General features: G+C 46.2%; 5 protein-coding genes and 1 non-coding gene across 15 annotated transcripts in view; 2 read left to right on the forward strand and 4 right to left on the reverse strand.

Annotated features, from left to right (window-relative positions):
• Positions 1 to 70,384: 70,384 nt before the first annotated feature.
• On the reverse strand, positions 70,385 to 75,477 carry LOC113898768. The gene is made up of 4 exons (XM_027552155.1): positions 75,419 to 75,477; positions 74,690 to 75,272; positions 71,488 to 71,610; positions 70,385 to 71,016 (listed from the first exon to the last, which is right to left on the reverse strand). The coding sequence occupies exons 1-4, from the start codon at positions 75,475 to 75,477 to the stop codon at positions 70,906 to 70,908; spliced, it is 876 nt and encodes a 291-aa protein (XP_027407956.1). The 3' UTR covers positions 70,385 to 70,905.
• SLC22A3 (solute carrier family 22 member 3) lies at positions 75,422 to 174,226 on the forward strand. Its single transcript, XM_027551986.1, has 11 exons — positions 75,422 to 75,907; positions 113,693 to 113,796; positions 116,008 to 116,162; positions 117,799 to 117,967; positions 118,813 to 118,930; positions 153,049 to 153,146; positions 153,266 to 153,480; positions 161,719 to 161,827; positions 162,640 to 162,752; positions 166,934 to 167,033; positions 172,648 to 174,226. Exons 1-11 carry the CDS (start codon positions 75,476 to 75,478, stop codon positions 172,706 to 172,708), a joined length of 1,674 nt encoding a protein of 557 aa, XP_027407787.1. The 5' UTR covers positions 75,422 to 75,475; the 3' UTR covers positions 172,709 to 174,226.
• A 582-nt stretch (positions 174,227 to 174,808) lies between these two features.
• On the reverse strand, positions 174,809 to 222,413 carry PLG (plasminogen). The gene is made up of 19 exons (XM_027551985.1): positions 222,305 to 222,413; positions 217,246 to 217,381; positions 215,588 to 215,694; positions 211,385 to 211,499; positions 209,167 to 209,306; positions 207,071 to 207,191; positions 205,275 to 205,393; positions 203,298 to 203,460; positions 202,479 to 202,624; positions 196,400 to 196,559; positions 191,933 to 192,105; positions 189,698 to 189,846; positions 188,765 to 188,858; positions 184,514 to 184,631; positions 182,397 to 182,468; positions 181,706 to 181,846; positions 179,132 to 179,238; positions 176,253 to 176,398; positions 174,809 to 175,227 (listed from the first exon to the last, which is right to left on the reverse strand). The coding sequence occupies exons 1-19, from the start codon at positions 222,351 to 222,353 to the stop codon at positions 175,066 to 175,068; spliced, it is 2,418 nt and encodes an 805-aa protein (XP_027407786.1). The 5' UTR covers positions 222,354 to 222,413; the 3' UTR covers positions 174,809 to 175,065.
• A 7,356-nt stretch (positions 222,414 to 229,769) lies between these two features.
• On the forward strand, positions 229,770 to 378,974 carry MAP3K4 (mitogen-activated protein kinase kinase kinase 4). 6 transcript variants are annotated; one of them, XM_027551987.1, is made up of 28 exons: positions 229,770 to 229,914; positions 236,295 to 236,433; positions 309,038 to 309,228; positions 319,449 to 320,815; positions 333,082 to 333,324; positions 336,124 to 336,270; positions 340,965 to 341,122; positions 344,749 to 344,865; positions 347,016 to 347,115; positions 347,296 to 347,379; positions 347,660 to 347,926; positions 349,789 to 349,938; positions 353,407 to 353,568; positions 353,988 to 354,121; positions 354,656 to 354,734; positions 355,822 to 355,900; positions 359,805 to 359,901; positions 360,897 to 361,025; positions 364,311 to 364,411; positions 365,086 to 365,166; positions 368,292 to 368,483; positions 369,582 to 369,652; positions 370,225 to 370,341; positions 371,239 to 371,398; positions 373,902 to 374,024; positions 374,686 to 374,792; positions 376,461 to 376,640; positions 378,431 to 378,974. In XM_027551987.1, the coding sequence occupies exons 1-28, from the start codon at positions 229,800 to 229,802 to the stop codon at positions 378,449 to 378,451; spliced, it is 4,911 nt and encodes a 1,636-aa protein (XP_027407788.1). In that variant the 5' UTR covers positions 229,770 to 229,799; the 3' UTR covers positions 378,452 to 378,974. The 6 variants fall into 6 exon arrangements, with proteins under 6 accessions (XP_027407788.1, XP_027407789.1, XP_027407790.1 ...); XM_027551988.1 differs by having other exon boundaries at positions 355,822 to 355,888; positions 378,431 to 378,971; XM_027551989.1 differs by lacking the exon at positions 360,897 to 361,025 and having other exon boundaries at positions 378,431 to 378,971.
• A 6,910-nt stretch (positions 378,975 to 385,884) lies between these two features.
• AGPAT4 (1-acylglycerol-3-phosphate O-acyltransferase 4) overlaps positions 385,885 to 576,716 on the reverse strand; it is a 1,412,466-nt gene continuing 1,221,634 nt past the window's right edge. For 2 of the 5 annotated variants that reach the window (XM_027551994.1, XM_027551993.1), the window contains 10 exons: positions 569,068 to 569,185; positions 528,717 to 528,848; positions 468,741 to 469,004; positions 415,749 to 415,918; positions 403,316 to 403,477; positions 399,809 to 399,962; positions 395,969 to 396,071; positions 395,135 to 395,210; positions 388,228 to 388,426; positions 385,885 to 386,445 (listed from right to left, as the gene is read on the reverse strand). In XM_027551994.1, the coding sequence (XP_027407795.1) occupies positions 386,351 to 386,445; positions 388,228 to 388,426; positions 395,135 to 395,210; positions 395,969 to 396,071; positions 399,809 to 399,962; positions 403,316 to 403,477; positions 415,749 to 415,918; positions 468,741 to 469,004; positions 528,717 to 528,848; positions 569,068 to 569,185 (1,473 nt within the window). In that variant the 3' untranslated portion in view covers positions 385,885 to 386,350. Of the gene's footprint in view, positions 386,446 to 388,227; positions 388,427 to 395,134; positions 395,211 to 395,968; positions 396,072 to 399,808; positions 399,963 to 403,315; positions 403,478 to 415,748; positions 415,919 to 468,740; positions 469,005 to 521,574; positions 521,826 to 528,716; positions 528,849 to 559,715; positions 562,318 to 569,067; positions 569,186 to 576,716 lie in introns of those variants that run through there. The other 3 variants (XM_027551997.1, XM_027551998.1, XM_027551996.1) reach the window with 3 other exon arrangements.
• TRNAG-UCC lies at positions 526,719 to 526,790 on the reverse strand. Its single transcript has one exon. It is a non-coding gene; the product is annotated as a tRNA-Gly (tRNA).

The raw sequence follows: 576,716 nt of genomic DNA on the forward strand, positions 1-576,716 counted from the left end.
GGAAGGTGGCTTCTTGATATATCTGCCTATTAGAACACCAGAAATCTAATCTTGTTTACTTTCTTCTTTTTCTGTTAGGGTCTGTTTTCCTGTGGCTAGAACAGCATGGGTCTAAAAGTAGTGACTCATAGAAGTCCTTCTCCCCAAGGCAGCTGCAAACATCTTATTTTTTTTTAACAAAGCCAGAACGTGGGTGCCTGGGGGGTCCCTGTCTACCTCCTCTGGGTCCTGTTAGGCTCCTGGTGACGTGCTGGGGGTGGGGCTCCTGCCATCACTGACTCCCGTTTGAGTGAGTGGATTCAGACTCTAGAACCAAGAACTGGTGCAGTATTTCTGGCACAAAGTTGTAGCACAAAGCTCATCATGCAGTTCTACCCACTGACTATTTGATGTGCTCAGTCACTCAATCTTGTCCGACTCTTTTGCGACCCCATGGACTGTAGCCTGCCAGCCTCCTCTGTCCATGGACTTTTCCAGGCAAGAGTACTGGAGTGGGTTGCCATTTCCTCCTCCAGGGGATTTTCCTGACCCAGGGATGGAACCCATGTCTCCTGCATTGGCAGGTGGATTCTTTATCACTGAGCCACCAGGGAAGCCCATTCAAAGGAGAAAAGAGAACAGAAGTGAGACTTGAATTGAGTTGCTGGCTGTACCCGAAGTGGCCAAGGCCAGGACTGGACCATGGTGAGCAGGGGTCTCAGCTTCTGAGGGAATAAATTGTCATGACCTAAAAGCATCAGCCCTGTGAGGCCACGGCTCATCTTGCATCCGTCTTGGATAATAGATGATGGGAAGGATTTCCAGGGAGATGAGGCCTCAGCCAGTTACCTGAATCTGGAGACGAGTTCTAGTCCTTTGCTCAGGAGATCTCCAAAGGCAAAGGGATTTTTCAAATAAAGATGAGAAAACCATGAATAACATAAACAGCAGAGAAATAATACCAACCAGCAAAAAGATAAGGTGATACTGAGCAAGAAAAACATGGCTTGAACTTCCATTTCCAGGAAAATGCAGTAGATGGACTTTTTCTTCCCACTGAGCACAACAAAAGCCCTTGGAAAATTTGTGTAAAACAATCACCAGGAGTTGCTGTACACTGGAGAGAAGGCAGACCCAGAGGGCACCTCTGGACCCAGAAAGTGACATAAGCCCAGACCGGTGCTGGAGAAGCAACAAGCCAGAAACACCAGTGGTCCCAAGCCAGTACCATGCGAAGCCCCAACACAGGCCTGCTCTCTCTAGAGTCCTGGGAGTAAGTTGGAGCTTTATCATGACCGCAATGGACATCTCCTTCTTTTCTTTTAAGTGTGTTATATATATATATACATATATATACACATATATAATCAGTCTTCTGCTAGCCGCAAATCACATTGTCTCTTAAATAACCCCAGAACTCCGTAAGATGAAGCACCGCTTGAAGAGTTGCTGCCTGCAGTTCTGCAGTGTGATCTTGTCCTCTGAACAAGGATGCTGAGCACCCTGGACGTGGTTGCCCGGCTGAGAACAGCTAGCAGGGACCAGCGGTCACCTCGTCTCACTGCTGTGAAAACTGTGGGTCTCTCAACGGGATCTTCAGTGCACAGCCCGCGGGCCTTGGGGGCTGCCACCCTCCCTGCCCGACGCTCGCTATTGATGGGCAGATCCGTCTTCGCTCTGCCTGTCCACACGCTCTCTACCTGCTAACCTGGTTCTTGCCTCCAGAACCATCAGAACAAGACTCCACTTCCCTGAGGGGACCCCTCCATTCTACAATCGAGGTTTGTGCATTGCCGAGAGTGACTCAGGGAGACCAGAGAGGCCTATGGTTCCTCCCAGGAGTCCAACAGGGCCAGCTGGGGCTTTGGTCTTCCTCCTCCACGTCCAGCCTCTTCTCTCACCCCAGGTGCCAATGGCGGAAACCAGAGGAGGACTGTCAGGTGGCAGAGAGCGTGATGGGGAGGAAGGGAGGAAAGAAGGACACTCAGTCTGCTGAGCATGTGCTCTGCTCCAGGCAGCCTCTGAGGAGCCGAGTCTTTCCTATAATAAGGAGATCGTTTCCACAGGGTGGACGTGAGTGCCCCTGATTTAACGAAGAAGACACTGAGGGTCAGAGCAGTTTACAGACTTCCTAAATGTCAGCCAGTCAATTAAGGATGAATCAGACCCAAGGCAAGGATGTCCCCACATCTCCCCTGCCTTCTGTCATTTGCTGGAAGTGACATAAAGTGAAGTGAAGTGAAAGTTGCTCAGTCATGTCTGACTCTTTGCAACCCCATGGACTATACAGCCATGGAATTCTCCAGGCCAGAATACTGAAGTGGGTAGCCTTTCCCTTCTCCAGGGGATCTTCCCATACCAGGGATCGAACCCAGGTCTCCCACATTGAAGGCAGATTCTTTACCAGCTAAGCCTCAAGGGAAGCCCATGACATGAGAATGGGTGAATTCAAAAGTGACCAAGGTCCTAAAACTCAACTCCACTCCCAGAGAGCCAGAGGTGGTCCTGACTGCCTCTTACAAACCCCTGCACCCTGGATTTGTCTGACACAGTCCACTTCAAGAGACCAGATCTTCACTCCATGAGCCAGAGGGCACCAGGTGAGAGGCCAGAAGAATGTTCCTTGCCTGGGAGAAAAGATGTTGAAACTCGCTGTGAATTACTTACAGTGCATGGGCAGATAAGGAGAAGGCAAGACCTCAGATCACTTACAGCTTGGCCATGTGACACTTTTCCACTGAAGGACGGGCACAGAAGCAAAGCCCACAGCATGGCCACCATAAAACCCATCCTCTAGGGTGACAGACGGACCCTGCAGCAAAGTCATACGGGCCCTGAGCAGTAGAGACGCAATGCAGGAGGGAACAGGACGATGGGGTAACTCCCCGCTTGCTGCCTGAGTCTCTTGGGCCCCCACCACTTCCTTTCTGGGGGTGCCTACATACCCAGGTGTGGGGCACGAGGCTAACACAATCCCATGCTGAAGGATCACTTAATCTGTATAATCGGATGATTCATTGTACTGAGTCGGAAGTATTTCTTGATCTTTTATCAGGTTCTTTTGAAATGTAAATAAACACTGTCCCCAGATGCTCTGTTCTGACAGCACTCAGGAGGGCCAGGTGCACCCAGGCTGACTTCTGAGCTCTCCCCACCAGAGCACCGGTGGGCACCTAGAAGTGTGAGTCCTACCCAGGGACAAGCCAGCGTGTAGGCAGTAGACCCCTGGTAGAGAGAAAAAAGGTGATGTGGCCTCCGGCCAGTGGTGCCCCCTAGGTAAGTTGGAGCCCACCCGAGACCAGGAAGATTGGCAGCAGGTCATCTCGGGATGATGAGGGCTGTGTGTTCTCCAGGCAGGTCACAGGGGTAATGATGGCACCAGACCAGGCAGGACCGGAAGGGGAGTCCACACTTCCAGACCGTGCCCATCCTTGCCCTCGAGCACCCGTGTCTTTGGGCTGGTTCCTAACTTGCAGGCTGGTGACTATGCCTGAGTCAGAGAGCTTATGAGCAGGACCACTCGGGACCCCCCAGTGCCGTGGCCTGGGCCATCAGCTTCGCCCACAAGACGTGCTCACCCCTCCCTTCCACGTTCCCCCTTCCCACCATCCCCTCCCCGTCCTGAACGCGCCTCACCCTTCTTCACTGCCTGGCTGCCCACCTGCAGACATGGGCCAAAGCGGTAGGAGACCAACCCTGACCCAGGGGGCTTCCCTGGTGGCTCTGCTGATACAGAATCCACCTGCAATTCAGGAGCCCCAGGTTCGATCCCTGGGTCTAGAAGATCCCCTGGAGAAGGGAACAGCTACCCATTTCCCGTATTCTTGCCTGGAGAATCCCATGGACAGAGGGGCCTGGGGGGCTACAGTCCATGAGGTCGCAAAGAGTCGGACATGACTGAGCGACTAACACTTTCCCTTTCAGGCCCTCTGGAAAGAAGGACCTGAGCAGACATCGGAACAGCACCATCTGATACATCAGTTCCTCAGAAATGTTTGTCCTGCCCGGTTCCCTTCATGTACAGGTAAGCCCACCATGCGTTTAGGCCTTAACAACTGCTGGAAAGATCTTTCTCATCCAGCATCAGGAGTCATCTTCCAGAACCTTCCACATGCTTTGACATTGTTCTTTCCTTTGGGGTCAGATAGGTTAGGTTAAAACTTTCTTACGCAGAACTTCCCATATTGGAAGAAGGCTTTCTTTGACCTCAGAATATTCTCTTTTCCAGAGTAAACATCCCCAATCCCTGGTAGCAGAAGATCTATTCTCCTCACTACCGGGAATGGCCCTAAGGTGAGCTCTGGTTTCTCTCTCCCTTTAACTTTCGGAGTCCAGGGCCTGGCACACCACTCTGAGTGGGGTCCCTGGAGTGCTGGAGAGCTGGGTGCTGCCTGCTCAAGCAGGGGCGGGCTGACCCCACCAGGTGGACAACTCCTCCGTCAACCCTCCTGCCAAGGGAGGGCTGACGGGTCCTCTCCTTGTGCTTCCTGTGTTGAGGAAATCTCTGACTTTGTTTATCTTTATTGGGTCTGTTTCCCCCACAAAATGATGCTCTGTGCTTATTCCCTTCAACTCCAGGAAGGTGGGCTCAGACTGGCCATCAGATCAGGGTGCCTTCTTAGGAAGGGCAGGAAGAGGAGGTGACTGAGGTTTCGGGGGTCCCTCCTGCCTACGGCGCCTTCTCTTTCCTCTTAGTTCAGCTTCCACACCTAGGATCGGGTTGGGGGTGCAGCTCTGGGGGCTACACAAAGCCTGGACCTTGAGTGTTAAACTGCAAGACTCCTGCCTGACAGCAAACTGCAAAGCAGCTGGCTGACTTCTCGGGCTTCCTTTAAAGAGCTGCAGGGAAACGTGATTTTCAAAACACCCAGACAGTTAATCTCACAGTCTTTCTCAGGGACACCACTTGTTTTCAAAGCTGTACAATTTGTTATGTAAATAGAGCAGAGAATTCAGTTTTGGCCTTTGGCTTCTGTGTCAGGCTGAACCTGAGGCTCGGACAGGCCTGGTAAGAGAGTGATCAGACAGCTCAGCCTTCACGCGGTGTTGTTTGCCAAAACACACACCTTCCTAATGTCCAGATATGATCGAACTTTCGTGGGCACTTAACTAAACCCCCGGAGTGAGTCAACTAAGAATGGACTGCTCTCTTCAAAGACAGCGTGAGTCTGGTCTGGCCACAAGGGATACCCTTTAATGTTAACCTGGGTGCCCCTGGAGAATGAGAAGAGAGGAATCTTTAAGATTTTCATTTCCATTATTCTTGGCTTTTACTTTTTTTTTTCTTAAGGGTTGGATTAGTGATCAATTTCCTCCTCATCCCACCAAGTTATTATTTCTTCCGACTGTTTATCCAGAGCACTGAGGACAAGGCTGCCTGTTAATCCTCTTCATCTGATTCTTAGGCAGGGATTTCTACACAGGTGTGTGTGCCAGGCTCAGAGGGAATAAATCATGCAAATATCAATTAATCCCAAGCCAATTAAAAAAAAGAAGGTGTCAGGAACAGAGCTTGTAGTTCACAGCAAAGCTGCACTTTGCCGCTGAAAGTGTCATGCCTGAGGTTCAAAGAGTTCTGGTTAAAGAGAAAGGGCCAGGATACCTTAACTTTTCTGGGACTTCGGCTCAGGGCCGGGGTACAGCATTTAAAAGGGAGGGGTGTCTCCTTGGGAGAAAGACCACTGATTCCAGATCAGGGGGAGGAAATTCAGATGAGGCACTGGGACTTTCTGCCAGGTCAGAAAATACAGAGTGCTGGTCATGCTGAAAGGGCAAAGAGTCCCCCAAAGTGCTCCCATATTGGCCTAAAACAGGACAATTTGGGCACCAAAAAGAATAACCGAAACAAAAAGAAAAATAACTGAAATGGGTTGAAATGCATGTATCTTAAAAAATCAATTACTTTATAATGATTTTTTGAATCTGGACATTAATCTTCAACAGACACTAAATTTATTAGGTGCAATGGTGATAAGGAGTTTTACATTGGTTCAGGGAGCGGGGAGAGGGGAGCTCAGGCTGACACCACCTAGACGTCCCCATCTATAGGGAGCAGACTGAGCCTTTAGGGAGCCTTTAACATCATAGTTTAAGGACTCAGTGATTCGCTAGTGGTAAATCCAAAGTCCTCTGTGCCCTGCACAGAGAAAGACCCTCGTAATGCTTAGTGTGCTATTAATACAGCTATATCATCACAGCGCGTTTTGTTCAGTCGCTAAGTCTTGTCTGACTCTGTGTGACCCCGTGGACTGTAGGACCCCAGGCTCCTCTGTCCTTCACCATCCCCCAGAGTTTGCTCAAGTTCACGTCCACTGAGTCAGTGATGCTGTCTAACCACCTCATCCTCTTCTGCCCCCCTCTCCTTTTGCCTTCAATCTTTCCCAGCATCAGGGTCTTTTCCAACAAGTCACAGCAAAAATACATATAAACTCTCCTGTCTTTCTCTCAGACTTCCACTTTAATACAGGTAGAGCCAAGCTGGGCTGTGTGAGGTGTGTGATTCCTGGGTCAGCCACTAGCTTTTCATCTCTTTGTATCACTACTCTCATTTAATAAAGAGAAAAAGTGTCTAGCATATGACCAACAGGATTAATTCCTCTAAAAATTCTTCACCTTGCTAGAAAGACAACTTCATTTGGAAGTTGAAGGAAAGGCCTGTCGACTTCTGGTTGAAATGAGAGATGATGGCAAGTGATCAAGACACCTTGTTTATAGCTGAGATTTCCTTAAGATGGAGTCTCAGAATTTAGGTTTCTCTGATTCAGGAATAAAAATAACAAGCAGGTCATGGTTTTCATAGGACTAGAAGTAAGTTGGTGGACCTACAAGCCAAATTTATGTACCCAGGGCAAGCAAGAAAAGAATACAGTGTGAAGAAAATTGTCTATAACCAAGAATTAAATTTAAAAATTCACATATTTTCTTCATATTAATTTTAGAGGGTGAAATAATTCAGTTTTAGAGGGAAAAATTCATTTTTGTAAAAGCTAAAATAAGCAAGTGTGGAAATGAACAAAAACAATGCAACTGAGGACAAGCGTATGTGCGTGCTCAGTCGCTCAGTCCTGTCCAAATCTTTGCAGCCCCCTGGACTGTAGCCAGGCTTCTCAGTCCATGGGATTTCCCAGGCAAGAATGCTGGAGTGGGTTGCCATTTCCTCCTTCAGGGAATCTTGCCACCCCAGGGATCAAACTCACGTCTCCTGCATCAGCAGGCAGATTCTTTAGCAGTGCACCCCTGGGAAGCCCAGGTGAGGACAAGCAAAGGCTCTCTATTCAGAGCTTGCTGTGGCAACGGAGTCAGCCACTACCACTTGCCTTCTGGCAGAGACTCCAGGGTAGGCAGAGGAGCACTGGCGGGCTTTTTAGTGGAGAAGGCATGGCTCCAGGTGTGTCCTGACGGAGGCTGGGGGTGTGGGGAAGCTGGAGGCGGCTGACCAGAAGCAGAGCATCCCTGTGACTGGTTTTGGGTGCATATTTTGTTTTCTATAGACGTGAAAGTCGCTCAGTTGTGTCCAACTCTGTGCAACCCCATGGACTATAGTCCATGGAATTCTCCAGGCCAGAATACTGGAGTGGGTAGCTTTTCCCTTCTCCAGGGGATCTTTCCAACCCAGAGATCGAACCCAGGTCTCCCTTATTGCAGGCGGATTCTTTATCAGCCGAGCCACAACGGAAGTCCCTTGTTTTCTGTGGTGGATCCTAAATTGGAAGCCAGGGCAAAAATTAGAGATGCTGTCACTTATTAATCAAGTCCTGGTCAATTGTTGTTTAGTCGCTCATTCGTGTTCAACTCTTTGCGACCCCGTGGACTGAAGCATGACAGACTTCCCCGTCCTTCACCATCTGCCAGAGTTTGCTCAAACTCATGTCCATTGAGTTGATGATGCCATCCAACCATCTCATCCTCTGTCACTCCCTTCTCCTTCTGCCTTCAATCTTTACCAGCATCAGGGTCTTTTCAAGTGAGTCAACTCTTCACATCAGGTGGCCAAAGTATTGGAGCTCCAGCCTCAGCATCAGTCCTTCTAATGAACATTCAGGGTTGATTTCCTTTAGAATTGACTTGTTTGATCTCCTTGCTGTCCAAGGAACTCTCAAGAGTCTTCCTCAGCTTCACAATTCAAAAATGTGAATTCTTTGGCCCTCAGGCTTCTTTATGGTCCAACTCTCACATCCATACATGACTACTGGAAAAACCATAGCTTTGAATATATGGACCTTTATTGGCAAAGCGATTGCTGAAGGCTATTGTTTGGCTTTCTGAACTGATGGCTGCAGTCATTTGTTTGGTCATTACTGTTTGTAAATTCCATCTCTCCTAAGCTAGTGATTTGTCAGAAAAAGCTTTAACTACTCTCTGAAAAGAAACCAAACCAGATATGATTGGAGATATAGCAATGTGATGGGATGATAAGACATGATATCATGTTTGGGGGTGTGGTCTCAAGAGCAGAGAGAATTTGCCTGTGGGAAACTCTCTTCTGGAATCTCCCAGACTGGGTCTCTGAGATAGTAGTAACAGTGACATCAGCAATCAGGCTTACCTGGCGGATCAGAGAGGAACAGTTCTGTCAATGTGAGGGGAGATGTCTGGTAGGAATTCTTCTAGAAAATTCTCTATTTTCCCTTCAAATATATTTCTAGTCCATTCTCTTGACTCTCTCTCAAGTGGAATTCTCATAAAGAAGTTGGGGTTTTTCATTCCTTCCTCCATTTCTTTCAACTTCTTCCGATTTTCCGTCTCTCTCTTTCTCTGTGTTGAGGCTTATGTCATATTCCCATATGCATTGGTCCTCTGCTGACTTCCCTGGTGGCTCAGACGGTAAAAGCGTCTGCCCACAATATGGGAGACCGTTCGACCCCTGGGTTGGGAAGATCCCCTGGAGAAGGAAATGGCAACCCACTCCAGTACTCTTGCCTGGAAAATCCCATGGACAGAGAAGCCTGGTAGGCTACAGACCATGGGATCGCAAAGAGTCGGACACAACTGAGTGACTTCACTTTCACTTTTCACTTACCCTGCAGTTTAATTTGTATATGTGCTGCGCTGTGCTGAGTCACTCAGTCGTGTCCGACTCTTTGTGAGCCCATGGACTATAGCCTGCCAGGCTTTTCTGTCCATAGGGATTCTCCAGGCAAGAATACTGGAGTGGGTTGCTATGCCCTCCTCTAGGGGATCTTCCCAACCCAGAGATCGAACTCAGATTGCCCACATTGGAGGTGGATTCTTTAACCATCTGAGTCACCAGGGAAGCCCAGATAATATGTTAAATATCTCCAAATGAGACAATCCAACAACACAGAAAAAATGTTGAGGAAATGAAAATGGCCATCTCAATGATGGGATCAAGTGAAGATTCTCCTAAAATCAAACTGTTCTGAAGCACCTAGTATGTGCACAGTAGTAAGAAATACAAGCAATTCAAGGATTAATTCAAGGATCATACAGTAACTGAGAAATCTGGAGATGTGTTTACCCTCAGAGACAAAGTGGCCTGGTAAGAAGAGTTAAAACGTGGATGACTTCAGGAATGGACTCTAGGTCTCAGACTAGATAGCTGGTTTACTCCCCCTTCTTGCAAGATTCTTCTTGCTTCTGCCACACAAGTTACACAAATGTGAGGAGGAATCCTTTCCTCTATTAATCTTATTCTTTCTCTTGTATTCTGTATTTATAATAGATACCATCATTCTTTTAATCAAGTTAGAAACTCTGAGGTCATGGGAGATGACTCCTTCCTACTTCACTCATTCAAACAAGCAATTTTTTTTAATAGATTCTAATATACACATTTTTCCTCTATTTTAACCTCTGGTATCAGGGTGTATCTTATAATCAATGGCATCTAGCAAGTGACAGCGATTTGTCTATAGTATTTTACTTTAATGGCTAAATTTCTATTTGGTGCTTTTTCAATCTCCTTGTTTGTTTATTTTTTCCTCAGAGTAATTTTGTATTCTTACACCACACATTCAAATACTTCCTTGCCATACTTCAAACTTTTAAAACCTACTCATTAAAAAATATCTCTTAAATGGATATATGTATATATGCGTATATATGTATAACTAATTCACTTTGCTATAAACCTGAAATTAACACAACATTGTAAAGCAACTATACCTCAATTAAAAAAAAAAGGTTAAAAGTAAATAAACAAAAACATCTTTTGGATTTCTTTTTTGTGTATGTGTTTCTGGAAGTCAGTTTTCTAACCCTTATCTTGAATTGAGGAATTCGGTGTCAGCTGCTCATCACCTACAGGGCTTGAATCCATGACTTCTGTGCTTTTTTAGTGTTAGACTGCAGTGCCAAGGGGTTTGTGGCCCTGTCTTTGCAACTCATGTCGAAACTCAAGAACCACCCCTCTGATTTCGAGTTTCTTCTGACTCTAGCCTCTAGGGAGATCTTTTCTTGCTTTGGAGCTTGGCTCTCCATCCAACAACAGTTCTCTCCAGCGTTTTCCCATGTGAAGAGCATGGCAGACTAGATCTGTAAGTCTGCCATACTGACCAGCATCAACTAATATTTATGATGTGCCTACTGTATACCTTTTCATACTGTTGAAAAGTAAAATAATGCTCAAAATTCTCCAAGCCAGGCTTCAGCAATACACGAACCGTGAACTTCCAGATGTTCAAGCTGAATTTAGAAAAGGCAGAGGAACCAGAGATCAAATTGCCAACATCCGCTGGATCATGGAAAAAGCAAGAGAGTTCCAGAAAAACATCTATTTCTGCTTTATTGACTATGCCAAAACCTTTGACTGTGTGGATCACAATAAACTGGAAAATTCCTCAAGAGATGGGAATACCAGACCACCTGACCTGCCTCTTGAGAAATCTGTATGCAGGTCAGGAAGCAACAGTTAGAACTGGACATGGAACAACAGACTGGTTCCAAGTAGGAAAAGGAGTACATCAAGGCTGTATATTGTCACCCTGCTTATTTAACTGATATGCAGAGTACATCCTGAGAAATGCTGGGCTGGAAGAAGCACAAGCTGGAATCAAGATTGCCAGGAGAAATATCAATAACCTCAGATATGCAGATGACACCACCCTTATGGCAGAAAGTGAAGAACTAAAAAGCCTCTTGATGAAAGTGAAAGTGGAGAGTGAAAAAGTTGGCTTAAAACCCAACATTCAGAAAACGAAGATCATGGCATCTGGTCCCATCACTGCATGGGAAATAGATGGGGAAACAGTGGAAACAGTGTCAGACTTTATTTTCCTGGGCTCCAAAATCACTGCAGATGGTGATTGCAGCCATGAAATTAAAAGACGCTTACTCCTTGGAAGGCAAGTTATGACCAACCTAGATAACATATTCAAAGGCAGAGACATTACTTTGCCAAAAAAGGTCCATCTAGTCAAGGCTATGGTTTTTCTAGTGGTCATGTATGGATGTGAGAGTTGGACCGTGAAGAAAGCTGAGTGCTGAAGAATTGATGCTTTTGAACTGTGGTGTTGGAGAAGACTCTTGAGAATCCCTTGGATTGCAAGGAGATCCAACCAATCCATTCTGAAGGAGATCAGTCCTGGGTGTTCTTTGGAAGGAATGATGCTGAAGCTGAAACTCCAGTACTTTGGCCACCTCATGTGAAGAGCTGACTCATTGGAAAGACTCTGATGCTGGGAGGGATTGGGGACAGGAGGAGAAGGGGACGACAGAGGATGAGATGGCTGGATGGCATCACCAACTCAATGGACGTGAGTTGGAGTGAACTCCAGGAATTGGTGATGGATAGCGAGGCCTGGCGTGCTGCGATTCATGGGGTCACAAAGAGTTGGACATGACTGAGAGACTGGACGGAACTGTATACCTACACGACTAGATGCTGAGGATGAGACATGAACAAGACTCAGACCTTTACTTCGGGAACTTGGAGTCCAGAAGGCCAGACAGACAAATGAAACATTTATATTAAAATACAAGAAGTTCAACACTGCATAGGATTCTATACAAGCACCAAGTGGGGGCATCTGACTTTGGCTTTAAGGGGAGGGTGAGAGTCACTGAAGAAAATGTATGTTCTTCTAAAGAAAGACTCTATTGGAAAAGATGGATGTGGTAGAGCACTTTCTAGGGAAAAGGTTTTTGGCTTCGTTTTATTTTAAAAAGCTGCTCATGGGCCCAGCAATGACAATCACACATGGAAGTCCGTGCCTCACTAGTTCCCACAGTCTACGACTTTCACAAGCTTCATTTTTCTTTCAACACCAAAGACATTGTTTGATGAATCATTTATTCAGCAAACATCATCCAAAAAGCTACTAAGGCATTTTCTCAAAAGATTAATTTTACTACTGGGATGTAGATTATACCCCAGAAGACTTGGAATCACTGGCAACTGCCATCATAAATATTTGTTAGGAGGCTGTTTCCAATTATTTAGGCGGCTTTATTCTATTGTTTATTTTTAATTAAAAAATTCTATTAATCCACATATTGTTTGTAATATATGAAAATTAGTGCTTATATTTATGCATATAATATATATAATATATATTTAATATATATATATTGTATTATATGCAGATAAGTAATCTGGGGCAATTTGAAAATAAGGGATCTGAAATGGAAAAAAAAAAAAAAGCGCTCTGTCTATAGATCCATACGATGCTTGAGCCATGTATCATTGTTTAGTCACTAAGTCGTGTCTGAGGACTCTTTGCGACCCCATGGACTGTAGCCCACCAGGCTCCTCTGTCCACGGGATTCTCCAGGCAAGAATACTGGAGTGGGTTGCCATGCCCTCCTCTAGGGGTCTTCTTGACCCAGGGATCTAATCCGAGTCTCCTGCAATTGCAGATGGCGAATGGTGGATTCTATACCACTGAGTCAGCAGGGAAGCCCTGACCTGTATATCACCTTGTTGGAAATCGAGTCTGATCTAGCTGAAACCAGGTTTCTCACTTAGCAGCATCCCTGGTCGTTACTCACTAGATGCCACTAACACAACCCGCACTCCAAGTCATGACCAGATGACCCAGATGTTGCTAAATGTCCTGGATGAGAACTCATGGTCCACATCCTTTCTCTCAGAGATGAGAAGTGGAGGCCCAGAGAATGAACCATGTCACCCGACACAGGTAATTAGAGGCCGTTCCTGCAAGAGCATGCCTGGTCTCCTGCCACCTCTTCTCAGGCGCTTTTCCCAGAAACTGCAATACGGCCTCCAGGCTCATATTAAACTGCTCAGTCTGATTTGCAGCAGAGGCCCGGGCTCAGACCCTCAACATAATGTAGCTTCTATTGACAAACGTGGGCTTGGTGAGCTTGTACTCTTTGAGTTGTCTCCAACATAATACTTCAGAACCAGGATTTTTGTGAAATTTCAAAGTTCCTTCCAAGCTCACATTTTCTTTTTTTTTTTTTTGAGAAAGTATCGGTTTCTCTCTCCACCTCCTTCAGTTGTGAAAAGAATAAATGCCTTGAGCCAGGCCCAGAGGACTGTGGCCTTGGTTCTTTTCCACGGTGCCGGTCATTGGGTGACGGAACGCTTGCCAAATGGTGAATAAATCCGTCCACAGCTTTTGTTCATCTGATAACTGGGTGTGATATACGCAAAGTTAAAGCTCACTCCATGAAAACATCCGGTTTTATCTGGGATCTTTCCTTCTGGTCAGTATATTCTAACACTTGGAGAAAAAAACCCGATAACTCACACTTTGAAACCCTGCAGTCCTGTTGTTGGCCTTTTATTCACTATGCTGACATTTAAGTAAGAGAGACGGTGGAGGGTGAGAGAAACCAGGCTGCAGAGTGCCCTTCCCTGGGGGCTGTACCACCGTGACCCAGCCCTTCCTGGTTAGTGAGATGCTCTCTTGCTCACAGGTTGCTTGGGGTCACTGGACATCTAGTGACACAGGCCTGACTTAGATTCTGACCCTGCAGAGCTGTTGTCTTTGAAGTCTAGCAGCCTGTGGTTGGAAAAGACCACCCAAGCCAGCAAATGGCCAGTGACACGCAAGCCCAACTCCAATTCATGTCAGTGTGCCGGTGACGAAATTCACTGCTGGCCATCTGAGGGGGCAAATCCTTGCTGACAGCCGGTGCCAGCGGCCACAGCAGGTGCTGCTTTGTGCGCGCTGTTGAAATGCCCGCAGCTCTGAGAGATGGCTCAGGAATGCTGCTGACGCCACCCAAGCGCTCGGCACCCCTACCTACTTACGCTACCACCCTGCCAGTCAGGGCCGGCAGCTATGTTTCCGTACTGGGACCAGATGACGTCATGGTACCAGATGACGAATTTTAACCTGGCTTTGTGCAGAACCTAGAAATATCCAGTCAAATTGGAAACTGGGGGTGGGAAAAAAAATCAGGTCAGTTCTTCAGGGTCAGGATGTCTAGAGGCCCCGCAGACCACTGATCTCTTTCCCCTGAATTACCATTAAAACATCTTCTGCATTGTGAACTCAGCCATGCTGTGATTAAGTCCAGATGGGCAAGGACTCTTTCCTGGTTCCTGTTCAAACACAGCACAGCGTCGGATATGGCAGTACAACAGAGCACTGACCAAGGTGGGTCTAAAGATCTGAAGTCCATTTATCCTCTGACAGTTTCATAAGTTTGGGTAAGTAGCTCATGGGCTTCCTTGATGGTTCAGTGGTGAAGAATCTGCCTGCCAATGCAGGAGACCCGGGTTCCATCCCAGGATCAGGAAGATCCCGTGGAGAAGGAAATGGCAACCCACTCCAGTATTCTTGCCTGGGAAATCCCGTGGACAGAGGAGCCTGGTGGGCTACAGTCCCTGGGGTTGCAAAGAGTTGGACAGGACTTAGCGACTAAACAACAATAGCAACGAGTAGCTTGGGAGCTGGGGGAGGGGCAGGCGGACAGCAAAGGTCACCATCTCTTACTCACTCTGGACTGGCACAGCTTGCTCCCGTACCTCTTTTCCTTCCACACCTTACAGAGAGCCCCCTCCAGCTCTGCCTACATGTGATCAGCAGCTCCGTAGCCCTTGACCAAGCTCTCTGCTGCTTAGACAGCTTCTCCCTCGAAGACTGCTCGCTCACCCCAGTGCTGCCTCTCTTAGCTACTTTTGTCAGGACCAGAGATGGTCCAACCTATTTTTCCCTATAGCTCTGCTTATCAGTTTTACATGGGCACCAGAAGCCATGAATGAATTAACATGAAATTATACAAATGCAGATCTTCTCCAAGTATATTCCCTGGGAAGCAATGTTTTTGCCCAAACTGGATCCATTTTAGCTGCAGCTAAGGCCAGACTCTCCCTGTTATTAATCAGAAAAAAGATGCTTGTTTTCAAATTTTTTCTCTAGCAATTTTTTTTTCTTAGATTTCTTTGTTGTTGCTTAGTCACTAAGTTGTGTTTGACTCTCTGTGACCCCATGGACTGCAGCAGGCCAGGGTTCCCAGTCCTTCACTATCTCCCTGAGTTTGCTCTATCTCATGTCCATTGGTCAGTGATGCCATCCAACCATCTCATCTTCTGTCCTTCCCTTCTCCTCTTGCCCTCCATCTTTCCCAGCATCAGGGTCTTTTCCAATGAGTTGCATCAGGTGGCCAAAGTATTGGAGCTTCAGCATCTGTCTTTCCAATGAATATTCAGGGTTGATTTCCCTCAGGATTGACTGGTTTAATCTCTTTGCTGTCCAAGGGACTCTCAAGAGTCTTCTCCACAGTTCGAAAGCATCAATTCTTCAGTGCTCAGCCTTCTTTATGGTACAACTCTCACATCCGTATATGACTACTGGAAAACCTATAGCTTTGACGATACAGATCTTTGTTGGCTAAGTGATGTCTCTGGTTTTTAATATGCTGTCTAGGTTTGTCATAGCTTTTCTTCCAAGGAGCAAGCATCTTTTAATTTCATGGGGGCATTTAACATCTGAAGTGATTTTGGAGCCCAAGAAAATGAAATCTGTCACCGTTTCCACTGTTTCCCCATCTATTTGACATGAAGTGATGGGACTGGATGCCATGATCTTAGTTTTTCAATGTTGAGTGTTAAGCCAGCTTTTTCACTCTCCTCTTTCACCCTCATCAAGAGGCTCTTTAGTTCCTCTTCACTTTATGCCATTAGTGTGGTATCATCTGCATATCTGAGATTGTTGATATTTCTCCAGACAATCTTGATTCTAGCTTGTGCTTCACCCAGCCTGGCATTTCACATGATGTACTCTACACAAGAATTAAATAAGCAGGGTGACAATGTACTGCCTTGACGTCCTCCTTTCCTAATTTTGAACCAGTCCGTTGTTCCATGTCCAGTTCTAACTGTTGCTTCTTGACCTGCATACAGGTTTCTCAGGAGACAGGTAAGGTGGTCTGGTATTCCCATCTCTTTCAGAATTTTCAAGTTTGTTGTGATCCACACACTCGTATAGTCAGTGAAGCAGAAGTAGATTTTTTTTTTTTTAATTCTCCTGCTTTTTCTATGATCCAGTGGATGTTGGCAATTTGATCTCTAGTTCCTCTGCCTTTTCTAAATCCAGCTTGTACATCTGGAAGTTCTAGGTTCTATTGTTGAAGCCTGGTGACTTTGAGCATTACTTTGCTAGCATGTGAAATGAGCAAAGTGTGCAGTAGTTTGAACATTCTTTTGAATTGGAACGAAAATTGACCTTTTCCAGTCCTGTGGCCACTGCTGAGTTTTCCAAATTTGCTGGCATATTGAGTGCAGCACTTTCACAGCATCATCTTTTAGGATTAGAAATAGCTCAGCTGAAATTCCATCACCTCCACTAGCTTTGTAGTGATGCTTCCTAAGGCCCACTTAACTTCACATTCCAGGATGTCTGGCTCTAGGTGAGTGATCACACCACCGTGGTTATCCGGGTTTAAGAATTTTTTTGTACAGTTCTGTGTATTGTTGCCACCTCTTCTTAGTCTCCTCTGCTTCTGTTAGGTCCATGCCATTTCTGTCCTTTATTGAGCCCATCTTTGCATGAAATGTTCCGTTGGTATCTCTAATTTTCTTGAAGAGATCTCTAGTCTTTCCCATTGTGTTGTTTTCCTCTATTTCTTTGAACTGTTTACTTAAGAAGCTTTTCTTATCTTTCCTTGCTCTTCTCTGGAACTCTGCATTCAGTTGGGTGTGCCTTTCTCCTTTGCCTTCCCCTCTTCTTTTCTCAATTATTTGTAAGGCCTCCTCAGACAACCACTTTGCCTTCTTGCATTTCTTTTTCTTGGGGATGGTTTTAACCACCTCGACCTGTACAATGTCACAAACCTCTATCCGTAGTTCTTCAGCCACTCTGTCTACCAGATCTAGTCCCTTGAATTTATTCATTACCTCCACTGTATAATTGTAAGGGATTTGATTTAGGTCATATCTGGGTGGCCTAATGGTTTTCTCTACTTTCTTCAATCTGAGCCTGAATTTTGCAATTAGAAGCCGATGATCTGAATCACAGTCAGCTCCTGGTCTTGTTTTGCTGACTATATAAAGCTTCTTTATATTTGTCTGCAAAGAATATAATCAATCTGATTTTAGTGTTGACCATCTGGTGATGTCCATGTGTAGAGTCATCTATTGTGCTGTTGGAAGAGCATGTTTGCTATGACCGGTGCATTCTCCTGGCAAAACTCTGTTAGCCTTTGCCCTGCTTCATTCTGTACTCCAAGGCCAAACTTGCCTGTTACTCCAGGTATCTCTTGAGTTCCTACTTTTGTATTCCAGTGCCCTGTGATGAAAAGGACATCTTTTTTGGTGTTAATTCTAGGAGGTCTTGTAGGTCTTCATAGAACCGTTCAACTTTTCTTTGGCGTTAGTGGTTGGGGCATAGCTTTGGATTATGGTGATGTTAAATGGTTTGCCTTGGAAACGAACAGAGATCATTCTATTGTTTTTGAGACTGCACCCAAGTGCTGCATTTTGGACTCTTTTGTTGACTATGAGGGCTACTCCATTCCTTCTAAGGATTCTTGGACACAGTAGTAGATATAATGGTCATCTGAATTAAATTTTCCTGTTCCTGTCCATTTTAGTTCGCTGATTCCTAAAATGCCGATGTTCACTCTTGCCATCTCCAGTTGGATCACATCCAGTTTACCTTAATTCGTGGACCTAACATGCCAGGTTCCTAGCAATATTGTCCTTTACAGCATCGGACTTTACCTTCACTACCAGTCACATCCGCGCTGGGTGCCATTTCTGCTTTGGCTCCGCCTCTTCATTCTTTCTGGAGCTCTTTCTCTGCCCTTCCCCGGTAGCACACTGGACACCTACTGACGTGAGGGGTTCGTCTTTCAGTGTCGTATCTTTTTGCCTTTTCGTACATAGGTTTCTCAAGGAAAGAATACTGAAGTGCTTTGCCATCCCTTCCTCCCATGGACCATGTTTCGTCAGGCCCTGACAAGCAGGGATGTGCCCTTCAGCCCCTCAGTGTAGCTGGCTGACGTGCCCGTGCCCTGGCTGTCCCACAGCTGCTCCTCGCTGAGTGTGTAAACTTTCACCGGCCGTTGGACGTTGGTCAACCTGTACGCTGGGGGGCTGAGGCAGAGGCCCTGCTGGAGTCTCCAGGAAGGGGTCTGGGGAAGGCTGGAGCCGTTGGAGGCCGCCCAGGAGCAGAGGGCTCCCTGCTATTGTCCACAGATTTCTTTGTCCGCTGCCAATTTTTAAGGAGACAATTAATCAAGTAGCAAATGAAGTCGCTTTATTTTTAAACTCAAGATATCTCCATTAACTGCCTTTGTAAAACAGGTTCAGAGTTTCAACTTTTTGAAAGGAATTTTGAAGCAAGTTTGCAAGTTAAGGGGCTTTCCCTGGTGGCTCAGACAGTAAAGAATCCGCCTGCAATGCAGGAGACCAGGGTTCGATCCCTGGGTTGGGAAGATCCCCTGGAGAAGGGAGTAGCAACCCACTGCAGTACTCTTGCCTGGAAAATCCCATGGACAGAGGAGCCTGGGGCCTACAGTGCATGGGGTTGCAAAGAATCGGACACAACCGAGCGACTAAGCACATGCAAGTTAAGACCTCTGAACTGTGGGTTAATGCAAGTCCATTTTTCCCGTTGTTCAGGCCCCAAACTTAATGTCAGTCCTGACCCCTATTTGTCTTGCACACACAGGTAACCCATCAGCTCTTGCTTGCAAAATATGCAGAGGTGGACTCTTGTCAGCACCTCCCCTGCCGCAGTCCTGGCCTAAGCCACGGTGCCGTCTCGGGGTGGGTGACAAGGCACCTCCGCTCGGTCTCCCTACTTCCCCAGGCCCTTTGCAATCTGCAGTTTCTAATCTGGCAAACAAGGGGCTCCCATTCCTCCTCCATGGATCTCTTTCTCTTTTTTCAATTATTGTTTAAGCATTTATTTATTTTTAATCAAAAGATAGGGCCTTCCCAGGTGGCGCAAAAGGTAAAGATTCTTCCTGCCAGTGCAGGAGATACAAGAGACACGGGTTCAGTTCCTGGGTCAGGAAGATTCCCTGGAGGAAGAAATGGCAACCTGCTCCAGTATTTTTACTTGGAAAATTCCATGGACAGAAGAGCCTGGTGGGCTACAGTTCATGGGGCCGCAGAGTCAGACACGAAGGCGCTACTGAGAAGACGCAATCAGAGGATAACTGCTTTACAATACTGTGTTGCTTTCCCCACTATGTCAACTCAAATCAGCATGGTGCTCTTTCTTGCTCTGGGATAAGTGCCTCAGGGTCTCCCCTGTCTCTGCACAGTTTCACCTACCTCCTGCTCTCTGGCGCCTCCTGCAGGACCTTGCCTTGGCTGAAAAACCAACCAAAGGGTTCAATGTAATCTTTTATTGGCGGGGTGGAGGGAATACTCTGCCCATGATTTAGCAACTGAACAACAGCTCTTTTTTTTTAAAAGCCTTCTTCCTCCTATTCATTTTATTTATTTATTTTGATCTTTTTTGGCCATACTGCACAGCATGTGGGATCTTAGTTCCTAGACCAGGGACTGAACCCACATCTCCTGCAGTGGAAGGCGGATTCTTGGCCACTGGAGCACCAGGGGAAGTCCCCAGATCTGAGGTTACTGATTTGGGACCTTATGTCCTTTTAAATACAGGCATTTTAGTGCTGTAAATTTTCCCAGAAGTACAGCTTTAGTGTCGCCGCATTAATTTGGACTACTGTGCTTTCATTTTCATTCAGTTCAAAATAATCCTTACTCTTCCTTTCAGTTTCTTTTTCATTGATTCATGGATTATTTAGAAATGTGTTATTTAGTTTCTAAACATTTTGGGGGATTTTCCAATGCTCTTTCTGTTATTGATTTCTAATTTAATTTCATTGTGGTCAGAGAACTACTTTGTGTGATTTGCTTTTAGCTTTACCAAGATACATTTCATGGTACAGAATGTAACTCTCTTGATAAGTGCTTTGTATACACTTGACAGGAATGTGTAGTCTGCTATTTTTGGGTAGAGTGGGTAGAGTGTTCAATAAATGACAACTAGGTCCATTGGTTGCTATTGCTGTTTGTAATGAAAGGATATAGTTTTTAAATGATGTAATTTAGTTGCTACTCGTTTGATCAGTTATTGAGAAAGTAGTATTTAATATCATTTACTGTAGGCTTCTTAAATTTCTTGTTTCACATGTATCATTTTTGCTTTTTTTTTTTTTTTGGAAGTTTTGTTGTTAGATATATAAACTTTAAGGATTGTCCTCTTGATAAGTTAGCTCTTTATCTTACTGAAATAACCCTTTCACCTCTGGTGGTACATATATGCTCTATAACTTACTTTGATATTAATATCTACTTCACAGTTTTTTTTTTTTAACCAGGGTTAGCAAATAACCTGTTTTTTCTTTTGAACTTATTTGATTATTTATATAAAAATGTGTTTCTAATAAGCAGCATTTAATTGGATTTTGCTTTGTTTATGCCCTCTACCAAGCTGAAACTTTTAACTCTTTTAGCTGAGCATTTCATGAACAGGGGAGCCTGGTGGGCTGCAGTCCATGGGGTCTTTTGGGGTCGCAAAGAGTTGGACACGACTAAGCAACTACCACCTTCATTTTTTAGATAATTTACATTTAATGTGATAATTTGTATGACTAGCATCTTGCTGTTTATCCCATTGGCTTTTTGTTCCATTTTTCCTCTGTTCACCCTTCTTTTCCATTAATTGTTATTATTCTACCTCGTCCCTTTTATTGACTTATTAGCTAAAACTTTTTGTTTTGCTATTTAGTGAGAAATCCTTTATTATCCTTATTGTTGTTCCTCTCTATATATGTCTTTTTTTCCTCAGCTGCTTTTCTGATTTTTTTCTTAGTCAGTGGCTTGTGAAATTTAATGAGCAAGTGTCACTGAACTGAACTGAATTTGGTGTGATCTTTTTGAGCTCAGAGTTAGATAAACATTTTGGATATATGGGTTTAGGTTGTTGCTGTTATTCAGTTGCTAAGTCACGTCTGTCTCTTTGCAACCCCATGGACGGCAGCACGCCAGGCTTCCCTGTCCTTCACCATCTGCCGGAGTTTGCTCAAGCTCATGTCCATTGAGTCAGCGATGCTATCTAACCATTTCATCCTCTGCACCCCCCCATCAGTTTGTATTCTTCACCAAATTTGGAAAAAGTTCATTGTTTATTTCTTTTTTATAAAATTTTTTAAAATTTATTTTTGGCTGTTGCTGCACGACTTTTTCTCTAGTTGCAGCGAGCAGGGGACACTCTGTGCGTGGCGTGGGCTTGTCCCTGTGGTGGCTTTTCTTGTTGAAGACCACAGTCTCTGGGGCGCGTGGGCTCCAGTGGTTGAGGCACAAGAGCTTAGCCGCTCTGAAGCATGTGGGATCTTCCCAGACCAGGGATCGAACCTGTGTCCCCTGCACTGGCAGGTGGATTCTTCACCACTGAGCCACCAAGCAAGCCCCCATTATTTCTTTAAATAGTTTTTCTGATGTATCCCTCTATGTTTTTCTTCAGGGACTCTAAATACAAATATATTAGGTCATTTGAAGTTGTCCAAAAGTTTGCTGATGATTTTGTCATCTTTTTAAGTTCTTTTTTTTTTTTTTGATATTTTATTTTGGATAGTTTTTATTGCTCTACTTTCAAACTCACTATCTTTTATTCTGTAATGTCTTATTTGTTGTTAATCACATCCAATATATTTTTATCTATAGTTCAGTTCAGTCCAGTCGCTCAGTTGTATCCAACTCTTTGCGACCCCTTGGACTGCAGCACTCCAGGCTTCCCGATCCATCACCAACTCCCGGAGCTTACTCGAACTCATGTCCATTGAGTCGGTGATGCCATCCAACCATCTCATCCTCTGTCATCCCCTTCTCTTCCTGCCTTTAGTCTTTCCCAGGATCGGGGTATTTTCAAATGAGTCAGTTCTTCCCATCAGGTGGCCAAAGTATCGGAGTTTCAGCTTCAGCATCAGTCCTTCCAATGAACACTCAGGACTGATATCCTTTAGGAGTGATTGGTTGGATCTCCTTGCAGTCAGGGACTCTCAAGAGTCTTCTCCAACATCACAGTTCAAAAGCATCAATTCTTTGGCGCTCAGCTTTCTTTATAGAAACTATCTGTAGTTAAAAATACATTTTTATCTGCAGTTACAAATTTTTATCTGAAATTTGTAGTTTTCATCTCTAAATGTCTGATTTGGACATCTAGGACACAGTTATACAGTTATGATACTTCTTGAACATCTAGAATACAATTGGACAGTTATAACTGTTTTATGTCCTTATTTGCTAATTCTAACATTTAATTGGTTCTGTGTTGGTTTTGATTGGTTGATTTTTCTCCTCACAATTATTTTCTTGTTTCTTTCTATGCTTGGTGAATTTTACTTTGGTGCTGAATATTTTTCTACTTCTAAATACTCTTGAGCTCTTTTGGGGGATGCAGTTAAATTACTCGGAAAAAGTTTGATTGTTTTGGCTCTTGCTTTTAAGAATTTAGTTGAAACAGAGCAGCATTTAGTCTCAGGTGAATTATTCCACATTATGAACAAAACGTGACTTTGAGTGCCCTACCTGATGACCCACACACTGTGATGCGTTCCTGCCTTGCTGTGGGGACAGGCACTTTCCCTGGCCCTGTGTGCGTAGCTCACCCTCTCAGGCAGGTCTTTACCCAGCCTCTCAGGTTCCTCGCGTGCATCTGCCTAGCAGCTGATGTTGTTTCGTCTCTAAGTTGTGTTCAATTCTTTGGGACCCCACGGACAGCAGCACACCAGGCTCTTCTGTCCATGGGATTTCCCAGGCAAGAATCCTAAAGCAGGTTGCCATTCCCTTCTCCAGGGGATCTTCCCGACCCAGGAATCGAACCCTCCTCTCCTGCTTGGCAGGCAGATTCTATACCACTGAGCCATCAGGGAAGCCCATGCCTAGCAGTACTCTGCTGAATTCTTGAGGAAGCCCCTCCATAGATCTAAGGAATTCTCTTTCCTTGCAACTTTCCTCCCTGGTCTTTAATTCTGCAAACTCTAGGCACCCCATTCGCCCACACTCTCAGCTCTGTTAATTCAATAGAGCTCTGTTGACTATGGAGGTCCACTGGGTACTACCTGGATTCACAGTCTCCGAACCATAGCCTGGAAACTCTCTTGTGGAAGTAAGCTGGGGTCCTTACAGAGCTCACTTTGTCTACTCCCAAGCCCTTAGGAGTACTGATCTCCACTACCTGATGTCCAGTGCCTTGAAAACATTTGTTTAATACGTTTCATTGGGTTTTTACAATTGTTTCAGGCAGGAGGGTAAGTCTGATTTCTGTTACTCCATCTTGATCAGAAGCAGAGGTTGCAAATTAACTAGATTTGTTTCCTCCTAACAAGCATGTATGCATGTGGCTATGATTTTATTAATATATTGCACACATCTAATAAATATTTGCTGTAAGTGAAATTGATCCTAGTTTTATATTGGAGCTGAACAGATGAATAATCAATGGCTTTTGTTTGCTAGGCAAGCCATATCTGCCAGGTACTGATGAAGTTAGAGAATCCTGGCCTCGCTTGTCTTCCTATCACTAATGTGCATTCAGGGACTTCTTCCAGATCAGGGACTCATATCCCTCCCCACTGAAGCTCTTTGCTCCCATCAAGTATCCACTGGAAATTTGGGGAAGTTCACTCCTTCAAATTCCAGTTTTTGCCTTTCTGAGGATTTTATGAACAGATTTCTCTTAATGGGGCTGTCACTTTTCCAGCTTTAAAATCGAAATCCAAAGTAAAGCCCTTCTAAGAATATACTTCCCACGATGAGTTTCTTAAGCATGGAAATATTTAGATATTTTCCATAGATGTTCAGAAGGTAAATGGTGGAATTTCCACACGAGGTGCTCCCATGTCTCTGATGGATGGATGGGAGGCTTCAAAGCAGAAATAAGAACAGGACAACCCACACCAACACAGAAATAGCCTGTTCTCTCTTGGAATGGAGAGCCAAGGTTAAGCCAGTACATTTTAGGAAGCTGGACATTTGTGCCAACAGTTCTTTCCCAGCTTATTTTTGGACTTTTTATTTTAAAGATTTTAACCTTACAAAGGTGTTCAAAATTTACATTTTTTTCTTTTACTTCTTCCATTACTTTTCTACCTTTACTTGCATCATGAGAGGGCATAAAGTTTTAACATGCTATTTTATGGGGTTATTTTCCCTGTATCATTATTTAATTCCTATGAAATTTATTAGGGATGTGACATAAGAAGCCAAACATTTTTTCCAAAATGTCAAAAAATTTCGCCAGTGCTATTACTTTAAAAAATAGCCATCACCATTTATTTGTGATGTCACTTGTATAAAATACATAGTTTTTATGGGTATAAGACTTATTGGTGGATTCTTAGTTCTCTTGTGCTTATTTTTCTGTTTATACTTCTACATTGCTACTCTGAATCATAGACAGGGTCTTCTGTAGATAAGACCACAATATTCCTGTTCACTGAATGTTCTTTTTTTATTCAATTCATGTTCCAGATAAGCTTTATGCCAACTTTTTCAAGTTCAGAAAACCCATCAAACATTTCTTTGAGATCAAATAGAACATCTCAATTCTTTGGGAGAAGAACTGCTGTTTTGATAATACTTCAATCTCCTTAATCTTACCCATCAGAAATATTTTCTCTGTCAATATACACAACTCAATTATGTCACTTGGTACACATGTAAATATTTAGTAAGATAGACATATATTCCCTGTGTATTTTAAATAAGATTTCCCTCATTTCCTTTTGTTAATATTGCTATTGTGGGTGGGAACACTGGACTTTATAACCGATTTTTGCTGGTTGATAGAAAAGATATTGATGTCTCTACATTTTCCATTGGTCTCCTTTAAATATATCTTGTAGTTTTCAGTGGGTTTTGCATTTTTTGAATCAATGGGTCACTTGAAACTCTTAATATTCTCTTGATTATAATTCTGTTTAATGAATACCAGGAAGTTCTGTGAAATGCTGAGTTGGAGAGGAGAGAATACTAACCCTAGACTTCTAGAATATCCTCACTATGTGATGTGTTTTGTTACAAAATTCTAGAAATCCTTAGAGATGAGTAAATCTTTAGGTATAACCAATCTAATTCTTTCACTTACAGAGAATAAAACAGTGTCTGCTCTGTCGCTGTTGTGATGTTAGATACTGGCAGAGAGGGGAAAGAAACATTAGTGACCATATTATAAGGAGCCATCATCAGTTTCAGTATTCTGGTAACGTGACACTTGCATTACCTGTAATTTTCCTCATAAAGGCTATCAGCATTGCCCCCTTTTGTATAAAATGGCACATTTTGTATCAGAGCAGAGGCAGAAAAGAAGGTTGCACCTGCTCCCCCAGGCTGTTTTTTGAAGCTGGTTTCTAAGCACACAGCAAGCGGTGGGGAGAGCCCTTGTACTGGCCGCACCGCAGGAGGTCTGAATGGACAATGCAAACAAACCGTGAGCCTCCAAGAGGCAACCTGCTGCTCTGGAGTCAGGTGTGTGTAGGGGGACGCAGTGGGTGCCTGGAACTCAGAACAGCTCCGTGGAGATGGGCCCTGGTGGGAACTTGTATGCTTAAAGCCACCAAAAAATGCTTTAAAGAACTCTGCAAGCACATCCCATATATTTGCCTTGGAAGATGGGCCCTTATCCAAATCTCCTGGAGGGGCCAGCCTTGCAAAGTGCTGAAGCAAACCCTGAGATCAGAGACAGATAATACAGACCTTTCTCATCATTTGCCACCAGCCTGGAATAATCCTGCCCCTCTTCCTGCCATCTTTGCTCTTGTCATGGCTTAAAAGCCCCCTGAGAGCAATTCCTGGGTCTGGAAGAAATGAGCCTGACACCAAGGTCAAGTGCAGACACATTCCCAAGACGGCTGAGGACAACCCATTTTTTGCAGCATCATTTCCAAAGCTCACATAAAAAGGGATGGGGACTATATCTTCACCTTCAGAGGAAACACTCATGAACTTATCAACAAATGCAGAGTGAGTTAGTTGTGTGTCCAAGACTTCAAGTTACAAGGTTGCAGAAGGTCTCAGCTTCAGGATGGGGGGCGTTCATCATCTAAGTGTGGATAGCAGGTTGGGAGAGACTCACTTCAATGACAGCCTTTGCTATTTTCACTCACAAGCATCAAGCCCTGTGCTGGATATGAAGTACGTAGGGTAGTTTGAGACGAGTATATTAGAATGCGTATAGCAGCCTTTGTATATATCATGAAGTTATAAAGAGGCAAAAAATAAGGGGATATTTCAAAACACCAAGAATGGGATATTCTAGAACACCTGGAATCTGTTCTTACCACTCATATGATTTTGAACACTCATGACACGTATAAACCAGATGCATGCATGCCACAAGGCCCTGATGGGTTATATAAGTACAATGACCCAGGAAGACTTCCTGAAAGAAGTGGCTGTTGGGATAGCCGAAAGGGAACAGAGACAGTAGGAACCCTGAGACATAGACTCTTACCACGAGACTTTCTATCTCCTTTTTGGGTAACAGAGCAAGCCCTCGGCTCTCCAAGGTGGAGTTGGTGTCCTGGTAATGGATTTCATACATAGGCATCAAACATACAGATACCTCGTAAAGTTACACAGATGTATGGTCTCCTGTGCCATCACTGGCTTTGACTGTAGAACGGGGGAGGAGGGAATAGTTTCCAATAAGAAAAATGAACTCTAAGTGTGATTTTTTAGTCACAATCAATATTCAGCCCTTCTACCTACAAGTTTTAAAATTTTAGTAATTTGTCTCATGGATGATCAGAAACCTTGGACTCAAGGGATCAAGGTCAAGGATCAACTCCTCATTTAGGTCCATTGGAATGGATTATTCTATAGCTACAGTTTGTAACCTCTAATTTTTTTTAATGACTAGGTCAATATTTCATACTAAGAGGGAGAGGTATGCAAAGTGTGATCTTATATTTGCGCAGCAATCAAGTATGTATTCAGTGCCCTGCCTTCTGTGTGCTCACCTCTCACTAGACCGCAGATACCCTGAGGGCAAGGCCGGTGTCTAATTTGTAGCTCAGTCTCCAGTGCTGCTCTGGAAAGAGGACAGGTCTCAGTCAAAGTCTGAATGACTGAGTGAGCAAATCCCCAGCATGAGAAGGACATTGAAGAAATTCACGGCTCCCGCCCTGTCCCCTGGGAGCTGGTGAAGACAGTGCCCTGCTGGCTACTGTAACTTTGCACACCTGGATCGGCACTGATGGGCTGGCGGGACAGGGCTCCCTGCCCCTGCTTTCTGGAGTGTGCTGGAGAGAGAGAATCACACTTGGCAGGGAGATGGCACTCAGCTCAGGGGCAGAGCTCTGGAGCGAGCCTCTCCCTGAGGGAGACTGAGTCGTGGACTCCACCTGGTGGTGTCTGCAGAGACCTCACCTACCTGATCGAAGCCAGGAGAAGCCAGCGCCCATGGCTGGCCACTCAGGTTTGGATCTCGTGAGGAGGAAGACTCACAAAGAGAGGCTGGGGGCTGGGTGACTCCCAGGAGCATCTGTGGGCTCCAAAACTCCCAGGGGAGGTGGGCTCTGCTCCCCTGATCCCACCCCAGAGAGTGGCATCCCCAGGGAGACAGCCGTCTTACTCCCTGAAACATGGTAATAAAGCTTTCTGGGAAAATGCTGTCCGCATGCCCCTGAATGGTCCAGCTGTGACTAGCCAGCTGTGGGGTTGGCTCTTGGACCTCTGTTTTCCCAGTGGGTGATCCAAGGGAATGTGCAGAGGGAACTTTTGAGGGAGATATCTTACCCTGGTCTCCCACCTCCCAGCTAACCTCGCATCTCTGCTATGCCCACGCTGCCTTGTAGCTTCCGTGTACACGGGGCTCTACCACTTATGGGGCACACTCGTGTGTGAACTGGAACCTAACTGGCCATCCAGTGAGGACAGATGAGGAGTGCCCTTGTCCATGGGAAGGCAGGCAGTGGGAAGGCAGACAGGTGAGTTCACCCCGGGAGTGACCAGCGGAGTGGGACCAGCCCAAGGCAGTGTGCGCTGCACCCCCAACAGAGGCTAAACTCTCAGAATGCATCATCCCTGCTGTTCTTGTAACCTCAGTGTTTGATTTGAGGACTGATGTACGCATGTAATGGGGCTTCCCAGGTGGTGCTAGTGGTAAAGAACTTGCCTGCCAAGGCAGGAGACATGAGACACGAGTTTGATCCCTGGGTCAGGAAGATCCCCTGGAGAAGGAAATGGCAGCCCACTCCAGTATTCTTGCCTGGGAAATCCCATGGACAGAGGAGCCTTGGGGGCTACAGTCCTTGGGGGTGGCAAAGAGTCAGACACGACTTAGTGACTAAATAACAACGACAGCATGTAACTGGTACAGCTTGCTCCATCTGGCAGACCATGCAGGGCCACTTCATGGTTTGGCAGCTTATTTAGAGCGATTAGAAAAAGAAGAGATCTGAAGGTTTATGCGAGGCATTTCTAGAGCAAGCAAAACACTTCCCACATCTCTGTGGGCCTGACCACACAGGAATTGAGAAGCCGCAGCAGCAAACGTGCAACGGGTGTTCCAAAGAAAACACACACTCTTTTTTTTCTAAATCAGGCACTGGAGCTGGTATGCCTTTCCTTTTTTGCGGTCGTGTTGGACTGTCCATTCAATGTGGGTATCTGGGACTTTCTTTTACTGGAGAAGACAATTCCAAATGCACAGACTGAATTAGCTGAAACCAAACAGCATAGGGGAAAGAAAATTAAGCTGGGGAGAGGGGAACGAAGTGTCTTGACAAGGCCACGGAGAACCATATGAGATAAACCATAGGGACAAATGTAGACACTTCCTGAGAAGTGGCGCTGTCACGAGAAGCCAGTTTGATCTCTGATCATTTGACCCCTAGTGGAAGAGGACTGTATATAATGTTTCGTCAACATCCTGTTATCAGAGAGGATTACCCGAACCCACGTCATTTCCCCAAACTGGGTTAACCTAAAATGAAGCAACAACATTGCTGCTGCTTTGGGAGTTAAGAGAACTCAGGAAACACAATCCTATAAAAATATTTTCTTAAAGAGCAAAAGTCACCAAAAGTCCTTCAACAAGAAGTGCAGAACAAGTCACAGCGGATGTTTGCTACAACTGGGACGACACGGGATGATCAGTTAAGGCTTTGACATTTACATCCACAAACATATACGCACACTTATACATACACATACACATGTGTACACACGTACATTCACACTGATACAGGCTGGATCATGTCCCTCCCCGTTCCTAACCCTTAGTCCCTCAGAATGTGACTGTGTTTAGAGATGGAGCCCGTAGAGAAGGAATTAAGCTAAAATGAGGCTGTTTGCGGGGTCCCTAATCCAGTGTGACCAGAGAAGAGAAAATTTGGACAAAGAGGCTCCAGGGATACGCACGTGCGTGCACTGAAGGAAGACCACCAGGGGAGGGCCCAGGGAGAAGTTCAGTTCAGTCCAGTTCGGCCGCTCAGTCGTGTCCAACTCTTTGCGACCCCATGGGCTGCAGCACGCCAGGCCTCCCTGTCCTTCACCAACTCCCAGAGCTTGCTCAAACTCATGTCAGTGATGCCATCCAACCATCTTATTCTCTGTTCCCCCCTTCTCCTCCTGCCTTCAATCTTTCCCAGCATCAGGGTCTTTTCCAATGAGTCAGCTAGCTCTTCACATCAGGTGGCCCAAGTATTGGAGCTTCAGCTTCAGCATCAGTCCTTCCATTGAATATTCAGGACTGATTTCTTTTAGGATTGACTGGTTTCATCTCTTTCTAGTCCAAGGGACTCTCAAGAGTCTTCTCCAACACCACAGTTCGTCAGAGTGAAACCACCCCTGCCAATGCTTTTATTTTGGCCTTCTAAACTGGACCCCTAGAAGTGAAGGACTCATCACTATGGGGGGCACAGCTCCCAGTTAATAGAGTTATACATTATTTAAACATATGAAAAGTGAAGGTGTTAGTCACTCAGTTGTATCCAACTCTTTGGACCGCATGGACTATAGCCTGCCAGGCTCCTCTGTGCATGGAATTCTCCAGGCAAGAGGACCGGAGTGTGTAGCCATTTCCTTCTGCAGGAGATTTTCCCAACCCAGGGATCAAACCCAGGTCTCCAGCATCGCAGGCATATTCTGTATCAACTGAAGCACCAGAGAAGTCCATATAGATATATACACATATCTGTCTATGTACTCACACATGCACACACATATATATTTATATACACCTGTGTAGCTGGTGTGGTGGTAAAAAATCCACCTACCAATGCAGAGATGCAAGAGACACTTCCTTGGGTCAGGAAGATCCCCTGGAGTAGGAAATGGCAACCGACTCCAGTATTCTTGCCTGGAAAATTCCATGGAGAGAGGATCCTTGTGGGTTACAGGCATGGGGTTGCAAAGAGTGGAATACAACTGAGTGACTCAACACACACACACACACATATTCACACACATGTACACATGCATCTATGCATCACACATCTGAATTGTACTTCTTAGGTTTACTGACAACCGTGAATTCACACCCATACCTCCGCTTCCGTTTAACACCACACGATTTTACTTAAGTTTGAATCGTCCTTATCAGAACCTCCCGTCTCTGACAGTGAGCTGCCTGGGCTGATCCCAGGGCAGAGTTCCCTTCAGTCCTCCGGGACTTCTCGCCTCACCCTTTGGGGCTCTGAGCCCCAGGCCAGGGCCCCTCGACGGATCCTCCTTTCCACGGGGCCTCCAGCACCCCTTGTTGGGCAGCCCCCGTAAGCCACCACCCTCCTCATTCCCCAGGCCCTCTGCCTCCCCTAGGCCTCCTCCTACACCTCACCATCCACGCTCTGCTCAGAACCTGACTTGGCCAGCAAGGCCCCCTCCTCACCCTGACCAGTCCCGGCAGCCTGGGTATGGCTGCCTGCCCTGCACACGAAGTTTTCTGGAAAGGAAGAGAAGGGGTAAGGGAAGGGAGGACCACCTCCGCTACCCTCATGGGCAGGACCCCCTGCAAATCACTCCACGTCTCTCCGTGGAGGTGGGCATTCTGCCTTGCACCGCGCGCGTGTTGTATCAGCCCACGGGCCCCTCGCTGGCGTCTGTTTGTTTCAATTTTTTAAAATTTACCTTTATTTATTTATTTTTGATTCCTTTTCGTTGTTGTTGAAGGATAATTGCTTTCCAGAATTTTGTTGTTTTCTGTCAAACCTCAACATGAATCAGCCATAGGTATACATATATCCCCTCCCTTTTGAACCCTCCTCCCATCTCCCACCCCATTCCACCCCTCTAGGTTGATACAGAGCCCCGTATAAGTTTCCTGAGCCATACAGCAAATACCTTTATTTATTTTAAATTGGAGTCACTGTTTGAATTTCCTGAGCCATAGAGCAAAAAAACCTTTATTTATTTTTAATTTTAATAATTTAGTTTTTAATCTTATTTATTTTTAATACAATGTTATGTTGATGTCTGCTGTACAATGTGAATCAGCCATCAGATCAGATCAGATCAGTCACTCAGTCGTGTCTGACTCTTTGCAACCCCATGAATCGCAGCACGCCAGGCCTCCCTGTCCATCACCAACTCCCGGAGTTCACTCAGACTCACGTCCATTGAGTCAGTGATGACATCCAGCCATCTCATCCTCTGTCATCCCCTTCTCCTCCTGCCCACAATCCCTCCCAGCATCAGAGTTTTTTCCAATGAGTCAGCTCTTCCCATGAGGTGGCCAAAGTACTGGAGTTTCAGTTTTAGCATCATTCCTTCCAAAGAAATCCCAGGGCTGATCTCTTTCAGAATGGACTGGTTGGATCTCCTTGCAGTCCAAGGGACTCTCAAGAGTCTTCTCCAACACCACAGTTCAAAAGCATCAATTCTTCAGCGCTCAGCCTTCTTCACAGTCCAACTCTCACATCCATACATGACCACAGGAAAAACCATAGCCTTGACTAGACGAACCTTTGTTAGCAAAGTAATGTCTCTGCTTTTGAATATGCTATCTGGGTTGGTCATAACTTGCCTTCCAAGGAGTGAGCGTCTTTTAATTTCATGGCTGCAGTCACCATCTGCAGTGATTTTGGGCCCAGAAAAATAAAGTCTGACACTGTTTCCACTGTTTCCCCATCTATTTCCCATGAAGTGATGGGACTGGATGCCATGATCTTCGTTTTCTGAATGTTGAGCTTTAAGCCAACTTTTTCACTCTCCTCCTTCGCTTTCATCAAGAGGCTTTTTAGTTCCTCTTCACTTTCTGCCATAAGGGTGGTGTCATCTGCATATCTGAGGTTATTGATATTTCTCCTGGCAATCTTGATTCCAGCTTGTGTTTCTTCCAGTCCAGCGTTTCTCATGATGTACTCTGCATATAAGTTAAATAAGCAGGGTGACAATATACAGCCTTGACGTACTCCTTTTCCTATTTGGAACCAGTTTGTTGTTCCATGTCCAGTTCTAACTGTTGCTTCCTGACCTGCATACAAATTTCTCAAGAGGGAGATCAGGTGGTCTGGTATTCCCGTCTCTTTCAGAATTTTCCACAGTTTATTGTGATCCACACAGTCAAAGGCTTTGGCATAGTCAATAAAGCAGAAATAGATGTTTTTCTGGAACTCTCTTGCTTTTTCCATGATCCAGCAGATGTTGGCAATTTGATCTCTGGTTCCTCTGCCTTTTCTAAAACCAGCTTGAACATCAGGAAGTTCACGGTTCACGTATTGCTGAAGCCTGGCTTGGAGAATTTTGAGCATTACTTTACTAGCGTGTGAGATGAGAGCAATTGTGCAGTAGTTTGAGCATTATTTGGCATTGCCTTTCTTTGGAATTGGAAGGAAAACTGACCTTTTCCAGTCCTGTGGCTACTGCTGAGTTTTCCAAATTTTTTGGCATATTGAGTGCAGCACTTTCACAGCATCATCTTTCAGGATTTGGAATCAGCCATACATGTGCATATATTCCTTCCCTTTTGAGCCTCCTCACCTCTCCCCACCATCCCACCCCTCTGCGCTGTCACAGGGCACCAGGCTGGCCCCCTTTGCTGGACAGCAGCTTCCCACGAGCTATCTGTTTCACACATGGCCATGTGTATATGTCAGTGGCACTTTCTCAACTCGTCCCACCCTCTCTGTTCCCCGATATGTCACAAGTCTGTTCTCCACATCTGTGTCTCTATTCCTGCCCTACAAATAGATTCAGTTCAGTTCAGTTCAGTCGCTCAGTCGTGTCTGACTCTTTGCGACCCCATGAATCGCAGCACGCCAGGCCTCCCTGTCCATCACCAACTCCCGGAGTTCACTCAGACTCACGTCCATTGAGTCAGTGATGACATCCAGCCATCTCATCCTCTGTCATCCCCTTCTCCTCCTGCCCACAATCCCTCCCAGCATCAGAGTTTTTTCCAATGAGTCAGCTCTTCCCATGAGGTGGCCAAAGTACTGGAGTTTCAGTTTTAGCATCATTCCTTCCAAAGAAATCCCAGGGCTGATCTCTTTCAGAATGGACTGGTTGGATCTCCTTGCAGTCCAAGGGACTCTCAAGAGTCTTCTCCAACACCACAGTTCAAAAGCATCAATTCTTCAGCGCTCAGCCTTCTTCACAGTCCAACTCTCACATTCATACATGATCACAGGAAAAACCATAGCCTTGACTAGATGGACCTTTGTTGGCAAAGTAATGTCTCTGCTTTTGAATATGCTATCTAGGTTGGTCATAACTTGCCTTCCAAGGAGTGAGCGTCTTTTAATTTCATGGCTGCAGTCACCATTTGCAGTGATTTGGGAGCCCCAAAAAATAAAGTCTGACACTGTTTCCACTGTTTCCCCATCTATTTCCCATGCAGTGATGGGACTGAATGCCATGATCTTCGTTTTCTGAATGTTGAGCTTTAAGCCAAATTTTTCACTCTCCACTTTCACCTTCATCAAGAGGCTTTTGAGTTCCTCTTCACTTTCTGCCATAAGGATGGTGTCATCTGCATATCTGAGGTTATTGATATTTCTCCCGGCAATCTTGATTCCAGCTTGTGTTTCTTCCAGTCCAGCGTTTCTCATGATGTACTCTGCATATAAGTTAAATAAGCAGGGTGACATTAGTCCATACCATTTTTCTAGATTCCATATATATGCATCTAGATTCCATATATATGTGTTAATATACAGTATTTTTCTCTTTGTGACTTACCTCACTCCATGTTACAGGTTCTAGGTTCATCCACCTCAGTTCAATTGACTCAAATTCTTTCCTCTTTATGGCTAAGTAATACTCCACTGTGTATTTGTACTATATCTTCTTTATCCACTCATCTGTCGATGGCCACGTAGGTTGCTTTCATGTTCTGGCAGTTGTAAACAGTGCTGCAGTGAACATCAGGATTCACGTGTCTTTTCAATTATGGTTTTCTCAGAGTATATGCTCAGCTGCTCAGTTGTGTCCAACTCTTTGTGACCCATAAACTGTAGCCAGCCAGGGTCCTCTGTCCATGGGATTTTCCAGGCAAGAATACTGGAGTGGGTTGCTGTTTCCTTCTTTGATATTTTGCTGTCACAAACAAAGTTGCGGTAAACATTCTTGCATATACACTGGGTTTTACTTTTATTTCTATGGGACAGATTCCCAAGGGTGGGATTACTGCGTCAAAGGTAAAGGTTTTAATTATATCTGACATTTTTTTTTTGTATTTGAAAAACAAATTTTATTAAGCAGTTTTACACAATCAGCCATTCATGGTCTGCAGTTAAAACACTGTGTATATTCACTGCTACTCAATTACAAAATCTTCAGACAGCAGTGAAAAACATATCAAATAACTCAAGGAAAAAACGTACTATGGTCCCTTAAAGAATAAAATATTAGGTGACGTCACTGAGATAGGAAACGAGGGATTTTTTTTTTAAATACACATTTACTGTACTTCATTTAGGTGGGCTTTTCCCCTTGTTTGCTTATAGCAGAAGTTTAAGTGCCCAGAAACTAAAGTAATAATGTACTATGTACCATTTTAGCTTAAAATATTTTGCATTTATCACTTGACACATACTATTCTTTAAATATTTTAATACATAAACCATTGAATTTATTAAATTGATTAATAATTTTAAATTTCTTAAATAAAAATAACCTATTAGATACTTTTAAATTTATTAAATAAATTTATTAATAATTATATATATTAAGTAATTAAATTTTAAGTATTTAATAGTGGCTGAGAGGCTGAGTGTCTGTTTCTTCACATGGTACCTGACATCCTCGGTAGCCCTTGAGGCCCGGTGGGTTCAGCTGGGCCTGCCTGCAGTCGCATAAGCGGGGAGACAGCGTCATGTTCTCCAGTAGCCATGCCAGCCAAGAAACTCCCTTTCAATCCTGTGGGTCCCCATCAAGGGTCGAGTGAACCCCCATCCCCCCAGCTGCCAAACTGCCCACACCCTTCCCTCCTCACCCAGCTCCATGTTCTGCAGATTGAAAGCTGACTCTCTGCTGGACACTGGGGTGCAGCCTGGCTCTGCTGGCTGCGCACTGGGGAGGTTGACCAGAAAGCCAGTCCTTGTCACCCCCTGCACTGGGGGCCCTGGTAACATGGGGCAGGCAGCTCAGACGCAGAGGAGGTCAAGGAGGGCGGTGAGGGCTTCCCGGGAGAGTGACCCTAGTCTCAGAGATCAGACAGGCGCCAGCCGGGCAGAGGAGAGCCAGGGTGGGTCCCACGAAGGAAACAGGGGACCAGGAGAGTACCCAGAGTACACCCTCTCCACTGGGGATCCAGGGCCCCCACCTCCTCCTGTAGCTCATCCTGCCAGCCCAGTTCCTCCCAGCTCCCCCAAACACAGCAGACTCTGCCCTGCTTGTGCTCTCTCTCCTGCGGAAAAGCCACCTTTCGAAGAGCAGCTTCTGCCTGCGGTGTGAAGCCTTCCCCAGCTGCTACAGCCACACTTATCTCCTGCCCTTGGAACAACCAGCCGGGTGCTTGGAACAACCAGTCCAGAATCTGGACTTGTGACTGGGGGAAAGGGGTCATGTTTGTCAAGTCCCTGCAGCTCTTAGTGCCAGAAACCTATCACACGTCTCAGCATCTGATCTCAGGCTGGGAACAGGGCTTGGGGTTTCCCGCTGTTCCTACCAGATGGCGGCTCCCTAGGGGTCGGACCACGCTGTTCATGGATGGAGCCCAGCTGCTGGGTGCAGAGGAGGAGCGGCTTTGTTCCATTGTTTTTGGACATCACAAGGGCCTCATCTCCTGGAACTCCTTCACACCATCCTGGGGCTCTTCAGGGAATGTGAGTGCTCAAGCAAAATCCTCCTCCTAATTTTGGTATCTGCAAAGTCATCCAATCAGGCTTTCCCATCACATGGGTGGGGTGAGCGATATTGCACCCTCGGGAAGAGGGGAGGAGGCTTCCTTTGTGTTTTCTCTTCCCGTCAAGGCACAAGGTGACTACATGTTGGCCAGCTGAGTAGCCCCCGTGTCTCGTGGGCTCGTAAGGATTTAGCTGGGCTCCCCAGGTGGCTCAGTGCATAAAGAATCTGACTGCAATGCAGGAGACCCAGGCACAGGCGAGTTTGATCCCCAGGTTGGGAAGATTCTCTGGAGGAGAGCATGGCAACCCACTCCAGTATTCTTGCCTGGAGAATGCCATGGATAGCGCAGCCTGGTGAGCTACAGGCCATAAGGTTGGGAGAGTTGGACACGTCTGAAGCGACTGAACACTCACGCAAGGATTTAACTTAAAAGTTTGACTCAGCAAGTCCTCAAGTTGGGGGGAAGCACCTGATGAACACGGCTGGTGGAAACGCACAGAATCTGGACTTGTGACTCAGGGAAAAGGGGTCATGAGCAACCTCCTGGCTGGGTTCCTACCTTCCTTGTGCTGTGGGGATGGTAGCTGAGTTCCCAGAATCTGACCAGCTGCTGACCACACCCTTCCAACAATAGATAAGGACAGCTGAGACCCACTCACCCTGCTGAGACAGATTCTCTCAGGCATATTTGACGTCTTTCCTTTGAAAGAGTTACTAAATTCAGAATTAAAGCTGATATCTACTGGGGAAAAAAAAAGTTTGACAACCACCACCAAAAAAAAAAGGTAATCTCTAAAAGCCATTTTTTAGGGGATCATTATTTTACAGTCTAAATAAAGTTGCACTTTACCTTAACTTGAACTAACTAATAAAATCCATGTTTGGTGGGGAAGTCAGAGTGTATTAAAGAATAAGATGTTTACAGTGAGAATTATGTGCACTGTGGTTCAAAGTAACTGTGCTCAAATGGATTAATGTAGTTTCTGAAGTTGCTAGTTGTCAAAGTTCTATTCTGTGTATAAGGCAGGCCATTAGCAGCTGCAACATTGGGAGAATGGTGATTTCAAGGTCCCAGCCAAGAATCTGCCTTAGAAATGGCTGGCTCAGAGAGAGTTGATTAATTCTGGGTGGAATGATTTCTAAGAAATTCCTATACTTGGTAGCCAGTCTCTAAGAGAACTCTTATCTGAGTGCTAAGCATCTCCTAGCTAGATTCTGAAGTCAGCAAGTAAGGATTAGGTTGTATTAAAGCCAGTGGAAGTTCTCCCAGGAATGTGTGATGGGACAGTGGTATGGCCAATGTCAACAACCCTGGTAGGAAGAGGCAGGAGGCTGTTCTTCCTGGAACCAGTTTTGTGACCTTGAGCAAGTCACTCACCTCCAAGACTTCTCCATGTCCTGTTGTTGTTTAGTCACTAAGTCGTGTCTGACTCTTTGTGACCCCAGGGACTGCAGCACACCAGGCCTCCCATCCTTCCCAATCTCCCGGAGTTTGCTCAAACTCGTGTCCATTGAGTCAGTGATGCCACCCAACCATGTCATCCTCTGTTGTCCCCTTCTCCTCCTGCCTTCAATCTTTCCCAGCATCAGGGTCTTTTCCAATGAGTGAGCTCTTTGCATCAGGTGACCAAAGTATTGGAGCTTCAGTTTCAGCATCAATTCTTCCAATCAATATTCAGGACTGATTTCCTTTAGGATTGACTGGTTTGAACTCCTTGCAGTCCAAGGGACTCTCAAGAGTCTTCTCCGGCACCACAGTTGGAAAGTACCAATTCTTTCAAGACACTCAGCCTTCTTTATGGTCCAACTCTCACATCCATAGCTTTGACTAGATGGACCTTTGTGAGCTAAGTGATGTCTCTGCTTTTTAACACACTGTCTAGTTTTGTCATAACTTTTCTTCCAAGGAACATTCCAGTCCTAAATGCTCTGATGTATTGACCTTGGGAAGGTAGTTACGAGTATTAGGTAGGAGAGGTTTTTCTGATGAGAAAAATTAAAACACACATTCAACAGTCTAGACTTTCTAACATGCATTTGAATTATTTCTCTGCATTCATGCTATCAGACTGTAATCACTTAGATTACGGTGACTGGAACAGAGTGGAGCGATTCAGGAAAGGTTTGTGAAATAGGCAAGTTCCTGACTTTAGAGGGAAGGGAGGAGCCTAACCTGAAATGGGAAGGGTTTTCCAGGCATTAGCTCATCTGGTGCCTTGGAGGAGCAGTGAGTGGGAGGAAGAGTGGGCGCTGGGGTTTGGGGAACAAGAGAAAGACTGAGAAGCTAAGGCCATGGTAAAAATGCTTCTCTTACTAAAATAGATACACACAGACATCTTGAAAATAAGAACGGTGGACTTGAGCAAGAAATCTGCTGGTCTGTCAGTTCCAGTTGATTGTACATCACAAAACAGGAAAATAAAATTCAGAACTACGAAGACTGGCAAAGTGTAGCCAGCAAGATACTCAAAAGCAAAAAAACAAAAACAAAAACAAAAAACCGAACCAAAGAAACAAGAATAAAATAATCTATTAGTCTGACTCGTAAAAGGAAGAGGTGGCTACCAGAAATTGTTAGAATCATCTCAGGATTTAGACATAGAACAAAGGTAGCTTTTAAAAAGTTGAATGGCATTTTTCTCACATCCCTTCCCCATTTTGACACAAATCAGCAAAAGCTGTCATGGACCAGCACCATGATTTAACTGACCCACTTATAGACAGAGAAGCTGAACTCTAGGACTAATCACAGCATATGTTAATTTCCATGAGTTCTTCAGTTAACAGATCACTTTAGCAAGATCTCTGAAAATAAAAAAGATGTGTGTGTAAGCAGAGATGGTAGGGGATCTGTGGAGAAAGAGAACCAAGCATGGCTTTCTTGACATAAGAAAAGCCATTTTTGACCCAAGCCATTTTGGGGTCTAAGCTTGAACAGGTCTCGGTGATTAGTGATCTTCAGGGAACAAAAGAATGTAGAAAAATACAGTTGTCATCAAGCAGGAGAAATAACAATAGCAAAGATAACAGATCTGTTGTAAAGTTTCCCAGTTCTGTTTCAATAATGAAGAGTAACCCGAAGTGCTCAGCCACCAGGTCAACTGGAACCTTGTGGATGACGATGCTGACCTTTTCTGATGCTCATGACTTCCGTTAACTGAAGCTTTGTCAACCGCCTAAGATAATTTATGCATATGCACATACCCTTAGCTTAAAACTTTCCCAGTTTTGCTGTTCAGAGAGGCACTGCTTTGGGAAAGATCTTGGTGTTCTCCTTACTTGCTACAGGTAATGAATCCTTCCTTCTGTTCTTTAGCTTGGTTGTGTCTTGGCTTTGATGCTGAAAGCTTGACTTCTGTGCACAAGTGCAGGGCCTAACCAAATCTCAGAGACAGGGTTTTGGGTAGTTTTGGGTGAAGTAGAAAAGAAGAGCTTTATAGGTTTGCCAGGCAATGGGGGACACAGAGGGATCCTGCTCTTTAAAAATGATGTGTCCCAACCCAGGAGGATTTGATGAGGAGCTTTATAGCAATGGTTCAAGGGTGGGATTGCTGAAAAGATGAGTGTGTGTGCAGGGCCTGTGTGTATGTGCTTATTGCTCATACAGACTTAGCTGACTCCTTGCAGACTTTCTTGTGTCTGACTCCTTGCAACCACTGGGCTGTCACCCACCAGGCTCCTTTGCCCATGGGGATGCTCCAGGTCAGAATACTGGAGAGAGTTGCATGCCCTCCTCTAGGGGATCTTCCCAACCCAGGAATGGAACCCAGGTCTCCCGCACTGCAGGTGGGTTCTTTACCATCTGAGTCACCAGGGAAGCCCATGAATATTGGAGTGGGTAGCCCATCCCTTCTCCAGAGGATCTTCCTGACCTAGGAATCAAACCTGGGTCTTCTGCACTGCAGGCAGATTCTTTACTAGCTGAGCTACCTCAGTCTGGTCCCAGGTAACTTTGATGAGCTCCTCTGGTTCCTTGAACACTGCCTCAAGCGGTCTTTCTCTTGTATGAAGAATGCTGACATCTCGAAGAACTTAAAGACACTGTTACGTGTGTCCACTGAGGCGGAACTAGGACGCTGCCCCAAGCTGCACTCTCGTTTCCCTTACGGGAAAGAATACGACCAGGACTCGTGGAAAGGGGTCAACAGGGTCAATGACCCTCCAGGTATATTTTAATTTGTTTGAGATGAACTCACCATCATAATGACGTTCAAGTCTGCAGTTCTGTGGCTCCTAGTGTATTCAAAGTGTGCAACCATCACCCCCTGTCCAATTCCAGAGTATTGCCATCGTCCTCTAAAGAAACTGTGTACCTCCAAATTCCCTCATCCTGCCATGCCTGGGAAGCCACTAATTTACTTTCTGCCTCTACAAATGTGCCTCTTGTGAACATTTCATATATTTGGAATCTTACAAAATGTGGCTTTTTGTATCTGGCTTCTGTCACTTAGCATAAAGTTGTACAGGTCACCCGTGTGTCAGGGCGCTAAGACTTACACCTGTGTTTCTTCTGAGAAATTTACAGCCTGGCTCTCACTTTAGGTCTTTGATTCATTTTGAGTTAACTTTTGTATACTATATGAAATAGGGATCCAAAGTTATGCTTTTGCATGTGACCATTCAGTTGTTCCAGCACGATTTGTTGAAAGGCTATTCTTTTCCCCACTGAATGGCCTTGGCACCCTTGACAAAAATCCATTATCCATAGATAATCACTTCATTGTCCCAGTTGCTATCACCCATGTCTGCACTCCAGACAGCAAGAAGAAGAAAAGAAGGAAGAAAGGCACATCACCTCTCTTTCAAGGAGACTTCCTGAGGTCCTACCCAATCAACTAGCATCTCCTTGGACAGAACTGGGTCCATGGCTGTACATTTCTACAGAGGAGACTGGGGGATGTGGTCATTACTCCAGTTGTTATAACTCACTGCAAATTTTAATTTTTCATCCATATGCTGCATTTATTAGGAGCCATTGATAGATTCATATAAATTTATAACTCTTCAATAAACATAAAATAAAGATTAATTAAATATAAAACATGCATGTAATAGAGATGATCAACCTCACTAAAACAAATTCTTTCAAGACTCTAATAAGTGTTAGTTGCTCAGTTGTGTCTAACTCTTTGCGACCCTGTGGACTGTAGCTCGCCAGACTCCTCTGTCCATGGAATTCTCCAGGCAAGAGTACTGGGGTGGAGTGCTGTTCCCTTCTCCAGGGGATCTTCCTGATCCAGGGATTGAACCCAGGTCTCCTGCATTGCAGGCAGATTCTTTACTGTCTGAGCCATCAGGGAAGCAAAGTGTTCAAAACTTTGGTTAGATTAATGAAGAAAAATAGAGCTGGTGAATAGGGGACAGAATGACAGACGCTGGGGTGGAATTTCCTCCTGCCTTGGAGATGCAGTCTCTCTGCTTCCTGTTAAACTGCCCCGTTAAACTTCTAACATCAGCTATACGTGTGCCCTCCCCTCTACCCACAGCCCCCTTTGCCTGGGACTTCATTATCGCATCTGAGCTGTTGCCCTGCCCCGACCTACCCAGCCCTCCTCCATCCCGCCTCCACTGTGCTCTTCACATGCTGCTGGCCTGCAAGAGAAGTCTTCCACCATGACCCTGGCGTCCCAAGACCTTCTTGCTCTGGAACCGATTATTTCTTTTCACCTCTGTTTTCTCTACATCCATTAAAATACTCTCCATTCTCCAAATTCATCCCGGAGATTTCCAGCCTCCACAACTTCGCTGATGCTTCTCCCTTCAATTTTCTTCTCAGAGAACCCAAATGTCACCCAGCAAAACCGCCCTATTTCTATCAAGTCTTCAACTTGAAAATTAGACTTCTTTCACTTGATACTTACAGTAATTTTGTGTATGTTTTATTTTGATATAATTTCAGATGTACAGAAAAGTTGTAAGAATAACAAAAAAGTCTGTGTACCATTTCTCAGATTTACCAATTATTTATATTTTGCTGTATTTTCTCTCCCTCCCCCGACACACTCTTTAGGAACCATTTGAAAAGAAGTTGGAGACATGCTGCCTCCTGTCCCTTAAATACTTCTGCGTGTATTTCCTATGAACAAGGACATTTTCTTATACATGACCATGGTGCAGTTATCAAAGTCAGAACGTTCAACACTGATGCTATACTATATCTAACCCAAAGTCTTTATTCCAGCATCACCAATCGTTGCGATGATGTCCTTCATAGCTATTTTTCCAGTCCAGGACCATGCCCTGACCTTAGTTATTGCATTTCTGGTCTCCTTTACTCCAGATTAGTTCTTTTGTTTATCTTCCTTCTAGGGCTGTGACCAAATGTGTCACACAGAACTTAACAATTTCACTTTCATACAATGGTTATTTGTACACTTTCCTTACTTCCTCTTCCAACCTTTGTGCTCGTTGGTGGGGTTATCAACATGTGACACAACTTTTAAGCTTGCCTGGCACTTACTAAAGTACCCAACACTCAGTAGATTTATTATGAACAGAATGACCGCTGTTCCTGTGCTTGGAGGATTTAATTTGTAGGAAGACTGCCTAGCTCTATGGGGTCTCCCTCGATTAATGAGGCACATGGAAATCAAAGATTGGTCCCCCAATAGAGAAGGTGGTAGGCTAAAGCGGAAAAAGAAGATTTTCCTAATATCCCCATGAAATCAAGCGCAAAGATCTCCCAACTCTGAGTCCTTCTGTGCCGTAGATTCCGACCTCTCTAGTCCTCTTAGGAACTGTCAATCCACCTTCCTTCTTTTCTAGGTTTAGTTTATGTTCAGGCTTTTCCTTGAACTGTATCTTCTCTTAACATTAAACACGTTCGAGTGTTTTGTCTTAAAATAAAGCTCTCTGCCCTTCAGTCTTACTTCTTTCTACCTCTCTATCAATAGCTATGATGACATCCATGTCACCCACTCTGATGGACAGTTTCCAGACCTTGTTTTATGTGACCTTTCAGCACTTCTGAACACTCTTGAGCACTTTTTTCTTCTAAAAACACTGTCTTATTTTGGATTCTCAGACACCACACTCCTGGCTTTCATCCTCCGTTTACCGGTTTCTTTTGAGGCTCTTTCCTCTCCACCCAGACATTACCTGTGGGAGATCCTCAATTCGAGGCTCTCTCTCTTTGCACTTTGCACTTAACACTTTCTTCTTTGTAACCTCATCATTGTTTGTGACTTCAATTAGCATCTTTAAGTAAATGCCTCAAACTTCCCCAGCCTGACCTTTGACTTAGAGCTCCAAACCACCTTGATTGCCTATTTTACATCTCCAGTAAGATGTCTTAAAGGCACCTCAACACAACACATCTATATCAGTCAGCTGCAGCTGCTAAAACAAATCGCCACAGACTGCGTGGTTTAAACAAATGTATTTTCTCATAGTTGGACCATAAGGAAGGCTGAGTGCCAAAGAATGAATGCTTTTGAACTGTGGTGTTGGGAAAGACTTTTGAGAGTTCCTTGGACTGCAAGGAGATCAAACCAGTCAATCCTAAAGGAAACCAACCCTGAATATTCAGTGGACGGACTGATACTGATGCTGAAGCTGAAACTTTCAATACTTTGGCCACCTGATGTGAAGAGCTGACTCATTGGCAAAGACCCTGATGCTGGGAAAGCTTGAAGGCAGGAGGAGAGGGGGATGCCAGAGGATGAGATGGTTGGATGGCATCACTGATTCAATGGACATGAGTTTGAGCAAACTCTGGGAGATGGTGAAGGATAGGGAAGCCTGGTGTGCTGCAGTCCATGGGGTCACAAAGAGTCAGACACAACTGAGCGACTGAACAACAACAAGACATCTGAGATCAAGGTGTTGGCAAGAATGGTTTCTTTTGAGACCTCTCTCCTTGGTATGTAGACGGGTGCCTCCTTTCTGTGTTCTCACATGGTCCTTCCTCTGTGTATGTCTGTGTCCTAATCTCCTCCTCTTAAAAGGACACTAGTTATGCTGGATTAGGGTCTACTTGTATGATCTCATTTTAACTTATTTACCTCTTTAAAGGACCCATCTCCAAACACAATCACAATCTGAGGTGCTGGAAGTTAGGGCTTCACCATATGAATTAGGAGACACAGTCTACCCCACAATGTCTAACACCAAGTTTATTGTCTTTCCCTAAAAATTTCCCATCTCAGTTAATAGCATCACCTTGCACCTAGTTCCACAAACCAGAAGCCCAGGAACCATCTTTAAGCCTTCCTCTCTTTCCCTAACTCACCTACCAGCACCGGCTAACTGTTTATTGTAGTATCCCTGGGGTCATCTATTTTGTCCATATCCATCTCTAAGACTCTCCAGCTAGAACACCTGTCTCACCAGGACTCCTGAAATAACCTCCTAATTGTTTCTCCTTCTTCCATGATTGGCCCTCTCCAGTCCATGCAGTAATAGTAGCTGCTGTGATCTTTTCCAAATGAAAACTGGATCTTCTTACTCCCCCAGTTAAAAGCATTGGATGGTTCCCCATTGTCTTTACGGCAAAAGCCAAAATCCTGAACCTGGCTCCAAAGCCTGGGGTGGTCCCTACAGTCCCACTGCCTCTACAGTCTCATCCTGAACCATGAAAGCTCCCCTTCTGCTCCAGTCCAGCCTCACTGACTCCTTCCAACTCCTACGAGCCTGTGTGTCCCTGTGGGAGACTCATCATTCAACTTCCCTTCCCAGGAAGCACCCTTGTTCCCGCCGCCCAACTGCTCATCCTGTCCTGACCTCTCAGTTCTCAGGGCATTTCCTTCTGAGTTCTTTCCTGCCCTGTCTACTTAGGCAGGATTTCATTATTATACCAGTGAAGAGATGAGTTTGCCTTCTTCTCTCTCGTCTTTCCGGAGCCTGGTACCTTATACATTTTAAAACAAGAGAAGGGTGGGACTTTCCTGGTGTTCAGTGGCTAAGACACCCCTCTCCCAATGCAGGGGGCCCAGGTTTGATACCTGGACAGGAAATTGGATCCCACATGATGCAACTAAGAGTGCACGCGCCTCAACCAAAGATCCCACAAGCCGCAATGAAGACTGAAGTTTCCATGTGCTGCAATGAAGACCCAGTGCAGCCAAATAAGTACTTTTTTTTTTTTTAAAGAGGGGCCTTTTTGAAATTCCAAGTCAGAAAGGAGATGGACAATGTTTGCACCTGGTAAAGTAGAGGAGATGTGCTGATGGCAAGCTGATCTCCACAGCTCGGGGATCCGAATGGTTTGCAGATGCTTTAGTCAGTAAAGAATCTGCCTGCAATGCAGGAGATGCAGGTTTGATCCCTGGGTCGGGAAGATCCCTTGAAGAAGGAAATGGCAACCTACTGTAGTATTCCTGCCTGGGAAATCCCATGAAGAGAGGAGCCTGGTGGCTACAGCCCATGGAGTCACAAGAGTCAGACACGACTGAGCCACTAAACCACCACCACTCCTGGAGATGGAGCCGTGGTGAGGGGTGTTTCCTCCTCCGTCTCAGCCTCAGGGGTCTGCACCTCACACACCTTTCCAGCAGCAGAGCCGAGTAGAGAGAGCACAAGTGTCCACCCACACAGGAGGCCACACCAAAAGAGAGGAGGCCTTGGGGACCAGGAAAGAATGAAGTGATGTGAAGATCCAAGGCAGCTGGGGAAAGAAGGCCGAAGAGGGAAGGTCCTCGCAGATCCAGAATTAAGACATCTCTGGATTCACGGGTTGTCTGCGCGCTCAGGGAAAATGCAGAGAATGGTGTGTTGTGTAGAGAAAGCAGTCCCAAATTTCCATAATTGCCTCTGAGCCAACATGACAGGCCTTGTTACACTCCGCAAACATGGCTTGGCCCCAGGCAGCTGCACACACTTCGACCTTCCTGCAGAGGATGACGGGGATTAAAGAGTGCAGCCAACCGGGAGCATGCTTTTATTGCTGACCCCGCCGCCTTCCGTCCCAGTTACGGGTCACATACATCCTCTTGCTGCCCTGCCCACTTGACCACAGATAACTGAACCAGGTATGGATACCCGACTAATGACTCACAGATTCTCTTTTCTGTGAATTCAAAATTAGAACTTGGAGATATCAAACTTTCTTCAATTTCTCGGTTCACTAGGCCTTAGAGATTAGGCAGACACATTTGCTCCGCAGATCAAGAAGCGAACAAAGCAGGTCTGTGAAAAGTGACATACAATGATTTGCAGTAACTGTGCATCTTCCAGGAAGAAAGACAGAATGAATAGATGCTCTGGTGGCTGGTAGCTTATGTCCAGTTCCAGGCTTTACAGCACTCAGTTCCAATCTTGCATTTGGCCCCAGTGTTTTACCTGCCCTATGTCTCCATCTCCATGAGCTGTTCCTCTTTTTTCTGATAAAATCTCCTTTCAGCTCCAGCTAATTTCAGTAAGTTTCTGTTTGTATAAACAAAATAATCTATTACATAGAACCAATAATCTCTGAGCTGGTTTCCATTACTTAGCATCAATAATAATCTGAGATTTGTAGCCAACAGTTTTATGATGTGTTGTTGTTGTTCAGTCGCTCAGTTATGTCCGACTCTTTGCAACCCCATGGACTGCAGCACGCCAGGCTTTCCTGTCCTTCATCATCTCCCAGAGCTTGCTCAAACTCAAGTCCGTTGAGTCCGTGATGCCGTCTTTCAAAGCATCAGGATCTTTTCTAACGAGTCAGCTCTTTGCATCAGGTGGCCAAAGTGTTGGAGCTTCAGCTTTAGCATTCTTCAGTATCCTTCCAGTGAATATTCAGGACTGATTTCCTTTAGGATTGACTGGTTTGCTCTCCTTTCAGTCCAAGGGTTCTCAAGAGTCTTCTCCAACACTACAGTTCAATAGCATCAATTCTTCAGCGTTCAGCCCTCCTTGTGGTCCAATTCTCACAACCATACATGACTACTGGAAAAAGCATAGCTTTGACTATATGGATCTTTGTTGGCAAAGTAATGTCTCTGCTTTTTAATATGCTGTATAGGTTGGTCATAACTTTTCTTCCAAGGAGCAAGTGTCTTTTAATTTCATGGCTGCAGTCACCATCTGCAGTGATTTTGGAGCCCAGGAAAATAAAATCTGTCACTGCTTCTGTTGTTTCCCCAACTATTTGCCATGAAGTGATGGGACTGGATGCCATGATCTTAGTTTTTTGAATGTTGAATTTTAAGCCAGCTTTTTCACTCTCCTCTTTCACTTTTACCAAGAGGCTCTCTAGTTCCTCTTCACTTTCTGCCATAAGGGTGGTGTCATCTGCATATCTGAGGTTATTGATATCTCTCCCAGCAAACTTGATTCCTACTTGTGTTTCATCCAGGTGTTTCACTCTGCATATAAGTTAAATAAGCACAGTGACAACATACAGCCTTGATATACTGCTTTCCCAATTTGGAACTAGTCCATTGTTCCATGTCTGGTTCTAACTGTTGCTTCTTGACCTGCATACAAGTTTCTCAGGAGGTAGGTAAAGTATTCCCATCTCTTGAAGAATTTCCCACAGTTTCTTGTGATCCACACAGTCAAAGGCTTTAGCATAGTCAATGAAGCAGAAGTAAATATTTTTTGGAATTCTCTTGCTTTTTCTATGATCCAACGGATGTTGGCAATTTGATCTGTAATTCCTCTGCCTTTTCCAAATAGAAAAAAGGTTTAAATTTAATTAATTTAATTTAAATTTCATTTTAATTCCTTATAACCCATCAAAACCAACAAACAAAACAATGAACCCAGGTGGTGTGATTAAGACAGAGCTGTAAGGTTGCTATGCCAGAAATCCAGGAAGTCTTCAGGTTCAGTGTTGCTATGGTAAGGATGCCATAAGAAGCTTTCTATCCCCTGGATGTTTGATCTGACACTAATCTAGATAAGGATTTTGAAAGGACTTTGCAGGTGCAATGAAGTTTAGAAATCACTTGACTTTTAGATAAGATTATCCTGCATTACCATTTGAGCTGAGTATAATCACATGAGTCCTTTAGAAGCAGCAGAAGAAGGCAGAAGGGGAAGAAAGAGACATTCCAAGCAGAAGAAGGAGTCAAGACACAATTTCTGGCTTTGAAGATGGAAGGGCCCCAAGCCCAGAAATGTGGGCAGCCTCAGGAAGCTGAGAACGACTCTCAGCTGACAGTCAGCGAGGAAACAGGGACCTCAGTCCTACAACCCCAGGGGACTGAATTTGGCCAACAACACAGATGAGCCCAGAAGTGAATTCTCCAGATAAGATTCCAGGCCAGCCAACTCCTTGACATTCACCTATGACACCCTAAGCAGAGAAGTCAATTGAATCACACTGTGCCCAGATTCGGAGAAGGCAATGGCACCCCACTCCAGTACTCTTGCCTTGAAAATCCCATGGACGGAGGAGCCTGATAGGCTGCAGTCCATGGGGTTGCTAGGAGTCGGACACGACTGAGCAACTTCACTTTGACTTTTCACTTTCATGCATTGGAGAAGGAAATGGCAACCCACTCCAGTGTTCTTGCCTGGAGAATCCCAGGGATGGGGGAGCCCAGTAGGCTGCCATCTATGGGGTCACACAGAGTCGGATACGACTGAAGCGACTTAGCAGCAGCAGCAGTGCCCAGATTTCTGGCCCACAGACACTGTGACCTAATAGGTGGGTCTTTAGTCATTCTGTTTTTGGTATATATTACTGCAGCAATAGAAAACTAATATGACTGTTGTCTGGGGTACATCTGTACCACCTCGGGAATCCAATCCACTCCAAGGCCTGAGGCTGCCCTTTCTACCATTTGGTTCATGTCTATTGATTGTATAGGAAACAGGAAAAGAAAAGGAAAAACAGAATTTTGGTCAAGCATTCCAGTCTCTCCTTGGGAACTATGTATGTATAGATTGTATATGCACATTAATGAGGTTTTTAATTTTTTAATTTATTTTTATTATTATTTTTTGGTCCAGAGAATATTTTTTTTTAATTGGAGGCTAATTACTTTACAATATTGTAGTGGTTTTCGCCATACATTGACATGAATCAGCCATGGGTGTACATGTGTTCCCCATCCTGAACCCCCTCCCACCTCCTTCCCCATCCCATCCCTCAGGGTCATCCCAGTGCACCAGCCCTGAGCACCCTGTCTCATGCATCGAACCTGGACTGGCGATCTGTTTCACATATGAAATTTTATTTATTTGACTGTGCTGAGCCTGAGTTGCAGCATGAGGAAACTTCTATCTTTGTTGTGACATGGGAGATTTTTCAGGTGTGGCACATGGGATCTAGTCTCCTGACCAGGGAAGGAACCAAGGCCCCCTTCACTGGCAGCACAGTGTCTTCCCACTGGACCACCAGGGAAGTCTTTAATGAGGTTTTTAAAATCACAATAAATGATAAAGCAACTGATATCCTTAACTGAAGGTCAAGATCATCCTGCTTCATCACATGGGCCTAGGAATCCCCAATTGTGGAATTTATAATTAACACTCTTCCCATGCAGGTTGGTAATACCGCAAAAACAAACTTTTTCAGGGTATTTTGGGAATTATATTCCCAATGAGAAATGAGAAATGCAGGCCCACATGGAACCGGAAAGGCTATCAGGAGAAAACAACCCACTGATCTTCCTGGAACTGGAAAGGGAGAAAGAGGAAACAATCTCAGGCTTAACATTTTTAAAAACAGGGAGAAGGGCTCTGGGGAGTCATTTGGGTCCTTGACTCGGGATCCCAGGTGTGGTTGGGAGGCAGGGCACAGAGCTCCCAATCCTCAATCGGGCAGGAGGGCCCAGCAGAGCCCAGAAGGGGTTTCTACTTGTGGAGTTTATGGGGCTGCTGCGGATAGATTTTGAGAGAGTGTTTTAGTGACTCCTAAAGGGGCAGGAGGTCAGTTGGTAACGAATCTGCCTACAATGCAGGAGACCAGATTCGATTCCCGGGTCGGGAAGATCCCCTGGAGAAGGAAATGGCTACCCACTCCAGTATTCTTGCCTGGAGAATCTCATGGATAGAGGAGCCTGGTGGGCTACAGTCCACAGGTTCGCAAGAGTTCATCATGACTTAGTGAACAAACCACCACCAAAGGGGCAGGAAGAAGTGACCAGCACCAGGGTTATGGATGCAGCGCTGAGATTTGGAGCCCCAGGAAGACAGGCGCAGAGCAAAGGCTAAAGAACCCCCACTTGGAAAAACTCAGAAACTCTGAGCAGAAACCTTGTGGTCCAGAGCGCCCACTGCGCCTTGGAGGCCAGCCTCACCTTCTCTCCACCCTAGAGCCCAGGACCAGCCGTCGTCTCCTAGAGCAGAGTGGGCAGCAGGAGGGTGAACAGAGGCCTCTGCTCACGGGGGTGCCAGCGGAGGTGATGGGGAAACGCCCACTGAGCCAGAGCAGGCTCGGTTCCGAGGGTGAGGGTGAGCCCCGGGTTGGGGAAGCCTCTGGGTTGGGCGAGGCAGCATCGGGGGCCTGACTTAGCAGGTAGGCTACACGGCCTGAGAGCCCTCAGTTTAGCTGGAAATGCCAAATGATGTCATTTGCTTCCAAACGTTGGTGAGGCCTTCAGTCTGCACCCTCATGCCAAAAACCATGTGTGGGCTCATTTAAGAGACTCTGTCAAGATGGAAGACAACAATTTTCATTTTAAAAAAAGCAACATCGGAAACAGAATATATCTCAAAGGACTTCCCTGGTGGCTCAGTGGTAAAGAATCCTCCTGCCAGTGCAGGAGACGCGGGTTTGATCCCTGGTCCCACACACCACAGAGCAACTGAGCCCACACGCCGCAACCACTAAGCCTGTGCTCTAGAACCTGGGAGCTGCGTCTACTGAGCCTGCGGCCCTGGGGCCTGTGCTCTACTGCGAGAGAAGCCACCACAGAGCACCGCAGCTGGGAAGTAGCCCCTGCTCGCCACAGCTAGAGAAAAGCCTTCACAGCAACAAAGGGCCAGCACAGTCAAAAGGAAATAAAAATTTGAAGAAAAAAATAGACCTTAAATGAAACCCATGTCAAGGTGGACTGTCGGAGTTTCTCCTAATCAGGCCTCCCTCTGGCCCCTGCAAATCCTTCAAGAATCTCCCCCAGGTCCAAGAAAGCAGAATTCCATGAGGCCATTCTCCATGCCCATAGCCTCCTTCCAAGCCTCAAACTCAAAAAAATTTCTAAACACAGAAAATCAAGAACAATGTCTCAGCTGAGCCCTGGTTTGGGCAAGAAAACCTGAGTTTGCCATGAGAAGATAAAGTCCCTGGCCTATTTTTAGAGAACAAAGGAGGGGGAAGGATGCTCCCTTCATATTTATATCAAAACTTGTTTTTCTAGGAACAGTGTAGTGGGTTGAATCATCATCCTATGGCCAAAATGTATGTCCTAAGCCCTGGAAGTTGTGAATGCGATTGTATTCGGAAGAAAGGCCTTTACAGATGTAATTAAGGAAAGAATCTTGAGATGTGATCATCCTGGTTTATCTGGATGGTCCCTAAATCTGATGGATGACAAGTGTCCTTACAAGAGACACGTGGAAGACAGAGACAGAGCAGAGGAGACAGAGGGAGAGGTCAGAGTGATGCTGCCACAAGCCAAGGGATGCCCAAGGGTGGAAGACAGAAGACGGAAGAGATAAGGAACAAATTCTCCCTTAGAGCCTCAGGAGAGAGCGCAGCCCTGCCCACAACCAGATTTTGGACTTCTGGGCTCCAGAACCACCAGAGAATAAATTCCTCTTGTTCTGGACCACTCAATTTGTGGTAATTTGTCACAGTAGCTGGGCTTCCCAGGTGGCACCAGTAGTAAAGAACATGCCTGCCAATGCAGGAGACATAAGAGATGCAGGTTCCATCAGGTTCCATCCCTGGGTCAGGAAGATCCCCTGGAGGAGGGCATGGCAACCACTCCAGTGTTCTTGCCTAGAGAATCCCGTGAACAGAGGAGCCTGGTGGGCTACAGTCAGAGGTTTGCAAAGAGTCAGACATGACTGAAGTGACTTAGCACACATGCACATCACTGTAGCTGCAGGAAATGGATACACATGGTTACAGGAACTGGGTCTGTAGCTGCAGGAAATGGACACATGGTTGCAGGAACTGGGTCTGTACAGTTTAGCCAACACTCCTCACTCCTTTGCCAACTACCAATTGGCCCTTGCCGTCTTTTATGAGGATTAAATCATGTGCTGCTGCACCTGCTGGCTTTGAATACCTTCCTGAAAGAAGTTCAGGGTGGAGAGCAGAAATGAGGCACTCCATGCTCTGGGAAAACTGGCAGGACAGGTCTTCAGGTAGATATTTTCAGGAGTCAATTTCATGAGCCTGATCCTTGTATCTCTTTACATCTAGAAAAGCATGAAAATCCTTGATGGTGATGACTGCTCCTTGTGACTAGCAGAAATCTTCTGCAAAAAATATGTGCTTGATTGCATGTAGTCGCCCTTCACCCAAATCACACTTATACTGACCACCCACAGCCCTTACTTCTTTGGAACTGTCTCTCAGAGCTTTCGAAACGCTGTCTCCCAGGCTATAGTCATTTTGCCTCAAAAAAAAATTTGACTCACAAGGTTCACGTTGTGCATTTTTTCTAAGTCGACATCTTCCTTTTATGTCACTTTCAGTTCTGGTCAGGAGGCAGCTAAGAACTTTCTGATGTTTTACTCATGACTGTGCCTCAAAAAGAATCAGTACAAAAGTTGAACATTGAAATAACAATAACTGAAGGTATGTGGTATAATGTGAGCGTTCTCACTATTTTGAATGCTAACAGCCAACACTAGGAAGACTTGATTAACAATGAACTTTGAAGGGGGACGCCAGGTTTGCAAGGAATTTATTACATGACTTAGGAAAGATCCTTTTCAACGTCAGCATCCTGGAGGTCTTATCAACTTTGACAAAGGGAAGTAAAAAGGGTGGAAAGTGAAGGATGAAGCTTGCCAGGGTTCTTATATGGTTGAGTCAGGAGATACTTTCTAAGGTTTTAGAATAAGAAACGAAGGATTAATAGCTTCATTTTTAAAAAGAAGAACTAAAATTTGTTCTATCATCATAAAATATGTAGAGGATTATGGGAAGCTATTTGGCCACCTGATGTGAAGAGCCAACTCATTGGAAAAGACCCTGATGCTAGGGAAGATTGATGGCAAGAGGAGAAGGGGACGATAGAGGATTAGATGGTTGGATGGCATCACCAACTCAATGGACATGAGTTGGAGCAAACTCTGGAAGATGGTGTAGGACCGGGAAGCCTGGTGCATTGCTGTCCATGGAGTCACAAGAGCCTGACATGACTTAGCAACTGAGCAACAACAACAAAAAGGGAAAGGCATGCTTATTTTTGTAGAAGAGTCAATAGATCCTATCAAGAATTGCTAAATGAGCAGTGGAGGGATTTCCTTGGTGGTCGGGCAGCTGAGATTCCACGCTTTCACTGTCACGGCCCAGGTTCAACCTCTGCTCAGGCAACTGAGATACCCTAAGGTGTGCAGCATGGCCAAAAAGACAAAAGGCAGTTGGAAAAAAAAATAAGGAAAGGAATGGAAGTAATATCCCGTAAGACTAAAAATGGAAATCATTAAACAACAGCCAGCTCCGGGAAGTCCTGAGGATGGAAATCATTAAAAATCTACCAGCTCTGGGAAGTGGCCCCAGGGACATGGGAGGTTCATAGGGAGATTGCTGTTTGCCCACATTCCCTTCTGTATCTTTTTTTTTTTTCATGTGCATCCGTGATTTTAATTAATTTTTTAAAAATTAAGTAATTTATTTTAATTGGAGGCTAATTGCCTTACAGTATTGTAGTGGTATTGTCATACATTGACATGAATCAGCCATGGGTGTACAAGTGTTCCCCATCCTGAACTCCCCTCCCACCTCCCTCCCCATCCCATCCCTCAGGGTCATCCAACAGGGAAGTGTGTTTTGAGGTAGAAGTTGGGGCCAGTGAAGAGGGACAACAGAGAGGGTAGGACAGCCAGGTGAGTCCCTGGGGCCCTTTCTCCAGCCCAGGGTGTCAGGTGCCTGAGAAAGCACCACTTATCCTGAGCCCCAGAGTTCTCGGAAGGTTACAGTGTCAGACACCCTGGTTTTATATACTTAGACGAGAGGGTCCTCAATTCATAAAGTCACCTTTGGGAGCACCAGCGTGCCTCTGTGACATGCCTGGGCTGGGGTCACAAATCTGTGGAGACAGGGAAGAGCAGGGTAATTCAAAGATGGGAGAAAGCAGCTCTGAACTCATCCGAGATGCCTCTTCTCCGGGAACCGCTCTGCTGGTGATGTATCACTGCCCCAATGTCACGCGGAAGGTACCATGAGCTTTAATATCTGTGGCAAGTAGCAGCACATGTCACCAGCACTCACAAAAAATTCTGGGTCATCTTGAAGCTGGGTGGGGGTACTTTTACACTTATTTAGCAAAGGGTCAGAGTAAAGGAGTCGGTTCCATCCAGTTTTCTCTTCCTCTCTCCCACCTCCATTTAGAATTCATTTTCAAAGGTGGATTTTGGAGATACTTTTAATTATTTCAGGACTTGGAGGCTGTGCTTATCACAGACAGAAATTAGTGAGCCTTTTCACTAGGTACTGGAGAAGACTGTGCTCAGATATTCAGGGGGGTAATCCATCATCCAACACTTCTGGGGTGGAAATTCCATTTTTTATGTCCTTGACCATATTGATTCAAGATTCCTGGCAGTGCCGCTAGTAATAGACTAATCAGGAAGGCTGTTTCCATGACAAGCATGTGAGCGAGGACCCGGGGGCGCCATGGATTCCGCTTTTGCTCTGTGCCTCCTCCTCGCCCCCAGTGCGGACCTGCTGTCTCCTCCACATCCCTTGCATCCATCAGGCCCTTCCGTCCCCACTGTCCCTCCTTATGGAGCTGCTCTCTTTCTTTCTTGTGAGAAATGGGAGAGAAAACACCTCCCGAACAGCCACCTTGCCTCTAGTCTCCTATCTTTGAAGCATCTTTCCTCCATTATGCAACCACGCCTTCAGAGGAATTCTTTTAATTCTGTAGGAGTCTTGCAGCTTTTGCACTGTGACATGTGGCTTATCTTGACCTCCGTACACTCATCCTCCTCACTCTGGAATGCCCTTTGTTTCTGTCCGACTCTCAGACAGAACTTGTGTCTCCAGTGTTTCAGCCTGACACCTCTGACATGTTTTCATAGTCTCTCCCTAGACAGTAAGCTCCTTAAAGGCGGGGACAGTGTTTTATTAATCTCTACACTTCTGGGACCTGGTGCCATTGCAGGGACTGAATGAATGAATGCATGCTTGCATGACAATGAAGCAGGCAGGGCTCAATGCTACTTCGTGGAACTGCTTCCTCATTACACTTTTTTGGTTCAGTCCTCCAACTCATAACAAAACACCAAATCACATTATCCGTGTCCAGGTCACCCCACTCCTCTCATTTACCCACAGGATACTGTCGCAGACTCATACTGTGCTTTGCTGAGTTGCCTATTTCCCAGAATAGAACACCAAGAAATGCCAGTATTTCAAGATGTTCTGGCAGAAAAGGATTTCAAGGTCACAGTAAGTTCTGGACACAGTGCAAACCATTCTCTTTTGGGGGATATACCATGCAGCTTAAGGACTTTGAGAAGTTTAACAGAAAAACATTTAGTTTGGTTGTCAAGGCTTCCCAAACTTATTTGAACCCTTTCTCTCCTCAAGTGACACTTGGAAGCTTTACCATTTCTTAAAGCTGACCTGTGCAGCCTTTTGATTTACCCACAGTGAGGTTATTTTAGTGATGAACGACCCTGGAATCCTATCTGGTTTCTAGGCAGTGACTTTTGGGAGAATTCCCTGGTGACCCAGACGGTAAAGAAGCCACCTGCAATGAGGGGGACCTGGGTTTGATCCCTGGGTTGGGAAGATTCCCTGGAGGAGGGCATGGCAACCCACTTCAGTATTGTTGCCTGGAGAACCCCATGGACAGAGGAGCCCACAAATGTGCGCTACAGCATGTGAGGTCACAAACAGTCACACATGACTGGGCAACGAAGCACGTGAAGTGACTTTTGGGGCCATCTTTTGCAGACAAAGTGGCATTTTTTGCCACAAACAAGCCAAGTGTAGTTTTTGCAACATCTGTTTTCCAAATAAGCAATTATTTTGAGTTGATGACATGTTTTAGAAATTAATGATTTTCCCTTAATTAAGAAAATCTCTGACTATCTGAAAGATTCCATCTATCTTATGAGATTTTGTGGGGTTTTTTTAAGAAATATTTTTGTTCTTCCTAACCAGAATATAGACAAACAAAAGTCAGTATTTTGATTTCTTAATTGAAATGTAAGTGTCGGGTCTTGCTTCCTTTCAGGCTTCACTCCAGGTTCCTTAAGGGAAAAAGCAATACTAATTTCCAATCTGGATGGTGAGCTTCCAACCTGAAGATTTTATGATTGTCACAGAAACTTAGGGTGTATCTCTACTTACATCCTAGACTAAAGTCCAAACTTCTTGTTTAAAAGTGAAAAGATACTTCATCATAGAAACCTATCTGCCTAGTTGACTTCTGTACCTGGGCTTGTACAGAGTGAAATGATATTTCTTTCTCTGATAGCACTTTGGCAAGTTTAAGGGACTGCAGTGTAAGTACAGAGCATCAGCCCGCAGTTCATCCACCTGACATCTGAAACTGTTTCTACTACTCACATTCAGTAGAGTTGTTTTTCCCAAAAGGATAATAGTAATCTCAAATCCTATTGCAGAGCTGGTATTTACAAGCTCAATTTCACATTTTTTTCCAAGCCAAATTCCCTAAGTATCTGGATTCATTAGTACTCTGAAAAGGGACTTGCCATCTGAAAACTGAAAAACAGTGCCTAGAAATGATGATTCTCGGGTATTTGCATCATTTCATGTCCGGGTGAGGGTTATGTTAATAGCTTCAGACATCACATCTGCAAAACATTGTTTGATGTTCCTAATGAAGATTTCACAGTCCTGAGATAGCCGAGTGGAAAGAACTGGTTTGTCTCTCACTGTATCTGGTTAATAAAATGGAATAAGTGTTTGCCAACAACACGACCTGAGGATCTTTTAGATCATGTCTATATAATACCCGCAAGGGCAAGAAGGCGTAAGTTACCCATTGCCCTGCCAAGTTTCCTTTGTAAACTTGTTGTGTTGGCATCACCAGCTCATGACAAGTACATCAGAAGCACATCAGAAAACGTCAGTGGAGCAATAATTAGCAACTGCGTCAGGCGCCTGGGCCCATTTTGATAAGGTGAGCTCATGGCTTTCTTGCTCTTGGATGAGCAGGAAAGAACAGTTTCTGGAAGCCTCAGAGCACCTAAATAATTTTTCCACTTGTATGTGGGGGAAGGATCTTTAAACCGAAGCATTAAGAAAAAAGAGGCTCAGAAGATATGAATACTCAACACTGATCACCAGATGAGTCACTGAGCTTCCCTAAAATGACTCAGAGAGCCGAAGGATATTGTAGACGACTTAGAAAAATTACGCTGAGAAACACACATGAGAGAAATACACGGTGCAGTCCTGGTTGGCAATAAGAAGGCTAAGAAGATGATAATAACTTGAATGACACAACTGGAAAAGAGTATCTCCTGCTAAGTGGGGTGTTATTGAGCGCAAAGTGAATTGACACAAGCATCAGTACTTAGGACTTAAGAGAAACAAGGAGAGTTTGGGAGAGAGGCAGGAGCAGGGATGGAATGCCACTTAGAAGGAACTCTGAAAATAGTTAACACTGATCGGGGCTTCCCTGGTGGCTCAGCAGTAAAGAATCCGCCTGTCAGTGCAGAAGACGTGGGTTTGATCCCTGGCTCAGGAAGGTCCTCTGGAGGAGGAAATGGCAACCCACTCCAGTATTCTTGCCTGGAGAATCCCATGGACAGAGGAGCCTGGCCGGCTAGAGTCCATGGGGTTGCAAAGAATTGGACACGACTTGGTAACTAAACCACCACCACCAGCATCGATGGAATTCTTCTTTTCGTCCAATGCGAAGCTAGGCAATCAACTTACAGTGTCTCATTTATTTTCCCATACAATCCTGTGGGTTTAATACTGCTATTTATCCTCATTTTCCTAATGAGGACACTGAGACTCAGCAGGGGTAAGTGATGTGTCTAAGCCACACAGCAAATCAGTGACAGAGGTGGAAATACAGAGCAGCCGGAAGGCCACTTACCACCTTGCTTCAAAGCTAGCTCTGTTGTCATAGAAGACATGCGGATAGATAGGAATCTGAATATAAATGTACACGTAGGTATTAGATGTGGTAGAAGCAGAAGGTAGTTGTATGAGACAGCATGTCAGTGTGAGAAGATGGTTAAGTATGAAAGTAGGAACTGGCATGGATTTGAAAGGGTCGATGAAGATAACTGGAAAGAGGAGCGTAACTTGGGAGGGGGTAAGAGAACAGGGGGATGGGTCATGGGAGATCCCAGAGGCTGGGTCGGGGTTAGCATGTGCCAGGCAGGCTGGCTGGTCTGGAGCTGAGATTTGGGTGAGGATCGACTGGCCAAATACTGACCACCATACTTTGCCTCTGTGCTTTGGACACAGAGAAAAATTATTTAGAGACAAATGCCCAGGCACGTCTTCTGGTGTGACTATAGCCCAAGAGCCCTGTGGGAAAGAGCTTGAACCCCAACTGTATTTAGGGGTCAGACACACACAGACCCAAAGGTGTGGAGCAATGGAATCTTGAGGACTGAGGGTGAAGGCAAGCTGCGTCCAGCCCGCTTGCCCCTCCACTCAGCTGACACAGGCCCCTGGGAGGGTGACTTGCTCTTCACCACCATCAGCAAGCCTCCCCGTGTATACAGCACCATTCTCATCAAACAGTTTCCAACAAGATGCTCCTCTAGGGCACGCCCACCACTTCATCCGTTCTCTGCCCAGAGAAACCACGATCCGTCCTGGTTCTGGACCACTGAGAAGACTTGCGAGTGAGATTTTTGGGCCATATCCTCTTTTCTCTGTGGGCTGATTGAGAACTTAGCCATTGAATAAGATGTGGTCCACAGTGCACGTAAGACCTGCCCGCCCCCCGCCCCCGCCCTGGCCCCCAACCATCATCCTAGAGATTCCTGGAAGGTATAAGGAGAAAGGCTGACAACTGTCCAAACGGCACGTGAGCACCCCTAATAGGCAGTCCTGAGCACTCCCAGAAAGGCTCGGGTGGGAGAAGCCTGCAAGGGACAGGGCACAAGGCGGGGGTGGGGCTGTGGATAGACGAACACAGGGGTCTTGAAGTGGCCGCCTTTGTGAGCACAGGCTGGTGACGTGCAGAGAGCTAGTTCTTATAAACTGTCCTGGTGAGTCTTTAGGTGTGTCATGGAGTGTCCTTTGTGTGTTACGGCATGTCTTTAGGTGTGCAATGGAGTGGTCTTAGGTGTATTAGCGAGTGTCTTTAGGTGTGTTACAGAGTGTCTTTAGGTGTATTATGGAGTGTTTATGGTGTGCTATGGAGTGTCCTTAGGTGTGCTATGGAGTGTCCTTAGGTATGTTATGGAGTGTTTATGGTGTGCTATGGAGTGTCCTTAGGTGTGCTATGGAGTATTCTTAGGTATGTTATGGAGTGTTTATGGTGTGCTATGGAGTGTCCTTAGGTGTGCTATGGAGTGTCCTTAGGTGTGTTATGGAGTGTTTATGGTGTGCTATGGAGTGGCCTTAGGTGTATTATGGCATGTCTTTAGGTGTGTTACGGAGTGTGCACGCAAAACCCCATGGGCCATGGGTATGTCTTAAGCAAAGAAAGCAAGTATTTTGAAGTAAGATCACTAACACCAGTGACCAAAGTATCAAAGAGCAGAAGAAACACAAATCTTACTGTGAAAAAGGTCATAGCTTTCTCATCAGGTTTTGGCGAAATAGGATCGATCACTGTATTAGCAAAAACTTCTCTTTTTTTGGCCCATCTAAAGAGAAATGCTTATTTTGAGGCAGATGAATTCTACAGCTTGTGGCTTCGGTTTCACTTGTCCTCAGTACTAAACCCAAGGACACACTCAAACGGCAGGCACACAGTCTCCAGTTTATAGGTCAGGGTGCTGTGGGAGGATCTTTGTAAGTTGGTTTCCTGGATCCCAGGAGTGTTCCGTATCGACCCTCAGCCCAGCCGTAAAGCTCTCCCGGACCCCCTGAGTTCTAAAGCTGGTTACAAGAGCTGCCTCCGTGCAACTGCGAGGCTGAGGATGGCGCTGGGCCAGGGGGTGGCGCTGGGCTTGGAGTGCAGGGACTATCTTGCCCTTGAAGGGAGGAGCTCAAGGTCATGGTCTTTGGGGCACACGCTTTCCAGAGCTGGTTGTCATAGCAATCAATACACCATTACTTTTGTTTCTTAAATAATTTTTTTGGAAACAGTTTAAGACTCACAAGAAGTTGAAAAATAATACAGATTCCATATATCCTTCACCCAGTTTCACCCAGCTTCTTTAATAATTATCTCCTACATAATCATGGTATATTTTCCAAACCCGAAAACTGACATTGGCAAGATACTGTTAACTCAGAGGGCTTACATGAGTTTGACCAGTTATCTCCCACTCCCAAACAAGCATAATGCTTTAGAATTGTTAGATCATTTTATTCTTCCAGTGCTAACAAAGCTAAAAGAAAAAAAAACTCAGTTTTTGCAACAAAATATTCCATTCTTTACTATAAAATACTTAACTGATATTATTATTTGACTGAAGACTGAGTAGGTTTTATATTTACACAAATCCCTTTAATTTTGATATCAAAAGGTAAAGATTTTCTTTTAAATTTCTAGGCTATACAATACTTGTAGTCAAAAGAATAATATATGAAATGACAACTTTAAAAATTAATCTGGGTCAGTGTTTAATAACAGTGTTTCAGCCTGGCTCCTGGACCTACTGGTGTTATAAACTGAGTGAACTCATTTTAGATGAGTTACTTGATCTCCTTGGTTCTTAATTACTTGACTGCAGAATAAGGAAATTAGACTATATGACTTCTGAAATTTTTTTAGTTAAAAAACCCCTATGGGACCCCCATGTCTAAAGAGAGATTGTCATAGAAAGCATAAGATGGTTTTATCAAAAACAGACAAAACAAAAACCAAACCCTAGCACAAAAAGAAGACTATCTTGCACTCCCAGAAAAGTCACGGGAAGAGGACAAAAGAAAATTCAAGGACAGCATCCCTGTGGAGGATGAGGACTCCTGCCTGCAGATGGTCCAGAGAGGAGATATGGTCTGAATTTCCCATAAACCACTTAAACTTGTGGGGCGTTTGGACGAGTATGTTAACCATTCCAAGTCTCCGTTTTCCCATCTGTAAAGGATGATGGATCTTGTTAGCATGGTTCTGAGGAGTAAAAGGGATATAACAGGAAAACACAAAGTGGAGTCCTATTCTGTGAATGTTAACAGAGACCCTGAGTGTCAGGGGTGAGCATGGAGCAGATGTGGGGTTAGATGTGTGAATGGGATGAGGGATCTGCCTGCCTCCCAGGAGCTTAAGTAGGGAGCTTCCGCTTCCGGAAGAGGAGACGTTACGGGGCTTAGGCGTGGTTGTCATCACCCTAGGCTCTTGAGAACTGAGAAAGGTGACAGGGTTGCCCCTGTGGACACATAGAGAGACCCCCGTTCTCAGCAGGGGGATGTGAACTGCCAGAAATGGGGAACGCTAGAGCATTCTATTCTGTTTTTAGGAAAAATAGATTAGTCTCGCATACTTTTATCTCACTGTAAATTTGGGATTAGAATTTAGACTCTGAATTCCACAGCCTAGAACATCTAAATATGAAAATGGAACACAGAATTAATATTCTCTCCCCATTTTGCTGCTTGTATTCCTTTCTTATCTACAAACGCCTTCTCTTCTGCCTGGCCTTTTCTGCCGCTATTTATAGCATGTCTAAAATATAGCCTTCCAAACACAATACTCAAGATAAATGGTAAAATCATCTAGACCACAATTAATTCAATAAAAAAGACAGGAAAATTAATTAATAAGAATGCAAATGTTTCTATGTGCTCCTGTCGAGCAGCCCATATAACATTGCTATTTACATCAACATTTCCTACTAGGTATTCTTGTTCTCTTTATACTATTCCTTTGAGCCACATTTTAAAAAGTGTCCATTTTGAATTTTTCAGGGAGCTTTCACCTTTTCATGCTTAAGACATAGTTTTAAAATCTCATGACAATGAATATTTTGTCTGCCAGCATTCTACAACTTGCATTAGAAAACCAATGTGTACCCACTCCGGTATTCTTGCCTGGAGAATTCCATGGACAGAGGAGTCTATAGATAAGATAAGAGTCTGTCTGTGATTTAATAGTAATAAAATAATTTAAGCAGACCATTAAAAAAAAATAAAACCAGTGTGCATATATACATATATATGGCTTCCCTGGTAGTCAGTGGTAAAGAACCAGCCTGTCAATGCAAGAGATGTAAGGGACATGATTTGAATCCCCAGGTCGGGAAGATCCCCTGGAGAAGGGCATGGCAACCCACTCCAATATTCTTGCCTGGAGAATCCCATGGACAGAGGAGTCTGGTGGGCTACAGTCCATGGGTCACACAGAGTTGGACACGACTGAGACAATTTAGCATGCACACACGTGTATACATATATATGGTTCCCAGGTGGCTCACTGGTAAAGAACCCACCTGCCAATGCAAGAGACGTAATGGATGCGAGTTCAATCCCTGGGTCAGGAAGACACCTTGGAGAATGAAATGGCAACCCACTCCATTATTCTTGCCTGGGGAACCCAATGGACAGCGGAGCCTGGTGAGTTACAGTCTATGGGGTTGCAAAAGAGTCGGACGTGACTTAGCAAATAAATGCCAACAACAATACATATATACATATATATATATTAAATTTTACTAAATATGACCTGGATAACTGTTTTTTATTTTTGTATTTAAAGGAAAAGAGAGCTTGAACTCATTGTATTTTATAGCCAGGAAATAGTCTAATTATCTTAATTTCACTGTATTTTTAGAAATAAATTATTTATTGGCGCAACAAGAACTCTTTGACTCCAGTATACACTGGGAAAGTAGACATCTGTAACTTGAAAAATACAAACAAAAAGTAATTCCAAAAGTAAAGGAACCCACAAATAGAAAACCTCTCAGACACAAAATCAGCTATACACTCAGAGCCCCTTTCTGAGACTCTGCTAACATAGAGCTCATGTCTCCAGACCATCTTTCATGCCTAGACTCTGGAAATCATTCACTGCCTATAGTGTTACAGCATCTCTTTGTGCCTAGGGTACAATAAAGAATTCTTCTGGAGTTATGTTATTGTACACAAAATAAGATTGCACAGAATGCACTATTAAAGCTGGTATGTGAATTGTTGTCCCCTGCCTGCAATCCGGTAAGTGCAAAAATTGAAAGTAAGCATTTAGAAACTTTTATGTCAATCTGGCATTGCAATGACATCCAATGTGTGACTGGTGGACAGGTCTCCTTGAATGGGATGTAGACCAGTTCCAGTATTGTTGAATTCACCTTGAGGGTGTCCATGTCTTGAGAAGCAGATGATTCATGCCCAGTAAGACCACACATTGGTCTGCAGTAAATCAGAAACAGGTTGACAAACAAATAAACAGGCCTCCTTTACCATTTATGGTAAAGGCATTGATATCAAATGCAGTCTTTGAAAGCTGTTTTTTTTACAGAACACGTGAGCATCACTCCATTTCAGTAACTATGTCAATATAATATCATTTTCAGTGAATGTGTTATTCTCCAGTTTCTAAATTCAATTGTGTGTGTGTGTGCACGCACACTTAGTCATTCAGTCCTGTCTGAGTCTTTGCAATCCCGCCAGGCTCCTCCATCCATGGGGTTTCTCCAGGCAAGAACACTGGAGTGGGTTGCCATTCTCTTCTCCAGGGGATCTTACTGACCCAGGGTTTGAACCCAGGTCTCCCGCAGTGAATTATTTACCATCTGAGCCACCAGGGACATTTAAGTTCAATTTAAATTAAACGTCACTCAGATTTTAATTGGTGCCTGCACATCTCCTGAAACTGCCTTCTCCCAAGTGAGGACAGCATTACTGTGATTTGTGGACAGTGATACTGAGTTGGAAACGGTGGATGGCTTCTAAATGCTGTGCCCAGGGGGACCACCACCACATGGTTGAAGGGTCCTCCCTGAAAGACAATTTCATCCAGAATGAGGTCCAATTGCAGAAACTTCTGGGCAATATTTTAGCACTTAATAGCATAGTGGCCAAATCCCCAAAGTAACAGATGTCCTAAGAGTTCTGGAGACCCAAGGAGAATATCTTGTCAGCCTGGCACTTCCCGAGCTACACGGATGACAGAACTGACCCATCTTTTGCCCTCAAACTCGTTTCCCCTTTCCTCCACCTCTATTCCTAGTCAGTCATGAGCTGACCTCCTCCCCACCTCAGAGGTACCCTCAACATGGTGCTACGGATGGCTCCTGCCCAATGACAGGCGTGGGACAGAGGAAACCCACTTACCATTACTGGCCTGAACCGTGTGTGATGGAAAGGTTTTCAAGAGAGATAACATGCTTCACCTTGCCCTTGTTAAAATGACACAAAACAAGTGTTGGAAGGAACTTGCTTTTGTATCTATTTGGAGAGTAAATATGAACTCTCCAATCTCTTAGGCTAGGTCGGGTTTTTCTACCTTGCCAAAATTCAACTCTGGAATATTTTTAGCTCTATTTAGCATTTTCTTCATGGCTACCATCTTCTCCAAAGTCATCTTTGGAGAAGTCCAAGATCCTAGATACTTCGAGTACAGAGAGGATCTATTGCCAAAGGATAAAAGTATCCATGATACTGTCTCCCAAACCAGAAGCTTTTCTCTAGGGAAGTCCAAATTATAGTCAACTGATGCTTTGAACTGTGGTGTTGGAGAAGACTCTTGAGAGTGCCTTGGACTGCAAGGAGATCCAACCAGTCCATTCTGAAGGAGATCAGCCCTGGGTGTTCTTTGGAAGGAATGATGCTAAAGCTGAAACTCCAGTACTTTGGCCACCTCATGGGAAGAGTTGACTCATTGGAAAAGACCCTGATGCTGGGAGGGATTGGGGGCAGGAGGAGAAGGGGACGACAGAGGATGAGATGGCTGGATGGCATCACCAACTCAATGGACGTAAGTCTGAGTAAACTCCGGGAGTTGGTGATGGACAGGGAGGCCTGGCGTGCTGAGATTCATGGGGTCGCAAAGAGTCAGACACGACTGAGCGACTGATCTGATCTGATCTGATCTCTGAGAGAATGGGCCAGGGAAAGAAATGAATATTGGTCAGTCTAAATCAACATTAGGCTCCAGTATTCTGCCATATAGCAATGGAAGTGCCCTGTGGTTTTTACTACTTTCACACACTAAAGTGACAAATAGCCCTGTGTGTGTGTGTGTGTGTGTGTGTGTGTGTGTGCACGCACGCGTGCGCACGCAGGCGCGCTTAGTCGCTCAGTTGTGTCTGACTCTTTGCAACCCCATGGACTATAGCCAGCCAGGCTCTTTGGCCATGGAATTTTCCAGGCAAGAACAATGGAGTGAACATTGTACTTAATTGCATTGAGCAGCTTCAGCTACATGCAACAAATTCTGGTAAATTCTCTTCTCATGTTTATTCTATAAACAATATTTCTAATTTTCCTTGTTATGGTTTCTTAGAAACATTCATCACTTAAAAGTGAACATTTAATTTCCAACTACATGGGATATTGTTTAAGGTATCTTTAATATTAATTTATCATTTAGATTCTTTCTAATTTAAATGCTTTCTCCTCTGCAATCACTTCCTCTGTTTTTTCAGTTTTCTAACTTTGTTGAGGCTTTCGATGGCTAAGATCTCTCTTGGTAAATATCACATTGCATTTGAAAATATGTGGGCTAGTTTAAAATATCTTTTGATATTGATTTCTAACATAATTCCACAGTGATAAGAGAACAGACTCTGCACGATTTCAATTACTTTAGACCATGAAATTTTTGGACCTTGTTTTATGTCCCTGGATATGTTCCAGTGTCTCCTAGTTTACAGTCTATGGGAACTTGAATAGAATTTGTATCCTACTGTTGTGTGAAAATTATATAAATCTTAATTATGTTGAATTGGTTCACAGTGCTTTCCAGGCCTACTTTATTCTTATACCTCTCTGTATATTCATTCTATTAATTCTTGAGGGTTTGATATTGAAAGTCCAACTAAAAATTCTTAATTGATCTACCTAAAAAAATAATTGTAATATATAGTGGAACTATATGTAACTTTGTTCTATATTTTCCAAATCTCCTGTAAATGTGTTATCATACTTTCATAATCTAAAAAAATAAAAATTAAAAAAAAAGAATATTGGAGTGGGTTGCCATTTCCTATTCCATGGGATTTTCCTCACCCAGGGATCAAACCCATGTCTCTTGCCTCTCCTGCGTTAGCAGGAGGATTTTTTTACCACCATGCCACCCGGGAAGCCCAACAAATAGCAACTCCATTCCAAACAAGGTAAGAATGAGAGTGTTTTAAATATTCGTACCCATTTGTTAAAAAACAAAAAGAAAACATGATTTCTCGTTTTTCCCCTTTAGGCTTGAGCGTGCGCCCCAAGCCACTTGCCAAAGTTTCTGTCAGTGGACTGTTTTCAAAAGTTTTATTTCAAGATTTATTGCAACATTCCCAAGGAAACCAATCTTTTTTTGTGCTCAACAAAAAGCACAAATGTCATTATGACGTATTTTTGTAATTCAATATGTGGTGAGTAAACACTAATAATCTGGTCTATCCATTCCTAAACATGATTTTAAAAATACCAACTATAAAATTTTAGGTGAATAAACCCCAACAATTACCTTTTCCGAAAGAGTTAAAGTCTGCATGTTTAATAAAGCTGAGCGTTGCGGGCCGGTGGATCACTGCTGGTCCTATTCAGCGATCATTCGTTGTCACTATGTCTGGAACCAGCTCCCCAGGTGGCCCTAGAACCCACCTGCCAGTGCAGGAGACCCAAGAGACACTGGGTCGATTTCTGGGTTGGGAAGATCTCCTGGAGAAGGAAATGGCAACCCACTCTATTATTCCTGCCTGGAGAATCCCACGGACAAAGAAGCCTGGTGGGCTACAGTCCAAAGGGTTGAAAGGAGTCGGACATAACCGAAGCCACTTAGCATGCATGCACACATGTCTGGACCAACTCTGTCCAACAGAACTTCCAGTGTTGCTGGAAATGTTCTTTATCATCATAGTCCAATATGGCAGTCACCGACTGCACATGTGTTTATCAAGTACTTGAATTGTGACTCATTAAGAACAGAGCCTTTCATTTCACTTAATTTTACTTTAAATGCAAATAGCCACATACGGCTAATGGTACCTTATTGGACAGTGCAGATATAAAACAGATATCACTGTTTAAATATAGAAAGAGAAACATGATTTGGCTTTTCTCTCAAAAATCTACAGAGTAATGGGAGAAATAAAATGCACACATAATTTTACATCAAAATCCCAATTGAATTTCTATGGAACTTAATAAAGGATAAAATTTATACAGAAGAAAAAAAAATCCCAAATTGCCAAGATGACTCTGAAAAGGAACAAAGTAAGGGGAGAGAAGGGATGAGACTTATCCTCCCAAATACTAAGAATTGTTACAGAATTATTGTGATTAATAGTAAAATACTGTCCTGGAAATAGACATGTAGAGCAGTAAAAGAGAACAAAGAGCCCAGAAACACTTTCATGCATTTTTCTTTTTCTTTTTGGAAGATGCAAAAAGCAGAAGCTATAAAACAAATTGACACATGGTACTACATCAGAATTTAAGCTTGTAGTCACCAAGACACCACAAACACGGTGAAAGGATAAGCCACAATCCAAGAGGAAGGGGATATATTTATACGTATAGCTGACTCACTCATTGCACAGCAGAACCGAACACAAAATTGTAGGGCTATTATTTGTTGTTCAGTCGCTAAATCGTGTCTGACTCTGCGACCCCATGAATGGCAGCACGCCAGGCTTCCCTGTCCTTCCCTGTCTCCCAGAGCTTGCTCAGACTCATGTCCATTGAGTCGGTGATGCCATCCAACCACCTCATCCTCTGTCGTCCCCTTCTCCTCCTGTCCTCAATCTTCCCCAGCATCAGGGTCATTTCCAGTGAGTTGGTTCATCACATCAGGTGGTCAAAGTAGTAGAGTTTCAGCTTCAGCATCAGTCCTTCCAATGAATATTCTGGATTGATTTTCTTTAGGATGGACTGGTTTGATCTCGGTGCAGTCCAAAACTCTCAAGAGTTTTCTCCAGCACCACAATTCAAAACCATCAGTCCTTCAGCACTCAGTCTTGTTTATGGTCCAAATCTCACATCTATACATGAGTACTGGAAAAAAAAAAAAAAGCTTTGTCTACAGGGCCCTTTGTCAGCAAAGTGATGTCTCTGCTTTTTATTTGCTATCTAGGTTTGTCATAGCTTTTCTTCCAATTATACCAATTTAAACAAAAAAGATAAGCCACAGATTGAAGAGATAGAACATACATAGCTGACAAAGAAGCAAAGTAAACAAATAAACAAGTAATTTTCAAAAACTTTAGTAAGAAAAAAACAAGTGACAAAGAGAACACAGGCAGAGGATATGAGAAGTGACTCGCAGAAGACAAACCTGAATGATGAATGCTAAGTGCTAAGTCGCTTTCAGTCCTGTGCAACTCTTTACAACCCCATGGACTGTAGCCTACTATGCTCCTCTGTCCATGGGATTCGATGCAAACGTTCTCAGTCTGACCAAATTAGTAGTGTGTAAATCAGAACAATGCCACTGTGTTTCAAACCCATAGTGTCTGCTACTGCACTTGAGGGTAACAAGCACATGTGTTAGTGTGGATGGGGATGATCTCACAGGTTGCTGATGAGACATGAATTGGGGCCACCTACTGAAAGCAATTTGGCGACATCTGGTGAAGCTCAAAATAGGTACATACTATGGTCCTGACGCAACAGTTAGAGCTGGACATGGAACAACGGTCTGGTTCCACATCGGGAAAGGAGTACGCCAAGGCTGTATCTTGTCACCCTGCTTATTTAACTTATATGCAGAGTACATCATGCTAAATGGTGGGCTGGATAAAGCACAAGCTGGAATCAAGATTGCCGGGAGAAATATCAATAACCTCAGATACACAGATGATACCACCCTTATGGCAGAAATTGAAGAAGAACTAAAGAGCCTCTTGATGAAAGTGAAAGAGGAGAGTGAAAAAGTTGGCTTAAAAGTCAACATTCAGAAAACTAAGATCATGGCATCTGGTCCCATCACTTCATGGCAAATAGATGGAGAAACAATGGAAATAGTGAGAGAATTTATTTTTTTTTGCACTCCAAAATCACTGCAGATGGTGACTGCAGCCATGAAATTAAAACATGCCTGCTCCCTGGAAGAAAAGCTACGACCAACCTAGATAGAATATTAAAAAGCAGAGACATTACTTTGCCAACAAAGATACATATAGTCAAAGCTATGGTTTTTCCAGTAGTCACATATGGACTTGTGAGAGTTGGATTATAATGAAAGCTGAGTGCCAAACAATTGATGCTTTTGAACTGTGGTGTTGGAGAAGACTCTTGAGAGTCCCTTGGACTGCAAGGAGATCCAACCAGTCAATCCTACAGGAAATCAGTCCTGAATAATTATTGGAAGGACTAATGCTGAAGCCAAAACTCCAATACTTTGGCCACCTGTTGCGAAGAACTGACTCAATGGAAAAGACCCCGATGCTGGGAAAGATTGAAGGCGAGAGGAGAAGGGGACGACAGAGGATGAGAGAGTTGGATGGCATCACCGACGCCGTGGACATGAGTTTGAGTAAACTCCAAGAGTTGGTGATGGACAGGGAGGCATGGCATGCTGCAGTCCATGGGGTCGAAAAGAGTCAGACACGACTGAACGACTGAACTGAACTGATGGTCCTGACAGTCTATTTGTAGGCATTTACTTTAGATCAGTTCTTGCCAAGGGAACGTGCACTACAGGTTCACTGCTATATCATTTATAATTATGAAAAATTGAAAATGAGCCAAATATCTCTGGAATAAATTGTAGTACATCCATTCAATTGAATGATACATAGCAGTAAATGAGCTAGATCCACATTTATCAAGACTGACAGGTCTCAAAAATATAATGTGGAGTAAAAAAGGAAGTGACAGAAAAATACAGAGTATGGTACCATTTGTGTGAATTTCAAAGCACCCCAAGTGCTATGCAGGTTCCCCCCATTCTCCAAAAGTAGAGCCTTCCTATGAAACCTTTCCTAAGCTGAAATGTGGAAAAGCAAAGAAGCAATCACGTTAGGACACACCTTGCTAACAGATGCAGAAAATAAACAGAGATGAAGCACGGATGCTCATGGGCAGTTCAAACCTGTGCCGCCCTGAAGGTGAGATACTCCATGCAGTTTCTGGGGTAGGCGCTGCTAGGCAGGGCCACTCTCCCTGCTGGGGTGCACACTGCTGCTTGAACGACTCGCTGCAAAACAAATGCTGAACGCTATTTTCAATTTTCATCTTTCATTATAAAAGTGAAAATCCTCTTTGATTTCTTTTGGTTAGGAAAAAAACAGGTGCTGATGTCGTTCTTTCATAAAAGGGAAGTGTCATAAAACCAACTTTTGAAGAGCAGGGGACCCCTGAGTAGTTGTTTGTAGTACCTAGGTATGAAAAGGGTTAAATTATGGATGATATGAGTAACAACTTCATAACAGCTGTACCTGGACAAGGGAGGGCCCGAGCCTTTACCAAAGGGGGCCACACTCTGGCCTTCCTCTCCCCTAGGGCCAAGCCGGTGTACCCACCAGAAGCCCATCCCCCCTCCCATCTTCCTGCCCCTCACCTCCCACACTCCTACCCCCACCCCCCGCTGCGACCTGAGATCCCAGGATTCCCTGCCGGTGGTCCTGAGCCCTCTTCTTGGGCCTGCACGACTCTCCCCCAGGCCCACCTTCCAGAGAAAGGGCCTGGTAGATGTCCTGGGAAGACGCAGGGATGATAAGGATGAGACACGAAGGCACGTGATGAAGACTTCATCTGCGTCTAGGAGTCTTAGTTCTTCATAGCTGCACATCTAAGATATAACAAAAGAAGGCAGGAGGCCAAACAATTGATGCAGTTGAACTGTGGTGCTGGAGAAGAAAGTCCCTTGAACTGCAAGGAGATCAAACTGGTCAATCTTAAGGGAGATCAACTCTGACTATTCACTGGAAGGACTGATGCTGAAGCTGAAACTCCAGTATTTTGGTCATCTGATGTGAACAAATGACTCATTAGAAAAGTCCCTGATGCTGGGAAAGATTGAGGGAAGAAGGAGAAGACGGCATCAGAGGATGAGATGGCTGGATGGACATGAAACTGGGCAAACTTTGGGAAACGGTGAGGCACAGGGAGGCCTGGCGTGCTGCAGTCCATGGGGTTGCAAAGATTCGGACTTGACCGGGTGACTGAACAATAACAAGAAGAGGAACAAGACATAATTACAGGACATTTGCAAATTCTGGGGAGGGTGGGTGGTTTTATTACTTTCTTTATTAAGAGCTGACTTATACATATTAATAGCACTCCTCACGTGCTAAGCATGCTTTAGTCACTCAGTCATGTCCGACTCTTTGCAACTCCATGGACTGTAGCCCACCAGGCTCCTCTGTCCATGGGGTTTTTCAGGCAAGAATACTGGAGTGGGTTGCCATTTCCTCCAGGGGATCTTCCCAAGCCAGGGATCGAACCTGAGTCTCCTGCATCTCCTGCCTTGCAAGCAGATTCTTTACCATGTTCTAAGTAATTTGTATTAAAAATGGAAAGGTTCCATACTACTCGATTTTACAGAAAAGGCTAAATATCTTGCCCAAGGTCATTTAACTCAGTAGAAGTGAGATTCAAACACTCCAAAGTCCGTGATCTTAGCAACTGCTCTAGGTCTACTTGTCCAAATGCTCAGATTACTTTATTTAAAATAAATATATAAGTTAAATAATTAAATTAAAATAGCCTGACAACAGCAATACAAAGGAAAATGTAGTGAAATTCCTTAAGAAGGTTCTTAGATGTGTTCAGAGCACAGACATGACTTAGAGAAGAAGGCGGTTGCAGTAGTTGCAGAGGACTCAGCAGAGGGGGTGCTGACATTCCGCCCAGGACTTGCTGGGCCATAGCTGTGAGGATGTGAGGGCAAAATGCCAGTAAGAAGAAACTTCGTGTGACAGATTTAGGGAAGTTAAGGAAGGATTGGAGGATTAGCAAGTTGTGTTATGTTTGGCTGTCACATGGGGGGACAATTTGGTTAAGGATATAGGTTGGGATCTTGAAAGGGAGGGTGAGAAATGAGTGTTTAATCTGGAAACAAGGCAAGCCCTTCAAGGAAGTACCTCGGAGCTGCTCTGTGGGAAGGCAGTGAGGAGGGCGGGCTGACCCCAGAAAAGCTGCTGTGGGTGAGGAGCCCCCACGGCACTGTGGACAAAGACAGTGGTGGAGTAGAAGAGAAGAAGCCATACATGTGTGTGTGTATGTGTGTGTGTGTGTGTGTGTGTGTGTGTAAGGTGTGGTGTCAGGAAGCATCCATTTATTCCACAAATGTTTACAGAGCAACTACTATAACCAAGCAATGATCTAGGGGGTCACAAGATAGAAATGAACAAAGCAGAACTTTCTGTCCTCATGAAACCTGCATCCTAGGCAGGGGATACCAGAAAAACAAGTAAATACAGCAGGACTTCCTTGGTGGTCCAGGGATTAAAAATCTGCCTGCCAATGCAGGAGACACAGGTTCAATCCCTGGTCCAGGAAGATTCCACATGCCCTGGGGCAACTGAGCCTGTATGCAACGACTGCTGAGCCCACGAGCTGCACCTCCTGAAGCCCTTGCGCCCTAGAGCGGGGCTCCACAACGAAAGAAGCCACTGCGACTAGAGAGTAGCCCCCATCTCTCTCTACAACCGGAGAAAGCCTGCATGCAGCAAGGAAGACACAGCCAAAAGTAAATGAATAAAGCAAAGGAGTTAAAAGATACATATGTTAGATGGTGATAAGCACTTTGGAGACAGATGAAGCAGGGAAGGGAGCTGCGGGCTTGTCTGTATATGTGCACAAGTGTGTGTAAGAGTGGAGGGATGGTAAGCAGGGATGAGGGGAAGGCACATTGGAGTAAAGGCCTGGGGAGTGAGGGGTGTTGAGATGATATCTAGGAGTCTAGGACAGGGTTATGGTTACACCAAAAGGCAAGCTGGGAGGTGCAGCTGGGTGGGAGGAGGAGAGACTGAGTCTGGGGTCCTGGGGGTGGGGGCAGTCAATAACAGGGACTACACCCTCAAGTGTGAGACACGCATGCACAGAAGTCACTGCTAACTCAGTGAGAAACCAGCTTCAGCAGCTGGGATCAAGGATGCGAGAACGATCAAGAGAGCCAGAGAGATCATTCACTCAGCCCCGACTTTGTGCCCCTTCAAAGCGTTTTATCCTTCCTAGTACCAGGAAGCCTTAGGGCATCCCTGCAGTGGACTGGATTAACTCTGCAACAAAGAACAATAGGATTAAGCGCTAACTTGTCAAAGGGCACGGTAGGGGTCCGCCACTTTTCCGGCACTTCGTATGTAATAATTTGTTCAACTGTCACAGCAAGCCCACAGGGGATGTCTCATTTGACATGAAAAGACTGGACTGGCCAAGTAAGGTGCCCAAGGTCACAAGCTGGTGAAACAGCCAGCCTGGCTCCTGTCCTGATTCCGGATTAAAAAAAGAAAAAAGTCAGCCTGCACTCTACCAGCTTCTCCGCCCTCCGAGTAAAGAAACCTAAGGGTAGAAGCTTCTTGGACAGCTGGGGTGGGGGTCTGGGGAGACAGCTGGAAAATTCTCAAGAAGGGGGAGGCTAGGCCAGGGCAGGCCGGGGGCTGCTAACAGCGCAGTGTGGTCCGCACACGCGAAGGCTGCAGCCTAGAAGGGGCTTCTCACCCGCCCGGGGAGGCATCGGAGCGCTTCGGCGCCTAGCAGAGGCCCGGACCCTAGACCGGACGCAGCTCTGCCAACCCTTGCGAGAAAAGTCAGGAGGCTAAAAACAGCCTTTCAAAGCAGTCAGCAAGCACGCTTTTTCAGGCGGTTTCAGACAGAGAAGTGGCCTTGGCTAAAGCAACCTGTAAGCGTCTGAAGTCCCTTCTCACTTGGAACTCCAGGACTCTGCACAAGACGCTCAGCCTCTGTGGGCTGCCCAGCTGCTCCTTTTGAAAGGTGGACAATATCTGAGATGTCGCCAAAAATCTAACCTCGCGGAGTCCAAGTTCTGCAATCGGTTCACTATTCTGGGACCTGGCTGCCCGGCCTCGGGGTCGCGCGGGGCGGCTCTGCACCGAGAGGAGGAGGCCTGGAGGGGTGGGGGTGGGGGGGGCTCCCCTGGTCACAGGAGTGGGACCCGGAGCGCGGGCGTCCTCGGTCCCTCCACCAGGTTGCAGCCGGGACCCTCGAGAAGCGAGTTCCAGGAGCCCGGGAGTCGTTAGGTGGCCCTGGAACTTCCTTGTCTGGAAGCCCGACCCAGGCCCGCCCGCGGACCGGGCTGCTGGCAGGGACCGAATGGAGCCGCGCGCCAGCCCGGGAAGGCTGCGCGCGTCACTCGCAGTCTTGGGCCGGGTCCCCGGCGCGCGGTGGCGCTCCGCCAGGCCGCGCCACCCGGGCCCGGCCGCGCGCCCACCCCGGCCCCGCGGCGGCGTCCCCTGGGGGAGCTCGGCCCGGACCTCCGCGGACGCCCCCCTACTCCCCACGCCCCCGGGGGCGAGAAGCGGGGGCCCCGGGGCCCGAGGAGCGCCGTCCGCTGGCGCGGCGCCCAGGGGCGTGAGGCGGGGAGCGCGGGGGAGGCGGCCGGGGCGGAGGAGGCGGCCGGCCGGCCGGCGGGTCACTCGGCGGCCCGGGGCGGCGGGCGGCAGACGCGCTCGGGGGAGGCGGGCGAGCGCACCATGCCGTCCTTCGACGAGGCGCTGCAGCGGGCCGGCGAGTTCGGGCGCTTCCAGCGGCGCGTGTTCCTGCTGCTGTGCCTAACGGGCGTCACCTTCGCCTTCCTCTTCGTCGGCGTGGTCTTCCTGGGCAGCCGGCCCGACCACTACTGGTGCCGCGGGCCGAGCGCCGCCGCGCTGGCCGAGCGCTGCGGCTGGAGCCCCGAGGAGGAGTGGAACCGCACGGCGCCCGCGTCCCCCGACCCCGCGCCCCCCGAGGGCCGCGGCGACGGCCGCTGCCAGCGCTACCTCCTGGAGGCGGCCAACGCCAGCGCCGCCCCCGGCGCGCTGAGCTGCGCGGACCCGCTCGCCGCCTTCCCCAACCGCTCCGCGCCGCTCGTGCAGTGCCGGGACGGCTGGCGGTACACCCAGGCCCACTCGACCATCGTCAGCGAGGTAAGGGGCCCGGCGGCGGCGGGCGGCGGCGGGCGGCGCGCGGATCCCCGCGGAGGCCGGGAGCCCAGCAAGCCGGCCGCCGGGACGGTGCGCGGAGGCTGAGACCAGTCGGTTACCTCCGGGCCCCCGCCTGCTTCATCCTGCACTCGGAAGGGCTGCGTCGCAACTGCCCGCCCCGGGGTTGTGGCTTTTCTTCCCCCTCTGCTAGGGAGTTGACGGGGCTTCCCTGGTTCAGCAGGTAAAGAATCCGCCTGCAATGTGGGACCACCTGGGTTCGATCCCTGAGTTGAGAAGAATCTCTGGAGAAGGGAAAGGCTACTGGCCTGGAGAATTCCGTGTTAATGGAGAGGTGCTTTCATGCATTGGAGAAGGAAATGGCAACCCACTCAAGTGTTCTTGCCTGGAGAATCCCAGGAACGGCGGAGCCTGGTGGGCTGCCGTCTATAGGGTCGCACAGAGTCGGACACGACTGAAGCGACTTAGCAGCAGCAGCTTTGGTTGCAAGGGTGAACGAAAACTGCCCTAGAAGCCGAGGGCTAAGATACTTCGCTCACGCCTTCTTGGGGATCCGAGCATCCAATGGGATGCGCGTTATCTCTGAGCTGTGTGTGAGCAAGTAGTCGGAAGGGACGTGTGGACGTGCGGGTAGAGAACCGAAGAGTCTGGGGCGAGCGACACGGAGCCGGCTGGTGGTCTCCAGCCGGCAAAAAAAGGAGAAATCTAAGTTTGAAGGCAGAGCCACCCACGTGATTATCTGAAATGCAAAAGGACAAAGGTCGAGGCTATCCTGGGAGCATGATTTTGGTAAAACTCCTTTGGGGCAAAGAGCAACATTTGAGAGAAGTTGGGAAAGCTGAGGTTTTGAATTAAAAAAAAAAATCCGCCCCCCAAAGCATGCAGAGTGAACACCCCATGTACTGTGGGTGGCTGCTGGGGGCCGGGTGGGGGCACTCCTCACGGTTGGGGTAGCTGGTGCTGGCAGTCTCCACAGGCTCTTTGGGTACGTCTGGGTTGCAAAGAGTTGGATAGGACCGAGCGACTTCACTTTCACAAGGAAGCAGGGCATTGCAGGTTAGGTGCCCTCTCCCTTGGTGGCAGGACTGTCTCTACCCTGGTCTGGCAGTTTGCATCTTTATCTTGGTTGGCTCTAACCTCAGGGACCCACTGAGCTTGGGTGGATGGGATGAGCAGTTTTACTGAACTTTGTTTGCAATCACAGATCAATTGAATTTCTAACAAATGATTGAATGTGCCCAGGCAATTTGGGGGGGAAAATGTCTTTAATTGATTGTCAGGAGGAGTGTTTAAGGACCTCTTTGAATAATGGGGGAAAACACTGGCTTCAGGGTTTGCAGTGCCTCTTCTGCCTGTTAACGGTGTTCTTTGGTCGGGTGACCACATCTTTCTGGTGTTGGGGTTGTCGATCTTTGAGGTTATGCATGCTCTGTGTGTGAACACACTGTGTAAAGTCCTCTGCTAAGAGCTATAGAGATCAAACCCCGGCCAGGCCATATCAGTGTGTGTCTGGGATGCTTTAATTTCTACCTAATTTGTGGGTCACCATCAGGACTTGCTTTATAGGCTGATGATGTTATGGATTTCACTCTTGAAATGAATGGCCGTGGGAAAGGGTATTATCACCAGTACTTCCTTCGAGTTGCATCCAAAGTGGCTGCTTCTATTGCATCCAGCATGACTGCTTAATGCTACTTTCCAAGCAAACCAGCAGATGCCCCTTGGAGAGTAGACACCTGATTCTTGAAGACATGAATCTCAAATGAAGAATGAAAAATGAGCCTTAAAAGCAAAAGGCACACACACTGCAGGGGGGTTTCCCTGAACACATGACCCATGCACATCAGAGAAGAGAGACGTTGTGATATCTAACCTCAGATGCCTTATTCTGGACTCCCAGGCTTGTCTCAAGCCTTCCAGGGTTATTTCAAAAGAGGTTATGAAGTCTTACGAAGCTCAAAAGGCACTGTGGAAGATGAGAGCACCGCACATCAGGACCTGGGACTGCGTCCAGGTGGCTGTGTGGCTTGGGTGGATTGCTTGACCTCTCCGGGTTTAGCATTCTCGTCTGTAGTATCAGGGGTTGGATTCAGCCCTGTGTAGTCCTACCAGCGCCATCAGTGACATCACTGGATGGCTGTTCTCAGTGTGATCAGCACAATGACAAAAATCTTCAAGGAAAACGAATCCTCTCTTAAGGCCTCTGACAAGTTTTGGAAATATATTAGAGATTATTTTTCCTTTTCTTTTGGTCCAAAACTGTTTGCTTCTTCTGGTTTGTTTTTAGTGTTTTGATTCTTGAGAGGAAGCCCTCAGTCTGTTCAGGAGGTTCAGCATCTAGAACAATTCCTTCCCTCTTAGAGTTCTTCACTGCTAATACACAGCTGTCTTTGGTTTTGCATGTGGTCCAGTTAGGATTTATTTTTCATATTCTATCAGAGTGATGAAAGGAACTATAGTTCTATCTCTGACTCACACCGTGTACACAGTGTGTTTTCAAGGACTTAAAAATCTATTGTATTAATCATGGAAAGGGAGGGTGAATTGGGAGAGCTCAGAAGGTGGAAGGGGAGCTCAGATTCCAGAATGACCCCCTATGGCTGTCATATTTAATCCTTGCACCATTGCGGGAAAGAGAGCATTGTCCCATCTTTGCAGAAGGGGAGCCTGAGGCAAGAGAATATGAAGGGACCTCCCAGGGTCCCAGACCTTCCACGTAGCCAAGTTGGGTCTGGATCCAGGGGGTCTTGATTGTGAATCAGTCTCCTTTGGGCCAGGCAGCGCTGGGACGCTCGGAGTCCTTGGAACGGGTCCAAGCAACACGATCCCGGATTGCTCACACTTCAGAACCTGCAAGAAATCTTGTTGAACGTCCCTGTTTACTAGTTACTATCCTGGTCTCCACTGACCAGCGTATCATTTTGTTTCGTTTCGCTGTGTTGGGAACATGATACGATGCAGATGGGGCGGCTGTCTTCCCTGTCGTGGGAATGGCTGTCTGTGCTCCCCGCGTGAACGCTGCAGAATGGGCACTTCAACCTCAGCCATCCCTTTCTTCATCTTCCAAAGTGAAACAGGCCAAGGAGTGAAGTCAGGAGTCAGTGCCAAGTGCAGGGCTGTTTTAGTCCAGCTTTCCCTCCTGTTTATCCCGCTCTAGGCGATGCAGTGGGTTTTTCACCTACATTGAAGGTCCTCAGCACAAACTTGTCCAGTATCTGAATCTCAGCCTTATCTGGTTGCCAGACACTGGGCGGAAGAAAGCATCATGTGTTGCGGACAAGTCCAGGCCCTCGCCACCCAAATATTTCAGTTTCTTCCCCAGGGAGTAAGTCTTTGAAACTGATGTTGAGACTTTGAAATACTTGCTTGGTGGGCATTCCTCTCGAACTAGGATCAAGGCTTCAGAGCACCATTAAAAATAGATTGAATTGCCCTTTCTAGATTATTCTTTCTCCCACACATAAAACATGAAAGTAAATTTGAGGGCAGTGGCTGCCCCACTGAAGAAAGCGGAGCCTGCTTTGATCTTGGGGGCTGCCCTGGTGTTTCTCTGTCTCTGCTCTGCTTCTTGCGCATCCATCCCAGGACAGGCGCCCAACCTCAGAGATTAGAGCCATGAGTGTCTGGTCCTTGCTGTCCCACCAGTGTGGAGACGCGCTGCTGTCAATACCGGAGAGTGGAGGTTAGCCAGGCTCCCGGTTTATTCCGAGCTGAGTTTCTGATTTGCTCTGGGCCCTTGGGGAAGATCTTACTTTTCTATTGTTTTTATTTTTAACATGACGTGTGCCTTCCCTATTTTTTCTCTGAATCAACCTCACCAGAGCATCTATTTTGTTATTACTTCAAAGGATCAACTGTGGTACTGTTCATTTTATATTTCTCCTTTTTTATTTCTTTTTAGTTTCATTATATTTTTTAATATAAATAAAAAGTTATTTTATTGGTATATACTTAATTTACAAGGAATTTCTACTGTACAGCAAAGTGATTCAGTTATACATGTGAAGTGAAGTCATTCAGTCGTGTCTGACTCTTTGCGACCCCATGGACTGTAGCCTTGTAGCCTATCAGGCTCCTCTGTCCGTGGGATTTTCCAGGCAAGAGTGCTGGAGTGGATCGCCATTGCCTTCTCCAGGGGATCTTCACGACCCAGGGATCGAACCTGGGTCTCCCGCGTTGCAGGCAGACGCTTTACCGTCTGAGCCACCAGGGAAGCACTTAAATTCTTTTTCATATTCTTTTCCATTGTAGCCTACCACAGGATATTGAATATAGTTCCGTGTGCTGTACGGTAGGTCCTTGTTGTAGAATTTAGATTCTTCATTTCAATTCTTTCAGTGGTTACCCCTGAAATTTTACCAAGTTTACTTAACTGAGTCCGAATTGAATACTGCAACCTTCTCCTAAACAATCTGGGATCTTAAACACTTTGATTCAGTCCCTCCTGTATCACAGGCATTAGTAGCCAATATTCTAGGTTTGTTCTTTCATTGTTAATTTATGGATTTTGTGCAAATCATGTATGTTTGGTTCACACTTGCCCTCGTCTACTCATCATTCCATGCCGTTTCACTTTCCCTGCTTTTTTTTCATGTACATCTTTAAAACATTTTTATTTAGTTTGTATCTCTTGATGGTGAATGTTCTCCACTTTCGTTTCTATGAAAATGTCATTTCACCATTATTCTTGAAAGATAGTTCTGCCAGGTAAATAGTGTTATTTTGCCAGTTATTTTTCCTTAGCCCTTTCAGGCAGAGAAGGCAATGCTACCCCACTCCACTACTCTTGCCTGGAAAATCCCAAGGACAGAGGAGCCTGGTAGGCTGCAGTCCATGGGGTCGCTAATAGTCGGACATGACTGAGTGACTTCACTTTCACGTTTCACTTTCATGCATTGGAGAAGGAAATGACAACCCACTCCAGTGTTCTTGCCTGGAGAATCCCAGGGACGGCAGAGCCTGGTGGGCTGCCATCTATGCGGTCCCACAGAGTCAGACACAACTAAAGTGACTTAGCAGCAGCAGCAGCAGCAGCCCTTTCAGGATGTGAACTCTGCCTCGTAGCTCTCATTTTTGCTTTTGAAAAGCCTGTTGTTAGTCTAATTGTCCTTTTCTCTTGGGTTGTGTCTAGGTGGGTATTTTTTGTATTTATCTAGTTTAGTATACATTGCTTCTAAAAGGTCCCTGGCATATAGTAGGCATTCAGTAAATAGCTCTTGAATGAACCAATTGTATTTTCTTTAACTGCAATTTTTAGTTCTTTGGTGGGTTCTGGAATATTCTCAACCATTATCTCTTCATTTCTTAGTTTCTACTCTTTCTTTCTGAAATTCTAATTAAACTTAAGTTGAACCTTCTTTATCTGTCCTTCATGACTCTTAACCTTTCTCTCATATTTCCCATTTCAGTATCTGTATGTTCAGGTAGCTTTTCAGACTTATCTTCCACATCACAATGTTTCTATTAGCACTGTCAAATCTGCTGTTTAATGCGTTCATTGAAGTTTTGTATTTCAGCCCTTATCTTTTTCATTTACCAAAGTCATATTTTTTTATCTTTCAAATATCCCTGGTCGTGTATTGCTAGTCTCTTATCGTTTGCTCATTTTTGTGTTTCTGTTTTTCGGTTTCTTTAAATGTTTTACATATGACTAGAATACTGGAGTGGGTACCCATTCTCTTCTCCAGGGGATCGTCCCGACCCAGGGATCAAACCTGGGTCCCCTGCATTGGTAGGCAGATTCTTTACCATCTGAGCCACCAAGGAAGCCCAACTCTATATTTTATATTTGGTAATTCACATCCCCAGAGATGTTCCAAATGTCTCACTTGTTGTTTGTTATGTTTTTGGCATTTGTGTGTGTGTTGGTTGAGCTTAATGAGTGAGCAGTCATCCCGGTGTGTGTCTGCAGCTTGGTGTTGACCGCAGAATGGCCAAGCAGGTCCATGCAGTGATGTGTGTATGAACCTAGAGCCAAAAGAGATGAGAACACAAAAGCTCATCTCCTGCTTTCTTCTGGCAACTTATTTATTATATTACCAATGACAGCTCAATTGAAATTTATTTAGCATTTACTATATGCTGGGCAGGCCTCCCTGGTGGCACAGTGGTAAAGAACCCACCTTGCCAATGCAGGAGACATAATAGACGCAGGTTCAATCCCTGAGTCGGGAAGATCCCCTGGAGGAGAAAAAGGCAACCCACTCCAGTATTCTTGCCTGGAGAATCCCATGGACAGAGGAGCCTGGAGAGATGCAGTCTGTGGGGGTCGCAAAAGAGTCAGACACGAGTTAGCAACTAAACAACAACATATGCTAAGCGCTGACTAGGCTGGTGTACGAAGATGGCTAAGTCTCCCATGAGCTCAGGGCCTGGCAGAGAGACTTGCCCGGAGATAGCAAAAGGCCGCAAGTGGTGACAGGTGTGGTGAAGGGATGCCTTCTTCTGATTGACTGGGGCTGAATCAAAGCACTGACCTTGACCACCGCCTCGGGGGACAAGGAGGAGCCCGAGAAGAATATATGAGGAGGAAAATGTTGCATGTGCACACGCTCTCACCTTCATCCTTATTTATTTGTAGCCATTCAAATGTCCCCGGATCAGTGACTGATGGATATTCCTGGGACCCACCCACAGACGTGGACTCAAAAGATGGGAGTGGTGTTCGGGAATCTTCATCGTTCACACACGTGTGAGGCCCTTGCAGGTGGCCCCGAGACCACATGAGGACCATGACAAGATCCTCGTGGGTGGAACAGCCTATGTGTGGTTGAAGCGAGTGCCAGCTCCCCCAGACACTCTGCAGACCTTTCCTCAACCGGGAGTCCCACGCTTTATCTGATGAAGTGCTGCGGTGTACTTGCAGAAAGCTTGGGGGTCTCCAGAGACAGGCAGCTGACAGTAAAACCCTATAATTGATTGGAATGAGGTGCCCACAGCTGCACCACACTCTCTGGGAATCTTGGTGCACCATGGGGTGGGGCTTTGGGCACAGACAGGGGTGCAACCACAGGGGATGGCCAACAGATAAGGCATGGATGTCTGTACTTTGTTATGTACCGGTTAAAGACCCTAGGCATAAGGCGGTTTTCTGTAACATCGCATGGAAAAACCCAAGAGAACTTTTTGGCCACCCTTATATAATGGAAAGAACATCCCTGTCCTTTGGGGTCAGAGAGATCTCAGCCTAAAGCCCAGCTGCTCCATGTTTCCACTTTTAAGGACAAATCGCAGAACCTGCCTGAGCCTCAGTTTCCTCAGCTCTAGAAAGGACGTAATTAGGAATTCCCTTGCAGTCCAGTGGTTAGAACCTGGTGCTTTCACTGCCTTAGCCCAGGTTCAGTCCCTGGTTGGGGAAGTAATATCCTATAAGCTGCCCAGTGCCACACACACACACAAGAAATTTCCCTGTAGCTCAGATGGTAAGGAAGCTGCCTGCAGTGGTGGAGACCTGGGTTCAATCCCTGGATCAGGAAGATCCCCTGGAGAAGGAAATGGCAACCCATTCCAGTATTCTTGCCTGGAGAATTCCATGGACAGAGGAGCCTGGCAGGTTACAGTCTATGGGGTCGCACAGAGTTGGACATGACTGAGCGACTAACACACACACACACCCAGTAACACTTTCCTTAGTGATTGCCCCACCATACACATGTAGAGTGCCTATCACCGTGCCTGGCCCTAAGGGATGCTCAAAAATTGGATCCTGTTAACTTATCGAGTCTTGAGCTGGATGGGGGTGGGGGAGGGAGAGAGGAGATAGATGCTGGTTCAGACTTGGCCCTGGAGCTGTAGCTTGCTGGCCTCTGGTTAAGTGCAATACATCACTAATAAACTTACCTTCTATGTTAACGGGCACTGATTTCCACTGAGGCCGAGAGTACCGTGTCCTTTTCCGCTGAGACGCACAGCAAAGCTGTATTTCCCAGCTCCCCTTGCAGCTCGGGGTGGAGGTGGTCCTGTGATGGAGTTCTGGTCAGTGATGTTGAGAGAAACACATACCTGGAGGCAAGAAAACCTTCCTCCTCGCAGTCTCCCCTCTTCCTTCCTCCCCTCATCTGCGTGCAGAGAATGCCAGGGCCCCCAGAGAGGGCCAGGTCCTTAACGGGATGGGGTGCAGATCTTGAAGCCTGCAGGAAGAGGAGCCCCTATCTTCCTCCCCTTTATCTCCTCTTCGTGAGACTGTGGAATGTAAACTGTCTTATGTGAAGCCACCGAGATTTGGGGAGTGGTTTGAGCTTCCCCTGACAAATACACATTTTGTTGTGTTTCTTAGAGGCTGCCGGCACCTGGTGCAATGGTAGGGAAGCTGGTTCCTTCAAGACGGTCCCCGCCTTGGTCTGTATACAAGGTCACCATGACCTTGTCCAAGGGCCCTGCAGGCCCCCTCCTCTGCAGGCTTCCCTCCTGCAGCCCCTCCAGGACATGCCTGGTTGTCCTCCCTGGGCTGTGAGTATGCCGCTTCCTTTTCTCCAAATACCTTTCCTCTTTCTTTTTGAGGCTGGTGCATTTTTTTTTTTAATGTAAAGATGCATCTATGCTGTGTGTTCAATTGTGTCCGCCGCTTTGCAACTCCACGGACTGTAGCCCTCCAGGCTCCTCTGTCCATGGGATTCTCCATCAAGAATACTAGAATGGGTTACTATGCCCTCCTCCAGGGATCTTCCGAACCCAGGGATCGAACCTGCGCCTGTTGTGTCTCCTGCATTGGCAGGCAGATTCTTTACTGTCTGAGCCACCTGGAAGCCCAAAGATGCAGCGAAGAGTTACCTGTCCCAGAAATGTACCTCCTTCTCCCCTCCTCTCCTCCCCCTGCCCAACCCGGGGGGTCTGGTCCCCTTCCTCTGCCCAACCACCCTCTCTGTGTGCTGAATCAGACTGCAGCTTTCTTGAGGGTGGAGGCTATTTAATAAACATTTGTGATGAAATCACAAATGGCATTTAATAAAATCTTGGTTAAAGTAAGAAGTAAACGAGGAAGGGATTGAGTGACAAATGTGCCCCCTTTTAGAACTTTGGCTCGGCCAGCCCTGAACTTGACCTTCATAGATTATAATAAGCTCTTTCCTGCAACAGTGCTGCTTCACTTTTGCACTAATCCTGTATGTTAATTTAGAGAAAAATGGACATTTTAACAATTTTGATTTTTGAACATGGTGTATTTGGTGTCATTTGAACATGATGTGTTGCTGAACTTTCTTAGGTGTGATTGAATATCATTCACGATGTTTTATACTTTTCAGTAGGAAGCACAAACACAGATTCCCTGGATTTATTCCTAGGTCCTTACTTTATTAATAACTTAATTAATAATTAATTAAGTACAGTGCTGCTGCTTCACAGCTTAACCCTCCAGGGCTTGGGTCTCCCTCTCCCTCACGCCCACGGGATCTGGTGAATCACGGGGTAGCTGGGGTCCTGTAGGAAGTCCCCCCAACTTCCTGGAGCAGGGGGACAGCAGCCCGACCGCTGACCCCTGTCTGCCAGGGTCTCTGTCATCCTGAGTCTTAACTGGGGGATGCGGCAGGAGGACCGCTGGCTCTCGGGGCCATAATTTTAGGTGCTGACGTCCACTATGCAGAGTAGGCTTTTCTCAGCTGTCCTGGCGCTTTCGGGCCCGTCTGTGTCGTCAGCCGAGCCGGGCACAGGTGCCAGGTGCAGGTCAGCGAGGGGCGCCCGGAGCCGGCTCCCAGCAGTTCAAGGGCGCACAGCTGAGCCCTCCAAGGCCTTCGGGGGTGGGGTGCGGGAACACTGCCCACCTGTCAGAACAAAATAAAACCCCTTCCATTTTTCCTCATTTTTTTTGTCTTAAACTATAGCCAAGAAAGGAAACTTACTTCTATTCTGTAAGGAAAAAGTCAAGTTTCTTAAGGTTCCCGGTGCAGCCCTCCAGAAGGACAATAACACAAGCACAGTAAATGATGATTGGCGTGACTTTTTATCCGAGTGAGTTTGGTAACATGGCTTTTGAAGGATTACTGTGCTCTGACTGTTCTGTGCTTGTAATAAACCAAGTATTAATAATTTTGGGGGTGGATGCTTGTATAATACTAGAGAAAAACAATGAGGGATGCAGTTGAGGGACCCATACAAAGATGAATAAATAAATGATTTTTTTTTTCCCAAGAAAATCTTGCATTTCAATGGTATGACTAGTATGGGCCCCACCAAGTACATCCCTCAAAGTGCACGACTGATTCAGAACTTATCTTTAAAACCTATGATCAGGGAAATGAAAAATAAAAGTCCTTAGATGCGTGTGGTGGTTCTGTAGAATATTTTCTACAAGCTTGAATCCTAGTCTCTGATTAAATCAGTGAAGTGGGTGTTGTACAAAGGGCTCTGATCCCAGGCACGGGAACCTTGGCACAGGTTACTGGGAGTAGCCTTCTTTTATGGGTTTTGTGGTTAACTTGTATTTATTTGTAATAAAACCCGAAAATAAGTGTGGCAGACTATGTTTTCTTATTTCTTAGAAAACGGTTCAGGAACAAAATTTGGAGACTTCAAATAAGGTGAGGGGTGAGAGACGCGCCTCTTGCTGGGCGTTTCCGGTTCCTACGCAGGAAGCAGCAAACCGTCCACCTTGTGCTCCTCCTCCAAAGGGCAGGGGACATTTGCTTCCTGGGTTGGCATCAGCTACATTGTCGTGGTTGTTCAGTCGCTCAGTCGTGTCCAACTCTTTTGTGACCCCATGGACTGCAGCACGCCAGGCTGCTCTGCCCATGGAACTGTCCAGGCAAGAATACTGGAGGGGGTTGCATTTTAGCAGTTATCAAAATAGAACACTTTGATTTTTCTTGTAAGACAAGTTAGTAGTGTATCATAGTATAGACCACGATTTTATTATTTATGAAGTGAAAAGCTTATTTTATGACTGCTTGTGTAACACAGAGACAGATTTGGTTAAATAGCAGTTTTCAGTGAAAAGCCATTAGCTCCGTGGTATCCAGTGTGAGAGACCCAAGTAGTGAAAGTGAAAGTTGCTCAGTCGTACCCGACTCTCTGCGACCCCATGGACTATACAGTCCATGGAATTCTCCAGACCAGAATACTGGAGTGGGTAGCCGTTCCTTTCTCCAGGGGATCTTCCCAACCCAGGGATTGAATCCAGGTCTCCTGCATTGCAGGCGGACTCTACCAGCTGAGCCACAAGGGAAGCCCAAGAATACTGGAGTGGGCAGCCTATCCCTTCTCCAGCAGATCTTCCTGGCCCAGGAATCAAACTGGGGTCTCCTGCTTTGCAGGCAGATTTTTTGCCAACCGGTTTACCAGGGAAGCCCACGTAAAGACTTAGATAGAGCCAGGGCCTCAGCAGGTCCTGCTGCCCAGAGGGAAGAATGTTGTCCTGATTCTTAGGACAGGGGACCTATGAGACAGTTTGGTATTGGTGACTCCCAAGCTCTTTGAAAGCTTTTGCTCTTCGTGTTATGAAGATTCTGGAGTTAGAGCCCACCTCCTCGGGAGCCTGAGGGTACCACTCCCCGCCCCCCTAACCCTGGAGATACCAGAGCATCCATTGTCTGGATGGTGCTCACGTGAAGTCGGTGGGCCCGCTCCCAGTTGCGATCAAGGCTCCCCACCTTGAGCACAGCGCACGCCCTCTCATCATTCTCTCTGCTTGACAGTGTCATGTCTCGGCCGCCTTTCCCAGTGGTGGCATATGCCCCTCGGACGCACAGGGTGGATCTGATGTCACGGGGCCTCTGCCAGCTGGACCCGGCATGTGGCCGACAGCACAAGATGAAAGACAACATGTGTGTCTCTTGCTCCCAGGACGGATGCTGTAAGCTGATGCCTCTCAGACACCAGCAGAAAGGCCAGGCCCCAGGACCTCTTGAGCTCAATGGTAGCACATTTATGGGAGTTTCAGGATCACGGAGAAGACAGTGTGTGCTTTTAATACAGCTACTTCTTTAATAAGAGAAATGTTTTGAGACATTTATTGAGAAACGAGTGCTCTTACATTGTCCTCCAGCGAGGATTTCAAAGCAAACCCTCATGGGGAAGTCACGGTGGACAGTTCATTAAATTGTATTAAATATCCGGGGGAGAGGAGAACACTAAAATGGAAAGTAGTCACATTTAATTTGGCATCGATTTTTTTTTTTTTTTGGCATCGATTTTTAAAAAATCAAATAGAGAAGTTTTAGAGTTTCTGGAGTGTAAAGGAAATTGTTCAAGAACCATTCCCACAGAGAAGCTTGCTCTTTCTGTGTCTGTCTCAACTACGTGGTAATGATGGTCGTAACACACCCACCTGAGGCACCTATTGTCCACCAGCCAGCGTTGCCATAGGAGGACCATGATCCCCTGTCCAGCATGTATATATACAGGGTCTTCCCCATGGAGAAGGAAATGGCTACCCACGCCAGTTTTCTTGCCTGGAGAATCCCATGGACAGAGGAGCCTGGGGGGCTACAGTCCATAGGGTCACAAAGAGTTGGACACGACTGAACTGAACACTTTGGGCTTCCCAGCTGGCACTAGTGGTAAAGAACCTACCTGCCAATGCAGGAGATGTAAGATATGCGAGTTTGATCCTTGGATCTGGAAGATCCCCTGCAGAAGGGCAAGGCAACCCCCTCCAATATTCTTGCCTGGAGAATCCCATGGACTGAGGAGCCTGGCAGGCTGTAGCCCATGGGGTTGCAAAGAGTTGGACATGACTGAGCAACTGAACAACCAGAAAAGGGCACTTCCAGAAGAATTTTGATTTTTAAACCAAACCAAGTGCATTACAAAATGAAATAAAGCTACCTTTGTATTTATCAGCTGTAGAAAGTTAGCTAGTGACCATTTACTGTTGCAAAATTGAATAAATGATCAGATTTTAGACCAGAACTGGTTCAGTGTGGCCTCTCTCTAAGGCAAGTGAGTGGCTAAGAACACAGGCTCACTAGGTGTGTGAGCATGGGCGGATTTCCTAGATTGAGACTTTTCCGAGCTCGGGTTCTCACAAAAAAAAGGGAATGATTGCATTTATGGAGTTCTGATGGGAGATTATGCACAGAACGCATGCATAGCCATTGTCTGCCCCTCCCTGGTTACAGATATTGAGCGTGGGCCTCTCTGTCCACTCTGAGAGGCAGCTTTGGCCTGGGAATGCCCGAGGGAAGACTTTGGTGGACAGAACAGTGAGATTCCCGCCCCAAGGGATCCACTCCCTGGAGCTGGTATAGCTGGAGCTCAGTTATAAAGACTAAGACACGACCCACAATAGACTCCTTGGAGCTGCACGCTTTGGCAGGACGTCTGAGCCTCCACTGCTTCAGCTCCCTCGGGCTGTGTGGGTCTGGGCGGCTTATGGCCCCCTGGCACTCCCTGGCAGGGCCACAGCTCTGCCCACTTCCTCTTCTCCAGCCCCAGCTTGTGTGAGAGATTTGGAAAAGAACTACAGTACCATTCTAATATGAAACTCTCTATTGTTCGTTTTCTTCACAAGTACCAGAAATCTTTCAATAAATGTGGACAGAAAACATCTGCCTAAAAAGGCTCTGGGGAGAAGGCCACCAGTGGGGCTCGTGCTTCTGTTCTGCTGGGTCAAGGAGACAAATTTGCTTCGTATTTTGGGACAGTTTGCCGCGGCCTCATACTGTCACAGTTTGCTTGTCCTGTCATGAGAACCTGGCCTCAGAGAAAAGACCGAATGACTCCCTTTGGCCCCTGAAATCTAAGAAATGAGAGCAGAGCCGTGACAATGGGTCAGGAATTGTGACTGTTGAGGTTCAGATTGGGGTTGAGGTAAATTTGGGCTAAGTTGCTCTGTAAATTAAGCAACCCAGTTCTCTTGACATTGAATAGACACTAAAATGTAAACCATGAACGTGACTTAACACCAAGGAAGGACGAAAAGTCACACCGTAACGTGCTACACGGGCTTCCCCGGTGGCTCAGACGGTAAAGCATCTGCCTGCAACTCGGGAGACTCAGGTTCAATCCCTGGGTCGGGAAGATCCCCTGGAGGAGGAAATGGCAACCCACTCCAGTATTCTTGCCTGGAGAATCCCATGGACAGAGGAGGCTGGCAGGCTACAGCCCATGGGATCCCAAAGAGCTGGACATGACTGAGCAACTAACAATGTACTATGTATAACCGTAGAGTTATTGACACAACTTTCCTGCTTAGAAACTTTCTTCTAAGAAGAAAATGACCAGATGACATTAAAATACAGTAAATGGTCAGCTCATTTAATCCTTGCACACACCATCAGGCATGGTTTGTTATCCCTGTTTTGTAGAGTGGGGAAGGCAGGTGCGGAGGGATTAAGTAACTCACCCCCTGTCATGAGCTGCAGGATGAGAGAGCTGGAAAAGGTATTTTTGATGTCTGAACCAGCAAGAGTTTTTATTTTCTCTTTTTGGCTGTTCTGGGTCTTAGTTCCCTGAATAGGGATCGAACCCATGTCCCCTGCATTTCAAGGCAGATTCTTAACCACTGGACCACCAGGGAAGCCCCTGAAAGAACTTTATTGATGATCTCTTACCTAAAGTTGCTTTACTAGTTGTCAGAAAATAAGGGGACCTTGTTCAGAGAAGACAGTCTGGGGAGGGGGGATAGAAACCTCAGGCACCACATGCGCCCCGCCTGGAAAGTCTTCCCATAAAAGGACTGCTTCACCCAGTTCAGGGTCAGAACACAAAGCAGGTGGAATGGATATGGGAAACCTATAATTGCCATCCTTGATCTGAATCATCAAAAAGGCGATTGCTCCATTTACAGGAACTAAGATTTCATCTGACCTAGCTTTTAATACGGAGAAGGCAATGGCACCCCACTCCAGTACTCTTACCTGGAAAATCCCATGGATGGAGGAGCCTGGTAGGCTGCAGTCCATGGGGTCGCGAAGAATCAGACATGACTGAGCGACTTCCTTTCACTTTTCACTTTCATGCATTGGCGGAAGAAATGGCAACCCACTCCAGTGTTCTTGCCTGGAGAATCCCAGGGACGGCGGGGCCTGGTGGGCTGCTGTCTATGGGGTCGCACAGAGTCGGACACAACTGAAGCGACTTAGCAGCAGCAGCAGCAGCTTTTAATAGCTAGAGTCTGTTAACGTGTCTAGTAACCACATATTTTGCATCATCCAGGTTACATTGTTTAATATTAGTGATTTTTTTTAAACTATGTGACAAGGTACACTGGGGCTTCCCAGGTGGCACAAGTGGTAAAGAACCCGCCTGCCAACGCAGGAGACCCAAGAGACACAGGTTTGACCCCTGGATAGGGAAGATCCCCTGGAGGAGGCCATGGCAACCCACTCCAGTATTCTCATCTGGAGAATCCCATGGACAGAGGAAGGAGCCTGGCAGGCCATAGAGTCACAAAGAGTTGGATACGACTGAAGCGACTTAGCACACAAGATACCCCTTCCAGGAGGTGGGGCTCCCTCCTCCCGCTCCTCCAGCTCGCAGGCCGGATCCCTCCTTCTGCAGCCCCCATCCCCTCCTTCCTGTTCTCTGGATTCGATTCCAGATCCAGTTCTGCCGCCAGGGCCATGGGGGACCCGCACTGTACATCTCGGGCGGGGTTCCATCCTGCTCGCCCTCAGGCCTCAGCTCCTTCTGGCCGGCCCGCCAACCCTCCGCGTCCCTCACCCCGTTCCTCTGTTCCCCTCGAACTGCCAGCCTGCCCCTCCCCGCCCCCACCCTGGCCGCTCACGCTGGGCTAAGACCCTCGGGTTACATTTCCGGGAAGCGGAAGTCTTCATTCCGTGTGCTGCCAACAGAATACGGAAGGCACCCGCGTCGGCTCCCACCCTTTCCTCCTGCTGACGCATCACGACGGAATCACCGCATCCCGAAGAAGGCGTCTCGCTTCCCCTTGTGCAGAGTCCTGCCCCCGTCCCAGGCATTGCTACCCTCCACTCCCACCCACCCTGTCCCTCCACGAGCCTGGCTGCTGCACTTAAATACCCTGCAGGACTCCCCAGGTGGCTCAGTGCTGAAGAATCCGCCTGCCCGTGCCAGAGACGCCAGAGACGCGGGTTCGATCCCTGGGTGGGGAAGATGCCCTGGAGGAGGGCATGGGAACCCACTCCAGTATTCTTGCCTGGAGAATCCCCATGGACAGAGGAGCCTGGCGGGCTACAGTCCGTGGGATCACAAAGAGTTGAACACGGCTGAGCGTGCGCGCGCACACACACACATGCGGCACAAATACGCTGCAGTGTGTCTGGTCTACACAGCACCCTCCCGGTGCCTGTTAGCTCCCCCAGCTGAGGACTCGCATTCCCCCGCGTCAGTACACTTCTTCGCAGGGTTGTCGGTCCGATGGCCTCCAGGTTCTCAGCTTTCACTCTCTCTCCCCGCCGCCAGTCCCCTCTGTCCCCACCGCGGCCTCTGGAGACCCCAGGCCGCTGCTCACCCCCACCTCGCTCCTGCTCTCGCTTAGAGCCCAGAGTGCCACCTGTGCCCCCGCGGGGAGCAGGACTCACCCTCCTTAGGGACCTGCTGCCAGAGTCTCCAGTTCACATTTCACCGTTGTGCTCATTTTGTGCGTCCCAAACCGTCTCCCGTTTCACTCCGGCTGTTCCGTCCAATATGTTCAGAAGCCAAGCACATTTAAACGGATGGGCACTGCTGGGCTCCTGCACGCTTCCAGGAACCCTGGATCCCAAATCTGGAGAAGGTCTGCATAAGTCTTCTATTTAGTAAAATGCTGAAGTAACTGAACTGTCAGGTCATTTGTTATCCCCACCGTTGCTCTGATTACCAAGTGCCTACTTGGAAAGCAGATGCTCTCAGGAGATGTTCAGCCTGAAGACTTCATCCTGCCTTGCTTCTTGACTTTGGCAGCGATGACTCCATCCATTAACCACCCAGCCCTCAGAGCCTGATAGAGTGTATTGATAAACCATCCCTGAATGCCTGTGTTTACTTGTTAAACCTTCCCAGTCAGGTCAGAATCCATGAATGCTTCAAAGCATCATGTGAATAATGCATGCTAATGTTTTCCACACTATTATGAAAAAATGTAACTCATAAGGACACACGCACCTTGGAGACAATGCGGGTTCAGTTCCAGACCACCAAAATTCACCAAATATTGCAGTCAAGTCAGAAACACAGTTTTTTTGGTTTCAAAGTTGCATATAAAAGTTATGTTTACAGTACACTGTAGTTTATTAAGTGTACAATAGCATTATGTCTAAAAAACAGTGTACATACCTTACTTAATAAATGATGCTGTTGGAAAAATAGTGCCGAAAGAGTCGCTTGATACAAGTTTATCACAGACCTTCGATTTGTTAAAAAACATAGTGTCTGCAAAGTGCAGTATGACAAGGTGTATCTGTAACGGAAAACAGTACAAGACTTTACTACCTTGTCAGCTCACTATCAGAGCGATTCCCACGATGTGCTGGTGATGTTCATTGGTTGGTTGGTGTTCAGTCACTGAGTCATGCCCATCTCTTTGTGACCCCCATGGACTGCAGCACACCAGGTTTCCTTGTCCTTCACCATCTCCTGGAGTTTGCTCAAACTCATGTCCATTGAGTTGGTGATGCCATCCAACCATCTCATCCTCTGTCACCCCCTTTTCCTCCTGCCCTCAGTCTTTCCCAGGATCAGGGTCTTTTCCAGTGAGTCAGCTCTTCACAACAGGTGGCCAAAGTATTGGAGCTTCAGCTTTAGTGTCAGTCCTTCCAGTGAATATTCAGGGTTGATTTCCTTTAGGATTGACTGGTTTGATCTCCTTGCAGTCCAAGACTCTCAAAAGTCTTCTCCAATGCCACAGTTTGAAAGCATCAGTTCTTTGGTGCTCAGCCTTCTTTATGGTCCCACTCTCACATCTGTACGTGACTACTGGAAAAACCATAGCTTTGACTATATGGACTTCGTCAGCAAAGCTATGTCTCTGCTTTTACATTGGTTACTTTTATAGTATTTTCACCAACCTCTTTGAATCCTTAAATGAATGTAGTAAAATACAATGGCTTTCCCGGTGAGTCTTTCGAAATGCTTTCTTTCTCTTCTTTTTAACATCAGCACCTAGAGATTTACTGGAAATGTCAACAGTGTGTTTTATATTAGAAATACAAATGGATTTCATGTAAAGTTTTAAATTAAAAAAATACTTTTTTCAAAGAAAAATGTAACAAATATTCACATTCCCACCACCCAAATGAACAAATGTTAGCATTTTGTCACAGTTCCTTTAGATTATCTTTTAAAAAAGAAAGAAACCATTGTAGATCAAGTGGAAATTCCACTTACTCTTGCTATGGAAGAAATTACAACAGAACTTAATGACTTTAAACCAGCACTTTTGCGTTATAAAGATTAAGAAGGGAAAGCTGCAGCTTGTGTGCTAAGTGGCTTTAGTCGCGTCCGACTCTTTGTGACCCTATGGACCATAGCCCGCCAGGCTCCTCTGTCCATGGAATTTCCCCCAAAATACTGGAGTGGGTAGCCATGCCCTTCTCCAGAGGATCTTCCTGACCCAGGGATTGAACCCAGGTCTCCTGCACTGCAGGCAGATTCTTTACTGCTGCTGTCATCTGGGAAGCCCAAACCTGCAGCTTACCTATGAATACTCCTCAGCTTGACTTATTAACATTGGAGTAGAATTGATTTGCAATGATGTGTTAGTTTCAGGTGTACAGCATAATGATTCAGTTATATATGTTTTTATTTTTATTTTTCAATTCTTTTGGTTATAGTTTATTACAAGATATTTAATATAGCTTTTTGTGTCATACAGTAAATCCTTGCTGTTTATTTTAAAAAACCCTTTTTTATACTTGCAGATTCCGTGAGTCAGGGAGTCAGAGCAGACACAGCAGGGAATGGTCATCCCTGCTCCACGGCGCATGACCTCCAAGTGGGAGGCTCCGCGGCTTCCTAGTCCATTCTTCACAGTTGACCTATATCTGGACATCCATGTGAATGTCCCCTTTTTTCTCTATCTTTCTAAAACCTAATCACAGGAAGCCGTGCAGATGCAGCCTTAGGACAAAGTGTTGTCAGTGTTCTCATTATTATTCATCAAGGTGGGTTAGAATGGAGCCAGCATTAATAAAGCAGCATGTACATTCCATTTAGTTATACTACACTCTCTAATACTTTCTCATCATTAGTAATAAGTGTGTGCTAAGTCCCTCAGTCGTGTCCGACTCACTGCACGCCTATAGACTGTAGCCTGCCAGACTCCTCTGTCCGTGGGATTCTTCAGGCAAGAATACTAGAGTGGATTGTCATTTCCTCCTCCAGAGTTTCTTCCCAACGCAGGGATCGAACCTAATAAGTACTTATATGCTACTTAATATCACAGTGTTTAAACTATGTTCACATTTATTCCCTGAGGTGAAACTTCATGAAAATAAAACCTGATAAGAACCTTAAGACTTACCTTCATATTTTGTATGAATCAAATAGAGTACTCAATGAAAAAATGCTTTAGAAGCCATAGAGAGCTATTAAGATGCCCACTGCTATTGAGACCCATGGTCCAATTTCTCAGTGAGCTCGTTTCGTATTGCAGCCCTGCCCCACACTTCATCCTGTATCTCTTTGGTGACCCTGCTTTTGCTTCTGCCTCGTCTCTGTGTGTCCAAGTACAACCAGATCTTCAAGGCCCGGCTCCAGCCCTGCCTTGGCCAAAACCCCGGGCTGGCACGTACCCCATCCCGGACCGTTTCTCTCCCGGCTCTGTGTTTGCATCGTGCTCTGTGCTTCTCTTGTGGGATTTCAACACATTCCACCTTGTATTCTGTTTCACATGCTTCATCACTGGTGCTCAGCTGGAAGCTTCTAGCAAACTGGAGCCCAAGCCCTGCTCCCTTCTCACTTGCAAGACAGCACGCCTGGCACCGGCAGCCTCCTGGACAAAACTTCTCACCATGCTTGGGCAGCTCTCGGGCTGCCAGAGTCCAAGCTCTGGCCGTGCCTTCAGTGTGGCCATATCTGGCAGAACAGGGGACTGTCCCCTGACTTGTCCAAAGTCACCCCCAGTCCCCCGGTTCAGCAAGAAGATGCTGGCCTCTGAGAAGGGTGTTGCCTGGGACTCTCCCCATCCTGGGACCGTGGGGCTCATCCATGGGGGTTGCGCTTTCCAGTTTGGAGCAGCTGTGGATCGAGAAGAGACACAAGGAAGAGGAAAGACTTGGCAGAAGCAGGGCCATTCAGGGCTTTTCCGGGATGGGCGCCAGCCTCCGGTTTAAGCGTGAGGTAATTAAAATATATGAAAGGGTGTCTTGTCTCCAGCTTCACTTGAAAGCTCTGCAGTGACAGTGACGGGAACATCGATGCCTCCCGGGGGCACCGGAAGACACAGGCCGAGTGGGTGCACACTGTTTTCTGAGTGGCTCCCTCTGGAAGCCTGGTACCTACCGCGGTTCCAAGTGGGTAGGTGGAAGGCACCTCGAGAAGCCCGCATGGTCGCCTTCCACTTGGCGGCAGTGTCTCTCTCCAGAAACTGATCAGACCAGACCTGGACCTTTGACGTGGCGTGAAGCAGGGATTCCCAAGCAACCAGACCCGTGTTAGAGCTGCCAACCAGCACACGGCCCCTTGGAAATGCCCTGTCATTTCAACAGAAGAAGTGCAGTCCTAGCAAGGGTCTATTTTCCTGTGATTTGGCCTAGTCTGAGCCAATAAAAAGACATAAACTGTCACGGTGACACTCTAGAACCTTCCTTCCTTTGTAAAACAAAAAGAAAAGAAAACAAGTTAAGTCACTCAGTTGTGTCCGACTCTCTGCGACCCCATGGACTATAGCCTACCAGGCTCCTCCGTCCATGGGATTTTCCAGGCAAGGGTACTGGAGTGGATTGCCATTTCCTTCTCCAGGGCATCTTCCCAACCCAGGGATCAAACCCAGGTCTTCCGCATTGTGGGCATATGCTTTACCATCTGAAATTGTAAAACCAACACGCACAGTTCTTATACTCAATAGCTTGTACTCCCTGCTCCCCTTCCCACTGCGAAGCAACTAGTTCTAAGAGCAGTATGAAACTGCTAGAGTAATGCTTGAAGAGGGAAAAAAAATACATTGGTACAATGCCAACATTTTTTTTTTAATGTTATTCCAGTAGCAGAAAATTTTATTTGCAAGCATGAGGCAATTTTCAGTTGGTAAAAATATGATGGAAATAGCTCTCTTACTGAAGAGAGATAGCTTAATGAAGTCTAATTGTTGTTTAGACCGTAAATCATGTCTGACTCTTTGCGACCCCATAGACTGTAGCCCACCAGGCTCCTCTGTTCATGGGATTTCCCAGGCAAGACTATCTGACCCTTGGCAGCTCTGGGCATCTTAAAGACTTGGGGAAATACACGGTTGTATGTGTATATTTCCCAAAATAGTGCGTGCACACACACAATAGAAATACTGTTCAGAGTAGTACAGATTACAAAGTTTGTTCCATGCTTCAGGTCAAATAATTACAAACTCTGCAATCACAACAGAATAACACTTGCAAAGCAGTGCTGTCCAGGTGGAGTTTAATGAATAATCCTATTGTTTGCCAACTTGCCTGAAGTGCTCTACCAAAAATCCTGGCCCAGACTCTCCTGACATGAAGCGTTTTCTCAAGCCTCTTTTCCTGATTCTAAACAATTGGAAATGTTATGAAAATAATTCTATTGTCAAATCCCACTGATCCTTGATCTCAAATATAAACCACCAAGAGAACAACAACAACAAAAAAACAAAGTTAGCACAAGCCGCAGATGGAGGAAGAAGCCATCTGCAGACGCTGCTGAGAAAGCTTAGTTTCAGTGCAAAGATATTTTTTCAAATTTTATTGAAGTATAGTTGATTGATGAAGTTGTGCTTAATTTCTGCTGTACAGCAAAGTGACTCGGTTGTCCATATCCATATTCTTTTCCTATTCTTTGCCATTATGGTTTGCTACAGAATGTTGAGTATAATTGCTTGTGCTGTGCAATAGGACCTTGAGTTTATCCATTCTGAATGTATGTTTGCGCCTGCTAACCCCCAACTCCCAGTCCTCCCCTCCTTCTCTTCTGGCAGCCACAAATCTGTTCTCTACATCTGTCAGTTTGTTTCTATTTCATAGATATGTTCATTCGTGTCTACTTTCATAGATCCCATAGGATATAAGTGGTACCATATGGTATTTGTGTTTCTCTGCCTCACATACTTCACTTAGTATGCAAGTATGCTAATCTAGTATGCTAATCTAGTATGCTAATCGAATCCTAGCTAATCTCTAGGTCCCCCCCATGTTGCTGCAAATGGCATTGTTTTGTTTTTACGGCTAATATTCTATTACACACACACACACACACACACACCCCACATCTTCTTTAGCCATTCATCTGTTGATGGATATTTAGCTTGTTTCCATGTCTTGACTACTGTAAATGGTGTTACTATGAACATAGGGGTGCAGGTATCTTTTGGAATTAGAGTTTTCAATTAGATATATCCCAGGAGTGGGGTTGCTGGGTCATATGATAGCTCTATTTTTACTTTTTTGAGGAACCTCCATACTGTTCTCCACAGTGGCTGCACCATTTACGTTCTTACCAACAATGTAGGAGGGTTCCCTTTGCTCCACACCCTCTCCAGCATTTGTCATTTGTAGGCTTTTTAATGATGGCCAGTCTGACCAATGTGAGGTGGTACCTCATTGTAGTTTTGATTCGTGCTTTTTAATACTTAGCAATGATGAGCATCTTTTCATGTGCCTATTGGCCATCTGTCTGCATTCTTTGGAGAAATGTCTATTTAGATCTTGTGCCTATTTTTCGATTGGGTTGTTTGGTTTTTTGTTATTGGATTGTAGGAGCTATTTGCGTATTTTGGAAAGTAATCCCTTATCTGTTGCACCATTTGCAAATATATTATCCCAGGCTATACATAAGATGTCTTTTCATTTTGCTTATGATTTCCTTTGATGTGCAAACCTTTTATGTCTGAACAGGCTCCATTTGTTTACTTTTGCTATTATTTCTATTGCCTTGGGAGACTGACCTAGGAAAGCACTGGTATGATTTATGTAAGAGAAAGTTTGCATATATTCTCTTCTAGGAGCTTTATGGTACCTTATCTTACACTTAAGTCTTTAAGCCATTTCAAGTTTATTTCTGTGTGTGCTGTGAGGATGTGTTATAGCTTCCAGGATTCACATGTAGCTGTCCAACTTTCCCAATACCAGCTGCTGAAGACTGCCTTTCTCCCGTTGTATATTCTTTGGCACAAAGCTTTTTTTTGTTGTTTGAGTCAGTTTACCATTTTTAAACTGTGTGGTCATTTATTGACTTTTGCTGACAGTAACTTCTACTTTTCTTATTGATTTATGTAATGTTCTGTTTCTCCTCTGAAACTTCTCATTGTACATTGTTTCTTTCCTAATCTAATAGGAATTACTTTGCTGTTACGAGTCACCTGGTGTTTCTGACACTCATTCCGTGTTCACAGGACAGAAAATATCAGAACAGGGAAGCACAGGCCTTCCAAACTATCCATTCGGTGTCCTGGGTTTTGATGTGAGCGCAAAACTAAGGCTCCAAAAATTCTAGAATGATGTGTCAAAGTCAAAAAGAAGTGATAGGATTAGAACATGTTTTTTTTTTAATTCATTTATTTTTTATTGAAGGATAATTGCTTTACAGAGAACATGGCTTTTTAATATTCATAGCAAAATCAATGATTTTTTAGAAGATTAAAATAGATAAGCATAAGTGGGAAAATACCAAAGATTTACCTCCTGAAGGCCAGTTTTTTTATTCTGGAGAAGTGGATTTTTATGTGGCACTCTTGCTGGGCTTTCTTTAGCTTGGCTTCCTGTGTCATAAGACTGAGTTCTATTAGAAAATACGGGCTTTGGCAGACTTTAAAAAGTGTGTATGGTACTTCATGTTCTGACCAGATTATGAAAATCTTTGGTAATGGTGGTTTCCAAAAGGAGAAACCGTGTTTGAAACACACAAGCTGAAATCTCGTAAGATGTGATGGGTCTTCTTGATCCTAGAATTCCTCTTCAAGGCATGCCTGATGGACTGTAATATATATCAGGAAGTCCTTGACATCTCAAGATGGCAGACTTTGAAAATTTCTGTGTCAAATCCTCACATGGGAGGTGGGGGCGGGGGAGTCTGTCTTTCTCTGCAAAGCACAGAAAAGGTCATGTGTTTATTTTCCTACAAGGGATGGTTAAACTCATTGTGGGATTTATTATTATTTTCAGTAGTTTCCCTCTATCTGTTTCACCCAAACTGCAATCAGATGGCTTATAAATCCTTCCTGTAGGTTCCATAACGTCCTACAGCCCAGAAAACCGCCAAATATCTTTGTCTGTATTTGAGGACAATTTTCAGAGAAGGCAATGGCAACCCACTCCAGTGTTCTTTCCTGGAGAATCCCAGGGACGGGGGAGCCTGGTGGGCTGCCGTCTATGGGGTTGCACAGAATCGGACACGACTGAAGCGACTTAGCAGCAGCAGCAGCAGCAGCAGAGGACAATTTTTAGTAGCAAAATATCCCCTGGTACCATTTTCAAAATGCCAACTACATAAGATAGAACTACTTTTTGCACCTGTAGAAGTCCCCACATCTTGCTTCATAAGTTAATTTGACACCTTTTCCCCAAACCGAAGAATCACAAAAAGGCATGTACATGTTTATTATTAGTTTTAAACATTGTCGTGTTTCTAAGGATAAGTTCTGTGTGTTTTGTTTGGCCGTCTGGTACTTATAATGATCAAACAGTGGGCTCATTTTTGGTACTAATTGTTGTATGTTTCAAATACAAATCAACCCCCATGAATAACTGCAGTTACAGTCCTAATAAGAATAAAGGAGTTCTGAACTTCTTGTTTCTGATTTATATCTTGTTGTTTATTACCTGTGCTCACAAATATATCTCACCTATACATGCAGACTATGTCATCTGTTATTATTTTTCCCATTGTGCAGTCTGGACAGCTTTGTCTCCAAAATGTTGAATCATTTTAGTATATTTGTTATGTCCTTTTAAATGTCTCTACATTTCCTAATTATTACAGAGAACTATTATCATGTTAGGGATACAAAATCAACTCCAAGAAGAACCTCTGATCACTCTAATTAACAATGAGGCTAATATAAACAGAACCTACATTTTATTTTCTTAAAAACTGGGATTGAAAAACTTTGTTGGAAAAAAATGGATTTCTGTGGAATGTGCTTATGTATGTTTATTTTAGGGGTCTGCGTAAGAGTTTTGCAAAAGAAACTGCAACCTACATAAATTAGCAGGCTGCTTTACATAATATTTTTCGAAACTTGTTTTATAATAAGTTGGCATATAAGAAGGTTAACAAAGCAACTGGAATTTTTTTTTGAAATTATAATTTAATCTTTCATCCCCAAATGTTTATATTTTGCTTGCCATGACTTGATTATATTTCAAAACTCAGATTTTTCATTTCTTTTTTTAGAATAAGGCTTTCAGTGTATTTCTATAATGGTGAAAAACTTAAAACTACCTACTCTCTTTTCCAGTATAAAGAATAAGTTTAATATTTGTGGTCTAATAATAGGTGTGATAATTATGATCTCATATGCAATAGACTGCTGCTGCTGCTGCTGCTGCTAAGTTGCTCCAGTTGTGTCCGACTCTGTGTGACCCCACAGACGGCAGCCCACCAGGCTCCCCCGTCCCTGGGATTCTCCAGGAAAGAACACTGGAGTGGGTTGCCATTGCCTTCTCCAATGCAGGAAAGTGAAAAGTGAAAAGTGAAAGTGAAGTCGCTCAGTCGTGTCTGACTCTTCGAAACCCCATGGACTGCAGCCTACCAGGCTCCTCTGCCCATGGCAGTTTCCAGGCAAGAGTACTGGAGTGGGTTGCCATTGCCTTCTCCAATGCAGTAGACTAAATGTAGCCATTTATAGTGATGGTATGGAAAAGAGATTCACAGACTCACAAATCCCATGCAGACTGTGTAGAATAGTAGAAAAATAAAAAACTATAGTAGATGAACATAGCTTTATCTTCTAAAAACACACATGTGTGTGTATATATATTTGCATGTGTAAAAGTATAGAAAAATATTCATAATAGAGTGGAATTGCAGGTGATTATGGGAGATAGTGAAGGGCAGGGAATCCTGGTGTCCTGCAGTTCATGGGGTGGCAAAGATTCTGACACAACTTAGCAACTGGACAAAACCCACAATAACTGGTTGTTTTTCTTCTAATTTATATACATTCACCATGTTGCTTAAATAAAAAATAGTTTTTAAAAAGTATGGGCAATGCTTTTTTTTTAAAAGTCATTTTATTTTTCAGGTTTTTTAATTTGACAATACAATGATAGTGTTGTACTAACTGAGTTTATCAATTCCAAAACAGGGACTTCTAGTAGGAGAAGTGACAAGTTCACCTTACAGACAAAATTATGGTATTAGGACTTTTCTAGAAAATTCAGGCTATGTGGTCACAGTTAAGGTATGTGACCTCTGGAGCTCACTGAAATAGATTTTCATGAAGGATCTGGTAGGTAGGGTGTCTCCAAGCCAGGGTGGGTGTTTTATCTAGGTCTTGAAGAAGGAAGGAGTGGGATTTTTATCTGACAGAGAAGAGATGGGAAAATGGTGTTCCAGACAGAGAAAACAGCTGGAAGTGCATGAAGGTAAAAATAACTCAAATGTGGGTGAACAGGCCAGTGCAGCCAAGAGCGATGGGTGGTAAGATTGGAAAATGTGTTGAGGCACTATGGGAAGAGCTTTGAAAGCTGTAATAAAAAGCCTGCCCTTTCTTCTCTAAAAAGTGAGCAGCTATTAAAGATTTTCATCAAAGGAAGGATCATCTCATTTCCAAGGCACTCCTCCCTAATACCACATGTAGGACCTGTTATTATTCTAAGGTAGATTATTATTTTTGTGATATCTCATAAAGACACATGCTGAGCAGACCCATTTTGGGAGGCCTCTGCCTTGAAGCTTGAATATAAAGTATTGGTATTATGTATGGTTAATATTGGGGCTTCCCAGGTGGCACAGTATTAAAAAACCCACCTGCCAATGTAGGAGATGCATGTTCGATCCCTGGGTTGGGATGATCCCCTGCAGGAGGAAATGGCAACCCACTCCAGTATTGTTGCCTGAAGAATTCCATGGACAGAGGAGCCTGGCAGGCTACTGTCTATGGGATCCCAAAGAGTCAAGACATGACTGAGCGACTGAACACACGTGAAATGGTTAATATCACAGAACAGGGTATCTGAGAAGTCAACTCATCACCAACACTCAAAGCTGATTTTGGTCTTCATGACAGAAAGTGAAAGTGAAGTCGCTCAGTCCTGTCCGACTCTTTGTGACCCCATGGACTGTAGCCTACCAGGCTCCTCCATCCATGGGATTCTCCAGGCAAGAGTACTGGAGTGGGTTGCCATTTCCTTCTCCAGGGGATCTTCCCAACCCAGGGATTGAACCTGGGTCTCCCGCATTGGAGGCAGATGCTTTAACCTCTGAGCCACCAGGGAAGCCCCTAATACATACTGGAGTGGGTTGCCATTTCCTTCTCCAGGAGATCTTCCTGAGCCAAGGATCAAACCCCCATCTCTTGCATCTCCTGCATTGGCAGGTGGGCTCTTTACCACTAGTGCCACCTGGGAAGCCCTTGAAGACCACAGACCTGTTGAAACCAGAAGGTTGATGATCATGACTCCAGAAATACCACCTTATGACCTCACCATCCATCAGAAGAATGTCCGTGAAGGGAATGGCAACCCACTCCAGTATTCTCCAGAACAGAGAATACGGGCAAAAATATGAGTCAGATATTGTGTGCCACTTTAAATGAACACTGTTTTAGGAAATTTAGATGAGTACAGTATCTCAGACACTTAGTTAAAAGTTATCCTGTTACCAAACCAAACTTGAACGGACAATAAAGCCAGTCTACTCACACAGGGTTGTGGTGAAGGAAAGAATGATGTCTATTGTAGCTTGTGTTCAAAAGATCCAAATCCCCTGATGGCTTTCAGAGAAGGGTCTTTAAAGGCAAGGTGAGGAAGGGGGTCACAGTGTGCATGACACGCTCATGGACATTCTTCCGATTGATGGTGAGGTCATATTTCTGGAGTCATGATCATCAACCTTCTGGTTTCAACAGGTCTGTGGTCTTCAAGGACTTCCCAGGTGGCACTAGTGGTAAAGAGCCCACCTGCCAATGCAGGAGATGCAAGAGATGAGGGTTTGATCCTTGGGTCAGAAAAGTCCCCTGGAGAAGGGAATGGCAACCCACTCCAGTATTCTTGCCTGGAAAATCCCATGGGCCGAGGAGCCTGATGGGCTATAGTACGTGGGGTCCCAAAAGAGTTGGACACGACTTAGTGACTTAAACAACAATAACAAAAGGGGAAATTAAATTGAAATGAAGTCATTTCAGTGGGCCCTGATTCAGATGACTGATGACCTTGTTAGATGGAGATCAGGACACAGACACACAGAGAGGAAGGCCATGTAAAGACAGAGCGAGAAGATACCCATCTTCAAGCCAAGAGAGGCCTCAGAAGAAACCAACTCTGTTGACACCTTAGTCTGAGATGTCTGGCCTCCAAACTGTAAGAGAATATATTTCTGTTGCTTAAAGCCATACTTTGTCATGACAACCTTAGCAAACAAATACACAGGCCGTCCTTGGTGGTCTTTAGCTCGTCGATGCATCATTCCAATCTCTCCCTATGTCTTCCCAAGGTGTGGCCCCTCACGGCAACGTGTATGTCTGTGTCTCTGCCTCCTCTTCTTATAAGGACACCAGTCATTACATTAGGGCCCACCCTGAGCCAGTATGAAGTATGACCTCATCTTAACTAATTACATCTGCTTATGCGAAGAGTTGACTCATTGGGAAAGACTCTGATGCTGGGAGGGATTGGGGGCAGGAGGAGAAGGGGACAACAGAGGATGAGATGGCTGGATGGCATCACCGACTCGATGGACGTGAGTTTGAGTGAACTCCGGGAGTTGGTGATGGACAGGGAGGCCTGGCGTGCTGCGATTCATGGGGTCGCAAAGAGTCGGACACGACTGAGCAACTGAACTGAACTAACTGAAGACCCTATTTCCAAATAAAGTCATTTTCTGAGGTTCCAGAGTGACATCAACTGGGTGAGGGCTGGGGGACGCTAGCCAACCCAGAATACTATGTGAAAATTAACTACCCCTCAGCGGGCATGTAACTTGTATACTTATAACCTCTATGGCTACCCAGGGTTTTCAAACTCATCTGCTTGTTAGACTGGATTCTGATTTAATTGGTCTGGAGCAGAGTTTAGGCTTGTTTTCACTTATTCCAAGTCATTTCAACAAGCAGTCAGTGTTGAAAACTAAATTTTAAAACCATTCATTATGGTATTTATTATCATCATCATGAAATTAAAAGACACTTGTTCCTTGGAAAAAAAGCTATGACAAACCTAGACAGCATAATAAAAAGCAGAGTCATCACTTTGCCAACAAATGTCCTTCCAGTCAAAGCTATGGTTTTTCCAGTAGTCATGTATGGATGTGAGAGTTGGACCATAAAGAAAGCTGAGCACTGAAGAATTGATGCTTTCAAACTGTAGTGTTGGAGAAGACTCTTGAGAGTCCCTTGGACTGCAAGGAGATCCAACCAGTCCATCCTAAAGGAAATCAGTCCTGAATATTCATTGGAAGGACTGATGCTGAAGCTTAACCTCCAAAACTTTGGCCACCTAATGCAAAGAACTGACTCATTGGAAAAGAGTCTGATGCTGGGAAAGACTGAGGGCAGGAAGAGAAGGGGGAGACAGAGAATGAAATGATTTGATGGCATCACTGACTCTATGAACATGAATTTGAGCAAACTCCGAGAGATAGTGAAGGACAGGGAAGCCTGGTGTGCTGCGGTTGATGGGATCACAAAGAGCTGGGCACAACTTAGTAAACTGAACAACAACATCATCATTGTCATTAGATCACTAACCATAAGGTAGTTGGGAACATTTATTGGGTATTTACTGTCTCGAGTGTTATACCAAGTACTTTACATATATTATCTGATAGTGACAGCATCAGTCCAGTTCTCGTGCTCATTTTATAGATAGGGACCCAGAGGGGTTAAAGACGTTAAGAAGGGTTTTCCTGGTGGCTCGGTGGTGGAGAGTCCACCGGCCAATGCAGGAGGCACAGGTTTGGATCCAGGAAGATCCCACATGCCACAGAATAACTAAGCCCACACACAACAACTGTTGAGCCTGTGCTCTAGACCCCTGGATCCTCAACTCTGAGCTCATGTGCAGCAACTACTGAAGCCTGCGAGCCCTAGAGCCGGTGCTCCACAGCAAAAAAGCCACTGCAATGAGAAGCCCGCGCGCCACAACTCAAGACCGGCCCCTGCTCTCCACAGCTAGAGGAAAGCCCATGCGGCAACAGAGACCCAGCACAGCCAAAAATAAAAATAAATAAATTTATATTAAAAAAGACATTAAGAAAATTGCCAAGGGATACAAAGTTAGGAGAGGTTCGATTAAGATGCCTGGGCTGACTCCAGAGCCATGGCACCTCTGTTCTTGGGTCTGTACAGATTCAGAGTCAGTCAGCTTTCTCTTGTCCTCAGATAGTCTCAGTTCTTTAGAGAAATCGTAAACATTTTCGGATGAGTAATTGCTTGCCTTGGCTGCAAAGAAATAAAACAGGTTGAACGTCTAAGGTTTGAAGGTGAGTCATGAAGGTCTTAATAAATAATGAGGCATTATTATATCCGAGTAAATTTAGCCTTCTCCTTTCTTCCAGTTTCGCAAGCTCAGACAGAAAGTTGTGTGTTTAAAGGCCATCTCTCCATCCTATTTCCAACTTTGTTTGCTTGAGTATATGTGGAAAGTGAATGTTGCTCAGTCATGTCTGACTCTTTGTGACCCCATGGACTACACAGTCTATGGAATTCTCTAGGCCAGAATACTGGAGTGGGCAGCCTTTCCCTTCTCCAGGGGATCTTCCCGGCCCAGGAATCAAACCAGAGTCTCCTGCATTGCAGGTGGATTCTTTAGCAGCTGAGTTACCAGGAAAGCTTCTATATGTATATGAAAGTGTGACTGTTATTGACCTTGGAGAGTGGCCGTAGGGCAAGTGACACCCTGTAAACCTTGCGTCACAGGGTGGTGCCCCTTTACACCAGGGATCGCCTGTTCTAGGCGACTTGCAGACTCGGGTTTCTTGTCTCTGGGTCTTGCTGTCCTCTCCCTGGAATCTTGTTCTGTCCTGGGGTTAGGGCTTCTGCTCTGGGCCTTTCATTTGCAACCTTCCAGACTCTTTCTCTATCCTTTAGAGCTTTCTCCTCCTTTGTTATGAGCGCTCTTGATGCCTCTGGTTTTCTGAGTAAGAAACTCTGTCCCATTGCCCCCTGCCCCACTGGGGGCATAGACACAGGTGGTCATTCAGCTTTAAGTCTGAGCCTGCCACCCTCTCTGCTGCAGGCAGATGTGGACCTCATTGGCACGTGTGCTTCGGTCCCTGTGCCTAGGTTGCCCATCGCCCTGCTCAAACACCCTTCTTTCCCCCTTGTTTCCCTTCTAAATGCAGCTCATTATTGAAGGCTTTGTTTATGTCCCACTTTCTCCGTGAATCTGACTGCTCTGGATTCCCACCAGTCATGTCTTTCACTGTCTTTGGCTGCTCCAGGTCTTGCATTTAGTTGGTCCCATTCAGTTTAAATCTCAATTGCCCTGTGTTTGCTTCCCATAAGCTACCCTGGCTCCTGGTGGCTCAGTGGTAAAGAATCTGCCTGCCAATTCAGGAGACCCAGGTTCGATCCCTGGTTTGGGAAGATCCCCTGGAGAAGGTAATGGCAACCCACTCTAGTATTCTTGCTGGGAAATCCCATGGACAGAGGAGCCTGGTGGGTTACAGTCCATGGGCTCTCAGAAGAGTCAAACATAACTTAGCAACTAAACAACAGCTCTGAGCCATGTGATAAGCTCCCCATGGAGGCAGAAATGAAGCCTGAGCTGGTATTCCTCCTGCCCTCATCTGTGGGATGCCAGCACACCACTGGAAGCTTTGAATACTTATGATCAGTTTCCATACCTGCAGCTCATCATGACGGCTCACACAGATCAGAAAAGCAGGAAAATTTTGGTATGTCCAAATAATACCCAAATAATGCTATCAGATCATTTAAAGAAATTTTTGTTAAAACTAGAATTAATAATGACATGCTTCCCTCTCGTGGAGATCCAACCCAAATGATTTTCTTTGTGATTGCAGTGTTTTAAAAATATTTATTTGTTTGGCTGCTCCAGGTCTTAGTTGCATCATATGGAATCCTTGGTCTCTTTGCAGCATGCAGGATCTTTTTAGTTGCCACGTGCAAGCTCTTATTTGCAGCATGTGGGATCTAGTACCTCAACCAGGGGTCAAACCCAGGACTTCTACACTGGGAGTGTGGAGTCTTAACCACTGGATCACCAGGGAAGTCCCTATGAGGACAGTATTTTAAACCATTAATAGGCTCTGTGATGGCAGCTTGTTGATTAGAAATGGAATCCATCCATGGGATCAATGTGTGACTGGCTGGTGCTAAATGTAGCCAGAGGCACCCCAAACCTGGTGGTCAAACCAAGGGTGTACGTGATGTTGATAACACTGATGAAGCGTTTGTTGGCTGTTGATTTCTAACTGAGAGCTGATGAGGAATGGCTCGATTCACAACACATCCTGAGAAAGTCAGAGCAGAGGCACTCAGGGCTGATCATTCAATTCCAATGACTTCTGTTTCTCCCACAACAATACAGAGAATGGATACTGTTTTTCATGGCCGTGGCCGGAGTCAAAGACCGTGATGTCCTCTCAACTTAGACTCTCTTATGTGAGAGTTTGTTCAAGAGGACGAAACAGCACGTCTATGGAAAAGTCCAACTCTCTGTCCTGTTTATCCTGCTCTAGTCGATGCAGTGGATTTTTCACCTACATTGAAGGTCCTCAACACAGACTTTTCCAGTGTCTGAATCTCAGCCTTATCTGGTTGCCAGACATTGGGCAGAAGAAAGCATGATGTGTTGCGGACAAGTCCAGGCCCTCGCCACCCAAATATTTCAGTTTCTTCCCCAGGGAGTGAGTCTTTGAAACTGATTGAGACTTTGAAATACTTGCTTGGTGGAGGATGGAGAAGGGCACTCCTCGTGCACTAGGAAAGAGGCAGGGGTCACTCCCTATGGCTTCAGGAGCTGGCAAGCCCCCTCCTGAACTCCTGCTTTTTGCATCCTTACAGTATTTTCACCTTACTTCCTCCTTTTGACCTTTGTGTATTGAAGATATTCTGTTGCCCTGGTTCTAAGAATAATTTAGACATCAAAACTTGAGCATGTATCTGACAATGACCTGATTCAGCATTTTATCATTACAACTCAAGTTGACATAATGTCTGTTTGGATTTTAACATCTAGGAAAAGCTAAGAAAAGCACTTGGTTGGAAGCCCTTTGAAATGATCTATGGCATTAGATGGCCCCCCATCTAATGGCACCCCACTCCAGTACTTTTGCCTGGAAAATCCCATGGATGGAGAAGTCTGGAGGGCTGCAGTCCATGGGGTTGCTAAGGTCGGACACAACTGAGCGACTTCCCTTTCACTTTTCACTTTCATGCATTGGAGAAGGAAATGGCAACCCACTCCAGTGTTCTTGCCTGGAGAATCCCAGGGACGGGGCATCCTGGTGGGCTGCCGTCTCTGGGGTTGCACAGAGTCGGATACGACTGAAGCGACTTCGCAGTAAAAATAATTTTAAATGTGTACACTTATAAAAAAGGAGATGCTTCACTTGTTCTTGGTAGATTGCCTTAGGACAGACATAAATGTTTGTGTCTTTGATTCAGGTAGTTCTGACAAGAGATGGGTTTTAGGTCTCCCTGGAAACTACAACAAAATTTTAGTACTTTTTTTTCAGGAAAAAGTCCTTAGCCTATAACATTCATTGGCGTCAGTGCCTGCCAACCTCTCTTTAGACACAAAAACATCTCAGACCCAGAGCTGTTTGGGCAGCAGACAGCGAGCTCAGAACTGATTATGACACACACTCCCCAGGAGGCAGGGGTTTGCCTCCCAACTGTGTGAGCAAGAGTCAATACCAAGCCCTTCAGTCTTGTGACTGCAGTGTCGGTTCCCAGTGCTGGAAACCTGAGTGAGTGTGTGCATGTGTGTGTGTGTGTATGCGCACACTCTCACGCACATGCATTTCTTTCCAGGTATGTAATTTGTTTAAATTAATTTACTTTATGTTTTTGGAGCGCTTCCCCTGTAGCTCAGTTGTTAAAGAATCTGCCTGCAATGCAGGAGACCCGGGTTCGATCCCTGGGTCGGGAAGATCCCCTGGAGAAGGACATGGCAACCCACTCCAGTATCCTTGTCTGGAAAATCTCATGGACAGAGAAGCCTGGTGGTCTGCGGTCCATGGGGTCCCAAAGAGTTGGCCACGACTGAGCGACTAATACACACACACACATGCTTTTGAAAGATAGCAGGCTCCCAGTCATAAAAAAAATAGAGAGAGAGAGAGAGATCACGTATATAAAGCAGGAAGGGTTGGAAAAAAAAAAAAAAAGATGTAGATTTTAGCTGTTTTGGAAAAGCCAGAAAAATAAGGAAGAGACAGCTCCTGCAGACCCCCTGCCCTGCTCCACAGCATCTCAGAGCCTGGGGGTCCTGTCCCTTCGCCCCCATGGAGCCGGGGAGTGGTTAGAAGCACTGGGCGTGCAGTCACGCAGCTGTGTCTGACTCTTTGCGACCCCATGGACTGTAGCCCACCAGGCTCCTCTGTCTATGGGAGTCTCCAGGCAAGAATGCTGCAGTGGGTTGCATGCCCTCCTCCCGGGGATCTAGTACTGCTTGTGGTCGTTGCTACAGCTGGAGCCAGTGCTGCCGCCACCGCTGCCTCCCTCCTCCTTCTCATCCTGCACCAGCGCCCCCTACTGGCAGAACCTAACCTGGCCCTGCTGGCCCAGAACTCTGAGAATGGTAGTTTGCACTCCCCCAACAGAGTGTTCTTGCCTGGAGAATCCCAGGGACGTCGGAACCTGGTGGGCTGCCGTCTATGGGGTCACACAGAGTTTTGGACACGACTGAAGTGATTTAGCAGCAGCAGTAGCAACAGAGGATGCGATGGTCGGATCATCAACTCCATGGACACGAGTCTGAGCAAGCTCTGGGAGTTGGTGATGGACGGGGAAGCCTGGTGTGCTGCAGTCCCGGGGTCACAAAGAGTCGGACACGACTGAGCAACTGAACTGAACTGAACATCTGTAATACAGAGCAAAGCATAGAAGATGCTCCATATGTGATCCAGATGGTATCATAGTGCTTTAGAAAATAAGTTATCATAGCACATTAACCACTTAAACATTTAAATTAATTTTATTGTCATTGGAAATATGGAAAAAACATTTTTTTTGGTAGCTCCTCTTATGGGAGAGTTAAAAATGTCATCAATTTTATATTAAAGAATACTTTTTGTGTATTTAAAAAGTATTTAGGGGCATCTTAATTCACACAATTCAAAAGGAGCTAAATATGTTCATTAAAAGGCTTACTCTTGCTGGGCCTCGCTGGGTCGTACTGGAGAAACATTCCTATATATATGGCTAATCCAGGTGTCTGAAGCTCAGCTGGAGGAATCAGCTTCTACTGTTTGGGAGTTTATATTTGACATTGGCTGATATCAGCATATTTTCTGAGTCAGAATGTTTTCTCTGGCAGTTAAATCTCCTGTTTGATTTCTGAGATTTTACATACTTTAATTCTAATTGCATTCTTTACATGCTTAATTCCAATGAGAAATTATTTCAGATGAATAATCACCTGCAAGTTTACTTAAAATGAAATTGTCGTGCCTTGAAAAACCAGCACCTATATTGACGATAAATCCCTTTTAAGTTACAACTTCTATGCCTATATGTGTATTTTCTTACTTCTTTGGGGGCCTCCCTGGCGCCTCAGACGGTAAAGAATCCACCTGCACTGCAGGAGACCCGGGTTCAATCCCTGGGTCGGGAAGATCCCCTGGAAAAAGGAATGGCACTCCACTCCAGTATTCTTGTCTGGAGAATTCCAGGGACAGAGGAGCCTGGCGGGCTATAGCCCATGGGATCGCAAAGAGTCAGACATGAGAATCTTACTTCTTTGGTCTCCATAAATCTTTTCAGTAGCTCTATGAAGTGGGACACCTACTACTGCCCCGAGTCTTCTTTTTTCCAGCTTCTTTTTTTTTCAGCCACACTTAACCAGTTTAAGTGGTTAAAATGCTAAGATAACTTAGTTTCTAAAGCACTATGATGCCACCTGGACCACATATTGAACATCTACTATGCTTTGTTCTATATTTCAGATGTTGGAGGAGCGCAAGCTACAAATCAGCTTCCAGCGTCTTTTTTTCCAGCTGTATTAGTCAACAGGTCATACATTAGCTATGGGACCAAGACAAGAACTCAGGTTCTATAAGTAAATATTGCAGTTTGCTTATGAATATGTATCTATAAGACCACTCATAATTCTTATCCCAATAACATTAATTTTTGTGTCGCACTGCCGTCTAGAGCAGTGCTCTTCATGTTGGGGCAAGCGTGCCATTTGCCTCAGGTGTGAAGAGATGGTCATGCGGTGGGGGGTCTGGATTCTTCAAAAGGAATCAGCTTTCAGAGCCTCAGCTCACACATGTCCAAAATGGATGTCTGAGGATATGTCGCTGATGAGGATAAAGGTCTTTTCTTAATGTCCTTCCCCTTTGCAAAAGGACTCCTACCTCTCTCCCATCTTACTATGATGTACTGACCTGGGGTTTTAAAACCTGTGGGGAACCAGTGGGGCAATTTGGAGTACTGGTAAGGAAGTAACTAGGAAAGAAAGCAAATGACCTGAATGATTTGATTGAACACCTTTTTATAAGCCTGGTGGTTTCCATTTCTTTTCTGACAGCAAGACTGGGAGTCTTAAATGGCAAGTTGGCTAACAGAAAAGTTAGAAATGATTTTATTGATGGATTGTTCTGTGAATCTTGGCATTGAGAAAGAAGCAATAAGAATCGGGTAACAATCCTGTAACAAAACTCTCTCCATTCCCATTAATTTATTTATACAGATAAGTTTTCTTGGCATATAAATTTTTAAAATGAAAAATCAGGAATAGAATTGATGTTGAGCCCTAACTCATTCTAGTAAGAAACAACCTTCAACCACAGATTTCATGAGCTAGCTGGAAAACCCCGAGCTTTCTTAACTTTATTCTAGAAACGGGGAGGTGCATTTCCAACAAAACTTTACTCCTGATAGGACTTGTTTTTCAAGATTCATCTTATCTTACATGTTTATATCATGTTCTAAAAGTAACTAGAATGTAACCCCATCAGAAAAGATTCTAATATTTAGAAACATTATCTCAGGACAAAAGTTAATTGTCAATTTGTATACATAACACAATATTTTCTATATAAAATATTAGGATATATCCATGTGTGAATGACACTAAGAATTCAAAGAGGAGAAAGATTGGGGTCAAATTTTAGACTATTGCAGAACTTGTTTTCGCTGGATGATGGTAGGTGTCACATGGCTACAGTACTGTACTGGGTACTGTTGGGAGAATGATTTTAAAATGTCAGCATTTACAGTGTACTGAAAATTCCCTCGATGGCAGATAGTGAAACTGATAAAGAAGACACATATCGCTGTAAAAGCATCTATGTGATACACTTAAGAGTTTTTATTTAAGGAGCATGTGAGCAAAAATGTTTAAGGATACAAAAGATCAGGTGTTTTGAGGAGGAGCATTGCCATGGATCTCTCATGGGTTTTCTTTGTCTCCCCAGTTTGACCTCGTGTGTGTCAACGCTTGGATGCTGGATCTCACACAAGCCATCCTGAACCTGGGCTTCCTGGCCGGGGCGTTCACCTTGGGCTATGCAGCGGACAGGTAGGCATGGGTAAGACAGCCACTTCACGTCTAAAAGATGGTGTATACCTGTGTAGAGGAAGATGTTTCACGTTAACTATTAGGAAGCTATGCTTTCTACATTTGGAAAAGAGTCTTCATGCCCCCACTCTTGATGCTGAACACCTGTTTGGTTGGACTAATTCTTTCCTTCTTCTTAAACTGCATCTGCTTATCCCTTGAACTGTACAACCCACTGGGGCTGCTCTGCTTGGGTCTGAACACGTCTGAGAGCGAACACAGACCAGCAAGGCAGTGACTTTGTGTCTGGGCCGAGGGCTGGCTTGGCTGGACGCTCTGGAGATAATTCCATGCACTTCAGTAACTCCCTAGTTGTGGTTTGATTGATTTAGTCATAAAGTCAGCCCCTTACAAATTTGTTTCATTCAATTTAAAAATGGTCACCCCAGCTCAGGAGGGTCTCTTACAGAGCTGCCAACAGCAATTAATTAGCAAATTCCAACAAAATGCCCCAAATCCTGTAGGCAATTGGTCGTTGTTTGACCAGACCAAGACTTCAAAATGGGTAGAACCTTTGGTTTCTGCTCCTTCATCTTCTTTTTCTTGAGCTGTTCCCCAGCCCTCCTCAACATGAGATGTCTCCCTAATCCTCTGGGGGTCTGGTGCTGTTCCCCCTCTCTTATCTGTGTCTTTCCTACTTCCTGCTTCCAGCCTTTTCGAGTCATCTTTTCTTCCTTAATCCCCTCTCATCCCCCACATCACTCTCTCCCCTAGGTGGCTGCCATTTGGGTTTGCTTTTTAGGATTTCAATATGTATTTCTTTCATTTTGTTGTTTCTCTTTCTAATTTAAACATTAGGTTTTGCTTCTGCGTGTTTCTCTTTTACAGTCAGTAAAGGTATCTTCAAACTACAGTAAATCAGCTACTGGGGGAGGTGGGCTTTTCCTACTTGTATTCCAGGAGGGGCTGGGCTCCTGACCTCGGAGATGACCTGGTGCTCTGGGGAGGAAGACAGAGTCGTGCATGTTCCTTTGCCCCGCCTAAGGGCTGACCGTCTTTCAACTCCTTCAATCTCACAGTCTTGAAGGAAAGGACAAGAAACAATGGAGTAGGTCACCTATCTGTAAGGGGCTTCCCAGGTGGCTCAGTGATCAAGAATCTGCCTGCCAATGCAAGAGATGCAGGTTTGATCCCTGTTCAAGAAGATCCCCTGGAGGAGGCAGCCCACTCCAGTATTCTTGCCTGGGAAATCCCATGGACAGAGGAGCCTGGCGGGCTACAGTCCATGGAGTTTCAAAGAGTCAGACATGACTTAGTGACTGAGCAAGCATACATCCAAATTCCTGGCCCATCATAGGTACCTCTTATATTTATGGAAATATTATTATATATCCAGGGCATTTCTAATCCAAGGTTTGAAAATGGTGTGGCTTAAATGAAAAGCCAATGCATACATTAATGGCAGATACCTGGATATTCAACACGAAGGACTCTATCTTCCTTTTCCCTGCCTCCCCTTCTGCCCTGCAGTATTCTTTCCTGGGAAATCCCATGGATGGAAGAGCCTGGAGGGCTACCACCCGCAGGGTCACAAAAGAGTCAGACACAACTTATCAACTAAAGAACATGTCTGCAGGAGGACAGTAGGAAAGGCAGAGAATGAATTAAAGTAAATTCATTCAAAAGTGGTAAACTGAGACCACTTTTATCTCCACTGTGAAGCAAGAAACTGTGTGAATTTGATGGAAATTTCTCAGGAAATTCACCCCAAGTTGCATGACTGGTGTATGGTTGAGCCAAGATGGAAGGCCAGGCCTCTTGGCCGCCATGACCATTTCCGCTTCTTTCTGTGCCTCTCCTTCTGACTCCACCCACAGAAATGCTAGGAAGTGTCCAAGCTGCCACCAGGGAGATCGTATGGGAGAAAATATTGTGGATGAGGGCATGAAGAGATAGAGAAGCTTATCTCTTTTGGAAACTGCAGTCCCAAAGGATGCATCCTGTGCTTTAAATTTCATAATGTCACTTCAGAGGCATATGTTTTTATTTGCCCAAGTTTTGCTATAAAGCAAAACGTAGCACTTTCCATAATCCTTGACATAGTGATCAGGAACTTCTAGGAGACAAAAGTTCTGCACTTGAAGTTCTTTTAACAACACTTACAATGATAGTCTTCTCATCGTGTTGAAAAAAACGTTTAAGGTAATCTCTTCCTCTTTGATTCTCAAAAAGGTACGGCCGAATAGTCATTTACTTGCTATCGTGTTTCGGTGTTGGCGTCACTGGTGTCGTGGTGGCGTTTGCTCCCAATTTCCCCGTGTTTGTGATCTTCCGCTTCCTACAAGGCGTGTTCGGAAAGGGGACATGGATGACCTGCTACGTGATCGGTAAGACCTGGCTTCGTCTCCTGGTGTGTTTGAGAATCAGGGTTTGGGGGTGAGAAGTGCGGCTGCTCAGCCTTCCTCCGGCAAGTCTGATGCCGCTTCACTCCTACTGCAGTGGTTACTCCTGCCACATAGGAGGGTGAGAGACAAGCCGTCGAGTCTTTAGAAATTAAAATTCCCACCATTGTATTTGGTATATATTATGTACATATGTGAAAACCAAATATGAAATATCACAAAAAACTGGGGTGAACCACTTTCTAGCACTTTCTAGTCATACTGTTGTTGCATGCTTTCTCACTTTGCTTTCTTCTTTCTTTTTCTCATTTATTTTTGGCTGCACTGGGTTCGCGTTGCTGTGCGTGGGCCGCTCTCGAGTTGCGGTGCACAGCTTCTGTTCACGGCGGCTTCTCTGGTTGTGGAGCGTGGGCTCCAGGGAGCTTGGGCTTCAGTCGTCGCAGCACATGGACTCAGTAGTTACAGCTCGTGGGTTGCAGGGCGCAGGCTCAGAAGCTGTGGCACCTGGACTTAATTGACCCATGGCGTGGGGGATCTTTCCAGATCAGGGATCGAACCGGTGTCCCCTGTATTGGCAGGCAGATTCTTAACCACTGGACCACCAGGGAAGCCCTTGCTTTGCTTTCTCAGAGATTAATTTTAGTTCCTTGAAACATTTTAAAAGCATTTTCCATATATTTCTGTAACACAGTGTGAGCTAACATTGCTGTGCTCCCAAATATTATTCCTTTGATTCTATTCCTTGCACACAAGTGGAGCACTTTTTACCACACAGGAGATACGACCTGAACACGAGAGCTTCATTTGTAAAGCTTTGCTATCTTCTATACCCAGAAAGATGGGCTTCTGAAGAAAAACTTCTCTTTGCTCCTTGCTCCTGTTACTGGAGAAGGTCCTGGCTGTTCTCTTTCCAGTCGTGTCTGGGATGGGCACCTTCTTAGAGTCACAGTGGATTTGTGACCAGGGAAACATGAAGCCTTTTCTTGGATTATCACTCCAGACCTGTGGGCTTCCACTCTCTTCTGTTACTGCCAGACGATCCCTCTTTGGGGTGCCCACTTTGGGGATCTTTTGGATCTTTTTCGTGGGTGGGGAAGAAGAGAGAGAGCTGGGGGCCCTAATGCTTGATGACCGGCATAGGCAGGGTAACTTCTATGAAGCGTTTTTAAGGAAACCTCAGTCTCAGTGAATTTTCCTAGTTGTGCTCTTAGGACAGCAGTAAGGGAGCATACCCCAGGATGATCAGAATGGAATTAGGGGCAGATAGAAACCAATAGATTCCATATGCAAAGCAGGAGCTGCAGGAGACACGGATTCAGTCCCTGGATTGGGAAGATCCCCTGGAGAAGGATATGGCAACCCCCTTCAGTACTCTTGCCTGGGAAATCCCATGCACCGAGGAGCCTGGTGGGCTATAATCCATGGGGGTGCAAAGAGTCAGACAAGACCGAGTGACTGAGCATGCACTGGATTTGACCAGAGGGCTTGGGAGCACAGTGAACACCGCACAGTATCCTGGTGATACTGACGGACGGGTGTAACAGGTGTAATGTCTTTGTCTCTTTCTTTGTTTTAGAACTGATATTGAGCTTCCCTAACCTCTGTGTTTATTTTCCTTCAGTGACTGAAATAGTAGGTTCAAAGCAAAGAAGGATTGTGGGAATAGTGATTCAAATGTTCTTCACCCTTGGAATCATAATTCTTCCTGGAATCGCCTACTTTATCCCCAATTGGCAGGGGATCCAGCTAGCCATCACACTGCCCAACTTTCTCTTCCTCCTTTATTACTGGTAATTTGATTTTGGTCATTATCAAATTTATTCTTACTCAACAGACACTTAGAATGAATGCTTCTAAGCAAACATGGACATAAAGGAGATTACGGAGACGTCTAACATCTCCAGAAATGGGCTTTGAGAACTTCTAGAGAATTTTCAGAGGTTATTTATTGATTGATTTTTGGCTAATTCTTTTTATTAAATTATAAAATTCCGAAATACATTTAAAGTAGAGTATTAATTATGTTTTGTTATTTTGTAGCATTTTTAGGAAAACCATGAGGCAACAGACTGTACCTGCCAGTATTTCAACATGCAGTTTAAATGCAGTGAACAAGATTGCTTCTCTGTATATTTTACTAAGCAAACTAATGTTACTCAGGAGTTCTCAGGGGAATGAGAAAATGTTAAGAGCCTCAGAAAATTAAATTATCAGAAAATTATAGGTGTAGGCATTTGATTCTTGTTATTTTAATATTTTAATTATTCCTCTAATTTAATTTTAGTGTATGAGCAAATCAGTTTACATAAATCAGGTTCTCAACCTTTTCCTAAATGCTCATTAAATCCCAATTCTTTTCTTCTATGTAATTGAGGACGTGTATTCTAATATAGCTTTCTTGCAAAAGCAATGTAATATTGATTTATTTTGTCATGAGCAATGATTCAGTTGTCCAGTGAGCATTTTTTCCTTCCACTATAAGCTTGCAAAGGTAATTTACGTTTCAGAGAGCTAATTCTAAGCTCTCAGAATCTTCTAAGTATGTATCTAATTATAAGATCCATTTTGAATGAAACTCAAGTCATAAACTTTTGAAATTCACAAGTGTAACTCAAGAAAGACTTCTTCTCATTAGGGTTGTTCCTGAATCTCCCCGCTGGCTGATTACTCGGAAGAAAGGAGATAAAGCCTTAAAAATTCTGAGGAGCATTGCCAAATGCAATGGGAAATACCTCTCGCCAAATTACTCAGAGGTAATTTTACATATTACTGGTAACAAGTCTTGTTAAAGTGCGTGAATTAATTTCTCACACACGTATCATCAAACATCTGACTAATCATTGATAATTTGACTTAAAAAAAGAAAACCTTGGGAGGAATCATAGAAGTAATTGCAGAGTAACTATAGTGTTATAGCTGAAGTGAACTGGTCATTTAGTCCATATGTTAATAGTTGTACCAAATTACTAGATCTCATAGTAATTAACCATTCATTCACCTTAATTGCACAAACTATAAATCTTTTCTTAACATTCAATTTTAGTCTAAAGTTTTGTTTTTAAATTTAGTCTTGCAAATATTATCTATGTCAAGCAGAGCTTGGACAAAGATGTAATGTTTCAGCCTTTAAACTTATAGATGCTAGGCAGTCTGCCCTCCCTCCCATCTTCCTTTCCATCTTTCCATCATCCCTTCCCTCAGCAAAGGCATTTTGGATCCCTCTGTATCACTGCATGGAGAGAAAAGAGAGGTGATGTATTAAAAGCTCATTCTTGGAAGATTCTCAATATGCTGTTGATATATATATATATATATACATATATATATATATATATATATATATATATACACACACATATATTTGAAACAATGCCTGAATAATTAGAGAGTAGCATCTAAAAAAAGGATTTTGCTTTAGAGGCAAAGACTCAGTGGATGCAGAATAACAGAAGGATTACTATAAGAGGATATTTAAGAAGAATTTTTAATATTAATATTGCTAATGTTGTTTTCTTTTGCAGCATTCAGTTTGTTTAGTTAGAAAAGTTCTGATAAAAATGGGTTTTGTGGGTTTTATTGTCAACTCCTTAGCTTCGTAGCTCCCTAGAGCCTGGTCAGGTATATTTGGATTTCTGCCTTCTTTCACTCGTACTTAAGTGGCAAGCAGTGAGCTCTGTGTTTACAAAGGTTTCAACGGACCAGTTGTCACTGTTGAAAGCAGATTCGTGATGAATTGGATTGGCCAAAAAGTTCACCTTACAAACCCCAATGAACTTGCTGGCCAACCCAATACCTTGAGGTTTGTTGTTTAGCTGCTCAGTCATGTCAGACTCTTTGAGACCTTATGGACTGTAACCCACCAGGCTCCTCTGTCCATGGGATTTTCCAAGCAGTAATACGGGAGTGGTTGCCATTTCCTTCTCCAGGGGATCTTCCTGACCCAGGGATCCACCTTGTGTCTCCTGCATGGGCAGGTGGGTTCTCTACCACTGAGCCACCTGAGACACTCACCTTGAGGTTTACAGATCATAAAATAAATGGTAAAGAGAAAACATGTCTGTTGACCATGAAGACAAGTCGATGCTTGTCATTGTTTGAGTACATTTCAGCTATGCTTTTAGGGGAAAAGTCATCCCACTGCCTCTCAGCTTGTAGTGGTCATGCAAGCTGTCGGGCTTCACAGCTGGATCAAATGTATGGTACTTTGTGCTCAGTTTTAGTGGCCAAATGAGTATTTTTGCTATTCATGCAATGAGTACAATGAAGGCATTGCGCATGTCGTCCCAGAGCGTAAGGTCTAAAGCAAGGTTTTAAGACTATAGAAAAATAATATGTCCTCATGGCTTATGAAAGGATGCCGCATTAACCAGCCACATCACGTGTTACATGAGTCTTTCTGAGAGGCCCTGGGATGGTTCACGAGAACAGCTGCTGTTCCATGTCCTGTGAGTGTCCAGCCCAATGCTCACTGACTCGCTTTGAGTTCATGAGCAGGCTAGCAATCATTTCAGCAGGGAGATACTTAAACACGCTACATGGTTTTGGTTGTGAAAGATCATGAACTGTGGGTTTGGTGACTTCCAAGACACTGGAACTCTAGTTTTTGCAGTTAGATGATTTCCATTTAAAAGTCAGATTTGAATTAAACTTCAGTTTCTCTGGGGAATTGACTCCAGCATCCTGACTACCAGTGTAGGCTTAGGATCCTAGTTACTGATCATTTTGGTTGATAAGCCTCTCTGGTCTTTTTAATCTGTAGGTTCACTCTTGTTTTTCTAGCAGCTTTGGGGGTGGAGAATGCTAGGGTTGAGATCTTAGTTTACAGATCAGAGACTGAACCCAAGACCACTGCCTTGGAAGGCAGATTCTCAACCACTGGACCACCCGGGAAGTCCCTTGTTCTTTTCACATTGGTTGCCTACATTCTCAAAAAGTAATCAATACATTGTGGATTATGGGTTTTTTAAGCCTGCTTATGACCTCCTGGATTTATACATACTGTGTATGTTCGGTCTTTTGTTTTTGTTATTATCCTTATTGATGCTCAAATCGTCCCTGTCTTTGGACAGATAAGGTTCATCTTCCTTGGTTCCTGAGTCTGTCTGCCACACCTTCAGTAGTTTCTGAATGCTTCCTTGCTCGTTAGCATCATGAGATTTTCCAAGCTTGTCTTGTAAGCTCCAGTCTCATGCTTATAATCACCTGCTTGTCAAAGGGGGCTTCAATTTTTTAAACAAATGTCTTCAAACTGATCCTGTCCATCTCCAACCATTAAAAATTTTACAACATAAGCCAGAAGGCAAAGTATTATCTTTAAAAAGAAAAGGAATTTTGCATTTCAGTTTAAAATACCTTACTATAACTGATCAGTCAAATTATAGGCCAAACCATCTTTTTTTTTTTAATTTCAGAGATCTTAATGTTTCCACAAAGCTTGGTAATACGCAAAATGTCTCTTTCATTACTCAAAAATACTGGATAATAGTGCAGACATTTGATTTGAACTCCAATACCAGCATCAAAGCAGGATCCCATTATATTTTCTGAGTGGGGGAGAATGCTGTCAGTTACTCACATTTTGGTGACTCAAATGATTGTTGTCCATGTCAATGTTAGGGTCACCTTGAAACCTTATGTTCACATAATCACTTTACACCTTCAGAAACATTTCATTGCTTTAGCTGGTATCCCTGCTCCATGGCTATAATGCCATCAAGGCACCCATGCCCACTTTTCACAGAACCTCTCTTCTTCGATAAATCCTGACTTTTGGAAGAAGTTATTACCGAGTACATGACCCTATCCTCCAAGACCTATCCAAGTCCTGCCTCATCCTAGGGGCAGACATTCTAGGCTGCGGTGAAGCTAGAATGCATTAGAAAGAATCTTCTGGAATGCAAAGCTAGCAGCTGTACCTTCCTGTCATCACAAGAGCTTCAGCCACCTCCCAACCCTAGCCTATTCATCACTTCTTATAGGCCTGAGAAGCTGAAGTGGTAGGGGACAAGTTCAGAGCAGAATCTGTAAAGACATCGTGAGTTTCTGACCTCTCTCTTGCTCTTTCCATCTGCTGCAAGATCAGGACATCCCAAACTGGAGCTGTTCCTTCAGCGTGGGTCCAGAATGAGAAGAGCTACAAGGTGGAACAGCTGACCTAGGGCCTAGATATGGAATGTGGCCAAGAAATCATTGTTTCCTCAGTAAAAACTGTTGTCGGCTAAGTGTGTCTCAGTATGCTACAGAGATTTGAGGGTGTTTGTTTCTGCCGTCAAAGCTAACTAATGTAGCTGATCATAACAGTACTGGTTCAACTGCCAGAGTGGAGTTTAGTGATCCAACACAATTTTTGGCTATCTAGATGACACTGGATTGTAGTAGATTAGATTGCTGTTTGACATAGTAACATCTTCCCCCTCATTTCCGGGGAATGGAAGTACTTCCTGGCTCCATTGATGGTGGTCACAGCAATGTAACCTGCTTTGGTCTCAGATGGGTGGGGTGTATAGCCTGCCCTTCGATTTTGGGGATTGGTCATTCAGATTGCTTTGTCAATGATAGGTGACCAGATGTGATGTGGTAGAGTCAGGAAACATGCTTGCATGCTTGGGCTTTGTCTCTGGGCTTCAGCCATCACTGTGAGAAGAATATTCCAGGCTCTCCTTCTGAGCATGCAGAAGACTAAGGGACATTTGGAGGAAAGCTGCTCTAGTGAAGTCTCCCGAAACCGGGATCAGCAATCTCCCAGGCAGCCCACAGATGAGTGAGCTCAATGAATGCTTATCGTTTTATATCATGATGCTTGTTGCACAGCATCATCTATCAGTAGTCAATGGATACCCTGATGAAATAGCCATTGTCACCTACTGACCTGGATTATACAACGACATCAGTAGTAACACTGGCAGCAGTTTTGGTTTCATTTTTTTTAAAGGATTTAAAAAAAAAATCCTTTTCCTAAAGACCCCTCTCTTCCCCCCTCCTCCTCCTCTTGTTTCTTAATGGGCTATGCTCATAGAAAATAGTAGGTTACAACTCTAGTTAACAAAGAGCTAATACTACAGAACTGAATATGTCCACATTTGTTGGCAATATAGTCATGCCTCTATTGACTCAAAAACCTGTAAGGCTTGATTGTAATGTCCTTATTTTTATGATGTGCCTATATAGTTCATTCGGAGAAGGCAATGGAGGAAACAACAACCCCACTCCAGTACTCTTGCCTGGAAAATCCCATGGACAGAGGAGCCTGGTAGGCTGCAGTCCATGGGGTCGCTAAGAGTTGTACATGACTGAGTGACTTCACTTTAACTTTTTACTTTCTTGCGTTGGAGAAGGAAATGGGAACCCACTCCAGTGTTCTTGCCTGGAGTATCCTAGGGACGGGGGAGCCTGGTGGGCTGCCATCTATGGGGTCGCACAGAATCGGACACGACTGAAGCGACTTAGCAGCAGCAGCAGCAGCATATAGTTCATTGCTCATAGCTAATCACAGCTTGTTGAAATGTAAGTATCAGATGTTACACTGATGCTCATCCATGCAGAAACACACTCATGGGCAGTTCCTATGGTGACATGTTTGGGTAGCTTTAAGAACTGGTACTTGAGCTTTCTGACCACAAGGGGACCATCATCGGTGTAAACAATCCCACTCTGATATATTTCCAAAATGGAATTTATTAAAACCTCATTAGAAAGGGTCAGGCTAGTTTTTCAATTACCTTGGTTACCAGAGAGACTTCCAACACTTAATAGCTGCCATGTAGCCTACATTTTAATGAACCATCACAGAAGCATCAATATTACTGCAGAGAGGGACTTTCCAGCTTTGGGAACATCTGTTTGTGACATTTCCTTTCAAAGGGGGTTTTTTATAAATGTAATTTTGGTTTTTCCAAAAGAGGAACCATACCGTGATTCCAGCTGTCAAGAAGCCCATGTGAGCTCTTTGACTTCATACAGAATAAATGATTTCATTCTACCAGCAAAGCCGTCGTCCTTAACATGACACATTAAAATGATTACTGTACTCATATATAGTGGAGCTATAGGTAACTTTGTTCTATAACCTTGTTCAGTATTTTCTAAGTCTCCTATAAATGTGTTATACTTCCATAGTTTAAAAAATAAGAAAGAGAAAAAAGTGATTACTGTAATATGATACTACCATGTTAGCTTTAATTTAGAATATTCTTGAATGCATAAAAAATATCAAAACACTTCATATACCAAAGATAAAATGCACCTTTGACGCTGAGAATTAATTTAACCATGCCCTTAGTTAAACATATCTTTGAAAATAGCCTGAGTTCTATAAATGGTGTATATTTTAATGGATTGTTCTAATTCATTCCCGTGTCTTTAATGTTTTGAAAATAAGAAGATATTACATAGCATGGGGAAAGTATTTGTTGCAATCCTTAAAAAGCCATAAACGCAGCACCGAAGGACTGTTGAGTCCAGAGTGAGTTCCTTTCCCAAGTTGAGTGATGAAACAGTAAATTTCTTCCACTAAAGGAAACTGGACCTAAAAATCTTCCAGGTCTGAGGACTCTCATTAATTGGTACAGATCTCTAGGGAGAATGTTCCAGAGCATCCCATGGCTTTAATTGAATGAGAAATCCAAGTCACATATCCTTTGATGAATGAGATTTCCGCCCTGGAGCGCGCAAGGCAGATTTTCAGGGCACCTTCCTGGAGAGCAGTGTTTTGTGTGAGGAATCGTAGGAGACAGGCCTCTCCCCTCCCTGACACTCACCTGCCAGAGGCCCTCATGAAATAACCTGGCTGTATGCTTCTTGCTCTGAAGGCGTGAGAAGTATGATGTACATCAGAACTGTGAGAGAAAAGCACTCAGCATCAGTGTCATATAAATATAAATACGTGTGTGTGCGCTCAGTTGTTCGGTCATGTCCAACTGTGTGCAACCCTATGGACTGTAGCCCACCAGGCTCCTCTGTTCATGGGATTTCCCAGGCAAGAATACTGGAGTGGGTTGCCATTTCCCTCTCCAGGGGATCTTCTCGAGTCAGGGATCAAGCCCACATCTCTTGCATCTCCTGCATTAGCAGGCAGATTCTTTACCACTGTGCCATGTGGGAAGATACCCAGATAAAAATACAAATATATATCAAAATATATGTACATACAGTGACATCAGTCAGTCCCAGCGTCTGAGGACGTCTTTCTAACAAGTAATGAGATCTGCAGGAGCCAGGACAACTAATGGACTCAGATGGTGACCAGTAGGGTGCTCAATTGTCCTTGAGTGTCCAGGATCGGGAGATCTATAGGAAACTGAAGTTTCAAAGCTAAACTCAGAGACAGTCTCAAGCGAACAGGGTGAGTTGGTCACCCTGTTACTAGGCTGGTCTTCACCTTCCCAGCTGTGCCCAAAGGTGGATGCCAAAGGTCTTCAGTTTCTGGCTTCACCGTCTCTCCCAGCCCACCATGGACCCTGATGCCTACAAGAAGTCATGGGATGCCTGGCCTGTCTAGAGAATGGGACCTAGGATTTCCCGGTGTCAGATGCAAGCTGCGGGGCACCCCCTTTCCGCCAGGTGCCTACGGGCTTTCTCTTTCTTCCTCAATCCCTAGTTTCCTTTTAAACAACTAACTTTTCCAGCCTTGATCTGAAGGTCTGACATGAAGTGATATCCCTTCACACACACCTTACTGGTTGACATGCAGAACGCGGTACATATTTCATGTGTACAACTCAGTCCCCGGTTTCTTCTCTAGTTTTTCATCTGGACTTGAACTGTAGCTTGTTCCACTGAGGCCCTGGCCCCCGTTTACTTTCTTTTGAAAGTAGGATCGCTGCTTGTGTCTTTACTCATCCATCCATTGTCAGGGAGTCAGACGCCAGCCCTCTTGATCACTGGCCCCCCTGCTCTTTCTAGAGATGGCAGTGGCTGAGCACCTGTTCCAGGTGGGTCCCACACAGGACAGCAATGCCAGAGACCCAAGTGTCCCCTTCCAGCCACTGGCCTCTCCACCTGGAGGAACGTTCTAGATCCAGACACAGAACCAAAGCACTTGTGTTCAGCTGGTCCACTCTCCCTAAAGCTGAAATACCAGCAAACTCTCCAGGCAAAATGACGCAGATTACAACAGTAGAGGGAGAGTTCCAAGCTTTACATCACTGTGACAGAGTCCTGTCAGCTCCTCATTCATTGGTTATGTAATCTGGGAACCAGGGAGCCCTCCCTTTCTCCTTCTCCAAAGCTGACCCTTTTCCTTGGAAACCATAGTCCTTGTCTTCCAGCCCCAGCACCCCTGTGGTAACACAGAGAAGCATTTGCCTTTTCCTGGCGTAGCTCAGGCCCTGGTGGCATCACAAACAAAATTAATTCAAATACAAAACGAAATGAATAAGCCACACAGGCTTCTTTTATTCTGTTCGTATTGCTTGCTCTTTTTGGTGAGAATTGTGAAAATGCCTTATTCAATTACTTTCATTCTGGGTCTTTCTCTCTCTGATCGAATAGAGTGAGTGTGCATCTGTTCCTGCTTATTTGAACACTTGCCGGGAGAGCGGTCCTCTGCTACGGTCTCTGAAATCTCGCATCTGTGTGTGAGAGAGGAAGACGGCAGCTTTGTCAAGTGTTTTGTCTCTGCCATCTGGCCCCCCGCTATGTTTCTGGCAAAATCAGTCTCTGCAATCCAAATTCCTGTGCTTCCCTACTGGGAATAAATGAGAAAATCCTAGTTCTTTGTGAGAGTGTTCTTTGCTGTGGAGGCCGCGATGGGCACGGCTTCCAGAACCCTGTACACCCACTCCCCGGCAGGAATTTCTGGGCGCTAACTCTTAAACCAGAGCTGCTGTTGCCATGACAGTTCTTCAACCCACTAGGAAAACTGCCTTTCTTCAAGAACTAATCCTAAGAAGAGCGATGCAGTCTGAGTGAAATCATTTAAATTCTCCAGGGCTCAGTTGATTGTTGGTGCACACAGATTGTTGGTGTGCACAGACATGCTTCTTTGATGTAGATAACCATGAGAATATTGTGCTAAATCCTGAGGGAGGAAACACACTGGGAGCCACTTGTTTCAATCCCTAGAGATCCCCTTCAGGTGGATGGTATAAAAGGTATCAGGTGCTAGGTTTTTAGGGGCTAAATCTTCCCTTCCCTGGAGAAAATAAAAATTAATATCCATCTACTTTGGCCACGTGATGGGAAGAGCCAACTCAGTGGAAAAGACTCTTAATGCTGGGAAAGACTGAAGGCAAAACACTGAGATGGTTGGATGGTATCATTGACTCAAAGACATGAGTTTGAGCACACTCTGGAAGACAGTGGAGGACAGAGGAGCCTGGCATGCTGTGGTCCTTGGGGTCACAAAGAGTTGGACACAACGTAGCGACTGAACAACAACACCATCAACAAAAACAGGCGGCTGGATGAAGAACATCCAGATTGTGTTGGCATAGCAATGCTTCTTCATGTGGATACAGATACAGAAGGGACAAAGCCCATGCAATCTGGAGATGGCTATATTTCTTGGTTTAGAACAAATAATATGGATCTCTGCTGTCTTCATTTTTCTCTGAATCTGGTGCTTTTGGAGGAAAGGAAGTATAATTTCATGTACAAAAAGAGGACCTGATTGAGAGCAAGCCTTCCTTCTCCAAATAATGGATGTATGTTTCTTAAGGTGGCTGAATAAAGGAAGCTTTAAAGAGTGATGCTGAGTCACTTCAGTCGTGTCTGACTCTGTGCGACCCCAGAAACGGCAGCCCACCAGGATGCCCCGTCCCTGGGATTCTCCAGGCAAGAACACTGGAGTGGGTTGCCGTTTCCTTCTTCAATGCATGAAAGTGAAAAGTGAAAGTGAAGTCGCTCAGTTGTGTCCGACCCTCAGCGACCCCATGGACTGCAGTCTTCCAGGCTCCTCCATCCATGGGATTTTCCAGGCAAGAGTACTGGAGTGGGGTGCCATTTCCTTCTCCTTGAAGAGTGAAGATGTTCTTATATCCTTCCCAGGAAAAGAACTTAGGGAATGTTGGTGGAAATGGCTTGAACCAAGGACACTTTTATGCTAGAAGAGTAGATCTTTGTTACCATCCCTAGGAATATATTTGCTACTTGGAAGAAAATCAGTGACTATTCTAGACAGTGTATTAAAAAGCAGAGTTGTCACTTTGCCAACAAAGGTCTGTCTAGTCAAAGCTATGATTTTTTCAGTAGTCATGTATAGATGTGACAGTTGGACCATAAAGAAGGCTGAGCACCGAAGAACTGATACTTTTGAATTGTGCTGGAGAAGACTCTTGACAGTCTCTTGGACAGCAAGGAGATCAAACCAGACAATCCTAAAGGAAATTAACACTGAATATTCATTGGAAGGACTGATGCTGAAGCTGAAGCTCTAATACTTTGGCCACCTGATGCGAAGAACTGACTCATTAGAAAAGACCCTGGTGCTGGGAAAGATTGAAGGCAGGAGGAAAAGGGGATGACAGGGGATGAGATGGTTGGATGGCATCACTGACTCAAGGAACATGAGTTTGAGAAAACTCCAGATGGTGAAGGTCAGGGAAGCCTGGCGTGCTGCAGTTCATGGGGTTGCAAAGAGTCAGACACAACTTAACGACTGAACAACAACAGAGGACTGAGCATGGAGGGTGACTAGAGAGGAGCAGTCTTGCTAACACACTCCTGCCTCCCAGCAGATGTGATCTCAGCCCAGAGCTAATGGAAGAATTCTGTGGCAGTCTGCCCAGTGGGCCACTGATTCTTGGGAACCATCAAGTTACTGCCAAAGTCCAAAAATCCTTTACAACCAAGTCTTGTCTGTAAAAGGAATGAATACATCTTGGATCAGTTCAATTCAGTGGCTCAGTTGTGTCCGACTCTTTGTGACCTCATGGACTGCAGCACACGTCTTCTCTGTCCATCACCAGCTTCCGGAGCTTGCTCAAACTCATGTCCATCAAGTCAGTGATGCCATCCAACCATCTGATCCTCTGTCATCCCCTTCTCCTCCTGCCTTCAATCTTTCCTAGCATTAGAGTCTTTTCCAATGAGTCAGCTCTTTGCATCAGGTGGCCAAAGTATTGGAGGTTCAGCTTCAGCATCAGTCCTTCCAATGAATATTCAGTGTTGATTTCCCTTAGGATTGTCTGGTTTGATCTCCTTGCTGTCCAAGAGACTTTCAAGAGGTACTTCTCTAACACTACAAATGGAAAGCATCAATTCTTCAGTGCTCAGCTTTCTTTATGGTCCAACTCTCACATTCATTCATGACTACTGGAAAAACCATAGCTTTGATTAGTTCGACCTTTGTTGGTAAAGTAATGTCTCTGCTTTTTAATATGCTGTCTAGGTTTGTCATAGCTTTCCTTCTAGGGAGCAAGTATCTTTTAATTTCATGGCTGGAGTTACCATCTGAAGTGATTTTGGAGCCCAAGAAAATAAAGTCTCTCACTGTTTCCATTGTTTCCCCATCTATTTGCCATGAAGTGATGGGACCGGATACAATGATCTTAGTTTTTTGAATGTTGACTTTTAAGGCAGTTTTTTCACTCTCCTCTTTCACTTTCGTCAAGAGGCTCATTAGTTCCTCTTTGCTTTCCACCATAAGGGTGGTGTCATCAGCATGTCTGAGGTTATTGATATTTTTCCCGGCGATCTTGATTCCAGTTTGTGCTTCATCAGTCCAACATTTCACATGATGTACTCTGCATATAAGTTATACAACATCTACTTATGCTTCATTGACTATGCTAAAGCCTTTGACTGTGTGAATCACAATAAACTGGAAAATTCTTCAAGAAATGAGAATACCAGACCACCTTACCTGCCTCCTGAGAAATCTGTATGCAGGTCAGGAAGCAGCAGTTAGAACCAGACATGGAACAATGGACTGGTTCCAAATTGGGAAAGGAGTATGTCAAGGCTATACATTGTAACCCTGTTTATTTAACTTATATGCAGAGTACATCTTGTATAAATATGTACTATTTTCTCGGATGAAAACAGAAGCTGTTGTGATGGATACTGACTAATGAATTGAAAGGCATTATTAAATTCACAGTAAATCTGTGTTATGTTGAATTCTCAGTGAACAGAAGTAAAACCACAGTTGCTTCTCTGGTGGCTCAGATGGTAAATAATCTTCTTGCAATGCAAGAGACACAGGTTTGATCCCTGGGTCAGGAAGAGCCCCTCGAGAAGGAAATGGCAACCTACTCCAGTATTCTTGCCTAGAGAATTCCATGGACAGAGGAGTCTGGCAGGCTATAGTCAATGGGGTCTCAAAGAGTTGGACATGACTGAGCAACTGACACTTTTTCACTTTCCTATCATTTGGGCAACCATTAAATTCTTTGACATTAACCAGGAGTTCTCATACTCAATTAGGATGGGAGTCACTGATCAGGAAGCAGAAATAGCATTAGTTTCCATTTGTTGAACAATCGTTTCCTGAGCTCTCAGAGTTCAAGTTGTATGCAGTTCTCAGGAAAGCCCTCACTCCACAGAAACTTGATAAACAATATTCTTGATTAAAAAAAAAAAACTTCCAAGATTCATTCACTTTTTTGATTCAATAAAATAGACCCGCTTTTCTATATTCTGCTCTTTCACTGACATTAAGCACAAGTCACACTTGTGCAGTTGTAAGGGTTGAACAACTTGGTTGGTGTACAGTTGTTGCACCATTTCTCAAAGGCGAATCCTTGTTTTCTTTCCTGTTTATGTGTCAGGGCCCACACACCACTAACAGTTTAGATCTTGAGACTGAAAAAGGTTTATTGGACGAATGCTCAACATGATTATTTCTATGCCACCAAATACAATAGAGATTGAGTATTTGCTGTGTATGTTGATCAGTAGTAGAGTTTCCAGGCTTAAATTCTTCCCTCTGAAGCCTGGCATGGACAAATTTCACTAAAGACAATTCAAGTATCCACTCTGTGATTCATAACCGTGAACACGCTGTGTTTATACAGGCTGATCTAAAATTAGTGGGGAACAGACTTTGATGACCACGGAGTGAAGCATGGGCTTCAGTTCATGAAGCATTTCTTCCCACAGTTCTGTAAACTACATGGTACACTCGGGTGTCTAAAAACAACCAGCCTCTGAAGTTCAAGTCGATTATGATCATCGCAGTGAAAATATTTCATCAGGTCTCTAAATCTGTGTATCTGTGTCTGTTTGTAAATAAGTTCCTGTGTACCACTTTTCAAGCTTCTGCGTGTGAGTGATGATACAGTTGTCTCTCTCTCTCTGACTCACTTCACTCAGTGTCACAGTCTCTAAGGCCATCCGTGTTGCTGCAAATGGCATTTTTCTCAATCTCTTTTTTGGCTCAGTAGTATTCTGCTGTGTATATGTGCCACATCTGTTTTATCCTTTCGTCTGTCCATGGACATTTAGATTCTCCCCATGATCTTGGCTGTTGTCAACAGTGCTGCAGTTAAGATGGGGGTGCATGTATCCTTTTGAATTATAGTTTTGTCTGGACGTTTGCCCAGGAGTCCAGTAACGCCAGCTTGCTTTCTGAGTGTACCCACTGAGTGTCCCCCACACACATCTGGTACTCTCCTATTTTCTCACTCTGGCCAGCCTCCGGAGTGTTTTAGGTTGCACATCTCTGGTTACCGGTGAGGCTCAGCTCACTTTGTGCTTTGCTATTTGTGTTTCCCCTCTGTGGGCAGCCTCGCCGTATCCTGGCCCATGTATATTGAGTTTTCTGGGATGTTTAGATTTAATGGATTGGACTGTCCCCTTCAATTTATAGGATCACCTTTCTGTCCTCAATTTTACCCTGTTGTTGGTTTTAGACACTGCAAGTATCTTTCCCTCACTGTTTTAGTTACCCATTAACTTTGCCTGGTTTTTTTTTTATCATTGAGCAAAAATTCTTAAATCCTTAAATGTTTTGACACAGTCATATCAGCATATTTTTGCTTATTGATTGTTTTCTGGGTTTTGTTTAAGAAACCTTCTGCACCCAAAGGCCACAGACATTCTCCTATAAGCTTACGGCTCTAACTGCCACATTCAGACTTGAGTTCATCTGCCCTGTAGCCCCACTGCCTCTGTGAAGTAGGGATCCACCTTTATTGGTCTCAACCCTGAGCCAGTTTTCTGAGTACCAGTTAATAAGCAGATGCATCATTTAGTTTTTGTATTATTTATTTATTCATTTTTTGTTATGCTGGGTCTTTGTTCCTATATGCAGGCTTTCTCTAGTTGCAGTGAGCAGAGGCTACTCTTCACTGAGGAATATGGGATTGTGACCTTGTCATAAGGTTCTCACTCTTCAATCCAGGCTGTTCTAGCAGCCACTGCCTGGACCTGTGCAGAAAAGAGGAAGTTCCTGAGGGTCCTTCTTCAGCAAGTAAATGCTGACCAGTCCTTGGCAGATTCAAGGAGAGGGATCAATCATGCAGGCCAATCACCACAATCCCACCCCTGTAATGGGCTGGGGGAGGAGGAGGGGAACCCCAAATATTTGACAAACAGTACTTCTGAAATGAGTACCACCATCAGCTCAGTTCAGTCGCTCAGTCGTGTCCGACTCTTTGCGACCCCATGAATCGCAGCACGCCAGGCCTCCCTGTCCATCACCAACTCCCGGAGTTCACCCAAACTCATGTGCATCGAGTCGGTGATGCCATCCAGCCATCTCATCCTCTGTCGTCCCCTTCTCCTCCTGTCCCCAGTCTCTCCCAGCATCAGGGTCTTTTCCAATGAGTCAACTCTTCGCATAGATCTCTTTTAAAAAAAATGATTAAGAATACATAATTTAGGGGACTTCCCTGATGGTCCAGAGGATAATATTCCATGCTCCCTATGCAGGGAGCTAGGGTTCCATCTCTGGTCAGGAAGCAAGGTCCCACATTGTGCAACTAAGAGTTCGAATGCCACAACAAAGATCAAAGATCTCACGTGCCTCTACTAAGACCCGGCACAGACAAATAAGTAAATAAAAAGAAATTAAATTTTTTTTAATTTTAAAAAAGGATACAGAATTCAGTTTGAGAAACACTAACTTAGGAGGATAAGTGCACTTTTATTCAAGTGATTACTATAGAGTAGGTTCTATACGTAGTGTCTTTATAAATGGTAGAAAAAAGATAATTTAGTCAAAGTATAAACACAATTGCAAAAGCTCTGATGGAAAAATGCAGTAGGAACTGTGATGACCCATTTCCCAGTCAGAGAAACCCAGCTTTTCGGCATTCTGAGAGCAGAAAGAACACGGTATCCAGGGCACTGACCCTTTAGGAGCACGCGCTAAATAGAGGGTGAGCAGGGACAGCCAGGCCTCTCCTCGGGCACGGTCAGATCAGTGCAGGGATTCAGATAAAACGCCCTGAGAAGATGCCTGTGAACCTAGAGGATGGGGAACACTGGAGAGGGCCCCAGGACCGCTGCTGCTTGCTGAGAGGCTGGTGAGAGCTGGACAGAAGAAAAGTGGAGAGGGGCCCAGCCCCAAGAGGAAGACCCGCAGGGATACAGGAGGCAGGTGAGCCCACCCGAGGGCACTCTGAGAACACTGTCCTGGACTCCCCCCTCACCATGGCTGAGAGCACTGGTGTGACGGAGCTGATGATGCCCTGGCTGTCATTAGCCTACACAGAAAGGGCTACCCACCCAGAGACAGACAGGGATTGTCCTATGCCAATGGTCCCCAAACTCTGAACCATGAACCGGTACCAGTCCATGGCCTGTTAGGAACCAGGCTGCACAGCAAGAGGTGAGTGGAGGGTGAGTGAGCAAAGCTTCATCTGTATTTACCACCAGAGCTCAGGAAACAAGCTCAGGGCGGCCACTGATTCTGCATTATGGTGAGCTGTTTAATTATTTCATTATATATCACAGTGTAATAAGAATTGATGCTTTTGAACTGTGGTGTTGGAGAAGACTCTTGAGAGTCCCTTGGACTGCAAGGAGATCCAACCAGTCCATTCTGAAGGAGATCAGTCCTGGGTGTTCTTTGGAAGGAATGATGCTGAAGCTGAAACTCCAGTACTTTGGCCACCTCATGTGAAGAGTTGACTCATTGGAAAAGGCTGATGCTGGGAGGGATTGGGGGCAGGAGGAGAAGGGGACGACAGAGGATGAGATGGCTGGATGGCATCACTGACTCAATGGACGTGAGTCTGAGTGAACTCCGGGAGTTGGTGATGGACAGGGAGGCCTGGCGTGCTGCGATTCATGGGGCCACAAAGAGTCGGACACGACTGAGCGACTGAACTGAAATTGAACTGAATAATAATAGAACTGATCAAACTGATCACACAGACCACAGCCTTGTCTAACTCAATGAAATGATGGGCCATGCTGTGTAGAGCCACCCAAGACAGACGGGTAATGGTGGATAGTTCTGACAAACCATGGTCCACTGGAGAAGGGAATCACAAACCACTTCAGTATTCTTGCCTTGTCATGAACAGTATGAAGAGGCAAAAAAAAAAATGACACTGAAGGATGAACTCCTCAGGTCGGTAGGTGCCCAATATGCTACTGGAGATCAGTGGAGAAATAACTCCAAAAAGAATGAAGGAATGGAGCCAAAGCAAAAACAATGCCCAGTTGTGGATGTGACTGGTGATGGAAGTGAAGCCTGATGCTGTAAAGAACAATATTTCATAGGAACCTGGAATGTTAGGTCCATGAATCAGGGCAAATTGGAAGTGGTCAAACAGGAGATGGCAAGAGTGAACATCGACATTCTAGGAGTCAGCGAACTAAAAATGGACTGGAATGGGTGAATTTAACTCAGATGACCATTATATCTACTACTGTGGTCAGGAATCCCTTCAAAGAAGTGGAGTAGCCCTCACAGTCAATAAGAGAGTCTGAAATGCAGTAGTTGGGTGCAATCTCAAAAATGACAGGATGATCTCTGTTCGTTTCCAAGGCAAACCATTCAATATCACAGTAATCCAAGTCTATGCCCAACCACTAATGCTGAAGAAGATGAAGTTGAATGGTTTTATGATGACCTACAAGATCTTCTAGAATTAATACCAAAAAAAAAAAAAAAGATATCCTTTTCAGCATAGGAGACTGGAATGCAAAAGTAGGAAGTCAAGAGATACCTGGAGTAACAGGCAAATTTGGCCTTGAAGTATAAAATGAAGCAGGGTAAAGGCTAACAGAGTTTTGCCAAGAGAACGCACCAGTCATAGCAAACTTGCTCTTCCAGCAACACAAGAGATGAGTCTATGCATGGACATCACCAAATGGTCCACTGGAATCAGGATAATTATATTCTTTTTAGCCAAAGATGGAGAAGCTCTATACAGTCAGCAAAAACAAGACCAGGAGTTGACTGTGGCTCAGATAATGAACTCCTTATTACCAAATTCAGACTTAAATTGAAGAAAGTAGGGAAAACTACTAGACCATTCAGGTGTGACCTAAATCAAATCCCTTATGATTATACAGTGGAAGTGAAAAATAGATTCAGGGGATTAGAGCTGATAGACAGAGTGCCTGAAGAACTATGGGTGGAGGTTCTTAACATGAGGTAACAATAGGTGGCAAAAATACAGGGAAGAACTATACAAAAAAATCTTAATAACCCAGATAACCACGATGGTGTGATCACTCACCTAGAGCCAGACATCCTGGAATGCGAAGTCAAGTGGGCCTTAGGAAACATCACTACAAACAAAGCTAGTGGAGGTGATGGAATTCCAGTTGAGCTATTTCAAATTCTAAAAGATGATGTTCTTAAAGTGTTGCATTCAATATGCCAGCAAATTTGGAAAACCCAGCAGTGGCCACAGAACTGGAAAAGGTCAGTTTTCATTCCAGTCTCAAAGAAAGGCAATGCCAAAGAATGTCCAAACTACCACACAATTGCACTCATTTCACATGCTAGTAAAATGATGCTCAAAATTCTCCAAGCCAGGCTTTAACAGTTTGTGAACCAAGAACTTCCAGATGTTCAAGCTGGATGTAGAAAAGACAGAGGAATCAGAGATCAAGTTCCCAACATCCTTTGGATCATAGAAAAAGAAGAATTCCAGAAAAACATCTACTTTTGCTTCATTGACTACACCAAAGCCTTTGACTGTGTGGATCACAAAAAAACTGTAAAATTCTTCAAGAGATGGGAATACCAGATCACCTTACCTGCCTCCTGAAAAATCTGTATGCAGATCCAGAAGCAACAGTTAAAACCAGACATGGAACAATGGACTGGTTTCAAACTGGGACAGGAGTACATCAAGGCTGTATATTGTCACCCTGCTTAATTAACTTATTGTCACCCTGCTTAATTAACTTGTATGTAGATTACATCATGAGAAATGCTGGTATGGATGAAGCACAAACTGGAATCAAGATTGACAGGAGAAATAGCAATAATCTCAGATATGCTGAAGACACAATTCTTTTTTTTTTTTAATTTTATTTTATTTTTAAACTTTACATAATTGTATTAGTTTTGCCAAATATCAAAATGAATCCACCACAGGTATACATGTGTTCCCCATCCTGAACCCTCCTCCCTCCTCCCTCCCCATACCATCCCTCTGGGTCGTTCCAGTGCACTAGCCCCAAGCATCCAGTATCGTGCATCGAACCTGGACTGGCAACTCGTTTCTTACATGATATTTTACATGTTTCAATGTCATTCTCCCAAATCTTCCCACCCTCTCCCTCTCCCACAGAGTCCATAAGACTGTTCTATACATCAGTGTCTCTTTTGCTGTCTCGTACACCGGGTTATTGTTACCATCTTTCTAAATTCCATATATATGCGTTAGTATACTGTATTTATGTTTTTCCTTCTGGCTTACTTCACTCTGTATAATAGGCTCCAGTTTCATCCACCTCATTAGAACTGATTCAAATGTATTCTTTTTAATGGCTGAGTAATACTCTGTTGTGTATATGTACCACAGCTTTCTTATCCATTCATCTGCTGATGGACATCTAGGTTGCTTCCATGTTCTGGCTATTATAAACAGTGCTGCGATGAACATTGGGGTACACGTGTCTCTTTCCCTTCTGGTTTCCTCAGTGTGTATGCCCAGCAGTGGGATTGCTGGATCATAAGGCAGTTCTATTTCCAGTTTTTTAAGGAATCTCCACACTGTTCTCCATAGTGGCTGTACTAGTTTGCATTCCCACCAACAGTGTAAGAGGGTTCCCTTTTCTCCACACCCTCTCCAGCATTTATTATTTGTAGACTTTTGGATCACGGCCATTCTGACTGGTGTGAAATGGTACCTCATAGTGGTTTTGATTTGCATTTCTCTGATAATGAGTGATGTTGAGCATCTTTTCATGTGTTTGTTAGCCATCTGTATGTCTTCTTTGGAGAAATGTCTATTTAGTTCTTTGGCCCATTTTTTGATTGGGTCATTTATTTTTCTGGAGTTGAGCTGTAGGAGTTGCTTGTATATTTTTGAGATTAGTTGTTTGTCAGTTGCTTCATTTGCTATTATTTTCTCCCATTCTGAAGGCTGTCTTTTCACCTTGCTAATAGTTTCCTTTGATGTGCAGAAGCTTTTAAGGTTAATTAGGTCCCATTTGTTTATTTTTGCTTTTATTTCCAATATTCTGGGAGGCGGGTCATAGAGGATCCTGCTGTGATGTATGTCAGAGAGTGTTTTGCCTATGTTCTCCTCTAGGAGTTTTATAGTTTCTGGTCTTACGTTTAGATCTTTAATCCATTTTGAGTTTATTTTTGTGTATGGTGTTAGAAAGTGTTCTAGTTTCATTCTTTTACAAGTGGTTGACCAGATTTCCCAGCACCACTTGTTAAAGAGATTGTCTTTAATCCATTGTATATTCTTGCCTCCTTTGTCAAAGATAAGGTGTCCATATGTGCGTGGATTTATCTCTGGGCTTTCTATTTTATTCCATTGATCAATATTTCTGTCTTTGTGCCAGTACCATACTGTGAAGACACCATTCTTATTGCAGAAAGCAAAGATGAACTAAAGAGCCTCTTGATGAAAGTGAAAGAGAAGAGTGAAAAAGCTGGCTTAATACTCAGCATTCAAAAAACTAAGATCATGGCATCCAGTTCCATCATTTCATGGCAAATTGATGGGGAAACAATTTCCTTGGGCTCCAAAATCACTGCGGATGGTGACTGTAGCCATGAAATTAAAAGACACTTGCTCCTTGGAAGAAAAGCTATGACCAACCTAGACAGCATATTCAAAAGCAGAGACATTACTTTGCCAACAAAGGTCTGTCTAGTCAAAGCTATGGTTTTTCCAGTAGTCATGTGTGGATGTGAGAGTTGGACCATAAAGAAGGCTGAGCACTGAAGAATTGATGCTTTTGGGCTGTGGTGTTGGAGAAGACTCTTGAGAGTCCTTTGGACTACAAGGAGATGAAACCAGTCAATCTTAAAGGAAATCAGTCCTGAATATTCATTTGAAGGACTGATGCTGAAGCTGAAACTCCAATCCTTTGGCCAACTGATGCGAAGAACTGACTCATTGGAAAAGACCCTGATGCTGGGAAAGATTGAAGGCAGGAGGAGAAGGGGACAACAGAGAATGAGATGGTTGGATGGCATCACCGATTGAGTGGACATGAGTCTGAGCAAGCTCCAGGAGTTGGTGATGGACAGGGAAGCCTGGCGTGCTGCAGTCCATGGGGTCACAAAGAATGGGACATGACTGAGTGACTGAACTCAACTGAGTAACAATAGAAGGAAAGCGCACCATAAATGTGATGTTGTTGAATCACCCTGAAACCACCCCTGCCCCCGTCCTGCTCTGGGGAAAAATTGTCTTCCATGAAACGAGCCCCTGGTGAGGAGAATGTTGGGGACTGCTACCCTACGCTCTAGGCCATAGCAGAAATATACCTTCTAGGAAACCTACTGGGCAAAGTTGCAATCTTGCTGGAATCCTACAAACACCTGAAGCCCTGGAAAAGCTAGAGCTGGGTGTGTGTAAGAGCTAAAGGAGTCTAGGGGAAAATATCCCTCAACTAGTGAGGAAAAAGGCCATCATGTGAACTTATAGTCTATTGTTACATGTTCTTATTAAAATAGTTTCTGAAGCATTCAGAAACCTGAAAAGAAATGATGATAATGTGAATGGGTGGAGTATGTGGTTTGGCTTTTATTTGTGACATAGCAGGTGATTTGTTTTATTTCACTGTAACTTTCTCCTCTTTGGAATAATCATTGGCTAACTAGTGAATTATGGATAGTCAATTTGCCAATTTAGAACTAAAAATTTGTGTATCTAGACCTGCTCCTATGGTTTAAGACACTGGACATTCTTTTTTAAATATGTAATTCTTGGTGGGGGTTATTGAGATAAAATTGACATAATATTAGTTTCAGGTATAATAATGAGTATACCTAAACATAATAATTCAGTATTTGTGTGCATTGCAAGGTGATCACCACAATAAGTCTAGTTAACATCTATCACCATATGTATGTTGTAATTTTTTTTCTTGTGATGAGAGCTTCTAAGATTTGTTCATGTAACCACTTTCAAATATGCAGTCAAGTATAATTAACTATAGTCATCAGGTGGTATATCATAACTACTTGATTTTTTTTTTTTTGGACTTTCATTATCATTTGATGTTTAGAACTTTTCTGTTTCAGCAACGATCAGTGACATTTATCGGTGCCATTGGGAAGATCAATGATGTGTTTAATCCCATCCACTCACATCAGATTCTGATGTCCACCCCCCACCCCAGGTTCTGAGTCTTTGTGATTGTTGTTTAGTCACTAAGCTGTGCCCAACTCTTTGCTGCGCACCACGCCTCCTGTCCTTGACTATTTCCCGGAGTTCGCTCAAATTTATGTCCATTGAGTCAGTGATGCCATCTAACCATCTCATCTTCTGCCACCCCATCACTCCTTTTGCCTTCGATCTTTCCCGGCATCAGGATCTTTTCCAAAGAGTCAGCTCTTTGCATCAGGTGGCCAAAGTAACGGAGCTTAAGGTTAGAGTCTTAAAATATTTTTTTTATTTGTTTATTTTGGGCTGTGCTGGATCTTCATTGCTGGGAGGGCTTTTCTCTAGTTGTGACGAGCAGAGGCTACTCTCTGTTACAGTGCCCGGGCTTCTGGTTGGTGTGACTCCTCTTGTTGCAGAGCACGGGCTCTATTGTGCACAGGTTTCATAGTCGTGGTGTGTGGGCTCAGTAGTTGCGGCTCCCAGGCTCTAGCGCTCAAGCTCAATAGTCGTAGCACCTGGGCTTCGTTGCTCTGTGGCACGTGGGATCTTCCCAGATCAGGGACTGAACCTGTGTCTCCTGCATTGGTAGGCGGATTCTGTATACCTGAGCCACCAGGGAAGCCCAAGGTTAGAGTTTTAGAACTGAGAATGCAAGCTCTTCTTTTTCCCTTCTCTCTGTCATTTACTTTAACACCTTCCCTCCCTCAGAACCCTCACAGATTTGTTTTTAAGAAATGAAGAAGAGTTCCAGCATATGACCTACAGCTGCAGCCCATCAACCTTTGCTGATATTAAGGCTGCACTTTGGATCCCAAGGAACCTCTAGAAAGATGCACTTCTTGCTGTTCCAGGCAGTGAGCCCAGTTGGGGGGGCATAGAGTAGAGGGGTAGAACTCTCTCGGGCCAGATGGAAATGCTCAGAATAATATCTCTGCTACAGAGCATCCTCACCAAAGAACTGGCTGAGCCCAAGGTCCAGTAAGTACAGGACCACCAGCCGTATATGGCCATGGAGCCCCGGAGTGTGGCTGATCTGAACGTGATGTCAGAGTAAGCTGCACAGTGGATGACAAATATTTAGTCTGACATAAAGCACATGAACCATCTCTTCAGTAGTTTCACATTGATCACCTGTTAAAATGATTGTGTTGGGGATAGACTAGATTAAATGCAACGTATTCTTAAGGTTAATTTTGCCTATTTCTTCTTACATTTTTGATGTTAGTACTAGAAAATTTAAACTGATGTGGGTTACGCTATGTTTTTACTGGACAAAGCTGGTCTAGGTACTTGGAATTTGTTTTTAACTACTTTTGTGTGTGTGCTAAATCATGCTAAATCTCTTCAGTTGTGGCTGACTCTTTGTGACTTCATGGACTGTGGCCTGCCAGGCTCCTCTGTCTATGGGATTCTCCAGGCAAGAGTACTAGAATGGGATGCCCAGCCCTTCTCCAGGGGATCTTCCTGACCCAGCGGTCACACCTGCATCTCCTGTGTCTCCTTCACTGGCAGGCAGGCTCTTTACCACTGAGCCACCAGGGAATCGCTTTAAGTACTTTCAGTTCAGTTCAGTCGCCCTGTCGTGTCTGACTCTTTGCGACCCCATGGACCACAGAATGCCAGGCCTCCCTGTCCATCTCCAACTCCCAGAGTTTACTCAAACTCATGTCCATTGAGTCGGTGATGCCATCCAACCATCTCATCCTCTGTCATTCCCTTCTCCTCCCACCTTCAATCTTTCCCAGCATCAGGGTCTTTTCCAATGAATCAGCTCTTCACATCAGGTGGCCAAAGTATTGGAGTTTCAGCTTCAGCATCAGTCCTTCCAATGAACACTCAGGACTGATCTCCTTTAGGATGGACTGGTTGGATCTCCTTGCAGTCCAAGGGACTCTCAAGAGTCTTCTCCAACACCACATTTCAAAAGCATCAATTCTTCGGCTCTCAGCTTTCTTTATAGTCCAACTCTCACATCCATACATGACTACTAGAAAATTAACTACTTTAATACACATCAAATAAGGGTCAAATACTCATGATCATTTTAATTATGAACTTTGCTTTATCATATGAATTGTCATGGTAAATATCTTCTCTATGATCTTTTTTCTAAGGGAAGTTAAAAAAATTTTTTTTAATTTATTTAGGCTGTTTTAGTCCTTGTTGTTGTGTAGGCTTTTCTCTGGATGCGGTGTGGGGACTCCTCATTGTGCTGGCCTCCCTTGTTGCAGAGCACAGGCTCTAGGCACGCAGGCTTCAGTAGTTGGGGCTCATGGGCTCAGTAGCTGGTGTTCCTGGGCTCTACAGCACAGGCTCAGTAGTCATGCCAGTTGGGGCTACTTGCTCACGGCACATGGGATCTTCCCACACCAGGGACTGAAACCATGTCTCCTGCATTGGCAGGCGGGCTCTACCACTGAGCCACCAGGGAAGCCCTCTCCTCTCGTTTAAAAGTATATTGAGGTTTTAAAAAATTCCTCTATGGTTTTTCCAGTGGTAATGTATGGATGTGAGAGTTGGACTGTGAAGAAAGCTGAGCGCCGAAGAATTGATGCTTTTGAACTGTGGTGTTGGAGAAGACTCTTGAGAGTCCCTTGGACTGCAAGGAGATCCAACCAGTCCATTCTAAAGGAGATCAGCCCTGGGATTTCTTTGGAAGGAATGATGCTAAAGCTGAAACTCCAGTACTTTGGCCACCTCATGCAAAGAGTAGACTCATTGGAAGACTCTGGTGCTAGGAGGGATTGGGGGCAGAAGGAGAAGGGGACTACAGAGGATGAGATGGCTGGATGGCATCATTGCCTCGATGGACATAGGTTTGGGTGAACTCTGGGAGTTGGTGATGGACAGGGAGGCCTGGCGTGCTGCAATTCATGGGATGGCAAAGAGTCGGACACGACTGAGCAACTGAACTGAACTGAACTGAAAAAATTCCCAGAGTGCCATGGGCAATTTGGCAAATTCTCTTTTATGGATGCCAGGCAGCCTTGCTTCCACGTAGCAGCTGGTCAGAGTTCTGTGATGTTAAACATCTATTCCTGGACCTGCTGGCTCTAGCCTCCACCGGACTGAAGGGGACGACTGTGAGGAGGTGGGCCAGGGGACATGGCACCAGCACAGTCACTCTGTACCCCCTCCCGGCCTCAACAAGCCCCACAGCTCCTGGGACTTCTCTGAAAGACCTATAGGGTGATTAACTTTGAGGGTGACTTCCAAATCAGTGAACCCCAAATCCTCAAGTGCTATTTTGCTTACACAGACTTCTTACAAAACGTTTCTAGAGAACAGAGCCTGTGGGGAATTTGCGATGACACGAAGTTGGCTTTGGATTCAAGAAGTGATAAATTCCCCTGCTCATCGGTGGCTTCACTTTTCCTTGCGACAAATGACAACTGTTAAAAACTCCACCCACTGAGATCCACCAGGTAAAATTGCAAGGCTGGAAATGCAACCACTCGACACTATCTCCTCCCCTGCCCGCGCCAGACCCTGCTGCTCAGCTGGGTTCTTCCCTTTTAACTCAGGGGGCTCAAGTTCCTTCCCGGCCAGTAAGAATAATACTAGGAGGCAGCAGGTGAGGCAGGATTTCAGGGACCACCTGGGCATCTCACATGAGTCTCCGGAGAGGTTGTTAAAATGCAGATTCTGGGGCTTCCCTGGAGACTCAGTGGTAAAGAATCCACCTGCCAATGAAGGAGACATGGGTTCAGTCTCTGATCTGGGAAGATCCTACCTGCCGTGGGATAACTAAACCTGAGCACCCCAACTACTGAGCCTGTGCTCTGAAGCCCAAGAGCTGCAGCTACTGAAGCCTGCACGTCCCAGAGCCCATCCTCTGCAGCAAGAGAAGCCACCACGATGAGAAGTCCACGCACCGCAGCTACAGAGGAGCACCCGCTCGCCACAACTAGAGAAAAGCCCTAGCAGCAATCAAGACCCAGCACAGCCTAAAGTGAAAAATTACAAATCTCCTCTTTAAAGAAAAAATGCAGATTCTGATTTCTTCATCCAAGATAGAGCATCTTTAACAAGTTCCCTGGCAAAAAAGCTGTGGATTCACGGACCACACTTTGAGTAGGAAGGTTCTCCAAGCATCTTTTGCTCTGTGTACATTCTTGAAAAATTACCCTGCCTTAACCCTGCCTCGGAGATCACCAGTGCCAGATGAACTTTAAATATGCCCGGTAAACATAAGAAAATCTAATAATAAAAGAAATCTATTCCTTTTTTGCAGAAGGCACAATGACAGTTGTCTTTACAAAAGGAATACCTTTAAAAAGAATCTCCCTAACTTGTGCATTGTAGTATAAACTACAGTTTACTAACGGAAAAGATTTTTTTTTACTGCCAACTGAATTATCATCTGGAAGCAGAGTATCTCCAAAAAGTTATAAAAATAATATTAGTATAGAGTAGATTGGCTCCGTTTCTGAACACTCACTGGTACCAGGTGTGTATACTGCTGACCTTGGACGAAATAAACAGCAGTGGAAGTGAGAAATAGACCTAAGGGCCTAGATCTGATAGACAGAGTGCCTGATGAACGATGGTATGAGGTCCGTGACACTGTACAGGAGACAGGGATCAAGACCATCCCCATGGAAAAGAAATGCAAAAAAGCAAAATGGCTGTCTGGGGAGGCCTTACAAATAGCTGTGAAAAGAAGAGAAGTGAAAAGCAAAGGAGAAAAGGAAAGATATAAGCATCTGAATGCAGAGTTCCAAAGAATAGCAAGAAGAGATAAGAAAGCCTTCCTCAGAGATCAATGCAAAGAAATAGAGGAAAACAACAGAATGGGAAGGACTAGAGATCTCTTTGAGAAAATTAGAGATACCAAGGGGACATTTCATGCAAAGATGGGCTCAATAAAGGACAGAAATGGTATGGACCTAACAGAAGCAGAAGATATTAAGAAGAGATGGCAAGAATACACAGAAGAACTGTACAAAAAAGATCTTTACGACCCAGATAATCATGATGGTGTGATCACTGACCTAGAGCCAGACATCCTGGAATGTGAAGTCAAGTGGACCTTAGAAAGCATCACTACGAACAAAGCTAGTGGAGGTGATGGAATTCCAGTTGAGCTATTTCAAATCCTGAAAGATGATGCTGTGAAAGTGCTGCACTCAATATGCCAGAAAATTTGGAAAACTCAGCAATGGCCACAGGATTGGAAAAGGTCAGTTTTTCATTCCAGTCCCAAAGAAAGGCAATGCCAAAGAATGCTCAAACTACCGCACAATTGCACTCATCTCACACGCTAGAAAAGTAATGCTCAAAATTCTCCAAGCCAGGCTTCAGCAATACATGAACCATGAACTTCCAGATGTTCAAGCTGGTTTTTGAAAAGGCAGAGGAACCAGAGATCAAATTGCCAACATCGGCTGGATCATGGAAAAAGCAAGAGAGTTCCAGAAAAACATCTATTTCTGCTTTATTGACTATGCCAAAGCCTTTGACTGTGTGGATCACAATAAACTGTGGAAAATTCCTCAAGAGATGGGAATACCAGATTAGCTTACCTGCCTCTTGAGAAATCTGTATGCGGGTCAAGAAGCAACAGTTAGAACTGGACATGGAACAACAAACTGGTTCCAAATAGGAAAAGGAGTACGTCAAGGCTGTATATTGTCACCCTGCTTATTTAACTTATATGCAGAGTACATCATGAGAAACGCTGGACTGGAAGAAACACAAGCTGGAATCAAGATTGCCAGGAGAAATATCAATAACCTCAGATATGCAGATGACACCATCCTTATGGCAGAAAGCAAAGAAGATCTAAAAAGCCTCTTGATGAAAGTGAAAGTGGAGAGTGAAAAAGTTGGCTTAAAGCTCAACATTCAGAAAACGAAGATCATGGCATCCGGTCCCATCACTTCATGGGAAATAGATGGGGAAACAGTGGAAACAGTGTCAGACTTTATTTTTCTGGGCTCCAAAATCACTGCAGATGGTGACTGCAGCCATGAAATTAAAAGATGCTTACTCCTTGGAAGGAAAGTTATGACCAACCTAGATAGCATATTCAAAAGCAGAGACATTACTTTGCCAACAAAGGTTTGTCTAGTCAAGGCTATGGTTTTTCCTGTGGTCATGTATGGATGTGAGAGTTGGACTGTGAAGAAGGCTGAGCGCCGAAGAATTGATGCTTTTGAACTGTGGTGTTGGAGAAGACTCTTGGGAGTCCCTTGGACTGCAAGGAGATCCAACCAGTCCATTCTGAAGGAGATCAGCCCTGGGATTACTTTGGAGGGAATGATGCTGAAGCTGAAACTCCAGTACTTTGGCCACCTCATGCGAAGAGTTGACTCATTGGAAAAGACTCTGATGCTGGGAGGGACTGGGGGCAGGAGGAGAATGGGACGACAGAGAATAGATGGCTGGATCGCATCACCGACTCGATGGACGTGAGTCTGAGTGAACTCCGGGAGTTGGTGATGGACAGGGAGGCCTGGCGTGCTGCAGTTCATGGGGTCACAAAGAGTCGGACACGACTGAGTGACTGATCTGATCTGATCTGAAAGATGAGTTTATTTGGGAATAGCAGAGGCATTACACATCACGACATATGATCTAAGGAGAATCATAGCCCAGTCTGAGAATACAAAGGGAAGGTTAGCTTTCATTAGGTTCTGGGAAGAAATTGGGGAGAGTTGTTTTGAACAAAAGTTCATTGGAGGAGAATGAAAGTTCGGGGTTATTTAAATAATGTGCTGGTAAGAAAATGTTCTAAAATAAAACATCCCTAGCCTGATCCTGGCTGTTTATCTCTTAAAATTTTTTTTTGTTGAAGTATAGTTGATTTACAGTGTCATACTGGTTTCAAGTTTACAGAAAAGTGATTCCATTTTGCATATACATATATCTATTTTTTCAGACTCTTTTCCCTCATATATTATTAAAATATATTGAGTTTAGTTCCCTGTGATATTCATAGATCATTGTTGGTTATTTTATATATAATAATGTGTATATGTTAATTCTAAACTCCTGATTTATCTCTCCCACCCTTTCCCCTTTGGTAACTGTAAGCTTGTTTCTTGCCCAGAAACCAATCCCTTGTCAGGAGAGCTCTGAACACCATATTTATAATAGATGGTTATTTATAGTGTCTTTCTCTTCCTTGGCAATTTAAATTAAAATGTCAACTTCAAGAAATGTTTCAGAAAGGCACCAGAAAGAATTATAAATAGAACTTGATTAATCAAAGAAAGATGAATAAAGTATGCTTTTAACACAGGGTACATCGTTGTTGATGTAAAGCAAAAGTCTTGGCAGAATTAAAAGACAGTTGGGAAACAAATAGAACAAATAGCCATCCGTTCAGTAAATGAATATCAGGAAACCAACCTGTACAGTCTACCTGTGAGCAGCCCCTTTTTCAACGAGTGACATTGCTAGGCAACAAGGATCCAAACAGACAGACGTTTCCAAGAGCATTTCCCATCTTCCTTTGCTCCAAATGAGAGCAGGCAGACACCTCTTAGGTGGATAAATGTATGACAAACTCTAAAGCCAAGTTAGATACTCAAGATAACATACTGTATGGCTCCACTTACAGGAAATTCTAGAAGGCAAACTAATTACAGAAAGCAGATGAGGGTTTACTGGGGGCTGAACATCAGGGGGAAAGAATTGATTGCAAAGAGACAGGAGGAAACTTTTGAGGGTGGTAGAAATATTCCACATCATGATGGCAGTGATGATTATGTGACTTGATGCATTTGTCAAAATTTCATGAAATGTAGCTTAAAGTTGCTAAATACTACTGGATGTAAATTATATTTCAATAAAACAAAGTTTAAAGTCCATCTATCTATAATAATCTAATATAGCATTTCTATTCTTTTACATCTAAGACTATGCAAACACTTTGGAGATAGAAAATAAGCACGATTTCATTTCAAAATACAGAGCTAGAAGTTGTTGTAAAAGGGTAGGCGCTGAACCAGTCACTGCGCATGGGTTGCCAAGACTTTCCTGGATGAATTCCATCCAAGATATGGCTTTTAGTCTCCCGAGGTCTTTGGACACCCAGAAAGTGGGTCATCTTTCAGAATATCTGCGTCACTGTGGACAGTGTGTTAGTAAATCAAAGACGAGCTGGATTTGTTCTCAAATTGGCAAAATACTCACTTGCTTGGAAGCACTATTAATCCTTTCATTTACTGAATGGGGAAAATTGGTCTTGATTATCTTCAGTTATTATCAGCGCTGCATATTCTTTTGCTGTAGGATATATATTAGGCGTTAAACGTGTGCTTTGGAAAAGCAGAGATCATGTGACCGCTTGATTCTAAATATGAAAAGTTTGAAATTAAAACTAATACTAAATATTCTTACAGAGTAAATTGGAGTAGTGAAGCAATTATTTTCATTCTTAATTGCAAAGTTATTTTGCCTAAAATATTCTGTTATTATGCAAAAGCATTGTTCTGGACTGAATTCTTGAAATAATTCTGCTTTTGGCAACAAATAACAGAAAATCAATCTAAATGGGCTTCAGACAGTAAGCACAGTTCCAGGCTCCTGGATCTGGAATTCTAGACTTAAAACAGCGTCCAAGTTTGTTTAGACATGTGGATCACAATAAACTGTGGAAAATTCTTAAAGAGATGGGTTTACCAGACCACCTGACCTGCCTCCTGAGAAATCTGTATGCAGGTCAAGAAGCAGCAGTTAGAAGTGGACATGGAACAACAGCCTGGTTCCAAATCAGGAAAGGAGTACGTCAAGGCTGTATATTGTAACCCTGCTTATTTAACTTACATGCAGAGTACATCATGTGAAATTCCGGGCTGGATGAAGCAGAAGCTGGAATCAAGACTGCCGGAAGAAATATCAATCACCTCAGATATGCAGATGACACCACCCTTATGGCAGAAATTGAAGAAGAATTAAAGAGCCTCTTGATAAAAGTGAAAGAGGAGACTGAAAAAATTGGATTAAAGCTCAACATTCAGAAAACAAAGATCATGGCATCCAGTCCCATCACTTCATGGCAAATAGATGGGGAAACAGTGGCTGACTTTGTTTTTGGGGCTCCCAAATCACTGTAGATGGTGACTGCAGCCATGAAATTAAAAGACGCTCACTCCTTGGAAGGAAAGTTATAACCAACCTAGACAGCATATTAAAAAGCAGAGACATTACTTTGCCAACAAAGTTCTGTCTGTCTAGTCAAGGCTATGGTTTTTCCAGTGGTCATGTATGGATGTGAGAGTTGGACTACAAAGAAAGCTGAGCGCCGAAGAATTGATGTTTTTGAACTGTGGTGTTGGAGAAGACTCTTGAGAGTCCCTTGGACTGCAAGGAGATGCAACCAGTCCATCCTAAAGGTGATCAGTCCTGGGTGTTCATCAGAAGGATGGATGTTGAAGCTGAAACTCCAATACTTGGGCCACCTGATGCTCATTGGAACTGACTCATTGGAAAAGACCCTGATGCTGGGAAAGATTGAAGGTGGGAGGAGAAGGGGATGACAGAAGATGAGATGGTTGGATGGCATCACCGACTCAATGGACATGAGTTTGAGTAAACTCTGGGAGTTGGGGATGGACAGGGAGGCCTGGCATGCTGCGGTCCATGGGATCACAAAGAGTTGGACATGACTGAGTGACTGAACTGAACTGACTGAACTGAATAAATCATTGTGAATATTGCTGTTGAAAAGGAAAGCTTGTCCCCCTCTGTGCTCTGGGTGATCGTGGTGCTCATGTGCAGATGAGCAATGCTGTCAGGAACTTCCTGGAGAGAAGAGAACAGTCTGACATAAACATGACCCCAAGTCTGAGTTGGGAAAAAACTCTAAGTGAAAAGAAAAGAACTGCTGGAGGAGTCATCCATCCGTGAAGGAAAGCTGCCCTCATATAATGAGTGGTTTTAATCTGGAATTTAAAGATCCTCAAAATCTAAATCATTTTCATCAAGGCCACCTTTTCCATAAAATAGTGTTTTAACTAAAGATTAGCTTTTTGGTCATAATGTCCTTCTCTAAAATTATATAGAAGTTACCATAAACCACAGAGAAGCTTTCTAGAATAAAAAGTTTTAATATGTTCAGTAGTGCGGTAAGACAATGAGGAACAGAAGCTCTCATCAACTGCCTGGACTTCACATCCTGGCTTAGCCATCCTTCTTCTATTGAATCCTTGTGTGCTAAGCCTTGGTTTACTTATTTATACAATAGAACCCTGAAGAGTACTCACTTTAGAGAGTCTTAATGAGAATTAAATGGGCTATTTCATGCTACATTTCAATTCATCAATTCATTAGCCCAGAATCTAAGAAATATTACATACTTCGTAGGCGTTAGTCATTTTAATATGGGCAATATATAGAAACTAATTGTGAAAAATATTTTGATAACCAGCCATGTAAAAATATACAGTTTTCCCCGTTATCTGTGGAGTATTGGTTCAAAGACCCTCTGCAGATACCAAAATCCTCAGACGCTCAAGACCCTTGTACAGAATGGGTCTCAGCTGATGCTCTGTATCCCCAAGTTCTGCATCCATGGGTTCAATCAGTCACAGGCCCCACTACTGGTTGAATCCACAGAGGCAGAACCTGTGGATGTGAAGAGCCAACTGTATTGTTGGGACATACTAAATTCTTTTGCTTCTGGTATTCCTGATTTGTTTTTGGAACAGCAGAGGTGAGGGTAGGGGGTCTTAGAATTTTGAATATTAGCTCAGGGGACATTTTAATAAGGATTGCATTAGTTATAGTACAGGTCAACTTGCTGCTGTAACAGAGATCTCCAAATATACAGCGACAAAAAAGAGAAAAGTGCGTTTTTCTATTATGTGCCCACGCAGAGGTGAGTAGCCCAGCCCTGAAGGTAGCTCTGCCCCATGAGGTCACCCAGGACCCGGGTTCCATTTATCTCATTTCTCCATTATCACCTGCAATAGGTTGTATAATGGAAGCCATTTCACCAGTGTCTTCTTCCTCCATCCCTCAGGAAGGGGGAAACTGTGAATGGAGAGCAAACCATTTCCTTTTTAAAGGATGGGACCCAGAACTTGTACACATGGCTTCTACTCCCACGTCGTTGCTGAGATCTTGGTCACCGGACCACCCACAACTGATAGAGAGGCTAGAAAATATGACTTTAACTAGGCAGCCATGAGCCTAACTAAAATTCTGTGGATTCTATTATCCAAAGGGGGATGGAAAGAATGCATGGTTGAATCAATTAGCAGTCTTCCATTAGTGTTGCTATGGAAACTACTATGTTTCATTGATCCTAGGATACTGTTAATTTAGAGACGCATCATCATTTTATGTACCGCTCAGTGAGAAAAGCCATGCTATTGAAGCTGTGGCTCATTACTTTCTTATCAGCTGAGTTACAGGACACATCCTAATTGTGAGATTTTGAAGCGTGAAAACTTTGTGTCTTGTTATAGAAGAAATACAAGCTTTCCTGGTGGCTCAGTGGTGAAGAATCTGCCTGCAATGCTGGAGAGGCAGGTTTGATTCCTGGGTTGGGAAGATCCCTTAGAGGAGGAAATAGCAACCCACTCCAATATTCTTGCCTGGGAAATCCCATGGACAGAGGAACCTAGGGGACTACAGTCCACGGGGTCACAAAAGAGTCTAACAGGACTTGGTGACTAAACAACAATGATAGAAGAAATACAGTGTCAGAAAGACTTAGGAAAATAAAATGATCTAAAGTATTCATTTTGCAATCTTCTTTTTGTGTGTGTGACTTTCCTCAGAGCAAGCATAGGCAACAGATGTCAAGATTTGGTTGATGCATTGAATGTAATGTTTAGAACGGGTGATTGACAAGGTACTATCCATGAGAATTTAAGTCAAATTCCAACACAAAGGCTTGGGGAAATTTTGCCAAGCTTTCCACTCAGTCTGGAACAGATCTGGAGTTGAGCAAACAGACAATGAGGGTCCTGTTTTCACTAACCAGGGATCTCACTTAGCAGAAGGACGAAGACCAAGGACTACACTCAGCACAGAGTCGTGGCCAAGGCACTTGACTTCCTGTTACAGCACTGTTTCAGTAATCACCAATCCTGTTTCAGTAATCACCCAAATATTGGCTGGACACCAGACACTTTGCTTGGTGCTACAATACAGTCTCTGCCCCACAAGAACTCCAGAGCTCACGCAGGGAGAAGAATATGTAGACCTGTGAAGGCATGCAATTGTGTAGAGCCTGTGATAGAAGTCTAGTAAGTGGAGGCGCAGAGTGGAGATCACCAGTTCTACCTGAGGTTAGGGAAGACCTGCAGAACCAGGGAGAGTAAGAGTTCTTCAGGCAGAAGTAACACTATGCAAGTGCATGGAAGTGTGGCACAGCGGTCACTGCAGGAGACTGAGTTACGGTCTCTTCAACACACAGAATTAGAAGCAGAGGGCCTTCCCTGGCATTCCAGTGGTTAAGGCTTCATGCTTCCACTGCAGGGGGTGTGGGTTCAATCCCTGGTCAAGGTACTTAAGATCCAACATGCCGCTTCATGCAGCCAAAAAAGGAAGAAGAATTTTAAAAGCTCAGTAATCAAGATAAATACTATTCTAGTACAATATTTAAATACACAAAACTTAATGCAAAAAAAAAATTTGTAAAAAAAAAAAAAAAAGACCGGAAGCAGTGGGTATGTTCAGCTATTTCCTTTTTAGTACTTTACTCATAGGAGGCAAAGAGCAATATTTGTTTAATTGAATTCGAGAAAGACCAACTTCTTGAATGGCCAAATAAGGATGAGCTGAATTTTCCTGTTATCAAAAAGATGCTGGATTCCAGTACACGGAAAGAAACAATAGGACACCGTTGATGCCAGCCTTGCTCTAGAACCTACCATGACTCTAGCTTATTGGTTAGCATAAGATTTGAGGAGTTAATAGATAAAGGAGCTTGTCTAGAGCCTGCTTTCACCACCTTTATGCTTGTGTTCTCCAATGTGGCCATGCACAAAGGTAGTTTACTTTGGAACACACCTTTTATCTTTGTTTATTCCAAGCACATAGTACTGCTGATTCTCAGTGCAGCAAGCACACCTTTGAGAATTTGACCTAGGACAAAGGCTAGAGAACCAAACTTTTTGTACTCAGGTGCTAAGATGTCATAATGAAAGACCCTGATTGGTTCAGTAAGATCATTCGGTAGCTTTGAATCTGGTCAATGACGAATCTATAATATGCAGATGTCTCTTGCTGTGTATTCCTACTGAAAATCTGCTTCTCTTGTATAGATCACTGTTACGGATGAGGAAGTTAGTAATCCATCCTTTGTAGATCTGGTGAGAACTCCCCAAATGAGGAAGTGCACACTGATACTTATGTTTGCTTGGTAAGTTTGGTTTGTGATGGATTCAAAAGCTCGTGTCAAATTTACAGCACATCCCTCTCTCCAGATCAGGTGGAAGTTCTCTCTCACTTGTTCTCTGTTGTCTTTCGGTGTTACTCCAGGTTCACAAGTGCTGTGGTTTATCAAGGACTCGTCATGCGCCTGGGAATTATAGGAGGCAACCTCTATATCGACTTTTTCATCTCGGGAGTTGTGGAGCTGCCAGGAGCCCTCTTGATCTTACTAACCATTGAGCGTTTTGGTCGACGCCTACCCTTTGCGGCCAGCAATGTCGTGGCAGGGGTGGCGTGCCTTGTCACTGCATTCTTACCAGAAGGTAACTGTCCCTCAAGTCTGCTTGGCAGCCAAGATCTTGAAAAAAATCTTAAAATAATCAAGAACGGGGGACTTCTCATCTTTAGCAAATGTCCCCTGGCATCAACATCATAGTGCCAGGCACACTCTCGTGATGTCTCTCCGTTTCTGCCAAATCAGCATAACGACTGTGACTGTAGAAGATTGATTCTATAGATTTTTCCGCTTTCCCCAGTTGTAGGGTCATTTGTGGATGAAATAGATGTGTAAAACCTAGATTGTAGTCATAGTTTACTTTTTTAAAAAAATTTAATTGAAATTTACTTTATGTACAATATTGCATAGGTTGCAGATGTACGGTATGATGATTCATGATATGTAAAGGTTGTATTCCATTTGTAGTTATTATAAAGTACTGGCTGTATTCTCCATATGGTACAACAGATTCTTGTAGCTTACTGTATACCTAATAGTTGCACCTCTTAGTCCCCTACCCCTACCTTACCCCCTTTCCCTCTCCCCAGTGGTAGCCACTAGTCTGTTCTCTGTATCTGTGAGTTTGCTTTTTTTGTTGTTATATTCACTAGTTTGCTGTAATTTTTTAGATTCCACATATAGGTGATGTCTTATAGTATTTGTCTTTCTCTGTCTGACTTATTTCTCTTAGCATAATGCCCTCCAAGGCTATCCATGTTGCTGCAAATGGCAAATTACATTCTTTTTATGGCTGAGGAGTTTTACATATATATATATAGGCTTCCCGCGTAACTCGGTTGGTAAAGAATGTGCCTGCAATGTAGGAGACCACATCTTCTTTATCCATTCATGTGTCGATAGCCACTTAGGTTGCTTCTTAGTTATTGTAGAAATGCTGCTGTAACATTGGGATGCATGTATCTTTTCCAATTAGTGGTTTTGGTTTTTTTCTCATATATATACCCAGGAATGGAATTCATGTAGTTTGCTTTGGATCACCTTTATCTGACCTAATTTTGTGGTATCTTTGACCCTGTTTCACATTTCTTCCGTATCACTAATTCCCTGCAAAACACGAAGGTTACAAAGGGAAGAAAAACACACTTCTTGGAGAGGTTGACAACCTAGTGAAGAGTATGGACAAAGTGGAGCACGGTTCTCAGAAGTATGAACCGCCTGTGCTGGTTTAGGAACTAAACGTTCTTCGTTATCACAGGAACATCCTGGAACCTTCTTCGTTATCGCGGGAATATCCCGGCAAGGAGGCTGAGGGATCATCCCTGTCCAGCAACGATAGCCTCACAGTCAGGCCAAGAGCTTGGGTGTGGGCTTGTGAGCTTCGGGTGGCAGATAAGCGCCTCCAAGTGACTGCGGCAGCTAGGACAACGGCAATGGGGAGGGAGCGATGCTGCGAGCAGGGATCAAGGTGGTGGCACTCAGGCCTGCATGGGAGACGGTGATTTCAGAGACACTTCAGAGTTAAACTGGGGAGGGGAGGGCTTGCTGACTGCTGTGCGATACAGAGGTTGTCGGTAACTCCAAGTGTGTGGCTAACCCACCGCCAATTATCCCTGTCCTGGAACACAGCAGGGCCTGGACGGTGGAAGCCTTTCAAACTCCCAGGGAATGTGTGTTTTAGATCAAGTTCATTATTTCCACATTCCAGGAGGTGTGGCGGGGGGAGGTTGCTGGGACAGCTGGAGCCTCTCGTAGTACTTTATGTCAGCACAAGAGAAGCATTTATTTTTTCAGTTTGAAGAGTTTTTTTTTCTTTTCCATAAGGTTTATTACAAGATAGCGTGTACCGTTCCCTGCGCGGTGCAATAGGGCCTTGCTGTTTGTCCATTCTCTATAGTTTGTATCTGCCAACCCCAAACTCCCAGTCCATCCCTTCCCTGCGCCCTCCCCCGTGTTAACTACAAGTGTGTTCTCTGGAGTCTGTTTCTGTTTTGTAGATAAATTCGTTTCCTAGTTTGGATTCCACATATTGTTGTTGTTCAGTTGCTATATATGGGATAACACGCACCACATCTTTATCCATTCATTCTTGCTTCTTAGTTACTGTAAAAATGCTGCTGTAACATTAGGGTGTGTATATCTTTTCCAGTAAGTGGCTTTGGTTTTTTTCTCATATATATACCCAGAAATGGAATTCATTTAGTTTGCTTTTGATCACCTTTATCTGACTTAATTTTGTGATATCTTTGACCCTGATTCACATTTCTTTCATATCACTAATTCCCTGCAAAACATGAAGGTTACAAAGGGAAGAAAAATACATTTCTTGACTTGGAGAGGTTGACAACCTAGTGAAGAGTATGGACAAAGTAAAGCACGGTTCTCAGAAGTATGAACCGCCTGTGCTGATTCACGGACTGCAGCACGCCAGGCTCTTCTGCCCCCCACTATTTCTCGAAGTTTGCTCAAACTCACGTCCATTGAGTCGATGGTGCAACCCAACCATCTCATCCTCTGTCACCCCTTTCTCCCTTTGCCTTTGATCTTTCCCAGCACCAGGGTCTTTTCCAATGAGTTGGCTCTTTGCAATGTCAAAACAGTCAGACATTAATAGATAAGTTCATTAATAATATTCTTATGAAATCCTAAAACATCAAATAACCCTATTTAAATACCATTACAGAATGCCCACCTTCAGAATGAGAAGGGGGAGAAATCCTGTCATGTTGGAATGGTTGATGATAAACAGAACTGTTTCCATTTATCTCATTTTTCTTGAGCATGTGAGTTTCCTAGAGCTGCGGTATCAAAGTACCATGAACTGCATGGCTTGCAACACGGATTTGTTCTTTCATATCCTGGAGGCTGGAGTCTGACCTCCAGGTGTAGGCGTGGCCTCGCTTTCCCTGAAGGCTTTAGGATACTTGCCTGCCTCTTCTGGGCTTCCATTGGTTGCCAGCCATCCCTGCATTCCCGGACAGCATTCCCATCTCTGCCTCCATCTTCACATGACCTTCTCTGCATCTCTGGGCCTTAACTTAGCCATGACATCTGCAAAGACCCTATTTTGAAATAAGGCCACACTCTGAGGTGGTGAACCTGAACTTTGGGGAACATCGTTCAACCTACCACACTGGGCTAATGCATTATAAGAGTTGGGGAAGGGGATTCCCTGGCGGTCCAGCAGTTGGGACTTAGTGCTTTCACTGCCAGAGCCCAGGTTTGATCCCCTGGTCAGGGAACTAAGATTCTGCAAGCCTCCCTGTGTGGCCAAAAAAAAAAAAGACTTGGAGAAGATATAAGTCAATACACATCTACTTAGTATCTATTAATTGCTGCCACTAAACTAGGAGTAAGGATAGAGCTATAAACAAGATAGACATAATTTATTTTTTAACTTTTTATCTCATATTGGGGTATAGCCGATTAACAACATTGTGATAGTTTGAGGTGAACAGCAGAAGGGCTCAGCCATACATACACATGTGTCCATTCTGCCCCAAACCCTCCTCCCGTCCGGGCTGCCACATGACACTGAGCGGAGTTCCCTGTGCTGTACAGTAGGTCTTTGTTGGTTATCCATTTTAAATGCAGCAGTGTGTACATGACCATCCCAACCTCCCTAGCTATCCCTTCACCCTGGCAACCGTAAGTTCATTTTCAAAGGAGACAGACAATTTCTATTGTTGGGCATTATGCACAATTTAGGAGAAGGTGACAAATGAGGACCACTGGATACTTCACTGATCTTTCCATTTTACTTTGGCAGTGTATAGTTTTAGGTTTAATTTTTAAATGTAGTTTCCTAAGACAAGGTCATCTGTTTTCATCCCATATGGAATAGGAATCAAATATTAATTACATACTCATTGCATATGAAATTAGGAAAGTAAAGGGGAAAAAATGACTTAAGTGTGGCCCATCTTTTCATGCTAGAACTCTCCCCCAGAAGATTTTCTCTGGCCCCAGACATATTGGGATGGTTTTAATCATGTTGCCTCCAGCACCATCCCAGAAAGCATTGAAGATCAAATGTCCAAACCCATACTGAAGTAACTAAGTGGGTGGGAATCAAGCTGTCTTACAGAGAACACGCTCATATATTGGAAAACAGAAGACAAAGAATACACTTTTCTGTTTGATCTGGTCAGGTTTATTTTGTAGACCGAATTTCCCAAGTCTTAGAGTTGTTCTTAGCAGCAATGGAAACGACTTGCTCCTATTCTGGACGCATTTTATTTGTGTGTTCTGCAGATACAGCTGCTTTCGTAGTCTCATGCTCGTCGTAACCGACTGCCAAGAATAAGTTCAAATTCGTAGTGCTGTGTGTGAGTACCCAGTGTTAGCAGGGGTTGCTTGCCTGAGCTGAGAGTCCTCGCTTCCACTTAAGGAACTTTTGGGCTTGGTTCCTTGGGCTGTTGAATTAACATTAGAAAGACTTTTCCTCTCAGCCATTCTTGACGTCATCACCAGGATGACTGCCCCTGAGAAGAATACTGAGCAGCCTTTTAGGGGAATCAGCTCTAAAATTATCTCAGAGAAAACTGTTTAACCAGCGTTCCCCCAACGAAGCCCGACTGGAGAATGAAATTCTGGAAAACAATTTTAGAACAATCGTCCGGGTTGTATCCTCATCTAAGACCCACTGTCTCTGACCCAAATTTTTGAATTCTAATTAAAGCCTGAAAAATAAAAGAGCTTTTTTTTAAATTTTATTTTGTGTTGGGGTATAGCCGATTAATACTTTTGTGATCGTTTCAGGTGTACAGCAAAGGGACTCACCGTACATATACAAGTATCCTTTCTCCCCCAGACCTCCCTCCCATCCAGGCTGCCACATAACACTGAGCAGAGTTCCATGTGCTGTACAATAGGTCTTTGCTGGTATCCTTTCTCATATAGCAGTGTAAACATGGCCTTCCCAAAGTCCCTAAGTGTTCCTTCCCCTTGGCAACCCTAAGTTCGTTTTCTAAGTCTTTGAGCCTCTGTTTTGTAAGTAAGTTCATCTGTATCATTTCTTGTTAGATCCCACATATAAGGAAAGTCATGTGATATTTCTCCTCCTTCTCTCTGTCTAACTTCACTCGGTATATACTCTCTAAGTCCATCCATGTTTTTACAGATGGCATTGTTTCATTATTTTTAATGGCTGAGTAATATTCCAGTGTGTGTGTGTGTGTGTGTGTGTGTGTGTGTGTGTGTACCACATCTTCTTTATCTATTCCCCTGTTGATGGACATGTAGGTTGCTTTCATGTCTTAGCTATTGTAAACTGCTGCAGTGAACACTGGGGTACATGTATCTATTCGGGCCATGGTTTTCTCCGAATGTATGCCCAAGAGTGGGATTGTAGGGTCATATGGTAGTTTTATTTTTAGTTTTTTTAGGCATCTCCAAACTGTTCTGCATAGTGGCTGTACCAATTTACATTCCCATCAACAGTGCAGGAGGGTTCCCTTCTCTCCACACCCTCTCCAACTTCTGTTGTTTGCGGATTTTTTTTTTTTTATGATAGCCATTCTGACCAGTGTGAGGTGACATCTCATTGTACTTTTGATTTGCATTTCTCTAATAACTAGCGATGTTGAATATCTTTTCATGTGCCTATTGGCCATCTGTATTTCCTCTTTGGAGAAATGTCTATTCAGGTCTTCTGCCCATTTTTTGAGTGGGTTGTTTGTTTTGATGCTACTAAGCATCATAAGCTGTTTGTAAATTTTGGAGACTAGTTCCTTATCAGTCACATCATTTGCAAATATTTTCTCCCAACTGTGGGCTGTCTTTTCATTTTGTTTATTGTTTCCTTTGCTCTGCAAAAGCTTTTGAGCTTAAGTAGGGCCCAATTGTTTATTTTTGCTTTTATTTCCATTATTCTGGGAGCTGGATTGAAAAAGATGTCACTGTGATTTATATCAGAGAGTGTTCTGCCTGTGTTTAAAAGAGCTTTTTAAGACCCATACTCATCTGCCATTTTTAATTTGAGTTTATTCAAGATAGCTATAAACCCGGCCGTTTGGGTAAGTCTTTTTGAAATGAAAAAGTTGTCTTGGACTTTTCTTTGTAAGTAAAAAGTATTAATGAGTCTGTTGCAGATGGGGCATTCAGAGGAGATATAAAATTGTGTTTGTTTAAAACCCTACATCCTTTCTTCAAAAACTGAGAAATTATTCTCAATAATCTCTAGCAGTTGGACCAAATCCCCTTCAGAGGGACCCTCTTTCTCTGTGTCCTCGGGAGTTCATGGGAGATAGTTTCAGCTTCAGTCCTCAATCTTAAATTGTCTTGTTTCTTGCCATTGCTATCAAAAGATATCTATCGTCACTCCAGGGCAAACTTAGAATATTACTGGTTTGGTTGGAAGTTTTTATGTGCAATCTTAATATTCACACATCCCTTAGACCTCCTATAAATTGTTTTCATTTTACCCTTTTGTTGAAACAGCGTGACGCTTCTTGAACTTCTCTTTTGTCACACATTTCAACAGAATCTCTGTCCAGTGAAGTTAGATACTGGCCTTTACTGCTTAGAAAGAGCTGAGATTCTTAAGAAAACCTGAAAGCATTTTCTTAACCTTTTATTGAATTGACTAGTTATTGATCTGTCTTCACTGAGCTAACCACATACATCTCTCATGCTCTGTGTGTGTGTGTGTGTGTTTTAATCTGGTTTCTTGGTTTTTGTTTTTTTCCCCATGAATGACCAGTTATAAGATTAAATTGTCATTGAAGTTGTCAGTGGGATTCACTCGTAGAGCAATCTTGATTCAGTAGAAAAAGCTGTAGCTTAAGAACCTAACCTGGTTCTTAAGTAATCAAGTTATTTCCATGGGAGCTGGAGGCATTCTCCTCTGCAGCCGCAGAGCAGCAAGAGGTCGCCCAGTCAGGCCGGGACCCAGGGAATCTGGGCACCAGCTGCCACTTTCCATTCCCCAGCACCTGGCACTGCCCCACCTGCTCACTGGAGGAAGGGGTGCAATGCATTTCCTGGTCCCCTTCCCTGGCCTTAATGGAAAAGTAAAGGCTAAATACAACACGTGTTTACAACTGTGCCAGAGCAGATGGCGGCCCAGCGCATCAGAGCATCTCTGCTGTTCCTTCCTCCCAACGTGATGGTAACGTGGGTGCTGCGGGTGTCCTCAGCTAGAGCAATGTCCAGGACACCAGGATGTCCTGGCTAGCGAGCAACCAGCATGTGACAAGGTGGAGCCTCCCAGCCACGACCTGCACTCTGGAGCCCTCTTTTCCTCCCTCGCCCTCCTTGGCAGTTGTTTTGTTCAATGAGTTTTAGCTTTCTTTAGTAGTTGGGTATTCTCTGAATATCCATTACTTTGCTGACCAAGGTCCGTCTAGTCAAAGCTATGGTTTTTCCAGTAGTCATGTTTGGATGTGAGAATTGGACCATAAAGAAGAGTGAGCACCAAAGAATTGATGCTTTTGAGCTGCGATGTTGGAGACGACTCTTGAGAGTCCCTTGGACTGCAAGGAGATCCAACCAGTCCATCCTAAAGGAAATCAGTCCTGAATATTCACTGGAAGGACTGATGCTGAAGCTGAAACTCCAATACTCTGGCCACATCATGCAAAGAGTTGACTCACTGGAAAAGACTCTGATGCTGGGAGGGATTGGGGGCAAGAGGAGAAGGGGACAACAGAGGATGAGATGGCTGGATGGCATCACCGACTCGATGAACATGAGTTTGAGTGCACTCCAGGAGTTGGTGAGGGACAGAGAAGCCTGGCGTGCTGCTTTTCATGGGGTGGCAAAGAGTCAGACACAACTGAGCGACTGAACTGAACTGATAGAAAGAAAGAAAGAAAGTGAAGTCGCTCAGTCGTGTCCAACTCTTTGCGACCCCATGGACTATAGCCTACCAGTGTCCTTAAAAAGGATGTCATCAACTGCCCAACTCTTAACAAATTTAAAGTACTGACTTTTTAGGGCAGACATGGTACTCTTTCTTCTCTTAATGCCCCAAAGAAAGAAAATATTTAATGTCAAACATTTGGCATTTCCCACTCATTACCATGGAGGAAAAAGGAAAGGACCCAGGAGATGTGGGTTGGATCCCTGGGTCAGGAAGATCCCCTCGAGGAGGAAATGGCAAGCCCACTCCAGTATTCTTGCCTGGAGAATCCCATGGACAGAGGAGCCTGCTGGGCTATAGTCCATGGGGTCGAAAAGAGTCGGACATGACTAAGCACACACACACATCATTTGCACTTAATTAGGCTGGGAGAACACAAAGCAAATGCCTTTTGTTTTGTAGAATTGTGCTGAAAGTAAAGTAGACCCCTAACTCTTCCTCCCAAACTTTGTGTGTTTGCAGGAATACCCTGGTTGAGGACCACTGTTGCTACCCTGGGAAGACTAGGCATAACCATGGCCTTTGAAATTGTCTATTTGGTAAATTCAGAATTGTACCCAACAACATTACGGTAATTCCAACATCCGTATCATGGTTTCTCCTAAGTAATTCTGCAGCTGCATGTTTTAAGTTGACCACCTGCAATGCAGGAGACACAGGAGACAACTGGTTTGATCCCTGGGTTGGGAAGATCCCCCTGGAGAAGGAAACAGCAACCCACTCCAGTATTCTTGCCTGGAAAATCCCATGGAAGAGGAGCCTGGTGGGCTACAGTCCATAGGGTTGCAAAGAGTCAGACAAGACTGAAGCAACTGAGCACGCACACACCCACGCATTAGACTTGAAATCAGAAAATCTGGTGAGTGTGCTTGCAGCATGAGTTACATTTCCCATCATCAGCTCCACTCTGTGTAAAGGCTCCAGCCTCTGCTCTGACCACACTCCACAGCCAGTTCCTGAAGGACGAAATCAACCAATGTGCGCAGCTAGTGCAAACTGGCCTCCTTTCTGGGGGGAATATTCATGAGCACGCCTTACTGTCAGTCTAGGCACCACGAGGGCACACGAGTGCCACAGAGCGGGCTGGGTAGCACGCCGCTAATGGATGATTAATTTCCACCAATACTGTAGACTCCACCCTCTGGCTCCAATTAGCCTCACTGTGACTCTGAGTCACAGTGACAGGTGTGAACTGGTGCAGCTTGGAAATGAATTGCGTAGGAAATGATTTGCATAGAGTATGAGAGAGGAGATGTTTTCAATGTCAAGCACTAGAGAAATGGGAAATATTGTTACCATTCCTGTTACTTAGAAATCTGAAAATATTATTCATCCTGAAGTTATTTAAATATTTTTATTTCAAACAACTTTTTTATTCTGCAGAAACTTTGGAGTTTCACTGTGTTCCGGTTTATGTGATTTTGGGGGGATTATAGCCCCGTTTCTGCTCTTCCGGCTAGCTGCCATTTGGCTGGAACTACCTCTTATCATCTTTGGTAAATATTCACTGCATGCACTATTCTTAAATGCTTTCGTTTGCATTCTTTGTATTAATAGAACCTACAATGATGACCAGGTTCGATATTCATGATATTCATTTGCTCTTCCCATAACTCTTACAGGTTTTGAGGCACCACAGTGAAATGTGGGCCCTAAATCATTTAAATTTGTTTTACATTAAAGAGTTGCAATAAAAAAAGTGTTCAACTTAAGAACTTTCCTTGCAGTCTAGTGGTTAAGACTCCACATTCTCATTGCAGGGGTCATGGGTACGATCCCTCATTGAGGAGCTAAGATCCCACATGCCACAAGGCATAACCCACCCTTCCCCTCCTGCAAAAAAAAAAAAAAAAAAAATCTGAAAGGTAGGGTTTGGCAGCATGGGAACAAAATATACTTTCTAAAGAAGTGTTTGATTTAGCTTTCTTTGTTGAGGTTCTGAGTTAAAATCAAATACTGTGAAACTCTTTTATGATACTGTGGGACACAACCAGTAGTTTTGGGGGGACCTAATAGGACCTTTTGTGTGTTTAAAAGAAGCCTAAAAATGAATTGTGTTGTTGAAAGTTCCATGTCTTTCGATACTGTATCTTCATTTGCTTTGACGCTGAGCGCACCACGCCGAAAGAATAGAGGACACGGAACCCTTGCATACCTACCACGAGCTCTGTGATGACCGTCAGGTTCATACCCTCCTTCCTGCCCTTGGACTTCTTGAAACTCATGACGGGATGGAACCATAGCGCGGGGAGGGGCCTGGGGTAATTCTGGCCGGTGCCTCTCCATTGCTGGTCCAACTTTCCTTCCCGGGTCTCACACCCGCCTCCCCTCTCCTTATCAGCAAGAGAGGATGCTGGCTGGCTCCTTGCTCACCTCCTTTCCTCCACCTCCACCTGCTTGCTCCTGGTAAAGAAGACTGGCCACTCACTGCTCAGCAGTTTTAAACTCCAATGAAAATATCGCATCCATGAGGAAATAAACCTAGAGGAATGCAGTAGTCCTTCAGCAGGCCTGGGACCACAGAGTCAGTGTCTTACTGGTGATTCAGTTAATGGTCACTTCAGACTATTTCATGGGATCTGATAAACAAGCTCAGCATAGATTCTGGGCCAGCATGAAAAAGCAAAGAGAAGGCATTGTTCAGCCAAGACAGAGCCGTCTAAGAGCCCAGTCCCTCAAGATGGGGGACTGGCCTCAAGGCAGGCTGGCTGAGCTGGGCGCAGGCCCTTGCTTTGCAGAGGGAACTGCCTTTCCAAACCACCGCTCACAAGAGCGTGTGATAAATAAGGGTGCCTTTGGACTTCCCTTGGAGTAGGAAGTGGCAACCCACTCCAGTATTCTTGCCTGGAAAATTCCATGAACAGGGGAGCCTGGCAGGATCGCAAAGAGCTGGACACGACCGAGCGGCTTTCACTTCTGGACTTCCTTGGTGGCCCAGTGGCTAAGACTGCTCTCCCAATTCAGGGGGTCGATCCCTGGTCAGGGAACTAGACCCCACACGCCACGACTAAGACCCCTGGCGTGGGCAGTAAATAAATAATATTAAAAGAAAGAAGGCCGCATGAGAGCATATCACAGGATCGCTAACCCATCCCATGGAGTCAAGAGGAGAGAGAGTCAGGGAGCGACGAGGCCCTTGTTGAGATGGGAAGGTGAGGAGAGGTTATTCACGTGAGAGGTGCAGGCTGGTGCTCCAGGCAATGGAAAGACCTGCAGTAAGAGGAAGCTGGGGCCGCCCAGGTGACTCAGATGGTGAAGAACAGGCCTGCAATGCAGGAGACCCAGCTTCAATCCCTGAGTTGGGAAGATCCCCCAGAGGAGGAAATGGCAACCTTCTCCACAGAGTGCTGTGTGTGAGGCGAGGCCTGAAGAGAGACAAGGCTGGGGAGACCAGCTGGGGCCCGACCACCGGACGTGCAAAGGGTCTGCTCTGTATCCAAACAGCAGTGGGAAGCCGTGTGGAGTTTTAAGCTGGGGTTGGCAGGGTCAGGTCTGCCTTTTAGAAACTTGACTCTGATGGCAGATATGCTAGGGACTTAGAGGGGACGGCGCTAGTAGGGAGACTTTTAAAAGAATGTTGTTGTAATCAGGTCAGGACTGGGTCTGAGGTGATGGCACACAGGCGTTGAGGAGTGGATTGATCTGAAGAAATACACTGGAGGTTGAACTGGCCAAGAGGGGCTGACTGACTGGGTGAGGGACCAGAGCGAGCAGGGAGAGGGACCTCGACACTGCTGACTGAGGGAACCATAGGAGGGTTTAGCACATTAGAGGCACCTGTCTGCGGAAGGACGTGCAGGGATTCTATCTGGGCTGCTTGTAGGATGAGGTGCCTCTAAGAAATCCAGGCTGAAATGGTGAGGAGGCAGTAGGTTTGACGACCTGAGTCAGGAGTAAAAAGTGGCCTCAAGATGAAGGTTTGGAAGCCACCTGGATGAAGAGAACCCCTGAAACCATGGGAGTGACTGAAACCCCACACACACAGCAAACAGGGCAGAGTGAGAGGAAAGAAGGGGCCCAAGACGGATCCCCGAGGAGCCACAAGCGCCCAGTGTCAGCAGAGTGAGAGGCACCAGGCAGGGGATGCGAGGGACGTGAGGGACGCGAGGGGAGCAGGGGGGAGACCAGAAGCTCAAGGGGCGGGGATGCCAGGGGGTGGCGGGTGAGGCCACTATCTGTCAGAGCTGCCGTGAGGCCAGGCAGCAGGGGCCAGAAGCAGGGCCACTGGGCCTGGTGGTGGCGGCCCCTGGTCATCTGGAGGGAACCAGGCCGGCGAAACACTGAGGAGAAGAGCCCAGACTCGAGCAGATGGCAGTAGGACGTGACTCCGGCTCACCAAGTTCAGCTGGCAAGTTTTCAAGAATCTTGGAGCCACCCAGGTGGCTCAGATGGTAAAGACTCTGCCTGCAATGCAGGAGACCTGAGTTCAGTCCCTGAGTCGGAGAGATCCCATGGAGAAGGAAATGGCAACCCACTCCAGTGTTCTTGCCTGGAGAATCCCATGGATGGAAGAACTTGGCAGGCTATAGTCCATGGGGTCACCAAAGAGTTCAACATCATTGAGTGACTAACAGTAATCATTAAAAATTGAGTATACGAGATGAAAAACAGAGGTAATAAATACATCTGCTCAGTTCTCGATTCACTGAGCTTTGCTGTGTCTGACCTTGAGGCTGGTGTGTCCACTGGCATCCATGGTGGAGATACTGCTGCCCATCTCCCCAGGGCCTCACCCGCAAGGCTGCGTTGCTGGTATGAATGACACACATCCACAACGGGTGTATTTACACCACGGAAATAGACAAATGCTGAAAATCAGGACTTTGTTTTCTGGAGAACCAGTTGTTAGGTATTTACCGGCACAGTACTGGCTATGAAGATGTGTCCCTGATAGCTCAGTTGGTAAAGAATCCACCTGCAATGCAGGAGACCCCGGTTTGATTCCTGGGTTGGGAAGATCCGCTGGAGAAGGGATGGGCTACCCACTCCAGCATTCTTGGGCTTCCCTGGTGGCTCAGCTGGTAAAGAATCTGCCTGCAATGTGGGAGACCTGGGTTTGATCCCTGGGTTGGGAAGATCTCCTGGAGAAGGGAAAGGCTACCCACTCAGTATTCTGGCCTAGAGAATTCCACGGGCTGGATAGTCGATGGGGTCACAAAGAATTGGACACGACTGAGCAATTTTCACAGAAAGCAAGAAAGGATGGTGTTTCAAGGATTTTGGTTCTAAGACAGAAAGGAGGATGGTGGCTAGAGGATCATGTGAGGTTGACAGAAGGGTCTGTAGAGAGGAGAGATTTGAATACGTTTCAAGGCGTCACCAGTGGGGTAAAGCTGCTGGAGAGAGAGGATGAACCCCTACAGCGAGGAGCCCAAAGGACTCCAAGAGCTGCTCTTGGGCAGACGCGGGGACCAGCCTTGCCGGGTCACGCGACGGGAGGAGGGCGGGGACGGGGGGCAGCACAGGGGGCAGTGGGACTGTCAAGGGTCTGAGACGCTGAGGAACTGTGAGATCGTGACAGGATCGCTGGGGAGCTGGGCAGGGTGACCTCAGCGGAGCACTGCTGCAGGGGGTGGAGGAGTTAGGGTGGGGAGCACAGCGGCTTCCAGAGGGCGCAGGGGGCGATGCGGGCGGCTGTGCCATCTGGGGACCATAACGCCGTTTCCCTGTCCCACAGGTACCCTGGCGTCTGTCTGCGGTGCTCTTGTGATGCTCCTGCCTGAAACCAAGGGCATCGCCTTGCCAGAAACAGTGGATGACGTAGAAAAGCTTAGCAGGTATGATACGAAATTCAGCACACCCTAATTGAAAGCAGGATTTCAAACCCACTGGGAAAGGATGGGGCTGAGAACACTGAATGTGTGGGAGGGAATACAATATTAAATCCCTATCTTGCATCTTAAGCAAAAAATTCAAAGCAGATTTAAAAGGTTAACATAAAATAAATCTGGAAATGAACATGTTTTATTTTTTAAATGTGGTTATGAAGAGAGAAATATTTCCAAATAAGGTGTGAAAACTCAGAATCCAAAGGAAAAGAACTGATGACTGGACGAAACAGAAATAATTTAAATGTGCATCCGTGGGCAGCCAGTGGTGACAATGATAATATATCCATAAAATGGATTGCTACACAGATATTTAAATAGTAGAAATATAGATATATGAAAGACATGGAGAGATTTTCAAGGTGGATTACAAAGTGAAAAGTCGCTGAACAATGTGTTATAGTATTTATTAAAAAATAAAACCAAGAGTTATCCCTCTCTATAGCTAGATGGGAAAATAAATGATAGTGAGGTGATGATAAGTAGATAGATGATAGCAGAAATAAAATAGGAGAAGGAGAAAGAGATTGAGTTTAGGGGGAGGGCATCTAAATAGCATGCAGAGGAAGTTAATATCCAACCAACATTTAAACATAAAGTGTATTTTATATTTAAAAAGTCACATTACATACATTCTAATTTTCTCTGAAATTTTTCATAATAAAAATAAGAGAGATTATGAAAATGGGAATGTATAGGGAAAGACCTAAAATGATAAAATATACCCTCTGGGGTAGAAATGTGTTGGGAAAAGGGGTGCAGAAGAGAGAACACTTATTTTATACCCCATAGACTTCTGCATCATCAATTTTTTAAATTATGACAACATGGTATTGTATCATTTGTGAATTTTATTTTATTTGAATTATTATTTTTTTTTTGGCATGTGGGATCTTAGTTCCTTGACCAGGGATTGAACCCACCTCTAGCATTGGAAGCTCAGAGTCTTAACCACTGGGCCACCAGGGAAGTCCTTATTTGTGAATTTAAACAGATAATTTAACAGCTAATTTGAAAAATAAAAATCAGTCTTCTTCTAAACAATGACCTGGAAATTAAGGATAGGGATCTCTAAATTTTATCAGATATATTTATGGGAAGATGGGGATGTTAGTCGCCTCATGGCAGTTTTCTTCATCACTTGGCAGATTGGGTAGAGATTAGAAACTGACAACTTTTAGGATCCTGTGTGAGTGGTCAATGGCTTCACACATGTCACTTCACACTCAAAGCGGTGGTGTGCAACAGAAGTTCTTGCCCTCACTTTTTTATGCTCAGAAAGACTTGACGACGTCTATGTGCTAGAACTGGGGTTGACATTGCCTAGTGAACAGGTGTGATGTTGTTTGCTACTTGTTTTTGCTGTGTTGGGTCTTGGTTGCCGCGTGGGCTCTTCTCTAGCTGTGGCAAGTGGGGGCTACTGTCTAGCTGCGGTGTGTTGGCTTCCCCTTGCAGGGGCTTCTCTTGTTGCAGAGCACAGTCTGTAGGACTCTCGGGCTTCAGTAGTTATGGCACATGGATGGGCTCAGATGCCCTGAGGCACATGGGATCTTTCCAGACCAGGGCTCAAACCCTTGTCTTTTGCCCTGGCAGGTGGATTCTTTACCACTGAGCCACCAGGGAGGCCCTGGTAGTTTCATTATCTTAGGCTTATCCTACTTGATTACGAGTAGCTTCATAACAAGAATCTCCCGGTAGGATTGGAGATTCCTCTCTTCATATCCTCTTTAACAAGGTACCATTGCCCTCTCCGGAGAAGGCAATGGCAACCCACTCCAGTACTCTTGCCTGGAGAGTCCCATGGACAGAGGAGCCTGGTGGGCTGCAGTCCATGGGGTCGAGAAGAGTCTGACACGACTGAGCAACTTCACTTTCACTTTTCACTTTCATGTGTTGGAGAAGGAAATGGCAACTCACTCCAGTGTTCTTGCCTGGAGAATCCCAGAGACGGGGGAGCCTGGTGGGCTGCCGTCTATGGGGTTGCACAGAGTCGGACACAACTGAAGCGACTTAGCAGCAGCAGCAGCACAGCCCTCTCTGGAGATAGGCAACCATTGCTAAGTGTCTTACAAGTATTTCAACCAGACTTTAAAACATACACATTGATTTCATTGTCCTATTTCCTGATGCTATTCTGAAGAACCACATTGACGAATCATCTCAGAACTTTCCGAAGAAAACCTTAGCAGTGTACTGAAATCAACACACCAGCTGACTTCTAACAGGACCAGCCAATCAGAGGACAGGTAGACATTTGTCCCATGAAGTAACTCAATCAGATGCTTATGTTTGTCTGTAAGTAAACTGATAGCTAATGGCTTAGCCTCAACCAAAGCTCTACCTAGGTTTTACCCCAAAATAATGCTACTTGGGGCTTCTGTGGTGACTCAGATGGTAAAGAATCTGCCTGCAATGCGGGAGACCCAGATTCAATCCCTAGGTCAGGAAGATCCCTTGGAGAAGGGAATGGCTACCCACTCCAGTATTCTTGCCTGGAGAATTCTATGGACAGAGGAGTCTGGTGGGCTGCGGGCCATGGGGTCGCAAAGAGTCTGACGTGACCGAGCAACTAAACAGTACTACTAATGCTACTTGAAGGCTGAGGTGAGGTGGGAGATTTTCTTTAAGATACTGCCATTTTATAAACCAAAATTAAGAAATGTATAAAAGGTATTATTAATAAAACTGTCCTTTTGAGAATTACACCATGGGAAGGTCTTGCTGTATCCAGAAAACATAAACGTTCTGCTGGCTGTGGGATCACAGACAATTATTTGGTTTGTGTCAGGGTACTGGGGCCAGATGAATGCGGCAGTTATCCAATCCTCTCCCTCCAATTGCAGTCATGCTAGAAGCCGGAAGGAGAGGAGAATATTGAAGGTTAGATGAAACGGGTGAAATGGTGAGAAAGGGAACGGGATCATCTTCGAATAAGACATCCAGACTTTAAAGGCAACTTCTCGGGCCCTAAAGGGTCTGTTCAGGGCTGGGTCACCCAGGAGGGCATCCCAGCCAGGATCACAGGGCCGAATGTAAGGAGGAGTTCAGCGTGGACTGCTGGATGCACAAGCCTGTGATGTGCCGTTGGAGTTTTAGGACGTCCGAGTCTCAGTGCTGCGGAGTCCCTTCTGCACACCTGCCATCCTCGTGGTGAAGGCCCTCTGTGCAAACACTCCAAGCAGAGGGACTGCATTCTCCCTTTTGACTCGACTCCACTTACTGCCGCTCATTTCCACAGTGAGAGTGACATACCCGTTCTTTTTATTTTTTTTATTTTTAAACTTTACAATATTGTATTGGTTTTGCCAAATATTGAAATGAATCCGCCACAGGTATACATGTGTTCCCCATCCTGAACCCTCCTCCCTCCTCCCTCCCCATACCATCCCTCTGGGCCGTCCCAGTGCACTAGCCCCAAGCATCCAGTATCGTGCATCGAACCTGGACTGGCAACTCGTTTCTTACATGATATTTTACATGTTTCAATGTCATTCTCCCAAATCTTCCCACCCTCTCCCTCTCCCACAGAGTCCATAAGACTGTTCTATACATCAGTGTCTCTTTTGCTGTCTCGTACACCGGGTTATTGTTACCATCTTTCTAAATTCCGTATATATGCGTTAGTATACTGTATTGGTGTTTTTCCTTCTGGCTTACTTCACTCTGTATAATAAGCTCCAGTTTCATCCACCTCATTAGAACTGATTCAAATGTATTCTTTTTAATGGCTGAGTAATACTCCATTGTGTATATGTACCACAGCTTTCTTATCCATTCATCTGCTGATGGACATCTAGGTTGCTTCCATGTCCTGGCTATTATAAACAGTGCTGCGATGAACATTGGGGTACACGTATCTCTTTCAATTCTGGTTTCCTCAGTGTGTATGCCCAGCAGTGGGATTGCTGGATCATAAGGCAGTTCTATTTCCAGTTTTTTAAGGAATCTCCACACTGTTCTCCATAGTGGCTGTACTAGTTTGCATTCCCACCAACAGTGTAAGTGGGTTCCCTTTTCTCCACATCCTCTCCAGCATTTATTGCTTGTAGACTTTTGGATCGCAGCCATTCTGACTGGCGTGAAATGGTACCTCATAGTGGTTTTGATTTGCATTTCTCTGATAATGAGTGATGTTGAGCATCTTTTCATGTGTTTGTTAGCCATCTGTATGTCTTCTTTGGAGAAATGTCTATTTAGTTCTTTGGCCCATTTTTTGATTGGGTCATTTATTTTTCTGGAATTGAGCTGTAGGGGTTGCTTGTATATTTTTGAGATTAGTTGTTTGTCAGTTGCTTCATTTGCTATTATTTTCTCCCATTCTGAAGGCTGTCTTTTCACTTTGCTAATAGTTTCCTTTGTTGTGCAGAAGCTTTTAAGTTTAATTAGGTCCCATTTGTTTATTTTTGCTTTTATTTCCAATATTCTGGGAGGTGGGTCATAGAGGATCCTGCTCTGATGTATGTCGGAGAGTGTTTTGCCTATGTTCTCCTCTAGGAGTTTTATAGTTTCTGGTCTTACGTTTAGATCTTTAATCCATTTTGAGTTTATTTTTGTGTACCCGTTCTTGATCCCCAAACCAGTCAGAGGTCAGATTTTCAAACTCATCAGGGAGAGTGTGGAGGGAGAGGGGGGTCATTTGAGGTGGCACTAGTAATCAAGAACCCTCCTTCCAGTGCAGGAGACATAAGAGACTCAAGTTCAATCCCTGGGTTGGGAAGATCCCCTGGAGTAGGAAACAGCAACCCACTCCAGTATTCTTGCCTGGGAAATCCATGGACAGAAGAGTCTGGTGGGCTACAGTCAATGGGGCTGCAAAGAGTCGGACGTGACTGAATGCGTGCGCATGCACACACACACACACACACACACACACACACACACACAGTTCTGCCAATTCAATCATGTTAAAAATAGAATTAAACAATTTGAAGAGATGGAGCTTTGGAGATGAGAAGGCCATCTGGATGGTGTGCAGGGAAAATTAATATTCACCTATATATAAACAGGAAGAATTAGGCCAACAAAAATTCAACTTACATGAATTTGTTTCTAATTTTTTTCTGTGTTTGTGTTTCATAATAAAAATTGGGTAAGTTAATTATGCCTAGTCCCTACCCTTGAAAAAGCACCTAATCAAAGTCTGATCTACAGTTCTATAAGTTAAGCATATTGATTGCATTCTGTAGTTACTTGTGGGGAAAAAAAGAAAACTACTTAGCCCAAGTTACTGAAATTTGTTATCATTTTCCCCTCTAAAACAGCACTTAATCATTTTTTAACTTCTCCTTTCTTTTGTTCACATCAGCAGCTCATTTCCAAACCATCTGTTACAGGGTAGAAAGTCATAAAGAATTTATATATGCTAATTAACTCCTGCCTAGGGTCTGAGAGCAGGTAAAAAATGAGGTTGGAAATAGTTCATTGTTCCTTTCAAGGCAGGTTTTTATGAGAGTTATGCTTGAGTGTATTAGATCAAAACCAACTATGATATTGAATAGTAATAAAGACTGCCTCATCACTAGTTGTATAATCTTTCATTGAGTTCTCTTTTCTCCTTTGTTAGTCCACATTCCTGTAAGTGTGGCAGGAAAAAGAAACCCCAGGTTTCAAGCTCTCACCTTTGAGGCTCCTGCCAAAGATGCAAGGAAGGAGCTGTTCAGGCTGGTCCCCGCCAAGGAGCTGATGTGCCTTGCAGAGATGTCGTGTGTATCCATTTCAGTGCTGCAGCTTCAAGTGTTTTTAATACTTTATAAAGACAAACTATCCAGAGTATTTTTATATAATGTTGGATGAATCAGGACATGTCGTGCTTTCAAAGTTTCTGGGAACATGTAACATGTGGCTGGGAGAGCCAAGAGCCCATTGCGTGCACAGGTTCTCCTGAGGTCTTTTTCTCACGTTGGGGCAAAGTGTCTGACCCACTGAGTTACAGCGAGACAAGAGAAGCCCCACTTTGTTCTCATGCTGGCTCCATCAAGAAGGCAGGATATGCAAACCAAGGATCTGGGAAAAGTGTACAGAAATGGGCTCAGCAAATCTGATGCAGAAACTGAGGCTCTGAACTAAGTGTTCTGAAAATTCCAGGATGGAGGAAGATTTGGGAAGGCTGTTAAAGAAGCTGAATCAAGGACCTCGGGTCATACGACTCTGAGCCTTTCTCTCTTAGCACCTGGCACTCCATAAGCTCCTGGAGCATCTGGGTTTGCAGCCATGTTCAGGTCTCGTTCCAGAAGAACAAATCTGTGCAAGCTGAGGATTCGGCTGTATTGTTTATAAAATCAGATTTGGTCTGAGAGATGAGTCAGGATAATCTTGATTCTCCTTTAGTAGACACTGAGAGCCACCTATTCAGTTTTTTACTGATGAAACCCATGGATTGTGATTTCATGGGTCTTACGATTTTAATCATAAAGGGATACTTGTCTTATATATAAGTTCAGTTCTATGATGGTGCCCACGGTCAAGAATGAAAACTATGGGCAGATTTTGTCAAGATTAAACTTGACAATTTTAACCTGTCTTGGGGAGAAGCTTACATTTTAGTGTAAAAGAAAGGTCAGTTCTAGCCATGTTTAGAAGAATTAGCAGAAGTCTTAAAGATGACTTTAGAAGTACTAAAAAGCAATTTGATTTTTCTTTTTTGTTTCTGAGACTTTCAATATGTGGAGTTTAAACACAAAAAATGCTGTCTTTATGATGTTCTGCTTTATGTGTTACTTTTGTTATATTTTCAGATTCAGTATGTATCTCATGCAAAAATTGTTTAATGAGTTATTTTGGGTGGGCCGGTAAAAGTGGAGCCACAGGGTAATTTTGCCAGTGAGGAAGAAAATTTTCTATATGAACATGTGACAACATGTACGGTGTATGTGCTGATTGTAAAATAAGTTTTTAAGCCTTAAAGCACATCAGCATTGAACGTGAGTGTTCTGCTTTTCAATGAAATAAACACCATTCTCTAAGAACACAACGCTACCTACATTCTCCCTTTGTTCATACACACTGGTGTTTTTGCTTCCTTTCCATCTCTTTGCTACAAGATGACTGTTGTTCCTTGTATTATCACCTTGGAATTGTATTTCGAGTTGACATTTGAATTCTGATAACAATAAAAAGTATACATAAATTGTCAAGAGAAATCAGTTTTCATCTGCTCTCTTCTTTCTGAACATGCATCGCTGTAAAACACGCTTCCCACATGACAGAGTACACCACGGATCCAGGCAGCCAATTACTGACGGAAGTTAGGTGGTCCACCTTCAATATGCGTCCTCTGCTCCTTTCCGGGCTCTTTGCACCATTCCCTGACCCATGTGTGACCCAGAATAACATTCAGACTCTTCTCTGGTCTGGTGTTATATGGCATTTCCATTGCCTGGTTTCCAACTCTCTACCCAGGGTCTTCTGTGCCAGGCTCGAGCCAAGCTGTCAGTAACAGATTTTATTCCCAAGAGTAGAATTTGTTCTCATGATTCCCCACGTTGCAGCTTTGAACACATTCATCCCAGTGCCAAAAATAAAAACATTAAAGATATATGTCAAGGCATCCTTCATTGTCAGGGTGAATATACAGGTGACTTACTAGGATTTCTCTATTGATCTTACAGGCTTCTTGGTACTCTATTCTTTATGAGGAAGAACAAAACCTTTCAGGTCTGTAAGAGCTTTATTATTTACATTTGGTAGGATGGACAAAGAACATGAAAAGAAAGAAAATCAAAGAGTTAAATCAAAAGAAGTACCGAGTTTATTTTCAACAAATGTCATAGCTGTATTGCCTTGGTATTACAGAATCCAGCAGTCCACAGTCAGGAACATGTTATTCACAGCATCACAAAAAAATGTTGAGGTTTGGCAGAAGACGGCAGCTAAGGAGAGTGTCTTACTTGGTTGGATTACTGTCAATTATTTCTGAGCATGCTAGATTCCCTACCATGTTCCAGCTTCTAGAACCGTTGGTGCGTCACTGTCTCCCATCTAATTAATTCCTTCTCATAGTTTCTTCAATCCAAGGAACATAGGGGGAAACACGAACATACACACCAGGCTTATTGGGGCGTGCACAGCCAAGACCCCAAGAAGTGACTCCTTGCAGAATGTATTTGTCCTTCTCAAAGCAGACCAGAGGCCCGCCGCTGTCACCCTGTACAGAGGGAGGGGAAGCGGTGAGAGGACTAAGCATCCCTCCTTTCGTTATGGGATATCATCCTTCCATTACCTAAACATACGTTTCCCCAGTACTTGCACGCTCCTTTCCTTACTAACCAGGGGCTGGCTCAGAGGGTAAAGCGCAATGCGGGAGACCTGGGTTCGATCCCTGGGTCGGGAAGATCCCCTGGAGAAGGAAATGGCAACCCACTCCGGTATTCTTGCCTGGAGAATCCCATGGATGGAGGAGCCTGGTGGGCTACAGTCCACAGGGTCGAAAAGAGGCAGACACGACTGAGCGACTTCACTTCACTTTCCTTACTAATGGGCTTCCCCTGTGGCTCAGCTGGTAAAGAATCTGCCTGCAATGCGGCAGACCTGGGTTCAATCCCTGGGTTGGGAAGATCCCCTGGAGAAGGGAAAGGCTACCCACTCCAGTGTTCTGGCCTGGAGAATTCATGGACTATATAGTCCACGGGGTCGCAAAGAGTCAGACAGGACTGAGCAACTTTCACTTTCCTTACTAACATACTATTTGAACATCTGCTGTGCTTCAGTACTTAGCAAAGTATATTCAACAAAACCATACCATTTAGTGTTTCCTGGGGGCGGGAAATCCTTTATGAGAAGTGTACTCATCCCTTCAAATTTTGGGGGGTTTCTCTTAGGGAGGGTAACCCCAAGAACAATTGTAAAGAGGGTGCAGGGGGCCTTTGTCTTATACCGACCTCCCTTCCCTCCTGGAAAGGTCCTGCCCGCCAGCATCCTCCCAGAGGGGTGGGGGCCATGACCGTGATGTGGCTGTGCCCTTACAACCACCTGGAACTCGAGGGCTGAGAAATCACCCGTGATGATCTGAGTCAATCATCAGAGACAGGCGTTAAAGGTTTCTGGGCAGGTTTAGATGGTGGCCTCCGACTCACAAATCCTGCTCGAATTTGCTGCTTTGGGGCTGAAACGTCCAAGGGGCTGAGGGAGGCCGGCGCAAGATGAGCGCTGATCTCTCTCGTCTTTTCTTACCTGGCAGCTGTCAGTCCCTCCAATCAGATGGCCGGCACACAGCTCCGTGGGCTTGACCCTCCCGTCGAGATACTCGTTGCGATTACACACCTTGTTCTCGATCACAGGCAGGTGCGCTTCCTTCAGGAGGCCCTCACCAAAAGTGCCTGCGTTGAGAAAGATGAAAGAAAGGGTTACTGGATCCGAACCCTGTCCACACAGGAACTTCCAGAACAGCAGAGCAGGAATGATAGGTCTCCGGTTTATCCATGAGGTTGCATAAGACAAGGAGTCAGTTCCCAAAACTACTGGAATTCTTTTTTTTTTTTGACTCTTGAAAGTATAAATATTACATAAGCTTTCATGTTCCCACGACCTAGTTAATCTGGGCTTCTTCATGGGATTTTTGAGGTTTGTGTGGTTATCTTCTGCTTCTTTTTCCAAACTATAGAGAAATTTATTTTTAATATATGAGAGATTGAGAAATGCTAGCACCACTGCATGTATTTTACATGTTCTCTTCCAGGATTTTCATGTTTCTTTTACCTTACATCATTGTGCACCTTTTTTTCACACATTACATAGTAAGGATTTGAATCATCTTTATAGTGAGTATTTTATAATTCATCTTTATAATTAATATTTGAGTGGGGAGTCCTTTTGGGCTGAAGCAGATTTCTGTCCCTTGGACTCCCAGGAGATCCAGCCAGTCCATCCTAAAGGAAATCAGTCCTGAATATCCATTGGAAGGACTGATGCTGAAGCTGAAGCTCCAATCCTTTGGCCACCTGATGCGAAGAACTGACTCATTTGAAAAGACCCTGGTGCTGGGAAAGATTGATGGCAGGAGGAGAAGGGGACGACAGAGGATGAGATGGTTGGACGGTATCACTGACTCAATGGGCATGAGTTTGAGTAAACTCTGGGAGTTGGTGATGGACAGGGAGACCTGGCGTGCTGCGATTCATGGGGTCACAAAGAGTCGGGCACGACTGAGCGACTGAACTGAAATGAACTAAACTGAAGATTTCTGTAAATAGTGGTGATGGTTGTTCAACAGTGTGAATACACTAAATGCCTCTGAATTGTACTCGTCAAAATAGTTTAAAAAGTAAAATTTACATTCCTTTTCCAATTGGGTAAAGACTCTTCCATGTGCTTGTCTTCCCCACTGTATTTCTTTTTTGTGTGTAAGAAAAACTACTGTTTTACTTTGGCAAGTGGAAATAGAACCCTTGCACAATCACAAAAAGAAATGATATTTCTCCAGATGGACACACCCAGGTATGTCTCAGTATTTTCACAAATAATCCAGTTTTCTAACTTTGCAAGCCCAGCTTTCACGAGTTTTACAGTCTTTGCTTTCTTTGCCAGCATGAAACAGCCAAGAAACAAGGTACTACCTCTCCAAAGGCTTTTAAGAAACTTGGAAAATTGTCTTGTTCAGAAAACTCACACTGGAGTTGACAGGAGCTCCTAAGAGGACCACTGTTTGACAAAGAGGGCCGAGTCCCACTGCTGCTCCAGCAGGGGAGGAAGGTCCTGACCACAGGAGCATTGAGTAGCGGATGTATTGTTTGAAGTGAGTAGATTTGTGGATGGTGAAGCCTTATCAAAAATTTTTTGCTGAAAATTAATTTAAAAGTGTCCTGCTCTGACATCTGCTTTCTGAGCAAGACAGACATCGTGATGCGAGGGACAAATTCTCTAATTGACCAGAAGTTGTAGTGTGCAGAGGTGCTGCCATCCTGTGGCCACAATAGAGATGGCACGTCACGTCTGAGAGGCTGAGGCTAGGAGACTAAGGGTGACCTAGAGGGCTCAGCTGCTCATGGGTTAGGTGATGTCTCCTGATGACGGTGACCATGGGGATGATGGGGAGGGTTGGGGGTTGACCGTGATGCTGATGGTGAAGGTGGTGTCCATGGCGATGGTGGCGATAACGACAGTGATAATGTGAGATGGTGATGGTGGTTGTGGTTGTACAAGAAGCACAGGAGCTGCTAAAATACATCTGCAAAGCGCTGAGCTCTTCATATATGTTATCTTTATCTGCACAATGACCTTATACAGGTGAGAAAACTGAGGCGAACATGCAGAACATCATTTGAAAACATGGATTTTATGGATGAAGGTTTAGTTGCCAAATGGTACCAAGAGGTAAGGTGACTGGTCCCTTCTCTCTAGCCAGTGGCAGAGGCAGAACTGTGTTCCAGGGCTCCTGACTTCTGCTCTGATGTCCTCCACCAGCACTTCCAAAAAGTAAGGCAGAGATCTAAGACATCCTTATAATGTTCCTAGGCCCAATTCTGAAGGATATAACAATAATTTGTATTATAATATAATGCAGGACAAACTGCAAAGGGAAGCCGGGATCCCCAAATTATAGTTCGAGTGCTGATCCAGGATTTTGCAGGAACATCTCCTCTTGGTCCTCACCCTGTCCACCAAGGCCAAATGCCTTCCTAGAACTGGGACCTTTCTTTCTGCCCCCAGCTGTCAGTCTTCCCACCCTCTCCACACAGACACAGACCGTGCGGGTATTTGGGGAGACAGGTTGAACTATCATTTTGTTGCTGACGCACAGTATGTTTAAGAGCTCCATGTGGTTAAGCTCACATAAATAATCTAACACCCTTAATCTGCAGCTGTGTCTAAACCCTACTTAGCTGAGGAGACAGTATTACCATTGGATTTATGGGCTGAGAGTCTCAAGGAAGCACTACCCCTCCCCTCGTCCATGTCCACGGATGGCCAATTATGGAGACCGGGCAGGTACCCAGACAGTCAGGAAGGGAGTGGACCTCATTCACTGGTAGAAATTGGTACACACGCCCATTTTCTCATGTAGGCTGCAGGTCAGAAGCAGTTCATCATGTGAGTCATGAGATTTATCTTACCTTGGGTTTCTCCCCAGCCAGTGATGTAACATTCTGTCCGGGCTGCAACCATGTAGTTCGGGGGTGGCAGACAAGCTGGGATTACCTCTTTCGTGATGATGGCAGGTCTGAAAGGAAAACATCGAAAGTTGCATTTGACTGCTAGGCTGGAGGCTTCTACCATTCACTGGATGAAAACATAAAAGTGTTAGTTGTTCAGTCGTGTCCGACTCTTTGCGACCCCATGGACTGTAGCCCACCAGGCTCCTCTGTCCTTGGGATTCTCCAGGCAAGAATACTGGCGTGGGTTGCCATTTCCTTCTCCAGGGGATCTTTCTGACCCAGGGATCGAACCCGGGTCTCCTGCATTGCAGGCGGATTCTTTACCATCTGAGCCACCAGGGAAGTCACTGGTTGGTTACCCACAGTAGGATGCCACCTGCCTCAGCCCCAGAGCCCTCCCAGCTGGTATTTCCTTGCTTCACTGACAGCTGAAAACAACTTTTCACCCTCACATTTGCCTATAGTATCTTACAAGTTAAACAAATAGAACGTTTTATTTAAAAGGTACCAGTTGTGGACAAGAAACCGGAGGTGGGAGCAGAGATGACAATGACTTTTCTTGTCTCTTCTGGCACTATGGGAACTTCATACCATGCACGCTTTTACATCAAGTTAATAGGGGTTCAATCAGTAGGTGAACCATCCAGCTGAAATACAGGGCTTTAAAAATAGCAAGTGCCTTGTGTCACCAGGAGCAAGCTGTCCCATTTTTGGGGTCCTCAGTTTCCTCACCCATAAATGTCACAACACCATGGCTATAAGAATCTGATACAATGCAAGACACCAAATGAAAGAGGATTAGAAGTAATCACCTTGCATAAACAAAGTAGTTGTTTAAAAAAAAATAAACTTTTGCATGCCTTAGAATTCCAGAGAATCAAACATCAGAACTTTGATTTTTTTTAGACTTGATTCTATCTATTTGTAGGGCTTCCCAGGTGGCTCAGCGGTAAAGAATTCGGTTGCCACTGCAGGAGATGCAGGTTCGATCCCTGGGTGGGGAAGATCCCCTGGAAGGGGAAATGGCTACCCACTCCAGTGTTCTTGCCTGGGAAAACCCATGGAGAGAGGAGCCTGGCGGGCTACAGTTCACAGGGTTTCAAAGAGTCGGACACGACTGAGTGACTGAACCACCACCATCCTCTTGGAGTCACCAGAAGAGCCCCCGCCTCTCACAAGGAGCAGCCCACACTCACGTATGGGTTGCTCTCGTGGAACACTGATGACTGAGACTCCTGGGGTGTGGGGCGGCCTGAGGGTGGGTTCCCAGAAGCGCAAACGTATCAGTCTATCAGAGAACACGTCCAGAACCTCATGTTTACTAAATCACCTGTTTGAGGAGCAGAGCTTCCTGACAGCCCAGGGGACCGTGAAGAAAGGAGAAGAAGCTGGCTAAGCTGAGAAGGCCCTGTCTTCCCTTTCCAGGAGGGAGTCACTCCTCAGTGGACTGACCCAGGAAATGCATGACGTGTTTCTGCCCGGACCCAGAGAGCCCCCCTCAGACCCTTGACTGCTGGCCTCAAGGGTCCACTGGCCTGGCCGTCCTCCTCATGGTCACTACCGCCCCCTGTCACCTGGGACCCATCAGCCCGCCATTTTGGCTGTCCATCTTGTGACTGTTTTCGAAATAGCTGTCTCTTTATTTAGCTCACTCTCTTGAGACCTGTTTTCAAATACCGCTAACTTTTAAGTGACAGAAAAAAAAAATGGATCATTTTGTCAGACTTAATAAAACACCCATCCAACAGGAAACATAAAACCAGAGATAGGAAGACGAATGTGCTTTTGTGAATTGTGAGTGTGTGTGCACGCTGCCTTTCTTTTTTAAAGTGCTTTGACATACATAATTGCGATTGATTCCCCCGAGCATATTATTACGTTGAAAAGAGAATGTCAACCTGGAATAACTGAATAATTCTCTGATTATGAATGTATACTAGCTGACTGGGGAACTTATTGAAAGTGAAGGCGTTCAGTCGTGTTCGACTCTGCAACCCATGGACTATAGCCCACCAGGCTCCTCCGTCCATGGGATTTTCCAGGCAAGGGTACTAAGATGGGTTGCCATTTCCTTCTCCAGGGGGTCTTCCCAACCCAGGGACTGAACCCAGGTCTCCCGCATTGCAGGCAGACACTTTACCGTCTGAGCCAACAGGGAAGCCCCAGGGGAACTTAGTAAGTGAGAGAATTGTAGGGATAACCTGTACCTCATGCTTCAACACACTCTTTTTCCACGTGAGGAAACTGAGTCCCGATGCCTCTGTCATGACCACGTGGGAAGAACACCCCCTAGCTGCCACCCTCCCCTGTATTCTCCCCTCCGCCCACCTCCATCCTCACCCAGCGCCTGTAGCAGGCGAGCAGGGCTGAGCCCAGGTTTCCTCACTTGAAGGTCAATGCTCTTCCCAAAGCCTGATGCCTTTGGGGTCCTAGCTGGTGCCAGCCCCACACAACTCTGTTACGGCTTGTAAATCCAGCCACGAGCAAAAGTTCTCAGGGCTTACAAGGTGAACGTCGTGGGCAAACCAGTACCTGCTCAGCTTGAGTAAGGCAATGTCCGCCTGAGAGGGCCCCCGGAACAGCCTGGACACTGGTATTTCCTGGACACTCTGTTCCCGGACTTTCTCGTTGTGTGCACCCAGGATGACCTTGTAGAATGACAGCGCTAAAATGCTAGAGAAGACATCCGCATTAGCAGCAAAATAGGGGCCAGCCCTGCGTTGGGTGCCCTTTGGAGCCATAAACACCACGTCTCCTCCCCGCTCAGCTACCTACAATCGGAGGCCTCTGAATGGCAAGAAACAAGTTCTCGGTCTTCCTGAACCTGACAGTTAAGGAAGATTCTCAGACAACAGAGGACGAATGAAACCAACACTGAGGTTGGCACAGGGCAGACACCAGGTCCGGAGCCTGGGGAGACCAACGCCCCTCATGGCGAAAGGCTCTGTCTTGCTGTCGATCCTGCTGCAAACTGCCGGACCAGGTCTGCCTCTTCGTTTCTCTCCTGAAACACCCCCTCCTCTCCCATCCAGCGGCCCTGGCCATTCTGCCCTTCACATCCACCTCCCGCCCCCCACCCCCGTCCCCAGTGTCACTGCCCTGGAAGGAAGGAGGAAAGGGAAGGAGACAAGGGAGGAGAGAGGGGAGGGAGAAGATAAAGAAAAGGAGGCAAGGAGTCTTGAAGACAAGGAAGTCTTCGTGTCTGGGATCCCCTAACACATACTTGTCCAGGCAATGGGCAGCAGTCAGCACCCACTCTGGGGATATCAGAGTTCCTCCACAGAAGTGCCTCGAGCTGGAAGGAAAATGTGCCAGGATTTTAGTTAAATCTGATGATTTAATTCTACAGAAAGTCCGAAAGTGGTGCTTACTCTGCTTCGAGGTCATTAATGTTCCCAAAGGACGAGGTGGCAGCAAGGACAGTAGGAGTTTTGAGCTTCCTGCAGTAAGTGGGTCCTCTGGAGGTCACCCCACCACTCGGGGGGTGGGGTGGGGTGGGGCTGGGGCTCAGGCCAGGCCTGGCCACAGGGGAGCAAAGCGGCATGGCACCAACAGGAGGCCCTTTGGCCCTGGACTCCAGCCCACTGAGGTCTCCTCTGTTTCTTTTGGAGGAGATCTGTGTAAGGCCTGACCAGTCATTCTTCAGGGTGCCAAATGGGATCCTGAGTGGCCCGTGATTCGGGGCCATCTGCTCATGCTATTTGAGAAAGTTCGCTTTGGGGCGGGGGAAACATCCCCTAAATCATTCACGTTGTAGAACTGCTGGGGTGCGATATAGCTCATAAAACTCACATGAGCCGCTCTGAAGACCATCATAATGGAAGAGACACAGATGCAAGTGAATGGGAGCCAGCAAGGCAATTATCAATCAGGAAACAGACCCCAGCGCAGCTTGGGAAAGAGAGACTAGAAAATACGTGAAAGCAGTATCGCAGGATCAGGTATCGCAAGCAGTTACTACGTGATAAGGCAAAGAAAAGAACAGCCAAGGCAGCCACAGAAAGATACGGACCAGAACAGCATCTCACCAGCGAACGGAAGAAGGACCACAGAGCGCCGCGATTGGGCGCATGCGCACTGGTGCAGCCTTGTGCCGAGGAAGCATCAACAGGCGGATCAGCCTGTTTTCTGTGTGGGCTTTGAATGGGACACCCAGGAAAAGGGACTGATCAAAGGCGAACACCAGTCAAAGATCACCAGAACCGTCTGGGTCCTGGAAGACGGGGATGATCACGCTTCAGTTATGGCTACCCTCCACTGAAGAAGGGGTGTTTTTTATATGGGTGAGCATCTTTTGGTTAAATTCAGTAGTTCACAAAACTGTTGAAGGAAGGGGAAAAGACTCTGCATCTGTGTTTTAATATTATAGATAATTTTATCTTTACCCTCCCCCACGAGGTGTCTCATTTCTAAAAATATCCCTTTCTCTTCATTTTACAAAGCCACAGTGGGTATCTATATAAACCCTCAAAGCATCTTTTTAACTTTTCCAGCAGGATTGGAGCTTAGTATAAATTGCTACATTTAACAATTCTGATGACAGCTACCCAGATCAAAAAAAAAAGATTCTAATTTCAAATTATTTTCAAATAACATAGAAAAGAACATTTTAAAAAAGAAGCAGAATCACAGATACAGAGAAGGAACTTTTGGTTACCAGTGGGGAGAGGGGATAAGGGAGAGGGGAGGGGCCATACAGGGGTAGGGGATTAAGAAGTAGAAACTATTAGTTATAAAATAAGCCACAAGGACATATTGTACAACATAGGGGCCATAGCCAATATTTTATTACATTATATTTTATAACGATAAATGGAGTATAACCTTTAAAAATGGTGAATCACCCTATTGCAAAACTGAAACCTATATAATATTGTACAGCAACTATACTTCAATTTACAAACACAGAAAAAAAATTTTTTTATAGTTTTCCTTACTCCTTTGTTGAACTTAGAGGCAGGTTCTGATACTGGGGGTATGTGGATTTAGTTGAATGCAGAAAGGTTTTCTGTTTGTTTAATTTTCATTGGAGTATAGTTTCTTTGCAGTGTTGTGTTAGTTTCTGCTATGCAGCAAAGTGAATCAGTTATACATATACGTATGTACATACATATACAGATCTATCAATACATATACAGATAGGCCCTCCTGTTTGGATTTCCTTGTCCTTGAGGTCACCGCAGAGCATGGAGTAGGGTTCCCTGAGCTGTACAGTAGTTCACATCAGTTATCTGTTTTATACACAGTAGTGTATATGTACATATGTATATATGTCAACCCCAAGGTTTTGCAGAGCGTACCCAGAAGGATGGAATAAATCATTTCTGGAAATGGTGTTACCTTCTTCGAAGGCTGACTTGCCAGGGCCAAGAGTGTGGGTTGGACACACACCCGCCTACAATCCTTCCAGAACATTTCTTCGGCTCCACTTGGGGCTTTCCACAGTCGAATGAGGACTCTGTGGCACAACGTGGGAAGATTTGCATTTGAAGACGTGAAAGAGAGCAACTCATGATGAAGTCGTGACTCGTCGACGCACTGAACTTTTCACATCCCCAAACTCAAACTAAATAGTAGACTCATAAACGTCTCTTGGAATATTTTTTTCTAAGTTGCAAGAAATGGTAGTGGACAACACAGAACCGTCTCCTTCCTAGAAAATATAAGTGCTTTTCTATTCTACTGTTTTCTTAAGGAAGTGATTAATTGGGAAGAGTTAGGCATTAGAATGAGAGTTTTGTGGAGAAGAGCTTCACTGACACAAGTTGTTATTCTGACTTGAGGTGATCTATCTAGAGACTGTATCGTTACTCCCATCATAACCACCACCATCATCTGAGCCATGTAAAGTTTGCTGAAAACCATAATTGTCGTCCCCATTGGAAGGCAATAAGAGTATTTTTTAATTATGAATCTCTGTGTGTGCATGTATGTGTGGGGTGTGTGCATATGTTTAGCAAGGATAACTATCCTAAACTAATGCTTTCTCTCGGCCAGTTTCAGAACAGCTCTTCCAGGAAGCCTCCCAAGACTAACCCAGCGCCTCAGGGATGACTTCCATTCACTTGCCTCTCTATTCATCTCCCACCGGCTTTCTGTCTCCACCTGGCCTGCAGGGTTCCTGGAGATTGGGGTGAGTGCTCCATCTCTGGTTGGTATCACTCACTAACGTCTAAAACAGTTCAGGGGGTACATAGGTATTCATAAATGCTTCTCCATTGTCTGGAGCCCTTTAGGATCTTCAAAAATAGAAGCATAAGTCATAGTTAATAATAAATATTATAAGGAGAAAAGTTTTAGTCTTAATCAACCAAGAGATTTTTATCCTCTAGTGAAGCTGAAACCTGAATTTTCCTAATAGCTTTCCAATTTTCTTGGCCTATTCTGAGAATCTATATAGAGAAGTTTGTTTTTTTTTTTTTTTTGAAGAAGGATGCAATATAATCAAATCCTACTTTCTAATACTGACCTTAATTTCTCCTACTGTGCCTTACACAGAGTAGACTTACAGAAATGGACTAAGGAAAGAACAACCACAGATATTATGGTAACCCTGGTCTCACTATTCAAAATAAAACTTAAGTTCTACTTATTTTTAATTACAATACTTATTATTTGTACTGTTTGTGTTGGTAGAATTGAAATGAGTTGTTAACCCAACGAACAAAAATTTGCAATTTAAAATAAATGAATATAAATAAATAAAACTATATTTTAAATGGGCATCTTTCAATTTTTGAGGTTGATATTAAAGAGAAAACCCACACAAGCCCTTGGTAAAATTGAGAAGCAGATTACTGGGCTGAATAGAATGTAGTTCTGATTTCAAATTGTTTTACTATGTTATTCTGTGCAGTTTGCATGGTGCCATTTGTTTTAATAACAGAATATTTACACAAATTTTTCAAGTGAGTTGCTTAAAGAAGTTTATGTGTAGCCTAAAAAGTTAAATCAATGGTACTTTTTTAAAGATGTTTTCCATGTGAGTTACAATGTAAAGTTTGGAAATTTTAAAAGTTCGGAAATTTCCCAGGGAATGAGCAATAAAAATCCTTTTTTAAAAAGAGGAAAAAAAATGAAAATAACCTTTTTAAAAAGTCATAGCTCAAAGAGACTTCACATTCTGAAAAATCGAATAAAATTAGCAAAAAAAAAAAAAAAATACAAGTACACACAAAAAGTCCCCTTAACCTGGGACAGCCACCCTTTTAAGCACTGACCTGTCATACTGGAGGAGCTGTCATTTGAGATTTCATTCATTTATTTACTGATTGAGCAAATGTGTTCAAATATATATATATGTAGTGCCAGGCATTGCTCTAAGCACCAGGAAAAAGGAAATATTAATAGCTGAGGTTTGTAATCTTTACATTCTGATGGGTGGGTGTGTAGGAAGATGTTACATTGGAGGGTTCAACAGAGGCCCCAAAGATGCTCCGGGAGGGTGTAAGATAAACCTCCATGTGCAGACTTCTAGAAATGGCCTCCCGGAATTTCCCGGGTGGTCCAGTGTCTAAGACTTCACACTCCCAATGCAGGAGCCCAGATTCGATCCCTGGTCAGGGAACTAGGTCCTACATGCCTGCCACTAAGACCTGGTACAGACAAACAAATAAATATAAAAAAGAAAGAAAGAAATGGCCTCTTTTACAATTGATGCTTTTGAACTACAGTGTTGGAGGAGACTCTTGAGATCAAAGCAGACTGCAAGGAGATCAAACCAGTCAATCCTAAAGGAAATCAACCCTGAATATTCATTGGAAGGACTGATGCTGAAGCTGAAGCTCCAGTACTTCAGTCACCTGATGTGAAAAACTGACTCATTAGAAAAGACACTCATGCTGGGAAAGATAGAAGGCAGGATGAGATGGGGATGACAGAGGATGAGATGGTTGGATGGCATCACTGACTCAACTGGCATGTTTGAGTAAGCTCCGGGAGTAGGTGATGGACAGGGAAGCCTGGTATGCTGCAGTCCATGGGGTCGCAAGGAGTCAGACACGACTGAGTGACTGAACTGAACTGAACAATTCTGGTACCCTCACCCAAGTCAAGGATGGAAAAGAACCAGGTTCTTAGAGATGGATAAAAGAGGAAAGGATGGAGAAAGGACTGTCCCAGTGTGCGGTCCCCAACTGCATCATGATGTGGCCATGTGATCAGAGCACGTGGTCTGTTTGCTGACACCCATTTCCTGCAGAAGGATCCCCAAGCCTCCTGACACTCAAGAAGCCTGTAGCGTCTGCTGGTGGCCGAGGGCTGCCCCTGGGATATTACTGTAGGTCCCTTTCTGTGGGCATCAGAAGTCCATGACTCCCTGGCACAGCTATAGAGCCAGGGCAGGAATGGCATGATATACAACAACTTAAAGGCAACTGTGCCAGATAGGCACCCTGTCCAAGTCAGCGAGCCCGCACCCCAAGAGGCAGTGGGGGTTCCAGAAAGCTGAAGGGTAGGAGGGAGGAGCAGAAAGGGAGGCACAAACCCCACTGGGGGCCATGAGGTAGGGGGTCCACCGAGGCAGCGTCTGGAGAACTGAGAAAACACACAGTGGAGAAGCAGTCGGCTACATGCTCCCCTCAGCCCAGGCAGCACGGTGACAGTGGCCAAGGAGAATCTTTCCTTCATCCCGGCTTCGCCCTCCTCGCCCTGCTCTAGGCATGAGCGGCCCCGAAGCAAAGCCTGACGGTGGCTCCGTGCTCTCAACCCCTTGCCCAAGCTGCCTCCCAAACCACCTCTGGATGTGGACTTCAGTGACCTTGCAGCCGCACCTTATCCCCTCCAGCCTGTCCCGCCATGTGGCAGGCACAAACACAAGCCATCAAACTGTGCAAAGAAGTCCAGGCTGATTATCAAGAATCAGGACAGAATCCCTCTGCAAAGACGGAAGGTCAGCGGAGAGTAAAACAGGGTCCGAATCAAAGCCCTTTGCGGTGTTCTCCAAACCTATCCCTGGACTTGTTAGCCCAGACTTTTCAGAACAAAGGTCAACTCCCCTTTCTGTGATCCAAGCTTCTCACTCCCCAGAAAAGTCTGAGAAACAAGGAAAGAATTCAAGCAAGCTTTCTCTACGTTGTCTGGCGAATGCATGGCTAATAGTCATCTTAGGATAAGGAATGTCGGGCCTTAGTAAGGAGCCATGTTCATTAAATTCTTAGGATGACAGTATATGGTTTACAATAGATGCTATATGTTTATTTCCTGCTGTCTCTGTTTTCTTTCTTACTTCTCAGCTGCTGAAGGAGAGCTTCCCGTCTGGGTGACTCTGAATTTGTTTTTCAGGCATCCTGCCCCAGACATTGGAGAGGTCAGTGGAACCCTCTGGAGGCTAAAGAGATCACCTCTGAACTTGCTCTTGGGGAGGATTTTGTATGTATTTTATTTAAAGTATTGGAGGAAGGGAGTGCCTAAAAATGGGGGCCACGAGTAGGACTGATTCAAGAGACCCAGGATGAAAAGAGGGCTCTGGGGGAGAGGGGACCCTCTCCTGCCCAGAAGTGCTCGACACACACTTGTGTCTTGCAGATCAGACACCAGGTGACACCACATTTATATAAAAGCCATTTCCTTCCAAAGGAGACAGCAGCTTACCACACTGAGGGACGTCACAGTAGTCAAAAAGCTTCCTTGGGTTCATGGTGTAGCACCAGGGCCCATTGACATCACCGTCAGGATTACGGCAGTACTGGAAAAAGAGGAACGTGTCTGGGAGAGGGCGCATGCTGGGGCAGGGCACGGCAGAGAAGGTGACAGGAGGCACAGACATCGATTACACTTCTGTCCTTAGAACATGAAAGGTCGTGTTTCTTTGGCAGAGAAGTGGGCAGAGTCACTTTTCAGGGTGCTTACGAAGCCTCTGACTCATAGAAGGCCATCGGTCACGTCTCCTTGTTCAAAAGGAGCTTGGAGAAGGGGTGTAGACCCTGAGGGCTCTTGGGGTGAAGATTATATAAAGGGGCCTGCCCTGCAGCCTGTGTCTGCCACCCAGCAAGAGAGGACTGTGGTCGTGGGACAGGCCGTCATTCAGGTCAGTCTTCTGCCCGATGACTTGTTCACTGTTGCTTCCAAACTGTTTATTCCCCTAGCCCGGGCACCCTCCGTGGGTCAGCCATGGCAAGACCACCCCACAAAGGAAACCCTTCAGGGACTGTGTGAGTGTAGGGGAAATCCTAGCAGAGTCCTGATGGCCCATCCAATTTTTTTTTCTAGGAACATCCAACTACAGTGTCATGAAGGTCATCTTTGATCACGGGGACCTAGAGGACAAACACCGGAAACACGAAAGCAGGCAGGAAGTGTCGCAAATGAGAGAGATAAGAAGCTAGCGGATTGGCCGGCCGTGCTAACTGTACCCCCCAGGCTGAGGCTGTTGGAGCACAGGTTCGGTCCCCTGAACCCTCTGGTGTCCCCTCCCCACCCCACACCAACGCTCAGTCAGGCAGCCTCTCTGGAGCAGAGGTTCAATTCGGTTTGCGAAGGCTGGTCAAAAAAAGGCAACACGAAGTCCAAATCAAAGTGGCTTACGTTTCTCTCCAGCCCTGACTGTGGGTTTGTCTCTGGAGTGAAGATGCTGTGTTGGTGGGGCTCCTGGGCCGCCCACTCCTGGCAGGGGACACCGGCCACCGTGGTGGCCTTCTTGCCGCGGTAGCTTTTGCCCATCCCGATCCTGCAGTCTGGAGGGAAGAGGGAACGGTGTCACCTGTCCCACACTGACCCGGCGACAAGGATCAAATGTGGCAGTGCTCGGCGTCTCTCAGGACAGGCTGTAGTCACGTCCTTTGGAACACAGGAGCCCTGGAGGTTTCAGTGCGCCCTGACGACTTTTTTAACAAGTCGCCAGAGATGCTCTTGTCTCAGAAGGACTCACAAGTCCGGGTGTTGGAACGGGAACTTTGGCCGGGACACTTAGATACTCAGTTTTATAACAAACTGAGAGGTAACAGACGCCTCTACGAAATGTGAGATGATCCTTGAATAACTCACTCTCAATGAAGAGAGCAGATGGAAAAGGATTTCATAAAAGTATATTATTTTGGCCAGAGCTCTGCCACCTTCTGGGATGAAAGAGGTAAGAAAGAGGTGGCTAGAGGTCCCTTCCCCAAATTCCTCCCTCACCTCGTGCCTTGGGGATGAGGCTTGAGCCCTTGTTAAGTGTTACATATGGGGTCCCAGCACACAGTGCTCTGATGAGCACTTGGAAAATCCAGACAGCAAAAGCTGGGCCAGCTAGCCCCATGCCCAAGGAGCAGGGCAGTGCTTGGCCACCTCCAGTGTGTGCCAGGAACAGACTGTGTGAGTTACCCACAACCACATGTGGGGTATCACGTGGGAGGGCCACCTGAGTCCATGTGATGTGGGATGACTCAGGTCCATCCCACCTGAGTCTCATCAGGAGGGATCCCCAGCTGGGCCATGGCACCCAAAGTCTCACCAGGAAAGTGGGGCAGAGATGAGCTGGTCCTATGTGTACAGCAGGTGTACAGGGGGACAGTAGGGAGCAGCTAGTAAGGTTCTCCAGCATCTCAGAGGAGCCAAGTCCCCCTCCGGAAGGAGAGGGGGTCTCAACTTGAAACCAAGTCCTCACTTTAATTGTTTCTGTCTGATCTTGGATTACCCAAAAGTGGTCAGACAAGCCAGAGACCACTGAGCTTTCATGCCAGGGCAAGGGAAGAGTCGGTCCCCTCTGTGACCTTACCCTGTCGGAGGACCGAGCACTCCTGCCACCTGACAGCCACAGGACCAGAGGCTCAGCACACGGGGTGACACGTGGGCAAAGGGCCGGGGAGGTGGAGAAGAGCCTGGTTATCCTTTGCGTCCCACCTTGGATGACATGTTTATCCTCAGGGCTGCAGACGCTTGGAGCTGCATGTCCACTTCTCTCCAAGCCTTTGTTGGAGATGATCATTGACAGTCTTCCTAGCCCTCCTAACTCTGTACATCCAAAACCAAATCAGTCCTTTCTACCCCTCCATGCAAAAGGCAGAGATTCGCTTTTCTAGAATGTCCCACCTCGGCCACTATCATCAACCTCTCAATCCATCCAGGCTCAAAACTGTATCCATCCCTCACAGCCAATTACTTTTCTTTTTTTTTTTTTTAATTGAAGGATAATTACTTTTCAATGTTGTGTTGATTTCTGCCATGTAACAATGTGAATCAATCATGATTTTATATATATATATATCTCCTCCCTTTTAAGCCTTCCTCCCCCCTCCCTTGGAGAAGGAAATGGCAACCCACTCCAGTATTCTTGCCTGGAGAATCCCATGGACATAGGAGCCTGGCCTGCTACAGTCCATGGGGTCATGAAGAGTTGGACATGACTGAGCAACTGAAAGAACAAACAACAACCCCCCTCCCGTACCATCTCTCGAGGTCATCACAGAACACCAGGGTGGGCTCCCTGTGTTATATGCATATATTATATTGTAAGCATCTTCCCACTAGTTATCTATTTCACACGTAATAGTGTATATATGTCAATGCTACTTGCTCAATTCGTCCTACCCTCTCCTTCCCCCGCTGGGTCCACAAGTTCATTCCATTAGTTTTCAACTCCTAAAGACACACCCACCCCCATCAGGCCAGCAAGAGCAGCTCTGGCTTCCCCAAACGATACCCTGAAGCAGCCTTCCCCATCACAAACTCAGCCAGCACTCCAGTCCCCCCGCAGCAATGAAGCCTCTGCCTCGGGAAGACTCTCCGCCTCTTATCATCTCTCTACCCGAGTACACAGATGTCTGGCCACAGACTTCTTACCTGCTTCAGGAGGATTCTCTACACCTGGGGCTTGGGGAGCCGCAGGCACCTGCTCTGGAGTTTCTGAACATTTCTTCAGGTTGCAGAACTCCCATCTGACTCTCGGATCGGTGGTATAACACCAGGGGCTCTTATCGGCATCTGGATTTCTGCAGTAGTTCATTGTCAAGCCACTGTAAATTCCACAGCAATAGAGGTCATGAGAGGTGAGTGAATCTTCAGGGGCACCCCAGCACCCTCTGAATTTTGTTACAACGAAGTGGCTGGAATATTTCCATTAAGGTACCAAAGTGAAAGTCGCTCAGTCGTGTCCAACTGTTTGTGACCCCACGGACTACACAGTCCACGGAATTCTCCAGGCCAGAATACTGGAGTGGGTAGCCTTTCCCTTCTCCAAGGGATCTTTCCAACCCAAGGATCAAACCCAGGTCTCCTGCATTGCAGGCAGGTTCTTTACCAGCTGAGCCACAAGGGAAGCCCAAGTTACCAAAGGTGCCAATTATTATTATAATGCCACAGGCACAGATGGTCCTCAATTTCTAAAGAACTGGGTGAGTTTTTTAAAGTAGGTTATAATTTTTATTTAAAAATAATCAAAAGTAATACATGCTGCACATAAAAACAGATCATATATATATATACATGTATAAGAGAAAGTATCAGAATGTTTTCCTTTCCCTGGAAGTGTTAAATAAATTCCCCAGGGATAACCAATATAGATTTTGAAGCACATATTTTACATTTTTTGTGTACAAACAAATATATCTATACCTCTGGCTTTCTCTTCTGTGTGAGTAGGGCTATGGAAGTTGGAACTAAAACATATTTATCCAAGGCAGAAAAGACATACAAGACGATGATATTCCCAGGTCAACCCTCTTAGTCTGTTTACTCATAGTGTATTGTGTGTGTGTGTGTGTGTGTGTTCAGTTGTAGTCCCACTTTTTGGAGCCCTGTGGACTGTAGCCCACCAGGCTCCTCTGTCCATGGAATTTTCTAGGCAAAAATACTGGAGTGGGGTGCCATTTCCTACTCCAGGGATCTTCCTGACCCAGGGATCAAACTCCAGTCTCTTGCAATGGCAGGCAGATTCCTTCCCACTAGAGCCACCTGGAAAGCCCTACTGTATTTTACAATGAAACAAAAACTCACGGCAGTAATATTACTGTAAATAGCATAGGCAGATCAAGTGGGTTGGGGGTTCGGAAGGCTTGTGGCAGCCTCCTGGAAAACTAGCTGGATGAGGTTTCTAGCTGGATGCATTCTGGGGCACGCAGGAAGAAGCCCCAGGCTCGTCTACCTGCAGCCGCTCAGGGATGGAGGGAAGAGGGATGTGACTAAAGGAGAGTGGGGCCAAAGGGAGGAAGGGGGACGTCTGGGTAGACCAGGGCTTCTGCGGGAGCTGAGTCAGAAGCAACTGGCTAAGGACATAGCAGAGGAGGGACCTGGGGCTCACTGGGCAGCTTGGACCCCTGGGGCCTCCCAAGGACTCTGCCCCAGCTTCTCAGAAGTCTCAGCCTTAGACTCCCCTTTGGAACTCAGACCCGCACTCTGTGACTCATGAGATCACTTGGAACATCCAATGTTCTATGGGAATCCAACAGTGTATCTGTGGGGACTATAGACAAGTGACCATCTCAGACCCGGGTCCACAATTTGAGGAAGCCCATCAGCAGGTTTCCAAGCAACTGGATATGTTAGAAAGGCTTATCACAGGAAACAGGCTCCTGCTCTCTTTTTTCTGTAAAGGTACTTTGATGGACAAGTTTTGATGAACACACACACCTACATAACCCACACTCCTGCTGTGACAGAGAATTCGTCCATCACCCCCAGAAACCTCCCTTGGGTCACTGCTCAGTCTTGGCTGCCCTTCCCCTGGAGGCAAATACTATTGAGTTCTACTCCAGAACTTCATATGAATGAACTCATGCAAGGATATACCCTTCTTTCAGTATTTTTGAGCTTTTACCCATGCAATTTGAGGGTATCGGTAGCTTGTTCCTTTTTATTTCTGAATAGTATTCCATGGTATGAGTATCTTACTGGTTATTCATGTTCTTATTGGTGACCACTGAAGTGGCTTCCAGTTTGGGGTTATTTTAGGAATAAAGCTGATAAGAACTTTCTGGTAGATCTTTTTGTAGATGTAAGAAACGTGGATTTGATCCCTGGGTTGGGAAGATCCCCTGAAGAAGGAAAGGCAACCCACTCCAGCATTCTTGCCTGGGAAATTCCATGAACGGAGGAACTGGACAGGCTACAGTCCATGGGGTCCCAAAGAGTGGGACGTGACTCGGCACACACACACGGAAACACATCAGGTATGACAGCTGTCCCTGCTCCATCCTCAGAACTACTTCTTACTGTTTGTCTTTTTAGTAACAGTCATTGCCATTGGGTATTTGGTAGTATCTCATTGCGGTTATAGGGGCTTCCCTCGTGGCTCAGTGGTATAAGAAGGTGCCTGCCATGCAGGAGACACAGGTTCCATCCCTGGTTCGGGAAGATCCCCTGGAAGAGGGCATGGCAACCCACTGCAGCATTCTTGCTGGGAAAATCCCATGGACAGAGGAGCCTGCTGGCTATAGTCCACGGGGTCACAAAGAATCGGACATGACTGAGCGATTGAGCAGCAGAAGCTGTGATTATAATTCTTGCTTCTGTGATGGCTAAAATGTTGAACATTTTTTCAGGTTCTTATTGACCATTTGTGTATCTTTCTCTGTGGAACATCTTTTAAATGGTTGAAGTCTTTTGTCCATTTTTATTAACTTGTCTTCTTACTGGAATCATTTGGTATTGTCCTCTCAAGACCCTTGCGTTTTCCTCTGGCAGGCAGTTAATTTACCTGGAGATCATTTTGATCCTTTTAGGATTACTTTTGATCTTTGCTCAGATGTTTTTAGAATAGACTTTATCCAAGGAATACACTAACCCTACCGATACATGGACAGAGGAGCCTGGTGGGCTACAGTCCTTGGGATGGCAAAGAGTTGGACACGACTCAGCAACAACAACTGATAAACGAGACTTTTCTGGATTCCTTACTGAATGGTCAAGGTGTCCCCTGAGGTTTCTCCTCTCTGACTCATAAGAATCTCAACTCTGCAAACGCAGAGTCTTCTAGTGCCCTGGGAGTTCTAGAATCTTCATTTATCTCAGGGTTCCCTGGTCTTTGTTCACTGCAGAATCTCTCCCTGCAACGTGCGTAGCTTTGCATTCAGCCAAAGACTTCAGGAGAACTCCATACGTATTTCCAAAGTGCCTTCTCTGCACAGATCCTTTCTCAAGATTACCCTGCCTACTCAATCCAAGCTGCCTCACTAAGCCCCAACTCTGGTCTCTGTCTCCTTAGATTAGCAAGACTGCTGTGGTCTGCCCTGGCTCCATTTCCTTGCACTGCAGTCCAAAGAGATACTTTCTTCCCTAAGTATCTCCAGGAAGAAAACCAGGGTCATTGTAAGTTCAATCTAATTTACTTTCCTTTCCGAAAAGTCACAGTCCTATGCTGCCTATTGTCCATCATGTGAAATTTTTCCATATTTTTACAGCCACGTGTCACAGAAAAACTGGTCTGATCAGTCCGAGTCTTGTCCACTATTTTGCCCACTGACCTGTCCACTGATGTCCATTTTGCAGATCAGTATCTGTACTTTCTGACTCTAATCTGCCTTCCTGCTTTTGCTCTTAATGCTCTGGTCATTCACATTCCTTGAGACCACTAGTGCTCAGGACCCAATATGTCCACACAGGTTGGGTGATACACAGATCACCCAGTGGTGATAAATATTTACATTTATTACCCAATGGCAAACACAAACCACTTCAGGAGTTGGAAGACGAAATGATCAAATTCCACGGCTGAAAGACGACACTGATCTGTAAGCAAGAGCTATGGGACGATCCTATTTCTAAGCCTTCGATCGTCTGTGCTTTTGAGCTTTCTACTAGTAGGACCTCAGCCCCTCTGTCTATCCCACCCTGCTTCTGAAACACTACTCAGGAAAGAGAGCCAGCCTCCGGCTTCTCTTCTTTCAGAAATTTTGCACAAAAGCAAGTTGCCTGAGACATTTTGTCTCATTCTCTGGAGCCAAAGGAAATTTGGTCCTAAGACATTAGTTTCTAGCTGCTGCTGCTGCTAAGTTGCGTCAGTCATATCCGACTCTGTGCAGCCCCATAGACAGCAGCCCACCAGGCTCCTCTGTCCCGGGGATTCTCCAGGCAAGAGTACTGGAGTGGGTTGCCATTTCCTTCTCCAATGCATGCATGCATGCTAAGTCGCTTCAGTCATGTCCGACTCTGCAACCCCATAGATAGCAGCCCACCAGGCTCCCCTGTCCACGGGATTCTCCAGGCAAGAATACTGGAGTGGGTTGCCATTTCCTTCTCAGTTTCGAGCATAACCCTTTAAGTGGAAACTGAAGCTGGCGGTTCTCCTCTACCGGTTGAAAATCAAAGACATACGCATTTGGGTAGTTTTCTGGGGTCTTCAGATGCCTGTGTGGTGTCATCGATGACCACGACTGGCATTTCCTTCCTGTGATAGTAGTGGACGACGTGCCTCGATAACTCTGCCCGTTACCATGGTAGCAGTCCTGGGGCACAGGAGTTTGTTCGGGTGGTACTGAAATTGAAAGAGAAGAAATCAGTAAATAATGACTGGAACAGAGAAACGTGTGAAATAACTTATTACACAAACAGAATATCCTCTCTGGGAGTGAACACCGCCCTCTTTTTACATATTGGGAGGCAGATGGACATGCAAAGAAAACAATAGATCCAGAACATTCTAAGACTTTAATGACCTAACTTTTGGGTAAATAGTTAATTCAAAACTTGGGGGGAAAAAATAAGCAGGGCAGACTGCTTGTCATTGGACCTTGCACTCCCGTGCAAGCTCTCTTTTATGGATCTCCACTGGGTGTTCATGAAAACTGGGCAGGTCTTCAGAAAGACACACTTCATTTGGTAGAGGCTGCGCGTGGTGGCTGCGTACCAGTGAGCAAGACATGGAAACCTTCCGCATTTTCCCCAGACTCTTTGCTTATGCAAAGCCAAAGCCTTCAGCTGCTGGGGGAAATGGTCCTACATCCGGGACTCAGGCAAAGACCAGCTGCTTCTCAGGGAGGCGTAGGGCCCTGGAATAGGGGCAGAAAATTCTACTGTGCCAGGATACTTCACCAACACAAAGCAGAAGTCTCCTATTCTTCCACTCAGGACTCAACACAGATACAACTTAGAGTTTAGTTCCATGGGAAGAAGGGGCAAGAATATTGAGAAATATTGCCAGGTGCTCAGATGGTAAAGAATCCACCTGCAGTGCGGGAGACCTGGGTTTGATCCCTGGGTTGGGAACCTCCCCTGGAGGAAGCCATGGCAACCCACTCCAGTATTCTTGCCTGGAGAAGCCCCATGGACAGAGGAGCCTGGTGGGCTGCAGTCCATGGGGTCGCAGAGTCGGACATGACTGAGCGACTAAGTACAGCACAGTACCAGGGGCCCAGAGTCTAAGGCTGAGAGCAGACCAAGAAGACAGAGAATGCCTACCCCCAGCAAAAACTTAGCACTGAGTAACAAGAAACGTAGTCTATCAATAGGGTCAGGTTAAAAGTGTGGAGTGCCCCCCACCTCTGTGGTGCAGGCATTACTGATTACTAAAAGTTGAGAAGGGATTAAGAATACTGAGAAAGCTCTTCAGCACCCCAGACCCAACTCTAGATACAAGGTGACTGCACCTCACCACTGGGAGGATTTGAAACCTACGGTTCACATAGGGAAAAGCAGCAACAAAACCGAAATTCCTTTTATCTGCTCATGATATTAATTCAATTACCCACATAGCATATTGATAAAAGAAGGCTGCCCATTTCAAAGTGTAAATAATAGTTGCTTCAATAGCTATTGTTTCTCTACAAGTAAGTCCAAGCATTGATTAAGAATTACAAGACACACACACAAACACACACAAAAACAGGGGGAAAAAGCCACAGGTGAGTGAAATAATCAACAGAGCCGGACTCAGAGCCACCCAGAGATGTGGGATTATCAGACTGAGATTATAAATTCAGTTCACTTCAGTTCTGTTGCTCAGTCATGTCTAACTCTTTGGGACTCCAAGAACAGCAGCACACCAGGCCTCCCTGTCCAACACCAACTCCTGGAGTTTATCCAAACTCATGTTCATTGAGTCAGTGATGCCATCCAACCATCTCATCCTCTGTCATCCCTTTCTCCTGCCCTCAATCTTTCCCAGCATCAAGGTGGCCAAAGTATTGGAGTTTCAGCTTCAACATCAATCCTTCCAATGAACACTCAGGACTGATCTCCTTTAGGAAGGACTGGTTGGATCTCCTTGCAGTCCAAGGGACTCTCAAGAGTCTTCTCCAGCAACACAGTTCAAAAGCATCAATTCTTCAGTGCTCAGCTTTCTTTATAGTCCAACTCTCACATCCATACATGACTACTGGAAAAACCATAGCCTTAAGTAGATGGACCTTTGTTGACAAAGTAATGTCTCTGCTTTTTAATATGCTGTCTAGGTTGGTCATAACTTTCCTTCCAAGGAGTAAGCATCTTTTAATTTCATGGCTATCAGAGCCACCCAGAGATGTGGGATTATCAGATTGAGATTATAAGGTTCAGTTCAGTTCAGTCGCTCAGTCGTGTCCGACTCTTTGCGACCCCATGAATCACAGCACACCAGGCCTCCCTGTCCATCACCAACTCCCAAAGTTCACTCAGACTCACGTCCATTGAGTCAGTAATGCCATCCAGCCATCTCATCCTCTGTCGTCCCCTTCTCCTCCTGCCCCCAATCCCTCCCAGCATCAGAGTCTTTTCCAATGAGTCAACTCTTCGCATAAGGTGGCCAAAGTACTGGAGTTTCAGCTTTAGCATCATTCCTTCCAAAGAAATCCCAGAATGGACTGGCTGGATCTCCTTGCAGTCCAAGGGATTCTCAAGAGTCTTCTCCAACACCACAGTTCAAAAGCATCGATTCTTCGGTGCTCAGCTTTCTTCACAGTCCAACTCTCACATCCATACATGACCACTGGAGAAACCATAGCCTTGATTAGACGGACCTTTGTTGGCAAAGTAATGTCTCTGCTTTTCAATATGCTATCTAGGTTGGTCATAACTTTTCTTCCAAGGAGTAAGCATCTTTTAGTTTCATGGCTGCAGTCACCATCTGCAGTGATTTTGGACCCCAAAAAAATAAAGTCTGACACTGTTTCCACTGTTTCCCCATCTAATTCCCATGAAGTGATAGGACCAGATGCCATGATCTTCGTTTTCTAAATGTTGAGCTTTAAGCCAACTTTTTCACTCTCCTCTTTCACCTTCATCAAGAGGCTTTTTAGTTCCTCTTCACTTTCTGCCATAAGGGTGGTGTCATCTGCATATCTGAGGTTATTGATATTTCTCCCGGCAATCTTGATTCCAGCTTGTGCTTCTTCCAGTCCAGCGTTTCTCATGATGGACTCTGCATAGAAGTTAAATAAGCAGGGTGACAATATACAGCCTTGCCATAGTCCTTTCCCTATTTGGAACCAGTCTGTTGTTCCATGTCCAGTTCTAACTGTTGCTTCCTGACCTGCATACAAATTTCTCAAGAGGCAGGTCAGGTGGTCTGGTATTCCCATCTCTTGAGGAATTTTCTACAGTTTATTGTGATCCACACAGTCAAAGGCTTTGGCATAGTCAATAAAACAGAAATGGATGTTTTTCTGGAACTGTCTTGCTTTTTCCATGATCCAGCGGATGTTGGCAATTTGATCTCTGGTTCCTCTGCCTTTTCTAAAACCAGTTTGAACATCTGGAAGTTCACGGTTCACATATTGCTGAAGCCTGGCTTGGAGAATTTTGAGCAATTGTGTGGTAGTTTGAGCATTCTTTGGCATTGCCCTTCTTTAGGATTGGAATGAAAACTGACCTTTTCCAGTCCTGTGGTCACTGCTGAGTTTCCCAAATTTGCTGGCATATTGAGTGCAGCACTTTCACAGCATCATCTTTCAGGATTTGAAATAGCTCAACTGGAATTCCATCACCTCCACTAGCTTTGTTTGTAGTGATGCTTTCTAAGGCCCACTTGACCTCACATTCCAGGATATCTGGCTCTAGGTGAGTGATCACACCATCATGATTATCTGGGTCATGAAGATCTTTTTTGTACAGTTCTTCTGTGTATTCTTGCCATCTCTTCTTAATATCTTCTGCTTCTGTTAGGTCCATACCATTTCTGTCCTTTATCGAGCCCATCTTTGCATGAAATGTTCCCTTGGTATCTCTACTTCTCTTGAAGAGATCGCTAGTCTTTCCCATTCTATTGTTTTCCTCTATTCTTTTGCACTGATCGCTGAGGAAGACTTTCTTATGTCTTCTTGCTCTTCTTTGGAACTCTGATTATAAGGTAATTATGATTAATATGTTGATGGATTTTGTAGTAGATACCATACTGGTCAACAGTGTGCATGGATAGATGAAGAATGTCAGCAAAGATGGAAACTATTTTTTTAAAAAATAATAAAATGATCAAATGTAAACACCAGAAATAAAAACCATGTTATCAGAGATGAAAAATTCCCTTGATGGGCTGATTAACAGACTGAACAGAACAGAGTAAATAATCAGTGAACTTGAAAACAGATTGATAAATATTATCTGAACTAACACACAAAGGAAAAAAAGAGTGGGGAAAGAAATAGAACAAGCATATGAGAGATATGAGACAGCATGAAATGGTCTAACATTTGGGTGACTGAAGTCCCAAAAAGGAAAACAGAGAGAGAGAGCAGGGAAAAGGAAATATTTGAGCAGTGATGGCTGAGAATTTTACAAAAGTAATGAAAATCAATAATCCACAAACACAAGAAGCTCAGAGAGCTTCAAGTAGGAAAAGCACCATAAACATGTAAGTAAACAAATCGACTCACTTAGATGCACTGTAACCAACTTCTGAAAACTGAAAATGAGAGGAAGTCTTAAAGGCAACCAGAGAAAAAAGAAATACTAAATACAGAGAAACACAGATTTCCGTCAGAAGCTATTCAAAACAGAAGGCAATGGAGTGACATCTTTAAAGTGGTAAAGGGGAAAAATTGTCCACCCAGAATTCTGTACCCAACAAAAATTGTTTTTTAAAACTAAAGGCAGTATGAAGACTCTTCCTGACATACAGATGCTAAAAGACTTCATCATCAACAGACTTGTACTATAAAAAATGGAAAAGGTTAAGTCTTTTACAGGAAGAACACGCCATCACATGGAAACTGGAGAAGCAACACAAAGAGATGAAGCATAGAAGAAATGGTAGAAATAAATAAATAAAAATAAATATAATACCCTTTTTCTTTCTAATTGCTTTAAAAAATGACTGATTCTTCAGGGCAAAAATAGTATCAATTTATTGTGAGATTTCTAAAATAATAGATGTAAACTCAGAACAATAGCATGATATTTTGGGACAGAGTAAATATTGCAATGTTGTAAGTTTCTTACATTATACATCAAGTAAAATAATATTATTTGTAGGTAAAATGTAAGTTAAACGTGTAATTGTAAACATTAAATAGTAAAATGAGGTAATAAAAGGCAATACAAAAAATTAAGTCAGAGGCAGAGAAAGATAAAAGGAACAAAATTCAAATATAAATAACAAGTAGAAATAACTAAGTTGATGGTAGATTTAAATCCAACCATGTTAACAATATGACATTAAATGCAAATGGTCTAAACATCTCAAAAGACTGAGAAAAAAAGACATCATCCAAACTCTAGTAAAAACAGAGCTGCAATGGCTCTATTCATATCAGCAAAAGTAGCCTTTAGAACAAGGACTATTTCTAGAGACATGGAGAGATATTACAGAATGATAAAAGGGGTCATTTGTTTGCAAAGATAAGGATCCAAAGTGTGTCTGTGCCTGACAAGGAGTTCCAGAATAGACAAAGCAAACACAAAACTGGAAAGAGATAGACGAATGCACACCTAACATCACCAATCATCTCTCAGTAATCAACAGAAAAGGAGATAGAAAATTAACAAGGATTCAGGAAAGCCAAACAAGACTAACCAGCTTGACCTCGTCGGCGTTTGTAGAACACTACACAACAACAGAAGCCAGATTCTTTTCAAGAGCATGTAAAGCATTCACCAAGACGACTTTATTCTGAACCATAAAATGAGCTTCAACAAATTTAAAGTGAATGTAAAATACATAGCTAATGGGAAGCTGCTATATAACACAGGTTGCTCAACGCAGTACTCTGTGACAACCTAGAGGAGTCAGGGAGGAGGGTCAGGACGGAGGGGACATAGGTAGACTCATGGTTGATTCACACTTGTATGGCAGAAGCCAACACAATATCGTAAAGCAATTATCCTCCAATTAAAAATAAATTTTAAAAAATAGAATAAATGAAATCGTAAGGCATGTTCTCTGACCACAACACAATGAAACCATTTCCAAAGCTACTGTGATGCTTCTGGAATACAAAAATACAGAGCAATGGCGCCCTCAGTAAGCTCCCATGGCCCTTCTTACCTGGGACATCCATGCGTTCCGTGGATAACGGAGAGGACTCGCAGGACGGGATTGTGCAGTATTCCCACCTCACTTTGCTGTTGGTTGTATAACACCATGGGGCTTTCTCCCCATTAGGGTTACGACAGTAGTTTTCCTCCAAGTTTCTGAAAAAGAAGGAACTGTGAGTTTGGCTTTCCAAAAGGCTAAAGAAATAACAAAGTACACACATACTTCTTAATGGTGATACTGGTGGTGTGTCCAGTTAATTCTCTAGAACTATACCAACTGAATAATGGATGGAAACTTAAGCTGAGTGGGAGTCCATAGAATTATGGCAGGATGCTTCTCTTGGGTGAATGATTCAAATATATTCCTTGACTGTGTATCATGAAGCAAAATAGATCTTTGACTGTGCCTAAGGCCCTGTGCTACATGCTGGACACGCAATGGGTGTTTTCTACACTGTTCCTGCCTCCTAAATCATGTATCATAGCCCTCGAATTTGTGTTCTCAAACCTTACTGTACATTTCATGCAAAACCTTGCTGAAACCCACTCCAAGGTCGCTGGTTTAGTTTCTAACAAACTTCCTGATGCTATTGATGCTGCAGGCCCAGGAAACCACATTTTGAGAACCAGTTTTCTAGGGAAACCAGCGCTAAACGTCACTTCCCTTGCAGGTGACTTGACCAGTTTTCATTCCCAAAAGCTTTAAGCCGAGGTTCCTATTGTCACTAAAACCAAGGCACATCAGTGGGATCTTGCTGTCCATCCCATGACAAGGATGGAATGGTTCATTCCTTTCCTTGACAAGGAAATGAAACCAGAGCGGACTCACTTGCATGGAAAGTTTTCTGGGGTCCTGTTGTGTTTGTGGGGTGTCTGCTCGCTCCAGCGCTGACATGTGTGCCCGGACTCGGTGACGGCCACCGTCCCTCCATAGTTTTTGCCGGTTCCCTTCAGACACTGATACTTCGGCCCAGAAGATGGCGGGGGTGTGGCTTAAATGGGGAAGATATGTTACAGTGAGTGCTTCTACGTAAAGAAGGCACAGGTGGAAGTTACGGGAGATGGAGGCAGAGAGTGTCAGTCTGTCTTCTTTTCCTCTTATCCTTCCAGAATCCTGCATTTGAGTGTCGTTTATCATTTTTCAGAAGAAGCCAATGTGGTAGAATCAATGTTTATGAGACCCTCTTATGAAAACAGAGAAGGCAATGGCACCCCACTCCAGTACTCTTGCCTGGCAAATCCCATGGACAGAGGAGCCTGGTAGGCTGCAGTCCATGGGGTCGCGAAGAGTCGGACACGACTGAGTGACTTCACTTTCCCATTTCACTTTCATGCATTGGAGAAGGAAATGGCAACCCACTCCAGTGTTCTTGCCTGGAGAGTCCCAGGGACGGCGGAGCCTGGTGGGCTGCCGTCTGTGGGGTCGCACAGAGTCGGACACGACTGAAGCGACTTAGCAGCAGCAGCAGCTTATGAAAAACCCCTCCAGGGACAAGGCCCTTGGAGTAAATGCTTCTTTCTGTATTCTCTGTTTTCTATAGTCTCAGTTCAACCCACACGGTGAGGCTCAGCTGTGTCATATCCTACCCCAAATCTGCACATGTGCCAATGAACCAGCTTCCTTTCTGAAGAATAAATGATTCGTTAAGTACACATAACTGACTGACACCGAGTATTCCACAAACAACAGAGAGAGTCCATGGGAAGAAAGAAAATAGTGTCTCCAAGGAAAAGGGTACGCAGTGAGAAATCAAGAAATTCTTAAGACACACTGTCATACGTAAAACAGATAAACAAAGATTTACTGTATAGCACACGGAAGTATATTCAATATCATGTAATAAACTATGATGGAGAAGAGTCGGGGGGAGGAGAATACAGATGTATGCATACATGCGTATAACCAAATCACTTTGCTATACACCTGAAACTAAGACAATGTTGGAAATCAACTACACGTCAATTTAAAGAAGGAAAGCCTCAAGGGAAAAAGAGACTGAAAGAGAAACTGATGTTCATAAGGGGAGTACTGAGTCCTGTTGGTCACTCTAGCGTAACCGTCTGAGTGAAGAATGGGAAGCCAGACCTCAGGACCCACTGAGTCCTGTTAACAGTCTCAACTGTCCTTGTTCAGCACCTTGCTTCAAATCCTTATAGAAGGAAAATATGATAAAACTGCTTTTTCCAAGTCGTTCCTGGCAGGTCTGCCATTTCATCTTCTCCCCCAGACCTCTCTTCTCCTGCCACTGCCTCCCAAGCTGGCCACACGGAAAAACTGTACGTCCTGAGACAGCACTTTGCTTACAATTAGAAAGAACTCGGTAAAGCGTCTGTCTGCAATGCAGGAGACCCAGGTTCAATCCCTGGTTTGGGAAGATCCCCTAGAGAAGGAAACAGCAGCCCACTCCAGTACACTTGCCTGGAAAATCCCATGGATGGAGGAGCCTGGTAGGCTACCATCCAGAGTCAGACACGACTGAGTTTCACTTCACTGGCTGATAATGAAATCCAGGTACCAGAAGCTGTGGGTCTGATTTGCCTTTAACTAGAGAACGGGAGGGTACCAGAGATCACTCCCAAAAGCCTACATTCATCTGTACTCAGAAGGGGCAAAAGAGGACCCCCCCTCAAAAAAAAAAAAACATAAAAAATAGATGCTCTGATCAATTACATATAGTAACCAATAAACTGTTTTAAAAGAGTAATCACATCCCATAGGACTTGTGGGGCACTTTCCAGGCACAGCACTCTTGATTCCGAGAGAGCAGGTGAAGGTCCCTGAGGACTGGGTCGGAACCATACTTACTACATCTCGGGATGTCACAGAATTCCCAGCGCTTTTGGGGGTCGGTGGTGAAACACCATGGGCGGGGCTCCCCATCAGGATTACGGCAGTAGTTCATCTTCAGATTCTTGTTTGGAAATCTGAAGGTGCAAGAAGGACTTTAACAGCACTGAACATTTACCTTCACAGATGAGAATCATTTCAAATGAGCAAATACTGAGCACCGCTGTGTGCTAGACACAGTCAGGCACCCAAGGAGGGGACCGGATGAAGGTTATCCTCGGTGTGATGACCATCTCATAAGAAAGATTAGCTGAGTGTTCCAAGGATTGATTTTCTAACAGTCTACATGTGCCACAATCATGGAACAGGATCAACTTTGTCATTTGGGCCATCTGGAAAACTTATGTCAGCCAACTTCAATGAGTCAGCAGCAATTAATAGCAATTTTTAAAACACAAAGTACTCACTGGCTAGAGATAGTTCTTTAGTAAACAGTGCAGCCTAGAAGTTGGTGTCTTCATAGGTTAAAGGAATGGTCCTTCTAGTCTACCCGGTTCTGAGCCTGCTAATCTTTAAACTTGTAGAAACGGGGACAGATAAGCTATGTCCCTGTGTGCAGGCCAGGGAGCACCCCCGCAGCAGGGACCGAGTGATGGAGCCTGTGAGATGAACGCCACACCTCGTGTCCCTCCGGGCTCATTTCATGTCCCTTCCTGAGACTGTAAACGCTTTGTCAGGATGGGCAGAGCAACCTGCAATGGCTTAGGCAATCTTCTTCCAGTTTCTGGGAAGTAAATTTAACCAATTCTGAGGCTGAAGGCCTTCACTGTGTTTCTTCTTTGGAATACAGTAGGGAAAAGAAAATAACAGCAGCGGTGATTTAAGACAGCTATTTGAAGCAGGAGGTACAGACACACAGGGGAGCTGTTTTCCACACTGGAATCTGTGACTTAGTCTCTTTTCCTGTAAGTTTTTACAACCCCCATTATAATCCTGTAGTCATCAAAAAATGAAGAGAATGACCAGAAGCAGCTATAGAGAGGGAGGTGTTTTAAGTACAATTAATATGAAATAGGAGATGCAGAAATTTATCCCCACCATTACTTTCTAGATCAGGGACTCTTTTTTCTACTATAGATTCATGACCCCCTTTGAGTAGCTAGTGAAAGTTAGGGATCCTCCATCCCATAAAAATACACCGGTATAAACACACATAAAATATTGAGGGATTCACAAAGCCCTAAAGCCCACCTACAGATCACAGGGTAGGAAGCTTTGAATCTCATCAGCATGAAGAAAAAGAAAGGAATACAAAGAGAAGGGCAATATTTGGAAAGCACACAGGTGAGATGTATATATTGTGTGTGTATGGATGCATATATCTATATTTCTTACATTTAACCTACAAATTAGCCAGGAATCTAGTTACAGTGCAAATGCAGACTCAGTGGGGATGAGATTCTGCATTTCTAACAAACGCTTAGGTGACAGCACCCTTCCATGGACCACATTTTAACTAGTAAGAATGTATACTTCTAAGGGAGGGGATATATGTATATCTATGGCTGATTCATGTTGAGGTTTGACAGAAAACAGCAAAATTCTACAAAGCAATTCTCCTTCAATAAAAATAAATAAATTTAAAAAAAGAATGTGTACTTCTTTTGCAGTCACGTAGGAAAATGCAAACTTTGAAATTCAAAAACACTGGGTGTGTTCACTTTTTGAGGAATGCTAAAAAACCTAGATAATATTAAATTACCCATAGCATTGCAGAGGCTTAAACATCCAATTTCACTGCCAGGGAGACTTACTTGGAAGGAATGTATCCGTGGGCATGTGGGCTCTGAGAGTCCCAAGCCTGGCAGTCACGTCCAGACATGGTCTTGGCAATCTTGCCCTCATAGTTTTCTCCACTGCAATGCATACATTTATCTGGGAAGAACAGAAAGGAAGAAAGAAATGGAAATGAATGAAGCAAAAAAGGGTAAAGACTAGACTATCACTAGAAGTGTCTCAAATACCTTTACCACTTGTTCGTTGGTAATTTTCCACCAATTACCTAGCAACAAAATTGGCAATAAAGGCTTAATTTTCTAATACAATCTAAAACGTCATTCTCTTTTTCAAATGGTAGAATTAGCAGATGTGGTCTATACCTTCTCTACTATTACAGTTGTGACCAAATCCAGAAACTCCATAATGCTTTGTCTTCAAGGTTGCTACATGTGTTGGTTCTTGGTGGTTGTGGGGAGAGATTGCATATAATCTCAGGAATCTGTAAATTCTCTACTAGAATTTTTTTAATATTTGAGGTCTGTCTTCCAAAAAATTCCTATGGAATTATTCTGATTGAATGCATGCTTGCTCAGTCACGTCCTGCTCTTTGTGACCTCGTAAACTGTAGCCTGCCAGGCTCCTCTGTCCATGGAATTTTCCAGGCGAGAATACTAGAGTGAGTTGCCATTTCCTCCTCCAGGGGATCTTCCCAACCCAGGGATGGAACCCGCATCTCCTGTGTCTCCTGCATTGGCAGCCAGATTCTTTCCCATCAAGCCATTGGGAAGCTCTCTCTGTCTGGATAACTGCCGAAGAAGCCGGCAGCCTCTCAGAATTTTACTGCCAGGGTTTTTGCTTGTGTTCGTGACCTCAAGAGAGAAACAATATTCACCTAAAGGGACAATGCTTCTCTTTTTATCATTATTATTGAGAAGCATGACTGGTTGTTTTTCTTTCTTGCATCCCTGTAAAATGGAAACGTTGCAATGCTTAATATAATGTGGTATAGCAGAAGAATATACGACTTGAATTTTTATGTGACAATAAGGAAAACAGAAGCAGACTTGATATAAAAAGGATACTCGCATGTCAGTAAAGGGCCAGATGACCTCATAACATGGTGTACAAATAAATAAAGAATGCCAAAGGTTGGACTAGAGGAAGTGATGGGAAACTGAGCCAGTATGGACTCAACCACGTGGTTATGCAAACCCCACCTTCATTCATCCCCCTATTGCATCAATAAATGTAGCAGGAAATATGAAGTAAAGAACATTTTCCCATAGGATATTTTACATTCTTTTGACGTTGACTTTTGAAGTGAGCTCTTAAATTGGTTGTTCCATTAAAACAATAGATGGCTGACTTAAAAACTGGTTCATGGCTTGGTTTCAACAACATGACAAAGTCTACCCTGTTAACTTAATGTTGTGTGTTTGAATTGTATTGATTTTGTGGTTTTATGCTAGCAGTTGAATTGCAAATATGTTTCTGGCTTAAACTGTGTCAGAGCTTTAAGCATAAGAAGTGTGCATCTAGAGTTTACATCTAGTTCTGTTTTTTTTTTTAACTTTTTTTATTTATTTTATTTTATTTTTAAACTTTCCAATATTGTATTAGTTTTGCCAAATATCGAAATGAATCCACCACAGGTATACCCGCGTTCCCCATCCTGAACCCTCCTCCCTCTTCCCTCCCCTACCCTCCCTCTGGGTCGTCCCAGTGCACCAGCCCCAAGCATCCAGTACCGTGCATCGAACCTGGACTGGCGACTCGTTTTATATTTGTCCCTGTTGAACTACATGGTTTTTTTTTTTTAATTTATTTAATTTTATTTTATTTTTAAACTTTACATAACTGTATTAGTTTTGCCAAACATCAAAATGAATCCGCCACAGGCACACATGCGTTCCCCACCCCGAACCCTGAACTACATGTTAATAAAGATAATTTAGATCCATAATGGAAATTCTGCAAAATTTTGGTCTTTTCCCAGAGGTCATGTATTACTTGATGACGTCAAACACAGCACTAATTGATTACTAATATCCCCACAGATAATCAATTTATAGCAAATTACTCCATACATAAAGGCAAGAATAGGAAAACTTTTTCTAGAGCCATCCCTGACCTTCACATTCGGGAATGTCACAGTAGTCATATCTCTTGTCTGGATCTGTGGTGTAACACCAGGGCCCATTCTCATCATTGTCTGGATTCCTGCAATAGTTCTCCTCCAGTCCCGCTAGAGGAAATTTTTCAGGCGAAAACCTGCAGAGGATGGAAAAGAGTCACTTTGACTATATTTTAAAAATCAACATGTTATCAGCAGGGCAGGATAAGACCCCCCCGCCCTTCCCAACTGTGGTTTGAGATTGTGTCATCCAACTATATTTCGGCTGTGTCCAATAGCATTTGTATCCAGTTTTCAGAGTCTCTATTGATAGCCTGTTCAGTAGAGTAGCTAATATCACTGTTATTACTGTGTGAACAGCCAAGTCTTAGAAGTAGAGTCAAAGTGTATTATGCACAGTAGAAATTTAAAGCCCTCAAAGCCTGCCAAATTCATGAGACATGCCAAACACCTGCTTTTATCAGGTGCCCTTCTCTCTGTAAAAATAATACAGTTGATACCATTTTGTCTGTGTGAACTCTGCATGAAGCATTATGCTAAAGTCTCTCTATACATTCTCTAATGTAGTCAATAAAAATGCCCATCAGGAAGGTGTTATTATATTCCCACTTCCCAGATCAGAAAACTGAGGCACAGCCATGTGAAACAGATCAAATCTCACCTAAGCTTGAGCAGTTAATAAATAGCATCTCAAGAGTTTAAAGTCAGATCTGTCTGATGCCAAACTCCACACCCTTCCTGAGGTATGTCTAGAATTAATGGGCGAGTGGGAGGATAGAGTGAAGCTCATTTTCAGAGATGAGCTGCTGTGTTGCAATAAGAAATTGGGTTAAAAACCTAAGACTTTGAATCTAAAGTGGCAGATTTTGTTTCTGGTTCTTCTGTGTACCTGTTTTTGGTAGATTTGGTGCTCTTGGGACTTCAGTTTCCTCGCCGGTTGGGGTATAGATGACCAAGATTCTCTCTCAGACCCTTGCCGTTCTATGACTTGGCCATTTGGTTTATCTTTTTAATCTCAATAAGCCTTAGTGTGCTGGGAATATGAGACTTCATCTTGTTATTGTTGTTGCTTGGTCTCTCAGTTGTGCGACACCATGGACTGTAGCCCACCAGGTTCTTCTGTTCATGGGATTTTTCAGATAAGAATAATGGAGTGGGTTGCTGTTTCTTTCTCCAGGGGATCTTCTTGACCCTGGGATTGAACCCATGTTTCCTGCATTGGCAGGTGGATTCTTTACCACTGAGCCACCAGTGAAGCCCAACTCATAAGGATGGCTAAAGACAATTTGGGATTGGGGAGGATCATAGACACTAAATTCCCACTTGATAAGCATTGTTAATGAGAATTTAATACCACCTAATATGGTTTTTCCAGTGGTCATGTATGGATGTGAGAGTTGGACTGTGAAGAAAGCTGAGCGCCGAAGAATTGATGCTTTTGAACTGTGGTGTTGGAGAAGACTCTTGAGAGCCCCTTGGACTGCAAGGAGATCCAACCAGTCCATCCTAAAGGAGACCAGTCCTGGGTGTTTATTGGAAGGACTGATGCTGAAGCTGAAACTCCAATACTTTGGCCACCTCATGCGAAGAGTTGACTCATTGGAAAAGACCCTGATGCTGGGAGGGATTGAGAGCAGGAGAAGAAGGGGACAACAGAGGATGAGATGGCTGGATAGCATCACCGACTCGATACACATGAGTTTGGGTGAACTCAGGGAGTTGGTGATGGACAGGGAGGGCTGGCGTGCTGCGATTCATGGGGTCGCAAAGAGTCGGACATGACTGAGTGACTGAACTGAACTGAACACCATATTGGGCAAAGTATAAAAAATGACATTAAAATAAATAATAGGCAAGTTGCAAGCTAATCTGTTTTTTGCAATGTTGATGTGAACACATTTGGTTTAGACTGATTGAATTGTAAACATCATCATCTTTTTATTTTCTCAGTCTCAGCCTAGAATTCATGTTCTAGAATTTATTGTTCTTTTTTTATTGTTTTAAATCTTCCAAAAAAAAAAGCATATACACAAGAATGAATGGACAGCAGCCGTTTTCTGCTTTTATGCCATCAATTATTGAGCAGCTCTGTACCAGCATCAGTAAGATTCTCCCCATGCCTGCTGGTCTAGTCACATGTTCTGATTTGAGTCAGAAGTAACAGAATCGTTCTGAGGATAAGAGGTGAACACGGAGACAAAAGAGAAAGTCTTACTTGGGCACGTGTGGAGAAGTGGCGCTCCATTTTTGGCAGGTGACCCCACTTTTTGTTTCGGCTGTGGTCCCTCTGTAGGTCTGCCCATTTCCGGTCTTGCACTCCAAAAGGTAGACTGCAAGGAAGCCCCAACAGTGGTCAAACCCTTTCACCACAACGACGAAAAATCGCAAGGAAGCCCTGCGCTGCTCAGTCACGTTGAGAGAAAGGACAGCGTTACCCACTATCTACAAAGACGGTCTGTGTAAGAGTTATTGCAGGCTTCCCTGGTGGCTCAGTGGTAAAGAAGCCGCCTCCCAGTGCAGGAGAGGTAGGTTCAATCCCTGGGGTTGGGAAGATCCCCAGAGAAAGAAATGGCAACCCTCTCCAGTATTCTTTCCTGGACAGTTCCCATGAACAGAGGAGCCTGGTGGGCTACAGTCCATGGGGTCGCAAAGAGTCGGACATGACCTAGCAACTAAACAACAGCAACAAGGGATTATAGTTACGTGTGGGATTATTCCTTTCTCCAGAGCTCCGGCCCTCCCGTGTGCCAGGCAGATGCTGCGTGCTGGAGGTGCTGGGGACGCTTGGAGTAGGAACCACACAGGTCATGCCCAAGTGGAGCTTACATCTCAGTGGAGTCTGGGGCCCCAAGGTAATCAAGGACACAGATTGTGAAATAGACAACCTCATGGCAACATGTGTAACAGAGAAAATAAATAACATTGTGAGGGAGTGGATGGGAAGTGGGTGAGGGCTTCTTCGTGGAATGGGCAGACCCACAGAGGCTGAGAGAGATGCAAGCCATTTCTAGGCTCACGGTGGTATTTTAAGTGTGAAAAAAGTACCAAAGAGGGTAATACAGTTGTGGTCTACTCTCAACGTTTACAGAAGATGCCCTCAACCAGCCTCCATTTTAACAACTTGCTGGTTACCCAGTGGGCCCCATCCTGCCTTTAAAACATACTGCCAGGGGCCCCCCTGCAGCCCACATGTGGCAGGATGGGCATCTGTGGCTGGCAAGCCACTTTCAGGAGTGCTGGCCCACTCTGTTCCCACCAGTTGGGTTATACGCTTACCAAGAGTCAGTTGTTTTTATTTCCAAAACTTTGTATACAGCTCTATTTGATTACGGATGATCTAAACTGATAAATGAAAGGGAGAGGGGAAGGAACTTTTTTAATAAACTAAGATAAATAGTTTCAAGTAGTTGAAAAAGTAGAGTAGTTCTTTAAATTGTTATCAAGGGGCTTTCCGGTGGCCCGGTGGTGAAGACTCCGTGCTCTCATCGCCAGGGAACATAGGGTCCTTCCCTGGTCTAGGAACTAAGATCCCCCATGCCACAGGGTGCAGCCAGAACAAATTGTTACCAAATCCACTGACAGCAGTCCATTCGTGTTGTTGATATGAGTTTGAGAGGAGGGGAATCATGAAAATATAAAGGAATTTTACAGTCAGATTGTTAATGGGTATCTCTAGACTTGCTCAAGTTCAAAGAGAAGGACTGATTATGGTAGATAACTCATAAGTGTGGTTTATACAAGAAATGCTCTAGATAACTTCTGTTGGTGGCTCCAGATTCAAAGAAAAAACGCCTCTGCTTTACATCCAAAGGTACCAGCATAAGCTTGTATTTTCAAATAAAATATAAAATATTTAAAGTATATTTGTATTATCTTTTATGATTCCCCACTCAATGTTTTTGAATAGAGGATATTTGTTTTACAATGTTGTGTTGGTTTCTACCATTCAACAATGTGAATCATCCATAAGCATGTTTTTATATATATATATATATATATATATATATGTACATCTCCTCCCTCTTGAGTCTCCCTCCCAGCCCCCCAGCTCACCCCTCCGGGGAGCACTGAGCGGAGCTGCCTGTGTAATACAGCAGCTTCCCACGAGCCATCTATTTCACACATGATAGTGTTTCATGTGTAAAACAAATAGTGGGAAGCTGCTATGTTTCACTGGGAGCTCAGTTCGGTGATCTTGGGCTTCCCAGGTGGCATTAGTAGTGAAGAACCCGCCTGACAATGCAGGAGACATAGAGACGCAGGTTTAACCCCTGAGTTCAGAAGATTCCCTGGAATAGGAAATGGCAACCCATTCCAATATTCTTGCCTGAAAATTCCATGGACAGAGGAGCCTGGTGGGCTACAGTCCATAGGATAGCAGACTCAGACACGACTGAAGCAGCTTAGCACTCAGTGTATACATGTCAATGCTTTAAATTAATTGATCAATTTTCTGGGTAGAATACTTCTAACACACCTAGAATACTTCTAACACACCTATAGTAACTACTGCTTTAAACTCAACACTCTGTATAAAGATTGCAGATATATCTTCATTGAGATATATGATGCCAGTCGATATGTTACACTTATCAAAAAAGGTAAACAAGGTATTCCAGAGGCCACGGGGTCAGGGGAGGGGATGCTCAAGCTGCAACTTGGGCAACGAGGAGCCGGAAGAACAGAGGAGGGTCAGGATGAGCAAGCCTGTGCTCCGCCTGCTGCAGGAGGCACAGAGATCAGCCCAGCACGCAAGGCAGGCCGAGTAACACAGCGCCCGGTAGCACCTGGTGAGTATTTGGACTTTCTTCTAAGGGCACTGAGGGTTCGAAGCAGGGCAGTTCTGGACCAGCCGCTGTGGTGACGAGGGCAGCTTTAGACCCAAGTGGTGGCAGTGGCCCTGGTGCCCAGTGGAGATGAAACTGATCTGACACTGACTGTTCCCAGAAACACCCTGGCAGGTAATTTTGCAGTGGGTCAATATTCCACAGTAAAGACACAAGCGCCCGAAAGCGACTGACTTTTGACTCTTTCCCTCTCTTTTGTTTGTCTGTACCCGCCACAGTTTGTATAACCTTTGGCTCCTTTCCGTCACCCTGAAAACAGGCAACTCTTCAACTAGCCAAACGAAGCCTAGAGGTCACCCCCTTGATCCTTCTGGTTAACCATTTACCAGAGGACATGTTTAAATGGTAGCATTTGCACACAGAATCCCACCAGCATTTTTTAAATGTCTGATAGACTGGGTAAGCCCATGTATCTCTTTATTCAGTAACTGCAAGAACTAATAATGTCCACAGATGAACTTCAGATTTAATCTGCACTTTAGACTCAAGAGTTAGAGCTCAACAGTGGACCCAAAGTGAAGTTAACAGATGCACAGCACTTAAAGCTAAGATGAACCACCACGTAGATATAATCCTAACCTAAAAAACACCTCTCAAAATCTTAGAGTTTGGTGGGGAAACTCGAGAGAACGTTGCAAGCTGTTGTCAAGAATATGTGAAATAGGATGTTTCTTGTTGTCTTCAACACTTGTGAAGCAGAATATCTGCAGCAAAATAGTCCTGACACCCCACCAACAACAGAATAGGAAGTAGCGGTAAAGCATCATAAGTCACTTGAATCTTCGTACAGACTTAATGAACTTGTGCACGACTACGAAGACACACAATTTCTGAAGGAATCTAGGCCATCCGTGATCCTAAACAACGAAGGATCCAGAGATTTTAAGGAACTCTCGAAAATGAGCTGCAACTTCTGCATGTTTTCAGAGTTCTGCACCATTTCAGAGACTAGGGGAAACATGGGCCATGATGGAAAGAAAAGTAGAACTTGTAGAACTAAGGATACTGTCCCTATTCAAATGTTACTGCAGATTGAAAACACCTCGGTTTTGCTATTGCTCCAGGCTTCAGACCACAGACGGTGGTCCCTGAAGAAAAGAAAAAAAAACCAAGATCATAAGGAACTTGTGGACTCTTCTTAAAAATAAGAAGAAAATATTATTTAATATCTTTAAATAAGATATTATTTAAATATCTTAATATTTAAATCTTAATATCTTAAAATATTAAAATAATCAGTTAAATATCTTAATATTTTAATATCTTTAAATAAGATATTGTTTAATATCTTATTTTCAGGGTCACAGAAGCAGAGGTGATTTTGTAAATCCAATCCCTGCGTTTTGAAATCAAGAGAAATGAAACCTAAAAGGTGAAATACTATATTCGGGTTGGCATTGTGGGTTAGTGGCCGAACCGTCTGACTCCAAGTTCATTTTCAGTGCGCCATAGCTCCTCCATTTGCTGGTCTGATAAATTACAGATAGTAACTGGGCTGGTGGAGAGGGAAGGGAGAGTGGAAGGAAAAGAAGAAAGAGAAAGAAGAAGGAGGAAGAAAACATGGTACATACTTCTCTTCTCATATAGAATGACATCCCTCATCCTAAAGACGGGGGTGTTCTTGCTGTTTTCGGCCATTACGACGCATTGTTGCTCTTTACTGTGGTACTGGAATGCCCTGCAGAAGAGAAACAGAAAGCACCATTCTAGTCCTCCCTGTAGAGGAATTTAAACACCACTCTTATTTCCTTTGTGTAAAGCAATTAATCGGAGAAGGCAATGGCACCCCACTCCAGTACTCTTGCCTGGAAAATCCCATGGACGGAGGAGCCTGGTAGGCTGCAGTCCATGGGGTCGCTAAGAGTCGGACGCGACTGAGCGACTTCACTTTCACTTTTCACTTTCATGCATTGGAGAAGGAAATGGCAACCCACTCCAGTGTTCGTGCCTGGAGAATCCAAGGACAGGGGAGCCTGGTAGGCTGCTGTCTATGGGGTCGCACAGAGTCGGACACGACTGAAGCGACTTAGCAGCAGCAGCAGCAAAGCAATTAATAAGAAACTCTAAAGACAGCTTTCGATGAATCAAGGAGCTCAGAACTCACTTTCAGTTCAACCTGGCACCATAATGAAAGGGTACAGCAACATGGTAGATATTCTTTCTTTCTCTTCTACCTTTACCTTCTTCCCCTCCCCATTTTCTTTCTATTTTAACTGCTTTATTCTTTCTTCACCCATTGTTCTTAATGAGGCGCCAGAATATCTGCTTTGTGTGGGAAAGAAGCAAGTGAGCTTCTTTGAACTCATCCCCGAGACGGTCCACGTGGACACCTCTAACTTCCCCCTTGATGATGCCTCTGATTCTAGCCCTTCTCTCACAGCCCCCAGCCCTGCACTCGTCCTGTGTGGATATTGAGCCCGCCATCAAAGCTGTCAGAGGCTTCCTTTCCATCCCCATCTTCTACATGAACCTTTGCATCAGCTGACCCGGTCCCTCTCACAGGTGCCCAGACAGGCTGCCCTCTGCCTAGAATCCTTCCCGCTTGGTCACTATTTACCAACATTTCACCCTTCAAAGCCCAGCTCAGTTCCCCCCAACTCCACCCCAGGCCTTCCCTGGCTGTCTCAACTCTTGAGATTGTTCTTTCTTCTAAATCTTAATAGAGCACATACTGATTTTATCAATATCTCAAATTGGCTGTATTTTTTTTTTACATTTTATCCAGTTTCTGTGACTATACCATAAATACAAAACGGCAAGCACTGTTTTCGGGTCTACACAAAAATCTATCATATATACTGATTTTATATATCACATATAAAATTTATCAGATATATATATATATATATATATATATATATGTACACCAGATCACTGTATCTGTGTTTCAGGGCCCCTTAAGGTCTAGGACACTTCCAGTCACATGATCCTCAATAAATATTTACCAACAATGATGTGAAAAAGCTACAGCTCGTAACAATAGCTGCTGATGTCAAGTGTTAAATAATTTCCTTTTGGGGCATTTTTCTAAAAGGGACACTAATTATCTTTCACAAGAAATTGTATGGTTTCAGATACAGGGACCAAATACAGATTCCAAACTCTAACCTCATGAAATTCCTATTAAATCCTATTTTCAGTGATAAATCCCTGAGCAAATATCTTGTGATCAACATAATGTGTCTCAATCAACAAGAGTTCTGTGTAGGTGCAGTTACCAGGGACATACCTGCAAACGAAGTCTGTCTCCTCCTCACACTTGGCTGCACAGTCCTCTACACTTCTTCCCGCCAGGTTCTTCCGACTCAAACTAAGCAGGGAAGCCCCCTGGGTGTTTACATAGTCATCCAGGAGGTCTCCGAGACCTACAAAAGTAAAATTAAAATGGAGCAATTGATTAATGCATCGACACAGCTGATAATTATCATGAACTTGTAAAGTATTCACTTTGTGTCAACCAAGTAAAATTTGCTGCTCTGTTGGAAGCAAGTAGGTGGCTGTGAACACAAAGGACTAACCAGGAAAGCAGTCCCACGAACAGATAGTGCTATGTTACAAGGCTGACTGCATTGCTAAATTAGTAGATTAGAACTGCTTAACAATTTCCACATTACTACATTAATGGGTATGAAACCTTAAGTAAGAAAAAATTTGATGTGTTTGCCAGTAATTGCCTGTCATGATGGAGCACTAGGAGACCATCCTGGGGCAATTTTGATGCTGATTTGTCCATCCCTGGGTCTAAATAGAATCTCAGTTCAGTTCAGTCACTCAGTCGTGTTCGACTCTTTGCGACCCTATGGACTGCAGCGAGCCAGGCTTCCCTGTCCAACACCAACTCCCAGAGTTTACTCAGACTCACGTCCATTGAGTTGCTGATGCCATCCAACCATCTCATCCTCTGTCATCCCCTTTTCCTCCTGCCTTCAAGCTTTCCCAGCATGAGGGTCTGTTCAAATGAGTCAGTTCTTCTCATCAGGTGGCCAAAGTATTGGAGCTTCAGCTTCAACATCAGTCCTTCCAATGAATATTCAGGACTGATTTCCTTTAGGATGGATTGGTTCGATCTCCTTGCAGTCCAAGGGACTCTCAAGAGTCTTCTCCAACATCACTGTTCAAAAGCATCAATTCTTTGGCACTCAGCTTTCTTTATGGTCCACCTCTCACATCCATACATGACGACTGGAAAAACCATAGCTTTGACTAGACAGACCTTTTTTGGCAAAGTAATGTCTCTGTTTTTTAATATGCTGTCTAGGTTGGTCATAACTTTTTAAACAGAACCTAGAGGCCATTATTTGATTTCCCATAGCACACATTTCTGTTCTGACAGTGTTGCTTAAACTAACATGACAGGCATTCTCTGAATGGTTCCACCACCAGATATAAAAACTTTGTTGAGCTGATGATGTTGAGAAGAAATAAGATCTGGACTAAATCTTGACCATAATACACGGTCATTTTTATACTGGGCTTAGCACAGTGACCCCTCACTATTTATTAAAAAAAGAAACCATTTTGGGCTCTTTGATCTGGCATTTCTGAGGGAACTGCAGCAAGAGTCTGGTACGAACAATGGTCTCGATTTTCTTCTGAGATAGAATCTGAGTCATAGAGTCTGTCTGAAGCTCACTCTGCCCCTGGCTACTGCAGAGGGTGGCCAGGGGGTGCCCAGCTGTGGCCCCACCACAGGGCTGCAAAGAGAACTCAGTGATGCAGGGCCAACATGGGCCCTGAGACAGCTGTGGCTCTGTTCCACGCCTCGAGGTGCTCCCCTCCACCCTCCGGAATGGAACACCAGCCATGCTCATAGCATGAGGGGCTAAAAAGAGGTTAATACCCTGGAGACGGCAGTTTCCTAAAGTTTGCCTAAACGGGATTAGGCAACCTGGCAACCTTGACCACTTTAGGGGGCGGAGTGGAGACCAAAGCCCAAGGGAGTGGTTTGAAGAGTGACCAGAACAGGCGCTGGGAACGTCTTGGGAGGACAAGTCTTTTCAGAAGCCTGGCTGTGAAAGGAGCATCTCCTAGAGGCCATATGAAGTCTCAGGAATGTTTTAATACTTTTATTTTTAATGTTTTAATATTTTAATATTTTTATTTAAAATATCATTGATTTACAATGCTATGTTTGTTTCCGGTATACAGAAAAATGATTCAGTTGTACATACATATTCTTTTTTATATTCTTTTCCATGATAAGTTACTGCAAGCTATTGAGTATTGTTCCCTGAGCCACAAAAGTAGGTCCCCATTTATCTATTTTATCCAACATAGGGGTTCCCTTGTGGCTCAGCTGGTAAAGAATCCGCCTGCAATGAGGGAGACCTGGGTTAGTATTCTGGCCTGGAAAATCCCATGGTATTATATCCCAACATATAACATATATTTTATATATGCTAATCCCTGACTCCTAATTTATACCTCCACCTGCTTTCTGCTTTGGTAACCAGAAGTTTGTTTTCTATGTCTCTGAGTCTATATCTGTTTTGCAAATCACTTCATCTGCATCTTTTTTGTAGATTATACGTATAGGTAATATCATATGATATCTGTCTTTCTCTGTCTGACTTACTTCAATTAGTACAGATCATCTGTAGGTCCTCTGGGAAATTTTTTAAGATGAGACATTCAGGAGCGTGTTTGGATACTGATGAAAATGAGCCAGTAGGAAGGATCATTAAGGGCCAGATGCTCTTTCTCCGAAGGGCCATCCCTGACCACCTTGGACACATGCTTTGCTCAGGGGTGATGCACTGTCCCAGACTGAGACACAGCCGTTCCCAGAGCCCACGTTCTCCCTGCCTCTGCTTTTCCTTCCTCAACCTAAGATTCTCCAAACTGGAAGGATGGATCCTTCCACCCTTGAATAGGAGTTGACTGATGTAGCTTAATACACCAAAAATCATTCAATACATGTATCAAGATTATAGAGAAATGCATATTTAGACCCACGCTGTCTTCATCCTGCATTTTTCTCCCAATCGGAACTCTCCTTTCCAGAAACATTTGTGCTTTGGTAATTTCTATAGATCAGGGTATAACTTTTTTTTTCCTTTCTTTTTTAAAAATTAATTTATTTTAATTGGAAGATAATTACAGTATTGTGGTGGGTTTTTCCATACATCAGCATGAATCAGCCACAGGTACACATGTGTCGTCCCCCATCCTGAACCCCCCGCCCCCCTCCCTCCCCACCCTATCCCTCTGGCTTGTCCCAGAGCACCAGATTTGAGTGCCTTGCTTCATGTATCAAACTTGCACTGGTCATCTATTTTACATACAGGAATATACATGTTTCAATGCTGTTCTCTCAAATCATCCCACCCTTATAAGAAAGGGGGAAAAAAATCTCCTTTTACAGCTGTTCTCAGTGAGAGGCAGATAAGCAGTTTGCATTTCACAAACAGCCAAGTCTTTTCTTTCAAACACACAAGCATGGGGGCACATACATATACTACTGTGATTTAAAAAAAAAAACCCACATTATTGATAAAGTATACTTGTTTTAATCACAATATGCATCTACATTCAGTCTAGAATATAAAAATAATTTTCTTACTGAAAAGATTTCTCTAATATTTCTTGGTCAATAAATAAACTATTATAACCCACTGTCAAATGAGCTCTAGAATTAAAGAAAGAAAATATGGGGATTTTCAACCTTTCAACCTAGAAATAAAAAATTTATTCCTTTTGGGGATATTTCTTTGTCATATCAGCTCCTAAGGTAGGTCTCAGCAGGTATATGCTATGAAACATAATAACATAATTAAAGGTAAATTAATTAAAGGATAATAAAAATGGAAAGTTTCTTGTTTTGATTTCATTTATACCCTGGCCTGCTCTACTTTCAAAGAACCCTTCAAAAGATCTAATTTCAGTCTTTATAGGACATATTTTATAGAGCTCTTGTGTTTGCTTTTTCAAAATATATTTATTTTTCATTGAAGGATAATTGCTTTACAATATTGTGTTGGTTTCTGCCATACATCAACATGAATCATCCCTTATGTTTATTTTTAAAGTTTCGGTTCAGTTCAGTCACTCAGCGATGTCCAACTCTTTGCGACCCCTTGGACAACAGCACACCAGGCCTCCCTGTCCATCACCAACTCCTGGAGCTTGCTCAAACTCATGTCCACAGAGTCGGTGATGCCGTGCATTTTAAAGTTTGGGGTTAATAAAAATGTTCTAAAAGGAACCGTGATAGCTGCACAACTCTAAATGCGGAGACCCATTGGATCATATGCTTCGAATGTGTGAATTGTATAGTATGTGAATTCTATCTCAATAAAATTGTCAAAAAAAAAGGAGCCTCAAAGACATGCTTGCTGCTGCTGCTAAGTCGCTTCAGTCGTGTCCGACTCTGTGCGACCCCATAGACGGCAGCCCACCAGGCTCCCCCGTCCCTGGGATTCTCCAGGCAAGAACACTGGAGTGGGTTGCCATTTCCTTCTCCACAAAGGCATGCTTAGAATATTTTAAAGAAGGTTTAAACAAAGTTGAAAAAGTGAGAACCATCGGATTCCTTCTCGGAAAACCCTGACTGAAGTCCCGGTTTCTTCACTTCCTGGCTTTGGGAGTTTGGTCAATAGGCAAATAATGTGCTTTACCTAACTACAGATTTCCTCATCTATAAAACGGGGATAAGTCTACTACAATACCCATCAGATCAGCTAAATAAGCTGTTGATGCTAAAGGACACACATGTGTATGGATGGATAAAAAGGTACCACTCTACCTCAGGCACTCAATAGAGATTTGTTGAATTACTGTATGCACATTGCCTGAATAAGCACCGCCTGTGGTTTCTCCAGCATAAGAAGCAAGCTGAAATGTAGGCAATAGGTCAACACAACCACACTGGTCAGATTGTGGTCAGAGATATTTCATTGTTCACGTTTAAAAGTCAGGAGAATATGAAACCTTAACAAAAATGGTGTAGCTTAACCAAACTGAGAACCAGGCAAAGAGACCAACAACTTCTGGAGCTGTTAGCACTCTGGGCTATTTTTTTCAACTAAAATAACCGTCACTTGGGCTCCATCTTTTATATTGAGAGCGTCATTCATTATTTTCTCTGTCTGCTTGTCTCCAGTATTCACATAAGGGAAACGAACCTTATTTCTTGAAGGATTCCTCCATCTTAGATGTTGAACTGGGAATCTGAGAATCAAAAGCTAAATTCGGCAAGTTGCCCTTAAAACTATGATGGCTTTATTTTTAACATATAGCTAGGAAAAAAAAATATTGATTCAAATGAAAAATAAATCTTTAAGCCTTACCTGATTTCAGAAATAAGAGAAGTAGGAACACCACCGCCTTATGTTCCATTTTGGGACTGGCCGGCAGCGTCCCGAGAACACTGTGTCCCAATCCCAAGATGTTATTGACTTACACGAGAGGAAACGCGCCCACAAACAAGATAATCACACAGAGTTAATAATTTTCCCAGAGGCCCACTGCCGCTGTGCTCTGAGGGTTCAAACATTACCTGGACGGGAGGATCTTACAAAATGTTGACAGCGGAGTCTGCAATAGATGCTGGGAAGTGGTGGAGACTGCCCACCCCCACCCGGCTGCCCCAGGCTGCTCTGCCTCCCTGCACAACGCAGCCCCCAGCCCATCTTTGCCACTTACTCTTCTTTCCTTCCCTCTTCCTTCTTTCACTTTATTTTGGGTAAAACAAAAATTACGACAATAGCTAACATGTGCTGAGAACTTTCCTATGCCAGACCTCCTGCATAGTTTCATTCAAGCTTCAATACAGCAATACTGGGGCTTCCCTGGTGGCTCAGTGGTAGGGAGTTCACCTGTTACTGAGTTCAGGCTTGCTCTGCCAGCCGCACGACAGGCCAATGAATCAGAGAGATGAGGGGTTGAGGCAAGGAAAAGACTTTAATCAGGGGGGCCGGGCTGACTGAGAAGATGGCAAGCTAGCACCTCAGAACAGCCGTCTTGTCAGGCCTGGTTGCCAGATCCATAAAAGATGGGTCCATAAATGACGGATCACCTCCAGAGAGGTGAGGAAGCAAGGTAGAAAGACTATTCAGTCCTTGCAAATGTCCCCTAGAATGGCAAGCCTCAAGCAGGAGAATGTGTTCATTTTACTTCCTTTGATTCAGTTCAGTCGCTCAGTCCTGTCTGACTCTTTGCGACCCCATGGACTGCAGCACGCCAGGCTTCCCTGTCCATCAGCAACTCCCGGAGTCTGCTCAGACTCAAGTCCATGGAGTCAGTGATGCCATCCAAACATCTCATCCTCTGTGCAGTTCAGTTCATTCGCTCAGTCGTGTCTGACTCTTTACAACCCCATGGACTGCCGCACGCCAGGCCTCCCTGTCCATCACCAACTCCTGGAGCTTGCTCAAACTCACGTCCATCGAGTCGGTGATGCCATCCAGCCACCTCATCCTCTCATCCCTTTCCTCTGTCTCTCAATTCCTTACAGTCCTTTGCAGGTGGGTGGCTCAGGTTATCTCCCTGAGGCAGGCCATTATGGATGGTTACAATAACAAAAAAGGTTGCACACATTGGCAGGCGTGTAACCAGAAAGGGTTAATTCCAAATTTACATTGGATCACAGAAGCAGATCCAATGTAAATCTGGAATTAACCCTTCCTGGTTACACGCCTGCCAATGCAGGAGACGTGGGTTCGATCCCTGGTCCGGGAAGATCCCACACGCCACGGAGCAACTAAGCCCGTGTGACACTGCTGAGCCTGTGCTCCAGAGCCCGGGAGCTGTAACTACCGAAGTCCACGTGCCCTAGAGCCTGTGCTGCACACAAGAAGCCACGGCAACGAGACGCCCATGCACTGCCCCTGGAGAGTAGACCCCGCTTGCTGCAACTAGACAGAAACATGCACAGCAACAGAGACCCGGCACAGCCAACAATAAACAAAAAAATTATATTAAAAACACAAGCGATATTACTATCATCCCCACTTAGGGCGACAGGCTGAGCAAGTTTAACTTTCCAAGGTCACTTGGCTCACAAGGGATGAAGCCAATGGACACAGTCTACTGAAAGGCATAAATGTCCATTTCCTGCTTTTTTTCCTGCTGTGGATGGTGGTGGTATGCTTTTTGCCCCCTTTCAACTCTTGTTAGCTGCACGAATACATTTGGTTCTACAACTGTTATTGTCTGAATGAGGTTGCCCTCCATGTCCTTCTGACTACGGGTTCTTTGTCACCATCGCAATACAGCAGCACTGTAAGAACACGGGCAAACACGAAGCAGAGGCTATTGGCCTCATTCCCTGCAGTGGACAAAGAAGAGGAAAGAGGCATGTGTTGCTGAGGTGTAGATGGTGTGGCTGGATGCAGGCCCCCCTTATGGCTCGGTCCCTCGGGGCTCAGCTTCACAGGCACAGGGCAGGCACAAAGAGAAGGACTCCCCTAGATTGTGTGTGGAAATCCCACACCGACTCTCTGGGAGGAATGCTGGACCATGCTTTTGCCCAAGATGGTAAAGACAATTAACTCTCCATCGGTCATTTTCTATTTGAAAGAATGGCAAAAGCTGAGGGAAGAGATAAAGAAAAAGATCATCTCAGTACAGTATAGCAGGTCAAATAAATTCTGAGATGTCTATTATCATGGAGTTCAATTCATTCAGTATGTACTGACCACACAGTAGGTGTTAGATTCTTCTGTACTAAGTTGCTTTAGTTGTGTCGGACTCTTTGAGACGCTATGGACCCTTCAGGCTCCTCTGTCCATGGGATTCTCCAGGCAAGAATACTGGAGAGGGTTGCCATGCCCGTCGGGGATTGAACCCATGTCTCTTGTGTCTCCTGCAATGAGAGGCACCTTCTTTACCACTAGTGCCACCTGGGAAGGCCTAGATTCTTCTAGAATTGAGCAAAAGGTCTCTATCTCTCTTCAAATCACAGTCTCTACCCTCCCCAGTCTACACCTAAAGGAACTCCAGTAAACTTTTGTACCCAAGATGTGTGAAGACCACTGCTACACTTGTGTGTTTGTGGGGGTGGGGGAGCACTAAGGATACCAAGTAAGAAACAGGCTCTGCCCAGCGTGGGGCCCGCAAGCAAGATCCACTCAGGTTCTCATAGGAAGAGAAGAGTTATCCTCCCCTCCCGGCATTAAAATGATGAATTCCTCGAAAGTACCTTGAACACAAGGAAAGGGCAAGTTCACAAGGGGAGTGGGGTAGAAGCCCCTTTGTTTTCACCTGCATCCACCTGCTTGAGGTGGAAGTTGTGGCCGGGTGACATCTGCCCAGGGGAGATGGCACGGACCTCACGCTGCCAGCCTGATGTGGCACCTGTTTCCTTTCCCCACAGACTCCCCAGCTTCCTCCAGCCCTGGCTCAGCTCCTCTCAGCCCAGGCTCTGCCCTCTGGGAACTGTAAGGTAGCTCATTTCTTTTAAAAATTGTTTAAAAAATTATCTTATAGAAATATAGCTAATTTACAATGTTGTGTTAATTCTTACTCTACCATGTCATTTCTTTATCATGGACATCTCTGCATTCCCCTCCCCCAAGACCATGTCATTTTAAAACAAAAAGGCAGAAAATTAATTCATCTATGAAGGGATTCCCTGGTGGCTCAGATGGTAAAGAATCTCCCGGCAACGCGGGAAACCCGAGTTCAATCCCTGGGTTAGGAAGATCTCCTGGAGAAGGAACTGGCAATCCATTCCACTAATCTTGCCTGGAAAATCCATGGATGGAGGAGACTGGGAGGCTATAGCCCATGGGCTCACAAAGAGTCAGATACAACTGAGCAACTTCACTTTCTTTCACTTTCATTAAGGGCCCAAAGTATGCCTTCATCACTTCAAGGGTTCATCAGTTCAGTTCAGTCGCTCAGTCATGTCCGACTCTTTGCAACCCCGTGGACTGCAGCACGCCAGGCCTTCCTGTCCATCACCAACTCCTGGAGTTTACTCAAACTCATGTCCATTGAGTCGGTGATGCCTTCCAACTATCTCATCCTCTGTCATCCCCTTCTCCTCCTGCCTTCAATCTTTCCCAGCATCAGGGTCTTTTCAAATGAGTCAGTTCTTGGCATCAGGTGGCCAAAGGATTGGAATTTCAGCTTCAACATCAGTCCTTCCAATGAATACTCAGGACTGAACTCCTTTAGGATGGACTGATTGGATCTCCTTGCAGTCCAAAGGACTCTCGAGAGTCTTCTTCAACGGCAGTTCAAAAGCATCAGTTCTTCAATGCTCAACTTTCTTTATAGTCCAACTCTCACATCCATACACGACTACTGGCAAAACAATGGCCTTGACCAGATGGACCTTTGCTGACAAAGTAATATCTCTGCTCTTTAATATGCTGTCTAGGTTGGTCATAACTTTTCTTCCTAGGAGCAAGTTACTTTTAATTTCATGGCTGTAGTCACCATCTGCAGTGATTTTAGAGCCCAAAAAATGAAATCTGTCACTGTTTCCATTGTTTCCCCATCTATTTGCCATGAAGTGATGGGACCAGATGCCATGATCTTAGTTTTCTGAATGTTGAGTAGTTTTAAGCCAACTTTTTCACTCTCTTCTTTCATTTCATTAAGAGGCTCTTTAGTTCTTCTTTGCTTTCTGCCATAAGGGTGGTGTGATCTGCATATCTGAGGTTATTGATATTTCTCCTGGCAATCTTGATTCCAGCTTGTGCTTCTTCCAGCCCAGCGTTTCTCATGATGGACTCTGCATAGAAGTTAAATAAGCAGGGGGACAATATACAGCCTTGACGTACTCCTTTTCCTATTTGGAACCAGTCTGTTGTTCCATGTCCAGTTCTAACTGTTGCTTCCTGACCTGCTACAGATTTCTCAGGAGGCAGGTCAGGTGGTCTGGTATTCCCATCTCTTTCAGAATTTTCCACTGTTTGTTGTGATCCACACAGTCAAAGGCTTTGGCATAGTCAATAAGACAGAAGTAGATGTTTTTCTGGAACTCTCTTGCTTTTTCGATGATCCGGTGGATGTTGGCAATTTGATCACTGGTTCCTTTGCCTTTTCTAAATTCAGCTTGAACATCTGAAAGTTCACCGTTCATGTACCATTGAAGCCTTGCTTGGAAAATTTTGAGCATTACTTTGCTAGCATGTACAAAGAGTGCAATGGTGCAGTAGTTTGAGCATTCTTTAGCATTGCCTTTCTTAGGGATTGGAATGAAAACTGACCTTTTCCAGTCCTGTGGCCACTGCTGAGTTTTCCAAATATGCTGGCATATTGAGTGCAGCACTTTCACAGCATCATCTTTTAGGATTTGAAATAGCTCAACTGGAATTCCATCACCTCCACTAGCTTTGTTTGTAGTGATGCTTCCTAAGGCCCACTTGACTTTGCATTCCAGGATGTCTGGCTCTAGGTGAGTGATCACACCATCGTGATTATCTGGGTCATGAAGATCTTTTTTGTATAGTTCTTCTGTGTATTTTTGCCACCTCTTCTTAATATCTTCTGCTTCTGTTAGGTCCATACCATTTCTGTCCTTTATTGTGCCCATCTTTGCATGAAATGTTCCCTTAGTGTCTCTAATTTTCTTGAAGAGATCTCTAGTCTTTCCCATTCTATTGTTTTCCTCTATTTCTTTGCATTGATCACCGAAGAAGGCTTTATCTCTCCTTGCTGTTCTTTGAAACTGTGCATTCAAATAGGTATATCTTTCCTTTTCTCCTTTGCCTTTTGCTTCTCTTCTATTCACAGCTATTTGTAAGACTTCCTCAGACAATCATTTTGCCTTTTTGCATTTCTTTTTCTTGGGGATGGTCTTGCAAGGGTTCATAGTAAGTTTATTTTTGCATTTGAGGCCAATTTGCAGAATGCTTTCACAGTGTGAGTTTATTAGGGTATACCACCTAGGAATCATGTTATCATTCATCTGAAGGTGGGGGTCCTTTCTTTATTCGACCTTTTCCTCCTGTTTGCTGGCTTTTGTTTCTTAGTCTCTGGGACCATGAAATTAGATGCTTATCAGCCCTGAGCTCTGGTGAAGAGATAGCAGGGCTGCTCAGCGAGCACGGGAGTTAAAATGTAACCTGCCCAGGAGCACTTTCTAAGCAAGACCTGAGTGACAAATTCAGCGGTCAGCAAGGTGGTATTTCTTAATTGATTGTCCTTACGGAAACCAACATGTTTATCTGTTGTTTTTTTTTTTTAAAGTGTCTTCACTGGACATCTCCTCATTAGACTTGTTATGTGCTTGCAAAAAATATCAACAGAGAAGATAGTAACTCCCAGATAATTAACCAACCCACTCTGAGTCAGCAGGAGAGGCACCCAAAAATCAAAGCAAGCAGAGAGAAAACAGGTCATCCTCTCCATCTCTAAAACTCATCATTCACTAAGGTAATTACAACAAAAGTCCCTTTTCACAGTATTTGAAGAGACGAGACAAGCCGAAAACATTAAAGTCTTTTAAGAAAAAAAAAATGAGGGTGCATAAAAGCTGGTGAAATCTGAGCAACTTCTGTGGACTATCAATACCAGGCAATTCCTGGTATTGATAATAAACTAGAGTTAAGAAGATGTTACCTCTGGGGGAGACTGGGCGGCTCGGAGATGGTTATGCTGGATCTTTCAGTAATATTTTCGTAACTTCTTGTGTGTTTATAATTATTTCAAAGTAAAAGATAAAAAAGTTTATGCCTATATTTTATATATTTAAATATATGTATATATTTCAGTATACTTAGAGATACATCTGTATGTTTAGATATATGTTTGTATTTGGTATATGTGTATACATTTGGACATAGTACATTATTTGGATATGTGTGTATATATTTGGATATCATGTACTTAGTCACTCAGTCATGTCCAACTCTTTGCGACTGCATAGACCGTAGCCCCCAGGCTCCCCTGTGCATGGGATTTTTCAGACAAGGAGTACTGGAGAGAATTGGTACCTCCTTCTCCAGGGGATCTTCCCAACCCAGGAATTGAACCTGTGTCTCCTAAGCCTTCTGCATTGTGAGCAGATTCGTTACCCTCTGAGCCATCTGGGAAATCTCTCATATTTGGATATGTGTGTACATATTTGGATATGTGTGTATATATTTGGACATGTATGTACATATTTGACGGAGAAGGCAATGGCACCCCACTCCAGTACTCTTGCCTGGAAAATCCCATGGATGGAGGAGCCTGGAAGGCTGCAGTCCATAGGGTCGCTGAGGGTCAGACACGACTGAGCGACTTCACTTTCACTTTTCACTTTCATGCATTGGAGAAGGAAACGGCAACCCACTCCAGTGTTCTTGCCTGGAGAATCCCAGGGATGGGGGAGCCTGGTGGGCTGCCGTCTATGGGGTCGCACAGAGTCGGACACGACTGAAGTGACTTAGCAGCAGCAGCAACAGTACATATTTGGATATGTGTTATGTATTTGGGCATATCTGGACATATTTGGATATGTGTGTATATATTTGGACATTTATGTACATATTTGGATATGTATTATGTATTTGAGCATATCTGTACATATTTGGATATGTGTGTATATATTTGGACATGTGTGTATGTATCTGTATATATATGTACATATTTGAACATGTCAGTACATATTTGGATATATATTTAAGAGGACCCAGGATGATGTAAATACTTCCATAATATTAGAGAACTCCCAAAGTACAGAAACTTGCTCAGGGGAGAATCTCAACTTATATTTCTAAAGTGGGGAGCCTAACCCCACCTTTGACTGATTTCTGTGGGCTCACAAGAAGGGTGACTGAGATGACAGGCCCTCTCCCTGCCTCCACGCGCCCCGCCTCCAGCCCAGACATTATTCAAGCCTCACTGATGCCTCTGGCTCAACAGCCGCCACACACACGTCGCCCTGCAATCCAGAGCCGTCGGCACTCAGGCCGGCTCGGGCCTCCCGGGTGCTCAGGGAGACCATCATCGCTGCATGCAGGTGAGCCACCCACCAACAGAGGCCCCAGCAGCTCGCCTGGACCCCAATAAACCACCCCTTCCTCATCTGCGCATCCCCGCCAGACCCACCCTGCGGTAGAGGCGCCCCGAAAGGTCCCTGAGGGACGCGTGGAGCTGGGAGGCGGCGGGTAGGAAGTGGGGGGCAGAGTTTCGAGGAAAGTGAGCCCTGATCTGGGCCGCGGCCTTCAGTCCTCGCCGCTGCAGGGTCTGCAGGGCGGCCGGCGCGGTGCGGAGCGCCAGGGACACGGGGAAGCCCTCCCGGCCCCCCGCGATTCCCCACCTGACCGGGAGGGGGCGGTGCGCGTCCGCGGCTGGGACTGCGAGGCCGGCCCGCAGCGGGAAGGACGCTCGGCGGCGGGAGGAGCGAGACCCCGCTTCCCGGGAAGCGACCCCGACTCTAGAGGATGAGCGGGAGGGGTGAGAAACAGGAGAAGCCTGTTCTGAGCAGAGAAAATGAACGGGCAAAGTCGCAGAGGCAAGGGTCCCATCCAAGAGATGCAAAGCCCTTCAGGCTGGAAATCAGAAAACGGAGATGAGCCGGAATCGCATCTACACCCCAGCAAGAACGACAGGGACCCTTGAAGGGTCTTAAATTGAAGGAGTGTCCTCATCCTCCTGCCTCAAGTGTGGTCAGCAGAGAAGGAAGGAAACTGAGACGGAAAGTCGCACAGTCGTGTCTGACTCTTTGCCACCCCACAGACTTTACAGTCCATGGAATTCTCCAGGCCAGAATACTGGAGTCGGTAGCCCTTCCTTTCTCCAGGGGATCTCCCCGACCCAGGAATCCAACCCAGGTCTGCGGCAATGCGGGCGGATTCTTTACCAGCTGAGTCTCAAGGGAAGCCCAGAAAGGAAGGAGGTGACAGATTAACAAAGTCCGAAAGCAGACAGGGCATGGGCAGGGCGAAACAGAAAGGGCATGGGATCGGGGAGGTGGTTAGAAAGTAGAACTGACAAGGTTTTGTGACTGATTGGATCTGGGGGCTGAAATCAAGGCTGGTGCCAGGGTGTCTATCTTGGTAGAGAGGGATGTCTTCATCGAGAAGGAACCCAGCAAAGAATGAGATGGGCTTGCTTGGAAACATGTTACCTCTGGGAGCTTATGAAAGTCCCCCGTTGCAGTTGCCCAGAAGGCAATTGGATATTTGGGTCTAGAGCAGGCTTTGGCAAACCATAGGCCATGGGGCAGCTTCCTGGTTTTGTAAATAAAATTTTACGGGCACACAGCCCAGCCTGTTCATTTACTACTGGCCACTGGCTGCATGTGTATGACAATGAGTAGATGCGACTGAAGCTGTATGCTGGCTAGAGGCCTATAAAATATTTACTACCTGCCTTTTTGCAGGAAATGTTTGCCCAGGGAAGCGGTGTGGGCTGGAGATACAGAATCGAGTATATAACACTGAAACAAGGGAAGTGGATTAGGTCACCCCGGGAGAAGAAAAGAGGACCTGGGATGGAACAAGGTATTTTCCACATCTTCGTTATCCATTCAGCTGCTGATAGACATCTGGGTTGCTTCCATATCCCGGCTATTGTAAACAGTGCTGCTATGAACATAGAGGTGCAAGTATCTTTTTGAATTCGAGTTTTATCCCAGTATATGCACAGTAGTGGGATTGCTGGGTCATATAGCAATTTTATTCCTATTTTTTTTAAGGAAAAACTTTTTAAAAATTTATTTTTAAGGAATAAAATACTCTTCTCCATTGTGGCTGGAGAATTTACATCTCCTCAACAGTGTAGTCGGAGAAGGCAATGGCACCCCACTCCAGTACTTTTGCCTGGAAAATCCCATGGATGGAGGAGCCTGGTAGGCTGCAGTCCATGGGGTCGCTGAGAGTCAGACTCGATTGAGCAACTTCACTTTCACTTTTCACTTTCATGCATTGGAGAAGGAAATAGCAACCCACTCCAGTGTTCTTGCCTGGAGAATCCCAGGGACGGGGGAGCCTGGTGGGCTGCCGTCTATGGGGTCGCACAGAGTCGGACACGACTGAAGTGGCTTAGCAGCAGCAGCAGCAACAGTGTAGTAGGGTTCCCTTTTCTCCACACCCTCTCCAGCATTTATTGTTTGTAGATTTTTTTAAGAATGGCTATTTTGACCCATGTAAGGTGGTTCCTCTTTGTGGTTTTGACCTGTATTTCTCTAACAATTAGTGATGTGAGCATCTTTTCATATGCTTATTGGCCACCTGTGTGTCTTCTTGGGAGAAAATGTCTGTTTAGGTCTTCTGCTCATTTTTTGATTGGGTCGTTCGTTTTTTTATTTCTCTTTGTTGCTGTTGTTGGTATTGAATTGTACGAGCTGCTTGTATGTTTTGGAAATTGCAAGTATTTTCTCCCCATCCGTAGGTTATCTTCATTTTGTTTATGGTTTACTTTGCTGTGCAAAAGCTGTAAAGTTTAATTAGATCCCATTTGTTTACTTTTGCTTTTGCTCCCTTTGCCTTGGGAGACTGACCTAAGAAAACATTGCTGTGACGTGTCAGAGAAAGTTTGGCCCGTGTTCTCTTCTAGGAGCTTTACGGTGTCGGGTCTTACGTGTAAGTCGTTAAGCCATTTTGAGTTTATGTTTGTGTACGGTGCGAGGGAGTGCCCAAGGGAGGTCTTTTGAGGGGATGAACAGTCAGCTAGAGAGCAGTAATGGTGGGGTGCTGGGAAACCAAGGAGAGTGAGACTTTGTTGACGGTGGGAGTGGTCAGCAGTCACATATGCTTCTGAGAATTCAAGTGAGATGTGCTTGTGTGTCCCAGCAGGTAAGAACATATGGGTCACAACACCCTATGCAGCCAAATCTCAATGGCCAAGGCTCCAGACAAAATCCACTCTGCCCACCAGTCTCACTAAATATATACAGACCCCAGGTGGCACACTGATAATCTGCCTGCCACTCCAGGAGGTGCAGACGACAAGGGTTCAATCCCTGGGTCAGGAAGACCCCCTGGAGGAGGAAATGGCAACCCACTCCAGGATTCCTGCCTGAAGAAGTCCACAGAGGAGCCTGGTGCGCTACAGTCCATGGGGTCACAAAGAGCTGGACACGACTGGGTGACTGAGCACAGCACACAGGAAAATAGCACGTTTTATTCAACAAATTCCTGACCCACCTCTGTAATGCTTTTGCCCCAACATGAGTGTTCTTTGACTGAATCTCCATTTAACAATGGTTTTGTAACATCACATTTTATGAGAGAATAGAAAAATCATTCATTCTTTCTCGAGCATTTTTTTGTCGGTAGATTTAAAAACTTTCAAGTTCATAACTTATTATTGGTAATGAAAGACAGCTTTTAAGGATTGTTGTAAAATTTAGGGAGGCCACCATGAAATTACTTTTATGTATGAGCTGTAAGATTTGGAATACTTCCCAGGACTTTCTTCTAGCTTGATGCCTTTCAAATCCATGTATCGTATCACATTAGTGAGAGAAAAAGAAATCTGCTAGGTTAAGACTCGGTGGACTCTTATCTCAGTGGAAACCATCGGGGAAGCCTCCTAGTTCAATGAGTGGGATGGATATATTGATTTTGGGTTCAAGTATCATAAAGAAGTTGTTTGTTTGATGTCTGGAGAGTTTAGGCAGAAGATGGGAGACAAGTATATAAACTTTGCCTGGAAATGGGTGAATTATGTCCTAAGTGTGAGGGTGGTAAAGGGACAAGACGCAGGTAATGACCGTGTGGGACGGCCCCCTCATGAGCCCCGTGGGGTTGGTGACATTCCGTTCTGAGAAGATGACACAAAACACACTTTGAACTCTCCAGTGATCAGTTTTTTCTTTCTTTCTTTTTTTAAATGAACCTATTTGCATGGGCTTCCCTGGGGACTCGATAGTAAAAAATCCACCTGCCAAGCGGGAGATGAGGGTTTGATCCCTGGGTCCAGAAGACTCCCTGAAGAAGGAAATGGCTTCTTCAACCCACTCCAGTATTCTTGCCTGGGAAATCTCATGGACAGAGGAGGCTTTCAAGCTACTGTCCATGGGGTCGCAAAAGAGTCAAAGATGACTTAGCAACTAAAGGACAGTTGATAGTTGGGAAAGGCTCCGTGGGTAAGGGACAGCTACCCTATATGTCACCGCAAGCCCCCTGCGGGGTTCTGTACCCCAGTTCCTTCCAGAGTCCTCCCCCTGTCACCTGTGGAGTGAGGGATTACTGCAAACATCGTTCAGCTTTATTTGACCTACTTTACAAAACCAAGTCCTACCATCTAAATAACTATGGGAGCTACAGGGTTATTGCATTTGGATCCTCAAGACACCTTTCCACCTGCCCAGGCCAAACTTAGCAGTAATCTCATGAAAAGTCCTGGGGGCCCTTCTGTGGAAATTACTGCACATCAGACATTGCAGGAAACCTGCTCTGTCTGAAACCAAGGGCTGCCGTCAGTCACGCCTTCTTGGGAAGGAAGCACCGGGTTCAGACATGGGCGGACAGTTCACTAAGAACGGATCTGCTGATGAGCAAAGGAGTGGACAAGTGAAATAAGAGACAGACATTATGACCTTAGGAGCAACTTTTCACTTCCAACTACCATTTTCTGTAGACTTGTCCGTTCTCTGCTGAGCACAAACACCACGATGGATGAAGTACAGTAAATGATGCTATGATTAGGAGCTTTTCCTTTATTATTATTATCACCGTCTTACAGGTCAGGACATTGAAACTCACCTGCCCAAAGTTATGCCAACGGAAAGAATCCTAAGTATCTGGGTCCCAAGTGACTGCTTTTAACCACTGCCTTGCAGACTTCTTCTGGAAGAAGCAACAGCAGTGGCCGCAACAATGGTATTAGCTACACTGGATTGAGAAATGGTTGCATGGAGGCCCTGGGCATGCTCAGTCGCTCAGTGTGTCCAATTCTTTGCAACCCCTTGCACTGTAGCCCACCAGGCTCCTCTGTCCGTGGGATTTCCCAGGCAAGGATACTGGAGCGGGTTGCCATTTCCTTCTCCAGGGGATCTTCCCAGCCCAGGGATCGAACCAGCATCTCCTGCATTGGCAGGCAGATTCTTTACCGCTGAGCCCTCCGGGGGAGCCCCTAGCACTGGACATGGATTATTTCATTTACTCCCCCTCCTGACCCTAAGAGGAATGTGTTATCGTTCACATTTTACTGACACAGACAGAGAGGTTCAGTTAACTGACCCAGGGTCACACAACTGGTGAGGCTGGATGGGGTATCGAATGCCAGGGCCAAGCCCTTCAGCCCTCCAGCTTACCATCATTGCCACAGTCATTCACTCCAACGCTCAGAATGAGCATTTACTGAGCACCTATTGCTTTTGCGGAACTGTGATCACCCTGGAAGTCCCAGCACTGAGGCCAAGCCAAGCGCTGGTAGAAAGAGCAGAAATGTGTTGCCTGGACCTGGTGGGGTTGGGGCCGGGTGGGGGGGTGAGGGGCGTTGCTGCTTATCTCTGCAGTGCTGCCCAGAGGCCATCTGCCTGGGTTTGCACATTTCAGTTTCTTGTGCTGAGCTTGCTGCTTAATTGTGCAGAGTTCTGTTTGCTTTCTGTTTTTAGAATGAACATCGCCAGGCAGAGGGTAAACTCCAGGACACGCACTGCACATTGCCTTTCCCTTGTATGTCCCCAAACCAGCAGAGGGTGTGTTGGTGCTCCAATAAATGAAATTGAATGAAAGCTTCTCTTTCTGGTCTCTCTTCATTATTAATCCATAAAGGCCTTTAAGGGGGTCAGCTTTTGTTGCAATCAACACTAGGGCAGGCAAGGACTCAGGGCATCGAAGTCTTTCTTCTTCTCAAAGCTCCTTTTTGAGCCCAGTTCTGCAGAGTCTTGCTTATCTGGAGAGACGGGCAAGCCATAGGAGATAAAAACAGATTATGTTACACGCTTAAATGTGGAACGTGGGCTTCCTGCAAGAGCTTGGAGTTTCCAGAAACACCGAAACTGTCTCCCCTTGGGCGATCCCAGCCGAAACTGCCTCCCCTTGGGCGATCTCAGCGCCTCGGGGGCAGTAGCTCTGACGCAGTTCAGACTTCACTCCAAGCCACAGAATCGCAAACAACCTTTCTTCTCAGCCGGGCCTTTGAAGCGCTCTACTCGGCCGGAAAACACTTCGGAGCCAAACAGAAGCGGACTCCGACCAACAGCGGCCGGTAGGGGACGGCAGACCCCGGCCTTTTCAGCCGCGGGGGCTGCCGCCCGCGCCCCCAGGTGGGGGTCCCCAGGTCCACCAAACCTGTCGCAGGTTTTCTGCTCAGTGGCTCCACCAGCCCAGCTCATTCCCTTCTCAGGCTGCAGGCTTGGGCTGCAAGGGAGAGGATTCCAAGGCGGGGATGGGAGCTGGTGCGGGCGCCTGGCCAATTGCTATGGACGATTTATGCCTCTGATAGGAAAACTGGAGATGCTGGCCAAGTCGGCAGCTGCCTGCATTCCGGCAAAGTCACAGGGCCGCGGCGGCGGCGGCCTCGCAGCCAGTGCCCGCGCGGCGGGAGCCGGGACCCGCCCCGGGGAAGGATGCGCGGAGCCAAGGTAGGGGACCCCTCCTCCTCCAAGCTTGGCTCGGGTCTGCCGGCGCGTGGCCCGCCCTCCCGGGGGTGGAGGTGGGGAGCAGGTCAGGTCCCTCGGCCCAGCAGCTGGCTCAGCGTCGGAACACAACCGGGTGGCTGGGTTGACAATCTGTGAACGCGGAGGAATGGAATTTTCAGTGAGTGGGTTTTTCCCTTTCCAGGAGCGCTGATGCTTGGCCCTGGTGCTCCAGACCCTGAAGTCCAGTTTCGAAACTGACCAGAGTAGGCCATGTTTCGGAGGAGGGCAGCCCCTACGTCTCCCCTTTGCTGAGGGCGTGTGAAGAGACTGTGGCGGCCTGGGTGGGAAGAGATGGGCAAAGAGCTCCAATACCTGTATTTCCGTGCAGAGACATTTTACAGCCAGGAAAAACCAATATCATCAGTTCTGCCATAACATGCCCACTGTGGGCATGTCATCTTCCTGCTACAAATTTTACCTGTTTTATGCTGTACCTGTGTTCCTAGAAAGACATATTGTTGTCCCTCAATCGTGTCCAACTCTTTGCGACTCTATGGACTGCACCATGCCAGGATTCCCTGTCCTTCACCGTCTTCCCGAGTTTGCTCAAACTAATGTCCATTGAGTCAATGATGCCATCCAACCATCTCATCCTCTGCTCCCCCCTTCTCCTCCTGCCCTCAATCTTTCCCAGCATCAGGATGTTTTCCAGTGAGTTGGCTCTTTACATCAGGTGGCCAAAGTATTGGAGCTTCAGCTTTAGCATCAGTCCTTCCAATGAATATTCAGAGTTGGTTTCCTTTAGGATGAACTGGTTTGCTCTCCTTGCTGTCTAAGGGACTCTCGAGAGTCTTCTCTAGCACCACATTTTGAAAGCATCAATTCTTCGGCCCTCAGCCTTCTTTATGGTCCAACTCTCACATCCAACATACAGTACTGGAGTGGGCTGCCACTTCCTTCTCCAGAGGATCTTCTGACCCAGGGATCGAACCTGGATCTCCTGCGTTTCAGGCAGGTGCTTTACCCTCTGAGCCACCAGGGCTCATAGCTTTGACTAGACGGACCTTTGTCAGCAAAGCAATATCTTTGCTTTTTAATATGCTGTCTAGGAGGTTTGCCATAGCTTTGCCATAACTTCCAAGGAGCAAGGAGCTTTTAATTTCATGACTGCGGTCACCATCTGCAGTGATTTTGGAGCCCAAGAAAATAAAATCTGCCACACTTTCTATTTTTTACCCATCTATTTTGAAAGCCATGCAAAACATTTTTGTTATTAACTCTGATTTAAATGGCAAGAAGTAGCTTACCATAGGGTATATTGATTGCAGGTTAAAAGGGCATTTATATGCCCTTAGCTATGAGTATTCACGTGCTCTGTATGCTTCATGTTATGTACAACTACAGGTGAGATAATCCCCTGGAGAAGGAAATGGTAACCCATGCCAGTATTCTTGCCTGGAGAATTCCATGGACAGAGGAGTGTGGTGGACTACAGTCCATGATGTTGCAAAGAGCTAGGCATGACTTGAGTGAATAACCCTTTTACTTTCACTTTCAAATTGATATAAGTACAGTAAAATTAATAGTCTAAAACTAGCTAATGTGCTTATTAATCAGAAAAAATATCCAATTTCTAAAAGTTCTATCCCATTTAGTAATTTGACCTGTATGACATATATATGTATGTATGTGTGTGTGTATGGATAGCTTTATAAGAAAAAGTTGTATTACACATTGTACTAAGTTTCTTTTTTCTGCCCATCACTGAGACATCTTTTAATTTAAAAAAGTGGATTATATAGATCTATGAAATAAGCCACGAGAACAAAAACATTGTGTACTTTTTGTGGTTACATATAAACAAAAGACTGAAAGTAACAATTTATACTGCTGGTCAAGCATTAAGTTGTCCTTATCAGAGACTGTCAATTTAAGTGCTGATAAATGGTGAAGACTGGAGCTGAATTCCCAGAAGGTCAGACCTTGGAGATTTCTCTTTTGAATAGATTACTGGTAGTTGTTGTTCGTCTTTCTTACAAAGTAGAAACAAGTATGTTGTTTAGTCACTAAGTCGTCTCCAGCTCTTCTGCGACCCCGTGGACTGTAGCCCGCCAGGCTCCTCTATCCATGGGATTTCCCAGGCAAGGATACTGGCGTGGGTTGCCATTTCCTTCTCAACGGAATCTTCCTGACCCAGGGATTGAACTCATTTCTCCTTCACTGATAAGTAGATAAGTAGCCCACTGAGCTACCGGGGACGCCCAGAAACAAGTATACAAAACTGGATTTAGAAAAGTGGGCATTTAATCAGTTACAGCGCCCTACTGATCAACAAGTGATTTCAAGGTGATCAACAAGTGATTTCAATGACAATCACTTACGCTGGCCTGGTCAGCACTCCCCCCCCTCCATTAGATGACAGTCCTCCAGATTTCTGCAGCCAGCGCCCCTGTTCCCAGATCCAGCATCTCCTGGTGCTTCAGGACTTCCCAAGTCCCTCAGCAACCCAAGAAAATGGGACATCTTAGAGAAGACCCTACCATGTCTCCAGGTATGGTCCAGGGAAGGAAGACAAAGCCCTGGTTCATTATTACGAATCCTTGGAGAAGGAAATGGCAACCCACTCCAGTACTCTTGCCTGGAGAATCCCATGGACGGAGGAGCCTGGTGGGCTACAATCCACAGGGTCGCAAAGAGTCGGACACAACTGAGCGAATCCTTAATCAAGAGCATCCCTTAATCAAGAGGCCGTTTCTATTAATTCTGCAAATGGTTGTTAAAAGCCCATTCATTTTAAACTAGTAGTTCAACTGTCCTGTGTGCAAGCTGCCCTGAATCTAGCTCTCCACATCCTCCACTGTGTCACTGAGTTAGTGTAGCTAAGCTCATCACGTTATGTTATTCGAGAAATGTGAGCTATGTAGAAAAGAACAGACTGAGCCAATGCTGAAGCGATTCACCAACTTTCCTTATTTTTTAAATATGTTAGGTTTTTAAAGATACATTAGTTCTTTATCTCTGGCTGTGCTGGGTCTTGACTGCTGTGCTCGGGCTTTCTCGAGTTGCAGCCCGAGGGGGCTGCTCTTCCTGGTGGTGCCTGGGCCCTGGAGCTTCGGAGCTTCAGTAGTTGTGGTGCCCGGGCTTGGCTGGTCCGCAGCATGTAGGATCTTCCCCAACTGTGGATTGAACATGTGTCCCCTGCATTGCAAGGCAGCTTCATAACCACTGGACCACCGGGAAAGCCCCTGGTTGCTCTATAATCGGCTTTTGATATTGAGAAAGGACATCCACCTAAGATACGGCCAGTTTGCTGGGTCGTATTGACCCTAACTTCTGTCTCCCTTTGTGCTAGTTTGGTTTTGGAATCTGATATATCTCTAATTATTTTTCGTGTTGTACTAATTAGCATCACGTTGCCCCCAGCCATTTAAAAGAGGCTTTGTGAGGAGTCAAGTCAGAGGCCACCCCATCTTGACTAAGTCTTTTTCCCCAGTCATAATTTATTTCCTCCGCTTCCTTCTCATCTTCCAGCTCTGCTTCGGATACACCTCTTCTCTACAGAAAAAGACTTTTTTTTTTTTTTTAATGAAATGTCTACAGAAAGACATTTTCATTAGAATTAGAAGGGGTAACAAATTGTAATAGCTTGTTTTTCCGCTTCCCGTGTCTTTAGAAAGTCTCCTGTTCGCTTTCTTTGAAGCCGTTCATGAGTGATTACCTTGCTCTGCTCCCCTGACGCCCTCGCATGCTTGTTCTTTCCTTCTTTTATCATCACACCCGTGACGCTGCCCGCCGGGACTGCTTACTGAGACATCATTTGTGCTGCTTTTATCTTCGCTAGACCACTCCTCCACATGACTTTTTGATGGTAATATTGTCAAGATTTTCTCCCAATGTGTGCTCACTCCTGTTTCTTTGTAGATTTTTGTTTTAATACCTCTATTTTGACACATTTTCCCCCTGCGTTATTAAAGGGAACGTTTTGCTCATAAATAAAAATGGCTTTTTAAAATGTATTTGACAATGAGTTGGCCTTCTACCCCATTTTGGTAAGAGAATTGAAGACAGCAAATTCTCTTTGTTGCATAAAAACTGCCACTGAGCTTCTGTGCTCCCGATTAGAGAGATTTGAGGCACTCCTTCCACGAACGATTTGCTATTGACCACTTTGCCTGTTTGGGTCAATATAACTATCAGTATGTTTCGAATATCAGAACTTTCTGTGACCTTAAGTATGCGTATGAGCAATTATTAAAATTATACGTACTATCAGATATCTCAGAAATACGTTTCCCAAAGGGAAGAATTTTATTGGACTGGTCTGTATTCAAAGCGTGTCTTACTTTGTGAAACCTACAAAGTAGGTGAAAGATTTCTTATACCTGGATCAACATACTGATCAGTATCTACGGGATAGGCAACGAAGTGTGTCGGTATTTCTAATACACGAATGTCATTGACCCCATGGACTGCAGCCCGCCAGGCTCCTCTGTCTGTGGGGATTCTCCAGGCAAGAATACTGGAGTGGGTGGCCATGCGCTCCTCCAGGGGATCTTCCAACTCAGGGATCAAATCCAGGTCTCCTGCATTGCAGGCGGATTCTTTACCATCTGAGCCACCAGAAAAGCCCATAGATCAGATAACAGGAAATTATAATTTCGTTCATGTCTTAATGAAACCACTTCTTTTTTGTTTCGTTTTTAATTTGTATTGTAGGATAAGTGGTTTACAATGTTGTGTTAGTTCCTGCTATGCCGCTAAGTCAGTCAGGTATACATGTATCTCCTCTTTTTTAGATTCATTTCCCATAGAGGTCATTATGGAGTATTAGGTAGAAACCAATTGGCTTCCATCACCAATTTTTTTTTCTAGTCAGTAAGAGAGAGGGTTCAATGTCACGTGTTGAAACTACCTCAAAGTTTCATTTACCTTCTTACTTGTTAGGAATCCAGACCTGTTAAAATTTCATATTATTCCCAGTCTTTTACCTTAATGGGTTGAATAGTCATTGCCTAATAGTTTGAGGATAAATAAGTGCAGTTTATTTCTGTTTTCCAGATTGCGAAAGTGAAGAGTTAAATCTAAGAGATACATTTACACTTGCTTCTGGTGATGACATTCTAGCCATTATTTCAGGAAGGAAGTTGATTCACAGATACAGGACTAAGTAAACGGGGGAGGCACGTTATGGGTCATCACAGTTTATTCTTTCTGCGAGGCAAGTAGAGTTTCCAGTCACATGGCAATGATACCTACAGTGGTATATCCATAACCCCTCCGTCTTTTACCCTTTAGTTATTTGTGTATTTTGTTTGTAAGAAATATACTAACAAAATCACATGAAATAGTTATGTTTGTTATTTAATAATCTAGGCCAAAGTAACTAAGAAATAAGTTCATGATAGTTAAAATTCCACTGGAAATGCCTCTTCACTCACTCACCTCACACTATTATGACAACACAAGTGTTTACCTTGGTGTTCACCTCCTGTCCTTAAAACAAAAGGACCATCCCACCACCAAGAAAGACTCTAGGTAGGTAGGAAAAAAACAGCAAGGGAAAACCCAGAAATCACAGTTAGGTCCAAAGCACAAGACAATCAGTAGGTGCAAGAAAATACATATACGGTTTCACAAAATATTTTTAAATGCTTTTATTCTGAATATAGAAGTTCAGATTCATTTTGATTACATTTTGCATACTTTCTGAAGTTTCACATTTATGAAACAAAATGATTATTTTACTGTGTATATAAGTTCTGCAAAGCATTTCAACAAACATTAAGATTTTAGGTTTTGTGGAAGAACTTTACCAAAGGCCTTTTTTTTTAATTAAAAACAAAAAAAATTTTTTTTTTGAGCCTGCTGCTGCTAAGTCCCTTCAGTTGTGTCCGATTCTGTGTGACCCCATAGACGGCAGCCCACCAGGCTCCCCTGTTCCTGGGATTCTCCAGGCAAGAACACTGGAGTGGGTTGCCATTTCCTTCTCCAATGCATGAAAGGGAAAAGTGAAGTCGCTCAGTCGTGTCCGACTCTTAGCGCCTGAGTTACCATTTTTCGCCCATGCAGCACAGCACACAGGCATGTACACACAGGCACACAGCCCTAGTGTTATGGGCAGAAAGCTTTTTTACCAAACGCCTATTTTTAGATGACTTCTGCATCAAACTATACCATTTCATTTTTTTTAAGAGCAAAATTTCATTTTAAAAATGTCTCTAAACGTATGTTCAAGCTTTTGGGGGAATAATCCAGCTGTTTTGCTGAGCCCCCCTCTTTTATTTTTTTCAAGGTTGCACATGTACAAAAAGTAGATTCACTTTGTTACATAAAGGATGTACTTTGGGAAGACTGGAGCTACTTCTAGTTAGCAAGTTCTTTGCCACGCAGGTAACAATTTATCACAATTTGGCAAGATACACTTTTTACATTTGAGGTTAAGAAGGAATGTAGAAATAGCTCTGGGCAGAAAGGAAAGGCTTGCATGGAAGTATATAACCTGTTGTGATCTGATATTTTACTCCACACCCATATTATAAATAAACACAACTGGGAAAGAAATCCTCCCAACACTCTCTGCGCTAAAACTAAAGCCCGTGTGCTATATTAAGAGAAGTGGGATATATGTTTGCATTTGTAGGGATGGGCTGGTTGGTGGTTTTCATGACAAAATGCTTGCTTTCCTTTCCCCACCCTCAAAAAAAAAAAAAAAAAAAATGAAAGAAAGACTCCACAAACTTTGTCACAGTAGTTTGTAATCTGAAGTTCAGAGTTAGGATTATAAGCAATTAGAGAAGTACAGTCCGTTTTCATTTATAGGTGGCGCCAGTGGTAAAGAATCTGCCAGCCAGTGCAGGAGATGCAAGAGACAGGGTGTTTGATCCCTGGGTTGGGAAGATCCCCTGGAGGAGCAAACGGCCACCCACTCCAGTATTCTTGAACGGAAAGTTCCATGGACAAGAGGAGCCTGTTGGGCTACAGTCCGTGGGGTTGCAGAGAGTCAGGCACAACTGAGCTTGCCTGCAGGCAGGTAGGTTATCCATAGGTGGTAATCGTTGATAAAATCTGGCTCACCTCTCTTTTCTATCCCAACACTCCTGAGGCTTCTCTCCTTTCAAATACCTCCTTAAATCTCCCATCCGTGTTTGCAAAATAGTGACTAATTTTGAAGATAGGCCAATATTTCAGGAGAAAGGAGCAGAGGTATTTGAAGGTAAATGCGTGCCATTGTGGTAATCTGGTATTTTGAATGGTGACCTCACCAGGCCATGCCATCCGCAGAACCCTGCCCAGGTGCTGGTCTCCTCCCAGTGCGTTTACCCCAGACTATTCTAGAAACAAACTAGTCCTATGACTCAGGACTAGTGCTGTGGTATTTTGTAACACTTAAAATAAGTCACCAGAAGATGTAACGATTTTATATTGCTTTAGGAACCAAACGGTGTGGACCATTGCATTTTGAAAATACAGGGACGTTTAGATATTAGTGTTATCGGTCAAAACCCAAACCAGTAATTTTCAGGAAGCTCAGCTCAATTATTCTTTTTGGGGAGTCCACTTTGGTGGGAAAGCAGAACCCCGGTATTTTATTTCCACATATAATAATGCCACTTTCAATTGCTGGGTTGAGAATTACCCGGTGTAAGTTCTGCAATGACTGCTCTGTCATTAAACAAGCATGCATTGACGTCTTGTTATGGATTAGGACTGTGCAAGGTGCTAAGCTTGCAAAGATGAGTGAAGCAATGCTTGTCACCTGCTGGGAAGGGGAACAGAGCCATAGACAAATGCTTATAATTTAACATGGAGCATGTATGTAACTTTTAGGAGGTGCCCGAGGTCCCGTGGGTCTTCCCAGGTGGCACTAGTGATAAAGAACCCACCTGCCATTGCAGGAGAGGTAAGGACACGGGTCGGGAACATCCCCCGGAAGAGGGCATGGCAACCCACTCCAGTATTCTTGCCTGGAGAATCCCGTGGACAGAGGAGCCTGGCGGGATACAATCTATAGGGTCGCGCGCAGTCAGACACGACTGAAGCCGCTTAGCCTGGGAGGGCGCACACTCAGGGACCATGCGCACTAGGAGAAGCTTCGGTCACTCAAGGGGTGTGCAGAGGAGCCCTGGGGAAGGCTTCCTATGAGAGAATGCCTGAAGGCAGTCAGAAGAGAGGCGCCCCAGCAAGGGGGAAGGGCATGCAGCGGGGTGACTGTCACAGAGACACCTGCAGGACAACAAGATACCTTAGAGAGCCTGCTGCACTCCCGGGAAGCAGGAGCTGTGGGCGTGTACAGTGGGGGAGAGGCAGAGGCAAGGGCTGTCCAGATGCTCGGTCGTGTCTGACTCTTCGTGACCCCATGGACTGTGACTCCCCTGGTGGCTCAGACGGTGTCTGACTGCAATGCAGGAGACCCGGGTTCGATCCCTGGGTGGGGAAGATCCTCTGGAGAAGAAAATGGCAACCCACTCCAGTATTCTTGCCAGGAAAACCCCGTGGACAGAGGAGCCTGGTAAGCTATAGTCCATGGGGTCACAGAGTCAGACACGACTGAGTGACTTCACTTTCACTTTTGCATGGACTGCAGAGGCAAGGGAAGACACTGGAAACGCAGGCTGGGCCAGCTCACGGAGGCTTTGGGGTCCTGTTGGTGAATTTGAACTTTACCCTTAGTCCATGGGGGCTTCCCTTGTGGCTCAGCTGGGAAAGAATCGACCTGCAATGTGGGAGACCTGGGTCTGATCCCTGGGTTGGGAAGACCCCCTGGAGAAGGGAAAGGCTACCCACTCTAGTATTCTGGCCTGGAGAATTCCATGGACAGTAGAGTCCATGGGGTTGCAAAGAGTCGGACACGACTGATTGACTTTCAATTTCATTTAGCCCATGAGGAGCCACGGGCTTTGACGGGTTTTCAGCAGAGGACTCACATGGTCAGAGTTGCTTTTTAGGCAGGTCAATCGGCAGAGAAAGAGAACTGAAGAGGGCAAGGCTGAATCCAGGCAGAAGCGCTGTGAGACTCCACCAGGAGTCGGGGTGAGCTGGACAAGAGGGTGTTAGGAATGGAGAGGGGAGGCAGCCTCGAGGATCATAAGCATCAGAGGGCCGGAAAGGGATGCGTGATCGGGTGTGAGAGGTGAAGGAGCCGGAGAGGTCAAGGGTGACGAGCCGTGTCCTAGCTCAGGAGACGGGAAGGATGGAGACACAGCAGTCAGAGGGGAAAGCAGTGTCTGCTTGGAGTAAGGTTTTTCCTTCGCCTGCTGCCCTTACACACACACACACACGGGCCGCTCTCTCTTTCCCTCTCTCACACACACGTTTCTGTTATGCACGTTTCAGGAGTACAGCATGATAGTTTGACATCTGTCTTCACTGATGACCCCCGAAGTCTGGGTACCTCCCATCACCTGACTGTTGACCCCACACATGCTATCTAAATCGTTTTTTCCAATTTTTACTGAAGTATAGCTGACTTACAATACTGTGTTCTTTTGTCTGCACACACTGTATCAGTCACTCTGTCTCGCTCCCGCTGTGCCCCATGCTTGCCTTACAGGAACACCGTTGGACTTCGTTTTAATTGCATGTTTAATTTTCTGTCTTCCTCACTCAACCGTAAGCTCCTTGGAACAAGGACTGTGTTTGCCTTCCTCATTATTCATTCTCATGTCAGCAGTTTGCCTGGCACCTAATAGGCAGCGATAAATATGTATAAAGGGGATGAGCGTAGTGTTCAGATCATAATTAGGAGTCAGCCATACATTTTCAGTGAGTTTTCTATGTGGATTTTTGTTGTTGCTGTGTTTTGAATGACAGCCCTGCTGAAATTACTGGATGAAGAACTGGAGATGTCACACCAGTGAACCTGGCTTCTAGTCCCAGTCCTGACCTTGGTCAGATTTGTGTCATTAGACAAGGAGTTTACTCCCTTCCTGGGTATCATTTCTCCCTGTTAGGAACAGGGACAGGTCTGATTGCTGGGATCCTGCCTGACTCTGATGTTTTACAAGAAAGGGAGACATCTTATAGGACAAACCAGAAGGAAAAAAATAGTATAACAATACATTAAATACTTTATTAAGCAAGAGAAAAAAGAAACCCTCAGGAAGACAGAAAGCCCAGACTCTTAAGTATACTTGCCGTTAAGCCTTTCAATGTCGTCCAGCCTTTTTGATAGTATAGTTAGCCCTTCAGTCGTGTCTGACTCTTGCAACCCCACGGACGGTAGCCCACTAGGCTCCTCTGTCCATGGGATTTCCCAGGCGAGAAGACTAGAGTGGGTTGCCATTTCCTTCTCCAGGGGATCTTCCCGACGGTATAGTTTTATGATTAAAGAGAAATCAGCTCAAGTGTTACCTGCTGCCTGGGGCTGTGTGGCGTCGCCACTGTCCTGAGGTCTGACGGTTCCGAGGGTTGACCATCAGGATAAGAAATAGGTTAAGGAGACAATGTCCTTATCCTCGGTGGGCTCAGTATGTGCCTGCCTTTCCCCACAGCAGCTCCCTGTGTGCTCAGGCTCTCTTTTGCCGCCAATGTCTCTCTGTCCCCAAGAAGCCCTGCATTGATTGCTGCATCTACATGAGTTTCCCTTCTTGCAAAGCATCATTATCCCCCATAAAAAAGAATGTGAGCTCAGAGGCTTCTTTGTCCAAAACAAAACTTTGAAGGCAAATTCCTTGAACTTTTGAGACATTCAACAGACAGTGGCTCCATTCCTGGTGGGTGCACACATTTAACTCTGTCAGGAACCTTTGACATGTTTTCCGCAGCTCTGTTCACTGCGACTTCCTGGGGACATTTCACTGTTGGAAATTTAACTTGAAAGGGAAAGATGTATTGTTCTTGCTGATGCTGGGAAAGACCGAAGACTGGAGAAGAGGGCCACCGAGGATGAGATGGCTGGATGGCATCACTGACTCAATGGACATGAGTTTGAGCAAACTCCGGGAGACAGCGAAGGACAGGGAAGCCTGGCAGGCTGCAGTCCACGGGGTTGCAAAGAATCGGACACGACCAAGCGACTGAACAGCGAAACTTTTGCTTGGTTTTTAAGCAAGGATGGGGCTTCCCTGGTGGCTCAGATGGTAAAGCATCTGCCCGCAATGCGGGAGACCCGGGTACGATCCCTGGGTCTGGAAGGTCCCCTGGAGAAGGAAATGGCAACCCACTCCAGTACTCTTGCCTGGAAAATTCCACGGACTGAGGAGCCTGGTAGGCTACAGTCCGTGGGGTCACGAAGAGTCTTAGATGACTGAGCAACTTAACTTTCACTTTCACGCAAGGATAAGAAACCCATTTGTTTTACATTGATTTGTAATAACCTTTTTTTTTTAAGGTAAGGGTTCTTTTTACCACTTGAAAGCTTTTTAAAATGTATGCAAGGAATATTGGACTGCTCCTCTTATATGCCAGGCACTGTTTCAGGCACCAGGAACACAGTGTCTCTGACCTCACGGATCATACACTCCGGTGGAGGAAAGAAGACAGTAAGCAGACGGCAAGTAAATACGCAGTATGACAGGGAGAGATTTTTGCTGCCCAGAAACTTGAAGCAGGGTAAGAGGCATAGGGTGTTGCTATTAGATATCAGGAAACCAGGTAAACCTCACTGAGAAGGCTGCATTTGGGCAGACTGGAGCAAGCCTCGAAGATACCGGAGAGTGTTGCAATGAGGGAACAGACAGGACCGAGCCCCTGGGGCAGGACCGTGTGTGGCTGTTGGAGGTCTGACAAGGAGGCTGGAGCGGCTGGAGTATGCTGAGCAGGCGGGAGAGTATGGGAGGCATGGTTGGAGAGCGTGAGCAGGGCCCAGACCCTGGGCGGCGGTCCAGGCCATCGTGGGACTTGGATCTCCCTCCAAGCGAGATGGGAAGAGCTGAGGGTTTTGAGGAGAGGAGTAATCTTGTTGTGTGGAGTTGGAAGGACCCAAGGGGAGCCCAGCAGAGACGATCTTGAGATAGATCCAGCTTCGAGGTGCTGGCACCAGAGTGGTAGCAGTGGAGGCGTTGAGAAGTAGTTCGATGATGGATATTATCTTGCAGGCAGAACTGGGAGATTTTGCTTAGAGCTTGGAAGTGGGGGTTGAGGAAAACAGTGGTGTTAACAGTAAATGCCAATCTTTTGGCTCAAATGACTGGAAGAATAGGGTTGCTGTTTCCCCAAAAAGAAGAGAGTACATGTAGAGCGAGCTTTCACTGGTTTCGTTGTGTCTAACTTTTCTTTAAGGATGCTGTTGAAATCAAGGGTTCCGTTTTGGGCATGTGAAGTTTGTCAGATAGCCAAGCGAAGATGCTCTTATGGACATGTTGACAGGAGTGAGTCTGATAGGCGCCCAGGTGTGGAGACATGTATTCGGATACTACATCAGCGCAGAGATGCTGTTTAAACCCATGCAAGTGGATGGAGTCATCTGGAAAGTGGGTGTAAACAAAGATGCATCTGAGAGCAGACCTGTAGCACTCCAACATTTGCCAGCTAGGGGATGCCAAGGAGCCAGCAAAGGGGGCTGGGAAGGGGTGATCCACGGGGAGGTGAGAGGAAAGAGATTCGGTCCAGGAAGCCAGGGAATAAAGTAGAGGGTGAGATCCCCTCTGTCGGGTGATGCCATGTGTATACACACATGTATATACATACACACACATACATGCAAAACGTGGCTTCCCAGGTGGCATGGTGGTAAAGGCTCCGCCTGCCAATGCAGGAGACACCAGTTCCATCCCTGGATTGGGAAGATCCCCTGGAGGAGGGCATGGCAACCCACTCCAGTATTCTTGTCTGGAAAATCCCACGAACAGAGGAGCCCGGCGGGCTACAGTCCATGGGGTCACAAAGAGTCAGATGCAGCTGAGCACACCACCACACACACACACACACAAAAAAAAAACACACCTCTGTCCAGTATATGACTTCTTAACCTGACGTTACTTCATGAAGCATTTTCTATGTCATCAAATATAATTTCCATGCATGGATTTAATGACCCCATAGTATTTCATGTCATGGATATCCTGTAACTGACTATTCTCTGATAGATGTTTGTATCAATTTTTCAGTTTCATAAATTATGTTTGTATGCACATCATGGTGTACATTTTTGTGTCTTCAATATAAATTCCTAGAACTGGAATTACAGGATCAAAAGTGAATGCTGTATGAGTGAGTATGTGTTATGACTGTCCATCCAGAAAGACTTTATCAAGGTTTGCTTTTACCAGCTTTGTGAAAGAGGACTGCTTGTTTTGCTGTGGCTTCCCCAACATTGTATAACAGTTGTTTTCAGGGTTTGTTTTTTTTTTTGACCAGAGAGTAAAAATGGCTTATCAAAGACGTTTGCAACTGTTTTTTGTAAGCTTTTTATGGCTTTGTGTATCTTTTGTACCTATCTCTTGTCAACGTGCCTTCCAGGTGGCAAAGAATATACCTGCCAGTGCTGGAGATGCAAGAGACATGGGTTCAATCCCTGGGTCAGGAAGAGCCCTTGGAGTTGGCAATGGCAACCCACTCTAGTATTCTTGCCTGGAAAATTCCATGGGCAGAAGAACCTGGCAGGCTACAGTCTGTGGGTCCCAGAGAGTCAGGCATGACTGAGTGACCGAGGACTTGTCGGTGTATGTGTTAGAAACATACATTTTTCTTAGATACTTGGTGAAGCCACTCATGCAGTAAGGATATTGATATTTTGTCATGATGGGGTGAATATTTTTCCCAGCTGTTTCTGTTTTATAATGGCATTATATGATTTATAAATTTTAGCATTAAACTCAGAAAATTCTTTGCTATCCAAAAGCAATATATGTATGTAATTTACAACTCAAGATTTCTAAGTTTTAAAGTCGTTTATGTTTAGGTACTGTTAAAGGTAAGGCCCTAACCTGTCTTTCTTCCCCTTGAAGTAACCAAATCTACTCACCCAGGTAAGAATTTCTACTATACGTTCCAAATTCAGCCTCTCACTGAACACCTGTAGAACAAGGCCACATAATTGGTAAACAACCTGTTAGACAGTGTAGGCTTCACTTGGTCTTACAACCTGCTTCCATGTGATTTCTGTGTCAGTGAGGACACGATCGGCTGTGCTGTAACAAACAGCCCACATCCCATCTCTGCCTTGTCCGGAAGGGATACCTGTCACTTCCCTCTGAAAATCCCATTGGCAATATAGAGGGCTTCCCCGGTGGCTCAGATGGTAAAGGGTCTGCCTTCAATGCAGGAGACCTGGGTTTGATCCCTGGGTTGGGAAGATCCCCTGGAGAAGGAAATCGAGACCCACTCCAGTATTCTTGCCTGGACACCCCCATGGACAGAGGAGCCTGGCGGGCTACAGTCCATAGGGTCGAAAAGAGTGGCTAAGCGACTAACGCTATCACTGGGCAATGCAAAGCTGACTTCTGTATTACCCATTATCCTGGCCTTATTTGTGTTCAGAGCCCATTTCGAATGCTAAGTCGGAAGAGCTGATCGTGCGTGTGCCGGCCAGTCATGCGTATCATAGCCCCGTTTGAGTGTGATAGCCAGCTCATGTGTGTGTGCTTAGTCGCTCAGTTGTGTCCGACTGTTGGCGACCCCATGGGCTATATAGCCCACCAGGTTCCTCTGTCCACGGGATTTTCCAGGCAAGAATGCTAGAGTGGGTTGTCATTTCTTCCTCCGAGGGATCTTCTCAACCGAGGGATCGAACCCACGTCTCCTGCACTGGCAGGCTGAATCTTTACCACTGAGCCTCCTGGGAGGCCAATAGCCAATCATACACGTATATTAAATCTTTGTTTGCACCCAGAGATGCTGTTTTCTTCTAACAGTCCAGATTCAAACTTTTATTGGGACACATATTAAAGCTTAAGCTTAAACATGCCCTTTAACTTAGGTGATAGTTTCCAAATACCCGTTCAGCCACCACCATCTCCCTCCATTATCATGATTGAATACTAGGAGTCTGTTTTGCTGGAGTGAGAATAACACAGGGTCAGATTCACGTCAAACTGCCACTCATTAAATGCACGATAAACACATCTTAATAACCTGATGATTCCATGTGCTACCCTAAAGGTATTTTCAGACATTATTTCCAAAACACGATCTTGTTCCAAGTAATGTGAGTAGGCCTCACAATTAACTAATTTCCAGCCAAGTCTGAAATATCAAAGGTTAGTGCCCAGAGATGGTAGCGTGTAAAAGAATGGGAGCTCTTGTTTTCACGTTCAGCTGTGTTGATTTTACAACTTCAGGACTGGAAAATGGCCAGAAGCCTGTATTAACCTTCTTTTCAGTCTTTCCTAAGAATTGGCTCATGTCTAGGATGCCGACTAGTAAGTAAGAATTCATGCTTAATTCTGTTGCGCCCAGAGGACGCCTCCTGTTATCTGTAGAGTTAACCACGATGGCTAGAGGTTAGGGATTGAGAGTAAAAGTCATGTTTTTAACCCCAGTGTCAGGTATTTGTTTCACCCGGCATCACAGTCAAGCCACCAGAAACGTTTGTGAAGCCCAGAGGAGAAAGAAGTTTCCATGCACATCCACTCGGTTTGGGGCTTAGCCTGTGGTTGCTTGGTCCTTACTGGAGCTTAATTTTTAGCCCCTTCTTTTGGCTGCAGTTTTCGTTCCTATTAATATTTAGCTCCTATAATATTTCCTTGGCCTCCAGATTTATAGGCTGGAATCTTCATGACTGTAGCTTTGTTCCCCGTTTCCCATTTCTGACCCTTCTATCCTCAGGGCCCCGGCCTCTGTTCCTTGGTCAGGCTCTGCAGAGCTGTGCAGCTCGGACTTAAAAGGCTTGCTCCTGTCACTCAAGACACATTGCCGAGAAAATCCAGATACAATATTTTTGATACGATTTGCTTGAACCTTGCTTGCATACTTCAATAAAAGCATAGTTTCAAGTACAGAAAAAAAAAACAAACTGAAATTCATTCAGAAGCAGATAAGTTAGTAACCTTTTCATTCAAATGCAAGATATGTGCAAATAATAACAGAATTTTATAATGACAGTGGCCCTTGCATAGAATTTTTGTTTTTGTTTTCTGTAGCAAACAGCCCAGATTTCAAATTGACTGGAAGCTGGAAAAATACAGACATTACAAACCTATGAATTTTTTCAAAGTAACATAATCCCCTCCAATCTCTTCCTTGCCCTGCCCCCCGCCAAAAAGTTATCTCTTACACTTATTTCTCCCTTGCAGTGTTACATCTGGTAAGAGGTGTTCATCTTGCCATGCAGCCTGATTTCAGGACATGCCTGATTCCATGCTCTGAGCCTTCTGCCTGGTGACTTGTATCTGACCTCCTTTAGCATCAAAGCATCTCCTAAAACATCTTCTAAGTCATTCCATGTATCTGTCGCTGAGTCACTTCAATAGTGTCTGACTCTGCGCAACCCCATGGACTGTAGCCCACCAGGCTCCTCTGTCCATGATCGGATTCCCCAGGCAAGAATACTAAAGTGGAGGCTGTGCCCGCCTCCAGGGGATCTTCCTGACCCAGGGATTGAACCCACATCTCTTACGTCTCCTGCATTGGCAGGCAGGTTCTTTACGACTAGCATCACCTGGGTAGCCCATGTATCACCAGGACCACTTTTCCTGGAGTTGTTTGAATTAGGGTGTGCCCCCAAATGGAGTCCCTCGCAGATATGGTAGAAGACACACGATAGATGTAATAACGTGTTGTTAGCCACCCAGTGTCTGACTCCTGCTCTTTGAGTGTCTGTGTGGCTGCCCAGGTGGCACTAGTGGTAAAGAACTTGCCTGCCAATGCAGGAGACAGGAGAGATGTGGGTTCCATCCCTGGCATGGGAAGATCCCCTGGAGGAGGAAATGGCAACCCACTCCAGTATCCTTGCCTGGAGAATCCCATGGACAGAGGAGCCTGGCGGGCTACAGTCCCTGGAGTTGCACAAATCAGACACGACTGAAGTGACTCAGCACACACGTACGTGGCTTCTCACTACAGAAGCTGAAAACAGCAGACACTGGCCCCGTGACCGTGTCTTCTACTGCACTCGTCAATTGCACCCACAGCAGCCTGAGGACCAGGAGGCAAGGTGGCGGGGAAGTTTCACGGAGCAGCATTGTGTTGGGGGAGTCAGGGAGCAGCTCAGGGACTGGTGGAAGGGGCTGGCAAGCCATGGGGTCTGCAGCCTAGCGGTGCAGCTGTGTCCGCAGGGGCCTGGGCCAACCTGTTCTGCTGCATACTTTGTTCCCTGAGGCCCCGAGCCTGGTCCTCTAGGCCTCCTAGCAGTTTGACTGGAGAGGGTCGGACAGAGTCAGACACGACTGAAGTGACTGAGCAGCAGCAGCATACAGAGTTCTTTATGCAAAATTGTTTATTGGAAGACAAAAAATTGCACTGCACAGGATCCTAAGAGTTTAGTTCAATTCATCTGCATAGAGGGAACCCAGCCTGATTAGGACTCATGTCAAGAAACAGAACCTAGATCGTCCCTGGCCATCCAGCGGTTAAGGCAGTGCAGGGGGTGCAGGTTCGATCCCTGCTTGGGGAGCAGGGGTCCCTCGTGCCTTGTGGCTAAAAAACCAAAACATAGAACAGAAGCAATACTGTAACAAATTCAATAAAGACTTTAAAACCGATCCACAGCAAATACATCTCAAAAAAAAAGAAAGAAAGAAAACCTGGTGGAAACCCCACCCACACCTTCACACCCCAGCTCAGAGGATGCTGGCTGGGAGGCACGAGCTAAGGGAGGGCAGGAGAAGGCAACGTTGGGAGAAGCCGTGTGTCAGCTCGCAGACCTGTCTTCCGAGGCAGGGTCCAGGTGTAGGTCTCTTGTGTCCTGATGACACTGAATTGATAAGAGATGGCTTCTGTTCCTTGCAGCCCAAACGGCCTAAAGAGCAACTACTGTTACTTAGGCGAACAGAAAGCATGTAACCATCCCATGAAAACCATGACTTATTCATGCCAAAGTCTCATGAGATGAATGCCTTCAAAATCATTGGCTTTGGAGGGATACCTAAGGACACTTTAGCATGAAAACTGCCATGTCATTTAAAACAGGGATCGCCAACTTCCGGGCGGCGGACTGGTACCTCCTGATAGACCAGAGGTGGCATTAGATTAGAAATAAAGTGCATTGGACCATAAAGAAGGCTGAGCGCCGAAGAATTGATGATTTCTAATTATGGTGCTGGAGAAGACTCTTGAGAGTCCTTTGGATTCCAAGGAGACCCAACCAGTCCTAAAGGATTTCCGAAAGGAAATCAGTCCTGAATATTCATTGGAAGGACTGATGTTGAAGCTGAAACTCCAGTGCTTTGGCCACCCGATGCAAAGAGCTGACTCATTGGAAAAGACCCTGATGCTGGGAAAGATTAAGGTGGGATAAGAAGGGGACGACAGAGGATGAGATGGTTGGATAGCATCACTGGCTCGATGGACATGAGTTTGAGAGATAACTCTGAGCGATAATGAAGGACAGGGAAGCCTGGCATACTGCAGTTCATGGGGTCTCAAAGAGTCAGACATGACTTAGTGACTGAACAGCAAGAACAAAGGGCACAGTAAGTACACTGTGCTTGGATTATCCTGAAGCCACCGTTCCCTCCCCCACCCCCACCCACCACTGGTCACCGTTCCCTCCCACCCACCACTGGTCACCGTTCCCTCACCCACCCTCACTCACCACTGGTCCTTGGAAAAATGTCTTCCACGAAACCAGTTCCTGGTGCCAAAAAGGTTGGGGACCAGTGATGTAAAGGTTAGGCTTAAGACTGGGGTATTTATAGAGTTAGATGTAATCTCTGAACAACGGAGAATAGGGCAATGGCGTGCCAGCAACACCCCATCGATTTGTGAGTCATGAGCTTTATTAAACCATTCCTCTGAGTGCCTGCTCGTGTGGCCACAGGAGGAGAGCATTAAGAACCTGGGCTGAAAGATGCTGCCTTCAGAAAAGTTTCATGATTTTAAGTGGCACCAAGCCTCACACACTCATTTCCTAGAGAAGCCTGTGTCGAGTCAGGCCCGATGTTGGGGAGAAAGTGAAAACAGCGACACCAAACAAAACCAGGTATCTTATGCTGGTGTGTTTGCTAATAGCCCGTATGTGTCCAGGTTAATGAAATGCATTCACAAGCCTCTGCCAGACGTTAAAGAAAGCAGCTGTGAGTTCTCATCCTGTGAACCCTACAAGCCACCGAAGCAATTTAGCTGATGGCTCTGCGTATCCGCTTATGCTAAGACAGTGTGGGCTGTCTCCTCTTGTGGTCATTTTGCCGTTTGGATACGCTTTAAGACTAAGGAGGGTGTCCAGGGCATTTTAGGAAAGCTGGGTGGGTGGCGGTCAGCGGTGACCCATGCATGCATCCACTCAGAGTTTCAAGTGCTTTGAACTGTATTTTCTTATTTATTTTACTCATTTAGCCTTAGCTAGATGTGTTTATTTGCAAATATTTGCTTAGCGCTTGCCGTGCAAAATTCAGTAGAGAATTTATAATTTTGTGACATTGTCTTCACTTAGAATTTCTTCCATGACAAACTTCAAAAGGTCAGAGATTTCGTCTGTTCCGGTTTGTGAATCCCCGGCCTTGGGGTTGGGGAGGGAGACAGTGAATGGCTCAGGAAAGGAGCTCAGAATATAGCTTTCGTGTGAATCGCTTTGTGATGTGTTGATCCCCAAAAGGGACTGGATCCCTTAAAAATTATGGTTTGACATACTTGAGGTAGAATAGAGAGCAGTTGGAAAGTGAATGGACTTAGAGCCTGAGGTCATATGCTGGTTCTGAGATTTATTAGCTGGACCTGCTTTCGGGCACCTGACCTTTGAGCCTGGATCCTCACCTGTACAATGGGAGCGACTTGACTGCTCCACAGGTGTCTTCTGAGTATCGGAAGAAGACGTGTGTATGCGGTCCCTGGCACAGGGTGCCGTAGTCATTGCCGTAGGCACCGTGGAAGTTAAATGGTCAAGAAGGAAGGCTCTAGAATCAGGCCTGGGCTGTGGTCTCAGCGGTAGCATCGTTTTACCCTGTGACGCATGTCAATTTCACGGCCCCCTGCCTGGCACAATGTGAGTGATAAATTATCATTATTATTAACAATAAGAGGTAGTTATCCGTCTGGTTGTGTTACTATTAAATTAACTCCTCTAAAAGGACACACAAAACAGAGAGATTCAAATCCATTTAGGAGGGAGAGAAATAAATTTTAGAGGCACTCTGGATGAGAAAATCTCTATAATTGAGCACCAGATTTGGCTCTGGGTTTCCTGGCAACCAGGGCAATAAATACAAAGAACACAACGGTCTGTATAATTATTATTATCAGTTATAATTAGTCAGCTAGAGCTGCTGGGTCCAGTATGCTTGCTACACGCAGCTCTTCCTGAGTCTCTGAAATGTCGCTCATTTGCGCTGAGATGCACTGTGAGAGGAAGGTGCCCTGGGTTTTGGAGACTTAGTGTGCAAAACTGAAATAGCTCATTGAAAAAGTTTTGTATTGCCTGCATGTCAAAATTATGCTGTTCTGGTTATTGGGATTAAATAAAATATACTGTTAAAATTAATTCTACCTATTTCTTTTTGTTTTTTCAGTGTGGCTATTAGAAAATTAAAAATTCCACGGGACCTGTCTGGCGGTCCAGTGCTTAAAACTCCGTACTTCCATTGCAGGGGTAACGCCGGGTGCAGGAAATAAGATCCCACGCGCCACAGGGTCCAGCCCCCACCTCCAAAAAATGTTCCATACGTGGCTCATGGTTATATCCCTACTGGAGGATACGACTCTGAAACTCTCATTACTCTAAATGGAATTTTTAGTACTTATAATTTATATCCAAAATATTAATATAATTATATAATGTAATTATACAATTATGATATAACATCAAATACAATAAATAAGAAATGTAATAAGGTGTTATAAATATACAATTACACTGTAATTATTAATAAAATAGTAATAGAAATATAAACAATATGTTATATATTCATATATTATCATATATTTTATATTATTTATAAAATAGGCTTTTGATGTCCAAATAGGTAATATCTTCTTTTGTGTGTTTGTTGTATTATTTTTTTAATTTTTATTAAAACTAAAAAACATTTTTTTGGCCATGTGGCATGTGGGATCTTAGTTCCCTGACTGGGGATTGAGCCTGCACCCCCTGCCAAATAGGTAATATCTTCACTTACAGTTTTAAAAAGAGTTTGACAAGTATCTTAGTGAAGGAGAGAGATAACAACAATTATATCAATAGCAGCTTCCCGAATGTTCGCTTACATGCTGGGCACAGTCCCAGTTTCTTTCCAGATATCAATCACTTAAAAATTCATAAGTGGTAGGATTATTCTTGTGTTACACCAGGAACCCTTAGAAACTGGTATAAGGACATCCGTCTTCTCTTTTTTCCTTCCTCTTTGGTGTCACTCACAGCTGCAGACAGGCGCTGGGCAACAAATGGTGTTCAACAAATTGGTGTGTAAATAAACAACTAAATGATGCCTCTTCTCTCCTGTATCATGTGTGAGCTCTAGTTCTTTTAAATCTCAGTAACAACAGGACATTTAAAACTCTATAAAACTTGGGAATAAACTGTCACCTGAAATCACGTTGTAGCTTGAAGTCTGCAGGAAGAACTTGGCACCAGAAATGAGGTGAGTCTGTTGAGAGACTCCCGGACTCAACTGTGCTCTGATCAGGGCCTGGAGATAAACTGAGTTACAATAACTAAAGAATTAGCTTTTCCCTGCAGGCAGGTAAAAAGCATCTCTAAATTTTCTGAAATGCTTGTATATTTTGGAGAAACTTATTCAACTTGTTTGGAATCTGAGTCTGTTAAAAAAACAAACAAGTATTTCAAAGAATATATGGTTTTCACTACAGGCAAAGGTGTTTAAAAAAAAAAAAAAAGAGTCCATGGATCTGATTTCTTATCTCCAGCCCTGTATACCCAACTGAGACCAGCAGAAGTAAACTGGAATTTAGGATTTACAATGTAACTGCAATCAAAACCAGAAAGATGTGCCCAGTTCTGCATGAGAATTGCAAGAAGGGTCGGGAAAACACTCTCTTTATGGTTTCACAACCTGCTGAGACAGGAAACAGAAAACATTCAGAAGAGTTTCAGAGGTGATGACAGGTTTGGAAAATAGATCTAACAAACAAAGAATAGAGTAGGTGGTGTTATTTTTTTCCGAGGAATAGAGAGGAGGTTGGTAGTGACAGAATCCAAGGACAGCATTGTACAGGCACCGGTTCACGGCAGGATCCCAGATGCATCATGGCACGAGTGTGGATTTCAGTTTAAATTTAAAGCTACCGTCTCTTCACAATCAGACCTGTGAGCCAATGGTCTGGCCAACAGGGTAAGGAAAGAATCGTTCTGGAAGTCCCTCAGCAGGCCGATCTCTTGGCTACCTGTGATAGTTTGGGGTGTCCTGGACCTGCTGATTGTGACGGAACATGGTTGCCATCCCTAGAAAAAGTGATCTGCCCAGATATTTAAATACGGCTCAGATGGTAAAGAACCACCTGCAAGAGGGAGATTCAGGTTCGATCCCTGGCTCAGAAAGATCCCCTGGAGAAGGAAATGACAACCTACTGCAGTTTTCTTGCTTGGAGAATCACACAGACAGAGGGGCCTGGCGGGCTATAGGTCATGTAGTTGCAAAGAGACACGATTTAGCAACTAAAACAACAACAAAACCAGATATTTAGACAATAGCTTTCTCAAATCAGACACTTCATTCAGTGCTTTGTCATTCTCAAAAAAGCCCAGTCACTGAGAATATGAGATATGGAAGTTCAGAGATTGGCTTTTGGTTGCATAAGAAAACCTCTCATGTTAACTCCAATGCTTTTCCTTCAGACCATGAGACTAATTGCAGGACTCTGTTTTGAATGTCAAGCTTTCTGAATTGTGGTGTTTATATTCTAATTCAAAACTCCTTGCACTTAACAAGTATAAAAGCACCTTTAGTGATGAGGTGGTGTTTCAAAGGTCCACGTGGCCACTTTTCAGCAGCTGATGGTGGTTCAGAAATGCATGGTGTGGGGTCACAAGGTCTTCAGGGCCACCTACACCATAATGCAAATAAGAACCCGGATGCTTCTGATCACAGAGACAAGTTTCTGCAGCTTAAAAACTTCCATTGTTGTTGTTCAGTCCCTACGCTGTGTCCGATTCTTTGCTACCGCATGGTCTGCAGCACACCAATCCTTTGTTACCTCCCGGAGTTTGCTCAAATTCATGTCCATTGAGTTGGTGATGCCATCTAACCATCTCATCCTCTGTCACCCCCTTCTCCTTTTGCCTTCAGTCTTTCCTGGCATCAGGATCTTTTCCAGTAAGTTGGCTTTTTACATCAGGTGGCCAAAGTATTGGAGCTTCAGCTTCGGCATTTACTAGTAGATTTACTACTGCTTTGCTAGTAGGTAGGAAACAAATCTCTATAATTGATTCATTTTAGCAAACTAAAGTATCTTATTCTACTACCCATATCTCAGTGAAGCCACTTCTGCTCAAAATTTTTAAATGATAAGGAATTGAAGCACTTTGCCACTCAGACATTGGTGGAGTTTAACAGCTGCTTACGTGAAAGACGGGTAGAATCTGAAATCCATTTCCAGCAGATATAATGAACTGCTACTAACACGTCATGCCCATGACTCACTTTAACTCATGAATGTAGGCATGGCTCTCTGGTGCTTTAAATTGAGATAAAAATTTATTTTTTAAAAAAACACATGTGTTGAGTTAAGGAAAGAACGTTGTCAACATCAGAGCATAGAACAAATAACAATTAAAGATAAGCCTTGGAGGACTTCCGTGGTGGCTCAGCGGTGCAGAATCCACCTGCCAGTGCAGGAGATGCAGGTTTCATCCCTGGTCAGGGAAGAGCCCACGTGCTGAGGAGCAATTAAGCCCTTGTGCCACAACTACTGAGCCTGTTCTCTGGAGCCTGGGAGCCACAACTACCGAAGCCTGTGCTCTGCAACGAGGGAAGCCACGGGAACGAGAAGCCCACCCACCTAGAGAACAGCCGTCGAAGCAACAAAGGACACAGCACAGCCAAAATTAAAATAGATTACTTAAATTTAAAAGATAACATCTTTAAAACGGTAAGCATTAGAGACCTGACCTTGTCATAATTATATTCACTGGAAAGTTTCATGGAGAATCACAAAGACTTCAAACACCCCTCACGTCTCCTTCCTGCATTGCTCCCCAGGATAGTCTAGGTGCCCCAAGATGAGTCATCGGGATGCTTTTTTTGTTTATTTGTTTATCGGAAATTAGTTCAGCACACACGCAAGGCTGGTTATGATTGGTTTTGATGTGAAAACAGATAATCTACTGATCTTGGCCTTTGGAACCTCCAGCTCATAACTGATGACAATTATTGGCCTTGATGACTTCCTGGTCGTCGTTCTCTCTGAGACACGGGGAGTGGCGCCTCATGAATTCTGAGCACCGTTGCTTTATCCCTTGGCTGTTTAGTGAGCCTTGTCCACGTGCTCGTTACTGAGGAGAATGCGGAAGAGACATAGATCTCTGTACCCCCCAGAGATTGCCAACCAGCTCGGGGACAGATGCAGCCCACACAGGACAAGCAATCGTTAAGTGAAGGCTTGGGCTCCCCAAAGTGGCCAGAGGGGCTGAGAATGCCAGGCCCAGGCAGGGAGAGACCTGGAGAGGCTGAGGACTTTGTCACAGAGGAGGTGATGGGCTGGATCCAGAAGGATGGGCAGAGAGCAGGGCAGACACGGCCTGACATGGTTACTTCAGTGTTATCTAATCTCCCAACCAGATCCCACATGCCTGGGCGAAACTGACCTTTTCCTCCGTGGCCAGCCCAGAGCCTGCACACAGTCGGTGAATAATAAGCTCCCCTGGAATGAGGGTATCCTGCAAGTGCTGAAAATTAAGGGGAGGGAGGGCTTAATTTGCAATTATTGAAATTGTTAATGTTGATAATGAAAAATCTTTTAAGATCTCTTGTTTTTCTCCTCTAAACATTTCAATGCCTATCATCATGAAAGAGCCAGAGGTCTCGCACGCCTGGCTTAGATTACTTGTTTTTCACTCTACTTTGACAATGTTCTTTCTTAAACTCAACACGCGTGAGCTTTAAAAACCAACCTTTATCTCAATCTAAAATGCCTAAGAGCCACTTCTAAGAAAGGGAGGCTGATTTGCAAGAGAAACTGGCTGAGGAAGAATCTTTTTTAAACGCTAATAATTTGGTGCGTGCTCAGTCACTCAGTCATGTCCGACTCTGCGACCCCATGGACTGTAGCCCGCCAGGCTCCTGTGTCCATGAGATTCTCCAGGCAAGAATACTGGAGTAGGTTGCCATTTCCTCCTCCTGGGGATCTTCCCCATCCAGGGATTGAACTTGAGTCTCCCAAGTCTCCAGCATCAGCAGGCGGATTCTTTACCATGGTGACACCTGGGAAGCTCTAACAATCAGGAGATGAAATCATTGAATTTGGAAATCTGAGAGCTGTGGGCAGTGCACTACGGACCCCAGATGTAAGGAAGCCCCCCAGGACGGGGTTGCACCGGGCACGCGGTGTCCATTCAAGTGAGGAGTGTGCGGGGACAGATGAGGGTGAGGACCAGCCTGTGTCCGGAGGACAAGGGCTGTCTCCATGTGCAGGCGTGATGGCTGCTTTTTCACGTTCAAGGAGGAAGGGGGAGCACAACCGGAACCCAGATGAAGTAAGCAGGGTGCCCTCCCACACACCTGCCCTCGTGAGGCCAAGGTGTGTGGCCCCTTTGCACACGCCCCTGATGGCCTCATCCTAGCAGAAGGGGAGGGCTGGCCATCCACGGGCACAGAAGTTTGGCTTCTGATGTGTCCCAGCCACCTGCAGGGCTTCTGCTTTCACACTGGCCCCCAGTGCCCAGCGAAACGGAACCTGGGGAGGCTCTCACGGCCAAGGGATCCGGGATGGATGAGTCACACCAGGCTGCCAACTGAGAGGAAGCATTCCAGTCCCTGGGTCTCAGTCCTCCGTGGGTTTACACATGGACCAGGGCGAAAACTCTCAGAACCTGGCCCAAGCACCTCGGGCTCAGGCCAAGGCGCTGCTGCTGGGGAACCACGGCCACTCCGAGGTGAATTTTAACTCGCCCTCTTGTTGTGACAGCTGGTATTAGACAAAGAATCAAAAATGGAGACTCTAACCTGATATGTGTGTGTGCTTAGTCGCTTCAGTTGTGTCTGACTCTTTGCGACCCGCCAGGCTCTTCTGTCCGTGGGAGTCTCCGGGCAAGAATACTAGAGTGGGTTGCCATGCCCTCCTCCAGGGGATCTTCCCCACCCAGGAATCGAACCCACGTCTCTTAGGTCTCCTGCATTGGCAGGCGGGTTCTTTACCACTAGCACCACCTGGGAAACCCATATGGATACACAGAGAACAAACTAGTTTCCAGTGGGGAGAGGGGAGGAGGCAATATACGGGTGGGGGAGCGGGAGGTACAAACTGTCGGGTGTAAGATGGGCTCGAGGCTGCAAAGATTTTGTAGTAACTGTTAAAAATTGTATAAACAGTTAAGGGGCTCCCCTGGTGGCTCTGCTGCTGCTGCTGCTAAGTCGCTTCAGTCGTGTCTGACTCTGTGTGACCCCATAGACGGCAGGCCACCAGGCTCCCCTGTCCCTGGGATTCTCCAGGCAAGAATACTGGAGTGGGGGTGCCATTTCCTTCTCTAATGCATGAAAGTGAAAAGTGAAAGGGAAGTCGCTCAGTTGTGTCCGAATCCTAGTGACCCCATGGACTGCAGCCTACCAGGCTCCTCCGTCCATGGGATTTTCCAGGCAAGAGTACTGGAGTGGGGTGCCATTGCCTTCTCTGCCTGGTGGCTCAGTGGTAAAGAATCCGCCTGCCAATGCAGGAGACACAGGTTTGATCCCTGATGCAAGAAGATCCTACGTGCCTTGGAACAACTACACCTGTGCTCTACCACCCTGAATCCCACACTCTAGAGCCTGTGCTTCACAAGAAAAGCCACGTCGATGAGAAGCCCGTGCATCACAAGGAAGAGCAGCCCCGTGCTCACCGCAACTGGAGAAAAGCTTGCACAGCAGTGAAGACCCAGCACAGCCAATAAATAAATAAAATTGCTTAAAAACAATTTTTTTAATGTTAAAAACCACAACTCCTCCCCAAACCCCCAAATTGCACAAAAAGTAAAATCTAAAGCATGCTAGGAATGCATGTGTGCTAACTCACCTCAGTCATATCCAACTCTCTGTGATCTCATGGACGGTAGCCCGCCAGGCTCCTCTGTCCATGGGATTCTCCAGGCAAGAATAGTGGAGTGGGTTGCCATGCCCTCCTCCAGGGGATCTTCCTGACCCAGGGATGGAACCTGTGTCTCTTAACGTCTCCTGCATTGCAGGCGGGTTCTTTGCCACTACTGCCACTTGAGGAGCCCATGCTAACAATAAGCACATACAAAATATAAAGTGTAATACATCAAAAAGGGAAACATTTCAAAAGCAATTTAAAAAATCACAGTAAGGAAAAAAAAAAAGGCTCTAAACTGAGACAAATAAGTTGGCCAACCAGGAGCCTCTGTGGTTTGCACACAAAGAGAATGACATTTGAAATGCCTCTCTTCCTGATCCCCGAGATCGTCCCACCCTCGTCACCATGCCACAGTGAGCTCCGTCTGTCCATCTGTCCCCACGAACTGCATGTGTCTTTCCTCTCCTCCTCTCTCCCGCAGCGACCCCCCTGCTGTGACATCCCACTGGTCTCACTTGAGAGAGGCTTGTCCGACACTTGAGAGAGTCGCTCAGGCCTGTCCGACTCTCCGTGACCCCACGGACTATACAGCCCATGGAATTCTCCAGGCCAGAATACTGGAGTGGGGAGCCTTTCCCTTCTCTAGGGGATCTTCCCAACCCAGAATCAAACCCAGGTCTCCCGCATTGCAGGCAGATTCTTTGCCAGCTGAGCCACCAGGGAAGCCCAAGAATACTGGAGTGGGTAGCCTATCCCTCCTCCAGGGGATCTTCCCAACCCGGGAATCCAGCCGGGGTCTCCTGCATTGCAGGAGGATTCTTTACTGACTGAGCTATGAGGGTCTGTCAAGGCCCTGCTCAAATGCCACCTCCTGCCTGAAGTTGACTCTCATCAGCCTCCTTCCAGAAGGGCCCACATGTGTCGCTTTATGACAGTCATGTTTTGGACACTTGGACGATTCTAGCTCTATGGTCAGTTGGTCAATACAACGTTTTCAACTTCCTCTGCTGCATCAGATGCAGAATTAGAGCAAAGATACAAAGAAAACCAAAGATCTAATGTGGCAACTGGCTCTGGGTCTCACACCGATATATATGAATCCCAATAAAGATGTTATATAATATTTACAGAATAGGCTTATATCACATTTATATGTAAATGTTAATTCTCTGATGTATAATAGATATACAGTATATTTTATAATATTTATAATATACTTCTAGTACTTATATTTATTAACAAATATAACCCAGGAATTTGTCTGAAACATGCCTGAGTCCTAACCCAGGGGTTCTGATTCACTGATTCCTGGGTGGGGCCTAGTGATCTACATTTCCATATAGAGCTTGCAATGCCTGTGGTCTGAGGATTCTGTTTGGAGGAATACAAACCTAGGCGGGGCTGAGCTACTGTGACTTCCCTCCTTCCTCCCGTTCCCCTCTTACTGAGCTCTCTCTCAGCGCTGGACACCCTGTATGATGGTTAATTTTATGTGTTAACTTGGCTGGGCTGCAAATAGAGAGCCTTTTATTTGCTAGTATGTAAATATATAGACACAGACCGCCCAAAAGCCATTAGGATTCATTCTCTACTGTCAGTGTTAGAATCCAGGTTATTTCTTTTCTTTCTAATACTTTTCATCCCTTCTAGCCTCACATGATGTGAGTTAACACTGCTTTTATGCCTCATGTACCTGTGCGTTGCCAAGTCACTGCAGTGCTATCTGACTCTCTGCAACCTTATGAACCGTAGCCTGCGAGGCTTCTCTATCCATGGGATTCTCCAGGCAAGAATACTGGAGTGGGTTGCCATGCCCTCCTCTAGGGGATCTTATCGATGGAGGGACTGAATCCATGTCTTTTGCGGCTCCTGCATTGCAGGCGGATTCTTCACCACTGAACCACTAGGGAAGTCCTTATGCCTCATAGTGAATGTCTATTTTATATAGTTTTTTTTTTTTTTTCTTACTTGTATCCACTTTGGTCGTCTCTCTCTAGAACATCTTTTAGAAAATCTGCCTTTTGATGCTTTTTAGGGTCTACTTATACCGCAGTGATTATTACCTTATAGCTTCCCAGGTGGCTCAGTGGTGAAGAATCCTCCTGCCGATGCAGGAGGTGTGGGTTCAATCACTGATCCGGGAAAGATCCCCTGGAGGAGGAAATGGCAACCCGCTCCAGTATTGTTGCCTGAGAAATCCCCTGGACAGAGGAGCCTGGCGGGTTACAGTCCATGGGTCGCAACAGAGTCAGATACATCTTAGCACCTAAACAACAACAATAAACAATTGTTACCTTAGGGTTATTTCCCCAGTTAGATCCCTCCATTCATCCATGAGTTTATTTTTTCAACATGTAATATGTATCGGATCTTATCCTAGGTGCTAAAGATAGTGATAGGAAAAAATATTGCCTGCTCTTGAGAAGGTCACAGGGTAAGAAATATGCCTGTCATCAACCAGATAAGAGATGTAGATAGTGCTAAACTAAGAGTTTGCTGAGTGCCAAAGAACTGATGCTTTTGAACTGTGGTGTTGGAGAAGACTCTTGAGAGTCCCATGGACTGCAAGGAGATCTAACCAGTCCATCCTAAAGGAGATAAGACCTGAATATTCATTGGAAGGACTGATGCTGAAGCTGCAGCTCCAGTACTTTGGCCACCTGATGCGAAGAGCTGACTCACTGGAAAAGACCCTGATGCTGGGAAAGACTGAGGGCAGGAGGAGAAGGGGTCGACAGAGGATGAGATGGTTGGATGGTATCACCAACTCAATGGACATGGGTTTGAGTGGACTCTGGGAGTTGGTGATGGACAAGGAGGCCTGGCGTGCTGTGGTTCATGGGGTCCCAAAGAGTCAGACACGACTGAGTGACTGAACTGAACTGAAGAGTTTGCCTGAGATGTTATGGGGGCCTTAGGGGGAGCACCTCACTGTCAGGGTGGGGCAGGCGTATGAAGTCTTCCCAGAGGACGTGGGAGCCCCCGAAACCGCACGTGGAAGGAGGGGTGGCACTGTCATGTGGGAAAGGGGGGCAGAAGCCCCCGGCAGAGGGCATGGGGGCCCGGCTTGGCTCCTCACTGGTTCTCCGTGCCTGGTTCCGGGCTGTGCACAGTCTACGCTTTTTGGTTTGAAGGGACCTGAAACTGATTTAGAAGCTGCAGTTTCACAGTTCTCTAAAAGTCCCACCTGGATGTCTGAACGAGAAGCGAAAGGATGAGGATCAGGCAAGTTCTGTGGCCCTTTTGGTGGGGAAATGACTGAAATTTTTGGCCAGCAAGCAAAAGCAAGCTGTCTCAGAGATTTCGTTTTTCAAAGTTCCCCCTGCCACGACCCCCATTCCTCGCATCGACCGGATCCTGAAGCGGGTGAAGGAGTCAGAGAAGGGGCGTGGGCTCCTCTGACGTTCGCTGCATGTGTTTCTGGAGGAGGCTCTTCACTGCGGGTTTCCACTAACACATCTCCCACCCTCCAGAGTCCAGCTTGTTCTAGGTTGGCGCCCTCTTCCTTTTCCTTTATTAGTTTCAATAGTAACAATCCAACCATTGAAAAGAAGAGCGAGAGTAATTTTTTGTCCTTTGTTTAATGATTCAGAGCCCGTGGGCGGGGGCTGGGGACTCTCTTTATATCCCTTGTTTGCACAAAGAAGCATCTCTGAAATAAGGGATGATTTGGATCCTGGTGGAGAAATAAGAAAAACAGTCAAATTACCTCTCAGGAAAAAAAAAAACAAAAACTGAGGGAGATTTTATCTAACTTGCCAATATTCAAAACACAAAGACCAAAGGTAAATGTTACAAGGACTGCTTAAAAGGTGTGGCAACTAATTATCTTTTGTACGCATTCAATTCTTGTGTGCTTTACGGTTGCTGTTCAGTTGTTCTGTCCGACTCTTTGTGATCCCATGGACTGCAGCACACCAGGCTTCCCTGTCCATCATCATCTCCCTGAGTTTTCTCAGACTCATGTCCATGGAGTCGGTGATGCCATCCAACCTTCTCACCCTGTCTCCCCCTTCTCCTCCTGCCTTCAATCCTTCCCAGCATCAGGGGCTTTTGCAGTGAGTCAGCTCTTCACATCACGTGGCCAAAGTATTGGAGCTTCAGCTTCAGCATTTACTAATGCTTTACTAGTGCTTTACTCAGAGAAGGCAATGGCACCCCACGCTAGTACTCTTGCCTGGAAAATCCCATGGACGGAGGAGCCTGGTGGGCAGCCGTCTACGGGGTCGCAGAGTCGGACACGACTGAAGTGACTTAGCAGCAGCAGCAGCAGTGCTTTACTAGTCAGTAGAAACAGAGGTCAGAGTATCTTTTGGGGGAAAAAATCCACATATGAAAGGCCTAGTTTAGTTTTCCTTGCTAGGCGTGAGGGTCTTTTCACCCTATCACTGAGTCACTCTTTCTCCCCATGTGCCAGAGTGAACAGGAATCTACCCCTCTGGTCATGACAAGATCAGGAGGCTTGTACTCTGGTCTTCCTGCCTCCGCACAGCTACCAACGAGCCACTGGAGAGGTGAGGGCAGGGGTGGTGAAGAATTCAGGTGGAAAGCTCACAAAAACCATAGGGATGGGAGAAGCTGACTCCAAGTAAAATGTGCTCCCATGCTCATAATAATTAAAAAACAATAGTCTTAGAGGTTTTGCTGTTGTTGTTTTTAAAAGAAAGATGTAACCCTATATATAGCATTTGTTGTTGTTTTTCAGTTACTCAGTTGTGTCTGATTCTTTGCCACCCCATGGGCTGCAGCACGACAGGCCTCCCTGTCCTTCACCATCTCCCAGAGTTTGCACAGACTCATGTCCATTGAATCGGTGATGCCATCCAACCATCTCATCCTCTGTGCTCCCCTTCTCCTCCTGCCTTCCATCTTTCCCAGCATCAGGGTCTTTTCGAATGAGTCAGTTCTTTGTATCAGGTGGTCAAACTATTGGAGCTTCAGCTTTAGCATCAGTCCTTCCAATGAATATTCAGGGTTGATTTCCTTTAGGATTGACTGGTTTGATCTCCTTGCAGTCCAAGGGACTCTCAGCACCATAGTTCAAAAGCAACAGTTCTTCGGCGTTCAGCCTTCTTTATGGTCTAACTTTCACATCTGTACATTTATAGTATAGCTTGGCATAAACATTATTTTTTATTATCTTGCCACAAAACCATAAAATTTACTTTCTGCTAATACGTTAGCCTTGATAAGATGCTGCTGCTGCTAAGTCACTTCAGTCGTGTCCGACTCTGTGTGACCCCGTAGACGGCAGCCCACCAGGCTCCCCCGTCCCTGGGATTCTCCAGGCAAGAACACTGGAGTAGGTTGCCATTTCCTTTTCCAATGCATGAAAGTGAAAAGTGAAAGGGAAGTCGCTGAGTCGTGTCCAACTCTTAGTGACCCCATGGACTATAGCCCACCAGGCTCCTCCATCCATGGGATTCTCCAGGCAAGAGTACTGGAGTGAGGTGCCACTGTCTTCTCCGGATAAGATGCTAAGGCATTATAACGATGCCCTTAACACTGATACATACTAGATACACAGACAGATAGATACCTATCCCTATGTTGATGGGGATGACAGAGGATGAGATGGTTGGATGGCATCACTGACTTGATGGACATGAGTTTGGGCAAGCTCTGGGAGTTGGTGATGGCCAGGGAAGCCTGGCCTGCTGCAGTCCATGGGGTCACAAAGAGCTGGACAAGACTGAGCAACTGAACTGAACTGGTGTTGGTTCCGAGTTGGTCGTAGTGGCAGCGTGTGTCAGAGCAGGGCCTGAAAGTCGCGGTGAGCAAAGTTCACAGTGTTTTGTAGCTTAACCTAAATTGGACCTTTGGTAGAGCTTTAACCTGGGCTTTTGCAGCTCACTTTAAAGAAACTTAATAAGGGTTCTGTGAATTTAGTCTTGAGGACAGAGTGAGACACAATTCTCTGAAGATTTTATTGTCATTGTTTTTAAGAACATGGTTAAAGGCATGAGATCAGCTATGTGCTAAACAATTTAGAAACAAAAATCTAACGATGATCACAGTTCATTAATGTTAAAGAAACCCTACTTCCCAAAGGCAACAATATTTCCTGAGTTTCTCCAATGTTTGGGGAAACATTGCCTCACTGCCCTCCCTCCAGGACTGTTCCAGTGGGGGTCAGGGGTCAGTGGTGGATGACAGAAGGGGTCTGTCCTGAAGGAGTGGACACCCCAGCAGGAAAGGAGGGCTGTGAGGGTCTGGGTATGGACAGAAAATCATGCACTTTAATTGAACACATAGTACAAATTAAGTAAGGCTCACACAAGTGAAGCCGTAACCTAATCAGCTAAATGTAAATTTGTTTGGTTCCTGCTGAAATAGTACCCTCAGGCTCCAGTGGCAAAGAAAAAAAAGAGAAATCAATAGAGAAAAGGAGAGGGTTTGTTTGACTATATAATATGTAAAACTTTTGTCTTCCAAGAAAGATTCTGGCTTGGAAGATTGTAAAGGAAAATTAGGAAAACTAGAATTACAGAAAACTGGTCAATACTTTTCCAAGCTTCCTTCTACACACTGGCCTTGAATCAGTGTGAAAATACTAGCTTTTATAAAGTCAGTTTACCCCCTTGGAACAAATATTTTAAAATCACCATTTGGATGGATGCTGATTCTCAGCCTGTAGGAAGGCCCTCGTCTCATTCCTGCCCTAGGGAGAGCATGTCACCAGGGGAGAGGTGGCCTCCTAAGAAAAAATGCTGGAAGGGGACGACTGGAAAGGGCCGGGCAGGTGAAAGGGTGATGGAATGGGATCTCTGTTTGCACAATCTGAGTAGCAGGACCATGTCTCGAGCATTTGAAAAACTCAAAAGAGTCTGGCAAGGACTTTATTGGTAGAGCAACGAAATGTCAATAAAATGGATCTGATAAGAGTGATAGGGCTTCCCTGCTGGCTCAGATGGCAAAGAACTTGCCTGCAAAGGCAGGAGACTCGGGTTCAACTCCTGGTCAGGAAGATCCCCTAGAGAAGGAAATGGCAACCTGCCCCTGTATCCTTGCCTAGGAAATCCCATGGACAGAGGAGCCTGGTGGGCTGTAGTTCATGGGGTTGCCAAGACTCGGATGTGACTTAGTGATTAAACAACGACAAAGAGTGACGTGCTTCGATGGAGATTCAGAAAGGTTTTGGGGGCTGCAGCATGAGAACAGATGGGGTGGGGAGTGAGCATGCTGACACTGGGAGGGCTGTCATGGTTATCTAGGGGAGATGCCGCCATGGTCTGAGATAGTGATGCTGGAGAGAAGTGAATGGATTCCAGAGGGGGTCGTGTGTGATGGGACCGGACCCCTGAGTCAGGGGCTGCGTGGGTGGTGGTTCAGATGCTGACCAGGAGAAAGCTGCTGCAGATCATCAAGTCAGAGAGCCCGGGCAAGGAGTCGGGGTGAGGCTGGGGTGGGGAAGAAGGAGACGCACTCAGATCCTGAAATCTGGAACCCTGAACTGCAGAGCTGAAGTGACACAGGACGGGAAGAGAACACGAGTAACACCAAGGGCTGATCAGTTCAGTCGTGTCTGACTCTTTGCGACCCCATGGACTGCAGCACGCCAGGCCTCCCTGTCCATCACCAACTCCTGGAGTTTACTCAAACTCATGTCCATGGAGTCGGTGATGCCATCCAACCATCTCAAGGGCTGATATAGGATACAAAATGAACTTGAAGAAAAAATACACAGCACTTAAATTGAACACATAGTATATTAGTTCACTTGGGTTTCTACATACCTTCCATGATAAGTGTAAATTTGTTTGATGTCTGCTAAAAGAGTACCCTCAAGTGGAAATTAAAACAATAAAGCACACATCTCTCAAGTGCTGGGCTGTATATCGAATATTATAGATTTACAAGCTGGGAGACCCGAGGACAGGCCTCAGGCTGACTGTCTTCAGGAATTATTGTGAACCATGACTGATGCAAAATATTAAAATACCTTTAGAAATATTTATTATTTGGCTGCACCAAATAAACAGTTGTAGTCTGCAGCATGCAGGATCTTTAGTTGCAGCACGTGGGCTCTATTTCTCTGACCAGGATCGAACCTGAATCCCCTGCATTGGGAGCACAGAGTCTTAACCACTGGACCAACAGGGAAGCCCCTCAAAATATTAAAATACTTGAAAGGTTCATTAGTGAGAATAAAGTGCAGTGATTTGGTCATATCACTATTTCAAAAGAAAATCTGAAATTCAGTAAGAATGTATCAGTTTTCTTTTGAAATAATGGTATGACTAAGTCATTTTATTCAGACCCATCTGTGTAAAACAACATTGTCCCCTTCAAGCTCCTCCCAGTTTACTTCTCTCCATGCCAGTAATCACTGATATGTTAAGTATTCACTTGTTTTTTTATTTATTTATTTTTCTGTCTCTTGTTCGCATCCCGTTACTCAACTAGGAAGTGAACTCTACCAGGAAAACACTTTGTTTTGCTTACCCCTATACTGCCAGCATCTAGCTTAGTTCCTGGCACACATGGATTTAATAAGTACTTGTTGAATGAATGGTGTTGAATAAATACAATGAATTTCAATTTGGAAATTCAGCACTATCAGGTCATAGAATAATAGACTATCTTAATAGAGAACATTAATAATTTTAAAATTAAAATTATTAAAAAGCAGAGACATCACTTTGCCCACAAAAGTCCGTATAGTCAAAACTATGGTTTTTCCAAAGCTATGGTCCAACTCTCATGAATGTGGGAGTTGGACCATAAAGAAGGCTGAGTGCCGAACTGATGCTTTTGAACTGTGGTTTAGAGAAGACTCTTGAGAATCCTTTGGACTTCGAGATCAAACCAGTCAGTCCTAAAGGAAATCAACCCTGAATATTCACTGTAAGGCCTGAGGCTGAAGCTGAAGCTCCAATAATTTGGCCACCTGATGCAAAGAGCCAACTCACTGGAAAAGACCCTGATGTTGAGAAAGACTGAGGGCAGGAGAAGGGGACGACAGAGGATGAGATGGTTGGATGGCATCACCGACTCAATGGACATGGGTTTGAGCAAACTCTGGGAGATGGTGAAGGACAGAGGAGCCTGACGTGCTGCAGTCCATGGGGTCACAGAGTCAGACACAACTGAGTGACTGAACAACAACAAAACAGAGGATATAGACTGAAACAGTTGTTAAACTACAGAGAAATTTCTGTAAAGTACTGAGTGCACATTAGCTAATTTCACATATACATGCGAAATTCACAAATATGTATATATAATATAATGAACTTTTGAATGTGATACAGCTAACTGGCCTTTAATTGTATCTAAAATTTTTCATCTTGGCCACTCTTCTTACCAACATTTAGTCAATAAGTGTATCTTACATAGTCAAGCTCCACCGAATGAGCTTCTGAACACCAGCGCATTTGAATGAATAGACATGTACTTAATTTTCAATGATGCTTTTTTTGAGTTAAGTCTGAACTTCACCTTTAGGGACATTTATTTTGTCAAGCCTTGCAACTTAAAACCGTGAACCCTGACATGCTCTGTGAGTAAAAGATGCGGTGGAATTTCAACAGTTGTTTCTTTGACTCTGAAATAATCTTTGGAACATCTCCTCGGTGTAGGAGCACTGCAACCCCAGTGTCTGCAAGATCCATACTCCCTTCTTGTGATGCTGAGGTCAGGAGGTTAGATAAGCATTCTTTCCCGCCCTGTAGAGAGCGGGGCGACTTGAAGGTTCTGCGTTTCCAGAGTCTTACTTGTGCTGAAGACGGCGCTTTCAAAGCATAGCGCTCCCCTAGACCCCTCCCAGGACCCCCAGGACCCCCAAAGCTCCGGCGCCCGCGCATGAATGACCAGCGTTGCATCCATCCATCCCTGTCTCTGGACGACGGCCTGTCTGTTTGGCTACGATCGCCCTGCTGAAGTTTACAAAGCACTGGAACGTCTGGAACCGCCGCCTCGCCGAGGCCGCGCCGCCCTGCGCGGGGTGCACGCCCAACGCTGACCGACCACCTGGGCGCACCGGCGCGCACCGCCCGCAGCACACTGATCAGCTGCGCGAAGCCAGACGGCGGCGCCGCGACCCCGACCGGCCGGCCCGCGCCCGCAGCCCTGCCCCGGGCTCCCGCCTTCCCGCCCTCCCGCGCAGGGCTGCTCTCGCCGCCGCCGCCGCGCCCGTAGCCCGGGGAAGCTTGTCCCTCGCCATCCGCCGCCCGCGGAAGCGTGTCCCTCGCCGACCGCCGTAGCCCGGCGCTGGCCGGCCGCCGTCTCCAAGATGGCCGCGGCGCGAGCGGCTCCCGCGGCGGGCTAGCGCGGCGGGGGCGGAGCCGAGCCCCTCCCGCACCCCCGGGGCGCCCCGGGCCCCCCGCGCCCGCCTGCCGCTCGCTGCCCGCCGCGGCCATGCGGGGCCCTGCGCACGGATGAGAGAAGCCGCCGCCGCCGCCGCGCCGGTGCCGCCGCTCGCCTGCGCCGTCACCTCAGCCGCCATGGAGGAGCCGCCGCCGCCTCCGCCGCCAGAGCCTGAGCCCGAGCGCTGCCGGGCGGCGAGGTGAGCGCGGCGGGCCCGGCGCCCAGAGCGGGGCGCGCCCTGGCCCGAGGGGGGCGTGGGGTGTCGGGGTGTTTTTGGGGGGCCCTCCGCTTCCCTCCAGGTGCTGCGGGAGCATCCAGGGGGCCGCCGGGGCGCAGCCCGGGGCGGTACCCGGGGCGGGCGGGCAGGGCGGCCGAGTCGCGCGGCCGGGGCGCCGCGGGGTCCGCAGGAGCGCCCATCCCGCCGGTCTCGCTGCGGCTTCCCATGCTCGCGGGGGGCGCGCTGGGAGACCCCCCATCCCCTGCCCCGTGCTGCAGCCGCGACCCTCGTCTCCAGCGAAAACGCTGCCTCCCCTGCGCCCCTCTCCGAGGCAGGGTGGACGCTCGCGAAGCAGATACACGCTGGTTGTGTCCGTTCTCCTCTTGCCGTCCGTTTTTGTCCACCGCCCCGCCATCCCCGAGGGTGCCTGCTGAGAAACTGCATTTAAGCTCTGCAAACAGGTTGCTTTCTTTTTCCGAGGGCACCCCCCCCCCCCTCCCCGGCCGTCGGTAGGAGCCCGGTGCAGGCGGTTGCTCGCACGTGCATATCAAGTAAAGGACCGATTTGTGCCCAACTTGGGTCCCCCGCCACCACCCCCGCGGGAAAGTTCCAAGATGGAACTTTGGTACCCAAAGCGTGCATGTGGCGTTCGGTTCCCCTGGAGACTGTGTTCCGCAATGATTATGCCGTTTTAGTGACTGGGAGACGGAAACGCACCATAACCCAGGAGCACTCCGCTCCTCTTGCGTGCCTCTGTTTGTCCATTCAAATGCCCTCTTACCCCCTGTCCTCTGCATCGCCCCGTATAAACTTGGAGACTGCTGCCCCCTGTCCTGTAAGGAAAATAACTTCCACATCTGCTCCTGCATCTTAACTGTCTTGCTGTATAGTTGCAGGAATAAAGGAGTTAAGTGTCCTTTTTCCTCCTTAAAGAAGTTTTAAAAGTCCGTAGCTGTAGTTTGAACCGAATACAGGAACCACATTCGTGCTTGTTATGACCCAGTCGGCCCAAACAGATGTGTTTTTTTTTATAAGCTGTGAAGAAAGTCCTCCTTCATTTTCCTTCATTCCAAACTCCTGAGATACTCTGGTGAACTTTTAGGGAACAGCTTCTCTAAGTCATGATACGTGGTGCAATGAGAATTTGTTTGGGTCCTTTGGAATGTATCTAACATTTTTAGAGCTTTTGTCAGAAAGTTTGTGCATTTGTTAGTAGAGTCATTCTTGAGTATTTTGACCCCTGTAAGGTTCTCTTTAAAAATAATAGTAGCGAGCCCTTATCCCTTAAAACATGCTGTTTCTTTTGCTTATGTTAATCATTTAATCTTGACCAACAGCCTTATGAGGTATGTCCTATTACTGTCTCTTTTCAAGATGAGGAAACTGAGGCACAGTGTTAATTGTTTTGTCCAGGCTTTCACAGCTAGTGCTGAGCTCAGGTCTGGCTGCACTTCCCCTGTGTCTGATCCCCATAAAAAGGAGATGTGATTTCATGATACAAATGAGCAGATCAGAAGTTGTAAGTCTGTGCAGCTGTACTCTGGGAAAAAATGGATGTGAGCATTCTTAACTAAAAGTAAAAGGAACAGAGAGAATTGAAAATGTGCTGTTAAAAATGACTTTCTCTAATGATGAAAAGAAACCTTGAGTTTTCAGCCAGGTCTCTGTCTTTGTTATAGTAGAAATAGGTCAGGATAATGGGCTTCATCCAACTTCAAGTGAGCAGCAGTGTACGGAACAAGCAGATCTTAGAAATATTTTTCTTAGCAACATTGCAGTTAATTTTACAATAGCAAATCTGTAAAGCATTACTTGACAGAGCTGTTATTTTCTCTTCTGTACATCCTCATTGTTACCACCACCTCTTCAGTGTGCAGAGCTGACCTCTGACCAGTTTACTGTAGATCATTAGTAGATGATGTTTCAGGGCTTCTGCAGTTGTTTGTTTGAATCTCTGCTGTTTGTGTTTTTAGTCATTTCAGAGAAGCTTGGTGTGCATTTTCAAATAATGTAGGATGCCACACTTGGCCACACTGGGGACCAGTATCGTGCCTTGTGCTACTAGGTTAACTGGTCTGGGGGCAGACCAGAGTGAAGCTCACCGTCTGCCATCTTTGTTCACGTCCTTCATGGCGGTGTGTCATTGATCAGGAAGGCTGATCTAATGCACAGGTCTTTGGTGGAAAGCAGGCCTGCACACGTTGGCCAGAGCTGCAGGGTGGCAGGTGCCAGCCCAGCACATCTGCTCAGCGCCTGCTGACGTGAGTTATGCAATGACCAGGGAACACAGGCAGGTTGAGAGGTGATCGTGCGCTTACAGTGTTACTGCCTGTTGTCATTCGTGGATACCTCTTGTCCTTGTTTTTGATAAATAATTCACGATAAGGATAGAGCAGTTGTTATTGTTAGTGATTAAACTTAGGAGTAAATAAGCATTTCTTAACAATTTCTTTTTTAAGCTTCTGGGTCAGTTGTAGGAGGATCCCGAAATTATCAGGAGAACTATTAAAACTGATCTGGAACGGTTTACTTTTGTGATTTCTTGAATCAGCACTTTAAAAAGCACCGATCTTAGCTACTAAAAGCTGATTGGAGACTGCTGCTGTATTCTGTAAGCTTTCATAAAAATATTTACGTTAAAAATAGCCCCATTATTCTTGTTTATTGACTGTGTAAAGTGCAGGTTACTTGAAATAACTTTTGGAAACCAGTGACTTTATTATTTACTGTAATATAGTTCTCATAAGTTTATTTGAAGAAAATAGGTCTCGCTGCTAAAAAAGAAGTACTTGGCTGTCCCGTCACTCCTAGGTGATTTGACCCTGTCTCTCCACCTCAGTGCGCCCTTGGAGCCTGCTTGTCTCAGCCCTGACATGGGATGTCCCTCCCTATGTGTTCTCGCCAGTGGAACCCACCTTGTTTAGCAGCAGGCTCTCCTGGCCACATCAGTGATGGGCATGGCGTGAGACCCTTACAGGGGGCGCTAACCACTGACTGGGGTGGCTTTAGGCAGAGAAGCAGTTAACAAAGGACTCCAGCGATGCAGAAGCTCCCCTTTCATGTTCTGAAATGGGGACATCTGTCTCTCGGGAAGGACTCTGTGGTTCCCTTTGATTGTCATGTCCTCAGAAGCCTCTTCTGCTTCCTCCGTCTGTGTTCTCTGGGTGTCTTGTAGATCTGGTTCTGAGCCCTGCTGAAATACGGGAATAGAAAGGCTTGATTGCTTACTGCATGCGTTTGCCTTAATAACTTCCTGTTACGTCATAATTCCTCATTCCTCAGAGATGATCATTTTTCACTCATAGCAGTCTGTTGTTTCAGCCTTCTCGTTTGACCAGGTGGTTTGTATTCTTTTTAAAGACACTTTGATGCCACCAGCGGGTAGGCCATTGGAAATGATTTCTTTAAGGAGTGGAGGAGATGTTAGAAAGGGAGTTTGGCCAGGGACTGCGGTGGGTCTTTAAAAGCTGGCGTTCCCTGGGCAGGATAAGGTAAGCAAGGTCCAGGCATGGAGCTTCACCTTCCACCTGGCTTCATCTGTGCCTGGTGGCTCAGTGTACCCTCTTGCCAAAGTATAATTAAGAGATTGGTCAGCATGATGTCAGCAAGGGAAATTAGTGGAATGATCTTAGCGACTGATGTTACCACACCAAGTTGGCTTGCACCCCTGTTGGGCATACCCCCTGCTCCCAGGATGAGAGGCATGTGACAGAGTCTTACTCTTAGGCTTTCATTACCCTAGACTTCACACACGCTGCTTTTTTCCCCCATTGATCACTTGTTATTCAGTCACTAAGTTGTGTCCGACTCTGTGACCCTATGGACTGCAGCATGCTGGGCTCCTCTGTGCTCCACTGTCTCCTGGAGTTTGCTAAACTCATGTCCATTGAGTCGGTGATGTTATCCGACCATCTCATCCTCTGTCGTCCCCTTCTCCTCCTGCCTTTAGTCTTTCCCGGCATCAGGGTCTTTTCCAGTGAGTCGGCTCTTCATATCAGGTGGCCAAAGTACTGGAGCTTCAGCATCAGCATCAGTCCTTCCAATGAATATTCAGGGTTGATTTCCTTTAGAACTGACTGGTTTGATCTCATTGCAGTCCAGGGGACTCATTGATCACTAACTTCCCTCAGTTGGTTAAGTTATAGTGTGTTTGTTTTTAACTTTTCAGTTCAGTTCAGTTCAGTCGCTCAATCGTGTCCAACTCTTTGCAACCCCATGAATTGCAGCACGCCAGGCCTCCCTGTCCATCACCAGCTCCCAGAGTTCACTCAGACTCACGTCCATCAAGTCAGTGATGCCATCCAGCCATCTCATCCTCTGTCGTCCCCTTCTCCTCCTGCCCCCAATCCCTCCCAGCATCAGACTCTTTTCCAATGAGTCAACTCTTTGCATGAGGTGGCCAAAGTACTGGAGTTTCAGCTTCAGCATCATTCCTTCCAAAGAAATCCCGGGGCTGATCTCCTTCAGAATGGACTGGTTGGATCTCCTTGCAGTCCAAGGGACTCTCAAGAGTCTTCTCCAACACCACAGTTCAGAAACATCAATTCTTCGGCTCTCAGCCTTCTTCACAGTCCAACTCCATACATGACCATTGGAAAAACCATAGCCTTGACAAGACGGACCTTTGTTGGCAAAGTAATGTCTCTGCTTTTGAATATGCTATTTAGGTTGGTCATAACTTTCCTTCCAAGGAGTAAGCGTCTTTTAATTTTATGGCTGCAGTCACCATCTGCAGTGATTTTGGAGCCCAGAAAAATAAAGTCTGACACTGTTTCCACTGTTTCCCCATCTATTTCCCATGAAGTGATGGGACCGGATGCCATGATCTTTGTTTTCTGAATGTTGAGTTTTAAGCCAACTTTTTCACTCTCCACTTTCACCTTCATCAAGAGGCTTTTTAGTTCCTCTTCACTTTCTGAGATAAGGGTGGTGTCATCTGCATATCTGAGGTTTTAACTTTTAGTCTTCCTTTAATTAGATTATGACAAATCTTGCTTTTCCTGCTTTACTTTGAGGTATATTGTATCCTTGTCCCTTAAAGACAAGGGTTTTTACAAACCATCAGTGGTAGATTTTTGCTAATGGTAAGCCTCAGAGGATCACCTACCTTCTCCACCCTCCCCATAATCCACTCCTCTTACCCAGAGCCCCCCTCCCCCGCCCCAAAGAGCCCTGTGGCTAGTTTCTGGAAAAGGTGTGGCAAAGATGTCGGTGATTGTTGGTGCTTTCCTAAAATGCTTTTTGTCTCTTGTGAGTGTTGTGTTTAAAAAAGATCATGATGGCATGTGGTTTTTCTGGATTTAAGTCATATAATTAAGTGTAAAAACCTTAGACCCACATAAAAAAATTCTGTGCAGCTATTACTAAAAAACCACGTTTTTAAGGTGTATTCAGTGACATGGGGAAATGCTCGTGATCTAATTCCTCTAAGTCTTCACACCAGTGGGACCTGTTACCGTTGTTAAAAAGATTCCCTGGGCACTTCTGGTTTATGCATAGCCACCGCTGTGCTCAGTAGAGGGCAGGGCACACAGCAGCACGAGCCGGGTGTGGCAGCCAACCCGTGAGGTGTCTGCTCAGGTCACACGCGTTTCCCCACCAGCTCGGCCTGTCCGCCCTGTCTTGCCACTCCGCGTGGCCGCCCCTCTCGTGACCCCGTGGCAGAGACGGAGCTGCCCTTGTCCTCCACTGCCTGGCTGTAGGGATGGCACTTGATGAGAGCTAGGCCCCTGGAGCTCTTTACTAGGATCTTTCAGATGGGAGCTGGAGGACAGAAAAGCTCTTTATAGTAACTGAAACGACTCCTGCGCAGTCATGAGCCTGGAGGTAGCTCCCTGGAACTCTAGTCACTGTCTCAGAGAGAAGTAGTCTGGTTTCAGAGTAACCAAGAGAAGTCGTCGGCCGCTGTCCTCTTCTGCTACATTCATTCCCATTTTCTCTTGAGAATTCAACGTGAATTAATAAATCCCTTTATTTTTGTTTAAACTGTTAATATAAGTTTGAATTAAAACCTTTATACTTAGTGTGATCCTGTTAAAACAAAAAGTGTATATGTGTTTAGAAAATAGGTCAAAGGGATACATGGTACTTTTTCCTAAATTTTTTCATAAGGAATGTTGCATGCTTTTATTTCACAATAAAAAGAGAACCTAACTTATTGTACATTTATAAGTTTAAGTCTCTCTACTTTGCATTGTTCCTAAAATTGAAATTGATGAGATTCTATATGCTATACAAAGGGAGTGCTGTGGCCAAATTTTAAGTTAATTTAAATTTTCTTTTTAAGAATTTTGAATATATGAATTATCTGAGAGGACTGTATCCAGTTGATTTTCTTTAAGTACTCATGGCATAGGCAGTATGCAAATTTGTTTTTGACCTCTAAGATCATTTGTTGTATTTTGCAGACATTGATAGACTTACTAGTCTCATGGATCATGTGGATGCCAAATGTTTATAAGGTAGCAGGGAAAGCTATTAAGAATATATTAGGCATTCTTTTAAAAGCATTTTATAAGTGGAGTTCATTTCAGCGTAATTTCAAAAGAAATAAGCCTTCTGTGGAAAAAAGTGGATACTAAGCTTTGTTTTCAGTGGAACTTTTTTTTTTTTTTCCTTTTTGTACATGAGCAGGCTATTTGAGGATACTGCTGAACTGTAGAATGTTCTGAACAGGGCTTATTAGAGGACAGCTAGTTTAGAGATGTAAAATTAACAAATCGTCAACCTTTTTAGTCTTTCAGAAATATTTTGGAAGAAGATTGAATACATGCGTTATTTTTATTGTACCATTAAACATTCTGAAGTCTTTATGTGGGAACATAAAAATGTAGGTGTAACTTGGTTTTCTCACTAAGTGGTTATAGTTAGTGTTTTGAATGTTTAAGTATTTAGTTCTTACTCCAATACGGAATCGAGCTCTTACTGTTTTGTTGCAAGTCTTACAGATGGAGGGACTCTTGGTGTGCATTTAGTCCTGCTTTGCATTGCTTGTAGACTTTCAGGAGGTTAGAGCCCAAAGGGAGCTTGGGGATCATCTGGGCGGTGCCCTTTGTTTAGAGGTGAGAAGGCCAGCCCGGAGAGGCTGCGGCTTTCCCGAGGTCTCCCTGCTCTTGCTCCCCTTTGCTTCTGTCAGACTGTGCTCCCTTTAAGGTCCAAAGCTCAAGGTGCTGTTCACCTCAGACCTGCACACCAAACACAGTGAAATACTGTGTTTTCTGGATTAACTGGACTTTACAGGATGGAACAGCGATGAAGGATTTTTAGGGGGGAAAAAAGCAAAAAAAAAAAAAAGAAAAGGAACAAACCCTACCCTGAAATCCCCCCAAACTCATTGTTCACAACTTTTTTCCCCGTGAAACTTTACTTCAGTCTTTCAGGCTCCCAGAATAAAGAGGAGCCAGTGCTCAGACCTTTTTAGACATCTCACTCTTCTTTCCAGTACTTGGTCTTTAGGCCACGGCGGCTGTAAGATGGTAATTTCTGTCCTGGGGTGGTGATTCTGGCTGCAGTTGTGACCTGTGGGAGGAAGTGTATTTTACAACAGCGTGTGCGTGCTGTGTAACTGAAATAAAAACTTATGGAACAGTGCTTGACCTTATACAATATACTCTAGTAATTCTCGGTTTTGTTCTCTTCTGTAAAAAGATTGTTCCTCATGACTCATTAAATTGATGTTATCATCCACAAGTCGGTTGTGACCCTCCCTTTGAAAAGCATGGCTCCACCGAAATTAAGGGAAGCTGCTATTATGCCTTGTCCCTTGAGACTGAGTCAGGAGAGCGGCAGTGTTTGCCACTAAGTGATCTAAAGGCATTTTGAAGAAGCCAGGCATGTTAGGATCTGGCTGTTTTCTTCCTTGAAAACAGTGTTGTTTCCCACAGGCAAGAATAAGAATGCATCTTAATCTTTGTCTCCCAAGGTCGTTCTCTTGGTTGCTTATCCTTAAACATAAGACTTGTAAAGATGAGTTTAAAATTTAGTGTAAGTTTTGGAGTAATATTGGGATTGGAATATAGGAATATTTTAGATAATTTGTTCATTTTTCTCTGAAACACTAACATATATTTATTTATTTATTTTTCCCAATGGACTTGTCCTCAAGAAAAGGTAAAAAAGAAACTCATTGTCTCCTACTCTGTGTGTGTGTGTGTGTGTGTTAGGGTACAGCAGCTTTCACTGCAGTGAAGTGTATTTTTAAGAAAACGGTGACCTGGGGTGTTATTTCTACCCGGTCACCTCTTCCTCCTGTCCCTGGTCTTCTCTGAGGCATTGCTCACCACAGGGTCAGCCTTTCCTTGACCTTGTACCCTTCCACCCATGTCTGCGTGCCTGCCCAGGCCTGTCCGACTCTTTGTGACCCTTTAAAGTGTGGCCCGCCGGGCTCCTCTGTCTCTTTGAGATTTTCCAGGCAAGAACACTGGAGTGGGTTGCCATTTCTTTCTCCAGGGGATCTTCCCAACCCAGGGATCGAACCCAGGTCTCCTGTGTCTCCTGCATTGCAGACAGGATTCTTGACCTCTTGAGGCATTGATTAGATTAGGTCCTTCTGTTAAAAGTCTTCCTGGTTCCCATGGTTTTCTGCCATGTTCTAGTGTCTCAGCATTTGTGATTATCCATTTGTGTGAATGTTTTTTTTGTTGTCTGTTGGCCTTAGTAGACATCAGACTCCAGAAGGGCAGAGGCATGGTTGTTTGGCTCATCTCGGGTCCCAGCTCCTGGCGTAGTGTCGTGGTGGTCAGTTGGCCCTCTTGTCGGGTGGAGGAGGCAGTGGCTGTAGTGGGGAGAGCACATGGGCATTGGTACTAGAGTGAGTGTGTATTAGTCTAGACAGACAGGCTTTGAGCCTTACCTTCTGATGACCAGCCTGTTAAATACTGGGGAATTATTTAACCTCTTTGCGATTCAGTTTCCTTATTTGAAAAGCAAATAATAATAGCACCTACTTCCTAGGTTGTTACTAAACTAGAAGAGCCAATCACCTTTTACAAAAAGTACCCAGTAATTTTTAGCTATCATTATTACATTTTTTTTCTTCTTTTAATTTTTTTCTTTTAAAGTGGTAAGGGGGGAAGTCCATCGTAATTAGTTTTCATAAAAGGCCATCAAGTGTGCTTTGAGGCTACATATATTTTAAAACAGTTGCAATAATCTTTATCCAGGAAACATTTGTTTTTCTGTGTCTGTGGAAGTCATAAATGAGGATTTGGGGACCCGGCTTTTCCAGATTCCCTCTTTTGCTTCAGCTATAAAAATTTTGCGTAGTACTCCTAAAGGTACTTGGAATTCTGACCCAAGGATCATAAATCACGCTACTAAAATCAGAAGTGTAATACTATAGGTTGAATGACTCCTTGAGGTCATTAGGTATAGCTCAATCTTTTTTCTCTAGAACTTCTTTTTAGGTTTTTGGTTTAACTTGACATGTCTTTATGACTTAGGTTAGTACCGTTTTCATTTTTTAAAATGTTGTGCATTATGTTTAAAAGTATTGCTTTCCAAATTGATCTAGCTATTATTGCCTTAGAAAAGTGAATGGGATTACTTTTCTTAATCAGTTAGAAATCTCTGATTATAAAAGCAATGCATGTCAATTGTAGAAAAGTCTGAGAAGTATAAAGAAGAAAATAGTCATAATCCTACTGTCTAGAAATAGTCACCGCTAACATTTTGGCATATTTCTTTCCTGGGCTTTCTCTCTTATCTGTGTGTGTGTGTGAGAGAGATTTACCTATGTAAGTTTATATGTGTAAGTCCTTCCTCCGTACAGTTTAGCTTGGTGTGCTTAGTTGCTTAGTCGTGTATGACTCTCTGCGACCCTGCGGACTGTATGTGGCCCACCAGGCTCCTCTGTCCATGGGATTCTCCAGGCAAGAATACTGGAATGGGTTGCCCTTCCCTTTTCCAGGGGATCTTCCCAACCCAGGGATCGAACCCAGGTCTCCTGGATTGCAGGTAGATTCTTTACCGTCTGAGCCCCATTAGTAGCTAGCATATCATGAACACTTTCCCATCTTATAAACATATTTAATGGCAAGCACTATTCCTCATTATCAGTATGCTGTAATTTAATTGCTTTTGAATTACTTTCACAACAGTTCTGTCAGTCCTGATTCAACCCACTGGTATGATCTCAGAGTGGTTTAAACAGGCCGTCGGGAGCCTGTCCCTGAAAGTACATGGGAGAGTCCTTCTCCTCAGGCCCAGAGGTGGCCCTTCTTTGCTGGAGACAGGCACCCTGGCCTGGAGTTGATGCCCTGTGCTCTCGAGGAAGCAGCTCAGGGAAAGAAGCCCCTCTGTGGGTGAAAACGTAAGAGAAGGACGCGGCTATCCTTCCTACAGGGCGCTTGGTATGGTCTTGGTCTGCCAGGGGCAACCCCTGTTGCTGCGTCCTGCCTCCCCTTGAGGGTTCCGTCAGGGTTCTGTTCCCGGAAGTGCTTCTGATCTCAGTTAATCTAACCAGTCTTTTGTCCGGCTATTTGAGGTGTTTCCATTTCTTTTGCTGTTATAAGCAGCAATATTATGAGTGCTCTTTTTGGCTCAGTCTTTGTGTATACCCAAGATATTTTATTAGAATAAAATCCTGGAAATGGAATCGCATTATTAAAGAGTATGCATATATTTATGTTAGGTATAATCTGTTCCTCTCTAAGTACAGAATTTTACATATTGAATTATATATAAAATAGAGGCAACTATATAGGCTGTTGGCAGAGTTTGATAATACAAAGATAAAAGAGAAAGGGAGGCTAGTGACCAATTAGGTGGGACCTGGTAGATTGCTTCAGGTTTTTTTTTTTTTTAGTTTTAGATTTTTGGGCAACATTTGCTTTTATATTGTGTAAGGCGGACGTTTGATACATATGACACATGAAGCAGGATTTGGCATCTAGAAGCGAATGTGCTCTTGCAGAGATGAGCTTTGTGACAGAGAGCAGTGCCCTACAGATCCCTTCTGCCCGGCCACTGCCTGTCCTCTCCTCGTCGCCCTGACACCTAGCGACATTTTACATCTTTCATGAGACGTGATGTTCATGAGATTCATCTGTTTTCTGAGTGATGTGCTGTGCTCAGTCGCTCAGTCGTGTCTGACTTTGTGACATCGTGTCTGACTGTAACCTGCCAACTCCTCTGTCTGTGGGATTCTCCAGGCAAGAATACCTGAGTGGGTTGCCATTTCCTTCCCCAGGGGATCTTTCCAACCCAGGGATTGAACCCAGGTCTCCCACGTTGCAGACAGATTCTTTACTGTCTGAGCCATCAGGGAAGCCCAAGAATACTGGATTGGGTAGCCTATCCCTTCTCCAGGGGATCTTCCCGACACAGGAATGGAACCGGGGTCTCCTGCATTGCAGGTGGATTCTGAGCTACTGTATTTTTGTTGCTTTAAAGTGTTTCATTGTGTAAATGTGTCACAGTGTATTTTATTCACTCAGGGTTTTGGGGAGGGTTGTTTTTCATTTTGCCTTTTTTTTTCACCATTGTAATCATTTTTAAGTGTTCAGCTCAGTAGTGTTTAAGTATATTCATTCAGGCTGCTGTGTGGCAAGTCTCTAGAACTCTTCATCTTGCGAAAGGAGACTCTGTGCCCAGTAATGAACAACTCCCATCTCCTCTACCCCAAGCCCTGATGCAGGAAGCTTTCTGAGGTGGCGAACTCCCCAGACTCAGATTTGGCTAGAATGACGGAGGCCCTGAATTTCAATGCAAGTCACTTTGTGAGAAGACTTGTCAATATATCCCTGCACAAAGTTGCCACTCACATCAGATCAGTTGCTCAGTTGTGTCCAACTCTTTGCGACCCCATGAATTGCAGCACGCCAGGCCTCCCTGTCCATCACCAACTCCTGGAGTTCACTCAGACTCAATGTCCATCAAGTCAGTGATGCCATCCAGCCATCTCATCCTCTGTCGTCCCCTTCTCCTCCTGCCCCCAATCCCTCCCAGCATCAGACTCTTTTCCAATGAGTCAACTCTTTGCATGAGGTGGCCAAAGTACTGGAGTTTCAGCTTCAGCATCATTCCTTCCAAAGAAATCCCAGGGCTGATCTCCTTCAGAATGGACTGGTTGGATCTCCTTGCAGTCCAAGGGACTCTCAAGAGTCTTCTTCAACATCACAGTTCAAAAGCATCAATTCTTCGGCACTCAGCCTTCTTCACAGTCCAACTCTCACATCCATACATGACCACAGGAAAAACCATAGCCTTGACTAGATGGACCTTTGTTGGCAAAGTAATGTCTCTGCTTTTGAATATGCTGTGTAGGTTGGTCATAACTTTCCTTCCAAGGAGTAAGCGTCTTTTAATTTCATGGCTGCAGTCACCATCTGCAGTGATTTTGGAGCCCAGAAAAATAAAGTCTGACACTGTTTCCACTGTTTCCCCATCTATTTCCCATGAAGTGATGGGACCAGATGCCATGATCATTTTCTGAATGTTGAGTTTTAAGCCAACTTTTTCACTCTCCACTTTCACTTTCATCAAGAGGCTTTTGAGTTCTTCACTTTCTGCCATAAGGGTGGTGTCATCTGCATATCTGAGGTTATTGATATTTCTCCCAGACTGGAATGCAAAAGTAGGAAGTCAAGAAACACCTGGAGTAACAGGCAAATTTGGCCTTGGAATATGGAATGAAGCAAGGCAAAGACTAATAGAGTTTTGCCAAGAAAATGCACTGGTCATAACAAACACCCTCTTCCAACAACACAAGAGAAGACTCTATACATGGACATCACCAGACGGTCAACACCGAAATCAGATTGATTATATTCTTTGCAGCCAAAGATGGAGAAGCTCTATACAGTCAGCAAAAACAAGACCTGGAGCTGACTGTGGCTCAGACCATGAACTCCTTATTGCCAAATTCAGACTGAAATTGAAGAAAGTAGGGAAAACCACTAGACCATTCAGGTATGACCTAAATCACATCCCTTATGATTATACAGTGGAAGTGAGAAATAGATTTAAGGGCCTAGATCTGATAGATAGAGTGCCTGATGAACTATAGAATGAGGTTCGTGACATTGTACATGAGACAGGGATCAAGACGATCCCCATGGAAAAGAAATGCAAAAAAGCAAAATGGCTGTCTGGGGAGGCCTTACAAATAGCTGCGAAAAGAAGAGAAGCAAAAAGCAAAGGAGAAAAGGAAAGATATAAACATCTGAATGCAGAGTTCCAAAGACTAGCAAGAAGAGATAAGAGAGCCTTCTTCAGCAATCAATGCAAAGAAATAGAGGAAAACAACAGAATGGGAAAGACCAGAGATCTCTTCAAGAAAATCAGAGATACCAAAGGAACATTTCATGCAAAGATGGGCTCGATAAAGGACAGAAATGGTATGGACCTAACAGAAGCAGAAGATATTAAGAAGAGATGGCAAGAATACATAGAACTGTACAAAAAAGAGCTTCACGACCCAGATAATCACGATGGTGTGATCACTGACCTAGAGCCAGACATCCTGGAATGTGAAGTCACGTGGGCCTTAGAAAGCATCACTACGAACAAAGCTAGTGGAGGTGATAGAATTCCAGTTGAGCTATTCCAAATCCTGAAAGATGATGCTGTGAAAGTGCTGCACTCAATATGCCAGCAAATTTGGAAAACTCAGCAGTGGCCACAGGACTGGAAAAGGTCAGTTTTCATTCCAATCCCAAAGAAAGGCAATGCCAAAGAATGTTCAAACTACCGCACAGTTGCACTCATCTCACACGCTAGTAAAGTAATGCTCAAAATTCTGCAAGCCAGGCTTCAGCAATATATGAACCATGAACTTCCTGATATTCAAGCTGGTTTTAGAAAAGGCAGAGGAACCAGAGATCAAATTGCCAACATCTGCTGGATCGTGGAAAAAGCAAAAGAGTTCCAGAAAAACATCTATTTCTGCTTTATTGACTATGCCAAAGCCTTTGACTGTGTGGATCCCAATAAACTGTGGAAAATTCTGAAAGAGATGGGAATACCAGGCCACCTGATCTGCCTCTTGAGAAATTTGTATGCGGGTCAGGAAGCAACAATTAGACCTGGACATGGAACAACAGACTGGTTCCAAATAGGAAAAGGAGTACGTCAAGGCTGTATATTGTCCCCCTGCTTATTTAACTTCTATGCAGAGTACATCATGAGAAACGCTGGACTGGAAGAAACACAAACTGGAATTAAGATTGCGGGGAGAATTATCAGTAACCTCAGATATGCAGATGACACCACCCTTTACGGCAGAAAGTGAAGTTGCCACTCAGGGGTAGCTAAATTTGAGACTCCTTTCAGCCTAAGGTACAGGCTTCCCTGGTGGGTCAGTGGTAAAGAACCTGTCTGCTAATGGAGGAGACTGGAGTTCAATCCTTGGGTCGGGAAGATCCCCTGGAGAAGGAAATGGCAACCCACTCCAGTATTCTTGCCTGGAGAATCCCATGGTCAGAGGAGCCTGGTGGGCTATAGTCCATGGGGTCGCAAAGAGTCAGAGACGACTTAGTGACTAAACAACTACTACCAGGCCGAATAGACCCCGGGAGAACTTGTATCTTAGAATTTAGTCTCCACTCACAATGAACATTTTCCCATTCCCGAACACGACGTCTTTCTCAGCTTCTTGCCTGTGAGTGGATTGGTTTCTGGGAGCCTCTCGCCTGTGAGTGGATTGGTTTCTGGGAGCCTCTCGCCTGTGAGTGGACTGGTTTCTGAGCATCAGCTGCCCTTTTCCTTTCTTTTCTCCTGCAGTGTTTCAGACAGCACTTACCTTCTGAATATTCTCTTACTCCCCTAGGCCGGTAATACTTGTATTATGTAGGAGTGTAACATAAAACATCCCCTGTCTTCAGGGAATTTATAATCTAGTTGAGAAGAGATAAGGTAAATGGAAACTTTATAATTTGTGATCTGCTGTGGAAATGGTAATAAATTTGCATCTGTCACCTGTGTGCCATCATTCAAATAGTATCACGTGTTTTCTCTAATGAGCCTGCAAACTGGGTGCATATTTTTCAGATGGAGAAAGTGAGTCTTTAAGACACGTACCAATGTTAGTTCAGAATACCTGGACTCAGGGCTCATTCAGCTTTGTTATACTTCAGAGTCTGTGGTCCTTTGTTTTATATACTGTATTTTTAGTCATGAATGTGAAAGAATGTGATGAATGATTTAAATAATGGTTTGCTGTAGCAATAAGAGATCTCACAAAAATGAATAATTCCCAAGTAAATTATACAGGGGTGATAGGAGGTCCCTCTCGACAGAGGTGGGTGTGATACATTGTCCGAACATACTGTGAGCATTTGCCATCTTAGTAACAGTGTTAAACCGTCATTTAAAACTGGCTCTCTCATTCCATTTTATGGTTCTGCCATAAACCATCTAAGTTGTTACCAGTTTCTTTCTGTTCCAGATAGCACTACAATGAACCCCCTGGTAACACAGCTCTGTTGGCTCTTCTGGGGGCTTTTGTGAAATCATTTTCTGAATGCAGAATTAGAAAGGAGTTTGAACACATTTGAAAGTTGTAATATCTATCGTTAAACATTTTCTTCTGGAAAGATTATAAAAACGTACAGGCCACAAATAGTGCTTACCTTATGAGCGTTCTAGTTTTGAGGATTTTTTAAAGCCTTTGCTAATTTAATAGCCCAGAAAGAGCTATCTTGTTTAGAGTGTCTGGTGACTAATAATAGGTGGAACTACTTTCATGTTTTATTGGTATTTAAGTTTATTTTGTGAATTATCTCTTTTTTTGTATTTTTCAATTATTATTTTCCTATTGGTATCAGGATTTTTCTTTCCAGTTTTAATGAATCTTTTATAAATTAAGGACAGTGTTTTTTTCTCCAGTTTAACTTTTAAAATGAGTGTTATTATATTTTATATTTTTAAATGTTCACATCGTTAACTATTTTCTTTTAAGTTTCCTTCCATTTCTTTAAAGCTAGGAAGACCAACACATGTAATTAAGGGAAAATAATTCCAGACCCATTTTTCTGGAAAAATGCAATAAGTACCATTTTCTGTGATATTTTGTGGGGAAAAAATACCACAGCTTACATGAAATGTAAGCTGTAAAGGAGCTTATCGTACTGGTTTCTGTGTTTTCACATCACTGTAAATCTTCTTCTAATAGCCATGCACCTAGTAGATACTGAGTAAGTATCTGTTGATGGAATAAATGAGAGTTAATTCAATGAATCACCACTGGCAAGACTAATAATTTTCCTGCTGCTCGGCGCCTCTTCCTGTGTACTCTCTCTGTGTTCTTGTTTCCTGAGAACTTGTGAATAAAAGACGAAGGCGTGTCCGTCCTTTTAGACTCCTTGTGCAAGATGTCAAGTCCTTTCTGCATCACTGTGGTCTGCATCTTACATGCCTGGTAAGAGCTCTCCTCTTGGAATTGCTCTTTGAGTGAGAGCTGACCTAGAACCTATCATAAGATCCCCATTCCCTTGTTTTAGTAAAAGTAAGCTTGCGTTCTGTTCAAATCCTGCTTATCCCTGGTTCATATTGAGGTGTCCCTTTGGAAAAGAAAGTAAAATAAGCTTTGTGGTTCAGTCGCTCAGTCGTATCTGACTCTTTGCAACGCCCATAGACTGCAGCACATCAGACTTTGCTGTGCTTCACCATCTCCCTGAGTTTGCTCAAACGCATGTCCATCGAATCGGTGGTGCCATCCAGCCATCTCATCCTCTCTTGCCCCCTTCACCTCCTGCCGTCAAATCTTGTCCAACATCAGGGTCTTTTCCAGTGAGTCGGCTCTTCACATCAGGTGGTCAAAGTAGTGGAGCTTCAGCTTCAGCCTCAGTCCTTCCAATGAATGTTCAGGACTGATTTCCTTTAGGATTGACTGGTTTGATCTCCTGGTAGTCCAGGGGACTGTCAAGAGTCTTCTCTAGCACCACAGTTCGAAAGCATCCCTTCTTAGGTGCTCTGCCTTCTTTATGGTCCATCTCTCACAATTGTACGTGACTACTGGAAAAAGCATAGCTTTGACCCTGTGGACCTTTGTCGGCAAATTGATGTTTCTGCTTTTTAGTATGATGTCTAGGATTGTCATAGCTTTTCTTCCAAGGAGCAAGCGTCTTTTAATTTCATGGCTGCAGTCACCATCTGCAGTGATTTTGGAGCCCAAGGAAATAAAGTCTGTCACTGTTTCCATTGTTTCCCTATTTTTTGCCAATGAAGTGATGGAGCTGGATGCCATGATCTTCCTTTTTTGTATGTTGAGTTTTAAGCCAGCTTTTTCACTCTGCTCTTTCACCTTCATCAAGAGGCTCTTTAGTTTCTCTCTGCACTAGTGTGGTATCACCTGCATATCTGAGGTTATTGGTATTTCTCCCCTTGGAAGTGAAAGTCTCTCAGTTGTGTTCGACCCTTTGCGACCCCATGGACTCTCCAGTCCATGGAATTCTCCAGGCCAGAACACTGGAGTGGGTAGCCTTTCCCTTCTCCGGGGGATCTTCCCAACTCAGGGATTGAACCCAGGTCTCCCACATTGCAGGCAGATTCTTTACCAGCTGAGCTACCAGGGAAGCCCATTTTTCCCTTATTGAGATACAATTCATGTATCAAACAATTCACCCATTTAAAGTATCCAAATCAATTGTTTTAGTGTGCTCAAAGATATGTGTAGCCATCACCAGGTCAGTTTTAGAACACCGTGATCACCTCAGGAAGGTCCCCTGTGCCCGTTCGCTGCTGCTGGCTGCCAGCCTCATCCCTCCCAGTCCTAAGTGACCGTTAATCTACTTTTGTCTCTGTTCTGAGCATGTTATACAAATCGAATCATGTGACATGTGGTCTGTTAGGACTGACTTCTTTCATATAACCTAATGTTACCAAGTTTCAGTCCTTTTGTACGAGTATCAGTCCTTCATTCTTTTCTTTGGCTGAATCCGGTCCACTACACGCATGTATCAGTGCTGTGCTCTGCTTATCCACTTGTTACTTGATAGGCATCGGCTTGTTTCCACCTTTTGACTGTTACAAGTAGTGATGTTGTAAGTGTTCAAAGATGTATAGAGGTGTTTGTCTGGACATACGTGTTCATTTTTCTTGCATATATACTTAGTCTAATTGCTGGATCATAGATTTTTCAACTTGGCTGTACCATTTGACATTCCCGCCAGCTGTGTATGAGAGTTCTGATTTCTTCCCACCCTTGCCCATGCTTATTATTGTCTGACTTTTTGAGGACGGTCATCCTTACGGATGGAAAGTCCTGTCTCAGGGTTTGGATTTGCATTTTCCTAGTGTTGGTAAGCATCTTTTCAGATGCTTGTTGGCCCTTTGTATGTCTTCTTTGGAGAACTGTGTATTCAGATCCTTTCTCCATTTTTAATTGGTTTGTCTTTTTATTATTGAATTATGTTCAGGTATTTAAATGAGAACATGACCATTGAAGAAAAAATAGAAGACATTAAAAAAAAAACTCAAGTGGACTGTCTGAAGATGAAAAATACAGTGTCTGAAATGACAAATATATTGGGTGGGATTATCAACAGAGTAGACACAAGAAAAATGTGGCTGTAAAGAAACAGCCTGCCGGTGCAAAGGATGCCAGAGATGCGAGTTCAGTCCCTGGGTTGGGAAGATCCCCTGGAGAAGGAAATGACAACGCACTCCAGTATTCTTGCCTGGAAAATCCCATGGACAGAGGAGCCTGGCAGGCTATAGTCCATGGGGTCGCAAAGAGTAGGACACGGCTGAGCGACTGGTCACGTTACACACAGGCACTGAGAAAAAAAAAAAACCTGGCCTTGTGAGCATAGCAGCCGCAAGCGTGCACAGAGCGGTACAGGGAGCACGCGGGCCAGAAAACGCGCGCAGAGCAGCGGGGACAGGCGAGGTCCTGCCCAGCACTCAGCGTGTCTGCGAGTGCAGTTCTTGGAAGAGGAAAACCAGAGAAAAGATTTTAAGAAATATGGCTTAAAATTGAACAGACACGGTAAGCCTATAGATTCAAACAGTTCATTGAACCCCAAGAAAGATAAACACAAAGTTCTCACTGGAAAATCACTTATTAAATCCCTTGTTCTTCCATGGTTTCTACCCTTGTGTGTCAGTCTTATAAATAACTTTATTCTTGTAATATTTTTTTCTTCTGCTTTCACATTTCTGTTACTGTATTATGTGGAACATTCTCCTTTTATCTCATTCACCAAACCATGGTGTTCCATATTTGCTTAATTTTACCCTCCAAAGGCTTTGCCTTTATTGTTTTTAATTGTAGCCTTGATTATGAACCGTTTAAGGCTTTCTCTAATTATTCCTAAATTAACTGTGCTATTCAATTAAATGTTAATTTATTTTAATTGACCACTTTTGCAAGGAGTATGGAGAATAGTGTCCTTCTAAACAGAAAACAACAGAGCGTCACAAAAGATTGAACACCGCGGCCTTATTTGGTTAACTTCTTGACATGTATGTGATTTAAAAGTCAGCTTTGTGCAAAGCCAGCTTGTGTGGTCGGAAAGGCATTGTTCTTACCTAATGTGGAAGCAACCTTGTAGCTCAAATACTGATTTGAATTTGTTATGCATCTGATACCTTTATCCTTTGAGTGTCTAATATATGTCAGAATGAGACATTTTGAAAGAAGAACCCTGCTAAATGTTGGGTCAATATTGTCTAGGTCAGTGCATCTTTACCCTTTTGGGTAAGAGACTCCATCTGACAATCTGATAAAACTATGGACTCTTGACTCCAAAAATGCGTGTAAATTAAAATCTACATTCAGTTTCAGGGGACTCATAGTCCCCACGACTGAGACACAAAGTGTAATAACATAGTTCTGATACTTTATTTTTTACATTCCCTATATTTTGTACATGTTGCATGTAATTACATACTGTGAGATCGGTTTCCTTTCTGAAACTGTGAGTGGTGTTTATCTTTGGAATACACTGGACTTCAGGCCTCACATTTCCAGCAAATTTCACATTAGCCTACGTATTCAACCACAGTTACCAATTATGTTCTCCTTAGTGAAGAGAGGTATAAAATTAGAAATAGCTTTTTTCTAAAAGTTTTTAGATCCAATAAAAGTTTTCTTCCAGTTTACATCGTTCTTAATTAGAAGATAGTTATATTTTTCACAAGACAGACTTTTTGTTTATCTCTAAGTGCATCTTTGACGTTGCATAGCGTTTTATTTCTTAGATGTTAACTTGCCATTTTTAAGAATTTCACAACTCCTGTAGGCAGCGTGCCTCTCAGGCGAACAATTATTTTTTTCTCTGCTGACTCCTTGCAGGTGAACTGGTCTTGTTTGTTGGCCTAGTGTAGACAGAATAGCTGTTTAGGTTGATTTTAAGACTGAATAGTTGAGCTTTATGTGTGAAAAAGTCAAAGTAGTCTTAGAAAAATGGGCGTATCTTTGTACCGGTCTGCTTGTGTAAGGAGACGTGGGAAACATTTTGAAGAAAAAGGTAGGTTCAGCCCTGCCTCGCCTCTGCTTAGCGCCCTCTGCAGCTGCACCTTTCTGTTAGGTCTGATGCCTGCCGGCGCCTTTGTGTACTCTGCTTTGCTCTGTCCTCAGCCCAGGCTGGCATGGCCTGTGGTTCTCGGAGGAGCTGTGGGCTCTTCTGTCTTGGCCACCTTCCCCCTCCCTCTCCTGGTCAGTGCCTTCAGCCGTCCTTCTTTGGAGATGTCTTCCTTGTTGTCACCCTAAGGGATCTCCAGGCTAGATCCTGTCCGCTGGTATGCTTTGTAGTTTTCCTTCACTACATAATGAGGAACTGGGCTTGAAGGACTTTGTGTGTAGTTAAGCTAAAGGCAAAGGAGAAAAGGAAAGGTACACCTATCTGAATGCAGAGTTCCGAAGAATAGCAAGGAGAGATAAAAAAAGCTTTCCTCAGTGATCAATGCAAAGAAATAGAGGAAAACAGTAGAAAGGGAAAGACTAGAGATCTCTTCAAGAAATTAGAGACACCAAGGGAACATTTCATGCAAAGATGAGCACAATAAAGGACAGAAATGGGATGGACCTAACAGAAGCAGAAGATATTAAGAAGAGGTGGCAAGAATACACAGAGCTATACGAAAAAGATCTTCATGACCCAGATAACCACGATGGTGTGATCATTCACCTAGAGCCAGACATCCTGGAATGCAAAGTGGGCCTTAGAAGCATCACTACAAACAGAGCTAGTGGAGGTGATGGAATCCCACTTGAGCTATTTCAAATCCTGGATGATGGTGATGCTGTGAAAGTGCTGCACTCAATGTGCCAGCAAATTTGAAAAACTCAGCAGTGGCCACAGGACTGGAAAAGATCAGTTTTCATTCCAATCCCTAAGAAAGGTAATACCAAAGAATATTCAAACTGCTGCACAATTGCACTCATCTCACACGCTAGCAGAGTAATGCTCAAAATTCTCCAAGCAAGGCTTCAGCAGTACATGAACTGAGAACTTCCACGTGTTCAAGCTGGTTTTAGAAAAGGCAGAGGAACCAGAGATCAAATTGCCAACATCCATTGGATCATTGAAAAAGCAGGAGAGTTCCAGAAAAACATCTACTTCTGCTTTATTGACTACACTAAAGCCTTTGACTGTGTGGATCACAACAAACTGGAAAATTCTTCAAGAGATGGGAATACCAGATTAGCTTACCTGCCTCCTGAGAAATCTGTATGCAGGTCAAGAAGCAACAGTTAGAACTGGACATGGAACAACAGACTGGTTCCAAATTGGGAAAGGAGTACGTCAAGGCTGTATACTGTCACCTTGCTTATTTAACTTCTATGCAGAGTATATCATGAGAAACGCTGGGCTGGATGAAGCACAAGCTGAAATCAGGATCGCCAGGAGAAATATCAGTAACCTCAGATATGGTAGATGACACCACCCTAATGGCAGAAAGCAAAGAGGAACTAAAGAGCCTGTTGATGAAAGTGAAAGAGGAGAATGAAAAAACTGCCTTAAAACTCAACATGCAAAAAACGAAGATCATGGCATCCAGTCCCATCACTTCATGGCAAATAGATGGGGAAATGATGGAACCAGTGAGAGACTTTATTTTCTTGGGCTCCAAAACCACTGCAGATGGTAACTGCAGCGATGAAATTAAAAGATGCTTGCTCCTTGGAAGAAAATCTATGAGAAACCTAGATAGCATATTAAAAAGTAGAGACATTAGTTTGCCAACAAAGGTCTGTCTAGTCAAAGCTATGGTTTTTCCAGTAGTCATGTATGGATGTGAGAGTTGGACTGTAAAGAAAGCTGAGTGCTGAAGAATTGACACTTTTGAGCTGTGGTGCTGAAGAGTCTTGAGAGTCGATTGGACTGCAAGGAGATCAATCCAGTCAATCCTGAAGGAAATCAGTCCTGAAAATTCATTGGAAGGACTGATGCTGAAACTGAAGCTCCAATACTTTGGCCTCCTGATGAGAAGAACTGACTCATTGGAAAAGACCCTGATGCTGGGAAAGATTGAAGGCAGGAGAAGGGGACGACAAAGGATGAGATGGTTGGATGAACATGAGTTTGAGCAAGCTCCGGGAGTTGGTGAAGCAGAGAAGCCTGGTGTGCCGCAGTCCATGGGGTTGCAAAGAGTCGGACACGACTGAGCAACTGAACTGACCTGCTAAATACCTAGTTCTCTGTGTAGATCGAAAAGTTTAGGAGGGCAGGCAGGGTGAGTCTCTTGTTCAGTAATGTGTGTTTCCTCAACTGCTAGCGCAGCCCTTGTCTGGCTGAGCCGATGCTGAGTGAACTGAGGGTCTGATGGTGTAGTTACACTACAGTATGAAGCAGTTACTGTGCAGTTTTCAACTGTAAATAAGGAAATCATTGAAATGGAGACCTAAGAAACAAAAAACCTAAAGGCAATGAAATAACATACATTTAAAATTTTATTTCTTCTTCTGTCTCAGCTCTTACACAGAATCCCATTCTCAAAGTTAATTGTTGATTTCAAATAACTGGTCTCTAATTTAAAAGGCCTGTGTTTCCTGTCCCTCCAGGGGGTGGTTTTACGCTCTTTTTTAGACATAAACACACAGATTTACATGAAAGTGAAACCCCAGCCTGATCTGTTGAGTGCTCTCGGTTCCCCTAACCATGTTCCCAGAAGACGGGGTGTGACTCCTGTACTTAGTAGGGGAGGTAGGCAGCTACCTGAAGGAGAGTGAAGTTGAGTTACACCTTACATTTGACATGCAGAAATAAGATGAGATTCTCATCTCCCCGTACCCCCCTCTGCCTTCCGTTTATGCTGTAGCCACACAGTGTCTACCTAGGGTGGAGTTAATAATACTCAAGGAGGTAGGCAGCTACCTGAAGGAGAGTGGAGTTGAGTTACACCTTGTTTTTGACATACAGAAATAAGATGAAATTCTCATGATTCCCCCCTCATCTATATCGTAGCCACACTGTGTCTCCCCAGGGCGGAGTTCAGACTCTTACCCATGCGCGTAGGTGAGGAATGTAGACCTAGAATAGCTAAGAGGCTTCGCCAAAGGAGGGAACCCCAGCGCTGGCCAGAGAGCTCGGTCCCTGAACTCTCCCTGCAGGCGCTTTCTCCAGCCGACAGGGACCTCCTTCCCAGGGGGTGCAGGGCTCTCTGTCTGCCTTTGGGAGGAGGTGGACACCCCAGGGACCTGCGACAGGAGGTGGGCCCAAGGTGGGAGAGTCCTCGGCTTTGAGGTCGAACCAGGGCTCCAGTTCTGCCCAGACACATTCCAGGGAGCAGGCCAGTTACCTTAACGTCTGCTTTTCCTCTTGTGCAGAATAGGGATTGGGAGAGGCGTGTTGGGAGGACGAGATGGCACAGCATCTGTCGATTGCCCAACTGAGTTCCCTGCTATGTGATAGGTATTTGATAACGAGAGTGTGATAATTTCCATAATCAACAAGAATGGGCCTTGTGGGCAAGGTATCCTTTCCAAAAATGGCGCCAGAAAGCTCTGTGGAGGATTAAATGCGCTCCTGTGGGGTGTTTACCGTGGTGCCTGACGGACCTTGGTGTTCAGTCTGTAAGGCAGCAGTTACACTGTCACAGTGGGAGTTGTTTGTTACTGTGTGATGCATTCTGTAGCTGATGCAAAGCATACAAATCTGATGCATGTCCCAGTTTTGGAAGTCACTGTTTTAAGTGGAATTTCCTCATCTGCTGTTTAAAAATTGCTCTATAACTGCAATCATCAATTATAGTGATACAGAACGGCTTCATTTTATAATTAACGTTAACATTTTTCTTTTCGTCCTGGCTTGTAGTCTTTTATGCCTGTATAGTAAATTTCTTAAGCGTTGTCATGGAATCCCATGGCGTGGCACGTCATGTCCCAGATCCCAGCCAGGACACCCCGTTACATTTAGTTACCATGTCTCCTCATCCGTGTCTTGGCTATTACTGTTCCTCAGACTCTGTTTCTGATGACTGTCACAGTTTTAAGGAGGGCCAGTCAGATATTCTGTATACTGTCGCTCAGTTTGGGTTTGTCTGGACTTTTTTTTTCATGTTTTGACTGGAGTCGGGGACTGTGACCACAGAGGTGAAGTGCCCTTGTCATTTGAAAGCTCATGTTCTCAACCTGACTTACTACTGATAATGTTGATTTATTTGATCATTTGTCTATGTAAATTACTTGGATTTTTTTCCGTAAAGGTTTGTCCCTTCTCTTGTTTATTTATATAGTAATTATTTACAGCAGTGAAATCCAGTGCTTTGTCATTTATTTTGTTGTTCAGATTGTTCCAGCTTTGGCCAGTGGGGATTCTTTCAGTTGCTCCTGTGGTCATTTTAAGGTACTCCTGTTGGTTTTTTGTTTTTTCAACACTTCCTCAGCGTGCTGCACGTACAAGATACGCCCAGCTCATATTATGTCTTCCTCACTCCAGTCAGTCCAGGAATTGGCTGTTTCACCAAGAAGTCCTGGTTCTTCTGTTGAGAGTGTGGTGTTGGAAACCAAGATCTGGTCTCCAAGTCAATGAGCTCTCTCTGTTAATGTCAAAGCCGAGGTCAGAGGTTTAATGTCCAAATTGTCCTTATTCCACTTCTCTTTCCATTTTTCTTCACTGAAAACCCTGGGAGAGCATCTCATATGTTTGTATTTCCTCAGTTCATCCCCTCAACAGTTGGAGTTCATCTTTTGAAAGTATATGTGTGTCATAGAGCATATTTATAGTTAACAATTTTTAAAATTTAACTTAGAAAAATAACTTGAGTTAAGGCAATTGAGACAGCTCATCTGTTTGCTACAGAAAGCAGCTCTTTAGTTACTTTATTTCTGAGAATTACATGGGAATTAATTCATGATATACAACACTTTTTCCACATATAAATTTGGATTAGAATAAGGGGGTTTTGAAAATGTTCTCACTTGTAAGGAAGAGAGTAAGTAGAAGAAGGTCACAGTTCTTTGTTGTTGTCTTTAAAGTTTTGAACATTGGTCTTGTTTCTCTTTAAACTCTTAAATGTGTTGTGTGCTCTTGGTATGGTGTGGACCACTTGGCTTTTCCTCCCAGCTTTGGCACAGCTTTCTTCTTTGCAATTTCCCTGCCTTAGCCCCAGAGTTCTCTTTACTTAAGCCTGAAGCAGGCTTTGCAGCAATCATTGGTTTTACGTTGCTCTTCTTTAGATACATCCGTGGTCGGCATTCATGGTAAATTGCACCTGTGACGAGAAGCACAGGCTGCTTATCCTCACTTCTTGTGTTTACAGACGTGCTCCCTACTGACACCACCACCCCGGCACGAGCGGGTGCACCTCAGGAAAGGTTTTCTTCCCTTCTGATTGTTTGCTTGTTAATCTGTACACATACAGTCAGAGATCGATTTGCAAAGCTTGGGATAAAGATACAGATGCGCTCACATTTTTTTGGAGGCATTAGAACTGGCAAAAATAAGAAAGCACACTTGAAAATGTCTTATTCTTTGTCCCATTGTTTTAAAGTACTCACCTGTTTGCCGTGAAATTGCCGAAACCATAGAAATAATCACATTTATCTTTTATGTGTATCACAACTCATATATTTTTAACTACCTAAAATCTCTCTTTTTTTGGGGGTCTAGTTCTTTTTGGATAGTCTTCTGGTTAACCAGAAGTGAAGAATAATAACGTGAAATCTTTAAAGCATTTTGTTATATGATTGTATGATTTTTTTTCTGAAAGCCTTCATATGACAGTATTTTTAAAATAGCTTATTTTTATTTCTAATGATGAATAAACTTTATCCATATGGGGTAATTTTTCTTCGTATATTTGTTTTCTATCTTTGTGTTCTTTTTTATTCTGTGTACTTCAGGACTGATAAAGTATACTTTGCAAAAATCTAATTCCCTGGTGGCTCACACAGTGAAGAATCTGCTTGCAGTGCAAGAGACCTGGGTATAATCCATGGGTCGGGAAGATCCCCTGGAGAAGGGAATGACTACCCACTCCAACATTCTTGCCTGGAGAATTTCATGGACAGAGGAGCCTGGTGGAGGACAGTCCCTGGACTGACCGTCCCTGAGTCAGACACAACTGAGCAACTAACACTTTACTTTTTTCATGAGTGAAGTAAGACTTCTAGAAGATCTAAGCCAGCTAGACCTGCACACTCATGTACCTAACCCTTCCCAAGACCTCTCCCTCCCCATTTCTTCTGTAATCAGCTGATGCTCACAGCATCGTGAATGATTGTGACTGATAGACTGCTCTCTCAAATGCCTGTGGTTTTCTGTTCCCACCAGTTGTACCTATATATTTATCAAGAGTTCCTCATCTGTTCCTAAATCTTTTTAGGTCTCTTGTACATTTTAATTGTAATTGCAGAATTTAGTAAACGATTATATAAATATATGAGATGTGACTGCAAAAGGGAATTGCAGTTTCTGTATAAACTAATTTGGACTGCCTGGGAAAGTCTGAAGATAGGTCACCAAAAGAAAATTAGCATTAAGTTAGGGATAGGAAAGCACTGTTGAGGTTTAGATAATCCATAAAAATTACCCTCTGAAAACCTTTAAATTTTGTTGCGTTTTAAAGAACCAGAGAGTGGAGATGGCAGATGCTGTCCTTTGGTTGTGGTGTATTTGATGAAGCGGACTCCTGGCTTCTCTCGGGGACCCACACTAAAGACAAGGCTGTGGCCTCATCAAAGTCTTAGCTAATTTAAACCCATTATTGGGCTTCAAGCAAAAATAAAGTGTTTAAGTATTGTATGTGTATCAATTCTCTATTGTAACTTAACAAACTATACCAAAGCTCAGTGACTTAAAACCATTTATTATCTGTTGTGGTATTGAATGTTTCTTCTGCTTTTCATGGTGTTGGCTTGGTCTCAGGGACAGCTGGAAGGTCTGAAATAGCCTCACACACAGGCTGGTAAGTTGGCACCGGCCGTCAGCTGGGGTGGGACCACAGAGGCCTCTGGCCTGGCTGGCTTCTCCTTCATGCAGCCTTTCCATCTGGCTTATGAGGCTTTGAAGACCCTGGCAGTCTCAGGGTGGCTGGACTTCTTACCTGGTGGCTAGCGTGCCCTGGATACAAGGGTGGTGTTCGTAAGGCTAAGGCCCAGAACTGGCCCAGAGGCATTTCCGCTACATTCTGATGACTAAAAAGATCACGGGGTCAGCCCACATTCAAGTTGTCGTTGTTGAGTTTGCTAAGTCATGTCCAGCTCTTTGTGACCCCATGGACTGCAGCACGCCAGGCTTCCCTGTCCTTCACTGTCTCCTGGAGCTTGCTCAAACTCACGTCCATTGAGCTGGTGATACCATCCAACCATCTCATCCTCTGTCACCCCCTTTTCCTCTTGCCTTCAATCTTTCCTAGCATCAGGGTCTTTTACAGTGAATCGGCCCTTCATATCAAGTGGTCAAAGTGGTGGAGCTTCAGCTTCAGCATCAGTCCTTCCAGTGAATATTCGGGGTTGATTTCCTTTAGGATGGACTGGTTTGATATCCTTGCAGTCCAAGGGACTCTCAAGAGTCTTCTGTAGCACCACAGTTCAATGCATCAATTCTTCAGCGCTCAGCCTTCTTTATAGTCCAGCTCTCACATCCAGACATGACTACTGGGAAAAAACCGTAGCTTTGACTGTGGGCCTTTGTGAGCAAAGTGCTGTCTCTGCTTTTTAATACGCTGTCTAGGTTTGTCATGGCTCTTCTTCCAAGGAGCAAGAGTCTTTTAATTTCATGGCTGCAGTCACTGTCCGCAGTGATTTTTGGAGCCCAAGGAAATAAAATCTGCCACTGTTTCCACTGTTTCCCCATCTATTTGCCATGAAGTGATGGGACTGGAGGCCATGATCTTAGTTTTTTGCATGTTGAGTTTTAAGCCAGCTTTTTCACTGTCCTCTTTGACCTTCATTAAGAGGAGATGATTATTCAAGGATGTGATACTGGGAGGCCACAGAGCAGCAGGAGCAACAGCCACCACAGGCGTGGCAGGTTTTTTACCTGCGGATCTCATTTTTAATGCTTTTAATATATATTTAAAAACTGACTCACCAGTATCACTTACCCAGTGATACTGGACAGAAGACTTCAAATAAGTGACAGTGTAAGCAAGCATAATACTTTGTGTAAAACTTGTATTCTTACTAATAAGTGTGGGGACACAGGGATTTCAGCGCATGGTGTTCTGACTCCAGAACCCTCCCTTATCCCATACTCCACTGCCGTTGTTTTGGTCAGGAGATAGTCATCTTGGCACCCGGGGTAACGTTATCACTTCAACAACATTGTCAGAAGTCAGCAATCTTTAATTCTTACAGCCTTTAAAAATTTGCATTCTTCAGATTTTTAAATGTGATTTTATTAAAATAGAGTTTAGATAATTAAGTCTGAAGTATCAAAAGATAGAATTATTAGCCTCGCAGATCCATCTACTCAGCAGATAGTAGTGGGCACGTAATCTGCCCTGGGCACTGTTCCCCACCCTGGGCAAACGGGACAGATGAGGTCCCTGCCCTCATGAAGCGTTGAGTCTAGTTGGGGGGATAGTTTCTTACCATTTCCATAGGAAATCTTGTTTTAGAATGTCTGCTTGTGTTTAAAAAATGAATTATAGTTAAAAAGAATTTGAATATCTGTACTGAAAAATAATGAAGGCTTGCTGGTTTTGCACAGAGCTACACTCTGAGTCAATGCAAAAGTAAAGTCATGAATGTTGGACAAACTTGAGATTTGATAACAGCTTACCTGTATGTAAGCTGATGATAGACATTCAACTACAAGCCGATTGATGGGTCAGCTAACTTTTAATTGGCGCTTACAGTACAAGCCAACCATGCCACTTCAAACTGAGCTCCTTTTAATTGATAGTGCAGGCCAAGCAAACTATGTAAGGTATCTAAAAAAAGAAACCTAGAAAATCTAGCCCCTTTGCCAACAGTAGTAAAAGCCCTCCTTTAATTATTATTTCACAGAGAATAGGTCAGTGACGATGTGGAGAGAAACTCACACAGGTGAGAACTGTACTAATATGGAATAAAATATTTTATGTTTAAGGACTTTCCTAAAGAACTTTCAGTGAAGTTAATTTTTTTTTTTTAAGGGCTTTTGCAAAACCACAGATGTTTTCAAGCTCATCTAATCCAGCTCTATCGTTTTATAGATGAGCTATTTCAGGCACCATGTGGTTTCACCTATGATGTCAGAGCAGAACTATTTAACCCCAAGTTATTTGAATTTTTGTCTTTCACATACTTCATTTAAAAACGACACCAAACCCCTTTGGGTTGAATTTAAGTGGTGCCTTTCTTAGACCGGATTCCTGGTCAACCTGAATGGTACTTGAGCAAGGTTTCATGTTAAAAGAATGCAACATTGTTTTATGTGACTGTCAGATGTTTAGTACCAGAAAGACATTTCACATTTGTATGTTTTAAACACAAGGAAAAAAAATGTTTTAGGGCAGCTGATGTAGACCTTGTACTACTTTCCTTATCCAAAATAATTGGTATCCATGGAAACATTCTAAACCAGTCAACTGGCCACATGAGCTCATCTCACATGAGCTAATACCAAGTGAGGTTTTGGACGCTTTTGGTCAGTTTCTTGAAGTGATGCAAGTTCTTTTGAACTTACACTAGTATTTATTTTCCTAGATTTTGTGTCTACATGATTTATTTTAAAGAAAAAAAAGAATGAATTTTTGCTCAATTTCCCCTCCTACCCCACCCCCCATTGTATTCTTAGCTAAAACTTCCAAATTAAGTTGTTTTTCTCTGACTGCTTTTCAGATTTTTCTCTTCATCACTGTTTTTTTTTTTTTAACAATTTGATTATGATACTCATAATCAAAAACTAGTAGTTTTCTTACATTCTTATATCTTTGAGCTGCTGCGTTTGTTGTTTTTTCCCCTCAGATTTGGAAAATTTTCAGGCCTTATTTCTTCAGAGAATTTTTTCTGTTCCTCGCTTTTCTTGTTTTGAGCTCCAATAACACATATGTTACACTGGTGGTGGTTCAGTCGCTAAGCTGTGTCCAACTCTTGCTAAATGGAATAGAATTTTTAGAAATTGGATTTTTTTTCTGATGAGCTAGTTTTAGACTACATTAGCTAGTTTTAGAGTATTAATTTTACTGTACTTATATCAATTTTAAAGTGAACGTGAAAGGGTCAGTCACTCAGTCATGTCTGACTCTGCAGCCCCGTGGACTGTAGCCCACCAGGCTCCTCTGTCCATGGGATTTTCCGGGCAAGAATGCTGGAGTGGTTTCCTTCTCCAGGGGATCTTCACTACCCAGGGATTCAAGCCGGGTCTCCTGCACTGCAGGTGGTTCTTCACCAGCTGAACCCCAGGGAAGCCTGTGTGTATCACCCTGCTTGATGTTTATCCTGTGGATTACTGATGCTCTGGTCTTTCTCTTTTTCTTCCCTTTTTTTCTCTCAATCTTTTTCACTCTGATTAACTTTGGGTAATTTCTAGTGCTATATCTTCAAGTTTATTGATCTTTTTTTTCTATTGTAGCTAATCTGCTTTTATGTTTTCTAGAGTATTTTTCATTTCATGTGTGTTTTATCTCTGCAAGATCCACTTGAGTCATTTCTGGTCTGTCTCTATTGATTTTTCACCTGGTTTGGGTTGCATCTTCCTGTTTCTTTGTAAATTTGCATAGGATGGCAGATATTGTGAATTTTATTTATTGGGTGTTAGACTTAAAATTCTTTTAGGTAATGTTGGACTTTGTTCTAACGTTTAATTAAATTACAGTTACTTGGATGGAATGTAAACCAATAACATTTCTGACAGGTGTGACCACCATCTTAACAAAGTAAACCTTAAGAAAGTATTAAATGCATATCTTCATCTTTGTATAATGCTTCTCCTAAGATTTATTTTAATTATGAATAAATATAGTATCTGGCAGCACATGGCGTTTTTCCTACCTCATTTTCTATGGTGCATAATGAATAAGGGATAAACTATATTATGTTTGATTGATTTTAATATAGTGTTTGACAGTATTCATCTTCACTTCCTTGTCATTCTGTATGTTTGCTGCTAGAATAATTAAAGTTTGGAAATGCTTTGAAATCAGTAGTTTATTGTGACTTTTTGTTTTGTAATAGATGTAGATTTGAAAACAAGAGATATTCAGCTTCTGTAGAATTATTACAAGGACTTAGTCTTCTACTCTGATTTGGAAAGTGCAGTCAAATGAATTTTTCCATGTGTAGAGAAATACAGTTGGAGAACAGTACAGCACAGATACCTTTTTCTGTTTCCCCAAATAAAATTTTTCATAAAAGTTAACATTTTCAAAATATGTGCTTTCTTAGTGGAGAAGGAAATGGCAACCCACTCCAGTGTTCTTGTCTAGAGAATCCTGTGGACAGAGGAGCCTGGTGGGCTGCTGTCCATGGGGTTGCACAGAGTCAGACACAACTGAAGCGACTTAGCGTGCATGCGTGCACTGGAGAAGGAAATGGCAACCCTCTCCAGTGTTCTTGCCTGGAGAATCCCAGGGACAGAGGAGCCTGGTGGGCTGCCGTCTATGGGGTCGCACAGAGTCGGACACGACTGAAGTGACACTTAGCAGCAGCAGTGCTTTCTTAGGTTGTTTTTATCTGCTAAAAGCACTGGACCTTGTAGATAAAACAGTGACCTCTCCTGTCTTGAGTTTGACTCTGTCCTCAGGGCTGGGGCCTTGCCGTTGGAGACTTGGCTTAGTGACGTGTGGACATCGTTAGTCCCTCTTCAAAAATTCCTCTTCTACCTGCACGTTACGTTGCGTTAGTTCATTCATCCACATAATACTGCTGGATGCGAGTGAAACGTTCCATTTCTTTATGCCTGTCTGATGCTTTAGTATTTTCTGCATAGCCTTTTACTACCATTATTTTGTTTTGTTTTTTGAGTCTTCACAACTGAATTTCCTGAAATATTTTAGAATATTGACCTTAGAAATTCTGAATTACTGTTTCTTCTTAGTCTGAGATTACGTTACGTGCAGTCACCCATCCAGGAAGGCTGGGGCTCAGCCTTGGGTCTTCTGCCTCCAGGTTCATGCTCTCCACCGCAGAGGGGTGTTCTGAGCTGGGTCTGATTTGCTCTTTCATACCTGACTCTGTTCAGTAATATATGAGATGTATTATCGTGGAAAAACAATGAATGGTTTTGAACATTGTCCTGAAAACTATTGGAGATACAAAAGTAGTAAAATACAAAGTCCTTCCTTACCACTGACTTTATCATAATGGGGGAAAAACAGAGTTATAATATTGAATTTGAAAGGAGTTAGAAGATGTTAAAGGGGCTTCCCTGATGGCTCAGAGTTTATAGCGGTACCTGTAATGCGGGAGGCCTGGATTCGATCCCTGGGTCGGGAAGATCCCCTGGAGAAGGAAATGGCAACTCACTCTAGTATTCTTGCCTGGAGAATCCCATGGACAGAGGATCCTGGAGAGCCACAGTCCATGGAGTTGCAAAGATTTGGACATGACTGAGCGAATTCACTTTCACTTTCAGAAGATGTTAAAATGTTAGAATTGTTTCTGGTGGTGTTCATGCTGAAGTCAAAGGCAGATTCTCTTTCCAAGTTGGGCAGATGCATGCTGAGTGATGTCAGTCATTTAGTGATACTGCTCACACTGCTCCTGTTGAGCATGCTTTATAGGGTTTAGCCCTTACAGGTATGGAGTTCAAATACTTATCATCCTTATTTTATATATGTGCATTGCAGAGATTTTAAATAATTTGGCTGAGGCTCACACAGCTAGTAGCTGGCAGAGTCAGGATTTGAACCTAAGTCCCTTGTGTGAGGAAGCCTGTGATATTCATTAGAAAGCTTGTGCTAGTAACCACAACACCAGATGGGAATGAAATCAGCAACCTTGTGATAGCCGTGTTTGTTTTTATCAGTTGAATCAACTATTTTGTAGTGAGTGTGGAAGAAATGAATATGGGAAATTTCAAAATAATTTATGTCCATGTGAATCACTTCAGTTGTATCCCACTCTTTGCGACCCTATAAACTAGCCCGCCAGGCTCCTCTGTCCATGGGATTCTCCAGGCATGAATCTCGGGGTGGGTTGCCATGCCCTCCTCCGGGGGATCTTCCTGACCCAGGGATGGATCTCATGTCTCTTATGTCTCCTTCACTGGCAGGCAGATTCTTTACCCCCAGTGCTGCCTGGGAATCCCACATTGTTATTTGCTGTGTGACTTCGTAAGTCTTAAATAATAAAGGTAGCTAGCCTGAGGGAATAGGTACATTTAAAACTTATGTCTAAATTTGCTTATGGGTTTGATTTGATTCAGTTAGCTTTTGGAATATTCTGCTTGTGTGTCTGATTGTGTGGGCCTGTGTGTGTGGAGGGCGTGTGCGCTCACGGTATCTAGAGTGGTCTTGTCTGGTTTAAAAATCAGTTTTTGACCTGTCCCAGGGATTCTTTAAATATTTCAGTGCTGTAAATTTGAATAATTCTGCAGCATTTTTATTTTTGAAAGATAAGGATCTTTTGTCAGTCTATTCAATAATAATGTTATCGTACATTTTAGGGTGGGATTTTTTTTTCCCCCTCATGATTTTGAAATAGCTTTGATTTTCTAACAGGATGTGTAAATCTCCAGGGAGAAAACTGGTTGTATCTTGAATTTAGTTTAGAGTTCTATTTTTAAAATATGAAGTATATTTTATAAAGAAGATTCAGAATAGGTTAGATTGTAAGGGTCCCTATTTGAAAGGAACTTCATGATTGTGTCTTTACAGTTTGCTGTTTGAGAACTGTATCTGTTCTCAGTTCATATATTAAATTTTATTTTCGTTAGCATTGCAAAAAATAGAACTTTATCCAAGTAGTGGTATTGTTGAGGAAGTCTCCTGGGGACAGAGAATTGGCAGGAAGTTTCCAGAGACCAGGTTAAGGAGGAACTGCCGTTTGGAGGTCAGGAGAAAGTCGTTCCCTTCTCTCCTGCACGGCATCTTCCCCGCACGCCCCTCCCCGGCACTGCACTGCGGTCCCTACCACACGTCATCAGAGCTCTCTGCTCAGCTCCTGCTCTCTGTTCTGTCTGTGTGTGCTTCACAAAGGAAGGATCGGGCCTCTGAAGTCCGGGCAGGACTTGTCCACTCAGGTTTAGCTTGTCCGCACCTAGCACGTGAGCAATGCTCAGTTCAGTCGGATTTGTATCTTTCAGTTCTTTGCTCTTTTTTTCCCCCCAATCCTCAAGTATTTAGTTTTAAACTTCATTTATGTTGGAAAGAATTCTCCAAACAACAGAAACTGCACATTAGTTTCTGTGTGTGCTGAGAGCAGGAACACAGTGGCTGCGTTCTCCTTGTGAGTTTCTGCAGCTACAATAGAGGAGCAACATACACCAGGCTAAGGAGATGACAGAGCCATGGAAAAGTGTTACAGAGAGTTCTTAAAAGGAGCTTGGAGTGGTTTAAGTTTGAATTCGCTTCCTCTGTCACTGAGTGTTTTCTTCGCTTGTTGTCTTTTATCAGGCAAGAGTGCGTATTGGGAGACTCAGCTTGCAAGAATTCCGAATCCGATCCTGAGGACTTTTCAGATGAAGCCAACACAGAGAACCTTTATGGCACCTCTCCTCCCAGCACGCCTCGGCAGATGAAACGCATGTCCTCCAAGCACCAGAGGAATAGTGTCGGGAGGCCCGCCGGTCGCGCCAATCTGAAAGGTCAGTCTTGCACTGGAGAAGATACACGTGCGAGGGCGTGGCGCGGTTCAGCGTCTCTGTGCCACAGGGCGCTGTGATGCACGCCTTCTACAGTAGCGGTGGTTACTCCTCTTCCTTTAAGTTTGATCTTACGCTGCCTGAAAGTTTTGTTTTGACACTTTCTGAGTTATTATCATTAGCAACGTTGTTAGTAAAGGAGAAACTGACTCTCCAGAGGTGGAAAGGCTTGTCCTGAGTGTTCGTTCAGGTCAGCGTGTGAGGCATTCGCGTTCCTTGTAGGATGTGGAGGAGGCTGTGGGGATGCCGTGCGCGTCCCGGACGGCTGGCTGCGGGTGTGCAGATCTGTGGCCTTCTTTCCTTCTTCGTATCTCTTGGGGGATTCGTATCTGTCTCCCGGGCGTGACGTCCTGGGCAGGTGGGGAGAGGCAGGGCCCGGCGTCTCCTCCAGGGTTCTCTGGGCGGCCTGAGCCCCGTGCGCTGTTCCCTCATGTGTGGGGCCCTCCTGCATCCTGAGCACAGCACCAGATGGTGCCTTGTCACCAGGCTCAGAACTTCTGTCTCGCCTTTCTCTGTTTTTGAAATCCCAAAGCCCAGATAGCGTCCTGCTCCTGGAGACGGAGACTGTTCTCGGCTTTCATTTCTTCCTTCCTCGGAGCACGTCACCGCTGTTCATTTCTGAGGTGGAAGAATTGAAGCGTGCAGACCTGGCTACCTTGTACATACTTTCTAACGCGGAACCTCGGGTCACCAAGGCCTTACAGTTTTAGAAACTGTCTTGATTTCAGAAAACCACTGGTCCTAAAGCTGATCTCTTAGCTTCCTAGAATTCATCCACCTATTACTATGCAAGGTCGAGATTTCATTCCTTGTTTCCTCTGAGAAATTTCCGCTTGTCACATGTTCTCCTTACTGGAAAGCCTCATTTCTGGTTCCCTCTTTCTGTAGCCTGCGTTCTTCTGCCCTTTTTGGTCAGCTTCCCTGTCCCACACCTTTCTTCCGTACACTGATCTCTCATGGTTGATGTCCGCAAGTCCATTCTGGGTCCCTGTTATATATAGCTTCTCCCAGAAAGGAGAGAGGCAGGAGAGATGGACTTTATTGTATTTGTGTGCTTGAATGACTTCTTGTCCAGGGAGGAATTCCTAGGCAGTAAATACCCTTTCTTTCCTATGAGGAAGACTTTTTTTTTTTTTTTACTTTGTTTTAAAACTTTATTTGTAGTAGGATATTAACCTATGGCCTGTATTTACCCCGTTTGGAAAGTAATAGCTTTCTATTGCAGTATAGTATCTTTAAAATCAGTCCTTATCCATTTTCTCAAAAGAATTTCTCAGATGCCTACAGAAGTGCCTTATCTAAAGTAGTATTAGTGAAGGAGCATCTCCTGATCAGTATTGTTAATGACTGACTTGCTTTGTGGTGCTGAAACGTGACGATGCCAACAGGACATCTGCTTTTTCTTTACTGGTTGGTTCATACAGTTCTGGGGGCATTGCCCTGGTAGCTCAGCAGTAAAGAATCCGCCTGCAGTGCAGGAGACACGAGTTCTATCCCTGAGCGGGGACGATTCCCCTGGAGGAGGAAATGGCAACCCGCTCCAGTGTTCGTGCCTGGAGAATCTCATGGATCGGTAGGGTCTCAAAAGAGTTGGACATGACTGAGTGACTAAACAACAGCAACAGTTTTGGAACAGGAGTTGAGAACACAGTCTCCTCCCTGTACAGATTAAGAAAGTGGGGCCCAGGGTTTTAAAGCAACTTCTTAGCCACCAGAAGGCTTGAGATAGCGGCAGGACTGAACGGCCAGAAGGCTTGAGATAGCGGCAGGACTGATTTTAGGTGCTTTTTTTTTTTGACCACTCTGTGCAGCTTGTGGGATCTTCGTTCCCTGACGAGGTATTGAACCCAAGTCTTCGGCAATGATAACCCACTGGTGCCAAGGACTTTCCAGGACTGATTTCAGCGCTAGCTCTCCTGGGCCTCAGTTTGGACTTTATTCCCAGTTCGAGCAGCAGGGGCTAAGCTCTGAATGTGCTGCTTGAGATGGCTGTGTGTGCTCAGTCACTCAGTCGTGTCCAGCTCCTTGCCACCCCACGGACTGTGGCCCACCAGGCTCCTCTGTCCACGGGATTCTCCAGGCAAGAATATTGGAGTGGGTTGCCATTTCCTCTTCCAGGGGCTCTTCCCGACGCCGGGATTGAACCCACGTCTTTTGCATCTCTTGCCTGGGCAGGCAGATGCTTGACCATGCAGTCACCTGGGAAGCCCATTGAGATTACTGAGCATCGTCCCTTATCGGTCAGAAAACCAGTCACTGGATACTTGTTGAGCTCCTGCTGTTGTTCTGGGCTGTGCCAGAGATAGAAGGTAGAGGAGAGATTGTCTGTCGTCCTCCTCAGCTTCTTTCAATTGTTTATTTCATGAAATGACAGAATTTTAGGTCTGGAAGATGTCAGAGACCACTTTAATTCCTGCCATTTTGCAGGTGAAGAGGGAATGCTCGTTAACCTTTGACTTGTAGCTATCTGAAAGCAGACCTCAGGCATCAACTTATTGTTTTTTCTTGTTGCAAAAGATGACATGTTTAGGGAGTTTAGAAAATGCTGACAAAAAGAAAATAAAAATAGCCGTAAACCCAACATGTAAACATAACTTTTGCCATCTTTGCCCTGTAGTTTCTTTTTGCTTCAGTTCAGTCGCTCAGTTGTGTCTGATTCTGCAACCTCATGGACTGCAGCACGCCAGGCCTCCATGTCCATCACCAACTCCTAGAGCTTGTTCAAACTCATGTCCATTGAGTCAGTGATGTCATCCAACCATCTCATCTTCTGTCGTCCCCTTCTCCTTCCGCCTTCAATCTTTCCCAGCATCAGGGTCTTTTCCCAGGAGTCAGTTCTTCGCATCAGGTGGCCAAAGGATTGCTGTCCTTCATTAGTCCTTCCAATGAATATTCAGGACTGATTTCCTTTAGGACGGACTGGTTGGATCTCCTTGCAGTCCAAGGGACTCTCAAGAGTCTTCTCCAGCACCACAGTTGAAAAGCATCAATTCTTTGATGCTCAGCTTTATTTATGGTCCAGCTCTCACATCCATACATGACTCCTGGGAAAACCACAGCCTTGACTAGGTGGACCTTTGTCAGCAAAGTAGTGTCTCTGCTTTTTAATATGCTGTCTAGGTTGGTCATAGCTTTTCTTCCAAGGAGCAAGTGTCTTTTAGTTTCATGGCTGCAGGCACCATCTGCAGTGATTTTGGAGCCCAAGAAAAGAAAGTCTGTCACTGTTTCCACTGTTTCTCCATGTATAACACAGTCTCTTTGCTTACATATAGCAATATCTGTGTTGCTGTACTGTATTGTTTTACAGCTGGCTTCTGTTTTCATTTCCTATGGTGTGAACTTTCTGTGTCATAGAGTAACCCGTGCTGAGTAACCCAGTTAAATGGCTGCTGAATCGTCTGTGGAAGCATGTGCCCAGTTATCACTGACGGTTCTCAGCACTGTGCTTGGCTCCTCAAAGGAGTTACCTTTTAAATATCATAATAACCCAACGAGATGTAGATTCTCTATATTACTATGCAGCTTACGGTTGAGGAAATGACACCGTTTCTAGGGTGTGTAGTTTTAACTGTCCTGTCATGCATACGTTAGAAAGTAGTTAGTTTGCCATCTGGTCAGCTGTTTTGGTCATGAAAACCAAAGAAAAATGGATAGGAAGCACCCACGTTGGGCGGGTGGGCCGTGTTACCTTATGGTGATGAGGTGTTCATTTTGAGCAGTAGAGCACTTGAGAGCTCGCCTGCTTCGAGACCTCGGCTGCTTCGAGACCTCGGCTGCTTTGCGAACTTGCGGCAGCAGAGTGTGGTGGACGGGAGCACAGACTCGGTTCCCGGATTGCCTGGATTCCCATCCTAGCTCTCTCAGCTTCCAACCTCCATGTCTCATCTGAGAAATAAATGCCTTCCAGTGTGGTGAAGATTGTATGTTCAGTAAGCACTGGCTGTCATTATTATTACTGGGAGCTGAAGATTTCCTTCTCACTGTTTGCCTTAAAATTTTAAGGTAGAATTGAATAATTGTAACACTGAGCGTTTCCTTGTTAGCCGGTGCTCCCACTTTCAGGACAAGTCTCAAGTCACCGCTGCTGCGGCGTGGAGCTGGGCCTCTGTCTGGATTGCCCGTCTCCCGTAGCTCCTCCCAGCCCCCTTGCCTTCTCTGACTGCGTGTGTTGCCGTCATAGGTACGTTTTCTCCGGTCCTTCTCTCCCCTCTTCCCTCCCTTTCTTTGTGCCTTTGCCTCTTTCTCCTTTCTTTCAGCCCCCTTCTCTCCCCACCCCCACTGCCATCCCCCCTTATTTCTCCCTCCTCCTTTCTTTGACTCAGAACTTTGGTGACTGCGTAGGCAGGTGTTGTGCTGGACGATGGATAAGCCCTTGCTGATCTCCAGTCGCAGCCACGGAGATGAGCAGGCTGCCCCACCTTGTGTGGTCGAGCTGGGGTGCAAGCGAGTGAGGGGGCTCCTGCGGGCCCCCACAGGAGGGACCGAGCATACCTGGGCCTGGGAAGGTTTCAGGAACAAGCGGCACTCCTGCTGTGACCTGAAGGCTGAGCTTGGGAGACCAGGATTTCAGATGCATTTGTCATTCATCAGAGTATATTGGTCTCTCAGTGTTTTCAAGGGCTTTTTAGAGTTAATTAGATTGGCCAGACTTATTTTCAAAGCTTCCCAAGGAAATAGGAACTGATGCCTTCTTTCTTTCTCTCTGTGACTAGCAAAGGCTGCCTGGACCATACCCTTCAGTTTAGAACCGCGTGAAAGTGGAGCTCATCTCTTTAAAGAACGTCACCAATGGCCCTTTCACGTTTCCGGTCATCTGTCGCTGTGTGACAGACCGCGCCAAAGCGTGGTGTACCGAAGGAGCCCCCGTTTTCTTGTGCCCACGACCCTGTGGGCAGGTGTCTGGGCAGCGTGCAGTTCCTCTACTGGCTGATGTCTCGGGCTTTAGCTGGCACAGTGCAGATGACTGGAGGTGCCTTCATAGCCCGGCTGGGTGCCCGTGTCTTCTCCACGTGGTGTCTGCAGGATCTCTGATGTCTGGGATGACTCTGCCACCTGGACAGAGAGCTGGTTGGCACTGTCCTTTTTTCCACGTGACCTTCCATCTGGCTGGCCTGGTCTTCTTCACAGCACCCTGGTCCCAGATAATTGGACTTCTTAAGTGACAGCTAGCTTCCTTCAGCTAGTTCAAGAGGTCCAGGTGGAATCTGAAAGGCCTGGGAGGCCCCAGAGCATCGTGGCTGCTGCCTTTTGCCCTGTGGGGCCAGCCAACACCCAGAGCGGGTGGGGCCGCGCCTGGAGGTGTGGTTCCGTGGCTGTCCTGAGAGACCTGCTCCTCCCTGCGTGTGAGGCTTTGGGCCTTACTGTCTGCTCAGTCCCACTGTCTTTGCGTCTTCCGTCCCCACTCCCTTATAAATGGAAGTGCTGTCAGGAGCATCCTTGGAGGAACATAAGGTCACCCAGAGGTGACTGAGGCCCCTGTGTGCTGGAAGCAGGTGAGAGGAACCACTGACACCGTTTTCTTTAGACAGTAACCGTTGTCACGCGCTGATTATATGGATTTGATTGTTTAACTATTCTTATCGTCTGCTCAGAATAACTACTGCTGTTACAGACTGATTTTTTTATAACTAGAAATTCCGTCCCAGGCCTGAATCATACCCACTGTTTACTACATCCCTCAGTACAGCAAAGGAAGTAAGTCGAGTTGGTCCCGTAGCGTAAGTGGGCTCGATGAGAATGAAGACACCAGGTCAGAGTGCTTTTCAGGGCGAGCCTGCCCTGTGACCGCCATGGGCTCCGTTTTGCGGCAGTGATGTAACACTGTGAGAGCCAGGTTACAGAGACCCGTGTACCAGAATTTGTACACGCTGTACACACGTGTGCACATACGTGTACACACACGTGTGCACATACGTGTACACACATTGAGCTCCTTGCCATTAGCAGGTATCTCAGGGGGTGTGTGTCTCTGTATGTGTGATTTTTTGCTAACATGGTGAGATTAGCAAGTTTTTTTTAAAAAGTCATACTGCTATAAAATTGATCTGCTAAAATGGTTATAAATGAGATTCAGTCGCTATAGTTAGAGGAATGTTCACTGTGAACCAGAGTGGATTTGCATCTGTATTTCAGCTCTTTAATCCAAATCTAGCCCAACTTTCAAAGTTCTGGTTTAATTTTACAGTCTACCCTACACTTGGAGGCTCACTGTTGTAGCCACAGTCTCTTCTTCTCTGCCTTCATGTCATTTTGCATGTTTGTTGTCTGGCTTAAAATATTCTCTTGCCTTCCTTTCTGCCCTTATTTAAGGTGACCCCATTCTTTAAGGCCGTCAGCCAGGTAAGTACCTGGTCTTGCTTAACTCTTCTACAGATGAGTCCTGTAGCCCTCTGCAGTCTGTCTTTTATGGCACTCAGCATCTTAGCCTTTGCTTGGTCACATGGTCCTGCCCTGGGAGCAGCTCTGACAGGTGTAAAGGTGTTTGACGGCACAAACGTGAGTTATAGTAGGATCCCCGTCGGGACGTTCGCATCTGTGTGATCATCTGTGTGATGTGGTCCTCTCCAGCACGTGTTTGTTGTGAAGATGATGACAATTTCTATAGAGCCCTTAACCTCGGAAATGGGGAGATTGAATAAAGCAGTGTTTTCCCAAATGTGGTGTCGTTCTAGCCAGGCTGAATCAGAGGCCCTGGCAGTGGGCCCGGGAATCTGCGTTGTAGCAAGAATCTGAGTGATTCTTTAATGTTGACTGAAGTTTGAGAACCTTGGATTAGGGGGTCTCTTAAGTCCCTTCGGATTGCTGATAGTGACAGTCTAGCACATCATTGCCATAAATATCATCTCTCAGTTAAAGAGCAGGCATCTGTTTCTGTGTTCTTATTTGAGAGATTGCAGAGGGCCGGTGTTTTGAATTTGATATATATAGATGAAAGAACATAAGAATTGCAGGGGCTTGATAGAACTTAGATTGTATACATATTCTAAAGAGTCATTTTTAGGTGTGAATTGCAAGGAATTCAGTTGATTGTCTTAGATCTGTTGAAACCAGTGATTCATATTGCTTGTCATTTGTTTGCATTCGGTTTTATTATACAATTTTTTTTTGTTCTTTTCCTTTCATGTTTTTCTGATTTGGCAGGAGTTATTGGTAATTGGCCAACGGAAGCAGAAACTTCTTGGAAGGTTTGTTTTAACGGTACTGCAGAATCACAGCACTCAATTTATAGCCAATTGGGAGATCGCTATTCATTAGTCTTATTTAAGTCATTATGAATTAGTTCTGTAGTACTGTAATTAGAACTTGTATAAAGCATTCTGTATACTTTTGATCCATTCTCCTTTCCAGAAACTCTGTTTGACTTTCTGTTCATTGCAGAGGGATTTAGCATGGGCAGAAAACTAAACAAGCAAAGATTGGTATTTTCTTTTTGCACGGTAGCTAGACTAGAGCTTGAATCTATTTTCAGTTTAAATTATGTCATTTTAATGGTATATCAGTTTCCATTTGTGTTTTTTTTAAACCAATTTGGCTTTTTATTTTGGAAAAAAATATAGCTTCTTTGTCTTATCTTCCTCTTTTCCCAATTTACTTTCCTTTATACACATTGTAGATCCAAATACTGAACCATTCATTGCTTTTTGTAAGTACAAAATTAAAAAAAAAATGTTTAATATGCCATTTGTATGCTATAAGATAGGCTTCACAAGATGTGTATATGATCTGCAAAACTTAGGTCTCTGGGCTTGCTAAAATTTGATTCTGTATTTACAGAAAAGTGGGATTATAGCATTTCTCTTCTTAAGTCCTTTTAATTGTTAGAATAAAGATCAAGGCTGAGAAGCTTCATCTCTTGGTATTTTCACGCGTTGATTGTTAGCTCTGTGGTAAGTTTAGCACAGATTTGGGCTTAAAGTGCATAATGCAGCCTTCTGTGTTGTTAGATTATTGCACTGCCGGGTGGCTCAGTGGTAAACCCACCTGCAGTGCAGGAGCCATGGGTTCAATCCCTGGGTTGGGAAGGTCCCTTGGAGAAGGAAATGGCAAGCTGCTCCAGGATTTTTACCTGGGGAATCTCATCGACAGAGGACTTGGCGATTAAACAGCAGCAACTCCCAGTTAACTCTTTGTCTCCCTTAGAATCCTTAAATCATGGATTAGAAGAACGTCTATACTCCTGTGGAATTACTGAGCCGAGCGGCAGTTCTGATTTTGGTTTTTTGAGAAAAGGTCTGCAGTGACTGCACGAGCTCAGATTCCCACTGGCAGTGTGCGAGGATCCCTTTTTCTCCACGACCTTGCCGACGTTTGTTATTTGTGTTGTTTTTGGTGGTAGCCATTCTGAGTGAAGAAATTTCTTGAATGGAGTGTATAAAAAGTTTTAAGACATGTAGAGTAAAGTAGATTAAAATAACAGATAAAATTTCCATTGTTTAAAAGTATTGCTAATTTAAAATATAGTAATAATAGTTTTATGTTAAAATATAGCAAATCTTATAGACAGATAAAATCCTTTTTGATGGATTATAAAATAAATTGAATATAAGTGAGTCAAATTGGAAGTGCTTTTAGAAATACTTGTTTGAAAAATCCTTACTTTAAAACTAAATTAAATTGATTTGGAGATATATTGATTTTGAACAAATTTTCTTTGTTAAATTAACTTTAACAAAGTTATATTAGTCTGGGTATATTAGTCGGTAAATTGATTTTGGGTATGTTAGTCTGTAATCATATAAATACACCCTATTTCATAAAATCTAAAGACATACTGTGCTATTATATAGTAAGAAAAAATGCTTATAGTTGATTCACAGTATATTCTTACACTTAGAATTTTTAATTATTTATCTAAAGAACTCTTTTATACTTTCTGATATTTAGATGTAAGTTTTTAAAAGCCATTTATTACTTTTGTGCATATGTATATAAAGGAAAATGTAAATGAAATATATTAGTGAATATTTTCCTAAAAGTTGTTTATGTTACCATTAATTATAAAGCATATTCTAATTTCAAAGCAGTTGAAATACAAAATGTGTGTCCTAGATTCAAGGAGACAAACTGTACCTTGAGAGTAGAGGGTACATGGGGGTGGTGCTGTAGGCTTGGGCGTCATCAGTGTGTGAAGGGCACATGAAGGTCACCCAGGGAGAAGGCAGATGAGGCAGGAGAGACTCAGGAGGACTTGGAGAAACACGCACTTTTCGTGGAGCGAGCTGAGGTCCCAGGAGGGACTTTGGAAAGGGGTGACTTCAGGAGCAGAAGACAGCCCTGAGACTGCTGCGTCTAGAAGATGAGAGAGTGCAGGGGTTTCTGTGAGGTAGAGATGGTTCAGAGGGTCAGAGATGCCCAACAGGAAAGAAGACGTGTGTTTGTTTCAAAGCTTGGGAACTCAGTTAATAGAACTATTCACAGTTCTTTGAAGGAGAATTGTGATGTTTGCTTTTTTTGCATTAATTCTGAATGATTTTTACGTGTCAGTATAATAGACTAGGCAAATTTTACTAAATTAGGCTGTATGTCTTCAGTTTCCTTAATGTTAAATTAAGAAATGTTACTGCTCACTTGTTTGTGGCAAAGAAGAAATCAAGGAACAGAAATTAAGGTAAGCATTTTTGCTTACGTGTCTTTCAGTGTTTCATGAGAATAATCTTAAGGTGCCTTGAGGGTTCTTCCTCCATCTGCTTGATTTTACAAATGACAGGAGTAACCCAGAAAACTTAACCGATTTGCTCTAAGGTGATGCTTCGGTTCGTGGCCAAGGCAAGAGATGGATGTGTTCTCTCAGCTGGGTGCTCTCGGGTCTGCCGTGCTGTTTCTCCGCTCTTAAGTCCAAGGTGATAACTCATGAAGGTTTGGTTTACCTGGATGACTGCACTTCGTAGTAGACAAGTAAACAGCTGCTTTTAGGTTAGTGGTGGAGGACATTAGAGAATATAGCAAGTATTATGTAACAGGAAAAATGGGTTAAAACCTTTTTAAAAGTTTACAGAGAAATGCTTTGTGTGTTGTAGTCTCTTAATTTTCAGCACATGGTATGATTATTTTCTCCAGTGGCAGCCTGCACCTATAAATACATGTGGATATCAGTCTTACTGAAAATATTGAGAAGAGCTCGATCTTTTAGAGTAACGTTAATGTTCTTCTTCTTTTTTTAATAGAAAAAATGAATGCATCAAACCAACCTCCACACAGAGACACTGGAAAAACTGTGGAGAATGTGGAAGAATACAGCTATAAGCAGGAGAAAAAGATCCGAGCGGCTCTCAGGTCCACGGAGCGGGATCATAAGAAGAATGTGCAGTGCTCGTTCATGCTGGACTCAGTGGGGGGCTCTCTGCCCAAAAAGTCCATCCCGGATGTGGATCTCAATAAGCCTTACCTCAGTCTCGGCTGCAGCAATGCTAAGCTTCCGGTCTCTGTGCCCATGCCGATAGCCAGAACCGCCCGCCAGACTTCCAGGACTGACTGTCCGGCAGATCGCTTAAAATTTTTTGAAACTCTCCGACTTCTGCTAAAGCTTACCTCAGTCTCAAAGAAGAAGGACAGGGAGCAAAGAGGCCAGGAAAGCACATCCGCGTTCTGGTTTAACCGATCTAACGAGCTGATCTGGTTAGAGCTGCAAGCCTGGCACGCCGGCCGGACCATTAACGACCAGGACCTCTTTTTATACACAGCCCGCCAGGCCATCCCAGACATTATCAACGAAATCCTTACCTTCAAAGTTAACTATGGGAGCTTCGCCTTCGTTAGAAACGGAGCTAGTCTTAACGGTACTTCAGTAGAAGGGCAGTTCGGAGCCCCTCACGGGATGCAGCCTGCGGGTTACTCAACCTATCACGAGCACCTCCAACGCCAGAGGGTGTCCTTCGAGCAGGTCAAACGGATAATGGAGCTGCTGGAGTACATAGAGGCACTTTATCCATCGCTGCAGGCTCTTCAAAAGGATTATGAGAAGTATGCTGCAAAGGACTTCCAGGACAGGGTGCAGGCGCTCTGTTTGTGGTTAAACATCACAAAGGACTTAAATCAGAAATTAAGGATTATGGGCACCGTGTTGGGCATCAAGAATTTATCAGACATTGGCTGGCCGGTGTTTGAAATCCCCTCCCCGCGATCATCCAGGGGCAACGAGCCCGAGGATGAGGCGGAGGACACAGAAGGAGAGCTGAAGGAGCTGGACAGCAGCACGGAGGAGAGTGAGGAAGAGCAGAGCTGCGGCCCGAGGGCACCGGAGCCCAGGCCGCCCGCCGACCACAGCCGCCACGTCCAGTCGCCCCCGGACTGTGTCCCGAAGAAGCTCGAGAGGCTGGAGTCGGAGGACGAGTCTGTCGGCTGGGGAGCCCCAGACTGGAGCGCCGAGGCAGGCGTTAGTGGACACTGTCTGACCTCTATCTACAGACCCTTTGTAGACAAAGCGCTGAAGCAGATGGGCTTAAGGAAGTTGATTTTAAGGCTTCACAAGCTGATGGACGGTTCCTTGCAGCGGGCACGTATAGCACTAGTTAAGAGCGACGGTCCAGTGGAGGTAGGTTTCCAGAAGGCAGTGAGCTTAGCCTTTGTTCTGCTGTTACTTGTAAATTACAGTGTATGTTGTATTACATATGTACTTTCATAGCCTAGATTTTTTGTTGTTGTTAATTGAAGTATAGTGGATTTACAGTATTGTGTTCACAGTCTTGATATTTTTAAGGCATAAAACGGTAGTTATTATAAACTGCAGACATAAACATTTCTATAAAGTATTGTGATAAATCGGAAAATGGATCTATGAAAACTGTATGAAATTGGGTGAAATTAAGTGTGTGGAGGGGAAAAAAAAATTCAACGATTTAAATATAGGATGGAGAAGGACAGACTAGGTATAAATAAAGAGGGAAGAAAGCCACAATCATGGGTGACCACAGGCTGAATATGAGTCAGTAAAGAAGTCAACATGATGTTGAAATATTTTTAAATGAGTATGGCATCCGAGGTCACAGATGTAGTTCCTTGTCTATTCTTTGCAATAGCTTACTTCTTTTGATTCGCATGTCCCATTTTGATCACTGGATTATAAAGAGAGATGAATTATAGAGAAGGCTAAGAATGGTCATAGGGAAACAGTATACGCTGTTGGGTAAGCTTAAGCATAGATGGTCAGCATAGATGGTAGAAGTTTATTGAAAGTATTATCAAATATGTTTTGGCATGTGAAGATTTTTGAGAGAGGAAAATGTCTCCAGAGGAAGTGGCTTGAAAATGGTACAGATTTGGTTTTATTAGCTTGATATCTTAGAAATTCTTTACAGTTAAAAAGTGGCAAAACTAGCAGAGGGTATATTGTTGGATATTGTTCTCGAGAGTGAAAGAGTATAAGGAATTCTTCTTTTGTGGTCAGTTTGCATGTTCGTCTGGCTAAAAGCAAAAGCACCCAGCTCTTTGAGATCCCTAATTACCAGAGTTAGGCTGTGATTCTGAATTTTAACACCTATATACATATATATATGTGTGTGTGTGTGTGTATCTACTTTTTTAAAAAGCTTAATTACACCATCTGGCTTGCTTTGGAGTCAGAGATGATAAAACAGAAGATATTCTTTATTCGTTAAGATGGGACGTATCGGAAGAGAACTCCAATTTGCAAAATTCTAAGTTTTAATCTGATGGCCAAATTATGAGCCCTTAGGAGAAGGGCTCAGGCAGTCACATAATATAGCAAGATGTTTGCGGAATGAATCAATTTTGTAGCTGTAAGAGGTTAGTTTACTTTGAGTATTATTTTGATTAAGTGAAGTCGCTCAGTTGTGTCCGACTCTTTGCCACCCCATGGACTGTAGTCTGTCAGACTCCTCCGTCCATGGGATTTCCCGGGCAAGAATACTGGAGTGGGTTGCCATTTCCTTCTCCAGGGATTATTTTGACTAGAAATCTCAAAAATGAATTTTCTTTGAGCAGTATTTTGACTCTGTGAATGACTTTTTATGTATATCTTTTTATTAGGGCAAATGATGTTTTTCCCGTTTAGTCCATGAATAACTGTTTTATAATAATAATTTATTATAGTAGAAGTTTCAAAGTCAGTAGAGCAAAACTAGATCCATAATAAAGATTTGGCATATGCTTCAACTAGTGAGCAGCTTATCTTGGTTTGGGTTTTCGGCTGGAGTTCAGTTCCAGCAAGGACACCTGTGGGATGGGGTTGATTAATTTGTTTGGTGTTTTGTTTTTTTTTTTTTGGCTCTGTGGGCTTTTCTTTAGTCACGTCAAGTAAGGTCCTCTCTAGTGTGGTGAGCGGGTTTCTCATCACGGTGGCTCCTCCTGTTGCAGAGCGCAGACTCCGGGGCCCACGGGCGTCGGCAGCTGCAGCACGTTGGCTCAGCTAGTTGTGGCCCCAGGCTCTGGAGCACAGGCTTAGTACCTGTGGCGCACGGGCTTAGTTGCCCTGCAGCCTGTGCGATCTTCCCAGACCATGGATGAAACCTGTGTCTTCTGCGTTGGCAAGCAATTTCCTCGCCACTGAGCCACCAGGGAAACCCGATTAATCTTTTTTTCATGAAGCACTATTTTTGAAGTGATATCAGTGAAAAAGTCCTGGCATTATTACCTCCCCTTGGATTCATTAGCGCTCATAGGAGAGAAGGGTTCATGTTGGGGGGCTCAGAACGGCGTGTTGGGGCTTCTTAAAACTGCTTTGCGTTCCCGCCCGCAGACTGTCTTCCTCCCTGCCCTGGAACCTCTGTGGCATTGAATCCCTGCTGCTTCTGGCACAGCTTTGCATCACTTAGATGCATTGGAACAAGAAAAAGATTGTGAATGAGTGCATTTTCTGTTAGAACACTTATTGAAAAAAGACAGTAGTGGGTAGCTCATAGTTTTGAATTCTAAGTTGTATGCCTTTGGTGTGACCAGTTGAGACTTAACTGAATGAAAAGGTTATCTTTATTACAGAAAAGAGATACATACAAAATCAAAGTGTATGAATTAAAGATGTTTATTAGAATTATTTGGGATCGTTTGCTTTTCAAAAAGAAATGAAGTACAGAAACACCTCTTGTTTTAAATTTTGGTTTATAAAATGTTGTGTTTGTCAAATAATGAAAGAGGAAATAACCAAGAGCTAAAATTCTGTGTTGGAGATTAATCCAAACTGATAAAAGATAAGTCTCCAAAATGATAATGAACTCAATGGGAAAGTAAAACTTTATTTTTATTCCTATTTCAGGGACATAATTTCCATAAAGGAAGTGTACATTTATGTATATATATGAATATGTACACTCCCCTTCTGGGTTTGTTTTAGTTTTTTTACTAAGTATGTCTGGGAAAGAGCCACAGTTTTAAAATCAAATAACTGGATTCCATTTCTTGATGCAACGCTTTCTCGCTACACAACTTTGTAAATGACTTAATCTTCCTGATCCCAAGTCTTCACGTCTGTAAAATGGATATAATAATACTTTCCTACCTCACAGGGTTGTTGTGAGGCTTAAAAAGATATTTGTGTAAATAGTAAAATGCTATAGAAATTAAATATAAACTATTGTTTTTTAGAAGTTTTGTTAACATTTTTCCCTCTTGAAGCTGACTGTACGGTAGTAGGGGCTAGACAAGTCTATATTTTTACTTTTTAAGTGTATTTTTAGCTTTTCAGTTCAGTTCAGTTCAGTTGCTCAGTCGTGTCCCACTCTTTGCGACCCCATGAATCTCAGCACGCCAGGCCTCCCTGTCCATCACCAACTCGCGGAGTTTACCCAAACTCATGTCCATTGAGTTGGTGATGCCATCTAACCATCTCATCCTCTGTCGTCCCCTTCTCCTTCTGCCCTCAATCTTTCCCAGCATCAGAGTCTTTTCAAATGAGTCAGCTCTTCACATCAAGTGGCCAAAGTACTGGAGTTTCAGCTTCAACATCATTCCTTCCAATGAACACCCAGGACTGATCTCCTTCAGGATGGACTGGTTGGATGTCCTTGCAGTCCAAGGGACTCTCAAGAGTCTTCTCCAACACCACAGTTCAAAAGCATCAATTCTTTGGTGCTCAGCTTTCTTCACAGTCCACTCTTACATCCATACATGACCACTGGAAAAACCATAGCCTTGACTAGACAGGCCTTTGTTGGCAGAGTAATGTCTCTGCTTTTTAATATGCTGTCTAGGTTGGTCATAACTTTCCTTCCAAGGAGTAAGCATTTTTTAATTTTAGCTTTTAATCTCTTTCAAATAATCGTACATTTTTAAGGGCATACGTTTTAAGCAATGGATAACCTTTTAGGTTTGAGGACAGTTTTGTTTTCATTCTAATTGTTAGAAACGTCTTGCCTGACTGGCACTGCAGACCGCGCCCAGTACGTGTCTTCTGCTCTGCACGGTTTCTATGGCTTATGTGATAATAGTGATGAATACAGCTGAAGGATTCTGTAGAAAAGAAGAATTATGATATTTGATTGTTCTCGTATATGACTGTATTTTTATTTCTCATGATTAAGTTATTTGTAACTTGTGTTTGTAAATAGCATCTAATATTTAATTCTCATTGGCTTGTAAACATGCTTTATTTATAAAACAGCTTTCCCTAAAAAGAAACATACTTCAGTATCCTTAAGTTTAAAAAATGTAACTAGTGATACTAAAAAATCTATTTGCAAATTGTTTTAATAAAACGGATATCATAAATAGCCTTAATGGTTTGTTAAAGATCAAGTAACGTTGCAGCTCCCTGTTGTGCTGTTGAGGCTCAGTTGCTCAGTCCTGTCTAACTCTTTGGTGATCCCAGGGACTGTAGCCCACCAGGCCCCTCTGTCCACGGGATTTCCCAGGCAAGAATACTGGAGTGGGTTGCCATTTCCTACTCCAGGAGCCCTTCCCCACCCAGAGATTGAACCTGCATCTCTTGAATCTCCTGCATTGTCAGACAGATTCTTTATTGCTGAGCCACCTGGGAAGCCCCTGTAGCTCCCCAGTTCCATAAATTCATTTTCTCAGGACATGTTTCTAATTACATATGCAGTCTCTGGTTAACAAATGAGTTCATTTCTGAAGTTCAGTTTTTAAGACAGTTGTTTCAATCTCGAAAATAATTATTCAGAGAAAGTGCCGTAAATGAGCTTCAGGCCTTCAAATAAAACTTAGGAAAATCTAAGTAACTGAACTAACAAGGGCAGCTAAAATTTTATTCCTGGCAGCAAGGACAACATAACGTCAGAGTCAAAAATGAGAGAAAACGTCCCCGCCCCCCCCACTTTGCTTGTGGACCTAGAGATGAACCTGGTTCTTTCTCATGCTTACGCCTTTGTGTCCTGGTTTTCCTTTTTTCTTGATATTTAGCCCATCCCAGGATCGCAGTCCTACTTAATTCCCCTTCTTTGCTGCAGTGGAAGCTGCTCTAATCTAAGTGTGGTTGATCTCGAGTCTTAGGAATACACGTCCTGATGGCCGCTTCATAGCAGTGTGTGCTGCTGTCCTTTCACGGTAGAGATTTTTTAGCCTCCGATTTCTGCTCCTTCTCCATCAGATGCTGCTTGTAGAGTATCTGTCCCAGCTTTCCTTAAAAATTAATAGGAATCGTCTCAGTCCAGTAGTTCCTAGGTAGCCTTTCCTACAGCTACTCCAGCTGTAGGTTTTGTTATGTTGTTTATAATTCAGTTTTAGCTTAAAGAGTAAAACAAGAGACTATGTAAACATATATAAAAGATTGATCCTTCATTTCAAAACTACCCACATGCAATTGCATTTTTTTTTTTTAGTGCACTTGTAATCATGAATACTTTCAGATTTTTAGGGAACTTACAAAGATAGTACACAATTTTCATATGCTCTTCATCCAGTTTCCTCTGATACTGACATCGTCATCAACTCTGGTCCACTTCTCAAAATTAATATACTAACATTGGCGCAAAATGCCGTTAACTAAGTTACAGACATTATTCGTGTTTTTGTTCTTCTGCTAATGTCCCTTGCTTGTTCCAGGATCCAGTCAAGGCCACCCCATCGCATTTAGTCAATGGGTCCTCTTAGTCTCTTCTGATCTGTGGCAGTTTCTCGACGTTCCTTATTTTTCATGACCTGGATGGCTTGTAGGATACTCTCGAATTTGGGTCTGTCTGATGTTTTCTCACGATTAGACTGGATGAGCTTCTGTGTGTAACGGGCTTCTGTATGAGCATCACAAAGGTGAAGTGCCCTCGTGCTGATGTCGACCTTGACTGCTCGGTTCACGTGGGTCTGCAGGTTCTTCCACAAGTGACCAGTTTTCCCTCTCCACGCTTCTTTGGAAGTAGGTCACTAAGTGCAAGCCACACTCAAGGGGATGGGAATTGAGCTCCGCCTCCAGGAGTGGGGAGTATGGGTGTGTATACTTGGAACTCTTCTGTAAAGCAGGTTTGCCTCTCCTGTCCCGTCTTTTCAATTATGTATTTACCTCAGTATGGACGCATAAATCTTGGTTTTCTACTTCGGGTTGTAGTTCAGTGGTATTGCTGCTTACTGTCTTGCTCAGGTTGTTCCTGCTTTGGCCATTGGAGCTCCTTCAAGCGGCTTCTGTATCCTTGTCATACTTGCTCGTCCTTTTTGTGTGTGTGGTTTTGCTTTTGAGCAGTTTCTTGATTTTTGGCATCATCTTGTATTTTCCCTGTTCCAGTCCTGAAATCAGCCTTTTCTCTAAGGAGCTCTTGTTCCTTTTATTGGAGAATGGTATTTAGGAACGGAGCCCTGGGCCCCAGATGTGTTCATTACTACTGGGGTATCATTGCTTCTAGGCGCTGTCAGTGATCGAGTTAAAAAATATAGATCTATCTTCTAATCCATGTATACACACACAGATCTGTAGTTACTTCCATATGTGTCTTTCTGCCTATCTGTTAAAAGTGAACATGAGTTCGTACTGAAGTCTCAGGTGCTGATCCGGCTCCACTGCTTCTGCCCGTGCCTTATTGTAACTTCTCTTGCAGTGAGAAGCCTGGCTCCCATTACTGCAGTGGATTTATTATGTTTGTGCAAGCCTAGTTGACATTAAGGTAGTCTTAGAATTGCTAACCAGGACCCCTCCAAGGACTAAATTTACCAACTAGAGTAGTGTTTAACTGTACGCACAGTTCTCTGTGTCTTTAGCCTCAGAGCATGTAGATGGAATGTAGTTTTCTACAGTTAGGTGAGCACCTTTCTCTTCACATTCTCCAGTGCGGTTATAGCATGCATTTGTAATACAGTGATCTCAGTCTGTCCTGGGGTCCCCTGGTGTCCTAGCTGATGTTTACTATAAAGTTCATTCTTTGTGTTATGTAACTCTCGCTTATATAACTCTCTGGGTTCTGTGCATTTAATTTGTGAACACCTATAAAATGTCTAAGCTCTAGACTGTGATACAGTTATTTTATGCTCCTCTGTTTTTGTTCTACCTTATGAAACTTAAAATGAAAAACTATATTTTAATGTAATGTACAAAAAAAATTAGCTGACTTTGACTATGTATAACCATGCATATTACTCCAAATTCCAGGAAGATTTTTGGTTACTTTATTACTTTTTTGTATTAGGAATGGATCATGTAATTATTATAAGCTTAGTGACCAATGAAATATTGTTTATCTTTTGGATCTGGCTATAATTATGTTCTTTTTTCCCCATAAGCACAAGAAACCCTGAAGAGGTTTTCTTTTATATTCAGAATGGGCAGAAGACTGTAGAAACTAGGGAAGTGTTAGTCACTCAGTCGTGTTCAACTCTTTGCAAACCCGTGGTCTGTAGCCCGCCAGGCTTCTCTGTCCATGGGATTCTGCAAGCAAGAATACTGGAATGGGTTGCCGTTTCCTCCTCCAGGGGATCTTCCCGACCCAAGGATCGAAACTGGGTCTTCTGCATTGCAGGCAGATTCTTTACCGACTGAGCCAGTAGGGAAGTCCAACTCTTTAACTAGAAACTAGGATATGTATAAGCTATTATCATTTATTGAGTCTTACCATGTGCTAGATACAACAACCAAATGAAATGGTGTTGTTATTTTTCAGAGAAGGAGACAGGGGGCTAAGTTGCCCCAAAGCACAGAAGCTGTAGATTGTGGGAGGGCTTCACACCCAGGATTTGGGGATACCGGACTTTAAACTGTGCCAATGGTTTCTAAGCCTGGCTACACAGCAGCATTACCTCAGGAGCTTTTAAAAACACTTGGCTTTGCCCTTCTGGGCTAGAGGGCAGGTCAGACTCTCTCATGGTAGGACATATGCACTGATATTCTTAACCTCGAGTGAACTTTATATGAATCCAGACCAGCCCCAGTGCAGCTGAGAGTCAGCCCTTTGGAAACACCCTAAGTAGACTACAGTACTCCCGTAGCCCATCTCCAAGGTCAGTGTTCAGTAAAACTGTTGTCATAGCTAATTTTTTATTTGTTGTAATCACCACCTGTCTGACTTTGTTAGTAAAGTTACAGGAACTTTTGAAGAAAAGCTGCCCTAACCCATTTTTAAAATAATTTTTATTGGAGTATACTTGCTTTGAAAAAAAGCTTTTTATTCTTATTTTTTCTGACTTTTATTTATTTTTTTACAGTATGTGGAGGAGATTGTTTTTTATTGAAGAATAGCTGATGTATATATTATCTGTTGCGCAGGTACAGTGTAGTGGTTTTCAGTGTTTGAAGGTTATACTCCATTTATAAAATAGTGTCTGTATTCCCTGTGTTGTACAACGTAGCCTCATAGCTTATTTATTTTATACAAAGTAATTTATATCTCTCCATCCCTTCCCCCACATCGCCCCTCCCGCCTCATCCTCCCCACTGGTAACCACTGTGTGGGTGGTTTTCTGTATCTGCAAGTCTGCTTTTTTTTGTTACATTCACTAGTTTCTTGTATGTTTTAGATTCTTTTATGTGATATTGTACAGTGTGTGTCTTTCTCTGTCTGACTATTTCACTTAGAATAATACCCTCCATGTCCATTCATGTTGCTGCAAATGGCAAGATTTCATTCTCTTTTTATGGCTGGATGCTATTCTGGGAGGACAGGGGAGCCTGGTGGGTTGCAGTCCATGGGGTCGCAGAATCACACACGACTTAGTCATGAACAATAGCAACAAGTATTCTCTTGTATATATGTAGCACATCTTCTTCATCCATTCACCTGTTGATGGACACTTACATTGCTTCTGTGTCTCGGCAATTGTAAATAATGCTGCTATGAACATTGGAGCGTGTGTGTCTTTTCAAATTGCTTCCCTGGTAGCTTAGCAGTAAAGAATCCACCTGTCAATATATAGGAGATGTGGGTTAGATCCCTGAGTCAGGAAGATACCCTGGAGAAGGAAGTGGCAACCCACTCCAGTATTCTTGCTTGAAGAATCCCATGAGCAGAGGAATCTGGTGAGCTACTGTCCATGGGGTAGCAAAAGAGTCAAACACGACTCTGTGAGTAGAGAACAGAAAAGAAACATCTTTTCAAATTAGTGTTTTTGTTTCTGGATATATACCCAGGAGTGGAATTTCTGGGTTGTAAGGTGATTCTATTTTAGTTTTTTTGAGAAACCTCCATACTGTTTTCCATGGTGGCTGTACCAATTTCCACCCACATACATGAATTTTCTAATTGAATAACTGGAAAGATAATAAGCACATGCTTGCTTATTTGCCTATCGGTTTTTTGTTTTGTTTTCTTAAAGGAAGCACACTTACATGAGACAGAATAGGAAGTTGAGATGTATTATTTTTGACCGACATGAGCCAGCTGAATCAAACTCGATGTAAGATGAGAGAACAGAACTCACCAGCTTGTAGTGGAGAACTGAATCTGTGCTGACAGTGACTAGACTAGTAGCTGGTCTTGAATACTCGTTTTATGGAGGGGGGTTGGTCAAGTAACTTGGTCAAGGTTGCAAGACCAGTAAGCGGTAGAGTCGAGGTGTGAAACCAGCACTCCCTGCTCCTCACCGTTACTGTGTACTGCCTTCCCAAGTTACGCTTGGTTCCACACAGCGCCTTAAATGTTTTTCCTAACGCTTGTGTATCTGGCGGATTCGGGCCTTAGCTGCTGCATGGGGAGTCTTCGCTGTTTCCTATGGGGCCTGTCCTTGTGGTGCACGGACCCTCTGGCCGCGGCCTGCAGGCTCCAGAGCGCACTGGCCCAAGGTCGCAGTACTCAGGCTTAGTTGCCCCGCGGGATGTGGGATTAGTTCCCCGACCAGGAATCGAACCTGCATCCCTTGGATTGCAAGGCAGATTCTTAACTCCTGGACTACCAGGGAAGTCCCTTTAAATGTTTTTTTGACTTAGTGGCCAGTGTTTTAAAAAAAAAAAAAGTCACGTGAAAATCTGGATTCTTTGTTTTCCTTGAAATCCCGGGAGGTCTGTCAGCACCGGCCCTGTCCACGCGGCGTGCTCGTCCCCGCTTTGCACACGCCCGTCGTTTGGGAGTCGGGCCTGTCTCACGTGTTTGGTGGGCTTGTCTCTCTGGCTCCTGTCATGGCCTGTAGGGCTCTTCTGCCCCTCCTCTCTCAGCTTACAGTAACTGTGCGTTGGATTCCAACATGATCCTTTTCTGTTGTTCATTTTTAAACATGATGTTTGTTTTCAGAACTTTCGGGAAACAGAGAAATAGGAGAGGGTTTAGGCTGTTCTTGTACTCGCTGCCCTTTCCCCTCCCCCTGTTTTATTACAATTGGGGATTTTAAGATCCAAGTTTTCCCTTATATATATATATGCTTTTAAATTTTTTTGCAGTTTCCAATATTCCTTGCTAATACTTGAATTGGAGTCCTTAGCCAAGTTACCTTCATGGAGTTGTATCTGCCTCTATACCTTCTCTCTTTTAGATTCACGGCTTCTCACTTCCTTGGGCATCCATTCTTACCACTTTTGATTTGACTCCAATCTCCTATTCTTCCTCGGGTAGTTTTTTAGAGAAGGTAAATGAGTTATACTCGAGTTCTTCCCTATTCAGAGGGTGTTTTCCTTTTTCCTCACAAATCAGGGATAGCTTGACTCTGCAGAAATCTCTCATCCACCTCTTCCTTTCGTTCTTTCTGGAACTCCCATTTTTCTTGTGTTACAGCTTCTATATCTGCCCTCCAGGTGTCTTACTTGTCACTCAAAATTTCTCTTCCTTCTTCTTTTGCTCTAGGTTGTAGTGGTCATTTCTGCAGTTAATTTCTAAATTATTTCTAATTTGTATATTCAGATTTTAACATCATTCCTCCTATTTTCACTGCCTTCGAGGATTTTATTTAAGGAATCTTGGTTGGTTGGGTTTTTTTTTTCCCCCAGAGGAGTTTAGTGAGATTTGCATTAGGAGTATTTTTGCCGTTCTCTCCTGTGTCCTGCATTATTAAATCAGTGTCAGCTTTTCTGATTCTTCACCTCGGTCTCCCTCGTTAAAACCGCCGTTCCCTCTTCCATGATCAGGAGCTTTGTAACGTCTCTTCCTCTCTGGATGGGTTGGTGCAGCAGGCAGTGCCAGCAGGAACGCGTCTCCTCTAGCTGGGTGGGCCTGGCCGCTGGATCTCCGGGCTGTCTTACAGTTGTTGAGAAGGAGGGATTGTCCCTTCCCAGTGAGCCTGAAGCAGATGAATCAGCAGGCTGGAACTACAGAGAACGCCAAGACTGTTCTTCAGAATTTTATCCTAGAAAGTTTGCCGAGTTTTGTAGAGCTCTAAATAAACATTTTATCTGATGTCATTGTCCACACCAGAAGAAACGAGCATTTATACCGCCAAAAGCGTTCACACAGACATGTCTTAACCCTGACCACATTTATCACAAGTTATCATTTTTTTAAATTATGCAGCTATTTTAGAAATTGTTGCCTGTTACGGGAAACTAAAAGTATGTATTAATTTAAATGCAAAAATATGTGTGGACAATAAAAGAATGTGAGTTGGGAGACCAGTTAAGAGGAGTAGCTGTAATTAGTGATATTATAAGTTGAAGAAAAGTTGAGATTTTCGAATTTTGATGGCTTCAGTTTTCTCAATAAAAGGAGAAGGCAAGGATGGTGTTGCCAGAGGTTTAAGAACACTGGGAGAGCTTCAGATCTGCAGTTTCAGGGGGAGAGCGTGAGGAATCTGATGGGTAACTGTATGAACGGTGAGCAACAGCAGGATTCCTAGGAAACATCAGACAGATAGATTCTGAGTGGGACCAACCAGGTTCATTTTATGATTTTTTTTTAGCCTTTGATGTAACTCAGGAGAACAGATGGACAAAAGATTTGATCAAACCCACGGTTTTTATGTTTCACAAATGGCTATCTGGTTTTGTAATCTTCTCTCAAATTTAACAATTCTCTGGTTTTCTCAGTCTAGAGATAGTTGTAAATAATACTGTGTATAACCTCAGAACTAAATGCTCCAGTTAAGTATGATAAAAAATGTATGATGAAAAAGATGAGCTTGATTCTTTTTCTACTTTGCTTTTTTGATAAAGGTGTTACACAATTTTATTTTTAGTTCTTGTGTGTGTGTGTGCTAAATTTCTTCAGTTGTATCCGACTCTTTGCGACCCTACGGACCACAGCTCACCAGGCTCCTCGTCCATGGGATTCTCCAGGCAAGAATACTGGAGTGGATTGCCCTGCCCTCCTCCAGGGATCCAGGGGTCGAACTCGTGCCTCTTAGGTCTCCTGCGTTAGTTCTTGTTACCGCTTTCTAATACTCCGAGAGCTTTTTCGCTCTGTGTTGAAAATGGTGAATTATTCTAAAGATTATCTCTCCTGTAAAATTACGGTTTTATTGGTTTGTCAGCGAATTTGAGAGAGCAGTAGTTTGTGAGTGCAGCGTTAGGAAGTTCTCCTGGATGCTGTCTCACGCTTTGTTGCATTTGCGTTGCAGTTTTCTGGATTTCCAGATCCCATGTGGGGTTCAGATTATGTGCAGTTGTCCAGGACGCCGCCTTCCTCGGAGCAGAAGTGCAGCACCGTGTCCTGGGAGGAGCTGAGGTCCATGGATTTACCCTCCTTCGAGCCTGCCTTCCTGGTCCTCTGTCGAGTCCTTCTGAACGTCATTCACGAATGTCTCAAGTTAAGGCTGGAACAGAGGCCCGCTGGAGAGCCATCCCTCTTGAGTATTAAGCAGGTTTGTCTCAAGGACTTTCAGAAAATGCCGAGTTCTTACTATATTTTTTCTATAGACTCAAATTTTTCTTTTTAGGATTTTCCCCCTCTAATTGTTGCAAATAGTGAAAATTAGTGTATGTTAGTGTTTCTAAGCTGCTCTCTGTTGGGTAATTTAAAATGTTCTTTTTCCATGCAGTCTTTAAAAATGAGGTGGTGGTTCCACCCTTTCTGTCTTCCACTTCCTCATTCTAAAAGGGGTGCCCACGCTGGTATGACCCTCTGTGTCCTCATCCCATCAGTCTTTGAAGACTGGAAACTTAAAATTCATTCATAAGAGAGACTTTCAATGCTTTAATTTATCATTTTGTTCTTTTTGAAGCTTTTTGTAGACAGGTGAAGGTGTGAGGTATGCAGGGAGGGGGAGTGTGGACATTTTGCTTGCTTAGGCACTGGTACAGTTTAAGCAGTAATGGCAGCTTCTGCTTTCTCAGTTACTATTAATTTGGGTGGGGTTTGCAGGGAGTTTGCTGCTCCACAGGTAATAGAGGAATGGCTGGAAGCAGTTGTATCTACCAGACTGAGCGTTTATATTGATGCCTCACGATGTTCCCATATTGACATTCATTATATGAAATAGCCACATTGGATTTTGATTTTGTGTGTGTGTGGCCTGCAATGGTTCATCCCCAGGAGTTAGGTCTGGGAGCTCACTGGCCCTGAATGTCAGACGGGCAGCGGGGACGATTGAAGGACAGGCGGGGCGAGACGTACAGAACAGGCCCTGGCGTGGTCTGTTCCCGGTGGCTGATAGGACTGGAGGCCGGCCCTGCACCTCATCACCTCTCTTCCCGCCCAGCACCGGCCCGAGCTCTGTGTCCACCTTTGCGCTATTTCCTTCTCACCGTCTTGGTTCTGGTCACTGGCTACGGTCCACATGGGCCGTTCTTTTCACTTGTCCTCCATATCACAGCAGTTACTTAGGACGTTTGGTAAAAATACCTTACCTCCCCTCCCCACGGAACAAATACAAACTTAGGGAATGTAACCAGGTGAGACGGGGGAGTTGACTTTTTACTAATGGGTCTGTTATGAGGATTAAACAGTCATTTATGTGAAAACATTTTGGAAAGTAAAAAACCAATACTTGGATTGATGTAGCTTTGTTGCTACTCAGTTGCTAGGTCATGTCAGATCTTTTGCAACCCCATGGACTGTAGCCGGCCAGGCTCTCTTTCCCTGGGATTTCCCAGGCAAGAATACTGGAGTGGGTTGCCCTTTCCTCCTCCAGGGGATCTTCCCAATCCATGGATCAAACCTGTGTCTCCTGCACTGGCAGACGGGTTCTTTACTGCTGAACCACCTGGGAAGCCCAGTATAGCATTATTAGAGTAAAAATAAAATAAAATTGTGACTACAATGATTTCAGATTGAGTTGTAAAGCACCTAAGTGACATCCGTAACAGAAATTTACGTTAATACTTTTTAATAGATTTATTTTTAACCGTTTCTCCCCTATTGTGAGTAATTATTTTAAAAACATTTTTAAGGGGATCTTGTTATAAAGCAATCCATGTTTATTTTAGAAAATCTGAAAAGTACAGAAAATTTCAAAAGTACAGAGAAAAATGAAAGCTATCCTCTTATTCTGCTATTCAGAGGTAACTGCTATAACATTTTGGTATATTTCTCTCCATTTGTTTTTCTATATGTACATGCTTTCTACACATGTAATGATTTTAAAAAGAAAAGAATATGAGTTTTCACCGTAAACGTTGTTCACAAATGAGGCTGTAAATGACTGCGCTGGTGCCCTACCGCATTAGCGCGCCAGTGTACCTGATCTTCATTGTTCTCAATGATATTGTGATAAGTATATTTGTGGGCCAGTTTTAGCCTGGATCTCTGATTACTGTTTGAGTATAAACTGTGAAAACTAACTAGTGAGTCACACATTTTTGGATTCTGGTAAGTTTGCACCAGTTTACTTTCCCTGTAGCACCGCTGTGGTTCCTTTTGTGTCTTGATTAATGCATCTTAAGGCTAATGTTAACTGTGATCTAGTCCCACAGCCCCTGCTGGTTAGAATTTGGGGGAACGTGCCCAGCGTGTTATTAACGGAAGGACTGTACAGGTCCTGTCATTCCGTCTCACCTCCGTTCTCACAGTGCCTCCCGGGGCCTGCACATGGTGGCAGTGGGTTTTACTCATCCTTTTGTTTTCTTTAAAATTCCCCACCTTGTGCCACCCCCACCCCCCACCACTTCTATTTAATTCCATCAGATTTATCTTAGGTGGTTTTTTTTTGTTTGTTTTTATGATGATACAGTTTTTTTTGATGGTAAAAGCCACAAATCACAGTAGTTAACTGTGCTAAATTATTACAAAGGCCCCCAGGCTCTGTGGTATGTGAGTACATTTGAATCTTTATTAATGTTTTGTTGTTGTTGTTGTTAAAAAGGACCAGTCTCATGAGGAACTTTTTTTTGTCTTATATCCCTTGTCTCATAATGTGAGCTAGAAGAAAAATAAATCTTTTTCTGTAGAATTTATTTTCTGTAAAACTTTTATTTGTAGAAGAATATATTTTAGCATATCAGTTTCCTGCGTATATATTTTCTTTGTGTACTCTCGCTGTGATATTAAATACTTTTATTTTCACTGTGAACGAACGGACAAAGAATCTGGAAAGTATTTTAGGGTTCTCAGAGGCACCACTCACTTCTGAGTTTTTTGAGAATTTGCGCGGGAACTGTGTGAGAACCAGCTGGTCGTCTGGTAGCATGTGTGTGACGGTCGAACTGTGCCTGCTGTCTTGCAGCTGGTGAGAGAGTGTAAGGAGGTGCTGAAGGGCGGCCTCCTGATGAAGCAGTACTACCAGTTCATGCTGCACGAGGTCCTAGACCAGCTGGAGAAGACCGACTGCAACATCGACGCCTTCGAGGAGGACCTGCACAAAATGCTGATGGTCAGGGCGGGCCCGGGGGGTGCGGGCGATGTCTGACTTGTGTGTCTTCTCCTGGCTCTTCTAAGCTCTCTGCTTGTGCTCCTGTTATTCCTTCCTGCTCTAAGTGTCTCCTCTCCTCCTCATCCTTCCATTGAAGATTTACTTTCGAGTGTTAGCTGACAATTTTCACTCCGAGTGTGCATCTGTGCACTTCTTCTCTGAACTCCTCCGGTGGTTCCGATCGTAACTGTCTAATACTTAGTAATGCTCTGCTCATCTGTCCTCGGGTTTCCCCGGTTTAGGCTGAAAGCTGCATGAGCCAGGGGCTGTGACTGGGGTGCTTCTGCCTTCCGTAGTGTTTGGTGGAGTGTTAGTATATAGTAAACCCGTGTTAGCGCCGCTTGAGTAGGTGCACAGATGGTTACGTGACGTGGCAGGTTGATGAAACAGTATAGAAGATAGCAAGGCTTGTCGTCATATTGTTTTGGAGAGCCGTCACCCTCGCTTGACATCTCCCTGTATCCTGCTTCAGGATGGCTGCAGCACCTCCAGACACACCACCCTCACTTTCTAGGCTGGAAGAGATGAGAAGGGGGCAGAGGGACAAGTCTCCTTGTCAGCTAGGTCCAGAAGAGCAAAACCTCCCCTGGAAGCCCCAGTCAGCAGAAGTCCCCTACATCCTCCTGACGAGACCTGCTGGGTGGCTGCCTCTCTCTAGGGGAGGCTGGGCCTCAAGGATTCAGTTTTTCAGCCTCTATCAGAAGGAGAAAAGAAAGGGTATGGCTGGGGAGGACTTACTACATCTGGCATCTTGCGAGAAATAATTTTGACTATAAAGTGACTTTTTTTATTGTTTGGGAGAATACAGAAAATGTATGAAATGTGGCTATGTTTTGAAATACTTTATATATGCCTTGTGTCAGAAAAGCCTATCATTGAATAGTTATGATAAAACAACAAGCAAATTAGTTATTGTCTCTGTGAGTAGTTAAACCAGAAGTTTAAAAAGACAAAAAGTGCCTTGCTTCCCAAACTGTATTTGATGGCCTCACAAAGGCACTCGCCGCATCTTTTATGGGATGTTCACTGAGGCAGGAAGGGTGCGCATTGGGTGGGTGAGCTGTGCCGTCCAGGTCATCGTGTGCCTGGGAGACGTCGACAGCCTGAGTTCAGGGAAGTCCCGAGACTCTCAGCTGGTTAGAGGACCTTAGCAGTGCTGGGAGTTAGTTTTGACTTTGCTTCTAGTTTTCTGTGTGAGTCATCATGTCCCTTAGTTCATCGCCATAATCCCACAGATGAAGGATAGAAATTATCAGTGATTTTAAAAGTTGTGTCCCAGAGTGTCCTAGATGAAGTAGTGCAGGGGCATAACTCGAGAACTGGTGGAACCCAAAGAAAACCAGTGTTTCGTCAAGAAGGAAGGAGACTGTGGCCTTCAGAGAGGCGGGCACGTCATTTAGTGCCTTTCCACACGGAGGGCTCGTACAGCGATGAATTAGAGCTGTGGCATCTCGGGGTGTGACCAGGCTGGAGGGCTGCAGGGCATGGCCCCGAGGAGGACACCCTGTTGTCTGCAGCGTATCCTGTCCTGCGAGCCTGGAGAAAGACCACGCAGGGTCTCGTCTAGTGGTGCGCGCGCTAGTCCCTGGGTTACAGAGGAAAAGCATAGATTTAGGGAAAGGCACAGGGGTTGAATCCCTCGAAATTGGCAGAACTCAGGGATGGGTTGGGTATGGAGCGGGTATAGAGAGATTGCTGGGTATCCAGTTCGTGCAGCCGGATGAGTACTGGAGATGATGGGTCCAGTGAGCTTTTTAAATTGAAGATAGCTGAGACCATTTGAAAGCCTTTGGGATTGATTTTGTTGAATGAAGGAAATGAAAAAAAAAAAATCTCATGTACATGAGAGGAAAGGGAAGACTGAGAGTGCAAGGTTCCTCGGGTTCCACAAGGAAATGGGTCTCAAAACACAAGTGTTGGGCTTGGCAGGAATCCCAGTGCCTCTACTGTTAAAAAGGGAAGAATGGTAAAACAGTATGTACATTCATGTTATTTATCTCAGGATGAGGAGAGCTTTTGTATCTAATAACAGAGTTTTTTTTTTTTTAAATGAAGAGAGGTGACATCACCTGTGAGAATGGGTTGTGATGGATTTTAGCCATGTGAGGAAAATGGAGAAATTTCAAACTTGTGTTTGTAGAGAGAAGGTGAATGGGCTGAGCAGAGGTTCAGGTATTACCAGGAACGTGTGCTCTGTGCTTGGCAGATGTGACTGTGTAGAAGAGCAGCCCCTCCCCGTGGTGTGGCTCTTGGAGACCTCAGCTTCTGGAGGACAGTGGACATGGGGAAGGGCACTTGGCTTGTCTCACTCTGGGGTTGTGACAGGCACATGAAAAGGCATTGAGGGGTGGCAGGGTGTGGGGAGGTGGCAGGGACACAGCTGTGCCGACAGGAGCACTGTGGCAGGAGGACAGGGAACCGAGGAAGAGAGGAGTGAGTCTGAAGAAGAAGAGGAGCCAGGGCGCCAGAGCTCCCGATGAAGTGAGGGGAGCAGTGTAGTAGGGGAGCCAGGCAAGCAGATTGCAGGGAGGAGAGGAGGTTTCAGCATCAGAACGTTTGAACTGGGTTTGGGGCGGTTCTGGTAAATGCTAGGATCAGAAAGGAAAGCTCGTCAGAGAGGAGGAAAGGTGCTTGGAACCAGAGGCAGTCGGAGAATGGAACTGAATCGGTGGGGGGGGGGTGCCCCAGATGTTATTTAAGTCACACAGCTGAGCCTGGGACGGAGAGAAGGCCGCAGCGCAGGCTGCTGTGTGATGGCTGCCTCTGGGCCGTGGAAAATCAGTAGATGATGGTGCGGACACGGGGCGTCCAGGGCATTCCTGATCACGGAAACCTTAAAGGGGCAGAGTGTTGCTTTTGTTTTTAAATAAGGCTGTGTGAGGATGCTGGTTTGAAAGCAGCAACGGGATACCCAAAGATGCGACCGTTGGCAGCCCTTGCCGTGTTCTGTAAGGCAGCTGCCCCTTGAGAAGGCTCTCAGGACAGCACAGTTTCAGGGAGGCCAGGGAGATGAAGCTGCCCTCCAGGAGTGGAAAGGGAGGTCCAGAGCCTGATGTGCAAAAGACCTGTTTCGTTGGGATCAGATGGGCATAGACCTGTTAAGTCTCAGGTTCCACTACACATGTTCATAATGGACCTGTGACTGGCGATTCATGCTGATTGCCTAGGTGGAGGAGGACCCAGAAACTCCAAAGATACAACAGAAGATAGTTTTCTTTAAGTGAAAAACTCCAGAGTTTTTGCCTACTGAAAATTATTATTGGATCTCAGAAAACCCTCATTTCAGAGAACCCTAAGATGTAGCCTGCTAAGGTCCTTAGGATCCAGGCCTGGAGAAGGGAGCCTGTAAACCTCCAGGCAGGGAAAGGAAGCTGCCTTCAGGGGGTGGGGAGGGTGAAGATCAGTCTGTCAGCAGTTTTGTTTATTCTAACATGACTCACGGTGTTAGAAGCTACCAGAGTAAAGTCTTCAAGGCTCTGAGGGAGAGGATGTGTAATTCAAACATTTTATACCCAGTCAAGGTATCCTTTCAGTAAAAGAATCCACAGACAGTGATGTTTTATAAAATAACAGTTGTGAGCCTGTCTTGAGAAAAAGTACATCATAGTAAAACCCTGCTAAGCAGCAGATAAAACAAGAATTTTAGCACTATGAAAGCTGTTGGAAGATGAACTGTGGTGGACATGAACTCCTCCTTAGAACAATCAAGTATTTTGGTTATAGATCATAATTTATATGTCATAAACCTTGAAAAATTATGTCATGAGAATGTGGATGCTTGGAACATAATAGTGGGAAGAAGTGTGCTCATTGCCTCCTCTTAACATGTAAGATGGAGAAGGCAGTGGCACCCCACTCCAGTACTCTTGCCTGGAAAATCCCATGGACAGAGGAGCCTCGTGGGCTGCAGTCCATGGGGTCGCTAAGAGTTGGACACGACTGAAGCGACTTAGCAGCAGCAGCAACAACATGTAAGAAACCATCTAAAACTTAAGTAATTAAAGAAATAAAGGTCCCACGCTCTTAAACGAATATTATTCACAGTATATTAAACATGAAAATTTCTGTGTTATTATTTTGATTTTTTTTTTTTACTTCATTGTCTTTTTCTGTACAGTGTGAATGTTTTATTTTCTTAGTAACTTGCAGCTGCTGCTGAGTCACTTCAGTAGTGTCTGACTCTGTGCGACCCCACAGACGGCAGCCCACCAGGATGCCCCATCCCTGGGGTTCTCCAGGCAAGAACACTGGAGTGGGTTGCCATTTCCTTCTCCAGTGCATGAAAGTGAAAAGTGAAAGTGAAGTCGCTCAGTCGTGTCAGACTCTTAGCGACCCCATGAACTGCAGCCGATAAGGCTCCTCCATCCATGGGATTTTCCAGGCAAGAGTACTGGAGTGGGGTGCCATTGCCTTCTCCAGTAACTTGCAACAGTTGTGAGTAATATGTTCAGTTGCTGAGGAGTTGAGTTATACAATTAAAGAAAAATCCTATTTAGACCTCAGTTAGTAGTGATGGAGAATCTCGCTTCACTTCATGCCTGAGTGGTCCCCCTTCCTCTTGTCCAACTTACAATTTTCATGTTAACAGGGATGAAAGTTGTGAGTTGTTGAATCCTGTTCTCAAATATCTCCTTTTGCGTTTTTTGTATCTTAAGGTATATTTTGATTACATGAGAAGCTGGATCCAAATGCTACAGGAATTACCTCAAGCATCTCATAGTTTAAAAAATTTGTTAGAAGAAGAATGGAATTTCACCAAAGAAATAACCCATTACATCCGGGGAGGAGAAGCACAGGCTGGAAAGCTTTTCTGGTAGGAATCCTTGCGTGGCTGCCTTCCTTTCTCGCTCCTGGTTTGCTCCCCGGTTCCGTTCTACACGTGCGAGTGTCTAATTACATGAAAATGACAAACATTCGTACCTCTCGTGTGCCCCTCTCCTGGGCTTTGTCATCCTTAGAGCAGTGGTTCTCTGCCGGGGGTGACTTGCCCCCGGGACGTGTGGTGGTGTCGGGAACAGTTCTGATTGTGTTTGCTGGGTGGAGGCCAGGGACGCCGGGATACATCGCACGATGCACAGGACAGTGTGCCCCCCGCCCCCCGAGAAAAGCTGTCCACCCAGCGCTGCAGTTTTGAAGTAGAGAAATCCTGCCACAGGACGCACCCTCTTGATTATATAAAAGGGGGAGAATTTAAAGCCTCTTGACGAGTGGAGTAGGCCTGCAAGTATCAGTCTTTGTGTCCGTCTTGGTGGGCACTTCTGCAGCCTACCAGGAGATGTTTTCACCGACACTGTTTTGGGAATGTTATGCTAATCACAGAAGCTCTTTATAAACCGGGTGTTTATATATGATGAAGGAATCGAACCGTAAACAGAGGACAAGCATGAAGCAAGGGGGAGTGCTCACTGGTCTGTCTGCTCTGGGACACGAATGTGTCTTCTCGAGTGCAGGCACCTGAGTGTTGAGAGCGAGGTGTCAGGTATGTGGTCTTTGTGGTAGGCTGCTCCCCTGCTGAGGGACTGGGGACCGGGCCTCCTCCCTGGCTCTAAGACCTGCGGCCACCCCGTGGTGCCCCCTTCTCTCGCTGCCGCGTCGGCCGTTTCGTCTGTTGCCTTTTTAGGAGCTCTTTTATACCCAGCTCACGTTTCCTTCCCTGCCCCCACCCGGCTCTGTGTGTACCCTTCAGGACTTCGGCTGTTACAGAGCTCTCTTCTTCCTGCAGAAAGTCACTGTCTTCAGCCCGCAGGTCTCTTTGTATCTCAGAATGTTGTGTTGACTCTTCCGCCCTGACCACCTGGTCTTTACGCTTTCCTCCATCTCTGAGTGAACAGTGAACTTGCTCTTGTCTCAGAGCTCAGCTGGCTTCAGGCCAGGGTTCCCAGTCTGTCCTGGTTTCCTATTCGTGTTGGTTTCCACAGTCAGCCTTACGGAAACATGTATTCACTGCCATTTTCAAAGTCTCTTGCCCCTCTTAGTTTTCCATTGTTCTGTTTCACCTATAATTTCTTCTATTTGTATCTTCTGTTCTCAGTCTGTCAAGCTTTGCTGAAAAAAAAAAAAAAGATGTTTGAAAAGGTTACTGTTTCATTTCACTACCCATTCTTGTTATTTCATTTCTTTGTACCGTCATCATGTACCTGTCAGTGTTCGTTTTCATCTTTGGCTTGTCCTTCGATTCCTTTTCAGCACGGTCTGTGACTGCCAGCCTCACGTTCCGTGCTCTGGGAAGCTCCGGGGCCCCATCACTGCCTGTGCTGAGGGGCTGCCCACCTGCACGGTTCTTGTTCTGGGTATTCGTCGCGTTGCGGCGGTGTTCTGCTTCTCCCGGGTTGGAGCCGTCTTGGCGTTAACCCTGCCCCCATTCTTTCTCTCACGCGCCATCTCTAATTCCCCGTGGCTGTCCCTCTGGGGTGTAACCAGCATCTGACCTCCACTCACCACTGCCCGCTTCCCCTCTTCCCAGCCTGTTATTTCTTCCTTGTATTGCCGCGGCAGCTCCCTCAGGAGTCTGTTTTTGCCCTGCATCCTCTAAGGCTTATTCTCAGTGATCCTGTTAAACTGTACATCAGACCATTTTTTGTTCCTGTTGTTCAGTTGCCCAGTCGTGTCTGACTCCTTGTGACCCCACGGACTGCAGCATGCCAGGCTTCCCTGTCCTTCACTATCTCCTGGAGCTTGCTCAAACTCACGTCCATTGAGTCGGTGATGCCATCCAACCATCTCATCCTCTGTCATCCCCTTCTCCTCCTGCCTTCTCTCTTTCCCGGCATCAGGGTCTTTTCCAGTGAGTATGCCCTTCACATCAGGTGGTCACAGTATTGGAGCTTCAGCTTCAACATCAGTCCTTCCAGTGAATATTCAGAATTGATTTCCTTCAGGATTGACTGATTTGATCTCCTTGCAGACCATTTTTACCTCTGTTCGAAATACGCCAGTGGTTCTCCTTACTTAAGTAAAAGTGAGAGCACCTAAACAGTGGCCTGGGAGGCCAGGCACAGTCTCGCTTTTCACGAGCTCTGTGTCCTCATTTCCTGGGCTCTCCTGCGCGTCCTCTGCGGCCGCAGTGGCTTCCTGCCTTTTCTTCCTAGGCCCGGCCTGCTCCTGCCTCAGGCTCTTTGCGCTTGCTCATCTCTGTGCTTGGACTGTTTTCTACGACTTATTCCCCACTTCCTGTAGGTCTTTGGCCAGATGTTATCTTCTCCACATTTAAAGTTGAAACTCCTACCTGCAAGAGCACCTTAGGGTTCTTCCTTAATTTTTCCTCTCCAGAGCACATATCAATAGTTGAAGTACTCTATTTTTCTTTTTTATTTGATTTATTGCTGCTTTTTCCCCTCCATTTACTGAAGAAATTTTATCTCTTTTGTTCGCTGCTCATCACTCCATAACAGATCCTGATTAGTTGTTGAATAATTTATCCTGAATATCCTTGTACACAGGCATGTTTTTAATCAGGCTGTTTTCCCACTTGGTCACTGTTACAGCCCACCCTCTCTGCCTACCAGAGGGTGATCACACAGTCGCAGGACATCCAAGGCCTCCCCTGGCATGGCTGGGTTACCGTCCTGGTCCTCGCTCCCCTCTTTCCAGCTCTGCAGTTTCTCTTCATGAACACGCCTCCTGCTTAACACACCCTCGTGCCCTTCGATCATCCTTTCTGTTCTTCCTCGACTTGCCTTCCCCCTCCTCCCTCGTCCGTGCTCCTCCTGACAGAACCCCTCTTCCCTCTGCTGTTCTAGTTCCTGCAGTTCTGCAGGGCCTGTTGAACCCACACCCTCAGACAGCTCCCCCAGTAGTTACCTTCTGCCTCATCTGATGTTGGTTGTGGACTTAGCTGCTCTGTTTCACTAGGTTATAAGTTCCTGTCATCATAGAGGTCGGTAAGCTGTTGTTGAATTTTCACTGAACTCATTTAGATTTATTTTATACATTTGGGTTTGCATTTTAACCCTAATATTTAGACTGTACACTTGATGAGAAGCATCAGTGATTGCAGTAGTTCATGTTCATTGACTATTAAAATTGTGATGGAAAGTTTTAAAAGCAGTTGCATTTAAGGAATTCACTTTGTTTCTTATGCTATCATTTAGTTTATTGAGCCTTTAAAAATATTTTGTCATTGATATATATTACCCACTTTTATACCATTTCAAACATTTAAGATGGAAGTAACATAATAATTACATAGCTACTGTGAATGTAATTTAAGACTTTACGGTTTATAATGAAAAACTGGTAGTTGAACAAACGTAGATAATCCACAATCGCGATTTCTACTTTTTCATGTTAGTCATGATTTTATGTTAAAAGAGATGCCTCACTGTCATTGATTTTGAACTGTTGACGTAACAGCCCAATCTCTCAGTTTCTCATTCCAGTTAGACTGAGTGGGGACGGTTTTTCTTCTCTGGTTTACATCTGTTGCTTCTGTTCCCTTAGTGACATTGCAGGAATGCTGCTGAAATCAACAGGAAGTTTTCTAGAGTCTGGCTTACAGGAGAGCTGTGCGGAATTCTGGACCAGTGCCGACGACAGCAGCGCTTCAGATGAAATAAGGTTGAAGTTGCGTTTCCTTTCCTCTCCCATTCCTGATTTCGTGTAGTTTTACTCTTGGCAGTGAGCCTACAATATGCCCCTTGTTGAAGCCAAATCATGTTGGGCTCGAAGAATGTGGGTTATAGGTCTAAAGGGATTTATGTGTGACTGCTGTATTTTCTTTTCGTGTGATCTGTTAGTTATGGTTTTACGTGAAATTGTCCTTGAAGGTGACTGTTGTTTAATCCTTAGAGACGGTGTCGTTTACGTTGACTAAGAACTGGTAGGGTAGAATTCATTCACGTGTTCCGGACTGTCTTTAGTTAACTAGTTTCTGTCCTTTAAAGCCTCTGTAGTGGTCCGTGAACACATAACTGACCTTTGGTGCGTTTTGTTGTTCTGTCCTTGCCTCGCCCCTTCTGTTGGGCTTGAAGCTTGAGCGTGTGGAGCCGCGGCCGGCTCGTCTGCTGCGCTTTCTTCAGTGGTGTGCGCACAGTGCTGAGGGTGAGCCGCGTTCAAGTGCTGTTTTTGTGGCTTATGTGCCACTCATAGAGCTGTTTGTGGCCAGTTATCAATGGTACCCTGTGAGTCAACGTGAAGAAGTGCTAAGGCAGAACTAACTTCTCTAGAGGTGTTTTCTCTCGCCTTCCAGAATTTGATAGAAAACACATTTGGGGGCTTCAGAACACCGGAATGTCTTTATACCAGGATTAAAGAAAGAAGTTACTACATAGGCTCTCACCTGGGAAAATGCTGAATTATTGAGAAACGGAATGAATCAGTTCGTAGAAGGTCTTACAGTTTGGGGCACTGACATGGTAGACTCAGAATAAGCGAGTTCAGTCACTGGGGTGGTGAACTAGAGAATGGCTCTTACAGTGCTCTGATCGTTTACTGGAGATGGATCGAGAAAGGGGGTTCACACGCAGTGATGTGTGGGGCTGACTGTCCCGGCTCCAGGGCACCCCTGTGGGTCGTACACACCCCCAAGTCACAGCTCAGTGATGTCCTGTTGGTGGATGGAAAACTGCTATGATGGGTGTATCCACACTGAGAAAATTGGCAAACACCACCCAAGATAATAGTTTAGGGGGTGCTGGTGTTAAACATTTCCTGGCTCACTGCTCCTTTTTAGTTAGATTATGAGCCGAGAGTCAAGTACCTAATTCCTGCTCCACGAGTTATCCTAATGTTGTTGTTCAGTCGCTAAGTTGTGTCTGACTCTTTGCGACTCCATGGACTGCAGCACGCCAGGCTTCCCTGCCCTTCACTATCTCTCAGAGTTTGCTGAAATTCATGTCCATTGAGTCGGTGATGCCATCCAACTATCTCATCCTCTGTCATCCCCTTCTCCTCTCAGTCTTTCTCAGCATCAGGGTCTGTTCCAGTGAGTCAGCTCTCAGTTGCATCAGGTGGCAAAAGTATTTTATGTATCCTAATGAAACCCTAATGAAATGCCAGCAAAGGTCCATCCAGTCAAAGCTGTGGTTTTTCCAGTAGTCATGTATGGATGTGAGAGTTGGACTATAAAGAAAGCTGAACACCAAAGAATTGTTAATTTTGAACTGTGGTGTTGGAGAAGACTCTTGAGAGTCCCTTGGACTGCAAGGAGATCAAACCAGTCTCTCCTAAAGGAGATCAGTCCTGAATATTCATTGGAAGGACTGATGCTAAAGCTGAAACTCCAATACTTTGACCACCTGATGCGAAGAACTGACTCATTGGAAAAGACCCTGATGCTGGGAAAGATTGAAGGCAGGAGGAGACGGGGGGATGACAGAGGATGACATAGTTGGATGGCATCACCTGTTCGACAGACGTGAGTTTGAGCAAGCTCCAGGAGTTGGTGATGGACAGGAAAGCTTGGCGTGCTGCAGTCCATGGGGTCGCAAAGAGTCAGACACGACTGAGCGACTGAACGGAGCTGAGTGAAGCTTTGAGGAAATGGGGCACACTGCCCTGTGCAGGTTGTTCAGTGCACCTGGTCTCTGGAAGTACTTTCTAGAAAACTGGGGGAGCAAGCTGCAGCATATTTCGAGTGCATTCGTAATAATTGCTTGTTTCTAAAATCTTCAGTCTTTATTAACGTGAGTTGGAATTTGCTCTGTCTTTATTGTGTATTTCTTGGCGTGCCCTCGTGCATTCTAACTGGGTTTCTGTCCGCCTGGCAGGAGGTCGGTTATAGAGGTCAGCCGAGCACTGAAGGAGCTCTTCCACGAGGCCAGGGAACGAGCCTCCAAGGCACTGGGGTTTGCCAAGATGCTGAGAAAGGTGTGATCACAGTCCTGACGAGCTGTTACTTATTTTTTTCTTTTATCTTTTTTTTTTTTAATTAATTAAATTTTTAATTGAAGGGTAATTTCTTTACAGAATTTTGTTGTTTTCTGTCAAATTCTGTTTATTTTTTTAAAAGCTAACCCTAAAGAAGTTTCTCTGTAACTGTGATCCTAGGACCTGGAAATAGCTGCGGAGTTCATACTCTCGGCCCCGGTTAGAGACCTTCTGGACGTTCTGAAAGCAAAGCAGTACGTTAAGGTGCGTAGTTCAGGCGGCAGAGTTATTTTACCTTTCTTACTCTAAACAGAAATTCAACTTAAAGACGTAGGTAGTAAACGTGGTAGGCTTTGCAGTCGATGTGTGGGCCCCGTTTTAAGGCTGCCCCATGGTTTCCCAGTACTATAAGCAGAGAAGCAGAGTTCCTCATGCTTACTAACTTGTTTTAAGGCTACAGATGAAAAACCCAAAACATGCACAGTGACATTTCTATAATAGATGGTGTTCTTTAATTCAGGATTTTGGATTGTTTCTCTTCCAGGTACAGATTCCTGGCTTAGAAAACTTGCAGGTGTTTGTTCCAGACGCTCTTGCTGAGGAGAAGAGCATTATTTTGCAGTTACTCAATGCAGCTACAGGGAAGGACTGCTCCAAAGATTCAGATGAAGCACTAATTGACGACTATCTACTTTTGACCAAGCATGGTGACCGCACTCCAGACTCGGAGGCCAGCTGGGCCGCCTGGGAGGCGCAGCCTGTCAAGGTCGTGCCTCCGGTGGAGACAGTGGACACCCTGAGAAGCATGCAGGTCCGTCTCACTGCCGCGCCTTCCCCGCCCTGCCTGGAGGCAGTGTTGTTATTGTTACTGTTGTTGTTTAAGTTGCTCAGTCACGTCCCAGACGCTTTTTGACCCCATGGATTGTAGCCCCCCAGGCTCCTCTGTCCATGGGATTTTCCAGGCCAGAATACTGGAGTGGGTTTCCATTCCCTTCTCCAGGGGATCTTCCCAACCCAGAGACTGAAGCCAGGTCTCCCGCATTGCAGGCAGATTCTTTACCCCTGAGCCGCTGGGGAAGTCCCAGAAACACGTATTGCTTAGATTTTGATGTTTTGATGATTTTGTTTCTTTACTGTACTAAAATATTCTGGGAAATTCTTTAGTTGTACCGAAGTATTTGAGATGTTTTTATCTTTCCTCACTTCAGCCACGTACGTAAGTTAGAGGCACCCACCCGTGACCCGGAAGGAATTGTCTCCCTCATTTAGTTTGTCGTTGCAGAGATCTCAGCTCTCCAAGTGTTGATTTAGCGGCTAATCACTCTAAACAAGACAAACTTTTTACCTTCTCACTGGCTGCTTGACTCCCCTCTTCTGCGTAGTCAGGTTGTCAGCTGCCTACCTGGCAGTGATCCTATGACAGTCTGTGTGCCTCAGTAACTAAAACTGTAAGAAGCCTCTCAGGCCGCTGTGTTCAGAGAGCATCACACTGACATACATTCGCTTCCGTGTGCAAGACAGACAGCTAGTGGGGAGCTGCTGTGTAGCCCTGGGAGCTCAGCTCGGTGCTCCGTGATGGCCTAGAGGGTGGGATAGGGGCGTGGAGGTCCCAGAGGGAGGGGATGTGAGCATACACATAGCTGTTCACACTGTCGAGCAGCGGAACCTTGCCGTCCAGCATCAGACAGCAGTTCTTCTCCAGGTAACACACACACACAAACTGTAAGAAGCCTCCTCCCACCTCTGTGCTCAGCTCTGGAGCAGCGGTGAGTGCACACCTGCGCCTTGAGCTCAGCCTGTACAGCCTGGCCGACTGCCCCCAGCGCCATGTGTCCGCCTGTCTCAGTGACTGGCGTTCCATCCATTCCGGTGTTTAAGCCAGGATGTGGCCGTTCATAAACGTCCAGCCTCTGCCCTCCTCCACTTAGGCGGCTCCCCCCGGCCCGAAGCCTTTGCAGTCAGTGGGCTCCCTCTGCCTCCCCGGAGCCGCTCCTGGGTGGGGGCTGACCGCCCCTTTCCTGCCCTGCATGGGGCCGGAGCCGCTCCTGGGTGGGAGCTGGCCGCCCCTTTCCTGCTCTGCGCTGGGCCGGGCTCCTGGGTGGGGGCTGACCGCCCCTTTCCTGCTCTGCGCGGGGCCCCACTTCTGGTTTCCCTGCTGCGAGCCTCGCCTTCCGCCCCTGTCGTCTGGCGCTCGTTTTGGCACTTCCAGAGTGGTCCTCACTCTCACACGTCTCATCACAGGTCTACTCCGAATACCGCGGTGACCGTCGCTTAAAGAGCACAAGTAGTTCAGTCTTGGTTTCTGTTTTATACAAGGCCCCTCATCCCGTCCCATTCTTACTCCTGCATTTCCCATCTTCACACGCTGCTCCAGTGCATACACACGCTCTCAGTCTCTGCTCCAGGAGGGCGGTGTCTTGGCGTTCTAGCATACTTCAGACACTGCCTGCCCACCGTCCCGTGGGATTTCTCCCTGTCGTGCTGGAGAGTGTAGCCGCCGGTGCCCGCTGCACTTCTCCGGGGGAACGGCTCTAGTCCAAAGACGTACTTTCTCATCAGGTGCTTGCTGGCTGGGCGGCCCCGGGGCTGGTGGTGTTTGGGGCCTGGGGGTTGAACTAGAGCGGACAGCTGACTGGGCCTGTGTTTGAGCCCCGTGCTGGCTTTTCTTCCCAGGTGGACAATCTTCTACTAGTTGTCATGCACTCTGCGCAGCTCATAATCCATAGAAAAGCTTTCCAGCAGTCCATCGAAGGACTCATGACCCTACGCCAGGAGCAGACTTCCAGTCAGCCCGTCATCGCCAAAGCTTTGCAGCAGCTGAAGGTATTTCATCCTCACCTCTATCTTAGCTGTAATTTATTTGTATTTGGTACAACGCAAGGGAAGAGTTGGTGTGTTCTAACCTAAGTATTCCAGGGACTTGAACTCTTAAACTGTCCTCCCCCTTCTCTGCCTCTTCCCACTTTCCCACGTCCCCTCTTCCCACTTTCCCCACGTCTAAGTAAGATTTTTCCTGCATCTTCCTTGGAACAGTGGAGCAGTAGAATGGGAAAGGGTGAAAATTTGAATAGTTACGTGACTTCTCAAGGTCACGTGTTTGGTTAGTATTGGACCTGGTCTCCTCCTTCCTAACCCAGTTTATGTCTCCTTTAGCAGTTACCAGTATTTACTAGAGGTACCGTCTGTCAAAAATGTGTAATTTTAAAAAAATATTTATTGTTTCACTTAATAGATGATTCAGTCAAATTGATGATAATAGAGAAAGCCAGTTGTGGCTTGTGGACAGGCAGAAAGGCCTTCAGAGTTCATGACAAGCTAGAGCCTTGCCTTTTCTTCCCATTATTTCCCATTTTCCCCCACTTTTTATTTTGTACTTCATTCATCACTGTCCCACAAGCCGTCAGTTTTCTGTCACATCACAGCTTTGCTTCCTGAAGAAGCGCTTCTTGAAATTACAAGTAGTTTGATAAACGTTTGTTTTTGTTCTGCCAGTCTGTTTCGCCTTATTTAGCTGTAAACATTCTCCTTTATACATTGTGAAGTAAAAGCCACTCAGTCACGTCTGACTCTTTGCGACCCCATGGACTGTACAGTCCATGGAATTCTCCAGGCCAGAATAGTAGTGGGTAGCTGTTCCCTTCTCCAGGGGATCTTCCCAACCCAGGGATTGAACCCAAGTCTCCCACATTGCAGGCGGATTCTTTACCTACTGAGCTACCAGCAAAGGCCCCTTTATAGATTATCACCCCATTCTAATACCAGGGCAGGGGACTTTTGTTTTTTCTTTTAGTTTGAGTTAATGAATTCTGGAGAGTACAGAATTGTATACGATGTTCATTATTCTTGGGCTTGAAAAGTGTGTAGCCTTAAGGATCTGACCTGTCACACTGCAGCACAGAGGAGGGGAGACTAGGTCCTCCCAGTAGCAGCTGGGGATTGCTGCCGTGGAGGCACTGCAGCTGGGGAGGATTTCTGAAGGTGTAGGTTGGGAAGGTACCAGTGAGAGAAACATTGGGGCGTGGTGTCCATGGATCAGGGTCATGAGAACACTCACAGAGCATCAGTCTGGTTTGGTTGGATCCTGATATATACAGTGGGAAGGAGTGGGGGATGCGGCTGGTAAAAAATCAGGTGGGCAAAAATCAGACCATTGGGAGATTCTGAATTTCATATTCTAAGCCCCAGAGAGTCATCGAAGATTTTGGAATACAGTATAGGGGACTCGCTTGAAAAGTGAAAGTTGGTCAGTCATGTCCAACTCTTTGCGACCCCATGGGCTATACAGTCCATGGAATTCTCCAGGCCAGAATACTGGATTGGGCAGACTTTCCCTTCTCCAGTGGATCTTCCCAGCCCAGGAATCGAACCCAGGTCTCCTGCATTGCAGGCGGATTCTTTACCAGCTGAGCTACCAGGGAAGCCCTCTAAAAGTTTGGCCCGCTTTAATTTAAGGTTCGTTCTCACATAATCTAGTGAATACGTCCCATTCGCTAGCTAACGAGCAATAAGGTGAATCATCCCAACTGGGAATAAAAACTTCATCAAGCTTAATCTCTTTTTCCTTAGAGAGTGGCATTTGTCTCACAAACCCTGCTCACAGCGCCAATTAATGTTTTGCCGAAAGCATTCACTTTTCGTCTCAAGTTCAAAGGATTTGTTAACAAAATAAGCTGCTTGTTATGTACAAATAAATAATATAGATATTCATTAGAGAGTTATCTAGCTTATTTTCAATATGCTAACATTAAAAGAAAAGAGAAAGAGCAGAGAGTACATCACCAAATTGAGTTTTGACCAACATCCAGACTTAAACAGCACTGGGAAATCCCGTGTCACAGCACATCTGGAGTCCCAGTTGGGAAAGGGTCATTACATTTGTGTGTGTTTAAGGGTGAGTGGTTTTTCCTGTGGTCATGTATGGATGTGAGAGTTGGACTGTGAAGAAGCTGAGCACCGAAGAATTGATGCTTTTGAACTGTGGTGTTGGAGAAGACTCTTGAGAGTCCCTTGGACTGCAAGGAGATCAAACCAGTCCATTCTGAAGGAGATCAGCCCTGGGATTTCTTTGGAGGGAATGATGCTGAAGCTGAAACTCCAGTACTTTGGCCACCTCATGCGAAGAGTTGACTCATTGGAAAAGACTCTGATGCTGGGAGGGATTGGGGGCAGGAGGAGAAGGGAATGACAGAGGATGAGATGGCTGGATGGCATCACTGACTCGATGGACGTGAGTCTGGGTGAACTCTGGGAGTTGGTAACAGACAGGGAGGCCTGGCGTGCTGCGATTCATGGGGTCGCAAAGAGTCGGACACGACTGAGCACATGACTGAGCGACTGAACTGAACTGAACTGAAGGGTGAGTGGAAAGGGAACCGAGTTTGGAGCTGTTGTACTGTTGATTAGGGAAGACAACAAAGCCTGTGCTAGGGCAGGGCTCTCCAACCCCCCTACTGTTGACCCTTGGGGCCAGTCAGTAATTGTTTGGGGAACTGTCCTGTGGCTCAGATGATAAAGAATCCACCTGCAGTGCGGGAGACCTGGGTTCGATCCCTGCGTTGGGAAGATCCTCTGGAGGAGGACAGGGCCACCCGCTCCAGTATTTTTTCCTGGAAAACCCCCATGCACAGAGGAGCCTGGCGGGCTATAGTACACGGGGTCACAAAGAGTGAGGCGTGACTAAGCACAGCACACACTGTGTGTTGTAGGGTGTCTGGCAGCGTCCCAGACCTCTGCACAGTGGATGCCAGTAGGTTTCACAAGTCTCTGCCCACCCCTCCCCACATTGGACAGCCAGAACTATCTCCAGCATCGCTCGTGTCCCCTGGGGTGGCAAAATTGGTCCCAGCTGAGAACCACCCTGAGGGGGACGAGAAGGACAGTGTGACTCATAACACTGTAGAGGTCTCTTAGAAACATATCAGTAGTTTACTCTATGGCGCTGAAATCCTGCTAACACTTGAGCAAGCACCAAGGGGAGACACAGCTGTGGTTGATGTGCAGAAATGTTGGGCTGTAAGCATCTATTCAAAGACCACCATGTAATCAGGCATGGTATTTCAAATGGGTTGTTTTGCTCTTGTATTTCATCAGGCCTTAAGAATACCTAAAACAAGTAAAAACACCAAACTTGTTTTCTTCTTCCGTCATTACTTTTGAATAACCAAAATAAATATGACTGTACCGTATCACAGTGGTCAGTGTCTGTGTGATGATGAAAGGAATCTTCCTCTAAAATAGGACAGACGTGTGATCTGTTCCGTTTCGGATTAATCATGGTTTGGGATTCTTTAGAATGATGCCTTAGAGCTCTGCAACCGAATAAGTGATGCCATTGACCGAGTGGACCACATGTTCACTTCAGAATTTGATGCTGAAGTTGATGAATCTGAGTCTGCTACGCTGCAGCAGTATTACCGAGAAGCCATGATCCAAGGCTACAATTTCGGGTTCGAGGTAGGTACCAAATAAGAGGCAGAGCACGGTACAGTTTGGCCACCGCTTTGTAACTTACTGACAGAAAGCACTGGGAATCTTGCACGGCACATCTCATGATCCCATGATTGTAATCACAGCTTATAAGGTCCAGAATGTCATCTTACACCCTTGCTGGATGTCAGAAATGTTGGGTTACTTTTAAACTGTCAGATAGTTACCCAGGTTTTAGATTTAAGCTTATGAGTAAGACCTTTGTGAAATTGCACTTGAAGACATTATTTTCTCTGTAACTCTTCATACTCTTTTTACCATATGTAAAGTTCACTGGCTTTTGCTTTTTGTTTTTAGAAAAAAAATTAAACAGCATTATACAGTGTGTTAAGTATTTGTGTAATTGTTTTCTTCTTAATTTTGATATACATGAAATCTTTTTACAGTATCATAAAGAAGTTGTTCGTTTGATGTCTGGCGAGTTTAAACAGAAGATAGGAGACAAGTATATAAGCTTTGCCCGGAAATGGATGAATTACGTCCTGACTAAGTGTGAGAGCGGCAGAGGGACGAGACCCAGGTAATGACCACGCAGGATGGCTCCTTCCTGAGCCCTGTATGGGCTGGAGACACCCCATTCTGATGCTTATGGGGGTTTCTGAGCACATGACGGGAAAGCATTTGGAACTCTTTGACAATCAGTTTTTTTTTTTTTTTTTTTAATGAACCTATCCACAAAGAAACTCCGATAACTCTTGAAATACTTTTTCTTTTGTAATCGTTCCAAAATGAGTTATCTTTAAGCAGTTCACATTCTTCCTGGACAGGTCTTTTTAATTGCTAATCTTCTTTCCTTCTTTCCTCATAAAGTTTACACCCATTATTTAGTGTTAAATGGAAAAGAAATCAGTAGCCAGTTCCTTTACTAAGAAGCCATTCGTCTTTCTCAAAACGCCCTCTAATTGTACTGAACACGGGGCAGATAGAGACGAATGTGTTTTGTCCTAGGTAATAATTTTCCAATGGGATGGCTTTTCAGCATTGAGTAGACTAAAACGGCTGTGGCGCTCGCTCGGTTGTTTTGTTGTGACTGTTGAACTTTTCTGCGTGACAGGTGGGCAACTCAAGGTTTTGACTTCCTGCAAGCCATCGAGCCTTCGTTCATCTCTGCTCTGCCAGAAGACGACTTCCTGGTATGGGATATTCTAAAGCGTTTTTCCTTAAAAAGCAAGTCGATCGTTCTCTGTTTCTGATTGTGTAGTTTTTTTTATTAACATAGAGAGTGGTTCTTCAATATTTTCACCTAATCGTAATATTAATGCTGAGACCTTACTGCACTCTAATAGCAGAGAAGGACGTTCCCTGCTCTTTTTATAACAGTGCTGTTGAGCTGACCAAGTCAGTATACAGTTGTTTATGCAGCCTGGCACCTACAAAATATGTGTGAGTTTTGTATTTTATAAAGTGCTGCTTTTTAGCAGCTTAATGAAGAGCGAGGAATAGCTGTTTCAGTTCAGTGTGTGTCTTTTTTTTATTTTGACTTCCATGCATTACTGTGAGATCTTAGTTCCCTGAAGGTGAAAGTGTTAGTTGCCCCGTCTTGTCCAACTCTTTGTGGCCCCATGGGCTGTAACCCGCCAGGCTCTGTCCGTGGAATTCTCCAGGCAAGAGTACTGGAGTGGGTTGCCATTTCCTTCTCCAGGGGATCTTTCTGACCCAGGGGTCGAACCCAGTTTGCCTGCATTGCAGGCAGATTCTTTACCGTCCGAGCCACCAGGCTGCCCACTGGTTCCCTGAGCAGGGCTCAAACCCACGCCCCCTGCAGTGGAAGTGCAGATTCTTAACCACTGGATCGCCAGGAAAGTCCCACATGGGGTGTTTTAGAGCATCATGCCAAATGTTAAATGTTATTACCAGTATTCAAATAAATTCTATTGGATCAAGAAGACGTTGTTCAGACTTGTTCATTTCAGCCTCCACATAGAACGATCACAGGAGAAGCCCTCTGCTTGTGCATGTCATTGCACTGTGGGGAGTTGCACGCCAGTTTGCTTTCACTTATAAAAATGGAATTGTGTATTGTGTTATCTTAAATTACGTTCAGTGTGTGTTTAATTTGTGTTCATACCTGTTTTCTCTTAAACTAATTTTGAAAATGTTTATTTGAGGAAAGCATGTTTGTTTTAAATATGCCGAATGCTTAATCTGTGCCCTGTACTTATATGATTGAGAAAGTGTACGTTTTGTTCTCTTTTCCTCCCCATTTCCTTCGGTTTCTAGAGTTTGCAAGCCCTGATGAATGAGTGCATTGGCCATGTGATAGGAAAGCCGCACAGCCCTATTACAGGTTTGTACTTTGGTAAGAAAGCAGGAAAAGCGCCTCTCCTGGGACGAGCACATTGTCCCGATACGGCAGACATTTAAAATGCTTTGGAGACTTAAGAACATTCAGGAAAATGATGATGAAAGTTACAGGAATGAGGTTATACATATAGAACTCCACAGTAGCTTTTCTGAATTTAACAAGAAAATTAAAATGTGAACCCAAGGTGGTCAGTGCTTGCTGCAGTATTAAATAATTGTTTTTTTGTTTTTTTTTTACATCACCATTCATTCCGTTCTCCCCCTTAAACTCTTTCCTTCTGGGGAGGAGAGACTTGGAGAAACACTTCCTGTTAAGAAGCAAGGCATTTCTTGCAGGTGGTGAGTGTGATTGTTCTGCCCCTGCTTCCTCACCTTTGGAAGGAGGATGAGTTTATTTTCTTAACAGCTTTCCCAGATACCCATATTCTTCACCCATCTTCCCAACTAGAAGATTCCTAATTGCTGCCCCACCCCCTATCCCACTCCTGTTTTGTTTTATTTTAAAAAAGAAAAAAATTGTCATGCAATAATACACTCAAATTACAGTTTTCAGTTATAGTTAATATATAGTCTTGCAGTGTATGTTAAAACTTTAAAGCAGAATATCAGTAAAAAGCTGTCTTACCCCATTCTTGAGATAGTAAACAAAAGCAAAGCTATGTTTATGTGTAATAACCAGAAAAGAAAACTTGGACATTTTTAACAATTTCGATTACACAAAGTAAAATAATTCATAAATGGTAAATTTATTAAGCAAAAGCATTATCTTAAAGGGTGCTTGCTAGCTACTAAAAGTTAGTAGACTAGGTTTTAATGCTTGATTTCTGTATCTTTAAAATTCACCCAATTTGTACGGCTTTTTCTCATTTCTATGAAATGAATTATCATTTGTAAAACCATTTGAACATTTTATATAAAACATTCCATATTATCATCAAAATTTTCATTAAGCATATTATCATAAATACTTTTGAGTTTCTGATTTCCTAAAACATTTCCATAAGAATACATGATCAGTAATTCAGTAAAAATTGTTGTTGTTCAATCACTCAGACGTGTCCAACTCTTTGTGACCCTGTGGTCTGCAGCATGCCAGACTTCCCTGTCCTTCACTATCTCTCAGAGTTTGCTCAAAAGTAAAAATTACCTCTCTAAAATATTTTTATCAGATTTATTGAAGTAAAAATTACTTCTTCAAAATATTTTATTGCATGAGGAATCATTTTATTTATAGAAGAAGAAAACTGCAGTGCAAAAAAAGCACGTAGAAAATGAACATGTAGAAGAACGTTACAAGAGAGGAAAGCTCCTCCCCGTGGAGCAGGGGCTGTCGGTGTGAGTCACTGCCGCGCTGCTCCCCGCGCCGCTGGTGGGACAGTCGGTTCGTGGCTCTGTCTGTGGACACAAGGTGTTCTTTGTCCTCCCTGCCCCTCACTGGCCTGAGAGCCAGATTGCCCTAGGGGTCACGGGAGTTGAGTGACCTGGGGCTGCTTATTGAACATCTTTGAGCCTCCTCTTCTAGTGCTTAAAATCAGTTGCTGAGGAGGGTTCGGTGAGGTGACGGCATTCTGTGAACTGTACTGTTCTGCACATGGCAGGACTCTTACACTTTGGTCGTGTGCTCTGTCCTCATGAGAAATGAATGAGTGTGAGAGTGCATCACTGCCGTCGTCCCTTGCTTTCTCCTCCCCCTCGACTCTGTCACCCTGAGAATGGCCGGATGCTCTGTCATCGCAACCAGATGATAGCAATCTGGTGTAGAACCTTCTGTTTTTCTCTCTGCACTCATTTAAGTACACAGTTGCATTCTACCGCACCTTTCTTTATCGCTCATGTAATCACACGAGCATATACACTGTTGCTTCTTCCCCTTCTCGTTTACTGTGTAAAAATTGGATCACTTTGGATATTAATCTCTGAGAGTTGTAGAAATCCCTGCATGTCAGCACGTGTGGGTCCAGCTCACTCTTCAGTGGCCTTGTATCCATCAGGGAAAGACTGCTGCAAGTCTTCCCATCATTTCCTGACGTGTTTTGTTAGTTTTGCCGTGAAGAGCATCTCTATCATAAATGTTCACCACTTGTGAAATCTGAGCATCTCTTTTGTGTTTATTGGCCATTTGAATTTTCTTTTCAATGAAATAGCAGCTTTATAGCAGTGAGATACACATACTCTTAAAAGAAATGTTTTGTTTCATGCAGGGGGAATGTTAAACTTGTCTGTGTTTTAATGATGTCTCTTTTATACCTTCATGGGAAATTTTTGTAGTAATTTTTGACTCAGTGGTTCTCCGTATGTCTGCTGAATTAAAGACATCACCATTCTTACCAGATCTGTTTTTTTTTTTTTCTTTTTGTCTTTGAATTTGCCTGGAGTTTCTTCCATCTAGGGTTATAATAGTTGAGATAATGAGCCATAGATACAAATTGCTTCTGAACATTTCCTTGATTTTTGTTTTTCACATTTTCCCTTTAGATGTCTCCAGTTTGGGTACTTCTCTTTCCTGTGTAATGTTATTAAAAGTAAACAGAAACCATGAAAAAGGAAGTCACGTCACTTAGGGTGAAACATATTTAGAATAAAACATTGTTGTTCCATCACTAAGTCGTGTCCTGCTCTTTGGACTGCAGCGCTCCAGGCTTCTCTGTCCTTCACTGTCTCCCAGGGTTTGCTCAAACTCATGTCCATTGAGTCGGTGATGCCATCCAGCCATCTCACCCCCTGTCTCCTCTCGTCTTCTCTTCCAGCCCTCAATCTGTCCCAGCATCAAAGTCTTTTCCAGTGAATCGGCTCTTCACATCAGGTGGCCAAAGTATTGGAGCTCAGCAGCAGTCTTTCCAGTGAATATTTAGGATTGATTTCCTTTAGAATTGACAAGTTTGATCTCCTTGCTATCCAAGGGACTCTCGATAGTCCTCTCTAGCACTACAGTTCAAAAGCATCAATATTTCAGCACTCGGCCTTCTTTATGATCCAGCTCGCACATCTGTACATGACTACTGGAATAAAACATATGTAGACTAAAATCGTTAGCATATGAAGAGAAAATACGGTGTTTTTCAAAACTAACGGAGAAGGAAATGGCGACCCATTCCAGTATCCTTGCCTGGAAAATCTCATGGACAGGGGAGCCTGGTGGGCTGCAGTCCATGGGGTCGCAAAGAGTTGGGCACGACTGAGCAGCGTACACACTTACACTTAAAAACTAAGGAAGGTTAAAACAAAGTTAAAAGTCAGAAGAAAGCCTGTTAGGGACAAGCAGACAAAATATATCATATTCATGCCTAGTTACATTTAGTTATTGGGAAAATAAGAATTGTCAGCATTTTTGTAGTTACTAGGTAAGGTGTGTTTTAAATTGTGTTTAAAATTTTATCCCCATTTACCCTCTACCAGAATATTTAAAAGAAGAAAAGAATAGTCAGTTTAAACCAGTGCCCATCCTCCTGGTTTGATTTAAAGGAATTAAACTCCCTGTATTCAGGAAAATGACAGTGACCTGCCCTCAGCTCAGAGCCGATTGAAGAGTCACCCGACCAGACTCTCTTTAAAAGTGGGAACGACTTGACTCCTCTTTAGTAAAGAAATGCTGCATAAACCACATTTTCATCTGTCTCCTCAATGGGTCGCATGTCATATATTACATATATTTCACTCCAGGATTTAAAAAATGGTTTTGGTGGAGAAAAGTTTGAATGTGTAATATAACTTTATTAGCTTCCAAAGAGTGACATTTCCCAGCATTTGTATGTGTAATATGATTTTCCTACTTACTTAAATGGTTCTATTTTGGTCACCAGCAAAAGTAAGCCGCCTCCTGTCTCCACTGAATTGCCTGCTCTGACAGTTTTCTGCTGGTTCCTTTAACAAGTTGTTTTTGTCACTCTTTTCTCTGACAGCCATTCATCGGAATAGCCCCCGTCCTGTGAAGGTACCTCGATGCCATAGCGACCCTCCTAACCCTCACCTGATTATCCCAACTCCAGAGGGATTCAGGTATTTGGTGCCTGTGTGGTTGTTTGCTTTACAGATTCTTCTTTGATGTGCATGCCGATCTGAGAGCTGCTGATGCTTGCTCTGATACCAGATACTGTTTTCTGTGTTGTTTATACGTTTTTAAAAGCTCTTATTTTCCTCGTCTTGAAGACACACCACTCTGCCTTAGTTACAAAAGAATAAGACTTGCAAATTTAAAGCACACTTATACCTTTCAAGATAACTTTGTTTCTCAGCTTATTTTTAACTGCCGGCTACTAAATGCTTTCCAGCTTTGGAATAATTCTTTCTTCTCCTTTCTTTGAAAAATAACTTTAGGAAAACAAATTTGAGTGTGCATAGCGTGGTAAACATTTGAAAAGCAGAACTAAATGTCATTTTAAAAGCTGGAGATAAAAACTAGAGCGACCCTTCCAGTCTTGACTTCTATGTGTGTGTGTAACTATGAAGCAACTTAAACTTTGAGTGAGTTGGAAACTCTCGTGCATTCAGAACACTTCCCTCCAACGTGGTGGCCTTTCTGCATGTGAGAGTGGTGAGCCTTGCTCTCCCCTGAGGGTCAAGCAGCTTTTAAGTTAGTTTTATTTTTCACAGTGCTTGGCTAGGAAAGGACAATTATTGCTAAAAATAGCTAGCTTGAAATCGGTTACTTTTTTTCATGTGCGTGCATGCCCAGTTGCCTCAGTCGTGTGCGACTCTTTGCGACCCCAGGGACTGTAGCCCAGCAGGCTCTTCTGTCCGTGGGATTCTCCAGGCAAGAAGGCTGGAGTGGGGTGCATGCCTTCCCGACCCAGGAATGGAACCTGCGTTCCCTGCATTGGCAGGCCGATTCCTTACCACTGAGCTACTACCTGACCTGAATCTCAAAGAGCAATTTGCATTTCTGTCTGAACATGATTTTTTGCTTCCTCACCCTGTGTTATCTTTTCCTGAAACCACGTGAGAGCCCATCCCCTTCCTCGCCTGTGTTCCTGAAGCTTTTCTTCTCCTCCCAGCGCCCGGAGCGTGCCCGCGGATGTGCGGAGCCTCGGCAGCCCCGCGCCCGCGCCTGCCGCCGCTCGTCCTGGCCCCTTGGGCAGCGACCCAGCACCGCCCAAGCCCATCAGCGGTGCCCATGAGACCAGGTAGTCTGCCCCACCCCTTGCCCCGGTGCGGTGCCCATGAGACTGGGTGGCCTCCGCGCCCCCTACCCCCCAACCCCCGCACTCCTACAGTGACCTCGGCTCTGGGATGTGTCCAGGGCTCGTGGGGCTGCTTTCGTGCGGTCGGGCGATGCTTAGGGGCCCTCCTTGGGATGTCGTGGCCCCAAAGCTCCAGCACAAGTAGATTATCTGCCCAAGTTTTATATTTCTTTGGCACAAACATTAACCCAAATGACTCGAGTTTCTGCCGATAATAACCGTGCAGGGAGAATCAGTGAAAAGAGCCTGGTCCCGTGGTAGGAGAGTTCTGGCAGATGCAGTGCCTTCCTGAGGAGTTCCTCGGATCACTCAAAGCTGACTTCTGTCTAGGTTATAGATAGAAGTGGTGGTGGTGATTTGTGTTTGTTTTTTTAATCTTTTTTTTTTAAATCACTTTTCAAATCCAGTTTCCTGATTTCCACAGTCATGGATTAGAAGTAGTTTATAGTGGTGTGGAAAACCACTTCATGAGGTTTGTTTTGCATCTCGTATGGAGACTAGATCATTACTAGAGAGAGCTGTCAGACGCTTGGCAAGCTCCAGACAAACGTGAGCCTCTTGCCTGTGTGTCAGTACTGAGGCCGTGGCAGCTTTTCCCATTTTTGCCGAGTTATTTGGTGGTGGGGCAGGGGGGTCGGCGTGTAGGGGATCTCATCAAGGTCTCAGATGCTTAAAGGAGAGAGGACATTTGGTGGCTCTTAATCAACCCTTGTGCCTGGTGACAGAACGGACGGTCAGTCTTCTCATCTTCCCGTACGGATGCTGACAGTCAGACAAAACTGAACAAAAACGATGACACTGGGAAAGATCTCGGTGCTCTTTATCCTGCTCCCAAGGAGAAACATTAGCGTGTTGGCAGAAAGGTGACACGTGGTTTTAGAATTTAAAACAGACTAAGGTATTTTTAATTGAAGGATAATTGTTTTACAATATTGTGTTGGTTTCTGCCATACATCAACATGAAGACGAAGATATTTTTAGACTTAGTTTATAGCAGTCTAAAATGTCTACAGATATTTCCCATTTTCTCATGCATTAAAATAATTAATATTCCCTAATTTTTAGTAATAAATGTTTGTCTATAACCTAAAAAAAAAAAGCCCAAGTATGTTACAGCTTAAGCAGTCAACTAAAAAAAAAGTTAACAATTAACATTGAACAAATTCCCATTGACCCTCTCTTTTTCATGTTTAGAACATTTCACAGCAGACGTTTCCACGTGTGCTTCATGGCCGTGTAGGGGGTTGCAGCTGTCTTTTTTGTTGGTTCAGTTAGGGAAGCGATGAGCCCTGAAACACAGTCATAGTTGAGAACACTCAGCCAGCACTGTGCTTCCCACCGATGTCTCCAGAACTGAAGGTTTCATGAACTCTGGGTTCTGGCTTTTGTCAGTCAGGGGTGCGTACCCCGAAGCAGATTGTTGTGCAGGCGGCCTGTGCCCACCCTTAGTCTCAGGCCCTGCCCTGGTGGTTTCTCAAGCATGTTTTGAGCAGCATTTCAGAAGTGTTCTTCGTTTATCCTTTAAGACAGTCCTTGAGATGTAGACGTTTTACTACCGTCAATGCGCCATCCTGAAGGCCTTTCCTCACCGAGGAGTCAAGTGGTCTGTACTTCTGGCAGTGTGTGTGACGGGAGGTCGGGGGCCGCGGGGCCAGCCCCCTGTAGCCCTCCAACCTGAACCTCTGCCGCAGCCTCCCAGGCTTCCATGCAGGGGCCGCATGGTGCCTCCAGACGGGCTCTCCGCACTACCCGGGGCCGGGATGGGCTTGGGGAAGCAGGGTGCTTCCCGGGCTCCCTGACCTCGGCAGCCTGCCTTAGATGTCAGCCACAGGGAAATTTTTACTTTGCCCCACGGCATCCGATCAACACTTTGATTCGATACGGTTTGACTTAGGAAATGGGCTTCCGTGATCTTAGCATTGTCAAGAAAATAATCTTCCAGTGTTCTGCTTGCTGGAGTATCTCTTAACTGATTTGCGAGACCCGGTTGTTTATTTTTCAGGAATTGTGCAAGTCAGTTGTTAGACCACAAAAACTGTTGAAGTCTGCAGAATCCTGCTCCCCCTGCAGCAAGCCGTTAGGCGTTCACTCATACACCATTTGGTTGAAGTGTGTTTTCTTGCCTGTTGCCCTGGGAGAAATCTGAGGATGTGGAGTTGGCTAACCTCCTCTCTGGGAAAGCAGGAAGATAGGGATGTTGGTGGCTTCTCCGTGGTCCCAGGATTGGCACAGCTTAGGAGGAGGGTGTTTTTTTCTTCACTTCAGCATCGGTGATTTTTTTCCATGAAACGATACTAAGACTTCTTGATGTTAGGAGATGTCCTCCTCACTCCAGACTTAACACGGACTGCACTAGATTTGAGAGTGTAGGGAGATAAAAAAAAAGCCTTGCACACTTCATAATTTGTGAATGTCTGTCCAGTAGACCATGTTGCTTTAAACCTACTCAGTCTGTAATAAAAAAGAGCATAAAAGCTACCATACTTCATTATATCATTCGTTTAAAAAAATATGCACTAAACTAGTTAATAAACTAACACCGTATTTATTTTTGATGATTTGAATTATAATTTAACGCTTGCCCTTATTTAATTCTGGACTTGATTTACCCTTTTGTGGACTCATTTTGGATTGCTGAACACTTCTGGAAAAGCCGCAACTTAGCTTTGCCCTTTACATGTTAAGCTTCCTGCTCTTCTGCCCTTTTGCTTGGCTACTGCTTAAGAAATGGTTAGGCATTCCCTTCCACTTGCTCCTGAAGAGACTTGAGCTCTTGTGAATCATGTAATGATTTTAGCACTTTAAATAGAATTAAGTACTTGAATATAATGTGATGATCATCTTAAATATCAGCCAGATTTGGCTCCTAATTTTAATCCATCCTGGGCTAAATTAGAGAGCTTTCCACACACGTCAGCAATACTTCAGTAACTACTGTTTTGTTTTTATTTTTGTTGCTGTCTTTAACATGAAGCCATGTATTGTGCAGGCAGTTCTCCTGTGTTCTCCTTCCAAGCCCCAGAGACAGGGGTCTCGGTGGGGGCGCTGTCGTTCTGGGTGGATTGGTCTTGGTTTGGGGGCTGTCCTTCCTGTAGTCCTTTACCCACGGATGCCCGATGTTCTTGGGGGCAGAGTCACCCCCAGTTGAGAATCGCTGCTCTAGAAGACTCTGACAGATTTCTCAAGTTCTATCAAATTGATAGCTTAATTTTTGAAATGTTAAAACAGGGGTTCCAGCGTCCCTGAAAATGACCGCCTGGCTTCCATCGCAGCTGAATTGCAGTTCAGGTCGCTGAGCCGCCACTCCAGCCCCACCGAGGAGCGCGAGGGTGAGTGAGAGTTGTCCCCTGCTTCCCCCGCCGGCCTCACCGCTCGTCCCAGACCACTGGCTCCCGCTGAGAACACGGAGTGACAGAGCCCTGGGAGAGGTTCAGTGCTGGGCACGCTGGCCTTTTAATATAGGTGTTTTTCTACATGTGCGTTTTCTCCCTCTGTTGCTAAATAATTTTTGAGAATTATTGTTGCTGATATTTTAACTGTTGAGCGCTCTTAACTCACTTTGAAAATGTAAAGTGGCACTGTGCTTGTGGGTGACAGGTGTTATTAGGATGCAGAGCTAGGGGTCTTTGCCCAGAAACCACACCATTGCTCCTGTGGCCCTACTGTGCTCTTGCGTAGGACCTTGGGAAGGGGGGACCCCTCCCACCCAACCCCCCCCACAAAATCCAGTTTCTGCTCAGTACTCTGTTGTCTGTTACTTGTGGAAGCTTAATGTAGTTAAAGTCTTGTAACCCATGAACAGCTCCTTAGTTTGGTGCCATTTGCTCTGAATGATTGTAGAGACAGCTTTTCACACTCACAGCAAACAGATCAATCACCGGGCACGACAGGCTGGTGGTTCACTAATCATCACTGTCACCTGCATTTCATTCTGGCTCTGAATCAAATATGCCTGTTTGTTTTATAAATCTTATTAGTTTGTATGAAAAAACACTTTCTGCAGAACCAGCATATCCAAAAGGTGATTCAAGTGGGTCAACTCGAAGAAGTTGGGAACTTCGGACGCTGATCAGTCAGACCAAGGGTAAGAGGAAGAATGGTGAATGCTTAAGCATAAAGCAAACAGTTTCAGCTAAAACACGCTTCAGCTTATGACTTACGCGACCTTCTGCATTAACGTTTCATGGTCCCCTTTGTGCCTCTGGCATCACTTCCTGTCTGTGCTGTGTGTGTGCAATTCCTGTTTCTTATCATTATAAGTTCCTCTGGAGCAGGAATGTGTGTTTCTCAGTTTTGTATTCTTTAAACAGGTTGATGTTCATTTTATGTGTCACGTGGGTGGGCCCTTCGCATAATCCTTTGTACGTGGTGTGTGTGTTAAGTCGCTTTAGTCATGTCCAACTCTTTGCGACCTTATGGACTGTAGCCCACCAGGCTCCTCTGTCTGTGGGATTCTCCAGGCAAGAATACCGGAGTGGGCTGCCATGCCCTCCTCCAGGGGATCTTCCTGATCCAGGGATCGAACCCGCATTTCTTACGTCTCCAGCGTTGGCAGATGGGTTCTTTACTACTAGTGCCACCTGGGAAGCCCTTTGTACGTGGTAGGAATATAATAAATACTTGTGAAATGAATAACCACTTATTTATTATGTTAAGAAGCTGAGAGAAAGCATTTGTCATACACAGCAGGTGATCGGTCCGTATGAACCAGAAGAATAAATAGCAGAAAGGGCCCTGGTCTAGCACAAAATGCTTTCGCGTATTCTTCATCACAACAGTCTTGAGCCATACCTAGGCAGAATGGATCCTGGTCTCTTTTCCTAAATGATCCAAGTTTCTGAGAGGCCAGACGTTTGGCCAAGGTCGCCCGTGCTTGCCCCCAGAGTGCCTTCTGGAACATGTGTGACTGAGCAGGAGGGGCATCACCAGGCCCGGAGCGGTCACGTGGGGCTTCAGGGAAGGTCGAGGCTTGGGCTGGCCCCTGAAGGAGAAGGAGGTCTGTGTCCAGCCAGGAGGGAAAGTACAGAAGGAGAAACATATCTGGAGGCCCTGTGACTAAAGAGCAGACCAGCGGGTCCGGCCCAGCCTGGCGAGCACGGGTGTAAGTGGAGGCGGACCTGAAAGGGTGCGGGAGGTCTCTGCACAGCCAGTCTTCAGCGGTGGGCTCTGTGGTCCAGGGCCTGCGTGCAGACCACGGGCGGCCCCTGAGCCTCTGCAGCGTGCAAGTCTCCTGTGTTCAGGGAGTGGGGGGCAGGGGGTGAGGAGGACGGCGGGGCAGGCCTGGGTCGCGGGGGAGCTGGGGAGCGGGCCTGAGCGCCGTTGCGGGCAGTGTATTCACACTGGCCATGGGGCATTCAGGAGGCAGGAGCAGCCGTGAAGCTGCATTCGCCAGGCCAGGCAGGTGAGGCGCCTGTAGGGTTTGGGGGTCAGGAGGCGTTCGTCAGCTCGAGCCCAGTGGCGGGGAACGGGGTCTCCCCAGGGCCTCTCACGTCATCAGTGGTTCCCATGGATACCAGGTCTTTGTGATAATTTTCAAAACAAATACTTTGTGGTCAAGTAAACTCGGGAACTCTTGGAAGAGTTACAGTTTGCACAGACATCTTAAAAGACTAGGAAATCTTGAGAAATGTTTACTGTAAAAGAAAAGACTATTTCCCAGAAGCATTTAACAGTGGAGCCCACGGCCCGACAGCCACGAAACCTCGGTCACTGCCAAGTAGACTCGATGTGTCATGTAGTGAGGTAAGGGAAACAGGGATCCCTGTTTGTAGGAAATGATTGTAGTTGGAACTTTATAAATCTCTGGGAATTTCTCTTCTCAGAGTAATCTTTCAGTCGCCCCAGTCCTCAGTGATCGCTTCGATAGAACATTCAGGCTCTTAGATGCCTCCTTAGGGTACTGCATGTGAGAACCGCAGAGGCCGAGAGCTTTTCACATTATGGATTGTGACCTGTTAGTGGGTTGTTGTAAAATCAGCACACACACACACATTGAATGGAGACCCAGTCACGTGTAGAAAGAGTAATAGTGTTTCATGAAACAGTTGTTTTAGGTTTCTATGTAAAAGATACTTCTTTCTATAAATCATGGTAAAGTAAGTTGGAGAAATAGAGATGGCTAGATGGAAAAATAAGGAAAGATAATAACAGAAGCTGAAATTTACCCAGTATTTTCATGTTCCAGGCACTGGGCTAAATGCTTTGTGTGTGTGATTTCATTAAGTTCTCGTAGTATCTCTGAATGAGGTATTTTTGTTTTGGGATTTGATGGCTAAAGAAGGTAATTCGCTTGTCGATTTTCAAACACTTAGAGAAAGGTGAAGCCCGGGTTTTGTTCCAGCCATTCTGACTCTAGAGAAAGGAAAGCTTTACTCCCTTCCCAGCAGATAGCAGAGACAGCTTCCTGGAGGGGAGTAGAGCTCTGACAGCTGGAAGACAGGGAGGTATGAGCACAGGCGAGGAGTGAGGTGCGGTGTGGTGTGCTCCATGGAGGCGCTTCAGTCAGGCTGGTCCGGAGACTGCAGTGGGGCCAGGGGCAGTGGCCAGGAGAAGCAAGCCTGGAAAGACCCTGCGTGATGGCCTTGGACTGTTGATCAGCAACTTGGGATAAACCATGAAATAAATTATGTGGGTAAACAATGTGATCAGATTTTACGTTTGAGTAAGAGAATTCTGGGGGACTCCCTTGTGGTTTGGTGGTAAAGAATCTGCCCACTATGCAGGAGACGAAGGACATGTGAGTTCGATCCCTTAGTGGGGAAGATTCCCTGGAGAAGGAAGTTACAACCCACCCCAGTATTCCCACCTGGGAAATCCCACAAACAGAGGAACCTGGTGGGCTACAGTCCATGGGGTGGGAAAGTCAGACATGACTGAGTGGTTAAACAAGAAGAAAATTCTGAGCAATAAGAGCAAGTGGAGGGGAGAGACTAGAGGCAGACAGGTGGTTACTGCAGAGTCTCAGCAGCCTTGGGAGAGGACGCCACTGGTTCTGTCTGAGTCACTTCTGTCTGTGTGCGCACTTCCCTATAGTGGATGGTATGCTCTGAAGATGTTAGCTTTGGGGGACTTTAATTCAGGTGCTATATAGCTGAATAGATGATGCTTGATTGGAGGGCTAATGTCTGCTGCTCTGTTTTTATGATTATTTGCTGGAAGTCGACTTGATTATGGTTGTTGGGATGACTGAGTTTACGCTTCTCCCTGCAGATACCGCTTCTAAGCAAGGACCCATAGAAGCCATTCAGAAGTCAGTCCGGCTGTTTGAAGAAAAGCGGTATCGAGAAATGAGGAGGAAAAACATCATTGGTCAAGTCTGTGACACCCCCAAGTCTTACGACAACGTCATGCACGTTGGCTTGAGGAAGGTGACCTTTAAGTGGCAAAGAGGAAACAAAATCGGTAAAGAAACTCAAGAACACGACACAAAGATGGTCCCTGTTAGAAATAACAACAGTCACACTTTTTAGGTTAAGTCTCCCATGGTTGGTCTTTTTCTCTGACAGGCGTGGCAAATATACATCCTCTCGTTTGCACACGGTTCTGATTTTTTGGTTTCACTTGTAAGATATGTTCTAAGAACAATGTAAAAGAGATGTTTAAATGATTCATTAAATGGAATAGTTCTGCTTGATAACTCCAGAAATTGCCAGTGGAGAACTCCGTAAATCTTACTCCTTTGTTCTAGTCTGTATTCTTTACGTCTTACTCCCACACAATCCTTATTGAAGCAGGACTGAATACAAATGCCAATGGGACGATGTCTTCAAAAACATTAATTGATTTCCAGATGAAACAGTTTCCTGTTAAATAACTAGAGATAGATTGTGTGGAGAAGGAGCTGATTAAGTTTCAGACCTTCCCCCTTTCAAACGCGTATATCTGTTGAGCATTTAGGTCTGAAGACGCGAACACAGTTGTAACATAGGACTCTGTGAGCCTCAGGAAGTTTTTGTAGAGCTGTCAGGACAGAAGACACTGAACAGAATCAGATCCTTTATAAGTGGTATGAATTCTCATTGTCAGTCTTAAGTAGCCATATGGCCCCTTAGTTTAATGTTTCAGAAGGTGTCTTAGTAGAATATCCTACCGGCATCCCACACGCCTGGACGGACAGCAGGGAGGCCCATTGGGATGGCAGCCAGGCCCACCCTGGCCACGCCTCCTACCCCAGCCCAGACCTCCCCCAGAGCCATAAGGGGCTCCGGAGTATGCACCAGGGGCTCAGCACTCGCCTTCAGGCCCCTTCTGGGATTTGCCGGTCAGTTCTATTCTGTTTACAGGTATTTACAGGTAAGACAGAGTGAAAAGATTGCCCGAGACTTGGGTTATCAGGGGACATTCAGAAATAGTCTGGCTCTTGCAGTAGTAGGCTGTGGTAAGCACGGTTCTGGACATGTGAACGTGGAGTCGGGACGGGAGGACGGCATTATACGTTTGAATGAGTCAGAGTGGCCTGGCTTTGGTGGCTGAGAGCGGCACGTCTGTCCCTGTTCACAGGGGAAGGGCAGTACGGGAAGGTGTACACCTGCATCAACGTCGACACCGGCGAGCTGATGGCCATGAAGGAGGTGCGTGCCCGGCCCTGCAGCCTCTGTGTGCTGGACACTTGGACCGAGGCTTGGGTTCACTAGCTGAGGGCTGGCCCGAGTGCTCCCCCAGTGCACCGTTTCAGATGTCTGAAACATTGATGTTTCCCACAGTCTAGGCATTTACACCTTTGGGACCATGGGGCACTTGGTCGGGGGGCTTGGGGGACATTTGTGATAAGGTTCAGAAATGAGCAGCCTGTTAACTGCTGGAGGTAGAATGGCAGGAGCCAGGAACACCCGAGGAAGGACCCCTGGGAGACACTGAGGGCTGTGGTGGGTGAGGCCAGTGCCCCGAGCCGTCGTGGGGCACCAGGCATGTGCAGCTCCGCCCGTCAACCCCTGCAGCGTCTCCTCATCCTCGCCAAGGGGCATTTAGGTTGGTTAATTCAGTCTGCAGTTACGAAAATGATCCTGCTGGCTGCTGTCTGAGCATGTACTCTAAAGCAAGCGAGCTTAGCTCATCAGCAAGGGGAAGAGAGCCTGCCCGGAAGTTGGGGGGCACATTTCACTGTTGCCCGTGCCAACAGTAACCAGCCGGTTTCCTTTTCCAGATTCGATTTCAACCCAACGACCATAAAACCATCAAGGAAACTGCAGACGAGCTGAAAATCTTTGAAGGCATCAAGCACCCCAATCTGGTTCGGTATTTTGGTGTGGAGCTACATAGAGTAAGCCAACTTTGATCACACTGTGTGGTGTGAGCGGTCAGTGAGGGCGCAGATGGAGTCCTGTCCTACATCACAGGTCTTCTCATTTCAGAGCACAGTAACTTTGCCTAATTATCAGGAAATCTCCATGAGTTACACCATTTCTGCCTTCTCTCTGAAACTAGAGGAGTCCTTCCTGAAATGTAAGTTGTAGACCGTAGTCATTAACCCGACATTATAAAGCACTGAAACCCATCCTGCCGATCAGAAGATTTCTCGAGTGCCCCCCTGACACGGCTGTTGGTTGCTTTTTTCCCTCCCCCTTTTTTTTTTGCCGAGCCACTGTTGAACACACTGTTCAGTAATTTTTTTTTCCCTTTTGTTTGTATTTAAAGAACCATTGTAAAATGAGAGAAAGCGAAGACTTCAGCTTACTTTCTCCTGTGTGTTTAGCAATAAACACTTGGAGGGAAAGAGGATCACCTGGAGCTTCTTAGTGGAATATGAGCTTCTGGGGAATTTGGATACTGGCAGTTTTTAATGTTTTTCGCGGATAAATTCATACCTGAAAAGGATGTGTTTCAGTACTTAATAATACATTTATAGGGACAGTCCTGTTGGTCCCTGTCTGAGATTATATAGCAGACTGAATTTCAGAGGGTTATAGACATTTATCACCTGTGATTCGGCGATGGTCTTATCCCAACAAGCTGTATAATTCCAGACAGAGGAGGCAGGCAGAGACACCGCTCTTTGTAGAGGAGTTAGAAATGACCGTTTTGAGACGAATTCAGACTTGAGGATGACCAGTGTAGCTGACCCTTAGAAGGAAGCGTCCTCGGGGCGTGGCCAGTGGAGCGTTCCAGGCTCTGCACCCAGCGCCCAGGTGGACATGGGCCTGTGTGGTTCCTCCCGCAGGAGGAGATGTACATCTTCATGGAGTACTGTGACGAGGGCACGTTGGAAGAGGTGTCGCGGCTGGGGCTTCAAGAACACGTCATCAGGCTGTATTCGAAACAGATTACCGTGGCCATCAACGTCCTGCACGAGCACGGCATAGTTCACCGCGACGTTAAAGGTGATCCCGCGCTCCCCTGCCCGCCAGGTCGTCAGCCGTGCCCAGCACAGGGTGGCTGCCCTCACTTCTCCAGAAACAGCTTTACTTTGAACATTCTTCTGTAAAGAACCCAACATTGAGAAGCTGTACAGGACACACATCTCCTTCCAGGAGCTTGGCTTGTGATCAGAACATTCTCTCTTTCCCTTCTGAATCTGAATGTGACCGTTGTGAACATGTAAAGTGATGGTGAATCAGGAATGCTGGTCTAAGTTACAATTTGCAGCTGAGTTTGGGGAGAGGACAGTGTATTGGGGCTTCCCTGGTGGCTCAGATGGCAAAGAATCTGCCTGCAATGCAGGAGACCTGGGTTTGATCCTTGGGTTGGGAAGATCCCCTGGAGGAGGGCGTGGCAGCCCACTCCAGTATTCTTGCCTGGAGAATCCCGTGGACAGAGGAGCCTGGGGGGCTACGGTCCATGGGGGTTGCAAACTGTGGGGCGTGACCTAGCGACAAACACTTTGACTTCAGGGTTTATTTACACCACCCTCGTCCAGTGTAGAGTTCTGCTCGAGGTCAGCTTGGTCACACTAACTGAAGGGAAGTGCTGGCCCTTCTCGTGTGAGGGGAACAGCCATCTTATCCCAGAACTTCCCCCCTTGTGTTTATCTGACCCACACCATGCCCCTGATGTGTGTATTTGGGAGTCTCGGGGATAAGTAGAATGACAAATTAGGTTGGTCTCTAACTGACCCCAGACTGAAGGATTTCATTCTCTCCCTTAACCTGAGGCCAACCTACAACCTACACATCACTGTAGATGGCCGGACTTGCAACCAGGCATTAGCCTCCGTGGGGCTGGGCCACCCCAGGGCCTGCTTCGCTGGTGGAAGAACTGCCCGTGCTCTGTAATGGCTCCTGCATGCCCGGCGTACCCGTCTCGCTGCCTGCCCACCCCGTCCGCCACATTGCTTTGTTGTCTGGGCATTTGCCTCATCGGCTTTGGGTGAGGCCACGGCGTAGCCCATTTCCAGTTGTTCTAACACAAACACCACACTCAGGAAGTGGTACCTTAGTGTCATTGGCTGTGGCCATAAAGAGAATCCCTCAGAGTCCTTGAATCAAGTCCGTCCCTGTGCATCCGTGTGATAATCTTCAGAGCTCAGTGTGGCTGAGAGGGCCTGTGAGTCAGCTCCAGAACCATGCATTAGTGCAGTGTGCTCTGGGGGACCGCCTGCCCTGGGCGCGGGGAGGGTCAGCAGCTCATTGTGCAGCTGGCTGTCTAACGTGAGGGCTCTGTATGGCCTTTGGAGGGAGGTACCTTGGACAGAAGGCTGAGCCGTGTGGCTCGGTCAAAAGGGTTCAGGCCTTGTAGCCTGCAGGAGGCAGAGCCGCCCCGGGAGATGAGCAGTGACCCCAGGTTCCAACTGGAGTACGAGCCAGGTGTGTGCGCTGCTCCTGAGATAGGAGACACGCACAGAACATTCTTTCCATCAGCCTGGACTCAGTTTGATGGTGGCTTCGGATGCATCTCTGCAGACTAGCAGAGAGAGAGAGAATGTGTGTGTGAGAGAGAGTGTGTGAGTGTGTGTGTGAGTGTGTGTGTGTGTGTGTGAGAGAATGAGTGTGAGTGTGTGTGAGTGCGTATTTGTGTGAGCGAGTGTGTGTGCACGTGTGTGTGAGTGTGTGTGTGAGAGCGTGAGTGTGTGTGTGTGAGCATGTGTATGTGAGAGTGTGTGTGTGTGTGTGAGAGCGTGTGTGTGTGTGTGAGTGCGTGTGTGTGTGTGTGCACATGTGTGTGAGACCGTGTGTGTGAGAGCATGTGTGTGAGTGTGTGTGTGTGGTCTCGATTACACTTGCTTCCTGCTACGGCCACTGCTGAGTGTACACCAGCTTTCACCTTCAGAACTGCTCCCACAGGAATTTGTGATTTATAGGTAATTTCTCTTTTAAGTGTCTCCCTGAGTTTTTAAAAAATTACTTACTTTATTTTTGGCTAGCTGCTCGAGGACTTTCTTTGGCGGTGGTGAGCAGGGGCTGCCCATCCTTGCGGTGCGCGGGTGCCTCGTGGATGTGGCTTCTCTCTTTGCAGAGCGCAGGCTCCAGGGGCATTGGCTTCAGCAGTGGCAGCGCTCGGACCCGGCAGTTGTGCTCAGCTGCCCTATGGCAGGTGGAACCTTCCCAGACCAGGGATCCTACCCATGTCCCCTGCATCGGCAGGTGGATTCTAATCCACTGTGCCACTAGGGAAGTCCCTCTCCCTGCGTTTTTAATGTTGGAATTTATGCATGTGTTTCAGTTCAGAATTTGTCAAAGCTGTCTGCACTGTTATTAAAATTTCTTTACTTTGTATTACCATTTGTGAATGAGGCTTAAAATCTTTCTAATGATAACGCTTTGCGAGTAAACTTTCACCAATCTTTATAATGTTGCGAATCAAGTTCCTGATGGTTCAGGTCACCACCTAAGCTTCAAAGCGCCTGCCTTGTGTTTCAGAGGCTTACCACTGCTCATTTCTCCCTAGGTGCCAACATCTTCCTGACCTCGTCTGGACTAATCAAGCTGGGGGATTTCGGATGCTCAGTAAAGCTTAAGAACAATGCGCAGACCATGCCTGGTGAAGTGAACAGCACACTGGGGACAGCAGGTGGGTCCAGCGAGGTTCGGCTCTGCCCTGGACTCCCTCCAGCGTGCTGGGACCCTTCCCCGCCCCCCCCCCCCCCCCCCCCCCCCCCCCCCCCCCCGCCTCCTTCTGGTTGGCGGATATGGGGAGCGGTCAGGGCTTCTCGCCAGGCGGGAGGAGCCACGCCTGAAAGTGCTCATCAGACTGGGAAGTCACATATCTCCCTTAAACTTACGGCAGGGAAGAAAGGCCTCATTTCCTTCCCAGAAAAGCCTTGTGTTTCACACTGGGTTTATTAAAACTATCCTAGTCAAAACAGCATTATGTTTAAATGGTGATTATTTGTTTTGATCATTTAGAAACATGTCATAAAACTTCACATTCTCTTTTGCAGGTTAAATTTCATATTTTTCGTCACAAATAGAATTTATCTGAATATTTGCACATTCAAAATCTCTTTTAGGAGATTAATTTGGCTCCTAAAATATCCATTCAAGAAATTATTTTGAGATATTTATTTTGAAGTCTTAATATTTTTTATTATGTAATTGAGAGAAAGTTTCCCCTGAACAAACTAGTTGTTTCTTCTCTGTGAAATATTAGATAATATTAATGTTTTGTTTGGTTCTGTTAAATCATGATGCTGTATTTGTAACCCGTTCCTCTCGTATCTGTGGCTTTTAAGCGTACATGGCTCCGGAAGTCATCACTCGCGCCAAAGGAGAAGGCCACGGGCGTGCGGCTGACATCTGGAGCCTGGGGTGTGTTGTCATAGAGATGGTGACTGGCAAGGTGAGCAGAGCCCATGCCTGGTGGAAAGCCTTGAGGGGGGCACTTTGCATTAACAGAGCAGTCATGTGGCTTCACTCCCATTATGAATACTGGGAACATCTTTCCTGCAAAATAGAGAACATGACCTGTCGAAAGATATGGTAAGTTAAAACAAGTGCCAGACTAGGAACCAAATGTTTATCAGATGCATGACTCAGAGGACTCCTCCAAGGAAAGAAAAAGCACAAAACTCCAAATAAAACAGGAAAGTAAGCAGATACGAGAAGCAGCAGAAGTTGAAACCTTCTGTCCACACAAAGACTGCATGTGAATGCCTGTATCTGTTTTATTCATAATTGAATAAATGGATAAACTGTGATAATCCACACAACGGAATATTACGCAGTGACAAAAAGAAATTGGCCATGAAACGACAGGGAGAAACCTGAAAACGCGTATTCATTGCTGAGTGAACGAACCCAGTCTGAAAACCCCACATCCTGTATGATTCTGAACCTTCTGGCGTTCCGGAAGAGGCAGAACAGGCAAGTCAAAGAGGATCAGAGGTTGCCAGGGCTTCCCAAGTGATGCTCGTGGTAGAGAGCTCGCCTGCCAGTGCAGGAATTGCGGGTTCGATCCCTGAGTCTGGAGGATCCCCTGGAAGAGGGCATGACAACCCACTCCAGTGTTCTTGCCTGGAGAATCCCATGGACAGAGGAGCCTGGCAGGCTGTAGTCCATGGGGCCGCAAAGAGTCAGACACGACTGAAGCAACTGAGCACTGGGAGACGGATGGAAGGACAGACAGCGCATATCGATTTTAAGGGCAGTGAAACTGTCACATGTGACATAATATCTGAAAATCCTCAAAAATTGGTCTTCTAATGTAGATACTGCCGATGAACAATTGTACAAATCTATAAAGGTCGTGTGTTTGGCAGGGGAGGTTTATAGCATTAGTTGTAAAGCAAGGAAGTTATAAACCTCTTAAGTATTATTAGTAGGAAATTAAATTATTATACAGCTTGCAGCCACTGAGAATAAGCACTCAATAATATTTAGCTAGTATTATTTCTGTTAGCATTGACATAGGTGCCCACAGTACCTGTTATTTCAATCAAGCCATACATTGGAAAGAGAGCGAGTTCTCACACTGAAGACTGTACATCTCAATACTAAACAGTGGTGCATAAATTGGGAGGCTTTGTTCTTTCCCCCATGAGTCTCATTTCCCTGTAACTGTAATAAAATAAGCTTGGCACTAGTAGAATTTAATGTCGATTATTCAACAAGGGAGCATATTAAACATCCTAGTAAGATAACTGTTGGGTTTTGTTTTATTGACTTTTTATATTATTTTATGTCTTAGATGACGATGACATCTAGGTAATGCTAGACGATAGGACACCTTGAGGGGTAGGCAGACTATGCCCACCGCCTGGTTTTGTAAATAAAGTTTTATTGGCACACGGCTCTACCCATTCATTTATACATTGTAGCCTAAGCCTGCTTTTATGTTATAATGGGAAAATTGAATAGTTGTGACAGAGACCACCTGGCTTGCAAGCTTATGTAAAAGTTTGCCAGCCTTGGTACGTATCGATACTGAGATGCCTAAAAAGAGATGGGGCAGCTGCTTTTTCTTTATGGTCATGTAGTGTCGAAAACTGATTTTTTTTCCTGTTTTCAGAGACCTTGGCATGAATATGAACACAACTTTCAGATTATGTACAAAGTGGGAATGGGGCACAAGCCGCCGATCCCTGAACGATTAAGCCCCGAAGGGAAGGACTTCCTCTCTCACTGCCTGGAGAGCGAGCCCCGGATGCGGTGGACAGCCAGCCAGCTCCTCGACCACTCCTTCGTCAAGGTTTGGCAGAGTGCTGAATAAGTGTGTGTGTTCTGTTCGCATCTGGCACGTGAATGAATTTTGGAAGCTTAAATAGAAAATACCTGTACCTGAAATGGAAATGAGCTAAAATGAACGGTGCTGGGGAATTTTGTATGTTTTTTTCCTTTGGGCAGATGTTTGTTGCGGTTCTCCTTGACCCATGTTGGTGCTTGGAGGGGCACTTGGGACCGTGAAATGGGATTTTCAGGGGGACGGGTGAGAGGCAGTTTCCCTTCAGAGTATGCAGTCTGCTTGAGTGCAGGGTTGGTAGCAGCCAGTCTCTACTGAGGGAGCAGAGACAGACCGAGTACCGAGCAAGGGTTGTGTTAGAGCCGTGACGGTGGGCCGTGTGCCATGCTGCAGCGTCACCGAGGAGAGGACTTTCACCCGTCAGGTGACCCTGGCTCCGTCTTCCTTCCGAGTGAGACGCCAGAGCCACGGGGGAGGGATTAGCCAGCTCAGGGAGCAGAGGCAGGGGTCGGGGGGACAGAGTGGAAGGGAGTCCACCTCCCGAGGGGGTGAAGCCGGGTGTCAGTGAGAGCTGACGGCGCACAGGGCGAGGATGGCGGCCAGCGATAGCGCCTGAGGGTGGGCAGGAACTGTGAGCAGGGATATCAGTTTTATTGTCAAGCACGACACGGTGATTGTGCTGTTGAGTGATGACTGTGGAGGCAGGAGGCTAGGTAGGAAGCTGGTGACACGGCCGATAGGCAGGGAGGGAAGGTCAGGGTGAGGGATCAGCCACACAGTCCATCCTGAAGGAGATCAGTCCGGGTGTTCATCGGAAGGACTGATGTTGAAACTGGTCTCCAGTACTTTGGTTACCTGATGCGAAGAGCTGACTCATTGGAAAAGACCCTGATGCTGGGAAAGATTGAGGGCGGGAGGAGAAGGGGGATGACAGAGGATGAGATGGTTGGATGACATCACCGACTCAATGGACATGAGTTTGGGTAAACTTCAGGAGTTGGTGATGGACAGGGAGGCCTGGCATGCTGCAGTTCATGAGGTCGCAAAGAGTTGGACACGACTGAGTGACTGAACTGAACTGAGAGGTTAAGGTGGCCGCGAGTGGCCACACACTGACGGGGTGTGGAAGGAGGTGCGTGGGGGCAGGAGCCCAGGACAGTGCCAGGCCCTGCTCGCGTCACCAGGTATCGGGTTCCACTCACCAGGACAGGTCAGGAGGGCCCCTGGCTGAGGGGTGGGTCCAGGAGTGACGGTTTTCTCTGGTAGAAGCAGTTTGAGGTGTGTTTGGGATGCCTGCTGGAGCACGTGAATACTTTGGACTGGCACTCAGGAGAAAATTGGGGTAGGAGATAGGCTTGGAGACAGAAATACTGCTGGGACAGTATTTGGAGACAAAATGGAAAGAGAGAGGAACCCTGAGAAAACATTTACAGGTCCTGATTAGGGGAGATGAGGCTGGGGGGATGGTGACGTTATTCCTGGGGGAGTGAAATCAGGGAGCCAGTAGCTTGGTTTGCTGCATAGATACTAGGGATTTGTAACTAAATAAAAACGTGTTTATCATTTATAAGGTATACAAACAATTTTTGGTGACCTGTACAGGTACATCCTGGCAGATGCTGTCAGTAGTCAGTTCGTAAAGCCGGAGCTTGGCGGTGACGTCCCACTGCCTCGATCACACCTTTGCCCTGGGCCAGGCTCAATGCTGGAGCATCAGGGGGCACCGGTGAGGACTCACCCGTAAACCTGGCGTGCGGCACGCACGAGGGGGGCTCAGCACTGTCCTGCCTTCCTCACAGGTCTGCACGGATGAAGAGTGAAGCTGGCGGGCCTGGGGCCTGGCGGAGCGCCTGTACTCGGAGAGTCCCCTCAATCACTACTGTACGTAACGTTTCCACAAAGACCGCGCCCAGAAGCGGCGTCGCCCTCGCTGACCCTCTGAGACGGCGGCTGCCCGGTGACGAGCGTCCGCCTCCTGCTGCTCCTGTCCGCGCCCCGTGGCCCGGGGCCCCCCTGAGAGGGGCGTCCGCGAGGTGGAGAAGCTGCGTGCCAAGTGCCATTACTACTGTACACGGACCCCTGCCGCCATGCCCGCCGCGTCCCCGCCGACGGAGAACCGTGGCATCAGGGTAACACCGTGGACCTCTCTAGGTCCAAAGCAGCCGTGGTGTCATCAGGCGTCCCAGGCCTCGCTGTCAGTCTCCTGTCTGCCGAGCGCACTGACTGTGAAACAGTACCTTTTTTGTTGTTGGCAAGCCACAGGTTTGTTCTGCAAAAGGCCGATTAATGAAATTTTAAGAAAAAAGGTTCTTTTTTCAATAAATGGTTTATTTTAGGAAAGCTGTTATGTTGTCTCTCAATGGTTTTCAGCTTCAGAGCCAACACGGTATCCGTACAGAGGTCTGCCCTTGTCACTGCGGTGTCCCTCAACAGAACGGGCACCGTCAGGCCTTCAGGCTCTAGAGTTGCCTCGCTGCAGAGCAGGAGAGAAATGAAACAGCACTAAGGATGTCGGAGGCCCTTTCAAGGCTCTGGGTGTTCCCTGCAAGTTCAGAGTAGATACAAGTTCAAGCCTTGCTATCACGTGTTGGGGGCTCAGTTTTATTTTTAAATCAAGATGTATAGGTTCCGGGTCGGTGTACATACTGCTGAATAATATCTTGACAAGAAAGCGTCTTTTTTCAGAATGTAAATATTTCAGTAGTTAGTTTTTTAAAATAGCCCAAATTATCTGTTGTTGATGGTGTTCTTTTATTTCTTTTTGCTATTAAATTTTTTAAAAGATTGACCTTAAAGCTTCCTGAAATCTTTCTAGAGGGTATCTGACGCACTCCTGGCACGTGGCAGCTGGCTCTGGGCGAGTGCTGGCTCAAGACGTTCTGTCTGTTTTCACCTTCCCTCCAGGGCGCTGATCCCCTCAGCACAGAAATTAACGTCCTTGAGAAAGTTGGCCTAACAGAATGATTTGTAATTTCATTTTTTAAAAATAGCTATCAGAGGGATGATTTATATAATGTTTAAAGTGTACAGTTCAGTGATTTTTAACATAGGTACGTAGTGGTACAGCCATCATTATAATCCACCTTAGAATAATTCCGTTTCCCCAAAAGGAAGCTCATGCCCGTTTGCAGTCAGCCCTCCCCATCCGTAGGCAGCTCCTCAGCCACCAGCTGATTCTGTAGATGAGCCTGTTCTAGACATTTAGTGTAAGTGCGATTTCAGACTGCGCTCCTCTGTCGGCCTCTGTCACTGAGCCCGATCGCAAGGTGTGTGCACGTGGTAGCATTGTGTTAATTGCACCATCCCTTTTTATTGCTGAGTGTTGATCCATTGTATGGATACACCACGTGATTTATTTATTCATTGACTGCTTTCACTTTCTGGTTGCGGTAAATGACGCTGCTCGGACATTTGCATACAGGTCTTGGTGTGGGTCTGTATTTTCATTTCTCTTGAGAGTGGAGCTGCTGGCTCAGAGGGTAAATCATGTTCAGTTTTTTAACAATCTGTCAAACTGACAAAGTGGCTGCTGTGTTGGCTTAAATTCCCAACCAGCAACACAGAAGGTTCTAGCTTTTTCCAGCCCTTGCCAGCTCTTGATACTGTCTTTTTATAGTAGCCATCCCGGTATATGTCAAGTGGTGTCTCATTATGGTTCTGGCCTGCATTTGTCTGACCATGGTGAGCGTTTCTTGTGTGTGTTGGCTGTTCATCTGTCTTCTTTAGTGAGGTGTCTATGTGAATTTTTGCCCAATTTTGATTTGGGTTACTTGTCTTCTTACTAAGCTGTGAGAGATTTTTATACATTCTGGATACAAATGCTTTCCCAGATACTTGATTTGCAAATGTTTTATCCCACAGTCTGTGGCTTATCTCTTCACATTTTAATGGTTTCTTTTAAAGTATAAAAATCTTAAATTTTGAAGTCTGGTGTACAACCTGCTTCTTTATTGCATGTGCTCTTGATATCATGACTTGATTCAAGGTCATGAAGTATTTATACCTATATTTTCTTCTAAGAGTTGTATAGTTTTGGCTCTCATATTTAGCTTGATAGTCTGTTTTTAATGTTTATATATCATATCAGATAAAGGTCCAAGTTCACCCTTCTGCATGTCAATATTTATTAGACCTTGCATTTATTTGTTAAAAAGACTTTTTCTCTGTTGAATTGTTTTGGCATCCTTGTTGAAATCACTTGAACACAAATCTAGGGGTGTACCTCTGGACTCTCAGTTCTGTTCCATTGATCTGCACAGCTGTCTTATGTAGAACCCCGCTGTCTGGATTAATGTAGCTTTGTAAAGGAAGTTTTGAAGTTGGAAAGTGTGAGCTCTTCAACTTTGTTCTGCTTTCTCAAGATTGTTTTGGTTATTCTGGGTCGTTTCTGTTTCCCTAAGAATTTTAGGATCAGCTTATTAAATTGTGGCCCCCACTGCCCCCCGCCCCAGCCCCCAGCCAGAAAACAGATCTGCTCTGGTGAGAATCATGTTTTTGTCATGATTTTGACCTTAGCTGGCAACAGTTGTTCTTTTATCTTATGGTGTTCCTTGTGGGCTTTTCATAAATGCCGTGTATGAGGTTGAAGATGCTTCCTTGTTTTCCTGGTTTATTGAGTTGCTATCATGACTAGATGTTTGACTTTGCCTGATGTTCTTTCTGCATCTACTGAGATGATCAGTTGGTGTTTGTGATGGAAACGTCTGTGCTGTTTGGACTGCTTTGCCCTCCCTGTAGCCCGGCAGCCTCCTAAGTACCCAGCCTCATCCTGACTTACTGTTAGAGGGTCGCCAGTCCTCTGTTCTGGGGTGGGCCTCTAGTCACATGCTGCAGCAACCTGCCATCTCATCCTCCACTTGTTCTCTTCTTGAGTCAACTGTTATAAATTTTAGAAGCACATTTCTTTTCCTACATTAGGTGATTTTTTTTTTCTTGGTCCATTCAGATCATTCCTGTTTGAGTGACTTCCTCACACATGTGCAGCCTTAGTGGTTTCTGACCCACCTTCTAAACGGATTGTTTTTCAGCATCCCAAATTTTGCATTCATACCACTTACTTCATTAAAACTCAAGGGAACATAGATGCTAGAAATTTCCAAACTCTCCAGTCACTGCAACATGTGAAACGAGACTGTGTAACAAAATAACAAAGGTAAAAATTGCAGGAGTCTTGCTGGGTGAAGAGCTTCACCAACGGTCCTAGGAGGTATTTTCTAGATACTGAAAAGGTCTTAAGTAAGTGCTTATTATTGTTTTTTAATTAATCCATAACCCTAATATTAAAATAGGACAAGGTACAGGGACTGGGGAATGCCTCATTTGTAGCTACTTATCCTTTACTGGAGAAACCCTTTGCTTTTTTTTCCCCCACTGATAACTGAAATTCACAGTGGTGACCAATTTCACTTTGGCTTCACTGTGCTCCAGAAAGGTTTCTATTTTTACTTTAGAGAAAGGCGTCAAAAGGAGACAACTGAAATTCAGTTATTAAAGCCTCTACATCAGTGTCCCTTCGTGACTGGCTGCCCGCTGTGGCACTGCGGGGGGGTGGGGAGTAGACAGGGAGGAGGCAGGAGCCGGCCTGCCCCCTGCAGAGGGGACAGCACACTAGCTGTTGAGGTGAAGCTGGGTATTCTGCTGTTTCTGCCCAGAAGAATGGTCATCTCCAACAGCCGAGCGCCATAAACAGACACCAGGTGGTGGCAGGTGCTGTGAGTGGGTCTCGGCTGTCCCAGGTCAAGAGATTCAGGACTGTGCGCCGAGCCTGCTCTCTGGGGGGTGCCCACTGCCCCGGACGCGCGGGTGGCAGGCGGGACAGGAAGCCCAGGGGCGTCTGCAGCACTTGGTTTCTGTGTAATGTGGTCAGAAGCTCTGAGACACCGACGCCAAGGATGCAGGCGGCTGAGACGCAGCCTCAGAGCTTGGGATGCCTGCTCGCGCGTCGTTGCCGGGTCCGCGCTGCGGCTCAGGTGATTGGCTGAGAGCTGAGCCCCCCGGCTTTCTGTGCAGGGTGGGGGTCATCTCGGGGGGCAGAGGGACCAGCCCTGGGAGGCTTGCCCACCTGCACGTGTGGAGGAAAACCAGCTGTGTATAACCTGCGGCTCCTGGAGGCAGGGCGCGCGAGTCAGCTGCTTAATCTGATGCTCTGTAAACAGCAGGAGGGGCTGCACAGTTAAGGCATCAGGAGCACAGCTGCTGAAGGAGGTGACGCTGACGCGGAACAGGTCAGCCTGAGTGACCGGCACGCACTCAGCGGGACAGTCACGCCAGCGGCCGCCCTCCTGAGCATCCCCAGAGCAGGAGGGGAGGGCGGCAGCTGCAGGTGGAACCGCAGCCCCCGCAGGACCCCAGAGGACGCGCTCCTCCCACTCAGACCCAGCAGCGCGACGGACAAACGCTGGACGGAACCTCCTCTTGTGAGTGGGGAACGGGTCCCTCCAGTCTGCCTTCCCATGTCCGTCCATAGTTACAAGTGAGTTCTTAAAGTCTCTGAAAAGCCTCATCTGTTTGGCTTGGGGACCAGCCAGGACGCTGCTCCGCTTCTCTAGGAGGAAAACCAGAAACCGCTGGGGCCCTGTCTGTGTCTGTCACAGCTGTTTCTACATTGCGGCTGGACAGTTGCTGGACTGTACATCTCAAGCGTTGTCTTTCAGATCCATTTAGTGTCTATTAGAAAAGCACATCTAAAAATCTTTAAATATCTTTAGCCGCTTTTACTCGGCTCTCTTTAGAGAAGGACATTCCAGTACTGCCGTGTGATCGTACGAAAAAGGCAAACTGTGTTTCCTCGACGAACGGTAAAGAGGTATCGGCCAGCTCAGAACGTGCATCCACGCTTTCTCCACGTCAGTCACAGAATGGTCCACTTCCCTTAAACTCATCTCACAAGCTTGGTGGTTTTTAAATCAAGTCCCTTTGTGGGCTTGGTTTCCTGGAAGAAGGGCATTCAGTGCCCCCTGCCTCAAAGCTGCAGGCCTAGGACGTGGCTCCTAACACCCGGGAGGACCCTGCGCCAACCCAGCGTGAAGCGAACTTGGCATTTTCTCTTCCACGTCGGGTCTCAGAGCAGGCTGAGCAAGGCCGACCTCAGCCGCCACGGAGACGTCAGACAGGATGTGACCCTGCACTCCGTCCTCCACTGCTCGGGGAGAGGGGCAGCTTCACACCCACAGGTTTTTAATTCTTAGAAAAGTGACGCCCTGGGAACCAGCACCGCTCCCTGCTGAAGAGGCCATGGCATCCGGGAGACCCTGAACGCAGGTTAAGGGACTGGGGAAGGGGTGATGCGTTTCTCCGTGGCTGTCTCTGCCATCATGGGACCGGAGAGGAGGAATAGCCAGGTCCCCGTCCCGCCAGACAGAATGCCCTCTCACAGAAGAGTGAGCCTCTGAAGCCCGTTCAGGGTCCCTGCCGGCTCCGCACACTCTGGTCCTGCGGCAGTGTCAGAAGGAGCGCCCGTCGGTCCTTCCCGGGGAGGATGTTCTGCCGCCCTCCCCTGACCCGGACCCTGAGGTCTGCACTGTCCGCAGCCTTGTTCGTTTGCCCGTTGTTTTGTTTGGTCCCAGAGACGAGTTCAGGAGAACGTTAAATGCCTGTGGGTCCCTTTCACGTTCCAGGCAGAAGGCGTGGGTGAATGCTATTAGGACTCAGATTACTGCTACTGAACGGGAAGATGACAGAAAAATGACACATTTTTGGACACCCCAAGGTAATTTCTGAGCGTTTTGTTGAGACACAGCAGCATGGAGGCAACTTTCTAATTGTTCTAATCCTTATTTGTTCAGTGCTGTGGGGTTCTTAAAGTGTGTTCACATGTATGGCCTCATTTCACCCTTGAGGCGACCCAAGAGGTGGGTGTTATCACCCCCATTTTCCAGTTGGGAAAACAGGGTTTTGGAGCGAAAGAGCTGCAGGGTTTGAGCTGTGCAGCCTGGAGGGTGGCTGGTGTTCCTTAACGGCTCTCCTTTGTCTCCCAGGGTGCTGGGAGGGCCCGGGGCAAGACCGCCCGGTCCAGGTGGGGGGTGGCAGGTGCATGCCTGAGCATCTCGGCTCCTGGAGGAGGCTGCACTTGCGACCCCCGCGCGTGGCCTGACGCAGGGCGGGAAAGGCACGGGGGTCTCCTGCGGGACAGCAGGAAGAGCCAACCCTGATGGCCTCATGGACCCTCCCTTCCCACGACCACACCAGTGTCCCCTTTTCACCTCTGCGGTCTTGACTCAGTGGTGCCCCGCCCTCCCTTAAGCAGAAAGCGCCTCTTAAACCCTCTTGCAACGTCCCTTGTGCCCGGTGAGCACTCTGTGACTTAAGAGCGAACCCAGGACGGGATTCAGAACAGAGTAAGGCTTTACAGAGCATCTGGCCATCGTCTATACGGGACCGCTCATCCCGTTAAAGAGTTTCAGCAGACCAGCAGGAAGGACCGGGCGGCATGGAGCGGCCCTTCCCCTGCTCCGTGCATGCATCCGGGGGACCCGGTGCCGGGGGCGGCGTCTCAGCCTGAGGTCACGTAGCGTCGGGTTTCACATCGTCCTCCTCTGGAAATATCACTGCTTTTCTCCGCTCTTCTTTTGCACCTGGCGTCTGACGGCTGGCAGCTGTTTGCTGGAGCCCTGTACGCAGACTGTTACTCCAAATGCGGCCTTAGGTGCCACGGAGGAAAGGTCCTCCCAGTCAGGGGAATCTGCGCTTCCAGAAGGAAGGCAGAAGCGAGGAGGGGGGCGGGGACTGGGTACCCATGGCCGCTCAGTCCGAGCCTGTACAGAGGGGCACCTGGGCTCCTGTGTACGGCCCTCTAGTAAAAATGAGCCTGCACTGCTTTAGGGGACCCAATGTCTGCTTGCTACGGGGATAAACAGAGGACGCCAAGCCATCTCTCACATCCCTGCAGGACTGCCAGCCGTCATCTCAGTGTTCAAGACGAGTCTGCTCCTCGAGGAGGGTCTTCAGGGAGTGGGTGCGTCGTCACGACTCAGGCTGGATGGACTGCACCTCAGGGTGGCCCAGGGAACCAGGGCTGCCTCTGGGGCGTCCCTGGGCCCCGCACGTGTGCCCGGCTAGCCTCCTGGCACCTGCTGTCTCCACACAGAGTCTCACAAGCTCCCGCCACCGGGAACCCACCTCCTCCAGCCACCTGGCCTGCCCTCCACACCCCCAGCTCCCAGCTCCCTGCTCGGGAGCGCTCTGCGGTCCAGAACTCCAAAATACAGGAAGGGGGGTCTGAAGGGAAGGAGGGCAGCGCTGTGTGCACACACCAGAGAGAAGCCCAACAGTTTAATTTTTGTTTGTTTTTTTGGAGGCATAATTTAGTCATCTTACCAAAGTGTCTTTCACTCTGTAGCGAGCCAGGGTTAACAGAAAACTCAGCACCAAAGGATGGCAGGGAACCCCCCACCCTCCGAGGTCCCCATTTCTGCCCTCCCCCCGCACCTCAGATACCCTCGCAATGATCCCACTCAGCATACCTCATTCTCACATATGTTCTTAACACACACATACACGCACTCACACAGACTCACACACGGAAAGAACGAGACCCGAAGCCCACTAAAGCGTGCTGGGGGAAAGATTTAAGTACATCCTCCTCCCCACCTGACGCTGAGACCGCAGCCCCTGCCTCCCCAGCAGGGGCTCCCCTAGCTTCATCACTGGGTCCCGCCCAGGGTGATGGCGGCGTCCACCATTCCCCCCAAGGTCCCCTTCAGGTGGTGACACATCCCGGGTCAGTCGCTATGTTTCTGCTTGCTGTCCATGTTGCCGTAGGCAGAGCCCTTGTCAATTTCCGTGACGCCTATCATCCATCGGACCCCCATGGAAGCTGCGGAAACAGGAAGGGCAAGTCAGAGGCCTGTGGGGACTCCGGTGGGCCCTGCCTGACGGAATAAAGTGGGGGAGCTCTGTGAACCTCAAGCATCAGCTGAGAGCTGGGTGGTCTGGGGTGCTTTTCACCATCCCTGCCTCACAGCTACCCTTGAGCATGGGGCCAGGGTTCTAACTGGCTTGAGAGATGTTAGAACAGAGCCAGGCTGTTCTGTGTGGTGAGTTTCAGTCCTTGGACAGTGGAGGTGAGCGGAATGTGCTAAGCTGTATGTCCCGGTGCCCCTCCCTAGGACAAACGGTTCTCCGGTGAATACGGCGCAGCAGCTTACAGGCACCCTTCAGCAAAGCGTAAGGAAGCGTGTTCCTGGACAAATAGCTATTTTAGTTTCCAGCCTGTCTCAACACAGCTTCTTGTGCGAGTTTCAGAGCAGCAGACAAGCCGCGTCCCTGCCTGCCTTTTCTCCGACAGCGGGATTTGGCCCAAAGAGATAAGAAGTGTAGGATGTACACAAGAGCCCAGTTTAACCACCAAGAGGCTAAAAAACAGGATACGGAGGCAGGAGCTGTGGTTTACACGCTCCCTCCAGAGAGGACAGACGTGGTGAGCTCCTTGGGTGCGGGGACCACGTCTACCTCCATCCCCTTGATGAGCCCGGCACCCATCACAGCCTGACTGCACAGTCTGTTTGCAGTAGGCGTGAAAAAGTGGATGGAGGAGGAGTGGCCGAAACCTCCCGAGTCGCGATGCATGAGTTTCCAGAGCCTCAGCATCCTGGCTATGAACTGTCAGACCAGGGACGCGACGAGGACAGGGGTCCACCCAGCCCACGAGGCTCATGGAGCCCGTGGGTCCATTATAACGGGCTGCCTTCAGCCTGGGGCCAGCTCCGAACATCAGCCCCCTACCCCAGTATTAGAACTTTGTGCTGCGGAGTTGATGGCGTTGTGGAGCGAACCTGACTCCAGAGGTGAAAAGGCTTTGTGAGAGGACCAAGAAACAGTGATTCAGGGAAGTGGGAGGCAAGATGAGGGCTCAAGGGTGCTGAGGTCTGGGGAGAGAGTAGTCGGTTCCTCAAAAGCTGGAGGCGCCCTGTGTCTCCAGCCGTCACCTGCGGGGAGCCCCAGCCTCTTCCAGAGGGCGCTGCCTTCCTGCTGCTGCTGTGCAAGGCGGGACCCATCCCCTCCGGTGGGGCCTGGAGACCACAGCTCACCCCGACCCCATCCCACCCCCACCCCCCGCCCCCAGACACATGGCCAGCCAGGCCAGACGCGGCCTGTGTAGCGGGAACTGGCTGCCCCTGCCATCAAAAAGCAGCAGTATCCAGGGAAGCATGGGCCATGGAGAAACGGCAGTCCTCTGAAACGACGCCCGGGTCAAACCCCGTAGTGATGAGCCAAAGGACTGAGCTGACCATCTCCACGCGGCAGCCAGCCAAGGAGAAGCACCCACGCTGACTTCCCCCAAAAAGGTCCTGACCTGCTCTGAATGGCAAAGAGCCTCTGTCGCCTCCTGCTGGGACCCAGGAAATGGTTTTATTGCAGGTGAGGAGGAAGCGATTGTGACACAAGCCCTCTGCAGAGGCCGGGAGCTCGTCCCTGGAGGGGCTGGCTCCCTGTGTGCACAGGGCCCTGTGCATGCACCGGGAGGGGGCAAGGCAGTCCTCCAACCCCGGGATTCAGGACTCTGATCGGGGTGCTCCCCTCTTCCAGGGCCTCGTCCTCCCCTGCCCCCAGAGGCTCCCACCCGGCCCCGGCCCTGGCCCCGGCAGCCCGGACTCACCCACAAAGAAGACGAGAACAAAGCTGGCAAGCGTCAGGGAGGAGCCGCTGCTGACCATGTTGACGACGAAGCGAAAGAAGGGGTAGAGGAGCATCGAGGCCCAGAAGAGCCAGTTGACAAGCGTCCAGGGCCGCCGCGGGGGCACCACGGGCGTCTCGGGGAAGGTGCCCGTGCGGGAGTACTCCTCCTGGAAGGCGTCCTGTGGGCACAGGGCTGCTGATTGCCGGCCACCCCAACCCAGGCCCGCTGGGTCCCACCCTCCCCAGCCCAGGCAAGACCACAGGAGTCTCCCCAGCTCAACCCAAATACCCTAACAGTATCCCAGGGCCGACAGGGCGCTCGCCCAACAAAGCGCATCAGTGGTCCAGACGGCCGGCTCACCCATTATGGCCCAGTTCTCCAGGCAGTTGAGTTTTCTGGAGAAATGAGCTTCCATGCACCCGAACCCTCTACCTTAAGTGCTGAATTTTGATGCTAAACCAAAATTAAGTGCTAAACTTTTATCCACTTGAGAAAGAGATGTCTAAAGTTGGCCATACTCGTCTTCTTCCCCAACCAAGATGTACTGGATGATGCCATGTTCCGAATGAATCCTCAGATGGGCCGCTTTGGAAGGAGAGCCTCTGGCCCTTCTTGGGCAGTTCAGGGGCTCTGCATGGCAGCTCCTGCCCGCCCCCCCAAACTCCTGCCCCTCCTCAACTTCCCTCCTGGGTCTCCTGGAGGGTGGGGGCAAGTCAGGAGGGTCTCAAGAAAAGCACATGATCAAGCAATTGTAAATAGACTGGACCATGTGTGGAGTGTCCCACCCGCAAGAGGTAAAGGAGGGCTTCTCCGGTGGCACAGCGGATAGGGGCCTCCCTGCCAATGCATGAATTTGACCCCCGGCCTGGGAAGATGCCACAGGCCACTGAACAACCAAGCCATGTGCAGCCACTCTTGAAGCCTGTGCGCCCTAAGGCCCCTGCCTCACAGGAGAAGCCACCGCGGTGAGAAGCCCACACATCACAATAAAGAGCAGCTCTCCGGCTTGCGGCAGGAGAGGCCGTGCGCAGTAGCACAGCAAGGCAGACCCAGCACCAACGAACAAAGGAGGTGAGGGAGCCACAGCCAGTCCGCTAAGCGGAGGACTTCCTTGGAAGTGACAGTGACGTGTGGATGCCCCACAGGATGGTACCTAACTTGCCAGGGCCTCTGGTTCCACTTCTTGCCAGAATTGGGTGGTTTTTCTCATCGCGGTGAAGCCTGGTAACAAGGCTGCAGTGGGCTGGAAGTCTGCGCCTGTCTCCCTGAATTCCATGCTGAAATCTTAACCCCAAGATGAAGGTATGAGAAGGAGGGGCCTTGCAGGGTGTTACAGGTCATGAGAGTGGAGTCCCCGTGAATGCGATTATGAAAGAGACCCCCAGAGAGCCGTCTCACCCCTCAACCGTAAGGACGCAGCAACGTGGACGTCGGCTGGGACCAGAGTCCGCCCACGCGGGCGCCCTCATCCTGAACTCAACATCCAACCTCCAGAACTGTGGGGAAGAAGTTTCTGCTGTTTACAAGCCACCCAGCCTCTGGCACTTTGTTTTAGAGGCCTGCCTGGACTAAGACAGGAGATGGTACTTCTGTGCCTTCAAAAAGAAAAGCAAAAGCTTTACTGGGGTACATTTACATATCATAAAATTCACCCTTTTAAAAAATGGGCGAGTTTCCTTTTCTCGAATTTTTTCCTTAAATAGCCTTAACAGTGCTTTTCTATTGTAATAATGTTGGGCTTCCCTGGTGGCACTAACGGTAAAGAACCCGCCTGCCCAGGCAGGAGATGTAAGAGCGTTGGGTAAGATCCCTGGGTTGGGAAGATCCCCTGGAGAAGGGCATGGCAACCCACTCTTGCCTGGAGAATCCCATGGACACAGGAGCCCGGCAGGGCACAGTCCATGGGGTGGCAGAGTCGGACACGACTGAGCACCTTAGCATGCACTGTGATGTCACAGTGGGGAACCGGGGATGCCTTTTCCTTCTCATTTCCACTAAGACACCTGCTAAGCCAGGATTTTTTCCTGTGTACCTCTAACAAGAGGAGAAGGCACTCCCTTTCTTAGGAGTCAGCAAGATTCAGAATTCATATTCAGAGTTTTTTCCTCTGGTTCAATTAGAAAACCAAACCTCACCCAAGACCCCACTGTTCCCGTGTCCCTGTGACTCCCGCCAGCCTCCCGGGCTGTGTCCCTGTGACCATGTCAGGTAGGACGCGGATGCCTGGCTCGGGGCCAGACGTCAGCTCCGCAGCCCTCTCTGGGCTGTGTTATTTCTTTTGTAATAAAGTCCACCCAGCAGGGAGGAAACGGTTAATGGTGCCTCCATTTTTGGTCTCCGAGTCTTATCATCCTCTGGCACATTATACACCGGAAGTGGGAGCTGATTCCTAGAAAGAAACATCAACCCCAAAGTCTGTAGGAGCAGGAGAGCCTGCTGGCGGAGGACAAGGGCCCCAAGGCTACACTGAGAGCAGCTGCCACCAACGCACGGGCCAGGAGGGCATGGAGGCTGGGCGCCCACATACAGTTGGACTAAGCGGGCCTTGCCAGCGTTCACTCGGCAAAAGAAATTTTCTCTTATGACCCTGGGGTAGAAAGGGAGGAAAAGGGGAGGAAAAAGAAAGTGGGACGCAGAGGGCTGGGGGGTGGGCGGGGGGAGGCTTCTGGGAACAGCTCCCCCAGGCGCCAGCCAGGGCTCAGGCCAGGGAAAGTGGCGTTTGCAGAGGATGGTGCTGTGGGGCCAGGCCTGCCACCCTTCCGAGGAGTGACGCCCTCTGTGACAGTGGAACACCCAGCGGCAGCTTGAAAACCACGTAATTCCAGTTCCCGAAGGCCAGTGCTCCAGACACAGCCCCTCCCGCCAGCTCCCTGCCCTGTGCCCCCAGCTCTGCACCGACTCAGACTGCCCTTGGCCTCGGGGACCCGGGGATCACCAACAGAGGCCCTCACAGCGTTGCCTCCTTCCCCCGTGCCTTAATTGGCACAGCTGTTGTTTAGTCGCTCAGTCGTGTCCGACTCTCTGCATCCCCAGAGACTCTAGCCCACTGGTCTCCTCTGTCCATGGGATCTCCCAGGCAAGAATACTGGAGTGGGTAGCTATTCCCTTCTCTAGGGGATCTTCCTAGACCCAGGGATCGAACCCATGGCTCCTGCATTGCAGGCAAATTCTTTACCACTGAACCACCCGGGAAGCACCATGAATGGCAAACTGCTAATCCTTTCCACAAACTTCAAACTATAACCCAGAGAAGCACTTTCAATTAGAGATGAAAAGTTACAAACCACACAAATGAGAAACCCTGAAGGCTCTGGGGAACGAAGGGTCTAGCATCACGGGTAAATGGTGGCATTCACTTGGGAGCCAGCCGTGGGTCGCCAAGGAGAGTAGTCCAGGGTGGTTAATGCTTCTCAAAGCTGGCGCCACCCCCAACCCCAAGCCGGGGTGGGGTGTCCCAAATGCTGACATGTAATACATGTACATTTTCTAACTGTGAGATCTGTCCCACTTAAAGGATGGCCCTGTTCGCACAGCTGATACCCTTCCTGTTTTAGAGAATGCTGAAATGGCAGAAGCAGCTTCCTCTTTATTGGCGTCCCTGCTGGAACAAAGTGTTGGCCCAGAGTCCGTGGCTGCCCGCCCCCTTCGTTTTTTGTTAAGTCTGAGAGCTGCACCCCTAAAACCCCAAGCCTGGAGTCAACAGAATTGTCTTTTGACACCGTCCACTGGAAACGTGAGGGTAAAAAGAAGTCCCCACCCCTTGGCCCCACGTGGTGGGTCACCGAGATTTTAAGCATGTCAAGCCCCAGACCCACGCAGGCTCCTGAGAAAACGAGGCTGACGCGGAAACCACAGAAGTTCGATCACGTTTCCTCGTGGAGGCACCGCTGACCACCTTCTCTCACTGGTCAGTGGTTGGCCCTCAAGGGAAAAGGGCAGCCTCAAAGGTCTGCTCACCGCCCCGGAGACGGGCTGCAGTCCCAGGCCTTTGTGGGGGCAGGCCCCAGCCCCCCAGCCTCTGGCTTTGATGAATGAGCTGGAAGATGCCTGCTGTTCCCTTGTCTTCTGGACCTTACTTTCCTCATCACGAGCTTGAGAGCTCTGACCTAGATGCTCCTTTCGAGAACTCCTTCCAAACTGAGCACCGTCACTTCATGCTAAACAGTTTGGAGGGGGATCCAAGACCGTAAGAAGAAAAGGGGGCCTCTGAGGAAAGCCCAGTGGACTCGCTTTGCACAAAGACAGGCGAACGTCTGTTGCCAGTGGAGAAACACCTGCTTTGCTTCAATGGGGTTTGGAGGCCATGTTTGTAGGTTTGTGTGTGTGGCTCTTTATGAAAGGATTCAGCTCTGAGGCCTTTTCTTAGCACAAATTTCAGGTTTTTTTCTACCACTAAATGACACCGCCCTTATGACAGAAAGTGAAGAACAACTTAAGAGCCTCTTGATGAAAGTGAAAGAGAAGAGTAAAAAAGCTGGCTTAAAGCTGAACATTCAGAAAACTAAGATCATGGCATCTGGTCCCATCACTTCATGGCAAGTAGATGGGGAAACAGTGGCTGACTTTATTTCTGGGGGCTCCAAAATCACTGCAGATGGTGATTGCAGCCATGAAATTAAAAGACACTTACTCTTTGGAAGGAAAGTTATGACCAACCTAGACAGCATATTAAAAAGCAGAGACATTACTTTGCCAACGAAGGTCCGTCTAGCCAAGGCTATGGTTTTTCCTGTGGTCATGTATGGATGTGAGAGTTGGACTGTGAAGAAAGCTGAGCGCCAAAGAATTGATGCTTTTGAACTGTGGTGTTGGAGAACTCTTGAGAGTCCCTTGGACTGCAAGGAGATCCAACCAGTCACTCCTAAAGGAGATCAGTCCTCAGAGTTCATTGGAAGGAATGATGTTGAAGCTGAAACTCCAATACTTTGGCCACCTCATGCGAAGAGCTGACTCATTGGAAAAGACCCTGATGCTGGGAAAGATTGAGGGCAGGAGGAGAAGGGGATGACAGAGGATGAGATGGTTGGATGGCATCACCTACTCGATGGACATGAGTTTGAGTAGACTCTGGGAGTTGGTGATGGACAGGGAGGCCTGGCGTGCTGTGATTCATGAGGTCACAAAGAGTTGGACACGACTGAGCGACTGAACTGAACTGAAATGACTAAAGCAGAAAACGGCACAAGGAAAATGCTGCCTTGTGCAGGAGACCTGCGGGAAGGGGCTTCTGCTGTCCTGTGTTCCTCTGTCTGGGCCCAGGCCTGGTGCCAGCACGTCGGAAACTCGCTGCTGACAAGCGTCAGGCAGTGCGTTTCCACCCTCGGGCCCTCAGCCCATCGACATCGCCAACAGCATCCCAGAAACACATGTTTCTGGTTCTCCCTCAAAGCCCCTAAGACCCCGAGGCTGAGGCCCAGGAGTCTGCAATTCCATGCTCTGGGGGCAGGCAAACCAGTCTCTCCTAAGTGTTCGTGAGAGGAGAACAGACAGGTCTGCTGTAAATGCCCCCGAAAGGAGACTAAAGGCAGCTCAGAGAGAGGGTGTCTACAGTCATTGCTGGAAAAGCTCGTCCTTAGGAACACAGACGCGACTTCTGCCATGAGAATATAGCGCTAGGATCTGGATTCCAAAAACCGAGCACATTTCTAAGAGCATCTCGTTCATCTGATGGTGGAGATTTGGGAGTCTTTTAGACCGAAATCCTAACACATTCTCAAAGGTAGGATTAAAATTCTTGTTTAGTGAAGCGCAGGCCCCCTTAAAGCTCTGTGTGACCATCTCTTAAGCCGTGGGGCGGAAAAGACGTGAACGTTAGCCAGCCCGTATTCATAGACTTTGGTGAAAGGAAATCAGAGGCCTATGGAATGTATCTGATTCTAGATAACGAACTGGTTTGGGTTCCAAATGGATGACGGATTCAAAAAGACGTTTTCCTGTGCCTGAAAATGCTTCCCTCACCAGGTGGAGGCTAAACTTCTCCTGCCTAAGAGCGAGCAGTCGGTGCAATAGTGATTAAGTTTCCCTCTGCCCTGTGCATGTCTGTGTGGGGGGAAACCACTGAAAGATGAGGCCTTGCTAAGAGGACAGAGAGAGAATGGGGGGATCAGAGATGCTGTTGGGGGGGTGGGGGGAGGCGGCGGGCTGGACACAGACAGGCGGCCGGGGGCTGGGCAGGGGTGATGGGGTGGGCACGGCACAGTTCAAACCTGGCCTGGCTGAACCTTGTGGGCCTTTGTCCTGCTTATGCTGGTGATGTTTTGGGACCAGACATGCTACCTAACTATGGACTCAGCCATGGCTGCTGTAGAGAACACCCGTACCCTCAAGAATATTCTGCCCTGGGACCAGTGGCAGGAAAATGGACAAGAGCTCCTGGACCCCTTTTTTTTTTTGTCCACTACACCCGTAACATAGTTCCATTCTTTCTCTGAAGCCCACTTTTAAAAGTATTTTGCAAGTTCTTTTCCCTGTTGCCTGAGCTTCCCTGGTGGCTCAGATGGTAAAATCGTCTGCTTGCAATGCTGGAGACCCGGGTTCGATCCCTGGGTCGGGAAGATCCCCTGGAGAAGGAACCGGTAACCCACTCCAGTGTTCTTGCCTGGAGAATCCCACGGACGGAGGAACCTTGTAGTCTACAGTCCATGGGGTGGCAAAGAGTCGGACACAACTGAGCAACTTCGCTTTCGCTTTTTCGCTTTTCCCTGTTGCCAAGTAGAGTGTTAGCCCCTACTGACTATTATTATCTGGGGTGGTTGTTATCCGGAGCATGAAGTCTCCCCCACAAGAAAGGTTCAGCCGCCTCTATAAACTCCCAAAGGCCCCAGCACCCACAGCTGCTGCTTGGAAGGGAGCTTTGGACGGCGCGGAGCTGGCCCCCAGCACTGACCTTCTCCTGGTAGAGTTTGTGCAGCCAGGCCGCACACTTGTCCTCCTCCTCCGGGACTTCTTCTAGAGGAATCCGCCTGCAAGGCAGAGAGTGGCTAGCAGAGGGGAGGCCCACGGCAAGTGCCCCGAACACCGGTTCAAACTAACAACGTTCAAACTAACATAACTAAAGGCGTTAGTTCAAACTAACACCTTTCAGCTTCTATTTCGGCAGCCTGGATAGCGTGCAAGTGAGAGGGTAATGCAATTGATCATAGGAGGGGAAACCCACACCCTCCTTGGACTGGAGAAATTTAGGCCCGATGCAGTCACGGCCCACCAGGGGATGGGCCAGGGCCCATTCAACAACCCAGACCCGTCCAGGAGGATGCCTGCCTCTCCACACTCCCTAGCCTGGACTATAACACATAAGTGAGATGCTGCTAAAGTGGTCTCCATTTGCTTCTAGGTCCCTTTGTAAGTTCTAGAATGCTTGTATCTGTGTCCATTTCTATGGAGCAGATATATCCTCCAAGAAAAGGGTTCAATAAAATAAACTCTCACACTCAGCCTCAAAAATGACTGTAAAATACTGTCTCTCATTTGTTCAGACCCGAGCTCTTTGATGAGAGAGAGTCAGACAGTGGCTGGGGAGAAGAGAGTTTTAACCTAATTATTTACAACAGAGCATGAGTCTCTCGATATAAACAGGACTGTGAACACATTCCGTTCAATGCCGACTACAGACACGAAATTATTGGCACACTCCCCTGGGAGAAGGTCTGTGGGTCATTTGTGACTTATTTGCTTTGGGATGGGCATTCCATTTTCTGGAAAGGAAATGGAGCCGACTTACCTAACGTATAAATCGGCGTGATATTTCTTGCCATTGAGGACTCCCAGCAGTGTTGGGTTTTCATTGTTTCTGAAATTGAGTGTACAGTCATATACAGCTGAAACTATAAAAAATAAAACAGATACAAGGCAGTATATAGCGTGTGAACCCAATTCCGGTTTGTAATATACATACTGGAAAACAAGAATCAAATTGCTGGCTGATTATCTGGGAATGAAGGAACTATGGTTTCTTCTTCACACTTTGCTATATTGTCCAAACACTCGACATTGAACACACATCACGTTCCATCATCATAAAAGCACACTATAACTTGGTAATAGAAAACACTTATTATTGAGGTCATATCAATTTAAAGCAATGCTACAATGACCCATCTAGGTGTGCTACAACAGGTATGTAAACAAATATTAACAGATAAAGCAATCCAAAGAATACTGTCTAAGGAAGTCTCTGAGTCATGGCAATGTAACCATTCTATGGGCATTTTTCCCCTAGAAAAATATGATTGTTATAAAATGAGAATAAGATACTGGAGACTTCCTAAGGAGTTGAAATATGGTGTAGTCAGTTGACACATGGCTGGGAAACAAACAAGATTGTGTGATTTTAATGTCTACCCAATGGTGAGTTAACCTGTGAACATACTGAAACGGGACAACAGAGGGTGAGATGGTTGGATGGCATCACGGACTCAGTGCACGTGTGTCTGAGCAAACTCCAGGCGATGGTGAAGGACAGGGAAGCCTGGCCTGCTGCCGTCCATGGGGTCGTAAAGAGACGGACACGTGGCTAAGCGACTGAACGATGAACAACGAATATGGAAGTTATGTCGACACCCACCGCTGCAGCCCCAGGGCCTGGCCCAGGCTTCATGAATGCTTCTTGGATGGGGGAGGACGCCCGAAGGAACAGTGAGGGGAGAGCAGGGTGGAAACACGGAGTGCCAACTGATGGCCCTTCCTACACAGCCAGTAAGATAGGACCGGACAGTGAAGAGAGCAGGAATTTTGCAGTCAGCCTGGGTGTGAGCCCCAGGACCACGTGTTCCCAGCTGTGGGATCTCCTCCTGGACAGTCCACTCGGCCTCCCTGAGCCTCATTCTCCTGGAGAACGGAGGTGACTCAGGACGATGAAAGTCAGCGCCTCCCAAAGGGTCCAGCGCCCTGTGCTCGGTAGACTTTAGCCAGAGCCCTGCACAGCCGCACTACCACCAACAGAGAGAGCAGCTGATGGGCAGGCAGAAAGTCACGTGGTCTGTCTGTTTGCTTCTGATTGGCTGCCCAACCACCACCTGGGGCCACAGCGGGGGCTCCGGCAGCTGGACCAGGTCTTAGCCAAGGGCCCTCCCGCTGACCTGAAGGGGTGAGGGCAGGCAGGTCCCCACCTCCCACCCCCAACCCAAGCAAGAAGACCACTCCCCTGTCCTCCCTGGCGGGGAGAAGAGGTCCCCCCTACCCCAGGAAGAGAAAGGCTGGTGGAGAATAACTTTCTCAGTTGAGTACATCGCCCAGCCATTGTAAGCACAGAACGAATGACACAGAAGGAAAATCCTTCAGGCTGCAGAGCCCCAGGGTATGAGGGTTCATGCTGGGTCAAGGGTTTCAAAACACACCTCCTTTCTTCAGGCCGCTCTGACATAGGAGCCTGACGCTTGCCACAGAGGTGGGAGTCCCTTCGATTAATCAAGCATAGGGGACAGCCCCCAGGAGGTCCCCCAGAGAACAGCCTAAATCTGCAGGGTTCCCTCCTTTTCCAGAAAAGAAACCTTAGGTCTTAAAGTGACAGAACCGGGCCGGGCACTAGACACACCTGCCTGCAGAGCCCAGGAGCACGAGGGTTCGGCCCCGCCCGCCAGGCTGCCTGGGTGTGACCATGGCCCACCGTTAGAGCCGCTTGGGATAAGTTCCCCCATCCTTCAGCCCCAACTTCCCCATCTGCGAATTGGAAATCAAAACGTGTTTCCTTCGCTGTGTCCAGCAGGCACACACTCCGGTCATGCTGTGTGTGAGATGCTTGTGTTGCTGGGTGTCAGAAGTGCCCCGCCATCACCCATCATCATTATTACTATCCAGGGAAGTGGGGCAGCCTCTGGGCAGCCTGGCCCCTTCCGCCTGTAGGCAAAGCTCAGGGAGTCTCATGGGTCACCCCAGGCAGGGAAAATCAGAACCGGAGGCTCGACACCCCCACCTGGAAGAGACCGCGAGGGGTGAAGCGGGCAGCAGAGGGCTCTGAGTCAGAGCCAACGTTCAATGAGATGTTTATGACGTGCCAGCCCTGATGCTGAGTCACCCACGTGTATTTTCTCATTTAAGCCTGCTCATAACCCTAAGAAGTTTTACAGAAGAGCAAACGGAGGATCCGAGGGGTGGGGTGACCTGTCCCCGGGGTCCACAGCTGGTGAGGGGAGGAGCCAGCCCCATCCCCAGGCCTCCTGACCCTGCTGGATGGAGCAGCTGCCAGGAGGTGTGTCTGCGAGATGGAGCAGGGCCAGGCATTCCTGTGCTGCTTGCTGGACTTCACCAGGGAGCGACAGGGAGCTAGCTGACAGGGAGGTTCTAGCCTTTGGGGTGATACCAGAGCAAACCAGGTGTGCTGGCAGACAGCTGGGGCCCCTCTGAGGCCCGGCTCCCAGAGGGAAGGGGAGAGGGGCCACCTCCAGCAGGTCCTCGGTGCTGGGAGCTACTGAGTCCCGGACCAGTGGTCCCTTCCTCTCCCTGGAGTGATGGCGGGTTGCCTGGGTGATGTGAGGATTAGAGGCGATGATGCAGGTAGCAGGGGGCCAGTGAGGAGCAATGTGGGGACCGCGGGCAGGAGGGAAGCGAGGGAAGACTCAGCGGAGGGCCAGGGTCGCCGGGAGCAGAGTCAGAGACCTTTAGGACCCGCACGTGCTGGAGTCAGTGTTGCCACTGTTCCCCCGCGGGACAGGTCAGCGTGATCACAGGGACCCGCACGTGCTGGAGTCAGTGTTGCCACTGTTCCCCCCGCGGGACAGGTCAGCGTGATCACAGAGCTCCGGGGGCTCCCCCCGCCCCGAGGCATGGGGACGGCAGAGAAACACCGCAGTGTCCACACCTACATCCCCCTACCCCCATCCCCAATGCAGGCCTGGGAGGAGGTGGGGGCCTTGGCCTCACCGGGCGATGTGGCTGGGATTCAGGGGGTGCAGAGAGGGTGCAGGGGAGCATCGGGGTGGGGTGGGGTGGGGGGACTAGGGTGAAGGAGGGGAGGAGATCCCCTAGATCCTGCCTCCCGAGAGATGAGGGACAGGCAGTGGGGCCTCCAGGGCAGCCACAGGGCAGGAAAGGGTAAAAACTCGCGTTTCCAAACCCAAAGGGAGGAGGGTTCAACTGGAGACCAGAGACTGGAGCAAGCTGGCTTTGTGGCTACTCGCGTCTCGTCTTTACCTACAGTCATCCAGGGCTCGGACGACAAGGCCACAGAGATCATTGTCTGGGGGTGAGGAGGGGGTCAGCTAGTGCCACAGACGGGCAAGAAATGCCACACAAAGCAAAACCACCCCAGAAACCTGGGCTGACCTGGCGCGGGACCCCCAGGGAACCCAGCACCGCCCGCAGCCTGCAGTACCGGCGCCGAGCAGTAGAGGGTAGGGTTGGCCTGGTGTGCACGCGTGTGCACGTGGTGCACGGTGTCTGGGCACGTGGTCGGTGTTCACAGTGGTGTGTGTGCAGTCGTGAAGGGCTGTGGCCACTCGTGCGACGCCGGGAGCCTGGACCCAGGCTAACCAGGGGTGACCTGCCAGCCTCCGTCCCTGGCTCCCCTCTGGGTGCTGGGGGTCCCTTTCCCTGGCTGCAGGGGGCCCCGCGGGGTCATCCTTACCTACATTTCTCAAACTCCTCACGGTCACCGCGAAGCCCTTGGTGCGAGGCAGCAGGTGGTGCTTGAGGCTGGGCAGCCCCTTGGCCTGGGCCACCTGCATGCTGATCTGGTGTTTCTTCTCTGTGAACCGTGTGCCCTCGCAGTGAATCAGGAACTGAAGGGGACAGGACGGCCATCACAGACGTCCCTGTGGCTGCTCAGATAGCTGTGAGGTCACATGCTCAGCCCCGCGGTCACACACTCAGCTCCAGTGTCACACGCTCAGCCCCCAGGTCACATGCGCACACACACAGCCCCGAGGTCACACACACATCCGTGCGGCTGCTCAGATAGCTGTGAGGTCACACACTCAGCCCCGCAGTCACACGCTCAGCTCCAGTGTCACACGCTCAGCCCCCAGGTCACACGCTCACACACACAGACCCGAGGTCACACACACATCCGTGTGGCTGCTCAGATAGCTGTGAGGTCACATGCTCCGCACCACGGTCACATGCTCAGCACCATGGTCACACGCTCAGCTCCAGTGTCACATGCTCAGCCCTGAGGTCACACGCTCACACACACAGCCCTGAGGTCACACACATGTCCGTGCGGCCGCTCAGATAGCTGTGAGGTCATACGCTCAGCCCTGAGGTCACACCCTCAGTCCCGAGGTCACATGCTTAGCTCAGAGGTCACACACACAGCCCCGAGGTCACAGGCTCAGGCCCAAGGTCACATGCTTAGCCCCAAGGTCATACATGCAGCCTGGAGGTCATATGCACCATCCCCCAGCCACGCCACAGTCACACACAGCCCCACAGGAGCCTGAGGAAGTGACCAGGGCAGTGGTGGCCTGACAGCTGAGCCTGCCTCCCCTCAGGGCATGACCTCTGGCCCCCACGTCTATAGTGTTCAAGTCTGTGAGCTTCGAAGAGAGAGGGATTGTGTTTGAGGAGGCTCAGGAAGCAGAGGGATGAGTGTGTGTGTGACCAGGGCCCTTGAGTGTGTGAGTGTGACTGGGGCACCCCAAGTGTGTGTGAGTGTGACCATGGTACCCTGAGTGCGTGTGTGACTGGAGCACCTTGAGTGTGTGTGAGACCGGGGCTCCCTGAGTGTGAGTGTGAGACCAAGGCCCCTGAGTATGTGTGAGTGTGATTGGGGCACCCCAAGTGTGTGTGATCAAGGCCCCAGAGTGTCTTTAAGTGTGACCAGGCACCCCGAGTGTGTGAGTGTGACCAAGGCCCCTGAGTGTGTGTGTGTGACCAGGGCACCTCGAGTGTGTGTGTGACCAAGGCCCCTGAGGGTGTATGAGTGTTACTGGGGCACCCCAAGTGTGTGTGTGAGACCAAGGCCCCCAAGTGTGTGTGAGTATGACTGATCACCCCAAAAGTGTGTGTGTGGTCAGGCACCCTGAGAGTGTGAGTGTGACCAAGGCCCCTGCAAGTATGACCCAGGTGCCCAGAGAGTGTGTGACCAATCGCCCTGTGTGTGACCAAGGCCCCCCAAGTGTGTGTGAATGTGACTAATCTCCCCGAGAGTGTGACAGTGATCAGGCACCCCAAAAGCGTGAGTGTGACCAGGGCCCCCAAGTGTGTGTGAACATGACCTGGGCACCTCGAGTGTATGTGTGTGACCTAAGCACCCTGAGTGTGTGTGAGTGTGACCTGGGCACCCTGATTGCGTGTTTGATGATCTCCTCGAGTGTGTGTGAGTGTGACTGGATGGCAAGAGCATGTGTGATGTGATCAGGCATCCCAAGTGTGAGTGACTGTGACTGCTCCAAGAGTGCGTGAGTGTATTCAAGGCACCCTGAGTGCGTATGAGTGTGACCAGGGCCTCTGAGTGTGTGTGAGGATGACCTAGGCACCCCGAATATGTGTGAGTGTGACCTGGGCACCCCGAGCGTGTGTGTGACAATCACGCCGAGTGTGTGTGTGACCTGGGCACCCTGAGTGTGTGTGTAATGATCGCCCCAAGTGTGTGTGAGTATGACTGGATGCCCCAAGTGTGTGTGAATGTGATCAGGCACCCTGAATGTGAGTGAGTGTGACTGATTGCCTCGAGAGTGCATGAGTGTATTCAGGGCACCCCGAGTGTGTGTGTGACCTGGGCGCCCCAAGCATGTATGAGTGTGACCTAGGCACCCTGGGCGTGTGTGTGACAATCGCCCTGAGTGTGTGTGAGTGTGACCTAGGCACCCCGGGCGTGTGTGTGACGATCGCCCTGAGTGTGTGTGAGTGTGACCGGGGCTCCCTGGGCGTGTGTGTGACCAGGGCTCCCCAGGCATGTGTGTGACGATTGCCTGAGCGTGTGTGAATGTGACCAAGGCTCCCCAGGTGTATGTGTGATGACTGCCCCAAGTGTGTGTGAGTGTGACATAGGCACCCTGAGTGTGTGTGTGACGACTGCCCTGAGTGTGTGTGAGTGTGACTGGGGCTCCCCAGGCATGTGTGTGACGACTGCCCGAGCGTGTGTGAGTGTGACCAGGGCTCCCCAGGAGTGTATGTGATGATCGCCCCGAGTATGTGTGTGACGATCACCCCGGGCATGTGTGTGATGATCACCCCGAGTGTGTGTGTGACCTGGGCACCCTGAGTGTGTGTGTAATGATTGCCCTGAGTATGTATGAGTGTGACTGGATGCCACAAGTGTGTGTGAATGTGATCAGGCACCCTGAATGTGAGTGTGACTGACTGCCTTGAGAGTGCGTGAGTGTATTTGGGGCACCCCGAGTGTGTGTGTGACCTGGGTGCCCTGAGCATGTGTGAGTGTGACCTGGGCACCCCAGGCATGTGTGTGACGATCACCTGAGTGTGTGTGAGTGTGACTGGGGCTCCCTGGGCGTGTGTGTGACCAGGGCTCCCCAGGCGTGATTGTGATGATCGCCCCGAGTGTGTGTGAGTGTGACCTAGGCACCCCAGGCGTGTGTGTGATGATCGCCCTGAGTGTGTGTGAGTGTGACCTAGGCACCCCGGGCATGTGTGTGATGATCGCCCCGAGCATGTGTGAGTGTGATCTAGGCACCCTGAGTGTGTGTGTGACGATCGTCCGAGTATGTGTGAGTGTGGCCAGGGCTCTCCAGGTGTGTGTGTGACAATCGCCCTGAGTGTGTGTGAGTGTGACCTAGGCACCCTGAATATGTGTGTGACGATCACCCTGAGTGTGTGTGAGTGTGACCAGGGCTCCCCAGACGTATGTGTGACGATTGCCTGAGTGTGCGTGAGTGTGACCTAGGCACCCTGAGCATATGTGTGACTATCACCCGAGTGTGTGTGAGTGTGGCTGGGCCTCCCCAGGCGTGTATGTGATGATTGCCCCGAGTGTGTGTGTGTGTGTGACCTGGGCATCCTGAGTGTATGTGTGATGATCGCCCGAGTGAGTGTGTGACCTAGACAGCCTGAATGTGTGTGTGATGATCGCCCTGAGTGTGTGTGAGTGTGGCCGGGGCACCCCGGGGGTGTGTGTGACGATCGTTGGAGCGTGTGCGAGTGTGACCGGACGCCCCGAGGGCCGCGCACGTACAAAGTACTTCTCGGGGTAGTCCCGCAGGTGCAGGAGGCTCTCGGAGACAGTCTTGCGGTCCTGCTCCCACTTGCGCGTGCAGAAGACCATCTCGGTGAAGTACCACATCCAGCCGATGATGGGGACGTAGGCCAGCTCCTTCTTAGCCAGGACCTTGGAGCCCTGAAACAGAGAGGGGGAAGCCCAGGCATCCATGAAAGGGGGCATGAGGCCCTCCCCTGGGGCTGCCAGGGAGCTCCCTAGAAATAAGAGTGACCGTGCACTCCCAGCCCACAGAGACCACTTGTGTCTTGCCAAGACATGGAGGCAAGGAGCCACTGACCTGGCCGACCGCCCACCAGTCAGCTGGAGATCAAGGCCATGCCAGCCTTGCCCCACAAGTGAGGGGGCAAGGGCCAGGCTCTCTGGGGGGCGGACAGGCGTTCTGTGGGGAGGACAGGCTCTACAGTGGGTGGACAGGCTCTGTATGGGGAGGACAGGCTCTGTATGGGGAGGGGAGGCTCTCCCAGGGGAGGACAGGCTCTCTATGGGGAGGACAGGCTCTCATGGGGAGGGGAGGCTCTCCAGGGGGCGGCCAGGCTCTCCTGGGGGCGGACAGGCTCTCTATGGGGAGGACAGGCTCTGTATGGGGAGGGGAGGCTCTCTGGTGGGAGGACAGGCTCTCTGTGGGGAGGACAGGCTCTGTCTGGGGAGGCGAGGCTCTCCTGGGGGAGGACAGGCTCTCTATGGGGAGGACAGGCTCTCTGGGGGGCGGACAGGCTCTCTGGTGGGGGACAGGCTCTCTATGGGGGGACAGGCTCTCTATGGGGAGGACAGGCTCTCGGCAGGGGGGACAGGCTCTCTATGGGGAAGACAGGCTCTCTCTGCGGAGGGGAGGCTCTCCAGGGCTGGGGGCAGGCTCTCTATGGGGAGGGGAGGCTCTCTGGGGGGCAGACAGGCTCTCCGCGGGGGGTGGACAGGCTCTCTATGGGGAGGGGAAGCTCTCTATGGGGAGGCCAGGCTCTCTAAGGGGGTGGCCAGGCTCTCCGTGTGAAGGACAGGCTCTCCGTGTGAAGGACAGGCTCTCCGGGGGCGGGGTGAGGCACCCAGAGCGGTCGGGAACCCCGGGGTCACGGGGTGCCGCGTCATCCTTCACCGGCTCACGCAGGTGCCCGCCCCCAGGTGTGCTCCGCCTCGCACTCCTCCCTGCTCCTCAGTGCCCTTGCTGGCTCTGTGGGTGGGGGGACACCACTCTCCTTACAGACCAGGACAGCAGCCCAGTGGGGTCTCTGGGTCGGACGCTAGGAAACCAGGAGGTGAACTCAGATCCGTAGGGGTACTGGGCGCGCTCCACCTGTGCCCTGGCCAGAGCCTCGCCAAGGCTGCATGTGTGTAGGGATCTGGTTGGGGGGGAAGGGGCAGGGGACACACAAGACCAGCTTTGGATCTGAAAGACTGCGTTCTACTTTTTTGCCTCTAAGGTTGGAATTAACCAAGATGCTCCTAGAAACAGCCGTTATCCACCAATGGCAGAGATGATGGAGGCAGTGATACGGACCGGTGGTGGCCTTAGCTGTGACAAGTGTCTGGTTCTGCCCCTCCTATGAGGCCTGGAATAAAGAACGATACTCCACCACAATACTCCAAAACGATTTTCACTCTCTTTTCCTCAATACTCCCGTGACAGCTGCAAAGCTCAGCAGAGAGGCAATCCCCCAACCCACTCACGAGGGCCAGAAGAGAGGTGTAAACAGCCACCTGCTCCCTAGACCTTAGAAAAATAGCAAATATTCTAAAGGACATCAGTCCCGAATAATCAATGGAAGGACTGATGCTGAAGTTGAAGCTCTAATACTTTGGTCACCTGATGCAAAGAACTGACTCATTGGAAAAGACCCTGATGCTGGGAAAGATTGAAGGCAGGAGGAGAAGAGGATGACACAGGATGAGATGGTTGGATGGCATCACCGACTCAATGGACATGAGTCTGAGTAAACTCCAGGAGTTGGTGATGGACAGGGAAGCCTGGCGTGCTGCAGTCCATGGGGTTGCGAAGAGTCAGACACGACTGAGCGACTGAACGGAGCTGAATTTCCGCTTTGGGAGAAGAAAAAGCAAAATTACCTTTCAGGTGTCGCCTCGCTACGTTTTGACTCTGGTTCCAGTTTTCCCACGCACCAATTTCCACACCTGCAAATCCCCTCGAAGAGAACCAAGCCTGAAGAATTCCCTGGTGGTCCAGGGTTTAGGACTCCAAGCTCCAAATGCAAGGGACAAGGGTTCGACCCCTGGCTGGGTTACCAAGATCCTGCATGCCAATCAGAGCAGCCAAAACAAGCAAAAAATGGAAGAAAGGAAGGAACCGCGCCATAGAATCTGAGGGCCTGCCCCAGAGGACCAGAGGGAGGTCCCCGCAGGTGGGAGCACTCGCTGACAGAGGGCTGGGGGCTCACGGGGTGCCAGGCACACAGGTCACACTCTCTCCAGCTCACCACGCCCCTCGTGGAGGCCAGCTAAAGCCCAGCCCTTGTGTCCATGGATGGGTCTCAGGCCATGGGAGCCCCCCGGAGCCCCCCCACCCCGTCAGCCCGATTGTTCTCACGGCCCCTGCGCACAGCCTAGGGATGAAAACAAAACATCCTCACAATGAACTGAACATACCTTCGTGGCAGGTTAGGATTATTTAGAAAATCACATGTTCCTGAACTCTTTCCAAAAATAATCTGTGGCAACTTGAAGGACTTACAAACGTGATCTATCCTATAGCCAAGAATGTGTGTGCGCTTAGTCGCTCCAGTCGCGTCTGACTCTTTGCCACCCCATGGACTGCAGCCCGCCATGGTTCTCTGTCCATGGGATTCTCCGGTAAGAATATTGGAGTGGGTTGCCATGCCCTCCTCCAGGGGAATCTTTCAACCCAGTGGTTGAACCTGTGGCTCCTGCACTGCAGGCAGAGTCTTTACCACTGAGCCACAGCCAAGAGAAGGATCATATACTCCAGAGTAGCAGCCATGAGGTCTGGAGAAAGATCCTGTGTAGTAGATCACAGCTGTCTGCTGAGTACGGATACCCTCGGGGGAATTTCCTATTAGTAGAAATTAACCGTACCTCAATTTTTAAGAATTAAAGACTTCTATGAATCATGTTGTATATGATATATCATATCAAACAAGGGTAGCCGGTGGGCCAAATCTGCTCTGCCACCTGGTTTTATAAATAAAGTTTTATTGGGACACAGCTGCTCTCACATACACGTTGCCTACTGCTAGGAACATGGCTGCTTCCATGCTCCAGCAGAGCTGAAAAGTCATGACGGAGGCCACATGGCCATGAAGACTAAAATATTCAGCTTGAATAATTACACACTCAGTTCATCAACACTCTTGATTTATAGCCGATGAAATTTGTTTTCTATGAATATTTAATGGCTGGGAAAATGAAGTCTAACTTTTTTTTTTTTTAACGTAGACTCAAAGCTGAGTTAATAGTCTACTTGGAAAATGGTAAAAGCAGAGAAAAATAATAGTAACTATTGCTCGATAGTTAGACTAGAAGTGATTTTTAAATTTTGTTAGATTTTCCTGCTTCTCAATCGGAAAACTACTTTGCAGGGTCCCCTAACAACGCCCTTTTTAGGAAATGGCTGACATCAGCACATCTTTAGCCATTTGCTTCTGGAGCACAAGGCTCCGGATCAAAAACAGTCTGGTTATTTTTCATGAGAAACAGAACAGAGGAGCCATTTCCGGTTTTATGCGGAATTAGTCCATCTTTCAGCCTTAAAACCCTGGATGCTGTCGTTAGGCCTAGGCCTTGGTGTGGATCACATTCACTTGGTGGGCCTGAACTTTCCTGGCTGTATTAAGAGCAAAGTCATGCTTAACTGAAGCGTGGCTGTAAAGATCTAATGTTACATGGAGACACATAGAGAAAGCTCCTCACTGAGAACAGGACACACAGGTGTTCAATAATGTGTAGCTGTCATTGTCACCACCAGGCAGGCATGGCGGCTGAACGTCCCTTTTAACTCAACCCATTTCTTAAGCCAGGTTTGGAATGCAGTAATAACAATAATTATACTCAGTAGAGCACTCAGCGATAGGCCCTGGGCCAGGAGATTCACAGGAGCCAACTCATTTATGACCAAAAGACTTGAAATGTATACTATTTAAATATGCTTACAGTCCTCCAGGACACTTGATATGCTACCAGTGACATGACTCCCCCAGGCCAAGCAAAGGTTTCTGTGCCTTTAGGAAAGAAGGTACGAGAAAGTATATATCTGACTTTGACTCATTAAAGAAAAGCCAGAGGATTTTGTTTGATAAAAAAGAAAATTTGGAGTGTCTAACTCAGGACTATCCTTCAAAAATAAAGGGCACACTACCACTTCCAGAAATACACTTGGTTATGAGCTCAAGAAAAAAAAAAAGAAAAGGCGTTTCCTAGGTGGCTCAGGTGGTAAAGAATCCACCTGCAGTGCAGGAGACCTGGGTTCGATTCCTGGGTCAGGAAGATCCCCTGGAGAAGGGAATGGCTACCCACTCCAGTATTCTTGCCTGGAGAATCCCATGGACAGAGGAGCCTGGTGGGCTACAGTCCATGGGGTTGCACAGGGTCAGACAGGACTGAGCGACTAACACTGTTTTTTCATGAGCTCAAGATGCATCAGCACTGCCCAGGGACTCCTTTCCATGGCAACGATTCTCCCAGCACCCGGGATTAGAAGGGTTTTCACCTCGCCCCGATTCTCTCGGGGTCCTTATCTGTGTCATCCGGACCCCAGCTAGCCTGGCCCAGCTGGAGAACGTGCAGAGGCAGAAGGTGGCCCCCTGCCTCCTCCCAGAGCTGTGGGTGCCTGGAAGCAAAGCGGACAAAGCTTCGGATTAACTGATTAACCGGATGGGAGCAGGAGGGGAGGAGTCTCCCACAGACCCACCTGCGGGCACCCGAATCCGCCCTAACAGGGCTGACAGAGCCATGGCCGCGGGGGAACCCCTGGAGAGGGAAACAACACTTCTCCACATCGAGAAACTACTACCCTCTCTGGAACCAAGCGCCCATGAAGAAGCCGGGATGAAGGCAAATGCAAAGGGACCTTGTGGTTCGTAACAGTGATGGGAGACTGCAGCTGCACAGGACCCAGGGCCAGGAGAGCGGGTTAAATCCCACTCAGAGGACACTCCGTCTCTCCTGCGTCCTCCACACCTTACCCTACTTTCGTAAGGAAACTTTCAATGAGGGGAAACGGACTAGGGTCAAAGACATGAGTAATGACGCTGTGCCTACTTTGTGCTACGTGCTTGATGAGGGATTTGACATATAGGAGTGTAGTAGTGCGTGTGCTCAGTCATGTCTGAGTCTTTGCAACCCCGCGGACTGTAGCCCACCAAGCTTCTCTGTCCATGGGATTCTCCAGGCGAGAATACTGGAGCGGGTTGCCAGTTCCTCCTCCAGGGGATCTTCCCAACCCAGGGATCAAACCCGCATCTCTGTGTCTCCTACACTGGCAGGCAGATTCTTAACCACTGAGCCACCTGGGAAGCCATTTAAATATATATATATATTATATATATTCATGAAACTCTTAAATAGCATGAAATGGGAAGGGTTCACCGAGGTTCAGAAAAGTCAGATAACTTCTCCGAGGTCCTGGAGCTGGTGAATGTAGGGGCCAGGCTGCCAGTGACGTGGGCAGGTTTTGCATACCCCTCTGTCTCTGCCCTGCCACCCTTACCAGAGAACTGGAGCAAGCAGATGGAAACAGAAGTGTCTGTTCTAGACACCTGGGCCCACATTCATCTCTTAGGGCATCTCCTTTCTTGCTTAGTTCTACATGTTTGAAAAATAAAACACAGGAAACCTACAATTTGGGGGAATGTGATTGTTGATGGGAGGTTTATAGGAAGTAACGTTCATGTAGCCTTTCTGAACAAATTGGCATCGACATTCTTCTTTCAGAAATCCATGGTTAGAAAAGTGGTCCTTTTGGAATCAAACCCCAAGAAATGTGGGTTTTCAGACGCATGTGATCTGGCACAGGATGAACCATGTTTCCTGCCAGTGGTCAGAAGCATCCTGGAGAATTACACTGGAATACTGACATTCTGGGTTCAGTTCTTGATTTTCTCGGATTTTATGGTATCTCTTTTCTGACTTGGGTTAATAGGTTATGAAAGGTGGACTATAAAGAAAGCTGAGTGCCGAAGAATTGATGCTTTTGAACTGTGGTGTTGGAGAAGACTCTTGAGAGTCCCTTGGACTGCAAGGAGATCCAACCAGTCCATCCTAAAGGAGATCAGTCCTGGATGTTCATTGGACAGACTGATGCTGAAGCTGAAACTCTAATATTTTGGCCACTTGATGTGAAGAGCTGACTCATTTGAAAAGACCCTGATGCTGGGAAAGATTGAGGGCAGGAGGAGAAGGGGACAACAGAGGATGAGATGGTTGGATGGCATCACCGACTCAATGGACAAGAGTTTGGGTGAACTCCCGGAGTTGGTGGTGGACAGGGAGGCCTGGTGTGCTGCGGTTCATGGGGTTGCAAAGAGTCGGACATGACTGAGTGACTGAACTGAACTGAATAGGTTCAAAATCACCCCGCAGTGACCTTGAGCAGGCAGCAGGAATGCTGATCTGGACCCTTGGCCACAGCAGGAAGAGTCGGTCAGCAGAGCCTGGGACCACGGCAGCTGGCCACACCCTCCCCGGGCTCTCCCTCCAGCTGCCTCCATCCCCTGCCTCTTGTTTCTTCCTTTACCTCCGTCTCTTATCTCCTCCTAAAACCACCCGCCTCCTTCAAGGCCTGGGCCCGGAGTCATCACGGTCTGGGACGTTTCTCCATCCCTGGGCACAGCAGTCCATGTGCTGGTACTGACGAAATGTTATTTTCCAGTTGTTAAAACACTGAGGTCCTTCCCCACAGGTTGGTAAACAGAGCTACCCCCGAACTCGCCCCTCAGAGTTCACCTGTACCACCGTGACCCAGCTCCTCCCGGGACCTCTGTTTCCTGGCAGACAAAGGGGTGACACTCAGAATGACCCCCTGAAGCCGCCAGATGGCTGAGTGGTCAAATATCACACACGCACAGGGCGCCCCACGTGGACACGATCCCCCGCATTACGGTTCAGTGCCTGTGTCGCGTGGTCTTATGTGACACCTCATTGCCTCTCTGTATGATCTGAAGTCACTGAGAGCTTTCCACGCATCCTTGACCCGCCATCCTACCCAGCACAGTGACTTCCGCAGAAAACCTACGCAATCCGCTTGTTGGGTAAACGTCTGGAAGACGCATCAGTTGCCCTCATCGACATCTGCATCCTCGTGCCTGGAAGGCGCTGGGGAGCTTCGAGAGGGCCCGCTGCTTAGGAATCAGAGTTCCCTTCTCCTCCTTCCGCTCCTCCTGCACGTAGACACGTGACAGGAACTCAATCTATTTTCAGGTGGAGCTGTAATAGATCATGTTAGAGGAGCCTGGCGGGCTGCAGTCCATGGGGTCACAAAAGAGGCGGACAACAGCGACAGATGGAAACGCGAGGCTGGAGGCTGAAAGGGGTGGCGGGCAGCCTCCACGATGGCCCCCCTGATCCTTGTCTCTGGGTACTTCTGGGCACCTCCTTGCAGCCCCGCCTGCTTCCTGGGGGGAGCGGGGCTCATGGACTCCCCTATCGGGCAAAAGTTTGCGTTACAAGAAGGCTGTGGCTTCTCCCTCACTCGGGTGTTTTCTCCCACCCAGCTCGTATTGCTCCCCTGGGGATCAGAGGTGCCTGAGCAGAGACCCAGGCGGGAGGGTCACCCTGGCCACAAACGGGGCGAACCTGGACGCGGGTCCCTGCACAGCAAGCCTTCAGATGTCACCACCACCCAGCCCCGGAGGGACCCCGCCACGACCCCCCCGGAGCTGAGCCGGGATCTTGGGCCACTCGAGCCGGGATCTTGGGCCACTCAAACCGTGACACTTTGCGTTTGTTTTGAGCCACTACATTCGGGGCTTGTCACCTGCTGTAGATGACTAACACCCAGGGCTTCTTTAAAGACCCGAACACAACATCCCAGTTGGCCTCTGGGGTAACCGCCAAGCCACAGTGACCCCAGCAGATAAAAATGGACACAAACAGCTGCCTTTACGGAGAGCTTCCCAGGCCCTGGAGCTGCTCAAAGACCCGACAAACACCATCTTAGGCAACCTTCAGGGCCACTGTGAAGGAGCCGATGCATATTTTTACTGCAGCAGAAACATAAAACAGACCCGAAGCTTCAGAAGTCATAACTCTTGCATTGCACACCCTGGCCCATCCACACACCACACTCACTCAGGGCGGAACAAGTCAGTGAATCCCTTAAAGACCATGACCAGGGCCCATGCCAGCCCTCCAGCTCTAAGGGAACCAGAGTCACAGGGACAGGACCCTAGAATGACCAAATGGGGGAAAAGGTCATAAAAGACTGGAAGGCCTCCCCTTTTTTCTCTTTTTTTAAAAGAATCCCATTGCTTTCTCCCCAAATCCAATTTCACATTTACTAACTCTCCTCTCAAGAATTTCAGGACTCCTCAGTTGGCATTATTGGTGAAGAACCCGCCTGCCAGTGTAGAAGATGCAAGAGATGTGGGTTTGATCCCTGGGTTGGAAAGATCCCCTGGAGGAGGAAATGGCAACTCACTCCAGTATTCTTGCCTGAAGAATCCCATGGACAGAGAAGCCTGGTGGGCTACAGTCCAAAGGGTCGCAAAGAGTCAGACACGACTGAAGCAACTGAGGCCACATGCAAGAATGTCTTTGAATTTCACTCACTTCAATTTCAACTCACTTCCTCTTGGGCTGTTACGTGTGAAGATGAAAAATGCCTCATCAGGAACCTTCCTTATTATGTCCCTTCTCTTCTAAAATGCAAACTTCTTAGACTCCAGAAGGATCTCAACATCATGTGTTACTTTAAAAAAAAAGGGAAGAATCAGGTCAGTGTTTCTGAAGGTCAATTAAGACAGAAGCACCGCTGCACCATCCCTATAACGAGATGCTGCCTGGTTCCTTTCCAGGGTAGAAGGAGAGAATGGGCATCTTTGGAAAGGAGCCAGGCAGCTCCTCCTCCAGCCTCACGCCCTCCAGGCAGACCTCAGCTGCTCTGGGAGACACAAATGGATGGTAACTGTTCCCTGCTTGGGAGAGAAAACGTCCCCCATCCCCGTCCTTGCCCCGCGGGAGAACAGTCTGCCGACTTCCACCTTCACGGGCATCCTGTCTCATCCCCTCAGCGCCTCTGCCAGCACGTGGCTTCATCAGCATTTGTGCAGACAGCTATGGTGGCCACAGCACCCGCTGTTTCCCCAGTGCTGGGCGGCGGGGAGACGTGGTCACTTGCTGCCTCCCCCCAATCCTCCACTTCTGACGCCAACTCCAGGGCCCCAGAGAACATCTCAGCAAGAATCCAGACAACCTGCCGGCCCCCAGAGCAGGGATGCCTGGGCTCCTGCGAGGACGGAAACTGCATCGTCCCAGCCAAGGTCCTGAGACCTGCCTATCCAACCCTGGGTGGGACTCCTAAAACTCCTGAACAGTCTCCAGACCGAGGGGCAAGGCTCGTGTAACGTGCTTGCAACCTTAGTTGTTTGGTTTCTAAGAGAGAAACGCAATCCGATCGCAGTGGTATTCATTCAGGAAGTCAGGGCTGGAGATGAGCGGTCCCCATGTCGTGGGCTGGACGATCACTCTGCTGGGGAAACCAGGATTTCAGAGTCTCTGCTAGAAAAATGCTCAAGGGCGCTGATAGTCACCGCTCCACAGAAGCCTCCTCTTCTCAATCCTGGGCCCCCTGTAGTCCCGGGTCCGCTCTCCATGGGTAACTTCCCCTCCAAGCACCCCGTGGGGCCCACCCTCTTCGCTGTGTGGCGCCCCTCCCTGTGGCTGCTGATTCTGTTTCCCTGAGCATCTCTGTGTTCCTGCTTCCTTAGTCCTGCTCCATCCCCGACCCTGTGAAGGTGCTGAGGGTTTTCTCTCTTCAGAAGGAGTTGGAGGTGGGGGAGGAGACAAGACTAGAAACGTTCCCTCCCCGGGTTGCCCTGGTCATTTTCTGACACAGAGGGGACCGCCCACCACCACCAGCCACCCCTCACCACTCCCCAGCTTTTCCTCTTAATACCGTCCAAGAGGAAAGAGAAGCAACTCAGAAATCGAGAGTTACTAATTCCCATCCTGGGGCACATTCTTTACCCAAACTGAGGCCCTGGCCATCTATGTATAAGAAATAAATGGTGAACAATGATCATACCATGTGGATTGGAAGCAGCACAAATCCAGCGAAATATGCACAGGAGAAGCCCAAGGTCATAAAGCCACCAGGGGAACCACAGGTACGGGAAAGCACCTCTAAGTTCAACAGCTTGCTGTTGCCTCAAATTACACATCTCACATCCTAAGCGTGGACACACCCAAGCCGCCTGGGAAGCCGAGAAAATCAACAGCTGCCCCCAGACTTCGCTTGAAGAACGGGTGTCCTGGGAAGCCTCGCTTGAAGGCTTGTACCTCTAGTTCCAGTCAGGATGCGAGGACACCCCAGACCCGCTCCTGTGAGGGAGGAGGGTCTGTGTTCATGATGGGGCTCGGGTTAGGGTGGTTTTTCTCTCCTCTCAGAGAGAATAAAGCCACAGAAATGCAGCTAAGAGCTCTGCCCGAGGCCTCCACAGCAGAAAAAGGTGGATACTCGAATCTCTGGTTTTGTTCCTGAAAACAAAGTGCACACACACGCACACACAGGTCTGCACAGACATCATGTCAGAACAAACAGGAAAACAGAAAACTGCTGGCGAGCAGGCCTGTCCGTTCCTGGAAGCCCCTTCAGCACACTCAGCCCCAGGCAATCCAGTTTTCTACAAGTCTTCAGGTAGCAGCAGAGACTCAACTGTTTCCATCTCTTGAAAAACTGCTAACAACTTTAGTTTAATGGCATGACAACCAATATTTGTCCCAGAGACATTATTGGAACCTGTTTTCAAGTATATTTCCTTCTCTCTCCTTTTGCCCAATATTTTTTTTAAGAAAAGAAAATAAATATAAAAAAATATATATTTATTTAAAAAATAAATAAGGTTACTGAGAACCTGTTAGCCAAGGGTCTTTCCAGCAGGCAGACAGCAACAAGACCCAAGGTTCCAAAGTCACTCTGGACCCACAGGCCACCAGGGACTGGACACACGGAGACCGTCCCTGGGGAATCTGATTCTTGGTCTGCTCCACTCTGCATGGTCTTCAGACTCCTGCCTTCTCCGCACTGTGGTTCTGTCTACACGGGCCACCAAAAACAAGCACACTGTGCGCAGCCCCCCTGAGTCTTCGGGGGCTGATCTAGGTGCCACACGGGACCCCCAAGTTCTGCTGTGAGCCTCTCCCAGCCCTGGGCAGTATCTGCCACCCTTCCTGTAGGGACACCTGAGCCCGAGGGCCTGGTACCTGCTCGGAGCTCAACCATCACTCCTCACTGCGCTCACCATGATAGGAGTCAGTGGAGAGGCCCAGTCCCTAAGGCAGGCAAGAGGCCAAACGAGTTGGAGAAAAGCAGGATTTCATATTCATTCAGAATGCTGAAGGTCACACGCCCTGGCATTGGCATTCAGCTTTCTCAGGCCCATGAAGGTGGACATTTCGGAGGCGAATGCTGCCTGTGACTCAGGGAGCCAGCAGAGCACAGAGATTAAAAAAACGAAGCTGTCGCAGGGCACCGGGGCTGAGCTCCCTGCGGTCTCCCGCAAATTCCCACTGGCGATTTCGGGTATGGTATGTCTATGCTTCAGTGCTACTCTCTCGATTCGTCCCCCCTCTCCTTCCCCCACTGTGCCCACAAGTCTGTTCTCTGCGTCTCTATTCCTGCCCTGCAATAGGTTCATCCATACCATCTTTCTAGATTCCATATATATGCATTAATATACCATATTCGTTTTTCTCTTTCTGACTTACTTCACTCTGTATACCAGGCTGGGGAGCGAGGTTCAAGAGGGAGGAGATGTATGTGTACCCGTGGCTGATTCATGCTGATGTGCGGCAGAAACCAACATAATATTGTAATTATCCCCCAATTAAAAATAAATAAATTGAAATAAATAAAAGGGAGGGAAAAGAATATGAAGGTGGACGAGATAAAACTCAAATCGACTTAACAGTTGTGTGATCTGGAGCAGGGTAGTGAAGTGTAGAGTTTATATAAGGGCAGGTTCCTGACTCCCAAATGTTTCCACAAGGGTTAAATAAATTAATTGTTGGTAAAATGCCCAGCACACCGTCACTGATGAATAAATATGATCCTTGCTCACAGCAGATGTTCATCTTGATTCTGAGCAAGAAGGAAAAGCAGTCAGTTAACATTTCAACAAGCCTATTAATGCTGCTGCAAGCGCTGAACGACTGAGAGTAAAGGGCCAGTTATGATGTTGGACAAAAGAGGTGTGCGGGTCTGACTTACCCCTAAGACCCCAAAGCGCTCAGCCAGGCTCCAGCCGCAGAGAAAGTCGATTTCAAACTTGTGGTTCAGAACGACAATGGCGTTTTCCTTCCCGTACTTGGGGTAGGCGCGGGGGTCCGTGTAGATGACACACTCCGTACCCGACCACCACTCCAGCAGCATCACCAGCTCTGGAACAGAGAGACAGACAGGCCTTTATTTCATGCACCTCTGCGACCAGAGCTCTGGACCCCCGGGACAGGTTGGCACAGCAAGGCTCTGCCTTCCTAGCTGGAAGGGAAAGCAACTTCGAGGGGTCAAATGCAGGATGGTTTCAGCCAAGATCCCAATCCTTGACAGGGTTTAGAAAGAGAAGGAAAAAAAGAAAAAACAGAAGAGAAAACTCCACAAGTCTCCAGGGGAGGAGAGGAAGCTTTGAGAAGGCAAATGACTTGCAATCCTTGATTAAGTACCTTGGGGAAAAGTAAATCTGAAAGCCTGAATCCATGCCCTGGTGTTTACAGAGCTCTGAAGGGCAGCAGGAGGCGAGATACAGAATTATTAACGTTCTACGAAATGACTAATTGGGACACTTATACACTCCATCCAAAGAACACTAAATACCCAATTTTTCTCTCCCGTGAACGATGCTGGAATGTACCGGGAATGATGAAGCCCTGCGGGGAAATAGCAGCACCTGAAGGGCCAGGATGAATTAGGGTCATTCCCTCGTGGGCCTCAATGAAACTATAAAAACATTTTTAAAAGAGCTTGTGAAAACGGAAAAGTCCTTTTTCGGGCAATAATGACCAACTTGCCATTTTTTTCTTCAGTGATACCTCTAAATCAGGGGACCAACTCCCCACCTGGTGCCCTGAGGACAAGCCTTTATGGTAGAAATTGTCCAGAAGAACAGCGGAACCTCGGCAATTCCAAGTACAGCTAAAGAGCAGCTTTGCACTGGAATGCTACAGTTAAGTGTGTTCAGCAGGTGGGCAGGTGGGTGGCTGAGGGAGCCCTCTGGGAAGGATGGCTTAGTCGCTCAGCTGACTGCCAGCATTTTCATAGTGACGCGAACACTGTTATAATAAAGGGTTCTGTGAGCACGCTCAGTCTCCAAGTCGTGTCACATTCTTTGTGATCCCATGGACCGTAGCCTGCCAGGCTCCTCTCAGTTCAGTTCAGTTCAGTCGGTCAGTTCTGTCCGACTTTTTGCGACCCCATGAACTGCAGCACGCCAGGCCTCCCGGTCCATCACCAACTCCCAGAGTTTACTCAAACTCGTGTCCATCGAGTTGGTGATGCCATCCAGCCATCTCATCCTCTGTTGTCCCCTTCTCCTTCCGCCTGCAATCTTTCCCAGCATCAGAGTCTTTTCAAATGAGTCAGTTCTTTCCATCAGGTGGCCAAAGCATTAGAGCATCAGCTTCAGCATCAATCCTTCCAATGAACACCCAGGACTGATCTCCTTTAGGATGATGGACTGGTTGGATCTCCTTGGAGAAGGGAATAGAAAACCATTTCAGTATTCTTGCCTTGAGAACCCCATGAACAGACTCCACTCTCAATGGGATTTTTCATCAAGAATACCAGAATGGGTTGATATTTCCTCCTCCAGGGGATATTCCCAACCCAGGGATTGAACCTGCATCTCTTGTGTCTGCTGCATTGCAGCTGGATTCTTGTACCCACTGAGCCACTGGGGAAGCCCTGTGAAGGACATGCCCCTTTTTATCACCACTTAGAGGTATATGTCGGGCACTCACTCACTCATCACCTGCCCCAGCACATGCACACAGGCACGCCCACACACGCACCCCTGCATGCACACACACACACACACACACACACACAAAGCCCAGCCAAGCCTCACAAATAAAAGGCTGGACTTGCTGCCCTTGGAAGTCTCTCTCTCCTTGAGGCTGGAGACCGGCAATGAGGTGCTGGAGCCAGAACTCTCTGGAAGGCACTACAGTCTAGTTTCTAAGCCCGAGCCCTCTGGGGCTTTGGACAGGTGAACCCCGAGGCACCCCAGCCTCCTAATCTTGGAAGGGGTGGCCTCAGGGGCTTTTGTGAGAAGCGATGGGTGTCACATACAACAGGCTCTCTGTGCAGAGCACGTGCTGGGCCCCCAGCAGACCCAGGCTTCACTGCCCACCCGTGTCATCAGAAAACAAACCAGAACACACCCCCTACTGAACACCATAGAGTCTGCCTGTTCCTAGAGCTGAGAAAATGCCGAGCCCCCAGGCAGCTGTCCTCCAGGGGCAGCAAGCCCGGGGGAGCCATCGGGGGAGGGAGGGGGACGGGTCCAACCCATCCCGGTACCGTTCACGGGGGTGGACAATCCCAGGGCAGAGCCGCATCCAGAGGCCGCCAGGTCAAGTGGGACGGCTCCCGGGACGCCTCCGGCCGCCACCTCCTGAAGGCCTCTCTGGGCCCTGCTGCTCCAAGTCCAGGGCAGGCCGGGTCTGCTTCCACTTGCCCAGTCCCTTCCAGGGTACTCATCGCACCCTGTGACATGGTGCGATGACCCCCTGCCCCCCCTACAGGCCACAGGCCCCGCGAGGCACAGACCCTAACCTCAGCCTTTCACCCCAGGACCCAGCACGGTGCGGGCACATGTCTGCTTCCAGCAAACACCGTCTGGTGGCCAGACGTGTGTAGGCAGAATATGCCAGGAGGCTGGAAGTGTGGCCACACGCCTGGGTGGCTCCCGGGGTCCCAGCCTCAGAGCCTGTGACCCAGGGAGCAGATAGCCTCATACCAAGAGGCGGCGAGACTGGGAGGGCAGAGGTGCTGCCTGGGACAGATGCTGTGCATGGATCTGGGGGCCAGGATCCTGTGCCAGGGGCACCACTCGACGGCTTTAAGACTTCCCGGTCTGTTTGGCAACGTCCCAGAAGCCTCAGCATCTTTGTGAATCCAGACAGGAAAAGCTGCTGGAGGTGCGATGGCTATGACAGCAGATTCTGTGGTCAAGGCGCCCAGAGTGATTCTGCACACACACGGGATGGTGAGCAGCCAGCTCCCGTGACTGTTACACACACGGCCCCCTGGACAGCAGGCATGGCTCTGTGACCACCAAGGGGAAGCGGGAAGGAGTGGAGAGGGGGACAGAGTCACAGCGGCTTCCGCACCAGGGTGGGCGGTCGTGATTTATGGTTGCACCACAGAGGCCGTGAGGCGTCACCGGAGCATTTCTTACAGAGGCCGCGGCAGCACCGAATCTGCGTTCTGAAAAGAGCATTCAGGCTCGAGCGGGTGCAGAGGAGAAGCAGAGGGGCCCGTGAGGGGTGGCTGCAGAGGCCCAGGGAGAGGCGATGACAGCTGGGCCAGGTGGGGACCAGGGGAGGCCAGGATCCCCACCTCGCCTCAACAGGCTGGAGTTACTCAACTCAACACTGAAATCTCACCGGATAAAAGGTCTTCCTTTTTCCTCCTAAGGGGTTTCATTTTTTTTTTAATTAACAAGAAATGTATTTATAGTCATAATGAACAATAATTCAATTAATCCAGAAGAATTTAGAGGAAACTGCGCCATTCCCCTTGAGGGCCCTAAGGCATGTCTATCCAAATCCCCTTTCTGGTGTGTTTCCAGTTGTAGCTCAGCTGGTAAAGAAGCCGCCTGCAATGTGAGAGACACCTGGGTTCGATCCCTGGGTTGGGAAGATCCCCTGGAGAAGGGAAAGGCTACCCACTCCAGTATTCTGGCCTGGAGGATTCCACGGACTGTGTAGTCCCTGGGGTCGCAAACAGTCGGACACAACTGAGCGACTTTCACTCTCACTTCACAGGCCCACTCGGGAAGGTCTCAGGAGGCTGGGTGGGCTCCACAGGTCACACACGTGGTGGCTGACGTGCTGATTCACCTCCCAGAGAGAAGTGGCAGCCGCACTGCAATGGCTCCTTCCTCTCCATCCCCTTGGCTCCTGACTCCCTGGCCCAGCCGGGTCTGCTCCTGCTGGGGGGCTTGGCTTCTGCCCCCACACCGCCCACGTCATCTGCCCCCGCCCCACCCCAGGTGCAGTAAGAACCCACTGCGGTCTCAGTCTGGCCTCAGAGGGGGAGCCTGACCTCTGAGTCCCCTCCGTCCACATCCATCGCCCCTTCCCGAGGGCTGGCCCTAGGCCTTCCAGCTCCAGCAGGAGCTGCACAGACCACAGCCCTCCAGGGCCGGTCAGCCCCAACACGTGACTAAGGACCACTCCCTTCCAGGGGGCGGGTATCTGCCAACAGCTCCGCCTCTCTGGTTGAACGCTGGGCACTTCCTCACCAACAACCACAATCCAGCTCCCTTCCTCAGGGTTAAACACAAGAAACAGCCTGGGGGTGGCCTTCCAGGCCTGTCCTTAGGGGGTTACACAAGCACTTGTGCACATGCACAGTTTTTCCCCCTTGAATGGGTTCAAACTGTATTGACCTTTGTAAACATATGCATGCAGTTATTTTCTCCAGTGTATTTGGGGTTGCTGCTGCTGCTGCTAAGTCGCTTCAGTCGTGTCCGACTCTGTGCGACCCCATAGATGGCAGCCCATCAGGCTCCCCCGTCCCTGGGATTCTCCAGGCAAGAACACTGGAGTGGGTTGCCGTTTCCTTCTCCAATGCATGAAAGTGAAAAGTGAAAGTGAAGTCACTCAGTTGTGTCTGACCCTCAGCGACCCCATGGACTGCAGCCCACCAGGCTCCTCCGTCCATGGGATTTTCCAGGCAAGAGTACTGGAGTGGGGTGCCATTGCCTTCTCTGTATTGGGGGTTATTTCCATGTTAATACAGATAGATACACAGAGGTATCAGCAATTATGGACTGGGCTCTGGATGTGGGCTGGGCCATGTTCCAGGGCCATGTTCCAAGGCCACATGCAATTGCATTAAATCCTCATGTTTAGTGGTAAAGAACCTGCCTGCCAATATAAGAAATGCAGGTTCAACCCCTGGGTCAGGAAGAACCCGTGGAGGAGGGCATGGCCACCCACTCCAGTGTTCTTGCCTGGAGAATCCCATGGACAGAGGAGCCTGGTGGGGCTACGGTCCGTGGGGTCACAAAGAGTCGGACACAATTGAGCAGGCACAGAGTAGAACCCTGTGGGAGGAAATATGATTGTCCCCATTTTAAAGATGAAGAAACAGAGGCACAGGGATAACTCGTCCTTTGTTCAATTCAGGAAATTGCCATTTTTCAGGTCAAAACTAGTCCAGAAGGGCAATTCCACGTGGGATAACCAGCTGCATGGCAGTTCCTGCTTCAGACATATTATGATTTATTCAGCCATTCCACCATCAATTAGGATCCCTCCCCAACCCTGTTTCTTATTGTTACAAATATTATAGTAAACATCCTTGAAAATGCATGTTTTTTAGAAAATTGTGTAAGGATTTCTCCAACATAGGTATACCAACAAGTAGAATTATGGATTGAAGGGTATATGCGTGCTCAGTCGCTAAGTCTGACTCTTTGTGACCCCATGGACCCCACCAGGCTCCTCTGTCCATGGGGTTTCCTGGGCAAGAACCCTGGAGTGGGTTGCCACTTCTTCCTCTGGGGCGGTGGGCAGGGGGTGGGGCGGGGATCTTCCTGACCCAGGGATCAAACTTGTGTCTCCTGCCTTAGCAGCTGGTTCTTTACCACTGAGCCAGATGTAAAAGGAAAGCTATAAACGGAAATGTCAGTATTTGTTTAAAGCAGAAGCTGGAGTGGATGCAGGGGAGACAGGAAGGGAGAATCTGCCTCACACAGATGTGAGATCCGTGGTCAAGTGGGTGGCCGGCTGGCCCAGGGCCTCATCACCGGAATCGGCTCCTCCATCCTCCTCCCTCCCACGGCCCTGAAAGGAGCCAACACTTAATATCATCATGGTCCTTCTGCCCACTGAAATCTCGGCCTGTGTATTTATTAATTCCTGGGCCTCGTAGGAAGGAGGGGACACCCTGGTCACCCCATTCTCCCCAGAGGCGTGGACTGGGCCCACAGGGCCCCCGGTGTGGGGGGTGGCCGTCAGACACTGGTAACAGACAAGATGTGTAGCTGAGGTTTCTTCAGTATTACACAGCAATTTTGAAGCTTCCTGTCCCATTTTAAAATGTCCACTTTGCTCAATTTTGCACTTTATTATTATTATTATTTTTTTGGCGGCCACGTCCCGAGGGCAGGGTGGCCAGAGACGCAGGAGAAGGCCCACACAGGCATCTTCCGGGAGCTCGGGCACCTCTGGATCCTGCGACACAGGGCCACGCCTGGTCCTGGCCAGTCATTGCCACCTGCTTGGCAAACTCTGCGTGGAGCCGGGTGGGGCTGGCTCTGAGCTCTTCGAGGTAATGGCCAGGGCGGGGTGGGAGGGAGGGGAAGTGACCATGGCTGCAAAATCTCAACCTGCCGCCTCGGATTTCAGAGGCGGATCGGGGTAGGGGGGCCAGACTCTGGCTGCAAGGATACATCGACTGAGGGACACATCTGTGCTGCGTAGCTCAATCACAAATAGGAAAGAGGTCGTAGATGAACAAAAAGGAGAGTGCGGCCGGGGGAGAAGCACCTGGTTCATATTTGCAAAGAAGGAGGAAAATGGTAACAGCCAACATCCCCTGAGTCAGCGCACACATCACTATATCCATTTCACAGATGAGGACATGGAAACACCGAGGCCCAGAAGCTGGGCCAGTTTCCAGTGCCCAGAGGCCAGCGTGCTGGGCCTTGAACCCAGACAGGGAGACTTACGAGAGTCCGTGAGGACACTAAAGCCAGAGTATCAGGTGACTGGGAGAGAAAGCGCGTTGAGGGAGGGAAGAGGTCAGAGTTTAGAGGAGAAAGCTCGCACCTCTGACCTTGGGAAGCCCTTCTCTGTGAGATGAAGACGCCCACCTCAAGGCTGCCAGGAAGGGTACACGCACTAAAGCGATGACAGCATTTCACACTCGCCCGCCCTGGAAAGAGGGTTTTGCTCCTCCTGAATGCTATGACCAGCAGGGAAAATGCAGCAATGATGGCAAAAGAAATGATGAAGGGACAGAGGGAACAGCCAGGAAAAATAAACAGCAGGTGACATCCCTGCCTTCAGCCCTGATGTTGGTCGTCCAAGTCCAGATGCTGCGCAGCTGTAAGACCCGGCTCCTACTGTGCCGGATCCTAAGGATCCACATGCACCCAGGAACCCCAGCAATCCTCCAAACCCACAGCCGACCCCTTCTGCAAGCCCAGGTGATTGTGGGGGACTCCCTCCTTTCCCACCAAACCTCTCCCCGTGTGCCCACTTGCGCCTGCCATGATTGACATTTCACTTCTCTCTGCAGCCCTTTCTGGAAGCAGTGTCGAGAACACTAATAAGACAGGGAGGCAAAGTTCCTGCAGAAAAGACCTCGAAATCCAGACTGTTGTTTAGAGTTCACTGTTCAAACATACCAGCAGCCTCTAGAACCCCCCATGTCGGGGATATGGGGAGATGTCATCAAGATTGAGGAAAATGGTATTTTTATAATTAACTTCATCCAATCTTAATAATTACACAATCACATACATAATTTATATGTAATCTATAAACTAAGTGTATATAATTATCCACTTATAATTTTTTTTTAATAATTTGGCTGATAATAATGGAGGTTAAAAATGAAACCTCTCAGCCACAGGATTTTCCCAAATGCAGAATGGAAGAAGTTTCTGGGGTGTGATGTGAGGCTGCTCCCTGTCGCAGACTTACTTATATTTCAGTTTGAACTGTGCTGTGTGCCAAGTCGCTTCAGTCGTGTCTGACTTTGCAACCCCATGGACTGTAACCCACCAGGCTCCTCTGTCCATGGAATTCTCCAGGGAAGAATACTGGAGTGAGTTGTTAAACCCTACTCCAGGGGATCTTCCCGACCCAGGGATCAAACCCACATCTCTTACATCTCCTGCTTTGGCAGGCAGGTTCTTTACCACTAGAGCCACTTGGGATGCCCCTTATTTGGAACTATTTCTAGTTAATTCCCCAGCATATACCTTTGTGCCATAACCAGATTTCAGTACTTTCTTTCCATGACACCAAACTGGGGGCCCAGTTGTACCTGCAACATTTCCATCCACACCCCAGTCACCCGGGCACTGCTTTTCCCACTTAAATGCCCAGGTCACTAAACGATGCTAAGGCACGAAGCCCATAAACAGATACACAGTGTATCTGTGCTACTAACATTTCATAGGATGATTAGAAAAACAACATCTACAAAAGCTCCTTAGGATGAGGGGAAGGTTGGGAAGCCCTGCAGGACATCTCTGATAGAGATGGCAACACCAGAAGCCAGTTCTCCTGGGCCACATGGCATCTCCATCACAACCTCCCAGCCCTGAACCACACTGCATCTCCATCGCGTCCTCCCAGCCCTGGACCACACTGCATCTCCATCGCATCCTCCCAGCCCTGGACCACACTGCATCTCCATTGCATCCTCCCAGCCCTGGACCACACTGCATCTCCATCGCGTCCTCCCAGCCCTGAACCACACCGTATCTCCATCATGACCTCCCAGCCCCGGACCACACAGCATCTCCATCATGTCCTCCCAGCCCCGGACCACACGGCATCTCCATCGCATCCTCCCAGCCCCGGACCCCACAGCATCTCCATCGCGTCCTCCCAGCCCTGAACCACACCGTATCTCCATCACGACCTCCCAGCCCCGGACCACACAGCATCTCCATCATGTCCTCCCAGCCCCGGACCACACGGCATCTCCATCGCATCCTCCCAGCCCCGGACCCCACAGCATCTCCATCGCGTCCTCCCAGCCCCGGACCACATAGCATCTCCATCACATCCTCCCAGCCCTGGACCACACCACATCTCCATCATGTCCTCCCAACCCTGGACCACACCTCATCTCCATCGCATCCTCCCAGCCCTGGACCACACCTCATCTCCATCGCATCATCCCAGCCCTGGACCACACGGCATCTCATCATGTCCTCCCAGCCCAGGACCACACTTCATCTCCATCACGTCCTCCCAGCCCCAGACCACACTGCATCTCCATCACGTCCTCCCAGCCCCGGACCACACTGCATCTCCATTGCATCCTCCCAGCCCTGGGGACATGCCTGTTTCTGTGCAGGATTTGGTCCTGGCTTCCCTGGTGGCTCAGATGGTAAAGAATCTGTCTGCAATGCAGGAGACCAGGCTTCGACCCCTGGGAGCAGGGTATGGCAACCCACTCCAGTATTCTTGTCTGGAAAAACCCCATGGATCTCATCTAGCCTGTGCCCAACGCCAGCTTAACACCCTCACTGAGTCCTCACCATCCACAGAGGAAGTGAGACTTCTTCACCAGCCTTTACTGCTGGGCCCACCCTCTTTCTTCTGCATCCCTTGAGTTAAGGCCAAGTTGAACTGCACACTGTTCCTTGAACCACCTAGAACTCACCATACCTACCCTTGGCCTCTTGTCCAAGTTGTTCTCTTGGCCAGAAAAGCCTTTCCCTTCCATAGCATCCCCAAACCTTCTCCGAGTTCCAAGCTTCAGCTCAGATGAGATATTGTCCATGAACTTGAGACCACCCCCACCTTCTATGAGAAGTAATCTGTCTCTCTTCTAAATCCCCCTTAGGGACACTGTGTCAATGCTCCTCTAAAGTCAGGCAGACCTGATCTGAATTCCCGCTCTGTCATTTACTAACCACCACCCCCTGACATGGGCATATTACTGAAGCTCTCTAGGCTTCAGTTTTAGATGTGAAAAAACTGAAGTTTTGATGTGAAAACACTCACAAAACTGTTATCAACATTGAATAAGACTAACGCTTGGGACCTCCCTGATGGTCCAGTGATTAAGAATCTACCTTTCGAGGCAGGGGATGTGGGTTTGATCCCTTGGGAGGGAACTAAGACCCCACATGCCACAGAACAGCTAAGCCTATGTGCTGCGAGCACTGAACCGGAGCACCTCAACCAGACCCCTCGCGTCGTAGCTAAGACCACCCTCCCCTGATGCAGCCACAGAAAAATAAATAGTTTTTAAAAAGACTAATGTTAGACTAAAGGCTGAGCACCGAAGAGCTGATGCTTTCATACAGTGGGGCTGGAGAAGACTCTTGAAGACCCTTGACTACAAGGAGATCAAACCAGGCAATCTTCAAGGAAATCAACCCTGAATATTCACTGGAAGGACTGATGCTGAAGCTGAAACTCCAATACTTTGGCCAAGAACTGATGTAAAGAACTGACTCACTGGAAAAGACCCTGATGCTGGGAAAGATTGAAGGCAAAAGGAGAAGGAGGTGACAGAGAATGAGATGGTTGGATGGCATCACCGACTCAGTGGGTAGGAGTTTAAGCAAGCTCTGGGAGATAGTGAAGGACAGAGAGGCCTGGCGTGCTGCTGTCCAGGGAGTCACATGTGACTGAGCGACTGAACAGAAGCGTTTGAAAAGGAACTACAGGCAGCAGTGGTAATGAGCTTCCTCCCTTGGATCTCATGTTCCTTCCCACGAATCTGGTTCTGTTGGGTCTGGGTTGGTTCTCCTTCCACGTGGACCATGCAGTCCCTCAGGGAGGGTTTGTCTCATCCACTTTGTTGGCCTGCTGCCTGCAGCACACAGAACAGGGCTTGCACAGATAAATATCCACGGATTTCCATCATTTCACAGCTGCTGATGGCATAACGTGCAGCTCAGAGAAAATTCACAAGGATCCAGGTCATGTCAAAAATCCGTTAAGTGTGGCAGAGTCCTTGGGCCCATTTAATCCCACTCCTGGGCATAAATCTGGAGAAAACCATAATTCAAAAAGACACACGAACCCCAGTGTTCACTGCAGTGCTATTTACAATAGCCAGGACATGGGAGCAACTAAATGTCCATCAGCAGAGGAATGGGGCAATGATACATGAAGAAGATGTGGTGCATACATGCAATGGACTATTACTCAGCCATGAAAAAGAATTTAAAAAAATTTAAGCAACATTAAGAAGTTATTAATCTCTTTAGGAACACTTAAAGTGTAAAATCTACTGAAGATAAGTATCTACTAGAAATTGTCATCCTTTTAATGTTTCCTCTCATCTTCCCTCATCAAAATATAGTGAGCCTTCCATTCATACATGAGATTCATTACTGAGAGAAATACATATACTGTGATTGCTGAAAGGATTATAAAAAATGGAGATGCTGAAATGTACACAATTCCCAAACTAAATTTTAGGGCCAGAAATGTGAGGCAGAAACTACACTGCAATTATTTATTAAAAAAAGGTTTTCTTCACAAGAAATCATTTCCTTTTCTCAGCCTAGGAGGCCACGGGTTCTTGGTTTTGTCTTTTCTAATGCAGAAATGATTTCTCTGTCAGAGTAACTTATTTTCAACTGGTCATCTGCTTCATTCAGTTTTGGCTGTGCTGGGTCTTCACTGGGTTTTCTCTAGCTGTGACAACCGGGGGCTCCTCTCCAGTTGCGGTGCACAGGCTTTAGAGTGCACGGGCTTTAGAGTGCACGGGCTTTAGAGTGCACGGGCTTTAGAGTGCATGGGCTTTAGAGTGCATGGGCTCGGTAGCTGTGGCAGTCGCACTCAGCTGTTCCTCGGCATGTGGAATTTTCCCAAGCCAGGGATCGAAGCTGTGTCTCCTGCATTGCCAGGCGGATCCCACTGCACCACCAGGAAAACCCTGTCAGAGTCGCTTTTAATTGCTGAGAGTAACATATAGATTGTTTGCTCTTCTCTGACTTGTGATAAATGAGACCACCAGAGAGCTCTGGACCGATCCTAACATCAGTTATTTCATACAAAACTTCTTGCGCTTTCAGCAAGGTAATATTCTGTCCCTGTTAAGGTTACCAGACAGAATGCAAAGTGCCCAGTGAAATTTGAATATCAGATAAGCTACAAATGATTCTTTAGCATACGTACATCTCCTGAAATACCAGATGAAAGATGTACTAACCTATCCACCGTAACATGTCTGGGAGATACTCATAACAATTATTCGATGTTTATCTGATATTCAAATTTAACGGGGAGTCCTGAATTTTTATTGGCTAAATCTGGCAGTCGGAGTCCTTATCAAGCTAGCAGTAACCATGGCAACAAGCACTGATGTGGCTCTAGGAACGAGCTGGAAACGAATGGTCAGGGTTGACTGGCACCCACGGCCCCATGGGGCTCCTGCCAGCACCACCTCAAGCACCCCGAATGGCCATCTGCTGAGACAGACTAGATGCACATTTATTCCCCATTTCACAGATGACAAAATGGAACGCACATGGCTTCCCCAAGGTCACGCAGATTTGGGGGAGCAGGACCACCACGCTCGGGGGCTGCCACCTGGAATTCCCCAGTGGATGGCAGGGTTCTGTCACCCTGCTGGCCTCATGAATATGCAGGACTCGTGTTCTGAGAATCTTGGCAACTTTCAAACAATAAACCTGTACTTCAATTATATCTCAATCTCATTCGCAAAGGTCCCTGACAAATCTTTTCCCTGGGGCTTGTCTGAGCTTTATCTAATCAAGTCCTGAAGCCAGTGGGTGGGCTCCACAACCAGCTACTAAACCCTAATTGCTTGGCAGCCCTGGGAAGACCAAGGCTAAGAATTACGAGGCTCTGCCATCTGTGAACTGCCCTAGGTAATCCCCATCCAGCTGTCGTGAATTCCGGCTGAGTCCAAGGCTGATGCAAAATCTCCAGCACCCAGAGGGCTTGCAAGGCAGTGAGAAAGAAGGTGAGGTGACCCAGCCCAGGCTGACTGCTGGGGAGACAGCGTGTGTGTGTGTGTGTATTAGCTGCTCAGTCGTGTCCGACTCTTTGCAACCCCATGGACTGTAGCCCACCAGGCTCCTCTGTCTGTGGAATTTTCCAGACAACAATGCGTGCCCTCCTCCGGGGGAGTCTTCCCCATCCAGGGATCGAACCTGGGTCTCCTGCACTGCAGGCTGATTCTTTACCGGGGGGACAGTGGAAGGACATACAGGAGATGGAGGAGAAGTAAAGGTGGAGAAGCCAAGGATGGAGGGAGGAAGGGCTAGAGTTCCCTACTGAGCCCGAACTGCATGCAGGCAGTGAGCCTGTCACACACAAACCACTATTCCTCTGGCCCCAGAGTCAGCCGGCAGGGTTAGCTTTACCTCATACAGACGCAGAGACTGAGGCTCAGAAAGGTCTCGTAACCCGGCCAGGGCCACCGAGAGACTGAAGATTTCTCTCTGGCTTGTGTACCCCCAGGACCCAGGCTGTCCGGGGGAGGGGCCCAGACTCACACTGTCCCTCAACTTCCTGCTGCTTTACTTTCTGCATCACCCCCACCAACTCCCCTACAAAGCCCTCACTGACACCCCAAAGAGGCCAAACTGGAATCATGGTGCAGTTTTTTCAAATATTTATTTTAGTTTCAATAAAGCACTGTCTTTGTGCAGGCCCTGCACTCTGGGTAGCATCTTATTAATTCTACTGTTCTCACTCTAGTATGCCTGAGATCAAGGGCGCCCATGATGTACCTAGTTTAATGTCTTCTTCTTAAGAAGTATATAAAATAAGGAGGTACCTTACAATTAACAATATCTTAGATTCTATGAAATACAAAAATTTTAAAAACAGGGTGACCTCAGCAAGGTGGCTCTTCAACGGGCTGCATCTTGTCTGTGGCCGTGTGTCTGGAAAGTGCCGGGTGCTGGGGGTTGGGAAGGCAAGGTGAGCAGGTGGAAGACAGAGCATGTGAGGGCAGGCAACGAGCCCGTCTGACACCGCCAGGTGGGTATGTGACACCACCATGCGATCATGGCATCACTATCATATTGCTATGATGTTATCATGAACAGCCTCTGGAGGGTGACTCCGGGAGAGAGTAAAGGACAGGGAAGCCTGGTGTGCCGCAGTCCACGGGGTCGCAAAGAGTCAGATATGACCTAGCAAATGAACAGCAACATGATTTTATTGAGACCCACAGGCAGTATGACACAAAGACCCCTAAGGAACATTATGGACTTTAGGAATCTCAGTGTATCGACACAGGTTCGTCAGGTGTAAAAAAGGAATCACATCAATGAAAGATAATAAGCTAGGGGAAACTGTGTATGTGAGTGTGTGTATCTGTGCGTTGGAGCAAGGGGCAGGCAGTATATGGAAACTGTACTTTTGCACAATTCTCCTGGAAACTAAAAACTGCTGGTAAAAAAATAATAAAGTATATTAGTTTTAAGAAAACACAATGTGAGTTGATCTTTTATATTTCCTCCCCCCCAAAAAAAATGTAACAGAAAACACAAAATTTTGCTTTCTGTTTCTGTCTTTGCCAGAGTTTCAGCTAGTTTCAATTACCTATGACAGATCAATACAGGAGCGACAGGCCTTTCACCCAGACGAAAACAAAATGAAGTGCTATCAGATTCTTAGGTCATAAGATCGTGATCAAAGAAGTAGAAAGATCCCAGCTCCACCTCAGCCTCTGAACACCAACTCACTCTCCAGTCACAGGGACAGTAAAAGAAGATGAGCAGTGTGCCAGGCCCCAGCAGGTCTGAAGGGAAGCGGAATGAAATACCTGCTCTAGAGGAAAGACGGTCAGAAGGAAATCATTAGAAAAGCCAATGGCTTTGGCCCTTGGGTCATAATTAAGTCCACTTGGCCAACAGACTACGTGCCTGCTAAGTCCCTTCAGTCGTGTCTGACTCTGCGATCCCATGGACTGTAGCCCACTGGGCTCCTCTGTCCATGGGATTTCCCAGGCAGTAATACAGAGGATGAGATGGCTGGATGGCATCACTGACTCGATGGACATGAGTCTCAGTGAACTCCGGGAGTTGGTGATGGACAGGGAGGCCTGGCGTGCTGCAATTCATGCGGTCGCAAAGAGTCAGACACGACTGAGCGACTGATCTGATCTGATCTGATCTGAATACTGGAGTGGGTTGCCATTTCCTTCTCCAGGAAACCTTCCCGACCCAGGGTTCAAACCCGCATCTCTTATGTCTCCTGCATTGGCAGGCGGGTTCTTTAAGGATAACAAACAAAATACAGTTTGTTCTTTGTTCTGGACAAATAAACCTCGAGAACAGTTCCCCAGACCAGATTTCCACGAACAGATTCACTGCCACTCTTGTGTGTTCACATCTCTCCAGCATCAGTCCACTGGTTTCTGAACCCTTTAAGAATATAATACTAAGAAGGCTGGCAACTGGATTCCAAATATAGTGACCCACTGACTAAGTGCTTATTATGGGCATAGTGACAACATTTGCAGACAAGGATGCCAAGCAACAGAAAGAAAATGAACCACACATTTAGATAAAAGTGAAGGGATTTTCCACTTCCAGAAGTCCTGATAGTTGATGAAGCTACAGTCAGACAAGAATAGATGTGTATTTTTTTTTTCTCCACCTGTCATGGTCCTGGAGACATTGACTTGAGTAGTTAAGAACACAGTCAAGGCTAAATTGCCGCCATTTGACTTCTGTAGATTGACATTTAAAACATCAGTAACAAAGATTTTGTCAGACATAGATTCTATGAGCTGAGAGATGGCATCGTCACCCGTCCAGCTGGTAAACATAAAGTTGCAGAACAGACAGGTAGTGTGGGCATAAAATACAGGGAGGTCACCATGGCCTCCGCTCGTGCAAACTCTGGAGTCAAGGCAGTCTGATTAATGACTCTACTTTTTCTAGGCAATGATCTTTGACAAATTGTTTAATTGTTTTTCTTTCAATCTTGAAGACAGAAATGGTGCTTTCGACTCTTAACTCACACCTCCCCACCCCCTTTCTGAACAGAACTGTACAGTGTATGACAGCAGGAATTGTTCCCCTTCCTGGATGTATAGTCACTGTCCAATCTCGTGCACGCTAGGCGACCCACACTTTCTCCTTCTTGCCTTCTTTCGGAATACATCTTTTTTTTTTTTCTGGCTGTACTGTGTGGCATGCAGGATCTTAAGTTCCCTGACCAGAGATGGAACCCACTGTCCCTGTAGTGGAAGCGTGGAGTCCTGACCACTGGAGCCGCAGGAAAAGTCACTGGAATCAGTATTTTAAGTCATTTTCCATGGGTATTTTAAATCAGTTTAGAATATGTAAAGTCTTACCATCTTCTAAGTAGTTACCCTGAAATACTTTCCAGAGATGGTCTGATACATCAACCTTTCAGCTGTGGGCACCTCTCCGTACTTCTGGTTTGGTGAACAAGTAGAGATCTTTCTCTAGGGGGATGCCTGCCCTCCCAGCACGCCTTTACTCACCTGCCCCAGTAGGAAGTGTACCTTACAGGACTAGCGAGTCTGGGAAGGTTAAACGGACATTCCTGGCTTGGCTCTGCCCGTCCTCCTCAGGTGAGCACTCTGCCCCTCCCTCGTGGACCCTAGGAGGCTGCCCTGTGCCTCTCTGGGCACATCTGCCCAATTTGAGGGTTCAGTCTATTTAAGTAACTTCACATGCAGTTGTAACTTCCAAGATAGGCTCTATCATCCATCAAGAAAATAGTCTGTCTTCCATCCATCCTCCAAGCCTGTGCTTAATTTCTCGAATTGTTCAGACAAATAACTGAGAAGGGTGCTGTTCTTTAGGGCCCTCTTGGAGCTCTCAACTTTATCCAAGTCCAAACTTATTATCTAAAATTCCATATAGTGTTTTCTTAAAAAAAAAAAAAAAAACACAATTTTATTTAACCACTTCAAAAACATTCAGAATTTGAAGCAAATGTCTCATTGAACTTAAAATCAAATTGAAGGGTAACCCAAGACAAGAAATTGGCTACAATTTTCAGAAGGAGGTTCTCGCTTTCCCTTTCCAATGGCAGTCTTCCCAAATAACAGGGGAAAAGCAATTATTCAGAGATAAGCATGGCAGGATAACAATTGGACTGGAAAACAAATTGGATTATTGTTGCTGTTGTTCAGCCCTAAGTCATATCCGGCTCCTTGCAACCACATGCACTGCCGTCCGCCAGGCTCCTCTGTAAATGTCAACACCAACAGAGAAACTGACCTAGAACTGTACATGTTTTCAATTGAATACGAGGTTACGCAGCCTGTTAAGGGAAAAATACGTGTGTGGTAGTTGCTCAGTCATGTCCGACTCTATGAGATCCCATGGACTATAGCCCGCCTCTGTCTGATTATAGACATTTTTTAATCTTTTTTTTAATTAGAGAATAATTACAATTTTGTGATGGTTTTTGCCAAACATCAACATGAGTCAGCATTAGGTATACATATGTCCCATCCCTCTTGAGCACCCCCACCCACCTTCCTTCCCATCCCACCCCTCAAGGTTGTCCCAGAGCACTGGCTTTGAATTCCCACTGGTTATCTATTTTACATACAGTTACGTATAATGTTTCAATGCTACTCTCTCATGGCATCCCACCATCTCCTTCCCCCACTGTGTCCGAAATGTCTCTGTCTCCTTTGCTGCCCTGCAAGTAGCATCATCAGTACTGTCTTTCTGGATGCTATATATATATGTCTTAGGATTATAGACATATTTTAAGTGAATGTTCATAGTGCGGTGTGTCCTGCAACGAATAGTCATCCAACGAATAACGCCACCAAGGGATTTCCTCATCCTTAGAATCAGCAGCTGATGCAGCAGCCAGTTATCTTTAAAAGCCCCAAGTAGGTTCCCAGAAGGCATTTAATGTCCCTCAGCATGTCCACGGTGTATGCAGTAAAAGCATACTCAGCAGACCTCATCGAGGAGTCGAGACACAGAAGGAGAAAAGAAGCCTTGCAGCGGCTATCTGAGGCATGAAGTCGTGCCGGACACCACTCATCCTCAACTACTCTAAAAGGGGAAGAATTCTAGGAAAGCCATCCCTTATCTCAGATCTAAAACTACACGCGTAGAAACTCTACACAGGGCAGCTTAACACTCCCCGGGGCTCGTGCGACACGTGCTATTTTTATCCTAAGTCTCTCTGGCAGATGCGGTGGCCATTGGGCAGATCAACTCCCCAGGCTGAGGCGTTTTAAAGCCAGTCTTAAATGTGGACGTTCTCCAGGTCCGCTTTGATCTTATTTTTTTCCGAAGCATTCTGACCTTGTTAAAGCTCCCAGACTCTTCTCAGTGACCCGAGCATCTCAGTCTCACAGGTTTCATGATTCCTATGTTGCTGTACGTCTTGATATTCTAGAAGTCTTGAAGATGTCAGTTTAGGACAAACGAGACTTGATGGACCTTATGGATACCACAAAAGAGAAAGATCAGGCTGACCTCTTCCCTGAATCACGGGGCTCAATCAACGCAGCGGTTGGGAACATGGGAAGTTACATATTGAACCCTGAGTGTTCAACTTTTACCAACATTTAAAGTAATGGTGAGAAAAATTCAGGAACTGGAGAGTCTGGGAGGCTGGAGAAAATCAAGAGAAAGGGTCTTGAAACTACGAGAAAATGTTTTAGGAAGAAAGGAGGCAGTCAGCGCCAAATGCAACAGAGAAATCATATGGGTAACATGTGATCGGGTAACTCAGCGAGGAGTGGGGCCACCTCGGCCCTCAAACAGGTCGGAAGCCACAGGGTCAGGGTGAAGGCTGGACAGAGGGGTCACAGTTCAATGTGATGCGTTTAATCCTAGAAGCAAAGAGAAGAAAGTGTGGAAGACTGAGCAGCAATGGGATGCCTGGGAGAGTTACATCTGGACAGATCCTCGGGGGGCACTCGCTGGTGGCCAGCACTGTCCAAGGCACTGGGAACTCAGTGATCAAGAGAAGGAAATCTCTGCTCTTGTAGAATTTGTAGACGATCGGAGGAGACAGGACAGAAAAGCAGGCAGTGGTGTGCACTGGTGGGAACTGGAAAATTGTAGAGGAATCTGTGTGACTCTAAATGGGAGTGAGGAAAGCATCAGAGCTGGGAAGGGCAATAAGTCCAAGCTGGTCAAATAGACGCAAACTTTACAACCCCCTAAACCACCTTCCCAAACTCTGTTCCACAGAACCCCAATTCAGTAACAAGCTATTGAAGTGATGCTAACAAGTGTTCAGATGGTAAAGAATCAGCCTGCAATACAGGAGACCTGGGTTCAACCCCTGGTTCAGGAAGATCTCCTAGAGAAGGGCATGGTAACCCACTCCAGTGTTCTTGCCTGGAGAATCCCATGGACAGAGGAGCCTGGGGGGTACAGTCCATGGGGTCGCAAAGAGTCGGACACGAATGAGCCACTGACACAACCACACGAGTGTTGTGGGATATTGGTCTTTTGGAAAAAACAAGACCAACCCATCTCTCCACCTCTGGACTTCTCAGAACGTTTAATGTGCTGATGAGATTTTTTTTTTTAAAGAGGGGTCAGAGCACTGAGCCCTGCCCTCCACCCCGCTCTCCATCCCTGCCTTACCACCGAGATGTTAAGGATCTAGCCTTCCAGGAGACCCTGGGTGGTTCCTGATGAAGTGCACAAGCTTCTCTTCATTCTTGACATTGTCCCCTCCATGTAATCGCGGTATACCTTTTCAGAGTCTAAGCCTAGTCCGCCCCTCTTTGGGAAACCTTCACAGCACTCGCTCCCTTCTCCAGCTCCCAAGGCACCCAAGGTCCGAGCCAGGCCGTCAGCCCCAGGCTGGTGCCCCTCCTGCCTCCGGGGCAGAGCAGAACCGTCATCGCATGGAAGCTCGTGGAAGGCTGAGGGCGGAGAGTGGAGAGTCTCCACAGGAAGGCTGCAGACCCAGCCCCCTCCTCGCAGCGAGGTCGCGGCAGAGGCCACTGGCCAGGACGGTCAAGCGTGCGGGCGTTCGAGTTCTGGGAACGAAATTACTTCAGCCCTAGAGGTAACGTCCTGATCACGTCACCGCTGATTGGCGGAAATATGGTCTTGGCCTCATGGTCCACAGAAAGGAAAAACCACGCAGTTTACGCAAACTGCTCAGACCTAGCAACTTGTACATTCTCGCTTAATAGTTGCTCTTTTTGTCGTGTATGTAATTGTCACTTCTGCTTTTACCCCGCTCTTCCTCAATGTCCCAGATTCATTCTTTCTTCACTCTCTTTTTACACTTGAACATCTTTCCCTTAGAAAATGAAAGTGAAGTCACTCAGTTGTGTGGGACTCTTTGCGACCCTGTGGAGTGTAGCCCACCAGGTTCCTCCCTCCATGGGATTTTCCAGGCAAGAGTACTGGAGTGGGGTGCCACTGCCTTCTCCAGGGGATATTCCTGATCCAGGGATCGAACCCGGGTCTCCTGCATTGCGAGCGGGCGCTTTGCCGTCTGAGCCACCGGGGAATGTGCGTATACTTCTATTGTACTTGCTGACATGCTTATGGAAGAGTTTTGTGCATCTTTCTTTTTTCCTTTTAATTCATTTATTTTACATTTTATTATTATTATTGGCACGCAGGATCTTTGTTCCCTGACCAGGGATGGAACCCATGCCCTCAGAAGTAGAAGCGTGGAGTCCTAACCACTGGAGAGTCAGGGAATTCCCAAGTTTTGTGCTTCTTAATTTTTAAAGTGGATAGGTAAAATGATTTATATATTCTTTCCAAAATATAATGAAAGCCTCTAACTTACACTGCTTATTTTTATATCTAATTGTAATCTTTAAATCATTTTTCCCTCCAGGACCATGGTTCTCAGCTGAGTGGTTCTGTGTCCCCTCCCCCATCCCTGGGACCTTTATTGCAAGTCTGGAGACATTTTTATGGACACCTCTTGGGGGAAGGGAGAAGGCAATGGCACCCCACTCCAGTATTCTTGCCTGGAAAATCCCGTGGACGGAGGAGCCTGGTGGGCTGCAGTCCATGGGGTCCTAAGAGTCGGACACGGCTAAGCGACTTCACTTTCACTTTTCACTTTCATGCATTGGAGAAGGAAATGGCAACCCACTCCAGGGTTCTTGCCTGGAGAATCCCAGGGACTGGGGAGCCTGGTGGGCTGCCGTCTATGGGGTCGCAAACACGACTGAAGTGACTTAGCAGCAGCAGCTTGGGGGAGGGCTGCTCTTGGCATCAGACAGTAGGAGCCAGGGATGGGACTAAATATTCTACACAGCACGGAAGAGACCCCACGACAAAGAACTTTCCAGCCCACAATGGCACTAGTGCTGAGGCTGAGAAACCTGCTTTATAGCCTCCAACACTGAGAAAGTTAAGCCAGGTTTGCCTACAGTTTTAGGGCTGGATTTGGATACAGACTTGCCGAGTCTGGGTTGAATCCTGGCTCCTTTCTTGCTGGTTGTGAGTCTTCGGATCACGTGCTCGACCTCCCTGTGCCCGTCTTCCTCATTTGCAATGGTCGCTCTGAGCCAACACGTGAGAGTGCCAGGAACACTTTATGCATCGTTACTCTTTTCCCTTTATTTTAGCTCAGTGTGTAAATGTCAATACCAACAGAGAAATTGACCTCCAACTTGTACGTGTTTTCATTGAATACAAGGTAATGTAGCCTGTTAAGGGGAAACTGTGTGTGTGTCAGTTGCTCAGTTGTGTCCGACTTTGCAACTCCACGGACTGTAGCCCGCCAGGTTCCTCTGTCCATGGAATTCACCAGACAAGAATACTGGAGTAGGTTGCCATTCCCTTCTCTAGGGGATCTTCATCACCCAGGGATTGAACTCATGTCTTCTGCTCTGCAGGTGGATTCTCATCATCTGAGCCACCAGGGAAGCCCCTGAGAGGAAAATACCTTGTTTATATTATCCAAGATTCTATATTTTAAACCCTAGAAAACCCTCCAACCAATCTATACCAGAATTATTGCTAATACGGATTCATTCTCTGAAGTTGTAGGGTTTGTTTCCGCAATCCGTGATGTAAGAAACCTTGAGAATAGACTGTCTGTATTCTAACCATCTTCCCCTGGCCTGGTATAGAACATGTGGATACGACATGCCTACCAATGTGGGTTTTAAAGGATTCTAGCTTAGTAATTATAGAGCAATTACAAAGGCCATTCACTGACCTCTTTGCCTCTTCTGCATAAATAATATGTTTCAATACTGCATCAGACTTGCAGAAACCTATAAAAACTTGGCCTCAGGACTGCAGACATCTTGGGTGGGCATTTGGGTACCATTTCCTCCACGGACCTTCTTATCACACTCAGCTTCTTGTCATACTCACCACCTCTACAACTCATTCACTGTTCAAAGCTCTGGGTCAAAGAGGCCAGGGTTAAAGGTTCCAAGCAGGGGTTGGTTCCAGCCATGGCTGGGGTAATGGAGTTTTAGGTGTAAGTGGGCCGGGAGATAGCAATTATTTCATCAAACACTAACCTAAGGGTTGCTGGCCGTGAAGGTACTTTGTAGATGTGGTGTGTGTATGAGTATATAACCATATCCTGTTCCTCTTGGGAACCTGATTAATACAGCTAGCCCACCAGCCCCTTGATGATGGTGATCAGCCATGGACAAGAGAATGGTGGCCACATTCATCATGTGATGTCACCTGGTGTTATGCCCACTGCAGTGTGAATTCTTGCATCAAGAGTTTATGCCTCTTAAGACTTCCGGGCAGTCCAGTGGTTAAGAATTTGCCTTCCAATGCAAGGGATGTGGGATCGATCCCTGGTTAGGGAACTAAGACCCCACAGGCTGTGGGGCAACTAAGCCCATGCGCTGCAACTACTGAAGGAAGACACAAGGAAAGAAGGACAATCTTCCATTCAGTCCTAGTCTAACGACTCCAGCGAGGGAAACGCAAAATTGTGCATCACATCTACGAAAAAAATCACCATAGCAGAATGCTAACGACCGTTAACACTGGAATATTTACTGTTCACCTACAAGGCATTCAATAAGTGTTATTAATGTTTTAAGTTAAAGCCTATGAGCCAAGCATGATAGTAAAGGATTTACAGGCCAGTGAGTAACGGTGTGGGCTTTATGTTAAATTCAGAGCGCTTTATCTTAAATAACATGCAGTCTCGTCCCCGAACGACAGAAATAACACCCTCATGACCTGTGGGAAGAGCTGTCCTCTCTGGCCACCTCTGCCCGGACCCTCCCCTCAGCTGGGCTGGAAAAGGAGAAACACAGTAAGTGTCTGTGGGCATAAGTCACGGTGCAGAGTAAGCTTATTTTCTGAAAGCTCAGGAATGCTTCGGAGGGAACTACCTGGGCCACTTCCCTCTTATTTATAACCTCGTCCTTTACTCTGACCAGGCACACTGGGAGCCTCTTCTTCACCCTCTGTAAGGAATCAGGGACGAGCAATTGCTGCTCTGCATTCAAATGAAGACCTGTCTTGGGCCACTCAGTGTAGGCATCGCTTGGCTCTAGTCTCTAAGACCTTTCTACTCTTATTAACTCGTTGCTCTGTCGCTCAGTCGTGTCCGACTCTGTGGCCCCCTGGACTGTAGCCCACCAGGCTCCTCTGTCCATGGAATTCTCCAGCAAGAATACTGGAGCAGGTTGCCGCTTCCTACTCCTGGGGATCTTCCCAACCCAGGGATCAAACCCTCTACCACTAGCGCCACCTAGGAAGCCCCTGGGATGACTCTTCTAGAACCAGCCTGTTCTATACGGCCTCACTTCCTGATCCACCCAAACTCATCAACAGGGAGCTCCTCTGCCACCTGGTTTCAGGATAGTGGGTCCCGGTCACTGTTTGGGTCACCGCTCTAGCTGCAAGAACCCCAGCTTGGGGTCTGACCCAGGCAAGGCTGAGCCGGCCCGCCGCCCCCTCTGGAGACTGGGAGGTGAATTGCAGCCGCCTGCAGAGGCATCCTGCCCTCTAGCCGGCTGCAAGATAACCGCAGGGCAAGGAAGTCATCATCCACCCAGTGGTGTTACAAAGGAAGTCTTGTCCAATTGATCAGCTCCACTTCCTTGGCCACATTGATCTTCCAGGTCCTTCCCAGGGAAAATGAGCTGGCAGGGAAGTGGGGACTGGAAGCTTTTCAAGGGAGACTTAATTCTGCGCCTAATCAGATAAGGCGAAGGTTAAGCAGTCATTCAGGAAAAAGGACAATTTTCCTCGGGATGAGATGAACACTCACCACGGTCCTGAGGGAGATGTCAAAGTACTAAAAGAAAAGGAAGGTACAGGAACTAATTTACTTTTTTGTTTGTTTTTAACATCTTATTTCTCATTCAAAGAGTCCTTTGGGTTAAAAATAGAAGACAGGGGTAAGAAAGTCCCTTGTAACGACTAGGGAAGATGGTCTCGTGTCTCGTATTATCACTCTGTTTTCAAGGCTGTCGTCTGAATTCCAGTCTTCCTTTGCAGCTCAGTCAGTAGAGACTCTGCCTGCAGTGCAGGACACCGGCTTCGATCCCTGGGTTGGGAAGATCCCCTGGAGAAGGAAATGGCGACCCACTCCAGTATCCTTGCCTGGAAAATCTCATGGACAGAGGAGCCTGGGGGCTGCAGTCCATGGGGTTGCAAAGAATCGGGTACAACTCAGCGATTAACACTTACCTACTTACTTACTTATCTGAATTCCCCATCACAAGCCCTACCCATCTATGAGGTGTGAGGAATCCCCAGCGGGTACCCAGCCTCTGGCTTCTGGAGCAGAGCTTTCCAAAATCCCACAGGCATTGGCTGCACCCAGCCATGCTGTTACCGTGAGGTCTGAGTGGCGTGAACCTGCTGTTTTAACTGCTCCAGGTGATGCTGAGGCTGCCCTGGGGTGCAGGGGTAGGTGAATTAACGCACCCCAACTAACTGGTCCTGCTCTCAGCTCTGTAAATACATTAGCTCTACTAAGTCTCTGAAGAGTGCAAGGGGAAGTCCCCATTTTAAAGCTAATCAGTTAGACTTCGGTCACCATTCACCCATAGCTAACGCCCTATTTCCAGTGTTCTTAAGTGGTACAAGGACACATGCCTCAGCCCACCATTCATCTGAGCCTTTGAAGGCGCATCTCATGTGTCTCCTCCTCCAGGAGGCTGTCCCGGCCTGGGAAGCCGGGACAAGGTGGCTTTCCTATATATGCCCAGTACGCACTGCCATATATTTGCTCTGGATGCATGGTTATCTATAACTTTCTAGCAAGTGTCCCAAAACTTAATGCCTCGAAAACAACAATATACATTTATTATCTCTGACAATTTCTGGAGTCAAGAATTCAGGAGTGACATGACTAAACAGTTCTGGCCTGGAGACTCTCGGGAGGTATGCCCATCAACAGCTAACTGGTTTCAGAAGATATGATACATATATATACATACACGCAACACACACAGAGGAAATGGAATATAACTCAGCCATAGCAAAAGAATGAAATGCCATTTAGAATGAAAGAATGACATGCAACAGATGGACCCAGACATTATCATACTAAGACAAGTAAGTCAGCTAGATGAAGACAAATATCACAGGATACTACTGATGTGCGGAATCTAAGAACAAATGATACAGGTGAACTTGTTTACAAGACAGAACCAGACTCCCACCATAGAAAACAAACTTATGTTACCGAAAGAGAGGGAGGGATGGATGGAGAGATAAACTGGGAGGTTGGGATGAACATATATCCACCACTAAATATAAAATGAGTAAACAGCAATGACCTATAGCACATGGAACTACACTCAGTGTCTTGTAATAACCTATAATGCAAAAGAGTATAACAACAATCTGTTGTTGTTCAGTCACTGAGTCGTGTCCGGCTCTTTGCGACCCCATGGACTGCAGCACCCCAGGCTTCCCTGTCCGTCACTACCTCCCGGAGTTTGCTCAGATTCATGTCCACTGAATCAGTGATGCCATCCAACCATGTCACCCTCTGCCCCCACTTCTCCTGTCGCCTTCAATCTTTCCCAGATTTTATATATATATATATATATATATATGTGAATCGCTTGGCTGCACACTTGAAAGTAACACAGCACTGTAAATTACAATTCAATTTAAAAAGAAAGAAAGAGATATTTTTAGAGTTGACTGGAGTGGAGGATCTGACTTCAAGGTGGCTGCTCACAGGGCTGGTGCTTCGGTGGGTTCCTCCATTCCTCTTCTTGGGGTCTCTCCTGGGGCCCCCTAAAGGTCCTCCCCTGAAGTGGTGGGCTGCCCCAGCAAGGGAGTGGGAGGTAGGGGGGAAGTCAGGCTGCACCTTTCTCGGTCTCGCCTTAGAAGTCACAGACTGCTCTCCAGGCTCGGTTTTCCAGAAGAGTCACTAAGTCCTGCCCACTCCTAGAGTGAGAGGAATCAGGTCCCACTCTCTGCAGGAGGATGGTCAGGCATTTAAAATTCCCATCCTGCAACAGATCGTGCCTTCTAAAGACGGCTGTGCTTCTGCTCCTCTGGAAGGAAGTGGTTGCCCCACAGAGAGGCAGAATTGAATTCCCCGCCCCTCGATTCCCAGAGGGCCACAAACATGCTTGTAACCAACAGGACGTGGTGGCAGCAAGGGTCGGCTCTCGAGGCCAGGTCATAAAAAGCAGAGCACGTCGCCCTGAGCTAGGACCCTTGCTTTGGAAGCCGGGCACTGGCAGCTAGGAAATCCTGCTACCTCGAGCCTGCCGCACCATGAGGACGCCCAGGCCACACAGAGAGAGTGTGCAATTAACAACCTCAGCTGACATCCCGGCCAACAGCCCAGACCTGTGAGGAATGACACCCTCAGGGTTCCGGCCCCCAACTCTGGAATCTTCCCACTGAGAACCAGACCTCCTGGAGCAGAGTCTAACTGTTACCACAGGCCCCTGTTCAGATTCCTGACCCACAGAGTCCATTGGCGTGGAACGGTTGCCTGAAGCCACTAGATTTGGGGGGTTGTCTTGTTACACAGCAAGTGATAACTGGAACACACACTGCATCATGATTGTCTATTCTCTCTCTCCCCGAAGATCTTTGGCCTGCAAGCTCCTCGGGCTTGTGTCTTCATCCTTCTTATAACACCAGCACTCAAATAGTGCCTGGCATGTAATATGTGTTAAGCCAATGTTTGTTAAGTGAATAATTAGTAAGAGTTCATACAGTTTTGCTAGGATAGTTGTTTTTGGCTGGAATTCACAAGAACCATGGTGGTGGCTCAGATGGTAAAGAATCTGCCCGAAATGCAGGAGACCTGAGTTTCATCAATGGGTCCAGAAGATCCCCTGGAGAAAGGAATGGCTACCCACTCCAGTATTCTTGCCTGGAGAATTCCATGGACAGAGGAGCCTGGTGGGCTACAGTCCATGGAGTCACAAAGAGTCAGACACAACTGATCTATTAACACTTTGACTTTCATGGTTGGAAGAGAACTTCGCCTGTCCAGGTAGGATACCCATCTCCCTGCTGGAGAGGTATTTGTTGCACTTTCATCCTGCCCTCTTGTGACCTTCCAAATTCACCCTGAAAGCATTTAATCAGGAACTCTCTGCTGCCCTGCAAAGATGTACACCATTAACATAAATAAACAAACCATGATTATAACCGTGGTCGAGACCACAAAGCCAAAAAGATATTTATGTTACCTTTGATTCTAGGCTGTTAAACGTCTGGAAAGCAATTTCCAACTCTTGAGTTGATTTTACCTTCTTAATTTTAGATATTTAGATTATACAGGCTGGAAGTTGTGTTTAAAATTTTTTCTTAGTTGCATTCAAGAGTTTTTCTTAGTTGCATTCAAGATCAATGCATTTGATCTTCATATTAATAAATGTACAAAGGGGATTACAGCACAAACGGGGTTAATAGTGCGTTGGTTAACATTTTGCATTATCTTTCTGAAAATGTGGAGTTCATTTTAAACAAGCCTTAAATTTAAGAAAATGGCACCCAGTTAGTCTGCATGGAAGTTTCAACCACTTCATTTTCAAAATGTTCTTCAGTTGCTCCAGTGCCTTTTTTTGGATTTTGTTTTACCTATTTTTTGGATTTTGTTTTGCCTATTTTGTTGGATTTAATAATGAATACCTCCAATTTAGTATTCATGCAACCAATTTTATAACCAGCTCCAGCCTTGAAGGTAAATACTCCAGTTATTACTAATCCCCCCCACCAAGTCTCCCTTTCCTTCTATATTTACCCGGAAGCCACAGACAATTATCTGGAAACTGCACTCAGCCTTCATTACCTCATTTTCTCATGATTAAGTTTAACTCTCCCAAATTTTACAAATGCTAATTAAATCTTAAAAAGCAAACAAAACGTCAATCAAGACTGATCTACAGTTGTTTGTCATCAGCAGCTGTTAAAAAAAAAAAGTGTTTTCTCAAACTCAAAAAATGTAGATGCTTTGGTGTCAAGCATAGTAGATATATGCTATGATGCGGCTGACGAAAGAGACAGGAATTTTTTTCCCCCCAGAATTAAATGTGTATTTGCAGTGAATCCAAGCTTCATCCCTTTATCCCCACTGTACTACCCTGTAACTATGCTGCTGCTGCTGCTAAGTCGCTTCAGTCGCGTACGACTCTGTGCGACCCCATAGACGGCAGCCCACCAGGCTCCCCCGTCCCTGCTCTCCCTGTAACTATGAGAGTCAGCTAAAAGAATAATTTCAGTTACAGTTAGTTCACAATCACCCCCAAATCTGAAAGATAACCAAGCTTAAAAATAAACCTGCTGTGAACGCCTACGTAACACTGTTGATTAAAGAGCCCTGGGGAGAAACCAAAGATGGCTCAGGCCTCAGCCTCACGGCTGGAGACTGGGCAGGGGGGCCTGATGGTCCATCTACGGGCACTCGATGTTGCAAAGAAATGCCAGCTTGCCCAGGACAAAACAGACAAATGACTCACTGCCATGACTGACCCCAAAACACATCCCTTCCACCCCTTGTCCATCCCACCTCCCTTCCAGGCCGCCCCACTACACACAGTAGGCATGTCCAGCCCCCTGGCCGCAGGGTCCCAGACAAGCTGCTCTCCAGGCTCAGCTGGGGAACAGAGGCCATGGACAGATGGCCAGCACTAAGCCCAAGTTTCCTTTCACCTCCATCTCCCGATGCTGAGGCTTGAGCAGTCTTTTTCTGTGTTGACTCTGGGCAATAACTCAGGCAATATGAAGGGTGACCCAGAGGGACACTTTAAGGTTAAAAGTCTGTAAGAGCAACACTCTCTGGAGAGAGAGGGCAGAGGCTCCGAAGCACATCTCAACTGAAAATGAATCCAGCTACTTCTATAAGGATGAGACGGTTGGATGGCATCACTGACTCACATCACAACTCCTGAGCAAACTCCAGGAGATGGTGATACACAGGGAAGCCTGGCATGCTGCAGTCCATGAGGTCGCAAAGAGTTGGACATGACTGCGTGACTGAACAGCACCACCGCTCTGATCCCCATTAGCAAAGAAAGGCCCAAGTGGGGAACCATTTTCAGGCTTTAACGAGGCATCTCCCTCAATTCCTCTACCTGCTGGGTGGTGTCAGAGATGACTGGCTGGGGAGCTGGAACTTTCACCACCCTCCAGTGGGAACCAGTCCCCCTGCCTCGGACATAACAAGGCACCCCTTCAGGGTGGTATTAGTGGAGGCCTGCATGGAGCCCAGATGCCCACTCTGCCCAGCAATGAGGAGGCACCCTCCATCCATCCAGGGTGTCCATGGAGATGCGGTAGGGAACACGTCCTTCCACCCCTGCCAGGCAGTAAGCAAGGCAATAATGCCTCCTCACACTAACTCCATGTCAGAGAAAGCCTGCTGAAATAGGCTGAAATTATATCCAGAATCTCAAACCATAATGCCCCAAATATCCAGGATACAATGGAAACACTGTACAAGCAAGAGCCAGGGAAGTCTCAACCTTAATGAGAAAAGACAATTGACACAGACCCACACTGAGACTGGTGTGTTTGAACTGTGGTGTTGGAGAAGACTCTTGACAGTCCCTTGGACTGCAAGGAGATCCAACCAGTCAATCCTAAAAGAAATCAGTTCCAAATATTCATTGCAAGGACCGATGCTGAAGCTGAAATGCCAATACTTCGGCCACCTGATGCTAAGAACTGACTCATTGGAAAAGACCCTGATGCTGGGAAAGATTGAAGGCAGGAGGAGAAGGGGACGACAGAGGATGAGATAGTTGGATGGCATCACCGACTCAATGGGCATGAGACTGAGCAAGCTCCAGAAGTTGGTGATGGACAGGGAGGCCTGGCGTGCTGCAGTCCATGGAGTCGCAAAGAGTCAGAAGTAACTGAGGAACTGAACTGAACTGAACTAGACACTGAGACAACACAGACGTTGGAATTATCTAACAGGAATTTTAAAGAGGCCATCATAGAAATGCTTCAACAGCAATTAAGAACACACTTGAAGTAAAGGAAGAGTAGAAAGTCTTGGCAAATAAACAGAAGATACAAAGTAGAGCCAGATGGCAATTTTGGAACTGAAAAAGCAAAAACTAAGGGAAGAAACACAATTGATGGACTCAAAAGAGGAAAGAATCAGTGAACTTGAAGACGGAACAGAAAAAATTAGCCAATCTGAATAACAAAGAAAAGAGGCTGAAAGGGTAGAGCAAGATAGTCCTTCTGGTTACTTGATGGGCTATTCCAAGGAATCCCATGGTTCCTAGAAAGTATAACGCTATTATCCAGGTATTATTTCCAATACAGATGTGAATTTAAGAGTCTTACATTTTCTCCTGTGAAAAATAGTGGGCACGCAATCAGCAATTCTACAAACCCTCTGGAAGTAAATTTGCTAAAACCTCTTTTGCTGCCCTTGAAAGTAGCAATGGAATCAGTCACTGAAAAGATAAGAGCACCTCTTATCTAGTGCACTGGTTTGTACCCTCCTGTCCTCTGGTGAGCACCAGGGCCTCTCCCCTCCAACAATGAAGCAAGTCTGAGGGAAACAAACCTCCCAGGTTACAACATGATGGGTGTCCAGGCCTTTTTGGGGTACCAGCTGTCATTCAGGGCACCAAGTTATGCTGTGAGATACTATAAAGCTGAGCCGTGAGATGCTTGCATGGCTGCACGCTCAGCTCAGTTCAGTTCAGTCTCTCAGTCGTGTCCAACTCTTCACAGCGCCATGGACTGTGGGCACGCAAGGCTCTTCTGTCCATGGAATTTTCCAGGCAAGAACACTGGAGTAGGGTGCCATTTCCCACTCCAAGAGATCTTCCCAACCCAGGGATCGAACCCATGTCTCTGCATTGGCAGGCAGACTCTTTACCACTGTGCCATCTGGAAACCCCATAAAGCTGGGTAACCATGCTGCTGCTAAGTCGCTTCAGTCATGTCTGACTCTGTGCAACCCCATAGACAGCAGCCCATGAGGCTCCCCCGTCCCTGGGATTCTCCAGGCAAGAACACTGGAGTGGGTTGCCATTTCCTTCTCCAATGCATGAAAGTGAAAAGCGAAAGTGAAGTCGCTCAGCCGTGTCCGAGTCTAAGGACCCCATGGACTGCAGCCTACCAGGCTCCTCCGTCCATGGGATTTTCCAGGCAAGAGTACTGGAGTGGGGTGCCATTGCCTTCTCTGAGGGTAACCATATTTGATAAAACAAACCACAATGGATTCATTCTTTCAACAAATATTTATTCGTGCTGCTGGATGTCAAGCACTGTTCTATACAGCAGGGATATGGATGGGACCTAGGGACAGAAAGATCTGAAATACGCTCAAATTCTGGTGGCGTCGGGGCAGGGAGGGATGGAGAGAAATGATGATGAACAATTGAAATAATGAATTAGTTCAGTACAAAGTGACATTCCTCTGCTTACAAAAAAAAAAAAAAAAAAGGTGGTTTAGCGTAAAGGGAATGCAGATGGGAGTCAGGGTCGATGGGGCAAGAGATGGAAAAAATCCCAGGGAACGAGAGTGGTGACCCACTGCCAGAGCGGGGGAAGTGTGAGAAGGGCTTCAGGGCACGGTGGTGAACTCGTGGGCCACACCCCTCCGGGAGCGGGCAAACAGCCTGCAGCCTGAGTGGGAGCTCAGGACTAAGACACATGGATTCAGAGTCCTCCAGGCAGGGCCTCGAGGATCCGTATCCTTCGTGTTCTTAGAAGAGGCAGAACCACGAGAACTGACGGACCGCCGTTTCTGAGGCTTTCTTACCCTCCCCCAGTCGCAACCCTGCTGGCCTTGCTCAAAGTGAGGCTGGGTTGGGTTCCAATTCTAGTAGGAAGGACACTGTCAGTCAGTTTAAAGAAGGTTTTTCTGAAAACCAACTTTACATTTCAGTCTTTTTAAAATATGAAATTAACTACCAAGAAAAGCACTGTAGTACTAAAAAGGGAAGCTATGTGATGTTCAGATAGGTCTCGAGAGATGTTTCTACGGGGAATTAGCCCCCAACAGGTGTTTGTATGCCTGTCTCTGCAATGTTAGCCATGTTCCCTTTTTATTCCCACCTTAAAGTCCTTTGTTCTTTTTTCCTTATTTTTTACTTGAAGTAGAGTTGATTTACAATGCTGTGTTAGTTTCTGGTGTACAGCAAAAGTGATTCAGTTATTATTATCATTCATATATATTCTTTTTCATCCTCTTTTCCACTATTAAGATACTGAATACAGTTGCCTGTGCTGTACAGTAGAATCTTGTTGTTTGTTTTATACACAGTAGTGTGTATCTGCTCTTTCCAAACTCCTGATTTATCCCTCCCCCTTCCTTCCTCTCTGATAAACAGAAACCTGTTTTCTATGTCTGTGCATCTGTTTCTGTTTTGTAAATTAGTTCATTTGTAGTACTGTTTAGATTCCACATACAAATGATATCATAAGGTATTTGTCTTTCTCTTTCTGACTTACTTTACTTAATGTGCTAATCTCTGGGTTCGTCCATGTTGCTACAAATGGCATTATTTAATTTAAAGTCCTTTGTTCTTAACAGCTCAATGCAACACATACATACACATTCCAGATGATATTAACATCTGCAGATCTGCAGGCTTTTCGCCCCCACAACACTCAAAATTTAAGGCAGAATCCAATAAGGAATAAACAACTCCTATCTCTGGAGGTCAAATCTGCATTCACCTCAAAACAACAATAACAACAACCAAAAAAAAAATGGGCTTGCAATGGTCAACTTGATTGAAAAAGTAACCATCATTCAGATTTTCAAGATTCATAGGTACAGAAAAAAATTTAGAAGAAATAGAAAATAAGACGTGCTCGAAAGAAAACTATTGAGCACTGATGGATTTAAATAAAGAATCTTTCCCAACTATTTACATTAGGCACAAAAATAATCTTAATTCCATCAATTCACAATTGGTAACATTCAAACAGAAGCCTGGATGAAATGCTAGCTGCCCAACAGGAAAGAACCGCGAACAATAAGATGGAGCCGTGTAATCAGAACCACCGCTGTGAATGGAAGCAAAGAGGGTGAGTTCATGCTGGAAGAAATCCCTGCAACTATCACCATGACCTTGGGGGTCAGTTCTTGGAAAAACACATCACATCCAGCAAGGAAGACTGGCTCTGCCAAGGAAGTAGAAATGCAAACCAAAGAGGAAAAGCTGGGTCACCCATGAATCAGCCTGAAATCTGGTGATAGCATGAGAAAGACTTCTCATCAGAAGTGGAAACCTGACTCGGGAAATGGGTCTCCTCCTCCAGGGGACAGATAGATGCAGCGGGAAATCCCAGAGCCTGGCTCGAAGGTGATAACACAGACCCTTCCTCTCCTGCTGGAACTGATCGCCGCGCTCACATCAATTTCTCCAACAGCCTGTGATACAAGGTGTGCCACGGGGCTGCATTAAAGGCTTTTGTGAGCACTCCCTTGTGAGGAAAGTGCTGCCCAGCCACTAGAAAGAGTTTTTGCAAATTTAACTATAAACTATGTTTATGACCGTGACAAAGGCAGGAAGAGGAGGAGGTTTCTGCTGTCTGCTGTTCCTCATCTTGACAGCCTGCACCCAACGTCACACAGTGAGGCGCTGGGGCCAGAACAGGGGCCTCTGAAGGCACTGGCCAGGTGAGACTGAGAACAAGGCTTTGAACTAGACAGGGCACGAGGGCACTGGGGCATCTGAGCGATCCTGCAGAGGCAGAAACCAATCCCAGCCTCCCGTCTGCCTGAGTGAGCTGAATTCGGGGCTAAGTCACTTCTTTGGTCTACTCTGTGCTTCCCTATCTGTGCGTTGGAAGAAGTCCACTGGCATCACTTCTGGACTCGCAGGAGCTGCCAAGGGCATGTTTAGTCCTCAGGGCCAGCAGTGATGTGCCTGGCGCCTGCACTCTGCCATCAGCATCCCTCCTGGGGTAGTGCCTGCGAGAAGGACAATGTTTCAAAGCGTCCTGTGCTGTGCTTCCGGGGAGAAAAGTATGCCCTTGCCACCTCCCAAGCCTATTCTGCCAGCTTTCCTTAGACAGAGCTGAGGAAAAGGCAACAGGACCTGTACTTCCCTGATGGCCCAGTGTTTCAGAACCTGCCTTCCAATGCAGGGGACTCCAGTCTGGTCCCTGGTCGAGAAACTAAGATCCCAAGTGCCACAGGGCAAAGAAGCCCTTGGGCCACAACCAGAGAAGCCCTCGTGCCTCAGTGAAGACCCAGCGCAGCCAAAACACAGGCAGCAGACCTGCCAGGGCAGTTTTGTAAAAGAGTCCACACACAGCTCAGAGAAGCGACCCGCTCCAGTACTCTTGCCTGGAAAATCCCATGGGTGGAAGGAGCCTGGTGGGCTGCCGTCTATGGGGTCGCACAGAGTCAGACACGACTGAAGCGACTTAGCAGCAGCAGCCGCACACAGCTTGATGCCAACAAGTGTTTCCTTAGTAAGATTATAACCATCCTCTTTATATAATATTTTAAATACTGATTTAAATCTCCCAAAGGGAAGATCTAGAGGCTCCTCATTTCTACAGACCTAAGCAACAATTGTAACACTCATTATTAGCTGAGTCCTGTGAAGAAGTTGGCTTAAAGCTCAGCATTCAGAAAACTAAGATCATGGCATCTGGTCCCATCACTTCATGGAAAATAGATGGGAAAACAGTGGAAACAGTGGCTGACTTTATTTTTCTGGGCTCCAAAATCACTGCAGATGGTGACTCCAGCCATGAAATTAAAAGACGCTTACTCCTTGGAAGGAAAGTTATGACCAACCTAGACAGCACATTAGAAAGCAGAGACATGACTTTGTCAACAAAGGTCTAGTCAAGGCTCTGGTTTTTCAGTGTCATGTATGGACGTGAGAGTTGGACTATAAGAAAGCTGAGCACCGAAGAACTGATGCTTTTGAACTGTGGCGTTGGAGAAGACTCTTGAGAGTCCCTTGGACTGCAAGGAGATCCAACCAGTCCATCCTAAAGGAGACCAGTCCTGGGTGTTCATTGGAAGGACTGATGCTGAAGCTGCAACTCCAATATTTTGGCCACCTGATGCGAAGAGCTGACTCATTTGAAAAGACCGTGATGCTGAGAAAGATTGAGGGCAGGAGGAGAAGGGGACGACAGAGGATGAGATGGTTAAATGGCATCACCAACTCAATGGACATGAATTTGGGTGGACTCCGGGAGATGGTGATGGACAGGGAGGCCTGGCGTGCTGCGGTTCATGGGATGGCAAGGAATCAGACACGACTGAGCGACTGAACTGAACTGAACTGTCCTGAAACACAATGGCACCCTAGTGGGAGAGGGACGGTGTGAGTGGCAACAGGAAGGAGGCATGTGGTGGGAGTTCGGGTCACACGGGGCGCGGGCAGTGCTGACTGTCACCTGGCCACCGGGACGGGTCCATGTGGGCAGCGTGGCCCCTGGCCGGAGCGCAGCCAGCACGGGCTGGACCAGAGGTTTCTGGCTCTTTGATCCTCTTCCAGGGCTGAGCCATGTCTCGCAAAAGACCTTCATGTCCCGAACTGAGTAGCCGTCCCTTCCAATTACTTCCTCCAGATAATTAGGATGCTTACAAACATGTGACTACAACTTCTTTGAACAGATTAAATTCCCGTTTCTCCCACTAGAGGCAGGACGAGCGAGAGAAATTAGGGAGGAAACCCAGCACTAGCATCCGCCTGGCTCCACCCTGGGCCTGGATGCGGTCTGGAGGGTGGCAGGAAGCTTTCATCACAGGTCTCCACCTCAGCCCTCCCCCAGCACACCCTCCATCTGACACCCGAGACAGTTCTGCAAGCACACGCAAGCAGCGGAATGCCCCTGAATTCAATTCCGTCAGCAATTATGGAGCACCTTCTGTTGAGCACGGCCCAGGCGTTGTGCTCGCGGGGCTGGGTGCACAGGGATGAGGGGCCCCAGCTTCTGACCTCAGGTACTGGTGCCCCCACGTCTCTCCTTAGCTGCACTTCCCACCCCCAGCTCCATGCCTCCTGACTTCCAGGTGCCAGGACCACATGCTCCTCGGGGACTTAATCCCTGTGCGTTCACATCACCGGCCCTGTGTCTACTAGTTCTTTCTGCTTGTCAGCTTCCCCCCTCCCTCCTCCCAGCCCTCCTCCCCTCCCCTCCCTCCTCCCTCCTCCCAGCCCTCCTCCCCTCCTCCTTTCCCTTCTCCCTTTCCCCCTCCCTCCTCCCTTCCCTCCTCCCCTCTTCCCTGCCCTCTCTCCCTCTCCCCTTCCCTCCTCCCTCTCTCTTTTCCTCCTTCCTCCCTTTATTTCTCCTAAATATACTCTGCCCATCTTTCATGACTGAAATGCCATGAATCAGGCCGGAGCTGTGAGACACCCAAAAGGAAACTGACAAGGAACTGATGACGGGAAAGCCTAAAGTCAAGGAAAGCACGCCGTGAGAACAGCACCTTCAGCAGGTGGAGGACAGGATCCAACCCAGCCAGCGCTAGGGAGTCGGGGAGGAGGTGAAGACTCAGGTGGAATCCCGGAGGAACAGCATCTTAAAAAGACAGCTGAGGGACCAGACGCTGTCTGAGCATCTCTGGAGTTTTCATGAGTACAGCCCAGTACAAGGGAGGGGAGGGTGGTATGAAGGCCACTTCACTCGCAGATGAAACAGCCGGAGGATACACGGAGGTGGCTGAGAGCTGTCTGCCCCAGGGCAGGAGACTGGGGCCCCAGTGCCCTGCCTCCACTCAGCTTTCCTCCCAGGCCCTGACAGCACTGCCCTGGCTCCCGAGATCTGCTCATTTGCGCCCAGCCCTGCCCACACCCCCAGCGTGGAATCACAGCTCTTTCTCCAACAGAGGCAGCACCAACATTGTTTCTGGTCCAGATGCGTCCCAGTCTCCTTTGTCAGACTATGAAGGAGCCTTGTCAGATCTGCAGTGACGTGAACCCTCCGAAGCCTCGCAAGTTCGGCTTTAGTTCAATGTCATCTTTTGTTAGTCTTCTGAAACCCCCACTGTCGACAGGCCATGGAGCAAGAGAGAAGACAGTAGGTCTGAGCCAGAACACAGAACAGCCTTCCATTTCTGGGGGCAGAGGAAGGTTGACACCCTTCATAGAAGGATGAACATAGAAAAGTTTTACCTGTGGACATAGATTTAACTTGCTTTTGTCTACTCCATCCAAGCTGAAGTGCATATGGAGTGGTTCAGTTCAGTTCAGTCGCACAGTCGTGTCTGACTCTTTGTGACCCCATGGACTGCAGCATGCCAGGCTTCCCTGTCCATCACCAACTCCCGGAGTTTACTCAAACTCATGTCCATTGAGTCGGTGATGCCATCCAACCATCTCATCCTCTGTCATCCCCTTCTCCTCCTGCCTTCAATTTTTCCCAGCATCAGGGTCTTTTCAAATGAGTCAGCTCTTCGTGTCAGGTGGCCAAAGTATTGGAGTTTCAGCTTCAACATCAGTCCTTCCAATGAATACCCAGGACTGATCTCCTTCAGAATAGACTGGTTGGATCTCCTTGCAGTCCAAGGGGCTCTCAAGCGTCTTCTCCAACACCACAGTTCAAAAACATCAATTCTTCGGTGCTCAGCTTTCTTTGTAGTCCAACTCTCACATCCATACATGACTACTGGAAAAATCATAGCCTTGACTAGACAGACCTTTGTCCACAAAGTCATGTCTCTGCTTTTGAATATGCTGTCTAGGTTGGTCATAACTTTCCTTCCAAGGAGTAAGCGTCTTTTAATTTCATGGCTGCAATTACCATCTGCAGTGATTTTGGAGCCCCCAAAAATAAAGTCAGCCACTGTTTCCACTGTCTCCCCAAACCCACAGGCTAAGGCAGTGATCTTCAAATAATTTTGATCATTTAAGTTGAAAAATTAAACAGGCACCATTAGCATATACAAATTTTATACACATAAAATTTTGCTTTGTATAATTTATAAAATATATGCAATTTTTAAATCTTATCCATATATACTACTGTTGCTGTTGTTTAGTCGCTAAGTTGTGTCCAACTCTTTTGTGACCCCATGGACTGTAGCCCGCTAGGTTCCTCTGTCCATGGGATTCTCCAGGCAAGAATACTGGAATGGGTTGCCATTTCTTCTTCCAGGGAATCTCCTTGACCCAGGGATGGAACCCACTTATCTCCTGCACTGCAGGCAGATTCCTTACCACTGAGCCACATGGGAAGCCCTATATCTATGATAAATGGAATATAAATTAGAAGCTCTAAGGTTTTCTTTCTATAATCTATGGCTTGTTTTCCCCCCGGGGAATACCCAGCCCACTTTGAAGAACACACCCAACTGTCTTATCGAGTTACAAGACACCAAAGTCAAACTTACAACCTAATTTGAAAGCCGTAACCCAAGTCACAAGTGAAATTTAATGCTTGCAAAAACAAACGGGCACCTTGGCTGAGAATTAATTTATTTATAAACCACTTCAACAGCTCAGACACCTTGCTCCAAGGCAAGCATCTGCTCATACAACTCAGTATCACAGTTGTATTCTTAAATCTGCTGTTTCTTTAACACGTCTTAACATGTCTATTTGAAGTTGTGAGTGATTAAGCTTTCTATTTAAAATACCAGGTCATTTTTTTGTAGGAACAATCACACATACACCCTGCACTGTGAGTAAAACGTATATATTTACGTGTGTGCACAAATATGGGGCTTCCCAGGTGGTGTAGTGGCAAGGAATCCACCTGCCAAGGCAGGAGATGCAGGAGACTCTGGTCCCAACCCTGGGTTGAGAAGATCCCCTGGAGAAGGAAACGGCAACCCACTCCATATTCTTGCCTTGGGAAATTCCATGAACAGAGTGTGGCAGGCTACAGTCCATGGGGTTACCAAAGAGTTGGACACGCCTGAGTGAGCACACACGCACACACACACATATTGAAGATGCAGAAATGGATTGTTACTCATAATAAATGCTACAGCATAGTTACATTACTCTATTTTAAAAATCCAGGGCCCTTATCTATCACATCTCCTTTCAGTGGATCAATTGCATGAGACCGGCTGTATATTCACTATGCTTCCAATTGCCAGGTGTATCAACTACTTAGCTGCGATATTTATCGATGAATTGATCTGATAACACACTGATGTAATCATCAGTTCTCAAGGGCAGTATTTTTTCCCCTATGCAGACAAAGAAGTGTTGGCACAAAAGGCTAATTTTATAACAAGCTTTGTGCGGGAAAGGGGAGCAAAGTAAATGTCCCATTCTAGATAGAATCTTTCCACTAGGAATCAGGCTGGAGTGTAACACTGATTAGGAAGAAAAGACATTGGATCTGAACGAAGCTAGGAAGACAGCTTTCTGGATGCTTCCGAATGAAAGACACAGGCGTGTGCAAGCCACCGGAACAGACTTCCTGGGTCAGATGACTTCATTCCTGTTACTTGTTTGCGCAAAGCAGGGAGAGGAAGAAAAGATTTGTTGTTCCTTTAATGGCCAGAGAGGCTGTTACTAGGACAGACCTGAGCATTGCTTTACAGACGGGCTTCCACACTTGATCCATTCGCCTCAGAGAACTTCCCTCCAAGTTTGAAGGAGGGTTTCATTCTGGTTCTCCCAGGCAGACTGTTTTGGGGATTGGCCAAAGCAGTTCTGGACTTCAGAGTACTCAGAGAGATAAATGTAAACACCAGGTAAAAATACAAGGAAAACAGGGGGAAAGAAACCCAGCAAGACTTCATCTCCATCATCAAAGCTCCTCTGCACGGGCCAGCCCGGCTGCACACAGTCGCCAGCTCCACTTCACTCACGGACTTTAAGAAGCAGGAAGGAGGGCTTCTGTGGCTTGGCGCTTAAACACAAACAAGGCCTTCAGTCTGTGTAAGCTCTCATTCCCTGTACTGCCAGTGAAACAACTGGGAGTGGGGGAAGCCAGGTGAGGTGGGAGGAGAGGGAAATAAACAGCACCACCCCTGCCAGTGCCAGAGAACGGCCTTCACTTGGCACTTCACACGCACAGTGAGAGGGAAAAAGACCTGGATCACAGAGTGACGGTGTTCTGGGACTGCTGTAAACTACCCCAAAAGTGTTAGTCGCTCACCCGTGTCCGACTCTGTGCGACCCCGTGGACTGTAACCCGCCAGGCTCCTCTGTCCATGGGATTCTGCAGGCAAGAATACTGGAGTGGGTTGCCATTCCCTTCTCCAGGGGATCTTCCCCACCCAGGGATCAAGCCCAGGTCTCCCACATTGCAGGCAGATTCTTTACCAACTGAGCCATCAGGGAAGCTCTAAAGTTCCCCAAACTGGGGCCTTAAAACAAGAAATACATCGGGTTTTAATCCACCAGAACTTCTGTTCTTAAACACTTGGTGTGGCCAGGGCTGCCTCCCTGGAGGCTTTGGGGCACCTGCTCTCCTGGCTTCCGGTCTCCATGTTTTCACACCGTCCTCCTCTGGGCCTGTTGCCTCTGCATCTATTTGGGGTTGTTATTCAGTCGCTCAGTCATGTCCGACTCTTTGCAACCCTATGGACTGCATCATGCCAGGCCTCTCCGTCCTTCACCATCTCCCAGAGCTTGCTCAAACTCATGTCCATTGAGTCCGTGATGCCATCCAACCATCTCATCCTCTGCTGTCCCCTTCTCCTCTTGCCTTCAACCTTTCCCAGCATCAGGGTCTCTTCCAGTGAGTTGGCTCTTCATAACTGGTGGCCCAAGTATTGGAGCTTCAGCTTCAACATCAGTCCTTCCAGTGAATATTCAGGGTTGATTTCCTTTAGGATGGACTGGTTTGATCTGCTTTCATGATCTCCCCTTTTACAGACACCGCCCTTAGCCGTAAAGTACTGGGGCCCACCCGCAGGACCGCATCTCAATTTGACGATGAGTGAAGACTCAGCTTCTGAATAAAGCCCTATTGACAGGCGCAGAGTAAGAACATATACATCTTCTGGTGCGGGGCAGGGGTGGGGGGGACCCTGGGGACCCAGGGACGCAGCTCTGGGCACTTTCTCTCGCCTCCACTGTCCTTGGTCACTGCGGTGATGAGAGTCGAATATGCTCTAGGCAGGCCCTGAAGGCGAGGCCTGAACATCGCATCACTCCTGGGCCCAGGAATGGGGAGCCCCCACCAGCACACAGGAGGCTTTCTCACAAACACACACACAGTGCATGAAAGGCCCACTTTATATTTCCCTTTTCTAACCCCTTTCCTAGCTAATTCTTTCTGTTGTCTGGGCTTTTATTTTGTTTGGGTCTTTTTTTTCCCCCAGTTAATAAATACTTGGTATAAAGGCAATTAAGAAAACTCATCTCTAATTCTGATGCCTTAAAGCAGCACTCCGATCAACTTACTTACAGTCTGTATTTATGAAATTGGTATTACACGGCACCATTTTGCCTCATGCTATTTTTACGTAATATTATACTTAGGGTGCAACATGGTTCAAGGAAATAATGACCCACCCGGGTATCTTCCTATAAAAGATTATGTGTGAACAGATCTTTAAAAAAAAAAAAAATTAACAGTTTCTCAAGGCACATTTCAAACAGAGCTGCTCAGGGCAAGACAAAAATAAACCTTGAAGGAAACGGATGGTTTACACGGCTTGGAATTTCCGGAGATGGCTCTGTGGGTGCGTCCATGGACCAAGCCCGAGGTGGACCAGCCACGCTGGGCGCCACTGGACACCACTGTCCTCCAGGCCATGGGTGGAGGGCACCCAGCTCCCGCCTCCTGACTCAGCAAGGTCGTGATGACACGTGGTAGGTCCTGCAGCTGAACAAACCAGCTCCCTGAACAAACCGGTGCAGATAAACCAGTACCACACCTGGCGATGCTGGAATATGCTTTTTCCTCAGCTCAGACGACCTTTCCCCTTCTTGCCGACATATCACACCTCCTGCTCATTCAGTAACTCCTGGTAGGATGCTGCTTCCATGGACCAGCCTCCATCCCTCCCCAGGATGGACTTGCTCCACGTTCCCTGCGTACGTCTAGCCTGGCCTCAGTCTGGCTCCTCTGCAGTGGCTGGCTCACATGCTTTCCCCAATAGCCTGGACCTCTCCGAAGGCAGCGGCTACATCCCCTTCACCTCTGAGCTCCAGGTGCTGGCCCAGGGTCAGGCCCCCAGGATGAACCCAAATGCACGCTTCTTAAGGAAGTGACAGACACCCTGCACAGCCCCCTGGGGCTGCGACAGGGCGTGGACACGCGCAGGGCTGATCCGAACAGATGTCTGCTTCACACCAACCGTGGGTGATAAAATAAAAACTCTTACGCACACTGTCTTCTTCATTTTTCAAAATATAGGAGAAAAATGGGACTTCCCTGGTGGTCCACTGGTTAAGAATCTGCCTGCCAAGGCAGGGAACTTGGGTTCGATCTTTGGTCTGGAGAGATTCCACATGCTGTGGGGCAGCTAACCCAGGCACCACCACTGCTGAAGCCCACGGGCTCCAGAGCCCTTGCTCAGCAGCTACAGAAGCCGGAGCACTGCGGCTGGGGAGTAGCCCCCGCCCACCGCAACTAGAGAAAGACCCAAAGATACATTTTTAAAAAGGTAGGAGGAGAATGGATTTGGGAATCTCAGCTCTCCGACTTCCTGTGCTACCTTAGACAAGTCACCTGACCTCTCTGAGCCTCAGACAACTGATCCATGAAATGCCCTCTCTCTGCTTAGTCGCTCAGTCATGTCCGACTCTTTGTGACCCCCATGGACTGTAGCCCGCCAGGCTCTTCTGTCCATGGGATTCTCCAGGCAAGAATACTGGAGTGCGTTGGCATGAAACTATCAGGGCTTCCCTGATAGTTTAGCTGGTAAAGAATCTGCCTGCAATGCGGCAGACCTGGGTTCAATCCCTGGGTTGGGAAGATCCCCTGGAGAAGGGAAAGGCTACCCACTCCAGTATTCTTGGGCTTCCCTTGTGGCTCAGTTGGTAAAGAATCTGCCCACAATGCGGGAGACCTTGGTTCAATCCCTGGGTTGGGAAGATCCCCTGGAGAAGGGAAAGGCTACCCACTCAAGTATGCTGACCTGGAGAATTCCATGGACTGTATAGTTCACGGGGTCGCAAAGAGTCAACACGACTGAATGACTTTCACTTGGCATGAAATGGGAGACTGCCTATTCAGGGTGGTTATGTGTTTAAACAAGGTAAGGACATGAAAGGTCTCGCGTGAGGCCTAACACGTACCGCACGCCACAGACTGCAGGGATTACACGGATCAGCAATGGCAATAGCTGCGTGCCGTGACTTCACAATCGCCGCCGCCCTGTGGAACGCCGCCTACTACACCAGTGGACACGTGGCCTCGGCTCCAGAGCCTGGCTCCTACACCACCAGGCGGTGCTGGGCGGTGCTGCAGAGAGAAGTTTGCGCTCAGATGGCCCCAGTCTCAGCTCCTCCAACTTCCTGTGTGGCGCTGGGCAAGCTGCTTAACCTCTCTGTGCCCAGTACTCAAAACAGCAGTTAGAATGGCAAATGCCTGCTAAGGATTAGCTGGCTGGAAGTCTACGGAATAAAGCAGCAGAATTGAGAAGCCTGACCCCGCTTAGCTTATACACACTCTGATTCTCTTCTTTTTCTCCTACCTATCATTCTGGTGCCATTTAAGTGCAGACACGCGCGCTCTTTGACTCTATAACACACTGTAAATAAGATCTACCTCAAGTCCATTTCTGGGTTGCTTCTGCTACTTCCGTTCAGAATGCTGAGTTGCTAACCAGGTATGGTTTTTCCTTCATTTGGTTGGTTGGTTGGTTGCCGTGCTACATGAAAAGCCTCAAAGTGAGGACAAGAGAAAACAAGGTTCATTTTGCCCAAACATGGGGCAAACAGGATGGTTTGGGTCTGTTACTCACAATGACTTAGCCAAGGTGCCCTTGCAGGAAATGATTATGAGACTTCCAGAAAGCAGACCGCAAGCTCCCTGGGGGCGGGCTCGTAGCTTTCTTTCTCACCACCAGGTGCCTAGTACCCAACACAGCGCCCGGCACACACCAGGCACTCAGTGCTTGCTGAATGAATCACCAGGAAACCACTTAGAGCAAGATCTCTGCCGCCTGACGCGGTGGCGTCTTATTTCAGTTATGGAGGCCGCTGCCAAGGCCTGGGGTCTCCAGGGAGATACACACACACCCCTGGGCTCTTCATCAGTCCCGAGGGCACGGACTAGACAGCGTCTGTAGAAGCTGCCGAACCTCCCAGGCCCGGCCGTCAGAGCTGTAACCCCAGACGAAGCGGAGCTTGCTTGTGAGAGTCGTAAGGGCATGGAGACCGACACACGGCGGGAGCAGGATATGGTACGAGCACAGGAGACAGAGTGAGATGAGCAAAGGACTGTCCCGGGAGAGGAATCCGGGTGCCCTCTGCTCGGTCCAGGGAGAGCCCTTCACCTCTGGGTCAGAACCACAGAAGCACCAGGAGTCCATGATTCGGCAGAATCAGCGACGGGAAGGGTCAGGACCAAGGCTCTGGGGCCAACCTAGCAAAGACCTTTCCTGACATCTTTCGGGTGATAAACTATTGCTCCAAGGGAAAGAGCCAAACCTGCTCCGGACCGGAAAGAGTGAAGAATCCGCTTGGACGAAAATAAGCAAGGCAGTCCTGCCATTCATCAGGCTGGGAAGAGACACGGAGCAAGCCAGCTGCCAAGTGAACAGCTCGTGTTATTTCTCCCAAGGTCACCGTGGAAAATGCCACAGCACCCCCTCTTTGCTGGATCACCTTTTATCACTCCGGTCTGGCCCTGTTCTTTCATGCAAAATGGGAGGGCACCCAATTGCGGCCCCCGCCTCATGACACACACAGGAATGTGTCTAAGCCCTGCTTCTCCTGGCCCTACTCAGAAATAGAAACCTCAGGAGGGCTGATCCTGCTTCCCTTAGACAGCCCCCGACTCTGCCCCAGGATCTCCAGCCACGCTCCGACCCCACCCTGACCCCAGGACCCACCGTGAGGCTATAAATACCCAGTGGGTCAAAGGCGAGGACCACTTCCCCAGGGCCTGCTCCCAGGGATCCACGTGCCTCTGAGAAACCTCCTACCAAAAGGATCAGTAACAATTCCCGTCTAGAGGAAATCCAGGGACAGATCTTGGGGGGCTCCTGGGTGTGTTGGCTCATCTGGAGCACCTCCTTCCTGTCCTGCCCCTCCCCCTCCCCTCCCCCTCCCATCCAGGGCTCCTGGCCCTGGTCCCTCTGCCCCCTAACAGCTGCTGTCTCCCGGCTACACCCCCACCAACTCATCTCAAAGCAAGGAAACTAATACGTGCCCAAGAATCTGGAACTCAAACCAAGACATTTAAAAAAAACAATTCTTATCCTGATTCAGGAGGGGCTATGGTAGGAGGCAGGTTCTTCAATTCCAGCGAGAGACAAACGAAAGGAAAACAGCAAAGTTCACACTCTGGGTGACGGCCTCATATTAAAGCGAACCTGGCCAGGTACTTGCCTGGTGGCCCTGTGGTTAAGACTCCACACTCACAATGCAGATGGCACAGGTTCGACCCCTGGTTTGGGGAGCTAATCCCATATGCCAAACAGTTTGGCCTAAAACCAGCAAACTTTTTAAAAAAAGAAAGGCTTCCTTGGTGGCTCGGTGGTAAAGAATCTGCCTGTCAATGGAGGAGACACGGGTTTGATCCCTGGTTCAGGAAGATCCCACATGCTGCAGAGCGACTGAGCCCACGCGCCACAGTTATTGATCTGGGGCTCGAAAGCCTGTGAGTTGCATCTAAGAGCTTGAGCTCCGAGACAAGAGAAGCCCCCTCGATGAGAAGCCCTCCACCACAACGAGATGGCAGCCCCCGCTCAGCACAACCAGAGAAGAGCCCACGTGGTAACGAAGACCCAGAACAGCCAAAAATAAACAAATTAAATTACTTTTAACAAGAAAAAACAAAGCACACCAGACCAGCTCCAGGGACCAGCCTGGCACCCAGGAGAATCAGACTGATCGTACGGCCAAAGTTGTTGTAGGGAGTGGGGGGAGTTGCTCCAAGAACCCGAGGTTCATCACCCCACAAGAGAGATGTCACCCTAAAAGTGGGACAGGGGAGCATCTTCAGTGAAGCCTGCTTCCCCCCGGGGCTCAGGGGAGGGTGCCTATCCATCTGAGACACTGAGCCCCACCCTCGGGTCACAGCTGGGTATTATTGTTAACAGCAGGAAGACTGACATCTGTTTCAAGCAAGGAACTGTGAGCGGTGTTACAGTTGGAGAAATAGAGTTTGCTTCTCTCATGCTCAGCCACCGTCTGCTGCAAATCAAGCAGCCGATAACCTTCAAGGAGCAGGGGGTGGGAATGCAGAAGGGAGGTGCTAAGAAGAGAAGTAACTATCTTCCCAAGTGCAAAAAGAAAAAACAAACAAACAAACTCTTTATTAGAAAAATACTGGGATTTGGTCAATTCCACTCCCTCCCCTTAATTCAAATGTAGTTCATTTTTTGAAGGTACCCAACCAAGTAAACTGCCATAATGAGAAGAAAGATGATAGCCTTACCTGTCCCCCCACCACCCTCCCCTCTGCAATTCTCCTTCCCTCCGCAGACACAAATTTCAGTTTTCATCCTAAACGGATGTGCGTTACATAGCTCACGAAGCACTTTCGAACGTAGCATGTCATTCTGTTTCTTTGCCCAGCCACTGTGATCCGTCCTGCTGCTCTATGCTGAACTCAGAGCGTTTGTGGGGCTCGCCCAAGGTGACAGCCTATAAACAGGAGGGCAGGATGTTCTTGTTTCATCTCTGCACCCCAGATCCTGACCCCTCCTCAGCGTCACCAGCCCTTGGCCGTCAGAGGCACCCAGTGGATCCATGCATCGGATGGCCGTGGAATCCGGGAGCATCACGCTCCAGAAAAAGTAAGAGACAGGCTCAAGGCACAGAGGAGGGGAGCTACAGCATGGGATTTGGAAACCAGGCACCAGGGCTGGTGTGTGGGTGGGGTGTGGTGTCTCAATGGCAGTTCTGTGTCTCCAGCCCTTCGTGGAACATTAAGGTCAGCTGTCATCCTCCACTCTCCCTGCCCCCACCCCCCCCCACCCCACTTTTAAAACCTCTGCCATTAATAGGTTCTCCTAATTCTTCTCTGCTTTTTTTGAAACACACAGAGTCAGGGAGAAGGAAAGCGAGCCAGCTGGTCTTGGCCACCTTTCCCTAGAGACTAAAGGGCACATCCTGGACAAGGGAAGGTAATATACAATTCTGTGTGGCAGCCCACTTCTTGTAACTTCCTTCCCTCTCCTCACCTTGCAGAGATCGGCTCCATACCCCACCCCCAACCCCCACCATTCAGCATGCTGCTGCTGCTGCTGCTGCTGCTAAGTCGCTTCAGTCGTGTCGGACTCTGTGCGACCCCAGAGATGGCAGCCCACCAGGCTCCGCCGTCCCTGGGATTCTCCAGGCAAGAACACTGGAGTGGGTTGCCATTTCCTTCTCCAATGCATGAAAGTGAAAAGTGAAAGTGAAGTCGCTCAGTCATGTCTGACTCTTAGCGACCCCATGGACTACAGCCTACCAGGCTCCTCCGTCCATGGGATTTTCCAGGCAAGAGTACTGGAGTGGGGTGCCATCGCCTAAGCCAGTCTATCTCAGCCTCTCAGGCTTAGGGGCCTACAAAGCTAGGCGAAAAGGAACTGCAACAGCCCTCCCAAAGCAGCCATCCAAGTCAAACAAACTCCCAAACTGTTGCTCCTCGTGGCAGCCCTGGCCACTAGTCTAAGGTCCTCTGCCTGTGTGTCATGATGGAAACCGACTCTGTTTGTCATTTACATCAGTGGCCTTTCGCATGCCACGGCTGGTGACTACTTGGGACTCACCTAGTGTGCCACCAAGCTGTTGATAAACATTAAAAAAAATAAAGACGCATACAGACACAGCTGCATTAGTAAAAAGCGAGCAGGCAATGGAGGGGTCTCGAATGTCTAGGAAACGATTTATCTGCTGTTTTTCTTTAAGAAGTCAGCTGCGAGAATGGTGAATGCAGCTGATTTTCTAAGCTTTAGAGTGGTTCGCTAAACCCCATGAAGAGTTTTTGTCTTAACCTGGAGAGGAGGAGAGTGACAGCAGAGAGGGTCTGATCACCTCTATTCTGCGCTGTTCAATAGCCCACGAATGACAGCCTCTGATGAGGCTTCCCAAACAGGCTGTCTCTTACACGTCTTTGGTTGTTGCTGCAAAACACTCCAAGGATCTATCAACTACAGAGGACAAGTTCAGAGAGAGAACAGCTTTATTTCTAAGACATGCTGGGATACCAGGAATGGAGATGCTGGAGAAGACGGGGGGCTGGGGGCAGATTCCTCACCATAGTGAGTGCCCACAGCCAAACCCAGGAGGCATCACCCTCTCCAACTGCTACCACATTCTCCTTTCCCAAAAGCTAGACCTGCTCCTCCAGAGAGATGCCCTCCGTCCCTTTTCAGGTGACTGCTGCATCTGCTCAATCCAAACCCGTGGAAGCTCTCCTCTGGGACAGCGGGCAAACAGCATGGGGGGGACATCCCGGGATGGGAGGGACCTGGCCGTGTACTTCTGACCCTGCTGTGAAATTGGACTGTTGGCCATTCACGACACCCTGGATGGAGAAACACCAGTGGTCTTGGATGGATCCGTTTCATATGGAATCATGCTAAACAATTATTTGTCATGTTGAGAATCCACCTTGCTTTCTGAATGTGCTCCCCATCTTAATCTCCATCAGAAGATCTCACGTGTTACATCTAAGACCCCCCCAGCACAGCCAAACACATAAATTAAATAAATAATAAATATTTAATAGAGAATATTGACTTGGCATGTCTCCACTGCCTCCCAAAAGCAAAACAGACTCTTAGGAACTCTCATTCCAAAGCCTATCTCTTATTTCTCAACTCCAAATGAAAATTCATTGCTTAAGCATCCACCTGAGATTTCAACAGAGGTCACAAGAATGCAAATACACGATTCCCAGTTGCAAACCGACAGATTTTGGAATCTCTGTAGGTGTGTGCAAGTCATATAAATGCAGGCTTCGATGAAAAGTGCAATTAACATTGTTTGTTAAACAAGTTTTGTTAAATAGACACTTAAGTGGAAAAAGACATTTAAAATTATAAAGTAAATCTGAAGCAATTATCTCCTTGATTAGGCAAACTCCTTTCTCTGCAAACAGTTACAAGTCAGCGTCTGACCTCTCCTGCTGCCTCTGTCCTGCCTGAAAGGCTGTTCCCTCTTCTGTACCATGGTAGGTGCTTCAATACTATAAACAGTATCACAGTGAAATGCATGACTAACAAATTTGCATGACTGCACTGAGTGGGTGGCTGCAACCAACGGCCATAGACAGGAGGATTAAAGATACACTTTTTGCAACTGTAACTTTATGATCTTATGAACATGCTCAAGACATCTATGTAAAATATTCCAACCCAAGACACAGCAGCTCTAGCACGCAGGCCACATTAGAAATAGTGGCAGACACATCTGCCAGTTCTGAGTCAGTGCAACATTACAAATGAGAATGTAGCTGTTATTCCTTTTCTCATAAGATCGTATCTTGAAGTTTCAGAAATAGCTCATTGAATCAGTAGTAATCCATCTGGACAACTGTATGCAGCTTGTATTATTTTGATGCAAATTAAAATCTGATTGCTTCATTGAAACGGTTCCAAAGCAATATCCATAATTTTGAAATTCTTGGCATAATCAAAGGTAGCTGAGATTTTTTTAATTGCTTCATTTGAAAAAGTTCATTTAAAAAATATATATTCACAATCATATGTGTAATCAGAATGCTGATACACACAGCATTCTGTGCTACTGAGAACAGGTATAGATTTCTGGTCAATCAACACCAAACTCATCTCTAGACATGCCCGGATTCACTTTGTATTATTTTCATTTTTGAAATTCTGGCCAGTTGAATTATAGTCTAGTATAATCACACACACACATACACATGCACAGAGACATGAATGTAAATAAAACTGGAGAAATCCGAATAAAGTTGGTGGACTGTGTCAATGTCAGTTTTCTTATTGGCATGTTACACATTAAACGTGCAAGACGTCAACATCGGGGGAAACTGGCTGAAGGGTGTATGGGGTCTATCTGTATTGTTTCTTACAATCATATGTGCACCAATTATCTCAAAAAGTTAAAGAAAAGAACCAAGAAGGACAAACAATATATTATACCAGCATTTAGTCTTAAAAAGTATGTGTCCAGTTCACTTCAGTCCCATTCAGTCGCTCAATCGTGTCCAACACTTGGTGACCCCATGGACCGCAGCACGCCAGGCCTCCCTGTTCATCACTAACTCCAGGAGTTTACCCAAATTCATGTCCATCGAGTCGGTGATGCCATCCAACCATTTCATCCTCAGTCGTCCCCTTCTCCTGCCCTCAATCTTTCCCAGCATCAGGGTCTTTTCTAATGAGTCAGCTCTTCCCATCAGGTGGTCAAAGTATTGGAGTTTCAGCTTCAACATCAGTCCTACCAATGAACACCCAGGACTGATCTCCTTTAGGATGGACTGGTTGGATCTCCTTGCAGTCCAAGGGACTCTCAAGAGTCTTCTCCAACACCACAGTTCAAAAGCATCAATTCTTCAGCGCTCAGCTTTCTCTATAGTCCAACTCTCACATCCATACATGACCACAGGAAAAACCATAGCCTTGACTAGACGGACCTTTGTTGCCAAAGTAATGTCTCTGCTCTTTAATATGCTGTCTAGGTAAGTCATAACTTCCCTTCCAAGGAGCAAGAGTCTTTTAATTTCATGGCTGCAATCACCATCTGCAGTGATTTTGGAGCCCCCCAAAATAAAGTCTGACACTGTTTCCACTGTCTCCCCATCTATTTGCCATGAAGTGATGGGACCAGATGCCATGATCTTAGTTTTCTGAATGTTGAGCTTTAAGCCAACTTTTTTACTCTCCTCTTTTACTCTCATCAAGAGGCTGTTTAGTTCTTCTTCACTTTCTGCCGTAAGGGTGGTGTCATCTGCATATCTGAGGTTATTGATATTTCTCCTGGCAATCTTGATTCCAGCCTGTGCTTCTTCCAGCCCAGTGTTTCTCATGATGTACTCTGCATAGAAGTTAAATAAGCAGGGTGAAAATATACAACCTTGATGTACTCCTTTCCCTATTTGGAACCAGGCTGTTGCTCCATGTCCAGTTCTAACTGTTGCTTCCTGACCTGTATAGAGATTTCTCAAGAGGCAGGTCAGGTTGTCTGGTATTCCCATCTCTTTCAGAATTTTCCACAGTTTATTGTGATCCACACAGTCAAAGACTTTGGCATAGTCAATAAAGCAGAAATAGATGTTTTCCTAGAACTCTCTTGCTTTTTTGATGATCCAGCAGATGTTGGCAATTTGATCTCTGGTTCCCCTGCCTTTTCTAAAACTGGTTTGAACATCCGGAAGTTCATGGTTCATGTATTGCTGAAGCCTGGCTTGGAGAATTTTGAGCATTACTTTACTAGTGTGTGAGATGAGTGCAATTGTGCAGTAGTTTGAGCATTCTTTGGCATTGCCTTTCTTAGGGATTGAAATGAAAACTGACCTTTTCCAGTCCTGTGGCCACTGCTGAATTTTCCAAATTTGCTGGCATACTGAGTGCAGCAATTTCACAGCTTCATCTTTTAGGATTTGAAATAGCTCAACTGGAATTCCATCACCTCCACTAGCTTTGTTTATAGTGATGCTTCCTAAGGCCCACTTGACTTCGCATTTCAGGATGTTTGGCTCTAGGTGAGTGATCACACCATCATGATTATCTGAATCATGAAGATCTTCTGTGTATTCTTGCCACCTCTTCTTAATATCTTCTTCTGTTAGGTGCATATCATTTCTGTCCTTTATTGAGCCCATCTTTGCATGAAATGTTCCCTTGGTATCTCTAATTTTCTTAAAGAGATCTCTAGTCTTTCCCATCCTGTTGTTTTCCTCTATTTCTTTGCATTGATCACTGAGGAAGTCTTTCTTATCTCTTCTTGCTATTCTTTGGAACTCTGCATTCAAATGGGTATATCTTTCCTTTTCTCCTTTGCTTTTCACTTCTCTTCTTTTCACAGCTATTTGTAAGGCCTCCTCAGACAACCATTTTGCCTTTTTGCATTTCTTTTCCATGGGGATGGTCTTGATCCCTGTCTCCTGTACAATGTCACGAACCTCCGTTCATAGTTCATCAGGCACTCTGTCTATCAGATCTAGTCCCTTAAATCTATTTCTCACTTCCACTGTATAATCGTAAGGGATTTGTTTTAGGTCATACCTGAATGGTCTAGTGGTTTTTCCCTACTTTCTTCAATTTCAGTCTGAATTTGGCAATAAGGAGTTCATGATCTGAGCTACGTGTATGTCTTATGTATCTATACACATACAGACCCACCTGCTTACATGTGCAATTGTAAGAGCCATACATACGTCTTTCCTTATAGAAATAACATATATATACACACATATATGCTATTTCTGTAAGGATAACTAAGAAATCACTGACAGCAACTCATTGGAAAAGACCCTGAGGCTGGGAAAGATTGAGGGCAGGAGGAGAAGGAGATGACAGAGGATGAGATGGTTGGACAGTATCATCGACTCAACTGACATGAATTTGAGCGAACTCCGGGAAATGGTGACGGATAGGGAAGCCTGGCGTGCTGCAGTCCACGGGGTCGCACAGAGTCGGACACGACTGAGCGACTGAACAACAACAAATGATTGTTTCCGAGGAGGAAACCTAAAGAAACAGAGATGGAATGTTTATTCGCTTTTCCTAGGATCGCCTCCGTGTCTGCTGAATTTTGGCATTTGGCGGTGCTGTTGGCATTACTCATTTAAAAAATAGCTTGAGAATGAGGACAAAAATAGACATCTTGCATTTTGTCAAAAACGCAAACAAACAGAAACAAACAAACAACATATCTAAGCATATACTGCAAGCCTAGTAACCTACATAGGAAGTCCTAACAGTAACGCCCATGCAAACAGAGAGCAGAAGGGAAGCCTCTTACGGCTGGAGACGCAGTAGGACAGCCGGCAGTTGATCTTCCGGAAGAGCTGCTTGTTCACCGGCCAGAGAAGGAGCGTGCAGAGCTGAATGGTGTTGATGATGAGCCCCGAGACAATGAAGACGTAGCAGAAGATGAGGTGGCAGAGGAAGTGAGACTTCAGCAAGGCGACGAGGTCCATTCCGGGGTCGTGCTCCTCGTCCAGACAGCGAACACCCACCGCAGAACACGGCCAGCGGGGCGGGAGGCTGGGACTCAGGAATTCGCCTGAAACACACACCGAGGTCAAACGTTAGAAAAAACATTACTGCGCTCTTAGAGGCAGGGGGGAAAAACACTCAGAAGACTAATACACTCTCAAGATTACACTGTACAGGCGTGGATTTCTTTTTTATTTTGCAAACATTTATATAGTGCTTCCTTTACTTCGGGCACAGTTTCAACCCTTTAAAAGAATATTGTTGTTGTTATTGTTAAGTCGCTCAGTCGTGTCCGACTCTTTGAGATCCCATGGACTGCAGCCCACCAGGCTTCCCTGTCTATCACCAACTCCTGGAGTTTGCTCAAATTCAGGTCCATTGATTCGGTGATGCTATCCAACCATCTCATTCTCTGTCATCCCCTTTTCCTCCTGCCTTCAATCCTTCCCAGCATCAGTCTTAAAAAGAATAGTTCTCTGATCGTCCTAACACATGTTAGGCAGGTACCATTGTTACAGAGAAGGAAATGAGGTCCAGGGAGGTTAAGCAACAGCGCCCATCACCACGGAGAACCTGAGGACCAGAGTCTGCATCTCCAGGACTTCCTGCCCGCCTGAATACTGCCCCCCAAGGACTCCCCTTCCCTCCACTCCTCATCTCCAGATCTCAGCCAAACATCCCTTCTTCTGGTGAGACCTGCCTGCACGCACGCCTGCCCTGGGGAGAGTGGGGGCGACTCCTGGGGTCATGCTGGGGGTGGGGGTGGGGCGGGTGGCACCCCCTGAAGTTACGGTGTTACTAGTTCAACTGTTGGCCTTCTGACCCTGGACTGTCCCTTCTCCGGGGCACACAACTATTCTGAAGGTCGTCACCGTCTCTCCAGCCCTTGGAGCAGTCACTGGGCAGAACTGAAGCTTAATTTTAAAAATACATCTAGGGACGTCTCTGGCGATCCATGGGGCTTCCCTGATAGCTCAGTTGGTAAAGAATCCGCCTGCAATGCAGGAGACTCCAGTTCGATTCCTGGTCGGGAAGATCCGCTGGAGAAGGGATAGGCTACCCACTCCAATAATCTTGGGCTTCCCTGGTGGCTCAGCTGGTAAAGAATACACCTGCAAGGCGGAGACCTGGCTTAGATCCCTGGGAGGGAAGATCCCCTGGAGAAGGGAAAGGCTACCCACTCTGGTATTCTGGCCTGGAGAATTCCATGGACTGTATAGTCCATGGGGTCGCAGAGAGTTGGACACGACTGAGTGACTTTAACTTTCAGTGGTGGTCCATTGGTTAAGACTCTGAGCTTCCACTGTAGGGGGAGCAGGGTAGATCCCTGGTCAGGGAATTAAGATCCCTTATGCCAAACAGCCAAAAAAAAAAGGAAAAAAGAAAAATAATTTCTTGAACTGAATACAAATGAAATACAACGTATCAACTTAAAAATTATGAAATATATATATATATATATATATATCTGTGGAATGACTTAATGAAGGTTAAAGAGAGATCACCTTTGGGATGTCGGTAAATACAAATAATCAGCTATGAAGGCAAGAGAACCACCCTTCAACACTCCTGATGTGCACACATACACACACGCACGCTTAAGAGTTCTAAAATCGAACAGAAACTCAAAATATGCACAACAGCCAGACTCACAGTCCTGTCATCAGTCTCCAACCCCTGAAGAGAAAAATTAAATAACTGTGCAGGTAAAGTTATGACCCACCTAGACAGCATACTAAAAAGCAGAGACATTACTTTACTGTAATGTTCCATCTAGTCAAGGCTATGGTTATTCCAGTAGTCATGTATGGATGTGAGAGTTGGACTATAAAGAAAGCTGAGCGCCAAAGAACTGATGCTTTTGAACTGTGGTGTTGGAGAAGACTATTAAGAGTCCCTTGGACTGCAAGAAGATCCAACTAGTCCATCCTAAAGGAGATCAGTCCTGGGTGTTCATTGGAAGGACTGATGCTGAAGCTAAAACTCCAATACTTTGGCCATCTGATGCGAAGAGCTGCCTCATTGGAAAAGACCCTGATGCTGGGAAAGATTGAAGGCAGGAGGAGAAGGGGATGACAGAGGATGAGATGGTTGGATGGCATCTTCGACTTGATGGACATGACTTTGGGTGAACTCTGGGACTTGGTAATGGACAGGGAAGCCTGGCGTGCTGTGATTCATGGGGTCGCAAAGAGTCGGACACGACTGAGCGACTGAACTGAACTGAAGCAAATAAAGCCTTTGAGGAACAGCCTAAAGACAGGAGGCTGAAATACTCTGACAGAGAAAAAATAAGCTGAGGGCAGCTGAGATCATCACCCACAGCAGACTCACTCCTCCTGGAATCAGGACATGACTACAAACTGCCCCAAGAAGCGCCAAGATTACAGATTACTTTCTAAAATTAAGAGTTGGGAGAGCCTAGACTTCATTGCAGTCTTTACTAATAATACTCCTCCCCAAAATCCGTTTGACAGTATCACATATATGACCTCAATTTAAGCCTCAGATGAATCCCATGAATAGTATTATCATCCCATTTTTTGGAGGAAGAAACTGAGACGCCCCCTAGCTTGGGTGATTTGCCTGAAGTTGCCACAGTCAGTAATGAATCCTCAGATTCAGGTGGACCTCCAAGCTCTTTTGCTTCCGGCACTCCGGGCAGTTTTGTTCCTGGGGGAGTGATGTGGGGGCTTCTCTTGGGCTCAGAACTCCCCTCTGGAGAGCAGCCCAGAAATGAGCCCAGGGCAAAACCAGGGCTGCCTTCAGAGAGGTTCTCAGTCCCAAACTACACACAGAGTGGGGGCATGGGGCTCACTTCCGGGTCTCCGAGGCTGTTGTTTTAAATTTTTGGCTGCACTGGGTCTTCACTGCTTCGCCCTGGCTTCTCTAATTGCAGCACGTGGAGGCTACTCTCGAGCTGCAGTCCACCGGCTTCTCACCGCGCTGGCTTCTGTTGCAGAGCGTGGGTTCTAGGGTGCAGGCTCAGTAATTGTGGTGCATGGGCTTGTGCAGCCCCAAGACACGTGCGAACCTCTTGGACCGGGGACTGACCCACGTCTCCTGCATTGGCAGGCAGACTCTAAACCACTGGACCACCAAGGAAGCCCCCCGTGCTGGTTCTGAGGAGTCTTGGGCAGGACAGTCACAAGGGGCTTTCCTAGAATACATTACCCTTGCTTAGACTATTTGGAAGGCAAGCTCCGATTCCTGAGAATGTTTCTGAGAGGAGGGAAATCGAGAAACCACTGTTGGCCTGACTTCCCTGAAGTCAGCTCAGCTCAGCTCAGCTGAGGCCTCCATTTCCCCAGAAGCCCTGGTCTCTGGCACAAAACCAAGACCCCGCAGGGGCTGGAGAAGCCCACCTTTGACCTTTTTCAGACAGCTTGGCCCAGAGATACCTCCAAGCTGTCAAACTGTTCACCTGGTTACAACACACCCAGTGTCTCTCGAAGGAACAGACATGAAGCTGCCAGCTCCCTCTTAATGCACGTGAATTTCAGGAGCTCATGAACAGGAGTGATGGACGTTGGCTACAGTGTGGAAGCAGCTACTGTTCGAAGTTGAATATCCTCCTGCTTTATTCATTGCCCTTGGATTAGCCACTAAAAGCTCCCAGACAGCCTGCACCAGAAGAAGTCTGATTCTTCATCAAGTTTCTGGGACCTAGTGTTTGGAGAGTATTTAACAAATCCTTCGCTTTGTTGATTTAACACTTAGAAAGGGAAGTCAGCTGACACCGGAAATGCAAGGGATTAAATGCTGCCTTCCTCAGTTTCCAGGCAGAGTAGGGCATTACGAAGAAAAAGTTTTGTTTTTCTTTATAAAAGTCCAAGGACCAGTATGCCCTTTAGTAAAATCCTTGCTAGCCCTGCAGGAATCAGGGGGTCTAACACAATGTCGGTGATGCTTAGGAATCGTGAACAAGGCATGAGGGGGTCACAGACAGACAGACCTTGGATGGCGTGGCTCTGCCCCGATTCCTTTCCTAGACTGGTGTGGGCTTCGGGTTTCAAGCTCTGTTATACTTCTTAGTGGTCATGTATCCTCAGGTGAATTAACTTTTCTGAATCTCAGCTTTACGCACTACAAAAAAACAACACTAAATTGCACCCAAAACTCCAAGGAGGCTATTGATTTTTGTAAACTTCGGTTGATTCTCAGATTTATGTTCAGGAGCAAACCACACTAAAGTATTGAAGGCATTTGATGAGGAGGAGTAAGGTAAGTCATGCTATGAGAAGTTTCCTGGTGGTCCAGTGGTTAAGAATCTCCTGGAGACAGGTGGACACAGCTTCGACCCCTGGTCTGGGAAGATCCCACATGCCATGGAGCGACAAGGCTGGCATGACACAACTTCTGAGCCCAGGTGCCCTAGAGTCTGTGCTCCACAAGAGAAGCCACCGCAATGCAAAGCCCACGCGCTGCGACAAGAGCATAAACCCACGCTCATCCCAACTAGAAAAAGCCTGTGCAGCAATAAAGACCCAGCACAGCCAAAAATACAAAGTAAATAAACAAAATTAATATTAAAACAAACAAAAAAAGAAGTGCTGTGAGTTTGTAAAACAATTTAATTTGACTTTAGCCTCAGGGCTCATTAATAAAAGAGAGGCAAGGCTAAATTACTTGGGCGGGGGGCGGGGGGTGTCTAGTGGGTGAATATGTGTTGTATGTCTTAAGCTTATTCCAGTTTGAAGATGGAGGGAGGGGACCCTCCTATCCTTCTTCACTGAAGGCGAGCTTTCTCTCTACTGTAATTTGCCAATTTAGTGGCATGCTGAGGATGGCAAAGAATCTGCCCGCAATGCAGGAGACCTGGGTTCCACCCCTGGGTCAGAAAGGTCCCCTGGAGAAAGGAATGGCAACCCACTCCAGGATTCTTGCCTGGAAAATTTCATGGACAGAGGAGCCTGGAGGACTACATTCTCAGGGTTGCAAAGAGTCAGAGACACGACAGAGCAACTAACAGTTGAGAATGGATGGTATGTCTAACCCGTGATGAAAACAGGTAAAGAGAAAACATTTTAAAGTTCTTTACCATTTCCCCTGATTTTCAGTGAAAGGGTTATGGGTGGTTTCTCTTTTCTTCCTGGTGTTCATTGTTCTTTCCTACGATGAGATCCTCCCCCTTCCGGGGCACAGAGCCCGATGGGCGCATGTCCCAGCATCCCTGCTGATGGTTACATGCAGCCAGTGGATAGAGCTCCCAGGCTGATGGAGCTGGTACTTGCCGGCAAGAGGAAGGGCTACAGGGTGGGCTCGCCCATCAGGTGAGTGGAAAGGTGGAAATCCAACCCATCAACCAGAGAAGCTCTGGAACGTGCAGGCAATCTGAGACCACCTGGACTCCAAGCACTGTCATGGCGAGGGTGGTACAAGCGTCCCCAGCAGCTAGAGGGGAAGGATCTGTGCAGGAACATTTGAATCAGGCAGCTCTGGCCAAAAACCCGGGCTCAGCCACCTTCTAGCTCCATCTGCTACTGAACTTCCACAGCCCCCAGCTTCCTCCTCTGTGAAATCAGAACAATATCGCCAATACGAGGTTGCTGTAAAGCCCAAGTATAATAAAGCCTGGGAGGCTGGGAGCCGTAATTAATGAAGCCCACACACCCTCGAGCCTGTGCTCCTCAACGAGAAGACATCATGAAGAGAACCCTGAGTGCCGTAACGAAGAGAAGCCCCCACTTGCCACAACTAGAGAAAGCCTGCACAAAGCAATCAAGACCCAGTGCAGCCAAAAATACATTAAATAAGTGAATAATCCTTTTTAAAAAAAGAAGAGAAAAGAGGCAAAGAGGGAGCAGCTAAGATGCACTGCTTTGGAATCCTTGGGAAAGCCAAGGAGATATAAATCAGTTCTCCTTCTCACTCCATATCTAGATCCTGATGTTTTCTTTCATTTTCCGTAAGTATGTTAGAACATTTCCTCCCCTGCTTGTTTTCACTCTAACCTGTCCTTTACTGCTAGTGACTCTGAAGTGGGGTGTAATACGTTCACCAAAACTCACGTGGATGGTACCCTCTTAACTAGGCAAAGTCTTGGCACAGCGTGGGGATGATGAAGTGGATTTCAGAATACGGAGAAGTGCCAGCCGGCAGGATGCTTTCATTAGCCTCGTATTTCCCATGCAGATATCCACCCTGAAACTGTACAGCGCAGAGAAGCAGGCGTGCAAACACAGCAGAGCTTTGCTTCCTGGGACTCCTGCAGGGCGAGGGGTGGGAGTACAGACAGCATCACGTGCTGCCCGCCCGCCATCCGTGGAAGAATCTATAGAAGCAGCTCAGAATCTCACCACCAGAGAACTCAAGCTGCACCCTTCTCTAAAGATGCACATTGAGCTTCAGCATAAAGCATCGAGTTTGACAACGAATAGGAGGACCTGAGTTAAGCTCGAGTTAAGATTTAAGTCTCTGCCCTGGTCAATACTCTGCAACTCTTAAATAAGCATGAACTTTAGACACACACAGGAAGAGACTAGACTGGAAACGGGATGAACTCCCTCACTAGCTTGGTTTTAAAGATGTTGTCTGCTTTTTTGTACCTGTACAGGACAGAAGTAAACCAGGTCAGGGTTTCTGAAGAAGCCAAGCTTCCTTCTGAAGAAACCACTCCAAGGGGAATTGCTGTGATGCCTGTGATCAATCTAGTGTCTTCACTGAAATCTTAACCCTTATTTAGGCTCTTTTAATCCCAAACACCAGAACACTGTTGACAAAACAGAAAAGAAACCGAAGAAATGTTAATTGAAACAATACTATGTTTTTTATATTCCAAACTAAAATGGATAATACAGCACTTTAAAGGAGACGAGGTAAATCAGGACCCATTCTGGGTGTGAGGACAACCACTGTGGCTTTCAGAAAGCGATGCGACATGCACAGAATTAGCTCAGAGTCTTCACCACCTGAGGTCGTAAACCAACCTTTGACAACCCCTCTCAAGGATAAAATTAGCTTTCAGAAAATTCTCTCTGCACCAAGATATTCAACCAGTATTATTTAGAGGCACCCAAAAATAGAAACCACTTACATTTCTGACAGGAGGAAACAATCAAGTGAGTTATGGGAAACCCACACAATCAAAAGAAGAACGTTGCAGTATAATAGGTTTGTAGTAAGACGCAGAAGAGGGCGGCAGAGGATGAGATGGCCGGATGGCATCACCGATGCAATGGACATGAACCTGGGCAAACTTCAGGAGATGGGGAGGGGCAGCGAGGCCTGGAGTGCTGCAGTCCACGGGGTCGCAAAAACCGGACGCGACTGGGCGACTGAACAACAACATGGATAGATTTTTGTTATGATATTAAGAGATAAAGGTCACCAAATTATATATAGAAAGAATAATCACAACTCCAAAAAACACTGTGTGTGTGTTAGTCCCTCGGTTGTGTCCGAGGCTTTGCGACCCCATGGACTGTAGCCCGCCGGGCTCCTCTGTCCATGGGATTCTCCAGGCAGGAATACTGGAGTGGGTAGCCATTCCCTTCTTCAGAGGATCTTCCCAACTCAGGGATCGAACCCACATCTCCTGCACTGCAGGCAGATTCTTTACCGCCTGAGCCACCAGGGAAGCCCTCTAAAAACAGCACCAGCAGTTATCTTTGTGGGTGTGTTCCTGGACCAGTACTTGGGGTCTGGAAGGCACAAAATGTCCAGGGACAGGGTGCCCGGAAGGCAAGGGATGCAGGTTCCGACCCAGGTGAGAAGAGGGGTAGGGTGTTCCCGTCATCCAGTTTTCAGATCTCAGTTCTACTTTAGGTTAAATACATTTAGCAAAAATCTCCAAGAGGGCAGCAACTGACTTGCGGCAGCCCGCGGCCGTCACTCAGCACTTCCTCCTGAGAAGCAAGGATAAATTTAGTTTTTGGATTCCTGGGAGTTACACTGGCCCACAGCCCAAAACAAAACCAAAGAGAAAGTGTTCTACCCTGAATCCAACTGTCTCGGGGACCATCTCTAACTAAAACATTCCTCAGTTACAAAATGATCACTGACCAATGGGCTGGCAGAAGCCTCTATAAAATTAGCTTATTTAAAATTTGATGGATCAGTCCTTTGTCTAATATTCCTGTACTCTCCATGAAGTCCATTAAAATAAACCAAACTCTGGAGAAGTCATAAATCATACTCAACTTTTTCATTACATCCGATAATAAATAACCCTCAGTCTCTTTCCAGAATCTAATTTTAGGATAATAAAAACATAAGTCTGCAGAAAACTGAAGTTTCTAAGTTTAATAGTTGTTTCTGAACAGCTTATAAGAGAAAAACAAATTCTAAAGAGTTTTAACTCTAATCTAAGGAAACCAGGGCTCAGCTAAACCCAGATGGATAAGCTAGGTAACTTTTTCTGTCATGAGAAAAAGCAAAGATAAAAGGAATTAAATGAAGCATTCTCTAAGGCCTTTCGTAGCTCTGGCATCTACCAGACTGAAATATCAGGAGTGAAATTTCAGGCCTCCTGAGCAGTAACCAGGGCGGCAAGGTAAGTCTACTGAAAGTTTCACACGCACATTATCTCAATAACTGTCACCAAAACCTACTCTGGAAGGCATTGTTATCCCCATTTTACAGATAAAGAAGCTGAGGTTTAGTGAGACTACTGAAAGACAGTGTTAGTCACTCAGTCGTGTCCTACTCTTTGTGACCCCGTGGGCTATAGCCGACCAGGCTCCTCTGTCCATGGAATTCTCCAGGCAAGAATACTGGAGTGGGTAGCCTTTTCCTTCTCTAGGGGATCTTCCCGACCCAGGGATCAAACCTGGGTCTTCTACTTTGTAAGCAGATTCCTTACCATCTGAGCCACCAGGGAAGCCCTTAGTGAGATTAGGTAACGTGCAAAGGTCAAAAGGGGGGTAAAGGTCTGAAGCCCCAGCTCAGGTCAGGCTGCTTTTAACACAGGAAGTCCAAGGCAGCTGCACTCCACATGCACTTGGCCTTATTTCATGGACTTGGTTCCACATTTCAGCTCCTGGTCCTGTCTGACAGTTGGGCTGATCACGAGTTTCTGAGCCACTGCCCCACCAGTCAGTCTTGCAGAGCCCCCGTTCGCACCTTCCTTCCAGGTGGAATGCCTGCCGTCTCCAAACCCCATCTGGCTCTCCCACTGTTCCTGGGAGCCAAGAGCTCTGACATCACAGCATTGGGGCAGCTGGAGGGGGCTGGCGCCTAACTGCGTCTCCAACAACCGAGAGTGCGTGAACTACTTCATAAGACACTCAGTCTGAAACACATTTCTAAATTATGTTCAGTCCCTGCAAGTTTCCAAAAAATTTTATGAAGTCCTGATACAACTCTCATGTCACGAAACCCAAAACTGAAATGAGATGAGGAAAATTAACCTTCCAAGTGAGGAAACAGCCACCTTTCTGCCTTGAGTCTATGCCAATCAATCATGAAAGCTTTTCAGAAATGGAGGATGGGTGGAGGCTGAAAGGAGATGCTTGTGATCTTCACAGGCGTATTGCTGCCACATGGCATGGCTGTCCGCTCAGCCACACACCTGTGAAGGCTGAAAATATGGAAACGGAAGGAGAGGAAGGGCGGGGAGATGGCCAGCGACCAGCTCTGGGCCCCCGGGAGCGGGTGTGAGGGGCATGCATCACCAGTTGGCGCCAGACACAAAAAGGAGAGTTCTGTTCAGTTTAGAAACCACCTCCTTCCGAGTCCTACCGTCACCACGGCAACCCGGTCAGGACAGCGGTCTCACCACCCTGCCCACCTCTTTCCCTCCCACTCTGGCCGTGACAGAGCCGCTGGGCCAAGGAACCCAGCCCAAGGGGACCCTCAGCAGGCGGCTGCTGGTGTCGACTCCATCTACCCACTGTGTGACCTTGGGAAAGGAACTTGTCACCTCTGAGCCTCAGTTTCCATATCTGTTTAATGGAGGCAATAATCCCGCCTCCAGGATTGCTGCCCCAGGAGATGCAGCAGCCAGCTCAGGCCACGGAGGGGCTTCTGCGTGCCTGTGTAACCAGGCTGCTGGTCACACGCCCCCTCCTTCAGCCACTTCCCGCCCCCCAGCCCCAAACCAGCTTCCATCATTTCTTACTAAACTTTCTGCTTGTGGCTCTCACGAGTCATTCCTGTTGCTTGTTTTCATGAGATTTTCCTCATTTGCCCTTCTTTTTCAGACATCCACACAATCCAGAATGACTCTGAGACAAAAGTAGGCATGTAAGACCCCAAAAAGTCCATTCACCAGTTTTAATGAAGTTATTGTGTCTCTGTTCCTGCCCGAAGGAAGGTAGTTTCAGAGCCGTCAGTTCTGAGGCTCTCTTCATGATGATGGATGCGTGCTAACTTGCTTCAGTCATGTCCTTCTCTTTGCGACCCTCTGGTCTGTAGCCCACCAGGCTCCTCTATCCATGGGATTCTCCAGGAGAGAATACCGGGGTGGGTTGCCATGCCCTCCTCCAGGGGATCTTCCCGACCCAGAGATCGAACCGATGTCTCTCATGTCACCTGCACTGGCAGGCAGGTTCTGCAGCAATATACCACCTGGGAAGCCCATAATGATGGGTAACACCTGTCAGTTCCCATAGAGACTGAATTAAAGAAACGAGTTGAGGAAGAGTATGGAGGGCCTCATAAAAACTAAAGGTAGAGTTGCTATCTGATCCAGCAATCCCACCCCTGGGCATATAACCAGAGAAAACTACGATTTGAAAAGACGTGCACCCCTATGCTCACAGCGGTACTGTTCACAAAAGCACTGTTCACCTAATGTCTGTCAACAGACGGTGGCCAGAGATGTGTACATACATACAAGGGGAAAACAAGCCTGGGAGCTGACTGTGGCTCAGATCGTGAGCTCCTTATTCCCAAATTCAGACTTAAATTGAAAAAAGTAGGGAATACCACTAGATCATTCAGATGTGACCTAAATCAAATCCCTTACCATTACACAGTGGAAGTGCCAAATAGATTCAAGGGATTAGATCTGATAGACAGAGTGCCTGAAGACTATGGTCAGAGGTTCGTAACACTGTACAGGAGGTGGTGATCAAAACCATCCCCACGAAAAAGGAAGGCAAAATGGCTGTCTGGGGAGGCCTTACAAATAGCTGAGAAAAGAACAGAAGGGAAAGGCAAAGGAGAAAAGGAAAGATATATCCATCTGAATGCAGAGTTTCAAAGACTATCAAGGAGAGATAAGAAAGCCTTCCTCAGCCATCAATGCAAAGAAACAGTGGAAAGCAACAGAATGGGAAAGACTAGAGATCTCTTCAAGAAAACTGAAGATACCAAGGGTATATTTCATGCAAAGATGGGCACAATAAAGGACAGAAACTGTATGGACCTAACAGAAGCAGAAGATATCAAGAAGAGGTGGCAAGAATACACAGAAGAACTGTACATAAACATCTTGATTACCCAGATAACCACAATGGTGTGATCACTTACCTAGAGCCAGACATCCTGAAGTGTGAAGTCAAGTGGCCCTTAGGAAGCATCACTACTAACAAAGCTAGTGGAGGTGATGGAATTCCAGCTGAGCTATTTCAAATCCTAAACAATGATGCTGTGAAAGTGCTGCATTCAATATGCCAGCAAATTTGGAAAATTCACCAGTGGCCACAGGACTGGAAAAGGTCAGTTTTCATTCCAATCCCAAAGAAAGGCAATGCCAAAGAATGTTCAAACTACCGCATAATTGCACTCGTCTCACACTCTAGCAAAGTAATGCTCAAAATTCTTCAAGCCAGCCTTCAACAATATGTGAGCCGAGAACTTCCAAATATTCAAGCTGAATTTAGAAGAGGGAGAGAAACCAGAGATTAAATTGCCAACATCCATTGGATCATCGGAAAAGCAAGAGAGTTCCAGAAAAAAACATCTACTTTTGCTTTATTGACTATGTTAAAGCCTTTGACTGTGTGGATCCCAACAAACTGTGGAAAATTCTTAAAGAGACGGGAATACCAGACCACCTTACCTGCCTCCTGAGAAATCTGTATGCAGGTCAGGAAGCAACAGTTAGAACCGGACATGGAACAACGGACTGGTTCCAAATTGGGAAAGGAGTACGTCAAGACTGTATATTGTCACCCTGCTTATTTAACTTATATGCAGAGTACATCACGAGAAATGATGGGCAGGATAAAGCACAGTTGGAATCATGATTGCTGGGAGAAATGTCAATAACCTCAGATATGCAGATGACACCACACTTACAGCAGAAAGTGAAGAGGAACTAAGAGCCTCTTGATGACAATGAAAGATGAGAGTGAAAAAGCTGGCTTAAAACTCAATATTCAAGAAACTAAGATCATTGCATCCGGTCCCATCACTTCATGGCAAATAGATGGGGAAACAATGGAAACAGTGACAGACTTTACTTTCTTGGGTTCCAAAATCAGTACAGATGGTGACTGCAGCCATGAAATCAAAAGATCCTTGCTCCTTGGAAGAAAAGCTATGACAAACCTAGACAGCATACTGAAAAGCAGAGATGTTACTTTGCTGACAAAGGTCCATATAGTCAAAGCTATAGTTTTTCCAGTAGTCATGTATGGATCTGAGAGTTGGACCATAAGGAAAGCTGAGGACCAAAGAATTGATGCTTCTGAACTGTGGTGTTGGAGAAGACTTATGAGAGTCCCTTGGACGGCAAGGAGATCAAACTAATCCATCCTAAAGGGAATCAGTCCTGAATATTCATTGAAACAACTGATGCTGGAGCTCCAATATTTGGCCACCTGATGTGAAGAACTGACTCATTAGACAAAACCCTGATGGTGGGAAAGATTGAAGGCAGGAGAAGGGGATGACAGAGGATGAGATGGTTGGATGGCATCACCAGCTCAATGGACATGAGTTTGTGCCAGCCTTGGGAGCTGGTGATGGACAGGGAAGCCTGCCGTGCTGCAGTTCGTGGGGTCGCAACGAGTCAGACATGGCTGAGCAACTGAACTGAACTGATATAATGGAATACTACTCAGCCATAAAAAGGAGTGAAATAATGCCATTTGCAACAACATGGATGTACCTAGAGATGATCAGACCAAGGAAGTCAGAGAGAGAAAGACACATACCAGACGCTACCGCCTGTATGCGGAATCTAAGCGGTGACACAGATGAACATCTCTGGGAAACAGAAACAGACGCAGGCCACAGAGAACAGACTTGGGGTTGCCAGGGGGTCGGGAGGAGGGGGAGTGGGGAAGGATGGGCTGGGAGTTTGGGGTTGGCAGATGCAAACTGTCTTGTACAGGATGGATAAACGAGGTCCTCCTGTACAGCACAGGGAACTAGATTCAATATCCTGTGATAAACCAAAATGGGGAAGAACATAAAAAAGCACGTATGTACATGTATAACCGAACCACCTCACGCTGCAGTAGAAATGAACACAGCATTGTGAATCAACTATACTGCCATAAGATAAATTGAAAAGAAATGAGTTGAACATACAATAAAGATGAACCTTTTTCTAACCTCGTGGAGGAGAAATAAAAACTGGCATTGACAAGACCCAGACCCTCATCACTTTGCTGCCCTGTGAATAAACCAGTTATTTCCCTGACCTCAGAGAGCCTTACAATAAAGAGCTGAGGACACAGCTCTGGCCAGACAAGATGGACGATGTAAAGGATAAGCAGATACAAGCTGTGTCTGCATCACCGAGGGAGCAGATTGGGGTGGGCAATGTGAACCCGGAGCTGGTTACTATCGCAGACAGACACGTGCTTGGGTCCCCAGCAAATCATAGCACCTCCATTTTTTTTTCCATTAAATCTGCTCTTTAATATTTCAGAATAAACTGAAAACCAATAAAAATAAAAGCCTTTAAAATTAAAGACTTGTGAGACTTCCCTGGTGGTCCACTGGCTGAGACTTCAAGCTCCCAAAGCTGGGGGCCCAGGTTTGATTCCTGGCCTGGGAACCAGGTCCCCCATGCCAGAACTAAAAGATCCCGCATGCCAAAACTAAGACCCAGTGCAGCCAAATAAATTAATCAGTAAAAATATGTATAGAAATAAACATTAAATGAAATAAAGGCTTACAGCAAGTTCTAAACTTTGTTGGAAATTTCCTTACACTTATAATTTTCATGTTCAATATGTATTGCAGGAAGGGTTACAACTTTAACCTTTCCAGTACTGAGAAGCTCTAACCTTTAAGCAGGCCCCCATATGGACACACGACTGCACGTGGTTTGTGGGTGGCCAGGTCAGGACACTGTGGGGATGCCACCAAACAGACACAACCAAGCACAGCCTCTGGCATCGTTTTCCAGGAAAGATGAGACTATGGCCCAAATCCCTCCACTCCATCTGGCCTAGCCCGCCTGGTCTCTCTGGGTCACCCGCTTCAGCAGGAGCAGTAACTCTTCATCATCACGCACACGCTGAAACACCGCCCATGGCCACATGAGCAGGGCTTGCTACCAGCAGAGGTCCCCAGAGAGCGGCCATCTCAGAAAGCCAAGCAGATGTGTCGTGACAGTAGCCAGAGCTTGAAAACCAGGTCACAAAACCACGAGGGTACAGGAAGCTATGGTGCAGTCGCTAAATAGTGTCCAACTCGTGGGACCCCATGGACTGTTACCCATCAGGCTCCTCTGTCCATGGGATTCTCCAGGCAAGAATACTGGAGTGGGTTGCCATTTCCTTCTCGAGGGGAATCTTCCAACCTAGGGATCGAACCCATGTCTCCTGCATTGCAGGTGGCCTCCTGACTGTTGAACCACCAGGGAAGCCCACGGGAAGCTATGCATGGCAGTTAAAGGTGCAAATGCAAGTCAAGGGTATTAAATGTCCGGGAAGGTACTCTGCACTGGGACACGGCCACTGGACTAGGGCTCTCCTTGGGAACCCAGAAATGGTGACTCTACTAGTGATCAAAGAAACAAATGCGGAAGTGGAGGCAGCAGGATTGAGTCAGGGGGCTGAGTCTGACCCCTGAGCATCTATCTTTGTGTCCATATCACCTTGGTGACTTGGCCTCTAGAAATCTCACCTCCCTCCTCTGTTAACGGGGGAATCTGGCAGACACACTGAACCCACACGAGTGGTGGGAGACTTCAAAGACATAAGGACATGCAGGGGTTCTCCTGGGGGTGCTTAGGTACCTGCAGCCACTCTTGATGTTATGGCTCAGAAAATGGGAAATGGGGCCATTCAGCCAGGCGCCCTCAACTGGAACGCTTCTGATTTATGGAAGTCCACACGGCCTTCATACCCTGGGTCCTTACCAGAGAGTAGGGTTGGGAAGAAGCACCCTGCTGACTCTGTCATGACCAGCAGAGATCTCTCTGTAGGTGGGGCCTCGGAAGAGCTAACTTGAGGGAGGGGAAGTCAACAAAAAGAAAGAAAAGAAATCTTGGCCTTCTTTTTCTTCTGCATCACAGACACTAGCAAACGGGCTCCTTCTCTCAGCGGGCCCCTCTCCATCGTCATTAAGCACACTTGACCCTCGAATTCTTGGAGACCGTGCAGTCGCACACCCTGCTCTGGTAGGGAGGGTGGGGTGGTGGGTGATCGAAAAGGCTGGATTTTAAATCTTCCATTTCTCTGATTTTCATAGAGGGATGTCAATGAGCCCAGGCAATTCCTCTGACTTGATTCATGCATAATGGACCCGAAGTGAGACTTACTAGAAAACAAATGCACTTAGACGCTTTCCTGACATGAATCATTTATTGAAGTCAGAACTGCTGGCTGTGAGCGCCCAAAATAAGTTGACTTACAGTATCCTTGTTTCTCAATAGATCTGAAATACGACCACAGAATATTGAAGTACTCAGCGGTGAATGATGCTTTTGGGGTCATTACGGACTGGCTGTTCCTCGAAAAGTTTCATTAATAACAGCAGTGATAGAACACAGAGCAGGGCCCTGTCTCTCTCCTCTTCTTTTTCTATGTTCTTTAGTCACAAAGCTCAGGAGCAGAGGATGAGCAGTGAAAGCAGTGACTTTCTTTCCAGCGTCTGTTAAGCAGCATCTGGACAGGTTTTCTGGGATTCAGGCAAGCATTCATTCATCAACTAACAACTTAATTCATTCTTTAGATCATCTGTCCACCAAGCTATCCATTCATCCATACATCAAAAAGTCACTGCTTCATATTTATTGTTGTGGCTTTGTTTACATCACTGCGTTAGACTTCTGAAAGCAAGCACAGCGGATTCTTACAGAGCCCTGCTCCATGTTTTATGTGGGTCAGGATCATGGTGACTGCAGCCATGAAATTAAAAGACGCTTGCTCCTTGGAAGAAAAGCTATGACCAACCTAGACAGCATATTAAAAAGCAGAGACATTACTTTGCCAACAAAGGTCTGTCTAGTCACAGCTATGGTTTTTCCAGTAGTCATGTATGGATATGAGTTGGACTCTAAAGAAAGCTGAGCACCGAAGAATTGATGCTTTTGAACTGTGGTGTTGGAGGAGACTCTTGAGAGTCCCTTGGACTGCAAGGAGATCCAACCAGTCCATTCTGAAGGAGATCAGTCCTGGGTGTTCTTTGGAAGGACTGATGCTGAAGCTGAAACTCCAAAACTTTGGCCACCTGATGTGAAGAACTGACTCATTGGAAATGACACTGATGCTGGGAAAGACTGAAGGCAGGAGAAGGGGATGAGAGAGGATGAGATGGTTGGATGGCATCACTGACTCGATGGACATGAGTTTGAGTAGGCTCCAGGAGTTGGTGACGGACAGGCAGGCCTGGCGTGCTGCAGTCCATGGGGTCGCAAACAGTCAGACATGACTGAGCGACTAAACTGACTGACCAGGTTAAATAAACTAAAGCACTTACTGAGTAATTATTTCTAGGCCTTGGATGAATCCCCACTCTTGCACTTCTTACAAAATAAATAGATGCTTAGTAGATGTTGGTTCAACCCAAATCTCTAGATGATCTAATTTGATTTAGTCTCCATACCAATAACCCTGAATTGTCAAAAACAATGTACCAAAGGATAGCAGAAACGAGAAAGTCCTATGTTTCTTTCCCATTACCATAAGAGTAGAGCTGATGACCCAACAATTTATTCTCCCTACAGAAGCCATGCAGATAAACCCATAGAATTTCTTTCTAAACCATTATATCCTGTAACCAAGCATAGAATCCTCTTCTTCTAAAACACTGAAATTGCATGAAGCAATGTACCAAATTGACAAGAAAATAACTAAAATGAAAGCAAATTACCTACTTAAACCCCAGTAGGGGAGTTCAGATGTTGGTTGAGAAGAGTTGACTCTTTTTAAGCAAAGAATCTTCTATTAAAATAAAATCTGACAAAACTAAAGGAAATTACTCTCACTGAGTAAGCCACTTAAGTGATGAAATTTTTTAAAGGCAATTTCTCCTATTATAACAGTAATTCACATTCATTATAAAAAAATCTGTAGTTCTCAAAGGTAAAAGCTTTACCACCTGTCACAGCTATTGACGTTTTGGGTTTACTTTCTCCTAGTCCTTGGTGAATGCACTGGCTTTTTTTTTCTCTGCTAGATAAAACCGTTGCAGAGGCTTTTAGTTTTTAAATATAGCTGAGGTCTTAACATTAAATCAATTTTATATGCCCTTTTATTAACCTTCAATGAGATCATTTTCAATGTCTTTATCACAATACAAATAATCTAGTAGCTGCACTGGACATACCATAATTGTTAATTTATCACCTCATTGTTGTTTATTTACTGTTCTTTTGTCTTTTTATTAGTAAGTAACAAAGAAAGCTGGGCGTCAAAGAGTTGATGCTTTTGAACGGTGCTGGAGAAGACTCTTGAGGGTCCCTTGGACTGCAAGGAGATCAAACCAGTCAATGATAAAAAAAGTCAGTCCTGAGTATTCATTGGAAGGACTGATGCTGAAGCTGAAGCTCCAATACTTTGGCCACTTGATGCAAAGAAATGACTCATTGGAAAAGACCCTGTAGCCGGGAAAGATTGAAGGCGGGAGGAGAAGGGGACAACAGAGGATGAGATGGTTGGATGGCATCACGGATTCAACGGACATGAGTTTGAGCAAACTCCGGGAGTTGGTGATGGACAGGGAGGCCTGGCGTGCTGCAGTCCATGGGGTCGCAAAGAGTCGAACACAACTGAGAGACAGAACTGAACTGAATGAACACACCAATTATTTAATAGCAAGTCCAGTTATAAAGGTTTTTTTCCCCTGAATTTTGGATAATTTCTTTAGAATAAATTCCTAGACACAGGATTTCTGGGCTCAAGGAACAAACATCTAATGGCATCTGGTGAATTTTGCCAAATTGATTTCCAAAAAGTTTATAGGTATTTATGTTCTTACCAACAATTTACAAAAGTACCCATTCCACCACGTTTGTCAACAATAAGAATTCTCATTTAAAAGCAACAAAAACCAGACTAACATTTCATGCTTTAAAAGTTACGTCTCACCGTTTTAATGTGTATTTTGGGGGCCACAAGTGAAGTGGATTTTTTATTCATCTATCTCTTGTATGTTGACTTGCACGAGCTCGTCATATATTAAACAGAACACACATCTTACCCCTTTCATGTAGAGTGACCAATTTTCCAGTCCAAAAGGTCAAAGGTCAAAGCAATTCGCTGACTCTCTGAGATCCCAGGCTCTGTAACCCACCAGGCTCCTCTGTCCATGGAGTTCTCCAGGCAAGAATACTGGAGCGGTTGCCATTCCCTTCTCCAGGGGATCTTCTCAACCCAGGGACTGAGCCTGAGTCTCCCACATTGCAGACAGATTCTTTACCACTGAGTCACCAGGGAAGCCCGGTGTTTTGGCTTATTAGAGCCTTAAATTATTATGGAGTAAGAACTGGGATTTCTTTCAGAAAGTTTAAGCTTAGAAAGGCCTTCCTTCCACCCTTAATTCTTGTCCTGCAGAGAACTGACACACATTTGCTTGTTTCACCTCATTTTTCCACGATTTTTAACTCTTAGACCTGACGTTTATTTTTGGCTATGATGCTCCGTTAGAATCTAAATGGGCTTATTTTCAAATCTTTAGTGAGCTATATCCAAGGCATTTACTCAGAGATCCTTCCCTCCTTCATTAATTCACACTACAACTGCACACATTAAATACCATAAACAGAAGAAATGAACCGTAGGGATCAATACACTAACCGTTCGTTAAACAGATGAAGCACTGGCAGTGACCAGCCCCACCCCTCGGGCAGGAGGGACGAAGCTCTGAGCATTCTTCCTCCCCTTGTGGCTTGCCTTCCTGCCCACCTAACATCTCCTCCCTTTGTTCTTATCACTTAGCCGCTCAGCCATGTCCAACTCTTTGTGGCCCCATCAACTGTAGCCCGCCAGGCTCCTCTGTCCAAGGGATTTCCCAGGTAAGAATACTGGAGTGGGTTACCATTTCCATCACTTCATCTCTTAGAGACAGTAAAACATTACGTTGCATGACAGATCAGCGTTCCCCGAGCACTGGTTAAATGTCTGTAGCAAATCAGGAAGCCAGACCTTAGAACTCCATTCACGCCAACATAATCTCAGATGGGAATGAGGGAAACCAAGCTGGACGTGGAAGCCACTTCCTGGGCTGTACTCTTCCCATTCGAAGACCAGAATGATTCTTGATACTTCTACGGGGACTACTAGTTCTGACGCTGTACCAGTCTACCCATGGGAGGGTTTGTGCAGGAGAAAAAAGAAAAGCAGACAGGAAAAGTACTTCAGAGTTTTAAAAGGGGTTCCTCACCAACAAGTGATTGGGGAATGGAAGTCAGAGCAGGGAGGACGCTTAGGCTGCCTTCACTGTGCATCTTGGGGTGGCTCAGACAATAAAAAATCTGCCTGCTATGCTGGAGACTCGGGTTCAATCCTTGGTCAGGAAGATCCCCCGGAGGAGGGCATGGCAACTCAAATCCAGTATCCTTGCCTGGAGAATCCCATGGACAGAGGAGCCTGGCAGGCTACGGTCCGTGGGGTTGCAAAGAGTCAGACACGACGAATACCTTGACACTTCACTTTCTGGTGCATCTCAGGAACCCAGAGCAAGAATTCCACAAGAAAACAGAAACGGATTCACAGACTTAGAGAAGGAGCTTGTGGCTGCCCAAGGGAAGGATGGACAACGGGACAGTTAGGGAGCTTGGGGTGGACGTGTACACACTGCTGTATTTAAAATGGATCAACAACAAGGACCTACTGTATAGCACAGAGAACTCAGCTCAATGTTAAGTGGTGGGGAGGGGAGTTTGGGGGAGAGCGGACGCATGTACATGTATGGCTGAGGCCCTTTGCTCTCCGCCTGAAACTGTCACAACGCTGTTTGCTAATCGGCTCTACCTCAATACAAAATAAAAAGTATAAAAAATAAAAAGAGAATTTCACAGGAATAGAGAGGATGGCAAAGCCTCACGAGGCCCCTGAAACACTTTCTGCTAAGGGACCAACAGCCTAGGACACAGGGATACTGCAGGAAGCCCCGGACACAGTGGGGACTGAGTTCTGGAAACAGGGATGAAGAGAATCCTTTCCAACCCAGAGGTATGTTTGGTATTTTTGGCAATAGTATATAAAAGCTCCAGTTGCAAATTCCCTAACTCCTCAATGGATTGTTTGTGTGCTAGCTAAACCAGACTTGAACTTCTCTGCTTTTAGGTTCTGAGTGCCTCCAGTATCACAGACCAAATACATCATAAGTGAACTAGAAATAATTGCGACCCCGTGGACTATACAGTCCATGGAATTCTCCAGGCTGGAACACTGGAGTGGGCAGCCTTTCCCTTCTCGAGGGGATCTTCCCAACCCAGGGATTGAACCCAGGTCTCCCACGCTGCAGGCGGAGTCTTCACCAGCTGAGCCACCAGGGAAGCCCAGAAATAATTATGAACAATTACAAATGAATAATAGAAAATAATTATAAGATATTAACAGGAAGCCCCAGCAGTTACTACTTCCAAAAATTATTTCTGAAAAAAATTAATTGGAACAGGAAGTCTTGGGAGGGTCAGGACAAACAATGAGGGAAGTATATTTAATGACGAAAAGGTTTTTACAATATACAGAGTCAGTTAAAACATGCACCCTATGACATAAACTGTAAAGCCAAAACCCCCAGTGCATCTCTGTGCTTCAGAAGTATAGTAGTTGGTTGATAAGTCAAACATTTTTCTAATATCAGAAATATTTCAAATACACAAAACATTTTACTACATTGATATTTAGCCACATTTACTTCACTTTTTTAGGAAGTAAGACATAGATATTGAAGCCACCTCTGCCATTTGAGCTTGAAATGAGTGTTTCCATCAGTGTTCTTACTCTTTTACTGTATATGAATTACAACATATAAATTTTGTGTTGTAAAGATGTATGGGATTTCCTTTCTATACTCAACACTTGTTTTTAAAATGTTATGCATTCAGTTTAGTCATTTCAATTGTGCAAGAATATTCTTTTGTACACCTACACATGGAAAATTAATCTATTACCACATGGATGGACATTCGGGTGTTTCCAGTTGTTTTCTCTAACACAGTGCATGAATGAGCACTGGAATTGGAATTGCTGCGTCATTCTGATGCGACTGACGTCCTTGAGCTTCGCTGTGTGTGTGTGTTAGTCACTCGGTCGTGTCCGACTCTGTGACCCCATGGACTGTGGCCCACCAGGCTCCTCTGTCCATGGAATTCTCCAGGCAAGAATACTGGAGTGGGTTGCCATTCCCTCCTCCGGGGAATCTTCCCGACCCAGGGGTCAAACCCAGGTTTTCTGCATTGTAGGCAGATTCTTTACCATCTGAGCCATCAGGGAAGCCCCTCAGCTTCATTGCTGCTGCTGCTGCTGCTGCTAAGTCACTTTAGTCGTGTCCGACTCTGTGCGACCCCATAGACGACAGCCCACCAGGCTCCGCCGTTCCTGGGATTCTTTAGGTATTAACAAATATTAACAAATTTCTTTTCAAAATGGTTGGACAAATAATATTCTGGGAAGATGTTTGGGGCTAGAGAGAATGGGAAATAAGACTTCTGCTTTATGTTTTCCTGTATATTCCAACTATTCAACCAACAGTATTAACCACTTGGGTAATATATTAAAGTTAAAAAAAAAAGTTCAAATTTTTATGCTACATTTTCAGATTACTTACGCATGTTGACACAAACTGCTTGATACAGCCCTCTGACACTGCTCTCTGATTTCTTAGTGTACCCATTTTACACATAAGGAATGGAGGCTCAGGAGAGCTGTATGACTTATTTTGTTTGGTCAGTAAACTGCCCCATACCTTCTCTGAGCCTCAGTTTCCTCTTTATCTCTTCCACCGGCCTACCCCACAAATCTACTGGGAGTGGAAAATAAGACCGCTGACTTAAAGTACCAAAAAAACTTTCAAGTGATTTATAAATATATATAATCCACTGGCTATTTTTTCACGATTATGTTCTTTACATCTCTGTCCCTCTTCTGTACCTAGTAAGAAATAACTAAGTACCTAGGAATATGGGGGAAAGTACTTTCTTACAAAACCTCAGGTACCATTTCAACTGGCCCTTCCCACGGAAAGAAGTATGCATTAGCCAGTGGTTTACGGCTAGGAGACTAACCAACTCCCTGATCCTCGGTCTGAGCTTTATTCTGATCGGAACTTAACTCTGAAAGATGAGGAAATAGTGGCTCAAATGACAGAACAGAAAATGGCTTCAGAACTAAAAGCAAGTGCTTTCTGGTCTCGGACAACACTCTGCAGACAGCTTCCTAGTTTCTAAGAAAGCAAACCCTGGCAGAGCAGAGAGCTCGGGAAACACAACAGCGGGACTCAAAGAGCTTGTGCCCAAGAACTGTTGAGGAAAAGGCAGAAACTGCTGCATGCACGCAGCGAACCATCTGCACTGTCTGAGGGCAGTACGGGGCCAGCTGCCCTGCACAGCAATTACATTTTCCACAATACCCCATGCAAGCGCCAGGACGTGAGCAGAGCCCTTGGGACAGTCACTTCTTCATTCCTTTCCTGTGCTATTTCACAGATCAAGTTTTCGTGCAGTAATTCCATGGTAACAATTTGACGTGGATCTAAATACCAAAGGGACTGGGATTCAAAAATCTGAGATATCTTTGCAAAGTAGTATGCTTCCTTAGCTTCAGAGAAAACTTGAGGAAGTGAAGGGAAAACACCCAGCTCTAGTCCCTCAGATGTTAAACTGATCTGCCATAGGACCCAGAAATTCCACTCATAGGTAAAAGCAAGCAATCGAACCGGGGTCTCCTGCATTGCAGGCAGATTCTTTACCAGCTGAGCCACCAGGGAAGCCCAATGAAAACGTTAAGTCCTCGCAAAAAAAACCTCCAGTGACCATCAACTGACACACAGATAAACAAGAGATGGACCCGTGGCTCCTCCACAATGGAATACTGTTGTTGTTTAAGCTGAGTCCCAATCTTCTGCGACCCCACAGACTGTAGCCGCCAGTCTCCTCTATCCATGGGATTCTCCAGGCAAGAACACTAGAGTGGGTTGCCATTTCCTCCTCCAGGGGATCTTCCCGACCCAGGGATCAAACCTGTGTCTCCTGCATTGGTATGAGGATTCTTTACCACTGAGCCACCTTGGGAAGTCCACAATATTATTCAGTTACAGAGAAAAGAATAACTATTGATACATGTTACAACACGGATGAACTTCAAAACCATTACACTAAATGAAAGAGAAGGCCTTACACATTGTGTGAGTTTGTTTATATGAAATATCCAGAAAAGGCAAATTTACAGAGACAAAAAGTAGCCTAATGACTGTCCAGGGCTGGAGGGCACAGGGGCATAGGGAATGCCCATGGCAAAGGGGTTTTTTTTGAGATGACGAAAATGTTCTAAGAGTAGGTGGTGGTGAGGGTTGCACAACTCTGAGTATCTTACAATATATTGCAAGCCACTGAATCATACACTTAAAATGGATAACTTTTATGGCATGTGAATTACCACCATTGTTTAAAAACACAAGACAAACCCTGGCCCTACAGAAGACAACACCTAAGCACAGCCAGCTTTCAGTCCACGTGCGATGTACACACGCATGTCCCAGTACTGTTTGAATGAAGGACCAAATGGGGCCGGGGGAAGGTCTAGCCTGCAGGAAAAAGGCACTTCCCCTTCAGTAGGGAAAGATGGCCCTGTTGGCTGATGCCACAGTGCCAGTCTGAGTGCTGCTGGGGTGTAAAGGGGGTCCTCCTACACTGGTGTGATCTTTGTGAGCCTGGGCCACAAATGAGGGAGGTGGGACCTCACCTCAGATCCTGAGTGTAGTCTGTGGGAAAGACTGGAAGCTGTTTATCACCCCAGCATTGTCCAGGAACCTCAAAGAGCAGAAGGAATGCACTCCCAGACGCACACAGTTAACTATTGCCACAATCGAGGCTTTGGCTTAAGAGCCAGAGGAAAGTACAGCAGTAGAGCAAAGGTGTTTTCCCCTTCAGGCAGGGCTGCTCTGAATACCTGAGGCTGAAGACTGCCTCTATTCATTACTACCGATGCCACCCACTCAAGTCGGGCTCAGCTAAGACTCGAGCTCATGTTCGGTTGTGTCCGACTCTTTGCAACCCCATGGACTGTAGCCCCCCAGGCTCCTCCTTCCATGGAATTCTCCAGGCAAGAATACTGGAGGGGGTTGCCATTTCCTTCTCCAGGAGGTCGTCCCAAGCCAGGGATCCAACCTGTTGTCTCCTGCATTGGCAGGCAGATTCTTTACCATTGAGCCCACCAGGGAAGCCTACACTCAAGTCAGGAGTAGGCGATATATGCTCTAGCAGAATCACTGCGATGAAATTCAGATGAAATTTCAGGGTTCCGATATGCAGAAGAAATACCACTAGAGCCACAGATCAGCTGCCCTCCAATGCCAACCAGAGGCTTCCCTGGTGGCTCAGACGGTAAAGAATCTGGCTGCAATGTGGGAGATCTGGTTTGACCCCTGGGTCAGGAAGATCCCCTGGAGAAGGGAATGGCAACCCACTCTAGTACTCTTGCCTGGAGAATTCCATGGACAGAGGAGCCTGGCAGGCTACAGTCCGTGCAGTTGAAAAGAATCAGACAAGATGGATCAACTAACACTGTCTACACTTTCTCGACTTTTAGGTTGCGATTGTTTTTTAAGTCAAGCCCTTGCTAAGGAGGTCTGTGTATCCCACCCCCCACCCCCATCCCCCAGTGGAAAATGGAACTTATTTCTAACTCCTGCTTTGGATCAGGAATAAAAATAGTAAACTTAAATTTAGATGAAGGCTAAAAACAATCCAAATGCCCATTACCAGGTGGACAAGTGAACAATCCCAGGTGAGCAAATGAACAAGACACGGTCTATCCGTACAACAGAACAGCGATCAGCAGAGCAGAAGTGTGCACTGACCGGCGAAACGTGGGGACAGACCTCAAAGCACCAAGCCTCAGGGATGGCAGCCACTCCCCACGAAGTATCCCCGTCTCTTAGCCCCTTTCTCAGAGGGTGCCTCTCACTCCAGGAACAAATATTTACTGAGGTACCATCCTCCGGGAGTGGAGGCACAAAGTAGCCTCAGGAACTTTCTATGCCACGGGAAAAACAACAAGAAAATTTAAATTGTGAGGTGGAAGGGCAGCAGCTACTCTCCTGCGAGGCGCCGTGTGTCTTCAGGATAAAAAGCCAAATGAGTGTACCTGGTGCCTGGGGCAGGGGCGGGGAGGGGAGGCTGGGTCAGGACAACCTTTGCACAGAAGGGCCCGCTTCAGTGAGTGTCCACCATACCCAGCTCCTGGAACTTTCTGGACAGTTCCCATTCATGCTTCTGAGTTCCTGCATCTTCCATCCCATCTGCTTGATGTCCTCCCCCTGCCTCCCCTCCCACTGCTGACTGGACAAGTGTGTGTACATCCTTCAAAACTGCCCTGGCCCGTACCATCCTGCTTCTCTCACACAAGTGGAGAGATGCATCCGACCGTCCCTTCTACACTCGCTGCTAGGTTCACCATTAGAGAACTTAAAACCATAGTGTGCTCGTGAGCACTCAATGGCCTGAGTTAACGAAGTGAAAGGCTCAGCACAGTACTGAGGCCACTATGTAACATCAGCAAACGACATTTCCCTCCTGGTGTGTCTGCCTTCCCACAAGCCTGAATTCCTTAGGCACTAAAGCGACTCTCATTTGGTACCCACAGAGTCTGGCAGGGACTTGGCCATGACAAGTGTTTAATAAATATTCTTAATATGAACGACTTGCACAGTCAGTCACACCCAGCATGCTGCTGAATAAAAATGCCCAGCTTAGGGCGTACTTGTGACCTGACTACAGTGTCAGGGGACTACAGCTGCTGTCCTGCACCCAGATCATCATCAGCAAAGCAAGCAGGCAGGTGGGATAGTTTACTTTCCCTAAATCCAGCTAATACTGCAACAGGACCAAGCTATATTTGATGTGGGAAAACTCAGTAATTTAACTCCACCTCTTCCAGAAATATATGTTGGTCAGAGATAACAGAAACTTCTAGACTCTTTCTACCATAACTTTCCACCACACCATTAAAGTAAAATCCAAGAATGTCAGGAAAAACAAAACAAAATCAGGGATAAGGAGGTTCTCTGCCATTGGCTCTATCTTCTTTACGTCCTTTGTCTATAATTGTGAAGGAGGCTGGCTGCTTCACATTGCCTTGTTACAACAGGTGGCCTTGAACCCACTGAGCATCCTAGGGGCTCCACAGTATAAAGGCAGCAGTCTGCACACCTGAGCAGCGGTTCACGAGCCAAGAGCTGGTGTGCCTTCACAGGCTGTTCAACCCTGGGCAAATTACTTAACCTCAGTGTCTTCACTTGTGAAATGGAGACAAGTAATATTTCCTGCCTCATGGGGTTGTGGTAAGGATTAGCTGTTTCTAGAACCCTGACTGGTACATGGTAATCTGAAAGGTAGCTACCATTGTCATCAACATTACCATCATCATCACCACCATCACCATCATAATCACCATCACCATCATCGTAAAGAACACCATCATCAACACCATCATCACCATCACCGCCTCCATCACCATCATCATTGTCACTATCATCACCATCACCATCATCACCATCACTGCCTTCATCACCATCATCGCCATCATCATCACCATCACCATCATCAGCATCATCACCATCACCATCATTGCCTTCATCACCATCATCATCGCCACTATCATCATCACCGTCATCATCGCCATCATCAGCATCACCATCATCATTATTACGATCATCATCACCATCACCCTCATTGGCATCATCAACATCACCATCATCATCACCGTCATTGTCATCATCATCGTCATCACTGCCTCCATCACAATCATCATTGTCACTATCATCAACATCACCATCATCACCATTACTGCCTTCATCACCATCATCGCCATCATCATCATCACCATCACCATCATCATCATCATCACCATCACCATCATCATCATCATCACCATCATCATCACTGCCTTCATCACCATCATCGCCATCATCATCAACACCATCATCATTATTACGATCATCATCACCATCACCATCATAATTATTACGATCATTATCACCATCACCATCATCGCCATCATCATCATCACTGCCTTCATGACCATCATCATCGTCACTATCATCAACATGACCATCATCACCCTCATTGGCATCATCACCGTCATCGTCACCATCACCACCACCACTGCCATCATCACAATTACTGTCATCATCACCATAACCACGGCCTGTGTCCAGGCTCCGGCTTCCTTTCTGCCCCATCACTTTCCTGCTGGTCACGCTTCTCTCATCAGTGGCCCAGTTCTCCCCAAGTATTTCTAGAAACATCTAGAAAACTTAAGAACAAAAGCAAGGAAGCAGAAGGTTGATCATCTGATTCACGTGGGCCTAGGTGGAGCCCACAGCTGAGACTCTGCCACTGAGACCTGAGTCTGCAGCCCTTTGGCCAAGGCAGCGCGTTCTCCTTTCACAGGATCCACAGCTGGTCCTCTGACTGCAGCAAAGCCCCCGTGTCAGTGCAGGCCGCCAAGGCCTCCGCCCGTAGCTCCACTTCAGCTCATCCCCCTGGCTTTGATCAGCCGCTCCTCCTCCTGTCTTAATGTCATGCTTGGAAGACCCGCCACTTCAGGTCTTCCTGAAGAGTGCCGCTTCAGGAAGGAGGGCCAGACCAGGAGCAGGCCACTGGACCCCCCACCCCTACCCCACACAGCAATCACCTCACCCGAATCAGCCAGAGACCTGTTCTCAGTGAAAGAACTTTCTGGAAAGCGAAGATGTCCAACTAGAATTGCCAAAAGATAAACTGATCCCTGCATCAGGAAGATCCCCTGGAAGAGGGCACGGCCACCCACTCCAGTACTCTTGCCCGGCGAATCCAATGGACAGAGGAGCCTGGTGGGCTATGGCTATGGTCCATGGAGTCGCAAAGAGTCAGACACGACAGAAGCAACTTAGCGTAAACGCATGACAGAACTTTTGTTTTGGTGACGGTCTTTCCAGCGTCACCAGGACTCTCCAGGCTTCGTAAGTGAAATACATGGGGGACAGCACAGACCATGGGCTGCTGTTCATCAGCGAGTCTCAACCAGCAATCATCTTTTTAGTTCATTCTCCGTTTCTTTCCCTACCCTGACGATTACTGCTTTTCCAACATTTACCCAGGAAAACAGATAACCAAGCTTGTTAAGCCAGTCATTTCGGCATTTGCGTGTTAAGTAGATTCCGGGTAAAATCAGATTAAGCCTAATGAAGCGCACAGGCTTTTGACAGCAACGTTTCTCACTCTGTACTTTAGATCTAGAGCTGCTTTCCTCATGGTTGAGTCTGTCCCCAACTGGATATGTACCCATCTCTTCAATGGAATGTAATTCAGCAGACTTGTCAGTTTAACTTGAATTAGATAAACTCCCTGTGCTCAGAGAGCTGCTTTTCTCCATATTCCCCCCAGAATGCCAATCCCGTCATCTGTGTCAAACATTCCAGCGGATGATAGTACTTCTAAGCCAAAGACCCTGTGTGTGTGTGTGTGTGTGTGTGTGTGTGTGTGTGTTAGTCAATCAGTCCTGTCTCTTTGCCACCCCATGGACTGGAGCCCCCCAGGCCCCTCTGTCCAGGGAATTTTCCAGGCGAGAATACTGGAGTGGGTTGCCATGCCCTTCTCCAGGGGATCTTCCCGACCCAGAGACTGAACACAGGTCTCCCGCATTGCAGGCAGTTTTTTACTGCCTGAGCCACTCGGGAAGCCCAAAGCACCTCGATAATTCGACAGCATTATTTCTATTTTCAAATGATTACTAGGAAATGTTGGGTTAAGTGACACTTCGTATCTGTGCTTAATAACCTGGTTTTAAAGAGGGCATAGTGGGACTTCCCTGGTGGTCCAGCGGCTAAGACTCCCACACTCTCAGTGCAGGGGGCCCAGGTTCCAACCCTGCTCAGAGAACTAGATTCCGAATGCCACAACTAAGAGTTCACATACCTCAACTATTTGGCACAGCCAAATAAATAAACATTTTAAAAAATGAAAAAATAAAAAGGGTACACACACACACATATAAGAGAAGCCCACCCTTCTTCCTTATTATTCTCTAATACATTAAAAAAAAAAACACTTTATGCCTGGGCAAAAAAATCCATCCACAGCTGCTTAGGTTTTTCTCCTCCAATGTCTTATTGTAAAGGGGAAAAAAAAAAAAAGGAAAAGAGTTCTCTACTTGGGGTGGTGAGGTACTGGGTTCTTTCAATGCCTTACAATGAGGTCTACCCAGGGTTCTCATTTCACACAGCAGGTTTGGGTGAGGTTATTCTCCAATCCCCCTGGAGAATATGAGACCATTTGAGTGGCAGGTACCTTTATGACAGCTGAAGAGTCGGACACGACTGAGTGACTGAACTGGACTGAACTGTTAGTACCTGAACTGGCAAATTTCACCTGCCCGACTGCTGAGATTTTAAAATATAATCCTATGAAAAAAGGCTTGATGAGAATAGGAGGATAATTTATTGTGTGTATGTGTGTGTGTGTGTGTGTGTGTGTGTGTGTGTGTGTGTGTGTTCCATCATGTCTGACCCTTGGTGGCGCCAGGAGCAGTAGCCCACCAGGCTCCTCTGTTCATGGCATTTCCCAGACAAGCATACTAGAGCGGGTTGCCATTTCCTTCTCCAGGGGATCTTCCCGATCCAGGATTGAACCCAAGTCTCCTGCGTCTCCCGCAATGGCAGGCCGATTCTTTACCACTGCGTCACCTGGGAAGACCCATAACTTACTCAGATCAGATCAGATCAATCACTCAGTCGTGTCTGACTCTTTGCGACCCCATGAATCGAAGCACGCCAGGCCTCCCTGTCTATCACCAACACCCAGAGTTCACTCAGACTCACGTCCATCAAGTCAGTGATGCCATCCAGCCATCTCATCCTCTGTCATCCCCTTCTCCTCCTGCCCCCAATCCCTCCCAGCATCAGAGTCTTTTCCAATGAGTCAACTCTTCACATGAGGTGGCCAAAGTACTGGAGTTTCAGCTTTAGCATCATTCCTTCCAAAGAAATCCCAGGGCTGATCTCCTTCAGAATGGACTGGCTGGATCTCCCTGCAGTCCAAGGGACTCTCAAGAGTCTTCTCCAACACCACAGTTCAAAAGCATCAATTCTTCGGCGCTCAGCCTTCTTCACAGTCCAACTCTCACATCCATACATGACCACTGGAAAAACCATAGCCTTGACTAGACGGACCTTTGTTGGCAAAGTAATGTCTCTGCTTTTGAATATGCTATCTAGGTTGGTCATAACTTTGCTTCCAAAGAGTAAGCGACTTTTAATTTCATGGCTGCAGTCACCATCTGCAGTGATTTTGGAGCCCAGAAAAATAAAGTCTGACACTGTTTCCACTGTTTCCCCATCTATTTCCCATGAAGTGATGGGACCGGGTGCCATGATCTTTGTTTTCTGAATGTTGAGCTTTAAGCCAACTTTTTTACTCTCCACTTTCACTTTCATCAAGAGGCTTTTGAGTTCCTCTTCACTTTCTGCCATAAGGGTGGTGTCATATGCATATCTGAGGTTATTGACATTTCTCCCGGAAATCTTGATTCCAGCTTGTGTTTCTTCCAGTCCAGCGTTTCTCATGATGTACTCTGCATAGAAGTTAAATAAACAGGGTGACAATATACAGCCTTGACGTACTCCTTTCCCTATTTGGAACCAGTCTGTTGTTCCATGCCCAGTTCTAACTGTTGCTTCCTGACCTGCATACAAATTTCTCAAGAGGCAGATCAGGTGGCCTGGTATTCCCATCTCTTTCAGAATTTTCCACAGTTTATTGTGATCCACACAGTCAAAGGCTTTGGCATAATCAATAAAGCAGAAATAGATGTTTTTCTGGAACTCTCTTGCTTTTTCCATGATCCAGCCGATGTTGGCAATTTGATCTCTGGTTCCTCTGCCTTTTCAAAAACCAGCTTGAACATCAGGAAGTTCACGGTTCACATGTTGCTTAAGTCTGGCTTGGAGAATTTTGAGCATTACTTTGCTAGAGTGTGAGATGAGTGCAATTGTGCAGTAGTTTGAGCATTCTTTGGCATTGCCTTTCTTTGGGATTGGAATGAAAACTGACCTTTTCCAGTCCTGTGGCCACTGCTGAGTGTTCCAAATTTGCTGGCATATTGAGTGTAGCACTTTCACAGCATCATCTTTCAGGATTTGGAATAGCTCAACTGGAATTCTATCACCTCTACTAGCTTTGTTCGTAGTGATGCTTTCTAAGCCCCACTTGACTTCACATTCCAGGATGTCTGGCTCTAGGTCAGTGATCACACCATCGTGATTATCTGGGTCGTGAAAATCTTTTTTGTACAGTTCTTCTGTGTATTCTTGCCATCTCTTCTTAATATCTTCTGCTTCTGTTAGGTCCATACCATTTCTGTCCTTTATCGAGCCCATCTTTGCATGAAATGTTCCCTTGATATCTCTAATTTTCTTGAAGAGATCTCTAGTCTTTCCCATTCTGTTGTTTTCCTCTATTTCTTTGCATTGATCACTGAAGAAGGCTTTCTTATCTCTTCTTGCTATTCTTTGGAACTCTGCATTCAGATGTTTATATCTTTCCTTTTCTCCTTTGCTTTTCGCTTCTCTTCTTTTCACAGCTATTTGTAAGGCCTCCCCAGACAGCCATTTTGCTTTTTTTTGCATTTCTTTTCCATGGGGATGGTCTTGATCCCTGTCTCATGTACAATGTCACGAACCTCATTCCATAGTTCATCAGGCACTCTATCTATCAGATCTAGGCCCTTAAATCTATTTCTCACTTCCACTGTATAATCATAAGGGATTTGATTGAGGTCATACCTGAATGGTCTAGTGGTTTTCCCTACTTTCTTCAATTTCAGTCTGAATTTGGCAATAAGGAGTTCATAGTCTGAGCCACAGTCAGCTCCTGGTCTTGTTTTTGCTGACTGTATAGAGCTTCTCCATCTTTGGCTGCAAAGAATATAATCAATCTGATTTCGGTGTTGACCATCTGGTGATGTCCATGTATAGAGTCTTCTCTTGTGTTGTTGGAAGAGGGTGTTTGTTATGACCAGTGCATTTTCTTGGCAAAACGCTATTCGTCTTTGCCCTGCTTCATTCCGTATTCCAAGGCCAAATTTGCCTGTTACTCCAGGTGTTTCTTGACTTTCTGCTTTTGCATTCCAGTCCCCTATAATGAAAAGGAGGAGCTATCCCACGTTGAAGGTCAGGAAGGGCGGCGGTGAGCAATGGCTGTGCTTTGCTGGAGCAGCCGTGAAGAGATACCCTACTCCCATAACTTACTATAATACCACAAAATGGTGATAAGATAACAGATACTAGCCAGCAGTAAGAGTTGATTCCTTATCCAAGAGATAGCTGAGGTATTGGGAGAAGAAGAGAGATCCGAAAGAAAAAAGTAGGGCCGGGCTCCTCCAGAGAAGAGACTATTCCAGTAACAAGGGAGGGAGGAGCCACAGGGTGATCAGAGACAAAGGGAAAGACCCAAGCACACTTCCATCAGCCCGCCTGTCTGCAGCAGACACAGAGGAGAAAACAGTCAGGAGGGCAACTTCTCGGGCAGGACTCAGGCAGGCCACATCCCACCCCGTCCCCAAGACTCAGCACTGGGGGCAGGAGGGAGGGGAAGAAAGTCATCCAGCTCAGCTGTCCTCTCAAAAATGTCCACAAGGCTTCCCTGGTGGTGCAGTGGATAAGAGTCCGCCTGCCAATCCAGGGGACATAGGTTCAATCCCCGGTCTGGGAAGATCCCACAGTGCACAGGGCAACTAAGTCTGTGCTCCACGACTGCTGGTGCCCATGTGCCCAGAGCCTGTGTTCTCAACAACAGAAGCCAGCGTGGTGAGGAGCCCGAGCACCACAGCAGAGTAGCCCCTCCCACCACAGCCTGAGAAACAACGAAGACCCAGGGCAGCCACCAGCAGTCAGTGCAGTCGCTCAGTCGTGTCCGACTCTGAGACCCCATGAACCGCAGCACGCCAGGCCTCCCTGTCCATCACCAGCTCCCGGAGCTTCCTCAAACTCATGTCCATCGAGTCAGTGATGCCATCCAGCCATCTCATCCCTTGTCATCCCCTTTTCCTCCCGTCTTCAATCTTTCCCAGCATCAGGGTCTTTTCCAATGTGTCAGTTCTTCCCATCAGGTGGCCAAAGTACTGGAGCTTCAGCTTCAGCTTCAGCATCAGTCCTTCCAACGAATATTCAGGACTGATTTCCTTTAGGGTGGACTGGTTGGAAATACATTAATAACAACCAAAAAAATACCCCACCTCTATCTTCTTTACAAAAAAACAAAAATATGTCCACAGAAATACACAGAAATACTCCCTTCAGCAGAGGAAACTAACTCTGAAGGGTCTGGGAGCAATGGCCTAATGCCATCCAAACAACCCGGCCTGAAAAGTCTTCATTTTGTCTTTAAAAAGGTTATATAAATTTTGTGTTAGATCACGGCATGTCCATGTTTGTTTCCTTTCTTAAATCTCCATTCCTGGGACCTTCTGGCAACACAGATGCTTGAGTGAGCTGGACCGCGTTTTCCCAGCAGCTGGCACAGGACACAGATGGCCAGGATGTGGCAGCTGAAGAATCTGCATCTTCCCTGGATTCCTCCAGGACGAGACCAAGAAATGGGAGCCCAGGGTGTGCCAGCCCACTTCCCACTGCCAGGGCACAGCACAGACCCAGACAGCCCCTGGTTTCAAGGAGCCCAGGGTTCCACAGAGAGTAAGCAGGTGGCTGCAGCTTGGGCCAGACCTGGGCTCTGGACCTAGCCCTGCCCCCCCACTTATGCCATGCCACCCCCCGTGATCCTAAAGAGCCCCCAGGACCCAGCAGAGAGTGCCTAGAGAAGGGGGCAGACGGTTTCCAGACTCTCACTAATGAAATGTTCCTGGGGCCTTCAACAAGGGCAGGACACCTTGACCGCCAGGATAATCCTCTCCCTGCCCAGAGGCAGGCAGGGTTAGGTCATGGGGTTATTAGGGGGAAAATTAGGCTATTAGAAAAAATTAGGACGGCTCAAGGCCTGCCCAGCACCCACAGGACACAGCAAACTCCTCGCTTTGCAAAGCACACACTCGAGAAGGTCCATCTCCTTTGGGGAGTCAGCTGGAGAGAAGCTTTTGAAACCAGACTGTTCTAAAAGACAAATCACAGTTTCAGCCTTTTCAGAACACAGAAGGAGTGGGAGAAAGAGGGAAGGAAGTGCCAACCTGGCTAAAATTGGAACCAATATAAATAATTAAAATAATCAGGCACATCTGAAATCTCTCTGTGCTCCTGGCTCTGTTTCCCCTAAACATTAGCCCTCTTATGCCCCTAGAAACATTTCCCTTAAATGTTAGCCCTCTTATTCCTCTAGAAATGGAGGTCAGATAATGATCTCAGTGACCTGAGATTATACTGTCTTCATTATGTTGTCCAGTCTCTAGTAACTTCTTAAATTTCCTCCTGATTTGGGAGGTGAAGAGGAATTTCTGCACATCATGATGCTGTGAAAACCCTTTCCCCACAAAAAAGATCCAGGAAACTTGGGGGGAAAGAATCCATTACACAGGTAAACGCGATGCTTTTTAATTATTTGTAGATCAAAAGTCACAGTGTTTGCTCTACCAACAGCGATTCCTGGCTCTTTGACTCAGGAAAACCAGTTAACCAATCTGTGCCTCGATTTCAAGTCGGACCAGAGACGAGTTCACAATCCACGAGACTGGATAAAGGATGAAATGGGATCAGGCAGGCGGAGCACACAGCACTCAACCAAGGATTATTAAGGGGCATAAATGACTACATTAGAAGACAAAATAGAAGAGGCCTTCGAGAAGAGCATTCCAGGAAAGGTTTCCTACTGCGTTTGCTATCTCAGAGTGTCAAAGGCCCTTGTGAAGCCCTACACCCACGGGGTGGAGCCCCACACCAAGATCAGAGGACAAAACTCTCTGGAACTGACAAAGCCCCATAGCAACAGCTCTCTGCACAACACTTTGCAAAACCCTGGGGCTCCGTGTCCCACCATTCGGAGCCCAGCTCCTTCTGTATCCCCCACCCAGGCCTGGCCTCCACCTCGGGCCTGAGCGGGCCCTCCCTGCCTGCTCCCGCCCAGATCAGTTCAGGGTCCGAGGGACGTGGTGACCCCACCTCGCAGTCCGCACACTACCCCACATGGAACGCTCCTCTCATGACAGGTCACTTCTGACTCACAATCTGCCTCCTGCAAGTGGAGCACCCAAGCACTAGCACCCCACTCCCCAGACCTGATGGAGGGGTTCTAGACTTCTCCAGGAAGCATTCCTGAGGCCCCAGGCCGGGGAGGGGGGGGTGGTCAGGGGCTCCCCTTTCTGTGTTCCCACCCTCCTGCCAGTGTTAACAACGACCCACTTGGCTTTCTGTCTTGTCCTCCAGGCAGTGACCCTGTCTGGTGCCTCTGTGCACCCGCAGCCCCCCGCCCACAGCAGGCTGGACACGTGGATTCAGGACGATTCTGGAATTACCTGGGGTGCGGGAGTAAGACTTCCCCCCGCAACTCCCGTCCATCTTTCTGGTCCCAGAGGGGAGGAGGGAGAAGGGCAGACACAAGTGACAGGGTAGTGACCGGACACCTCGTGAGCCCCAGGCGTGGGGCTGGGGAGCGGGCCTTACCTGAAGCAGGGCAGGTCTGGGAAGGGCAGGGACGGTGGTCTCCAATCCTGGGGGAGGCCAGAGACCAAAGACTAGAAGGACGGAAGGGGTTTGAAACACCCACTGCCACTGAGGGTGCTCAGAGAGCAGGGATCGCTAGAGAGACCAGGGCGTGGAGCATCTGAAGTCCCAGGAAATGAGGCAAAAGGGCAGATCCCAGCAGAGGTGAGCTCACTTATGCTGAGCAGCTCAAAATTCTTTCTACAGATACGTTAATCCATCCCACACAGAGTTCAGGCCACCCAGCCCAGGGCTGTGTGTTAGTCACTAAGGTCGCTATTTGCAAGCCCATGGACTGTCACCCACCAGGCAGCTCTGTCTGTGGGATTTCCCAGTACTGGTGTAGGTTGCCGTTTCCTTCTCTAGGGGATCTTCCTGAAACAGGGATTGAACCCGGGTCTCCTGTATTGCGGGAAGATTCTTTATTTTCTGAACCACCAGGGAAGCCCTAGGATCTCCCTACACAGAGTTCTGAGAAGTGCTATCGGCCCACCCAGCCCCGCCCAGCTGCCTCCCGGCAGCCAGGGATTACAAGCTGATTCCGCTGGTTGTGTCAGAGAAAAGACAGTAAACCTGGAATACTTCCAGCTACTCGGCTGCCTCTTACTTGGCGTGCGTGTGCACTCAGTCATGTCTGACTCTTGCGACCCCAAGGACTGTAGCCCGCCAGGCTCCTCCGCCCATGGGATTCTCCAGGCAAGAATACTGGAGTGGGTTGCCATTTCCTCCCCCAGGGGATCTTCCCAACCAAGGGATAAAACCCGTGTCTCCTGCATTGGCAGGCGAACTCTGCCACCAGGGAAGCCTTTCACTATTCTATTATTATTTTCCAATTCATATCTGTTAATTTCAGTGAATGAATTGCACCTCTGTTTGGACTCATCCTGGTAAACCTGGGAAGTACAGGTTAGCCCAGAGGGGCAGGAATGCTTGCACTGGGAAGTCAACCATGTGGGTCAAATGTGGGAACTTCCTAAAGCAGTGGTTCTTAACTGCAGGTGCCTTCACCCCTCCAGGGGACATCTGGCAAAGTCTGGGGTATTTCCAGCTGTCACAACTAGGGAAGGGGCAGCAGCTAGAGGGTGGAGGCCAGGAACGCTGCTGAACATCCTACAAGGCACACGTTGGCCCAAAACGTCAACAGTGCTGAGATGAAGTGTACGTGTTCAGTTATTAAGTCACGTCCAACTCTTTGTGACCCCACGGACTGCAGCGGGCCAGGCCTCCCTGTTCTTCATTGTCTTCCAGACTTTGCTCAAACTCATGTCCGTTGAGTTGGTGACTTTTGCCTCTTTTGCTGCGATGAAGAACTCAAGCTGGGAGGACCTGGCTGGAAGGCATCAGATTAGGCAAGTCTAATGCCAGGTCTCTTGTGACCACCTCTTTCTCTAGGCTACGGCATCCACTCAGTCGGTGCTAGAAACTTTGATGAGAAGCCCCCAGTGCGGTCACAAGGCTAGAACTGCTACCGCAGGCAGGGAGCTAGGTACGAGCAGAGAAATAGGGGCAGGGGCCAGGTGGCAGGAAATCATGCATCTTGTAAACAGCAGCGGTCCATAAGCGGACAGAGGAAAGCAGAAACCTTCAGACTGATAAACCACACATTTTCGGTGATAAGGGTCCCGGTAGCAGGCAAAGAAAGGTGGGGAGAGGCCAGAATATCTTGAGTCCAAAAACTTTTTGTTCAGTGTGGTATTACAGTAAGAGAGCCTTCCGATAAGAACTAGTCGAACACCGAGGCCACGACACTTCTGATCACACGGGAATAAAATCCCTCCTCCCTCCCCAGTGACTTCCACCCCTTCATGTGAACACCCCTCATAACCCGCTTCCCAAAGACACCTGGTGCAGCAGCTCCTCACTGGTCAGCTCTCAGAGGGAGAGTGGATCCTCGTTAAAATAAACTCTCCCTTTCCTCTCTTAACCTCCCCGCTTTGTCTCTGAATTCCTTCACAACAAAGAAAGAGCCTCAAATTCACCGGCAATGGATCTGCAATGAATTGCCTATAACATAACAGCAGCTGAAAAGAGGTAAGAGAAACCCAAGTACGACGGTGGGTGTTGCAAGAGGGCAGACACACTGAAACCATACTCACAGAAAACTAGTCAATCTAATCACACTAGGACCACAGCCTTGTCTAACTCAATGAAACTAAGCCATGCCCGTGGGGCCACCCAAGACGGGCGGGTCATGGTGGAGAGGTCTGACAGAATGTGGTCCCCTGGAGAAGGGAATGGCAAACCACTTCCGTATTCCTGCCTTGAGAACCCCATGAACAGTATGAAGAGGCAAAATGATAGGATACTGAAAGAGGAACTCCCCAGGTCAGTAGGTGCCCAATATGCTACTGGAGATCAGTGGAGAAATAACTCCAGAAAGAATGAAGGGATGGAGCCAAAGCAAAAACAATACCCAGCTGTGGATGTGACTGGTGATAGAAGCAAGGTCCGATGCTGTAAAGAGCAATATTGCATAGGAACCTGGAATGTCAGGTCCATGAATGAAGGCAAATTGGAAGTGGTCAAAAAGGAGATGGCAAGAGTGAACGTAGACATTCTAGGAATCAGCGAACTGAAATGGACTGGAATGGATGAATTTAATTCAGATGACCATTATATCTACTACTGTAGGCAGGAATCCCTTAGAAGAAATGGAGTAGCCATCATGATCAAAAGAGTCCAAAATGCAGTACTTGGATGCAATCTCGAAAATGACAGAATGATCTCTGTTCATTTCCAAGGCAAACCATTCAATAACAGGGTAATCCAAGTCTATGCCCCAACCAGTAACACTGAAGAAGCTGAAGTTGAACGGTTCTATGAAGGCCTACAAGACCTTTTAGAACTAAACCCAAAAAATATTTCATTATAGGGGCCTGGAATGCAAAAGTAGGAAGTCAAGAAACACCTGGAGTAACAGGCAAATTTGGCCTTGGAGTAGGGAATGAAGCAGGGCAAAGGCTAATAGAGTTTTGCCAAGAGAATGCACTGGTCATAACAAACACCCTCTTCCAACAACACAAGAGAAGACTCTACACATGGACATCACCAGATGATCAACACCGAAATCAGATTGATTATATTCTTTGCAGCCAAAGATGGAGAAGCTCTATACAGTCAGCAAAAACAAGACCGGGAGCTGACTGTGGCTCAGATCATGAACTCCTTATTGCCAAATTCAGACTGAAATTGAAGAAAGTAGGGAAAACCACTAGACCATTCAGGTATGACCTAAATCAAATCCCTTATGATTATACAGTGGAAGTGAGAAATAGATTTAAGGGCCTAGATCTGATAGACAGAGTGCCTGATGAACTATGGAATGAGGTTCGTGACATTGTACAGGAGACAGGGATCAAGACCATCCCCAAGGAAAAGACATGCAAAAAAGCAAAATGGCTGTCTGAGGAGGCCTTACAAATAGCACTGAAAAGAAGAGAAGCAAAAAGCAAAGGAGAAAAGGAAAGATATAAGCATCTGAATGCAAAGTTCCAAAGAAGAGCAAGGAGAGATAAGAAAACCTTCCTCAGTGATCAATGCAAAGAAATAGAGAAAAACAACAGAATGGGAAAGACTAGAGATCTCTTCAAGAAAATTAGAGATATCAAGGGAACATTTCATGCAAAGATGGGCTCGATAAAGGACAGAAATGGTGTGGACCTAACAGAAGCAGAAGATATTAAGAAAAGATGGCAAGAATACACAGAACTGTACAAAAAAGATTTTCACGACCCAGATAATCATGATGGTGTGATCACTGACCTAGAGCCAGACATTCTGGAATGTGAAGTAAAGTGGGCCTTAGAAAGCATCACTATGAACAAAGCTAGTGGAGGTTATGGAATTCCAGCTGAGCTATTTCAAATCCTGAAAGATGATGCTGTGAAAGTGCTGCACTCGATATGCCAGCAAATTTGGAACACTCAGCAGTGGCCACAGGACTGGAAAAGGTCAGTTTTCATTCTAATTCCAAAGAAAGGCAATGCCAAAGAATGCTCAAACTACCACACAATTGCACTCATCCCACACGCTAGTAAAGTAATGCTCAAAATTCTCTAAGCCAGGCTTCAGCAATACATGAACTTCCAGATGTTCAAGCCAGTTTTAGAAAGGGCAGAGGAACCAGAGATCAAATTGCCAACATCCGCTGGATCATGGAAAAAGCAAGAGAGTTCCAGAAAAACATCTATTTCTGCTTTATTGACTATACCAAAGCCTTTGGCTGTGTGGATCACAACAAACTGTGGAAAATTCTGAGAGATGGGAATACCAGAGCACCTGATCTGCCTCTTGAGAAACCTGTATGCAGGTCAGGAAACAACAGTTAGAACTGGGCATGGAACAACAGACTGGTTCCAAATAGGGAAAGGAGTACGTCAAGGCTGTATGTTGTCACCCTGTTTATTTAACTTCTATGCAGAGTACATCACGAGAAACGCTGGGCTGGAAGAAGCACAAGCTGGAATCAAGATTGCCAGGAGAAATATCAATAACCTCAGATATGCAGATGACACCACCCTTATGGCAGAAAGTGAAGAGGAACTCAAAAGCCTCTTGATGAAAGTGAAGGAGGAGAGTGAAAAAGTTGGCTTAAAGCTCAACATTCAGAAAATGAAGATTATGGCATCTGGTCCCATCACTTCATGGGAAATAGACGGAGAAAGAGTGGAAACAGTGTCAGACTTTATTTTTTGGGGCTCCAGAATCACTGCAGATGGTGATTGCAGCCATGAAATTAAAAGACGCTTACTCCTTGGAAGGAAAGTTATGACCAACCTAGATAGTATATTCAAAAGCAGAGACATTACTTTGCCAACAAAGGTCCGTCTAGTCAAGGCTATGGTTTTTCTAGTGGTCATGGATGGATGTGAGAGTTGGACTGTGAAGAAAGCTGAGCACTGAAGAATTGAGGCTTTTGAACTGTGGTGTTGGAGAAGACTCTTGAGAGTCCCTTGGACTGCAAGGAGATCCAACCAATCCATCCTGAAGGAGATCAGTCCTGGGTGTTCCTTGGAAGGACTGATCCTAAAGCTGAAACTCCAATACTTTGGCTACCTGATGCGAAGAGTTGACTCATTGGAAAAGACACTGATGCTGGGAGGGATTGGGGGCAGGAGGAGAAGGGGCGACAGAGGATGAGATGGCTAGATGGCATCACCGACTAGATGGAATGAGTTTGAGTGAACTCTGGAGTTGGTGATGGACAGGGAGGCCTGGCGTGCTGCTATTCATGGGGTCGCAAAGAGTCGGACACGACTGAAACTGAACTGAACTGAAAAGAGCGACTGCTATGAAGCAGTAACGTGATTAAGTAAGAAGGTCAGGATAACACAGCAAGAGATTCTGGAGATGGGCCTCAAAGAGTGATAACATTTGGGAAGGCAGCTGCTCACCACACCTCCTTTCAGCTTACTCTTCCCCACAGCAGGAGAGGTTGTTTTTGTTTTCAACCTCAACCATGAGGAGATGCTGTCATTCACCATGGAGAATAATGACAGGGAGCTCAAACCAGTGCTCTATGACAATCTAGTTGATCATCGTGTCCGACTCTGCGACCCCATGGGCTGCAGCACGCCAGGCCTCCCTGTCCATCACCATCTTCTGAAGTTTACTCAAACTCATGTCCATTGAGTCGGTGATGCCATCCCACCATCTCATCTTCTGTCGCCCCCTTCTCCTCCTGCTTCAAGCTTTCCCAGCATCAGTCTTTCCCATCAATCTTTCCAGTAAGAGAGAGGGAAGGGGAGGAACAAGCAGGTGCCCAGTAGGAGGTTTCAGATGTTGCTTTTGCTGGTGTGTGGACGGCTTCTGCATCCTGGGAGGAAGCGCTAGGGAAGGACAGACTCTTTAAAATTTCATCAGCCTGGGTTAACCTCTGCCCACAGAGAGGGGACAGCTCAGGAGGGAGATGGGAAAAAGACCAACCTTCACTCAATTCATTTCTCTCATTCTCATTGTCCAAGATAAGCGCTGGCAGTATCTTTGCAGATAATTCTCTGCCTTTAGACTCGCTAATAGATTTGTTGACAATCAAAAACAGATAAGAAGAGCTGACTCCATCTACCCACAGCCTTGGGAATCACCAAGGGCAGGCATAGCAGGTATTTTAAGAGCAACTTCGTGGCAAAGTTCAATTCTTGATTAAAAATTGATTCTGATACTATCTTTAGGGTTTTCTATGTATAGCGTCATGTCACCTGCAAAGAGAGATTTACTTCTTTTCCAATCTGGATTCCTTTTATTTCTTTTTCTTCTCTGACTGCCATACCTATGACTTCCAGAATTATGTGGAATGATAGTGGCGAAAGTGGGCGCCCTCGTCTTTGTTCCTCATCTTAGAGGAGATACTCTCAGTTATTCACCATTGAGAATAATGCCAGGAGCTCAAACCAGGGCTCTGACAATCCAGAGGGGTGGAATGGGGTGGGAGTTGGGACGGAGGTTCAAGAGGGAGGAGACATATGTATGCTGCTGCTGCTAAGTTGCTTCAGTCGTGTCTGACTCAGTGCGACCCCATAGATGGCAGCCCACCAGGCTCCCCCGTCCCTGGGATTCTCCAGCAAGAACACTGGAGTGGGCTGCCATTTCCTTCTCCAATGCATGAAAGTGAAAAGTGAAAGCGAAGTCGCTCAGTCGTGTCCGACTCTGTGCGACCCCATAGACGGCAGCCCACCAGGCTCCCCCGTCCCTGGGATTCTCCAGGCAAGAACATTGGAGTTCTATGGCTGATTCATGTTGATGTATGGCAGAAACCAACAGTATATTGTAAAGCAATTATCCTTCCATTAAAAATGAATAAATTAATAATATTTAGACTTCCTTGGTGGTCCACTGATTCAGACTCACCTCTCCCAATGCAGGGACCCAGGTTCCATCCCTGGTCAGGAAACTAGATCCCATGTGCCACAATTAAAAGATTCTGCTAGCCACAACTAAATAAATAAACACATTTATAATAATAATAATGCTTAAGTTGATTATATGTTGAGTTCAGTTCAGTCATGTATAAAAAAATTTTTAAACTGGTTCTGAGCACAGTTCATATTTAAAGTATGAACTGCACTGTCACTCAGATATTTTAATCATAGGGCCTGTTCCCTTCCTCCACTGTACCACCTCTGTGGCTAAACCACAACAAAACAAGAAAGCTCCCTCAGTCAGTCAGTTCAGTTGCTCAGTCATGTCTGACTCTTTGCGACCCCATGGACTGCAGCACGCCAGGCTTCCCTGTCCATCACACTCCCAGAGCTTGCTCAAACTCATGTCCATTGAGTCGGTGATGTCATCCAACCATCTAATCCTCTGTCGTCCCCTTCTCCTCCTGCCTTCAGTCTTTCCCAGCATGAGGGGCTTTTCCAATGAGTCGGCTCTTCACATCAGGTGGCCAAAGGATTGCAGTGTCAGTTTCAGCATGAGTGCTTCCAATGAATAATCAGGATTCATCTCCTTTATGATGGACTGGTTTGATCTCCTTGCAGTCCAAGGGACTCTCAAGAGTCTTCTCCAAAACCACAGTTGAGAAGCATCAATTGTTTGGTGCTCACCTTTCTTTATGGTCCAACCCTCACATCCATACATGACTACTGGAAAAACCGTAGCTTTGACTAAACAGATTTTTGTTGGCAAAGTAAATAAAATCTCTGCTTTTTAATATGCTGTCTAGGTTGGTTATAGCTTTTTTTCCAAGGAGCAAGCATCTTTTAATTTCATGGCTGCAATCACCATCTGCAGTGATTTTGGAGCCCAAAAAAATAAAGTCTGACACTGTTTCCATTGTTTCCCCATCTATTTGGCATGAAGTGATGGGACCAGATGCCATGATCTTAATTTTTTTAATGCTGAGTTTTAAGCCAGTTTTTCACTCTCCTCTTTCACTTTTGTCAAGAGGCTCTTAGTTCCTCTTGGCTTTCTGCCATAAGGGTGGTATCATCTGCATATGTGAGATTATTGATATTTCTTCCAGCAATCTTGATTTCAGCTTGTGCTTCTTCCAGCCCAGTGTTTCTCATGATGTACTCTGCACATAAGTTAAATAAACAGGGTGACAATATACAGCCTTGATGTACTCCTTTCCCTATTTGGAACCAGTCTGTTGTTCCATGCCCAGTTCTAACTGTTGTTTCCTGACTTGCATACAGGTTTCTCAAGAGGCAGGTCAGGTGGTCTGGTATTCCCATCTCTTTCAGAATTTTCCACAGTTTGCTGTGATCCATACAGTCAAAGGCTTTAGCATAGTCAATAAAGCAGATGTTTTTCTGGAACTCTCTTGGTTTTTCGATGATCCAACTGATGTTGGCAATTTGTTCTCTGATTCCTCTTCCTTTTCTACATCCAGCTTGATCATCTGGAAGTTCTTGGTTCACATACTATTGAAACCTCGCTTGGAGAATTTTGCGCTATTGTGAACCACTATAAAGCCCCTTGGACTGCAAGGAGATCCAACCAGTCCATTCTGAAGGAGATCAGCCCTGCGATTTCTTTGGAAGGAATGATGCTAAAGCTGAAACTCCAGTACTCTGGCCACCTCATGTGAAGAGTTGACTCATTGGAAAAGACTCTGATGCTGGGAGGGATTGGGGGCAGGAGGAGAAGGGGACGACAGAGGATGAGATGGCTGGATGGCATCACTGACTTGATGGACGTGAGTCTGAGTGAACTCCAGGAGTTGGTGAGAGACAGGGAGGCCTGGCGTGCTGCGATTCATGGGGTCGCAAAGAGTTGGACACGACTGAGCAACTGATCTATCTGATCTGATCTGATAAAGCAATTATCCTTCAATTAAAAATGAATAAATTTTTTTGCTATTGGGTGAGATAAGGGCAATTGTGCAACAGTTTGAACGTTCTTTGGCATTGCCTTTCTTAGGGATTGGAATGAAAATGGACCTTTTCCAGTCCTGTGGCCACTGCTGAGTTTTCCAAATTTGCTGGCATATTGAGTGCAGCACTTTCACAGCATCATCTTTTAGGATTTGAAATAGCTCAACTGGATTCCATCACCTTCACTAGCTTTGTTCGTAGTGATGCTTCCTAAGGCCCGCTTGACTTCACATTCCAGGATGTCTGGCTCTAGGTCAGTGATCACACCATCATGGTTATATGGGACATGAAGATCTTTTTTGTACAGTTCTTCTGTGTATTCCTGCCACCTCTTCTTAATATCGTCTGCTTCTGTTAGGTCCACACCATTTCTGTCCTTCATTGTACCCATCTTTGCATGAAATGTTCCCTTGGTGTCTCTAATTTTCTTGAAGAGATCTCTAGTCTTTCCCATTCTATTGTTTTCCTCTATTTCTTTGCATTGATCACTGAGGAAGGTTTCTTATGTCTCCTTGCTATTCTTTGGAACTCTGCGTTCAGATGCGTATATCTTTCCTTTTCTCCTTTAACCACCTCTATGGCTAAACCACAACAAAACAACAAAGCTCCCTGAAAACTATTAAAGTAGCTTGTCTTAGAAGTACTGCTATAAGTTCCCTCCCGCCTCAAGTTCTAAATTACTACTCTTTCAGAATTTCTGCAGCTCCTAAAACCTAGGATGAAAGGCATGCATGGGAAGGTCCACATGGCAGAGAGCTGTTGAGAACTGCAGGAACAGTGTGTGTGTGCATCCCAGGCACTGGGCTGGGCCTGAGCACAGATGCAAGAACATGATGCCACTGAAATGGGGGATTGGCAGGAAGAGCGGTACCATAGTCTTGAGTCCAATCTCAGTTCTGTTTTGGTTACTTATTAGGATGTTAGGTGAGCAACATGCTCTCATCTTTACTTTCTCTCTATAAGACGGAGAGTGGTAACCAACATGCTCTCATCTTTACTCTCTCTATAAAACGGAGAGTGGTAACAGTTTTGCCCTGCTCTGTTTCTTACGAGGATAAAGGGAATGACGAAGTGTGAGGTCTGTGTAACTGACTAGCCCACGAGGTGCCCTCAGCCAGGTGGGCTGCTATGATTCTCACATACACCCTACAGGTTGGCGGGTCACCTCAGCGTCTCTGACCGCTTCTGTAGGTTACCCTTCAGCCCCCAGACTAAGGAATAATCTCCTGCAGGAAGTTCAGTGTCAGGAAGTGTCCTTCCGACCGCAAAGGTCACAATGTGCCTCTTCTCCTGCGGCTCCTACGTAGAAATGACCATGAAACAGCCATTCGGTATGACCCAAGGTCAGAGGGAAGAGACCTCTGCCGACCAGTTACCTGGAACAACTTCCTGCCAAAGGGAGAAGCTGACCTCATCTGCAAACAGAATAACAAAGAAGGGGGATCTGCTAAGTGTTCGCTCTGAAGGTCAGGCGGCACCAGAGGGGGTGTTCCGGATGAACTGTGTTAGGCTGCCCATATAATTTCCTGCTGAAGGTAGAAATTACAAGGGGCCAAACAATCCTGCTGAGAGGAGCTCCATGACAGCAGGAAATACAAACAGGAAGCGCTGCAACAAGTTTAAATACTTATTTAACATAATGTATTGGGGATATTTGGGTTTAAGGTGTTGAAACCCACTTGCTTTTGTAGAATGAGAGACAGGTTTGCCATGCCTTATGGGAAATCTAATGACCAGGGATTATCTAGTAAAGTGATGAGCATATAATTTCAATGCAGTTGGGAGCTTGTCCTTTAAAAATGTCCTATTTTGAGTCCATCTGGAGGGAGCCGTAGTCCCATGGAAGTCTACAAGGAACTCACTCCTAGGGAACTTTGAGAGGTGATCTCACTCAGCTTGTGCTTTGCAGAAAGAGAATTTACAAGCCTGCTGCACATTGTATCTCTGTGTCTGCAGGGTCAAAACCTCGCTTCTCCCGTTTAGTTAGCCAACAAATGTTTACTGACATCAGACATACGCCCAACCAGTGAGGAAGACACAAGAAAATTATAAGATGAACAGTCAACTGCTAAGCACTCTACCTCTCTGCCCAGAACAGTCTATGTATAGAACTGTTCAATGAAAGAAACATCTGGTGCCATTAGCCAATAAATGCTTAAATCAAAAACAATACCCCCTGTATGTATCAGTTCAGTCGCTCAGTCGTGTCCAACTCTTTGCTCCCCCATGGACTGCAGCACGCCAGGTTTCCCTGTCTACCACCAACTCCCAGAGCCTGCTCAAACTCATGTCCATTAAGTCGGTGATGCCATCCAACCATCTCATCCTCTGTCGTTCCCTTCTCTTCCTGCCTTCAATCCATCCCAGTCCCTGTCCCTGTATGTATGTGTGTATATATATGTGAACTGAAAGTTGCTCAGTTGTGTCCAACTCTTTGCAACCCCATGGTCTATACAGTCATTGGCATTCTTCAGGCCAGGATACTGGAGTGGATAGCCTTTCCCTTCTCCAGGGGATCCTCCCAACCCAGGGATCGAATCCAGGTCTCCAGCATTGCAGACGGACTCTTTACCAGCTGAGCCACAAAGTAAGCCCAAGAATACTGGAGTGGGTAGCCTATCCCTTCTCCAGCGGATCTTCCCGACCCAGGAATCGAACTGGGGTCTCCTGCATTGCAGATGGATCCTTTACCAACTGAGCTATCAGAGAAGAAAAACGGAATATTACTCAGCCATTCAAAAGAATGAAATGTTGCCATCTGCAGCAACACGACAGACCTAGAGATCATCATACTGAGTGAAGTAAATCAGGTAGAGTTAGACAAATATTATATCACATCACTTATATCTGGAATCTAAAAAATGAATCATACAAATCAATTTATTTACAAAACAGAAACAAGACTCACGGGCATAGAAAACAAACTTATAGCTACCAAAAGGAAAGGGGAAGAGGGGGGATAAACTAGGAACATGAGATTCATAGATATACACTGCTCTCCATACAAAGACAAAGAGTAAGGATTTGCTGTATAGCCTGTGGAACTGTTTTCAATAAGTTCAATTTACAATAATCCGTAATGGAAAACAATCTGAAGTTGTACACTTGAAACTAACACAATATTGTAAATCAACTATGGGTTAATAATAGTAATAAAATGAATACTCGCTGGTTGAAGGGACTGTTTCTCCATCTTTCCCCCTGCTAGTTTCTGAGCTTCTTCAAGGAAGAAATAGTTGCCTATTTATGGCCACATCCGTAATATATAATGTCTGACACATGATACAAATCTCATTTTTGAGTGAATGAATAAATGGATGGATGATATAGGAATGAATGAGTGATGACTGAAAGGTAGAACCTAAGGTTAAAGGAAGAAGTAAAGCAAATCAGAGGAGGAACAAAAACAAACACAAGTAGAAAATCTTTGTAGAGAAAGCCTTTAAAAATAAAGGAAAACAGGTTAGAGAGACTGTTCCATCATAGCTTTCCCAAATATTGCACTTATTTTAAGATATTCAGGCACTCAGGGAAAACGGAGTCACCATCTTGGGCTCCAAAATCACTGTGGACGGTGACTGCAATCACTAAATTACAAGACGCTCACTCCTTGGAAGGAAAGTTATGATCAACCTAGACAGCATATTCAAAAGCAGAGACATGACTGTGGACAAAGGTCCGTCTAGTCAAGACTATGGTTTTTCAAATAGTCACGTATGGATGTGAGAGTTGGACTATAAAGAAAGCTGAGCGCCGAAGAACTGATGCTTTTGAACTGTGGTGTTGGAGAAGACTCTTGAGAGTCCCTTGGACTTCAAGGAGCTCCAACCAGTCCATCCTAAAGGAGATCAGTCCTGAATATTCATTGGAAGGACTGATGTTAAAGCTGAAACTCCAATACTTTGGCCACCTGATGCGAAGAGCGGACTCATTATAAAAGACCCTGATGCTGGGAAAGATTCAAGGCAGGAGGAGAAGGGGACGACAGAGAATGAGATGGTTGGATGGCATCACCGACTCGATGGACATGAGTTTGAGCAAGCTCTGGGAGATAGTGAAAGACAGGCAAGCCTTGCGTGCTACAGTCCGTGGAGTTGCAAAGAGTCTGATACAGTGTCTGAACAACAAGCTATTTACGCATAATAAATGCACATAAATACTGTGAAAAGAGCAAGTTCATGATTTAAGCTTTCTCTTTCCCACCAGCTTAGCAGTGATCCTCCTTGGTTCCTACATGAAGCCAAATGTCCAAGTTACAAAGCTTCACAAATGGATTCTGCCCTGGGACGAAGCTTCTTGAATTAGCGATGCACAAACTCTATGGGATGTAGACGGTTTTTAAGCCAGGCTTGACTACATTTAAACATTGAGGTGTCCAAAACCATTCAGAACTATGAATACACTGTATTCCCATGCCCATGAGACCTCTTTTTCAGAATACAGCAGATCGAACAAAATATAGTTAAGTCTGCCCAGTGCTCACTTGAGCACCCCACAATTGAAAGCAACAGCAATGGTTAGTATTATTAGAATGACGTTGTGGGTGTGTGGGGGCTTCCTTTCCCAAATTTCTCACTTCTTTTAAGTCTGATTTAAGTCTAGCCTTCACTTCTTGGAGTTTCAACTCAACAATAACTGGATTAGGAAGGATTCTGCATTTTACTTACAGGGACTCAGATGGTAAAGAATCTGCCTGCAATGCTGAAGACCCAGGTTCAATCTCTTGGCCAGGAAGATCCCCTGTAGAAGGGAATGACTACCCTATCCAGTATTTTTGCCTGGAGAAATCCATGGACAGAGGAACCTGGCAGGTTACAGTCTATAGTGTCGCAAAGAGTTGGACACAACCAAGTGATTAACACTTTCTCACTTTTTCTACCAGTCTTATTCTGAGTTAAACAAAATCCTGTCCCTGAGTCACTACCGGTTCTCTCCACACCAGTTCTCTCCACCTGGCCCATTTCCAGACTAAAGATGGACTTCTCCCTGCTTCGGACAAGAACCTTGACCCAGGACCCATCACCCACCACCATCCTTGTTACCTGGGACACCTTTGCCTCCTCCCCTAGAAACATCTGTCTCCTCTCCTTCAAACCTTCAACGTCAACATCCCCGTAACATTCTTCCCAGACTTACTGCATCCACTTCTCTTGCCCCGCCTCCTTTTCTCCAATTGTGTGCCCACCTACGCACGTTGTCACCAGTTTGACAACTTTTAAACTTGAGACCACAGACCACCACTTCTATTTTCTTCACAAATTTGGCAGCGTCCAGTTCAGAGCCATGCAATCCCAACGACAGTGAATGACTAGCCCCAACTTCACCAGTTATCTCCTCAGCATCGCCTCCATCCCGCCTCTCAGGGGACCCCGAATTTGCTCTGCATCCACAGCTCCATTGACCTTCCCCAGGTCAAGAGTGTTTGCTCCATGGACCCACTCCACTGATCCTTCGTTGACCCTACCCAGGTCAAGAGTGTTAATCAAGTTTTCAAGTTCTACTCAGTCCAATTACAGGACAGTGATTCCTTCTCTTTTTTTGGCTGAAGTGACAAACAATTCTTGCTACTTTTCCTTTGAACCCCATCCTACAAGGCTTTTTGCTGTGCAACTCCTAGATTTGGAAGCTCAGGAGTGCCTGCATCACACTTGACTCGCACACTGTCCATCTATCCTGCAGGGTCACGTGGTCCATCTGATGTGGTCAATCTATGTCCGAGCTCCGTGAGGACATCTTCAGGCTGGCAAACAGTAACAGAGCCTGACTGCTTCCCACACTCTTTGCAAACCTACACTCCAACTATTTATATAGATTAGCCTGGGCTTTTCAAAACGATCATCTAATTTTTAACGACACTTTTGTGTGCTTTATGTCTTGAAACCTGCCCTCTTTATTGAATTCCTCTAGTTTTGTGCCATGCTATATTTCAGATAACTTTTGTATCTGTAATACTTAAGACCTCTTGCCCTATAAGTTTTATAAGTCATAGAAAAGAGCATGTTGAGATAAGGATCTTGGCAAGCAGAACCTCATTAAACCACCCCTTCTTCCAGCTTCCCCCGGGGAGGCGGGGGAGGGGAGGGGGAGTACTGGGGGTTTCCAAGTGATGCTTTAGGCTTTCTAGCCGGAAGGCATTGTGAGGGCTAAGCCACCTTCACTCATCTTTATCCAAAACTACAGATAATTTTAAGACTCAAGGGTGATATTACTGTTGATCCTTTCTATAAATCCTAATTTGGTAATTCAGGACACCCCTTAAAAGAATAGTGTCGGTTATCAAATATCTCAGATGCACTGAATGAAGACTGTCAACTTGACTCCTACCTGTTAATAAGCCGATCTGGACTATGTCTGTTCCACAGATGGGTCACTTGATTTTAATTATATTTAACTTTGCCTGTTACTAGGTAGATGATACTTTTTTCTCTCTGTTTTATATTTTTCTTGAAAATCAACTCTTTTTCCCTCCATAGAGGACATTAAGAAGATTTAGCAGTTCTAACTTAGGGCTTGACTTGCCCCTGATGTCCCTGCCCTGCTTACCCCACACACAATCACACACATCACACACACACCACAGACACTTTCTCCCTTAACTCACGATAGATACTTTTTTTTTCCAACTGAGAATGCTTAACTAACAGTCACAGATGAGTTCATTCTTTTCCAGCTTTGAAAAAGAGGACTCTCACCTTAAGGGGAGGGGACAGCCTCTAATCCCTATGAGAAGGATACCAAAAAAACTGGGAACCCTGCTGGTAGTTACCTGATTGTTACTTTTACTTGTTGAACTTAGATGGTGTGCTACGTAAGTTCAGACTAGAACAAAGACCACTCTTTTAAACATTTAGACTCTTAAGCAAACCTGGGCAGAAAATAACACATCTGTCAGTGGATTCGCAAACACCCTCTAAAACTTTTCTCCAGGATCTCATCTCCTCTACTAAAGAAGTAAGTGCTACCCACCCACCCCCAACTTCTTTAGTTAGATCACGGATTTAACATCACGTCTTGAGAACAGTTTAGGTTTTCCAGAAAGACCAGAAACGGAAGACTTACATAAACATCAAATCACTGTTTTTCTAATTCCCAGATATGATGAAAAAAATTTCATAGGCTGAAAATTAAGTAAATAAAGACGTAAGTATAAAAGCCTGTTTCCTTGACAACTCCCCTCCCCCAGCCCGCCGGTAATAGGGAAAAACCAAAACGGGGGTGAGGAGGGGTAGCCACGAAGCCAGGCTGCCTCTGAGCAGCCCCGGGCGAGAACCCGCGCGCGGAGAGCCACCGACGCGGAGCAAACACAAATAAAGCGATGGGTAGAGGGGATGCATTTGGTGTAGTCTTTTTGTGGTTGCCATAGAAACGCCAGAGACGGAAGAACATGTTGCCTGACACAAAAAGAGACCGATCGGTAACAGGAACCTTCGCACCGGCTTCATCTATTGCAGAGAAAATTCTTTCACCCGAGGCGGGGAGGTGGAGGGGGGTGGGGGAGGGTGGCTGGACAAGGGTGGGGAAATGAACCCCAGCGCAGCAGCTCGGCATCCCAAGGCGCACAGACACGCTCCCCCCGGCTGAGCACAAAGAGATGGTCCTTGTGCGGCGGCAAAGCCCCTCCACGTTCCCGCGGTCGCCTCACTTCCTTCTCCGCCTTCCTCGCCTCCTCTCGCTTACCTACCCCTTCCAGAGGTTTTAGGGAAATCCAGCCAAGGAGAGAAATAACGAGGGAGAGACAGAGGGGCGCACACATCCGCCACGCCCAGAGGTGAAGCCGCCTGCAAACAGCACGAACCGCAGATCCCTCCTTTCTGGCAGCCCTGGACACATGGACTTAGAGATCGGACACTGAAAGGGAGCAGGCTGGGGTGCAGAAATTGCCACTAGTTTACAGGCGCTGTAAGACAGCCAACACTGGAAAGAAAAAAGCGAGACTCCACCCATGGGGTGGACCCTTCGGGAAAGAAAAAAAAAAAAAAGTGGTCCTCAGCTGACGTCTCTCCCCACCCCATGTCACTTCCTTTTAAAGCTACAATTTAGCAGTTACAAGGAGGGAGAGACGAGCTGCTGTAAAATGAGTCCCTCCCCCTCCCCTTGCAATTAATGTAAGGAAGTGCTTCGGTAGGCTTCACGTTTTCGATCTCTGGCCGGAGAACCTGCCAGAATCGGAAACAAAGCCCGCTAGGTGGCCTTTTTCTTTCTCGCCCGCGCCTCACAAATCCTGTTGCATCCTTGTGCCGACATGGCTCCTCCAACCTCAGCTCGGACCGAGCCGGCCCCGGCTGGGCTGAGACCTGGAAACTGCCTCCTCTTGTGTTTGGTAAAAGACCCGCACTCTGTAATGCCCCCCTCACCTCTCACTGGTACGCGGTGCGGGAAGGACATTGCATTCCACTCGGAGGAGCCCCAAAGCACCTTCGACCAAATTATACTGAAAACTCCAGCGATCTGAGGTGTTAAGAACTGGGGAAAAGAGGCTTGGAGGTCGATGAATTTTCTCCCCGCAAAGCAGCCGCCAGGGTCGATTGCCTGCGCGCGCGCGCACCCCGGAACGCATGCACGTGGCATTGGCGCCCAGAGTTAGGGTCTGGGCAGACCTTAACAGCAGAATAGTGCCCTCGTAACTTTGAAAGAGGGCGGGGCTGTTGGATCCTCGGAAATGCCAGGTCCCCAACATGCCTTCAACACTCTTTCAGCCTCCAAAGAGTTAAGGTGTGTGCCCTTCAAATGCTCTCTATTAGAACCATCGGCACAAATAATATTGGGTATTAAAGTACGATTCCTGTGTTCACCCCCGTTCTTTAGATGTTTACAATCCACAGGGGAAAAAAAAATAAAATGTTCACAAATAACTAGACCATATTGCAGAATTACTAAGAGCTACCAAAGTGCTAAAAACAGCGTGCCATGATAAAACAGAAAGGGAAAGAGCTCTTTTTGGTTATGCTGAGGGAAAAAAAAAGCATTCATAATTCAGCAAACCGTGGTTTGGACTGGGTCCTACAGGGTGTGCTGTGTTTTGATGGTCTGTGATTGAAAGAGGGAAAGAAATGAGTGGGGATGAACAGGAAGATTGAGAGGGATGAAGGCCATTGGAGGCATAAACAAGGACCAGAACAGGAAACCCATTTGTGTCAATGGTTTATTTTAATATTTATGTGTAAATAAATTTGACCATGTAGACATGTTTATAAAAGATGTTTGCAAGAAGTTCTTGCAGCCAATGCAATTTAAAGAGTTCTCATGACTTCTCAGATTATGTTTTAAAATCCATTTGTTTCCAGTTTTTCAAAGCCCTTCTCAAGTAGAATTAGACTGATGGTTTTCCATATTCAAATTCTGAATGGGGATATATTTCAAAATCTGTGCTATATTAAGTGGCTCAGCTCGTAAAGAACCCGCCTGCTAATGTAGGAGAGGCAAGAGACGTGGGTTTGATCCCTGGGTGGGGAAGATCCCCTGCAGAAGGAAATGGCAGCCCACTCCAGTATTCTTGCCTGGAGAATCCATGGACAGAGGAGACTGGTGAGGTACAGTCCATGGGGTCGCAAAAAATCAGACACAACTGAGTGTGCTTGAATGTGTGCACACAAACACACACACACACAACTACCAGTGCAGCCAGTGATTTCAACAGAAACCATTTGAAATTAAAGTTTTTGACGGTTGCAAGTCTTATTCTGATCATAATACTTTTATATCTTTATTCCATTAAGATTATCATTATTATGATGATTATTTTTGCTACTTTCACACTGCCTATTTAGGTGATGTCACTCACAATAGACTCAGTAGATATAGCTGGAATATATGGGAGAAAAAAGACTACGTCTAAAAATTTAAAGTGGAAATACAACCTTCTAGAATTAAATCCTATAAGCTTTACTCAGGGTCCCTTTTAGAGACTGTCCTCATTTTAGACATCCTGATTTAGCTATTTCTATCTGAACAAAGAATTGTGAAAATTTCCAGATCACAATCTAACAATTCAGTTCAACAAATACTTTTTCAGTATCTGTGCTAGTTGCTGAAAATACAAAAACACAGACAAGACATGGGCATTGCCCCAAGGGGCTCAGTCTTAGGAAAGAAAGGACTGTAAACAGTTAAGATACAATGTAACAAGGACTTCCCTCCTGGCTTAGACTGTAAAGCGTCTGCCTACAACGCGGGAGACCTGGGTTCGATCCCTGATCCCTGTGTCTGGAAGATCCGCTGGAGAATTCCATGGACAGAGGAGCCTGGCAGGTTATAGAGTCAGAGCAACTAGAACAACAAGCAAATACATTCTCCTAGGTGTGTAGTGAGTTGAATAGCATTCCCGCTCCTCCCTAAATTTACATCCACACAAGATCTCAGAATGTGACCTTATTGGGTAATGTAATTAGCTAAGCTGTGTTGTGCTGGACGAGGATGAGACCTTAATCCAATGACTGGTGTCCTAGGAAACACACACTGTGCAAAAAGGTCACTGAACTGCTAATGATTTTTTTTTCAGAACTGTGAGATTGAGGGTCGTTTTTATTTGCTTTTTGTATTTTATTGCATTTTGAAATTTTTCTACAATGAGTATTTACAACTTTTATATTAAAAATGATTATGATTAAAAAACAGAAGACTCAAGGTTTCTAAAGTCTTAGTGTTCTAGAACAATTTAGGACAGAAGCAAAGGATAATCGATGATGATTATAACATGTTTAATCCCCAAAAAGAAGTATCTTCAGAACCCTTTGTTAAAGGTTGAATATCACGTGTTTTAGAAAAGTTTCTTTTAACCTAAATTCTGGTACTTAGAATGATAAATATCATGTATATAAAGTGTTAACTTACCTACCATGCTAGGTGGTTATCAATGACATTATTTCAAATAGCCTTTTCTCTTAACACACTGACAACATTTTTCTTTCTTTTCATTTGGCTTATGCTATAAACATGAACACAGTAGCTATATCCATATAAATCTGTATACACAGTTTAAAAATTTCCACAGTTATAAAATACAAACGTATTACAGACTTGTGATTGTAATGACCTTATTGTATGCTGTGTTAGGAATTGCTACTGTTTTGACGCAACAAAGAAAAGATGTAAATAATAAATTCAATTTGAAATTGGGGTCTTTAATCTTACATTTATAGTTGCATATTTTAAGCATTTCTAATTGAGTCTTACAAATATGTCACATAGATCACAACCAACCAGCAATCTCTTACGGTTATGTTGCTATTATTACAATCATTTTAAGTACATTCAAATAACTCTAACTTTGCCTATCACTGGTGGTGTTAATGGTAAATAAAGAACCTGCCTACTGATGCAGGAGACATAAGAGGCATGGGTTCAATCGCTGGGTCGGGAAGATCCCCTGGAGGAGGGGATGGCAACCCACTCCAGTATTCTTGCCTGGAGAATCCTCTTGGACAGAGAGAGGAGCCTGGCGGGCTACAGTCCTCAGGGTCGCAAAGAGTTGGACACGACTGAATGACTGAGCACACATGCATGAGGAAAGCACGGAGAATTAGGCAAGATTCCTTCCTGATCAATAATGATTACAACCTAAGTGAAGTGAATTTGCTCAGTCGTGTCTGACCCTTTGCGACCCCGTGGACTGTAGCCCACCAGGCTCCTCCGTCCATGGGATTCTCCAGGCAAGAATACTGAAGTGGGTTGCCATTTCCTTCTCTAGGGTCTCCCCCATTGCAGGCAGACGCTTTAACCTCTGAGCCACCAGGGAAGCCTGATTACAACCTAAGGCATTCCTCAAATACTGAGGTCCATTGACCAGCTCTCATTGTATCTTAACTCAGAATTTTTCTTGAAATCTCTTACAAATTGATCTCAGCTCCTTTCTGTTTGGATCGCTCAGAGTCTGTTCAGCCTGGCAGAGATGATCCTGGGAAGTCATTCATTCCCTCCTCCTGTATCCAGGCACTGAACTACTGGAAATCAAATGATGTGGGAGCAAATCTACCACAACAGTAGGAGCTGAATTCAAATCAGTTAATGCTCAACTCACGGGCAGCAAATGGAAAAAGATCCCAGCTTCACAATCTGATTTTAAAGGAAGGAAGTGTTAGTCACTCAGTTAGTGGAGTCTGCAATCCCGTGGACTGTAGCTCGCCAGGCTCCTCTGCCCATGGGATTCCCCAGGCTAGACCACTGGAGTAGGTTGCCATTTCCTTCTCAGGGGATCTTCCTGAAAAGAGATTGAACCCAGTTTTTCTGCATTTCAGGCAGATGTTTTACTGTCTAAGCCACCAGGGAAGCCCAGTTTTAAAGGATGTCATACAAAGAATACTAAGACTTAGCCCTCCCATTCTTTGCAGCCGAGTAGAAAGAAAGCACAGCACTTCAAGCGGTGTTCCACTCTGGGTGATTTTCAGCCCTTGTACTGTATATGTTGTGTGGTTTTTTTTAATTCATTAATTTTTTGTCTGCTTCCTGATAGTCATTGCATCACGCAGGATCTTTCATTGTGGCCTGTGAACTCTACAGTTCCCACGCTCGGGCTTAGCTGCTCTGAGGAATGTGGGCTCTTAGTTTCCTGGCCAGAAATCGAGCCCACGTGTGCTGCCTGGCCCAGCGGATTCTTAAATCACTGAACCACCAGGGAGGTCACCATATTGTGTGATTTTTTTTTAAATTTTGATAAGTATGGGTTACCTTTATAAACAGAGAACTGAAGCATTTTTTTAAAATAAATATTGTTCTCACCTGATGACATAATGCTTTTCTTTTTTTAATATTTATTTTTATTTATTTATTTGGGTTGGATTTTTTAGCTGTAGCATTTGAACTCAGTTGCCGCATGTGGGATCTAGTTCCCCAGCCAGGGATTGAACCTGGGCCCCTGCATTGGAAGTGCAGAGTCTTAGCCACTGGACTACCAGGAAAGTCCCTCGATAACGCTTTTCTTTATTTGGCAAGTTATAGCCTAGTGGCACCTTGGTGTGTGTTAGTCGCTGAGTCGTGTCTGACTCCTTATGACCCCATGGACTATAGGCCACCAGGCTCCTCTGTCCATGGGATTCTCCAGGCAGAATATTGCAGTGGGTTGCCATACCCTTCTCTAGGGGATATGGCAGGCAGATTCTTTACCCTCTGAGCCACCAGGGAAGCCCAGGGGCACCTTGGAGGGTGATCTAATTCAAGTATGGCCTGATCCTGGACCATGAGGGTGGGAGCTTTTTAGAAATGCAGAGTCCAGGGCCCCGCCCCAGACCCAGTAAATTAGAAACTGCGTTTTCACAGCATCCCCAGGAAACGCACATGCACATGAGAGCTTGAGAAGTACTCGTCTGAGTCCCAATCTCTCATTTTACAGAAGACACTTCAGGTCCAGGAAGGCTGAGTCTGCTTGCCCTGGGTTCACCAGCAAACAGGAAACAGAACTGAAACAAAGCCGCAGTTTTTAGTGATTCCCCACCTCGGGATTCTTTCTGCCGTATTTCTCCGGCTTTCAGAAGAAAAGCAGGTCTGAAAGAAAACCTATTGGCATCAAAATGTTAAAAAGAGAATTTCTACTTGAACTCATGTTCATTATTCTAAGTGTAGTTATTAAACGTCCATCTATACTCCATACATTTGAGTTTGTGCTTAGTTTTACCCAAAGAAAATTAATCTTGGAATTTGGCAACTATCAGAGGAAAGTTGGCAAAAGAGCAAGTGACATCTTTTCTCCATGATCACTCATTTCATCTTGGTTTCAGGCCAAAGCCAAGTCTAGTTGAATAAAACCTAGCTCCACGACTGATTTGTAAGAGGCGACAGAAAGGAAAATGGGCTCCACAGGCCCCCTTGTTTCTGCTTCGCCACTTTCCAGTCTGCTTGTTCCTCATCCAGCTACCTTTGCCAAAGGGAGCTTTGCAAATAAAAATAAGAGAATGTGGCTCTCCCCTCTCCCATCTCTGTCCTTGGGCGCATGAGCATCCCCTGTATAAGTTTTCCTTTGAGTTACTTACAATAGACTCGTAATTCTTCATTTAACTTTTTGGAGCCTCAGCTTCCTCCTACGTCCAATTCATGGAGTGACTGTGATGTTTACATGAGACAGTGTATGTGGAGTACCTAAAATATCGTAGAACCTCCAAAACCACTGTCATGCTTTTCTCTGTCCTACCCGATTCACTGGATTTCCCAGGTGGCGCTAATGGTAAAGAACCTGCCTGCCCGTGCAAGACACATAAGAGACAGGAGTTGGATCCCTAGGTCGGGAAGATCCCCTGGAGGAGGGCTTGGCAACCCACTGCAGTATTCTGGCCTGGAGAATCCCATGAACAGAGGAGCCTGGTGGCTACAGTCTGTAGAGTCACGAAGAGTCAGACACGGCTGAAATAACTTAGCAGACATGCACACGCCTCATTCATTAAAATACAGATGACTTTCAGATCCATATATTCGGTTGGCCTCTGTCTTCTAAACCTCAGACCCATTTACCTAATTAGCTGATGAATATCTCCAGGAAGACATACTAAAATGCCAAGTGCTCAGTCGCTCAGTTGTGTCCGACTCTTTTCGACCCCATGGACTGCAGCCCACCAGGTTCCATGGGAGTCTCCAGGCAAAAAATACTAGAGTGAGTTGCCGTTTCTTCTCCAGGGGCATCTTTCTGACCCAGGGATTGAACACATGTCTCTGACGTCTCCTGCATTGGCAGGCAGATTCTTCCACACTGAGACACCTCAGGGAAGCTAGCCATCCTAAAGGCTTCTGCAATTGAACGCTTCCGAAAACTTTTGACCCCAAGCTAGCCAGCGTTCTGCAGTCCTTTCGGCAAGTTTCTGGTTCCCTATTGTGGTGAAAGGTGACGCCAGAGTTACCTGATTCTTTCCAATTCCTCTTGTAATCTTTCTCCCCACACCATGCCCACACCATCCTGTTAATCCTCTTCTCAAAGACGTTTACCAATAGCCCTCTCCCCTGGTGCTGCTCAGGACTTCTCTCCTGGTTGTCTGCCAAAAAAAAAAAAAAAACCCGCTTCAGATTTTTTCAGTACACCAAGTCCCCACATAGGAACATTCAAGTTGCAAACTTTCAAAGATGCAAACATGCCTTTGCACATCCAGTCACATATTTCTTCACGTGTCTGGTGCACACGGTCACATGCACACATCCTCTGCAGGGGGCCGCACTTCGCTGTTCAGCACAGTGGGAAAGAATCCACCTCCCAAGGCAGCAGTTGCAGGAGACTTGGGTTCAATCCCCAGTCAGGAAGATCCCCTGAAGGAGGAGATGGCAACCCGCTCCTGAATTCTTGCCTGGAGAATTCCATGGACAGAGCAACCTGGCGGGCTACAGTTCTCGGGGGTTGCAAAGAGCTGGACACGACTGAAGGACTGAGCGTGTACACACACACACACGTACACACACACACACACACACACACACACACACACACTGTATAGAGTACATTAGTACAGTGTCTTTAGTTCAAGCCCAGGATGTTTGGAAGCAAGCATAAAAGCAGCAGCAGTGTAGCTGGTCCCACTGTACTTTTCAAGGTCTGTACTGTAAGATTAGAAATGTTTTCTCTATTTTTTTGCGTATTGTTTGTGTAAAAATTATTATAAACCTATTACAGTGCAGTACTATACAGCCAATTGTGTTAGGTGGGTGCCTTGGCTAACTTTGTTGGACTTACGAACACAGTCTTGAAATGAAACTGGTTCGTAGTAGGGGACTTACTGTGTAAAACTTTAACTCCTTTGGGTTACATGCAATGCCCTTTATGATCCGGCCCTACTCTCCCTCCAATCTCGCGTCTCCCTTCAATCTCCTCTCTTTCCGTACCCCTCCAAGGATCACCCTTCTTTCACCGTTCACCAGCTGACTTCACTCTCTCAAGCCTCCAAGACTTATTGACTACCTCCTCCAGGAAGCCCTCAACTCTTTAAAAGGAAAACCAGTCCGAGTGTATCTGTATTAATGCCCTTTACGAAATGACATCCAATTGGCTGTTGTTTCTATAGGTTTATTCTTGCCTAGCTTGTGAGGTTAGGATCTTTGTTTTCAAAGAGCTGACATGTCAAAGGCCTTTGTAAATACTCACTGCATCGGAGACATCATCACCAGGTCTCCTTTTTCCAAGGGGTAGCTGGGACTCTGTTTCCACTTCTGTAACTCAAAGTAGTTTCTTTTGAGCAATCCTTTTTATCCTTATTTTCGTATGTTAGAAATACATTCAAGAGAAAGCTTTGACTCTACAGAGTCACCTCCCTCGTTTTCACATATTGTGCTCTTTTCAGTTTTTGTTCGTATGCAGGCGTAGTTTCAAAGTAAAAGTCACTCAGTCGTGTCCAACTCTTTGGGACCCCGTGGACTATACAGTCCATGGAATTCTCCAGGCCAGAATACTGGAGTGGGTAGCCTTTCCCTTCTCCAGGGCATCTTCCCAACCCAGGGATTGAACCCAGGTCTCCTGCGCTGCAGGCGGATTCTTTATCAACTGAGCTATCAGGGTAGGCATAGTTTATTTCCCTGTGTCGTACCAGTGAAGAAACTTCCATCACATTTTTGTTTCACGCATCCTAAACAGATTTCTTTTCTGGAAAATTCTGTATTGTATTGATTTGTGGCCGTGCTGGGTCTTCATCGATGTGCAGACTTTTTTCCAGCAGCAAGCGGGGGCTATCACTGCAGCGCCAGGGCTTCTCACGGCAGTGGTTTCTCTTGTTGCAGAGCATGGGCTCTCGGACCCACAGGAGTTGTAACCCAGGAGCTCAGCAGTTGCAATTCTTGGGCTCTAGAGGACAGGTTCAGGAGTTGGGGCGCAAGGGCTTAGCTGTTCCAAGGCACGTGGGATCTTCCTGGGTCAGGGATCACACCCATGTCTCCTCCATTGGCAGGTGGATTCTTCACCACTGAGCCACCTGGGAAGCCTGGCCACTGTCTCCTGCCATGTAATTGAACACGTCTCCCCTTGTTCCGAGTGTGCTGCTGCTGCTGCTGCTGCTAAGTCACTTCAGTCGTGTCTGACTGTGCGACCCCATAGATAGTAGCCCACCAGGCTCCTCCGTCCCTGGGATTCTCTAGGCAAGAACACTGCAGTGGGTTGCCATCTCCTTCTCCAGTGCATGCTAAGTCACTTCAGTCGTGTCCGACTCTGTGCAACCCCATGGACAGCAGCCCACCAGGCTCCTCTGTCAAAGGAATTCTCTAGGCAAGAGTACTGGAGTGGGTTGCCATTTCCTTCTCCATGTTCTGAGTGTGCTGACATGGAAAGAGGGTGGGCTTTTGGAGAAAACACAGCTGGGTCAGGACCCTGGCGGAGGAGATTTAATCCTGTTGCAGCTGCATGCAGCCTTTCCCGAGGAGGAGAGCTGAGAGGTAGGGGACCCCTCGAGACAATCAGGAAGACGGAAGCACGCCCTGCCTGCCTTACCCCACAGACCCACCCACATCCCACACCAGGGCGGGAAAGTCTGGAGGACTTGAGCCTCGCTCCAAGTTGAAGCTGCCAGGCACTCCAGCCAGACGGCTCCCAAAGGACCCTGTGGCCCAGGGCAGTGGACGTGGCCGGTGCCCAGAGGCAGATCTGGGGCAGCTGGCTGAGCAGGGACCTTTGCCAGAGGAAAAAGGGGAGGAGGGGGGCAGGGGACTCAACACAGCCAAAGTGGAAGAGAAACGGGCATGCCTCAGGGAAGAGAGCGATGCCCGCGTGGGGCTGCCCGCCCTGCGTGTCCGCCTGCCACTCCGACACCGCTCTGCTTCTAGCCGAGCTGCGTTTGTCCCCCGAGGTTTGCTGTGAGTGACCCCCCCACCCCCACACCCTTCGCTGTGCAGGGACCCAGGCACCTCCTGCAGTGACCCAGGCATTGGCAACACCTGCCCCTAAACCCGCAGCTGCTGCTTCTCTCCTCGGTAGTCTTGGCTCCGCTCCCACCAACTGTGTTTTTCCTGGCTGGCCACCGAGAAGCAGGCCTTGGGGATGTTTTCCTCCAGTTGCTGTGCTTTGCCTCAGATTTTCCAAATCCTGCTCAGGAGGTTGTTCCATTGACTCGGGCAGAATGGCTTTATCCCTCATCCTGGGTCTGGGTGCCTGCACTGCCAGCCCTGGAGTTCTTGGGACCGACTCACTCAGCGATGCTGGGTCCCCACTGAGTGACCGAGGAGCTTAGTCCTTGTCCTCGGAGAGAGCCAGGTTTCGCCTTTGACCAGCACGTGAATCGTGTGAGAGCAGGTCTCCGAGTGCTCGCATCCCTTCCCTGAAGTCTGCGGCCTGTGGTTTACTCATGCTGTATTTCCCACGAGCTGGTGTTCAGTTACCTTCGTGCATTTCTTCTGCGTGGACCTCCAGGCTCCAAGCGCTGACTGCGTAGGAGGTGGGTTTTCTCGTGCCCCCACCCTGAGCTGGTCCCAGCATCGAGGGCAAGAGGAATATCCCAAAGGCTTTGAAAACCGATTCTTTGCTGACATGAAATGGAGGGTCTGAGTTATTTGTTTCTAAGAGCAACCTCTGAGTGGGGATCTTAACTAAGGTTTAGTTAAATTTTGAGATAAACCTTTTCAAACCAATTGTATAGTTTGGGGCCTAAAAAATTAATCCAGGGCTGCGAAAATTCTGTTTAGGAAGAAGCTGTATCCTTCCCTATCCCCACACCTGTCACTATCCGCTCCCTCCCAGCTTTTCTTTGTGAACTTAGCACTGTCTGTCTTTTTATAGAATATTTTTCAAAACGATTGCATCCTGTGAATGGAAAGAGAAGAAACTCAACAACATAACAGATTCACTAATGGGTCGACGAAGAGACCAAGTACTGAACAAGGAGCAGAGAGTACGAGGATTGGAAAAGTGTCAGTCGCTTCAGTCGTGTCCGACTCTTTGTGACCCCCATGGACTGCAGCCCTCCAGGCTCCTCTGTTCATAGGATTTTCCATGAGAAAATTCTTTCCAGAGAAGCACACTGGAATGGGTTGCCATTCCCTTCTCCAGGGGATCTTCCCAAGGTGGGGATCGAACCCAGGTCTCCTGCATTGCAGGCAGATTCTTTATTGTCTGAGCCACAAAGGAGAAATGAAATCTGCAAAGCATCGGCCCTGGTGGGTGCAGCTTCCATAGCCTCAGACTCAGCCGAGCAGAGGGTTGACTGCACTTTGCCATCTTATGTAAGAGACTTGGGTATCTTGGGAGTCTGGTATCTCCGGAGCTCCTGGAACCCAGAGTCCCCTGCTCACCTTTCTCCTCTGGCAACGTGTAGAAATCAAATTCCAGAAGGGTCTAATACAACGTTCGAATTAATGAGTTTTGCAAGGTCACCGTGCTGACACCCATGGTGCTGCGTGTCACGTGACAGAGGTATTTTCCAAAGACTCCCACAGCAACCTCTTCTGCCCACACAGTCCTCTGCAGTGTGACCTTACCCCTCCCCTCTCAAGGGATGGGGCTTCCTTCCCATCCCCTCAACCTGAGTGACCCAAAGAAGGGTGCTGTAGAAGGGTACGCAGAAGTGGTGCTGCGTACCTCCAAGCTTCAGTGCGGGGAGGCGGAGAGCTTCTGGAAGGGCTGGCTCTGCAGGGTGGGCCTCGGGGCTCTCCCTCTCAGAACCGACGCCGAGCTGTGAGACGGCTCGTGAAGGGGTCTATGACCCGTCCCCGAGGTGGCCCAGCACCCCATATGTGAGCAGAGAAGCTTCCAGATGCTTCCCCCAGCCATTTGAGCCACCCCCACTTTCACACCCAGGGACAGAGGGGTGACACTCTCCTGGTGCCTTGTCCCACTTGCTCATTCACAGACGCCACGGGCATCACAGAAGTGCTGCCATTTCACAACGTGAAGCTTAGGTGGTTTGTCACACAGCTCAGGAGGATCAAAACACACACTAATCGTGAACCGTTAGAAAAATGATGCTCAAAACAAAAGTATCTACAATAGCTTTAAAAACTCAAATAATTAAGGATGAATCTAATGACAGATGTGTAAGATTTTACACGGGAAGTTTAGTTGCTAAGTTGTGTCTGAGTTGCAGCTCCGTGGACTGTAGCCCACCAGTCTCCTCTGTCCATGGGATTCTCCAGGCAAGAATACTGGAGTGGGTTGCCATTTCCTTCTCCAGGGGATCTTCCCTAACCAGGGATCAAACCCAGGTCTCCTGCTTTGCAGGCAAATTCTTTCCCAACTGAGCTTCCAGGGAAGCCCCATAAAACTCTACATAGAGAAAGCAGAGAAGGTTTAAGTGAATAAAGGACTGTACCATAGACACAGATTCAAGTATTCATATAAAATGTGCAAATTTTCTCTAACCTGATCTGTAGTTTGATGCAATCCTTTCAAAGTCAGCAGATGTGAGGGTGTTTCTAACCCTTGTATGGAAATGCAAAGAGTCAAGGAGAATAAGGAAAGAGGACCCGGTCTTCAGACCCCAGAGCTTGGGGCACGTATTATATAGCTGCACTGATTGAAGCAGTGCAAGAATAGAAAACTGACCAAGGAAACCAAACAGAAAGCCCAGAAATAGACCTCTGCATTTCTGGGCACTTGATTTATGATGATGGCGGCATCACGGGGCAGCAGGAAAAGAATAGTCAGTAAGAAATTAATAAGGTATTAATTTGCTGAGTCAGTTAGAAAAACCGCACAAAAACTAAAACTCGACTCTTTCTTCATACCATACACAGATGTCATTCCCGGGTGCATCAAGATTTACCTTGGGAGAGGGAAAATTCTCCTAAACAGGACTCAAAAAGGAAAAGACTAAGAAGCTGGATGACCCCAAACAAAGCTCTGTTTTCAAAAGTTAGGATTAAGAGAGTCAAAAGACAAGCTACAAAAACAAGAAGGTGTTCATTATATAAATGATTAACAAAGGGCCCTTATCCAGAATGGGCTAAAATATTCTTCAAACCAGTAAGAAAAAGTCAACCTCATAGAAAAAGTGTGAAGAATATGAATCGGGATTTCACGAAAGAGAATGTTCAAATCAACACAAACTTGAAAAGATCATCAACCTCGCTACTACACACCCGTCAGAATGACTACCAAACAAAGGGTGAAATCTACCTGTTGTTGACAAGACCGTGAAGCCAGGGCACAAACACTCCTGGAGGGAGATAAAGAAACACAGCCACTTTGGCAAGTGGTGTCACGGGTCCTAATAAAGTCGAAGATGTTCAGCCCCTGCGATCCAGCAATTCTACCCTTAGGGGAAAGCTCAGGGGAAACGCACACACAACATTCAATAGTCTTCACGGCGGCTTTATGTGTGGTAGTGAGCAGCAACCTGATGCACAGCAGAACCGAACATATGGAGAATGTGCATAGGAAGCGTGGCACGCTCAGACTCTAAGATACCGTTCAGCAAAGGACATGAATGGAACTCAGCTGAATGCAACCACATGAAAAGATACCGCAAATACAATCTGACCACAGAAGCTAGAAACCAGAGATGACCTACTCTGTAATTTCACTGATAAGTTCAAAACCGGGGAAACTAGCCTCCATGCTGTAGGTCAAGATGTGTTCTGAGCCTATGTGGTTTCTTTGGCGCTGTGGGAGGGGACCTCTGGAGAAGGGGGGAACGAGAAGGGGGCTCCTGAGTACTGGTGATGCTGTTTCTTGTTCTGTAGTCATATGGGTGGATTCACTTAGGAGAAGTTCACTGACGTGTATACACTTAGATTTGATGCCCTTCTCCATTTGTAGGGAGATTTTTTAAAAAGCCGAAAAAAAACTATTCACCCCAATTTGTCCACCTGTTATCCAAAAGAAAACTTGAGATTGCCTCTCAAAAGTCACAGAGTTTATGCTCTTGCAGCCCCATATTAATCTGTTCAAGGTACCCAGGAATGGAACTGATTCTTAATGTGGTTTATGAAAAGGGCTTCAGCAAAAGTATCATAGGTAAGCATGGCTGAATGTGATCTCTATAGACTACAGTAGTTTGTCTTTGTTGGGAGATGCCTTGTAATTAGTTGTTTTTCTCATGTTTTGACTCCTTCCTTTATTGTAAGGATGTGTCCGATAGTTTACTATTTATAGCAACAACAGAAATATACGTATTATCATGTCTCTGCTACAAACACCAACCCTTTGAAGGTGCGTGTACTTGTGGACTTAGTTGTGTCCAACTCTTGGCAACACCATGGACTGTAGCCCACCAGGCTCCTGTGCCCCTGAGATTTCCTGGGCCAGAATACTAGAGTGAGTTGCTGTTTCCTTGGCTTCCCTGGTGGCTCAGAGGTTAAAGCGTCTGCCTGCAATGCGGGAGACCTGGGTTCCATCCCTGGTAGGGAAGATCCCCTGGAGAAGGAAATGGCAACCCACTCTAGTCTTCTGGACTGGAGAATCCCATGGACGGAGGAGCCTGGTGGGCTACAGTCCACGGGGTCACAAAGAGTCGGACATGACTGAGCGACTTCAGTTTCACTTTCTCCGCTTTGAAGGCCAATTGCAGAATCCAGTCTGGTTCTGGGAAGAGGTTGTGTCTTCCGTTCACACAACCTGGACTGAACAGTACGTTGCCCGAAGTGTTTGTCGCTTTAAGGTTACAGGCTGTTCCTGTGTTGTCATTGTGGCAACAGCGTTACCTAGCCAAGGTAGCGATGTTTCACGTGTAAACTCCTGATTCCTAAACTTTCACTGAAGCAAAACTGCTCCCAAGGCAAATGAGCTCCACCTTGCCTGGGAAATCTAGTTCCAGCTGAACTGTTTTCTTAAGACCCAGCAGCCTGCATCAGTCACTTTCTTCCTGAAGGATGAAAGTGCCTACAATTGATTGTGTACTCACTGCACTCCGGGCACCATTCTACGTACATTACATTTGTATTTCATGTATGTTTTCAACACCCCTTTGGCAAAGCATGCCTATTTTATAGAAAAGGAGACTGAGGCTCAGGGAAGCGGAGAATTTCCCAGAGGGAAGCCGAGCTGGACTGTCATCAGTCAGCCGGAGTGAAGCCTGGGCTTGCCACCCTGTCGTTCCGCCTAGGATCATTCCCGGAGGCTGTTATGGGAGGGTGGCAAGGGCCTGTGATTTTCGTCAGGATGAGTAAGTCACTTCAGCAAGCAACTGCCTTCATTTCTTCCTTGATCTCATCCCCTAAAACGTTCCTGAACTAACATTGACAGCCTCACCCAGGAAAGTAATTATTGGGCTCCAAGTGGTGATACTTAACAGCCCCATTTGCAGTGAGACTCATTTTGACACATTCTATTGCTATCCTGGGTCACCTTGTGGGTCGTTACCCCTTAGACGTGGACAAGAATTATTGGGCAAGAATACTGGAGCGAGCTGCCATTTCCTACACCAGAGGATCTTCCCAACCCAGGAATATAACCCATGTCTCCTGCCTAGGCAGGCTGATCCTTTACCAGTGCGCCACCTGGGAAGCCCATGGAAAGAAAGCCCACCAGAAAAGAAAGTGAAAGTGAAGTCACTCAGTCATGTCTGACTCCTTGCGACCTCATGGACTGTAGCCTACCAGGCTCTTCCGTCCATGGGACTTTTCCAGGCAAGAGTACTGGAGTGGGTTGCCATTTCCTTCTCCAGAGAATCTTCCTGACCCAGAGATCGGACCCAGATCTCCTGCATTGTAAGCAAGATGCTTGACCACCTGCGCCACCAGGGAAGTCCTATGGAACATGGGAGGCCTAATTAAATTTGAATGCAGGTAAAGAGCTCTGGGGCTTCCCTGGTGGCTCAGCTGGTGAAGAACCCGTGTGCAATGTGGGAGACCTGGGTTCCATCCCTGGTTTGGAAGATCCCCTGGAGAATGGAAAGGCTGCCCAATCCAGTGTTCTGGCCTGGAGAATCCCATGGACTGTATAGTCCCTGGGGTCACAAAGAGTTACTTTCACCTTCACTTTCAAAGAGCTTTGAGCATATGCTTCATGCACCATTTACTTGTTGACCAAGTAAAGTAAATTTTTGGCACCATGCAATATTTGGGACATATTTATTCTAGAATTATGAGTTGTTCATCAGATTCAGATTGAACTGGGAGTTCTTCCTGCGGTTTGCTGAGTTCGGCCGTGCTTCACGGGGAGCAATAGCAGGGAGGGTGGGGGTGGGGTGGGGACTAAGCCCTGGGCCTGAAGCTGTAAGAGGCTGGGAGAAGGGAAGGGACAGGGAACAGGACAAAGAGAGACAGACGAGGCAGGAAGGGAACCACCTGAGGGTGCGGGGTCCTGGAGCCTGGAGGCTCCGCTGCCCTCCAGGAAGACAAGGACGGGGCGCTGGATTTGGTGATGGGGAAGCTGCGGGCAGCCTGACAGCAGCCACCTTCAAGCACACAAGCATTTTGTGACGCTGTGTGACCAGTGGTTACAGATTAGGGCTGTTCGTCTGATGGGGCCTGAATGCCGGCCGTGAGGTCAGGGCGCTGGGCTGATGACATTGACCTTTGTGCGCCGGAGACTCCTCCTACCCGGAATATGCCCTTGAGGACCACAGAGCGGGGTTTTCGGCAGGTTCACTGGACACCTCCCTTGGCAAAGGTGACCTGTTTGCGGACATGGAGTCGCTAGTGATGAGCAGGGATGCGCGCTGTGAGAACAGGGAGGCTGCCTGCCCGGGGAAAGGACCCCAGGGCTGACCTGTCCCACCCAGCTTCGTTTCGAAGGAGCTCAGGGAAGCCAGACAGCAACTCAGCGGGGAACCACAACGACGCATGAGAGAGGGTAGCTGGGTACCCACCGCACATGGGGCCACTTTCCAAAGCTCAAAGTTCAGACCCTTTTTCCCCCTGGGAGAAAAAGCAGCAGTGGTACCGCTTGAACCCTTCATTCTCTTACAATGGGGTTGTTACCACTTTTGCTGAGTCCCTTCATTGAAGAAAAACCAGCATTTTTTTTTTTCCCCCAACTGAAAGCAATGAGGTGCAGGCACTGGGTCACATTCCCGGAGCAGGACTTCTTTCTTAGAGTCAAAATCCAAAAGAAATGGACAAAGACAAACGTTCGATACACAGCTTGACCATCACTGCGCTGAAATCTGAAAATAGCCCTGAACGTGGGAGGCGAGAGGATTTTCATCCAGTGTCGCCCGGACACAAGGCATCTCCAGCTTCAACAGAACCCAGGGCTGCAGCTCAAAGGAACACCCTCCTCCCTTTTCACAGCCCGGAGCTCATCTCCATCCAAATGACATCATGACTGGGAACCCCAGTCAGCCTTTGATATCAGGAAATGAGCTACAGAATACGACTGCTCACGACTGCCAACAGTTAGCGGTGTTCTACTTGATTATTTTCTTTAAAGACAATATTTATTTAGCCATAAAAAAGAATGAAATGGCGCTGTTTGCAGCAACAAAGACGGACCTAGAGATTATCATACTAAGTGAAGTCAGAAAGAGAGAGACAGATATCACACGATATCACTTCTATGTGGAATCTTAAAAAAAAAAAGACACAAAGGAACTTATTTACAAAACAGAAATAGACTCACAGGCATAGAAAACAAATTTCTGGTTACTGAAAGGGAAAGGGGGGATAAATTAGGGATTTGGGATCAACAGATACACACTACTGTATGTGAAATGAACAACACGGTCCTGCTGGATAGCAAAGGGAACTATATTCAATATCTTGTAATAACCTAAGTGTGTGCTAAGATGCTTCAGTCGTGTCTGACTCTTTGTGACCCCATGGACTGTAGCCCGCCAGGCTCCTCTGTTCATGGGATTCTCCAGGCAAGAATACTGGAGTGTGTTGCCATTTCCTTCTCCAGGGGATCTTCCTGATTCAGAGATCAAATCCAAGTCTCGGCTGTCTCCTGTATTGCAGGCGGATTCTTTACCACTAGTGCCATCTGGGAAGCCTTGTAATAAACTATAATAGAAAAGAATCTGAAGAAGTATATATATATGTGTGTGTGTGTGTGAGTGAGTGTGTGTATGTACATATGAATCACTTTGCTGTACACCTGAAATATTATGTCAACTGTATTTCAATTTAAAAAATTAAATTAAAAAGACAGTATTTACTCTCACAACAGTGTGACTGAGTATATAATCTATCTACTTAAATCTAAATTCATTTTGTTTTTATAAGTCATCTCCCCCAAGAAACTCAGTGACACAGCTTTGAAAAATAACTTGCACAGATCTCTGTAAGTTATTGCGTGACTATCTCTGAAAGCTTTTCGTGTATTGTACATTTAATCAGATAGGGAGGTCTGGTTAATTGCACTGCTGTTCTTTTCAAAATTAATCAAGACAATAAAGCAACTAGACTCCAGTGGAAATTAATTTTAAATAAATAAAAATGAGTTGTGCCGCAGCCACTGAAGCCCACACGCCTACAGCCTGTGCTCTGCCACAACAGAAGCTGCCACAATGAGAAGCCCACGTGCCACGACTAGAGCGTAGCCCCCACGCTCCGCAGCCAGAGAAAGCCTGCACACAGTAACGGAGACCCAGAGCAAGCAAAATAAAACAAATAATAGACACGAAGAAATAAAGATTGCAGTAAAATAGATGAGAAACACTTCGTACTTATATACTATGAAAATACACTTATTTTGGTGCAGCTGGTTCCTAAATCTAATGTGTCTAATATATTCTTTCTGACATCTGCTGCTGGTGGTTTGGTGGTTTAGTCACTAAGTGTGTCTGACTCTTTGCAACCCCATGGACTGTAGCCCCACCAGGCTCCTCTGTCCACGTGATTCTCCGGGCAGGAATACTGGGGTGGGTTGCCATGTCCTCCTCCATTTCTAACATCTAATGATTTTTGAATACGTGCTCATTATCATCTTCCCCGCAGTGAAGTGATGCGCCGGATCGGCACACAGGCTGCCAGCTCAACTTTTTATTTACATTAGAGCAGCAGTTCCCAAGCTTCAGCGTACCCCAGGATTGTCTGTGGGGCTGGTTACGTCACAGAGTTCTGGGCCCCACCCCCCACCCCAGTTTCTGATCCAGTAGGTCTGGGCGGAGCCTGAGATCTCACCCCTCTACGCAGTTCCCAGGTGAAGCCAGTGCTGCTGGGCTGGAGAAGGGTGGTCCATCTGTAAGGAAGGTCTCCAGGGTGCACCAAGCAGGGACCCCAAAGAGCATCTGAGCCCAGCTCCCCCTTTACAGCTGAGAAACAACACAATGAAGGAAGGTCAGGTCAGTCCAGGCCTAGGGCATTCATTAGACTTAGTGTGTTAGTTGCTTAAGTCGTGTCTGACTCTTTGCAACCCCATGGACTGTAGCCCGCCAGGCTCCTCTGTCCATGGGGTTTCCCACGCAAGAATACTGGAGTGGGTTGTCATTTCCTTCTCCAGGGGATCTTCCCCACCCAGGAACTGAACCCATGTCTCCTGCATTGTAGGAAGATTCTTTACCATCTGAGCCACCCGCTGATTGAGGAGCAGTTTAGGCACAGAGGTCTGCAGCAGCACCACACTCCCCTCAGGCCCTTCCAGAAGCCACAGCCAGAGAAAAAGAAATCAGGTCTAACATGCCTGGGCCAGGACTGGCTTCCAGTCCTGTCCGTCGCTAGTAGATTTCATAACCTCTGTATTGGGCAAGTCACTTGTCTTGGAGCGTTGCTTTTCTCACCCCAAAATGAAGGCATTGGTCCAGCTTATTGTTAAAATCCCTTGGAATTCCAGTTTCCTATGAGTCTACCTAAACATGAAAAGCCTCTGACAAAGCTTTGTTGAATGAGTAATTGGAAACATAAGTGTTTGTGTTCTGTCACGGGAAAACAGGTAGAGTGAATGGCTTCCGTTTGAGGGCGAGGGGGACATGCATGGCTCTGGGCAGGATGTTGGAGGGTATCTCCTTACTGGCAGAAAATCCCAGATAAAAGCAGAGGTTCCAGGCTCCAGTGGCAACCCACCCCAGTATTCTTGCCTAGAGAATTCCATGGAGAGAGGAGCCTGGTGGGCTATAGTCCATGGGGTCACAAAGAGTCTGACATGACTGAGCGACTAACATACTTTCCAGGCTCCAAACAGTTCAGACTGAGAGAATCATTTTTCCCTTTAAAGTGAGAACAGTCATCAAAGAATGAAAAGGAATCAACAAATCACGAAACTGGAACCAATAAACACAGGAAAGGAGGCCCTGGGATCCAGAGCAGTGATGAAAAGTGCGGTGGAAGTGGATGGAAGCCAGGTTGAAGAGGGCATGTTTCTTCCCATTCTGGGGTCTGTTCTGCACCCTGCGAGCAGATGGAGCCAATGGGCTCTGTGAACATTGAGAAGTTATTCTTGCAAATACTTAAACAAGAAATAAATGAGGCTTTTGCTAAGAGGAAAGAGGCAGAAATAAATCTTCAAATCCCTTTGTTTTAGCTTTGAAACAACTACAATTTTAAAATAAATGTAAGCTGGCTATATCAATATATCTATAGATTCTTGATATTTGGAAACCATAACTTCTTAGGAAGGAAAATGCTAACTGCATTATTAAAAAACCCAAGTTTTGTTTCCTTGGATAACCCTACTTGTGAAAGAGAACCAGAATTATATGTGGTGGGTCAGCTTTAAGTGCTATTATGCTGTTATATACACTAATATATGCTGTTTCCCTGGCGGCTCAGAGGGTAAAGCGTTTGCTTGCAATGCAGGAGACCTGGGTTCGATCCCTGGGTTGGGAAGATCCCCTGGAGAAGGAAATGACAACCCACTCCAGTACTCTTGCCTGGAAAATCCCACGGACAGAGAAGCCTGGTAGGCTACAGTCCATGGGGTGGCAAAGTCGGACACAACTGAGCGACTTCACTTCACTTCATGCTGTTTCAGACCATGGAAATGTCTGACCTCAGACATGCAGGACACATGAGCTCCTTGTGCCAAGAAGGTTCTGAAGGAGTATGCTACAAGGCAGGCACAGCCGGACCCCTCCAGCACTGCCGAGGATGAAAAGCCCCACTGAAATTCCTCCACGTTTACATCTTGAAACGGCAAAATGGCTTTCAAGTTCCAATAACCGATGGAGACATTTAGACAGTAGAGCACACGCTTGCCTGTTTTTTTTTAACTAGAATATTCAGAACATAATTTAACCTTTTTCTTGTTGACTCATCATGAATCATCATTCTGAATCAAAACCATAGAATTTTAGTACAAAAGGGTCCATAGAGACCAGCTAGTTCCAGTTCTTCCTTCTAAAGATGTTCGAGTGGAGGTGTGGTAGGAGTTGAGTGGAAAGCAGAAACGTGCTGCCAGGCAGCTGGTGTGGAAGCCCCCGCTTTGATTCTTCATCCAAGGCTGTGACCCTCCACATCCAAGGCCTGGTAACTTCCAGATGTGGAAAAAATGAAAGAATAAAAGGGAGAATTACCTGGTCGTCCAGTGGTTACAGCACTGGGGCTTCGCTGGTGGCTTAGATGGTAAAGCATCTGCCTGCAATGCAGGAGACCCGAGTTCAATCCCTGGGTTGGGAAGATCCTCTGCAGAAGGAAACGGCAAACCACTCCAGTACTCTTGCTTGGAAAATTCCATGGACAGAGGAGCCTGGTAGGCTACAGTCCTACCAGGGGTTGCAAAGAGTTGGACATGACTGAGCGACTTCACTTTCCTCTCCAGTGGTTACAACTCGACGCTTTCACTGCCAGGATGGGGTTCAACTCCTGGTCAGGGAACTAAGATCCTTCAAGCTGCCTGGCGCATGGGAGCAGGGGCAGGGGTGGTGGTGGGGTGGGAGAAATATGGGGGGTTGTGGGTAAAAGGGACCTTGAGGATCATCTGCAGCACTTTACATGGAGCTGAGACTGAAAATGAAAGAGAAGTCATTTCAAGTAAGAGTGAGGCCCCATGCAGTAGGTAAGAATCCGCCTGCCAATGGAGGGGACATAGGTTCAATCCCTGTTTTGAGAAGATTCCACATGTCCCTGGAGCCACTAAGCTTGTGCGCCATGACTGCTAAAGCCTGAGTGCCCTAGAGCGCCTGTTTCATAACTAGAGAAGCCTCTGCAATGAGAAGTCGGTTCATGCCAACTAGAGAGCAGGCCCCACTCGTTGCAACTAGAGAAAAGCCTGTACAAAGGCAACAAAGACCGAGCACAGCCAAAAAGAAATAGATTAAACAAAAAAAAGAGTGAGGCCCCAGATGGAGTTTTAGAGTACGAGTCTGAAGTGGTGCAGAGCCAACAGAGAATTCTGAGATTGAGAGCCAAGCTGTCAAACGGGGCTGTGGGAGGGACGGGACACTGGGTGCTGGCCCAGGACCGCCAGCTAAGATGACCTTGGCCCCACAGCATTAGAAGCTCAAAGAATGCTGAAGTGGGGGCATCAGAAAGGCCCTTGTAGGCGTTAAGATCTCTGACCGTGACTGGATGAAGATGAAGTGTTTGCTCAGGGTCCGTGGCTGAGAGAGCATCCTTGGTTCTGCAGATTCGTGGTGGGTCCAGAAAGGCTGGGCTCTGCGTGGAGCAGACCACGGTCTGGGTCCTGGGTCTGTATCTGGTTGGTGGTGGGAGAGATCACCGTTTGTGCTGAGGGCCAGTCATGCTCCTCTCCACTCCTGAGAGTCAGTCCCTGACTTTTCTGATGCTGGTACTTGTTTTTTTGTGGAGGTGACCTGCCAGTGGTGACAGCCGATGTTGCCATTTGCCCCCAGAAATGATAATATGGTGGAGAAGAAGGAGGTTTGAGGCTTGCACTTTGCCAGGTGGCCCTTTGCCCCTGGGGAGAAGGTTAGGCTCTCATCCTGTCCTGGGTGACTCGGGGGTTGCAGGAGGACCTTTCTGAGCCAAGTCAACACCAGCCTGGCCATGAGGTCATCAGAGCCTGAATCCTGCTCCCCAGCCTGCAGTGCCCTCCACTCCCATCCGTGGGAGTCCCGTGGCTGCTCTCCCTCTCCTCCCCGTCTCACCTTAGCCAAGAAGTTCAGTCCTCTCCTGGTCCCGCAGGAGGGCAGAACCTTGCACAGCAGCTGGGAAGAGCCCCAGGGCCCCTGGTCCAGGCAGGTTTGGCTGCCCACTGCATCCCTGGGTCCATTTCCATCACCTTCTGTGAAGTCCTTCTGAACAAGGACAGAGCCAGGGTGTTCCATCTCCTTTCTGACTTACGTTCATAAACAACCTCTCTGCTTTCCTCATTCCTAAGAGAGTCCCTTGGACTGCAAGGAGATCCAACCAGTCCATTCTAAAGGAAATCAGTCATGAATGTTCATTGGAAGGACTGATGTTTTAGCTCCAATACTTTGTCCACCTGGTGGGAAGAGTTGACTCATTGGAAAAGACCCTGCTGCTAGGAAAGATTGACGGCAGGAGAAGGGGATGACAGAGGGTGAGTAGGTTGGATGACATCACCGACTTGATGGACAGGACTTTGAGCAAGCTCCAGGAATTGGTGATGGACAGGGAAGCCTGGCGTGCTGCAGTCCCTGGGGTTGCAAAGAGTTAGACAGGACTGAGCGACTCAACTGAACTGAACTATCTGTTCAGGTGTTGTTTGGTCATCACTTCTGTAGGGACCAAAAGCACCTGGAGCGTGAAGGGCAGACTGGCCCCAGATGCTTGGTCACGGTCGTCTTCTCCAAGGCCCTGAGTCTACAGCTGGGGCCTCTCTTTGCGTGCTGGGGGTCTCCATGGAGCCCTGCAGTGTTTGCTCCTTTGATGAAACCCAGTCTGGGCTGTAGCCTGGCTGGACTCCTGTGTGTCAGCTGGGGCTCAACTGCACCCAACCTCCTCTGCCACGGGGCTTCCTTCTCTGTAGTTGAGTCCCTGGGTGTGGCTGACACGGGCCCCCAGGACCTCTTCCCCAAAGACTTCCAGCCTTGCCTTCATAGTTTCAACATCCTTCAAGTGGCTTCTGATCCTATGTTTTAAATGTAATCTTCTCCTCTTTTCTCTTTTATTAGAAAAAAAAAATCTCTAGATTGTGAGCTTCTTAAAATTAGAGATGAAAACCTTTCCTCTAAATTTGTATTGTGAAAAAATTTAAAGCTATAGAAAAGGTAAAAGATAAATGTAATGAACATTCCTTTACTCTTCACCTAAATTCACCACTTGTTATTATTTTGCAACATTTTGTCTTTTTCTGTATTGCAACATAATGACAATATTCAGGAATTTAACATTATTTCAACCTTATGATCTAATACAATGTTTCTATAGTTTTTGTTTTTTTTTAGAGATGATGAAGTTTTACGCCTTGAATCCACTCTTTTACCCCTCTTAACACCATTCAGGATCTAGCACAAGATGACACATGCAAGGGTCCCTAAATAAATGTTAGTTGAACGAATGAAGACAGGGGTGAATAAATGAAAAGTCCTTTCGATGTGTTTTCAGACTTGAAAAAGGGTGCGACTGAGCACAGTGCGTGAACTCCCTGTGGGAATTACACGACCTTCAAAGCTCTTATTGATCTTGGCAAAAACCCTACACCTGACGGGATACATATTTTGCAACTGTGGTTTTTTTGGTCATTAGCTGGGTGATATTTAAGTTGCTGATGCTTAGAGGGAGGATCTGGAAGTTGGCAAACCTGTTCAAAGTGAAACATATCGGCATCTCTGTTAATCGCCCCTCATACATCCTACCAGCACACAGGCTTCAGCACCGCTTTCAGCTACTGAGAATGCAAACGAGCACCGTCAGATAGAAAGCAGAAGGAGGTGCAGCTTCGCGGTGCAGGATTTCATATTCGGCAGCAGAAAAGGGCAGAGCCTCGGCTGCGATGGCATGCGTGGTGTCGGCCATCGGCCACAAAGAGGCTTTTGTGGACACTGACAGCACATTCATTGCCCAGGGCACAGCGTTCCGTGTGGCAGACTTTCCTCTCTCACATTTGAGGGAAATTGTCTACTCGTATTTGGTATCAAATAGGCCCAGCGTGAAACACTACGTAAAGAGTGCCCCTTCCACAGGAGAATGGGTGCGAGGTGGGGGGCAGTGACATGACAGGTGCCCCCATCCTGTGTCCCCCTCTTGCCGGCACCTGTGGCAGGGACATCCTCTCTAGGGCAGCAGGTAGACAGAGTTCAGAATTATGCCTACTCTTCATCGGAACTTAAGGGAGCTGAGCTTCAGTCTCTGTCTCTCCATTCTGACAGCTTATAATTTTGCTTCCTGCCCCCCACATTTCCTATGTGTCCTTTTAAGCCTGCAGGCATCCCAAGTTCTACATGAAATCTCAGCAGAGAGTTATCGTTAAATATGTCCCATGGGTGCATCAAAGCGATTACCCTACTGTGTGCTCTAAACAAGGGGGAACAAAGAAAGTGAAATTGAAGTCGCTCCAGTCGTGTCCAATTCTTTGTGACCCCGTGGACTGTAGCCCGCCAGGCTCCTCTGTGGGATTTTCCAGGCAAGAATACTGGAGTGGGTTGCCATGCCCTCCTCCAGGGGATCTTCCCAACCCAGGGATCAAACCTGGGTCTCCTGCATTGTGGGCAGGCACTTTACCATTTGAGCCACCAGGGAAGTCATAAACAAGGGTACCTGGGTTCTAATTGCATCTGATAGACTTCAGATGAATATTACTGCACTTCAGAAGCACAAGCCATGGAGGAAATTCTCTTTTTCATTTTGGTCTCCTCTCCTGACCAATTTGTTTGAAAGACTGAAACTTGACTCTTGAGGGTGAGGATGAATCTGGGAATCCTTCTCCGGCTCCCAGTACTCTTCCACCCTGTGCCCAGCTTCTCCGTGCTTTGCCATCTACCCAGCGCCACCCACGTGGCGTGAAGAAAGAAAGCCTCACTATTTCACATCTGGACTGGCTCTTGTTGCTCTGCTCAGGGATCCAAGTCCCCTTCTCTCTTCCAGGAACGAGCTGGCTCCCAGACAATTGCCTAGTGTCCAGGCAGGGGCTGCGTTCCTTCCAGAGGACATCTGATGTGAAGAGATCATTGTTCATTACATCAGGGGAGGTGATCTGCTAGCTCTGGGCAGGTGCTCCAATTGTATTTGGTTTGCAAACTATAGATTTTCTTTGCTATGTGTTTCCTTTACACAGATTCTCTTTGTCTAAATTCACAGTATTACCTCTTGCTCAATAGTCTTTCAAATATCACCCTGAACAACAATGGTGGTGGTGGGGTCACAGAGAAATACCCAAATAGTTCTTCCTTATTATATCAGTGAATAATTTCCTACAGGATATAAAAGACATGGATGACATTAATATTAGTATCTATTAGTTTGGCAGTAGAGTTATTGTTAAAATGGTGGAATTTAGGGACATATTTTAGTTATTTTATAAACTGCATTACTCTGCCTTACTATGCAGCCCAATGATAGATTTCTTAAAGGAAGTGACAAAACATTAGTTAGAACTATCCTAACCTTGGACAAGTAAGATGACAACCAGTAAAATTGTCAGCTACTTGGATGAAAGGCGTATTGTGCTGGCCCCAGTGTGGAGGGACAACACTGAAATTAGAGAAAAGCTTTGTTACTTAGTTGCTAAGCCGTGTCTGACTCTGTGATCCCCATGGACTGTAGCCCACCAGGCTCCTCTGTCCTTGGATTTCCTAGGCAAGAATACTGGAGTGGGTTGCCATTTCCTACTCCAGGGGATCTTCCCAACCCAGGGATCAAACCCATGTCTCCTGCATTGCAGGTGGATTCTTTACTACTGAACCACCATGGAAGTCAAGATAAGTTAGGGAAGGGAAATTGTTGACAACATCAGCTGGTGTCTTTGAAACTCAGTCTCTTGGTCACTGATGTCTTTCACGTGTTTGCTTTAGTGCACCCATAGCGGGTCACAATGTTGGCTTCTGACGTATTTTTTAAACTCTGAGTTAGAGCCAGTGGACTGAACTTGATTAATTGGATGAGCAAATAATCCTGCAGCATAAACTGTTCTCTACCTGGAATGCTCTGCTCATGTTGAGGTTAAGGATACAAATGAAACAAATTTCTGCATCCCTGAAGAAAGGGCAGTTCAGAAAAGAGGTCCAGAACCCCAAGCCCAGGCTCCAAGGAGGCCACTTGCCAGCTGGGCAACCTTGAGCAGGTCCATTTCTTCAAGGATCTCTCTCTTCCTGGGTCAGATGAAGGCAGCTTATTCAGAGGGCAAGAAGAGAAAAGCAAAATGAGATTGTGCCTGTGATATTCTTAGCAGTGTACCTGGGGAATATACATGATTGCTATTAGTACTACCAACTGTAAGCAGATGTTGTTGCTGTTTTAAAGTAAGAGGAACATTCATAAAGGTACATGTGGGTCTTTCCATTAAAAAAAGCAAGAAAGAACCAGGAAGGTCTCAATACCTGCTTCCTCAAAGTGAAGAGAAGACCCATTTCCTTGTTCTGTGATCTCTGTGCAGTTTTGAGAGCAGGGTCTTACAGCTTATACATTTTCTTCTGTTTCTGGCTTGACTACATTAGAATGCAAGACAAGACTTATGAGATATAGGTATTTATGTTCCTCTGGGGAAAAGGTACTGATTGACTCAAGCAGTCACTCAAGACACATTTATTAACACCTGATTGGTGACAGGTATAAAAATTCTATTAAAAAAAAAACAAAACCTTCTAATCTTGTATTGGAGTATAGCCGATTAGCAATGTTGTGACAGTTTCGGGTGAGCAGTGAGGGGACTCAGTCGTATATATACATGTATCCATTCTCTCCCCAAACTCCCTTCCCATCCAAGCTGCCACATAGCACTGAGCAGAGTTCCATGTGCTAGCGAATATACTCGTATCTGAAAGCAAACGCTATGTCGCTGCATTAATTCTATGTCAAGTCAGAATCATAGCAAACCTGCTGTCTGTGAATGTCTTTAAAAGGGTCACATGTTGGCAAGTGGTGTACCAGAACTCATTCAGTTGTGAGCAACTGGAGCAACTGATTTCTTCAGGGTGGAGAATTCCCAAAATGTTTACCTCCAACCCTGGCTTCTGTGGATTTGTGCATCTTGTCACATCTTGTCTGTTCCCTTGGGTTTGTGCTGCTGGGCTCCGAGCTACAAAGGGACTCTCCTGTACATTTGAGGCTCCTGCACAGTGGCCGGTAGAGAGTGGCTTGAAGCAAAGCTGAAATTAAAGAAATAAAGAAGAAGGAAAAGCGAGACAGAAACAGAGAGATGGGTAACAAAAGAAGCAGTGGGGGCGAGAATTTCACCCTCATGTCTAGCTGTTGATCAAATTGTTACATTAGAGATGCAACAAATTGTTGCAATACAGAGCAGTACAAGTGAAGGATGTTTCTCCTTTTCCTGGATTCCAGAAGGAGAAGACATCCAAAGGAACAGGTCAGAGGTGCTCAAGTCAGAAGGGGCATGGGGGCGAACCTGTGCCTGTCCAGGAAGAAGCCAGCAGGGCCTCTGCCAAGAAGATGGTGGAGAGTGGCACTGTCCACCAGGAGATAGGGGAGCGACCGAGGCATCGATGCTGGCACCTGGTTCGTTCCCAGGCCTGAGAACTTGGCAAAGGGGACTATGTCACTGCTGCTGCTGCTGCTAAGTCGCTTCAGTCGTGTCCGACTCTGTGCGACCCCATAGATGGCAGCCCACCAGGCTCCCCCGTCCCTGGGATTCTCCAGGCAAGAACACTGGAGTGGGTTGCCATTTCCTTCTCCAATGCATGAAAGTGAAAAGTGAAAGTGAAGGCACTCAGTCGTGTCTGACTCCTAGCGACCCCATGGACTGCAGCCCACCAGGCTCCTCCGTCCATGGGATTTTCCAGGCAAGAGTACTGGAGTGGGTGTCACTGATGCTACCCCTTTAAAATCCCCTACGAGGGGACGGCTGTTCTGGAGACCAGTGGATTTCTCAATTAAGTCCAATACAACGATGTTTCTTCCAGGGCTGAAATAAAAGACTGCTTATCTGGCTGAGGACCAGCTGAGTAGCTGATTTGGGTTTTTCGGGCTTCATTGTTTAAAAATAATACAATATAACCCCCAACCCCCCGCCCCCCACACATGCTTACACACACACGGAGGCTGGAAGTAAGAATAGTAGGAGGGCAGTCACCGGGCTCTCGTCACACCCACACCTCCTGAACGCAGGGACAGATGCTGTGGCCTGAACTGTGCGTCCTGCCCTCTCCTCGTGCTCCTTCAAAGTGTTAGTCGCACAGTCGTGTCCGACTCTTTGCGACCCCATGGACTGCAGCCCACCAGGCTCCTCTGTCCATGGGGTTCTCCAGGCAAGAATACTGGACTGGGTTGCCATTTCCTGCTCCATTTGTCTGGATACATGCTTTTATTTCTTTGTAATGTGGTTGGTCATCTTCCCTTGAGGCGTGTGGCTGAAAGGAGAGTGGATAACCCAAGAAAATCGAAGTCTCTTGGGCAAAAGAGGGATTGTGGATGCTGGCGAATAGCCGATAGTGGTCACTGCAAACTTTCTTTTCTTAAAAAGAATTTAACTTCACGGACATGACTGTTATGTTCCACTCGTGAGTCATGCTCTTTACCAGGTTTAGAAAGCATCCTTCAATTTCTAGTTAAATGCTGTTCAATCATAATGAACATTTATTCCTTTGACATCAAATGTGATTTATGTTATCAATTTTGCTATAGTGTAATATGCTAAACTTACAGATTTCTCAGTACTAATAGAGCGTCAAATTAATGAGATCAAAAACTGATTGTAGTGGGTATGTCTCAGTTTGTGGTTAAAGTGGTATTTATGATTCTTTATTTAAAATGTTCACATCTAAGCTGTAATAGGTAGGTAGGGATTCCGTTCTCTGGACCACATGCAGATAATGTAGCTCATGTGCCCATAGTAGGATAAACCACTAGTAACTACAGCTAATGAATATTAATGAGCAAGGCAACCAGGAAGGAAATTCAGCAATGGAAGGAGGTTCTGTGGCCTGAGAACCTGCAGAGACTTGCCCACTCAGAGAGGAAGGCAGGAAGCCCTCAGGAACCATTGCCTGGTCTGGACGGTGAACCACCCTCCTCTGTCCCGGTCACGGTTAACTCACCAATCAGACCCGTTTAGACACCTTCAAGTGACCAGAAGACCATTCCGTTGTAACAGAACCTTGAACAGGGTCAGCTTCTCTACCGCCAGGGTCTCCTCACGTGGGCAGCACTGTGCCACCCGCCCTTCACAAGAGCCCCAGGACCTCTGCACGAGGCTGGCCTCTGGCCAAAGGTTTCTGGTGGGGTTCTCTCTTCACGATGGTGGCTCAGATGGTAAAGAATCTGCCCATGATGCAGGAGACCCAGGTTCAATCCCTGGGTTGGGAAGATGCCCTGGAGAAGGGAATCGTTACCCACTCTAGTATTCTTGCCTGGAAAATTCCATGGACAGAGGAACCTGGTGGGCTAGAGTCCAGTCGGACCCGACTGTGACTAATACTTTCACTTTCTCTCTAAGTAAAGACTGGTTTTTCGGTGAACACGATGTCTCCTTGTTATAAAACATTCAACTACTAGAGAAAAGCACAAAGAAGAAGAGAAAAATCACCCTGCATCTCACCACCCACAAACGCCAGCATCACTTCGGGTGTACGCCTTACTCCAGGCGTCAGTCTCTGTGAAACCTACAGATGGAAGGATCCTCGGATGTGGATATAAACGCAAATACATACGACTTCATTGTATAAAAAGTGAGTCACACTAGACATGCTCTTTTCTGGTTAAATATCAATTTTCATTTCATAGAAGTTGAGAGAAGAAAATGCAGTGAAAATGAACGGACTGTTGAACTTCTATATAATTACTCCTTCAGAAGATATAGTAGGTTCCAGAGTTGCTTCTAGTGTTGAGGAATTACAGTAACTGAGGAGAGTTCAGGCCACCTTACTTGCCTCCTGAGAAACCTATATGAAGGTCAACAGTTAGAACTGGACATAGAACTGGTTCAAATTGGGAAAGGCCACCCTGCTCATTTAACTTATATGCAGAGTACATCATGGGAAATGCTGGGCTGGATGAAGCACAAGCTGGAATCAAGATTGCCGGGAGAAATATCAACAACCTCAGATATGCAGATAATACTACATTAATGGAAGAAAGCAAAGAGGAACTAAAGAGCCTTTTGATGAAAGTGAAAGAGGAGAGTGAAACTCAACATTTGAAAAATGAAGATCATGGCATCCAGTCCCATCACTTCATGACAAATAGATGGTGAAACAATGGAAACAGTGACAGACTTCATTTTCTTGAGCTTCAAAATCCCCATGGATGGTGACTGCAGCCATGAAATTAAAAGACAATTGCTCCTTGGATGATAAGCTATAACAAACCTAGTCAGTCTATTAAAAAGCAGACATCACTTTGCCGACAAAGCCCATCTAGTCAAAGTTATGGTTTTTCCAGTGGTCATGTACAGATAGATGTAAGAGTTGGACTATAAAGAAAGCTGGGCATCAAAGAATTCATGCTTTTTAATTGTGGTGCTGGAAAAGACTCTTGAGAGTCCCTTGGACTTCAAGGGGATCAAACCAGTCCATCCTAAAAGAGATCAGTCCTGAATATTCATTGGAAGGACTGATGCTAAAGCTGAAGCTCCAATACTTTGGCCACCTGATGGGAAGAACTGACTCATTGGAAAAGACCCTGATGCTGGGAAAGATTGAAGGCAAGAGGAGAAGGGGGTGACAGAGGATGAGATGGTTGGATGGCATCACTGACTCAGTGGCATGAGTTTGAGCAAACTCCAGGAGATACTGAGGGACAGGGAGGCCTGGCGTGCTGTGATTCAAGGGGTCACAAAGAGTCGGACATGACTGAGCGACTGAACTGAACTGAACTGATGTCAGATACAAAGGAGCACAATGGAGAAAAAGCAAGCTGGGCGGGGATGGGTTGGGGCGGGGGCAGTGGTTTGGACAGTCGAGGATGGGTTGGCCGGGAAAGGCTTGGCTGAGACAGGGACCCTGAGTGAGGCCCGCTGCATTGGAGGGAGCAGCTGATGGGGCCTCAGATGTCATCAGGGAAAGAGGCAGTGCTGACTCAACGGTGGTCAATGCACAGGACTCGTGTGAAATCACGAAATCGGAATGTCTCTGTGACAAACGGACCTGAAAATAAAGTCAGCTGCTAATGCAGAGAGGCATTTCAGAATTCAGGGATTCTCAAGTACCACGTGGTTAAGAGTCCAGGGCTTTCTATGGGTTTAGCTGATCCTCCAGAGGAAGGTGGCTCAGACAGGAAAGAATCTGCTTGCAATGCAGGAGACCTGGGTTTGATTCCTGAGTCAGGAAGATCCCCTGCAGGAGGGAATGGGTACCCACTCCATGGGGCCACAAAGAGTTGGACACGACTGAGCGACTAACACTTCTGGGTGGGACAAAGTCCTTGGGAGGTATCCGTGTTGACTGTTTTGGCTTGAGGGAGGATCAGGGGGAATTTCAGGCAGGGCCAGAGCAGTGACATTATCCAAGCCTACTGGGCCTGTGAGAGGCTCGTCCCTGGGTCTGTGCTACTCCCCGCACCTGGCTCCCCGAGAAGTGGTCCACAGCAGGGAGACCAACTCATCCTCTTTGCCCAGGACGGACCCAGTTTCTGTGCAGGAACCTCCGGGTCCTGGGCTCAGGGGGAATGGTGGTCAGCACCCTGTGGGAAGAGAAGATGTTCATGAGAAAGTCAGGAGGGTCTGGACGCCGACCCTTCCAGGGGGCTGCAAGCTGAATCTCGTCTTCCCAGAGGCTCCATCCCACTCATTTTTCTTCCACTCTACCTTGTTCAAATCCACCTGGCAAAAGTCCTTTGCAAGAAGCAGCAGAGTGTCTCTACCATGTTTCATCATCATCTGAGTCAAGAGGAACCTGGCAGGCTGCAGTCCACGGGATCGCAAGGAGTCGGACACGACTGAGCGACTAAGCACAGCACAAGATAATGCAAGAATTGAATTACTGATGAGAAAAGTCTTCATTTCTTGACTGCACGCAATCTGGGCGGCTTAAACTGTCCTGGGAAATTAAAAATTGTTTTTCATTATAAAGTGATATTCTCACACTGCCAGGAAGTGTGGGTAGTAGAGACAAGTGAAAGTTCACAGATAATTTTATCACCATAGCAAACTGCATTTCAGTCACTTGTTTTAAACTTAATTTTAAAAAACCACTTGCAATTACAGCATGCGTACCATCTTGGTGAGCTCTCTTTTCACTCACCATCACATTATAAACATTTTTTCACAGCTGCATGCTTTCATACCCAAACTGTTTAATGACTCCATGAGAAATAACAGTTTTGAATTAGATCAGGACATTTAAAAGAAATACTTATTAACTTAATTAGCATGCAGTCAATCATACCAAGTCCTGAAAAACTGTCATCTTAGAAATCTGTTGAGACGGGAAGATGCTCGTCACATGTTTTTAAGTATTAATAAGTAAGTAATTATTTCTGGATGGTGGTTTTAATTTTCCCTTTTTGCCTTTTTTACTTTCTAGATTGTGATAATAAAATAATTAGTCTGTAATAAAGACACAAGGAACACTTTACAGGGAAAAAAAATTGCTGAGTGGAGATTTGAGGCTAAGCAGCATTCTTTAGACTTCCCTGGTGGGTCCAGTGTTTAAGCATCCACTTGCCAATACTGGGGTCACAGGCTTGATCCCTGGTTGGGGAAGATTCCACGTGCTGCAGAATAGCCACAATGGCTGAAGCTACTGCAATGAGAAGCCCCCGCTTGTTGCAACTGGAGAAAGCCCGTGGGCAGAAAGAAAGACCCAGCACAGCCAAAACTGAATGAATAAGTAAATAGCATCTTTCAAAAATGCCACTGAAGTCACCCTGAGTTTGGAATTAAGAAGCCAAAATTCATGAATAAAACAAAGGATAGGAAGGAAAACCCGCAGCGCTTGTCTCCGCTAGTACAGTTGGAGAGTTTTCAAGATCACCCAGGGTACAGGTGAGGTCACCCGGGCACTGGGGAGGAGCGGGGCTCAGGGGGAGAACCCTCTGAGTGCAAGTCTCAGGGACTCCAGCTAAGGTTACCTGATCTGAGACCCGGGGTTTCTGGCCTGCCTGATACACCCCTTTGTAATGGAAATTGATCGTCTGCCCAGGGGTCACTGACTCAGTGAGATGCAGCTCAGTCACTTAGCTCTGAATCTAGGCTCAACTAGTAAGCTTTTCATTGATGTTTGATTTTCTAAGTAGATTTGCTCAGAACTTCAATATGCAATTATCTACTTGTGGAGCCAGGAATGCGGCAGGCCTGCACTGGGTATTGTGGATACAAAGGTGGGACAATAGTTATGCTCTCCTGATCTGCTCCTAGGGGGACAGAGAGAAATAAACAGGTGAGTAAAGTTTTACACATTAAATGTTATTGTGAAATATGCATATGAATTTGTTCAGTTGCTCAGTCTGTGCGATTCTTTGTGACACCAGGACCTGCCAGGCTCCTCTTGGAAATCCTTGGGATTTCCTAGGCAAGAATGCTGGAGTGGGTTGTCATTTCCTCCTCCTCTGTTGCCATTTCTTCCTCCAGGGGATCTTCCCCTGGATAGAATCCACGTCTCTGGCTTGGCAGGCAGGTTCTTTACCACTGAGCCACCTGGGAAATCCACGAATATGAATAAATGATAATAAATATGAATTAATATTAAAAATAGTAAATCTTGCGTTCCTGGCACATGACTCCTAAAACCTTTGGAATCTCCAAAGTGATGTGTATGCTAATGAGATGACCACGGTTGGCCTTAGACAGTTTCAGTTTGCCTAAGAGGAAAGTCAGGGCACCTTAGAGGGTTGGACCTTTAAGCCCCAACCTGAGATTTCTAAGGATGGGAGGGAGGCGGGAGGTTGGGTAAATTACTAAATGGCCAATGATCTAACCAATCGTGTCTACTTAAGGAACCTTCCACTAAAAAACCCGAAAGAAGTGGGTTCAGAGAGCTTCCCAGTTAGCAAACACACTGAGGAATGAGGAGGGTGATGTATCCACAGAGGGCATGGACACTCTGCACACCCTATCCCATCCCTGCTCAATGTGGCTCTTCCAGGGGCTGTTCTTGGATTTGAATTCTTTATAATAAACCAGTCGTGGGGGCTCCTCTGCTGGCTCAGCAGTAAAGAATCTGCCTGCCGATGCAGGAGACCTGGTTCGATCCCCTGGAGAAGGAAATGGCAACCCACTCCAGTACTCTTGCCTGGAAAACCCCATGGACAGAGGGCCCAGATGGGCTGCAGCCCACGGGGTAGCAAAGAGTCGGACATGACAGAGCGACTAGACAACAGCAAATAGTGGGTGAAGCTCCTTCCTCGCTTCTAGGAGCCATTCCAGGGAATTACTGAACTTAGGGGATGGGTCCTAGAAACCCCTGATTTGTAGCCAATTGGTCGAAGTAAAAGTACAAACCTGTGATGTGTGACTGGGGTCAGAGTTGGGGTGGTCTTGGGAGGCTGAGCCCTTAACCTGTGGATTCTGACATGTAATCTGGGTGGTTAGTGTCAGAATTTAACTGACTTGTCGGACACCCAGCGGTGTCTGAAGAACTGGGGGATTTGTTTGTGTTGGCAAAAGCACCACACAGCTGTGACTCAGGAAGCAGCGGAGCTCTGAAATTGCAGAGAAACGGCCCTTCATGCAGACCAGGAGAAGGGTTCCGGGAGAGGCGGATTACAGGGAGACCTAAGGTTGACCAGGCAAAGCTGGGAGGGCAGGGCTGTAATGAAATTATTCCAGGCAGATGGAAGATCAAGAGGCGAGCTTCTCATGGCAGACGCAAATTGTAAATGGACACTCTAGCTTCCGCACCTCATTCTCTCATAAGTTGGGTTACTGTGAGTCTGTCTTCTGGGGTCCAGACATGTCCCCCAGTGACAAAGTTGATTCTCAGCCTATTGATCAGAGGATGAGATCAGGGAACAGCGAGTTCCCATCGAGACAGAGCCACTAATCTGAGTGCCAAATGGATCTTCCCAGAAAATACTCCCTGCCTTGTTCTGCATGATTGTTCAGACTGCAGTGAAAGTTCTTAAATATTTGTGGTTGGACAGTTTACTCACAGTGGGTGATCTGAAGACAGGCCCAGCGTTGTTTTGAGACAGGGTTTTCTTTTCGAAGCTGACATGGATCCTCTCCGTGGTGCAGAAGTGGCCTGGCAAGGGTAACTGGGGGTGGGAAGCACGCACCCGCACACCGCATCTGCTGGCTCACACTCACATCTACGCGTGCTCACTTCCACTCAGTGTCGGCTCTCTCCTGTCCACGCTGGAGGCCCTGCACGAGAGCTGGGTCCTGTCCCTTCAAGCCTTTTCAAACACAGCTGGCAACTTGCCTCTGTAGGGACATTTCTGGGGCCTTGGTTAATCCAACACTGAAACCCACCGCCTGTCTGTCACGGCAAAACCCCTAGCTCTGGGACTAGACACACACCTCGATCGCATCTGCAATTGGCTTGCGTTCTTTGTGCTTTTGGCTTGTTTGTTTGGGGTGGGGCCAGAGGGCTCCAGTGCCTGGTTCGTCTATTATTAATAATGATAAGGAACATGTACTGAGTATCCCCGGGTTCAAGGTCCCGTCCTGAGGGCTTCATGTGCATCAGTTCATGCAGTCCTCATACCAGCCCCTCAAGGTGGCTGCTGTGACCCCAAGGCTCAGGCACAGGGAGGCGGTGGGGTCGCTCCCCCTTCCCCCCTGCTTTTTCTGCCTTTCTTCCTAGAAAGGCAGTGTTTCCTCAGAGCATTTCCTGCGGGGTTTGGCCCCCAGGGGCCCTCGGGGTCTGCCGCTTGCCCCAGATTCGTAGGAGAGCCCCAGGAATGTCGGCCTCACTCAGACACGGGCCCCTTGTGAAGTGAACAGTGGGCAGACACTGACACAGCGTCCAAGAAATGTGGCACCACACACCCACACGGAGGGCAACAGAAGTCCCAGCGCTCCTCGAGGCCAGACAGAGTCCTGCGGGCTTTCCAACTCAAACTCGCCTTAAACGTTTTCTTAGAAAAGTGTGCTGAGAAGGCAGGAAAGTAACTGCTAGATTTTTAAAGTTATACGTTGCTTTTTAGAGCCCTGTCAAAAATTTTTAAAAGTTTATTGAAATTTAGTTGATTTACTTAAAGATTTATTGAAATACAGTTGGGTTATTTAAAAATTTATTGAAACATATTTATTTTAAAATATATTGAAATAGTTGATTTAAATCAACTGTATTTCAATACACTAAAAAAAATTTTTTTTAACAGGGCTCTAAAAAGCAAACCATAACTTAAAAAAAAAATCTACCAGCTGCTGATGGCCGTGAACTCCAGTATTCTTGCCTGGAGAATTCCATGGACAGAGGAGCCTGGAGGGGTCGCAAAGGGTCGGACACAACTGAGCGACTAGCACTCACCATGTAGTGTTAGCTTCTGCTGTACAGAAAAGTGACTCAGTTATACATTTTATTCTTTTTCATGTTCTTTTCCAGTATGTTCCAGATGTTGAATATAGTTCCTCGTGCTCTACAGTGGGCCCTTGTTTATCCATGCTACGCACGCTAGTCTGTCTGCTAACTCCGAACTCCCAATCCTTCCCTCCCCTCCTCCCTGAAAAGACCTTTAAAATTTTGATGGCACTGAAGCTAGTACCTAGTTTTAAAAACAACCAGGAAGCTTCCCTGGTGGTCCAGCTTGGTTTAAGAATCTGCCTTGCAATACAAGAGACACGGTTGGATCCCCGGTCTGGGAAGACCCTGCATGCCATGGAGCAACTAAATCTGTGCGCCACAGCCACTGGGCCTGTGCTCTGGAGCCTGGGAGCTGCAACTGCTGAACACATGTGCCACAGCGACTGAAACCCTTTGCAACAAAAGCCACCGCAACCAGAAGCCTGCCCACCGCAAGGAAGAGTAGCCCTCCCTCGCCGCAGCTAGAGAAAGCCAGAGCGCAGCGACAGTGATGCGCCACTGCACAAAGGTAAATAAATGAGTAAATCTTTAGAAAGAACATAAACCACCAGAATGAATCAGGAGCTCGGAACGGAGACCAGGATGGCCACGGGCTCACTCGGCAACCCTTTCCGGACCCGAGAGACACAGCCTGGGCTACCCTCCCCCGCCTTCAGCCTTTACGGACAACTTCAAAGATGGACTTGGACGCTCTTTTGATTCTTTTATTGACAATTTGAGTACGACCTTAGACAACTGTTGCCGAGTATTTCCTTATACAAGTTAGAAAAAAATACTCTTCTGCAAAGACTCTTTTCTTTTGCTAGATTCAGATTTTTGTGACATTGTTCAGTGCTCAGACATGTTCATTTATAGTGGTTTGTGATTCAGACTCATTTACAGTGGCTGTTTGTCATTTAACTTGTTTTGAGAATCAATTTATGCTAATTTTGAAAAAAGAAAAAAGGAAGGCTACCATCAGGAAAAGAGCTGAGACCTAGGGCTTCTACTGCTGGTACAAGTGGGAGTAAACTGCTCAGCTTGGCATCCCCAACAAACCATGCAAATCGGGGAGGAGGCAATAACAGCGGCATCATTAAACCTCAGACCCATGGAGGGTATGAAATGCTGGGAGCTCCCCACGACAGAGAGAGCCATCTGATTGTCCTGTGGGGCCGGGGGTAAGGAGCCGCTGGGACCACTGGTAATGTGCAGGAGGGCCCCCAGCAGGTTCTAGGCCGAGCCCTGATGCCAGCCAACCACAAGGGTGGCTCAAGCCCGGTGCCCTGCCTTTTTCTCACTCGAGACACCAGCTCTGCATCATCTCTGTACCACCCATAGGCGCCCCGACAGGAGCCGGCAGCCTTGGGGCCATGATGGGGAGGCTGGATCTTCAACAGAGTGAAGCCATGTGACTCCTTTCCCACTGATGGGGCTGTCTTCCGCCCATCACGTTCCAGGTTCAGGACCTCGGAGGGAGGGAGCAGGGTAGGACAGTCCTTGGATGGACGCATAGGGACAGGGGCACAGGACATCTGTGGGAGCTTGCTGAGGTTCACCTCCACCCTCGACTCCAGCAAGGATTTCTGGTGCTCTGTCTACAAAGATGAGGCTGGCTACCGGTCTCCAAATCCGTCTGAAAGATGCCCTGTGCTCGCAGGAGAGTCATCACACCCTCAGGGACCGTCGCCACCTTCCAGAGAAGGCAGACCACGAGAACAAAAGGCAGCAGTTAGACTGTCCCACCCACACACTCTGCCGTGGAGAAGGAGGCTGGCGGCATTCAGCGTGAACGAGCCTCTCTTTGATGCGCTGCGAATGACTCATAAAACAAGGATGAAAACGATCAGCAATCCAATTCAAGCTGTGCTAATATGAGGAAATATTCTCCTGTGAATTTACAATCGTAGAGAAAAGGACTCTAAGTAACCCACTGGGTGGGCAGAGCCCCCGTGTGGGTTGCCCTGAACCTGGTTAATTACATTTATATTGTATTTTGATTCCACATCACAATTCATCCGCAGTGACCTCTTTATCCTTTCTAGGCACTTAAGTTGTTGTTGCAGTTTCCCTTTGCGTCTTATTGCTTTGACAACTGCAATTTGAATCAGATCTGAAAGAGATCAGAAGAAAATATACTCTGATATAAAAAAGTGTAATTAACGTTATCCAGGCAGACAGAAAGAGCATGACCCTTCTGATCTGCCTGGTTTCATTCTGATGGGCTGGAAAGGTTCCTTCTTTAGAGATTCTGCTTTAATAAACTGCATGTTTGTTAACACTGAGAATCATTACTGAACTCATTTCTAACAGTGTCTCCTTTAGAGGCACCTTCATTACATGTACAGTGAAGCCAGACATATGAGCTTATTTTTCATGCTCAAAATGAGTGCTTAAAATCAAATTCTAGATTTTGTAATGTTTCAGAAAAACAACTTCTAAAGTTGCAGAGAGTTAAATGGAGTGAATGTTCAAATTCATACATTTTGAGCATTCAATGTTCAGATTAACTTTCATAATTTCTCACTTCGTTGACAAGCTGATTCATTCAGAGTTGATGTTTCATTAATGCAAGATATAAATATAGAATTCTTGGGGATAAACATATAGTTCTGACTACTGCCTGTGGCTCTTCGGGAATACATGCTTCCTGAAGATTTAAATAAGTCCATTGCTATTGAAGCCGCGCATGAAGTTCTCAGATCCACTGCAGTCTTACAGAGAACCACAGGTAATCGTCCCTCAAAATCATTCCCCACCCCACCAAACGCTTCTTCCCAATATTTGCTGAAGGTAAAAGGTAATTGAGAAATCCGTCTCTATGTATTTATCCAGCCTGACTTGAATTCATTCAAGAATGACAGCGCACACAGACGGGGAACCACGCCGTCATCTGTGCTCTGACTGTTAGTGTATTTTCGGGGCTTGAAAATACTTCTGGCGGGACTCATCTCTAGCTCGGCGAGCGGGACTCATCACTAGCTCGGCGGTCTCTCAGGGGTCCGGAGATGGGGATCCTGGGAGCTTCTCCAATAACTTTGCTTTGGTGGTTTTGGAAAGAACTGGAAATGTGCGTGTTTATGTGTGTGTGTGTGCATGTGTGTGTGTGTTTAGAGAGAGGAAAAAGCAGAAGACAGTAGGGCCCAGCAGGATGGCGGCTGAGTGCGCCTGCGCGGCCGCTGCTCCAGCTACACGTCGAACCAGTGGTCGCCCATGCAGGCGCGGTTCCACTCGCAGCCGCAGTTCCAGCACCACTGGAACTGGCACCGGGGCTGCGGGCACTTCATATGCATGCATCCTCCTGCGGGCAGAGAGGGGACACGGATGAGCGCCTGGGCGACACTCCCACACCCGCCCGCGTGCCCACAGAAGACTTTCCCGTGGAATTACCGCAAGCAACGGAAGGGCAGAGTCTGAACGGAAGAAAACAAATGCTGAAATTCTGACCTTCATGAAGAAGGGAGTGAATAACCTATATGGGAGAAGAATCTGGAGAAGACGGGTTCACTTAGCCCCTGAAACTAACCCAACACTGTAAATGAATTATGCGCCAATACAATTTTCTTTTTTTTAAATGAAGTCTTCCCTGATTGTCCAGTGGCTAAGATTCCATGCTTCCCAATGGAGGGAGCCTGGGTTCCCATCCTTGGTCAGGGAACCAGATCCCACACGCCAGGACTAAAATTCCCGTGTGTTGCAACTGAGACCCAGCACAGCCAAAATAAAGATAAATGAATGTTTTTTAAGAAATGATTGAGATCGAAGCATGCCACTTTCATCGAGGACAAACTTTATTTGTAAATCTGAGTTTACTGACTTCTCTTGAGATGGGTTTTAAAGACAAATGCTTTGTGTTTCACAGCCAGGGGTCAATTCCTTAATTAAATATATAGTAAATTTAATATTTTAAGTATACAATAATGTATTTAGCAATTTAATATATAATAATGTTAATATATACCATGAGTAATTTTTATCACCTCTTCATTGTTACTTGGCTTGAAAAAATTCATAATACAGGAGTTGGGACAGTTGTTTTAAAAGCATTTAATATTGAATACGATCCTTCGTGCTATTCAAAATTTTATTTAAGATGAAGATTGTTGTTGTTCAGTCGCTAAGTTGTGTCTGACTCTCTGTGACCCCATAGACTGCAGCACGCCAGGCTTCCCTGTCCTTCACTATCTCCCAGAGTTTGCTCAATGTCATGCCCATTGAGTCAGTGATGCCATCCAACCACCTCATCCTTTATCACCCCCTTCTCCTGCTGCCCTCAATCTTTCCCAGCCTCAGGGTCTTTTCCAATGAGTTGGCTCTTCCCATCACGTGGCCAAAGTATTGGAGCTTCAGCTTCAGCATCAGTCCTTCCAATGAATATTCAGGGTTGATTTCCCTTAGGATTGACTGGTTTGATCTCCTTGCAGTCCAAGGGACTCTCAAGAGTCTTCTCTAACCCCACAGTTTGAAAGCGTCAATTCTTTGGCACTCAGCCTTCTTTGTAGTCCAGCTCTCACATCTATACACGACTACTGGAGAAACCATAGCTTTGACTATATGAACTTTTATCAGGAAAGTGATGTCTCTGCTTTTTAATATGCTGTCTAGGTTGGTCATAGCTTTTCTTCGAAGGAGCAAGCATCTTGTAATTTCATGGCTGCAGTCACCATCTACAGTGATTTTGGAGCCAAGAAAACAAAATCTGTCACTGTTTTCACTTTTCCTCCATCTATTTGTCATGAAGTGATGGGACCAGATGCCATGATCTTAGCTTTTTGAATGCTGAGTTTTAAGCCAGCTTTTTTACTCTCCTTTTTCACCCTCATCAAGAGGCTCTTTAGTTCCCCTTCATTTTATGCCATTAGAGTGGTATCACCTGCATATCTGAGCTTGTTGCTGTTTCTCCCGGCAGCCTTGACTCCAGCCTGTGCTTCCTGCAGCCCGGCATTTCGCATGATGGACTTTGCATTGCAGGTGGAGTCGTTACCACCCGAGTCACCAGGGAAACGCCAAGATGAGGGCAGTGAGAAACTAGTGAATAATGGCAGGTGCTCTGCATCTGTTACGTCATTGCTCCTCAGAGCACCTCGTGAGACTAAGGGGATTGCCCGGGTGCAGAATTTTCTCAAGGTTGAGTACTTTTAAGTGTATAGGCAGGGCTTCTCTGGTGGCTCAGTGGTAAAGAATCCGCCTGCCAGTGCAGAAGACATGGTTTCGATTCCTGATCCAGGAAGACCCCACATGCCACGGAGCAACTAAGCCCATGTGACACACCACTGATTGAACCTGTGCTCTGTGGTCCACGAGCCGCGACGTGTGAAGCCCATGTGTCCTGGAGCCGGGGCTCTGCAACAGGGAAAGCCATGGTGGTGAGAAGCCCCTCAACTAGAGAGGAGCCCCGCTCTCGGCAACTAGAGAAAAGAACGGCTGCAGCAAGGAAGACCCAACACAGCCAAAAATAAATAAACAGTGTGAAGCCAGAGGTTGAGCCAAGATCTGCGTGATTTCAACGTTCTTTCATTCAGGAAGCAGGGCCTTTCCAGTACGAAATGAAAAGTCCCTTATTCGGGGACTTATTTTGGGATTTCCCCACCTCCCCAATTTGTTAACTGCATTCTCTATTTGCTTCTGGGGATCAGACAGCAAGTCTGCTGTGATGTGAAGGGAAAGTTATTTGTATAAAATTCTATGTAGAGAACTGTTTGTGAGCGAATCTCCCAGACAATCCAGGCAGACATGGTTTCTTTGCTTGAATCTCACTTAGCATCGAATGCACTCCATTATTCAATTTTACCAATTATCTTGTTAAGCCATTTTTTTTCCTTGCCAAATTTTCCAAATAATTGCTTCAGGGCTGTCTCATTTTTATATTAAAAGCTTGGCATGAGAACTTGCACTAATATAAAATATTTATGAATATGTAACTAAAGGCATTTGTTTCAGGCTAACTGAAGGGTATTTAAAATCCCATACTTTTCTACTTCTTTTTGGTTTGCTTTAAAGGGCATTTAAGCATTTACATATGTGGAAAATAAAGGGAAAAACTCATTGTGATACTTTTAATATTTTCCAATTAGGATTACACAATTACAGGGTTGAGTATTTTCAACACATACTTACTGACTGTACACTTAGGATTTCAATAATTTAATAGTGTAATACTGTATAATCACTTAAATTTTTCTGGAATATCATAGAGAATGCTTAAGCAATGCATTCAAATTAGCTGAATATTAAAGGGAGGCTGAATGAAAGCTTGAGAATTTTTCCTATTACACTAAAATCTTAATGGATCTGGAGCACTAGCATTAACAAGTGAGATTTTATTATAGAAACTGGACTCACAGTGGCATAGCAGAATAAGAAAAAAAGGAAATAGCAGGAATGAAGACGATCATTTTGTTAACTCTCTTTTCTTCCTGGTATGTAATACAGAAGGAGTATTTTAGACCCCATAAAATGGAGAAATGTCAGGGACTCCAACTCTAAAAATCTCGCCAGCTTAAAAGTAAATGTCGCTCAGTCATGTCCACCTCTTTGTGACCCCATGGACTGTAGCTTCCGTCCCTGGGATTTTCCAGGCAAGAATACTGGAGTGGGTTGCCATTTCCTTCTCCAGGAGATCTTCCCAACCCAGGGATTGAACCCAGGTCTCCTGTATTGTAGGCAGACACTTTACTGTCTGAGCCACCGGGGAAGTTCCTGGTGTCACACTGATTTGTGGATATTTGGATGGAGAAAATCTGGTTTTCTTCTTAGAGAACTCTGTCTCCTGACCGCTGCTCAAACCATGGAAAGCCCAGACTGTGCAGAGCCAACACCATGGCCTGGGCTGGCCACTCTGCCATCAGATTTAATGAGAGAGCTGAAGTTCTGGAACAAGCTGAAGGCAGATTTAACGGGCAACAGACACTTATTGATCAGGGAATGGAACCAGGATCTCACTGGTTTGAGATGGAACTGGTAGAAGTGAAGGAAGAATTTCCAGAGGTTGAAGGGTGTTATGGGAGCAAGCGCAAGGTTTAGCCTGCGTTTAAAATGGTGAGAATTCTCATGATCATGACAGCTTTGCTGAAGGTAGAACTACTCTTTAGGAATTCAGTTAAATATGAAACATTTAGGTGGAAAACTACCGTGAAACTAGCTTTTAAAAAAAATACTAGTTTTATATAACTTTCAGTGTTAGAAATACGTGATCATTTATCCCACTGATTAGGGTGAGTATTTAGAATATTACAGATTGTCTCTCCCTTTCCACTGTTATATGAAATGTTTTCTCTTTTTTCTTTACTTTTTAATACTTGAATGAAAGATTCTTTACATTCTATGAAGTAAAGTCGCTCAGTCGTGTCCGACTCTTTGCAACCCCATGGACTGTAGCCTACAACGCTCCTCCGTCCATGGGATTATCCAGGCAGGAGTACTGGAGTGGGTTGCCATTTCCTTCTCCAGAGGATCTTCCCAACCCAGGGATCGAACCTGGGTCTCCTGCATTGTAGGCAGATGCTTTACCATCTGAGCCACAAACTAGCTTTTCTAATAGAGCCTAGGTTTGTTTAGGCTGTAGTGATAGCCTTTAGAACAGTTTAGACTATCATGAACTAGCTGAAAGGTTCAGCTTTTCAGTTCATAGGTTAAAAATCTATAGGTGTGACCTCTAAGCCAGTGGGAGAACCAGGTTTCCTTGAAATTAAATCCAGTTCTGCTTAATCTCAGTCTCTTAGATTTTCTGCCCTGGCCTGACTCTTTCTAAACATGAGTCATGCATCTCCAGTTGATTCAAACAGAATTTTGAGAAGACATAAACCTCTCCCTTCATCCTTCAGGATCACACTCTACACAAAATTGCAAAGAAGCATTTTTAGCTCAACGATACGTTCTGTGCACTTTTTGTTTTTTAAATATATATATCTCTGCCTTGTTCTTTGAAAGCTTGCCTGTCCCTGCGGCACTAAAGAACACTCACACGTGCCCCAGGTTTTCACTGTTATTGACTCTGAGAATACTCTGTAACACGTGGCCCCGGACCTTGTGCCAGCAATCAGGATTCCAAAGGACAGATCTGTGTGTACGGTGAGGATCCTGGATATGCTGTGCTGGTAACGTGAACACACATTCTGTGAACGTTAAAAGCGGTTGTAGAACATTAAAAAAAAAGCCTACAGGTGAAACATCAGTGCTTTCCATGTACACGGTACATCACAGTATTTCGTAGAAAGAACCAGATTAGGAAATGTTGCTGCAGTCAGGAAGCACTTGACGCCTTCGATTCCATCTTCTGGGGGGTGCAGGTGTGGTCTGATTCAAGGCGGATCTGAGCTCGTGGGTTCTCGGCCTCAGGCCCTCGAGTGGCGCCCTGCCTTAGAGAACCGAGTCCAAGCCCCTCGGGTCACGCAGGGCCCTACACCGCGCCCACTCACTTCAGCCGAGGCTCCTCGTCCTCACCCAGGAACGAGCTGGGCTTCTTGCACGCGCTGTGTGGACGGGTCACACTTGCTGCCTTTGCACCTGCCGGCTGCCTGGAGGCTTGCCTGCCTCGTGACACCGATTCTCATTCTGGGCTCAGGCATCATCTCCACCAGGAAGCCGTCTCTTGACCCCAGGGTCTTTCTCCAGCTCATTTTCCCTACCGTATTTTAGAAAAGCATCTATGTATGTGTCTCTCTCCTTTCCTAGCTCCTTTTACATTCACCAGGGTATTTATTTATCAGGTGCCCTTCTGGGCTCCAGGGGATAGACAGCCAGGGTTCCTGACCTTTGAAAATAGCAGAGCGGGTCTCTTACTGTTGAATCTGCATCCTTTAAGGACCCACGAGACAGAACACCGGCCCATGCTTCTCAGCGCTGTGCCTCCTCTCTGGTGAAAGGGCCTGGGCTTCTTTCTTAACCCTGCTCAGCCCGCGAGGACCAGGGAGGCTCTTTCCTCTGATTCTGGTGTTGTCTTCTCTTTACAGGTCCGGGCCAGGCCGCTGCAGGCCCAGGAACATTCCAGATCATGAAGGCATAATGATGACTCAGTGGATACATTCTAGGGACTTAACCTGTGGTGCTCTCACATTTGTCTTCGGTTGGTGCTGTTCAGTTGCTCAGGCCTGTCCAACCCTCTGCCACCCCATGGACGGCAGCATGCTAGGCTTCCCTGTCCCTCACCATCTCCCAGAGTGTGCTCAGATTCATATCCATCACGTCGGCAATGCCATCCAACCATCTCATCCTCTGTCGTCCCCTTCTCCTCCTGCCCTCAATCTTTCTCAGCATCAGGGTCTTTTCCAATGAGTCAGCTTGTCACATCAGGTGGCCAAAGGACTGGAGCTTCAGTTTCAGCACCAGTCTTTCCAGTGAACATTCAGGACTGATCTCCTTTAGGATGGACTGGTTGTATCTCCTTGCAGTCCGAGGGACTCTGAAGAGTCTTCTCCAGCCCCACAAAAGACTTTCCATATAGTCCTTAGCAGAGGAAAGAGTGGCTGCAGGGCCCACCCTGGGGCTGCGGGTGGGGTTTCACTCACCACAGGCCAGCTCTCATCCCCAGCCGATGAGTATCTCAGTATCAGAGCGCTCCAGGGAGATGGCAGACTGGGGAGTTTCCTGTGAGTGTCAGTCACTTAGTCATGTCCCGCTCTCTGTGACCCTGTGGGCTGTATTCCACCAGGCTCCTCTGTCCATGGGATTCTCCAGGCCAGGATACTGGAGTGGGTTGCCATTCCCTTCTCCAGGAGAGTTCAATATGTTAATAGTAAGTAACATAAGGGCGGTTCGTGTTTCTTGAGCACTGTCTCTATACCAGGCGCGGGGAAGCACCTGCCATCCGTCCTGCACCTAATCCTACGGTGGCTGTGCAGCTTCTGTTTAGCATCTCTATTTTACAGACGAGGACTTGCGGTTCAGGAGGTTAAGAAGCTTGACGTGGTGCTGAGATTCAAACCCTGGCCAGATGGCCCCAAAGCCCCAGCGCTGAGCTCCCCAGCTAGCAAGCCCTTGTAGATCCCGACTTCTCTGCTGCCCTCTGAGGACAGCCCACCACAGCCGCGCTCTTCGGTCAGCCCAGACTCACCGTTTTTTTCTACCGGCACGTGGCAGCGGGGACAGGGCTTGGTGGTTTTCTTGATTGTTTCTTTGGAGGCTTCCTCCCACCGGGCCTGCTCTGCCGCCTTCTCATTGACTCTGTAGGCCTGGGGAGAGAAGACAGAGGGAAGAGACAGTCAGATCTGCATAGTGGGCTGGACAAGGGTTCCTTGAAACGCTGTCCTGGAAATTCTTAGACATGGAGGTGCCTTCAGGCAAGAAGCTCAGAGGGAAACTCTCTTGACAAGTGATGGACAGGCCCCGACACAGTTTTCTTGGCATGTGGCCTGTGCTTACAAGGCAAGAAAAGACCATGTGGCTTTGTGGTTTGAGCTCCTCCTTTGTGCTGTTTTGACTACTAGTGATAAATAACATCTCTCGGGTGCTGATTACGTGGGCAGGGTGAGACAGGCTCTGAAACCCTTCTCGTTAGGTGTTTCCTCAGGTGTGTGCATTGGGTTTAATTTTACATCGAGGATTAGACAAGTTAAACCACTGCCTGAAGCCGGTAAGTAGGAGAGTCTTTGTGACTCCAAAATCTTCGCTTTTCAGCTTTCTTCAACGTCTTACTATCTTGCATTCCTGCACCCGGACAGGAATGTGGTCACCGATGAGACGGGGCAGGAAGAGGGAGGTGAAGCTGATGTGACAGAGCAAGGAACAGCCAGAGGTCAAGACGGGGCCTTGGAGCCAGCTGCCTGAGTTCAAATCCCTACGTGGGTAGGCGGGTTTGGGAACACTGCAGAACTCCCTGAAAGTTCCCATCTCAGATGGAAATCGACCTCTCCAGTGCACTGTACCAGGGATCGAGTGGGTCAATGTCTTTAAAGAAGCAAAAAAACAAGTGTCTGACACCCGTTAAGTGATGCTATGAATGACCTGGGCATCTACAACAAGCGCTCAGAAATATTTGCTAATGTCATTCACGTCAGAGGAATGACTTATCCCTGACTCAGACCACAGAAAGGAGGAGGGATTTCAAGGGCGCCACTGCAGATATTCTGTTCAGACACTACAATCTCTTCACTTACTTCAATGCTGAGTGACACGTGCAACAAAAGAGTTGGGACGTTTTTGGATTCAGTACAAGAACTCTGTGGTCTAGAAATATATTTCAAATGGTAATCCAAACAGAACCCCTCCATCTTGGCCTCTACGGAATTTAAAATTTTTCTTCTATGCTTTAAAATTAATACAAACATGCAAGTCATTTTATTAATCTGTGATGACTCTTAAAACATTCCCAGGCCTATTTGTAGGTTGCCTGCGTGCTAGGTTGCTTTAGTGGCACCTGACTGTTTGCAGACTTGTGGACTGTAGCTTGTCGGGCTCCTCTGTCCCTGGGATTCCCCAGGCAAGAATACTGGAGTGGGTTGCTATGCCCTCCTCGAGGGGATCTTCCCGATCAAGGGATCGAACCCATGTCTCTTATATCTCCTGCACTGGGAGGTGGGAAGCCCATTTTTAGATTAAGACACTACTAAAAATGACGAAGATCATGGCATCTGATCCCACCACTTCATGGGAAATAGATGGGGAAACAGTGGAAACAGTGTCAGACTTTATTTTTCTGGGCTCCAAAATCACTGCAGATGGTGACTGCAGCCATGAAATTAAAAGACGCTTACTCCTTGGAAGGAAAGTTATGACCAACCTAGATAGCATATTCAAAAGCAGAGACATTACTTTGCCAACAAAGGTTCATGTAGTCAAGGCTATGGTTTTTCCTGTGGTCATGTATGGATGTGAGAGTTGGACTGTGAAGAAGGCTGAGAGCCGAAAAATTGATGCTTTTGAACTGTGGTGTTGGAGAAGAGAGAGAGTCTTGAGAGACTCCTTGAGAGTCCCTTGGACTGCAAGGAGATCCAACCAGTCCATTCTGAAGGAGATCGGCCCTGGGATTTCTTTGGAGGGAATGATGCTGAAGCCGAAACTCCAGGACTTTGGCCACCTCATGCGAAGAGTTGACTCATTGGAAAAGACTCTGATGCTGGGAGGGATTGGGGGCAGGAGGAGAAGGGGACGACAGAGAATGAGATGACTGGATGGCATCACTGACTCGATGGACGTGAGTCTGAGTGAACTCCGGGAGTTGGTGATGGACAGGGAGGCCTGGCGTGCTGCGATTCATGGGGTCGCAAAGAGTCGGACACGACTGAGCGACTGAACTGAACTGAACTGAAAAATGGCTTAAATATAAGTTAGTAAAGAAACCGTATAATACAAAATGCTCTAACACTCCGATATTACTCTAATAATAATATTGATAAAGCTTTATAAATTTACAGCACATTATTTTTTTGCACTTTGATTTCCCTTATTCCAGTGGATCCTCATGGTAACCTGGAGAAGACAGGCAGATATCAAACCAAGGAAGCTTCTGAGTAGTAAAAAAGCCAAGGGCCGGGTGTCAGGATGCTCACCTTGTATAAAACAGTACCAGGGTGGACTGAATGCAAAGATTTGGGAAACCTGGAGGACGGAAACCCAAACCAGAGATTCTCTGGCCCAGAGCCTTGCGCTTTGAGGATCAAACTCCGCCCAGCACCGCTGCCTCTTAGCTGGTTTTCTACATGGTGAGAGTGAAGACAGTGAAGGCCGGAGGTGGGGAGGGCGGTGGTCAGCAATGTCTGCCTCAGTGAGTACAGCAGCTGCCCCCTGAAACCACCGTGCAGGGAGGGACCTAGGTCAGGCACGGAACCTGGCGAGTGTCCTTCACCCCAGATACCAATCCAACTGGTATCGTGTCATCATCAGAGTCTATGTATTTTTGAAATATTTGAGTTTTCAGTCTTTTAAGAATGAAGTACTGGGAAGCAAATGGGCTTCCCTGGTAGTTCAGTAGTAAAGAATCAGCATGCCAAGCAGGAGTCACAGATTCATTCCCTGGATCAGGAAAATCCCCTGGAGAAGGAATTGGCAACCCGCTCCAGTACTCTTGCCTGGAGAATCCCATGTACAGAGGAGCCTGGCGGGCTACAGCCCATGGGGTCGTAAAGAGTCGGATATGACTCAGCGACTTAACAGTAAGCACACTTAGGAGGGAAATACCTGTCTTTACATCTCAGATGCAGCATTTCATGGTTTCATGGTAATGAGTATTTATATTTCTGTTACTTCCAACAGAAAGTGAGTTCATCCAAGGCCAAGGTCAGGGCTGTGTCTCCCTCATCTCTCCAGTGTCTGTCTGGCATAGTGGCCTGCACCCAGTGGGCACTCAGTACATTTTAGCTGAGTCAACGGACAAATGACACACCCCATGAAGGTGCCAACCTGACAGTCATCCGGAATCGAGCCCTGTGAGCCAAGAAGGGCATCTCCCCGATGGTGGTCATCGAGGTGAAACCAATTCCTTCCTCTTAATCGGCCCTTCTCTTCACAAAGGTAAACGTCCTTTATAACTCAGAGGGTGTCACGTGATTTCGAACACTTAGTTAGAATAAAGCGGACTCAGTATAACACAAAGAAGCAACCGCAGGACACAGAGGACTTCCTTTGGCTCTGGGACAATGTAAAGACTATTCCTGGCCGACAGCCCAGTGATAAAGCTGTGATGAATGAGAATGTCACAAGATTTAATAAGTAGGTTTGTATCTCCAGTATATGTCTTTCCTGACCCTATGTCCCTAGCTTCTTTTTTTTTTTCTGTTAAGGTCCAGGAGCTTGTAATACTGTAGTGATGGTTTAAAATTGCTTACTAGGGACATAAAGATCAGAGAAATTTATGTTACTGACCGAAGACTAATTGGAAAATGCCGCTTTTCAGCAATCTGGTGCCTGCATGCTGAAGGCGGTTGCTCCCAGGTGTAAATACCTGAAGATGCTGGATGAATAAGTAGGAAAGCAACAGACGTCTTTGCTAAGTAAATGGTTGACTTGATGGGAACGTCAGGAAAATCCCTGAAGCTCAGGATGAGAAAGAGAAAATTCTGCTGGTTTAGGGAGGGAGGAATCTGATGTTAGCATTGGGGCGGTTTTCCTAATCCCAGGGTGCCCAGGGCTTGGTCTTTACAAGCAGAGGTGGAACCTGGGCCAGAGCCAAGGTGGAAGGTGGATCTTCCCATTACTTGGCTTACAGACACGCATACACACCTCATGCACAGAAATCTGTGAAAAGAATTCATACCACCTGATTAAGCCTTAAAAGAGCCTCATGCCAAAAAGTTGATTTGACAGTATAGCCAAGAACCTAGCTGAAGCAAAAATATTTTCTGTAGAGTAATGCTCTTAAAAAAGCCAAACCTCAAAAACAAACAAACAAACAAAAAACACAAATAACACTCCAAGAAACCTGGGATCACAAGTTTAAAAAAGTCAGCAAATACAGGAGAAAACAAGCTGCCATGAGAGAAAGTGGCAGAGACGCAACACAGCAGACCCCGACCCGCAAAGGCCGTGGGCGCCGGGACGGCCGGGCGGGACGCAGAATACAGACGCTCAGCAAGACGAGTGAGCTGACTTACAAAGGAGAAGCAGACTCAGGGACACAGAGAACAAACCTACGGTTACCACTGGGGAAAGAGGGGTGGGGAGGGACTCACAGATACGCCTACCGTATATAAAATAGATAACAGAGATTTACTGTATAACACAGAGAACTATATTAATCTCTTATAATAACCTAAATGGAAAAGAATCTGAAAAAGAATATGTATCTATACACACACACACACACACACACACACACACACACATATGTATTGAAGGATTCCCCCGTGGCTCGATGGTAAAGAATCCACTGGCCAATCCCCCTGCCAGCGCAGGACATGCAGGAGACACAGGCTTTATCCCTGGGTTGGGAAGATCCCCTGGAAGAGGGCACAGCAACCCACTCCAGTATTCTTGCCTGGGAAAGCCCATGGACAGAGGAGCCTGGAGGGCTGGAGTCACAAGAACCAGACGTGGCTGAGAGACTTACCACACAATTGATATACGCATCACTCAATCATTTTGCTGCACACCTGAAACTAACACAATATTATAAATCAACTGTAGTTTAAAAATCACTGCAGATGGTGACTGCAGCCATGAAATTAAAAGACGCTTACTCTTTGGAAGAAAAGTTATGACCGACCTAGACAGCATGTTAAAAAGCAGAGCCATTACTTTGCCAACAAAGGTCCGTCTAGTCAAAGCTATGGTTTTTCCAGTGGTCGTGTATGAATGTGAGAGTTGGACCATAAAGAAAGCTGGGCTCAGATATACATATATATTCTTTCCATACTCTTTTCCATTACAGTTTAACACCAGATATTGAATATAGTTCCCTGTGCTAAACAGTAGGAGCTTGTTGCTTTTGCTTTTTAATATTTAGACCTGGTATGCGGCCAGTGCTTTTAAATTTCATTTGTTATCTTTATTTTGGCTGCACTGGGTCTGCATCGCTTTCCACGGGCTTGGTCGCCCTGTGGCAGGTGGGATCTTAGTTTTTGCACCAAGGATTCGACCCAGGTTCCCGGCATTGGAAGGCAGATTCTAAACCACTGGACCACCAGGGTAGTTGAAGTAGAACATTGCTGTTTATCCAACAAGGTTGGATAAACTATTATTCTCTGTATAATAGTTTGCATTTGCTCTGTGCTCAGATGCTCAGTCATGTCTGACTCTTTGTGATCTCATGGACTGTAGCCGCCAGGCTCCTCTGTCCATGGGATTCTCCAGGCAGGAATACTGGAGTGGGTTTTGCCATTTCCTTCTCCAAGGGATCTTCCTGACTCAGGGATTGAACCCGGGTCTCTTGCACTGCAGGCAGATTCTTTAACAACTGAGCCACCTGGGAAGCCCTTTCCTGTGATGTGACAAATAGCAAAGAGGACTCAGGGCTGAAGGCTGTGGCAAGGTCACAGAGTGGTTCTAAAGGCTGAGGCCGCGGGCTGGACGTCAGCTCCTCGGAGCCCAGCGGCGCCTCCCGCCCCCACCCCCTTGCTTCTGCCTGACCTGCTGCAACTGTTCTCAAGGGGACGTGGATGAGGCCATGACTGTCAGAGCCGAGGCTGGCTTTTCCTTGTCCTTTTCATCTCTGCTTGTCTCACTGCCCAGCCCGCTCCCCCGGCTGCTGGCTGCCTTCCTCGTTGGGAGAACAGAGCCCCCGAGAGCACCACAATCCCCTCGGGGGCCTCCATGCCCATGTCAACATCATTCTTGCTTCTCTTGCTTCACCCAACTGGATCCACTGGAAGCAGGACAGTCAGGGGCCACCTCACTGCTGCGGGCCCACCTGACGTCGGGGAGCCAAGAAGCAAGCGCTGGGTCATCCTTCTAGTGGGTTCTCTGTGTCCAGGCGAACCGGGGGGAAAAGTGCTGTCACCGAGCCTCTCCACCGACACCTTTCTCAGCATCCTTTATGAGCATCCTTGGTACCGATGTCCTAATCCTTCTGCAATGATCGCAAGCAGTGGTCGGGTGTACCCACTGCTATGGGATCACTTAGGGATTTAAAAAACACACATGCACACCTTTGCTTGTGCTCACAACCTGGAGATGTGGATTCAGTAGCTCTAGGGTGGAGTCCAGAAATGTGACTGGTTGAGGGTGGGGTGGGGACTTCCGTGGTGGCCCAGTAGTTAAGAATCTGTCTTGCAACACAGGAGATGCGGGTTCAATCCCTGGTTGGGCGGGGGGCCTAAGATCCCATGTGCCGTGGGGCGAGTAAGCCTGAGTGTCCCAACTACTGAGCCTGTGTGCCCTGGAGCCCGTGTGCCACAACCAGAGAGTTCAGGCGCTGCAGCGGAAGGCCTCACATACCACAACTGAGACCCGACGCAGCCAAATAAATAAACATTTATAAAAATGCCCTGGGGTTCGTGGGGGCACAGGCAGGCTTGGGAAGCACCTCACTTGACACTAAGAGCCTGTCTAGTTGGATGAACTCACCCTCCCTCATGCTTTTAGGCAACAAGCTGTAAACCAGGGACTTGGCAGTGTGTGCCAGGAGGTGACTCAGCACCATTTTCCTACGTGAGCTTGACTGCGGCTCCCACAGGGCAGTGTGACAGTTAGGTGCACCGCACAGACCCCTGTGCCTGCTTTGTGTTCATCCAGCACGCGGGGGGACCGTGCGTGAGTGCACGTGGGGGGCAGGATGTGTGAGGGTGGGATGGGACGGTCTCTCTTCTTACATGAAAGTGAAAGTGGCTCAGTTGTGTCCGACTCTTTTTGACCCCATAGACTACATAGTCCTTGGAATTCTCCAGGTCAGAATACTGGAGTGGGCAGCCTTTCCCTCCTCCAGGGGATCTTCCCAATCCAGGGATCGAACCCAGGTCACCCGCCTTGTAAGTGGATCCTTTACCAACTGAGTCACCAGGGAAGCCCAAGAACACTGGCGTGGGTAGCCTATCCCTTCTCCAGTGGATCTTGCCCACCCAGGAATCAAACCAGGGCCTCCGGCATTGCAGGTGGATTCTTTACCAACTGAGCTATCAGGGAAACCCCTTTTTTACACAGTCAATGTCTAAAAAATCAGCAGTTTCTTCTAATTCCTATATACCTTCAAAATCCATCTTAGCAAGGTCAACTATTGGCATGATAGACAACCTGTGGCCCAAGCAGTGACCATGGCTTTGTTTGTAGGTGGTGATGGTTAAGTGAACGCTTAGAGCTGCCTGCATCCTGAGAAGTGGTTCAGAGCAGGGCTTA

This window comes from Bos indicus x Bos taurus, chromosome 9, assembly GCF_003369695.1.
Source record: "Bos indicus x Bos taurus breed Angus x Brahman F1 hybrid chromosome 9, Bos_hybrid_MaternalHap_v2.0, whole genome shotgun sequence".
Classification (NCBI taxonomy): domain Eukaryota; kingdom Metazoa; phylum Chordata; class Mammalia; order Artiodactyla; family Bovidae; genus Bos; species Bos indicus x Bos taurus.

Excerpts from the sequence above, each read along its gene's own strand:
- SLC22A3 (XM_027551986.1), top strand. The coding sequence starts at position 75,476 with ATGCCGTCCTTCGACGAGGCGCTGCAGCGGGCCGGCGAGTTCGGGCGC. Across the intron at positions 118,931-153,048 it reads TCTCGCCAAATTACTCAGAG|ATCACTGTTACGGATGAGGA; the intron begins GTAATTTTACAT and ends TCTCTTGTATAG. Across the intron at positions 167,034-172,647 it reads GACGTAGAAAAGCTTAGCAG|TCCACATTCCTGTAAGTGTG; the intron begins GTATGATACGAA and ends CTCCTTTGTTAG.
- LOC113898768 (XM_027552155.1), bottom strand. The coding sequence starts at position 75,477 with ATGGTGCGCTCGCCCGCCTCCCCCGAGCGCGTCTGCCGCCCGCCGCCC. Across the intron at positions 71,611-74,689 it reads GCAGAGTCCTGGAGTTCCAA|ATGTGCAGCTATGAAGAACT; the intron begins GTGAGAAGGGAC and ends GTTATATCTTAG. Across the intron at positions 71,017-71,487 it reads CCAGGCCCTTTCTCTGGAAG|CGAGTCGTTCAAGCAGCAGT; the intron begins GTGGGCCTGGGG and ends TTTGTTTTGCAG.
- PLG (XM_027551985.1), bottom strand. The coding sequence starts at position 222,353 with ATGGAACATAAGGCGGTGGTGTTCCTACTTCTCTTATTTCTGAAATCA. Across the intron at positions 207,192-209,166 it reads TGACATTCCCGAATGTGAAG|ATAAATGTATGCATTGCAGT; the intron begins GTCAGGGATGGC and ends TGTTCTTCCCAG. Across the intron at positions 196,560-202,478 it reads GGAACGCATGGATGTCCCAG|TACCACCCGAACAAACTCCT; the intron begins GTAAGAAGGGCC and ends TTTCAATTTCAG.
- MAP3K4 (XM_027551987.1), top strand. The coding sequence starts at position 229,800 with ATGCCTCTGGCTCAACAGCCGCCACACACACGTCGCCCTGCAATCCAG. Across the intron at positions 229,915-236,294 it reads ACCATCATCGCTGCATGCAG|GAAAACTGGAGATGCTGGCC; the intron begins GTGAGCCACCCA and ends TGCCTCTGATAG. Across the intron at positions 344,866-347,015 it reads AGCGCTTCAGATGAAATAAG|GAGGTCGGTTATAGAGGTCA; the intron begins GTTGAAGTTGCG and ends TCCGCCTGGCAG.